Source organism: Narcine bancroftii, chromosome 4 (genome assembly GCF_036971445.1).
Source record: "Narcine bancroftii isolate sNarBan1 chromosome 4, sNarBan1.hap1, whole genome shotgun sequence".
In the NCBI taxonomy this organism is placed as follows: Eukaryota; Metazoa; Chordata; class Chondrichthyes; order Torpediniformes; family Narcinidae; genus Narcine; species Narcine bancroftii.
In genome coordinates, this window is record NC_091472.1 from 176,685,833 (window position 1) to 177,262,548 (window position 576,716).

Below are 576,716 nucleotides of genomic sequence, written 5' to 3' on the forward strand. Positions count from 1 at the left end.
CATGTAAATACAGTGATAATACAAAGATGTTCAAAGGGGAAATGCATCAGAGGAGAAAGGAAAAGGATGCGAACAGGATTAGATGAAGCGCAATCTCGAGCTCGCCATTCAATATAACTGGAGGCAATGACACCTCAAATTCAGCCAAGGCTGAAACAGCCCTCAATCCCTGCCGTTCAGTACTCCACTTCAACGAGTGTGTGTGTGTGAGAGAGAGAGAGGTGGGGTAGGGGGAGCTCTATTGGGTGGTGTTAATGGAAGAAATTATGATATTTCACTGGTATTGGACATGGGGAGAATTACCCCAAATTCGCTTCTCAAACACGAAGTCGTTGGAACCCAGGCCATTGAGAAATGTGGGATCCTTCAGTCATCGTGACGGAATTAATACGAGGAGAGACCAAGGCGTTTATAAATTCAGACATATATTCGTTGGGATTCAATAAAATATCGACCTCGCATTCATAATAGAGGCCATGTCTCCCTGTTATGAATGACACAGGGAAGGCGCAACATGACCTCAAAACAATACGCTAAAACTATATCTTGCTCGTGTTGAGGCAAAACAGAAAGACTCCGGAAACCCCACATGGCAGAATGTTGATGTTGTGCGAATTGTAGGTGGGAGACACGGGGAGCTGGTGAAGGCTTCATGTGGAAATCCTCAGGCCGATGAATTCAGATGCGAGCTGCTTGAAACGAGCTCAAACTCGGGTCATTCTTGACGGCTGAAGGCGGGGGAACAGAGCAGGACAGACGGCAAAATTGGGGAACTCATACTTAAAAAAAGTGGTGATCCTTTCCCATTGGTAACACGAGCCCGAGAATTGTCAGTCCCTCTGCCTTTTAATCCTGTAATAATTCTGCTTAAAGTCATCTCACGGTATATCTGCACTGCCCGAAAACATCAGGGTTAACAGTTCTCAGCAACCCCAAGACATGGACGTTGACTTTTTCAGTAGAAATATTAATCCCAATCCAAACTTTGTCCTCTCAGATGGATAAGGCACTATTCCAAGAAGTATAGTTTACATTTAAACACAGTCCTGTTCTTTAGGCCATAAATGATCACTCGCCCAAATTTAAAAAAAAAATATTGATTTGTTACTTGTGTAATTTGACTGGACATTCAAATTTTGTAATTTAACCTGATGAGTTTAAACTAGATTTGCAGTGGGAGAGGAACCAGAATATTAGAGCAGTTAAGTGAGGAGGAGGAGGATAAAGTTCATGAGAAGACTGCATGTATAATTCAGAAATCAAAGGTTTGTAAGCGATAGAGATTTTCTCAGGTGTGGTTATTTTAATGCAAGGAGTATTATTGGAAAGGCTGGATTGGCCCGTGGGATTATGACATTATAGCTGTTGCAGGAGGGGTAGGACTGACAGCTCAATGTTCCGGGGTTCCGCTGCTTCAGACGTGATAGAGAGGGTGGGATGAAAGGGGAAGGAGTGATATTGCTAGTCAAGGAAAAGATCTCAGCTGTGCGAAGTCATGACAGCCAGGAGGGTTTATCTACAGAGACCCTCTGGGTGGAGTTGAGGAACAGGAAAGGTGCGACCACACTGATAGGGTTGTATTATAGATCGCCCAATAGTCAGAGAGAATCGGAGGAGCAAATCTTTAGAGAGATAGCAGACTGATGTAAGAAGCAGAAAGTTGCGACAGTGGGAGATTTTAACTTTCCACATATTGACTGGGAATCCCATACTGTAGAAGAACTGGATGGCTTGGATTTTGTCAAATATGTTCAGGAAATTTTTCGAAATCACTATATGGAGATACCAATGAGAGAGGATGCAATACTTGGTCTCCTATTAGGGAACCAGACAGGTCAGTTGGCAGAAGTATGTGTAGGCGAACATTTTGGGTCCAGTGACCATAATGTCATTAGCTTCATGTTGATTATGGAAAAGGATAGGTCTGGTCCTCTTGTTGGAATTCTAAATTGGCGGAAGGCAAATTTTGTGGAAATGAGAAAGGATCTAGGAAGAGTGGATTGGGATTTGTATTTTTTCTGGTAAGGGAGTGTTAAGTAAGTGGATGGGCTTCAAAGACAAAAGTTTGAGAGTGCAGAGTTTGCATGTTCCAGTCAGGATTAAAGGCAAAGTCAACAGGCATAGGGAACCTTGGTTTTCAAAGGATGTTGGTGATCTGGTTAAGAAAAAGGAGGCGAATAGGCAACAAGGAGCTAATGAGGTACTTGCAATCTGGTTAAGAAAAAGAAGGAGGTGAATGGCAACAAGGAACTAATGAGGTACTTGAAGAGGACAGAAAATGGAAGGAAATACTCAAGAAGGAAATCAGGAAGGCAAAAAGAAGACATGAAGGTAAACCCAAAGGGTTTCTGTAAGTATATTCAGAGTAAAATGATAGTGAGGGACAAAATTGGTCCCCCTAGACCAGGGGTGTCAAACTCAAATTCACGGAGGGCCAAAATTAAAAACTTGGACTAAGTCGAGGGCCGAACTAAATATTTATTGAAAATTTTCAACAACATCTGCATGTTTTCTCTTCTTTCAACATATGTAATGTTAAACTTTTTCTTATTAAAATAAATGTTTAATAATAGTTTTGGATAAACTCTTTCATTGTTATTGTCATTGGGCCATTTCCTTTAGCGTCTGAAACCGTGCACATGACGAGTCAATGAGGGATGATTAAACCAGTGGTCTTCAAACTTTTTCTTTCCACCCACAGACCACCTTAAGCAATCCCTTACTAATCACAGAGCACCAATGGCACAGGGACGCGAGTGGAAAGAAAAAGGTTGAGAACTGTTGTATTGTGGTAACTCCACATCTGATTAGGTTAATTGTTAGGCAAGTGGTCAGAGAAGGACCCCCCACCCCAAGAAAGGCTTAAATCACAGGAACAAAATAAGCTTCCGTCTCACTGCTCCCAATCTTACACACAGTCCTGATGTGGAATGTGGGGTCGCAGCTCCACATTCACCCGAGTTCAGGTGCTGTCTGCGTGGAGTTTGTACGCTCTCCCCTTGTCTTGGACCAACAGGTCTGTCGCCTGACGAAGGCATCCGAACCCCCCGTTGAAACGCCGGCGTCCGGGGCGGTGGAGGAATTGGCTGAGAAGAGCGCGTTGCTCTCACCCCCCTCCCATGGTTGGAGAGGGATTAAACTGCGATCTCACGGCACCGGGCTCATCTCCAACAAAAGGAGCGGGAGGCAGGGTCCGCTGCGCACGGAGTGAAGGGGAAGGCATCGCCAACGAGACGTTTGGTCCGGCGTTGCCGCTGAAGCGCAGACCCAGCAAGGATGGTCCCCAACTCCAGCCGCGTCTGTGTGTCCGGGAGCCGGGCGGGCTGAGTGCGGTGCTCCGATCCCCAGGATTCGGGACTCTGAGATCCCTCCACACCTCCAGTGTCTTCATTTTCACAATCAGTGTGCATGCGCTATACTGGCGCGGCGGCCAGCGGGCCAACTCTAATATATATTTAATATGATCTTGTGGGCCAATTATAATAATTTGGCCCGCGGGCCAGAGTTTGACATGTGTGTCCTAGAGGATCAGAGTGGTCAACTAAGTGTGGAACCTCATGTAATGGGGGAGATCTTAAACATTTTTTTTGAATCAGTATTTACTCAGGAAACTGGCATAGTGTACAAGGAAGGAAGGGAAACAAGTATTAGTGCCATGGAACTTATGGAAATTAAGGAGGAGGAGGTGCTTGCTGCCTTACAGCGAATAAAGGTAGATAAATTCCCTGGGCTGGATATGATACTCCTTCAGACCTTGAGGGAGACTAGTGTCCAAATTGCAAAGCTCCTGGCTGATTTATTCAAAATGTCCTTAGCCAAGGGTGAGGTGCCAGAAGATTGGAGGGTAGCTCATGTTGTCCTGTTGTTTAAAAAAAGGCTCCAAAAATAAACCAGGTAATTATAGGCCAGTGTGCTGACGTTAGCAGTAGGTAAGTTATTGGAAGGAGTTCTGAAAGATAGGAAATATAGGTATTTGGACAGCCATGGATTGACTAAGGACAGTTAGCATGGCTTTGTGTATGGTAGGTTATGTTTAACGAATCTTGTAGCAGTTTTCGAAGAGGTTACCGAGAAGGAAGATGAAGGAAAGGCTGCGGATGTTGTCAACATGGACTTTATTAAAGCCTTGGACATGGGAGGTTAGTTCAGAAGATTCAGACACTAGATATCCATGGACAGGTTGTAAACTGGATATGAAATTGACTGTGTCGATATAAATTGTGCTTTGGGACAAATAATTAATAATTATTTTTCAGTCATGGGACATGTGTACAACAATATTATCAGTGTCATTTTTATGCAGGGATAAAGATTTTAATTCTGACTATAATTTTATAAACCTGTCTCAAGAGCCCTCAATGTCCAAAGCTCCAGGAAGTTGGACCATCCTTTCCTTGAGGCTCATACACTTCAATTCAGGGAGTATTTCTGTAAATCTTTTCTGTCCCCTCTCCAGGTCCTCCACATACTTCCTGTAAGGGGATGACTACAATTGCATACTCCAAATAAATATTGATTATGACAACTTTTCCTTCCCATCTCACAACTGGAATGGTTCATTGTAAACCTCTACAGCTAGGACAGCCAAATTCTTTTCTCAGCTTTCTGCAGCTTTGTTCTATGACAGGCTACATGTTGAATTCATGATTAATGATTTACTGTCATGACTTAAAACAGTTTAAAAAAATCTAATATTTAATTGCACTGATAGAATTATCTCCATTTCAGACCTTCAGCAGGTACACACGTGTAGGTTCAGGTGTCAGCTGGTGCATTATATTCATATCTGAATCCTAGAATTTAGGAGAGACCCTGGAAAGGACCAGAGCAGATTTACCAATAATGAACCAGAGAGTAGTGGTGGATGGTTGCTTCTCAGACTAGTGCCTCAGGGATCTGTATTGGGACCATTGTTGTTTGTTGTCTATATCAATGATCTAGATGATAATGTGTAAATTGGATCAGAAAGTTTGCTGATGAGACAAAGATTGGAGGCGTTATGGACAGCGAGGAAGATTTTCAAAACTTGCAGAGGGAGTTGGACCATCTGGGAGAATGGGCCAAAAAATGGCAGATGGAGTTAAATGTAGACAAGTGTGAGGTGTTGCATTTTGGAAGGGAAAACCAAGGTAGGACATACATAGTAAATGGTAGGGCACTGGAAGATTGCAGAAGAGCAAAGAGATCTGGGAATACAGATACATTGTTCCCTGAAGATGGTGTCGCAGGTGGACAGGGTTGTAAAAGCTTTTGGCATCTTAGCCTTGATAAATCAAAGTGTTCTAACATCATTCAAGAGGCTAAATTTGGAATTGTGTGTGGTTCTGGACACCTAACTATAGGAAGAATATCAATAAGATTGAAAGAGTGCAGAGAAGATTTACTTGGATGTTGCCAGGCCTTCAGAAGTTGAGTTATAGGGAAAGAAAAAGAATGAAGGGAGATTTGATAGAGGTTTTCAAAATTTTGAGAGATATATAAAGAGCGAATACAAGTGGGCTTTTTCTACTTAGATTCGGAGAGATAATATAAGAGGCCATAGTTTTAAGCTGAAAGGGGAGAGGTTTAGAGGGAACATTAGAGGAATGTTCTTCACTCAGTGAGTGGTAGGAGTGTAGAAGTGGTTGCCATCTGATGTGGTGAATGCAGGCTCTATCTTAGGTTTTAAATTGGATAGATACATGGATGGGGAGGTCTGGAGGGTTATGGAATGGGAGCAGCTCAATGGGACTAGCGGAATAATGTTTGACACAGACTAGAAGGATCGAATGGCCTGTTTTCTGTGCTAAGCTCTATCATTCTAAATCTACATTACAACAGTGACTACAGTTGAAAATACTTCCTTTGTGGCAAAGTGTGTTGCGAAGTCTTGATGTTCCAAAGAATTAATTGTGAATTCCTTTACGTTTACAAATGTGTCTTACTTAAAATGTTGCATTGATGTCTTTAATTGCTGTTTTGAATTGGAAGAATTGTTGCTAATTTATTAAAAGCAGTACCTTGTGATCAAAGGAAATTATGTACTTTTACCAGACTAGTTATTAACTCATTGAATAGCTTGAAGTCAAAAGGAATATGATTTGCCCAAAAACAAAACAGGAACATTACTGTGGCCACCTTCTTGAGTGCCTTCTTTGGGAGACCTGTAAAGACCAAATAACTCAACACAAGGTGTCATCGCACACCATCTTCCACTCTGGGTTTGATCACACTAACAAACAGAGAATGGATGTCTCAGTGCTCCAAGCCACAACAACACACCTGATCCTCATCCCAACAGCTAGAGAATTTCCTGAAGAAAAAACTGCATGGAAAAACTGGTAATATGACGATGCTGCATCTAAAATACCAGACTAATACCTTAAGGCCTGAACCATGTTCAAATCCCAGCCACCAAGCTCAAGGAAGTTAATTTTAAATTAATAATCTCAAACCAAAAGATGTGATGCTGGCAATGTGGATGCTAGAACTACTTGTGTTACTGGGAAGAAATTAGTCTGATTGATACGTGATTCAATGTTGAACAACATTTGGAAGAACCATTACACGGACACAGAATGCAATCTTGGTGTTGACTTTAGTGATCAGCTCTAAGAATGGCTTGGTGGCAGCAGATGGCTGTTCTCAAGGGCGCAGTGACCAGACTGAGTCCGTAGCTGGTAGTGAATGAAGCCACAAAAGAGATTAACCTATTTGACTGTGCCCTCATCGATCTACATTCACATCCACGAGAGCAGTGGTGGAAATGAACACCACACAGCCCCAGCAGAGACAAAGTTACTGTGTGGCAACTCAGTTGCACGAAGTGGGGTGGACTCAGAATCTACCTGGCAGACAAAAGTAAACATCCAAGATGCACTTTGGATTATCAACAGGATCTGAAATGTACAACTTCACAATCTGTAACCTCGCATCCTACTAATTCCCTTGCTCTGCTGTCACTATCAAGCCAGGAGTTCAACATGGTTTAATGGTGAGTGCAGAAGGACATGCAGCAGGCATTCCTAAAAATGGAGTGCTAGGTTGACATCACAATGGTCCCGGGGGCAGCAAAGTATCATGGGGGCTGTGCTTCTAAGCTCACACTGGTGTTCCAATAAAATCAGTTCAACCGACTCACACCGACTACTGTGTCTTTTTTCGCTACCACACATTGAAATGCATGATCCCAAGAATATTTACAGACTGCACTGATGATACATTTAAAGGAAACAGACCCTTTGCAACTTGCCCTCAAAAGTCTGTGATTTTTGATGACCATCTCCAAGAGTGGCTTTGCGCATTTATATATTACTGTTGCCTAATTTAATCTGTACAATTGTATATGAAGATACATCCAGAGCTATAACATTTTGCTATTAAAAACTCTGTAAAAGAACAGCGCAGTCCAACTTTTCACCATTGATATATTTCTGCTACTTTATGCATCCCTGTGTGGTGCGCTGTTAGCCAGAATCAGACACACACAAAGATAAAGACTGTACAACAGGCTTTAATCCACAAAGACTTCCACAGAGCCAGGCTGGCTGTGGCTGCAGCAACTCTGAATGAGGCCTCAGGAGGGCGGCGCAGGTTATATCCCGGAAGGTGATTGACACCTGACCGTGTGGGGCTTGATCCATTCAGGCCGACTGGTTGACAGCCGGCCAGGTGTTGTCCTGTCCCTTTGCACTCCTGCAGGTACAGAGGATGCCCCCTGCAGTAGGCCAGTGGTGTACCACCACAATCCCTATGGGGAAGTAAGGGTATATTGCTTGGTTTCATAATGAATGCAGCATGTACAACTGAGTCATAAAGATATGATATGGTTCTAGTTTCCTGACCTAATTATAAAGTTGATTGATTTTAATGGTTCAACAAAATTAATGCTCTCTACAAACATTTTAATTCTAAAGATTAAGCAAATTATGGGAATTGTGTAGATTGCAAAGTAAGTAGCTTTCAGGCCAGAAAATACAGCAATGTCCCTCTGACATTCAGTGACATTACCATCACTGAATCCCCCATTATCAATATCCTGGGATTAACTATTGAGCAGAAACTAAACTGGAGTAGCCAAATACACGACATGGCTACAGAAGTTAAGAAATCTTGTAGTGAATAGTTCAGTTCTTAAATACCATCCACCATCCACAAGGCCGAAGCCAGGAAGGTGAGGGAACATTGCCTGCTTGTGTGGATGAGTGCTGTTCCCACCAAGAAGTTCAGCACCATACAGGACATAATAACCCACTTGATAAGACAGCCCTTCCACAACCATTCTCTCACTTCACCATCAACCAACAGTAGCAGCAGTTTTTACCTTCTACAGGATGCACATCGACAACTCACCTAGACTCCTTGATCAGCACATTCCATACCCACAACTTTTACCAGTTCAAGAGACCAAAGAAGCAAAGATATGGGAACATCGGGCCACAGACCACCCTGACTCAGGAACATATCATTGCTTTTCATCAAAATCCTGTGTAGAAGAAAGGCATACTTTAAAGGATTGTTTTATGTTTATATTATTTTCTACTTAAAAACAAAGTTCGAAGTGATGATTGCAACTTAACTGCTAATAGTTAATTTTATTTAATTAAGAAGCAAATGTTAGAAGGGTGATTATGAGTTGAGCAAATGGCCTTGAGAGTCAGCTATTCCTTCTTAACTATCACAAATCCTTGTACGAGTCATGTTCTTATGTGGGTCCAGTCACAGACGCTCGTTCACTTTTGGGTGTAATGACAATTTAAAACAAGGAAGTCTGCAGACGATATGATTGTAGTAAATACCAAAATTGCTGGAGAAACTCAGCCAGTCCTGCAGCACCCATACAAGGCAAAGGAATATAACCAAAGTTTCGGGTCTGAGCCTTCATCAAGGTACAAGCAAAGACCTGAATAGAAAAGGTAGAGGGAGGAGGGAAGATGGGGCAGAGGGAGGAGCATAGGCCAACAGCCAAGAAGCCATGGAAGGGCAGGAAGAGAAAAGCTGAGAATCGATCAGGGGAGGGGTAGTACTGTGAATGCAGAAGTGGAAGGAGACAGAAGGATGCTCAACCCAAATGAGACCACCTGCATATTGGAGGAACAACACCTTGTATTTCATCTTGCCACCCTCCAACTGAATGGCACTGATACTAACATTTCCAGTTTCCATTAGGCCCTCTCCCGCATCCCCGTTTCTCTTGTTCTCCACTCCACCACTGTCTCCTTTCCTCCAGCTCTGCATTCACAGAGCTACCCCCAGCCCCCCACCAATTCTCAGCTTTTCACTCCTGCTGTCCCACCCATGTCCATCTATAGCCTCTTGGCTATTGACATGCACTCCTCCCTCTGCCCCTTCTCCCCCCCCCCCCCATCCTCCTGCCCTTTTATTCAGGCGCATCCTGACTTTTGTTCATACCTTGATGAAGGGCTCAGAGCAGGATGTTGGCCTCTTTACCTCCTATAAACACTGCTGGACCTGATGAGTTTCTCCAGCACTTTTGTGTATTTATTTTGATTATTGTTATTTTAAATTGAGAGTTCTGTACCCCATTGCAGACTCTCCATAATATATATTTTAATAACAAATCTTTGCTGCTCAAGATTGATCTATAGAGTAATTCTTCAGCATCCTGGAATACTCTTCCAAACAGTATTGTGGATTACCCACACTTCAGGGACTGTACCAGTTAAAGAAGGCAGTTCACCATCACCTTCACAAGGGCAAATAATGAATATTCTCCTCTTGGTTGAATTAGTTGAACAACTGTCCCATATAGCTTAACATATCCAAGACTAACCAGTTTGATAGGTGCCCCACTCACCATACTAATGATTCATTCCTTCCATTACTGGCACTCAGGGCCTACCATCAACAAAATGGATTGCTGTTCCTTGTCTACCTCACTCCAAAACTCATAGCATCGACCATCAAGTTGACAAAGGCGTCATGGGCATGGGGACAACACTGGTTCCAGATTCCCCTCTAGATCACATGCCATCCTGTCTTGGAAATGTGTTACCAATTCTTCACTGTGGTCAGATCTAAATTGTCTCTCTCCAACAGTATTACATGAGCACCTTCGCCAGAAGGACTGCAAGTTCAAGAATCCAGCTCACCACCTATTTCATTAGGGCAATTGAAAATAAACAGTATAACTGCTGTTGGTGAAAACAGAAATAAAGTAATCAAAATTTGTTCTCTCTTTGCAAATATTACCCTATCCTTTTCCATTTTTTACTTTGGCTATTTTATTTTGATGTACGACAGTATTTGATGGCACATAAGACCCACGGGCATATAAACCCCATCCATCCCACCTCTCCCCCCCCACCCCATTTCAGCAGGGAATATTAAGAATTTTTTTAGTGTATTTACGGATAAGAATTTAATATAGAAATATGTAGCTACTGTAAAAACTTGGACAAAACATGCAACTAGGACAACAGGAAAAATCTTTTTAATAATAATACTGCTGTAATTTGCAAGAGAAAACAAAAACAGCTTAGGTATGGCATAAAACATTTTATAAAAACAAACTGCCGCTGTCAGTCCCCACACTGATCTTGCTGCCTTCTCTCTCCCGGAGGTCCACTGTCAGTCCCTGTGCTGGTCCCACTGCCTTGCTCTCTCCTGGTGATGGTGGGGGGGGGGGGGGGTGGTGGGGAGCCATTGGTGGGAGAGGGGGGAGAGTGCGGCAATAAGACCAGGGTGGGGACTGAGAGAGGGTTACTGGGAGAGTCTCCTGACAGTACCCGCACTGATCCCACTGGCTTGCTCCCCACCCCCTGCCAGCTTGCCACCAGCCCCAAATCGTAGGTGGCAGTGATGGTAGTGAGCCACGCAGTGACATTGCAAGACCTAGGGGATATTTTTGAGCCATTTTATGGGGGGAAAAGTGGGTCTTGTGTGCCATCAAATATGGTAATCATTGTTTGTGCACTTCCTACCCAACCAACTACTATGACCTTCCTTTGGAATAAAACAGAACATTAGAGCACCGTACAGCCCCTTCGGCCCACAAAGAGTTCAGAGACACCGAATGAATCAGTCAGCCTCAAAGGTTAATGTTTCTCCCCGGAATGTTCTCTAACTGTAAAAATTAGGAAATCGACAGGTAATGAGCAAAAAAGGATGAAAGGGAAATAACACATTGAAAAAAGCCCACTGTAAATGTGAACAAAAATTCAGAGTAAAATGATAATAGCTGAAGAAATTGATGACCTGGGGAACTGAGAGAATGGGAGACTGAGAACAACATAGGGTCTGTTACTAGATAAACAGGATTAAAAATAAGGATCTAAATTTAACAAAGTCTATGTCGACACTAGAGTGTTGGTTAATATGCGAGAGAAATGAGAATTGTTGGTCTTATATGCATGGTTTAGGAGGCAGTGAAGCCTTATGTCAAGCAAGAACAGGAGGAGGATCTCAAATACTGAGGTGCCATTCACTCCAGTACATTCTTGCAGCCAGATTTTAGGTGCTTCAAAATGTGAGCAGTTAATCTCCATTTGTTTTCCATCCCATAGGGAAGACCCTCTAAGATGGCTCCTTTGCTCTGTCTTTCCCCGCGAGGGTGAGAACTTCCATGCTTTTTGAAGTAGTATGGTAGGCAGTGGACAATCAAGCAGGTGATAAACATCTGGGCGTGGTGATGGTTGTTGAGAAGGAGAGGAACATCTTTAGAAAGTGAATAGGGCAAGCAGAGGAAGATCAGTTTGTTGTGAGGTCAAGTTGCGATAGGAGGCAATGACAGAAGATGGGAAAGCTGGTGGGTACTCTAAGTGAGGACAATCATAGCGAGGACTCATTGGCTAAAGTAAAATCGAGGAGTTTTAACAAGATCAGTCATCAGAGTGGCATTAGGATGGATTTAATGGAATTGAAGAAATTGAAAAGTTAATAATTTTGTGCGCCTCCTCTCTCCAGAAATCCCTGCTTCCTGGTTTCAAAGGTTAAGTAGCATAACAGGAGCATACACTGTGTTTCCAAAGCGGAGTCAGAACTTACAGCAGTACACTCGGCAACACAGAAAAAAAGTGTTTCACCGTTAATGAGCGGATGGAGTGTATTACATTGAATTTCCAATCACCAAGGCAAAAAGGAATGCTTGATGTGATAATAACTTGAAGGCAGTCTCTACATTAGCGAGGCCTCTTGCAAATGGTTGGGGAGCCAACTTTGTAGATTGGCTATCAACAGGAGTGAAGAGAATGAGAATGAACATCTGCCCGTTTCTCCAGTGTGCAGTCACCCACCACATCAATTAACATCTGGACAGCAAGTGGAAAACGACTCCAAAAGTTAGTGGCATTGAGGAACTTTTATTGTTGTTAATAAGTGAAACAACTTAATCACTGTGTTGGGAGAAAGCTTTAACCGTGTTGAGCTAATGAAGTGTTCACTATATGACACAGTGGTGCAGTTGTGCAGCTCAAGAGGCCTGAGTTTGATCCTGACGTACTCACTCTATGGAGCTTGCATGTTCCATCTGTGATGGTGTGGATTTCCTTTAGGTCCTCTGGTTTGCTTCTGCAAGCCAAGGGTACACTAGTTGTTAGGTTAATTAGCCACTGTAATTTGATCCTGAGTGGACGGAAGGAATATTGGGAGGTGGTTGTAAGAGAGATGAGAGAGGGAAAAGGGATTAGGGAAGATGAGTGCTTGATGGTCCATGCAGATGTAATGGGTGCAGGGCCTGCTTCAATGCTGTAGGGCTCTACGATTCTGTTGTATAAACACTACATATAAGATAAGCTTCAGCATAAAGGCTTGATTAATATAATGTGATTCTAAATGATATCTGAACAATCATTATTCTGGAATTAATTATATTCTCCTAACATAGTTTTGACAATTGATAATGTGCTGCTGGTGTGATTGGATTGGCAAAGTTTCAACCTTCTATCATGAAAAAAATGTGCAACTGGCTGGAATTCTGGAAAGAAAAATAATATTAATTGTCAAACTGTTCAACCAACCAAGGAAAGTCTTTCTTTAGCTAGACACGCCTTCAGAATGAACAGGTCATCTCCAATCCTGTGGTAGTGTTGGGGGAATTGCAGCTACCAATCTAATTCCAGCTCTCACAATATGATAGAGCATTTATTAGGTTTATCTCTCTCTTTAGTTGCCTGTACTGCTGAGTAATCCCTCCAGTTCATTCTATCTAAATGCCCATGGAGCTTCCAACATACCTAAATACCAGTAAAATTTGTTAATGGAGGAAAGTACAACTGTCCTGCCAGATGCTAACAGGCACTGAAAATGGAAAGGGTGTCCTGGCATTTCTGAAATGTTATTTCTTTTGGAATAAATCATACGGCACAGTTGGCTCATAATACTGAGGGACACCTAATCCATGAAAGAATAAGAGACAGATGGTACGTTGGTTTAGTGGGATGAAATTATCCTTTTCACCAGCTGTATTCAATTTATATCAAACCTCCGCCAAAGGCTTAATCCAGTCTCTAATTGTTATAACATTGCAGCACAAAACCACTGGTAATTTGGCTCTGGTTACCGCAAAATAGGCAGAATTGCTGAGAAGACGCAGGTAGGGAAAGTGGGATGGATCTCAGAGAGGTGACACACTGGCCTCGAGTTAGTTTGTGGCAGGAGAGGCGAGTTAACCAATGCTATTTTGGTGAGGGATTGAAGGGGTGATGAAAGCTTCATCAGAGTAGAAAGGAATAAAGAACAAAACTCCTGATGAATCTCTCCGCCCATCCCACTCTAGATTATCCCGCCCAGATTATTCACCTAGAGAAGGAGTGGAGTTGGGGTTATTGAGTCCTTGGGAGGAGTGAAGTAATTTTCCATTTATGAAGGCATTTTGAGCCTGAGTGTTTGTTTAAGGGCGAGGCTGTTTTAATTAAAAAAATTTTTTAGACATACAGCACGGTAACAAGCCCTTCTGGCCCATATAACGTGTCACCCAAATATCCCAATTAACCTACAAACCCCATACATTTTGAAGAATGGGGGGAAACTAGAGCTCCAGGAGGAAACCCTCACAGACACAGGGAGAATGTACAAACTCCTTGCAGACAGTGCTGGATACTAATCAGGTCACTGGTACTGGAATAACATTGCGGTAATTGCTTTGCTAATGCCACTGCTGTTGGTAATACAGGTGCCTAACCTTTTATCCGCAATTCCAGACACCAGCAACCACCAAAAACGGGCACTTTTTACGGTAGATGACATTAGACATAAGTAATGTTAATTTCCCTAATACGTTCTGTTTTCAGAGGGAGATTCTCCACCCCAGTTCCTGCCACTGTATGCACCCTCTCTTAACCTTTGGTGGAAAGGTGATTCTCAGCCCCCAACACCCGATGGGAGAGAAGCAGGAGGTGACTGGCTCAATGCGGGTGCAATGGCTGTTTTCCTTACACTGGCAGAGCAGTTCCAGCTGTGTGGGGGATTATGGGTAACAGAAATGGCCATTGCTTCCGGATTGAGCCATCACTGGGATCCAGTGATGGGCCCAGGAGCACTGCACTTCTGCGGCTACATCAGAAGTTAGTGGGGGTGGGGGGCGGGAGATGGATGGCACTGCACTACTGGGGTATGCCTGAGGACTGACCCGACAAGCAGGTGGAGCACCTGAAAGCTACCGGCCCAAAGGCCCGCTCCTCCTGCAGCTCTGCATCTTGTGTCCGGCCTTCTGCCCCGCTTGGCCTCTGGCTCCGAGCAGCCGACACTGTTGGCCAGGGGCAGGGGGTGGGGGTGGTGGGCGGCTAGGAGCTGGCATTTGCTTAAAGGGACTGAAATCAAAATGATTCCAAACTCCGGAAGATTCCGAGCAACAGCAGGTGTCTGGTCCCAACGATTAGGCACCTATAACTAGTGTGAGGCTTGGATGCTTCGATTGAGGTCCTCCAAACCCATAAGAAACAATTTGGCACCCCACAGGACCTGCCAAGTAAACATGATCTTTTTGTATGTAAAACAATTGCATGGCACTTATCAAAATAATAGGGCAACCATCACAACCTCAACACAGCATTATGTTCATGTAATTCCTGACAAACCCAGTAGCATGGCAGCAGTTTAGACCCTAGGAGCTAACTGGTTCATGGCAAATAGAAAATTCATGTCAGAAGGGCAATGTCATGGAAGTCACGGGGGATTTTAACATGCAGGTCCATTGCTAAAACCAGGTTGGGACTGGATTGCAAGAAAGTGGATTTGTAAAATGCCTACAAGATGGCTTTTTAATGAGTCCACAAAGGGATTGGACTGTACTGGATTAGGTGTTGTGCAATGCATCAAAGGTGATTCGAGATCCTAGAGTAAAGGAAACATTAGGGGGCAGTGATCACAATATGATTAAGTTCAATTTGAGATTTAACAAGGGGAAACTAAAGTCAGATGGGTCGGTATTTCAGTGGAGTAATGTGGCACGAGAGAGGAAATGGCCAAAGTAGATCGGAAGGGGGTCTAGTATGAAGGGAGCAGAGCAGGAATGGATAGAGCTTCTGCAAGAAATGGGAGAGGTCTAGATAAATGCATAAAAAAGGAACAAATATTAAAATGGAAAAATGTTATTACTGTGGCTGTCAAGGGAGGTCAAAGCCAACGTAAAAGTAAAAGAGAGGGCATTCAAGGAAGCAAAAATACTGGGAAGTTTTTAAAAGCTTGCAGAAGGTAACCAAGAACTCATAAGGAGAGATAAGATGATGCATGAAAGTAGGCTGGCAAATAATATCAAAGAGGATGCACTAAAACTTTCTTCAAGTACATAATGAGTAAAAGAGAGGTGAGAGTAAATATAGGGCCATTAGAAAATTATGCTGGAGAAATAATAATGGAGACAAGAAGATGGCAGAGGAAGTAATTGTGTATTTTGCATCAGTCTTCATTGTGGTAGACATTAGCAGTAAGGTAGATGTTGAAGGATATGGCAGAAGGGAAGTGAGTGCAGTTAATGTTTCAAGAGAGAAGATACTCAGAAAGTTGAATGGACTAAGGGTGGATAAATCTCCTGGACAGATGGATTGCACCTTCAGGTACTGAAAGAAGTAATGGTGGAGATTTTGGGGGCATTGAAATGACCTTTTGGGAATCGTTAGTTTCTATATTGGTCCTGAAAGACTGGAAAATTGGCAATGTGACCCCACTATTCAAGAAGGGAGAAGGCAGAAGAAAGGAAATTATAGATTGTTAGCCTGACTTCAGTGGTTGGGAAGATGTTGGTGTCAGTTGTCAAGGATAAGGTTACGGAGTACTTGGAGCCACATAACAAGATAGGCCAAAACCAGCATGGCTTCCTCAAAGGAAAATCTTGGTTGACAAACCTTTCGGAATTCTTTGAAGAAATAATTGCAAACTATCTTGATAAAGGAAAGGCAGTGAATGTTGTGCATTTAGATTTTCAGGCCTTTGACAAGGTGCCACACAGGCTGCTTAACAAGGCCCATGGTATAACAGGAAACATACTATCATGGGTAGAGCATTGGTTGATTGTCAAGAAGCAGAGAGTCAGTATACAGGGCTTGTTGGCTGCCAGTTCCTAATGGTGTTCCACAGGGTTAGTGTTGGGGCCGCTTCTTTTTTTATGTTTTATATTAATGATTTGGATTAAGGAATGAATGGCTTTGTGGCAAAATTTGCAGATGATACAAGGGTAGATGGAGGAGCAAGTAGTGTTGAGGAAATATGGGGGCTATAGAAGGACTTAGAGAGATTTGGAGAATGGGCAGAGAAGTGGCAAATTAAATAAAATCCCGGGAAGTATAAAGACATGCATTTTGGTTGAAAAAAAAATAAGTGGGCAGATTATTTTTTAAATGGAAAGAAAATTGAAAATACCCAGATTTTAGATTTGGATAAGTAAGCCCCTTTTAGGTAGAAATAGAATTACAGTTTTCCAAAAATACTAATGTTGGCAATTTTAGAATTTTTTTCACTAATGTATATTCCTTTTCCAAAAAAATACACAATCCATTAATAAGAAATAGATTGAGAATTTGGGCTCAATTTAAGAAATTCTTCAGAATTAATGGTTTTTCACTGGCTAGTCTAATTCTAGATATCCATCTCTTTCAACTGTTTGTTGATCACAGGTTTTAAGGAATGGCATAGAATAGATATACAATGTTTTAATGATCTCTTTATTCAAGATAATTTTGCATCTTTCAGCTAAATTTAATCTTTCCAATAGACATTTTTTTAGATATTTACAAATTAGACATTTTGTTCAGTCTAAGCTTTCGGATTTTCTGCGATTTTCCAACACAAATATTCTTGATCTGTTTATTAATTTATGGTTGTATTTTCATGGTGTATTAACATCATGTATTTAGAATAATTTATTGGATTTAAATTCAGTTCCCACAGCAGGAATTAAGAACAATTGAGAACGAGATTTAAACTTAACATTCTCTACTCTCAGCTTGATTAATGATTCCTAATTCTGTGCAAGGCCCTGCTTATTACAATTTAAGGTGGCACACAGAACTTACATGTCCAAACTTGAATTATCTCATTTTTATGCAGATATTGATCCATTATGTGAGAAGTGTAAAATTTTTGAAGTTTCACTGATCCATATGTTTTTCAGGTGCCCAAATTTAGAGAGATACTGGAAAGACATTTTCCAAACTTTATCAATGATTCTTAAGATTAATTTGGAACCTTGCCTGTTAATTGCTTTTTTTGGTTTTTCTCATGATTCAGATAAATTTATATCAGCATCTCAGGAAAATGTTTTAGTTTTTACCACGTTGATAGCCACACGAGCAATGTTATTGAAATAGAAAGATGATTCATCCCCTACTCATATACAGTGGTTATATGATGTATGTCTTATTTAAGTTTAGAGAAAATTAGATATCAAAGACAGAAAGTTTCAATTTATGAAATTGTGGGGCCCATTCTTAGAATTTTTTTTATAATTGGAAGAATTAACAATTATTGAATGCCCCAATGGTTCATTACCTGTTCACCAGGGTCGCCAGTTGTTCCACATTATTGATCTTTCTTTTATTAATTCAAAAGGTCACTTTAATTAGAGGGACGGGGTAGATTAGAGTTCACTTTAGTTTTTATTCCCTTTATTTTGTACAACTTATTTCAATAAAATGGTTTAACATGATTGCATGGATTAATTCATTGTGTCTTTTTAAAAGGTATTAAATAAATAAATAAATAGATAGAAATACCCAACAGCAAAGGGACCTGGGAGCCTTCACACAGGATAACCCAAAGGTAATCCTGCATGTTGAGTAGGTGGTGAAGAAGGAACGGTTGCTGTAATTCATTTCAAGAGGAATAGAACATAAGAGTAGGGATGTGATGTTGAGGCTTTGTAAGGCACTGGAGAGACCTCACTTTGAGTATTGTGAGCAGTTTTGGGCTCATCATTTAAAAAATGATTTGCTGCTACTGGAGAGAGTTCAGAGGAAATTCAGAAGGATGATTCTGGGAATGAAAGGGTTGTCATATGAGGAGCGTTTGAGAGCTCTTCACTTGTATTCATTGGATTGAGGAGAATGACAGGTGTCTCATTTACATATTTCAAAATTTGAAAGGAAGGGACAAAGTAGCTATGGAAAGGTTGTTTACCATGGTGGGAAAATCTAGGACAATGGGGTACAAATTCAGGATTGAAGGGTGTCCACTTAGAACAGAGGTATGTAGAAATTTCTTCAGCCAGAGGGTAGTAAATATGTGGAATTTTTTTGCCACAGGTGGTTGTTGAGGCCAAATCATTGGGTATTTTTGAAGCAGAGATTGATCAGTTCTTGATTAGCCGGGGGATCAAAGATTATGGGAAGAAGACCGAGCAGAGGCGCTGAGTGGGGAAATGGATCAGCTCCTGATTAAATGGCGGGGCAGACTTTATGGGCTGAATAGCCTATTTATGCTCCTATGTCTTATGGTCTAATTCTGGTGAGGTTAGTCCTCTGATCTGAAGAGCTGGTTTTAAATTCATTGCATAATGCAGTTTTTAGATGAGAGGATTATCTTGCTTAATTCAGGAGTCAAAATTAACCCAGAGGAGGTCAAAGTGAAGATTTTTACCAGTATATTAGTAAAATTTCGATAAAGCAAGGCTCAAACCTATTAAAATGCTGGAAATTTTCAGGGCTTGTCTGGTTCTTCATTTTTATTATTGATTCATTTTGCAAAGAGAAAGTCATTCGAGGTTAGGCTAAAATATTTTTGTATTACCACTTTGTGCAAACAATTGATATATCTGCAAGTATCAGTGACGGGAGTCTGGGAATTCTAAAATTGGGAAATGAGATTCTCATTGTCAATATAAGGAAGTGTGAGGGAATTGTAAAAGCTGGCATCTATTGTATATGTTTGCTGGAGTGCGTTACTAGGTATAGTACAGCTGGGGGGTGCAGTAGAAGGGTTTGAAATGTTCGATTGATGGTGGTAAGATTTCATTAGGTGTGCTAGTCAGGGATCCTCAAGGATCTTGTCAATGGGCGACCTGGACATGTATCAAGGTGAGACCCTTGTAATGATCGCATTGGCAGTGGCCAGGAAATGGTTACCTGGAAATCCGACTCTCACCTGAGCATTGCACAGTGGAGCAGGGAGATACAAGCCTGCGTTCCCCTGGAGAAGATTGCCTACAACCTGAGGGGAAGGTGCAGCACCTTTCAAAAAATCTGGCAGCCGTACCTGAACCACATAGGAGCGTGGCTGTGAAAAGTACAATCTTGCCTTGGGGTCAGACTCATCCTAAATGAGGAGCCTGCCTTAGTCCAGCCAGGAAAAGTCAAGGAACAAAGGGAAATGGGCCTGGTTCCTCTCTGCTGCACCAAACCTGACCCATAATTCCCCAATATAGTTTATCCCTACTTTTTGGGTGTTTTGTTGTTTAAATGTCTTTTCTGGTTACCCACTTGTCCATGTGTTGAGTGTTTGAGGTTTAGGGAATGGGGTGGGGGGCAGAAAAGACAGGATAAGGGGCATTAGGTTTGAAAAGATTTGTAAATTTGTATAGATATGACATGGATAAGTGGTAATCAATGTCGATTTGTAACACTTATTGGTGCCAAGCTGTAAATTACCATGTCTAAATCTGAAAACTATAAACAAAATATTTTAAAAAAGGATCTTGTCAAAGGAACCTCAACTGGAGGGTAAGGAATTTGAAATTGGGGTGAATATGCATCAACAAGGCATTGCGGTGAAATGCTTTAAGTGTGGCTCAAATGAGTGGAGAAATGTTTTTAGTCCATTCGGCCAATCAAATTTTACTAGATCACTTTTAATTAGATCCACTCGTTATCCAGTAAAATGCAGTCTTACAAGTGCAAGACCAAACATGGATTAGTCCCTTGAGCCAGCGAATAAATCAATGGCCATCATTCTGAGCATTGCCTGAAGAGTTATTTTGCAATAAGGTACTCAGTGTGGATAGCCTGTTTATGAAAAACTAGGGTTTCTTGACGTGGATGAAGAAGGATGAATTTCCATTGCCATTTTGAAGAAGTACCCACTGCAGTTGTTTTTCTTTTGCAAATTTTATTTATTAATCAAAATAAGTCATACAATAAGAATACGGGTAAATACATCCCATTTTATCCCATATAAATCCCCCCCAATCCTAACCAACCCACCCCTCCCAACCCCCCTCTAAACTACCCAAAGAAAGAAAAGATAGCGTAAAAGAGGAGATCAACTTACTTAACAACCTTCAATTAATGCTATAGTTTAGTGCGACCCCAACGACTGTGGGGGAAAAAACTATGACAAATTCAAACCCATATATCTCGTATACGGGCTCCAAACTTTAACAAAGAAAGGATAATTATTACGTAACTTGTACCTTATTTTTTCCAAGACCTCATTTCCGAATGCCACCATTGAATACTCAAATCAGTCTCATTTTTCCAAGTAATTGCCAACATTTTCTAGCCACAGCTAGAGCCAGTCTCAAAAAGGTGATTTGAACCCCTTTGATGACACAATGTGATTTGAAGATGATAATTATCTCTCTGCACGAGACCTTTATTAAGAAGACTCAGACGTAAAATAATCTAAAGAATATGATCATGGAGTGTTGCTCAGCAGACATTGTCAGTTTTTATGGTTTTGTTATCAATGCTGAAAGATTGGTCACAAAGAAGGACTCTTCTATAGTTTCTTTAGGGAATTATTGGATAAAATTAGTGAAATAAAACCCAAACGACTAGAAAAGCTGTTAGCCCAGCACCATTGCATTCTAAAGGCCGCCATTTTAATGAAATGCTACTGTAACTGGTCAAACCATTTTCTGTCAGGAGGGTCTCACCAAGAGTTTGTGATTTACAATCACTTTTGTTGGTAATATCAACAAAACAAGGCGAACCTTGGTTGGAATTATTCTGCGAACAAGTGAAGGCATTGTTAAGGTTGTCTCGAGCTGAATGGGTGTAAGGGATTCAGTTTGGAGACTTGTCCACGAACCGTGAATTAAAACATTACTCCTTCAATGGAGCTTAAAACATTACTCCTTCAATGGAGCTTCCGAATATAAAGCTAGATTTTGAACTTAAAACTTGATATTTGTCACAAACCAACAGCCAAGGACCGAACGGTTAGCACAACACTATTACAGCATCAACGACACAGGTTGGAATCTGACACTATCTGTAAGGAGTTTGCTTGTTTTCCCCATGTCTGTGTGGGAATCGTCCGGGTGCTCCGGTCTTCTACTACATTCCAAAGATATTCAGGGATCATAGGTAAATTGGTTATGTTTGTATTTGGGCAGAGTGGGCTTGTGGACCAGAAGGGCCTGTTACTGCATTGTATCTCCAAATTAAAAATCAAATAAATTAATTTAAATTAAATTAAAAATAAAAATAGTATTACATGAAAAGTGAGACAGTGTCTTTGGTTCATTCATTATTAAGAACTCTGATGGCACCAGGGAAGAAGCTGTCCTTGTGCTCGACTTTAGGCTCTTGTACCTTTTCTCCGATGGTAGCAGAGTGAAGAGGGCCAGGCCTGGGTGATGGGGGTCTTTGAGGATAGAGGCTGTTTTTTTAAGACACCACCTCATGCAGATGTCCTCAATGGAGTGAAGTCTGGAGATGTCGCAGGCCGAGTTAACCCTCTGGAGCTTTTTCTTGTCCTGAGATTTGGTGCCTCCATACCAGGCAGTGATGCAACCAGCCAGAATGCTCTCCATGGTACATCCGTAGAAGTTTTTGAGAGTCTTCGTGTGGTGTTTCATCAGTCATCATAAATTCTGATACTTGTAAATATATAATTTCAAAAATTATTTGGATTCAGTTAACCCTTAATTTTGAGAAGACACAACAATTGCGGAAGGTTGCCACTGCATTGAAAACAAAATAATGCTTATTGAATTCAAGTGTCTTCCTGCGAATGAGGAGAATGGTTGGTGCCTGCCTTCTTCCACTTGAGCATTAGTTTGGACTATGCCGCAGGTCACAGAATGGACCCATCCCCTTCAAATTGAACAAGATGAACAAAATTGCTATGTTCAGAAGAGGAAAACCTTCCAAGCTCTCAAAAAAATGATAGCAAATTAGGTTTAAGGACTATAAAGATTTAAACACAAAAATCTGCAAATGCTTTGACTGTAGTTTACACAAAATTGTTGGAGGAACTCAGCAAGTCATGCAGTGCTCTTTATGTAGCAAAGATAAAGATACATAACCAATGTTTTGGGCCTTAGGCCTTCTTCAAGGTATGAGCAAAAAGCAGACAGGCATCTGATAAAATGGTGAGGGGAGAGAGAGCGCGGCAAGGGAGGAGCACAGTGCTACAGACAAGAAGTCATAAGTGGACGGTGGTGAAACCACTATTGTGTATATAAATGAGATGACCTTTTATGTTTGACCCTACTCTCACTGGCCGGCTTGTGACTCCCTCCCCCCCTTTCTCCCCTATAAAGGCTGTCATGCCACAAGTCTGCCCCCAGTTCGAGTCCTGGTCAGTGTGAGCCAGCAACACAAGGGATGCTGTCCATCTCTTGTTAATAAAAGCCTTCAGTTCCAATAACTTCAGTCTTTGTGTAATTGATCATGTATCATGGATATGGGTCGGAGGGCAGAAAAGAACAAAGCTGAGAAGTGTATATTCTGATAAATTTGCTCTCTTGTCAAAAAACTACATAAATTGTGTTTAACTGTTCAATATTAAATTGTAAAAACATTTTCTGGGGCAAGAAAGAACAGTGACAGAATGGACTTTCTCACTGTTTGACACCAATTACATAGGGCACATTTGTTTGTCATGCAGCATTTTGATAACTTTATACCCCAGTATGGTGGAACAGCCAGAGATCACCATCCGTTACAAAATACGGCTCATGTGAGAAAAAATTCTTTGTGGATAAAAATAGAACTAAATTGTACAAAAATTACATCAAATATTTTTTTCAATTTAGCTTTTGAACACATCTATTTAAAGAGTTGATCGTATCAAGCAATTTATTTTGATACTTTGTAGACAGTGTATTAATTCCAATCCACTTTATTATGTCCGACCTGGAGGAGTCCAGTCTTCGAAGGATTGGGGAAGAGAGGATGGTGCCATTTACTAGACTGAAAATTTAGCTGGATGAGTGGTTGGCAAAAAAAAAACTAATAAATCACTGATTGCACAATGTGACCACTGAGAATAATTCAGTACTAATAGTAATTAGCCCGTCATTTTCTCAGTGTTTTCTTGCAATTTGTTATATACAATTTTGCACTATTTCCAAAGAAATGATTAAAACTGTGGATTTCTTGTCTCTCAAATTTAATAATAATCAATTATTAAAGCTATGGATCATTGTGTACTTACCTCTTGTGTCAGAAGGCTGTCGTTTCAACTCCTGAGACTTCAGAAGGCAATATAGACTGAAACCCCTGTGCATTGGTAACTGAGTGCTACAATATCAGATGAGATATTAAAGTGAGTCCTTGTCAAGTGGGATTATTTGAACAAAGGGAAGGGAAGATTTGCCAAGTGTCTTCTGCTGTTCACATCAATGAAAACATTGATCATTATCACATATCTTAGTCTAAGATCTGCACATAGACCTGTAGCTAAACAGTGCATCACTGGCTGTAAAATGTCATAAAAATTCTGGATATTGCCAAAAATATATGTATATCTTTGTTTTTTTTTCATTTTTAATTCCAGAGACTGCATTTTGAAAATGTAAAGTTTCAAAAATATGTTTAATTTGAATTACTTTATGTCTTTGGTTGATTAAGCACAGTCCCTCCAGTATATCCACCTCAACATATCAATGCTCTCCTCCCATGATAGTGGTGAGATTCTCTACAATATTATTTGTGTTTCGTGTAAGATTTTGTCACAGCCATTATGAAAGAAAATTACTTTGCCAATATCTGCAACATTTGAAGGTAATTTAGTTAACTCCCAATGGAATATTTGAAACATGCATCAAAGTTAAATGCTGAGTTGTTTGTATTCTTTAAGATCACTTACTTCAAAGTCACAGCACAGGGAAAAAAAAGTCTTTTTGACTTCCATTTTGCTGAGTGAAGCCCATCATGCACGCTCTGTGGAGGTACACGATTCCTGAACTGATTGACAGGTCCTGTCCCAGCGTTGCAATCTGTCAATTACTTCACATTGTGAAACATTGCAACTTTATTAGCGTTAAACATAAAGTTAAAAACATCAGCTATAAAAATTTACAAAACTTAAGTAATTTAAAACATTAAAATTCTGGAAAACACTCAGTGAGTCAGACAGCATCTGTGGGGAGAGAAGTAGATAATATTTCATCCTTCATCTGAACTGAGGAGGAATGAGAACAAGTTCACATCTAGCTGCAGGGAGGGTGGGGAATGACAAATAGAATGAAGGTGGGATAGCCCTGCATTTCACAACTTTTATATTTTTTCCTGCATTCACTTAATAGCTTTAATGACCAAATAACTATTTCAAATTCTTCTTAATTTTCCCCATCAATTCACTAACTAAATGGTTTTATTTACAGCTTTACCCCAGACAACCCTGGCTTCCCCCTCCCAGAGATATTCCCTTGGTCTGATCCATTCCTCCCTCAGTAACAAGGCAACTTGATACAAATTATTTCCTCTTCTCAGTTCTGATGAAAGATTTTTGACCTGAAACATTAACTCTTTCTGCAGATGTTCTCTGACCTGAAGGTTTCCAGCTTTTTACTTGTTTTACACCCAGGCCATGCTGTCTTCACACCGTCATCATCGGGAAGGAGGTTCAGGACCTGAAGACGAACACCCAGCGGTACAAAACCACTTCTTCCCCTCTGCCATCAAATTTCTGAATGGACAATGAGCCACAACACTACCTCACTGTCTCTTATTTATTTATTTTTAAATATAATTTTATACCATATTTGCACCGTGATGTTGCTGCAAAACAACGAATTTTGTGATATGTCTGTGACAATAAATTCTGATTTTGTTTTTCATTCTAAGTATGTGATACACTGTTAGTCAGAATCAGACTGTGCAACAGGCTTTAATCCACAAAGACTTCCACAGAGCAAGGCTGGCTGTAGCTGCAGCAATTCTGAGTGAGGCCTCGGGAGGCCGGCGCAGGCTTATATACCCGAGGGTGATTGACACCCGACTGGGTGGGGCTTGATCCATTCAGGCCGACTGATTGACAGCCAGCCAGGTGTTGTCCTGTCCCTTTACACTCCTCTAGGTACAGAGGTTGCTCCCTGCAGTAGGCCGGTGGTATACCACCACAAAGTATGAACTTTGAAATGTTCCCTAACCTAATTATTTTTTGGAACTGAAAAATTTGCAGCTAATTGATTGGGGACATGCTGCTGGAGATGCAGATTCCTGGCAATAAATAAGATGTTAACACGAGAGTCTGCAGACACTGTAGTTGAAGTAAAAAGACAATGTTGGAGAAACTCAGCTGGACAAACAGCATACTTTATGTAGCAAAGATAACTTCCCAGCATAAATGTTGGTGAGTTGAAATAATCTCCTGTTGGTTCAGTGATGCAGTACAGATGGGAAATTGCCGCTAGAACTGGCCTACAAGTTTGCGTTTTATATATCCATGTTAATGCTCCAGGTGATTTATCTTTCGTTAGGACTTGAAGAGTGACACAAGTAGCGCAGCGCTTAATGCAACATTGTTTTAGTGCCAGAAATCTGGGTTCAAATTCAATGCTGTCTGTAAAGATTTTGTACTTTCTCCTCTGGGTGCTCTGGTTTACTCCCACCCTTCGAAGCGTACAGGAGGTAATTGGGTGTATATGGGTGGCATGGCTTCGTGGTCCAGAAGGGCCTGTTACCATGTTCTATTTCTTAATTTAAAATTTAAAGAAATGAGTATTTAAGCGGAACAAGGTGGAAGTATTTAACTGAAATTCAGCATCTGTCAAAAATGGCGCCCACTCACTAAGAAAATTAGAAAAAAATGTTGCTGCATTTTAAACTGGCTGATAGCAGATGACATCATAACAAGACTTGTGATTGCACATCAAAAATGCATCAATCCAACAAACTATTGGGTTCTGGTCTTTATTCCAAAACTTTAATCCTTGTAAATGTGATAAATTATATCATATATACCCAAAGGGAATTCTTTGTTTGCTTTGAGAACCCAAATTGCATAGCTGAGTAGAAAAGCTGAAAGGAGCAGTGTTAAGGCAGTGCAGAAGGTGAAGATAATGCTCAAGTAGTTTCTAAAGCCCAGAGCTTTGGGTGGATAATGCATTAATTTATCAAAAAAGTATATAATTGATTATCAAGATAATAATAACAGAACATAATACATCATAGGACAGTGTGATGCAATGCTTTTTAAAATTCTTTATTGGCATAAATAATCTGAACATCATAACTTCACCAAACTTTGCACAAAACACAAATTGATATTTGCAGATTAAAGAGCTGATATCCAATAGAACAGATGAAATTATAAATACCTCTTTGAAAGTGTAGAAAACTTTATAAATGTTACTGTACAAATGTACACAAGAGACTGACTGTATCTTTGCACCAGCAACAATTGTTCTTTCAGACGAATTGCAAAATAAAATCATTCCGGCCCATTTTGCATCAGGCATTGTAACTAACACTGAAATTACGTGGTATCCATTAATCTGCATCATAATATATAGGCTCAAGAGTTTATAAAGGAAAAAGAGAGAGAGGAAAAAAAAAACTAGCTTTGTTTACCGTGGTAGGCTTTTGCATTTCTCTTCCACAAAGCTGTTGAGGTCACTATTCACAAAGTAAACATGCTAAGTACTAACACTTGTGACTTTAAACAGTGACTTGCAAGCAAATTGGAGCTAATAGAACATTTTAGTAATTCCTAACAGACACAGGACATTTGGCCATGCAGACTCATGGTTATTGTACAATGTGTCTTATTTGTGGGAGACTCCGGAGAGAACCATCTCCCACTGACCAGAGGTAAGAAAGCTCCATGCATTCTGCCGCTGACTTCTAAGCAGACTTTATTCTTCTGCTTAAATGGTTGTATTTTAAAAAAAATCAATTGATATTCTTATCTAACATTAAGTGGCAGTGATTTTGAACCAAAGTGAAAAGATATATGGCACAGGTAGAAACCAGGAAATTCAATTTAAAACAATTCCACTTTTGAAGATTTGCAGGAAAAATGCTGTGTCGTTTTTACTTTTGATATAAGCAAATTATCCAGATGCCAGAGTCACCATTTCTCCATCTCAATCTCATGATCTAGTGGGGAACATACAGAAAAAAATCTCCCCTTGCATTGTTTGGATTTTTTTTAAATTGTGAAGGACATTCTCACTGCCTCTGGCCAATGTGATAAAGAATAAAAATAATTTCTTAAGATTTGACTATATAAATTGCTTTTAGAAAATTATCATGTAGCAGTAATTTACATCATTATTTCCATTTAACATGTTACTTGGATTTATTACAGAAGGAATAAGCAGACATCTTAAGTATACTTTTTTCCCCCCCAAACAGATTGGCACCAGTTCTGTAAATTATTGTACAATCCTTTCACTTCTGAACTCTTGGTTCACACTCAATCCAGATGAATAAACAACATTTCTCTGATTTGTAAAAGATCCTCTACGAAATATAGATAACCAAACTCAATTCAGTTTGGTATAAAGTCACCCAGAGTTCTACACTCTTATCACTTGTTCATTATTGTGGTCAGACTATGCAAAGGATAGATGGTAAGTCGTAGATTATTTTGCTCTGAGGGTTAGAGGGTAATTGTACAGGGATACATTTAAGGCACATTCTTCAGATAGGATATATTGATGTTTTATTCTGCATCCAAGGAGCAAAAGGATGATGTCGAAATTGCTGTAGAAATCAACCTGTCATTATTTGAAGACACGATTTTCAGACCAGAAAGCTGATTTCTCTCAGCTTAAAATGAACAAGATTCAGAAAAAAAAATCAAATGCAGAATTAATATCAGAGGAAGATTTGATGATGCACCTGCAATATACTTGCAGAAAGACTAAACAATTCAAACATTATTGACATGACACGCAAACCTTATAGTCATGGCCGAAACCCAAAGCTATACATCGTATCTCAGAAAGGAGTTTGAGTTTCAGAGCAAAACCAACTATGGTGGTGTGGTTGGGGTATAACAGGGTGTGCAGGGAGAAGGGCAGGTCTTGCTGGTAGTGGCAACATCTGTGCTTGGGAGTGGTGATTCCCCAAGTTACCTTTTATTTGACACATGTTTTCCATTTAAAGGAACCTTAACAATTTTCTAACAGTAAACTGCTCTATTGAAAATCGATCCATAAAAGCTAAAAATTGTTTTGCTATCAGTGAATCTTTCCATACATTTATTCTAATTGCCAATTAAAAAAAATTCAATTACACTGAATACAGGTTTTATAATCTCATTTGCAATAAAGCACAATGAAATATTTAAAATTGAATACTATCGAAGTCACAACATGGTAAGTTCTACACTACCCTTTCTATTCACCATTCAAATTAAAGATGAACAAGAGAGAACAGGATTTTGATTGATTTCTAATTATTGTTCAAGTTGGATAAGATTTTGTTAAAACATGTTTGGATAAATCTTAACATATGTGCCTGTTCAAAAGAGCCCTTGGCTCATTTTATATCACCCTTAATCTTTATTTCCATTCAAGCTGGGGGGGGGGGGGGTGGTATTCAGAATTAATGTTTTTAAAGTCAAACGACACAGAATAAAGTCACAATTGCAAGTTGTTCAGTATGTTATTTGAGAAAGAAAATCCAACAAATTTTTTGATATGTTTAAAATCTGTTGACTTTGTGTCATGTTAACTTCTGAAATAGTGACTGACTCTCAGAATGTCAATCTTTGAATTCCGATATGAAAACATAAGCAATCATTATGAGCTCAGTGTTTAACTAGCAAAATAATTTTCAGAAAAATGGCTTCGTGGAAATCATTTGGGTATTTAAATCCAAAAGTAAAAATAAATTTAGATATGTTTTGAAGTTTTTGGTATGTCTCGATAACCTCAGAGTTTTTTTTTTAAGCTAAGACTGCCAACAGGCATGCACAGTTGCCCTGAGGACACCTATGGTTAGATAGATATGCCTTTGGGAATGTTTGAAATCATGTTGTTCAAGTGAAATAAGGGCATCTTGGAGCAAAGGTGCTAGGAGTGAATCTCCACAGCAACAATGCTGCAAATTCCTCCTCGCAATTGCACACCTTCTCCATCATAACCCACTGGATGCACAATTCCCCATTCCAAATCTCCCGAGGCCAGAGGCAGCCCCTTGATTAAATTCCACAGCATACAGGGTAAGTCTGACTGCTGAATTTCCCATTTAAAAAAATACCTCTCAAGCCTGGCTTGGTAATATCCAGGTCACTGTCATTCGTCATCCCTAACTGTGCCAAATGGGCAGAGTCGAAAGGTCATGGCCACAAGTGAAATAATTACTACACTTCAGACACCAAGGACCAACAAAGACAGTAGCTCTTATCCCATCTGTCCACCCAACTGCATTGATATAAATTGTCCCCAACATCCCCAATGATCCATCCATCCAACCATTCATGGCCCATCCCTTCGCAAGCAAAGATGAACATGGTGCCTTGTAGCTTTTCAGCTTTAGGCACCTTGTGCCGGGGCAAGGACTCGGAGGTGAGTGCTTGCCCAGGACAAACGCCTCCCTCTGGGTCCCATGCCACTGAGCCTGGCGGAGTGCGAGGCATGACAGCCAGAGTGACGCGGGATTGCCCCACAGTGGTCTGTTCCAAGACCGTGCTTGCTGGCCGTTGTCCTTACGGGTTCGCTGCTGCAGACCGCTATGGAAACCGTTTCCTGCGCTCTGTCACAGCCGCCAGCCCCTGCTGCCAGACTGACATGTGCTATTTGCCCAATGATTTTTGTTATTAATTTATCTATTAAACATATAAAGGAAAAAAATTAATGGTGTTTCATAGTTTTACTCTTGTCTGCAGCAGTAAGTGATGCCACTACATATAAGAAAGGGATTTATTATATTTCAGTTGCTGAGGTTTGTTTTGTAATTATTCCTGGCAACACTATGTAGCTAAACACCTAATAGAGCAGCCAGCAGATTATTCTATTTTTGCTCATTATGATGCCATATTTTCAATCTTTCCTAATTACAGACAGAAGCTGGGGAGGGGGGGGGGGCCCATAAAAAAAATTGCAAAGGTAACAAAAGATCACTGAATTTGTCACCAGTGATCGGGCCACAATATGTCACAGATGGTCTGGGTAAATCAGCAAATGAATATTAAAATGAGTACAAAAAGCAAACCTGGCTCAATGAAATTAGCCCAAGCCATAACATTAGTAATGTTACACAAATGAAACTAATATCACTGAAACTTTCCTGCAATCTCTTCAATGAACCTAATGAACCTCTCCGGTCTAAACAGGAGAATGAGACTAAGAAACAAACATTTGCCTGTTGTTTCTTAAATGATTGGAATTTCTGGAAAATCTCCTTTAAATAAAAAGTGTCGAGAATGTGAAAAGTGCGACCACAGGGGAAAAAAAAGGACATAATCCACCAAGATTCATTTAAGAAGGGGTTTAAATAAACTCTATACTGAGGAGACTTTACATAGGTTGCGATCAACAGCATACATCTCTTCTGTAAATTCTATGCAACCTTGCCACAAAAGTGACAAACATTAAATATTCACCTGTTGAGCCAGTGAAATACAAAGTACATTTAAAAATTTCAGGTCAATCATTTTTTCATAAACAGCAGGACTTTCCCATCTGTTTTGCTGGGAGAATTATGTTTAATACCTACTCGGGCACATGGGTATGCAATGTGAGAAAACAAAACCAAGCAGTTAAGTAAATCAGGAAAAATGGTCAGGATGTCATGTCTAGAAAGCTATTTCGAGGCTCAGGTAACAAAAGATCCAAAGGATCAAATATTTTCTGGACATGCTTAGATCAACTGCTGATGCTTTGGATTACTGGTTTCCACAGTTCCCATTTTTATCAAGTTCCACTAATCTCCATGCTGAATTCAGTAATTTTCTTATCTTTTTAAAAAACCACGGCGACAAAAATTAAGGTGCTGATGAAAGTAACTGCTTGAAACCAAGACCTTGCTTCTCTCTTCACCGACTTACTGGAGTCTTGTGGATCAGGTATTTTTTGGATTTTGCATCATCTTATTAATCATTTATTTTTGACATTCATCCTCTTATCTGTAATAATTGACAAGGTTTGCTTCTATTCATAATACATTAACTTTAACTGTTAAATTAGTGGGCGTAAATACTTTATGTGAAGAACCATTCTAAAGCAATAGTTTTCAGTGCATGTTGGTCCTATATGTCTGGAATTTTCTTTTATATATTCACAAATTTTAGCTGCTTGTGGCATCCATAACCTTCCTAAAATTAGGAGTTTACTTCATTGCTGTGTTTCTAGAAAAAGACCAGAATGAGAAGTTTCTAGTTCTGAAGGACAATTATAAACCAAATAGGTTCTCAAGCAGTTGTTAGTCACACAGTCACCATTACTGATATGCTAGCCTTTTATTCTTGATTTACTCAATTAACTAAATTTAAATTTCTTGGGTTTTGAGGTGTTATCTGTACTCGTACCTCTCTATCATTAACCATGTCGTTTGGTGAGTAGCTCAGTTACATATTTACAATGCTACCATCTATCTGAAATAGCAGGAATCTCGAGTAAACAATGAGAAGCTTCCAGCTTCAGTTCTTGGATTTTTATAGCAGAAATCTCACCAGATAGTGGTCTTCTCTGTGATTTGTTGCTTATCTATTAACTGATCAGGTATTTTAAAATGAATAAACGAGAGCCAAAAATTACCATGCATATTTCACTGGTGAATTTTGGTTCATTTGACAAAATAAGTTACCTTCTAGATTGTGTCCAGAGGTGGAAACCTAATCCCAATGTTAAATGTCTCTGCCACTCTAAGAATGTTAGGCTCATCATCAATGAATGAAATCATCTCATTGAGGCTGAAGAGAACATCAAATGTGCATTAAAAACAATCCGCTGGCAAGATTCCTGCTCTTGGTAATTTTGTCAAGAAGCTGGCACATCAGCAAAACAGTGTTACCTACTTGATATTTACATTACTACTGTTGCCAAAATAACAACGTCAGAATTACATGTCCCATCACACCCACAAGCTGGTTAACACATGACCAGATTTGGGCCATTCAACTTTCATTCAACTTTCCTTCATACTGGGATGGGATAAAGACTGGCACAGTGATGACTTGCTCCCTCACACTGACAGAGATCCTGATTCATTCCTGATCTTGGTGCTGTTTGTGTGGAGTTTGCATATCCTTCCTGTGACCACGTGATGTTTCTCTGGGTTTTCTTGTCTCTTCCCATATCGTGCTGGCTGGTGGGTTACTTGAGCTGCTGTAAATTGTCTCTAGTACGTAGGTTAGTGGTAGAATCTGGGGTAAGTTGATGAGAATGAGGAGAATAAAAAATGAGTGTGACAATAAAGGGGTAGTCGATAGTTGGCACAGATTCAGTCGGTAGAAGGGCCTGTTACCCTGCTGTATTCCATGAGTTAGAAGTTCTATAGAAGGGACTGCTTGCTATTCTGTCCATCAAAGTTGACATGATGCCAGGGGAGGGAGATGGTCTGACATACGTCCTGGTGATTTATACATCTGAATAGAATGTTTATTCATTATTCAGCACACCAGACACCCTACCTACACTCTTGGTACATTTAAAATGTAGCAGCCAGGAACATGTACATAGCCACAGGAATGCGATTCACAGGCTACAGGAGTTCTGCTTTCTATATTGGAATTATCTCTCTTAGATTAGGTGCGCTAACATTGCTCAGCTTCCGAGCATCATGAATAAAAACACTTCAAAAGAGTAATGCCAAAATCATGTTCAATGGCAATTTTTAGACTTGAACAAGATCCATTAGTACAGGTAACCCAGTTATTGTGAGTTTCTCATGTTAATGGAGCATATTTTCATAGTTTATATTAAGCATTATTCTTTAATATGTACAAGAGCCCTAATATCAGGGTGCTTGAGGCAGACAGATAACCACTAGAATATCACAATGCCTTTGATGTGCATAGCAACAGCTTTTTGATGCAACTGATGATACTGAAACTTACCCCTTACCCTATAGTGTAATTAATGGCTGTTTAGGACCATGTCAATCACCTCCGTTTACTGGATAATTTGAACAAATTCTCAAGAGATTTGCAATTTATTTTTGAAAGCAGAACAGATCTGTAGTTTGGGCCCTAATATTATTCATTTTGTTTTGTTAACACAGGATAAAGAAGAGAGACCAGAAAAGCAGCCATCGTTTTTCCTTAAACAGAGAATGTCATGGGGGCATTTCAGGGGTTAAGAATTACAGAAAAGGGCTGATAATCTGCCATCCAACTAGTTAGAAATCCCAACATATCGTGGCGTAATTTAGGCAATGCATGAAAGGACACAATCCTAATGCAGGGAAATGGGAATTGTGTAGATGGGCATGAACAAGGTGGATCAAAGGTCTGTTTCTGTGCTGTACAGGTATATGATCCTTTATCCGGAACCCTTGCGGGACAGTATGTTCCGAATTTCAGATTTTTCCAGATTTAAGCCCACCCAAATTGAACTGCCGTATCCAGTCGATGTGCTGTGTCCCCCCCACCCCCCCTCAACCTCCCGACTCGCGTTGCCGGTCTCTCGCTCTCCCGACTCGCGCTGCCGGTCCCCCCCCTCACCTTCCCGACTCGTGCTGTCGCCTCTCTCCCCACTTGCCGGATTTTGGAGCTTTCCGGATTTTAGATGTCTGGATAAAGGATCGTGTACCTGCACAATTCTCTGGCCCAATGGTTTGACATTCCACCTCAACTGGTGCACTCTCCTATGCTTCCTCAGACACTATGGTATCCACATTCACTGTAACACACCAGGGAACCGGTTCCCACACTCTCACTGTTAAACTGAAGCCCCTGTTCCTGTGCTCTAGTTCACAGCGGGTTCACTGGAAATGATATTATTCTACAGTGCAACATCTATTTTGAGGTATTCATAGAAACAAGAACCAATTGTCAAGTAAATCTGCAAGTCCAGCACCACCTGTGCATGCCAAATTCTTGTATTTTATACTAGCAAATTAAGAGAAATTGTTTCTACCTGCAAATACAAGAGAGTTTGGATGGTGAGTTGGTTGGAGGATGTTTTATTTAATGCAAAGAGGTGTGTAGCTGTGGAATGTGTGAGGCTGGATGAAATAATAGGAGTAATGGCCATCATCAAATTCACTTGAGTTGGGGGACAGATAACCCCAACTGAAGGAAGCAGAAAGAGGATTTATATTGGGCATTGGTTTGATGGCAGGCTGCCTTGTGACACTATGTATTCACCAGTGCTTGTGACTATGGGCACTCAGGTATATAATATCATTTAGGAGATTCTATAGAGAGAGCCATTGGATCCCTATACAGGCAATTTTAGCTTAATCCAATTCTGAAGAATCTGATGAGACTAGGTAAATTTTTAGTTTTGCTCTCTGCCCAATTTCACTTCCTGTGAAGTTGTTTGATATACCATCCAATGCTATATGATCCTGGGTTGGGTCCACTTAGGGTCCGATAATATATTTCATGAAAATCATTCATCAGATGACTAATCTTCCATTTGTTCTTCTCCTCATTCTTCCTCCCAAACATTTTTGTTCACCGAAGCCTCATTAAGAGCTTTAAATCACCAGTCATCGATTATGAGGTTAACAACCTATTGATGAGGCAGCAAATCAACAGCTTTCCATTAACTCTCACAGCCAAATATACAGTCCATATGAACTAAGGCATTCCCATTGCTTCATAATTCAAAGTGTAATTTGGATAACACCATCTATTTTCACTGTTCAACCATTCTTTGCTACATTCTTTATTACAATGTTCTGTGAGAGTATTGCTTTTCATAAACACATTTAATTACAATATTTCTTTATGAGCATGTAATCCCCATGCTGCTACTTGATTGATTCTTATACAGCTTTTATCACTGAGCCCTTCTTTAAGCAACACAGCTTCTGCTGGACTTCCTGCGATGCTCTTTAGGTTCTGAAGACCGTTCTATCTACAAGCCTATCAAATAAAGACAACTTCTGAAAATCTGAAATGTGAATAGAAAATGCTTCAAGTGATGAGAGGTCCATATGCTGTAAAGAAAGATTAAAGGTGCTTTGTTTGATTTCAGGAAAAAGATACTGATGCCACAAGACTCGCACCACCAGATTCGGGAATTACCATCAGACTCCTCAACAAAACAAACTCCATCAGGGACTCAGATGAGGACTCTTACTTGTGCACTTGGTTGTTTATTTTTTTTCCTCTCTGTATTTGTTTACATGTGTACATTGTTTCCATTTTTTTTGGCACCACCAATAAGTGATAATTCTGCCTCGTCGGCAGGAAAAAGGATCTTATGTGATGTCATGTATGTACTCTGATTGACAATAAATCTGATTTGAACTGTAAGAAAGGAGATCAATCTCATCCTCTATATTAGTGAGAGAAGCAAATACGAGGATAAACAAAGAGGTTAGATTTTTGCTTGTCATTGTCTTTAATGGCGGTGGCAATAATTTCAGCTGATTTTTTCTTTCATTTGTTGTTCACTTACTACTCACTCCAGCTGACCAATAGCTCATCTACCTTTGATCTTTATAATGATGAATCTGATGTGCATCATCACCAGATGATATTTCTTTCAGTGCTAGATCAACACAATTAGAATCTTCTGTGCCTCCTGCGGCTGAGTTGGTAGCACTAACGTTTGAGGCAAAATATTTCATGTTCAAGTCCAACACAAAACTCTGGGGTGGCACATCTCACTGTGGTATTGATGGGCAGCCTCATTATCAAGGGTGATCATCATTTGTCTTCTTAGGTAGTGTCATGTTTAAATTTAGAGATTAGAAGCTCATTTTTGGATTTGAATTCAAATTTTCAAACACTGTGGGCACCCTTTTTGAATTACTTTTATAATCTTTGATGTGTTATGAAGGTAGAAATGTTGACTAAAGAGGTAATTTATCACTCTAATAAGAATTCTGTCTTTTTTTTTGTCCAAACAGCTTCTTTCTTGGAAGTGGGCTTAGATTTTCATTTTTATTTAAATAATAAAATATCAATACATTATAATCTGTTTGATTAAAATGTGATGTACTTTGGATGAAATGATATGATTTAAGTGCAATGATTCTTTTTGACTTGTCTCTATATTCTGGATGTGAAATTTCAATATTAGTAAAAATATAGGACAGTGGAATTATTCCTAATAACTGAACATTATATATCACTCATTCAACATTGTTAAAAATAATTATTTAGTCATCATTTTATTGCTGTTTGTGGGTTCTCAATGTCCAAGTTGCCTGTCTAGAGCCTTATGCTTCACTGACTTCAAAATATTGAGATGCCCTGAAAAGGATTGAAATGTGTCACTGCTCCCTCTACATTTAATTCCTTCTCTGCATATTGTGGACCGTTCCTAATTAAAAGCTTCATTGCAATGATTTCAAGCATTGGTAAATGCACAATGTGTAATTGTGTTTTTTATGTCTTCCAAACACTTCATTTAACAGATGGATTAATGAGCACGTGCATTGGGTTGGGATGGCCTGTTAGCTGCTTAAAATGTAAAGGAACATTAATACACAAGGCTTGTCATTATTTACTATTCCACTGAAATAAATTCCCAGAACACCCTGTTTGAAAGGCGAAAAGTTCTGAAATCTCACTACAGTTTTCACAGAAATGGAATGGGCTAATCAGGACATCGTGTATCACTGGAATTAGAATCAATATAATTAATTCAAGTGAAGTGAAATTCACTGATCATTCCAAATGCAAAGTTGAATGTGTAGAGACATTACTGATAGATTTAAACTGAAGAAATTGGATCAATATTGTGCATACCGACACGCCGCCTAGTGGTTGCAAAGCAGGATAAACACTTTATTATACTGTATATAGTAACAAAATGCATGGGAGAGGGAATCAAAGTGGTCAGTAGAGGTGGATTTCAACTTAAAAGAGGTCTCCTTTTGTATTTTAACATCAGATTGTTTCATATTAAAGGATCAACAAATTGCTTGCATTTTATAATTTTTTTTGATTTTTTTTCCATCTTACAAAATCTTCCCTGAGCATATTTTCCCACAGCACAGTGAACTGTCATACTCAAAAATAATCAACAGCAAAACTAAACGCCAACCTATTCACAGCACAATTCTAACGCTGTGCCCATTTTTCACTGCAAACCAAAAATATGAGAGAATTTAGAGAAATATGATAATCCTCTTGACCCTGAAAAATAATAGGATATCGACAGAAGAAAATCAGAATTTTTATGAATTGTTTGAAGAGCATTATTGGTCGATCAGAGAGATTTGATATTCTTAGCAATTTGTTATTTCACATTAAGTCAAAGTTTTATTTAAGAATGACTTGCTAAATTCATTGTGAAATAAAACTTTACCTATAATGTTAAATTACACCCAAGGAATAGAAATACTTAATTGAATGGTATTTAATACAGATTATCACGCAGACCTCCAATGGACATTGATTATAAATCACCCTCGTGCTGTATCTTATCTGTACATCGAGATTCAGCAAATTATGTGGTATGTTGAGTTCTTTTATGTAGCCTTCTTCTGGCAGAGATAACCAACAAGGATAAGAGAATGAAAAACATTTACTATATAGTACATCCATCTTTCAGTGCACTGGGAACACAATCTCCCTAAATAATAAAGTGCATGCATAGAATGCCAGTAATAAAGCTAAGCATTGAGATTCTGTTGATTTCTGCAATTATCTTATAATTTTCATTTTGAAAGTAAGTGGCATTTGTACCCCACAGGTGAAACAAGCTAGGATGAATCAATAGCAGTTAAACATGAAACACTAAATTAGGCGTGAGAGACAATATCAACCGGGTAATTAAATCTTCATGTTTCCATGGATACAGCACGTTAGTTTATTTTTCATGATGGATTAGTTACACACGAATTAGGTGAAGCACCCATGGACCATGAGTTGCCCTGAATCATGAAAAAATCCAGGAAAATGAATGCGGTGATCACGGTCAATGTCATTAGCCCCCATCTCAAACAGTTGTTTTTTCACCATTGGTTCCATCCTCTTCTTACAATTATATTATTAGTTCAGGTCTATGGTGATTCTAAGATGACCTTCTCACTGCACATCTTCTCTATTACAATCACCCTTCAGCTCACCTGTAATTAAAATTCTATTGTAAGCTTTACCAGCAGAAGATTTGACCACTTCAGTGTTGTTCTCGCCAGACATCTCTCTTTCAGTCTCCATACAAAGCTCGGCTGACGATATCTTAATCGATAATTACTAAACTAAATCTCTGATCTTAAAGGGTTTTGCCTCATCTTCAAGGTCCTCCACAAAACAATGCCTCCCTTTCTCTGAAACCCTTCAAACCCCTTCACCTGTCAACAGCTTTACTTCCAAATCCTCCTTGTGCTTCATCACCACCTGTCTGCAACAGCAATTCATTTAAACAGCAAGGTTTGCATGGCAATTTTTAAAGAGGAGTTCTCCCGTATAAAGGGCAAAATTTCCCCCCCAATTGCACTAGTTTTCTTAGGAACTTGCCATGTGCCACATTTGTTTGCATGACAATGGCAATTTTATTTTCAAAGTTAATGCACTAATTATAGAACCCACCCCGATGACCTGTCATGACAAAGTGCTAAATAAATGTAACTGCTCTGTCAACACAAGTTTATAAGATTAAACTCATTTACATTTGTAAGGATAAATAATTCATACAACCACAATGCTACATAATAATAGTAGCAGAATGTTACCAATTGGACTCTTTATACTACAGGTATGAATTACTTCCAGTCAAATTTCAGTTGTGAAAATTAAAAAAAATCCCTTAAAAAATACATCCAAATGCCAAGATCCATGGAAAAAATTAAACAAGTCGACCTATTTCCAAAATTAAGCTGGTACTGCACAGCAAAGGGATTTGAATAAATTATCATACAAAACTAAAGAACCAAAGTATCAATAACAGAGATTTATAGGTGCACGAACTCAGTCTTTATGAAAAAGTCATGGAGTATAATTTTTAAAAATCTGACGTTTAAAAATTGCTTTCACAACAGCAATTGGGCACAACCAGTGAGAGTGTGTAGGATTGAGAAGAGATGAGTGCAACAGATATCAGGGAAACAGCAGAAGATGGTTCATTGGACCAGAGGTCAATGAGGCATTGAAGAATGTGGAGGAAGTTATTACTGATTTTTAGCTTCACTTCCATAGATTGACAAAATAAAGGCCCAACATACAGATACCAGAATCTTAGTACAGGCAATACGTCAGAATGGACACAACAACTTCTGCTAAGAACATAAGCTCATGAAGAGGGAAAGACTGAGAAAAGTCCATAAAGCCCAAACAGCTTGTCTCAAGGTGTTCAGCAGCATTTTGCTTTCCCTCCATCGGTACTAAACCAATGTATGATAGAATTAAGTATGCATACAATTACTGACCATTAAAGAGCACACTTTTTTTGCAGCCTTTTTCAAGGACTTGGAAAGTACATCATCAAAACCTGATAAGGTTACACTTTTAATCATACATATCAAAGGTACGACCTAATCTAGTTACCATGATGCAGTAAAAGACAATAATCAGAACAATACTCATTTTTTTAAAAACTGTCAAAACTGCACAATGTCCCAGTTTATCTAGTTTCCACAGAAAATGAATGAGGAGGTCACTTTCTCAAATTATGTTCCATTTTGAGGGACTATTTGAACAATTGGAACTTTCCTCATGGAGGCAAAAGAAATCAAGGGATCAGGTAAGTCTAAGTTTTGCGCAAACATGCCACTCATTTTATTCACAAGGATCTTTGAACTTAGTGTCCTTTCCTCCAAGTGTGTATTCAGTACCTGCCTATACACAAACCTCAAAGTTAAACAATTCTGGGTAACCAAATCAAACATCCTTTCCATACTGTGCTTTCTTTCTCCTGACACCTGGAGCAGTGGCTACCAAAAGATGCATAAAATTATGTCTGCTACAGCTGTGCATTTTATTCAGTTAAGACTAAGGTTTACAATGCTCATTTTATGTTTCAGTTTACGATCATCAATGTTGTGCATCGTTGAATAATCACTCTGATTTGTCCATCAACTGCTTGAAACACAAAAGCAAATGGTTAACCAAATGTAATGCATGAGATGCAAGGCTGGATCCAAAATCCGATAATCTGCATCTGGACGTTCACACATTGGAGCTTAGGGAAACATACTCAGCTGACTTCCAGAAATGTCCAGGGTGAGAGAGCCGACGATTTCGCTTGGGCAGTTTCTCGAGAAGCTCCATAATCTTGGAGAAACTAGGGCGCTCCTCTTGCTCATAAGCCCAACAGAAAAGCAAAATATCCTGAAATAAATTGGAAACATTTAGTGTGGCTCAAAAGACATCACAATCAAATACTCACCAATAATAATTTCTAAAGAAGTAACACAGTGGAATTGGCTAGATATGAGAAACCCAAAAGATTTTTATTTAGGATTTTTTATAAGCTACAGATGGATCAGCACAAGGACGGTATTATGGAGATGAATATCACAAATCAATTGGATTTGAAGTAATATTTTGAAAACAAAGTTATATCATAAATTAATTCAAATGTTAGAAAATTAACAGGCTTTAGATTCATCACACAAGAAGCTTGAACTCCTTATGGGGCAAAGTAACTTGGCTACCACCCTATCTGTATTCCAAACATTCAGCGATCTATAACATCTGGGTAATGTGACTGCAGAGTGCATCGAATGCTAACCTTGCCAGCAAATGACATATCCCACATGAGAAGCCAAAAAAAAAGCAGAGACCAGTAGGTCTTAATTCACCTGGAACTTTTCCAATTAGAAATTTCATTCAGGAAGACATTTCACGTCTTAGTGTAATAAGTGATTTGGTCTTATGATAAGTAATGTTACTTAAATATGAGTAAACTATTATCAGGTTGCAAAAGTAATTAATATGTTTAGATGAGCAGCAGTGTGTGGGTGCTACATACCACAATCTCCTTTCCCACACCGATTTGACTGAGGTTCGGCTTCATTCCTCGACCAGCTTGCCATATTATCGCATCTGTGGGCTGGTTCTTGAAAGGCCATTCACGTGCATGCAACTCATACCATATGGTTCTGTTGTAAAATTGAACAATGCTCAACATTTTTTTTTTCAAAACTATATGTACAAAATCTTTTCACAGGAATGTTTGACTGTATTTTATTCACACCGCAGAAATTGAAACTATGTAATAAATTGCAGCAGTACGAATGGCCTAAATCAAAGCTCCAGTTTATTAAGTCAAATTATGGTGATGTAACATGCAAAACTTCCCTGACTATACAATGCACATTTAAATTCTTCAAAATGAAAGCAATAAAATAGATTAAAAGATATATTTTGGTGTTTTTATTTGTCAGAATTTAGATGAAAGTTAAAAAATTAACTGCAATTCAATCTTTTTTTCCTATTACACCTGAAGACTTCACACATTGTGTGCTGATAATTTTTACAGTGATACTTCAATTTACCATTTTGTTGGTTCATACAATCTAGCTGTGCACATCCTAGTCTTGCCAATATAGTAAAACATGAAAGTCTGCAGACACTGTGATTTGAAGTAAAAATACAATGCTGGAGAAACTCAGCAGGTCAGACAGTTGATATGGCAAATATAAAGATACATAACCAATGTTTCGAGCTTGAGTCCTGTTTGACCTGCTGAGTTTCTCCAGCGTTGTGTTTTTACTTTTTGGCCAATATTGTACTGGTTGATAAAAACAGGTTTAAGCCATAACTCAAAATATAACCTGTTAATAAAAGGAAATCATTGTATAAACACATGAATTAATGCACTCAAACTATGGAATCAGTAATCCATAAATAGCTGGCATATATGAATATGTCCTCTGTTGGAAATGATAAAGAATGAAAATAAGCGTTTGGCAATTTCTTCACTGAAGTCCTGATCTACAGGTTAGATTTATACTTGGGTAACATAAAAAATATCTATTCACAAATCCCTATGTAATGCTTTGTTCAATTTATTATTTTTTCAAATCACATCCTGGAAAGCTCATTTAATAAGATTGCACTGAACTTACCCAAATGCAAATACGTCAGATTGTTTGGAGAATGGAAGTTTGTCTTCATCTGTAGATGGAGAGAGCTGTTGAATAATTTCGGGAGCAAGATGACACAGCCAACCATTAGGGATCTTCATTTCACTTTCCCTCCTGAAGAATAAAACACGTGAAAAAAATGTATTATATTTTGAGGCAAAGACTTTTCATTCTATATCTTATATTTACAAACTAATCCACATAAAGCAACTGCATAGTGACAGAGAAGCATTGTGGTTTGACAGATATGACATCAGCAAATGGATTTCTGTTACGATCAGCACGATTACAGAAATATCTTATTTAACGCTCAATGTTGAAACTGCAATGAGAAATTACATTAACAGAAACCATAGACAGACATATCTGGGAATGAGTTTAAATCATTTGTAAGCCCAGGAAAATTTAGTTGACAGCTGATCAATATGAAAACCAAAATATGAAGTCCTGAAGTCAAGTCCATATCACAACAAAAACATATTTATCTTCCTTCATTGATATTTATCTTTTCCATTTGCACAAAAATATAATGGAATAGAAATGGAAAGTCCATGGAGATTTGATTTATATTTCTTTCTGTGACTCCATATTTAATATGGTTAATAGTGAAGAGCACCATTTTGATAGCAAAATCTCTTTTTCAATAAGACGACTTGTGATAATATGCTAACATTTGTAATGCAAAAGTAGAATGTAATGCTCTTCCTATAAAAGTTTAAACTACTGTCGGAACTGTCCCATTTACACACTTTTTAACAATCATTATTTCAAACACTGATTATTTTTTTGTTTTTGAATATTTTATTTAAGATCAACACATATATAATAAAAAAACATGTATCACATTGTTAGTTATTAATTAAATACATTGATTTATATAAAAAAGAAAGAAAAAACCCTAACTAACCCCCCCCCCACCCAACCCCAAATTCCTACTCTGCCCCACTAAAAGAACTAAAACAAACTACAAAAAAACCCCACTAACTTACTAACGAATATGACTATATATTAAATTGGATTGCCTTAGGAAATGCTCAAATATCCATAAAACCTTTCACAAGAAAACATTATTTATTTTTTAAGGGAAGACTTCTCTGATCCGGAGGATTCAAAGGAATTATTTATAAATTCAAACCTAATGTTTGAGCATAAGAGCCCCAAATCTGTAAAAATATAGAATATTTTCCTCTCAAATTATGTTTTTTTTTCCCTAATGGAATACAACTTTAAATCTGTTTACTATCTTCTTAGTGTTAAAGAAACATCTGATTTCCAAGTGACAGCGATACATTTCCTTGCTATCACCAGAGCTAATTTAACAAATTTCAACTAAAAATCTGATAAATGTAATTTAATAGTTATATTTTCAAAATTCCCCATCAAAAATAACTCAGGATTCAATGGAAAAACAACACCTGTAACCTGTTCCAAACATTTACTAATAGAGGTCCAAAAAGGTTTAACTTTTGGACAAGACCATGTGAAAGGAAGAAAACTTCCAATATCTTCCCCACATCTAAAACATTGATCCGACATGTCCGACTTCTATCTATTTGATTTCTGAGGTGTAACATATATAACTGATGTAATAAATTATAATGAAGTAATCTATATCTTACGTTAATTGTATTAGACATAATCTCTTTACATAAATTGTGCCAAGTTTGTCGATCTATCAATATATTTAAATCTGGTTTCCATCTTTCTCTTGACTGAAATAAACCTAATTTAGGTGCTTTCTCTTGTAATTTCATATATGCTATTGAGATAAATTTCTTAATAGTTCCATCAACAATCAACTGTTCTAAATCTGTGCAATCTTTTAATACTATATCTGGTCCTAATTTCTCTCTTAAATAGGCTCTCAATTGAACATAACAATAAGGAATATTACGTAGGATATCATATTTAATTCTTAACTGATCAAAGTTAATTCTTAACTTTATTTCAAATGAAATAAATCTATAATTCTCATAGCAATCTCCTATTTTAAAAATTCCTTTAGTATACCAGATATTTTAAAAAGGGTTATCTTTTGAAAAAAATTATGAGGATTAATTAATGGCATTTTTGGTGGCAAAAGACTTCCATCATTGTCTAACTTAATCTTATTCCAAATATTAATTAAATGTTTCAATAATGGAGTGTCTCCATCAGCAACCATTAACCTTGATTCTAATTTATAAATAAATTCTTCAAGTATATTTTCTCCAATTTTATTTAACTCAATTTCCACCCATGATGGTTTAATATTTCCAAATAAAGAAGCAAGAAATCTTAATATTGCTGCTTTATAATAATTCTTAAAATTAGGAAGTTGTAATCCATCCAATTCATATTTCCATGTTAATTTTTCTAACGATATTCTTGCCACCATACCTTTCCAAAGAAATTTATTTTATTCCTGGAAACATTTTTGAGGTAAAGTCTTAAACAAGTATTGAATTCTTGGAAAAATATTCATTTTAACCCTTCCAATCAAAGTTATTGGTAAATAAATCAATTTTTTTCAAATTTTTTAAAAGTAACAGAATATAATTTAATTTGTATAAATTTTTCAAATGATTATCTGTGGGTATTCCTAAATACTTAATCCCAACATCAGTTCACTTAAATTGAATATCTTTTTGACATTGTGAATAATCACCTTGCACTAATTCCATTACCTCACTTATCCCAATTTATTTGAAAACCAGAAACTCTTCCATAATCTATCAATTGCCTATAAAGTCTAGGTAATCATAATTGTGATTGAGTAAATATACCAACACATGATCTGCAAATAAACTAATCTTATGCTCAGTATGATTTACCATAAAACCTCTCATCTTGCTGATCTATACTGATCATTGTGCAAGAGGTTCCATAGCCAAAGCAAACAAAGCTGAAGATAAGGGACATCCTTGTCTACTTGATCTAGTCAAATTAAATTATTGTGATATCTGCCCATTAGTTATTATTTTAGTTTTAGGACTTTTATAGAGTGCTTTAATCCAATTTACAAAATTAAGTCCAAAGCCAAATTTATCTAAAACTTTAAATTTAAAAATCGCATTCTAATCTATTAAAAGCTTTTTCTGCATCCAATGAAACTACAACACTTAAATCCTTTTTTTGTGATAACTGAATTATACTTAATAATCTTACTATATTTTCAGAAGTTTGTCTATTTTCAACAAAACCCATTTGATCTATATTTAGTAATTTAGGAAGACAATTATTTATTCTATTTGCTAATATCTTTGCCACAATTTTATAGTCAACATTTAACAACAAGATGTGAAGCTGGTTTTACCGGATCTCTATCTTTTTTAGGAATAATTATAATTAGATTATTAGAAAATGTTTCTGGAAGGACATGTAACCTAAAACCTGCATAAATAAATAATTAATCAGATCTTTAAATTCTTTATAAGATTCCACAGGAAATCCATTCTCTCCAGGAGATTTATTATTCTCTAAACAATTAAGTGCTTCTTTAACTTCTTGTTCAGTGAACAGTCTATCCAAATTGTCTTTATCTATCTCAGTTAATCTGGGTAATGTTATTTGTGACAAATAATTATCTATAATAGTTTCATCCTGTAATGATTCTGAAGTGTATAAATTTTTCATAAAATTCTCTAAAAATTTCTTTTATTTCTTGTGGTTTAAATGTCACTTTCTTATTATCTCATATTGCATCAATTGTTCTTGAAGTTTGTTCTGCATTTAATTGCCAAGCAAAACTTTGAGATCTTTCCCCTTATTCATAATATTTCTGTTTAGATCTAAGAATAATTTTCTGTTCTATAAATCGACATTGTATTATATTGTAATTTTTAAAATTAATTAAATGCCTATATTTATCCTCTGACGGTGATGTTTGAATATCTTTTTTCAATACTGTGATTTCTTTTTCTAATTTATCTATATCTCTCATATAATCCTTTAATTTTTGAAGTAAAACTTATAACCCGTTCAATCAAATATGCTTTTAATGCATCCCAAATAATACATTTATCTTTAATTGATTGTAAATTAGTGTTTCAAAATAACTAATATGCATCTTATAAAAGCACAAAAATATTCCTTTTTTAACAACAAAGGATTTAATCTCCATCTACATACTGACTGCTGCTATTCAGTAAATTCCAATTCCATCAATAATGGAGATTGATCAGACATTATTCTTGATTTATAATCAATATTCAAAAGTCTTGATTGATTTTGAACTGAAATTAAAAATAAATAAATTCCAGAACATGAATCAAATCTATTAGAATAAAAAGAATAATTATCCTAAGGATGTTTCTTTCTCCATAGATCGACTAAATTTAAATCCTTCATTAAATATAACATAGTTTTAGCTGCTTTAGATTTGTGGCAGGATATGTGGTGTTTTATATTGTATATAGATATGATTTTAGGAGATAAAGTGTGGCATGTTTTTTTTAAAAGAGGTCTCATTTAAAATGCTGGAGCTCTGCTCAAGCTAAGCAGGCCAGCTCTGAATACGATTGCCAAGGTTTTGGGGAGTGTCCAAGGTACTTCACTAATGGATTGTTGTTTTGAAAAGCAACAGATGAAAGAACCCAGAGGATTAGGTTTGGAGCTGCAGTCTGTCTGAGTAGAGGTTGTTGTTCTAAGAGGGTAATGTGGTTTTGCAAGCAGAGAGAGGGACATGTAACCTAAAACCTGCATAAATAAATAATTAATCAGATCTTTAAATTCTTTATAAGATTCCACAGGAAATCCATTCTCTCCAGGAGATTTATTATTCTCTAAACAATTAAGCGCTTCTTTAACTTCTTGTTCAGTGAACAGTCTATCCAAATTGTCTTTATCTATCTCAGTTAATCTGGGTAATGTCAGTGAGTGAGAGGGAGAGGGAGGGAGGGAGAAAAAGAGAGAGAGAAAGCAAAACAGTCTTTTCTCTAAGAGAGTGGGAGAGAATTAAGTTCTGTAGCTTTTTCAGTTCAGCAGCAGCAGCTGGGACTGGAACAGGACAAGCTGGCAAGCTTGTGGAAAAAAACCCATTAGGAAGATGGGTTGTGAGTGCTTAGATCACCCTGGTCAAATCCCTTGTGGTCCATACAAGAGGAGAGGACTGGCTGCCTAATGTTTCACTTGAAATAAGAGAAACAAAAAGGAACTCTGTGGTGACCTGGAAGAAAGACGATATCATCTGGAAAACCCTGAGGGGGCAAGTTTCTTCAGCAAGACACTGACGTAGCTGATTAAAGGGATCAGTTTGTGTCCAAGAACGACAAATTTATCTCTGAAAACCGATAAAAACCTTCCTGAGTGGTAACCATTTACCTTTCAAACACCAAAGCTTGGTGAATTTCATAAATGTTAAATTCTGGGCACAGAATAAGAATTGCCTGCAACCAATGAATGTGGAGGAATGAGAAGTGAGATTGGACTGTGAATCAAAGAACTTTTCTGATTCACATTACATACATGTGCGCTTAGAATTAGAAGGGGGTTAAGTAAATGGTAATAAGTTAAAATTTGATCCTGTTTTCATGCTTAAAGATAATTAAAAGCAACCTTTATTTAAGTAACCATTTGTCTTGGTCAATATCCATTGCTGCTGGGCTTTGGGGTCCTCTGGGCTTGTAACAGATTTAACTATTGTTCTTGAAGATCCAAACAAAGATTGAAATCACCTCCTACTACAATATTTTCATAAGGCATCCACCAAAGTAAAAAAAAGTATCTTGCATAAATTTTTCATTGTCTAAATTTGGTGCATAGATATTTAATAAAGTCCACTCCTCAGAAAATATTTGACAATTTACCATTATATTATATATCTACTTGCAGGGTCCATAGTCACACTCTGAATCTTAATTGGTAAAAATTTCTTAAATAAAATTGCTGCTCTCCTGGTACTTAGGAATTTGCTCTACCTAATCTCTTTTCAATTTTAGGTGTTCTTTTTCAGTTAAATGAGTTTCCTGTAAAAAAATAATATCCACTCCCAGTTTCTTAATATAAGACAATATTTCTTCCTTTTTATTGTTCAATTAATCCCATTAATATTAAAACTTATAATCTTAATTGCTTTATTCATTTTTCCTTATTTTAAAAAAATCCCTTTCATCACTCCCATCCAGGAAGAATTCCCATTAAAAAAATTGGTCCTGTGTGTCACCATCTGCAATTCAAAAATGTTAAAATTAAATATAATACATTTAATTATTGAAAAAAAAGCTAAAATCCACAGCCAAGAAGTACTATAAAAAACAACACCATCTCCCTCCATTTTACGGGTCATGGCTAAGCCACGAAAACATGTAACCACCAGAAACCAACTTAACACATCCCTTGACCCCTACAGGAATAAAACTTGATTTAATCAATCAAAACATCGATTCCATCTAACATAAGAATAGACAATATCTTATCAATTCTTTATCTAACAAAAGGGGGAAAAAAATCAGTATATTAAATTTATTGCAACAAATCAATGCCTTCTGTTACTTGAGCTTTAGACAAACAGCATATTCTTCAGCTTTAACAAAATTTGTGAGAAAAAAAAAACATTCTGTTGACCTGGTACAAACATTTTCAAAGTAGCAGGATAATGCAATACAAATCTATAACCTTTATCATGCAAAACTTTCTTAACTGTATTAAATTCTTTTCTTCTCTTTAACAAAGTTTGACTCAAATCTGGATAAAAGAAAATTTTATCCCCTTCATAGTTCAAAGGTCCATATTCCTTAGCCCTTTTAATTGTGAAACCCAGAAGCCTCTCTCTATCCTGGTAATACAAAAATCTGACCAGAATAGATCGGGGCTCTCTGGTTTGGACCTGGCTTTGGTATTAAAGTTCTATGGGCTCTTTCAATTAAAATCTTTGCTTCAAAATGTTCCACTCCAAATATATTCGGTATCCACTCTTGAAAGAAGCAAATCACATTTTCTCCTTCTTTACCTTCAGATAATCCCACTATTTTAATGCTATTAATTCTGCTATAATTTTCCATGATATCAACTTTATCCAAAAATTTTTCATTCATCAAAATTAAGCTAGTCATTAGACTTATCTTCAATATGCTGAATATCTCCTGAAAATCTTGAACCTTATTTTCCAACTTATCCATTCTTTGTGGAACATTATTCATCAGTTTTAATGCATTATCTATTTTAAATGTCATGCTTGTTTTAATTTGCTTCAATTCCTCTGATAGCAATTTAAAATTATTTTCCAAAGTCAAATTAATTTTAATTTGAAGTTCATCAATTTTAGATTCATTCTTACTTATTTCTTCCTTAAAATTCTTTTCTTCCCTCTGGTCTGTTCCTCTTTGGAACTTGACGTATCTGCTTCACTTTCAGTTTCTTCTGAAGCTTCTTCCACTGGGCTTGTGTCTCCTTTAAGCTGTGAAGTTAACATGCCGGACTACTCCTTTAAGAGACTTGGAATTTCTTTCTCAGCCTTCTGTTCTATTGCACTGCACATGCCCGACTTCTCGTGCTTGTGCAACGCACTTTGACACTTTCCTCTGGCACCATATTTGCGGATCAACGTGAAGAGGGCTCTGGAGGAAGGTCCCGCTCCTAGGTCTTGGCCGGCAGATTCAGAAAGTACCCCAGCAGCTTGCTTCGATGCTAGGGTAGGCCCAGTTTCTTTTTCCTTTCTTCTCTTCCACTTTTTAGTAGGAGTTAGCTTAGAAGTATTTTCCTTCTTTGTTGACATTTTAAGAGTTTAGTTATATACTTTATACTAACTTTAAGATATTTTACTTTAAAAAAAATCTTTTCTAAATAAGTATTTTTTAAAAACTATTCCCATGAGAGTTGTGAGGTTGTGAATCACTCTCGTGGCATCACGTGATGCACCCCCCCCCCCCCCAACACTCATTTAAACAGTTCCAAATAGGTCCCTTATGATCACAGAAGTTGAAAGTATTAAGTCTCTAGATTAATGGTTGATTAGATATGGCAGAGTTGCATTCAACAACACGAGCCCATAAAAAAAATCTAAATTGTAAATGCTGAAAATACATAGCAGTTTGAAATCATATTTTTGCCCTTTTAATTAATATATATTGTAGAGCAATGAAAAAGAAAATTATATTAATGCATTGGGTAGGACTCTTCATCAGAACTTGTCTACATTTAATTGACATGCACTGCAGTTAAGCAATTGATGGTAATGATATTATTGCTAATTATCATCTGATGCTCATCAAAGCAATGATCAGTGAAGAAATCATATTCAGACAAATGGATAAAAGTGATTTTCATACTGTGCTGTCCTTTATTCCCCTTCATTGCTGGAGATAACAAGGAATCTGCAATTTATCCCATGAAAAAGTTGTCTCAAAATCAAAATGTGACAACTAAGCTCTTTGAATCTAAAGTTCAAAGAACCAGTCATTTGTGAAGCTTGATTATAATTCCAAGAATATACTGCACTTTACCCGGAATATAAAATTCTGCATTTCTCTGCCGTCATTAGTATTTCTCATTCTTTGAAACAAACCATTCAGCTGATGTTTATTGAACGGGACAGTGGTGAAATCCCCACAGCATTATCAAAATGAAGCTACCTTTTCTTTTTTGTTTTGTCATTCAATCGGAGTATGCTCTAAGTATCTATCAAACTGAGGCAACCATCCCAGAAATGTTGCTGTGTCTTGGCTAACCATAGTGTTTTTGTAGAGAAGCAAGTCAGAAATACAGCTGCATTTAACAAGAGCCCTCGACAACTTCACTTTACACTCAATACAACACTCACATATATGTTGCAGGTGTGATAGTACAGATTCTATCATCAATGTGTATATGTACAGATTGTAGTGTAGGATGACTGTGATTGGCTGAGAGTGTAGCCACACCTACTGGCAAGTCTTAAAGGATTGCTCCTAGCCAGACCAGGTCATTCTGGACTGGTTGACCTACTTGTGATATGCTCCAGTCTTTTAGTTAATAAAAGCCTTGGTTTGGATCAACAAGTCTTTGGTTCTTTCGATGCGCATTACAACGGGATACTCGGATGGCACTCAAAGTTTGTCAATGACAACATATATCACTGAATTACTACCAGTTCATTTAGATTTGTTCTCCATTAAAATTTAAATCCTGTTTTGTTGATCAGCTATTTGTTACTTATTCATGCAGTTTGATGTTGATTTTTAATTTGTTCATTTTTTTTTCTGCAAAGGACCATGGAAAGTATTTACTATAATGAATGTGCTCTATGTGCAGTCATGCCCTCATTTCCTGTCGACACAGAAGTAATAACGTTGTCAACAACTCAAGCTGACACTCAATACCAAAGTAATCCATGCATGTCCATTTTAAATTCTTGGCTTAAGGGAGTTCATAATGGAATGCCATCAATGCATATTATTAATTATACCTAGTATTATTGGGCAACACAGTTAGAGTAGTTATTACAATGCTATTACAGTGCAAGGAACATGGCTTCGAATCCAGTGTCTTCTATAAGGAATTTGTATGTTCTCCCTGTATCTGTATGGGCTTCTTCCGGATGCTCTGGGTTCCTTCCACTTTCCAAAAACTGCACAAGGCTTATAGGTTAATTGGGCGGCATGGGCTCATGGACCAGAAGGGCCTGTTATCGTTCTATAGTAAAAATCTAAGTGAAGATCATTATTTTATGCATTTGTTATTTACTACCTGCTTCCATAATTTTACAAAAGATTAATGGCAAGAAGGAGCAAAGGCAACGTCAATAAATAGTGGCAGTTGGGAGGCTGAGTGTTGCTAATAGAGAAAATTTATAGAGTCGGGCCTGGCGTACATGGTGTGAAGATAGTGTGCCAGCTCCATTCACAGAGGTCAATGTAGAAGAGACTTTATAATACAACTGTGGAGACAGTGGACATTTGTCAGCAGAGATGATGCTCCGTCAAGCTACTGAGGGCAAAGAGTAGCGCAGTCAACTCAGCTCCATTCTGTGGCTCATCACCCTCAGGACAACCAAGAGAGAGAAGAGTGCCAAGACCAGGAGGAGGCTAGACATTTCCAGATGAGGCACACTGCAGATTTAGGTAGGCCTTAATGATGATTTCAATGCTATCTACAAGTTTGGTGGTGACACTACAGTTGGCAGAATCATGAACGGTAATGAGGAAGGATACAAGAGGGCGATAGATCAGCTTATTAAATGGTGTAATGACAACAAGCTTGTGTTCAACATCAGAAAAACCAAGGAGATGATTGTAGACTTCAGGAGGAAGTCTGGGGAACGCGACCCAGACCTCATCGAGGGCTCAATAGTGGAGAAGGTCAAGAACTTTTAATTCCTGGGTGTCAACATCTCTAAGGATCTGTCTTGGAGTCTCCCTGTTGATGCAATCACAACGAAGGCTCGCCAGAGGCTAAACTTTGTGAGGTGTCTGAGGAGATTTGGTATGTCACCAAAGCCTCTCATAAACTTCTACAGGTGCACCACGGAGAGCATTCTGGCTGTTTGCATTACTGCCTTGTTCAGAGGCACCAACTCTCAGGACAAGAATAAACTCCAGAGGGGTTGTTAATTCAGCCTGTGACATTAAAGGCACTAGACTTCACTCCATCAAGGACATTCTTAAAAAAGTAGGTTCTATTCTCAAAGACCTCCTCCATTCAGGCCATGCCCTCTTCACTCCGCTACTATCAGGAAAAATGTACAGGAGCCTAAAGACGAGCACTCAGCATCACAAGGTCAGCTTCTTCCCCGCTGCCATCAAATTCCTGACTAATCAATGAACCAAAGACATGGCCTTAATTTTTGTGCACTGTTTTTTTTTAATAGTAATGTTGTAAGATGGTTAGAATATGAATGCCTGCACTACAATGCTGTTGCAAAACCCCTAATTTCATGACTTGTTCTGATTCTGATTCTGAACCCAATGCCAAGAACCAATTGCTCTTTGGCTTAAATGCTGATCAACCTGTCAGTAAGAACACATGGCATCACATTGCGATAAAAATTAAACCACCATTCTGCTAAACCAATGTAAAATATCCCTAGTAGTAATCTCTAATCTCATATATCTGATCATCATGAACCTACTTCAGTTTAGATTATCAAACTATTACTGCATAGACTAAGCTTTTATTATCTGCATGAGAGAACTAAAGTGGTTCTCAGAAAATTAAATAATTTGATAGGGTAGATTATTTTCTCTTCTAGGGAATCCAGAGTACAAGAGACGACTACAATTGTTTACAGATTATTTCACACAAATTTTAAAAATTTTCAAAGCTGAGATGCACTGATTTTTGTCAAGCAAATGTATCAAGGTTTATAGAACCAAAGTTTTTACTGTAAATTTTGGCGTATAAGTCGGGCCTTGAAACACTCAAAAAATGATGGTCGACTTGAGACGCCGGATATACTTTTGAGACCTTAAATTCAGCTAAAAAAAAAACACTGGACGCTGATCTGGCATGTAGGTTGACCCTTGAAAATCAATTTAGCATATAGGTCGGTCCTTGAAATATCAAAAAGAAACCCAACTACAACAAATTTTCATTGGACAACATTTTTATTGAACCAAAACACATTTAGAACCCTTCAAAATCACCATCATCCTCTGAAGCAAAGATGGCAGCGAGCACATCCATACTCTCACTGGTTACACAGCCATCATATGGGTTCCAGTCTGTATCTGATGAGGTGCCTTCAGCTTTGTCAAGTGTCTCACAATAAATCATCTTCCCTGCCATCAATAGCCCAAGAGATCATGCACTTTTTAAATGATTTTATGACAGTCTCTACTTTAACTTTATCCCATGTTTTGAGCACAAAGTTAGACAGAACATCAAATGATGCAACATGCATCGCTCTGCCTTTTGTAAACAACTTTTCTGCACGCGACAACCATGTATTCCATTCCTCGCGCACATGGTCTTTGAATGGCTTGTTCAAGCAGACATCGAAAAGGTGCCTTATAGATGTCAAACCACCCAGGATAACTGCCATGTAAGTATTATGTAGTGCTAATCGACTTTTAGTGATCTCAGTTAAGTGGCTACGAAACATATTGCATTCCTGCAAACTCTATTCCTTGCGTAAACCACCTGGCTGTCTGTTCCACAATTATCTATCCACAGTTTTACACCATTTTTATCCATCCACTCTTTTTCATGAAAATGTACAAAAATACCCGCAGGGAATTTAAATTTTGTGTTTGAAGATTACCATGGATCTTAACTTTGTCCCGTCGGTTGTGCACGATAACACCTTGGGAAACCTAGTCCTTTCATGGCCTGTACTTCTAGTCTGCAGTTTTCACACGTCACCTTTCCATTCCACTGTTCTATTGCCTATTGTGTCAAAATTCTGGGGGTTTCGTCCATGTTTGCCAATACAAACTGGTGTTTCTGCTGGTTACGTATAATAAACTGGTGAAAATTTACAACTTTATGACTAAGATCTTTGGTAGTTTCTGAGCATTTTTTTTTCACAATACCAGATTTTTTCTGTTCATGAAACGGTTGCACCAGCCTACTGTAGCCTCAAAATATATACTGAGGTCTGGGTGTGATTGTGGTGAATGTCTGCCAAGCTCCCTGTGAGCCTTGCTGCACTAACATTGGCTGTGCATTATCTCTTCTGTTAAAGACACTCCCCTTGGGTATAACTGTGTCTGCAACTATTGTCTTTCATTATTGTACCATGAGTTCCTGCTAATAAAAGCCATGATTATTGTTTGACCACATCATCTTTGTCTACTTCATCAACTGACACTTCAATGACTTGGCCCACTTCATGGCAACTGTTCTTATTTTATTTTGGAGCAATCTTGTCTCTGTTCATGTACCCATTCTGCAACATGATTTTCCAACTCTGGCCAACGAGTGATTCCTCTTCTCATCGAACATTGCCCTTTTAGTATTTTTCTTAAAGTCTCTTCTTTCATCCTCCAATCTCTTACTAACTTCTCATATACATCAAATTTTCTTGCAGCAGGCAGTGGTTGGTTTTCCTGGCCATTTCTATCATTTTTACTTTAAAACTCACTTCATGCTTTCGTTGTTTTGATGGCGTCTCCATAAAAATCACCTCCAGCCAACGCTCAGCAGATCAATCATCGCAATTTTTGGGGTCAACTTATACGGCAACAAATGACTAACATCTCAGCCATAGCAATTTTTGGGGGTAGACTTGTACACCTGATATATTTGGAAAACCCTTAAAATTAGGCTGAAAAAGGGGGGTCAACTTATCCACTGGTTGATTTATACACCAAAATATATGGTTATTGGTGTTAAGGTACAGATCAGCTATGATCCAACTGAATAATAGTATGGAATCAAAGAGCTGCTCTTGCTCTAATGTTCAGGGTGACTATGGATCATTAACTCTAGTGGTTAGTGTCAAAAGATCATGGTAAAAGAAAAAAAATCCTAATTTTTAATGTTTAGGCAAAGTCTTTTCATCCAAACATCCCAATTATCACGAAGATAGTTTAGTTAATTAGAAAAAAAATAAGATTTGTTATTATTATGCACACTGTCTTCGTTGTTTTATGCATTTTGCTTTAGGTCATGTATTGTAATTCAAAAACATAATTCCAATTGTGAAAATAATCTAGTGGCAAACAAAACTCATTTCTATGCTCAAGCCCTTAATAGTTATTTTATAATCAGTATAAGTTAGTATTTTATGGAAAATTAAATTAATAAACATGACAAACAATAAAATTGAAAAGTTCTGTGGATGATTAAGATTTAGATTTATTGTCAGAGTACATACATGACATCACATATAACCCTGAGATTCCTTTTTCCCGCAAGCGTGGTAGATTTACAACTAATTGGTAGTACAAAAAAATAAACTGTTCACAGCATAAACTTGTAAACAAATAAAAGAACTGCAAACAGATAATAAATGTAAACAAACTGACCGTGCAATACAGAGACAGCAAAGAAAATCTATATAGTGCAAATGTAAAAGTCCTGTTTGACTTTGACATTGAGGATTCTGATGGTGGAAGGGTAGCAGCTGTTTCTGAATCTGGTCGTGCGAGTTTTGTGGCACCTCTTTCCTGGTGGTAGCAGCAAGAACAGAGCATGTGCTGGGTTGTGTGGGTCTTTGATGATTGCTGCTGCTCTCCAATGGCAGTATTCCCTGCAGATGTATTTAATGGGGGGGGGGGAGGATTTTGCCTCTGATGTCCTGGGCTGTGCTCCACTACCTTTTGGAGGGCTCCCATACCAAACCGCGATGCAGCCAGTCAGCACACTTTCCAACACACCTCTGTAGAAATTTGCCAGGGTTTCTGGTATCATTCCAATCTTCCGCAAATTCCTGAGGCACTGACGTTCTTTCTTCACGATGCCATTGGTGTGTTGGGTCCAGGAAAGATCTCCGAGATAGTGTCTCCCAAGAACTTTAATTTACTCACCCTCTCCATCTCTGATTCCCCAATGATCACTGGATTGTGTACCTCTGGCTCTCCTTTCCTGAAGTCAACAATCAGTTCCTTAATTTTGGTGTTATTGAATGCAAGGTTGTTGTTGGTGCACCATTCAGCCAAGTTTTCAATCTCCATCCTGTATGCAGACTCATCCCCTTCCTTTATACAACCCACTACTATGGTATCGTCGGGAAATTTGTAGATGGTGTTAATGTTGTACTGAGCTACACAGTCGTAGGTGTAAGATGAGTAGAGCAGGGTGCTAAGAACACAGCCTTGTGGTGCTCCGGTACTGATGGAGATTGTGGAGGAGAAATTCTTACCAATCTTCACTGATTTGGAAATATATGGATTTTTGTGAAAGTAAAAGGTGATTTAAAATTAATTTCACAATAAGTATGTAAGCAATTAATACCACCCAATTCAGTTACAGTTTTACTCATTTTATGTATTATTACCAAATCTCAATCAATACTAACTACTACAGATAGCTAAACTTTGCTCTGTTCAATTGGCCAGCATGTGGCAATTAGGATCTTATCAGCTTCAAGTAAATTAAATGTCAGGTCACAAAAACTTATTTTCTGAAAAAAATATTGAGATCTGTAATTACATTTGTTTATACAATAAAAAAAGTTTTTCTCAAAATTAATGATTTAATGCATTTTAAGCAGAATGAACCATGTTTATATAATGACAGATTAAGGACACCTGCTTAGAGTCCAATGCACAAAAGTGCTGGGGAACCTCTGCAGGACACGCAGCCCTGATAGGAAGCAAATGGCAACCAATGTTTCAGGCCTGACCCCTTTGTCAAGATATGAGCAAAAAAAAAACAGACAGGCCCATAAATAGCTGTTACTAGCCAATATGGAGCATAAAGGAGTTCAGCATGGAAAATGTGCTTTTTTTCCCCCTTCATGAAATACTTCAGGCAAGCACAAAAGGCTTGGTAAAATACATGACATTCCATCCACCGACTTCCTGAGCTGGCAATTGAACACATGCTTGGAATCAAAGTACATCAGAGTCTAAAACTGATCACATTTGTGATGCTCAGCAGGGTATACGTCTTTGGTCAACCAGCTTGTTTCAAGGGCATTGGCACATTTGTAATGCACAGTTTTATTCAATATTATTTACTTGCTTAGAAAAAGAACAAACAAAACTTGCCAAAAAATGATGAAATACTACCAGGTAGTAAAAACCTTTGAATTTATATGGCATTTGTCACCATCTCTTGACATAACAATACAGATTAAAATCAATTATGTACTTTTGAAGGGTAATAAACATTATTTCAAAATATGAAATTAGGTCATTTTCTTTCCACTCATAAAGCTAAAAAGCACTATAGAAGTAAGGGTCTCTCTAGTTTATATTGATTCAAACATTAATTAATTAACCAAAATATTAATATATAACTGCAACTTGGTTAATGCTTATGCTGGGACGGTGGCAACTAAGAAAGGAAAGTGAGGGGGCCGAGATGCATGTTGCTTGGCAACCTCAGCCAAGGTAAACTTACGCCAGCCCTGATGAAGGACAGTGAGAGGCTCCGGAATGTAAGTTGCCTGATAAACAACAGCCTGGCTGATAAAAGTTTGAACAGTCCAGTTTCTCTCTGAAATCATGTGACTTACAAAAATTGGAGGAACAGAAACTGTAAAAATACCAGAGGGGAGGTTGTGGTGGTACACCACCAACCTACTGCAGGGGGAAACCTCTGTACCTGCAGGAGTGTAAGGGGACAGGACAACATCTGGCCGGCTGTCAATCAGTTGGCCTGAATGGATCAAGCCCCACCCAGTCGGGTGTCAATCACCCTCCAGGATATAAGCCTGCGCCAGCCTCCTGAGGCCTCACTCAGAGTTTCTGCAGCCACAGTCAGCCTGGCTCTGTGAAAGTCTTTGTGGATTAAAGCCTGTTGTACAGTCTTTATCTTTGTGTGTGTCTGATTCTGACTAACAGTGCACCACAGAGGTGAACGTATCTGTGTGAATGGTCCACAATATAGTGCATCATGTAGATGGACATTGCATTGTTAAATGCTGAGAGGATAATGCTTGCAGCCTAGGAGGTGATTGTTTTGAGATTGGTTAATGTCAGATAGGATTGAAGATTTTAAACTCACGCATTTGCATGTTTGGGTAGCTCTTTGATCGTCTACACAAGTGACATACTATCCACAGACCCCTGTATCAAACAAAGGGAATTCGCTAAAGAAAAGTCTGAGTCCTTCATTCCTCAGGAGAGTAAACTGCTGATCGAGATCTAACCCAGAATCTGGGTTGAGGATTAACACTGATACCACAGCACATACTATAACTTAATGAGAATTACTGCAACTACACAAAATTAATTTAGTGGAAAACATAATTATTTGCTTCACTCCACCCCCACCATTGTCTCCATATATGTGGCTGGGGTCTGCTGCACTGGTTCTGGGTGTGGAAGATAGATTTTCCAACCTTTGGGTTGGGAAATCTCCAGAGAATTGCACCGCTCTGCTGTACGCCTTGAAGAGCCCACTGCAACAGCACAAGCAGGGAGGAAGATGCCATTACCAATTTAGATCAGTCCAGAACTGGAAACCAGGACCTTCATTGTGAAGTGCAGTTAAACCCCAGCATTGCTGTGGTAAGTCTGCCCTGTTATATTGCACAATTTGATAATGGATCAGAAAAAAAACATTTTTGAACATAGAACATTACAGCACAGTACAGACCCTTCAGCCCATGATGTTGTGCCAACCTATATACCTATCAACAAAAAACTCAACCCTTCCTACCTCATAACCTTCTGTTTTTCTTTCTTCTATGTACTTGCCTAAGAGTCTCTTGAATGCCCCTATTGTTCCAGCCTTCAATATCACCCTTGACAATGTGTTCCATGCACCCACAAGCCATAACGTCTCCTCTAAACTTTTTTACTTTCATTTTGAACAGATGTTCCCTGGTGTTTGTCATTCTTTCCCTGGGAAAGAGGTGCTTGCTGTTTACCTTATGTATGCCTCTCATAATCTTGTAGACCTCTATTATGTCACCCCTCATCCTTCTTCGCTCCAAGGAGAAAAGCCTTAGATCTGTTAACCTTGCCTCACAAGACACATTTCCCAGTCCACGCAATATTCTGGTAAATCTTGTCTGTACCCTCTCCATAGCTTCCACATCATCCTGTAATATTATCCCTTGAATTTGTTTAAAATCATCCTAATGTTTCCACACTGAAACAGCCCATTGACACTTAAATGATTCCAGGGATTTCTGATTGGGAGTCCACATTATTTGTTAATCATTGTTGTGCATAGAGAAAGGGCCACTTGATTTATTTTGCAAATAAATGTAATTTTACATATTTAAAGTTTACAATTTATCTGCTGCACCATTTTATGTCACCTTTCAAAAATGAAATCCCCAAACTCTCCACTTTGTCACATAAATGGGGACTCATCTGATATATACTACTGAACTTTTTGTTTTGCCGTGACAGGACTCGCAATTTCACATTCTGTGAACGTTATGTTTTGTTCTCCATATGTTCCAGAATGGGGTACTTATTTTACTGCATCAAAATTCAGTCTAAGACCTCTGCTGTAAGAGACAAGGCGGTTTCCTTTACAACACAAGTACACGTGTGGCCTGATCCTCCAATCCCTTCACATCCATGCACTTATCAAACCTTCTCTTAATGTTGGAACATTGATCTTAGATGGCTGAAGGTAGCGAGCAGAAGTGCACAAGCGGGTAGATTTGTAAGAATGCAAATATTTAAATTTGAGGAGTTCTTTGACAGTGGGTTAGCAAGCACAAAATTGATTAACAGGTAGAATTTTGTGCAAACTAGGATATGGGCAGCATATATGGGTTACTCTAAAGTTTACGGCGGGTGAAAGATGGAAGACAGGCAGAAGACAATTGAAATTGAGGTTCAGAAATAATATGAATCATATGCCACATATTTCCATTAGCATCAACAGAAATTAAAGTTCAAAGCTCCCCATTATGACCATCATTAAACAGTCACAGGAGACTAGAGATATAATGAACTTGTTGCTTTTATTGTTTAAGAGACACAGCAGGCACCTAGACAACTCCCTGGGCAGTTTCACAAGTGACTGCTCAGGTCTCCTTCAACAATAGGTCATTTTCATCACCAGGAAAGATCTCCATTTGCTTAATATGTTTCTGAGTACGGATCAAGGGAAAAAATTTCCCCATGGTGACTTGCATGTTTCCAGGAAGAACACATCACTCCTTCACCTTGGATTCACACAACTGGATATTTTCATCAGACAATACTTTCTAGCAAAATGGTTCCTGGGTACAATAATGCATCCTTACTTCCCCTGACCCTTTACCTCAAATCAGTTTTCTACACAGGACTGATGCAATTGAAAGAGAAATTAAGCCATTGGAGCATTTTTTAAACTGGTGAAAAACTTAATGACGTTTGTGTTAGATCGCCTTACACATAAGTCATTGGAAGTTAATACATGGGTTCAGCAAATAACCAGGAAGGAAACTGGTAAGTTGGTGATTATTGCAAGAAGATTTGACAGCAAAAGCTGAGACATCTGGCTTCAATTATTTAAGACACTATACTGGGTTATTATGAACTGTTTTGATCTCCCTAACAAAGGAAGAATACACTAGTGACTGAGGAAGTTCAGTGAACCTTCACCAGATTTATTCCTGGATAAGAAATTTGCAATGAGGAGAGATGAAGTGTTCTCTTGAAAGGGTTGGAAGTTATCTAATTGAAATTGATACAATTCTAAAGACGCTTTACAGAGTGGATCAGGGTTGAGGTTTCCCTGGCTAGGAAATTTAGAATCAAAGGTGACAGTCTCAAAGTAAGGAGTCAATCATTTTGTATAGAGATGATAAGAAACTTCTTCATTAATAAGATAGTAAATTTTTGAAATTCATTAGCCAAGAGAGCTATGTTGGGTCACTCATGATGGAAGTAAGTGCCACCAGCAAGTAGTCATTGTGGCAGGTGTGACAGATTATAGATATGTTTTAAAGGAGATAAATTGAGGTAGGTTTTTTAGTGTAGGTCACATACAAACATTTCAAAACACATCTCATTTAAAATACTGGAGCTCAAGCTGGACAGGCCAACACCAAGAGCCTTTGCAAACGTTTTGGGGAGTGGTCAAGAGACTTCACTAATGGATTATTGAAAAGGAACAGATGAAAGAACTCGAAGGAGTAGGTTCGGAGCCGTATGTTTTAAGAGGGTCATGTGGTTTTGCAAGCAGAGAGGGAGTCAAACATGCTTTTCTCAGAGAGAGAGAGAGAGAGAGAGAGAGAGAGAGAGAGAGAGAGAGAGAGAGAGAGAGAATTCAGTTCTGTAGTTCTACAGTCAGCAGCAGCAGCTGGGACTGGAACAGGACAAGCTGGCAAGCTTGTGGAAAACCCCATTTGGAAGACAGGTTGTGAGTGCTTAGTTCAGCCTGGTCAAAGCCCTTGTAGTCCATACAAGAGGAGAGGACCTGAAAGAAAGAGGTTATTATCTGGAAAACCCTGATGGGGCAAGTTTCTTAGGCAAGACACTGATGTGGCTGATTAAAAGGGATCGGTTTGTGTCCAGGAACAACAAATCTCTCTCTGAAAACTGACAAGAACCTTCCTGAGTGGTAACCATTTACCTTTCAAACACCAAAGCCTTGTGAACGTCATAAATGTTAAATTCTGTGCTCAGTATAAGAATTGCCTGCAACCAGTGAACTTGGTGGAATGAGAAGTGAGATTGGACTGTGAATTAAAGAACTTTTCTAAACTTACATACACATGTGCTTAGGATTAAGTTAGGCTAGTTAAGTTCATAGTAATAAGTTAAAGTTTGATCTTGTTTTCATGTTTAAAGATAATTAAAAACAAGTTTGGTTTAAGTCACCATTTGTCTTGGTGAATATCTATTGCTGCTAAGTTTTGGGGTCTTTTGGACTCGTAACACAGGTCACTGCTCATCTATATTGGATGTCTTTTTTTTTAAAAAAAGTAGGTGAGGACCTCTGAGCATAGTGGGGAAACGTTGAATATGTCTGTAAAAACTTCAGTAGGTTGGTGACCAAATATCTTCAGGATATGACCAGGTACACCATCTGGCTGGATGTTATCCAAGGGTTCACCCCTTAAAGTTCTTTTTACATCAAATTAGTAACTGAGAGCACAGAATCAGTGGGGACAGTGGAATTCATGGAGTTTCAACATTGCTTTCACTTTCAAAGGGAGCATAGAAGGTTCTGAGCACATTCGGAAGCAATCCTTCGGAGTTACTAAAGTTATGAGGTTTTGCTTCTCAGGAAGTGATGGTGTGCAAGCCCTGTCACAGCTGCTGTGTCCATCTGTGCTCCAGCTTAATCCAGAATTGTCTTTTTGAATTGGTAATTGGCCTTATGGAGATTTATCTTGTCTTCCTGTATATCTTTGAATCACCTGATTTGAATGCCACAAATCTGGTCTGAAGTAGGATTCAGAATCTCAGTTCATCCATGGATTCTGGTTAGAGTACATCTGAATAATCTTAAACAGGACATGAAATTAATGCAGGAATGTTGATCCAAGGTAAAAGATCAACCAAGTTCAAAAAACCAAGGCAAACAGCCACGCCTGTGGATCAGGCTGAATGGGTGAGAGATGGTGTGGGAAATGTGATTTGTGTGTGTGTGCATGCGTGTGTCTGTGAGTCTATGTCTGTGTGGGCATGTCTATGTCTTTCTGTGTCTGTGTGTCAGCATGTGCATTTCCATATGTGCGTGCACGTGTCTGCATGTGCTCGCATGTGTAGGAAAACATCCATAACTGTGCAACTCATCTTGTGAGTTCAGGAAGTTCATTGCACCAATGCATCATTGTCCAAGGATATGCTTAGTGTATAAAAAGTGATCTAGCCACCAGGAACTTTAAATAACAAGTTTCCTCTACATCAGTACAGAAGACTTTTCTCCTTACATGTATTACATTAATTAAGATTTTTAAGTCTCTTTGCATATGCTCTCTCTTCTTCATGACATCCACAATGTGTGTTGCTGTTGTCTGACTGCCACGCAGATTATGCTTTCAAGGATCAATTCCATCCATGATACTGAGCAGCAAAGTATTTTCAGCTGTGTAGTCAATCCTCCAGGATCACTTCAACATTTATTTCTGGTACAACCTACCATCATACTGTTCAATCAAGTTCTTTTATTTTTGAATGGGGACCTACAAAATACAATGCTGTTTTAGCACATCGAGAAGCGGTAAAATGGAATTGTGAGGCAAAAGGCCATAAGGAAGTAATCATAAATCTATTTAAAATAGTGTGGTGATCTGGAATAACACATCAAATTGAGGGCAATACATTTGAGGAAGCATATCGTAGCTCTGAGGAAGAGAAGTTGGGATTGTTCATTCATGAATAAAGAAAGTTTCTGGAGAGATTTAGTGGTGATGCTTAAAGTTATGAAGGATTTGGATAAAGATATAAAAGAAAAAGTATTTCCAAGGATTTAAGTGATGGGACAGGTTGAAAGTGAGTGTCAAAAGAATTAGAGGCACATGGGAAAAATCTTATCTCATAATGATTAGTAAAGGCTTGGAACGCTGCCTGATAGTGTGGCAGATACAGACTGAAAGGGCAATTTGATACATTAAATGATTTAAATTAAAAAAAATCACAATATAGAAAAAAACCCAGGAGAGTGGGATTAACTTGAATGAAGCAAAGACCCAATGGATTATACAGACTCCTTCTCTGGTCAGTTATTCAATGATTTTTGTGGAAGAAACTGTGAGAACAGTAAATGATAATACAGGTGGTCATTGTGATGGAGGGGATGCTTGGTAAAAAGCTCAACTAAGGGCAAAATTTAAAAAAAAATTAGACATATAGCACTGTAACAGGCTAATTCGGCCCCAAGAGTTCATGCTGCCCAATTTACACCTTATTAACCTATATCACCATACATTTTTGAAGAATGGGAGGAAACCAGAGCCCCCAGGAAACCCCCACACAGATGTGGGGAGAATGTACAAACTCTTTAAATATGATTCGAAGGTTACTGGTTGATTCTGCAAAGTTTGCAGCATAGAATATAAATGGATTTGGTTTTTCCCAGTATCAGATTAATTAATAAAATAACACAATTTAATTTATCACGCAATGCTACTAAGTATAAAGTAGTATTGCACTTGGAAAAAACATTCTGTGAACATTATGCTTTGTTCTCCATATGTTCCAGAATGGGGTACTTATTTTACTGCATCAAAATTCAGTCTAAGACCTCTGCTGTAAGAGACAAGGCAGTTTCCTTTACAAGTACACGTGTGGCCTGATCCTCCCTTCCTTAGGCTGGAGGTCTTGGATCAGAGGTCTACTCAAGTTCAAGTTTATTATCATCTAACATCACAGCACATCACTGCAGTTTTCACGTATGTGGCATGGTGTGGGGGGGGGAAGGAAAAGAATTACTTTGTCTGTGGCTGAGGTGTGGGGTGGTGGCAGTACTAGAGCCAGCACTTAGCTTGGGTAGGCTTTTGGGATGAGGAAGGCCAGCTTGTTGGGGGAACCCAGAAAAAATCCATGCAGGTCATGGGGAGAACTTATCAACCTCGTGCAGACTATGCCAGATTCAAACCTGGGTCAATGGGGGTGCTATAGTGGTAACCTAGAAAGGATGTACTTGCTACTAAGGAATGCCACAGAGGTTCACCAGCCAGATTTCTGGAATGGTAGAACTGCTGTATGTGGAGAGACGGGCCCTCATTCATCCAAGTTTAGAAGAAAAACAGGGAATTTCAAAACACAATTTTGTCAGGACTGTACAGGCTAAATGCAAGAAGAATGTTTCCACTTGCTGTGGAATCAAGAACCAAATATGCAGTTCCAAATATGGGGCAAGATGTTCAGGATGTTGAGGAGAATGTCTTTCAGTTAGAGAGTAATGAATTCTCTCCCATAGAGTGCTGGAGGGACCATTTTGATGAATACACATATATTTAAGAGAAAGAGCGATCTCTGAACTAAAACATCATCAATAGGTATAAGGAATAGCATAATGAGATCGAGGATTGGCTATGATTCATGTCAAACAACATAGCAGCCTCAAAGGCCAATGACAGCTTGGAACCTATTACATTTTCATGTTTCTAGGAACTTCCCCAATGCAAACTAGAATAGCTTTCTCCCCTTGCATTGTAGGATACACAATCCAAACTATCAGAGTTAAATACATTGTTAACACTGAACAGATCAAATTCCGTTTCCTTATTTTTATCCATTGCTTCCTGAGTAAATTGAATCTTGAGAATGTAAGCAAATTATGTTTGGTCACATCACTACCCACTGAAGTTATTCTGAATTCTACTAAACCAGGCAAGCCTGACTAATGTGACATTCAATAGCATTAAAATTACAGCAGATCAATGATCCATGATGAGATCATTTATAAAACATATTTCAAAACAAAATGCAGAAAATATTATTCATGTTAAATGAACGAGAAAAAAAACTCTAAAAATTGCCATGATTGACACATTTCTTTAAACACACAGTCAGGAAATCAGCTTGGCCAGAATACAAGAGCTTCACAGCCCACTTCAAATAATGGAGAATGGTGCATCTGCATATTTCAAAAAAGTATCAATATTGGAGTTAGGTACCAGTTGAGTAGGAGATGCTAAATAATGATGAATTAACATTTGTTAACTTTATCAGTCTCATAGCCCCAAGCACCATCTAGAGAACCTGATTATGGACTTTCATTGAGAAATTAGTGTACACTTTTCACTTCCTGCTCTCTCTTACACTTTAAATTAGCTTTGCTATTTCTTGGTGTAGAATAAACATGATGGATTTGTATGAGGTGTGGGGGGGTGGGGGGGAGGCAGTTACAATATGACTTCTGGTCTTTTAATATTTTAAGCTATTAGTCCAGTATACAGTGAATTTGGTAAAAGGAGGACGAAGGACAAAATGTTTTAGTCAGCCTTTTCCCATTTTCTCTGGATTGTCCCCTTTTCCAGCCCTCCACTCCCTTTGCTTGCTTCCTAACCTTTTATTTCATCATATCCTGTCCAAATGGCCTTGATTGTGAACTGAAATATTTAAATTTGATCTAACTAAATAACAACCAAGTGCATATCAATAACATGTTCTGTCACCGCTCCTATAATTCACAATCAACAAATAAAAATGCGTACATTTCAATTATGAATATAGCTGATCAATGGTGCAGGAAGATGAAGTGAATGGAATGATTCAGTCTGGGGTTTGTGGATTGGTTGGTGATGATGAGAAACTACAGGAAGGAGCCTGGCTCAGTGATCACTAGTCTCCCTAGCATGCACAGAATAACAGTGGAGGCAATGGTGTGTGAGAAAGTTAAGTTTGTCAATAGGGTGGAGGGGAGAAAGAAGACTGTCACCTTAGCAGGCTGCTCACAAAGGTGACTAGTGGGGATTGGACATCCACAGTAAAAATGAGGTGGTCCAATTCAGGGAATTTGAAGTCACTGAAGAGATGGAGGACACATGAGGTATCGCAGATGTAGGTGGGGAGGGACTGGACCAGGGGAGAATAGACAGAGTCAAGGTAAGATAAAACTCATTCAGTGGGTCAAGAGCAAAAAAATGAGTTTATGTATTTTGGATAGTGGGGGGGAGGAAGATGATGAGGTTGGAGGCAGTGGGAGGGAGGTGATCAGAGATGATGAGGTTGGAGGTGGCTCATCCCAGCCCTTTTTACATATTTTTCACTGTTCCCTGGTTAACACAAACTACCATCACTTTGACATTTTCCTGATCGCTTTCAAATCACCCCTAATTCTCAACTCTTCCTAACTTCATCACCTCTTTGACCTTTATAACCTTCTCAGGTCTTTCCTGGTTAACACAAACTACCATCACTGACATTTTCCTGATCGCTTTCAAATCACCCCTAATTCTCAACTCTTCCTAACTTCATCACCTCTTTGACCTTTATAACCTTCTCAGGTTTTTGCAGTCTCTGATTCTGAGTATTCTTAATTGTTGATGCCCTGCTTTGGCCCTAAGCTCCAGAATTCCTTTCCATCGCCTCTCTGTCTCTTTCAAGGTGCTTCCTGAAACTATCCTTTAATCCAACCTTTTCATCAAATCTCTGGTGGCTCTGCCAATGTCAACATTGGTTTGGTAATGCCTCTGTGTAACACCTTGGCATGATTTACAAACGTTGTCACAGGAGTTTATGCATTTCACAATCTTGCCCAACAGATGGTTACTAGAACACTTTCAAAAACACTAATAATTATTTAATCACCATTTTGTCTACAGCTATACAGAGAAGAAATTCATCAATGTGTTAAAAGAATTTTCTGACTGCCAAGTAATCGTTTATTTTCACAAGTTAATGCTCAGAGGCATTAATTACACTTGGTTTCAGGTTGATTCACCCAATCAGGTGTTTATAAACTGAAAAAGTGCAAAATCCTAAAATTAGCAGAGGTGGTGGAGAAAAGTTAGAACAAAAAGCCAAAAGATGCTGGTTAACAAGGTCATGTAAAAGCAGACCAGAAAATACTGTAGTTTCGGTAGATTTTCTATTGGTTGCAGATGATAGTATATTTGTATGTGACCAAGAGAAGTCAAAGATACCATCTTTGTATTTGTGCCACTAATCTGTCAGTTCAGATTCTGCTACACTGAAGGGAAGCTCAGAGGACAAATGTACATATGGCAAATTCTCAGCCAGCAACAGGAAAGGGTAGCTTGTGTGCCAGCTCTCCTCAAGAATGAGGTGGTAAACTAGTTCTGCTGAGTACATTGATGCGACAGTTTCTATATGATGGTTCATTAAACTGTAAAAGCACATGTGGTGACCTGCTCAGGAGTTTCTGTGAGATAGCAAGCAGCAAAGAAGGTACAACGTTCAACCTTCAATAGATCTTTGAACTTAGAATGGATTTGACCAAGCAATGGACAGCTTCAAGCTAACAACTACATATTAGATTCTTTTCTTTCTTTGGCTTGGCTTCGCGGACAAAGATTTATGGAGGGGGTAAATGTCCACGTCAACTGCAGGCTCGTTTGTGGCTGACAAGTCCGATGCGGGACAGGCAGACGGTTGCAGCGGTTGCAGGGGAAAATTTGTTGGTTGGGGTTGGGTGTTGGGTTTTTCCTCCTTTGTCTTTTGTCAGTGAGGTGGGCTCTGCGGTCTTCTTCAAAGGAGGTTGCTGCCCGCCAAACTGTGAGGCGCCAAGATGCACGGTTTGAGGCGATATCAGCCCACTGGCAGTGGTCAATGTGGCAGACACCAAGAGATTTCTTTAAGCAGTCCTTGTACCTCTTCTTTGGTGCACCTCTGACACGATGGCCAGTGGAGAGCTCGCCATATAACACGATCTTGGGAAGGCGATGGTCCTCCATTCTGGAGACCTGACCTATCCAGCACAGTTGGATTTTCAACAGCGTGGATTCGATGCTGTCGGCCTCTGCCATCTCGAGTACTTCGATGTTAGGGATGAAGTCGCTCCAATGAATGTTGAGGATGGAGCGGAGACAATGCTGGTGGAAGCGTTCTAGGAGCCGTAGGTGATGCCGGTAGAGGACCCATGATTCATAGCCGAACAGGAGTGTGGGTATGACAACGGCTCTGTATACGCTTATCTTTGTGAGGTTTTTCAGTTGGTTGTTTTTCCAGACTCTTTTGTGTAGTCTTCCAAAGGTGCTATTTGCCTTGGCGAGTCTGTTGTCTATCTCGTTGTCGATCCTTGCATCTGATGAAATGGTGCAGCCGAGATAGGTAAACTGGTTGACCGTTTTGACTTTTGTGTGCCCAATGGAGATGTGGGGGGGGCTGGTAGTCATGGTGGGAAGCTGGCTGATGGAGGACCTCAGTTTTCTTCAGGCTGACTTCCAGGCCAAACAGTTTGGCAGTTTCCGCAAAACAGGACGTCAAGCGCTGAAGAGTTGGTTCTGAATGGGCAACTAAAGCAGCATCATCTGCAAAGAGTAGTTCACGGACAAGTTGCTCTTGTGTCTTGGTGTGAGCTTGCAGGTGCCTTAGATTGAAGAGACTGCCATCCGTGCGGTACCGGATGTAAACAGCGTCTTCATTGTTGAGGTCTTTCATGGCTTGGTTCAGCATCATGCTGAAGAAGATTGAAAAGAGGGTTGGTGCGAGAACGCAGCCTTGCTTCACGCCATTGTTAATGGAGAAGGGTTCAGAGAGCTCATTGCTGTATCTGACCCGACCTTGTTGGTTTTCGTGCAGTTGGATAACCATGTTGAGGACTCTACAGTTAAGAGATTGTGGAACAGGAGTGAATCATGCAGGGCTATTGTATCTGAAAGACCACAATAGCACATTTCTCCAAGCTTTCAGGTGTCCAATAAAATCACGAGCTAAATTATTGTCAAGAGCCAATGACAGAGAAGATACTTCTTGAAACACCCATCCATTTCCCCCAACAGCTGTCTTCTCAACCTATGATGGCAAATGAAGTACAGCAGGTGCTACAGATGCTCTCAATAGGAATACATTATGGGAATTTAGAATCATAGAACATAACAGCACAAAGTCCCCGTCGGCTCTTCTAGTTTGTGCCGAACCATTTTGTCTTTGCCCAGCCCCACTGAACTGTACCCAGTCCATCGTCCTCCATATCTCTCCCATCCATGCACCTGTCCAAATTAAGTGTGAAAAAGATCCCACTCATGATGCTCTTAAACTTTTCCCCTTTCACTCTTAACCTACCCTCAGTGGGAAAAGCCTTTCTTCATTTACTCTGTCTGTGCCCCTCATAATTTTGAATATCTCTATTGAATTTCCATTAATTCTTCTACTTTTCAGGGAATAAAGTCCTAACCTGTTTAACCTTTCACTGCAATTCAGTTCCTGAACTCCAGGCAACATCCTAGTAAATCTTCTCTGCACTCTTTGCATCTTATTGATGTCATTCCTGTAGTTAGGTGAACTACATAGTACTCCAAATTTTGCCTCACCAATGACTTATACAACTTTACCATAACATCCCAATTCCTAAACTCAATACTTTGATTTATGAAGGTCATTATGCCAAAAGCTCTCTTTACAACACTATCCACTTGAGATGCCACTTTCAGGGAATTATGTATCTGTGTTCCCAGATCTGTCTGTTCTATCACACTCTTCAGTGCTCCACCATTTACTGTGTATGTCATTTCTTGGTTTGTCCTTGCAACGCCTCACACTTGTTTGCATTAAATTCTAACTGCCATTTTTCAGCCCACTTTTCCAGCTGGTCCAGATTCCTCTTGCAAGCTTTGAAAACCTTCCTTGTTGTCCATAATACCTCCAATCTTAGGGTCATCTGCAAATTTGCTGATCCATTTTACCATGTTATCATCCAGATCATTGATATAGATGACAAACAACAATGGTCCCAGCAACCATCCCTGAGGCACACCACTAGTCAGAGGCTGAGAAGCAATCTTACATCACTACCCTCTAGCTGCTCCCATCCAGCCATTGTCAAATCTAGTTCACTACTTCACCATGAACACCCAGCATCCGAACCTTCCTGACTAACCTCCCATGTGGGACATTGTCAAAGGCCTTACTAAAGTCCAGGTAACCTCCTCAAAAAACTCTATAAGATTGGTTAAACACTACCTACCATCTACAAAGCCATATTGACTATCCCTAATCATTCCTTAGCTATCCAAATATTTATATACCCGATCTCTTAGAACACCTCCCAATAACTTACCTACCACTGATATTAGGATCACTGGCCTATAATTTCCAGGGTTACTTTTGGAGCCTTTTAAAAAAAAATTAGACAACCTGAGCTACTCTCCAATCCTCTGGCACCACACTCATGGCTAAAAACATTTTATATATTTCTGGCTGAGCTCCTGTAATTTCTACACTAGCGTCTCTCAAGGACAGAGGGAATAGCTTGTCAGGCCCTGGGGATTTATCCACCCTTATTTGCTTTACAATAAGCACCTCCTCCTCTTTAATCTGTGTAGTTTCAATGACCTCATTACTTTTTTCCCTACTTCCCAGGACTCTGTGCCCATTTCCTGAGGGAATTTCCTGGACACATAGCATTGGTTGTAATAATTTTCTCGCTGGAGTCAGAACCCATCTGTACATTGAAGGATAGTTCATGGAGAGTTCCATGTTAACACCTGGTGTTTGGATGCCTCAAGGGCTTAAACATTATGGAACCTCGAATTATCTCAAATTCAATGCTTTATGACAGCTGGTTCTTTCTTCTCAGGTCAAAGGAGATGGATTCCTCTCTCCTCCTCTAGAAATTCCATTTCTTGGGCAAGATGTGCATCTGTCATCTTCACCTGAAAGGAGCAAGAGCATCTGGGTTTGTCGGGATCAGCTAGGAAAATTGATTTGAGACAGGCTTTGCCTGATCTCATTGACTAGCATAATTAAAGGACTCGAGGGACCAAAATCTCCACCTTTCTCTTTTAGTATTCCAGAAGTTAAGAAATTCAGAGGGAAGAAATTCAGAACAATTCACGAATGAGATGTTAGCTGAAGCTCTGTCTGTGGAAGATATCTGATCTCTGCTAATACAGTCTCAGAATGACTTGCCTCAGGGGGACAACATGTGATGCCTTAAGATCAGCATGTGAGGACCTGACTCCCCTTGATAAATTAGTTTAAAAGGTGCCTATTAATAAATGTTTTAAATTAAATGACACTTTTAAAATACATCTAAATATTTCTATTTTTACAATAAAAATTATTACCTAATTTAATAAATATGGATCAGACAGGTTTTGTGAAAAAGAAGTTGGCCAAATCATGGCCAGATTACTTAGTATAATCCATTTAGTGCAAAAGAGAGATTTGAGTGTTGCAATGGCTCTAGATGGAGAAAAAGCATTTTACAACAGTTACATCTTACACCACAAAAATTGAATAGTTTGAAATCAGACTTATCAGATCAATGTTTTAGATGCGGTGAGGATATAGGAACTTTTTTTTACATTCCAGATTTATTTTTACTAGGAAATATCGAGGGAATAAGACCTAACTTAAAATTGTCAATACATTAAATAGAATTTGTTAAAGATGCATTAGCAGTGGCAAGGAAATGTATTGCAGTTATTTGGAAATCAGACACACATTTGAGAATGGCACGATGGAATACAGAAATTCAAAGTTGTATTCTTTGGAAAAAAATTACATATAATTTGAGAAATAAATATGCTTTTTTTTAAACAAATTTGGCACCTGTATATTCAGATATTAGGTTTAAATTTATAATGTTTTGCTTTCCATGCCTCTAGATCTGCGAGAATCTCCTCTGAATTGCATTAAAAGATTTCGTTTAGATAGATGTGTTAGATGACATTCTTCTGTGAAATCCTGAAAGTTTACTTTGTCTTTTCACTTTATATTAACTATTTGGAGGGTGGAGGGATTGGGGAAGAAGGACTTTTTTTTGGTGGGGGGGGGAAATTATATACCAGCATGTATGGAGTTTCAGCTTTTCTTTTGTAATCTGTACTATTATATTAAAATTGACTAATACATGTATGGAGAAAATCTTTAAATAAAATATTCAAAGAAAAAGCCTTGACCCAACTGTTCCTCAAATGCATTGTTTTTCAAAAAGATAGTGGCTTCAAGGGGTTGCAGACACTATGGGAACAACGGAACGATGCAAGGCACCAGAAATGGGGAGTTACATGCCCTGTTGAGAAGGAGAAGCACAGCGGACAACTTGACAGTATGGTAACCATGGCAGCAGACCAGCAAGAGGCTCAGCAGCTGAAGGACTCACACAGGCTGTGGTTGACTTGCAGTCAAAGGACCCACACAGGCTGCGGGAGGCTGGAGATTGGCTCATGGAACCAGGTATTGGATACCAGGAATTGAAAGGGTTCCAGAGGGCAAGAAGGGATTCTGAAGGGCCTCGGGCCCTGAAGGCTTCCTGTTCATATCAGAGAGTTAAATCTGGAGCTCAAGTTGCCAAATGGATTGAACATGGGTCTTCAGAGGCTGTGGGAAGCACTGAAGGTGAATCTAAGGATTGCTTTTAATTATCTTTAATCATGAAACTTTATCTTATCAATATTAACTTAACTAACCTAACTTAAACCCCTTCTAATTCTAAGCGCATGAGTATATAATGTGTGTGTAAGTTTAGAAAAGTTCTTTGATTCACAGTCCAATCTCACTTCTCATTCCGCCAAGTTCACTGGTTGCAAGCAATTCTTATACTGTGCACAGAATTTAACATTTATGAAGTTCACCAGGCTTTGGCGCTTGAAAGGTATATGGTTACCACTCAGGAAGGTTCTTGTCAGTTTTCAGAGAGAGATTTATTGTTCGAGGACACAACCTGATCCCTTTTAATCAGCCATGTCATTGTCTTGCCAAAGAAACTTGCCCCATCAGGGTTCTCCAGATGATAACCTCTTTCCTTAAGGTCACCACAGAGTTCCTTTTTGTTCCCTTATTTCAAGTGAAACATTAGGCAGCCAGTCCTCTCCTCTTGTATGGACTACAAGGCTTTTGACCAGGCTGACTAAGCACTCACAACCTGTCTTCCAAATGGGGTTTTCCACAAGCTTGCCAGCTTGTCCTGTTCCAGTCCCAGCTGCTGCTGCTGACTGTGGAACTACAGAACTGAATTCTCTCTCTCTCTCTCTCTCTTTCTCACACAGAGAAAAAGCTTGTTCAACTCACTTTGCTTGCAAAACCACATGACCCTCTTGGAAAAGCAAGCTGCACTCCAGACAGCCTGCGGCTCCAAACTACTCCCCCGATCTCTTTCATTTGTTGCTTTTCAAAACAATAATCCATTAGTGAAGTCTCTTGGGCATTCCCTAAAGTTTTTGTAAAGGCCCCCAGGAGCTGCCCTGTCTGGCTTGAGCGGAGCTCCAGTATTTTAAATGAGATCTGTTTGGAAGTGCTTGCATGTGACCTACACGACAAAAACCTGCCCCAACTTTTCTCCCCAAAACATATCTATGTAGAATACAAACACAACATAATCTGTCACACTACCCACATACCACCTTAAGCAATCCCTTACTAATCACAGAGCATCTATGGCACAGGGAATACTTAAAGTGGTAGGTGAGTGGAAAGAAAAAGGTTGAGAACCACTGCTCTACAGGGACCCTCTTCTCTTTCTCTAACAGTAAGGGGCGCTGGGCAATGTTATTGTTAACTCTTTGTCTGCCTTACAGCAGATGAAAGAAAATTGCATGCCATATTATATTTTCTGTTTCATTACATGATAATAAAATAAGCTTGAATCTTGGGGAAAAAAGCTTGGCTCTGGGAAGACACATGGGGGATAGGCTTGCCAAGCCTGAGATCTTATGATCTTCATCCTTTAATCTCCTTTGACGTTACCCTGACTTTTGTCTCTTTTCTCAAGTTGTGGCCTTGTTAGAGGCCTGGTAAAACTACAATTATAGTATCTATTATTACCAGCATTGATTGAAAAACTCGAGTTCCATGCTCATCCAGATTTACACATAACGACTAGCCTGCAGACAGAAGTGTTTTGAGGTCCAAATGCCACTCCAACAAACTTACACAAGATTAATGGTCCCTTTAAGCTTGCAGCTACAGGGGATGCCACTGATTTTTATCAACAGTAATTCAATTTCAGTGAATTATTGTCATTGAGGAACTAAAAGAAGAATGACACATAGGTTGAAGTGACATATATGTGCACACTATATCACAAGCGTGTCTTGCACATTAAAGCAGCTGATTGTAATTTATGTTAGGAGTTATAAACATTTCTAATTCCCTATCACTTGAGAGTAATTCAAATTCATCTGTGCAGTACTTAAAGCCAATCACAGGATGATTGAAGTTACAAGGCCAGTAACTCTACATGGCCACTTGTCTTACTACTTATCTTCAAATTACCTCAAAAATAGTCTTCCTTGGTCAAAGCAGAACAAATATTTGTCAATGTAAAAGTGAAACCATTTAATAGAATACTTTTAATTGAATTTACAATTGCAACCTTTTCAATAAAAGGTTGCAGTTCTGTCACTTAAAAATGTTTTCTATTTTGGAGCAAAAAACTATTAAAATCTATATTGCACTTGCTAATCTCCAGAATAATAATGATTTATTATTGCAATTGCAATACTGTACCTCCCCTCTTGCAAAGCTCCAGAGATGCTGAAGAGGCCAAAGTCAGTAATGATTATTTTTCCATTATCATAGAAGATATTCTTTGACTTCAAATCTTTATGAAGAATTCCTTTAGCATGTAGGTAACCCATGCCCTTGAAAATAATAGAATATATATTTTAATTTAAGTGCACAGGGATAATTGCTAAAACTAGGACAAAACAAATACATGTCTTTTTTTAAGAAATCTGTATAAAAATTGTTAATTCTCTTTCTATCCTTTAATAGGAGGTAGATTGGGATGAAGTGACAGCTTAAAAAATAATTGGTGCACATTATCAGTGTACACAGTGCAGACCTTCACTATCTCCTGAGCGATTTGTCTGGTCTTGTTCACATCCAGCACCATTTTAGCGTCTCTTACAACAGAGTACAGAGTTCTTCCTTTGCAAAGGCTGCAAAAAGGCAAAAAGACAAATGTTAAAAATCTCGGAAGGGATAATGCAAGTTGTTGCAAAATGATGACATTGAACACAGCTGAAAAAAATTAGCAAGTGTTATTAGCATCAATTAAAACACTTGTAAGAACTGGAATACATCCTGATTTTTAAACTTTTTGGATGTCAAAAGTTAGTTCAGTAATTATCTGCAAGAATAAATAATCCTGCTGGAGAGAGTTTAGGATTGTCTCAAGAGAATTTTGTACATGTGACTGGCCAAGTCCCTTTATTGAGTCCAAAACAAAATGTGTGATATTTGAAAAGATTCCCTTTTTTAAAAAAAGCATAAGACGTCTGTTTCCATGGGGGCCCTTCCCCTCTGCTAAGGAAAGGTTCTTCTTTCAAGTATCAAAGAAATTTTAAAAACTATTTAATTGTTTGCATCATTACAGGAAAAAATAAATAAAACATTAATCAAATATCCATAGGCAATGATACAAAAAAAGTTATTTTATATATTTTCTCCCCATTCCCCCCCACCCAAAAGTATGAAAAGAAAGAAACACCTACCATTTAATGTATAATAATATTAGCATAGTCAATCATTAATTGTTATTAAATATTACTAATTAAGAGGACAGGATAAGATAGACGAGGTGGAGGGAAAATTATCCATAAAATCCATATATAGTTTCCAAATACTATAAAAATGTTCAACTCGATTCCTTAAACCATAAGTAATTTTTTCCAAAGGTATACAATTTCACATCTCATTATACCAGAGGTGTCAAACTCAAATTCATGGAGGGCCAAAATTAAAAACTTGGACTAAGTCGAGGGCCGAACTAAATATTTATTGAAAATTTTCAACAACATCTGCATGTTTTCTCTTCTTTCAACATATGTAATGTTAAACTTTTTCTTATTAAAATAAATGTTTAATAATAGTTTTGGATAAACTCTTTCCAGAAGCATTAACAAATGAGAAATAAAATATTCAATAAATAATATTTCTCTATAGAGGATTTGTCAAATGTTGCTAGTGTGCTGTCGAATAGTAAAATCTGAGGGCTATTGAGAATGTGGGAGAATAACATGATTCCTGAAACAATGAAATGGGTGACTGATTGTGGGCATGAACTCTAGCAGGGTTATTTGCCATGCCCTTTTTCCATTGGTACAGATATCCTTTGATTTACACACTTTTCAAGTTTTATGCCTAATGAGCTTGTATCCAGGTGCAGGACCATTTTTAACTAGGAATATATTTATCACTGTGACATGAAAGTATTGGAAGATCATTTTATCCTGAGATTAAAGTTCATAATCCTTACTCAGGCCTGTGTGCGGGACGGCGGGGTTTGCGGGCGATCGGGTTGGACAACGACAGTGCGGGGGCATCAGCTCTCGCTGCAGGGCGGCATCTCAGCGGATCAGCGGCCCCATCACCGTGAGTCGCGGGTCGGCCTGTGGCAGGGAGGGGGAGTGGGCAACGGTCCTGGCGAGGTCAGGCCCGAGGCCTCCGGTTCCGGGCGCTGGGAAGCGGCCTTGGCTTCCCCTGACAGCGGCCAGGCCCCAAAACCAGAGTCCACGGTGAGACCCTGCAACGTAAACAGAGGAGGTGGGGGCGATTAGCGGGCTGACGCCAATGCATTCTGGGATTTATAGTATTAGCTGTGCATGTGCTATACTGGCGCGGCGGCCAGCGGGCCACCTCTAATACATTTTTGAAATGATCTTGCGGGCCAAATTTGGCCCACGGGCCAGAGTTTGACATGTGTGCATTATACCATCTATTTAATAACACTTCTTCATCATCGATCATTGGCAAGAAAATTTCTTGCCAAATTTGTTCTCTTTTATTAAGCAATCTTTGCATTGTTACTTATGAATTGGTGACCTCCATTTGTGTTCAGCATGGTTATTGGTGCCTTATGAATATAATATTTGCATGTATTAGATGCGTATAAGATGTAAAGGTGTAGGAAATGCAAGCCTGAGAGAGGGGGGGGTGGGGGGTGGGGAGAGAGAGTGAGAAAGAGAGAGATGGTAAAATTACAACTCTCCATAAAATGTTGTCCTTTTTGCACCATTGTGATCTTTCTACAGTGTAGGTGTTCAAGCAGTTGAATTTAGCAGAACAAAATGAGTCATCTGTCGCATCCATATCTGGAATGATTCATTAACTTACCTTAAACAACACAAGAATATTCAAACATAAGATTCTCAGTTTAGCAGATTAAACGTACAAATTGTTGCTTTTGTTTGTACTTTGGAGGAGCTTTTGCTTCTCATTTGGTGCCCATGCAGAGTGACACGGGGAAAATCAGGAACATTATTCAGATAATATTCTAGTTCCTGCATACCAGGTTCTTCTATTCTGAAATTTGATGTAAAAAATACATGACAGTCACCTCTGCAAACTAATGCTTTCTTATGTTACTTTTTGTTGTTGTCTTTCTTCAACTTGGGGAGCTAAAGAAATGCATGGTCCTTTGCTTTCAGAAAAGCATTGGTCTGTGAGGAAATTTACTCAGCCCCTCTAGTCGCTAACACCAGCCAAAACCCTTAATGTTTGTTCAGTTTTGTCAGGGGTTCAATTTAAGGTTATGAAAAAAATTGAGTGGAAGTTTCAATAGGATTTCTTAATCGTTTTGCAGAAGAAAAATAGAAAAAGCTGGTGCAAAAATAAAATTGACAGGGTGTTTGAACATTTCAACACTACTTTATACCATAGTAAATGGGAACAGGACTAGGCCACTGAGGCTCTCAGTCCATTTAAGAGGATTCTGGAGCATTCTGGCTGATTCTGGAGGATTCCTTGTGTTCCCTTTGCTGCCTTTTCATCTGAACCCTTGATACCCTGACTGATTATCCCTCCAATTTGTCTCAACAGGTGCATTTGGCAGGTAGCATTAAAGAATTATAACTATATTCTTTTATATTTCCACATTCCCCTTCCTGTCTTGGGTTCTTGGTCTCTCTCCCTCTCATTCTCTCTTGTCAGTCATGAGAGCCCAGCAGGAATTCTCAGATCATTTACAGCAAGTAAGTGTATAAGTATAAGTAAGAACTAAGAAGGGAAAGAAAGGGAAGAAAGGAAGTAAGGAGGGAATTAAGAGTGTGAGCTTTGTTATATATGAAGATTAAAATCTTTTCTGGGGGGGCTGGGTGGGGAAGAATAACAGTCACTGCGAAATCAGTTGACGCTTCCGAGCGGGTTCGCAAATCCAAAGGGAGAGGGGAGATGTGGTTGCCCGACGAGGGACAAAGGGCAACTCAACGAGGGGAGGGACTATTGGGGTTAAAGGAATTTTAGATATGAGAATAGTGGAAATATTTTATGTTTTAGAAATGTTGTCTTACAATGTGTTCAAAAAAAGAAAACAGAAATGGATAAGGAGGAAAGGTGGTGATGAGGAAACGGAAAGGAAAGATAAACAAAGTATGAAATGGCCATGTTGAACTATATGACTTTAAATATTAACAGAATACATAACCAAATCAAAAGGAAGAAGCTGTTAAATTTATTGAAGAAAGAAAAAATTGATATAGCATTCGTGCAAGAAACACATCTAACTGAAGTGGAACACAAGAAATTAAAGAGAGATTGGATAGGACATGTAACAGCAGCATCATATAATTCAAAAGCCAGAGGAGTAGCTATATTAATCAATAAAAATGTACCAATCAAAATAGAAGAGGAAATAATAGATCCAGCAGGGAGATATGTAATAATAAAATGTCAGATATATTCAGAATTTTGGAATTTACTCAATGTATACACACCTAAAGAAGAAGATCAAAAATTTATGCAAGATATCTTTTTAAAGATCTCAGATACACAAGGGAATATACTAATAGGAGGGGATTTTAACCTTAATTTGGACTCAAACATGGATAAAACTGGAAAAAAGACTAACTGAAAGAACAAAGTAACCAAATTTATAATTAAATCGATGCAGGAAATGCAACTTTTGGATATATGGAGGAAACAACACCCAAAGGAAAAGGAATATTCATATTATTCGGGTAGACATAAAACATACTCAAGGATAGACCTATTCCTGTTATCAGCCCACATTCAAGGAAGAGTTAAGAAAACGGAATATAAAGCTAGATTGTTATCGGATCACTCACCCCTGTTATTGGCAATAAGCTGGAGGACATCCCACCAAGAATGTATAAATGGAGATTAAACTCCATGCTACTTAAAAGACAGGATTTTAGAGAATTCATTGAGCGACAAATTAAAATGTACTTTGAAATAAATATGGAATCAGTGAAAGATAAATTTATACTATGGGACACAATGAAAGCGTTCATCAGAGGACAGATAATAAGTTATGTAACTAAGATGAAGAAGGACTACAATCGAGAAATAGAACAATTGGAAAGGGAAATAGTAAATATAGAAAAATAATTAGCAATAAAGGAAGATACAACTAAAAGAAGAGAATTGACAGACAAGAAAATAAAATATGAAACAATACAAATATATAAGGTGGAGAAGAACATAATGAAGACAAACAGAAGTATTATGAGCTAGGAGAAAAAACGCACAAAATACTAGCGTGGCAGCTTAAGACAGAACAAACTAAAAGAACGGTATTGGCATTAAGGAAAAAGGACAAACAAATTACATATAACCCAACGGAGATCAACGAAAACTTCAGGGAATTCTATGAACAACTATATCAAACTGAAAACGAAGGGAAAGAAGACAAAATAGATGAATTTCTAACTAACATTGAACGACAGAAATTGCAAACAGAGGAGCAAAATAAATTAATAAAACCATTTGAAATAGAAGAAATACAGGACATATTAAAATAATTACTGAATAATAAAACACCGGGAGAGGACGGACTCCCAATAGAATTCTTAAAACATTTAAAGACATATTAATTCCTCCTCTCCTGGAAGTAATGATCCAGATTGAAAAAACACAAAACATACCAGATTCATGCAAAACAGCAATAATTACAGTAATACCAAAGACAGTGAAAGATCCACTAACACCAGCATTGTATAGACCATTATCTCCTTAACAAGATTATAAGATAATAGCTAAACTATTAGCAAACAGATTGGCCGACTGTGTACCAAAAATAGTAAAACTAGACAAAACTGGATTTATTAAAAAAAGACGAACAACAGACAATATCTGTAAATTCATTAACTTAATCCATGCAGTACAAGGAAACAAAACTCCGACAGTAGCGGTTGCTTTAGACACAGAGAAAGCCTTTGATAGAGTAAAATGGAATTATTTATTCAATAAAAATTCAACCTACCAGAGCAATATATTAATTAGATTAAAGCATTATATAAGGGACCATTGGTGAAAGTGACAGTAAATGGATATATATCAAACCAATTTAAATTAAGCAGATCAACAAGGCAGGGATGTCCACTATCTCCCTCACTGTTTGCGTTAGCTATAGAACCTCTAGCAGAACTGATAAGAACAGAAAATAAAATAAGAGGGATAAAAATAAAAGAGAAGGAATATAAAATCAGTCTATTTGCAGATGACGTTATAATATACTTAACAGAACCAGAAATATCAATAAAAGAATTACATAGGAAATTGAAGGAATATGGAGAAGTATTGAGGTACAAGATCAACACAAATAAAAGTGAAGCAATGCCAATGAATAATGCGGATTTCACAAAGTTTAAGAAAAAATCACCATTTAGATGGCAAACACAAGCATTTCAATACCTAGGTATACAACTAAATAATAATCTTGGCCATCTATATAAACTAAATTATCAGCCATTAATGAAAAAAATTACAAGACGACTTAGAGCACTGGAAAGACTTACCACTAACACTGATAGGAAGGATAAACTGTATTAAAATGAACATCTTCCCAAGGATACAATACCTATTTCAATCATTACCAATTCACCTAACAGAGAAATTCTTCAAGGAGCTAAAGAAAATAATAAGGAAATTCTTATGGAAAGGGGGGGGAAACCGAGGATAGCACTAGATAAATTAACAGAATGGTACAAACAACTACCAAACTTTAAGAATTATTATAGAGCAGCACAATTAAGATACCTATCAGGTTTTTATCAAACAAGGGAAAAACCAGATTGGACCAGATTAGAGTTAGATAAAATAGGGGAGAAGGTACCTGAACATATACTATATAAGTGGGATGAAAAATTGGTGCAACATAGGAATTCACCAGTATTGCACCATCTGCTCAACATTTGGAAGAAGATTCACGTAGAAAGGAATAAAATAAATTATCAACTACCAAAATTAATAGACACAAAATCAACTAATCCCTTTCACAATAAATAACCTTTCCTTCAGAGAATGGGAGAGAAAAGGGATCAAAAGAATAGAAAATTGTTTTTCAGGAAATAAATTATTATCTTTTGAAGAAATGAAGGACAAATATAATATAACTCACGATACAATGTTTGCATACCACCAACTGAAAACCTACTTGAAGGACAAATTGGGAAACAGTCTGAGGTTACCAGAAGGAAGCAATTTTGAATGTGTGATTACATACACAATGATAATTTAAAAATTTATAACAAACATGTACATCAAACTGCAAGAAAAGGAGAACGACGAAACAAACGGTAAACCTAAACAAAAATGGGAACAAGATCTAAACATAAAGATAAAGAATGAAACATGGGAAAAGCTATGCTCTGGAACTATGAGAAATACAATAAACATAAAGTTACGGATGATACAATAATTGGTTACACAGGCTGTACATCGCACCCCAAAAGTTAAATTAATGGGACCCAACAGTATCAGACAGATGTTTTCGCTGTAAAAAGGATAGCCCTAGCTGTAGCAAAAAAATGTATTATGACAACCTGGAAATTAGAAGATAGCTTGAGAATACAACAATGGTACATAGAAATGAATAAATGTATTCCATTAGAAAAAATAACATATAATTTAAGAAATAACATCACAATATTTGAACAAATATGGGAACCATACATGAAACACAATAGAGAAATCCTACCACGGACCTCCACCGCCTAAAATGACAGAAGGAGAAGACAACAAAATGAACTGACTCAGTATATAAAAGTAAAAGACAAAAAATTTCTTATTTATTTTTTTTAAATGACGACATTGTTTAACGGGTTTAATGTATCTTAGATTAAACTTTGAATAAATGGGAAGGGGAGGTGAGGGAGGGAGGGAAGGGGGGTGGGGGAAAGGGGAGAAAATGACACTGTATATATTCAAGAGAAAAACGTCTGTATGTATTTTGGTCAGTATGGTTCATAGTGTGAAAAATTAAAAAAAAATAAAAAAAAGTAAGTGGTATCTTCATAAATATCTGCAGGGAAATTGTAAATCTGATAGATGTAGATAAGTGTCTCTTGTAAACACTTTGAATAGTGCATTGGGACAGTTCCTCACCTAAGTCATACTTCTTGATTTACTGAACTTCAGTAGCAGTTTCTCTGGTGCAAGCCTGATGTAAGAGATCTCAGTGTTAAAAGTAGACCTGCTTAAGGTAAGCCATCATTTAATAGATATATTGAACGTTGTTTTGTCAAATGTCTCTATCAGAATCCTCCTCAGCCTCCCCTGTTTCAACAAGGAGAACCCCAGCTTTTCTACTCTCTCCACCTAATGAATCCCTGAGTTTTCTTGGAAGTTTCTTTTGCATCTACCCCAGTGCCTTCTAAAGTGTAGTGTTTAGTACACAATTGCACTGAAGCCTTGAAAATGGAACTGATTTAATTCATAACATTGGTTGGCGTAGCGGCTAGTGCGAGGCCTTTACAGCGCCAGTGGTCAAGACTGGAGTTCGAATCCTGCGCTGTCTGAAAGGAATTTGTACATTCTCCCTGAGTTTGCATGGGTTTTCCCCGGGGGCTCGGAGTCAAACTTTTATCAACCAAATCAAGGTTAATGCCATATAGGAGAAACAAAAATCAATGCTGTGCAAGGGCTCCTGACCTGAAACAGTTTCTTTTTCCACAGATGCTGCCCGACCTGGTGAATGCACCATTTTCTACTTTTATTAATTGTCTGTCAAATAATCTTTGTTTACATTTTCAGGTCTCAGATTAGTGAGAATATGCAGCCAAATTTCTAAACTAGTTAAAATGTTATTGTGGAATGTGTACTCAATCATATGGTTAAATGACAACAATAAACAATTGAACAATTGTCACTAACAGCCAACAGTAACTAAAGGTCACTCTTCTTTGCCATCAAAGTTATTTCACACTGTTCCCAGTGATAATGGCTTAGGAAATCAATAATTTAGAATCAATCTCAATGTGTAATTGGGAATTAAAAAGCTCTCAAAATGCAAAATGGGAACTTCAACCAACAGATTTCATACACATAGGGCACAAAACCTACATGTAAACCCTTCTGAATCATGGAAATTTGGGATAATTTGAAACTATGAATTGAGTTTCAAATTGTGGGTGGAGCTTCAGTGATCGCTGAGCTCAAATTTGACCTTTTGTTTCTTACTTATAACAGAAGCATTGGCTCTCACGCTCACTAGAGAAATGACTGAGAAGTAAAAATATTCACAGTTTACAGTGCACTGCAATGCTCAAGGTGTCACTGATATTCTTCACTCAAGGAGAGGAGCTTTTGCAGCTTCCCAGAATACAGGCTACCTGAGGATTCAGATGGCGATAGACAGTATTCATGCTGTCGTTCAAAGTGTGCCCTGTAGATTTCTCCAGAGAGCATTTTATGCTTCATTATCACCTTCCTTCTGTGTGCTACATGATGTATCAGTCAAAATAAACAAGAGGAGGAGGATGGCAGCACATAGTGATAAACAGAGATGTGTTCCCCCGCTTCATAACTGCCATTCTTTTGTGAACGCCCCACCCCATTAGTTCTGCTCACAAGCACTGAAGGAGCCTACACTTGGAACTGACTGACATGGGGATTTTAAATTTTAAGTAGCAAACACAAGTGCTTGGCAATCCATCAAGTGAAGGACTTACCATCCACTCATACTATCCAATCATAATGACTTTGCCTAATAAATGGACAAGAAACATTGGAAGAATCAAAAACAATTAATTGGTGTAATGCCAGTGGATGCAACGTGTAAAACGTTCTATGTTTCACAAGGAGAAACCTTGATCTGAACTAGATAAAATGGCAAGAGTAGTTGTCGCTTCCATTGTTAACAGCCGTTAATAATCATCTCTGTGAAATTTAAAATCAAGCAATCGATGGGGCAGACATTCTTATCTATCCAATTACAAATCCTTGTGCCTGTCCTGAACAGACATTTGCCAGTCTAATTTCAAAAATGTATTAATCTCTCAGTGTAGTAGAGAATATGGTTGTTCACCTACAGATGGTCACAAATGGTGACTAACCTGCTCTGCACCAAAATGATTCACCTTTGGTCAGCATGAGCAATGGCAGTGTGGGCAATAACAATTGCAAGGTTCACTATCTGGGTGGTAATGGTGCAATCATTTGTGGTACCAGTCAGAAATGTTGGCAGATTCATTCTTTGTGGAACCAATGATATTCTCCAAGGTAAGTGACCAAACAATCTGCTGGAGAATAGGTTGCAGAAGTACCATCACAGCCTCCAAGGGTACAGTGGATTCTAGAGCCTGCAAGGAGAGTCTGGTCAGTTTAAGCTGTGCTTAGGTGGCAGCAAGTTCTGTATTTATCAGTAGCTTGTGCTTCTGCTTCAGGCACTGAGAGTTTTGATATGAAAATGATCACCACCTCTGGGCAGGAAGAAACTGGCTCCAGCCTCGGTCTAAAAATACCTACGCAAGGTTGGACAATTTTACCCCAGGTTTCTTGTCACTTTAGTTTGATTTTTGGAATGTCCAAGTAATATTTCAAACAAGATCACATCAGTCTTTGTCTAAAAGCAGTCTTATAAAAAGTCCTTCTATGAGTCCTCCAGGACAGAAATGATATGTAACCTTACCTTTTGGGAAGGTGGTGTACAAGTTACCCTAACAAACAGTAAGGTACTTGTGTCTGCTGATTGACCATAAGCTGATCTTACTAAGGAACTGCCTGCATGCAGAATCTCAGGACTCGAGCTGGAGAACGGGAGTGATGAGTAGAGATAGCATGTGTTCCTTTGCTCTCCCTTGAATCTCAACTCCATTGGTGAGCAACAGTGCTTGTCCATGTTAAAATAAGTATAAAGGTGCAGTGTGGTGAGTGGATGGGACAGAGACCGGGAGACCTTTGAACTATTTGTACATTATGATAGAGAAGAGATTTTGAAGTGGCGGGAGGTGTGATTGGTGAAAGTGGAAAGAAAATGAGCTTTCTGTCATGCTTAACAACTTTTGATATATACCATTTTCCTGTGGAATACCGCACAAAACTTCCACCAATGGCTCCATTTAATGATCTCCTATTTAGGAGGTATGAACTCAGAAGGAACAGAAAAACAGCTGTCGGATCTCAGCAGGTCAAGCAGCATCTGTGGAAGTAAAGAGATATTTAAGTGGTCTTGCTTCCAAGTGTTGATGCTCACGTTGCTGCCGAAACCACTGCTTGACTCATTGAGTTTCTCCATCGGTTTGTTTTTTGCACTGCAGTGGTCATTACTTAGTTTCTACTGATGAATGACAGTTATGAAGTTGCTCACACTTAACAAATACTAATGAGGGGAATAAAGTGATTAGTGCACATGGGCTTGTGGAGAATTCACTGCCCAGAGCTGACCAGAAGCAGTGATAATTTTTTTAAAAATTACGGATATTTGACTTCATAAATAGAGACATAAAGTTCAAGAGCAAATAAATCATGGTCGACTTTTGTAAGATGATGGTTTAGCTACAACTGGACTTATGATTGGTGCCAAAAAACATTGACTTTCATGACTTGTTCATGACAATAAATTCTGATTCTGATTCTGAGTATTATGTCCATTACTAAGCACTACACTTTAGAAGGCACTGGGGTAGATGCAAAAGAAACTTTAAGAAAATTCAGGGATGAGTGAATATTTCATTAGGTGAAGAGAGTAGAGAAAGCTAGAGTTCTCCTCCTAGGCTGAGGAGGATTCTGATAGAGACATTTGACAATAATGAAGGGTGAAGACAGAGGAAATTGTTCTCTGAGGCAGAAGAGGGTGAATAAAGGTGAATGACAAAGATGACATGAACAAAACACGTCCTCTTGCACCAAGTGGTAAGAGTCCGGAATGGTGGCAGGTTTGATTGTGGCACTCAAATTAAATATTGAAAAGGGAGAAAAAAACAAGACTTAAGGAAGCAAAGAGCAGAGAAGCGGGATTACCTAGATGGGACTCATAGAAAGTTGATGTGAGCTCAAAGGGCAATAAATCTTCTGCAACTCCATGCAGTTTCACTATTGCTCAATATTTCATGTCTGCAATTCCTCAAAGGTAATAATAGACAGGAAGAACCAACATAATTGGTCTGAGAAGGGTGCAGTTGGAAGATAACTGCTGTTCTTCCAAGGTTGAGATCAGCTATGTTACGGAACAAGATCTAACCTGGCATTGGTATATCCTGACAAATCAAGAAGGCTGTACATCCAGGATTGTATCTAATCAGCAGTTTCTTGATAAACAGCTTTGTGTATAATTGCTTCTGAACCAAAAAGCACTTAAATTTGTAATATCCTTCAATCTAATGAGCAATTTAGCAAAAACACAAATTATATTGAGATTAAGATTTCCCTGAGCAATTTAACAAAAATAACTATAATGAGAGTGAGATATCCTCAACTCCTGGCAGGAATCTATTGATGTTTATCATACAGTGTCTCAGAATATGAAGTGGTTACCATAGAAATTGATCCGAGTGACTGTACCATCAGGCAGCTCTGCCTACCTCTACCCACCACACACACCCTAAGCAGTACTATTTTCATCCATGTTTTTATTGACAATATAATTTAGGCGGCTCAGCGTCTAGCATAATTCCTGCCACTCAGCTCCAGCAGCCCATGTTCAATCCTGACATCCTGTACGTTCTCCCTGTGTCTGCATGGGTTTTCTCCATGGGCTCTAGTTTCATCCCACCATTTAAAACATACTGGGGGTGTAGGTTAATGGGGTATAAATGGGGCAGGACAGACTCGTTGGCCAAAATGCAAATCTAAATTTAAAAAATTTAAAATTAAAAAAATAATAAATCCATTTCCTTCTTCTTTCTACTGATATATAACAATGCCTCACATTAACTTTCATCTGCAATAAGCACACACATTCTAATGGCCTATCAACATCCTTCTGAAATCTATTGCTCTCCTCTTCTTCACAGTTTACTTCCATTAAGTCGTGTGTTATTTACAGATTTGGGAATTGTGCCAAGTTATCCAGGTCCAAGTTATTAACGCATTATAAAAGAAAGCAATATTACTTGCACTAACACGTGGGGAGCAGCATTTGACATGCTTTCTGTCCAATAAACAACATTTCCTGTCACAACCAATTTTCTATCCTTGCTCTTTTTGCTTTCAAGATTGACAATAAGCCTATTTTATCAAACCCCTTTTACATATCATACACCAATTGCAATTCCATCATCGATCTTTAACATCAACTTCATTTACATCAACAAGTCATCCTTTCACAAAAACTCAGTCAAGTCCCACCACTAACACAATACATTGCATTTAATTTTAAATATAAAATCTACACTAAATGTTTGAATTAAAGAATAAAGAAGGGTATTTCTTAATTCAATCACACTGATGTAAATGACTAGAATTGATTTGATCTAACTAATTTGTACTTTACATCTATCCTCCACTTATTGGCTGCCGTATTTGTATCAGTGGACACAGGAAATAAATATTTTAAAGAGTTTACCTGCAGATTAGTATTCAGGTAAAAACACACAATGCTGGAGAAACTCAGCAGATCAAACAGTGTCCTTTATAAAGCAAAGGTAAAAATACATAACTGACGTATTGGACTTGAGCTCTCCAAGGTATGGAAAAATGTCAACAGGTGTCCAAGCAAAAGTTTATGGTGGGGGAGGTATGGTTGCAAAGGCAAGAGGCGATAGGTGGAGAAGGGAGGAGGGGACAGAAGCGATCAAGGGGAGGAAGGACAGCTAGGAGAAGGGAGAGGGAAAGTTGGGAGGAGAACTGGAAAGGGGAAGAGGAGAGCAGGTTAGCAGAAACTGGAAAAGCCGATGTTAATGCTATTTGGTTGGAAAATGCCTAGATGGAAAAGTACTCAGGTACCCAGGAACTGCTTGATTAATAGCAATAATAGCTGCATTATATGGTCAACTACCTACAGTCTCTATTTTGTGTGAAGAAATTTGGTTCCTTGCCACATAATATTGCTAGAAGCATTGACTTTCCCATAAATTTGGTACAGGTTAATAAATATTTAATATCCCTTTTAAACAATGGGACAAATTTGATGAGACCTAATGTGGCAGGAAGGGAATCTCATACAGATAGTCTATAAGAGAAAGTCAGGACTTGCTGCTCTCCGTTTACTGGAATAAATAAATGCACATTCCCGGATGTGCTTTGGTTACATGTGAATTGCCCTTTAGTGATTCACAGCTCTATAAAATTGTCTGAAAATTCTCACCATTAAATCCTAACCTTCCCCTTCCCAATTTACACTCAGTCTGCTACCTTAAAGCTATTAAGTTCAAAATACAAACCCGCCTTATGATAGGTAGCCAGTGATACTAAGAAATGTTTTGAACAGTTAACCTGGCTGATATAAAAGTGAAAGGACATTATATCGGATCACTATAAGTATAAAATAAAGATCCCAGTTCTCATGAAGGTAAAAGACACGTAATGTTAGAGTGAACTATTAAATAAATATTATTGGAAAGAAATAAAACTAGAATCTTTATCTTTCTCTGATCTTTAGTAACTTCAAAATCAAATAAACTTCTCAGGTGAGCAATGTCAGCTGAAGCAATACATACGAAATGTTCCAGAAGCTCAGTTATGTAACACGTAAATTTAAGGATAATTTGGGCATTTCAAGAATCTTCTGCATGCTGATCAAGAGCAGGCTGGTCCTGTAAGCACTGGAAATTGAGTTGAGATTTACCCACCTCATTTCCTGTCTACTTGATTCAAAATTTATCAAGCAAGGTGGCGAGACAAGGTACCTGCAGCCACTTAAGCAGTTTATTAAGTTTTCTTTAAAAGGCAACTAGAAATAGATAAGAGCACAAGAGAAGCCTTCTCTAAGGGCATATGGAAGGAAGTATACTTGTCTTCTAATCTGATGGAATATTTGTCCACCCTTCAGATATAAAGAATCACACGAGGAACCATTCAAGCATGCAAAACATCCAGATGCATTAATACAAGTAGAAATTCAAGAACCTACACAAACCATATCTGCACCCTCAGTGAGAGGAACACAAAAGTTCAGTAGTATTCTGGGTAGTCTGATTGTGCTGTGTAAGAAAAAAAAAACAACACAAACTGAGATTGTCATAACTCTTTGACACTATAGCTTGTAACTTTACAAGTTTACACTTACATTTAAAAACATTCTGAATTTTTCACTTGGGATTCTTAAGAAGAAAATAACCTGTTGTATTCTATGATCTGTATATCATCACTTTGTTTTACATTATTAAATGATTCAAATCCATGTTTTCAGGTCACTGATAAAGTGAGCATCACACAATCTGTGGGAGAAATTCAATGGATTAAGCTGCAGGGAGAAAAAGAAATGTCAGCATTTTGGACGAGAACCCTAAAAAAATAATGTTTGGTGCTGTAACAGCAGTGCTGCCGCTGGTGCAGACCCACTGAGAGCAGGGGATTGGAGACACAGTGCAACCACCCAGTCTCACTGCTGTCAGCTCCCTGCAGGCTTTAAATGGCGGCATCAGGGCCCAAGATATTTGACAGCATCCTCGAGGGATTTCAATCTCTGGGAAAGCAGGGGATTGGCGCAGGGCACAAAAAAAAATGTGGAGTTCACCCTCCCGTTTGAGAAGGAGAGGCAGAGATGACCCATGGGACGGTGACCATGGTAGTGGACCAGTGAGGGGCTCAGCGGCTGAAGAACACAGGCAGCGGGCTGTTGGTGACTCAAGGCAAGGAACCCACACAGGCTGCGGACTGCTGGCAAATGCGCTTAAGGGACTTACCTGGTTGCGGACTGCTGGAGACTGCCTCAAGAATGGCTTAAAGGGTACCAAGTATCAGAACTGAGACATAAAAGGATGTCAAGGGCACTGGAGGCACCGTAATCGTATCAGAGGTTATGAGCTGGAGCTTGGTTTACTGATGGTTTGGACTGAATGCTAAACGTTGTGTGGCTGCAGAGGCTGCAGGAGTGCTGGAGGCAAATCCATGGACATTCAGTGACTCTGAATTGTAAGGGGTACTCAGGCAACTTCTGCTGATGGCAAATCTTTGTTACATGACAATAAAAAAAAAACATTCCACTATTTGGAGTCATATCTCACACAATGGAAACTGGGTATGGTCATTGGAGGGGACATCACTGTAGGGTTCTTCTCAAAACAGTGTACCTCATCTTTATATAACTTGCCCTTATCTTGTAGTTATGTCCCCTTTTTGAGACTCTCCCACTTGTTAAAACATCCCAACATCTAATATTATCAAAACTGCATAGGATCTTCTATGTTTGAAATAGGGCCCCCCTCATTCTTCTAAACTCCAAGGAAAACAACTACAATTTCTCTTGCTGGGGTACCCCTATGATCACCAGGAATTAGTCTGCTGAATCTCCTTCATAATGCCTTCATTGTCACTTCATTATTTTTTAGGTAAGAGAACCAAAGGAGCGCAGATATGGGCTCATCAACATCTTGTACAATTGTCCCATTTTTAAACTCCAACCCTTTTGCCTTAACTGGACCTGCTGCTAGATTTTTTTGTGATTCATGGACTGAAGCCCTTGGATCCCTTCGTACTTCACTCACTTTCAGATTCCCTCTGTTCAGAAAATAATCTACCTTTTGATTTATTTTACTGAAATGCATGACCTCACTCTACCTCATGTTAAATTCCATTTACCAGTCTTTCGCCCACTCACTCAATAAATCCATATCATGTCGCCGAATCCCAGTATCCTCATCACAACATCCCTTTCATCTATTTTTATATAATTAGAACTTTCAAACATTTTAGATATTGCTTCTTACTCCAGATCATTATTGAAGAAATGCGGGCCAAAAAACGATCCTTGGAGAAGGGATACATTTATTCTGACTTTCCATTTTCTTCAGGCAGCCAGTTTTCAATTCATTCTAACAGACATTTTCCAATACCATGGGCTTTTAATTTGTGCAGTAGCCTCTTATATGGCCACTTAGCAAAAATCATTTAGAAGTTACCTTAAAATTTGAAGGAAGCGGAAAAACAGGGCATCATGGGTGGTAATTGCGGGATTGCTGCCTGTACCACACACTAGTGAGGGTAGGAACAGGAAGGTGTGGCAGATGAATGCTTGGCTGAAGAGTTGGTGCAGGGCTTCAGATTTGCTGATCATTGAAATCTCTTCTGAGGAAGGTCTGATCTGTACAATAAGGATGGACTGCCCCTGAACTGGAGAGGGACCAATATCCTGGCGGGCAGGTTTGCTAGAGCTGTTGGGGAGGGTTTCAACTAATTTGCAAGGGGGATTAGAACTAAAATGTAAGGGAAGGGAATAGGGCAGAAGGTGGAAAACATGATGCAACGTGTTATGGGGTTGTGAGGAAGGACGAGTAGGAGTGGAGCAGAAGTATAGTCAGTTGGACAGTTTAAGAAGAGTTCATTTGGAATAAAGGAGATAAGCTTAGAGCATGGATCAGTACGTTGAATTATGATGTTCTAACCGTAGCTGAGTCTTGGCTGACGCAAGGACAGGATTGGATCATGGAGGCTTTAGGTGTTTTAAAAGAGATTAGATGGGAGGTAAAATCAAGGATAGAACCACAGTTGCAGAATGAGAGGACACTGTAACAGGAGTGTCTACTGAGTTGGTGTGGGTGGAATTCAAACTAGGAAAGGTGTAATCACTGAATTGGGAGTAATCTATCGGCTACCAAATAGCCATCAGGATAGTTAAGCAGGCAGATTTTGGAATGGTGCAGAAATTACAGGGTTGTGTTATGGGATACTTCAACTTCCCCAATATTGACTGGCACCTCGTTACTGCAAGAGGGGTAGATGGCATGTGTCCAAGAAGGATTCCCAACACAGTATGTGAACCAGCTGACTGGAGGAAAGGCCGCACTGGATCTAGTACTGGGTAATGAACCTGGTCGGGTGACAGACCTCTTAGTGAGGAAACATTTTGGTGCTGATGACCACAGCTCCCTGAGTTTAGCATAGCTAAGGACAAAGATAAAAACAGACAAAATGGTGGTGTTTAATTGGGGAAGGTCTGATTAGAATAGGATGAGGCAAGAACTAGGGAGATTAAAGTGGGAACAGGAGAAAGCACGGAGGTAATGTGGAGAAAGTTTAGGGACCACTTGTGTGGGGTTCTGGATAGGTTTGCTCCAGTGAGACAGGGAAAAGATGGTAGGAAATGGGAACCGTGGTTGGCAAAACAGGTGAGGAAGAAGGGAGCATTTATTAGATTTAGGAAGCAAAATACAGGAAGGGCTCATGAGAATTATATGGTAGCCAGGAAAAAACTTAAGAAATGACTTAGGAGAGTTAGAAGAGGGCATTAGAAGGCCTTGGAAAGTGAGTTTTCCTTAAAGGCATTTCTGAAGAACAGAAAGATAACAAGAGTGAAGGAAGGGGCACTTAAGGCTAAAGGAGGCAACATGTGCCTCAAGATGGAGGAGATTGGGGATGTTCCAAATAAATAATTTGCTTTACTATTTACCAGTGAAAAGGACATTGGTCAAGGAGAGGTCAGAGTAGAACAAGCTTATGTGCTGGACCATGTTGAGATTAAGAAAGAGGATCTTCTAAAAACATTAGGATTGATAAGACCCTGGAACCAGATGAGATATACCACAGGTTATTATGGAAAAGGAGGGAAAAGATTGCTGGGGCTCTGACAATGACTGTTGCATCCTCCTTGGCCACAGGGGAGGTGCTGAATGATTGGAGAATGGCAAATGGTTCCCCTTGTTTAAAAAAGATAATAGGAAGAATCCTGGGAATTATACACCAATGAGACTTACATCATTGGTGGGCAAAATACTGGAAAGAATTCTTAAGATAAGATTTATGAGGATTTACAGAAGTACTGTCTTCTCAGGTATAGTTGGCTTTGTGAGGGGAAGGTTATGCCTCATAAGCTTGAGAGAATTTTTTGAGGATGTAACAAAATAAATTGATGAAGGTAGGGGAGTAGATGTGGTCTATATGGATTTTAGTAAGGTACTTGACAAGATCCCCCATGAGAGACTTATTCAAAAAATCAAGAGGTATGGGATCCAGGGAACCTTGGGAGCGCAGATTCAGAATTAGCTTGCCTGCAGAAAGCAGAGAGTAGTAGTGGATGGAAAATATTCTATATGGAGGTCGGTGACGAGTGGAGTTCTGCAGGACTCTGTTCTTGGATGCCTGCTCTTTGTGATTTTTATAAATGACCTGGACAAAGATGTAGAGGGATGGGTCAGTAAGTTAGTGGGTGATACAAAGGTTGGAGGATTTATGGATAGTGTTGAAGGTTGTCATAGGTTACAACAGGATATAGACAGGATGCAGAGTTGGGTGGGAAAGTGGCAGATGAAGTTCAATCCAGATAAGTGTGAGGTGATGCATTTTGGAAGGTCAAACTTGAAGGCAGAATACATGGTTAATGTTTGGATACTTAATAGTGTGGAAGAACAGAAGGACTTTGGAGTTCAAATCCATAGATTTCTTAAGGTTGCCACGAAGGTTGATAGGATAGTTTAAAAAGCCTTCATTAGTCAGGGAAGTGAGTTCAGGAGTCGCGAGGTAATGTTGCAATTCTATAAATCTCTGGTGAGACCACACTTAAGAGTATTGTATTCAGTTCTGGTCACCTCACTACAGGAAGGATGTGGAGGCTATGGACATGATGCAGAGGACATTATCAGGGTATTGTCTGGATTGAGAAATATGTCTTATGAGGCAAGGTTAGCAGAACTGGGGCTTTTCTCTTTGGAGCGAAGAAGGATGAGAGGAGACTGAATAGAGATCTACAAGTTTATGAGAGGCATAAATAAGGTAGAGAACCAGCATCATTTTCACAGGGTGGGTGTAGCAAATACCAGAGACATCTGGACAAAATGAAGCGAGGAAGGTTTAAAGGTAAGTGTTTTTACACAGAGGGTTGTGAGTCCCTTAAATGCATTGTCAAAATTGATGGTGGAGGCTGGAACAATAGGGGCATTGAAGAGATAGGTATATGGATGAAAGAAAAATAGAGGGTTATGAGGTAGGGAGGGTTTTGTTTTATTAGGCATATATAGGTTGGACTATATTGTGGGCTGAAGGGCCTGTACTGTACTGTAATGTTCTATGTTCCTCTAGCAGCAGTGTAAATTACCTGGACTGGACTCTCCAGCTGCCTGTGCTTGGCCAGGCCATTAGCTGTTGTAATTGGATTAACCCTCATGGCACCAAGCCAATATCTCTGCTAATGACCTGGGCTGGACCCTCCAGCACTGTAAAGGTGCCATTTATTCTTTGTTCTCCCTCTTTGCCAGCTTGGGACTACCCTGCTTCACTATAGGCCTAGAAACCTGGAAGGGTGCTGAAGAAACTGATGGTAAGATGTGCACTGTTTAAAAGGGTTGGGAGTATTGAATTAGTGCCTGCACAGATTCATAGTGATCTTTCCTTGATCATTGTATGTACCAATTCCGGTCGGGGGTGTGTGTGTGTGTGTGTGTGTGTGTGTGTGTGTGTGTGTGTGTGTGTGTGTGTGTGTGTGTGTGTGTGTGTGTGTGTGTGTGTGTGTGTAAACCTGTTTACTCACTCACAACAACCATTTACAAAGTACACAGCACTTAATCACCAAGGATTTTCAGATATAACTTTCCACATTTGCAACTTGCTCACCAAGAAGACATGTGCATAAAATACCTTTACCTGCATATTCCTCTTCAAGTTGCTCACTTTACTGATCTGGAAATATATTTCTGTTCCTTCATTATCCTTGGGTTTAAATCCTGGAACTCCCTACCCAATTGATAATAAAGGAACAGAAATATATTTCCAGATCAGGTAATAAAATACAATCTGTTGTATTAACTTCACCTGAGCTCAGCAGGATTTCAAGAAGACATATTACAACCAACCCTTTTAGGGTAATCAGAAGTAGGCAATAAATGGTGCCTTCGTTGGCGATGCCGTTTGTGAATTACCATTGAAGCAAGGTTCCCTTTGCTCAATGAGTAATAGCTGGAATTAATTCTGAGCTATTTTATGAAAGATGTCATACATTCTCAGTTGCATTATTTTCATGGTGCCAGTGTTTCAAAGGAAAAATATAAAACCTAACAAAAGAATAAACAGTGTAATACCGCTTTGCTTGTGCCTGACTGAAAGCTTGTCAGTTCCTCATTTCAGATCACAAGTGGTTTTCAAATTGCCCCTCTCCCCCCCACCCCCGCAAACTCACATTCCACCTTAAGTAATTCTTATGCCATCGGTGCTCTGTAATTAGTAAGGGATTGCTTAAGGTGGAATGTGAGTGGGAAGGGAAGGTTGAGAATCACTGCTCTAGATCTAATTGTTACTGAAATATTTTGCTTGAGAAAAATTGTCATTGGCCCATTTTCTTTGGAGTTATGAAACGGTACACATAACGTGTCAATTAGGGACGATTAAAACATTGGTTTTCAAACCTTTTCTTTCCACTCACATACCACCTTAAGCAATCCCTTACTAATCACAGAGAACCTATGGCACAGGGATTACTTAAGGTGGAATGTGAGTTTATGGAGGAAGTTTCCAAACCATTGTTCTAGTCTTTTATGGTTTACTGTGTCCAAAACCTAATTGACATTTTTTATCCATAGTGTGATTAATCATTGTAATTGCAATGGGCACAGTTTCTCACATCAAACAGGCTTCCAAATTCTCAGGTACCTTTTTTTTTTACTATTGTCATATTTTTCCCCTTTTGCAAAATACCGTGGGCTGGATTTTCTGGTGAGAATGACAGTGAGGCTAAAAGAGCAACACGGTTAGTGTAGGGGTTGGCGTGATGCTGTTACAGCGCCAGCAACTGGGGTTTGAATCTGGCACTGTCTGTAAGGAGTTTGTACGTTCACCCCGTGTCTGCATGAGTTTCCTCCGGGTGCTCTAGTTTCTTCTCACCTTTCAAAAACGTACCAGGGGGTGTATCAATTGGATGTAATTGGGCAGCATGGGCTCGTGGGCTGGAAGGGCCTGTTATTGTGTTGCATGTCTAAATATTAAAAACAATTACATTTAAATGACTGTTAGTGGAAATCAGCTGTTAACTTCCATTGACTTTATGTGCACATTTAAATATGAATAAGAAAGTTTCTATCCAAGACTCCCTGCTCCTCGATGCTGCTGATGTAGACTGAACAGTACAAAGATCTCATATTATTTCATATATGCAAACTAAATCCATTCACGTGTGAGAACACATTTAACAAGATGAAACTTAACGACTGTAAAACAACCATTTCAACACTAAGAATCTCTCATCCCTTCATATTTTCAAATGATCCCACATGCAAACCATTTTAACTCCTCTCCCCATTCCCAACTGAAACTGTTTGTCCTCGCCCTCCTTCACTGCCAGGGTGACACCAAGTGAAAAACTAGAGACAGTGCCCTCTATTCTGCTTAATAGATAGCCCAATGGCATGGACATGGTGTTCTCCAATTTCAGGTATCCCATACCCCTCTGTATCTATCTCTCTCCATCTGATCCAGTCAGGTCATCCCCACACACTTTTCTTTCCAAACACCACCTCCTGCTATCCAGATTATTTCCCCTCCCCAACCTGCTTTCATCTGCCTATCACAAGTGGGTCCCTTCTCTTTTCCACTGACTGGTCCCATCTGCTCCCTGATCTGGCTCCACACATCACCTCCCTTTCTTACCTGATTCCATGATATGCAGCCCCTTATTGCCTCCATTTATCACCTCTCACTACCTCCATCCCTCCCTTTCCTACCTGGATCCAACTATCGGCTGCCAGCTCCTGGCTTCACCTCTCCTTCTCACCTCTTTGCACCAGCTCTCTCTCTCCTTTACATTCTCAGTCCAAATGCAGGTTCTCAACTCAAGATGTCAACTATCCCTTGGTATGAACAGATGCAGCTGAACCCACTGAGTTCCTCCAGCAGATCGTTTATTGCTCCATTTATTTAGCATCTGCAGTCTCTTGATATTCCATTTTTAAATTTTGAATGAAACTTTGAAATTTTAGTTAACTACTTTTTTCCCTTTTTCCCTTTTTCTTTTCAATAACTAATTAACAAAGGAATTGCTATTCTAAATGATGACAAAATTCAATGCACAAACTGGGCAGCAGTTTAGTAATGAGCACAATGCAATTGTAGCACTAGCGATCTGGGTTCAAATCAGCTGCTGTCTGCAAGGAGCTTGCACATTCTCCCCGTGGGCTTTCTCCTGGCGCTCCAGTTTCCTCCCACCCTTCAAAACGTATGGGGGGGTTTGTAAGTTCATTAGAGTATTTGGGCGTCATGGGCTCGAGGGCCGGAAGGGCTGTATGTCTAAATTGAAAAATTAAAAATTTAAATGTAATGTGCTGGAAAAACTCAGCAGGTCACACAGCACCCACAGGAAGCAGAAGGCAACCAATGTTTCAGGCCCAACATCTGCAGACTTTCTAGTTTAACATTGATAACATAGTTCTCTCATCACTTTTTCCAATATAATTGCATTTGGAGTCAGGCAGCAGATATAGTTGTTTGTACACATTTCAAATACTTTGTGATGGAAACTACGCTTTCTTCCTTGCCTGACTGACAGGAGTTACCATTGCAAAGTCTAGGAACAAGATTAAATGCAACTCGTGTTGAATGACTGCAAAATTGTATCCAATATTTTTACTTACTTGACTGATCAAAAATAATGAAATGGTTCCCTTATCTGGAGAATACTGTAAAATACACCAAAATATAATGCATGACAAACCTGTATGTGACGTTCTAATACAGCGGTTAACACCACTACCTCCCAGCTCCATAGACCCAGGTTTGACTTTGACCACTGACACTGTCCGTGTGGAGTTTGCACATTCTTTCTCTGATTGTATGGGTTTTGGTGACTGTATCGATTTTCCCCCAGGTTCTCCAATTTTCTCCCACATACCAAAAATATGCTGGTTAATTGGTCAATTGGAAATTGTAAGTTGTCTCCAATGTAGATAGAAGGCTGGAGAATCATTTGGGAGAGGTGAGTTGCTTCAGCTGCCAAGGCCTTAATCTCTGAGATATTTTCGCTAAACCTGTGTGTCTTCGTACGTGGGATATTCCCCATAATTTTGATTCTGATGTAGCTTTTGGTCACCTTTATTGCTAGATGTAGCTTGCTGCAAAATCTTTGTTTAATGCTCCAGTGAGGTCCAAAATTCTCCAAAAGTAAAAGAGAAAATTCTTCTGTTATTCTGCCAACATTTTTCTTTCAGACAAAACCAACAAAATACACTGATTACAACAATTCAACTCATACCTGTTTTGGGGACTTTGCTATTTATAAACCGATTGCCACATTCACATGAAAAGCAACAATGACAATCCTTCAAGCAAATTAACTGCCATTGAAATGCTTTTGTTTCCATTTTCTCCTACCTTTTCCTTTTTATATCCTCAGATGGATCTACATTCACAAATATACACCCAGCTGCACCTTTTCTGCCCTCCCACTACTGCCTTACACTTGTGAATCAGGCCCTTGCCATCCACGTGCTTAGTGTCAATCATTCTATTGATACTTTGACAGAGACATGGCTGGGAGATGGATAAAACTTTACAAAACTTCCTCTTTGGCTATGTTTTCCTGCTTGCCCAGCTCAAACTCCTAGGGTGAAGTTGTAGCTTTGGTCTATAAATGACTTATTGTTCTGTCAATGGAGGTAATTTAAAAAAAATATGCAGGAGATGTGGCTGATACTCATGCATGGGTTTAACATGGCTAAGCAAAGACCTCCCTGGATACTTTCACCGAGAGAATTATTGTGCTATCTTAATGCATTGAGTACAAGAACATGAGAAGCTGGAGCAGGAGTTAGGCTTTGGCCCTTTGAGCCTGCTCTCTTTTCATCAAGATCAAAGAGCCTCAATGCCATTTTACTCTAATATGAACCCCTTTACATCCTGAAATCTATTAATCCATGTGTTGACACTGCCCTCTTCACACCTCAGCCTTAGATGGCCTAACTCAGTGTTGTGATACAATGTGCATGTATATATATGACTGTTAATGGGTCACTGGCCTGTCCCCCATTGGTGACTCGCTCCCTGGTAACTCCTCCCCTTGTGACCCTGGAATAAAGGTCGACCTCCCTCTCCCTGTTCTCAGTCGAGCACTTGGAATCAGGCCAACTACAAGTCTAAAGTGTAATAAAGCCTACAGCCTTGGAGTTATTGATAGAGCCTATCAATTTATTACACTTTAAATCTTCCACACAGGATGGACAAACTGCTGTGACCCAAAAGGCTAGACCTCAACCCACAGACGCCAGGAGCCCCAGACCTATACGAGCAGTGGATCGAGTGCTCCACAGACTTCCTGGAAGCTTCTGAGGACCTTGTGGACTCTGATGAGAAGAAACTCAAGCTACTGTGAACAAGGGTCGGCCACCCTGTGCACGTGACGATCAGGGGCTGCGCGACTTACCCTGCTGCCATGACTGAGCTCCGCAATCTCGACAGACCAGGGTAAATGAAGTCTATTCATGGTACCTCCTGGCCTCGAGAAAACAGCAACCTGGTGAGTCCCTGGACAATTTCTTTCTGGTCCTGCATGATCTGGGGCGAGAATCCAGGGGCAATATTCCTGCCCCAGTATCGACAGACTAGTATGTAGAAGAGCAGATCAGGGATGCCTGCGTGGCTGGGGTGAGGTTGGATTACATCCACCAGCGACTGCTGGAGGAAGACAGGCTGTTGTTGCCGAAAGACAGGCTGTTGTTGCCGAGAGCCCTCCAGCTCGCTAAGACTCTAGACTCAGCCCACAACCATGCTGAATCCATTGTGGCTGGTAACAGGCCTTCCACATGCAGGCTGCAGGTGCAGCCATTTTGGGACACAACATCACAGGCCGCCTCCGTACAGGGAGGCCCTCAACCACTGCCGCCTCCACAGCTGAGCACCCGAAGCACTACTTCTGCGGCCAGCAGAAGCACCCCCGGCGACGCTGCTCGAAGAGAGAAGCCACCTGCTCGGGATGCGGGAAAAAAGGACACTACGAGAGAGTGTGTAAGTTGGAGCCTTCCCTAATGAGTAGTGCCTTGTGCATCTCCAGGGGTCGGCCACTGAACCCGACTCCACTTTCTCCCAGAGCGACAACATCACTTCTAGCCTTGAACGGCTTGACTGCGTGCATGCCCCGGGGTCACCATCTTTCCTGACTCCACTTTGCTGTCATGGACAACGTCACTTCTACTGTCTTCATCCAACACTCCTGGTGCAACCGCTTGGTCAACATGGGGGCTGCCATCTAACCGAAATGGCTCTCCCTCCGACAATGACAGTGACCCGGTACTGGCATCCATCATCTTGGATTAAGGCAGTCCTCACCCAATCACGCACTCGATGATGGAGAATGAGATAAACGGGAAATGAACTAACTGCCTGTTTGACAGTGGAACCCAGACACTGCTCACAAACTCTCTCTCCCTGTCAGACCAACGAGCGGCACGGTATCAATAGCCACAAAGGACCAATCTGCCAAGATATGCGGGTATTGTACTGCATCATTAACAGGGCATGGTAAACATTATGACAATTTCCATTTGCTCTTAATGCCTCAACTCTGTGCACCGATCCTTCTAGGACTGGACTTCCAGAACCAGTTCAGGAATGTCACGATGGGATTCGGGGGGCCCCAACCACCCTTCATTGTATACAACCCCCAGCTCATGGACTCCCCCATCCCCCACCAACCCCAGCAGCCACCCCCCAACCTGCGGTCTCTCCACTCTCCGCATGGCCTCACCATCGCTGTTTGAGAACCTGACCCCAGACTGTAGAATTAGAAACTACAGTGCTGAGGACAGGGCATTCATAATGTCTGAGGTGCAGTGACTCCTGCAGAGTGACTCCTGACCGCCTGCGTTCCCCCTATGGAACTCCCTATCTCTAAAGAGGTGCCTAGGGTTCTTCTCCAATTATGCCCAGTGGGTGCCCAACTATGCTGATAAACCCTACCCCCTGGTAAGATCCATCACCTTCCCCTTATTGGCAGAAGCCCAGACAGCCTTCACCCAGATCAAGGGAGATATCGCCAAAGCCACAATCCTGTTCCAGATGGAAAGTGATGCCTCTGACTTCACGCTGACTGCCACTCTCAACCAGGAAGGCACGCCAGTAGCATATTTTCCTGCACCCTTCACGATCCTGAGACATGGCACTCCTCCGTCGAGAAGGAGGTGAAGGCCATCATTGAGGTGGTACGCCACTGGTGTCATTACCTGGCCGAGAAGAGATTTACCCTGCTAATGGACCAATGAGCTGTTCCTTTCATGTTCAATACCAAATTGCAGGGTAAAATCAAAAATGACAAAATCCTGAGGTAGAGAATCGAGCTCTCCACCTAAATCTATGACATCTTATACTGGCCGGGCAATCTCAACAACCCCCCCCCCCACCTCCCCCGACGCCTTATCCCAGGGGATGTGCGTCAACTTGCGTCTTACCGCTTCCAATCCCTCCATGACAACCTTTGCCACCCCAGAGTCACGAGATTGTTCCACTTTGCGTTGGCACGGAACCTTCCCTACTCCATTGAGGATGTCAGGGTCCTCCCCTTATGACCCTGGAATAAAGGTCGACCTCTTTCTCCCTGTCCTCAGTCGAGCACTTGGAATCAGGCCAGTTACAAGCCTAAAGTGTAATAAAGCCTATCCTTCCTCCCTTTATGGCTTTGGAGACATTGATAGAGCCTATCCCCCATATTGTGAAATTGTGATCATTGGTTTTAGATTCTGCAGGCAGTCCAAAACCAGTATCTGGCCTGCATGAATTTTGCAGCTTTCAAAGAGATTACTCTCATTTTTCTAAACATCAGAAAATATGATCCTTGTATACTCAGTTATATGGCAAATGCACCACCCATGGAGCTAATCTAGTGAATTTTAATTGCACTTCTTCAATGGCATGCACAACATTTCGTATCGTCTCAGATCAAAGATGTATTCAATATTTCAGATACAGTTTCTCCAAAGCTCTCTAGAACTGCAGCAAAACACCTTTACTTATTACTAAAATCCACTCAAACTCAAGGCCAACATTACATTTATTTTCCCAATCGTTTCTTGAAACTGGATATACAAGACATCTAGATCCCTTTGAACATCACCTTACTCACACTTACCATTCAATAAAATAGTCACATTTTCTTTTTTGATCATTTTATCACATTCACTCTGCATAATTCTGTGCTCTTGAGGCCTCCATACATCTTGATCCTCACAGCCCCAATAATTTCTGTATAATCAGATCACTTGGAAATACACGACCAAGTTGTTGATACAGGTTATGATCTGTCCAACACCCTAGCAGTCACAGCTTGCCAACCTGAGAAGGATCAGTTCATGCCTTTACTTGGTTTTATGCCCGACAACCCATTCTTAAACCATGTCAACATTTTACCCCATCTCGGTGTGTTTCAGTCTCGTTGACCAACTTCAAGTATGGGACTTTGATGAAAATCTTCCACGAGTCCAAATTTGTCATATCCAGCAGTTTTCCCATGTATTCTACAAGTTACAGCCTCGCAGCAGATGCTGGAATCTGGAGCAAAATGTAAGTAGATGAAGACTCTTGATCCGAATCATTGTCTCTGTTTCCCTCCACAGATACTGCCTGACGCTCTGAATTCTACCATCAACTTGTGTTTTGCTCCTCGAAGAATTCTATTTGATTAATCAAATGATTTAAAAAAATAAATTTACAAGAAGTCTGCTCAATCCCATTAATCTTTTCAAACATACTAATAGTTTTTCCGCACTGTGTTTGCTACATCAGAGTTGAACAGCATGTACCTGAGTGGTACCAGCACAATTCAGCCCTCTCTTTCCACAATCCCAGGGTTCGAGCCTTCAATCGGAATCTGAATCCTCACTGGTTTTAATGAAATTTGGGATTCTTTTTCTTTAGAGTGAAGGAGAAGGTTCATAAATGTGAACATTTCTGAATTTTTATTTTAGATTTCCAACAATTAAGGAATAAATAAGATAGTTCATCCAATTTCCTTTGTTGCAGGTTGTGAGTATGCAACCTCGTTCTTACATAGCTTGCATTTGTATTTAATGTGAGTACAACCACTTTTGTCTGGAGGTGCACAAATGTACAAAGAACAAATATGTGAGAATAATAAACAGAAATACAAGTCCCCTGAGTGTAAAACTGAAAAACAGAAGTCTGATAAATAAGGACTGAAGGAACAGAAAATGAAAGTTAAATATTGTGCCTGGCTATGTAAGTGTCAAGAATATTTAGATGAAGCCTTTATTTAACAGATCGTTAATGTATAAATGTTGCACACAAACATGCAACCTCTGTGTAGGAAGCAGTTGTAGACATAGATTTAGACAACATAGAAAGTGGCCCTTCAGTCCTCTGCTATGCCTATATATTAATCCCATTTACCTTAATTAATTCTCCATTCCACATTCCCCTGTACTGCTAAAATATCTATCCAAATTTCTCTTCAATGTTATTTCTTTTCCTCCCTTCATTATCTCCTCTGGCAGCTCATTTTATATACAGGCTACTCTTTGTGCAAGAAACAAACCCCATATATCACCTTTAGATCTCCCCCTCTCATCTTACACCTATGCCCTGTAGTTTTAGAGACACCTACTATGGAAAACAGACACTAGCTATCTACACCTTTCATGATTTTATACAACTCCATCATTGTCTCCCCTCAGCCTCTTTTGTGCCCCAGACCATGGATTCAGCTTATCCAATCTTTCCTTCAAATCCACACCTTCCAATCCACATAACATCCTTATGAATCTTTTGCATATTCTCTCTTGCTTTTAGAGTGGTGGCACTCCAAGTTCAGCCTAATCAATGTTTTGTACAATTGGAACGTGACGTCCCAACTCTTACATTCAATGCCTTGACTGAAGAAGGCATGCATGCCATATGATTTTGTTACCATCCTATTTACCAGTGTTCCAATTTTATAGGGGACTATTTACTTGTAGCCCAAGGTTTTTTTTGAACCACACTCCCAAGGGCTCTGCCATTAACTGCATTTGTCCTGCTGTCATACAGGCTTAATTTCCCAAAATGCAGCACTTTGCATTTGTCCAAGTGAAATTCCACCTGCCACTGCCTTGCTCATTTTTCCAGTTTTATATCCTATTGTGATGGGTTTAATTGTGATTATACCAATGACAATATTTATAAAGTTAAGTTCTGCCAACATATTGGAAGAAATATAGTACATTCCAAGGCTCGATTCCTTTTCCTGTCGTAATAATACATAAAAATTCGATCGGCATCGAATTTTGTCTGCCGCAAGGAAAACAAAGCATCACCATGAGCATTGCCTAACAATAAAAGAAGGAGAAGCAAAAAAGAGTTCCTTTAGAGACGCTGAGTATCCATGGATTTACCTCCAGCGCTCCCGCAGCCCCTGCAGCCACACCAACTCCTGATGAAATCGTTGGCTGCCCAAGCTCCAAGTCCAAACCTCCCATATCTTTAGGAAACCTTCACCGACCAAGGCCCTTCATGAGCTTTCCTAGCATTTCCGTACATATGCACGGGTGACAGTGTAATGAGTTACTCACAAGCCTGTTTAATGCTCATCTGAGTCATGCAATAAAATTTGTACAAGTGATATTTTTCAGATGTAATTTCACACAGCATTTGAGGTTGTGTTCAGTGACTGCTACTTATATTTGGTAAAGTCCATGAAAACAATAAGCACAGGAAAAATTGCAAAAGTAACTTGGTGAAGGCAAAATGATCGAATAAGCTGCTGAAGCTGGCTGTGCCTAGAAACTCTTGCAACAAAGTCCTGGAAGTGATAGGGCTGACTCTAATCCTAGCAGACACTGTGGCAGACCTAAAATGCCTCGTATACAGTTTTAGCAAAATTGGTGGAAGATAATGGCTTGAGAGAACAGTGTTTACCTTCTTTCCATAATTCAACAGTGATAATCCATTCTCAGCCTTTCAGTTAAAAACAGAGTGTTGGAAATATTCTGCCAGACAGGCAGCAATTTAGAATGTTTTTTTTCCCTTCTTTGGCTTGGCTTCGCGGACGAAGATATATGGAGGGGGTAAAAAGTCCACGTCAGCTGCAGGCTCGTTTGTGGCTGACAAGTCCGATGCGGGACAGGCAGACACGATTGCAGCGGTTGCAAGGGAAAATTGGTTGGTTGGGGTTGGGTGTTGGGTTTTTCCTCCTTTGCCTTTTGTCAGTGAGGTGGGCTCTGCGGTCTTCTTCAAAGGAGGTTGCTGCCCGCCAAACTGTGAGGCGCCAAGATGCACGGTTTGAGGCGTTATCAGCCCACTGGCGGTGGTCAATGTGGCAGGCACCAAGAGATTTCTTTAGGCAGTCCTTGTACCTTTTCTTTGGTGCACCTCTGTCACGGTGGCCAGTGGAGAGCTCGCCATATAACACAATCTTGGGAAGGCAATGGTCCTCCATTCTGGAGACGTGACCCATCCAGCGCAGCTGGATCTTCAGCAGCGTGGACTCGATGCTGTCGACCTCTGCCATCTCGAGTACTTCGACGTTAGGGGTGTAAGCGCTCCAATGGATGTTGAGAATGGAGCGGAGACAACGCTGGTGGAAGCGTTCTAGGAGCCTTAGGTGGTGCCGGTAGAGGACCCATGATTCGGAGCCGAACAGGAGTGTGGGTATGACAACGGCTCTGTATACGCTTATCTTTGTGAGGTTTTTCAGTTGGTTGTTTTTCCAGACTCTTTTGTGTAGTCTTCCAAAGGCGCTATTTGCCTTGGCGAGTCTGTTGTCTATCTCATTTTGAATCAAAAGGTGTTTTTCTTCATTTAAAATGAGCAGACAAGCTAATTAGGAATTAAGTCGATCCTAAGACCTTGATTCATGAAGCATGAAGACTTACAGGGAGAATCAAAGTTAGCTCAGCTGAAAAAGTGAAGATTAATTTTATATTAATCATTACGGAAGATGATTAGTTTCAAAGGTAACTGACTGTTATTACAGATTAGGTAAGAAGCACAGGCTTTTCTGACCATATTAGTTAAAGTTATTAATGAACTCATGGGACTTCTCCTCAAGTTGAAATCACAGGATAGACCTGTTCCTGTTGTCAGCCCACATCCAATGGAGAGTTAGAAAAACGGAATATAAAGCTAGATTGTTATTGGATCACCCACCCGTTATTAGCAATAGAGTTGGAGGACATTCCACCGAGAACGTATAGATGGAGATTAAACTCCATGCTACTTAAAAGACAGGATTTTAGAGAACTCATTGAGTGACAAATTAAAATGTACTTTGAAATAAATACGGAATCAGTGAAAGATAAATTTATACTATGGGATGCAATGAAAGCATTCATCAAAGGGCAGATAATAAGTTATGTAACTAAGATGAAGAAGGACTACAATCGGGAAATAGAATAGCTGGAAAGGGAAATAGCAAGTACAGAAAAAGAATTAGCAACAAGGGAAGCTACAACAAAAAGAAGAGAATTAGTGGACAAAAAAATAAAATATGAAACACTACAAACATACAAGGTAGAGAAGAATATAATGAAGACAAAACAGAAATATTATGAGCTGTGAGAAAAATCGCACAAATCGCAGCTTAACACAGGACAAACTATAAGAACGGTATTGGCATCAAGGAAAAAGGACAAACAAATTACATATAACCCAACGGAGATCAATGAAAACTTCAAGAAATTCTACGAGCAATTATATCGAACTGAGAACGAAGGGAAAGAAGACAAAATAGATGAGTTTCTAGCTAAAATTGAACTACCTAAATTGCAAGAGGAGCAAAACAAATTAATAAAATCACTTGAAATAGAGGAAATACAGGATATATTAAAAAAAACTACCGAACAACAAAACACCGGGAGAGGATAGACTCCCAATAGAATTCTATAAAACATTTAAAGACTTATTAATTCCTTCTCTCCTGGAAGTAATGAACCAGATTGAAGAAACACAAAACATGCCAGATTCATGCAAAACAGCAATAATTACAGTAATACCAAAGACAGGGAAAGATCCACTAACACCAACATCGTATAGACCAATATCTCTACTCAACACAGATTATAAGATAATAGCTAAACTATTAGCAAACAGATTGGCCGACTGTGTACCAAAAATAGTAAAACTAGATCAAACTGGATTTATTAAGAAAAGATGAACAACGGACAATATCTGTAAGTTCATTAACTTAATCCATGCAGTACAAGGAAACAAGATGCCAACAATGGCAGTTGGCTTAGACGCAGAGAAAGCCTTTGACAGAGTAGAATGGAATTATTTATTCAAAGTACTACAAAAATTCAACATACCAGAGAAATATATTAATTGGATTAAAGCATTATATAAGGAACCATTGGCGAATGTGACAGTAAATGGATATATATCGAACCAATTTAAATTAAGCAGATCAACTAGGCAGGGATGTCCACTATCTCCCTCACTGTTCATGTTAGCTATAGAACCATTGGTAGAACTGATAAGAACAGAAAATAAAATAAGAGGGATAAAAATAAAAGAGAAGGAATATAAAATCAGTCTATTTGCAGGTGACGTCATAGTATATTTAACAGAACCAGAATTATCAATAAAAGAATTACATAAGAAATTGAAGGAATATGGAGAAATATCGGGGTTCAAAATCAATGCAAATAAAAGTGAAGGGATGCCAATGAATAATGCAGATTTCACAAAGTTTAAGAAAGAATCACCATTTAAATGGCAAACACAAGCAATCCAATACCTAGGTATTCAACTAGATAATAATCTAGGCCATCTATACAAATTAAATTATCAGCCATTAATGAAGAAATTACAAGACAATTTAGAACATTGGAAAGATTTACCACTAACACTGATAGGAAGGGTAAATTGCATTAAAATGAATATCTTCCCAAGGATACAATACCTATTCCAATCATTACCAATTCACCTAACAGAGAAATTCTTCAAGGAGCTAAACAAAATAATAAGGAAATTCTTATGGAAAGGGGGGAAACCGAGGATAGCTCTAGATAAATTAACAGAATGGTACAAACAAGGGGGCTTACAGCTACCAAACTTTATTATAGAGCCGCACAATTAAGATACCTATCAGATTTTTATCAAACAAGGGAAAAACCAAATTGGACAAGATTAGAGCTAGATAAAATAGGGGAGAAGGTACCTGAACATATACTATATAAGTGGAATGAAAAGCTGGTACAACATGGGAATTCACCAGTACTGCACCATCTGCTCAACATTTGGAAGAAGATTCACGTAGAAAGGAAAAAAAACAATTGATCAACTACCAAAATTAATATTGATGCAAAATCAACGAATCCCCTTCACAATAGATAACCTTTCCTTTAGAGAATGGGAGAGAAAAGGGATCAAAAGAATAGAAAATTGTTTTTCGGGAAATAAATTACTATCTTTTGAACAAATGAAGTGCAAATATGGTATAACTCACGTTACAATGTTTGCATACCACCAACTAAAAACCTACTTGAAGGACAAATTGGGAAGCAGGCTGAGGTTACCAGAAGGAAGAAATTTTGAATATGTGATTACAGACACAATGATAATTAAAAGATTTATAACAAACATGTACATCAAACTGCAAGAGAAGGAGAACGAGGAAACAAGCTGTAAACCCAAACAAAAATGGGAACAAGATCTAAACATAAAGATAAAGAATGAAACATGGGAAAAGCTATGCTCCGGAACTATGAGAAATACAATAAACACGAGATTACGCATGATACAATATAATTGGTTACACAGGCCATACACCATGCCCCAAAAGTTAAATAAATGGGACCCAACAGTAGCAGATAGATGTTTCCGCTGTAAGAAGGAAACGGGAACAACAGTATATGCAATTTGGGCATGTGAGAAAGTGGAAAAGTTTTGAGAAGATCTAAATCAGGTATTAAATAAAATCACAAAAAGCAACATCCCAAAAAATCCAGAGATCTTTCTTCTAAGTAATATAAGAAGTAAAGAACTTGGACTCAATTTGGATGGAGCACAAAAAAGATTTATTATGATAGCCTTAGCTGTAGCAAAAAAATGTATTATGTCAACCTGGAAATTAGAAGATAGCCTGAGAATACAGCAATGGTTCATAGAAATGAATAAATGTATTCCATTGGAAAAAAAATAACATATAATTTAAGAAATAACATCACAGTATTCGAACAAATTTGGGAACCGTACATGGAACACAACAGAGAAGTCCTACTGCAGACCTCCACCACCTAAAATGACAGAAGGAGAAGATGACGAAATGAACTGACCCAGTATGTAAAAGTAGAAGACACAAATTTCTTGTTTATTTTCATTGTGTGATGACATTGTTTAATGGGTTTAATGTATCGTATATATTGAACGTTGAATGGGTGGGGAGGGGGGGTGAAGGAGGGAGGGAAGGGAGGGGGGAAAAAGGGGAGAAAATGACACTGTGTATATTCAAGAGGGAAATGTTTGTGTGTATTTTGGTCGGTATGGATCATAGTGTGAAAAATAATTTTTTTTTAAGTTGAAATCACAGTTGATGCCGAAGACCCTCAAGATTCTACAGACCAGATGTCATGATGCTGGAGTCCCCATTAGGCAGAAGAGCACAAAACTCACTGCTTTACATACTCTATGTATTATTAGAGGACAATATTTAATTTTGTTTTTTGTCACATACATCCTTACTCCATGAGTGATTCTAATAGAAGTATTAATAATTAAAATATTATAAAACATGGTAACAGGCCTTTCCGGCCCACGAGCCCGCACTTCCCAAATACACGATGTGACTAATTAACCTACTAACTCTTTGGAATATGAGAGGAAAACAGAGCACCCGAAAGAAACCCACACAGACACGGAAGAATTCCCGAACTCTTTATGGACAACCATGGATTCGAACCCAGGTCATTGGTGCTGTAATAGCATTGTGCTAACTATTTCACTAACTGTGCCACACTAATCATTCTGCTCTAACAAGTTATTGCTTGTAATTTTGTTTTGTCTGTGTTCTTCCTACATTCATTTGAATCCTCGAAACCTGCTTGTACCATTACAAAAATCTAAGATGAAGTAACAATCCAGTGATCATTGGGGAGGCAGATTTCCTTTGAGTTCACTGCCTCCTAGTGGACCTCAAGGGACGGCACCTAGTGAATGCCAAGACCTTCCAGACCTTCTCGCTCAGCGAAATCAAATTACTGGCCCCACACCTGGACTCTGTGACTTTGTCAGGCAACGAATTTGCCAGAGTACTAGCAGAGTTCCTGACCATTATTACACTGCAGTTCTCCACAGATGCCCCTAAGTATGGTGTATACGCGATACATTCCCATTCAAGGACCACAGCTACACGCCTGGGCACTCAGGCTGCCACCCTACAAACTCCTCCTCACTACGGAGGAGTTCAGGAAGATAGAGGAGATGGGGATCATCTGGCACTCAGACAGCCCGTGGCCCTCTCCGCTGCACATGGTGCCCGTCGGCTGGAGGCCATAAGGCGAATACAGAAAGCTCAACGATGCCACCATGGCAGACTGCTACCCAGTGCCCCACATTCAGGTCTTTACACCAACTTACATAGGGTACACATCTCATCAAAGGCTGACCTGGTCCGCGGGTATCGCCAGATTCCCGAACACCCCAGCGATGACCCCAAGACAGCCCTTATCACCCCATTGGCCTATTTGAGTTCCTACAGATGCCTTTCAGACTCAAGAATGCGGCACAGACATTCCAGCGGCTCATGGATTCAGTGGGGTGTGACTTGGATTTTATCTTCATCTACTTAGATGATACCCTGATCACCAGCTGTTCACACCAAGAGTGTTGACACACCTGCGTCAACTCTGCCACTGCCTGAGTGAATACGGCCTGGCCGTCAACCCCACGAAGTGCCAGTTTAGGCTGTTGGCCATCGATTTCCTTGGGTACGCATTGACCAGCATGAAGCAGTTCCCTTGCCAGGAAAAGTCGAGGCCATTCCCCAGTTTTCAGGCCCAGTACAGTCAAGGGCCTGGAGGAGTTCGTGGGCATGATCAACTTTTACCACTGATTCCTACTGCACTGCAATCTTGGGCCTGCAACTTCAAGACATTCTCATCGGCCCAACAGGCAGCAAGCTCCTCTGTGACGTGTCCACCAGCCAACCCCGGCCCACTGTTCCAGCTGCTTGGAGGCATCGTGCTTTTGGCACACTACATGGTTTGGCCCACTGTCCATTCAAGCAACCATCCAACTGGTGGCAGATAGATTTGCCTATGCAAGCAGGTCGGGCACTGGAACTGATGTGATGGTGAGTGTTTAGGACATTGCAGATCCTAGGATCTCCCAGACCTAGATCAGAAAACAGCATTAAAAAGTTCTAAAATTGAAAATGAATCCTGCCCGATTAAAGAAAGAGGATGAAGAAGCTTCATTAACAAAAAAAGGGAAGGCACAATGAGGAAATGGGCAGCCTGACAAGGATCTAAGGCAAGTGGAGGTGCCTTGTGTTGGGAATAATGACGCTTTAAAATGACTGAAAAAGACGCACCCCCCCGACCCCGGCCACAACGGGAGTCCTGCAGTCAGGCTGCTGCCAGAACAGAGGAGTGGTCCTGTGTGGCCGAGAAGTTAGTATGGGCTCCAGGACAGGAGAAAAGGAGCGAGAGGGGACAGCTACTTCTCCCTCACAACTCACAAGTTTGCACGCTAATCGGCAGGCTCTCTGACAGCCGGGATCCGCTAGTGGGGTGTTGAGTCGAGAGTCAGCGGGCTCAAGTGGAGCCAGCGCGAGCTTGGGATTGGTGCGCTCAGACGAGAACGCAGAGTGGGCTGGGTCGGACAGCGACCGCGGTAATGATGAAGGCCATTGAGTTGGCGATGTGGGTCCATGGGATGGCAGTGGTCGAGAGAGCGAGGGACCCAGCCACGAGGTCAGGAGAGGTCGGAAGGCCTGGCTGCTACAGGAAATGGAGGAGGAGGAGCCTGGATCCCTCCTGAAGAGAAATTTTACAGACTCTGACCCAAATGGAAAAGCTAGTGGACAGAAGGGCCGGAGACATGTCAGAAAAATTAGACAGGATGGAGAGGGCCCTGGTGAATATAACAGGAAGGATGACAGAGGTAGAGGAAAGATTGGGGTCAGGGAGGATATAATTGCCACAATGGAGCAAGAAATTAAAGGTCTCTTTAAAGAAAAAGATGAGGTATGGGAGGAATTGGACTTTCTGAAGAACTTCACAAAACACTGCAACATTAAAATAGTGGGAATGAAAGAATTGGAGGGGGGGATTCTTACAGAGTTCTTAACTAAATGAATCCCCGAAGTATGAGGAAAGGAGGTGCTGGGAACCCCCATTAAAATAGAAAGAGCCTTTAACCCCCAATCCCTAAGCCAGGACTGGGACAAAGACCCTGGTCGATCCTTATAAAGTTAAAGTATTTTCAAGATCATGAAAAAATATTAGGGGTGGCGGCAAAAGAGACAATTCAGAGGGGAGCTCTCTTGGAGTACAGGGGGTTTAAAGTGTTCTTTTATCCAGATATTAGTGTAGTTCTGCTCAAGAAGCAGAAAGACTTTGAACCGGTTAAGCGATTGGCAAACCAAAAGGGCTGTGATTGTGTTCTACGTTATCCCACTACCTTGAAAATTATATTGACGGGGTGGGGGTACAGGGGAAGGAAATTCTTTTACAGATAAAGAGAAAGTGTATCAGTTTATAAATACCCTGCTGGCACGAAATAGTGGAAAAGAGTAAAAGGGGCAATAAGACTTAAAAATTATTAAAGCTGATAGACTAGGAGGACATGGATGTGTTTTATAAAGAATGGGCTTTTGGCTGTTTTCTGATTTTAAAAAAAAGATAAAAGATGTTATATGTAAGGGTCTGGGGGGTTCTGGGACTGGACGGGTGGAGAGAGGTGAGGGTGAAGATGGAGAGTCATGGTGACCGCATGGTAAGAAGCATTGGTGGTAAGAGGAGGAGGGAGACTACTAGAGCAGAGGGCTGTTGAGATTTATGTATGGTGTGTGTTGGGTATATGTTCCCTTTTATTATACAGAATGAGTGGGTATGTAAGTTATGGTGTTGTGGGCGAATAGGTTTGTGGTGTTCTTTTTTCTTCCTCAGGGCTTGTCACAGCTCAGATGGAATGGAGCAAACAAGTGGATGGTAAGAGGTTGGGAGTGCAGTGGGGACGGCAGTGGAGATGGGGGGGAAAACATTTAGGGAGGGAAGTCGGGTGTAATGGCTAAAAATGAATGGTTTAAACAGGTCACTGAAACGAAAAAGGGTCTTGGCACACATGAAGAAAATGGGGATAGATCTGGCCTTCCTCCAAGACATGCATTTAACAGAGCGGGAGCATCAGAAGCTAATCCTCCTCATTTGGCTCAAAGGCAAAGTGGTAGCAATTCTAGTGGGGAAGCGTGTTCCAGTGCAGGTACAGAGGGTGATTACAGACAAAATGGGAAGATTCATTATGGTCCACTGTCAGATATATTCAGAACCCTGGGCCCTGTGAATGTCTATGCCCCCAATTATGAAGATAAAAATGTATACAGGACATTTCCCTACGATTGGCAGAGGCAAATGAAACTATTCTTATGGTGGGGGTGGGGGGGGACTTTAATCTATGTCTGGATCTGGTGCTGGATAAATCCACAAAATGAATAACTACGACGAGAGTGACAAAAGCCACCAATGACTGCATGAGAGAGCTGAATTTGATAGATGTGTGGCGGAAAAAAAATCCAAGAGAGAGAGGGATTATTTGTTTTACTCAATGCAACATGACTTCTACTCTAGAATAGACATTTTTCTGGCTTCAGCCCATATAGACGGTAGGATCATGGAAGCTGAGTATGGGGCAAGGCTTCACTCGGACCATTCACCCTCTGGTTTTGACTATAGAAATGCCATATAAGCAGGACACAGCATATAGGTGGCATCTTAATACTCTGTTTTTGAAAAAGCTGGAGTTTTGTAGTTTCACAAGAGCTGAAATAGCCCTGTTTTGTGAGACCAACTGCCCCTCTACTCCAGATAAATTCCTTCTGTGGGACACTCTTAAGGCATACTTGAGGGGCCAGATAATGGGTAGACAAAGATGGTCAAGTAAAGTTATTTGAGGGAGATGGAGGAATTGGAAAAGGACATTACCCAATTAGAGAAGTATTTTCAGAAATCAGGCTTAGAGGATCACGATAGAGCCCTTACAAACAAGAAATTGCAATATAATATGCTTCAGACATATAGTATGGAAATGCCCTTACAAGGTCGAGGCAAAAGTGTTATGGGGGGCGTGGCAAGATGGCGTAAGGATCAGACGTGCCTTCCAGTCCTCTCCTGACTCTATCTTATTGTTTTGTCTAGAAATGCCCGTTAAAATTCTTTAAAAGTTTAGATAACTTCAGTGCTGTTAATTTAACTTATGATGGTACAATTGGTGGAAAAGAGCAAAAAAAAAACGACAACAGATCATCAAAAAACTACATTTTCCAAAAGTTCAAGTTTTGGAGCCTACCTACAGGAAAGACATCGGGGCTCAGCCTGAAATGGATCCCAGGAGAGAGGTACAGCTTTCGGATGTAGAGATCAATGTTACATCGGTAGAGCCCTCTAAAGAGGGCGCCAAACAGCCTTTAGAACAAAGAGTTACTCAGGTTCGCACATGTGCAGTAGCATCTGATGGCAATGTTATGAATGAACCACTTGTAGTAACATCAGTTGAAGTACCGGCTGGGGAAAGGCATTTGTCAACTGTAGCGGTGGCACTGCAAACTGCACCTCTTGAGATAAAAGAACCTATACAACTTGATGTACTGGGAGAAATTAATACATTATGGACTGGGGAAAATCCCGGCCAGCGTCCTCCAGTCACTGCTGGAAAGGCTGTGGCTGGGGTTTCCACACGCAGCTATACTACAAGGAAGGCAACCAGAATGAAGGAAGCAACAGAAGACCCTTTGGTTATGCAGAAGAAGAATGAATCTGTTGAGCCAGAATCTCTTCCAATTGAAAAGATTCTTGTGAATCTTGAATCTAAATTATGTTATACAATGCAGGGATTATCTAAGATTATGACTGAACTTGGTACTAGGTTTAATACTCTGATGGAAATAAATTCTCAACAGATGGCTGAGTTTGGAGCTTTTAAGCTTGAAGTGAGAGATAAATTTAATTCGTGTGAAGAAGATATAGATGAAATACGAGATCAAGTTTCAGATGTGACCAAAATGGTCGAAGACTTACAAACTCAAAATAAAAATTTGGTGAAAAAGATTGATTATTTGGAAAACCAATCCAGACGGAACAATATAAAGATTATTGGTTTGCTGGAAGGAGAGGAGAGGAGAGGCGAGGCGAGGAGAGGAGAGGAGAGGAGAGGAGAGGAGAGGAGAGGAGAGGAGAGGAGAGGAGAGGAGAGGAGAGGAGAGGAGAGGAGAGGAGAAGAGAAGAGAAGGACAGAAAAGAAAAGAGTCCGGGGCAGGTAAGAAAACTTTTTTAAAAGTCTCTTACCAGGGTCTGCGGGGAGGAGTTGGCGTCGGAGGCGGCCATTGGTCGAGCCAGCGTACAGGAGAGTGTGACGGGAAGGTAAGGTCTTTTTAAAGACTCTTACTGGGGACAGAGCTTAGCAGTAGGGAGAGGAGAGGAGAGGAGAGGAGAGGAGAGGAGAAGAGAAGGACAGAAAAGAAAAGAGTCCGGGGCAGGTAAGAAAACTTTTTTAAAAGTCTCTTACCAGGGTCTGCGGGGAGGAGTCGGCGTCGGAGGCGGCCATTGGTCGAGCCAGCGTACAGGAGAGTGTGACGGGAAGGTAAGGTCTTTTTAAAGACTCTTACTGGGGACAGAGCTTAGCAGTAGGGAGAGGAGAGGAGAGGAGAGGAGAGGAGAAGAGAAGGACAGAAAAGAAAAGAGTCCGGGGCAGGTAAGAAAACTTTTTAAAAAGTGTCTTACCAGGGTCTGCGGGGAGGAGTCGGCGTCGGAGGCGGCCATTGGTCGAGCCAGCGTACAGGAGAGTGTGAAGGGGTTAATTGGTAAAAGGCCAATAAATAAGAGGGACAGCGAGCGGGCCAGCGAGTGAGTGGCCCAGGGAAGGAGTGGGACTTCCAGGCTTTGGCTCATCAGGCTTCGGCGAAAGCAGGCGGAGAGAAAGCTAAGATAGTCTTCATTACTTCTTCATTGGGGTAAGGGATGAGTGTTAAGGCTGTGTGATGTTGGGAGTGCCGGATGTGGGAGGTCCTGGAGTCTTCCAGACTCCCGGATGTCCATATCTGCACTAGGTGTGTCGAGCTGCAGATTGTCAGGGACCGTACCGTGTTAGGGAACTAGAGCTGCAGCTCGATGACCTCAGGCTGGTTAGGGAAACAGAGGTAGTCATAGACAGGAGTTACAGCCAGGTGGTCACGCCAGGGCCACGGGAGGATGAAAGGTGGGTAACTGTTAGGAGAGGGACAAAAGAACGTAAGGTGCCAGAGACGAGCCCTGTGAATGTAACCCTCAGCAATAAGTACGCCTCTTTGAGCACTGTTGAGGGGGACATCAAGGTTGGGGGGAGTGACAGTGGCTGTGCCTCCGGCACGAGGTCGGCCCCTGTAGCTCAGAAAGGGAGGGAAAGGAAGAGGAGGGCAATTGTGGTAGGAGACTCCATAGTTAAGAGGACGGATAGGGGATTCTGCGGACGCAGCAAGGAGAACCGGATGGTGGTTTGCCTCCCTGGTGCCAGGGTCCGAGATGTTGCTGCTCGTGTCCCAGATATCCTAAAGTGGGAGGGACAGGAGCCAGAGGTCGTGGTACATGTAGGTACCAATGACATAGGGAGAATTAGAGAAGAGGTCCTAAAAAGTGAGTACAGGCAGTTAGGTAGGGAGTTAAAAAGAAGGACCGCAAAGGGGGTAATCTCTGGATTACTCCCTGTGCCACGTGACAGTGTGAATAGAAATAGAATGAGGTGGAGGATTAACACGTGGCTGAAGGGGTGGAGTAAGGGGCAGTGTTTTAAGTTTCTGGATAACTGGGACCTTTTTTGGGGGAGATGTGACCTGTACAGTAAGGACGGGTTACACTTAAATCCCAGGGGGACCAGAATCCTGGCAGAGGTATTTGCTAGGGCTACTCAGGATCCTTTAAACTAGAATGGTTGGGGGGAGGGAACAAATTAGTACAGAGCATTAAGGAGAAGGTTAGAATGCAAACAATGAAAGTTTGTAGTAAGTATTTGAATATGGATGGGCAGGTGATAGAGAAGGGAAATGCTCTGGAAGAAGATGAAGGGCAATTGGCAGGAAAAGTAAATAATGTTGTTCTTAAAGATGAGGGAAAACAGGGATTAAAAAATGGGAAATCGCTGAAATTCATATATTTTAATGCCAGGAGTATTGTAAAAAAGGTGGATGAGCTGAAGGTGTGGATTGATACTTGGAAGTATGATGTGGTAGCGATTAGTGAGACATGGTTGCAGGAGGGATGTGATTGGCAACTGAATATCCCTGGGTTTCGTTGTTTTAGGTGTGATAGAGTCGGAGGGGCAAGAGGAGGTGGGGTTGCATTGCTTGTCATGGAAAATATTACAGCGGTGCCTAGGAAGGATAGATTAGAGGGCACATCCACGGAGGCTATTTGGGTGGAACTGAGGAGTAAGAAAGGAGAGGTTACACTTGTAGGGGTGTATTATAGACCACCCGGAGGGGACCGAGACCTAGAGGAGCAAATCTGTAGGGAGATAGTAGATATTTGTGATAAGCACAGGGTTGTAATTATGGGAGATTTTAATTTTCCACATATAGATTGGGAAACACATTTTGTGAAAGGAATGGATGGGTTAGAGTTTGTGAAATGTGTGCAAGATAGTTTTTTACAACAATATGTAGAGGTGCCGACCAGAGAAGGAGCAGTGTTAGATCTACTGTTGGCAAATGGGATGGGTCAAGTGACGGAGGTAAGTGTTGGCGAGCACTTCGGGTCCAGTGATCATAATGCCATCAGCTTCAATATCATTATGGAAAGAGAGAAATCAGGGCCAAGGATTGAGGTTTTTGATTGGGGAAAAGCTAGATTTGAGGAGATGCGAAAGGACTTGCAGGGTGTGCATTGGGACAATTTGTTTTATGGGCAGGATGTAGTAGAGAGATGGAAGTCTTTTAAAGATCAGATTTTGAGAGTGCAAAAGCTTTATGTTCGTGTTAGGTTAAAAGGAGGGGCAAAAGGTTTGAGAGAGCCGTGGTTTTCAAGGAATATTGGAAACTTGGTTCGAAGAAAAAGGGAGGCGTACATTAGATATAAGAAGCATGGAGTTAAGGAGATGTTTGAAAGATACATTGAATGTAAGAGGAATCTTAAGAGAGGAATTAGGAAAGCTAAAAGAAGGTACGAGAAAACTATGGCAAGCAGGGTGAAAACTAATCCAAAAGAGTTCTACAAATATGTTAATGGTAAGAGGAAAGCTAGAGACAAAATCGGTCCCTTAGAAAATCAGAGTGGAAAACTGTGTGTGGAACCTAGAGAAATGGGGGAGATATTGAACAGTTTCTTTTCTTCGGTATTCACTAAGGAGAAGGATATTGGGAGATGTGGGATAAAAAAAGCAAATTGGGTAAATATGGGGAATATAGAGATTACAAAAGGTGTAGTTTTAAGGCTTTTGAAGAATATAAAGGTGGATAAGTCTCCGGGACCAGACGGGATCTTCCCCAGGACATTGAGAGAAGTGAAGGAGGAAATAGCAGAGGCTCTGGCGGTAATTTTTCAAATGTCATTAGATATGGGGATAGTGCCGGAGGATTGGCGCATTGCGCATGTGGTTCCGTTATTTAAAAAGGGTTCAAGGAGGAAGCCTGGCAACTATCGGCCTGTAAGTTTGACGTCTGTGGTAGGTAAATTAATGGAGAAAATTCTTAGAGATAGTACTTATAAACATCTGGATAGACAGGGTCTGATCAGGAGCACTCAACATGGATTTGTGGGAGGAAGGTCATGTTTGACCAATCTGATTGAATTTTTTGAAGAGGTGACTAGGAATGTGGATGAGGGTAGCGCAGTGGATGTTGTCTATATGGACTTCAGTAAGGCCTTCGATAAGGTACCACATGGAAGGTTAGTTAGGAAGGTGCAGTCTTTAGGTATAAATTTTGAGATAGTCAAATGGATTGAACATTGGCTGAAAGGGAGAGGCCAGAGAGTGGTAGTGGATAATTGTCTGTCAGGTTGGAGGCCGGTGACCAGTGGTGTGCCTCAAGGATCTGTATTGGGCCCATTGTTGTTCATTATATACATTAATGATCTAGATGATGGGGTGGTGAATTGGATTAGTAAATATGCAGACGATACTAAGATAGGTGGAATAGTGGATAATGAAGAAGGTTTTCAAGGATTGCAGAGGGATTTGGGCTGCTTAGAAAAGTGGGCTGAAAAATGGCAGATGGAATTTAATGCTGATAAGTGTGAGGTGCTTCATTTTGGTAAGAAGAATCAGAATAGGACATATGTGGTAAATGGGAGAGCATTGAGGAATACAGAAGAGCAGAAAGATTTAGGAGTAACGGTACATCGTTCCCTGAAGGTAGAAACTCACGTGAATAGGGTGGTGAAGAAGGCTTTTAGTATGCTGGCCTTTATCAATCATTGCATGGAATATAGGAGTTGGGAGGTGATGTTGAGATTGTATAAGGCGTTGGTGCGGCCTAATTTGGAGTTCTGTGTGCAGTTCTGGTCGCTTAATTATAGGAAGGATATAAACAGAGTGGAGAGAGTGCAGAGAAGGTTTACCAGAATGTTGCCTGGGTTTAAGCATCTGGAGTATGGGGAAAGATTGGACAGATTGGGTCTTTATTCTTTGGAGTGTAGAAGGTTGAGAGGGGATTTGATAGAAGTATTTAAGATTATGAAAGGGATAGACAGAATGGATGTGGATAGACTATTTCCGTTAAGAGGAGGAAAGTTTAAAACAAGAGGACATGAGTTAAGAATTAAGGGCCAGAGGTTTAGAGGTAACATGAGGGGGAACTTCTTTACTCAGAGAGTGGTAGCTGTGTGGAATGATCTTCCGGGAGAAATAGTGGCGGCAGAGTCAATTGTATTATTTAAGAAAAGGTTGGACAGGTATATGGATGAGAAGAAGATGGAGGGTTATGGGCATTGTGCAGGGAGGTGGGACTAGAAAGGGGTGTTTGGTTCGGTGCGGACTAGAAGGGCCTAATGGCCTGTTTCCGTGCTGTAATTGTTATGTTATGTTATGTTAATGGAGGGACCAGACCCAAGAAAATGTTTTACTGAATGGATTCCGCAGGTGCTGGGTCAAGAACATTTCCCGGAAGGTATAATACTGGAACGTGCTCACAGAGCCTTGCGTAGAAGATCTATTTCAGGTCAAAGTCGAAGACCTGTTTTGGTTCGTTGCTTGAATTATTACGACAGAGAAATAATTTTACGAGTGGCTATTAGAAATGCACAACAGAGAAAATCACCCTTGATGATTCAAAATAATCGAGTTTTCTTCTATGCGGATTTGAGTCAAGAAGTTATGTTCCAACGACGGGAATTCAACTCTGCTAAAGAGTTGTTGTGGAAGAAAGGTTATAAGGCAACCTTTAGATATCCAGCTGTTTTGAAGGTTTTTCAAGATGGTTACCAACCAAAGTTCTTTGATTCTCCAAAGGAAGCTATAGCATTTGTCAAGAGCCGCCAATTACTCAGTTTCAACAGAGACGTAGTCTGCCGCGATCTCTAAGGAGACAAGAGATGGAAGAAAAGAGCCGTGCTCCAAGAAGGAATGGTTGTAATGGTGACTCGGCAGTTGGAGCTGATTAAAAGAAGAGTTGTTTTTTTTTTCTAATGTTTTTGTTAAAAAAAAGGAATATTAAATAATGATGATGTTAGTTTAAGATGAAGTGAGAGTTGGGGGAGAGAACTGGATAGGCACTATTTCCTGAAAGTCATCTGCTTTGTGTGAGTTATCTCACACCCATTTTTTTTTGGGAGTTACCGCATTGCGCGGTTTAGACGGGAGGGGGTATTTTTAACCTCTTACCTGTTTTTTTTTTCTTTTTTTTTGTATTATTAGTTTTTTTTTATATTTTTTCTTTAACTTTAAGGTGAAAGGAGTGGTAATTCTGGTGTATATTATTTTGCTATTTTAGTTATAGAACGAAGGGAATAATGGTGAAAGTTATAAATTGAATTGTACAATCCTTAATGAGGCTTGAATTTTGTTTGTGGTTTATGCTCCATTTGTTGAAGATATAGATTTCGTTGTAGATGTGTTTTTATTATTTGGATATCTGAATTTTAATGTAATGATTGGGGATATTTAAATGTGGTATTGGAGCTTTTATTGGATAATTATTCAAGAGTAAAAGGGAAAAATGGTGGAAGAGTACTAAAATTGAATTGTACAATGCTTAATGAGGTTTGAATTTTGTTTTAAGATGGTGGTTTATGTGACTAATATGATGATAGATGTGAAGTTAGTTGATATTTGGTGAAGGGTTATCTCTATAGAGAAATTTTTTTTTCATCTTTTTTTTCTCATCCTACAATTTTTTTTAAAGAATTGATTATTGTTTAAGAATTTTTGATAGACAATGTTACTAACTTTACTAATTTTTATATTAAGTTTGAGTTAAATATATGTTTCATCTTAACTCTGTTTGTTAAATATATGCATTTAAGTTTGATTTAAATATGTTTTTTAAGTCTGATATCTTAGTATTAATTACTTCTCTTTTTGTTAGTATTTTAATCGGTTATGTTTTTGTTTTTTTTTTGTAAGTGGGTTTTTTTCTCACATATATTATTAAGTTTATTAATTCTTCACTCTTTATTTTGGGGGGAAAGGGGGGGTTGGACTAATTTGAGTTGGGTTATTCATGTGTAATAATTATTGGGGAGGGTATAGTTTATTTAGATTACTGATACTGTATTGTAATTTTATTATTTTATTCTTAATTTTTTTTAATGTAATCCTATATGTTATTCATGTTATAAAATCTTAAATAAAGTTTAAAAAAAAAAGCAAAAGTGTTATGGGTTGGGGGAAAGAGCTCACAAGGTCCCCACTTGGCAGTTAAGGGCAGAACAAGCCTCTAGAACAATCAATGCAATACAAACAGGGAATGGCCAGATCTCGTATTAACCAAAGGAAATTAATGAAGGATTTTATGAAGGACTGTATAAATCTGAATTGACTGGGGATCCTAATCAAATGGATGAGTTTCTGGCCAGATTGATTCTCCAAAATTTAAGCCTGGAGGGGCAGGTGAGACTAGACCTTACAGAGGAAGAGCTGGGTAAAGCATTGAGTGCACTACAAACTGGCAAGACTCTGGGGTAGGATGGATTCCCACCTGATTTTTATCGAGAATTTAGGGTCTTACTAATGCCTTTGTATCTGGAGGTGATACACCAGGTAATGGAGACATGGACCCTTCCAGAATCTTTCACAATGGCAATTGTTATGACGATCTTGAAGAATGGTAAAGATCCACTTTTGTCCTCCTCTTACAGACCAATTTCCCTGCTGAATACTGATTATATGATCCTTGCCAAGATCCTGGCAAACAGATTGCCTTTGTATCTGCCAAAATCAATAAACAAAGACCACGCAGACAACATTGGCAGACTGTAGAGTGCAATGCATCTGGCACAAATTAGAAATGAGAGGGATTTGGCTGTTTCCCTGGATGCAGAGAAGGCTTCTGAGAGACTGGAGTGGGAATTTTTATTTAAAGTGCTGGAGAAAGTGGGGCTAAGGCCAACTTTCGAAATTGGATTAGGGCGCTATATCATGTACCCAAGGAAAATGTTGCAACCAATGGATAAATTTCTTCAGCTTTCCCACTTTCCAGATCTAGTAGACAAGGGTGCCCACTATCACTGGCTCTCTTTATTCTAGCAATGGAATTATTGGCTGAGGCCATTCACCAGGATCCAGACATTAAAGGTTATAGAGTGGACCAGGAGGAGCACAAAATAAAACTTATTTGCTGATGACATGCTAATATATCTAACAGACCCTGCGACTTCTTTGCCTTGACTGAACATGGTACTGGAGGACTATGGGAAACTCTCTGAGTACAAGATCAATTGGGGAAAAAGTGAAGTGATGCTACTCACTGAGGGGAACTTAAAGAAAATAGCATTTTAAAGTGGCCACAGGAGGGGATCAAATACCTAGGAGTTAACATTGATGGCACGTTGAATAATTTGTACAAATTAAATTATGCCTCCTTGCTGGACAGAGTCGAGGAGGATTTAAATAGATGGATGTCCCTGCCTAAAACATTAGTGGGCAGGATAAACAGCATCGAAATGAATGTGTTGCCAAGATTCTAGTATCTTTTTCAAACATTGTCCGTGTTGTTGCCCCTGGGTTTCTCAAACAGCTGCTACACAAAGTCAGAATGATTATCTGGTATGGTAAGGTGACAAGGGTCTCTATGGAAAAATTAACATGGGACTAAAGTCTAGACAGATTGAGGATGTCAGACTTTAAAAAATACTATTGGGCAGCTCAGTCAAGATACCTTGCCTCTCGCTTCATGGCACAAATTGATCTGTACCTGGTGGACGAGAGGACTTTATTTATAAATGGGACACTAAATTGCTGTCAGGAAAGAAGAGCAGCCCCATATAAAAACAAGTGATTAATATCTGGAACAAATTTAACCAAAATTTGAACATCAAAGTGGGGCTGTCCCCAAAAACGACCCTGACTCCTAATAAGTTAATACCATTAACAGTAGGTAACAAGATCCTGGACACCTGGCACCATAATGGCATCAGGTGCATAAAGGACTGTTACAAGCAGGGGAAATTAATGTTGTTTGAGCTGCTAAAAAAACAAATATGACTTGCCAAATCAGACATTCCACTGCTATCTTCAAATAAGATCTTTTTTACGGGACATATTGGGTCCAAGTTTGGCCCTATCTCGGTGGAGTGCCATAGAGACCATGATTCGAAGGGGGGGTGAAAAGAAATTCATTTCTTCAATATATTTCCTGCTCTAGTCGATGGACCCAACCAGGCCTCCATAGATCGAGAAAAAGATGGGAGTCGGACTTAGGTATTGTAATTGATGAGGGATACTGGTCCGACTTATGCCGGGACAGCATGACCACGGTCATCAATGCAAGGTACAGGTTGGTGCAAAATAATTTCTTGCACCTGATGTATCTAACTCTGTAGGAAATAATCAGGTCAAAACCAGAACTCTCGGACCAATGTTTCAAATGCGGCATGGCAACTGAGTCGTCCGTGCATGCAATCTGGCCATGTGCCAAGGTGAGGCCCTTTTGGGAAGAACTAGGCCAAGTCCTAGAGAAAATCATAGATAAACAATTCCCACAGGTCCCAGAGTTGTTCCTGTTGGGAAACATAATGGACATAAGGCTTACAATGAAGCTGTCCAAATTTCAAAACCAATTTGTATTAATCATCTTAGCAGTGATCAGGAAGTGCTCTGCGACAACTTGGAAGCCCGACTCTAATCTTAGTATCGAACGATGGAATATAGAAATACAGAACTGTGTTCCCCTGAAAAAAAAACATAACTTAAGAAACAAATATGATACCTTTCGAAGGATCTGGCAGCCGTACATGCACCACATAGGCGTATGGCAGTGATTGATTTCCCCCATTCCCTGCTGTGGCGTCCTCACCCCCCCCCCCTCCACTCCCGCACTAATCCTGATCAAGGAAAGTCAGGAACTTATATTGGCCCAATGGCTGCGCATTGAACTGCAACAATCCCTATTCCCTAATTATTATTTATTTCCCTGGGGTAAAAAGTTTTTTGTTGTTGGTTGAAGTCAGGATGAGCTGTCTTGTATTAGATGTGGGGGTGGGGGTGGGGGGAGGGGGGCTGTATACAGTCAATAATGAGAATGGAGTTTATGTAAATTTGAATACGAGTTGCCAATGAAGGCACTAACAATGTATATGACTGTACAAACTTGCATGAAAATACAAATAATTTTTTTTATATAGTAGGTTGGGCACTGGGCCAGGACATGTGAAGGTCCCCCTTCAACCCTTCCAGCTGACGTACAGGAGGTTTGAGCATGTCCACGTGGACGTTGTCGATCCGCTGCCGTCTCCCTGGGGGAAGGTACCTGTTCACCATGGTCGACAGGTTCACCAGGTGGTCAAAAGCTGTACTGCTCCCTGACACATGCACAGAGTACTGCACCAGAGCCCTCATTGCAAGCTGGGTTGCATGTTTTGCCCTTCCTGCCAAATTCGCAGTTCACGTCCAGCCTAAGTCAGCACTGACATAGCTACTTGTGACACAGCTGCACCATACCACGGCCTACCATCTGAAGTCCAACCGCCTGGTAGAGTGTTTCAACTGGCACCTGAAGTCGGCCCTGATGGTGCGCCCCCGAGGCCAGGATTGGGTGGATGAACTCCCATGGCACCTTGGCATCCGCATGGCTCTTAAAGAAGATTTAGCCACTTCTTCGGTAGAGTTGTTATACGGCGCCCCACTGACGGTTCCAGGCGAGTTGTGCCAGCGGCACGTGGCACAGAGGAGACACCCTCAGCAGTGCTCACAAGACTCTGAGAGAAGGTAGGAACATTATCTTCTATTCCAACCTTGTGCCACAGCTGACATCTTCCTTTGTCCCCAAGGACCTCCAGGACTGCGATTACTTCTTCGTTCACAGGGGCATGTACCAGACTCCACTCCAGCGACCCTATGAGGGCCTGCATAAGGTGGTGCATCAGAATGGAACCACATGCATCCTCGACATGAGAGGCCATGAGGAAACTTTCACCATTGACTGCCTCAAGCCAGTACACCTTGACCTGGAAAACCCTGTGACTATGCCCCCCACAACCCCCCCCCCCACCACGCCAAAGAGATCGGCCACCCAATGGACTAAAGATGTGTTGGCTGTGGACTCCACACCTCCTAACACCAGTTCTGGCGGGTGCCCACGCACCAGACTAACCGGCTCATGAAGTCGCGGGCAAGTCCGCGGCAGATCTGACTGTGAGAGCTCTGGTTGCAGGATAAGCCCACAGCCTAGCGGCTGATGTCATTAAGGTCCCAGGAGTCGCAAGCATCATCGGGTTCGAGGGATTTAAGCATTTGGGAGAGTTCTATTAAAGTCAGATGGTTCAACTCACTTTTGACTCTGTGTGGTTCTTTAACTCACTGCACGCCTAGTGCAACTAGAGTATATACATTTCTGAGAGACTGGGAAGAGCAAAGCACATGGATCTATTTCCAGTCACATAGAGTCGTAGTTCTACATCAGGGAAACAGGCCTTTTGGCCCAATTTGTCCATACCAATCAATCTATTCCCATGGTCACTGTTTCAATATTGCCTTGTTTAACCTACCAAAATGCAACAGTTCACATTTGTCCAAGTTAAATTTAATCTCCCATTCCTTTGGCCAACTTTCCAGTTCATCTAGATCCTGTTATAAACTTAGGTTATCTTCTTCCTGTCCATAGACTGCACACAGTTAAGGTGATTGGTGTAAGATGGAGGGGGGGGGGGTAGAGGAGTTGAGTGAAGATGTAAATCATTCAGAGGGAGGTGAGTGGAGTCTGGAAGTTACTGCCTGACATTACAGTCACTGAGCATCTGAATAAACATCTGGACTGCCATAACTGGGATGGGAATTAGGACTAATCTGAATTGTCCTCTTTTAGGTGGAATAGATAAATGGGCCCCAAAGGTTTCCATCTCTGTTATATGATTCGAATAATGCTTGAAACATTGCATCAGTCAAGCGATGCAGATTAAAGGCTTCTTTTGTCGGATTAGGCAGCTTCAAAGCCATGTGTCTTGAAAATGCACAAGCTTTGCTTAATGGAAAGAGTAGACCTCTCTTTAACCACCCTCCCACCTACCCCAGTGGGAGACTGTGCTTTCTACAATGGCCTCATAACGACCTTAGAAGCCAGAGCACCAAAGTGGAAGCAAGTCATCCTTGATCCCATATGAGAATCTACAAAGGGAAAATATGCAGAGGACCTTCATCCCATATTCTACCCAAAGGCTGCCCACCGTCTCTGCTATGGTATGTACTGAGCTTGTCACTGTAACAATGCCACCAGTCTTTTCATATTCCTTGGAAACTCTAATAGCAAAAGAAAAACAGGAATGATTGCATGACAATTATTTAATTTGTGAAATTCTCCAATGTATACCACTTAGCTGAGGCATTTAATAAGATTACAGCAATGAAAGGATTATCATGAATATATTATTATATTTTGTTCAATGCACAAGTTTTTTCATGATATTGTTATGGATTATGACCTGTTATCATGTGAAAATATCCTAAATGAATGATTATTTATTTTTATGTTCGCTGCAAGTTTAGACAGTCATAATTATCACGGAGGAATTCCACTAGATTAATCATCAGATTTCTGGAGTCATTATATTCAATATGAAAACAAGTTGCAGTAATTTCAGGTCAGCTATAAATCCAGCAATGTGATTCCTTAAGGTATTGAAAAGCTCAAGTTTAAATTAAATGATGTGCCATAGTTTCCATTGTTAATCTAATTTGTCAACTGCTTAATAATTGAAAAAAATGAGAATGGATCGAGATTCAGCTTCACTTGATTATCTTTGTAATTCATGAGTATTTATTCGGGAATTTCCCCTCAGAAAATTAAATCTGCTTGAATGGGTACAATTTACAAAAATAATGGACTACCTTGCTGATATTTTGTGCACTTATTTTCACTTAAAATGTGCCTTCTGTTTCTTTTGTAATTGATGAAGCTCAATACTGCAAATATTTTAGGATCAGATTGTACCCCATCAGTGATAAGAAATGTAAAACAAACTGACATGGAAATGTAATTCCAACATGTGCCTGGATATTGGAGTTTACCCTACTTTGCATCTGCAGTGCCAATGTCCGCATCAATTTACCATATATAGTTTGAAAATTCAGGAAAAAAATGTTTAGATTCAATTATATGGGACCTGCACTGTGTTTCGATAAACACAGCTCATTTCATTATTGCACTGATTGCTGGTAAGTGAGTCAGCATTTAAAGAACAATACTGGATACACACAGAAAAGTGTCTGCCATGGAAGTGAGGGAAAAATGAGGAGGGAAGACTTTTCATTCTCTTGTATCCCTGAGACCTTCTAAAGGACAAAAGAGCTCAATCAGCTCTGAAGATATGACAGGACTTGTGCTTCTGTGAGGCGCTGGCTTATCATTGGGACGGAGGTTGCTGGAAGCAGCTTATAAAATAATTTAAAATGGTTGTAATCAGCGAAGGGAAATCCAGTGAATTATTTCACAGAATGCTGGCCATTGAAGAATGATATCGATGGCAACTTCAGGTTCAATGTGGCAGTGCAAATCTTTTTAAATTACCACCTTTTTCCCAAACCCAAATTTTATACTCCTAATATTTTTCTGGGTTAACGATATATGATGCAAGTTTTCCCAAAAGCTCCAATCCCATTAACAATGAAAGAAGCATGCAATGCATGATCCATGATATCGGGCAAATTCTAGTTGTGCTGAGATGAAACACAACTGTACACATCCAGTGTAATTTCCCAATAACATTGGTCAATGAAGATTTTGCTTCCTGAACACTTTTAGGTGTATTTTATGGATTTTGGGCTGCTTATCATGAAAGTCACCTTAACATTTTCCCATCACACACTTTTATTTTTAGATACAACCTACTTTTGTGATTCCTGATATATTTTATGTCTATCAATATATTGCCCACAAAGCAAACTGTTTTTGTCAGCCCAAGCATGACTGGCCATGAACACAGTAAATATTGTCTTAGGCCTGGGCATGCTTATTCAGGATAGATGCAGACAGGCTATAAAACAGCTCCCATATACAGATCCTGTGTATTACATTGACACAGACTGAATGCATGTTGATGTGCATGTTCTCCAGGCAATTACATAGTGAGTGCACTTAACAATAACTTCAGGAAGACTCAATACAGCAGAAATGTCTCGTCGATGTCGCCCCAACTTCAATACATTCTGTTACATTTGTGGTAAGTATACGTTTAAGGCTCAAAGACACAGCATGTCTGCACTTGTTAAGAAAGCCTATGAACTCTATTTTGGTTGTAAAATTGGTGACAAAGACCCGGGCTCCTCACATTTGTTGCGCAACATGTGTAGTCAACCTGAGAGCAATGTGTTGGCATTCTGTGATTAAAATGCTAAATTCAATAAAAGTTCAAGTTTCTCCAACTTCCTACCAGATAAAGCAAATATGAAATGAACTTTCTGTTCAGCTTGAAGTTGTCTATCATAATTCCCAATTCATTTTCAAGAAGCCAGGGTGTGAGGAATATTTTCCAATTTTGAATAAAAATATACTGTCCAGTGTATCATAATTTTGCCCTGGAAATAGTTGCTGGAGCAAACATATGTGCAACTTAGCTTTTATGTGTAATAATCACTTGAAAATATGAATTATTCCTTGGTAATTTTATTAAGAGCTCTTTGCGGTTGAATATCAACTTTTTCCAGAAATATGATCATAACCATTTCTGGGTCACTTCATGTTAGTCTGAAAATCAGACTGGTTCTTTCCTGCATGAATTTGCCTAAAACAGCTGCACCTCCAGTTGCAAATTAGCCAATTTTTTTTGGCTCTGCTTATGTTCAACTTTATTGCCATGTGTACCAAAGATGGAGTGATAGAGGTTGTTTTGTATGCAGACCATTTAGACATCTTAAACACAGGGTAGCAAATAAAGCAGTACAACAGAGTTGCAGCAAGAGATCATTGGTATGGAGAAAAAGGCAAAATAATTTTACTGTTGTTAGATTCATTCAGGAGTCTGATAATAGTAGGAAAGAAACTGTCCTTGAACCTTTTGGTACATGATCTCACACTGGTGAATCATCTTCCTGTTAGGAAGGGGAGTCCATTTTGCAGATATCTTCATGAAATGTGAGCACTTCTGAACACACTCTCAACTTGGGCTTCCAAGCCACAAAACCCATTTACAACTGCTTTGGTTGGTGTCCCTGACAGAGGCACCTGCACCACTATCCACATCTGATAACCACTACCCCCATCTGGGCACTCTCCATCCAGACAGCATTAACGATTATTTCTCCAATTTCTGTTAAACCCCTCTCTGAAATCCCTCTTTTTGCCTACCCCTGTCTCCTTATCTCTAGCTCCCCACTCCCTTCCCTTTTCTTTTAGAGCTACACTCCACCTTTTACTTCCCAGCTTTTTGATCTTCTTCCCACCTATGGCCTCTTCTTGCCTGTCAGCCAGTGCTCTTCCCCCTGTCCCTTGCCTCCCCCTCTCTTCTCCCCCTCAACACCACCCCCCCCTCCTCTTTTTATTCAGGTGCTTGGGTTTTTTTGTTGCTCATACCTTGATGAAGGACTCAGGCCTGAAATGTTGATTTCGCTTTACTTCCTATAAATGCTACATTACCAATTGAGTTTCTCCAGCACTTTTTTGTATTGCATTCAATCTTCCTGATTTCTGTTTAACTCCTCTCCAGTCTCACCTTGCATACATGCACCTATCTTGATAAACTTTTGTTCCAACAAAATTACTTCTGGAACCCATCCCCTCCCCATCCTAATCTTATTTGCCAGCCTCCTTATCCAGCTTGCCTTTCTAATTACAGCCCAATAGCCTGTAGTCACAGCCTTCTCCCCACCCTGATCCACACACCCCAAACCTCCAGATCTGTGTTGTTTCCCAATGGTACATTTATGACAAAGTAGATGTGCAACACCATTTCAGTGGAAACAGAGACATTAGGAGGTGACTGAGTTTTGCAATGGCTAGCTCATAACATTAGCAGTGGTTGGCAGACAGATGCTGGAAGCATTCCCCAAGAGATAGTTACAGCCATGAAACATCAAAACCATGACCAAAAAAAAGGAGACCATCATTCTAGATAGAGTATCCTTATTGGAGTTGACCAGAGTTTGATGGATGTTAAATATTTATGAGGATTCACCATATCCAATTTCTGGACAATAACTCACAGTAAGATTTGGTTATGGCCAAGCATGATACAGGATAAACATCAATCCAATAAGTCTCAAAGAAGTTGAAGTCAACTCGTATCTATCATATTAATCGCAACCCATGCCATTTTTATTATACAGTAAAACCCCTGGTATTTAGCACCTATGGGGATTGATAGGTGCCAGGTCAATGTATTAGCCAGTTGCTTGAATTCTGGACAAGAATTTTACTGTACCTTATATCACATGTAAAAACACTGAATTTGTTATATTTCTCAAAAATTATTTTGTGATTATTTTGAAGCTATTTTGTGATCTTGCAATGCCATCTCTATCCAAAAAGGATTTTTGTACCTTTTAATCTAACCCACAAACTAAATAATATTAAACCACCACTTACCTGGTGATAATCGCTAAGTGAGGGGGACTCATACAGGCTCCCATAAACAGTACCACATTCTCATGTCGAGTTTGTCTGTATGCCATCACTTCCCTTTTGAAAAGTTTTAGATGGTCCTCGTTGTCCCTTTCAATATCAATCAAACGGATTGCGACCTCCCCGTGCCAACGGCCATGATAGACTTTGCCAAAGCATCCTTTGCCTATGAGTTCTCCAATTTCTAGTTGCTCAAACGGGATATCCCATTCCTGGAGGAATATGCTGGTCTGACTTGCTTTCCGTGGAAAATTCCGTGCAGACAATAATGACAGATTCATTTCCTCAAAATCGTCTTCTGAACCATCTGACTTATAAGCATCTTCATTCTATGAAAACACAATTTTCAATCAACCAATTAACTTTCAATGCATGATATGTTCTCAAGAGAATTTAAAGTAATAGTGAACAATCTTCAATAGACACAATCAGTCTTCAAGATTAATGCCAAATTCTCCCCAAACCATTTTAGGTATTTCCAAGATGTTCTACACATTGACAGAAGTTTTACAATTCAATTTGAAATATGCTTTTTACCTTTTAACACGGTACATATCAATTTATCCCTCTTGATGGGCAAAAGAGATTCAATGAGTTAAATGGTCTGCTCCTGTTCCTTTTCTCCCACAACCAGATTCTCCTGATTCTGTGAACACACTTCGAATTGACTTCCAGGGAGAGATCACTTTTCTGACCTCACGAAACAAGAGCAGGGAAAGGCATGCCACAGAAAAATGTCCTCCTATGACCTGCCCATTTGTTAGGAGGACTGGTCAAGGTAAATGGAAAGATTTATCCTTGTTCCTTGGCATGTGTTCTGCACCGGACAAACATGGTCCAGAGGAAGATTAAAAAATAAGAACAAATCATTTAATTCCTTGAGCTTGTTCTGCCAATTAATGTAACTTTAGTCAATTCCACATTTAGTTACCAAAAAAAATCTTCAAACTATGATTTAAAATTAACAATTTATCGTCATTTATTGGAGAATTTCAAATTACTGATGTAATCAACATCACTCATGAAAACCTCTCAAAATAACCTCTAACGCTGCATCTTGGTACATGTGACTATAAACTTGAACTAATTTTTGGGTGACACTTTCCAATTCTTGGCTTCCTAACAACATACAGTTTGAGTGCATATTTGTTGGCAGTTTGCTAAAGCAATAATCCACCATGCAACAAATATCATGTGTTGTTTTAAACACGTATTTCACAGTGATTACGTTAGTTATCATTTAACTGGAAATCTGGAGATGGCTAGAGTTGTGTCTTAATTTAATGAAGGTAAGGATAAGCTAGGACGCTACAGACCAGCAAGCTTAACATCAGTTGCGGGTAAATTACAGAGTGACAGGATCTACTCTTCCATTTGGAAAGTCAAGCAGTGATTAGTCCTTTGGCTTTGTGCATGGGAAATCATGCTTCATTTTGAAGAGATGACCAAATATATTGATGAGGGTGGGGGCAGAAGATGTTGTCTACATGGGGTTTAGCAATGCCTTTGACAGAGTCCTGCACGGTAGGATGGTACGGAAGATCCAGGATGAGCAGGCCACTTGGATACAGAGATACAGAATGAGCTTGACAGATTGGATGCAGATGGGATGTTTCCAATGATGGGAAAATCCAGAACCCGGGGCCATGGTTTGAGGATAATAGGCAAACCATTTAGGACAAGGAGAATTTCTTTACCCAGAGGGTGGTGAATCTGTGGAATTCATTGCCACAGAGGGCAGTAGAGGTAGGTTCATTAAATATATTTAAGAGGGAATTAGATATATTTCTTCAGTATAAGGGTATTAAAGGTTACGGAGAGAAGGCGGGGACGGGGTACTGAACTTTAAGATCAGCCATGATCTCGTTGAATGGCGGAGCAGGCTCGAAGGGTCGAATGACCTACTCCTGCTCCTATCTTCTATGTTTCTATGTAGGAGGCAGAGGGTGGTGGAGGAGGGTTGTTACTCAGATTGGAGGCCTTTGACCAGTTTTATGATGTGTGGATTGGTGCTGGGTTCACTGGCGTTTGTTGTCTATATTAATGACTTGGAGGACAATGAGGTTTGGATGGTTAGTAAATTGAAGGATAACACCAAAATGGGAGTCATCGTAGATGGTAGTTACCTAAAATTACAACAGGATCTTTCTTTTTAAAATATTTTTTATAGAGTAATAAGAAAACATATACATACAATAATCTAATGAAATGCCGACATACATAACATATATAAATTTTAAAAAGAAAACATTGCCGTAATTCTTAACTTAATCTTATCCAAAACATGAAATTTAGAATTGGGTTGAATTAACAGTTGACACATTCTTCATAATATCAAAGATAATATTGAAAAGAGAAAGAAAAGAAAATAAAAAGATAATCCCCCAATAAGGGGGAGAGTAAAAAAAAACCCCAAAAAAACAAATTAAAATCTGAGACAAAAATATACTTTCTTTTAAAGGTAAGTTATAAATAAAATTCCCTAATAAAAAGAAAGAGAATTAATTCTTCTTAGATATTCACTTTTATCTTCCGTAATATAATCAAAGTTTACAATTTTCAATTTAACTCACATTTATCTAAATGTACTGGGAGAGTGAGCCCATGGAAGTGGTGAAGAAGGCATTTGGCACGCCCGGCTTCATTGGTCAGGGCATTAAGTGCAAAAGCAGGGACGTTATGTTACAATTATACAAGATGTTGGTGAGACTGCACTTGGAGTATTGGGTGGAGTTTTGGTCACCCACCCAGAGGAATGCTATCATCAAATTGTAAAGGGTGCAGAAAAGATGACGAGAATGTTACCAGGACTTTAATGATAAGCAGAGGCTGGAGAGGCTGTGGCTTTTCTTTCTGGAGCAGAAAAGGCTAAGGATGCCAGAGAGGTTTATAAAATCTTGAGGGGCATAAATATAATAAAATAATAGGCTTTATTTTGTTCCAGGATAGGGGAATTTAAAACTAAAGGGCATAGATTTAAGGTGAGAGGGGAAAGACTTGAAAGGAATCAGAGGAGCACCTTCTTCACATAGAGGGCAGTGGATATATGGAATGAGCTGCTGGAGAAAGAACCAATTGTAACATTTGAATGACATTTAGACAAGTACATGGATAGGAAAGGTTCAGATGGATATGTGCCGAACGTAGATAAATGAGACAAGCTTGGTTGGCATGGACATTGGGCTGCAGAGCTTATGTTCTATCACACTAATCTACTTGTGCAGTGCACATTACATTCTACATTACATTCTACATTACAATTTTTGCAGTATTTGCTTTTACCAATAATCCCGACAACTATATAGTACCATACAACAAGGAAATGCCAGAATCTACTTGGTGAAGGATGGGTGACTAGAGGCCCTTTGCAAGGTCAACAAATATGGCAACACTCAGAAGATATCACACACTCTGTGCTCTGCATTCTCCTTTCAATATCAATCAAATGATCACCACCTTTAAGGGGTTTCATGTGGCTCAGCTCTCATGCGGCGGGCTACTGGCGACTCAAGGCGAGGAACCCACAGAGGCTGTGGACTGCTGGAGACTGCTGTCCGGAGACTCGCACTGAGCTTATGACTGCTGGAGATAGGCTCAAAACTGGCTGAAGCAATACCAGTTATCGGAACCGGGGTGCCGAAGACACTGAAGGTTGCCTGGCCATGTCAGAGATTCAGATCTGGAGCACGGGTTGCCAATGGTTTGGACTGGACTCTGTGAAGTTGTGGTAGCTGCAGAGGTGATGGAGACGAATCTACGGACTCTGAGGGGACTCTCATTTGCTTCTTTTTCCTCGAGCTGAAAGAGGCGTTTAGGCAATTTCTGCCGATGGTCAATCTGTCTGACTTACACCATGCAAAAGCAGATTTCATGTAATATGACACTGTTTTATTACAGTGATAATAAATTGAATCTTGAAATAAGAAACCAAACTAAGACTAAATTGGAAAATAGTATAGGTAACATCACCAATACTCAGGAACATTATTGGAAGGAGAAATGATGATCGCTTTGAACTTAACTGACAATGCATTATTAACACATTGAAAACAATGATCTAACTGAAAGCCTCCTCAGAAATGCTGGCAGAGTCTGGAAGTAAACAAAACTGATGAAGGAATCACATGATGCCTTGAAATGCAAAGGTAAAATTTTGCCAGTCATTAATATCCTAACGTATGTACTGCATACTTCACTCATTATTTTAAAACATTCAGGCTACTCCGATGTAATTAATTAATCATCAGCTGTCAGCATGAGATGTTAAGTCTTCATGAATTTCAAGTAGCTGATGTGAAATCTCCTGGAATCATCTTTTTCTGCAATGACCTTCAACTGCAGTGAGAAGGTTTTGATGATTTCTATTCTTGATAGATTAACAGTGCAATTTAGAATTATGGGAATATTCCTCCTGGGTGTTGCTTTTGTGAAATGTTCCTATTTCATATCTCGTATGTTTATAAGACAGAGAGAGGTCTCTCAGCCAATCAGGCCCTCGTTTACTGTTAGGGGAAGAATTCATTTTACCCCATTCTCATCATTTTCTGATACTCCTGAAACTATTCTCTTTCACACATGCCTATCAATTGCTCTTTAATTTGTTTTACTGCTTATTGACACTAAGGGATAAACCCAAATGCAAATTCTAAATGGACAGTGCCTGTGGTCAGAATTGAACCCAGGTCCCTGGAGCTGTGATGGTGCTGGAATGCAAGAGGGTAGAAATTCTTTGGTACCTGGAGAGTTGTGTAAAATTAAGTCTCCCTATGTGCTAGAAGGGCTGCATTATTGCTGTATTTTCTCCATTGAAAATGTTAGAGATGATAGTGTCATACTTCAGTGCATCAGATATATGATTCAAAGACCTCCTGTGTAACAGCTAGAACCATATACCTGGCAGAACTTGTTCTCACCCTCAATAACTTCTCTTTTGATTCATCCCACTTTCTCCAAGTCGAAGGGGTAGCCATGGGTACCCACATGGGCCCAGCTATGCCTGTTTTTTTATTGGCTATGTGGAGCAATCCATTCTACAAGCTTACACTGGCAAGGCTGCTCAACTTTTCCTACACTACATTAATGACTTTGTTGTTGTCTCATATACCCATGGTGGGCTTGACTACTTTATCTACTTTGCTGCCTTGCACTGCAATCACATTATACACAGGCATCTTTCCTCTACACACATGATGTAAACCATACAGGGAAAAATGGGTAGATTATGAGTGTAGGTCAAGAGAATTGTGAACATGCAAAAGAAAGACTGAGATGGGAGCAACAGAGTTCACAGGATTGTCCATGTGATAGAATATTTGTAGATATATTTGGGATAAATTGGTAAAATTAGAGTAGGTTACATACATAAACACACTTTAAAATAGATCTTATTTAAAATTTTGAAGAATTCATATTCAGTGAATTTACAGAAACTATGGAGAATGCTGTGCATATTTCACAAGTAGGTGCTAATTGAAATGACATAATTAAAGCAACAAGCAGGAGACTTTGGCTGTTAAAAGTTCTTTGTAAGGGTTTTGACAGAGTGCACAGAAAGGTCACTCCTGGGTTTTTGTTTACCTAAAAACAGTAGCTTGACCAAGAAGACTAACTCCTATTCTTTGTTGGAGAAGGTCAGGGGTTTTGAAAGTGAGAGAGTCACATGGGTTTTCTGGCAGTTGGAGAGAGAGAGAGGGAGACTGAGCAGACAGCTGAACCAAGCAGGAGAAGCTTGTTGGAACTGAAACAGGAAAGCTCCAGAGTGGCGGATGGCTGGAAGTGCTATCTGTTTGATGTTTCTCTTGGAATAAGTGGAACAGAAAGGAACTCTGAGGTAGCCTGAAGAAAGTAATTATCATCTGGAGAACCCTGATGGGGCAAGTTTCATCAGCAAGACACTGAGATGACTAATGGTGGTACCTCAGTTGTAGAAATCCTGGAACAACAAATCTCTCTCTGCAAACCCTACGAGAACCTTCCTGAGCGGTAAATATTTACCTTTCGAGCACCAAAGCCTGGTGAACTTTATAATGTTAAATTCTGTGCACAGTATAAGAATTGCCTGCAACCAGAGAACTTGGAAGAAGGAGAAGTGAGATTAAACTGTGAACCAAAGAACTTTTCTTACATTTACTCACACATTACATACACATGCTCTTAGAATTAGAAGGGGGTTAAGTTGGGTTTAGTTAAGTTAATAGAGATAAGTTAAAGTTTGATTCTGTGTTTCATGTCTTGGTGAATGCCTATTGCTGCTGGGTTTTGGGGTCCTTTGGGCTCGTAACATTCAGGGCTGCAAATTTGTACAGGATCATGAAGATTTCATTGAGGCGGAGGTAGTGAAGGAGTTGGTATTATTGGTTGTTTGTGAGTTCTGGGGTTATACTCTGGCTAGAGGTTGCTAACGACTGTGTCTCAGATGTTTTGGGATACTGGGGAGGGAAGGGGGATTGCTGAGGATCCCAAAGGAGTGTAAAGGTTAAAACATCAACTCAAATTGAATTAACCAGAAGGACCTCAGAGTCTGTGACTTGTTTATTCTTTGGCCACCAAGCAGGACATATGTTTTGAAGGCCTGCTTATGTATGAGTGCATCATGTGTGCTATACAATGCAAAAGGGGTTGAAGGGGATATTGCACATGTATCCAGTGTAGCGTGAATAAAAGCTCTCATAGCTGGAGGGAGAACAAATGCTTTTATTAGCTTATAACTAAGGGTAGGGTCTCACAGTCGTCTTCAGAAGGGTTTTAGGTTTAGGCAGTAAACCAGGGTATTGAGTGAGCAGATGAGGGTGAAGCCAGGAGGTGGGGCCAGCCATCAGCACAACACACTACCAGTGAATCCCAGTTCACTGCATCCAGTTACCTTTCTCTGCTATGTACTGGATACATGAAGGGCCCTGAACCATAGTCACAGCCATTGTGATCCATATAGTAAACCTATTTATTTTCATAGAATAATATTTGAGACTTTTCGCTGAAATTCAACTGAGTTTGAATTGACATAATGAAATAAAACATATTCTGAACCCATCCTTCACTCAGAGACTGATAATATTTGTGATCCATTTCAGTTGATACTTCATACTGTGCCACAAATAAGCTTGATTCGGTCAAAACAGTTTATCTGGTGAACCGAGCAATACTTTTGCTCATTAATAACAAATGCAAATAAGTCATTAACTTATTGGAAAGGATATTGAGGAGCAAATCTGTGAGAAACTTCCAGAGAAAGTAATCGTGGAGGGGGCTTCAACCATCCAGGTACAGAATGAGATAGATTATAACGTAAATGCCATACGGAGCACAGGGTGGCAGCAATAAAAAGATGAAAGGTTGTTTTTAAGATTAAAGATTGGATATTGTACAGTGGAATTTCCTTGGTGCCAATACAGGACAAATCCTTTTCTTCATAACTAAATGTTTTGGATTTCTAATAGGGCTTCTTAAATGAGGTAGAAGAACAAAGATATCCAGGGGCATGCTTTTAGGGCAGGTTGATAAGTGGTTAAAAGTGCTTATATAATCACTGATATAGTGATAACTGTTGTATTGTGTTTATATCTAGGTACCACACTGCGGATGCTTGAGATTTAATGAGGGATGATGGAGATTAATTATGTGGAAACATCGGCGAAGTTGAGTGTGAACTCTCAGAACAGAGGAAGTTGCGAGGAAAGACAGAGGTAATTAGGACCTTGAGAGGGTCGGATAAATTTCGATTCTTAAATTTTACTTACAGCAGGGTAGACCCCAATTCTAGCCATTTAAGTCTGTGCTGCACAATTACACATAAATTAATCGACAGCCTGTTACATTTTGGAGGGTGGAAGGAAATCGGAACATCCAAGGAAAACCCACTGGGAGAATAGGCAAACACCTTATAGTCAGTACCAGATTCGAACCCAGGTTGCTGGCCCTGTCATAGCATCACGCTAACCACTACACTAGGCCATGCTGCCCAGTATAAAGTATAGAGAGGATAGATAAAGAAGTTGTTCCCTTTGATCTAGTGGTCAGGAATTAATGGATGCAAATCTAGGTGTTCAGCAAAAGAAATTAAGGATATTTTTTATACAGAGCAAGTGATCAGTGTTTGAAATGCACTCTTGAAATAGGTGTGGCAGCAAATTCAACTGTAAAGAGCTGGAAATAGTTGAAATGGAAAGCTTTTTCAGAGGACTTAGTGATAGATTGCTTTTACTACAAGCTAGTAGAGTCTCACAGAGCAAACAGAGCCCTTTTGTGTAAGAACCATTCTGTGATCTTGCATATGTAGCACTGTCCTTATTTTAAGGCCATGGAAACGGATTTACTTAATTAATGTTGTGTACTCATTTTCTTGTCATCATCTCAGTAAATGATATACTTGCAAAATAAAACTTAGTCCCATTTTATGGAACGTTGATTCTAAGCTGCCTGAAGGTGGGGAAGCAATGATTTTGACAAACTAATTTAAAGCACATTAAATCAGTATGAGTATTATAACTCAGAACAAATTTGCAACTACAAAAGAAGATTTTTTCAAAAAACAAACCTCAAATGAGTTACTGGTTGCAACTAACACCTGCAGATACTGAAAGTCTGACAAAAAGACAAAAAATCCTTTGCTGGTCAGGCAGCATCAGTGGGCAAGAAACAGATGCAACATTCCAGGTTAAGGAACTGGAAAAGTAATGGGACAAGCAGGTTTTAAGTTGCAGAGAGGGTAAGGTTGGAGTGGACCGCAGTGAAATTATGCAGGCTAAAGTTGACAAGGTAGCCAGTTGAGGAAAATAATGATTTGGAGACCAACTAAAACCAAGCTACAGCCACATCTGTTAAAATAAAAGGGTGTTCATCAGTAATTGTTAATCTAAATTGTAAGTACCAAAGTTTTTATTTTGTTAATACTAAAGATTTGCAATTCTTTGACCTGATGCTGGGGCATTATTGGAGCAGATCTAGAAGCCAAAGAGATGCTAGATTCTTGCTACCATGGAGAGTATTCCGACTGGCGGCATCAGTGTCTGGTATGGAGGTGCCAGTGCACAGGACAGGAAAACACTCCAGAGTTGTGATTTTGGCCAGTACCATTCGGACATTAGTTTTTACTCCATGAATTACATCTACAAGAGGTGGCATTTAAGAAAGCAGCCACTCTGCTTCCATTAGAAAGGAAGTACAGGAGCCTGAAGACGAACACCTATCAGTACAAAAACAGCTTCTTCCCATCAGATTTCTGAATGAACACTACCTTACTTTCTCTTCCTTTGCACTAATTTATTTACTTTTAAAATGTAATTTATTTGCCGCAAAGCAACAAATTTCGTGACTTGTTCAGGACAATACATTCTGATTCTGATTGGAGGTGGGACAGAAAATTAATGTGATAAGCTATTGTGGGCTAAGTGGGCTTTTTTCTGAAGCAGTCACTCAATGTGAGTTAGTTCTCTCCACTGTAGAGGAATTTGTATCATGAAGATTATTTTAACCAACCTATTGCCTGAGATGGAGATGTAGAGATGTCAAAAGAGCAAAAGAAAGCTTTAGACAATCCCATGGTGCTCATTGTTAGTCTTGTATCTGGAGCATGGTTGAGATGGTTAGCTGAAGGTTAACTGAGGCAAAAAGGTATTTATGGATTATTGAAGATAATAAAAATTAAAAACTAAACCCTCTTCTTGAGTTAGAATACAGGCTGTAAGTAGCAAAAAAAATCAGCAAAATCTATTTAAACTTTTGATGCCAGAGACAAGGAAATAATGAAGAAATGTGTTGCCAGTAGCTGAGAGGTTATAAAAGACAAAAAGTAGCCAGGAATCTATTTGTAAGCAATTCCAAGGGATGAAGGTAAAACATGTTTTTAATCGTGTTGAGCGGGTGTCGAATTAATTAACAGTTGTGGTAAAAACTGTGTCGATATTCAAGATTACTTGGGCAGATGGGTAAAGGAAGAGTCATTGAAAAATTTGGGTTTGAGTCAAAGCGCAGCAAGAAATTTGCCTGGAATAAATTCTTCCTGCAATTAACTGTGAAGTGAGACAGGAAATGATGCACTTCTTTCATGATAACAGTTCATTTCACTCTTCTTTCTGTATGCGTTGACGTATGCAGAAGTATGATGGCAGCTCTCCCGTATCTCATTCAGGTGTAATTTTCCACAAGTCTCCAACTGCAAGTACTATCCAGCTAGGGGATGGAAAGGGAGCATCATGTTTTTTTTTCCCCACTAGTATCCAGAATCTGTGTGGCTCACAGGAACATGCATAGTTCACAGGATTAATTGCATTTTTTTTCCCCTTTTCAGTGAACTGAGGAAAGAATATGTACTTCAGAATAGATTAGGTACATTGCTTTTTAATTCCTCAGAAGACTTTCAATTTGACTTTCTGTCTGAAAATTTGGAATGGCCTGCACTCTGCCAAAGCCTTTAGCCTACCATTGTACCATTTGGCCAAACTATGACTATTGCAGATGCAGTAGAGAGTATTGCACATGATAAAGTGGACTGAAATGGTGTGGTAATTCTTCTGAGTTGATAATGCAAAACAAGTGGTTTTGGAACATTCTGTATACTTATTCTAGATTTTAGCTTGAATCCTGTTTTGCCAACTTTAAAGGAATAGAATATATGGTGCTTTGGAAGAAAAGTATTTCCAGTCATAACATGCTTCCTGTTTTGTACATGCTGCCCATATTGTACTCAAACCCAAGACGATTATGAAGCTAAGTTCAGTCGCAGCCATCATTTGGAAGCATACTTTGGCTTGTCAACACATTAGAAGCATCATGTATCAACACCAAGATGAGTTAACTAGCTTATTTAACACAGACAAAAGATTAAATGATCTCCCTGGATATTTGCGGATTGATCCTGCTCTTTATTATTTATTCATAAAGCTACAAAGGAAATAGGGTCAGCACAACTTATAAGCATTCTATTGAACCAAGGCAGGACATTTTTATCAAACAGCAAAACTTAATGTTCTCATCATTATTGTAAAAACTGTTGAGCCTTGATTTCCCCATGTTTTTTACAGCCACTGTTAAAAGAAGCAAGTTACTGCAAGTTACAATAAAGCTGATGAGAAAATCAAGGCTTAGCTTGCTCAGTTTTTTCGGAGGAAGGACACTTATTCTCAAATTAAGTCTCTTGATAAATTTAGTATCTGCCTTCATTTCTATTACTGCTTAAATTTCATGAAGATATTTGCTGCAAGAATATTGTGAAATTTACTGAATTACTCTTTACTTACCTCTGAAGTGGGCTCATTCACTTCCACTCGGAGTGTTGGATTTCCTCCACTAGAGAAAAAAACAATCATAGTTTAGCATAGCCTAACCATTCAAACAGAGGGCACGCACATTTAAAAAAAAACCAAAAATTCCCCAGGAGTGCTTCAGGCATGTTAATTAATATCTCGTGTTTATCTCAGTTAATTCTGAGATTTTTTTATGCAACCTATTGACTGAACTGTGGTGCCACCCAATAAATTGCACGTCTGGGTTGGGTTTTGTTGGTTCCAACTCAGTTATTGCAAAGCAGGTGTTGCTGATTAATGATGAGCCCCAGAAGGTGAGAGGGTTGGCACTGCCCTCTGACCACTTCTCCCACAAAACACATCTGAACAACATCTACGATTCTGTCATCATACCACAGAAACTTCATGTGTTCAATGGACATGGAAATGAGCACAATAAATGTGAATAAAATGAACTGGCAATTCCTGAGAAATATTTGGAATACAGGAAATTTTAGAATATAGGATTACCATTGAAAGGAAAATAATAAGAAAAAATTTTAAAACGTATCCTTCTAACCACCCTGACAAAAGCATATTCTGGAATCTTTGTCAACAAAAATAAAACAATTCTCAAATAAATCATAATGGTTAAAATGGCTCAAAATTGCTGCAAATACTTCAGTTTTACCTCTTAGCTTGTCGTTTTGTCTATTACATACTTAACATTGCATCCTGTGGATGGTGCTAAATTACCAATACAAGTCCTGCAACATAATTCACTTTCTCACATCTAATGACAATAGTCGGCAGTTGTGTAGATCACTGGTTCCACAAGCAGGCAAACAGAACCTCATGGGGAATCAATATATTGACTACGTAGTCAAGACTCACTGTAGACTGCTCTGTTTGGCTCACATTTAATTGACCTTATGTGGGGAAAATGTAAAAGAGGGTGAAATTTCAAAGTGCAGATGAAAACACTTAATAGACCACACAAGTGGCTTGGACCCAAACCAGAGAGGATAACTGCAGTCTCTCTCTCTCCCCACCGCCCCCTGCTCCCCCCCCCCCCACATTGATTTAATCTACTGGGATTGTTGCTTGAAGAGGGCTTGCAAATTTGTTGAAGACTCCTACCACCCTGCATAGAGCATCTTTCAGCTGCTCTTATCGGGGAAGAGATATAGGAGTGTCAGAGCCACCACCACGGCCAGTGAGACTTCTGAACAACTGAATAAACTGCTCAAACCCTCCGAGAATTTATTAAACAATATTTATTTATTTTAGGCATCATTTTCTCTATGTGTATTATGTCTGGGGGTGCATTTGCATGTTTTTGCATTGAGGACCAGAGAATGCTGTTTCGACGGGTTATACTTGGACAATCGAATGATAATAAACTTGAACTTGAAAATCAACTTTATATACACTGAGCAGGCTTTGGGATATTGCAACTTGGTTCTCTGCTTTCAAGTATGAATCTGGATTATAAGCATAAAATTCACTGCCATGCAATGTTAAACAATAGGCAATTTTGAAATTATATAGCACAAGTAAGTGCTGCTGAGCACCATGAGTCTGAACGCAGGAGCAAGCTTTCAGTGGATGGTAATGCCCTACTTCTGCTGGTTAAAGGACCTGACCCCATCAGAATGGTTGTCAAGCAGACCATGAGATGATGTCTCTAATCATTCTTTCTTCATTTGAGCTTTCAAAGATGGCCATCCTTGTCTGAGGTGTCCACTTCTGAAAGCACAATGGACGACGCCTGTCTCCACTATTCACCAGTCATCACTCAAAGACAAATCTGCACCCAAGCAGCCCGAATACACAAGGTTTTCCATTGAGAGATGTGGAAGCACAAAAACTGCAGATGCTGGAATCCTGTGCAATCAATGAGAAGTTGGAAGAATTTAACAGGTCAACCTAAAAAAAGGACTAGGCTGAGAATATTCAGTGTCCATTACTCTCTGTGAATGCTTCCTGATCTGCTGAGTTCCTCCAGTTTCACACCTTAAGATGGGACATTAGGTGGCCCAGTTTATACCACTCTTGTGGCGTTGAACCTGCTTGAATGTTTGATTGTAGATTCTATAGGTGTGTGTGCTAAGTGTGTGACTGGCTGCATCAAGGTCTGGTATGATGACACGAATACTCCCGAGTGCAAAGCCATCCAAAAAGCCCAGGACATCACAGGCAAAACCCTCTCCACCATTGAGAATATCTACAGGGAACACTGCTCTCGGAGATCATCAAGGATTTACACCACCCAGCACATGCTCTGTTCTCACTGTTACCATCAGGAAAAAGGTAAAGGTGCCACAAGACTCACATCAGCTGGTTCAGGAACAGCTGCTACCCCTCCACCATCAGACTCCTCAACAACAAACTCAATCAGAGTAAGGTCTCTTACTTTTGTATTTTATTGATTTTTTAAAATTCTCTCTGTATTGCACTCAGCTTCTTTACATTTTCTTATCTGTTTACAGTTCTTTATTTGTACGTTATGTACAGTTTTTTGTACTACCAATCGTGGTAATTCTGCCTCGCCCACGGAAAAATGAATCTCAGGGTTATATGTGATGTCATGTATATTCTCTGACAATAAATCTGAAAGATCATTCATGGGCCAGGAGTTCACAACTCTAATGTAATGGATTCATTATTAAATTGTGCAATTCTACTCCTTTACAGTCTTAAACAAAAATAGCGTGGGACCAATGTAGTGCAGCTTTAAAACACATTTTCACATTCAACTTATTTCATAAATATGTTAATTAAAGGCTGTGGTTTTTATTTTTCTCACTCGCTCCAAGAAAAGTCTTTTATGTTATTGGATGCTCATCATCGATGACATTGCAGATGCTGGACACATCTTTTGAACTAACACCCACCATCATCTGATGGTAAAAGGGGAAGTCCACACACAAAGATCACATTCAAATGGCGCACAACCAATAAAATCTTGGCTTTTTACTATCATTACTGATTATGATAATCACTAAAAATGATCCTTGTAGCAACTGTGTTGCAGTGCGAAATGAAGAATGAGAAAATGATCAGACGTAGTCGAGTTGAAGTTCAATAAATGTCATTACTCAGTCACCTGCAGCTTTTTAAAGCCCCACGTGTTCTAAATTACTTCATCGCATTGTGACATCATGATGTCACTCTGAACCTCCCGAGCTGGTTCAATTAAATCTTTGGTGAGCCACAACATGCACCCCTCACCCCCCAGAACCGGGGATAGGAGGCTAAACCTCTGATGCTATTACTGTCCATTGCTCTTAGCTGGTCATACATGTCTTTGCATCAGGGGACATGCCCGAACTCCTGTAGGTCGCGACAGAGTAAACACAGATGCTGCAGGTGTCAAATATATCATCCAAATATATGAAAGTCCATGTCACACCCCACTGCGTCCATTAGTCACTGGAATGTTTGTGTAGTCTCAAAAATTTGAAGAGGCCGAACGGTGTTATGATAGCAGTCTTGGGCACATCCTCCTGGTTTACAGGTGATAACCACGCACCAAGCCAATTTTAGAAAATATCCTGGCCTCATGAAAATTAGCTGTAAAATCCTGTATATGGGGCACAGGGTAGCAGTCTGCAGTGGTAGGATCGTTGAGACACCTGTAATCCATGCAGGGTCTCCAGCCTCCTGTGGCCTTGGGCACCATATGTAGCAGGGAGGCCCACGGGCTAGTAGACCTGCGTATGATTCCAAGTTCCTCTATTTTGTGGAACTCTTGTTTTGCAAGCCCCAATTTGGCAGGCGTTGGGCTCAGGTACGTAGAGGAGGTCCTTGGGTGAGAATGTGGTGTGTGACATTATGCTTGGGTGTAGTAGTGGAGAACTAGGGAGAGACAATGTCCAGAAACTCCGCAAGAAGTTTGGTGAATTTGTTGTCGAGAACTCCACGGCGTCTAGTTTGCCGATGATACCAAAGTTGTTGGCAGAATCACAAACAGCACTGAGGAAGTGTACAGGAGGGAGATAGATCAGCTCGTTGAGTCATGTCATGACAACAACCTTGTGCTCAACGTCAGCAAAACCAAGGAGAGGATTGCGGACTTCAAAAGGAAGTCAGGGCAACATGACCCACTCCTCCTCATCAGGAGTAGAGAGGGTCAAGAACTTTACATTCCTGGGTGTAAACATCTCTGAGGCTCTATCCTGGAGCCTCCACGTTGATGCAATCACAAAGAAGGCTCACCAGCGCCTATACTTTGAGACGTCTGAGGAGATTATGTACATCACTGAAAAATCTCAAACTTCTACAGATGTACCGTGGAGAGCATTCTGGCTGGTTGCATCTCAGGACAAGAATAAACTCCAGAGGGTCGTTAACTCAGCCTGTGACAGGCACCAGACTTCACTTCGAGAACATCTACATGAGGTGGTGTTTAAAAAAAACAGCCTCTATCCTCAAAGACCCCCTCTTCACTCTGCTATCATTGGGAAAAGGGTATAGGAGCCTAAAGACAAGCACTCAACAGCTCAAGGTCTTCTTCCCCATTGTCATCAGATCCTAAATAAACAATGAACCTTACTTTTCATGCACTATTATTTTTTTAATTTATAGTGATGTCATAAAATGGATAGAATATGTTTGCATTATGATGGTGCCACAAAACACTGAATTTCATGCCTTATTCATGACAATACATTCTGATTCTGCTGTTCTTTGATAGTCGAGGACCAGTGGTCCTTTCATACCCCTTCCTGCGCATTTAACAATTATTCTTCTGGGTGATTAATGGTGGAATGTACGTAATGGGTGCTTGAGGAGGATGACGTATCTGACAATCCGAGATTGTGCACGAGCACAGCTGAGAACCTTCTATAAATTGTCCTGCAAACTAAAACGAGTTCAAATAAAATTGTGCCCTTGTACGGATGAGGAGCTGAGGACATTCAATTATATGAAATGCCAACGGAGTGAAATTCTGATGGGCTGGGAGGTCACACAAGCAGCTCATTGTGATGGCTACTAAATTTCCAGGTCAGCTGCTTTGTTTACAGCAGAACTCCGACTTCCGCAGAAAAATTGGTGAAAACAACAGCAACATGATACAGGATGAAAATCCCAATAAAAACGGAGGTTTAAAAGAAATTCCACAGATTCCCTATTGAAGGCCCCTTTGAAGCAGGCTGCACATCTATCTACAAGAACAAACATGAAGCAATTATGCAATTGTTTTCAAGTTCAAAGACAAAGTGCTTTAAAGAGCACTTGATTTCTAATGATCTTATAATTGATACAAGTTCTCCTTTGATGCAGTTGTTGCTTTTACTAAATTATTATTATTATACTACATATTTTCTAGAAGGGTAGAAAACAATTCCCTGTGAGTTGATGAGGTAAAATAAAACTTTCATGGTCTCTGAAAGAATCAGAGCCACAGTAGATCACTTGCCTCGACTAAAAATTCACAAGGAATTTAAATGTTAACAATTCATAATTCAGCTGGTATCTGAAGTGCCAGTTCATGAAGTCGACAAAGGCAGTGAAGTCAAACCATAATCATGGCTTTTATTAGCAGAAACTAATGGTACAATAATGAAAGACAATGGGTTCATACACAGTTATACCCAAGGGGAGTGTCTTTAATGGTAGAGATAATACACGGCCAATGTCAGTAAAGCAGGACTAGGCAAGTGGAAGACTGACAGCTCAGCATTGATTCACCACAGTATCTCAAGCCTCCGACAAAACTGAGTGTTGGTAAAGGGTCTTCAGTTTGAAATTGCTTCTTTTCCCACAGCTACTGCTGGTGTGTTTCATGCATCTTCTGCTTTTATTTGAGATTTCCAGATCTTCAGATTTTTTAACAAAAATCTTAAATGTCAAACACTACACAAAAATCAATAGATTCCAGAGATATTTTTCCATATCTTTTAGTCTTCAGTGGCTGGGTTGAATTTTTCTAACTATGCTGAGTCGGTTGGACAGCAAGAAAACTCAGGAAAATGTTCAATTACATTCAGAAATACCACAATAGGTTAATTGCAAATAACAAGGATGAAAAATAGTACATTATGCCATCCTAGAAGGTGTAAAAATAATTGCAAAAATAAAATGTAAAAATAATCATAAATAATTACATTTTTATTCTTTTTTGGGGATCTGAAAGCCATTGGCAAGGCCAACATTTATTGCCCCTCCTGAAATGCCCTTGAGGAACTGGTGGGAGACTGATCTTTGAAACCACTGGTTGAGGTACTCACTCAATGCTGTTGAGTCGGGAAGAGAAATTCATGATTTCGACTCGATGATAAAAAGTCAGCATTATATTTTTAAGTCGGACGAGTGTGCAACTTGGAAGCGAACCAGCATATTTGGTGATACCATCTGCCTGCTGCCCTTGTCCTTCATAGGGTTGGAAGGTGATGCCAGCGTAGCTTAGCTGAATATCTGCAATACACACACTGCCACTAGCCACTGGAGGGAATACATGACTGATTTACATCCGATAACTACCTTGGAACATAGAATAGAAATCTACAACAGTGTAGTGCCAACCTAATGACCTACTTTATCAACTGCCTAGAATTTCCCTACTGCATAACCCTCCATTTTTCTCAGATCCATATTCTTTTCTAATAGTCTATTAAAATATCCTATTGTCCCTGCCTCCACGTCCATTGCTAGTTGCACATTCTATCTATCCACCCATCACTCTGTGAGAATCTTGCCTCTTAAAATCCCATCTCCCACCCACTCCCCCTGCCCCTGTACATAGTCCCAAGCACCTTAAAACTATGCCTTCTGATGTTAGCCTTTTCAGCCCTGGGAAAAATTCTCTGGCCATCCACATGATCAATGTCTCTCATCATCTTGTACACTTCTATCAGGTCAACCCCTCCTCCTCCACTGCTCCAAGAAGAAAATATAATTCACTCAACCTATCTTCATAAGGCATGCTCTCCAGTCTGGGCAACATCCTTGTAAATATCCTCTGCACTCTCCCTATAGCATCCACATCCATCCTCTGAGGTGACCTGTATCTGAGCACAATATTCCAGGGGAGTCTAACCACGACCTTTTATTAACATTGATTTTTGCCTTAAATTTGACCTACCAAAATGAACCACTTCACACTTTTCTGGTTTATACTCCATCTGCCACTTCTCAGCCCAGGTCTACATCCTATCAATGTCCTTTTGCAACTGGTTATTCCTCCAGATTATCTTCAACACCACCCACTTTCATGTAATCCACAAATTTACTAACCCATTCCTCCAATTCCTCATCCAGGTCATTCATAAAAATCACAAAGAGGCGGGGTCCCAGGACAGGTCCCTGTGGAACCCCACTGATCACAGACCTCCACGGAGAATATAAACTCAGCCTTCTCTGGGCAAGCCAAATCTGTATCCCTAAAGTAAGGCCTCCTAGGATTCCTTCCTTTGTGATGCATGACTTCAAACTTTGGCATGTTAATTTCAGTATTTCTAGGACTCATTGGTGCCACACCTGGTCAAATGCTGCCTTGACTTCGGGGGAATTTATTCTCATTTCAGCAACTGAACTCAATACTATGGATCATGCTGTAACTAAGGGTGTGATGAGTTCCAGAGCTAAGCGGCTCTGGCAAAAAGCCAAAGATGACCATCAACGAGCAAGTTGTTTGGGGAAAGAGCCATTTGCATAGGCGTATCTAGGGTATGGCAACCAGGGCATGTGCCCTGGGCACCACTTGAAGGAGGGTGCTACTGTCCTCCTCTCACCAATCCTAGCCATGGCCATTCATCACACCCACCCCCCCACCCCCCCACCCCCTCCCCCCCCCCACAATCACCAAAGGCTTTAAATATATGGAAAATATACCTATGTGCTATTCATTATGTATGCATTAATTAACCCATTACTATGTAGCCCATAACTTTGTGACCTTATTTTATATTCTTAAACAATTACTTTTACATTTTACTCTGTATTGCTAGGGAAGCTTAAGTATCCTGTTAGGCAAGTTATTTTGTTTACTATGGATGACAAGTTACTTTTTATCTGGTCTGTATCTATGTAACCAAAAGGATGGTACCAGGACACGTAATATGGACCCCCAATAACCACTGATAAGAGAATGCAGTAAAAGATAAGCATGGCAAGACAGTAAAAACATGTAGTTTGAGACCGGATAAGAAACAACTAAGAGATAATAGTGGCAAGTTAAAGAACTGACATATAGCTTAAGATAAGGAGACTGACGGACTGTCCTGAATCAATACACGGACAAGATAGGAGAATGATGGATTGTACAAGCAAGGTTAGAACTTGAACATAAAAAGAGGGTGCTCCCTGTGTCCAGCAGAGAGTTAGGGATTTATTCTCTGATTGTCTCAGCCTTTACTTATAAAGGTTTTACTTCTTGAAGAATTCTCTGTGTTGCCTGGCTCGTTATCGGACATCAACAAACCACAGCAAATACACACGAATTGTTGTATGTGAAAGAAGATGAAACTGGTTCATATTTCAACAGATCAGTAAAAGATCAAACCTACTGGTAATTTATATTAGAACTTATATTTTTAAATATTACACAACATGTGAAATTTACAAGATATGTTGGGTGGCACGGTTGGGGTTCGAATTCTGCACTGTCTGTAAGGAGTAGTGGCAAGGATTTGAGTGTACTTCACCAAATAAAGCATGTTTATTCATATAATGATGTTCAGAGTCCAATAATCTGGGAAGGGGTGTTGACTGAGAAATGTGCTTCTAACAACCAAGAACCACTCCTTGCAGGAAATCACTAATGTTCTTACTTGGTACAGGACCAATGATAGGAAATACTTTATATATAAAAAAAATTGTGTTGAATAATGCCATCTGAGTGGGGGAAATAGAAGATGATACAGCCAAGAACTGCACCAGTACCATTTGTTTAATATAGCCACTAATATTTTCATTTGTAGCAAGTCTCTAATTTATAGATACATTAACAAAGTCAGTTGATGGATCATAATCATTTATACGGAAAACACAGGTCAGGAAAAGAGAAAAAACCGATGCAGAAAATAATTTCCGATGATAACTGGTACGACCCAGCCGCAGAGTTCATCAAAGTGACTGGATTGCTGTCATACCACATGGAGCTGACCACTGCCATACAGTGCATCCCTTCCTCCCTCCTGTGACGCAGGGTTGGCAGAACGAAAAGGCAAGGGACAGGTTGTGGAGAAGAGGTGGTGAGGACAGGTAGGGAAGGCGAAGAGGATGGAGCAGCGGCGGCGAGGGATGGTTGCGGGGTGAAATCATTAAGTTTTAACAGGGGGTGCAATTTCAGGGCTACTGCCCAGAGATTTGCCACTGGCCATTTGACAACACTGTTGAAGGCCCCTATTATCACTGAGCTGATAAGTTGTTTGAAGAGCTTGGATGGATTTTCTACTGCATTTTGTGAACATGGTCTTAGCTGGGAAAGTTATTTCTTCTAACTTGGGGTGGCATTAGTTGAGAGAAGACGATGTGTGGTCGTATGGAGGAAGTCTCTTGCCCGTGTTTAATACATTGTAAAAGACAACACTGATTACCTTCACGGTGATGTTCTTATTGTTTAGTCCTGCTGGTGGTACAGGTTAAACTCGGGGATTGTGATGAATTAGGAGAAAGGAGTTGAGCATGTTGCTGTCTTTGAAGTCTGAGACAACATGGTTAGCGCTACGCTACTGAGGTGCCAACGACCCTGGTTCGAATCTGGCGCTGTCTGTAAGGAGTTTGTACATTCTTTCTCTGCCTGCTTGGGTTTCCTCCCACCATTCAAAAAGGTGTGGGATTGTAAATTAATTTGGGTGTAATTGGGTGGCATTACTCTGCTCCATGACAGATCTCTCTGTTTGGACAGATATTTGTGAGGAGGTCTCTGAATGGTCATTTGTGCTGGGAGTGGCTTTGTCATGTCTAAAATTTCTGCCTTGGTCAGCATCAGGTTGTCCATATAGTTTTGTTCAAACAGGGCAACTAAATAGCTTGCTAAAGCATGTCGGAAGGCATTTATGATTCAACCCCACTGGTTGGTTTGTTCAAACAAAATGTTTGGCCTGTGGGTTCAACTTCCTGTTTATGTCCGTAATCACACTCCCTTTTTATTAAGGGGCACTCCCTATAGAGTAGATAGCCCTAGTATGAGGATAAGTGAAAATAGTCCAGGAAAAGTTTCATTTTAAACCCACTCACATTGGAAAGCATTCAGTTCATACTTGGAGCCTTTATTATAGTGGCCAGGAGAGAATGGACATTTATCATGTAAAAGATCACTTGAAGTAATGCACCTTCTCTTTCACTCTTTAGTCAAATTCAACATGCTATTCTGTATTTCATAGATTATCCAGTATTCTGCACAACTTATACCATAGGATACACTGCAAATGTCGACTAGTTCGCTAATAACAAAACTTCTTACATGGGGTCAGAGTTGACAGGATGAAGAATAACTTGAGGCGTTCGACTTTGTGTCTCGGGGGTGACATCTAGGAACAAGATATTAGGTCATAAAACAAAAAATTACCAGTAGCAATTAGAAGGTTATGACAAATTCTACATTAAGAATACCAACTCCCTGAAGGGTCTCAAAGAAAGCACATGACACATATCAAAGGGAACACCTCAAATACAAAGTATAAATTTATTCATGTGCCTTAGTCAAATATTTATCAAAGGATCTTAGCTGCAATATATTAGTCATAAACACATGGTTTCATTCATTAAAGAATTCCAAATGTCAATTATTAATAGCAAAAATTACCATTTTAAATGCAAAGACTATGACAGCTGTTACATCATACCCATTAAAAGTGCAAGCTTAACATTAGGGTTTGAAAAGGAAATGGTAATAAATTATAGATCACTTGCCTGGAAAAATGAACTGTTGCTTGTACTTGAAATAATGAGAAGCTTGCAACAGAGAAAAGGCAGAACTGTAAGCAAAGCGATCAAACCCAAATGAAACACAGACATAAAGCATTCCCATACCTTTATATTCTAGTCACTGATTGTATTATTGAGTAACCATATATTACAAGGAACACTGGATTATAAGCTAAACAACTGATAAAAATGCAAACTGCATTTTATGGGTGGCATCGTCGGGGCTGATAGGCAGCAGTTCACTTTGGATTCGATGGCCATCAGTCTTCACACCTCGAAGTTTCAAACATCTGCAAGTGCCTTACAGAGTCTGAGGCATGCTGGAGATCAAATGCCAGCACAAAAGGGCTTGCAAATGAACCAAAAAGGCAAAGCAGTAACTTCCTGGAGAAGGATAGGATGCAGCTTCATGTCTGGGAGGACTGGGATGAAGTGGCGACCTCATACATTCGGACTACGTAATTGTGAAGATAGGTTCAGGTAAATCTTTCACTTGTTATTATTTTGATATATTTCAATGTTTACAATTATGTTTTTTTAAAAACTTTTATTGTTTTGTTGAGAGCTTTTACATATCTCAAAACAATTACAAATATTTAAAAATCATCAAAACCTACTCAAAACAATAAGCTGTCAAAGGCCATCAGAGCTCTCCAGAGAGACACATTGAGGCCCAATTTCAGCTTGGAGCCCACTCCATCGTTGGGCCCTGTGGAGTGTCAAAGACCTGCCAAGTACATTGTACCATAAAAAGTATGAGTGAGAATAGATCGCAGAGTAAATCCTGGTTCAAGATTTTCCTGTCCTTGTACCTCTGCTATAACTTGTACAGAGCTTTATATTATGAGTTCTACAAAAATGAGAAATTACACCCTTTTCAGAATTTAGATTAACAACCTGCATCCATAATAATGGTGCTGAGCAATTAATAAAGGTTTATATAGTCTGTCAAACTTACTCTGCCATTCAACAAGATTACATCTGCCATTTGACCATCTCCATATACCCCACGTCATTTCAATTCTTTTGTTAACAATAATCAGATTTTTAACTCCCAGGTGTTGCACCTACTGACATTTGTCAATTCCAAATTTCCTCTGTACCATACATGTATAAATGTTTCCCGACTTCATTCCAGAAATAGTTGGATGCAAGCATTGGTCAAACCCTCTGGTCCAACACTCCCCAACCAGCACCACTAGCCTCCCTCTATCTATTGCATTAGTTGTCCATTTAGATCTTGAAAACTTTGACCATTACACTTATATTTCAGGGTTGTCAGTCAATCCTTGGAATCATGGTATCAATGTGGTAACCCTGCACAGTACTTTCTGCTATTCTGCCAGAGGTTTGATTTTCAGAAATGCTCAAGACACTCCTGATGTAGAAAATGAAAATGAATTTAATGTCAAAGTTAATGTAAGAAGAGTATTATATCATTAGTTTTGAGAAATGCCCAATTACAATTATTCAAATTACAAAATAAAATTATAAATGCTGAAAACATGAAGAAAAGGAAGAAAAGATTTGAAATAAAATGAATGTCAAATGGTAAGAAAAAGGCAAATAATTACAAAGCACAAGTTAAAGGCAAAATATGTAAATGATGGAAATAGGAAGGGAAATAAAAGGTATCTCCGGGTCTGGACAGTAATTTTGATTGCATGGTCATGTTTTAAATTCATTAGGGCTAACCTGGACTCCAGCTAGTTTGAAGATTGCCTGAAGGGTTTGGAAGGAAGTTTTCAGATTTATTTTCTCTCTTCAATGGCCAGTATTTAACCTTTTATACATACCTCCTCACAAACTACCTAATTTTTGGATAACTTGGTAGGTTCACAAGGAACTGTAGATGGATGGGAGAGCCTGGATAGATTGAGTCATTTTACGCATCTTTAATTAACCCTTTCTCTTCATATAAAATGACAAACTGTAATGGAGGATTTAGACCAGCTTATGCAAGAAGGGATGCAGTTGCATCAGAAAACAATCTAAATTCCACCATGGGGCCCAGGGATGCAGTTGTCTTTTGCTGGTCGCAGACTGTCAGGAGACCTTGAAGATAATTAAATCATTTATTCAAAGAGATAAGCTATGAATAAACAATTTTTTGGGTAATATAAACCATGGTCCACTGCTGAAGTGAAGCCTCTCTGAGGGGTGGAAACGTCTCTCAGCAAGAAGAAGAACTTCTAGAGTCCAGCTAATGTCCTGGTCGGGGGAGGTGGAAAAGCTGCTACCAGCACCCCGACAACCATCCTCACAATACTCCAAATGTGACCACACCAATGCTTATACAACTTTACTACAACTCCTATACTATGGTCATTGCCTCGCTTCAGCAGTTGGGACCAGTCCTGGCTTTGATAAGTATAATTGGGAAGGGCTTGCATATTGTAGTTTGAATAAACTGAAGGGCTCTCGGTGTGCATGTCTGTTTTCTTTCTGTTTTCTTTCTGTAGCTCAAACACTGACCAATCTAAAACAAACAAAATAAGAGGTACACAAACTGGCTGTGTATTCCTGATATTTTCTATCATCATTTTTGTATTTTTATTGATGGTTACACTATGATTATTTAAGTAATCAAATGTGTATGCTTCTGCATTGATTGGTGATCCTTTGTTCAATAACAAAATTATATCACAAACCAATTAAATTTGCTTTTCTTGTATTTAAGGGATTGCTGTGCTCTTCATTTTCCTTTACAAGCACATCAAGGAGGACAACAACTTCACTGAACTGAGCCTTTTTTCTGCCTAGTTCCATTGATTTCCACCCAGTCCGTAGCCCTCCATTCCTCTCCCATCTACGTAGCTGACTGAAATGTTACAATTGAACCCACATTCACCACTTTAGTTGGCAACCCGTTCTACACTCCACCACTTTGAGTAAACATTTACACTTTCATCCTCAATCCATGTCCTCTGGTTTGTACCTTACCTACCCTCAGCAGAAAATACCTACCTATATTTACTCTGCCTACCCCCTCAATTTTAAATACTTGTATCAAATCTCCCTTCTTTCTTCTACACTCTAGGACAGGGGTGTCAAACTCAAATTCACGGAGGGCCAAAATTAAAAACTTGGACTAAGTCGTGGGCCGAACTAAATATTTATTGAAAATTTTCAACAACATCTGCATGTTTTCTCTTCTTTCAACATGTGTAATATTAAACTTTTTCTTATTAAAATAAATGTTTAATAATAGTTTTGGTTAAACTCTTTCCAGAAGAAGCATTAACAAATGAGAAATAAAATATTCAATAAATAATATTTCTCTATAGCCTTTAAGCTCCTTTCAAATGTATTTTTTTTCACAAGACAACCAGTCAAAAAAATAACAACTTGCTTCAATGAAAATCCAATCTTTCAACTATGAACAGTCCAAAGTTAACCAAAGAAAATATGAATCCAAGCTTCACTTGCTACACTGTGATTTACTCTGATGCACCTGGGTCTAAACCAGATACTTGGCATCTCTTCTTAGATGCAAGTTCATCAAACTCTGGGGTCAGAGTTTGCCTCCCACCTGTCTTGAAAGGTCCTGTTTCATTTGGCCATTTTTCGTAAGGGGTTTATTACACGTGAGTTGGGCGACAGGTCGCAGATGCTAATGAAAGGAAAGAGAGGAGGTGGGGGCGATTAGCGGGCTGACGGGCCGGCGCCAACGCATTTGCAAAGCATTCTGGGCTTTGTAGTATTAGCTGTGCATGCGCTATACTGGCGCGGCGGCAGCGGGCCAGCTCTAATACATATTTGATATGATCTTGCAGGCCAAGTATAATTATATCACGGGCCAAATTTGGCCCGCGGGCCTGAGTTTGACATGTGTGCTCAAGGAAATAAAGTCCTAACCTGTTTCCCTTTAACTCGTTCCTGAAGTTCAGGCAACATCCTAGTAAATCCTCTCTGCACTCTTTCAATCTTATTGATATCTTTCCTGTAGTCAGATGACCAAAGCTACACACAATACTCCAAATGTGACCACACCAATGCTTATACAACTTTACAATAACTCCTATACTGAGGCCAATATGCCAAAAGCTCTTTACAATCCTACCTACCTGTGAATTATGTATCTGTATTCCCAGATTCCTTTGTTCTATCACACTCCTCAGAATCCCACCAATTACTGTGTATGTTGTTTTTGTATGCCACTCTTCAGACTTGCCTGCATTAAATCCCATCCGCCATTTTTCAAGTTAGTCTCGATCCTTCTGCAAGCTTTGAAAATTGTCCACAACACCTCCAATCTTAGTGTCATCCGCAAACTTGCTGATCCAATTTACCACATTATCATTACCACATTAGATGACAAACAACAATAGTCTCAGCACAAATCTGAGGCACACCACTAGTCACAGGCCTCCAGTCTGAGAAGCTATCATCCACCAGTATCCTCTGGTTCATTATTGGTAAATCTTCTCTGGTCCTTTCCAAGGTCTCTCCTAAACTCAAGGGTTCAGATATGAATATAATACACCAGCTGACATCTGAACCTACACGTGTGTACCTGCTGAAGGTCTGAAATGGAGCTAATTCTATCAGTGTAATTAAATATTAGATTTTAAAAAGCTGTTTTAAGTCATGACAGTAAATCATTTAATCATGAATTCAACATGTTGCCTGTTATAGAACAAAGCTGCAGAAAGCTGAGAAAATAATTTGGCTGCCCTAGATGTAGAGGTTTACAATGAACCATTTCAGTTGAGATGGGAAGGAAAAGTTGTCATAATCAATATTTATTTGGAGTATGCAATTGTAGTCACCCCCATATAGAAAGTATGTGGAGGGTCTGGAGAGGGGACAGAAAAGATTCACAGGAATGCTGCCTGAATTGAAGCGTACGAGTCTCAAGGAGAGAATGGTCCAACTCCCTGGAGCTTTGGACATTGAGGGGACTCGAGACAGGTTTATAAAATTATAGTCAGAATCAAAATCTTTATCCCTGAATAAAAATTACACTGGTAATATTGTTGTACACATGTCCCATGACTGAAAAATAATTATTAATTATTTGTCCCAAAGCACAATTTATATCAATGTTAGTTTGTGAAATGCCTTTGGAAGTCAGTCAGTAACCATGTTAATTCCATTACCTCATTGAATCTCTGTCACTTCAATAATGAGCTCAATTGTTAATCAAATAGATTTTGTGCTGAATATCAGTTATTAGGCCATTTTAAAAAAAAAAATGATTTAATTTATTTTCCAGATTATTGACTCTGCCTTCAAGGCTCTAATGCTCAGACAACTTGCCTATCATTTCAATGCCATTCTGTAACACTGCAGTGCTCAAGCTCTGCAGAAAAGCCTGCATGTTCGAGAACGAACTGACCAGAAGCTCTGCAGTTTCAATCTTTGCTTGCTTTGGCCACCTACAATCCATCCCATCTCAGATATACTTTTCTACTTTTAGTATTAGCAATGTTCAAAAATATAGCCGTTCTATTTATATATTTTTATCTAACCCAAAACAATTCTCTCCACCTCATTGATTGACATTTTTCAGTTCCCTCTTCCCCAGTGGAGATGAACAGAGTAAAATCCCTGGTATCTGACACCTATGGGGATTGGTATATGCCGGATAAGTGAATTTGCCAGTTGCTTGAAATGGTGTTTTGCTCAATTGGCAAACTAACCGCTAGGGGTGCCAATTTTAAGCTTTCATAGTTTCACCCATTTCATCAATTTTGTTGCTTGAGCCTACTTGGATAACATGGATTTTACTGGAACTCTCTTCTGCATCTCTTTCTGACTGTAAGAGGCGCGTCAGGCAATTTCTGCCAATAGTGAATCTGTCTGCCTTAGGCAGGCAAAAGCAAATCTGCGTAATACGACATTGCTTTATTACATGGCCATAAATTAATTCTTGAATCTTAGTGTCCCAGACAATATCTGCTTCTTCAGGATTACTTTATGATTTTATCTTCTTTTCATTTGCTGACCACCCATGTATGAAAAAAAACACATGTTCATCACAAAAAAAGCTCAAGTTCCCTTTAAACTTCAGTATCAACCAACTTTCACACTCCCTCTTTGGCCCCTTTAATTCGTGTTTATAGATGTTCTCTTGAATTTTAAATATTTGAATTAATTTGAAAAGGTTTATTCTTAGATTGTTTTCCTGTTTTTTTTTGGTGAGAAATACATAACGCAGGTTAAAAGTTATGCTGAAGTGGAGCTGAACAGGGTCTCTCTGCCAGCTTTGGAAAAGGCTAGGGTGATATGTTCCACACCATGGCAATGCCTTAGACATGGCCAAATGAGTAATCAGACTAAAGACTGTGATATTGGCTCACTATTTTTCTCTCTCTCCATCAGCAGATCAGAATTACACATCACACTTCTTTACCACCCTCTAAATTCTCCACTCAGCCAACCTTGCCTCAACCTACACTAACTTGGCATAGAATAACTGAAGACCCTGCTAGGGCTGAGGCCATTTTATGAATCCCCCTTTACCTCCTTTCCACTAATTTGATCTATCCCACATATCAAAGATATCATCATTCTAATTCATTGCTCACCCTCTCTTGCCTTTTTTTTTAATCTTTCCCCTTCTTTTACAAGTATTAGGTTCCTGGTTCTCCCTTTGTTTAAGCCTGTCCTCGATTTAGATACTTTGCATATGTTTCATGGGCCTTCATGTATCAGCAGCTGACTGATCTTAGTTACTGCATTTCATGCATTCACATAACCAGCATTTGAAATTCATCCATCACTGCTTTTATATCACCATATACAGCACAGAACAGGCCAGTTTGGCCCTACTAGTCCATGCCAGAACAAATCCCCACCCTCCTAGTCCCACTGACCAGCACCTGGTCCATACCCCTCCAATCCTCTCCCCTCCATGTAATTATCCAGTCTTTCCTTAAATGTAAATAATTTTGTTCTCCAAGTTTCTCTTATTTTTGAAGCATTCTCAAGGTTAGTATCATTTTGGCATATTAATTTCTGACGACTAGATAATTTTCCTATGGGCTTATTAATAAGTTTGTTAATCGTTTTAGTTGTTTGGTCTGTTGAAGTCCAACGTTAATCTTTAACGAGCCTCCTCCTACACCAGAATTGCTGGCGATACTTCAGAAATCTGAAGCGACTCCTCCTGTTATGTTTACATGACCATGTGCAAAGTGTGATTTCTATACTAATTAACCAAAAGATTCAAACTTCTTTAGATGCTTTTGTTGCGTGCTCCATAGTTGTGGAATCTTTTATTGCTGGACTTAGACTTTTGAATAGTGTTGATAGTTGTGAAGTGGGCCACAATTTCTCGCTATTGGTACATATTCAACTGTAAAATTCATACTTTCAGAGTAGCTAAAAAGAAATACACATTCACTGCTTTTCATGAAGCAGGGCAATGAGATTTATCAATAGGTTTGTTAATAGTTAACTTCAATTTCATTGACAAAAAGCACTTTGTTATCAGCTACTTTGTTCAATATATTCAAGAAATAGAAACCTGCACTTTAGTTTTATGAAATAGATGTAAATTTAATTCAAAATCATGCCAGTTCTGAAATTTTTTTATTTTGGCCAATTTTCATTCAGCGAAAGGTGTTCGTTGATGAACCAGAGCAACCCCTTAACTTTTCATGGTTTATTTTGCTTTAATTTTTATATATTGTTGAGGTAATTTGCAGCAGCTTATTAATACAGCTTAAAAAGAATTTATTGAAGTGTTTGGCCAACAAGCTGGAAATGACCTCATTTTAGTTAAAATGTCTTCAGAATAATGCCATTTATTAGGTACATATGTTTACAGATGCTGCTTTATTAATTTAGATTAAGATCTATTTTAAAACAAATATATATTGATCATTGTCCATACACTTAAAAAGGAAACGAGATGTAATAAATTTCTTGAAATCCCACAAATAAGTTGAATAAGTGAAAATCTGTGGTGTTTAATCCAGTCACAGATGTGGCATTTTTTTGTGGGCAGCACCACCTACTAGCATAATGTTTTAAAACATGGCGGAAATTATTATTCTTCACGATGTACGTTGGTTCGCCAACGTGAGATCCCATCTGTGCATGCGCAGCCATTTTACATCTGTTGACTTGCGAGGAGCAGCACGTGTTTTTTGGTGTGGGATCAAAACGTGCTGAATCAGTTGGGAATCATAGGAGAGCGACCCTAAAAAAAAAAGCCCTAAATTAGTGGGCCTGCAGGAGCAGAAGCCTGATGGAGATTACAGGAGTGCGATCCACAAAAATGGAATCAAACCCCTGAACGAGCCCTCCAAGGAAGGAGGGGAGCGGTAAAATTTCCAGGACTGCTGGTGGGAGGTTCCCGGGTCCCGATGAAGGGAAGTCCCAATGTCGCCCTCCGGAGGTCGAGGTGTACCAGAAAAGGCTCAGGACAACCAGTGGGAGGTTCCCGAGTCCTGAAGAGGGGCAGGGGCAGAGGCAAGGAGGCAAGAGTCCAAGGAGTAAGGCCTCCAAGAGGAGCCCCCGTAATGCTTTGTTAGCACCAAAAATCCAGCGGGCCTGCCAGGGTGCAGTGTCCAGCTGAGGAGGAGCAAGACTGATCTAGCAGGCAGCAGTAGCCAGTTGAAGGTGGGACCCAATGCTGGCTGCACTGACCTAGCTTCGTGGAAGTTGGGGTCCAAGTCTGGCTGCACCAACCTGGTTTCATGGAAATCAGGGCCTCAAAAAGTAAGCAGTGATACGTTATGCCACGACATGAGCTGAGCTGCATGAGACGATTGGACCTCAGTTTTTCGCGTGGCAGTGAAGGGGAGTACCCCGTATGAGAGCAGGTAGGACCCGAGTCAAACCTAACACATTGTATAGCAAAGCCGCCCACTCGACAGGTGAAAACGACAACCAGTAAAAGCCTTAAGAAGAGTGTGGTCTCTGCACGACGGGCAAGAGAGCAGAGGCCTCGACCAGCAACGAAATTGTTAGTTGTCTGGATAAATTGGAGGAACTGGTGACTGCCATGGTGAGTAAGTTTCGTATGCCATCAGAGCAGGGGGAGGACATTTATGATTATGCATGGGAAGGTGGTGAAGGGCTGGTGATGGAGGCTGAGTCACCCAAATCCCCATACACTGCTCAGGCCAGCCAGGAGAAGAATATACCAACTATTGCCGTGAAGTTTGCAGTATCGAGGGGTACCGGCCAGCCACTAGAGGATGTTATTGTGGGGTCTATAACATACATGGTATTGAATGCTTTTCAGGAGATGGTACAAGATGAATCCATCAAGAAGAACCCCTGCCCTGTTAACTGCTCTCTGTTGGGGGTGCCCAAGGTAAACCCCGCGATATAGGACAATTTGAAGGTTCCCACAAGAGCAAAGGACATGAAATTGCAAAAATTACAGGGGTCACTGGTTAAAGGTATCACTGCATTCACACAAACGTTCACACGATTTATCGGAGACCCAACAATGTACTGGGGCTGTTATCCCATGCAGACTATGAACTGAATCGCTTCAGGAAGGAGCTGATCAAGTCTGACCTAAATGTAAGATATTGTAGCGGTAGCTACAAAAAATGAGACTCACAACCACCATGTTGGATGTTTCAACGATCATTTCATTCAAAACTTGCGTGCGCTCCTTTAAGGGGAGCATGAGCTCTGCCTCCCCCCCAGCAGGCAGTAACATCATCACAGCTGTCTGAGGCGCGTGCTATATTCAAATCACGAGGCAAGAAGGTCCCCCGACGGCGCCATCTTCTCATGACTGCCCTGCTGGTGCAGCTATACAAGTGGGGCCAGTTTGCCACGAGTATGTGCGCCACCACAATATGCTTGTTTGTGCAGACCATCTAACCCTGTAACAAAATTTCTATTTGGCGACAATCTCAGCAAACAGATGAAAGATTTGAATGAGCAGCAGACGGCAGTGACCGACATGGTCAGAGGTCCAAGAGCACAAGCAAGATTACCTGTTATGTTTCAGCCCTATCACAGATATGCAGGGGAATTTAAGCAGGTTATCCAAGGCAGTTTCCCACTCCAAGAGGCTACAGCCAGCAGGTCTTTTTTAGGGCAATGCCCTCAATGGAGACAGTGGTAGCAGAATTTTCCTGCTCAAAGTACTTCATGGAGGTGGGCCCAGAATGCACCAGCCCGCAGGCAAGGCGGGTCGAGGAATTGAACGCTACGCAATTATAGTCGAGTACTCTTGATAATTACAAGGCTTTAAAGATTGGTGGTCAATTAGTGCTATTCTTTGATAGATGGTGTAATATTACCATTGATGCTTCTATTTGGCAGACAGTGAAGGGGTGTAAAATCAAATTTGATCCACAGAAAACCCCTTCAATAAGGAGGTAGGGTCTATATACATATATACGCAGACCGCAACTGACAGAGGCTATACATGCTGATATCATGGCGTTAAAAAAGAAAAACGTTATTGAATGTTGTAGCCATGAAAAACACGAGTTTGTATCAAACATCTTCACATGACCCAAAAGAAGTGGCGGCATTAGAGAGATACTGAATCTATCAGATCTCAATGAATATGTCTTTTGCAGGCATTTTAAAACTCGATAAAACATCGAGTCCACGCTGCTGAAGATCCAGCTGCGCTGGATGGGTCACGTCTCCAGAATGGAGGACCATCGCCTTCCCAAGATCGTGTTATATGGCGAGCTCTCCACTGGCCACCGTGACAGAGGTGCACGAAAGAAAAGGTACAAGGACTGCCTAAAGAAATCTCTTGGTGCCTGCCACATTGACCACCGCCAGTGGGCTGATAACGCCTCAAACCGTGCATCTTGGCGCCTCACAGTTTGGCGGGCAGCAACCTCCTTTGAAGAAGACCGCAGAGCCCACCTCACTGACAAAAGGCAAAGGAGGAAAAACCCAACACTCAACCCCAACCAACCAATTTTCCCCTGCAACCGCTGCAACCGTGTCTGCCTGTCCCGCATCGGACTTGTCAGCCACAAACGAGCCTGCAGCTGACGTGGACTTTTTACCCCCTCCATAAATCTTCGTCCGCGAAGCCAAGCCAAAGAAGAAGAAAACTGATAACATATATTGTGTTGCCTATGTTACGCAAGGACTATTACATGACCTCAATAGATTTGCAAGACGCATTCTATTCGGTCGTGTTCTGCCCACAGTACAGGAAGTTCTTGAAATTTATCTGGAATGGAGAGCTATGGCAGTATAAGGTTTTGCCAAATGGTCTGAGCTCAGCACCCTGGGCACTTACCCAAGTTACTGAAGCTAATGTTTTCTAGGCTCAGGAAATGGCAGATTTATCAATGGCAGATCGTTCGAGGAAACAAAAAGGGCAGTAGCAGCCATCTTAAGCCACGTGGTGTTTCTTATACATCCCAAGAAATCAGTGTTGGTGCCTACTAAGAGGTTAAAATTCCTCAGCTTTATTATTTGTATGGAAGACATGAAAGTTACCCAGAGGATAAAGTGGCAGAAATTAGGACAGCCTGCAGAGAGCTCATAACAATGTCGTCCCTCCATAAGAAAGGTGGCCAGGTTCATTGGGAAACTGGTGGTGGCTTTCCCGGCGGTAAAACATGGTCTGCTAAATTATAGGTTCCTGGAAAGGGACAAAAGCCAGGGGACACTGACAGGCCCATGAGGCTAACTAGTGAGGCCAAATCCAACCTGGTATGGTGGATCAACCATATTCTGCGGGCTTAAGTGAGGATTGAGCTCAGAAAGGTGAATCTGGAGATCAGGTCAGACACTAGTGGCAAAGGGTGGGGAGCCACAAATCCAAAGGACTCTACTGGAGGTAGATGGACGAACATAGAGCTCAGGGAGGCCTCTAAATCAGGCATCAATTATTTGGAAATGCTAGCGGGGTTTCTCGCACTAAAATCTTTCTGTGTGAGGGAAGCTGATATTCATGTACTGCTAAGGTTAGATAACACTTCAGCAGTAACCTACCTCAATAATATGGGAGGTCTCAAATCTCCTTCCTGTAACAAGTTGGCCACTGAGACTTGGCACTGGTGCATCCAAAGAAACATTTGGGTTACTGCCACCTACCTGCCAGGTCAGATTAACACACAGGACCTGATGTCCAGAAAATTCAATGATAGCACTGAGTGGACTCTGGGTAAGAAATATTTTAAACTGCTATCAGACACCTTTGGCATGCTGGAGATAGATTTGTTTGCATCCAGGCTTAATGGCCTGAAGGTTCGTGTCCTGGCTGCTGGATCCCCAAGCAGAGGCCATTGATGCCTTTAGCCTTTTCCTTGGTGGCGAAGTGTCTGGATAAGATACAGGAAGACAGTGCCTCAGGTTTGCTGGTAGTACCAAATTGGGCTTCCCGATGTTAGTTTCCCATACTCCTTAGGCTTATTGGTGGGAAGTCCATTGTTATTCATGAAAAGCAGAGGTCTGCTAATCCATTGTCTCACTTATGTCTGTTAAGTTGCAGGTTTGGAGAGCGAGGATCGACAAATGCTCTGCAGCCTAGAACTCTGACAATCCTGTAGGCATCTTGGAGAAAGTCTACTCAGAAACAGTACACCTCGTATGTTGGGAAATGGAAAAAGTACTGTGCACAAATCGGACTGAATGAACAGTCAGAGGCATACTGAGCTTTCTAACCAATTATGTTCTACGTGGAGGGGGCCAGCGACATAGCGGTGAATACAGCAAAGAGTTCACTGGCTGTTTTCTTGACATTCCAAGACTGAGCATGAGATGATGAACCATCCCCTAATCAAAAGATTTATGAAAGAAATGTTTCATTTGATTCCTCCAGTACCCCAATATAAGGATATTTGGGATGCAAATATTGTTTTGGACTATCTAAGGCGACTGTCACCAACTTCCATTTTGGATTTACGTAGCTTGTCCCATAAGCTGATAATGCTAGTGGCCTTGACATTGGCCCATAGGGCACAAACTTTGTCTCACATTTAAATGGACTATATTCGTTGGGAGGAGGACTGTGTAAGCATTCAAGTCACAGATATTTTGAAACATAACAGGCAAGTGTGAATTGGGACAAAATTTTCATTGAATGCATATGGAGAAGATGAAAGATTGTGTGTTGGATTGTTTAAAAACATTAGACTAAATGAGAAATACCTCTTTATAAGAAACTACATCAGCGGGCTATCCCCCAGACACTGGGCAGATGTCTGCGGGAGGTCATGAGTGGCTGGAGTGGATATTTCTCAGTTTGGGTCCCATTCAACTAGAGTGGCAGCGACTTCAACAGCCAGTAGGGCCGAGGTCCCTATATGGGATATCCTTCGCCAGGTGGGATGGAGTAATGAGAGAACCTTTATAGGTTCTACAATAAACCTTTAAACTCAAACAGATAGAGTTTCATGGCTTCCATCCTACACGCAGCAGATTGAATAAGGCTACAGAAGGGGGACCCACTGACTGATTATGGTCTGTCGGACCACCTGAAGGGGATAAACTACTGAGCTACAAACTCATGTTGGCGAACCAACATACATTGTGAAGAATAATGAGGAGTTTAACGAGCACTTACCTGTGCAAAGTTTGATGATCATTATTCGAGTAATGGGAGTTGGTGAGTCAACGTGCCCACCTTTCCCTCCCCTCTTTTTGCTTGTTTATGGATAAAGATGTTTTGGTTGCAATAAATATGTTCAGTCACAGGTTCATGTTATGGTCGAAGTTCATTCAGCTTACCTCATTTAGGTTCAGTGGATTCTCCTCTCTGGACTGTTAAGGAATGGCTGCACATGCGCGGATGAGATTTCACGTTGACGCACCAACTCCCCATTGCTCAAATAATAATCATCAAACTTTGCACAGGTAAGTGCTCGTTTAATGTTCCATTTTACACTGAATAGGACTACAGTAAAAAAATCAGCAATCTTTTGTGCTTATTATGGTAAAATTAACGATAGTTGCAGTCTGTGAAAATATTAGATTTAAAGGAGGGGGATTCATCCCATTTTCAAAAAACCACCTTGCATGGAAAACAAATGCAATGGTGCAGACTCACAGCCATACTTATCGTGAACATATCCTGGTATGAGATAGATTGCCATATCATGTTTATGAAGTCATTTTCCCAGTTCTGAACATCACCTGCCAAGTAGTTATTGAGAATTCGATTGCAGACATGAGCCAGTCCTAGAAAGTTTTTCATTTTTTCAACTTCCATTTCAACGCCCCCAGTCATCAGCACGGCATTGTACAATCTGCCCTACTCTGTACTTAGCCAGAAGAGCCCAGAAAGGAACATCCACATTTAAAATCTCACTGAACATTTTCATCCTCTTTCTTTGATATTTTTCTGATCAAAAGATTTTTCACTTTCAATAGATGGGATTGATTTATTTTGGATTGTGGTGGAATATTATTAAATAAGGTCCACTCAAATGCACACTTTTCTGATATATTCCTTCTCCTTATTCTCATGATGCAAGGGCAAAAAAAATGAATTAATTACATTTTCAGATTTATTTCATTGAAATTTCCAACTATGATTAGTATTAATTTCAGACTTGATAAACATGTTTTTAAATTTATTTACAGGATATAAGCAGTCTGGGAAATGCCACGATTTATTGCCTTTTCACCATCATTTACCACTCTTGATAAGATGGCGTTGAACCACTTCAATACATGTCATCATAAGGTTATGAACACTTGACTTACACATACCCCTAAATGTGAACAAGCTCCTATGGCATTTTTCAAATTTCTCAAGTCTGAAATATGTTCAATCCAACAGGGCAGCAGAACTAGTTTTCTCTCACTCTCTCTCCATTTTTAATAATTCTTCTTTCTTATAAATCTTATGCACATTTGATGCCATTCAGTGCAATACTATGTGAGTGATTTTTGTGAATTTTCCAACTTGAAAGAAAAAAATAAGTTTTGGACATCTGTATAAAAACAGAACCTGTTCAATGCCTAGGGCAGCCTATAGTTCCTCAATGTCTTTTATAACAAAAGTAGCCAGTTTGGCCACTTAGGAGGTGATCAAAACTTCCTTTACGAAAGAAAATTTGTAAACCAGATAGCGGTTAGTGCAATGTCTTTACAGTGCCAGCGATCAAGACTGGAGCGGGGTTCAAACCCCACGCTGTCTGTGAGGACTTTATACATTCTCCCCGTGTCTGCACGGGTTTTCTCCAGTGGCTCCAGTTTCCTCCCACTGTTAAAAAAACGTACCAGGAGTGTAGGTTAATGGGATGTTAACTGGGCGGTATAGACTCATGGGCTGAAATCACTATGACTGATAATAGAATTTTATTTTCTGGTTTCAACTATCCATTGCATGGTAGGATTTAAACTTGTCCCTCTGGATTATTAGTCTAGAAATTGTCAACACACTACCACAAATAAACAAAGCCTTAAATTTTCAACGTCTGGATTAAACCATGTCTCCTATCATTACGGCATTATCAAGAACCTCAGCGTTAGAACAGAAAATTGAGCAGCAAAATAGTTCCATCGAAAATGCAGATAGAGCGATTTGCTGTTGTTGAAAATGGAGTTACCTTGCGGTGGACTTGTGTGGCTCTGGCCCTCAAGTAAGTCACTGCTGGTAATTGTCCTCAACCGAATGTTAGTGAGTATACCTGTTTTAGGAGAAAAGCAATTTAAGATTATTGTCGGCCTAGAAATTGCGTATCCCATCCCAAATGCTGAAACTGAAAATAGCTGTCATCTCATGAACTTGTTTTGCTGTTAATTTACCATCACTTTTGCAAAACTATGGTATTGCTCATATCCTCTTCGCTGTTACCATAGAAACTAGCTTTGTCCTATTCATGACAGGCTTTAGTCTTCTAACGATCTAATATTAGCTTTTTGTAAGTTACTGGAAAACTAAAATGGAAACCAACTGCCAAATGGATAAACAATTCTGACTAGTGCAGCATTTAGTCTTATCGTCGAGGGATGCCTCCCCTGAAGAAGTTCTCCCATTTCACTTCACTCCTTAGTCATATCTTCTTTTAAATTTATAAAAAAGAAAGCTGAATTGGTGGACATTGTTGACTGAGCAGATCAACAGAAATAGTGACATCAATTTCAAGAAAGCTCTGTGAGGGAAACGATCAGCAAGGTTTCAATTTAAAAAAAATCAAAATTAATTCATTGGAAAGAACATAATTTACTTCTCCAAATTGATCATCATTTCTTCAGCTCATCCAATACAAATTCAATTGTGGGATAACAGTTACATACCAAAGACATAAGCTGCTTTTAGAAGCCTAATGACATAACTTTGAAGCATACGTCAATGAAGATCAAAGATTTTCAATCCACGGAATGAAACAGTGTAAAGAGATCAGAGCAGCAGCAGATGGCTTAAAGTAACAAGTGAGAAAACAAGGAAAGCAATGCTTTGATCTGAGGAGCTTCTGCTATTTTGTAAAGTGCATAAAAGTATGTTTTTCATCAGAAAGTACTGCAGTCATAATAAAACCTTTGCAGCAATTACCATTCAATTTTTTTGTAAAATTATTCATTTTTCAGGATCTGGTCATCTCTGCTGGGGCTATATTTCTTGCCCATATCTACCTGTTCTTGAACTGAGTGGCTTCCTGGAGGGCTTTAATAAACCTGCGACAGGGCAAGGTTGGCAGATTGGCAGCTTACTCTTCTATAAGATGATGATGATCTAGTAGTTTTTGTGGGACCATTACCAAGAATACTACCTTTAAAAATTTCACCTTATTATCTGAAGTTATTCTTTGCAACTACCCCAGTAGGATTCACAGAGGTCTTAAGGCAAGGATTTGTCCTCTTTTTCATTTTAATAAGTTCGCTGTTGTTCAGTTGCCTGAGTCAGGAGCTCAGTGTTAGACTGCAATGCAAGGGCAAACAAAGGAAACTGGGAGTTTCAACTTTTGAATCAAAAGTTAAACTCAGACGCTGTCAACTTTCTCAAGATCTAATAGCACTAAAATTTGGTCCTGCCTGCTACTTCCTCTGCTTGATGGTGTGCTTTAATGTTGCCACAAAACACACATGATATCCATCTATTCGTTCAACTTACCTGTGGTGCAAATTTCCATCCTTGATTGAGACTAACGGCCCACTGACCAAATTTCAACTCCCCTAGGATTATACACAATCTATGCTTGCCCATGAAGGTGAAGGGATTTTTACAGGGTCAGTACTGGGGCTCTAAATGTCATCTGTAGCCTGCCCATAGTGCATCCAAAAACACAAAAATTAGGAGCAGAAGTAATCCATGTGGTTACACGAGCCTACTCGGTCTCTCATCAAGGCATTGGTGGAGCTTCCACTTCAATGCTACATTTCCCCATTATCTCCCAATTCCCTTAACATCCAGAAATCTATGATTTGAATGAACTCAACGACTGAGCTTCCAGAGATATCCAGATAATTCCTAACATTCCCTTGGTTCTAGACTCTTCTAAGCCAATGTTATCAAGCTTCAGAAGAATTTCTAAACTCCAAAAACTAATGTTTATTCTACACAGTAGAATTATGAGGCAGATCTATCTGTAGAAACCAATCTGGTGGACCTCAATGCATCCTCGCTTTGGCGAGTGTGACATTTTTAGTTTTAAGTTCAAAACTCTAAGCAATAATACAGGCAGGGTCTCACCAAAACACTGCATAAATACAGCAAGACATTTAGGTAATTTTAGCATGAAGGCCAACATTTTATTTGCCTTTCTAACTGCTTGTAGCACTTATGTAAATTTTAGTGATTTATGTGTACTTAGTCCATTGAGCATTAACATTTTCAAATCTGTCACCATTTAAAAACCACTTTAGTTTTTTGTTTTTTTTTAATGTTAAATGGATGACCACACACATATTCCACCTGGCAACTTCTCGCAACTTGAATATAGGCATATTTGGCTTTAAGAAATTTCTGGGTTGTCCAAAGCCTGAAAGCAGGGCACGCTGCCTCAAACACTTGTATCAGAAAACAAATCACAGGGCTTTATCCCAAATTGAGAACTCTGTTCCTCCATGTGTTAAGCCAGACCACATTTATTTTCTCAGAATTACTGTGCAAAAATCTGTGCCTCCCACTATGGCAATAACCAGATTCAAACTTCTTCCTGAAAATGTACTGCTCATGAATCTACAAGAGACAAATTGAATTGATCCTACAATTTCCACAGAACAGAGACTGAAGTGAAAAATAATGCAGCATCAAACAGGCATTGGAAACAAATTTGTCACAATCACAGAATGTAAGTGTATATATTAAAATTACTGATGCAGTAGAAAGGACAGAGACAGAAGGACTACGTTCTGAGATCTTGGATTCCAAATGATTGACAGAATGCAGGCTTCAGACTATTTCTTGGCTTGGCTTCGCGGACGAAGATTTATAGAGGGGGTAAAAGTCCACGTCAGCTGCAGGCTCGTTTGTGGCTGACAAGTCTGATGCGGGACAGGCAGACACGGTTGCAGTGGAAAATTGGTTGGTTGGGGTTGGGTGTTGGGTTTTTCCTCCTTTGTCTTTTGTCAGTGAGGTGGGCTCTGCTGTCTTCTTCAAAGGAAGTTGCTGCCCACCGAACTGTGAGGCGCCAAGATGCATGGTTTGAGGCGATATCAGCCCACTGGCAGTGGTCAATGTGGCAGGCACCAAGAGATTTCTTTAGGCAGTCCTTGTACCTCTTCTTTGGTGCACCTCTGTCACGGTGGCCAGTGGAGAGCTCGCCATATAACACGATCTTGGGAAGGCGATGGTCCTCCATTCTGGAGACGTGACCCACCCAACGCAGCTGGATCTTCAGCAGCGTGGACTCAATGCTGTCGGCCTCTGCCATCTCAAGTACTTCAATGTTAGGGATGAAGTCGCTCCAATGAATGTTGAGGATGGAGCGGAGACAACAGTGGTAGAAGCGTACTAGGAGCCGTAGGTGATGCCAGTAGAGGACTAACACCCTTGAGAAAGCACCACACATGCATAAAATCCTATCAACAGTCATTTGCTCCCTGGCTTAAATGCATTAATAGACTTCAGCAGTGCTTCCCAATCTCTATCAGGGGAGCTAGTCAAGTTTATTGCCATCTTGTTATACAACTACAACCCAATGAAACAACATTCTCTGGTCCTCAGTACAAAAACATGCAGACACACACCAGACATAACACACACACACAAATAATACATATGCAGGACAAGTATTATATTTATTAAAAATAAATATTGTTTTGTACAAATGAGAGTCCTGGATGGTTAGTGTGAACAGTTCCTTTGGTTGTTCAGCATTCTCACTATGCATGGGAAGAAACTGTTCCCCAACCTGGTGGGGCTGGCTCTGATACTCCTGCATCTCTTCCCTCACACAAAGAGCTGAGGTTTATAGGTCTTTAAGGGTTGCCTCCTTTCTGCTGCATCTTTTGCTTTCAGCTCCTTCCCCTACTTTCCATGAAACTTATTGCAAGGACCAACCATTACACACACACAGTAGACTGCCATGAGTCTGAATACATGCTCTGAAGAAACCAGGCAATGGAAACATAAAATTGGCATGCCATTAGCCTGCTTCATCACATTTAGTGGAAGCACATGGATGTCATAAAGGTGAAAGTTCCATTATGGTCACATTGTTACTATAGTTAGAATGTTCCTGAGCACCTTAACAACCATGTGGAATAAAAGATAGAAGGCAAATTAAAACATACATAGCTATTTTAATCAACCACTTGTAGCAGGCACACAGCACAGTATTGCAAACCACCACAATCAGTTCACAGACTTACCTGACATATAACAAGTTAGCAGTGCTAGACACCAAAGTACAGCAAGTGGATCAGATGACCCTAAAAGCAGAGGGCACTAATGGCTCATAGCTTTAACCTGCTGGTCATGTGGACCAGCAGCTGTTCACTAATGAGCTCATTAACAGACAGGGAATAAAAGGTCTGTGTATGTCTGCAATAAACCAGTCTTGAGTTGACACACCTTTGTGTGTGTTTGCCTTTATTTAGTAGTATCTACCATAGTAGCTGCTACAAATTAGTGACCCAGAAATGAAGATTCAATGAATTTGAATTATTATGGAAAAGGAGGATGCTTCAACAGCAACAACAACAACTGCCACTGCCATGACAGTTAATGTAGTTGGGCTTCATTTGCCTCTTTTCTGGACACATCAACCTCAAATTTAGTTTTGTCTTTGGGGTATAACAGTGGAAGACACAAAATTTTGGCATGTTGTGAGTATATTGGATGTGGCCACTGCATCACGAGTAAGTGAATTTATTGCTCATCCTCCTGCAGAAGTCCAGTACACCAGGTTCCACCAGTTTCTTCTTGACACATTGCAACTTACTAGGCATGAACATGGCATGCATCTTTTGAACATGGAAGCCCTAGATGACAAGAATCCATTGGAATGAGATGCTGGCATTGTCAGATAGTCATTCCCATTGTCTGCTTTTCAAAACTTTATTTCTGTCAAAACTTCTAGCTCATGTGCCATACCCATTGGTAACATGGATTTCTACCATCCCCATGACGAAGCTCGAGAGGCTGACAGACTCTATTGTATCCAACACAAGAGTCTGCCCGAATACATCCAGTTTTTGAAGCAGAAGCATCTCCCGCATCCTACCAGCCTCCTGTATCTGCAGTCCAATGCAAGAAAGAGGAATGTGCTGATGTACATTGAGAGTGGTGTTTTTACCATTGCCACTGAGGAAAAAATGCCCATAAGTGCGTCCAGCCATGTACCTACTACAAAAAGAAATCAGGAAATGAGAGAGCCGGCTGCCAGTAGTGGCCTCGGCAGTTGGCATACATACTGGCCTATTGTATCTTCAGGATGATGTGGTTAAGCGTAAATTTCTTGTAGACACCGGTGCTGAACTTAGTTTGCTCCTGCTGACCTATTTTGAAAGGACGCATAAAAAAAAATTACTTGACCCTGCGAGTGGCAAATGGAACTGCCATTCCAAGTTTCGGCACTAGACGAGTCGCAATCTGAATATGGGGAACCACATTCCATTGGAATTGTGTCCTTGCTTCTGTCGCTCAATCCATTTTGTGTGCAGATTTTTTACGTTTCCACAACGTAATGGTCCAACCAGATCCACATGCTCATGGATTCTTGGTAGATGTAAAACGCAGAAATTTAGTTCACGCCACCACCTTTCAGACATAGCCACTGGCATGCATCAAGGGGAGAGTTTCACAGCTCGGAGTACATGCGTTACACAAGGATGCATATACTGCTCTACTCAACTAATTTCCCCATATTCTCACCCTAACTTCAATGCCTCAAGAACAGCCCATAGTGTGTCTCATTACATAGATACATCAGGTCCACCGGTCCGTGCCAGGGCTCATTGTCTGGTGCCTGATAAATTGCTGCAAGCAAAGGCAGAATTTAAAGCAATGGAAGAATTGGGTATCATTTGACACTCAAACAGCCCTTGGGCCTCACCTTTGCATATGGTACCTAAGAAGACAGGTGGATGGAGACCCTGTGGTGACTACCGTAGGCTTAATGATGTTACTACACCTGACAGATACCCAATTCCACACATACAGGATTTCACTGCCCATCTACATCATTGCTGCACATTTTCAAAGATTAATTTGGTTAAGGGATATCATCAGATACCGATTTATGAGAATGATATTCCCACGACAGCAATTATTACACCATTTGGTTTTTTTGAATTCCCCAGAATGACATTTAGCTTAAAGAATGCCACGCAAACTTTTCAGCGGCTTATGGATGCTCTAGGTAGAGATTTAGACTTTGCGTATATTTACTTGGATATCATCCTTGTAGCAACGCTGGTGGAAGCGTTCTAGGAGCCGTAGGTGGTGCCGGTAGAGGACCCATGATTCGGAGCCGAACAGGAGTGTGGGTATGACAACGGCTCTGTATACGCTTATCTTTGTGAGGTTTTTCAGTTGGTTGTTTTTCCAGACTCTTTTGTGTAGTCTTCCAAAGGCGCTATTTGCCTTGGCGAGTCTGTTGTCTATCTCATTGTCGATCCTTGCATCTGATGAAATGGTGCAGCCGAGATAGGTAAACTGGTTGACCGTTTTGAGTTTTGTGTGCCCGATGGAGATGTGGGGGGGCTGGTAGTCATGGTGGGGAGCTGGCTGATGGAGGACCTCAGTTTTCTTCAGGCTGACTTCCAGGCCAAACATTTTGGCAGTTTCCGCAAAGCAGGACGTCAAGCGCTGAAGAGCTGGCTCTGAATGGGCAACTAAAGCGTTGTCTCCGCTCCATCCTCAACATCCATTGGAGCGCTCACACCCCTAACGTCGAGGTACTCGAGATGGCAGAGGTCGACAGCATCGAGTCCACGCTGCTGAAGATCCAGCTGCGCTGGATGGGTCACGTCTCCAGAATGGAGGACCATCGCCTTCCCAAGATCGTATTATATGGCGAGCTCTCCACTGGCCACCGTGACAGAGGTGCACCAAAGAAAAGGTACAAGGACTGCCTAAAGAAATCTCTTGGTGCCTGCCACATTGACCACCGCCAGTGGGCTGATAACGCCTCAAACCGTGCATCTTGGCGCCTCACAGTTTGGCGGGCAGCAGCCTCCTTTGAAGAAGACCGCAGAGCCCACCTCACTGACAAAAGGCAAAGGAGGAAAAACCCAACACCCAACCCCAACCAACCAATTTTCCCTTGCAACCGCTGCAATCGTGTCTGCCTGTCCCGCATCGGACTGGTCAGCCACAAACGAGCCTGCAGCTGACGTGGACTTTTTTACCCCCTCCATAAATCTTCGTCCGCGAAGCCAAGCCAAAGAAAAAAAGAAAAAATCCTTGTAGCAAGTCAAAATGAACAAGATCACCGCCTGCATTTGTGCCGCCTTTTCCAACGGCTTCAAGACTTTGGTCTGACAATTAACCTTGACAAGGGTCAATTTGGAAAGTCAACCATAAAATTACAGCAGACGGCATATCTCCATTATCAGGCAAGGTAGATGACATCCATACATTCTCCAAACCTGTCACCGTCAAAGGGTTACAGAGGTTTTTGGGAATGATAAATTTTTATCACAGATTTATTCCTGGGGTTGCTGACATCCTGCGACCCCTGTTTGACATCATCTTTGCTCCAAACAAAAACATTACCTGGACCGCAGAGGCCGCATTTATGTCCGCCAAAGAGGCATTAGCCAAAGCAGCAATGCTTGCATATCCAAATACTGAAGCTGCTTTGATGCTTAGCACAGATGCCTCATGAACAGCTGTGGGTGCAGTTCTGATAATGGCCATTATCAGCCCCTTGCCTTTAGTCGTCATCTAAGACCAGCAGAAATGAAGTACAGTGCCTTTGATCGAGAACTATTAGCCCTTTATCTGGCTATAAGGCACTTTCATGATATCTTGGAAGGTCGACATTTCATCATATTCACAGACCATAAACTGCTAATTTTTGCCTTTAGCAAAATCACAGATCCTTGGTCAGCAAGACAACAACAACATTTGTCCTACATTTCAGAGTTTATTACAGACATGCATCATATTTCGGGAAAGGACAATCTGGTCACAGATGTGCTCTCTAGATCAAGTGTGTGTCACATTAAAAGTGGAGTCAACATTGCTGAACTGGCTGCGGCACAATCCGCGGATCTGGATATACAAGCTATTACTGGACTCAACATTCAACAGGTGGCACCACAAGGTAGTCCAGAACTCCTTTGTGATGTATCATTGGGCTATCCTCGACCATTGGACCCATTATCTTGGTGACAGTGTCTTTTTGATGACATTCATAATCTATCATACCCGTCCATCAGGACTTCAGTCAAAATAATGTCAAACAAGTACATGTGGCATGGGCTGAAAAAAGATGTCACGCAATGGGCACGAACATGTATATCCTGCCAATCTGCGAAAATTCAACACCACACCAAGGCACCCTTGCAGCCTTTCCCGACAATATGCAGAAGATTTGAGCATGTGCATGTGGATCTGGTTGGACCAAAGGACATGAGGTATATTCTCACAGTAGTAGACCGCTTCACGTGCTGGCCAGAGGCAATTCCATTACCAGTCAGTGATACTGAGGCATGTGCTAGAGCTTTCATCTTAAATTGGATTGCTAGATTTGGAATGCCTACACACAACTTCGGACTGTGGACCACAGTTCACTTTGGCGTTAATTTTCTTTGGCTTGTTTTTGTGATACACAGTTGCATCAAACTACTGTGTACCATCCGCAGTCCAATGGCTTGGTGGAATGTTTCCATCAACAACTTCAATCTTCACTGGCCCCAAATGGGTCGATGAACTACCTTGGGTTCTACTAGGAGTATGAATAGCTCCAAAAGAAGATCTGTCTGCATTGTCTGCAGAATTGATGTATGGTACGGTCCTTATAGTTCCAGGAGATATTCACTTCGCAAGCAATTCAGACATGGATGTCCTGCAACAACTCCACAAGGGTATTGCTAACAGCAAACCATCCTCTACCAATTGGCATGGCAAACCAAGCAACAAGTGCCCCAATCATATTAAACACTGAATTTGTATCCGTACGAAGACAGGTTACAGGGGCACCATTACTAAAACCATATGAAGGAGCATTTTGCGTGATTGAGAGATGGAGTGGTATATACATTAGACATCGGAGGGCATCCGCAGCTATTCAGCATGGACAGACTTAAACCCACCCATACAGACCCTACTTCACCAGTTCAGTGCCCTCAACCCAGGCGATGTGGACGTCTGCCTAAGTCAAGCGTATCTGGCATCTTAAGTTGCGGTGACAATTCGGGGTGGGGGGTGATGTAACAGGTACACAGCGCAGTATTGCGAACTGCCGCCGTCAGTTCAGACTTGCCTGACACATAGTGGGTTAGCAGTGCTGGGCACCAAAGTACAGCGAGTGGATCAGATGAAGCCCCTGCCTAAAGGCACGGGGTGCTAATGGCTCATAGCTTTAGCCTGCTGGTCATGTGGACCAGCAGCTGTTCACTAACGAGCTCATTAACAGGCAAGAAATAAAAGGTCTGTGTATGTCTGCAATAAACTAGTCTTGAGTTGACTCCTGTTGTGTGTTTGCCTTTATTTAGTAGCATCTACTGTAGTAGCCACTATACACTTATTTATTCCCTTGATAGAGATTGTCCATCAGAACCAGACCTGGATTGGCTAAATCCTGTTACTCTGGTGGTGGAGGCACGGCAGGTGGTAAGCCACAAGTGTTTCATGGCACAGCATGTGACTTTGAGCAGATCCTTTTTACTAGCATTTCCCTCCACCATCTTGTCATGAATAGCAGCCATCTGGCTGGTTTACAGGCAACTGCTAGGTTTGAGCACCTCCAAGCAGCCTCAAACTCCAAAGCTCATCCTAAAATCATTGTATCCATGGCCAAGTTAGCAGGTGCATTACATGGTTGACATCTGAGAGTGCTCAATAAAATATGAGCTTCTGCTGTATGGCCTAAACATTGCCTAGAATTAAAATGTTCTTCTGTGGAAGCAGAGATGAACTGTCTGATTCTGTGTGGTGATTGAGCCCACATGCACACTGAATGGCCATTATCTCCACGCAGGAGAGAATGACTTCAAATTTGACATTGCCTCCAGCCTTTCTGCCAGACTTAACAGGGAATCAAGCATTCACTTTGCGCATGCATTGACCTTGAGGTCTGCTCCTGCGGCAAAAAAAGATGTCAGGATACTTTTGTTTCACCCCCATTTCTGACGACAGCCTTAAGAAATACTGGTGAGCACTTGCACCTCCACAGGGGTCAGGTCTCATGCCTTGTCTTGTCTTGCAAGAATGAGGGTACTATGAATGGCATGCATTGTGTTTGGATGCTATGTCTGTCACATGTAAATAGTTGACTGCGTATTTAAGCTAACAATGTAAGCCATGCATCATTGCGAAGCTTATGAGTTGAATCCAAAATGTTAAAAATGGCCAGTGGGTGAGCAATGAGGGTTAGGCATGCAATCTGGTTCCGGATGATAGTAGTGGTTGCAGTGGCTTCTCCAGACCTGATGCTACCGCGACAGTTAAGTAAGGTGCTGTGCAACCATTCTTAATTGATGAATATTGGACGGTAGAGCACTGTGGAGCTGTGGAAATGTGAGAACTGCAAAGTAAGGTACAGACCTTCAGAAGAAGGCTGAGAGGCTACATGGCCTGGTCTGCTGTGGTGATCGGGCCTCTGTTGTGGGGACGAGGCTTCCAGACTTTGACGTTGTTTGCTGCTGGTGGCCGAGGAGGAAACACTGTGGCAGGTTTTGCGGGGGTGTGCTGGAGCGGGCTGCATCAAGTGGAGGTCTGTGTTCTGCGGTGGAAGTGTCAAGGAACCCGGAGCAGTCGTATCGTGTGCCTGGCCCAGAAGTTCTGGAGGTCTTGGAGAGAGGGGCCCTGCGGCAGATGGCAAGGTGGGCGAGGAGGTCGTTAGGACTCTATATCACTATTGTGCCGAAGCTTGCAGGCCCATATGGACATGTGATCTGTGTGGCGGTTCTTCACTTCAATCTACTTGACTAAGTCTACGAAAATGTAACTTGTTTCCGCTGTGACTACTGTCTAGTTTTTCATCTTTTACTGTATTGCACTGTTTTGTTTTATTCACTACGTAGATCTGTTTCAGTCTTGTGTAGTTTTTGTTTTGTTTTGTCTGGTGTAGGAATGGCGTAGTTTTATGTTGTCTACGATGCTTTTGTGTAATCCTGTGATATGTAGGTAGCATTATGGTTTGGAGGAATGTTAGCTTGTTTATTACAGTGTACTGTTTTTCATTCTGCTCTTAAATGACAATAAAGGAACCGTGTCGTGTTCTGACATACATGAAATTGATGTTATACTCAGTCCAAAGTTAGATCTAATTCCACTGAAAAATTGCTCTGTGTGAATGTAACAATTGTAATTTAAATGTAAAGAAGGATGCATTGTATATGTAATCCCATGTAGTAATTATTAACTGAAATAGTCCCTCCATTCAAATAAAGATTGATGGCATTCACAGGGATGCTAATATTAATTGAGTCATCATCAAATTATCTGTGGAATCGAGCTAAATTAACTGCTGATATTTTAGGAACAGATTTAGATTGTTAGTTATGCAATTATTCCCTACTCTTTTCATATTCCCTTCATTTGTCATTATAGTATTTATCCTCATAAGATGCAAATAATGAAAAATAATTAAAACCCATCAATTCACAACAAAAATCCTTACCTGCAAGAACAAAAATTACAGTTACTTAAAATAGTTTCAATCTAAAATATAATTTCAATTTTACAGATAAAACCAGTGATATAAAGAGAGGAGTTTAAAGTGAACTCACTCAACAGTTTTGATTGCTTTGATGCATGTCTGCATATGTGCACATTTATGGAAAGACAGATTATTGTAAGAGAAAAAGCATACGAAATTCATTGCTTTCCTTTTGAATTTTAGCAATTACAATTAAATAATTTCTATAAAAATTATTCAAGTGTCAAATACAAGAACTTCCAGTACTGACAAACCTAATGTACCTGAAACCAGGCTAGCAAAGAATAGTGTGACAGATTATTTTGTGTTTATATTGTATATAGATATGTTTTTGGGAGATAAATTGGGGCAGGTTTTTCAGTGCAGGTCCCATACAAGCACTTCAAAACAGATCTCATTTAAAATACTGGCACTCTGCTCAAGACAGGATGGCTCCTGGGGGCCTTTGCAAGAACTTTGGGGAGTGCCCAGGAGACTTAACTAATCGATTGTTGTTTTGAAAAGCAACTGATGAAAGAGATCAGAGTAGTTCAGTGCCGCAGGTTGTCTGGATTGCAGCTTGCTGTTCTAAGAGGGTCATGTCGTTTTTGCAAGCAGAGTGAGTTGAACAGGCTTTTTCTATGTGTGTGAGAGAGAGAGAGATCAGTTTTGCAGTTTTACAGACAGCAGCGCAGCTGGGACTTGTAAGATAAAACATCATGAGATGGGAATGTGTAGGGAGTTACCCTGTACAGGGCAGTAACAAGAAGGGGAGGTGTCCTTGTACTCCTGTTAGGTAAAACATCATGAGATGGGAATGTACAGGGCTGTAACAAGATGTGAATGCATCCTTGTACTTACAAGATAAGAGAGACATTGATGGATTGAGAGGCAGGAAGCTAGCAGGGAAAGGATAGCAACAGTTTTAGTCATTGGACAAGTAATGATATGATGATGTTCTAAGCACATATCCAAGGGTATAAAAAATCACCATTTTGCTGATAACGGCAGAATCCATTCTCCGACTAACTTTGTTAGTCGCAAGTGTTACAATCCGGTAATAAAGAACAAAGAACCCTGATTTCGACTCAGTCTGGTGTTTGTCTCACTCATTCATGAACAAAGCAGACCTAACAGACTGGAACAGGGCAAGCTGGCAAGCTTGTGGAAAAACTCCATTTGGAAGACAGGTTGTGAGTGCTTAGTTCAGCCTGGTCAAATCCCTTGTGGTCCATACAAGAGGAGAGGACTGGCTGCCTAATGTTTCACTTGAAATAAAGGAAACAAAAAGGAACTCTGTGGTGACCTGAAAGAAAGAGGTTATCATCTGAAAACCCTGATGGGGCAAATTTCTTCAGCAAGACTCTGAAGTGGCTGATCAGAAGGGATCAGGTGTGGGTGTCAACAAATCTCTCTGAAAACCCACAAGAGCCTTCCTGAAGGTAACCATTTTCCTTTCAAGCACTAAAGCCTGGTGAACTTCATAAATGTTAAATTTTGTGCACAGTATAAAAATTTCCTGCAACCAGTGAACTTGGAAGAATGAGAAGTGAGATTGGATTGTGAATCAAAGAACTTTTCTGAACTTGCATATAAATTACATACACGTGCACTTAGAATTAGAAGGGGGCTAAGTTAGGTTAGTCAAGTTAAAGTTTGATCCTGTTTTCATGTTTAAAGATAATTAAAAGCAACTTTTGTTTAAGTAACCATTTGTCTTGGTGAATATCTATTGCTGCTGGGTTTTGGGGTCCTCTGGGCTTTTAACATGCATGAGGAAAATGTGCTGATTGGAAAGGAGGTCTGCTCATGAAGTGCTGTTGATTTTACTGGAGTCATTTTATTCCTGGATTTGCACAATATCAGAATATAATTTCCTATTTGAGACCACACGGAGCTGATGTCGGCTATGGGATTTGCGGCATTTGTTTGTACTCTCTCCAACCAACTCGCCTCTGGGTATGAGAGAGCCTTTCCATTCTGGTGCTGTAATTACTATTCTGAGTTATTATCTATTATAAGGGAGACAGAATTGTGATTCTTTTAGTATCTATATATCATATTGATGGCATGGTTGAATATAGTAAGAATTGTGCGAGTGTAGTAACATGTATGTTTGCAGATTATTTGTGTTACTATTTCCACTGACTTCAACTCGCATTGTGACATCTAGCAATGAGGAAACCGACAGGAGGGAGATAGATCAGCTTGTTGAATGGTGTAACGACAACAACCTTGCGCTCAACATCAGCAAAACCAAGATGATTGTGGACTTCAGGAGGAAGACAGGGAATCACAACTCATTGAGGGCTCAGTGACGGAGAGGGTCAAGAACTTCAAATTTCTGGATGTAAATATCTCCAAAGATCTGTCCTGGAGCCTCTATTTTGATGCAATCACAAAGAAGGCACACCAGTGGCTATACTTTGTGAGGTGTCTGAGGAGATTTGGTATGTCACTGAAGACTCTTGTAAACTTCTAAAGGTGGACCGTGGAAAGCATTTTAGCTGGTTGAATCACTACCTGGTATGGAGGCACCAACTCTCAGGACAAGAATAAACTCCAGAGGATTGTTCACTCGGCCTGCGACATCACAGATACCAGACTTCACTCCATCGAGGACATCTACATGAAGGCAATGTCTTAAAAAAGCAGCCTCTATCCTCAAAGACCCCCACCATCCAGGACATGCCCTCTTCACTCTGCTGCCATCAGGAAAAAAGTACAGAAGCCTAAAGATGGGCACTCAGCGGCACAAGGACAGCTTCTTCCCCGCTGCCATCAGATTCCTGAATAATCAATGAACCAAAGACACTGCCTTACTTTTCGTGTACTATTATTATTTTTTAAAGTAATGTCGTAAGATGGTTATAATATGAATATTTGCACTGTGACCCTGTTGCTAAACACTGAATTTCATGACTTGTTCATGACAATATATTCTGATTCTGGCATCATTATCACTCATTGATCTTTCTGGTCACCTCCTCCCACTGGCTTAAATGTGCATCCTCACATCCAGCACCTTTCTACAGTTGTATCCCTCCGCCAGCTAGCTGTCTGGATTTTGAGCAGTGGAACCGTGTCCTTCCTCAAGGTGGGTTGATTTTCTTTTGCGCAGTGGTGCCAAAGGTGCATAATAACATTGAGTACTCACCACCACTTCAAGGAGTGCAGACTCTGATTAGTTATTAGTCAGCAGATATTTGAAATGCATGAAATTAGTCACTGGTAAAGTGTCCAAATGAAAAAGAAGATAATGAATGGCACCTTCAAATTACATAGGTTTGAAGTACATGCAAACACAAAAATTATAGTAATATTTAAACCAATATGGGTCTCCTTTGCATCCACATTTTAGTGCATGCTTTAATTGGGAATATATATTCTAATACATTGATGTTTTTGTGCTCTTGCTATTAATCACTCCAGTGAGATAACTGGGAAAAGTCCAGAATGTGTTTTAAATACAGAGAATGGCGGCACTGTTAGCGCAACACCAGTGATCGGGGGCAGGGTTCGAATCCCGCGCTGTCTGTAAGGAGTTTGTACGTTCTCCCCGTGTCTGCGTGGGTTCTCCCTGGGGGCTCGGATTTCCTCCTAGTTTCAAATGTAGTGGGGGGGTGTAGGTTAGTTGGGTGTAATTGGGCAGCATGGACTCGAGGGCTGAAAGGGCCTGTTACCCATCTCCTCTGGTTTGTATCTCACCTACTCTCAGTGGAAAAAGTTTATCCACATTTACTCTATCTATCCCCCTCATAATTTTAAATTCATCTATCAAATCTCCTCTTATTCTTCAGTGCTCCAAGGAATAAAGTCCTAATCTGTTTACCCTTTCCTGACTGTCACCCTCCTACCCTCCTTCTGCCTCCTATGTGTGAGTGTGTCCCTGAAACTCCTGTCTATCACCCCCTCAGCCTCCCTAGTTATCTGGAGTTCATCCAACTTAACCTGATAAATATTCCGTTTTCATTTAAATTTAATTCCTTTAACATCTCCTAATTGAAATAACATTGGATCCAATGGGAATTTAATCCCGGTTATTTGTTCTACCTATTTTCATCCAAAAAGGTCTAACTTTAGGACATTGTCAAGTTGAATGCAGAAAAGTACCAACTTCTTGTTCACATCTTGTAGTGCGACTGAGAGCACTCAAGACCAGAAAGAGTACAACATGCTTTTATTCAGTAAGAATAACACACGATAGTCTTTGGACTGAATTGGGATTTTGGTGGGGATCCAGGGTTTATATCGGGATATGCGGGGGTGGAGTCGGGGGAGGAGCCAGTCCTTAGGTCATCACATCAGTAGTCAATTCCCAGTTCACTACATTCATCCTTTAGAATGAATCATCCAGGTGAAACAGAGAACACAGTATAGTCATAGAATTTTTTTTATAATATTTACAAATTCAACCTGTCAGGAGGTCTGGAGACACGGGAAGGGCACCATAGTGCAGTTGGGTTCTGGACTTCCTGATCCTCTTGTGGTTCTTTGGGGCATGGGTGATCCCGCTCTGGTCTTCCTGAGTCATCTCACCTGAGCCCCTCAGAACCCTGGGTAGGTCCTGGCTCCCTTGAGGTGATGGACCCTCAGTTCCAGTGGGTGCCAGGTCCCTTATCGAGACAGTGTCCTCCCTACCATCTGGGTATGCCATGTAGGCCTAAGTGGGGTTGGCATGTAGTAGGTGCATTCCTTCGACCAGGGGGTCAGATTTGCTTCTCCTCGCTTGCTTTTGAAATAGCACTGTTCTTGATGCTGTCAGCCAAGTTGGGAGGGTGGTCCCTGATGTTGACTTTCTCTTGAAAGAAAACAGCAGCTCAGGAGGAGTTACATTGGTCTCAATGCAGAGTAGTGACCTAATGGAGTGGAGCACCATGGGTAGGACATCCTGCCAGCATGAATCTGGAAGTCCTTTGGACCGGAGAGCCAATTTTACAGACTTCCAAACCGTTGTGTTCTCTTTCTGAACCTATCCATTTCCCCGGGGGTTGTAGTTTATCATCCTGCTGGAGGCAATGTCCCTTAACAGCAGGAAATGACGCAGCTCCTCGCTCATAAATGTTGAGCCCCAGTCGCTATGAATATAGCTGGGATACCCGAACAGGAAGAAAATAGAGTCTAGGGCCCTAGTGATAGACAGCGTGGATGTGTCCGGGCAGGGAATGGTGAACGGGAAATGAGAGTACTCATTGATGTCTGTGAGGAAATACATGTTCCCTTTTGTGGAGGGGAGGGGTACATTGAAATCGACACCGAGTCATTCGAAGGGCAGGGATGCCTTTATCAAATGTGCTTTGCTGGGGCGATACAAGTGCAACTTTTCTCTGACATCCTCAATTGAGTAGGGTAGATTGCATCCCTTGACAAAATGAGCCATTTGTGTGATGCATGGGTGGCAGAGCTCATGGTGCAGTGACCACAACTGGCTGGTGTGTGCAGAGGCACAGCTTCCTCTGGACAGGGCATTTGGAGGCTCATTGAGGGAAACAGGTCAGTAGACTACATCATAGTTGTAGGTGGAGAGTTCGACTCACCAACAAATGATTTTACCATTTTTAATTTTTCCCCATTTTGTATTGTTGAACATGAATGCTACCTATCGCTCGTTTGTGAGGAGTGTGAATTTTCAGCCCACCAGGTAGTGCCTGATGGCCTCCACAATGGCTTGAGCCTCTCTCCACTGATGGGTTTTGAAGCTTGTGACCTTGTAGTGTTCGTGAAAAAAATGCAACCGGCCTACCCACCTGACTAAGAGTCACAGCCTGGGCCACGTCTGAAGCATCATTTTCCACCTGGAAAGGTACATTCTCATCCACCGCAGGCCTTCACAATGTGGCTTCTGACATAGTTGAAGGCATTTTGAGCTTCAGCTGTCAATGGGAAGGAGGTGGTTTTTAAAAGGGGACAAACCTTGTCTACATATTGAGGTACCCACTGAGCATAATAATGAGAAGAAACCCAGGAACCTCCTCAGAGCTTTCGTGGTCCTCGAGATTGGGAGTTCATCCTGTCAGGGTCGTGGGCCAATGATGCGATTCTCCACAACTTAGCCCAAGATGTCCAGGCGTTTAGCTCTGAACATTTACATAATGGTGTTATAAGTGAGATCCCAGGCCTTAGCTGCTTGAAGGAAATTCTGGAGATTGGTGTCATGGATCTCCAGAGAGTGGCCACAAATTGTAAAGTTGTTGAGGTATGGGAAGGTGGCCTTCAACTTAAATTTGCCCACCATTCTGTTCATTTGTGTCTGGAGGATTGAGACCCCACTTGTGGTACCAAATGGAACTCTCTGGAACTGATAGAGTCTCCTGTTAGCCTCAAAAGTGAAGCAGGGATGGTCCTCAGAATGGATTGGCCACTGGTGGTAAGAAGCTTTAAGATCGATGGTCAAATAAACCTTATACTGTGCAATTTCATTCACCATGTCTGAAATACGAGGGAGTGGGTATGCGTCCAGAAATGTAAAATTATTAATGGTTTGGCTATAGTCAATTATTAGCCTGGACTTTACTTCCCACTTTACCACAACCAGCTGTGTTCTCCATGGGCTGGTACTGTGCTCGATAATGTGCTTATCAAGCAGTTGCTGTGTCTCAGCCTTGAGGAATGCCCAGTCTTCTGCTCTGAAGTGCCTGCTTTTCGCAGCAATTGGTCTACAATCGGCACTCAGATTCAGGAACAGTGGAAGTGGATCTATATTCAGTGTGAAGAGGCATCAGAGTTTTGGGACCTTCTGTTTCGAACCGTAATGGGAGGAAGAGGGCCAGAATACTCCAGGGTCATGTTTTTAAAGTGACACAAGAAGTCAAGACCCAACAAGGCTGGTGCACATAAATTCTCAAATACATACATTCTGAACTTACAGAATTGAATATTTACAGACTACATATGGGACACTAAAAAATACGATAATTAGAAGGATACACTTCAAGATTAAGTTTTTGGACTGCCTCTGCATCTATGAAGCTCTTAGTTGAGCCAGAGTCAATTAAACATTTCAGTTTATGTCCATTAACCCCACCTTGATTGTGGAATTGTTCAGTTGGTGTGGTATCTCCTGGTCCAATGCCATCGCTGCCAAAACTCTGGAAATGCAGACGTTCCCCTCACTGGGGTCGCTCCCCCCTTGCAGTTTGTCAGGCAGGCAAGATGGCAGGGACTACAAGGCACAGCAAGATGCCGCCCTCTTTCTTCTTCTTCTGTTGGTGCCAATTTTGAAAACTGGCAAGATGGCAGAGACCACATGGTGCAAAAATATGGCTGCTTCCCATCCTCATCTGATGAGGATGGCGTCAGTTTTAAAATGCAGCAAGATGGCCGCTGGGGTTTCCCACATCGCTGCACTCACCGTATGGCCCCACAGGAACGCCATGGCACACAACACTGGTATTTGGGGGTCGAGGGATTGGGCTTCGGACTCGCCTCAGTCAGCCCAGCAAGGGTCTTGCATGGGTTGGATTTCTCAGCACTCCCCCTTGCTCTGCAGACCTTCACCCACTGCCCCTTCTTACCAGAACCAGCGCAGATGGAGTCTTTAGCAAGACATCGAGTTCTTGGGTGTTGCTGCCGACTGCAGAACAAGTATCCCTTGGTGCCAGAGGCTGCTACCATCAGGGCTAATGTCGCGTGTGAAGTCGCTCCAGGAACCAGATCATCCTGGAGGGTACCTTCTAGGTTATCAACTTCCAGTTGGGCCATCTCCAGTGCCTTGGCCAGTTGCACATTGTCAGACGGTATCGTGCTGCCTTGCTCCAGCAAACGTTGCCTGATGTACTTGGACCTCACACTACCAACAAAAGTGTCCCGGATCTGCTTGTCTTCCAGTTCTCGGGCCATGCCGTCCTGGTATCTGCAGTTCCTCGCGAGTGCTCGCAGGATGAGGTTAAAATCTTCAATGGACTCCCCTGGCCGCTGCTTCCAGTGTGAGAGTTAGTGCCTCACTAGGACAACATTTTGGTGCCTCATGTAGTGAGCCTTCAGCCTTTCATAGGCCGACTCGTAAGTAGTGCGGTCCCCGATGATCGGGAAATCCTTTAGGTCCAACGCTTGAGAGGAGCGCTGACCTCTGGAATTCATGCGTGGAGTAGACCATTTGTGTGGCTGCCAGCTACCTTTGGAAGCACTCTAGCCAGTATGTGAATTCCTCTGGGGCCTCTGCAGACAGAGGATCAATTAGGAGCATCGCTGGTTTCAACAGAGCTTCCATCCTCTTCTTTACTGAATAAAATTGTAGTGTGACTGAGTGTGATAGTACAGATCTATCACCAATGTATATAGTGTATATAGTTACAGTATCTAGACTGTGCTTACAGCGATTGGCTGAGAGCTAACCCACGCCTACTGTCTAGGCCTTAAAGGGTTGTGTCCCCAGCCAGGTCGGATCATTCCGGACTGGTCGGCCACCTGTGAAGAGCTCCTGTCTTTTGTTAATAAAATTGTAGAGCTCGTCGAAAGAATCAAAGACTTGTTGATCCAAACCAAGGCTTTTATTAGCAAAAGACAGGAGCTCTTCACAGGTGGCCAACCAGTCCGGAATGATCCGACCTGGCTAGGGACACAACCCTTTAAGGCCCAGACAGTAGGCGTGGCTTAGCTCTCAGCCAATCGCTGTAAGCACAGTCTAGATACTGTAACTATATACACTACATACATTGGTGATAGATCTGTACTGTCACACTGAGAGCACTCACGACCACAGAGAGTACAACACACTTTTATTCAGTAAGAATAACATACAATAGTCTTTGGACTGAACTGGGGTTTTGGCAGGGATCCAGGGTTTATATCGGGATATGCAGGGGTGGAGTCGGGGGAGGAGCCTGTCCTTAACATAAATCTGAGTAAATCTTATTCAATTTATTTATCTTTTGAGTTGTCACATATAAATGGTGAATAAGATTGTATTGAACCAATCTGTATCCCACATTAATTGTACTTCTCATAACTTTTTATACATACATCAGTCCATTTTCTCTCATCTATTTGTACATTCAAATCTACTTCCCATCTTTGCCTTGATTTATGAATTCTTAATTTCTTAGCTTTCTTTTGTAATAATTTGTACATTACTGAAATAAATTTCTTTACACTCCCGTTACATAACAACAATGCTTCTACCTCTGCTCTGGTGACAATTTCAAATCTTGATCAAGTGTTTCTCATAAAAAATTCTGAAGTTGATAATAATATAATCTAGTATTTTCAGATACATTACATTTTTCCTTCATTCTATTAAAGGTAATAAATTTACCTCCCTCAAAATAATCCTCAATCTTATTAATACTATGCTGTTGCCAAATCTTTAGATATCCATTCCCCATAGAAAAAGGAATAAATCTATTTTGAAATAGTGGTGTTTTCTGGGCATCTGACCAAATCCTCCTATTTCCTTATCAATTTTAAAATAAAAGTTCCCTTATTTGCTCTGTATTTATCCGAGCTGGTATTTTTTTCTGAGTTATACCAATGTACTTTCATGTTAAAATCCCCCGTGATTATCGTAACGCTGTCCTTCTGACGTGCCTTATCTATTTCCAGTTGTATTTTGTAATCCACGACCCGGCTGCTGCTTGGGGGCCTGATGTAACTGCCATTAGTGTCCTTTTACCTTTACCATTCTGCAACTCAACCCATAAGACTCTACCTCTTGTGATCCTATGTCCCTTCTTTCCAATGGTGTAATATTATGCAAATCTCACAAATTTGCATAACTCCATGAAATTTAATTTTTACTAACAACTTTTAACAAATGTCTTCTGCAAGTGCTGGTAACTGGCGCCCATGGACATTTCCCTGCTTAACATTTTAATCCAAATAATTCCATCTGCTTCCTCAGATTCGAACAGCTTCTTTCACATCCACACAGGCTCTCTCTGAGCAGCTCAATGTTTTCACGTTGTTCAGTCACTCTACCCCATCTATAAACTCTTGTTCCCCTAATTCAACTTTCCTCACAAGAAAAGTCTTTCCAACTGAAAGCCCCTAAATCAAGCACATTTTAAATTAGGGCTTCAGCTATGTTCTTTATGGCTTTAAAAGCCTGTGATAAAAAGCCTGATATTTTGACACTCTGTTAATTCCATTATTTTCTCTAATTTTATTTTATGGTTTTGCAAATATAAATATCAGCGCGCCACTCTTGCCAATTCAACATTTGTTTTCCAGGATGTATGATTTGCTATCCTCTTTCTCCATTGTAAATGTTATTTGCAATTACTTAATATTGCCATCATTTCCTCATACTCATCTATAATATTAACCCACATCAGGTTACTTCCTTCTGTAACATATGTGGAACATATTTAATAACTATAAAATCTCAACTAATTTTTTTTCCATTTTCAATGATGTAGCTCTTAAGTTTTGAGTATTGAAAAAGGGTCCCAACCCAAAACATTCGACTCACCCTTTCTCTCTGTGGATGCTGAATTTCTCAAGCTTTTCATTGCTTGCTCAAGATTTCAGCAAAATGCAGCTCTTGTGTTTCTCCAGCTCTTACTACTTGCTCTGCCATTGTATGTTAATCCTCACTTTTTTAAAAAACCCCCGTTGTCAAATTCTATGCATGTGTTTACCTTTTTAAGGCCATTTGCTTTTATGGCGCGATGACGACTGCAGTCAGTAGGGATGTTCTTACTCATTGCGTCTCTGTATTTTGATAGCATGATGTGGAAAACTACATTTTGAAGAGTGAGAGAATTAAATTTAAAATTTCCTTTTGTTTTCCATGAGGCCTTGCCTAATGGTGTGAGAAATTTTGAAATAAAACCTTGAAATAGAGCAAAAACTATTGTTGAATGCAGCAATTAACATACAAAGGTTGCATGAATGTTAACAAACCTCTGGCAGAGAACGCTTATTTGAAACAAGTGAAGGATTCTACCCACAATTTTAGTTTGCTTTGCATATCCATAATTTTCCACTCCCAACTTAAATAGAAAACATGAGGGCTGATTATCCATGTTCATACGATCAAGTGAGGATCCTCTCTTAGTCAAGCTATAATAGGAGAGGACACAGTTCTCCATCTATCTCCAGCAGCTGAGAAAATTAATGAAAATGACCATGCAACTTTTGACTTGTTTTGGAAGAACACATGCAATACTGAAGAGTTGTACCTGGGAGGTTGAACTGTTTCTGCTGCCGGGTGCACTGTGGTGAAGGATGAAGGGGTGAAGGTGGGGTCGCACTGGGAGGTAGAGGTGGTGCTGGAGAGGACGGTGTTGAAGATGTTGTTGATGAAGGATTACTGCTTGAATCCGGCTGGTAAGGTACTGGTATGTGATCCTGCAGGTAAAGGAAGGGAAAGAGTTTTAATGAACATTAGGCGGTGAATGGTGACATCAGATACACTAACCAACATTCAAACAACTGGATAATTGCCAGTCTCTGAATTAATTCTGGAGACTTTACTGTCCTTAATTATAGGAATGCTTTTACATTCGTAAATTGTACTTGATAATTATTCTTCACTTGTAGCACAAATTTGGAGAAATAACCCTACTTTTCTTTGGAGATTGTAACATTGGTGATGTTTTCAGATAACTTCAAATTAAAACCTCAAGTTTCTTTCCATCCACCTCTCAGGATCACACAAAGGCAGAGATATTCACTACATTATATGTAGCACCTTTCCCAACTTCTGGATAATGCCGACTATGAGAGGAGAGTGGATATTTATCATCGATAATGATTAGAGAGCACCAGCAAAATGCTCAGAGAAGTTAAAGGGGATGGGGGAGAGGGGTTGATGCTGGTTAAGCATGGGCTGAGGTCAAATTGGAAGAGGGTGATGGTAGTGTTCTTTACAGCACGCTTTGTGGTTCTGAAACGGAGACATTGTTCATCCAGTACCAACAAATAATTTATTCTTTCATCTGTGGATGAACAATTATAATAATTTAATATGTTAACTGAATATTATATTGGGTATTTTATGTATCATGTTTCATAATAAATTCAGGAATCAGACTGAATGAAGCTAGGTTTTAAATGAATATATTTATTTTCTTTGGCTTGGCTTCACGGACGAAGATTTATGGAGGGGTAATGTCCACGTCAGCTGCAGGCTCGTTTGTGGCTGACAAGTCCGATGCAGGACAGGCAGACACGGTTGCAGCGGTTGCAAGGGAAAATTGGTTGGTTGGGGTTGGGTGTTGGCTTGTTCCTCGTTTGTCTTTTGTCAGTGAGGTGGGCTCTGCGGTCTTCTTCAAAGGAGGCTGCTGCCCGCCGAACTGTGAGGCGCCAAGATGCACAGTTTGAGGTGATATCAGCCCAATGGCGGTGGTCAATGTGGCAGGTACAAGAGATTTCTTAGGCAGTCCTTGTACCTCTTCTTTGGTGCACCTCTGTCTCGGTGGCCAGTGGAGAGCTCGCCATATAACACGATCTTGGGAAGGCGATGGTCCTCCATTCTGGAGACGTGGGCAATATCAGCCCAATGGCGGTGGTCAATGTGGCAGGCACCAAGAGATTTCTTTAGGCAGTCCTTGTACCTCTTCTTTGGTGCACCTCTGTCTCGGTAGCCAGTGGAGAGCTCGCCATATAACACGATCTTGGGAAGGCGATAGTCCTCCATTCTACCCAGCGCAGTTGGATCTTCAGCAGCGTGGATTCGATGCTGTCGGCCTCTGCCATCTTGAGTACTTCAATGTTGGAGATGAAGTCGCTCCAATGAATGTTGAGGATGGAGCGGAGACAACGCTGGTGGAAGCGTTCTAGGAGCTGCAGGTGATGCCGGTAGAGGACCCATGATTCGGAGCCGAACAGGAGTGTGGGTATGACAACGGCTCTGTATACGCTAATCTTTGTGAGGTTTTTCAGGTGATTGTTTTTCCAGACTCTTTTGTGTCATCTTCCAAAGACGCTATTTGCCTTGGCGAGTCTGTTGTCTACCTCGTTGTCGATCCTTGCATCCGATGAAATGGTGCAGCCGAGATAGGTAAACTGGTGACCGTTTTGACTTTTGTGTGCCCGATGGAGATGTGGGGGGGCTGGTAGTCATGGTGGGGAGCTGGCTGATGGAGGACCTCAGTTTTCTTCAGACCAAACATTTTGGCAGTTTCCGCAAAACAGGACGTCAAGTGCTGAAGAGCTGGCTCTGAATGGGCAACTAAAGCGGCATCGTCTGCAAAGAGTAGTTCACGGACAAGTTGCTCTTGTGTCTTGGTGTGAGCTTGCAGGTGCCTCAGATTGAAGAGACTGATGCCATCTTATCATTTTCCACTTGTTACAATGATGTGGCAATGACTGTGTAATTCAAACATATTCACTTTTTTCTCCACCCAATTAATGCCTATAAATGTAAACTAATTTAGGGATACTAGTTATAGCAAATTAATTAGTTTTAAAAAGTGTGTTTTGAGTTCATTGGAGCTTTATCTTACTGTTGAACAAAATACAAGACAAACTTTGTGGTTTAAGTGCTTATTGTTTGTTTAAACCCTTTCAATTATTTATTTTATTTTTAAAATTGTTTTTGAATGTCTAAATGTTTCTGGGTGCTGGAGAAATATTTGTAGTCAGAGGCTTGAAAGTCCATCAAAGGTATTAATGCTCTTTAGAAATAGTTTTATGTATGGAAGATATTCTCTTGGGAACTGCTGGAGCAGATTGTGCAACTGACAGTGGAGAATAGCTGAGTTAAATGCAATGAGGATTGTCAGTTGGGAGGGAGATAGTATTCAGGAATGAGGAAGGTCAATATTCAGTGGGAATGCTTGGTTGTTTTGATAGACCATTGTCTGGAGAGGTATATTCATTGGTTGGGGACAAAGATTAGGGGGTGTTGTGATCTTTGACTGGGATCGGGGTTAGTGATTGTGAGGTGCAACTGATGGTTAGGTGCTAGATCAGGTCAGAAGTTTGGTGGGTAGATTGAGAGCACGAGGGGAGTGGGCACACCAGATATGTAAGGAGGTGGTTTGGGGCTGGAGAGTACTTCCCTTAAAGATGGTCTAATTTGAGTTGATTTTCCTGAACTGTTCAGTCAAGTCCCCTCTGAGTTATGCAGAAACAAGCTTATACGAAAACATGCTTCTGATTGAGTAGCTTGAGGACAACTTGAGGTGCTCTAGTGTAATAAAGATTATAAAGAGGGGTTTGGGCATTCATAACATGTTATTAATACACCTGGAAGCCAGGTGTATTAAAGAGAAGCCAGAATGAACATCGAGGACTAAGTAACTTGCATGATCCCTGATTTTAATTAACTTTTCACCTCGCATCAAAACTAATTTACATAATGCATAAAATGGCATTACACATTCCAAATTCAAAGGCCACTAGTGTTTTGCAATTGCAGGCATCACAATTTAGTAAATCACTGAACTCCTGAAGGATCCGGTTTCGGCAATTTGGTCTGCTTCTGTGTTCATCATTCAGTGATTTTCCTATCCTTTACAGTATCTATCTTAAGATTCATATCAATTGTAAGGTCCTGCTAGTAAAAAGCAACAGGTCATGAGAAATCACTACCTCATTGGTCTTGATAGCATTTAAATTATATTGATAACAGTGCCAGCGGTCCACTGCTACCAGATTTATGGGGTTCGATTGTTGTTTCAGCAGGAAACCATCATTTGCTCAATAACCTATACTTAACAACCAATTCAATTCCAGAGAGCAGCAGCCAACCTGATAAAAGCCTTTCTATAATGTTTCCCTCATTCTAATACTAATTGCATCACAGTGTACCAGGACATAGTTAAAGCAGCAGGCGCATTGTGATAATGTATTGCCAGTTTAATGGGCAGAAACAAGCACTGAATCCATCTTTATTGTGCATGTTAAGTGTCATTTATCTATTAGCAAAAGATGCCGGAAGAGAACAGAGTTCAGTCTGAACTCAGATCTGAACGATGTAAAGCTTCAAGTTGGCCAATTCCTCTTCCAATTCTTTGGACTGGAAGACTTAAACCATGAAATGTGTTGGCCCCATCAGTGGTAATGAAGTGGCGAACAGACAAACATTAAGAATAGGTCATTTGGCTCCATCACACCGTGGCTGATCAGATTAACTCCTCATTTCTGCCTATGGCTGGTAATCTTTCATCCCCTTGCTCATCAAATTTGCTTTAACTTTTCCTTAAAAACATTCAAACACTCTACTTCCATTGTGCATTTAAGAACAGAGTTCCAAAGAGTTATGACACCCCAAAATAAAAAAAAAGGTTCATCTGTGTTTTCAGTGGGGCTCTTGCTTTTTAAATATTCTCCCTCGTTCTAAAATCTCCCTTGAGAGGAAGCATCCTCTCCACCTTCACCCTGTCAAGATCTGTCATGGCTTTCAAAATTTCAATCATCTCTCTTCTCACTCTTCCAAACTCCGACAAGCCTAGCCTCTGATGTTCTTTCACATGACAGACCTGCCATTCTAGGCCTCTTAAAGCTTTTTTTCTGAACTGCTTCCAGTGGATTATCATTCTTTTTTCAACAGAGAGAAGATTCCTATTCACAAAACTACCAGATATGGTCTCACCAATGCCCTATGTACCTGAAGCTTAACCTCCAAACCTCTGGATACAGTACTCCTGACAATAAGCAATGGCATTCTGACAACTTTCCTAATTCCTTGTTGCACCCAGACTATTACCCTTTTGCAAGTCATAATATGCCTCTTTCTTTCATTTTTTTGTTCTATGGTTTTATCTTTTGTCTGGGTACATCACCAATCATCATTAATTCATACTGAATTTATCAATTTCAGAAACTCTATTTTTCTACCCTCTCCACTGCCTGTTTCTATTAGACTAATTTCTCTTTACTTTCACCAACAGTTCCAATGAAAAGTCTTTGACTTAGAATATTGAGATTGTATCTCCTCGATTGATGCTGCTTGGCCAGCTGAATACTTCCAACATTTCCTGTTTTTGACAAAGACCTTGAAATTTGATTTTGTTGCAAAATGCTAATCAAATTCCCATGAGAAAATGATTGTTGAAGAAAATTATTGTTTGAGAATTATCATCTGAGATCTTTCTTCCCCATCCTCCATAACACACGGCAACACCTTAATATGTAGCCTAAGACATGTAGTGCAATTGTGTGAGGCCATGTTGGTAAATGTGTACACAAATGTGGCTTAAAACAGGCTCAGGCAATCTATGCAGAAGGTGGCTTGCACAGCCGATGGAGGCCCTTCTTCTGTGTAATGTGCTCATGGAGTCCGGTGATAGGACTTGCTTCTTGCCTGCTCTCAACAGCTCTCCCTTGGGATCCCCAATCTCTTTTGGCTAGCCCATTCTCTAAAATTGGCTACCTGAGTGTAACAGCATGAATCACATATTGACTTCCTTAAAGATTATGGTTAATTTGTAGCTTCCATGGTAATCTTATTTGGCTGGTATCTATGAACAGTTATAAATTACAGTAGCTTACCATAACCATATAACCATTTACGGAGCGGAAACAGGCCATGTTGGCCTTTCGAGTCCGCACTGGGTCACTGATTTTGTGTGCCCTCTTCAGGCATTTGGTCAAATTAATTTCCATTGACGTCAAACAGATGCAAATTTCAGAGGTAGAGTGCAATTTTCTGGCAAATTTCTACAGAGGTGTGGGGGAAAGTGTGCTGACCGGCTGCATCACGGTCTGGTATGAGAACACCAACACCCCTGACTGTAAAGCCCTCCAAAAGGTAGTGGGCACAGCCCAGGACGTCACAGGCAAAACCCTCCCCACTACTGAGAACATCTACAGGGAATGCTGCCATCAGAGAGCAGCAGCAATCATCAAGGATCCACACCTCCCACCACATGCTCTGTTCTCACTGCTGCCATGAGGTAAGAGGCCTAGGTGCCACAAGACTTGTACCACCAGGTTCAGGATCAGCTGCTCCCCCTCCACCATCAGATTCCTCAATGACAAACTCAAATCAGGGACTCATTTAAGAACTCTGACGTGTACTTTTTTCTTTGATTTCCTTTGTTCTTTCTGAATTGCACTGTCAGCTTGTTTATATTTGTCATCTGTTTACATGCTTACGCTGTGTACATTTTAGTTTTGCACTACCAATTAGTGTTAATTCTGCTGCATCCACAGGAAAAAGGAATCTCAGGGTTGTATGTGATGCCATGTATGTACTCTGGCAATAAATCTGGAATCAATGAACACTTACAACTCTGTCCATTAAATTAACTCAAGTAACTCAAGTAACGTACCTTATTGATTCTGTTGGTTTTTGGCAGTGTTTGGCTGGAATGTAGATCAGAGTACCTGGCTGGCTTCTTAAGAGGATTGTTAATGTCACATGGCACAGATTCTGTTCGGACAAGTCTTGCTGAAAATCAGAGATGGCTACAAGTGAGGAAAAAGCTTTGCATATTACTATTATTATACATGACCGTGATTTATTTCATAATTAATCATTTAGCCGATTATTAATGACAGCTCTCCATACCAAAATCAACTCCCTCAAATCAAAAACAAGCCAGTGTCGATAAGAAAAAATATATTTCATTATACATTTATTTCTTAGCTTTATATTCCAACTGAATTAATGGAGGGGGATTATAAACCATCTTCTGTACATTCAGGGCATGTGACTAAGGGAGGAATTTTCAGCATCAATCCTACAAATTTAAAGGAATGTTTTGTCCTTTCAATAGAACTTTCTCTGTAAAGCTATAAGTATGCCTGCTTTCATCCTGTTGGAGAGACGCATGAAAAATGAATAGACTATCATTTAATTACATTCATAAGTGTTCATTGATCAAGTGAGATGAGTGCACGGCTCAGCATTTTCAAACAGAGCAATCTTTTCTTTTGTTTGAAGGACCTTAGAAATGATTTGTTTCTTAAATAAACAACGGATCACCATTTTGGTGATCATATGATCATATGATAGAAAAGTCAGGCTGTTTAAGCCCAAGGGAGCAGTTCCATTATCGGAAGAGAATGGGTCAGCAAAATTGATTTTTTAAGTCAAAAATAATTATGATCTCAGCACAGACAGGTAAGATTCTGGATACTCTGTGGGCATGTGGCCTTGAAAGAGAAAAATCTGCATGCAAGGGAGTGGGACTACAATACTGATCTTAACAGAGCATGCAGATGTGGTGGGTGAATGGTTTCCTGTGGTGCAATGTTGTAATTCTGAGTTTTAAACGGCTGTAATTTTGATCAAGGTTATGAGAAAAATCCAACAATTAATCTTTCCTTCAATTACATATTTTACTTCATCAGTAAAGGCCTTAAATACATTGAGTGAGATTTTTAGTTCTCCCACAAAATTACATGAATTTTGAAAAAGGTATTTGAGGTGGGAATGATACATCTGTGCAATTTCTTAGAACAGATTGAAAGTTTTATAAGAACAGATGTCAAAATCTTATGCCTTCATGCATATATACAGCATATACATAAAAGGTCACCAGCATTTTTTGTTAAACTGCTTTTCTCAAGTTACTCAGAATTATAGACCTTGTTCAGATTTGTTTAGCAAAGGGTCAATTCTTCTCTGAACAATGCCTTCAAGACAAGAAAACTCAGCCAAAACAACCAAGTTCTTAACAGAAATGGTTGCATAAACATGCCACTGAAAAATAAGGCAATTTAACTAAGTGGTGTCACGGACCTCCGTGCTGATGGATCAATAACATGTTCGAAATGGCTATTAAATATTTAACCACAATTCAAATAGCTACTGATTTGTGCACACATTGTCTAATCAAATATTACAGACTTTAGAGTAGTAAAAATGCACTTACAGATTTTATTGCCATTTTTAACATATTAACACTGAGTTCCTGATCCACAAATGGGGAAAGTGCACTATTTTTCAGTGGCATTTTATGCACATTATTATAAATCTTATTACAAATGAAATAGAAGTAATACTGATAAAAGTAGAAATATTGTCACACAAATCTATTAATGTAGATTCAATTTACATTTCAGTATTACAATAATAAAACAGTACATAAGCTATTGAACGTGTATTTTTAATGTGTTCAATCATGCCACCATATTTTATCACAATTTTGAATCAAAACACAAGTTAAAAGCTACAAAGTTAAAATAATAAACTTCACCTCCACGATGAATTATAAGTAAATGACATGGTGGGGCTTCTTTGGTGCATTTGTTATGGCACTTCAACCTACCGAAGAAAAGAAAAATGAAACCTGATTGTAGGAAAATACAGCAATATTTCTGTCATGTCTGATATTTTTTGATAGGATTCTCTCTTGCCCCTTTTCTAAATGTAGCTAGTAAAGCTATTGCTTCACCTCCAGCACCCAGATTCAATGCTTACCTCCAGTGCTGTCTGTGGAGGGCTTAAAATTCTCCCTGTGAACATATAGGTTACCTCTAGGTGCTCCAAATTCCTTCCACATCCCAAATGTAAGTTAGTAAGTTAAATAATTGGCTGATGTAAATTGTTCCTCAGTATATCGGTGAACAGTTGAATCTGAGGAAATTGATGGGGATTTGGGGACAAATAAAATAATATAGCATTCGATTGGCATAGATTTGGTGGACCAGAAGACCCTTTCCCCGTGATCAAATAAAGTTAATTAAAGATATGTTTTGATTACAGGTTTTTCCAATAGGTACAAATCTTTTTTAAAAATTATTATTAGATGGATGGTCTGGCTTTTTAAATTGATGTTAATGATCATCTTGGTCCATTAAATAACGAGCCATGCAGGGCTCTGAAGGAAGGTATCTTTTCCAGATACTTTGCCAATTGTCTTCTCCATTGAATTCACACAGAACAAGGAAAGAGAAATTGTTTAGCCAAAAATCTGTCAATTTTTAAATAAAACAAAATATTTCATTTGAGTATCGGTAAGACACAAACAGCAGTTATGACATTTCAATCTCTGATCTTCCTGAGAAATGAGAAGGTAATCAGTTATGTTTTGATAGTTTGAAATATTCAATTACCGATTTTAGGTTTGTACTATTGAGATAAAATCAGTGCAATGCATCTCCAAATTATATCAGACTAATCTGTTGATAACAATGAGTAGAACCAACAGCGAAAAATTCAGATTTAGACAAGGGAGGGGGGGGGGGGGGTCATCCAGTATGGTATTCAGGTACAGCCAAATAAGCAACAAATAAAAATAGATTCTAACTCTAGAAATGGACTCAGCTCAGATGAGAAAATAAAAGGAAATAGTTAAATCATTGGTGTGTTTCATGTTCACACAGTTTAGTTTTGCTATAAATGGCACTCAGAAGGATTCTTGTTTGTAGTGAGTCCATTTTCCACAGTTCTTGATGTGAGCTACATTAATTGACACAGTACCAACCAAAGGCTCCACCAATTTCTGATGAACTCCAGAAGTTCCCAACTGTGCAGACACCTCCATTTCCTACAGACCTTGTGTTAGGAGGGCAATTTATTTTTTTAAATTTTATACGTGCACTAAGATAACATTATTCTGCCACAATATTTTTCTTTGAACTCATCCTTAATGTAAAAGATTTATATTACTGTAATTGTTTTTTGACCAATGGAATCAAGGAGGGTAAACATTAACACAGCAATTAGCCTTAATTTACAGATAGGATGCTATCAGGTTTGGGAACATGATTCTGTAATTTTATTCTAAGAGCATTACAAGTCATTACAACTTGTCTCATGAACAACCATGAAATAACTTGGTTATGGCCAGAATTAACTCGTATCTGAGCAAAGACTTGGACCTACTGTAATTTGCAATTGCCTATTGCAACAATCATTCCACGCCAGATGCAATTTCAGTGGCTCTTCATTCAGCCCTGGATCAACTGGACAACACCAATATCTAAATCAGGTTGATTTTCATTGATTATAGCTCAGTTTCAACACCATCATCCCCTCAGTACCGGTCAGCAAGCTTCAAAACCTGAGCCTCTGTATCTCCCTCTGCAACTGGATCCTTTGACTTCCTCAGCAAAAGTGCATGGTCAGTGCCGATCAGTATCAACATCTCCTCCTCCCTGCCAATCAACACAAGCACACCTCAAGGATGCGTGCTTAGCCCACTGCCCTACTCTCTCCACTTCCAGGACTGTGTGGCTGGGCACAATTCAAATGCCATCTATGACAGTTGTCGACAGAATCACAATTGGCAATTGGTAAGATAGATCAGCTCGTTGAGTGGTGTCACCAACAATAACCTTGTACTCAATGTCAGTAAAACTAAGGAACTGATTATGGATGAGGAAGGGGAAGTCAGGAGAACAGAAACCAGTCCTCATCGAGGAGTCAGCAGTGGAGAGGGTAATAAATTTCAAATTCCTAGGTATCAACATCTCTGAAGAACTATTCCGGGGCCATCATAGAGTTTCATCATGAAGAGCTTGAGATTAGTAATGTCACCAAAGACTTGCAAATTTCTGCACGTGTACCGTGGTGAGCATTCTGACTGATTGCATCACTCTTTGGTATGGAGGGAGCAAAACACAGGACAGGATCAGGCTAGAGAGGGTTTCAAACTCGGCCAACACCATCATGAGCATTAGTCTTCATTCCATTAAGGACATATTTAGGAGGTGATGCCTCAAGAAAGCGGCTTCTATCATCCAGAATCATCACTACCCAGGCCATGCCCTATTTATTTACAGCTACCATCAGGAAGGAGGTGCAGCAGCCTGGAGACACACACTCAATCCTACAAAAACAGCTTCTTCCCCTCCGCCATCAGATTTCTGAATACACAATCAAATTATGGACATTTATCTCGCTTTTTCTTCTTTTTTTGCATTAGTTTTTTTTAAATCTTTTATTTACGGAATTGTTATTTTGAGTAATTTTTCACCTTGTTCTGCACAATACTGCTGGCACAAAACAAAAATAATCCCATGAGACACGTTCATAACAATAAACCTGATTCTCATCCTGGCAACATATCACAAGAATTAGAGAGATATACACTAATGTCTCCAAGACTATTTTATGAAGAACAGAGGCTATGTTTGGTTTCTGTAAATCACATCCATAACTATATAAAATAGCTCTCAACCTTGCTCTCAGTAACACCTTTGGGAAGCACACTATGTTCTGAGGCAGAACTTTGTGGGTTTTTCAAATTAAGAAATTTGAGCAAAGTAAGTCTATGTTTACATTCCTGCACCAACCAAGGCTCCATGTGACATCTCAAGTGAGCCCAAGAAAATCCCATAGTATAGTTTTGAAGGAGGTAATACTGACGTCCTAGTTATCCCTCATTCACAATTCACCAGATTCTTTGGTTATTGTTGCTGGAATTAAGGAAGGAACACATAGTTCTGAACTGATTTGATCACATACTTGCAGTTTTTACATTTCAAGCCAAAAAGCATCCCTTTTCCACACACTGTGCAGGTCTGAGACATCCAATACTTCGTGGAAAATCTACAGGAAAGATAAAATACAATCATAACTTGAAGATCAATCATTTGCAATGTTACTTTTAGTTAGACTGAGAGAATATTAGCAGGCTAAGGGGACAGTAACTGTGGTGCGCTGTTAAGACAGAATCAGACACTCACAAGGTAAAGAATGTACAACAGGCTTTAATCCACAAAGAATTCCACAGAGCCAGGCTGGCTGTAGCTGCAGTAACTCTGAGAGACTTCGGAGGCCAGCGCAGGCTTATATCCCGGAGGGTGATTAACACCTGACTGGGTGGGGCTTGATCCATTCAGGCCAATTGATTGACAGCCGGCCAGGTGTAGTCCTGTCTTCTTTACTCTCCTGCAGGTACAGAGGTTGCCCCCTGCAGTAGGCCGGCAGTACACTCCTGCAGGTATAGAGGTTCCCCCCTGCAGTAGGCCGGTGGTGTACCATCCACAGTAACATACACATGTAAACTGTATTAGCTCAGTACTAAAAAATGAGGCATTGGTTTTGATCTAATCTAAGCAAGAGCATATGTTAGAAATAGTGTTTGCGAAACAATGCTGACTCGGCATTTTGAATGATGCTTTTCCTAATTGCCTCATTTCATTCATGATGAATTCCAGCATTTTCCCAATAGTTTAACTGGTTTGTCATTTACTGCTTTCTGACTCCCTCTTTTTCAAAATAGTGGCATTTAAATTCCTGTTTTTCAGTTCACCAGCCCTTTTCAGAATCTTGGGAACTTTACCGGAAAACAATGCATCCACCACCTGCCAGGCTCTCCCATTTGTTTCTCTGGTACTGGTACATTGTGTCCAGAGATTGTGTTTATTTTAATCTCCTTCCTGTTTCTCCTGGGATATTCTCTTACCAGGATGTATCTCATGCCTTCTACTATCCACAGAGGTAACAAAAAAAAAACTCCACTATTTTTATTCCCTATTATTAACTTTCCAATCACAAGGTAAATGTTCATCCCTTGGTTATTCGGTTCCTTTATATTTTATGTGCAGAAGATCTTTCTGTCCGTTTTGTATGTTTCTTGTTCAATTAATTTCATAATCTCTTGGGATTTAAAGGCTCATCAAAGGAAAAGAAGGGAACTTGCACTTTTGTGTGTCTTTACATTAAAGATAACCTGGTGACTTCAAACGTCCTCTCTGATTTCTTGGTCCGTATTCAGGACTAATCAGTCTTTTTCACTATTTGAGAACCAGCATGTTGGCAACATGAGTGGGATTTCTCTGCTGATTTGAGTAACAAATATTCAACAATATCTTGAAGTTCAAAGACAATGTTCATTTTGTTTGGGGAACTGCTGAGCAAATTAAATCTGCATTGCTTTGTTCTTTCAATGGTTATTGCCAAGGATGTGACTACAACTTACTGTGGACATACCATCTAATTGGAATGACATTTCAATATTCCCCTTCAATAATCCTCCTCAATATCAACAATAATACCTGTGTTTTATTGAATTCCCAAGGTCTCTGCGGGGAATCTGTGGGGACCATCGAGGCACTGATAATGTATCTGAAGCAAACAAAAAGAAAAAAGATACAAGAGATTATTAGTCAGTTCGACATACACAACACATTCATTTATATATTATTCCACAATTATGAAAATGTACATTTATGTCTTATATCTATAATTAGAATTCCATTTTAAAATTACATTCTTAACAAATGTGACATTAAACACACAATTGTACAGTTTAAGATCAGTGGTTATGCCTAAAATATATTTTTCAGAAGGTTAAAAATACTTTTGAAAATCCAGAAGGAGCTCAAGAGTCTCACCTGTGATGATCATCAAGGTTCATCCATAACATACTCTAAAGTGGGTGAAGGGGTTTGATAGATTTGCATTAAGCTGAACATGATGATGCTTCCATCTGCTTTATGAGAGGCAATTATGGTTCATAATTGGAGCTACTCCCAACAAGATAGTAGAAATTTTCTCAAATGCTTAAATATTACCAATATATGTCACTTGTATGAGAAGATGAAGAGCACTGAGTCTCACTAGAATATGTTTGAACATTTTTGTGAAGTGTTTTGCTGTCTGCAGCACATATACTTGACTTTATTATTCCATGGGAAACGCGTACTTCAGTTTTGTTTTCGACAAAAATGCTAACAAGCCCAAGGCACCAAAGCTCAAAAGTTTTTGGAACAAAATTGGTTTCAAGGACCAACTGATGGAGGAGCAATCAGCAAGAATCCTTACAAGGGCAGTCACACAAAACAAAATTCAGGTTAGAATGTAGCAAAGATGGCCACAACACATGGAAATTCAATACTTCTGCTTTCCCCACCACAGAACTCAGTGTTATTTTCTTCGCATGTCTGCTTCATCACTTCAGTTTAATGCTTCGAACAGTGCCATTAAAATCATAACCTGCACATTCCTGTGTACCTACAACACCTTGGTCACTGAGACTTCCATCGCAACATTTTCAAGATGGGAACATGTCAGTCAGCATTTTATTGTCATTTCTAAAACTGTAAAACAGCCTAAAAATGTAATTATGTTTCTCCAGGACAAGGCATTACTTAATAACATAATACAGTGACAGAGTACATAGAGGTTTTTGGGAGATAAATTGGGAAAGGTTTGTTGGAGCAGGTCACACACAGACACTTTAAAACACAGATTTTTTGCAGGAGCTTTTGCAAGAGTCTCAGACTCATGATGGACAGTTATTTGCAAAAGGCAACAAATGTAATAACAGGCAGTAGCAGCTTTGTCTGGAAAACAGAACTTACTGTCTGGAAGGACATGTGATCTTTGCAGGCAGAGAGCAGAAAAAAAGAGATTTCGCTCTCAGAGAGGAGGGAGTGAGAGAGAGAGAGAGAGAGAGGGGAGAGACACAGACATTGGTTCCAGAGGGACAAGCTGGCAAGCTTTGGTAGACGGCCTGGCCAAAAGAGAGGACTGGCTGCCTGGTGTTTCCCTTGGAATAGGAAAAACAGAAAGGAACTCTGTGGTGACCTGAAAGAAAGAGGTTATCATCTGGAGAACCCTGAAGGGGGCAAGTTACATCAGCAAGACACTGGAGTGGCTGATTAAAAAGGAATCAGTTGTGGATGTCCTGAAACAAGAAAAACTCTCTCTCTGAGAACCAACAAGAACCCTCCTGAGTGGTATCCATTTACCTGTTAAGAACCAAAGCCTGATGAACTTTATTAATGTTAACTTCTGTGCACAGTACAAGAATTGCCTGCAACCAGTGAGATTGGAGTGTGAACCAAAGAACTTTGCTGAACTTACACACACATTACACACACGTGCGCTTAGCATTAGAAGGGAGTTAAGTAGGATAAGTGAGTCAATAGAGATAAGTTAAAGTTTGATTCTCTTTTCATGTTCCAAGGTAATTAAAGGCAACTTTTGTTTAAGTAACCCTTTGTTCTGGATTTTGGGGTCCTCTGGACTCGTAACAATATAATATATAAGACCAAGCAAAGAAGCGGGCAAAATGCCACCGTAGCAAAGGGGTCATGGCAAGCAACTGCCGTGCAGCCATCTCGAACCACGGCCGCCATCTTATCCCAGGCTCTCAGTTACAATTTTATCCCTAACAAATTAACAATATAACATAAGATTTAACTTTAAAACAAACTACTCAACAGGATATTACAAAATAACAGTGAATGGAGCATATTTATAGACCGAGACTAGTCCGTGGCTCAGTAAGACTGGATAGCCATGTACATATCAGCATTAAGTGGCACCTGGCTCAGCAGTTGCCATTCCTCCCCCCATCCCAGAGGTTGTTGCCGCCTTCCGCTGCACTGTCATCTGAAGTTTCCTACCAGTACCAGGCCACAGATGATAGCGAGAGTGTGGATTCTGTTCAGGAGAGAACTCAAGATCCCAGTGGAGGGTGGGAGAATGAGGTGTATCGTTGGGGTGTGGGAACTGTAAAATTATTAATGTTGGGAGGAAATTGGGGTGCAGGGATAAAGTTGGGAGGAAAGATAAATAGGACATTTCTGATGGATGGGATATGAGGTTTGAAATATTTGAAGTGAACAAATTGAATTAAATGGTTTTATTGTCACATGTTCTGAGATGCGATTTTTGTGTGGTATCTAGGCAAGACAATACATACAGCAGTTAAACAAGAAAGTCTGCAGATGCTGTGATTGTAATTTAGTTCACGAAGGTGCTGGAGAAACTCAGCAGATCACGCAGTGCTCTTTATGCAGATACAAAATCTTTGATGAAGCCCTGAGCCCTTCGTCAAGGTATGAGGAAAAAGCAGGAAGGTGCCTGAATAAAATGGTATGGGGAGGGGCATGGGGGAGGAGCACAGGCTGACAAGCAGTGGTTATAGATGGATATGGGTGAGAGGGCAGAAGAGAAAAAAGCTGGGACATGATGGGGGAGGGGTACAGTATAGCTCTCTGAATGGAGAAGGAAGGGGATGTGGAGCTGGATGAAAGGAGACAGGGGGATAGGGAAAGAGAGGGAGGAAGGGGAGGGACAAAATGGAATTTGGAGAAGTTGATCTTAATGCCATCTGGTTGGACAATGCACAGATGGAATATTAGGTGTTGTTTCTCAAAGTTCCTCTCCCCATTCTCAATCTCTGACATTTAAAACAAATCAACCAACTCCTACAATTACCTCGCCGACACCTCTTCACCCCATCCCCTGTAAGGATTCTATTCCTTTCTCTCAATTCTTCCATCTCTGTCATATCTGATCCCAGTCCAGATCATCCTTCTTCAAAAAAATGTGGCTTCCCCTCTACCATCAACTCAGCCCTTACCCGCATCTCCTCCAATTCCCACACCTTCTGCCTCTAGATGCAACAAAGACAGGATTTCCCCTTGTCCTCATGTACAACCCAACCAGCCTCCACATTCAACATATTATCCTCTGTAATTTCCACCACCTACAATGTGGCCCCCACCATCTGACACATTCCCCCTCCTTTCTTCTCCACCTTCTACAGGGCCCAGTCGCTCTGTGAATCTCTCATCCAACCATTCCTTCCCACTAATCACCCCCTTGGTACCCACCCCTGTGACTACAGGATATGCTTAATCTGCAACCACACCTCCTCCCTCACCACCATTTGGGGCCTCAAATAGTCCTTCCAAGTGATTCACTTGTGAATCTTCAGGGGTCATCCGGTGCTCCTGTTGTGGTCTTCTCTACAGCAGAGAGACTAGACGTAGATTATGAGATTATTTAGTTCACCACCTTTGCTCTGTCTGCAGTAATGGTGAGGGCTTCCCAGTGGCCAGCCATTTCAATTGCACACCCCACTCCCATGCTGGCATGTCTGTCCATGGCCTCATGCACTGCTAAACTGTAATTTGGAGGAACCACATCTAATATTCTCTCTGGAAACCCTTCAACCAGATGGCATTAACATCAACTTCTCTGGTTTTCAGTAGATCTCTCCTCTCTCTGTCTTTCTCTATCCCTGTCTCCTTTACTCCAGCACCCCACCCCCTTCCCTCTCCATTCAGAGTTATCTCCCCCTCCCCTTCACTCCCAAGCTTTTTTCTCTTCTGCCCTCCCACCCATATCCACTCATGAAATCTTACTGTGACCCTGTGCTCTTCTCCCACCATTGAGGAGCCTGTCTGCTTTTTGCACATACCTTAATGAAGGGCTCAGGCCCAAAACAAATATTTATCTTTATACTTGCTACATAGAGAAAGCTGTGTGACCTGATGAGTTTCTCCAGCATTCATACAACAGGGAGTGAAATAATAACATAACAAACAAATAAATAACCAAAATAATAAGACAACAGTTTCGGGAGAACTTTACAATAAGTTAAATAGTGCAGGACATTTAAAACATTATGAAAACATAGTGCAGGGTATAGAGAAGAGTACAGTTACAAAACTTTGGAATGGCATCATCTTTTGCCAGTATGAGATCCATTTAAGAGTTTGTTAAGAGCAGGAAAGGAACTGCTCTTGAATCTGGAATTTTGTGTTTGATGAGACATAGTTGAGAGATGTATGGGGGGGGGGGGGGTAGGAGATCGGGTTGTATGTGGTTCATGTAGTGGACAGGTGGGAATTTGAAGGATATTTCACAGACCTCCGAGGTTAAAATTCCAGGATTACTACAGCACTCTTCTGGGAATGCTCTGCCAAAGCTACCACCCAAGAACAAAATGGTCCAAATTCCCTACAGTGTACTAAAAGGTGCACTGCTTGGGGCATAACATGGCCCTGTGCTAACCTGATGTAAGATCTTGTTTAGTGCACAAGGTTGACACACAGCAGGGTGCATCTGTTCCATTTTTATGATTTGGCTATTTCCAGCATTTCAATTGGTTAGGTCTTTTCATACCTCACTGATATCATGCATGCAGGTGCACTGCTTGCAGAAGAAACAGAAATCTTTTCATGTTTCAATCCTTTCCCAAAGGAAGGTTAGCTGCCTCTAAATATGGGGTTGAGAAGACCAGTAGGTGTGCAGAGAAGATGACTGCCTTGGCTTCCCTTCACCTATTGTTTATTCTCTTCAAGGAACTCAACCAGTAGTTCCTCTTGAAAACCCAATGATTTCATAACAAAACAAAATGGCATCAGTTATACGTCTCAGCAGTCTAGCATTCGGGTGCAACTGTTCAAGTTCAAGTTTATTTTTCATCCAATTGCACAAGTACAACCCGAAAAAAAAAGTGTTCTCCGGTCCTTGGTGCAAAACAAGCAAACACACAACTAGACATAACACACATACAAGCAAGCAATACATATGCAGGACAAATATACATACATATAAATAAATAAATAATGTGTAATAAATAGTAGCGTCTCGGATGGTTAGTGCAATGCAAATCATTGGGTCGTTCTGCATTTTCACTGCCTGTGGGAAGAAGCTGTTTCTCAGCCTCGCGGCGCTGGCTCTGATACTCATGTATCTCTTCCTTAATGGGACCAGCTGAAAGATGCTGTGACAACATTCAAGAAGTCAGAGGCACTGTTGCCCTTTTTTGGACATTACATCTCATGGATGGACCAGGATACATCACTGGAGATGTTTACCCCGAGGAACTTAAAAGCTATCCTTCATCTTCACCTCAGCACAATTGATGTGGACCGGGTAGTGAGCTCTACCCCTCTTCCAGCTCCTTAGTTTTGCTGACACTGAATGAGATTGTTGCCCTGGCTGGCATCAAGCCATCTCTCTCCTCTATTCCATCTCGTTGGTAGAGATCCTTTCTTTGAGGATGGGGCAGGGATGGTTTCAATATTAGAACTCCCACCTTTTTTAGGCAGCCAGTTCTAAAACCAGTATTCTGTCTCACAAATATAGATGCAATATCAATATCAATGCAATGCAGAAGAAAAAAAAGCTTGAAAGTGAAGGGGAGGGGGAGATAACTCTGAATGGGGTGCTGGAGTAAAGGAGACAGGAATAGAGAAAGACAGAGAGAGGAGAGGTCTAATGAAAACCAGAGAAGTTGATGCCATCTGGTTGAAGGGTTTCCAGACAGAATATTAGGTGTGGTTCCTCCAAATTACAGATCAAAGATCCACAGCATTTTCTCTCTCAAATGTACAATTTACCTTGCTTGATTTATGCTGCAAATCTAATCAAAACTGTAGTGACTGAACTTCTTGTAAAAATACTATCAAACTTTTTATAAACTTGGGTTTAATATTCCATCTATTTATGTAAACAAAGTCCTTCAGTAACATCATTCAAATCTAAAATTATAATGTGTATCACTACAGATAGTGCAAGAAAAAAGAATTAATCAGCTACTAAGAAAGGGAAGTCCTCAAAGTTAATATGGTAAACATTTGGGTCATGATGTTTGTTGATTTAATTGTAATAATGTTTATATTAATTACAAAGAGTACCTCTTTTTAACTGCTTGCTTAAATCATCGATTTTAATGAATTCTTTAAAAAATTCCCATATGGTGTCACTCTGAATGCAAATAATTATAACGTAGCAGAATAACTTGACTCTCTTACGCAGAAAATAAATGTCAGTAACCTCCCCTTATTATCACATCTATGTGCTTGACTGTACCAATGCAGTTTTAAAGAATAAATAATTCAATAACAATTTGCTTTGTGTTTTCCCCTGCATTAATGCAAGATCCTGGACATAATCATGTGAATTTCTTTCATCTCTGTTAAAATGGAACAATGCAAGTCTTCACCATCACCATTCTCATCCTAACCTAATCAGATTGACTATAATCTTGAAAGTCTTTAAAAATGTACTCCTGTTATCGTAATTGAAGTCAGAGCAAACCAAAGCAGCAGCTTCTTCCACAGTGGGACATCCATGTCAGGGAAAGCCCCAGAAAGCTGAGCTAGGTTCCTAATCTTCATCAGGATAGGATTACCCTCTGGATCTCTTACTGGTGACCTGCCGGGAACTTGACTATGCCCTTCAGAAACGAACACTCAATTTTAATGTTGAACAGCATCTGATATTTCACCAAGCCTTTTGCATGGGAAGATACAAGAGGCTCACATGTTATTTATTAGCCAACCTTGCCATTCCCAAGCACGTAATCATAGTAGCTCTAATGCATTCTGCCTCAGAATTAAAATGAAACACAAATTTCTCAATAACTGTGACACAAGTTATGTCACAAAAATTAATGTGATGTTGGATATTCGATTTGCCACCTGAGCAAAAGAAATGAAAAAAAAATCAAGGAAATATTCTAGCTCTCAGCTGAAAATCCAGCTTCTGGGTCCATAGCTGGATCTTGCAGCGCAGGCTACCAACAAGATCCTCCAAAATAGAGTTCTGCTGGTGCAAGATTCCCTTCAACCAACAAATGGAATAGTGGTTCACCTTTCCTTGGGATGCAGGGATGCAATTTACAAATACATCAGAAAGCCACACCTGCTCAATGTGCTATTTATCACCAATTATTAACCTAGAACAAACTCACTGCTGGTCTAAAATTTTATTACATTCTTTGACAAAGCTCACACTTGGTTTTTTTTTAAATCATCTTTTCCATTCTCTTGAAATATTTTCCATCTGAAATGCTTTGTTTTTCTCTCTCTACAGATGTTCCCTGGTCCACTGCATCTCTCAAACTTGCTAGTTTTTTGTTGAATATTTAAACCACATGGTGAAATTGTTTTGTGGTGGAACACGGTAGTGCGGATGTGACCTCACTAGGCTGAACAGGCTGGCCTGCTTCCGACCCTGTAACTCCTCCCCGTAGATTCCCAATAAAGCCCGATAACCTTCGTCTCCTCCCTCCATACCAGCCTTGGATCTGGTCCAGCAGCATGTAGAGACATGGCCAATGTTTCTGGATATTAAAGCCTTTATTCACTCGCTTTGTGTCTGCTTGATCGTGCCACAAGTTTGCACCATACCATTTGCAACATTTTGTAAGATTCCAATCTGCGAGTTAAAAAGAGTCTTTCCTCTTGACATATAAATATTAAATCTGATAAAAATTTAAATTTCACAATGGTATTTCTTTTATTGACAGAATTACTGAAAATCTCTCAGACCTGCTCCAATACCTGGAGTCTCTAAACAATATTGTTTTGATAAAAAAAAAAGCTGCTTCTAAGCAATAAAAGGAGCAGGTTGTGCAAAGAGTTGAAATGTTAGGATGGTATCCAAACCCACATGATGGGCACAGGCAACATCGAAAAACCTTTGCCTTGACTCTCCTCTACATCTTTCTCGCAACAGTTTGTGGATTGTTTTATTCAAACATACCACCAGTTCATGACTAAAGATACAAATGTCTGTGAAGAAAATAAGGCTGGTTCAAGATCAGAAGATTCAATACAAGGTGAATTTATTCCAAAATATTAACATAACTTGAATAATGACCACAATCCACAGGACAAATGACCACTCTCAATTAAAAAAAAACCCTTCTGAACTCACAGTTGGAGGATGAAAATAGGATACCCTAGAGACTGGAGCATGAAACACCCATCTTTTTTTTAATTGAAAGAATCATGCTTTGAGCATGTACAGATACAACCATCCATCGTAAATTGTGCCATACTTTCAATTTAACACTACTGATATTCACCTTGTATCAACTGTGCATGTACTGCTTTATTAACCCATGAAATATTCATCATCATCTAACCTAGAGTATTGCAGAAAAAATATGCAACCTATGAGTTTTGATTTTAACTCACACTAAAACTAGACAATAAATCCCATGCCCAGTTAGCAAAGAGAAATGAAGAGGCTCGACTGCAAAATCAACAAGTAGATGCGCAAGAAAGAGAAATCTCCTCATGTTTTTCCTGACAACTACCGTGGGGTTTTTAGAGCGGTGTGTATTGTACGCATCATTGGTGAGCCTTTCAGTGCTTATTCAGCTATACACAGCAGAGACAGATGTTGTCAACTCTTGCAGCCTAGAGACGTCATGCCTTGAAGTCATTTTGGCCCATTTGAACCATGAGTCTCAATCTATGCTGCCCATTGTGGGACTGAGGGAGAGTTGGTAGCATGGACATCCCATTTCCCCATGATTTTTCTCATTTCAGTGACAGAATTATATGCTGGCCAACTGCATCTGTTATAGAGAAAGGACTTTAATACTGTTTACCACAAATCCCAGCAGTGAAGATGTGGCAGCTGTAATCTCTGCAGATAGCTGCCGTTGGTAACTGCATGGGTTGCATTTGAGCACAGTTATTGGAGAAATCCATGCTTACAATATTTATGAAGAATATTTGCAATTTGGTAACTTTTTTCAAGGGCTGCCTGACTGGTCATTAATTTCAGGTGGACCCCTTTGCAGACATGTTCAAAGTTCTGAACAAATGTCAATGCTGTTAACTTTAAAATATTTCCACAAAGGACATCAGAATGTTTTATGGCATATACATTTATATATGAAAGACAGGATTAAGCACTTGTAGATGATACCAAGGCAGGATGCTCCTGTGACAAGAAGTCAACAACAAACCAGTAAAGGGAAGTATCAAGTAATTCATCCTAAAGCATAGCCACACTAGGAAAATGATATAAATAGCAGAATAGGAGAAGAACAGAGAAATCTTGGTATCCATGAAGCTCAGAGTATGGGTTTAATAAGATGGTTGAAACAATATATGGACTATTTGAGTTAAACAGGAAAGTGCAAATGCTGTGATTATAATGCAATGCCCACAAAAGTGCTGGAGAAACTCAGCAGGTCACAAAGAGCTCAAACCCAAATCAGTGGCTATCTTTCCTTCCGATAGATGATGTCTGACCTGCCAAGTTTCACCAGCACTTTGGTATATTACATATTGATTATTTGCTTTGTTTTGGCCATTGCCAGGACAAGATCATACCAGAATTACATTAATTAGATCCATTAACTGTAGGAAAAATGTGAAAGAGCTAAAAGCAGGTGGAAAGTGTAAGATCCAAATTACATTGTGGCACTGGAACTTTTTAGTTTTGAGGTAACTGTCCAGATTGATGGTGTTTTCTTTGCAATATGGAAGGCTACAAGAAGATATAATGAAAGCGTAAAATCATGAGAGGCCTATCTGAGCGGTCGCCTGCACGGATGGCGCACACCTATACAAAATCACACTAACGTGCCCTGACCCCACAACACACCTGCACAGAGATTGCCCACATCCTTCACTTCCCTATCCTCCCTCTCCCACCCCCCCCCCCCCTCTGCCTTGGCCTCCTTGCTTTCCTAAATGCTTCCTTCTATCTCCCTTTCCAATGGTCTGATTCATCTCAGCTCCTTTCCTTTCACTCACCCCCTTTACACTTCGCCCTTCTTTCCCTCTCGATTCTCCCTCTCCTGCTATCCAATTGTTAAGTCACAGACCAGCAGCAATAGAAATTCACCAAGAGACTGCTATTGTTTTTCTTTTAAAACAATACATTTATTAATAACTACTGTAGTAATAATCTAACAACTTAGCAAACTTAACTCCAACTGTGAACGTGTGTGTGTTTGTGTGTAATATCCAAACCATTACAAGTTAGACACAATTCTGGAAAGTAATTCTAAAGTTCTGCCTTAGAAATCCTATGTTGTAACTCAGACTTTTAAACTGATGCAGAAGTAATCACAAAGGAGGTGAGAGAGACTAAGTGACTGGATTGCTGAAAACTCACAAATCCTTATCAAGTTGCTTCCTTTTATAAGAATGGTGGTCACGTCCCCTTTTCCTTACGTAGGGGAAATGAAACGTGTGACTTCCATGACTCTTCCAAAATCCAAGCACAGGTCAGCTGAAATGACTATCGCAATGGTCACAATCCAATGAAGCAATTCTCCTGCTTCTTTTACCCAGATATGGGTCAATCAAAATGACCATTACAATGGTCACGATGGTTCAATAATTCCCCTGACAAGGAGAATCAGCAGAATTGTCCATTTCAACTCCCAGTCTCATGACTCATGATCACACAAATCTCTCTCCCTATCTGCTTTTCCTGAATAAATGACCTTTGCTCTTTTTCTCCTTCCGGAGTATCAACTTTTGTTTCTAGTGCTGCCCTGTCTAACCACAAGTTGTGACTGGTTGCAGCTTACACTAATTCCTAAAATGACAGACACCCTAAATGAAATGTGAGCTTGTAATACAATCCTGTGTCCACTCTCCACCTTCCCACACTTTATGCTCACTCTCTTGAAGAATGAACTGCCTGCCAATTACAGTTGCTCTTCCTTGCTGACATCCTTGTTCTCTTTCATGAAAATGCAATTAAACTGACCAATTCCCAATATTGACCACTTGTTTTCCTGGCCCCAGCAGTCCCACTACTCGAAGCCTGAAGCCCAACTCAAATGGCCAGACCCTTCCCAGAAATCGTACTAGCCCAGGACTGTGCAATACCGGCAGATTCTCTTATTCCTGCTTTCCTGGTGCTCTGTGGGTGGTTGGTAGATTATGGCACTTGATTTCCGGGATACTGGAAGTAGATTCAATCTGCTGGAGCCCAACCATTTTATTCAGCCACTCTCACCAGAACAGTCAACGACTTTACATTCATGAGAAGTTTTAGGATGCTCTTAAACTGAAGAAACAAAGTAATCAAGACATAAAGACAGAAGAAAATGCAAGGAAAAACTATGAGCATCAGATTTATTTGATAATTTTGATATGTGGCAAAGGTTGTGTAATCTACTACAACTCCTGTTTCTTATGTTATCCAACAAAAGACACTCCAACCACCTACTTTCACATTCAATAGCATTGCTACTGCTGATTCACTTACAGTCAACATCCATAAATTCAACTAGAGGAGCTACATGAAGACTGTGGGTGCAAGAGCAAGTCTGGCATACACAGTAAATGGTAGGGCACTGAGACGTGCGGAGGAGCAAAGAGATTTGGGAATCCAGATACACTGTTCCCTGAAGGTGGTGTCGCAGGTGGACAGGATTGTAAAGAAGGCTTTTGGCATTTCAGCCTTTATAAATCAAAGTAGGAGTTGGGGTGTTATGTTGTTTATGACATTGGTGAGGCCAAATTTGAGATATTATGCACCATTCTAGTCGCCTAACTACAGGAAAGATGTCAATAAGGTTGAGAGGGTGCAGAGAAGATTTACTAGGAGTAAAGGAGTTGAGTTACAGGGAAAGATTAAACAGGTTAGGACTTTATTCCTTGGAGTGAAGAAGAATGAGGGGAAAGTTGGTAGAGGTTTACAAGATTATTGGAAGTATAGACAGAGTGATTGCAAGTGGGCTTTTTCCACTTAGATTGGGGGAGATAAATACAAGGGGTCATAGTTTTAAGATTAAAAGGTAAAGGTTTAGGGGGAACATTAAGGGGAAGTTCTTCACTCAGAGAGTGGTGGGAGTGTAGAATGAGCTGCCAGTTGATGTGGTGAATGTGGGCTCGCCATTGAATTTTAAAAATAGATTGGATAGATACATGGATGGGAGAGGTCTGGAGAGTGGTGGAATGGGAGCAGGTCAGTGGGACTAGCAGAATGATATTTCAGCACAGATTAGGAGGGCCAAATGGCCTGTTTCTGTGCTGTAGCGAAAGATTTTTTTAAATTTTAAAAAGATAAAGTTGGATATCCTATTGTGAATGCCTCATGCCTGACTCTCTGAAATCTTTGTGCCATCTACAAGGCGCACATTAGGAGCATGATACAGGTGGCACGGTTAGGATAGTGGTTAGGCAATGCTATTACAGTGCCAGCGAGCCAGGGTTCAATCTGGCACGGTCTATATGGAGTTCTCCCTAAGTCTGCCTATGTTCCAGTTTTGTTCCACCCTTCAAATACATATGGGGTTTGTTGGTTAATTGGTGTATTTTGGCAGCACGGGCTCGTGGACCAGAAGTGCCTGCTTTTGTGCTGTATTAAATGTCCAAATTTTTAATAAGTTATCAATTGGCCTAATTGAACACAGCTTAACTCCACTTTGAACAGAGCAGCCCATTGATTGGTAGGCCCTTCCCCAACCAAACCACTAATTTCCTTCACCACATGGCTTTATTGGGCCCCATCCAAAAGTTGCACTACAGTCTGATTCATCTTGGCCACCTGAACAATCCTGAAAGCAGGGCAGGGGGTGCAATGAGAAGCTGCAGATTCCACTTGAAAGTCATACGTCATCTTCACTTGTAAATATATTGTTGTTCTTCCAATTTGATCTAAATCCTGGAACTCCCCACCACAATAGAATTGAGAAAGATAGTGGAAGTTCAAGAATGTGACTTACCAACACCTTGTCAATAAATGTTGCCACCAATGCCCATATCCCCCCTAAAAATGAATTACATGAGTTTTGTGTTGCCATTGTGTGAAGCAGCCAACACTACAATTCATAATAAAGACAGAAAATGCTGAAAAGAAATAGCAAGTCTCCACGTCAAGCAGGTTTGCATTGATCTTTTTTATTCAAAAATGTAATTCTGCCTATTTGCACATTCACAATCTATAGAATTTTTCAATATATCTTAGACATAAGGCACCGATAGCTCAGTAATTAGAGCACTGGTCTTGTAAACCAAGAGTCATGAGTTTGTTCCTCACTGGGGTCTCATTTCTGTGAGCCTCTCACAGCGCTCCGCTGGACAAAGTAAAAGAATTTCATGTATGTTACATTCTAAATGTAGTATTACATGACAATAATGGAACATCTACTTTTAAACTACAAGCAAAGATCTGAATCTAGTGACAGGATCTTTCAGCTATCTATTATTTATTATGTTTTCAATGAAACAACATGGCAAATGCTGCCTTTCAGAACTGGGTTATGGTTGACAAGCAGTTCTACAAAGTGGAGAGTCCGAGCAAGTACCAGCGTTTGAAATAAAATCAGAACCTCTTTGGCACAATCTATGCAAGCTGCAGAACACAGAACAAATTCTTACTGGGAGTCATTAAGCTTCAATAAGCGTTATGTTGATTTCTTTTTTACATTTTGGCAAATTTCTTCAGAAATTGATTCCCTTATGCTTGTTATTTTTCTTTTAATTTGAAGTGACAACTAGTACCAAACTATTTCCCATGCATTCACTTCACCAAATAAATAACCAATATGTTCTCTGATCTGTAAATATTATGGCACTAAAAAGTTTAAAATTCAATACTTTTGCATTTTCATTGTTTTATTGTTGAACCATTCTTACCCCTTTCCAAGTGTTTCAGATTATTTTTATGTTACTCTTAGGTTTCTCAAGTACTTATATTAAAATTCTGTAATTGTTTTCGGGATAAGCAATTTCAATTCCCCTCGGTGTTTTGTGCAGATCATCAAATCTAAGATGGCAGCAAACCTGGCAAAATTTGGCAGCTGTGATAGTACAGATTCTATCACCAATGTGTATATGTACAGATGGTAGTGTAGGATGACTATGATTGGCTGAGAGTGTAGCCACACCTACTGGCAGGTCTTAAAGGATTGCTCCTAGCCTGACCAGGTCATTCTGGACTGGTCGACCTACATGTGATACACTCCAGTCTTCTAATTAATAAAAGCCTTAGTTTGGATCAACAAGCCTTTGGTTCTTTTGACACGCTCTACAGCAACAAAGTGATGTTGAACGTGACATACCCGCATATGCAAAGATATATTAATTCTCGTAAGCATGTAAGATGGGCAGTTGGATGTAAATTAGTTGAATGTAAGAACTTGCAACACAGATAAGAACTTTAAAGAATAAATATCTGTGATTGTGCAGAGACTACTTATATAAATAATTCAGATTTCTCATATTTGAATGAATCAACGTAACTGCAAGAAGAGGATTTGAAGTTACAAAATGTAGCAGTGAGATATAATGGGGGAAAAGGTCTAGTCTGACATGGCTTTGACAATTTGAAGACTCCTGAAAAGCCATTAACACTAAATTTAAACAGGAAACACTAAAAGCTTGGGCAAACAAAGACTATGGATGCCGGAAAACTGGAGCAATGCACAAGGTGCAGGAGGAAGGTCAGCCCACATCTGGGGAGAGAGTTAACTTTTCAGATTGGTTAACTGGAAAACTTAGAAAACAGGCATGGTTAAACTTTCAGAGAACAAGCGAAAGAATTACAGACAATTGAAGCTCAGGGACATATTGATGAACTGAATTGTACAAAGCAGTCAAATAGTCTGCACTGCAGAAGAGACTTCAGTGTGTGACTACCAAGTGCAGTACACTATATTGGATGAAGTCTAAATGAACTGCAGCTTCACCTGATAGGATTGCTTGGGTTCCTGCATGGGGGGAAGGGAAGGGAGCAGGTAAAAAGACAAGTTTACAACTTGTAATGGTATGGATTGTATATGCTAATTGGCTCGGGCTGGCCCTACCCCTGATGACACTCTTACCTGGGACCCCTGCCATAAAGGTCGGGCTATCTTTCCCTTCCCTGCACTTCCCTAGTTTGGATCCGGGCCAGCTCAAGTCTTTTGTGCAATAAAGCCTATCATTCCCTTCAAGACTTTGTCATTGCAATTACTGGGGCAACTGAAGTGCCCAACACAACTTCTAGAGCTCCAAGAAAGAGGGTGTGGGTGTCTGTGAAGATTGGAATGAAGCAAGAAGTCAAGGAAGGAATTGTCTTTTTAGAATGCTGAAGGGTGAAGGTCAAGGCGACCTTGTTGTTGTGTGTGTAATTACACTGAATTTGTTTACTTGTGTTTGCCTGTATCAATATCAGGAGATAAGGACATAAACTGCTAGAAAAAAAAGCCAATTGATTTTTGAAATCAATATAGAAGTAGCAATCACAAATATAGAACAAAGACAATGAAGGTGATGTCTAAAACAGACAGGTTGTTTCATCCTTTTTAATTGGTGAGTATTGTATCTGCCTCATACGCAGCAGGGAATTTGATATCCAATAAAGGAAGTAACAAAATCATGTATTAAACACTAGGCCAACAGTTATTTAATGTTGACTTCATTGACTCATTTAACAAATATTCTCAGTGTTAACGGAATTAGCATGTTCCTGGCATAACGGCATGCAACAGTTGGAATAGCAGGAATTCTGGCATCCAGATACCCGGCATAACAGCACACAAGACCAAATATCCTTTTTAAAGTACAAGGAGGTGTATTTCTAGACTAGAGGGCCAAGTGTGCAAGAATGTGTGGCGTAGTATTAAGAGGGCTACTAGGGTTTCAATAATCAAGAAACAAAGAGAAGTGTGAATATTCCAAGTTATAGTCAGCATTGGTGTAAACTAATTTGCGTTCTCAACAGATATGTACTTTGTACAGGTAAATAGTAAATCTGCCATAACCTTATTGAATGGCAGAGCAGGCATGAGTGGAAAGTTTGTGCTTGGATTCAAGGCTCACTGGACTCCAGACAGAAGTAATGTTTTGCTGCTTAACTTGTGCGCCATAAATCATGTTGCAGAAAACTTTGAGCTATACTAATCAGTTAGCGTAATGGTTGGAGCAACGCTATTAGGGTGCCAGCAATGCAGGTTCGAGTCTGGCACTGTCTGTAATTCACTGTCATTCATCCTGCCTCTGTGTTTGGTTTCCCCGGGTGCTCGTTTCCGACCACCCTCCAAAACATACAGGGTCATAGGTTAATTGGGTGAAATTGTGCGGCACAGGTTTCAATAACTGGAACAAGCTTCTACCGTGTTGTAAAATAAAATTTTAAATTAAAAAAATGTAAAATAACAATGGTTCTTAAAATTCCTAGAGCTTAAATGTCTCTGATATTCACCTGTTCCTTTTGCTCTGTTCAAAACCTGAAATGCTCTGTTTGTAAATATTTAAGCATAAAACAGAAATACTTAATTGATGCCTTTTATGCCAAATTTTAACATTATGCTTGTATTTAAGGGTAAGTCTTACATGAAATATAAAATTAGGATCTTTAAGTAGCAGAATCCATCTGGCATTTTCACCTCCAGTAACCTCTAACGACATCTGTGAACACTAGATACGATATAAAAAACATCTGGAGTCTCAAGGCGAAGCACCTCCCAAATGTCTGATATTTTCTGTTGGCATTGTAACTAACACTAGTTGCAGAACAGTGTAGTGGATTTGAAGCTCGGTCTTTCCATTGGGTAGCATCAGAGTGCCATTCCATACAAACAAATATTTTTTAAAAAGTTTAGACATACAGCACAGGAACAGGCCCTTCTAGCCTACAAGCCCTTCTGCTCAAATATGCCAATTAACCTACAAACCCTGTTTGTTTTAGAGGAAAGCAGAGCACCAAGGGGAAATCTACTTAGACATGGGGAGAACACAAACTCCTTTCTGCAGATAGCGGAGGATTCAAACTCAAGTCGCTGGCACTGTAATAGCATTGTGCTATTACCCTAACTGTGTCACCCCCACCATTTGTGATAGTTCTGGTTGTAAGCTTGATAATCTGCAGCAATGAACCTGGTTACATGTGTCAATTTGCAATTGAAGTTTGAGTTACAAGCTTCTGAATAACTGTTCAAGACCATACAATGATCAGAGAAAAACTAAACAGAGCAAAATATTGAAAATGATTATGTACCGCAGGGTGTATCCTTGTTAAATAAGAGTTTCTGACACAACCACCTTATCAGGAATTAAGTTCCAGATCTCTATCACCTTGAATAAATAGTTTTATTTCCTTCTATTCCTCTCTAATTCTTTTATCTATTACCTTAAAATTATGCCCCAAGCAAATCATGTTTTCTATTAAGGAAACAGAATCTATTCCCATAGTTTCTTCACTCAAGCATCTATCTCATAATTCTATACACCTTTAGTAAATTTCTTCTTAGTCTCTTTGACCCATCAGTCACTCCCTCCACACTCAACCCCAGCTTACTCAATCCTTCCTCATAGCCAAATTTCTTCATTCCTGGCAACATCCTCATAAAAATCTCCCCGATCCCCCTTTCATGCTTCAGTGTGGTGACCAGAACTGTGTACTGGTTGTAGCCAAAACACTGTTTCATACAGATCAAGGATAGTCTTTGTCACTTTTGTACCTACCCTGCAATCTTCAGAGATCTGCTATTGTCCTCTTTCTTAATACAAGAAAGTGGTACCTATGGTAGGAATGACTATCCATCTCTGCAAAGATTATTAATTAATCCTAAATTGGGCATTGGATGTTGAACAGTACCTTTTGCCTGCATTCCGAGATCCAAAGATCGAATTGGCAGAGACGAAATTATATCACTCTTTCTGCACCAGCTTAATGAGGACAAAGATAAGTAATGTTATTTGGCAATGCATACCCACAAGGCATTGTACTCTTTTATCAGGCAATGCTTAAGGTAAAATCAGCACCAAGAATATTTCTGTTAACCAAGGACAAGCTGTAATCAGGATGTCAGCAAAACTGCCACAGACTCCAGGAAGTGTTCAGAAGACTTCATAGACATAGTCTCCTGCTTAAAAAAAAATCCACCTTCATGGAAGAGGAACTGATTTATCGCATACTGCAAGAAAGTAAAAATGAAATGCAGTCAATTAAGGAGCAAGTTGTGACCTTTTGAAGCAGAAAATGTGAAACTATCGATTAGCTATGGTTGTTTCTAGATATGATTCAGTACTACACCGGATTTCTGTCTAACTTTACTGCTCAACGGTGTTGACTTCACTTCATCATCTATTAAAGAAGAAAGAAGGATCAGAAAAGTGCATGAAAATCAGAAAACAATCCTTTTTGAAAGACTACATGATAAAACTTATTCACAATGCTTCCAACCATGGAGTTTGGGCACTGATTGCTATGTCATGGACAATGGTCTTAAAAATCTTATTTTTTGTACATCATACACTCTGAAAAAGACTGAAAAATCCATGGACGAATAGCAAAAGAGATGTTGGTGATTTTATTTGGAGTTAGAGTTTCACCAGTATTTGCTGGGAAGATCATTCATACTACTTATACACCATTAGTAATACAGAAAGAAGATTGGAAGTGGCATCAAGAATATGGAGATGGGACATCCTCCAGTCTCAATATGACTATGACATGAAATTCAGAGCTTCCTGGAAAGAGTTCAATCTCAAAGGACTGAGATGACTACCTGTCTGGTAGAAACAGAAGGAAATTGTAGTAATTGAAGAATATGCAGTACAGTAACACTTCAAATATATGTGAAGAGATGAGAGAATTTGTTGACAAAGTGGATTAAACGCTGAGAAAAACATGATAAAAGAATGTGACTCAACGATTCAAAGAAACTTGCTCACACCTTTGAGTGGAAACATTTACCTTTCCTGACCAATAGCCCACCCATTTGCAACGAACTGTCTGCATGTTATGCCTTGAGTTTCATTGCAGTGCCATTAGCTATCCACATTTCGAAGTGTCAGACAAAGAAACAAAATATAGGCTCACCTATTGGTAACAGGGATGAATATCTAAAACACACTGAAGCCCTAAATCTTTCAAATTACATTTTTCCATTTTAAATTTCTCTATGGTAAAAAAATTACAGGATGCTGCTGTGTCCACATGAATGGACAATAAAAGTGCTCCTCCTTCCCTGAAGCTTTGGATAATTGTTCAGTGAGCTGGAAGGGAATGAGCAAACTTCTAAACATGAAATAGCACGTCACTGGAGTGAGAGCAAGAAACAACCCTGATCTGCGACAACGTCATGAAGTGAAGTGAGATAAAAATTAACCTCAGGCATTTATACTCTATGCTGTCAATTACTTGATCACCTTTCTGTCTCGGGTGCCTGCTGTCACCTACTGTAACATTTTCACGTCAGAAAACTGATTATATTTTGGCTACACACCAAATTCTTATGACTTTCAGTAAATGTTAATGAACTATCAAGGTACATGGGTATTTCAAAATCACTAAGCGACAGATTTAATGATCACCCTGACTCATTCCTTGTCCAGATTTGCTTGAGGCAAGGGAATGCTTTCCTGCGCTAATTGAAAATACACTGAACATTTTTTTATTTGTTCATACTGGGAACAATGTGTATCTTTACAGGGAGAGGAAAAATGCTGGCTGTATTATAACAGCACCCTCAAGATTAATCCATTTATCTTTGCAAAGCATTCTCTTAAACAACATTCATGGAGTCATTCAATTGTACAGCATGGAAATAAAACTCTTTCGCCCTTCTTGTCCATGCTGACTATGCTGTCTAACAGAGCTAGTCTCACTTGCCTGCGTTTGTCCCAAATATCCATGTAAGATTATCCACATAACCAATACATTTACAAAAGATAAAATAAAGTATTTTCTATGTATCCTGAAGTCATCGGACATTGGCTCCCCATGTTAAAACATTCTATTATCCAACCACATGTCAATCTGATGATCATTAATCCAAGATCCATTATTTCACTTACAGAGACCCTCCTATATAATGATTCACAGGCAAGTTACTTAGTATTCAACAAACAGAGGAGGATATTCAGCCCATCATGCTCAAGCTGGCTCACGTAAAGATGTCGCATCCTCCTTCTTATTTTATTGTCAAGAGAATTCATTCTCTCAAATACCATTAAACTCCACTTTGATTCTCCTGCCACATACCTATATTAAGATCAATTCAAAGCACATTTCTTGGGGGCGCGGGTGGAAACAAGTGCATCAGAGGCAACTGGGGAATTGACAAAGAGAAAGTATAAACTCCATACTAACAAAGCCCAAAGTCAGGACCAAAGAAGGTCATTTGAGCTATGAAACAGCAATGCCATGATGCCAGTGACGTTCACAAGCATAATTGCTGTTGAGTTTTCTCATTTTGATGCTTGTCTCCAAATCAGTCATTCTGTTTTCTGCTCTTGGCATTTTGCATTGCAATAAAAAACTTAATTGAAGCTTTTTTAGCTCTAATAGAATAGTTAATTATATTTTAACTTTAGAAGGAACTCGGCGAGTCAGGGAACATCACTGCTTGATGCATTGAGTTCCTCCTGCAGATTGTGCTTGACTTCAAATTCTGCAGTCTCCTGTGTCTCTCATATTTTAACTTTACTTGAGTTAAAATCAACAGACCAGTCAGTCAGTCAATGAAATGTTACATCCTTCTTTAGACTTCAGCCTTCTATCATTCCACAGCTGTGTGCTGCCCATATCTGTCACCATTCTGTTCCATACAACAGTCAAATTTAAATAAAAAAGACCTTTTCTAACTTTTAAGAACAAACAGTGAATCAATGTACAAAATAAGAAAGACCGACTTCAATTATACCTTGTAATGCCTCAAACATCTATAAAAATCACAAGTGCAAAAATACGTTAGAATCTGGCAAAGCAAGTTAGTTTATATTCTTGAGGATGATATTGAGTGTGTAATATTGGCAGTTTCAGAAGAGCCCTGATTCATCTTTAACTGTATAAAAGAAGCTTTTTTTTTGCTGACTGTGAAATTAGGAACTTGCTTAAGGTCTCACTTAAAAGACAGGACCTTCAAGAGTGCCCAAGTGATTCTAAGATAGAAGGAAAACCAGTCAGCACACCATGGAAAAGTAAAAGTGCAATGTTTAAATTAAGACCACAAGACCATACGGCATAGGAGCAGAAATAGGCTATTTTAGCCGATTGAGTTTGCCATTCAATCATGAGCTGATCCATTTTCCCATTGCTCTGCCTACTCCCCTTAAACTTTGATGCTCTAGTTAATCAAGAACCTATCAATCTCTGTCTTAAATACATTCAACGACCTGGCCTCCACAACCGCTGATGGTAACAAATTAAACAGACTTACCACCTTCTGGTGGATGAAATTCCTGGACAACTCTGTTCTAAGCTAACTCCCTTCAATCCTTAAGTTGTGCCCTCTTGTCATAGACTCTCGCACCTTTCTATATCTACTCTGTTTCATGCCATTCAACATTCAAAATGTTTTAATGAGATTCCCTCTTATTTGCCTAAATTCCAACTATTACAGGCCAAGAACTATCAAACCCTTGTCTTCTGACAGCCCTTTCATTCCTGGAATCATCCTTGTGAACCTCCTCTGAACCCTCTCCAATGTCAGCACATCCTTTGTTAAAAGAAGAGCTCAAAACTGCTCATAATAATTCAAGTGAGGTCTCACCAGTGCCTGAGAAAGCCTCAATATCAGATCCCTGCTCGTATTCCATTCCTCTTGAAATGAATTCCAGCATCGCATTTGCCTTCTTCACCACCAACTCAACATAAAAGTCTACCTTTAGGCTATCCTGCACGAGGATTCCCAAGTCCCTTTGCATCTGGTATTTTCAATATTCTCCCCATTTAAAAAATAGTCTGCCTGCTTATTCCTTCTAACAAGGTGCATGACCGTACATTTTCTGACATTATATTTCATTTGCCACTTCTCTGACCATCTCCTAATCTATCTAAGGCCTTCCACCTCCTCCCTGTTTCCGCAATACTCCCTACTCCTCCACCTATTTTCATATAATCTGCAAATTTGGCCACAAGCCATTCATTCCATAATACAAATCATTGATACACAGCATAAAAAGAAGCGGCCCCAAGTTAACACCACTAGCAACTGGCAGCCAAACAGAATATGATCCTTGGATTCCAACTCTCTGCTTCCTGCCAATCAGCCAGTTTTCTACCCACGCTAGTTGTTTCCTGTTATATCATGGGATCTTATCTTGTTAAGCAGCCTCATGTGCAGCACCTGGTCAAAAGACGTGAAAATCCAAATACCCAACCTCCACTGCATCTCCTTTATCCAGCCTGCTTGTCACTTCTTCAAAGAGTTCCAATAGGCTTGTGAAGCAGGATTTTCCCTAAAAGAAACTATGCTTGCTTTGGTCTATCCTGCCATTTGCCTATAAGTTCTCCATAACCTCATCCTTAACAATTGACTTCAATATCTTTCCAACCACTGATGTCAGGATAACAATCCTTTCTGCTGCCCCCTTCTTAAATAGTGAGATGACATTTGTGATTATCCAGTCCTCTGGCTCCATACCAGAATCTATTGATTCCTGAAAGATTATTACCCATGCCTCCATAATCTCTACCACTATTTCTTTCAGGACCCAAGAGTGCAATCCAACTGGAGCAGGAGACTTATTCACCCTTAGACCATTCAACTTTCTGAGCACCTTCTCCATTGAAATAGTAATGGCACTCACTTCACTTCACAACACTAGTGTCTTCCGCAGTGAAGGGTGATGTAAAATAATCATTTATTGGTCCTATATCTACTCTCACCTCTTTTACTCGTTATGTACTTGAAAACGGTTTTTTGTATCCTCTTTGATATTATTTGCTAGTCTACTTTCATACTTCATCTTTTCCCTCCTTATGGATTTTTTTAGTTACCTTCTGCAAGTTTTTAAAATTTCCCAATCCTCTATCTTCCCACTATTTTTTTTGCTTTTACATTGGTTTTGACTTCCTTTGTCAGCCAGTTTGACATTTTTCGACTTGAATATTTTCTTTTTTGTTATGTATTTATCCTGCACATTCCTCATTTCTTTCAGAAACTCCATCCATTGCTGCTCTGCTGTTTACTTTACTAGTGTCCCCTTCCAATCTACTTTTTCCAATTCTTTTCTCATGCCACTGTAATTCCATTGAAATACCAACTCACCTGACTTTAGTTTCTCCTTGTTAAACTCAAATTGAACAATCATATTGTGATCACTGCCCTCTAATGGTTCCTTTACTCTAAGATCTGTAATCATCTCTGGTGTGTTACAATCCAGTACAGCCAATCAATGCCCTGGTAGGCTCATCACAAGCTGCTCGTAGGCTTTCTACAAATACTCTCTCTTAAGATCCAGTCTCAACCTGGTTTTTCCAATCTACTTGCATATTAAAATACCCCACGACTACTCTTCTGACACGCCTTTTCTATTTTCTGTTGTAATTTATTGTCCACATCCTGGCCACTGTTTTGAGGTCTTTATGTAACTGCCAACAGTGTCTTTTTACCCTTGCTATTTTTTATCTCAACCCATTGTGATTCTGTATCTTTGAATCATATGTCACTTCTTTCTAATGATTTAATGTTTTTCCTTACCAACAGAGCCATGCCACCACCTCTGCTGACCAGCTAATCCTTTCTATATACCGTGTACCCTTAGACATTAAGCTCCCAATGTCATCCATCCTTGAGCCGTGACTCCGTGATGGCCACATCATAACTGCCAATCTGTAACTGTACGACTTTATTTCTTAAACTCTGTGCATTTAAATACAAAACCCTTATAAAACCAATTACTCTGGTTTTCGAAATAACTTTATTTGAAAATGTAATTTAGAGTAGTGCTTGCTTGTTGAAAGATATTAGATAAAACATGATGACCTTCCACTAAGCCCTTGAATGATTGAGATCTATTTGGACTGCTTGCCCACAAGCAAACCCAATAATCACCTGAGAGCAAGGTCTGATTCTTCAGTTTTAAACAATTTGTTATGACAGGAAGGAAGCACTCCATTAAACATTTAATGCCAAAGGATTTTTCAAAATACCTTTCCCCTGAGGCTACTTTTTTTTGCCTCCGACTGATAAAAAAAATATTTAAGTGAACACAGTGCAGCCTCTCCCTGACTTACAACTTATGCGACTTATGACCATCTGTACATACAAAAATAAATAATGGCTGCATGTGTACGATAGTGACCATGCGGTAAGCTCGCCAAAGAAGATGGCGAGCAACAGGGAAAGGCCATCCCCTGCTGATTCATCTGGCAAGAATCCAAGGAAGACTTTAGATTTGGAATTGAAAATGACTTGATTTACATGCTAACATACTTTCGACTTACGTCCATTTCGAGATACGATCGGTCTGTCAGAACGGGACTTGGGCGTATGTCAGGGAATAGCTGTATTGTACATTTGCTACTCAAGAAAATCAAAATATTTTTACTGACAAAATGCTTTTCCTTAAGAAAGAGAGAGAAATTAATGATTGCAACTTTGAGAATTCTATTCATTAGGTAATAGGACTTCAGTGTCTTGGACTGAAAAGAGAATGGGAATGGTATCCTCCTTACTTTGAGTTCCAAATCCGAAAAATAATGGAGGAGCAATGTTGCCGATTAGGAAGAGTGAGAAAGATCAGGCAGTGACAGAGACATGTGTAAGCATGTCTTTGTGGCTGATTCTAGGCAACACTGATGGATGCCTGTATATGACTCACTTAACAGTAGTATCTCATTGGCAGAGATGTCGCTGCGACCAAAACATGGCTTGCGTTCTCACCAAGGTGATGCCAGGGTGACATCTCCATCAGTCAAGGCGACTAATGTTGTCTGCGACTGGGGAGAAGCCTCCGTGACCTCTCTGTGCCGTTGCCGCGACCTCTCATCAGTCTCCTTGAGTCCAGCAGGTCACGGCAACGTCGCGGAAAGGTTGCGGAGACGTCGCAGAGAGGTCCCGGCGACGCCGCGGAGAGATCATTGAGACGTCTTCCCAGTCTCGGATATCACTAGTCGCCACGACTGATGGAGACGTCGCGGAGACCTGCTGGAGACTGGAAAAAGTCTCCAGAAAAATCGAACATGTTAGATTTTCCAGCAACTCCCCGGAGACCCGGCTAGTCTCCACAACCAGTGGAGACACGAGTCGCCATCAAGTCTCCACCTAGTCTCCAGGCCAGTGAGATAGGCCCTTTACCTTCACTTGTTGCTCTGGTTAAGCAGGAAGAAGTAGCGGAAAATGCGCATATATCTGCTGAGAGTAAGAAGCTGGCCATCAATACCAAAGTGCATTTTTCTGAGAAGTGCCAGCAATCTGCACATCAAATCTTTTGTCTTCAGTTTGTCCCAAGAAATGGCAATGTTTTTTCAATAATTACTGTGTGACTACAAGCCTAATTCAATTACAATTTTAAAAAAAACTATGTTATGACATATCTAATTTCAATAAAAACCTTTTGAGTGGAATACCATATTTGCTCAGAGACAGTAATGTAATTTCATTGCTTTATATTGGATACTATTCTCAACAACAGACTGGACACCCATTAGTGAAAGATGGTCACCGTCAATATTTGCTGATACTCACGGCTTACCTTCACTTTGGGAACAATTCAAAGGGCAAAACTTGCTGCTTCAAGAGGCATTGACTGCTCTTAAAGCCAGGCACCTTTTGAGCCTTCCTGGAAGTTCCCACTCAAAAATAAGATTCTGAGATCTACTTACAGGAGTTTGTACAGTTAAAGGGGATCTACTTCCTAAATATAAATGGTGCAACAGGTGACAAACCATTCACTGCGATCTTATTTTCCGTCTGAACCTGAAGCCAAATGACAAAGAAATATTTTGTCCAATACAAGATATCAGAGATATCTCAAAATGTAGCAACAATAAATTGCTGACCAATCAAAATTAATTTAAATCTGAAACACACTAAACGGAGAATGTAGGGACGTCTTTTAATTGCTATTAATGCATTTAATCTTTTTTTTGTTTAGTTGCTTCTTGTATTATATTAAACTGGCAAAGTTAATGTGTCAAGAAAGAAATATCTTGCCAGCATGGAGTTCCTTGCATCCATAAGTAAACTTGTAACCTATAGGTATTGTTCTGGAAATTAATTAGAACTTATCTTCCCTTGTCCACTTTCCTAAGAATGATTACTTTGGTTCCCTTACAAGGGATATTTCCACACAAAATACATAGTGCTTACAAACAGAATGCGCTGGTGCAAGGTAGGGAGTGTGGTGGGTGGGGGTGTGGTCACCAAAGGCACACACAACTTGAATCTTCTGAGCAGTGAGATATCAGCCTTATTATTATGGGTTCAGAACTGGGTTCAGTGAGATACACTGGAATATGGAGGCACCTTCCAAGTTCAAAAATAGCTTAATTCCTTATTCATTCATTCACTTCTCTGTTCATTCATCCATTCGCCCTCTTGCACATAGAAAGACACTGGAAAATCTTTTCAATATCCACAAATCTCTTGATATTTTATGCAGTATTGCAGTTCCATTAGATTCTGCATTCACAAGTAACAGATACTGGTCCTGCACATGAACAAGCAATGCAAGGGTGTGCCAGAATGAGAGTCACCTCCCTTTCATTTATCCTCTGATAAATGAAAGAATGGGAAGCCACTGAGAGATGCCTCCAGAGACATTGCTCATTCACTCAATTACAGTTACAGTAAAGCATAAGGCCACAATAAAGCTTTATATTGGTTCAGAATGATTCGAACCTTCAAACTCTGCCTCGCCAGAACAACACAGTGCAGGAAATCAGTTACCAAGAGATGTAAAACTAACTGGAATTTTCCCTTTACCGAGAAGGATATTGCTCTGAGAATGGGTTAAAAAGCTTTAAAAAATTGCCTTCCCATTGGTCTGCTGGAGGTGGAAAGGCTGCTGGGAGAGGGTAGGTTGGCAGAAAAGAGGAGGGAGAGAAGGGAGGAGTGAAATAAAAGGAAAAGGAAGAGAGGGGAGGAGGAATGTAGAGTAACAGTGGTAACTACATTTAGAAAAATCAATAGCCTGGTCCTTACTTTTGGAATACCTTGCTGGTAGCCCTGCTCTCTGCATACCATTGCTTACATTTCACTTTGGTACCTAAGAGGGATTCAATGTCCACATCTGATCTTTCCACTAAAACTATTTACTATGCAAGTTCTGCTAAAATCAGTCAGAGAGGAGAAATTAATATGAATGCTTTAAAATTAAAATCTATTGGCTAGTTCAAAGATTTGATGACCACAGCAATGAAACTTTATGACACTGGAGAAGAAATAGGCTATTTAGCCCATTGAGTCTGCCCCGCTATTCAATCATGAGCTGATCCATTTTCCCACTGCACGGCCTTCTCTCCATACTCTCTGAGGCCCTGGCTAATCAAGAACCCATCAATCTCTGCCTTAAATACACCCATTGACATTGCCTCCACAAGCGCCTTGGCAACAAATTCCACAGATTCACCACCCTCTGGCTAAAGCAATTCCATTAATTACCATTAACCGATTACCATTCATCCTATATCCTCTCGTTGCTCAGGAAATGAAAAATAACAAGAAGATATTCTAATCAATGATGAAGTCTGCAACTTTCCTTGTAGCCCTAGATATAGGGAGAGAAAAAAACTAATGAGTGAAAAAAAATCAAACAGATCATATATAGCATACCAATCCACATAAATCAGACATTCTGTAGTTATTGATATAAAATGACATCTCCTTTGTATTCAGGAGCCAAAATATAAGACTGAGGAAACAAGCTGAAATAATGCGTGAGTGCATGAGAGATAGCTTGGTGGCAATTCAACCTCCTTTCGAAAATTAAGGGATCCTTGCTTCCTATTTATTTTTCTTTCCAAACATTCCTAAATATCTTTACACATTTCCCATCCACACTTTACAGTTTCTATCAAACTTGCAAAACAGCAAACAAGACATCAGATTTTTTAAAGATAGTGAAAATACAGAGTATTCAAGTGAACACATTTTCTACATTCAGAGAGTACTATCAGAAAGAATGGGTAGCCTGGTAATATTTGAGGAGGCTGATCCTCCACTTTTAAAATATAGAATTGATCGGAATACTGGGAAATGTTTAAATCTGCCAATTGATTCTGCAACATGTATGTACTTATACTTTTTTTTTTAAATTTTTTATTTTTCACACCATAAATCACATTAGCCATGATACACACTTTTTTCTTTTTCACACATATACAGTGACTTTTTCTCCCCCCCCCTCCTCCCAGGCCACCCCCCCACCCCCCCCCTCATCCATTTTATACTTGGGGAATAAGGAAGTCTGCATGTTTTTCAGAAAAATGAAAGGCAATTATTCTTTTAGATCACAGTTCCGAGCAAAATCTTCGTTTCTGTCACTATTTGATATACATGATTTCACTTCAGAAATGGACAATAAGAATAGAATATAAAATTTAGGACACTATATTGCAAATTTTCAAAACACTCATTAGAGCACACTTGATGTACTGTGTGTAACTTTGGTTGCTGCACTATTGGAGGGATGTATTTGCATTGGAGAGAGTGCACAGGAGATTCAATAGGATGTTGCCTGGACTGGATGACTTTTGTTATGGGGCAAGACTGGATAGGCTAAATCCATTCATGTTGGAATGAATGAGGCTGATGGGTGATCTGGTTGAAGTATATTAAAGTATAAAGGGCATAAATAAGGTATCAGAATCATCTGTTCATGCGCTAAATAAGAGGCCATGAATTTATGGTGAGAGGAAGGAATTTTAAAGGGGATTTGATAAGAAAGTGGTTTTTCATGCTGATAATTTTTAATATCTGGAACTTGCTGCTAGAGGAGGTGGTGAAGTCAGATACAATCACGACACTAAAGATTCATTTAGACAGGCACTTAAATAGGCAAGGCATAGAAGGATACAGTCTTAATGCTGGCAAATGGAATCAGTGCAGATGGACAAAGAGATTGATGTGAATGTGGTGTGCTGAGGGCCAGTTTCTGCACTGTAAAACTCTAAGACTAGAATATACAAAAGCTGATATATGGGCAGATACATTCAATTATAAAAGTGCTCTAATAATTACAAAAAAACAATGAAATAGCATAGGCACTTTAAACTAACTGTTAACATTATTGGACTGGAATTAAACAGGCTCACTTCTGTGATTTATAATAATTTACAATAACTCATAATTGATCTTCCATCATTTGTTTATTTTAAACATTGATTATGGTTGAAAACAACAAACACTCTTTTACAATGTTGTCAGTAATTTGCACTATAATTTTCCACCTCAGGCGGAGGTCCTGTCGGGAGGTGTGCGCTTGACGTCCTGTTTTGCGGAAACTGCCAAAATGTTTGGCCTGGAAGTCAGCCTGAAGAAAACTGAGGTCCTCCATCAGCCAGCTCCCCACCATGACTACCAGCCCCCCCACATCTCCATCGGGCACACAAAAGTCAAAACGGTCAACCAGTTTACCTCTCTCGGCTGCACCATTTCATCGGATGCAAGGATCGACAACGAGATAGACAACAGACTCGCCAAAGCAAATAGCGCCTTTGGAAGACTACACAAAAGAGTCTGGAAAAACAACCAACTGAAAAACCTCACAAAGATTAGCGTATACAGAGCCGTTGTCATACCCACACTCCTGTTCGGCTCTGAATCATGGGTCCTTTACCGGCATCACCTACGGCTCCTAGAACGCTTCCACCAGCGTTGTCTCCGCTCCATCCTCAACATTCATTGGAGCGACTTCATCTCCAACATCGAAGTACTCGAGATGGCAGAGGCCGACAGCATCGAATCCATGCTGCTGAAGATCAAACTGCGCTGGGTAGGTCACATCTCCAGAATGGAGGACCATCGCCTTCCCAAGATCGTGTTATATGGCGAGCTCTCCACTGGCCACCGAGACAGAGGTGCATCAAAGAAGAGGTACAAGGACTGCCTAAAGAAAGCTCTTGGTGCCTGCCACATTGACCACCGCCAGTGGGCTGATCTCGCCTCAAACCGTGCATCTTGGCGCCTCACGGTGGGCAGCAACCTCCTTTGAAGAAGACCGCAGAGCCCACCTCACTGTCAAAAGACAAAGGAGGAAAAACCCAAAACCCAACCCCAATCAACCAATTTTCCCTTGCAACCGCTGCAACCGTGTCTGCTTGTCCTGCATCGGACTTGTCAGCCACAAACGAGCCTGCAGCTGACGTGGACATTACCCCTCCATAAATCTTCGTCTGCGAAGCCAAGCCAAAGAAAGAAGAAGAATTTTCCACCTTTAACACAAGATATAATCTATATATCCTGTTTAAAAATATATAAAGGGCCGGCACGGTTAGCATTACACAGTTACACATTAGTGATCAGGGTTCAAATCTGGCACTGTCTGTAAGAAGCTTGTACGTTCTTTCCTTATCTGTGTGGGTTTCCTCCAGGCACCCGGGTTTTCTCCCATTCTTCAATATGTTGTAGGTTAATTGGGTAACATGGATACATGGGACAAAAGGCCCTGTAAGCATGTTGTTGATCTAAATTAAAAATTAAAAATAAACTTTTCAGTGAATTTAGCTTCTTTGGTTTTAATTCTTTCCAAATGAATGCACATAATCTATGAAGCACTGTTCAGTTGCACTGTTGAGGAAAACCTCTGTGAAATTTCAACAGAAGAAAGCAGTCCTCATTTTGTACTGCTCTTTACAATGACAGCACTTAGGATGAATATTCAGAGCATGGTATATCCTGCTGGCATTGCCTGTTTGATGGGCACATATGAGAAATCTATCTAGTTGCTTGCTGAGATTTCCCATGCAAAATGAAAACGGAAAATGCATGGAAAAACACAGTAGGTCAGCTTTCAAAATACTGCTTCTTGTTCTAATAAGAAATTCCACTGGGCCTGAACTAATGCAACATGCATCAATAAACACATCTGGTTAATAATGGCTCAATTGGATCAAGACTACTGAGAGAGTCAAGCAGTTAGGTAATGTTGCCAAGGTCTGTTAGATGGAGGAAATCATTATTGTTCTGCAGGCCACAGCAGTTGTTTGAATTTGTCTTCATTAGCATTGTATAAACAAGATAGATAAACAACAAAGGAAGCATCCACTCGATCAGTTAATTTGAGCTGATTTTACTGGGAAGTTAAGATAGATGTCAAGAACTCTATTTGGTTTGCTTGCATCAGTATCAGCATGGACCTGTATTTTAAACTACCAGTGCATTGTTAACAAAGTCAAAAACTGCATAAAAATCAAAAACAGTAGATGCTGGAAATTTGAAATAAAATACAGAAGTTGCTGGAACCACCCAGCCGGTGAGTCAGCATCTGTGGAAAGAGAAGCAGTTAATATTTCAAGTCCAGGGAAATTCATCAGATGAATGTGTTGTGTATATTATGGCATATTATTCCTGCTATTAATATGAACCTCTTACCAGGTACCTGGGCTCAAAGATTTTTTGGAACCTTCAGATTTAAATTAGAAGATCTTTCTTTGGAGATGTGCATGTGAATATTTTTTTTCTCAGATCCATAACCTTGAAAATAATCATCTTCAGGTAAATTCCCATGGAATCTGATTCCACCATCTTTTAGATGGTTTGTATTGAATCTCAACATCTGTGTTAAGAAATTTCTCAAAATCCTGGGCTTCCATTTAACCTTCCCTGCTTAAAGGAGAACTATCCCAATTTCTCAATCTCAACCCAATACAGAGTCTTGACATGCCTCCTGTAGTGTTGGGCCCAAGATCTGACGAAGTATTCCAGATGAGGTCCAGTCAAAGTTTATGAAGGTTGACATGACTTCTTTATTTATATTGCAAATTCTTCAATTTAAATCTCTCGTATCCCATTTGTTTCCTTAATCATTCTGCTTATCTGTATCTGAACGTGCTCTGCTATTTCTAAGTGCTTGTAAAATATACTGTACTCCAATCGCTTCACTCTCAAAGTCATATTTAGATGATTTTACACATCTCAAGACTCCAGATTCATCATTGAATTCCATGGTTTTGACACAAAGTTATTAGAAAGCAAGTGTTTGATTTTCTAATCGTGCTTCCTGGACCACTTCTATGTTTCTTTGCTTGTCTTATCACCATCCTTTTTAGTTTTCATCATGATCCCTCTTTCACAAACCTTCTGTGGTTCTAAGCTTCCTTCCCCAGGCTCTTGCTCATTGAATGTTTCCCTGGAAGCATGCTGGCTTGTGGCACCTATGGGGATTGGCAGATGCCAGATAAGTGAATTTTCCAGTTACTTGAGATTGTACGTTGCAGGGATTGGCAAACTGATGGTGAAGCGCCAATTTTAAACATCTTTATTTTTTGGATTTTTTATTGCTTGAGGCTGCCAGTTGCTTGAATTCAGGATAACTGGGGTTTCACTGTACATGCACACAATTTTTAAAATTGAACATATGAAACGTTTTGACTCTTTGATTGTGCAAGTGATTATTTACAATATAATGTAACTTACGCTTGATTCACGTCAGATGACAATTGTTCAGCACAGTTTATGACATCATATCATGTACCTTATGGTACTTTGACTGTTAGCAGGTACAGAAGACTCCATGGAAACTTAAAGCTTTTGTTCATTCATTAGCTGTTTCTTTCATAGGGTTTAAGGAGGAAATAGCAATTAAAAGATCTGCACTGTCACGTGTGGCATCTCCCACCCTCACTTTGCAATTATGTATTGATGGCCTCTCTTTTCAAAAGATAGCTACTCCGATGAAATTACCTTTATTGATCATATCCCTTTTAAAAATTATATTTGAGGTTGCATTCAGCCCACAAACCACAGCTATACGCAACTTGTATTTAGCATCGGGTGGATTTTAAACATGAAGCTTGTTTAGCTTTCCAAAGATTCTGTCTGACCCACTGCGTATTTCTCCCACTTTCTGTTTTATTTCAGATTTCCAGCATCTGCTTTTGTACCGTTTTGATGATACCTGCCTCGACATGTCATTACTTACAGCATTCATATCTATTAAATTCCACGCTCTTTTCAACTATTCTGCTATTTTGATCATTACTTCTACAAAATCAAAAAAACCAAAATTATACAAGCTACACCCATTTCCAAGACATTCAGAAGTCTATTCCCAACATCAACACCCAGTGGGTCCCATTCTTTCGGTTTATAAGAAATGCATCCATTCTCCACTACCCTGTCTCTGGTCTCTTAGCCATCTTAGAGACTCTTTTAGTACCACATTTTCCTTTGCCCTGAGTGAGTCTTTTAAGTTCAATTATACGATATCAATGTTACTGCCTTTGTCAAAGTACTTGTTGGAATGTATTAATTAGATAGTTTTCATAACTGATTCCAATGGGAATAATGTAGATTTATGTGAGGAAAGTATTGCATTCAAGTTGTGTTTCATTTAACTTTTTGTTACAATGACGGAGTTTGCTTCGTGAAAGACATGGTCCTTCATAATTATGCAACCATCTCCTCTCCAGAATGCAATTAATATTTTGCCACTCTAAATTAGCAGTTATGAACAAAATATTTTTGTTCTGTAACATCCTTGGCCTCAGAAAACAATGTAGTGAAAAACGTCAATGGAGATTATTTTGCATTGGTGATGTGTGCGTGCGTGCGTGCGTGCGTGCGAAAGTGTTGGAGACTGGTGAGATGTCTTAATAAGGGTATTAACTGAGAAAATGAAAAGCATGTTCAAAGCAAAATTATTTTTCTTGTTTTCTGACAGAGGGGGCAATCACAACAGGTCCACCCAGACAGTTCTGTTTGTGGAACTTGGAAAAAAGAAAGAAATGGGTGACGTACGACCATGATTTGAAGCTATGGATGATAAATCTCCCAAGGAAGTGACATCTGTGACAATGTGGGAAAAATACCCTAATATTGCATGGTAAGGTCAAGGTATGGAGAGCAGAATGAGAACATTTCCATGAGCTGATGTTTGGCTTCTGCAAGATAGATTCATCCTTGTCAATATATTTGACTAAATATGGGCTCTTAATGGACCATAGAGGTATTAGTGGCATCATGGACCAGTCATTTTATATTTATAATTAACAGATGGCATGAAACTGCCAAGAAGTCTACATTGTTCAGAAGGTTATTCTCATATTACCATTCTTAAGCATTTTCATAGTGTGCATATTTTTGTGGCCATAGTTCAGTCTGTGCACAAGGAGCTGGAAGCAGCATTCATCTGGTGAAAGACTAGTTGCTCAGCCTGAATATGATGCAGCAGGGACTGATGCCACCGGATGAATTACACTGCTAGGATAAGTAGCAATTGGTCTGGTTTTGAGTCTATGATGTGTCATGTTGCATCTGGATCAATTAATGTTTAATTTGCACTAAATTTTGCCATTTGCAGTCCCTTCATACAATAATTTCAGTCTCCTATGGACAGAGTAAGTGATTTCAACCCTGCCGTTGAAACAAAGCTTCAGCATGATACCTTGGCACTGTAATATCTCCACAACTTCCTCCTTGTCGTTAGAAATAACTGGGAACGTAAATGTTGATCACACCTCATTTTCTATCATCACAACAATCTGATGTATAAAGAATGCCTATTTAAATTTAGCATAAGCATTTTATGTTACAAACTTCTGAAATACTGGGAAGTGTTTAAATCTGTTGATTGTTTCAGGAGCCATGTATCTTTTTACAATTGGGATTGAGAAATATTTGCTTTACACAAATATGAAAGGGTATTCATTCTTTTAGATCACAATTCCAAGCAAAACATTAGCTTCTGTCAATACTTGTTACGCACAATTTCACTTCAATAAATATAGAATATAAAAGTTGGGACACCGTGTAGCAAATTTATAAAATACTGGTTGGAGCACACTTGGTGTATTGTGTGCAGTTCTGGTTGCTCCACTATTGGAGGGATGTATTTGCTTTGGAGACAGTGCAGAGGAGATTCAACAGGATGTTGTCTTGACTGGATGACTTTAGTTATGGGGCATGACTGTAGAGGCTAAGGCCGTTCATGCTGTAGTGAAGGAGGTTGATGGGTGATCTGGTTGAAGTAGAGGCGAAGACAGGGTATCAGAAAGGTGACAAAAATATGAGGCCATAACTTTATGGGGAGAGGAAGGAGTTTTAAAGGGAATTTGAAAATGTTACAAAGTTCTGTGTTGTGTATTGGCCGAAGTGTTGTGTGGTTTTGTGTTAAAAAGTGACAGTTTGCCTTAAAGAGCCAAGGTGAAGGTGGACTGCTGAGAGAGCGGGAGACGGACTGGGCATGTGCAGAAAATGATCTAAAAATTTCTGGACTTGGATGACAAACCACCACTGGGTGGTCCTGTGGAGTGGAAGAAGGCCCAGAGCATGAGTAATTGTCTGTAAGACAGTTTTGAATGTTGGGCATTTTAAAAGGGATGAACATTCTGAAGGCAGCCAGAAGGATCCAGACCAAGCCATTGTTCCTCTCTCTGCAAGCAACACAAGAAGACAACTTTGAATTTTATGCTTGCTCTCTCTCTAAGATCTTTTGGCTTCAGTTTACCAAACAAACTGAATTTTGTTTATGATCTTTGCTTCGGTTGAGATCAAAGTTTTGTGAGTCTTGTGTGCTTTGTGTTTGTTTTGTGTCTAAGTTTTTCTGTGGGCTGGTTGGAAATATAATTTAGACTTTAATTTCATATGTTATATTTAGGTTGGGGAATTTATTAGTTTTACACTGTTATAGAAATTTGCATACTAACCAGTGGGCATTGTTATAAAAGGGGGAATTTTGAATTAAAGTTTGAAGGTGAATTTTGGTTAATAAAGTAATTGTTCATCTTTACCCCTGTGTGATATGCCTTCTCTGTGGTTGCTGGTTTGATCTTGTAACAATAAGAAAATGTTATTTTCACACTGAGAATGGTTGATATATAGAACTTGCTGCCAGAGGAGGTGGTGAATTCAGATTTAATCACTACACTGTGGCAGCACACCACTAGGCAGGCGAACCGGCCTCGCTTGTAATCCATGCGGTGGGACAGCTGGCTAAAATGGCGCCGTCAGGGATTTCCCCTTCTTCTCACCACAGGGCTCAGAAGGCCGCACTGGGGGACCACGTGACGCCCGGGTGACATCAGCGCCCTCCAGCGCGGTTCTCAGCCAGGTCCGGGCTGGGAGTACAAGTCCAGCACAGCAGCCTGCAACAAATCAGTTCTGCTCACTGAGCTTAACCTGTCTGGTTGTGTGTTCTTTCAGTAGCAGTATAGCTGTCGCTACAACACATAAGATTCATTTAGACAGACCTTTAAATAGGCAAACCTAAGAAGGATACAGTCTTAATGCTGGCAAATGGAATTAGTGCAGATGGTCAAAGAGATTGATGTGAATGTGGTGTGCTGAGGGCCAGTTTCTGTGCTATAAAACTCTATGACTCCATAAATATGGTTGATATTGGCTGATTTATAAGCAGATACATGAATTTATAAAAATTATATGTTACTCTCTTTAGTAATCAATGAAATAGCATAGACATTTTGTTAACACTATTGCACATGGAATTAATTTGGCTGCCCATCTAATCTCATCCCAAATTCACAGCACATTATATTCCCCAATTTAATTATGTGAATATTTCCCTCAAAACAGGCTTGTTTATAGACCTGTGATTTATAATCATTTAAAAATAACCAAAATATTTTTGAAGTATATCAAAATTTGAATGGAGATTTGAATGTAGAAAGGGGATATTTATAGGTAATTTTTTTAAAAAACATTTTTGTCTGGAATGAATGGCATTTTAATAGAATTTCAAGGTTCATACAAGAGGTGGCAATTTGGACCTGAAGATGTGTTTATGGCTGGAGGCAATGTTAATGTTGCTAAGTGGCTTTGTCTGGGGAAGGCTGTTACTGCCAGGGTTCCACAGATTACAGAGGTGAACTGTAGGTCACTTGGGAATGATTACTTCAGTGGCTTATAACTAAATGTGGGGAAGGGGGAGGTATGATAAAGAAGTTTGTGGATGATAGAAAATTGGACATGTGGTTATCATGGAAAAGTTTAGACTGCAGGAAAATGGTCTGGAGAGTTGAGTGGAGAGTGAAATAATTTTAATACTCAGAAGTAACTTGGGAGGTTCAATGTCAAGAACATATACCATATATAGGAAGGTACTGAGTGGCATAGAGTAACAAAGTGAACAGATCCTTAAATATAGCAGGAGAGGTGAATAAAGTGGTCAAAAAGCAGATAAAATCTTATCCATTCTTGGTTAAATCATGGAACATGAGAGCTCATCCGCGCAGTGGATGAGTCACATCACAGAAAAGAGGTGGAAAATCTCGTGTTATGGGACCATTGTTGTTTGTCATCCATATGAATGATCTGGATGATAATGTGGTAAATTGGATCAGCAAGCTTGCAGATGACACAAAGATTTGGAGGCATTGTGGACAGCAAGAAAGGCTTTTAAAGCTTGCAGAGGGACTTGGACCAGCTAGAAAAATGGGCTGAAAAATGGTAGATGGAATTTAATGAGACGAGTGTGAGGCATTGCATTTTAGAAGGACAAACTAAAAAGGACATACATGGTAAATGGCAGGGTACTGAAAAGTGTGGAAGAAAGAGGGTTCTGGAAATACAGGTACATAATTCCCTGAAAGTTGTGTCACAAGTAGATGGGGTTGGAAAGAAAGCCTTTGGGATATTGGCCTTCATAAATCAAAGTAATGAATATAGGAGTTGGGATGTTATGGCAATGTTGTATGAGTCATTGGTGAGACTAAATTTGGAGTACTGTGTGAAATTCTGATCACCCAACTACAGGAAAGAAGTCAATAAGGTAGAAAGAGTGCAAAAGAGATTTACTAGGATGTTGCCTGGACTTCAGGACAGGGAAAGGTTAAACAGGTTAGGACTTTTTTCCCTGGGGAACAAAAGAATGGGGGGGGGGGGAGATTTAATAGAGGTATTTAAAATTATGAGGGATATAAACAGATTAAATTGAAGTAGGCTTTTTCTACTGAGATCAGGTGAGCCACAAACCTGAGGGCATTGGGTAAGAGTGAAAGGAGACAAATTTAGGTGGCACATGAGGGGCAACTTCACACAGAGAGTGATGGGAGTGTGGAACGAGCTGCCAGCTGATGTGGTGAATGCAGGCTCAATTTTAACATTTAAGAAAAATTTGAACAGGTACATGGATGGGGAGTGCTATGGAGGGCTTTGGACTGGGTGCAGGTCAGTGGGACTAGGAAATAATAATTCAGTACAGACTAGAAGGCTGGAGGAGGCCTGTTTTCTGTGCTGTAATCTTCTATGGTTCTATGGTGTGAGAATAACAACCTGAGTCTCAAAATGGACAAGACAAAGGAGATGAATGTAGACTTCAGGAGGAACAGGACAACAACCCTCTATTACACATTAATAGATCAGTAGTGGAGAGAGTAGAGGGCACTAAGTTCTTCGGTGTCCACATAAGTAGTGACTTATCCTGGATACACAACCTCTCCTCACTTATCACAAAGGCACGACTGCGACTGCACTTCCTGAGAAGACTGAGGCAGACAAGGCTATTGGCCATCATCCTGTCAACTTTCTACAGGAGCCCTATCGAGAAAATCCTGGCTGGCTGCATCACAGTGTGGTATGGATGCTGTAGAGCATTAGATTGGTGGTCAATCCACAGCACCATTAAAGTGACAGAGAAGATCATATGGGTTTCCACCCCCCCCCACCCCACCCCCCATTCACATGAACTACCGGGATCGTTGACTGAATAGTTAGGGACCCCTACCACAGACACGGAAGTATCAGAACCAGAACCACCAGGCTAAGAAACAGTTTCTTCCCACAGGCAGTGAAACTGCTGAAAGACTTGTGGTCATACAATCCCTCCAAGAATCTACTATTTATTCAACGATATTTATTTATTTTTATATATGTAATGCATTAAAAAAATCACTTGTAAATATGTGTTTTATGCTTACATGTTTTTACACGGACAACTGAAGAACACTGTTTCATCCAGTTGTACATATATAATTGGATGTTAATAATAAAATGGAACAGAGAACTGTATGCAATTTTGGTCACTACATTACAGGAAGGATGTGTTTTTGCAGAGAAGATTTACAAAGATGTTACAAAGACTGAAAAGACAGAGCTAAGAGGAAAGCGGTGCAGACTCGAAAGGCCAACATGGCCTGTTTCCGCTCCGTAAATGGTAATATGGTTATATGGAAAGACAGTTTACGATAACATAGATTTCTTCGGTGCGAATAGAGATGGTTAATATTATGAGCAGACTTATTATAATAGAAAGTACAGGCTAATGTTTCTCAAACAACCAAGAATGAGTAATTAGTAAAACTTTTAGAGGGGAGATCATGAGAAATATTTTCACTCAGAGAGTAGTATGGACCTGGAATTCACTGCAGGAATGAATGGCCAACACTGTAAGCTCTTTCAAACTCCACTTTGACTTGTATTTAAAAGGGCTTAACCTGAAGGACCAAGCACTATAGAGGAAGATGGGATTAGACTGGGGTATGTTAACTAAATAGCCTCTTCTGTGCTGTGAATATACTTTGATTTTATCTGAAAAGAGTCTGTGAAGATTTCAAGTAAACATCCTATAATCAAGAATATCTTCAGATTTTCAATTGTGTCGGGAATTGTACCTCTGAGATTTGGGTCTAGAAATTTGAAAGTGTCCTAACAAACACTCCATTTGTCCTCAACAGCAACAGGGCCAAAGAAACCCCTCTGTACCCACTTGTTATCATCATTAGGGAGAATTGTTTTATGTATTATACAGTATTTAATATGCTGTCATTTAAGAAAGACACAATATCAATGTTTAACATTGGCCCAAAAGACAATGTGCAGACTGAACTCGAGTCCAACAAGACTTAATTGCTAAGTGAAATGTCCCTTTAACTTTAAATGAATATCTTTGCATATATTCAGATTAAACTTTCTATCCTTACAAATAAGTATGGTCAAAATATATTTTAACAAATGATTTACTCATAGTTCTACAAATCCGACTCCATGGTTTCTGCATTTGTTCGAAGGCCTTCTGAGCAAAGGATAGAATTTTATTGTAATTAGGACCCTTACTGATAATATCACTTTGAAATCAAGCTTTGTAAAGATCAAATAAAAACCTCAAGATCTTTAAAACCAAGCTCTCTTTTCTAAGATACACGATGTACCATTAGGTTACTGAATGAATTCCCTATTAGATCTTGAATGTTACTCCACTGTGACTCTTCAGCACAAGCCGGAGCTTTAAATAAGCAATATAGTACCATCAAGAATAGCTTTTCCAAATGAACCATGACTTCAGTCAACAGTGCTCTTTCACTAATGATGTGATTTTTCAAAGAACTGAAGCAAATGACCAATTCAATATAACATTAAAGCACTGATAAGATTTAAAAAAAAATAAATGGATATAAGAGTATAAAAACTGACTTAGGTCCTTTCAAAAGGAAATTATGTATCTCATGTTGATCCACCAACCACTTCAAAATGACTATGTTACTTACTTGATGAGAAATTGGCTTCATTGTAAACCGGAGGTGTAGAAGGAAGAAAAGATGGGTGTCCAACAAAAAAAGAGCGCAAAGAACGTTCTGAAAGAAGAGGAGATCGCTGAGCAGGGATGTTCTCACAGCTGCCAACACTATTGTGTATCTTCAGATTTAGAGGTTTGTTCTTTTTCTTTGCTCTGGCAGAATCATACAAAGGCAACAAATCAGTAAAGACCAATTCACAGGTACAAAATTGATCTCCAAAAAATGATTATAAATTCTAACTACATGAAATCTAGAGCAAGTACTGTATTAAAATCTTTTGACCTCTGCCCAGCTTTGGTTCATTTTTGAATAATGCAATGTAGAAATTACAACAGATTACAATATATTTCCTCTTTTTTTCCCACAAATGCCACTATTGGATCTGTTAGAAATATCAAGGAATAGAGAGGAAAATTTCAATTGCCTGTAACAAAACAATTCTAGTTTGCGTGAAACAATAACAAAGGGTATTGGCTCCAAATCCACTTCTGGACAATACCTTCAGCCACAGATGTTTTCTGATTAGAGTGTAGTTCTGTCCCACCAAATTAAAAACAGCATTGTGCAAAATGCAAGTTATTGCAAAAAGCCTGTACTTCAGGCTCCTATTCTCAAGAAGTTTATTTTAAATTGTTAATAGTGCATGACAATTTTCTCTCAGTATTTCAAACCAGATTTTGTCTTGAAGGGTGCACAGCTGCTAGAAAATATTTCTTAAAGTAAAATACTTTTCTCTCTCTGTAAGCCCCTTTTCCACTGGAATCCTGTCCCAGGAATTAACTGGGAGTTTACTGGGACAGGGTCCAGTGGAAAAGAAACACTGCCTGAATGCCATAGTCAAATGACATAATTTCACGCCAAGGATTACCCGCCACTTATGACCCCAGCATTTGCTGATGCCAGCGTGCTGATAAAACCAGTGGAAAAGGGACAGCAGAAAGTCACCCATTTCTAGTTGAAGGTAGAACACTCCGATCCCCGGGGATGTGTTGTGTTCAGTAGAAAAGCAATTAGTGTCCCAGTTAGGGTGGCCCAGTGGAAATGGCACAAAGGGTTTCCTATCCCAGGACACCACACACCCAATTAACTAGGATGCCAGTGGAAAAGGGGCTGTAATTACCAGAAATATGATGGGACCCTAGAATTTTATAAATAATGGCATAAACATTTGCTTTTAGACAGGAGAAAGAGAATGGGCTTTTGCAAATGGAGGCCCAAAGCATAAACTCCAACTCAACTTAATTCTGGGACCTATTTTCAAAACAATTCCTGCACAATAACCTGTTTTGTTGACTGATTCTTGATTGCAGTAGCAGCTAGGAACTAGACATTGGGAAGAGAAGCTGGCAGGTGGACCACAGCACTGAGGCATGGGGGCACTTGGTATCCAGACAGCAAAAAGAACAGTTATTGTGCTGAGATTGAGCATATTAATATTTTATTTACAATTTTAAATCATTAATTACATATTGATACAAATATTATATAATTGAATAAACCTCCCCCCTCAACCTCCCTCATCCACCCCACTAACACTCTCCCTCCTCCCCCTTCCACCTACAATGAAAGAAGAAAGGAGATTATCACTTAAAGACAACAATAATCAACTTTTTAGCTGCGGAAACTGAGACACCCACCGGAGCAGACCAAGAAATTAAATCTTCAAACCAAGAATTTTTAAATATGGGCTCATACTTTTACAAAAAAATGATATTTATCCCTCAAATTATACGTTATCTTTTCTAAAGGATTTCATTTCAGTATGCCATCTTGCATTCCTAAAACTAAATCAGATTTTCACATAATAGCCAAACACTTTTTAGAAACGGCCAAAGCTAAACATAAAAATTCAATTTGATACATAGTGAATCTCAGTCGTAAAGCAATCAACAATATCCACTAATAAAAACAACATTGGATCAAATGGTAAACTCACTTTTAATAATTGCTCCAAAAACAATTTAACTTGTATCCAAAAATTCGTAACTTTAGAACAGGTCCAAGTCAAATGAAAAAAAAAGTACCTATCTCGTGTCCACATCTAAAACACAAATCTGAAGAAATTAATTTCTTTAATTTCTAGAGGTTAAATACAATTGATGTAAAAATTACATTGTACTAAATTATATCTTACATTTATAACGTTAGTCATATTGTTCTTAAATAAATGTCTCAAAACGTTTTTGTCTTCCTATTTAAATCAAGTTCCCATTTCATTCTTGATTTATGAAAATTCAACTTAGGCATTTTATTTTGTAATAAATTATGCATTTCAGAAATAAACTTATTTGTTTCTTCCTTAGTAAGCAATAATTCTAAAGCAAATGGTCTAGATAATTTTAAACTATGACTTAATTTTCCCAATAAAAAAATAACAAAAAGAGTATTACTAGGAACTTGAAATTTCTCCTTCATTCGATTAAAAGATAAAAACTTCCCTGCTTCAAAACAATCTTCAACTTTTTAAATCCCCAATTGATTCCATATCTTTAAAAGCTGGTTATTTACAGTAAAAAGATAAAAGTTTATTTTGATATAAGGGCATTTTTGTTGAAATCTTTCCTTTTCCACCTATCTCATAACCTACCAATTAACAATTTTGAATTCCATTTATAAATAAATTCTGATATAGATTTCTCATCAATTTTATCTAACTATATATTCACCAAAATAGAAGGTTTATTTAAATCATACATTGCATTAATAAATTTTAATTGTGCAGCTTTATAATAATTCTGAAAATGTGAAGTTGTAAACCACCTAATTCAATTTTACAAGTTAATTCCTCCAAAGATACCCTATTCATTTTCCCCTTCCATAAAAAATTCCTTACAATTAAGTTAAAATCTTTTAAAAATTTTAGGGATACTAAAAATGGAATAGATTGAAAAAGATATTGGATCCTTGGAAAAACATTCATTTTAATGCATTCATTCTGCCTATTAAGGTAATAGGTAAGTCATTTCATCTGTTTAAATCATCTTTAATTTTATTAACTAATGGAACATAATTTAATTTATACAGATTATCAAAATTTCTATCATTCCTAATTCCTAACTATTTAACCAGATTATTTGTCCACTTAAATTGAACTACACGTTTACAATGATCATAATCTCCATCTATTAATGGCATAGCTTCAATTTTATCCCAATTAATTTTATAACCAGATATTTCCTCATAATCTTGTAACTTTTTATATAAAGAAATTTTTAAAAATTCAGGATCTGTTAGATAAATCAATACTTCATCTGCAAACAAATTAATTTTATATTCCTCCTTATTCCTTTAATACTAACATCTTGCCTTATTGATTATGCCAATGGTTCAATTGCTAAAACAAAAAAATGCAGGAGATAAGGGACAACCTTGTCTAGCCAATCTCGTTAATGAAAAAGAAGTTGTCCATTAGTAACTACTCTAGCCAATGGATTTCAATATAAAGCTTTAATCCAATTCATAAATATTTGCCCAAATTGAAATGTTTCCAAAACCTTAAATAAATAATTCCATTCTAATCTGTCAAAAGCCTTTTCAGCATCTAATGATAAAACTAATGCTAAATCTCACTTCCTCTGAGGACTATGAATTAAACTAATTAATTTAGCTATATTATCAGCAGAGTATCTTTTCTTGATAAATCCACATTGATCTAAATGAACCAATTCAGGTAAATATTCATTCCCTCTATTAGTCAAAACTTCAGCAACAATTTTATAATCAACATTTAATAACAATATAGGCCTATAAGACTCGGCTTTTACTAAATCTTCATCTTTCTTAGGTTTTACTGTTATTACAGCATTTGAAAAAGATTCTGGTAATGAACAAGTTACAGTCGCTTGTTTTAATACTTCCAATAATAAAGGCATCAATAAGTCTTTAAATTCTTTATAAAATTTAGACGTAAACCCATCTTCACCAGGAGAATTACCACTTTGCACAGAAATTAAAGCTTTAATAACTTATGTCAATGTAAATGGAGAATCTAAAGCCCTCCAAGCTTGGCAATTCAAAGATGGAAGTTGAAGCTTCTGTAAAAAAATCATTAATTTCTTCTTTATTGTTCAATGATTGAGATGAATACAACTTAATATAATACTCTCTAAAAGAATCATTTATATCCTATTTATAAGTAATTTTTAAATTATTTTTGACAGCATTAATAATCCTTGATGCTTGCTCCATTTTCAATTGGCAAGCTAAAACCTTGCTCTCCAAATTCATAATATTTTTGTTTACTTCTATCAATTAATTTCTCAATCCTATATGTCTGAATTGAATTATAATGCATTTTTTTATTTATCAATTCTAAACTTTTTTTTCAGATGGGTTTTTTTTGTAATTTATTTTCCAGAAATTACAATTTCCTTCTCTAATTTATCTATTTCCTTAAGATAATTTTTCTTAATTTTAGATGAATACATTATTTGACCTCTTAAATAAGCTTTTAATGCATCCCATAAAACAAATTTATTATGAACCTAATTAACATTTGTATCTAGTTACATCTGTATTTGACTTCTCATAAAATCACAAAATTCTACGTTTTTTAATAATGATGAATCAAATCTCCATCTATAAATTGATTCAATTCTGTCAGAATTTAAACATGACATCAATTATGGTGAATGGTCTAATATAATTCTAGGTTTATATTGTACATACTCAATCCTTTCTTATAAATGAGCTGAAATTAAGAAAATAAGAATCAAACCAGTATGAATAATCTCTCTCTTTAGGATTCAATTTCCTCCAAATATCCACCAAATTTAACTGTTCCATTAATGTCAATATTCTTTTAGCCATTTTTGTTTTCATTAAAGATTTTGTAGATTGATCTAAAATTGGGTCCAAACAGCAATTAAAATCTCCACCTATTATTATATTTCCATTTACTTGTGCCAAATTAAGAAAAACATCTTGAATAAATTTTTCATCATCTATATTAGGAGCATATACATTCATAAAAATTAAAGATACTGAATAAATTTGACTATTTACCAACACAAATCTACCAACAGGATCAATAACTGTTGATTGTAATTTAAATGGCAAGTTTTTATTAATTAAAATAGCTACTCCTCGTGCTTTAGAATTAAAAGATGAAGCTATAACTTGACCGACCCATTCCCTCTTTAACTTTTGATTTTCTTTCTCAGTTAGATGAGTTTCCTGTAAAAAAGCAATATCTACTTTCAACTTCTTGATGTGAACTAAAACACACTTCCTTTTAATTGGGTTATGAGCCCATTCACATTAAACGTTACATAATTCAAACCTTGTGTTACCATAATTTAATTTAAAAAATACTCAACTCTCCTCTCCACCCCAGGTCATCCCAGCTCCACAACCAACTTTCAAAACATATCATCTCCAAAGATAAAAAGTAAGAACCCCCAAAAATAATACAGTAATAAGAAAACCAAAAAGCACTGATTAGGTCAGTGCTAACTCCCTCAATAACAAGAAATGGCCCTCACCACTAGTGGCATGAGGCCTCAGAAGAGGAAAGTAGAAAAAAAGAGAATCCACCTCCCCCAGACAGAAAGAATATCAAAATTTAATTTCAATCAGTCAAATATGATAAGCTTCTTCAAGGTCTCTATTAACTTTCAATTTCAACTTGAACCTCAGTCGGCTGTCTTCCTGGTGAAATCCCTCCTTTCAATATTTCTTGATTCCCCTTCCATTTGTTGAGATACAGAAGTTTGCCTTCCATTCTGCTTAATATTAGGCAATGAACTGACAAATTCCAAAGCTTCAGACTCAATATCAAAAAAATTATGCTTGAAATTGCCCATAAAAAAAACTTTAAGAACTGTTGGATATCGAAAAGCAAATTGATATCCCTTCTTCCACAAAACTAACTTTACTGGATTAAATTGACAATTTCATTACTCAAATCTGCATAAAAAATACTCTATTATTCTGGAGTATTAAAGGGCTTTGTTGTTCCCTTGATTTTGAACTGCCACTTTCAAAGTCATTTCTCCATCTTGGTAACATAAACATTTATTCAAAATAGAGCGTTGCAGTTGTCCTGGATATGGTTTTTCCCTTAGAGCTCTATGTACTCTATCAAGTTCCATTCGGAACCATTTGGAAAATTCTCTGGTCCCACGATTTCAGGCAGGCAATTTTGAAAAAATTGTCCTGGTTTATTGCCCTCAAAGTCGTCAGGCAGACCAACAATTTTTACATTATTTCTTCTACTCTGATTTTCCAACATGTCAACTTTTTACAATAAATCTTTCTTCTGAATTTCCCACACTGTAAAAGAATCTTCTATCTTATTAACTGTATCTTCACATTCTTCTACTTCCATATGACATTCCTGAAAATCTTCTTCAAATTTTTGAACTTTAATTTTAATTTTGTCAAATTTTATTACACTTTTCCATATCTATCTTCATTACAGTTATTTCTTCTCTAACAGCTCCAAAAATGAGTAGTAAAATCTGCTTTCATTTCAGCAAAATTTGCATCCATTTTTTCAAAAATCATATAAAAAATCTGTGGATCAAGAGGTTTTGAGGTAACATAATATGCACCCATTTTTCCTTGAATATATTGGTCTCCTCCTTCTTCTACTGATTCCTCTCCCTGTGACTGTGGCACAAGGCTTTCTTTTTCCATTCCTACCTCTTCTTCTTCCTCAGTGGAAGTCGCTAATGGTTGAAATTGCAGGCGGGCTTTCTGCCTAGCCCTTGTTTGACCTGCAACCACAGTTCTGCAGACTCCGACTTGATCACTTCTGCAGTGCACAAGTGCAAAGTTCCGCGCATACACGTTGTTTCCACAATCAGCTCTGTAGTTTTCTTCTATGCTCCAGTGCCATCTTCTCCAGCTCCCCGAGAAGGTGGCACTGGAGTTTGGATTCTTTCCCGAGAAGCCTTTGAAGAACAAAGCTGGTGAGGAACCAGGATGGAGGCTTGAGTCTTTAAGGTAGGCCCAGTTTCATCCATCAGAGTAACTTCAGTTACAGCTGGTTTTTTTTTTGCAGTTTGTGTTCTGGATTTTTTGCAGCCATCTTTTAAGACCTCTAGAAAAATGTTAAAGTTATTTAATACTTTTTTTAAAAATGTAAAAGTTGGCCATTAATTAATTCTGGCAGGAAAGGCGTTTTCAATGTCTTCTCCCTTTGCCATCATGCCATGACCCCAAGAAATTAATATTTAAATGAGTCAGAAATCACTGTGTATATGAATCGCAGGACAAAAGTAAATAGCAATATTTTGTAACATCAGACTGTAGATTACATAAAGGCTTAGCTTGGTGTAGCTGAGAGAAACACACTTGCTCCTTGAAACTTAGACACTATTATAAATACCTTTAAACATTATTGCCTTCTTTTACTGATTAGGCCTCAACAAGACTAGAAATCAACCTATAGGCTAAAAAATAAGCAATCAGGCAAACTGAAAGCAAGCAGCATTTAGATCCTGCAGCCTCCCAAGAGCAGTTGAATTGCACATTGTCTTTTCTTGCTGGCTAAAGTCAGTTTATCCATCTGGCATCTGAGAGCTGTTTTCCCACCCACCTCTGGACAATGTGTTGATTACCTATAATTAAGAATTGCGAATCAGTTTTGAGAAGTCTTGTAATTTCCATGTCCTACTTAAAGTAGCCCCATATCAACCCATACATTCTGGCAGGGTACAATCACACCCTCCACTGCCTTATGACCCACAAGTGGTAATCAACTAACTCCATAATATTCAAACTGAAAAATAAATTGATGTTGAAAACTGATATGTAGATATTACCAGAATGCTTTTACAATTCATTCTTGACTTCAATATGTGTTGATGTTATTAAAGACTGCCTTTAAAAAAGGATCTACTTTGGTACACACTTAATGTTGGGTTAGTGCGATTCGTGCTCAGTCAGTGCTACTGACTCACCAAGATTTTAAACCAGGAACAAAGCAGGTGTTTGATACAATCCTTAGTATTCAATTTAGTTCATGCCAATGTTTATGGATTTGGTTTCTGTGCACAAGATTAATGTTCTAACCTCCTGATATGTGCAATATATAATCTTACTAATCAATCTTAGTCCATGCCCAAATAGAAGCAAGTAAGACTCCAAAAGACATCTCTGATGAATCATTTCAAATCTTAGCTTTATTGGCTGCACATTTATTTTTTAATTTATAGTTTTAGTTTTTTTTAGCTCTGGGATTAGCTTCAAAGGTGATTGGTGATGTGGTGTTGGTATCTCAACTGTACATCTGATGCCATTTTGTCCTATTCTTATCGTTCCATTGTAGTCAGCCATCTTGGTGGTTATTGTCTATATTTTGAAATTAGGTACCTTGATGAAGGGCTCAAGCCCGAAATGTCAGTTATGTATTTTTACCTTTGCTACATAAAGGGCACTGTTTGACCTGCAGAGCTTCTCCAGTATTTTGTGTTTTTAGTTTGACGGGTTATGTGAAACAGATAGCCTCAGCAATATTGAAGGGTTGAATGACACAGAATATTTCTTTTTTTTTTATAAATCTTAAATATATATATATCTTCACACCATTTAAATTTTGCAGATAATATTGTTCTCCTTTTATATTGAGAATATGAGGTTATGTTTCCTGAATTATTACCATACAATGGGATTTCTTTCAACAGCAATTCCATTTTGTCCTTGTAAAATTAGTTCATATTGAATCATAATTAATTTGTAAAGCCATCATCCCTTTCTGACAGATCCATTATTTCTAATCAGAGAGCCAATGAATGGCTTTTGAAGTTGAAGTATGCATTTAGCAAAATAATGGAGGAAATGTAAAAGTAGCAAGACATCTGTTGGATTATAAATATGATGAATGCAATGATACAACTACTGGATGACAGAATTATGTTCCTTCAGCATCAGGGTGGCCAGCTGAATTCAGGAGTGGCATGTTACACCCAAAAATATTAAATATACCTGCAAAACGGGATAACAGAAATGATAACATTAACAGCTTGTTCAACAATGCTATTTTGTCGTAAGTAAAAACATAATGCTAGAGAAAATAAACAGGTTGAACAGTATATTTTATACAGCAAAGATAAAGATACATAACTACCGTTTAGGGCTCGAGCCCTTCATGAAGGGAAGGACAATATGTTGATAGGTGTCCTAACAAAATGGAGGGCTCAAGCCCAAAGCGTTGGTTATGCATCTTTTATCTTTGCTAATATAAAGTACACAATTTGACCTGCTGAGTTTCTCCAGCATTGTGTTTTTATTTCTTTCAGTTTGACTCCTATTTTGTAGTAAAATAGTTTAGCCTTAGTTTACAACAGGACTTTAATATTCTCCATTTCAGAATACGATCAGGAAATCTAACTGCTTTCTGTTTGAATTATTCACAATGGGATTTGATATTAATAATTCATACTTTAATTCATCACTATATTTGCAGCCCTTCACCTATTGTACAGATTTTGATGTAATATTTTGTTTCTATATTCTATAAACATTATGAAATCCTCATTCAAAGAGAGAAAGATGACAAAATTCACTCACTGACGTTTTGGAGCAATTTATTTTTGGAATTATTTAAAATGCTTGACATCTAGTCTACAAGTCAAGAAATATTGTGATGTGTGAATGAACAGCCAGAAATCTGGATTCATGGTTGTCTTTGAATAACTGTACAAATCAGAAAGTGCTAAACTTGATCCTGAAACATAGGGAAACTAAGGCATCTAAGAGAGATGGTAATGTGTTCACAGGGAAGCAGTTCAAAACTACAATAAATGAAATAAATGATTACCAGAAGGATTACAGCTGGAAGGAGAATGTGACTTGGCCAACTTTGCTTTCTTGTCTTTTTTTTGCCCCCAAAATTTGTTCACCTCATGTCATTCTGCTTAGTTGTGTCTCCATCTGCATTACTCAACTGCTAACACTCCCTCTGGCATAATTTGACTCCATTTCCAATCCTTTCTTGGGGCAGTGGTAAATGTAAGGCTCAATGGTGATGACTGAAAATGGGTGGGGATTGCAAGACATAATTCACCTGCTCATATTTTATGGCGGCGTGCTGCCAACTCTAATTCCTAACTCAGTCGGGAGCTGAATACCAGCAAAAGCTAGCCTGGATTTCATGAAGCTAAAATTGTAGCTTTTACACAGGAAGTGGATTGTGGTTACAGGAGATGAGTGAAAAAAATTCTTCAAATGCAAATCCCTCCAACTGTACCTGCACCCTCGTGAAAGGTGGGCAACACAATCGCTCAGCTGCTGCCTCAGAGTTTCAGCAATCCAAGTTCAATACTTATCTCCAGTGCAGTCCTTGAGAAGTTTGCATGATCTTCCCTGCATGGATGCTCTCATTTCCTCTGATATCCACGAAGAAATATGTGAGTTGGAAGATTAAAAGTCCACCGTAAATTGCCCTTAATGTGCAGATTAGTGGTGGAGTCTGAGAGGAGTGGATGGAAGTGTGGAGAGAATAAAGTAAGTTAGGGAAGAATTGGTGTAAATGGGTGATTGATAAAGTCATGGAATTGACTTGATTGCAGTGAGAACTCACTGAGCTCTTTTGAATCATAGAGAGTGACATTTTCTTTCCATGCTGTACCTCTCTATTGTTCCTCTGCACTTCAATGAATTAAAAAAAAAAGGTTGGAAGCACTCAATCAGTGTCTGTGAGAAGAGAAATGTTTATGTTTCAGATTAAAGATCCTTCATAAGAACTTTGAAAGAGGGAAATCAGGTTAGATTTAAGGCTCACATTAAACAACTTCTTTAATTCTACTCAATTTCTTCAAATCAAGGGTGAAGCTATGGAAACTTGTATGGGTTCAAGCCATACCTGTATTTTTGTGGAACAATCCTACTGATGTCTCTTCCCTCAACTCTTTCCTGGCACATTGACTATATTGATGCAGCTCCTGCAGTTTGAAAATGTCATTACTTCAGCCAGTTTCCACCATCACAACATCCATCTCTGACAGATCTGTCTCTCTCTCAAGGGATAGATTAGCAGCAAACATTCCTTTCAAGAATGCAGATTTCCAGAGCCTTCTTGACTATACTCCCTTCCACCCTACATCCTGTAATGACTCCATTCCATTCTCCATTTTCCCCTCTGATGATGAAATTTTCCATGATAGTGCTCTGAGAGGGCTTCCTTTGCCCTGAACCACGGTTTCCCCTCTTCTAGACAGATTCCTTCTATCTCCTGCACCTCCGCTCTTAACCCTTCTCCCAGAGACAGCAGCAATAGAGTTGCCAAGATTCCTACTTCCTTCCCCATAAACTTCTGCATGCAATGGATAAGCTGTTATAATTTCTGAGATTTGCTACAAGATTGGACATACCTTCCACTCTCTTTTTCACCATTCCAAAGGAACCATTCTTTCACCATTCCAAATCCACTTAGCTATGTCCACCAACTATTCTTCTTCTCAGGGCTCTTTTCATGCAACCACAGGTGATGCAACATGATGCACTCTCAATAACTCCAAAGGCTAGAAGTTACCTGACTGATGGGCTTTAATTACCATAAACAGAAGGCACGTCTCATGCTGCTGACCCGAGACCCGAGCTTGTTCTGGGGAGGGGTTATGGCGTTGCCACCTTTATTAGGAGATCAAAGGGAGAAGTCACAGGTACAATCAGCAAGGGGCGAGACAGTCATACATGTACAAACAGTTCCACCACACAATACATGTACTTTTACCTCTTTCCAACAACAGAAACCCAATCAATCCAAAACCCTAAACTGCCCTAAACGGCAGTTAATTTGCACTTCTTTCAATGCATCAGTGCTCATGATATAATCCCTCTACATTAGAACAACCAAAAACAGAGTGGTTGACAACTTTGCAGAGAATTTGAAATTGATTCATAAATCTGGTCCAGTCCCTCCCACCTAAATCTGGGATACATCACATGCCCTCCATCACTTCAACAACTTCCAGTTGAACACAACTGCCTCATCTTTTCCATGGTCATCCCTATACACCTCCATTCCCTATACCAAAGGACTCATATCCATTCATTTCTTTCAATAGTACCCCTTCCATCACCATCATCCTCCTCCGGTTGGCATAACTTGTCCTCACCCTCAATAACCTCCTTTGACTCATCCCACTTCCATCAAATGGGTAGTCATGGGGACCAACATAGGCCCCAGCTATGCCTGCTTTTTTGTTGGCTACATAGAGTACTCCATGCTACAAGCCAATACAGGCAAGGGCCCTCAACTCTTCCTCCACTATATTGACAACTACGTTGGTGCTGCCTCGTGTACCCATGATGAGCTCATTGAATTTATCCACCTTGCTGCCAACTTCCACCCTGACCTCAAATTCAAAATTGGTTCACCTCTAGCAACACTACCCCTTTCTCAATATCTCTATCTTCATCTCAGGAGACAAAGAAAACATCTTCTACAAACCCATCAACTCCCACAGCTACCACAACTACACCTCTTCATACCCTGTTCTCTGTAGGGATTCCATTCCTTTCTCCTAATTCCTCTTTTTCATTGTATCTGCTACCAGGACAAGGTCTTCCATGCCAGATCATCAGAGATGTCCTCTTTCTTCAAACAATATGGTATCCCCTACAACACCTTCAACTCAGCTCTCACATGCATAACCTCCATTAACCACACATCTGCCCTGGCCCACTTCGCCCTCATGCACAAAAACAAGATTCCCCTTGTCTTCACCTACCACCCCACCAGACTCTGCATACCACATATCATACAACTTCCCTGCTCCTCCCTTCTGCATCCTCTGCAGGGAGCGCTGCTGCTGTGACTCCTTTGTCCATTCTTCCTTTCCCATCAATTGCTCCCTAGGCACCTACCCTCGTCACCAAAGGAGTTGCTACACCTGCGCTCAAACCTTCTCCCTCACCAACATTCGGGGCTCCAAACAGTCCTTCCAAGTGAAGCTTGTGAATATGCAGGGGTCATCTACTCCATCCAGTTCTCCTGCTGTGACCTCCTCTCCATTGGAGAGACTGGATACAGACTGGGAGATGGCTTTGTTGAGCACTACGGCCCTGTCTGCTGCAAAAGCATGGATCTCCCAGTGGCCACCCATTTCAATTTCCTGTCTGATTCCCTTGCCGACATGTCTGTTCATGGGCTCATGTGCCGCCACTCTGAGACCACCCACAAATTGGAGGAACCACACCTCATATTCCATCTGGGCACCCTCCAACTGGATGGTATTAGCTCAACACCCCCCCCCCCCACCCCACATGCCCGCCCCTGCATCTTTCCCTATGTATCCTTTCCTCTCACTCTGTCTCTCTCTTCTCTTTTCCCTCTGTCTCCTTTAACCCAGCTCTGCATTTACAGAGCCAAATCCCCCCTCCCCCAATCAGTCCTTACCTTTCCTTTCTCCTGCCTTGTCTCCATATCCAATTAAACACTTTTGTCTGTTGGTCTGTACTCCTCCCCCTGCCATTTCTTTTAATTCAGGTGCTTGCCTACCTTTTACTAATACCTTGAAGAAGGGCTTGAGCCAAAACGTCGGTATTATATCTTTACCTCCTATGGACACTGCAAGACAAGCTGAGTTCCTTCAGCATTTGTGGGTTTTAATTCTCTAACTCACTTCTTCTCTGTAGCCTCTTGTACTGTTCTAATGTCACTTGATGAAAGCCTTTGCATTTTATCTTCTACCTGGATTCAATTTTGATTTCAAGATGTTCAGGGGGCCTATTTTCTCCATTTTTGAACTGACTATTTATTTATCTGCATTTCAAACATTTTAATGTTCCTTCTCTCTTGCCAAGGAAGCAGTAGATACTGCCTCATTGAGTATATTTAAAACACAAATAATTATATTTTTTGTATAGTACAGGAATTACAAATGATGAGGGAGAGGTAGGTAATTGACCTGATCCATAGCCAGTGATCAGTGGGGAAAATCAGAGGTCAAGAGGGTGAGCAAATTTAAATTCCTGGGTGTCTCTCTCTCAGATAACCTATTCTGGACCCATCATACTAATATCATCCTGAAGAAGGCATGAATACTTGATTAGGAGTTTGCAGTGGTTCGGTATGACATCGGAAACCTTCGGCCATTTCTACAGTTTAGTGGAGAGTTCAACAGTGTAGTGGAAAGTGTGCTGACCGGCTCTATCATGGCATTAACACTGAGCGGAAAGCCCTGCAAAAGGTAGTGGACACAGCCCAGTACATCACAGGCCAAACTCTCCCCACCATCAAGATATCTACATGGAACGCTGCAATCATTAAGGATGCACACCACCCAGGACATTCTCTGTTCTTACTGCTGCCATCAGGAAAGAGGTGCTACAAGACTGATACCGCCAGGTTCATGCACAGTTCTTATCCATCCACCATCGGATTCCTAAATAACAAATGCAATCAGAGATTCATTTAAGGCAGTGGTTCTCAAACTTTTTCTTTCCACTCACAAACTTCCTTAAGTAATCTCTATGCCATTGGTGCTCCATGATTAGTAAGGGATTGCTTAAGGTGCTATGTGAGTAGAAAGAAAAAGTTTGAAAACCACTGACTTTACAGATTAGTTAATACTGAATATTTATTATTTTCTATATTTGCGCAGACAGTTTGTTTACATTTCCCTTTTGTGTACAGAATGTATCTTTTTCTTCAGCACAGTTTTTTGAACTGTACCCTTGCACTTGCACACGATAAGGCGAAATTCTGCCAGGCCTGTCAGCTAGCCTACTCCAGTTCATATTTCTTATGGTTTAATGTTTTCTCTGCTATTTTCCTGTATAAACAACCAGATTGCTTTATCAATCACATACCATCCATACGCCAAAGGTAACAGTAATCCCATAAGTTTTCTGTGCTCCCTTTAGTGACCATATTTCAAAAGTAGTGCTTTGGGAAAGCCTGGAGAAGTGTGAGGTGTAAGAATGTAATTTGTTGTATTTGCCAATAAGGGTACAAAGATGTTGAACATTAGTCACCAAAATGTAGGAACAGTTAATCAAATTGACTTTCCCATTCTGTTGAGATCATTATTTGAGATGTTCTAATAACTGATTTTCAAAAAGAGAAGGATGCTTATTTTCTTCCATAAACTCTGATGCCCTTAACTCAGTTACCCTTTGACCAGGAACATAGGCAAGGTTTCTGATAAATGCTGTTTTTAAAACTGACAAGAACTAGAATAAAGCCTTCATTCTACCAGACAATTATAAAATGAAGATCCTACAGGAACGTTAAAAAATCAGGAGAGGGCAAAAAACATGTAATAATTCTGCTATTGAGCAATCATCTTTTTTTATTATTACTTATTTGAGCTCTCAGAGACCTTTCTAATGCATTCAAACTTCAAGTATCCAAGTTAATAATACTTTTTTTAAAAAAATCATTCATTTTAATTCACGTGAAATCTGAATATTCAATTACATTTTCTTTTTCATTCTAATTGAATCTTACAAAAATATAATCCAGTTTCTAGACCTCAACAAGAATCAGCATTTTTTGTCAAATTCATCTCATCTATATTTTTTAATGCATAAACTAACTTCAGGCTATTTAGCACAGGAATGATAAAGCTATTCAGAACTCCTAAATAGGTTAAAAGCAATGGGATCTTTCAACTGGGTACAGTAAGACACACAGCATCTGTTTATCTGTTCAACTAATGGAAGACAAGTCAAAATATTTGCAAATATGTTAAAATATTCTTTATCTTTTTAAGCATTGTTTGCCTCAAATTATCGTTTAAAGCACGTGCAATAAAGTCTGTATAATAAAAATCATCAAATTTCACTCAACCCATAAAAAAATAAAGCAGGGGAATTCAAATCACAGCAGCCAGTTTTCACACAGCAAGATCCCATAAACAGTATAATTTTATTAATCATTAACATTTGTGATGACTTATGTTGAATACTTTATTTTTAAAAATTGAAACACAAAATAATGAAGACAATTCAAATAATTATTCAACATTTGTGATGGTTCAAATATAAAAACATTTTCTTCAATCTAATGCCAAAAGGTCTTTTATGTCCACACGAGAGAGAGCACACTCCCTTAGCAATACAACTGGAAATGCCAAAGAAGAATGCTTTTGCTCATCTCACTGGGGTGGGTCTTGAACACAGATTCTTCTGAAAAATGTGTCCTGATTGAAAAATGTGTCCTGAATGAAAAATGTAAAACCAATATCTGACCCATTCTGTCTTTGCTTTTTGAAATCATATTATATCAAACCAAGTGTGGTCTCTGCTATTCAGCCCCCCAAAGTTCCTCAACATGGTTATCCAACTGCACGAAAACCAACAAGGTCGGGTCAGATACAGCAATGAGCTCTCTGAACCCTTCTCCATTAACAATGGCATGAAGCAAGGCTGCATTCTCGCACCAACCCTCTTTTCAATCTTCTTCAGCATGTTGCTGAAACAAGCCATGAAAGACCTCAACAATGAAGACGCTGTTTACATCTGGTACCGCACGGATGGCAGTCTCTTCAATCTGAGGCGCCTGCAAGCTCACACCAAGACACAAGAGCAACTCGTCCGTGAACTACTCTTTGCAGACGATGCCGCTTTAGTTGCCCATTCAGAGCCAGCTCTTCAGGGCTTGATGTCCTGTTTTGCGGAAACTGCCAAAATGTTTGGCCTGGAAGTCAGCCTGAAGAAAACGGAGGTCCTCCATCAACCAGCTCCCCACCATGACTACCAGCCCCCCCACATCTCCATCGGGCACACAAAACTCAAAACGGTCAACCAGTTTACCTATCTCGGCTGCACCATTTCATTGGATGCAAGGATCGACAATGAGATAGACAACAGACTCGCCAAAGCAAATAGCGTCTTTGGAAGACTACACAAAAGAGTCTGGAAAAACAACCAACTGAAAAACCTCACAAAGATTAGTGTATACAGAGCCGTTGTCATATCCACATTCCTGTTCGGCTCCGAATCATGGGTCCTCTACCGGCATCACCTACGGCTCCTAGAACGCTTCCACCAGCATTGTCTCCGCTCCATCCTCAACAATCAATGGAGCGACTTCATCACCAACATCGAAGTACTCGAGATGACAGAGACCGACAGCATCGAATCCACGCTACTGAAGATCCAACTGCGCTGGGTAGGTCATGTCTCCAGAATGGAGGACCATCGCCTTCCCAAGATCGTGTTCTATGGCGAGCTCTCCACTGGCCACCGAGACAGAGGTGCACCAAAGAAGAGGTACAAGGACTGCCTAAAGAAATCTCTTGGTGCCTGCCCCATTGACCACCCCCAGTGGGCTGATCTCGCCTCAAACCGTGCATCTTGGCGCCTCACAGTTCGGCGGGCAGCAACCTCCTTTGAAGAAGACCGCAGAGCCCACCTCACTGACAAAAGACAAACGAGGAAAAACCCAACACCCAACCCCAACCCACCAATTTTCCCTTGCAACCGCTGCAACCGTGCCTGCCTGTCCCACATCGGACTTGTCAGCCATAAACGAGCCGGCAGTTGACATGGACATTACCCCTCCATTAATCTTCGTCCGCGAAGCCAAGCCAAAGAAAGAAAGAATCATTATACAGATCATACATCAAGGAAAAAGAAATGTCATGCAACTTTTAGTAAATAATTTTTTGCTTTTCCTGGAATCAGTTTAGTTGTTAGTCAATGTTGTCTTCCAAATTTTTCTGTTTTTTTTTGCTGGGGACTGAACCATTTTATGTTGAAATGCAGATACACCATGACTAGCAGTGAGCTAAACAACTTCTTCACAGATAGCTCCCAAACAGAATCTCAGTCAGTAGAATTTGCTTTCCTTAGCAAACTTAATCAATGTATTTGATGGGCTCTTCAGGACCTCTGGATTCAAGCATCACTTTACCACTTCAAGTCCAACAACTTGATGTGTCACTGGGGGCCTGGGGGCATTTTCAGAAATGCCCTCTTTCAGAAAAAAAATGTTATAAGGATCCCAATCTATTTGTTCACGATGTGAAAGACCTGACAAATTTTCAAAGAACTGTCAGCTGTAATATTTGTTCTCCTGCCCATATTTATATCTGAACCAATATCATTAAAAGAAGAACTGGGACAAAAACAAAATGGTGTTTTGTGGTTTTGCAGTTTGCCACATAATCTACATGCATGAACTTAAACTCAGAAATTAGTCATTACTCTAACATTTCCTGTGCCCCCCTATTCCCATCCCCTTTTCCATTTCTTTTCTCGCTTTATTTGAAACAGAGTAGGAAATTTATCTCACAATACAAAAAATGAACCTAATATTCAACACTTTTACACCTTAATGTCATTTCATGTGAAGGCAACCTAGCAGCAGAAATTTGATAATACATCTTTTACCTATAAAACTGCAGGTGCACAAGCTGGAACAACAGGCCAAGGGTCAGCTGAATTTAGTAATCAAATCTCATTTCAATCCTTTGAGCAAGAAGCTGCTGCTTTTATGTCAACAAGATCTATTTTGGGCCTTTTGCCTCACCCATTGTGAGTTTCAGGAAAGCCCTGGGGTGGGAGAGAGAAAGTAGGTAATGGGGGTGACTGACAGCCAGTGCAGCCCCTGGGTGCTATTCACGAAGTCCCAATAAACTGTACTAATGCAGCTAATACGTTCAGATTCTTCAATGGTTTTGTTCGTCATTGCAGGAGTGGTAGTCAGCAGATGGAAGAAATAACTAAGGACATTTGCTGGATTGAGCCATTTACACAATGTAGATTTAATGATCTCCATGGGCGGGCAAGAACAGAATTTGTTGTTATGGAAGAAAAAAGGTGATTAACAAGTCTTCAAAAACAGGTCTAAATTAGAACTGAAGAGGGAGTAAAACTGGCCCATCGCGCTTTTCAATGGTGAATCTACTGAACGGTAATAGCTGCAAATCATTCAAATTCCATTCTGATCACACCAGTCCAATCACTGCTATTCAGCATGTTCATATATATATTTTAAAGCAATTATCTTTGGAAATGAAGTTTTCATTCTACCAGCAGTTATTTATTCAGGGATTTAAAGTACCAGGCAGTTTACATTTGCTGATATTTAAACATTTGCAAACAATTCAAAATGTCAAAGATTTTTCTAGTATTGGATCATTTAACCTCATCTCCAACTTAGAATATACTTCGCATCTAACTTCTAAATTTAATGTTGACAGAGATACTCGGAGAACAAGGAAAGGCATCCTCCTCAGATCTACGCAGTAAAAACCTATTGTCATTACATCAGCCACCTTTGCTTGCCACAGCCCTTAACTTCAGATGCCATTGAAAGGTGGAATCAAGAAGTATGAAAGTAGTCCTCGCCTACATCTCCAATCTTGCAGCCACTAATTCACCAAAGAAGACAAACATGAGCTCTTGGGAACACCACCACCTGCAAGTTCTACTCCAAGTTACTCACCATTACTAACGTGAAAATATAATGTCCTGACAAACCTGACAGCATAACTGAAGTACCCTCACAGAAAAGAAGCACATAGTGGCTGCATACCTCAACCCCTCAAAGTCTTATACAATGGACAATAAAAATTGGCTTTCCTAATAATACCTACATCCCATTCATATTCTTTTAAAATATATTAAAGAGATAGCTTGAGAGCAAGATATGCATATTAAAAAGAGAAGAAAGGATTTTGCAATTAGAATTAGATAAGTAAAGAAAGACAAGTCCTGTTGTGTAACTGTATCCGCGCTGCAGGTGTGCACAATGTTGAAACCTATCTATTTGTTACTTAATAACTTTATCGAAAAAGTTCATTTAACAACTAATCACGATAAATGAACATGACCCTTCCTTTTCTGCACTTATGCAATTATCTCCCTTTTCCCTCCTTTTTGCTCAAATTATATTCGGACTGAGCCATTGCCATTAGTTACAGTTAGCACGCATAAATCAATCAGTGAATTTCAACCAGGCTGAACAAAAACTGTAAATGGCTGGAAATACATAAAAAATATATACTTGGTTGTATTAACATTTCAAATGTAGAACTTTCATATAAAGTTCAGAAGATGGGCTTGAAAAGTTAACTTGCCCATTCTGTTGAAGGATGCCGAGAAACCGGAACAACCACTTCAGTGGGAGTGAGAAGGTTGAGGTGGGGATTGTTTTTTTGAAACAACGCAATTCATGAGATGGAAGTGATCTCATGCTTACAGAGATTTTACCTAATTGAAGAAGAAATAACAAATTGTATCTAGCCATGACAATGACTTGGAGGGAAGTAGAAGTAATGGCATTGTTGCCCATCCACTTCAAGATGGTGTAGGTTGCAGGTAGAGAAGATGCTCTTAATGAAACCCTTGTCTGCTGTCGATACCATAGAATGCCATGGCGTTTCGGTGAGGGATGGCTGTCGGGTGGTCTGCCAATCAAATGTACTTTTTCATGAGATCAGAACCAAATGGAACATCAGTAAAACCACTGGGCCAAATCTAAAAACTTGAGAAATAAGAAAATTTGATCCTAAAACTGCTGCTGTTATTTTCATCTGGCTTCAAGTCAGAATTATTTGTGGGGAAGGTACACAATGTTGAGCTGATTAAATGCAGTGCTCCCACAATTGGTTTTGCAAGGCAAAAATTAGTTGTGAAATTAATAACACGATTGGGAGTTTGTGTCCTCAATAAGTTCCAATAATCAAAAAAATATCAGAAGCATAATTCCGCAGTCACACGAACATCAGAGTGCTCACTTGAATCTGACTGAGTACATGCTTAATGCTGAGAGCATTTTTACCTCAAGCATTCAGGCTTAATAAATCAAATATGCAAGAGGAACAAGAGAATTCGAGCAATCAACACTGGACACACATAAATACTCATATAAATTCATACTCATGGCTTTAATTTCTTGTCTTTTGAAAATGTAGTGCATTTCATTAAATGAAATAGATGATGCTGAGAATTAGTTCATCCATGTCATACTTCAGTGCTCCTCTCTCTCCCTTCTGACCCTGCTGAAGTCGGAATATTATGTTGATAATGAGCTTTGATGTGATTTATTACCAGCTACTTATCCTAATTTTTGTGCATTAATACAGGCTCGAGTTCAAGTCTATTTTCGGGTACAGTGAGGAAATTCTTTTTGTGTGCCATCCAGGTAGTTAGGACGGCAATTAAAAACCTGTACGGAGTGCGGAGTTAGAAAGAGAGATCAGTCCGAACAGAGCAAAGGCAACTAGTGTGAGGTTCATTTAGGAGACTGTTGTGTCTTCTCTTCACCATGGCACTTAGGCCAGCAATGTCCTGTGGCAAGGCTTAGAAGGCATTGTTTATTCTCACTGCTAAGGTGACAAAATGCATCTAACTTATTAAAAAATTAATTCACCCTGTAAAGAAACACTGTTCAATAATAGCTTCCAATAACCCACTTAGTATTTAATATCAAACAACAAAGGATCAAAACATCATACAACACATGTATAACCTATATTAAACTTGTAAATATATTACATTCAACATAATAACCACACATAATTTACCAGTTAGTCTTCAAACAATAGAGAAATTAAGATTCCATGAAACCAGTTAGAAACATAGAAACATAGAAGATAGGAGCAGGAATAGGTCATTTGGCCCCGAGCCTGCTCTGCCATTCAATGAGATCATGGCTGATCTTAAAGTTCAGTACCCCGTCCCCGCCTTCTCTCTGTAACCCCCAATTCCCTTATACTGAAGAAATACATCTAATTCCCTCTTAAATATATTCAATGAACCTGCCTCTACTGCTCTCTGTGGCAACAAATTCCACAGATTCACCACCCTCTGGGTAAAGAAATTCCTCCTCATCTCAGTCCTAAATGGTTTGCCTATTATCCTCGAACCTTGGCCCCGGATTCTAGACTCCCCCACCATTGGAAACATCCCTTCCGCATCCATTCTGTTCAGTCCTGCCAGAATTTTATATGTCTCTGTGAGATCCCCTCTCAATCTACTAAACTCCAGCGAGTACAATCCCAAATTACGCAATCTTTCCTCATAAGTCATTCCTGCCATTCCAGGTATCAGCCTGGTGAATCGCCGCTGCACTCCCTCCATTGCAAGAACATCCTTCCTTAGATAAGGTGACCAAAACTGCACACAATACTCCAGGTGTGGTCTCACCAAGGCTCTGTACAGCTGCAGTAAGGTATCCTTATTCCTATACTCAAACCCTCTTGATATGAAGGCCAACATACCATTTGCCTTTTTAACCGCCTGCTATATCTGCATGCTCGCCTTCAGTGACTGGTGCACAAGAACCCCTAGGTCTCTCTGCACTTCACCATCTCCCAATCTATTGCCATCCAAATAGTCATTTTCCCTCCGGTTTGTATTACCAAAATGGATAACCTCACATTTATCCACATTGTAGTGCATTTGCCATGTATCTGCCCAGTCCCCCAATTTATCCAAATCACACTGGAGCTTCCTGACCCCCTCTTCAGTGCACACAACCCCTCCTAGCTTAGTGTCCTCTGCAAATTTGGAGATATTACATCCAATCCCCTCATTTAGATCATTAATGTAAATTGTGAACAGCTGGGGTCCCAGTACAGATCCCTGTGGCACCCCACTGGTCACCGCCTGCCACTCAGAAAACGAGCCGTTTATCGCAACTCTCTGTCTTCTACCTGCCAGCCAGTTCTCAATCCACATCAATACCTTGCCCCCAATCCCATGAGCCTTGATTTAGCATGCCAGTCATTTATGTGGGACTTACTGAAGGCCATTTGGAAATCCAGGTACACGACATCCACTGGCTCTCCCCCATCTATTTTACCTGTCACCATCTCAAAGAATTCCAATAGATTTGTCAAGCACGATTTACCTTTTGTAAATCCATGTTGACTCTGTCCGATCCCTTTTCTGCTAGTCATATGCTCCGCTATTACATCCTTAATAATGGATTCCAACATTTTGCCCACTACTGATGTAAGGTTCACCGGCCTATAATTCCCCGCTTTTTCTCTACCCCCCTTTTTAAATAGTGGGGTAACATTAGCTACCCTCCAATCCATGGGTACCGATCCTGAGTCTATCGAGTTCTGGAAAATAATTCTTAAAGCATCTGCTATCTGAATGTCCACTTCCTTAAGTACCCTAAGATGTAGATTATCAAGCCCTTGGAATTTATCGGCCTTCAATCCCTTCAAAATCCCCAAGACCATGTCCTGAGAGATACTGATTTCTTTCAGCTCCTCCCTTGCATTTGTCTCTATGACTGTTCCTCTCTGAGTATCCTATTCTTGTTTTGTGACAACCCAACACATGTGTTTTGTTAATAAACATATACTCTCAAACTGGAAACAGATTGTTCCAATAGGTGTTAAACCATCAAAGTTGTATTGTTCTCTGTGCCCTGCCAAAGAACATTGCCTTTCTATTAATTCTCTCCACAATCACATTGAGATAACAATATACCATGGTTCATAAAATATGCTCTGTGAATACAAATTTTTTGAAAATAAAATTTAAAACACTAAAAAAATTGAATGAACAGATCTTATCAACCCCGACATTTCTTTGTCCACGTTCTCACTCCATAACTGCTCTCATTCACTCATTAACCAGATAACCTTTCTTTCAGAATAATCCCATGTTCTATCTGAGCACGTTCCTCCCTGCTATCTCTGAAGGATGGCGTTTCTTTTGTGTCCTTCCCAGTTCTGGCGAAAGGCCTTCAATCTTAACTTTGTTCTTTTTCTCGCAGATGGAACCTGACCATCCACACCCCCCCCCCCCCCACCACCCCCCACCCCGCCACTTCCCTGAGTACTTCCAGCATTTTCTGGGTTTATTTGAGATTTGCAGCATCTTCCCATTTTTGATGTTCAGAATCATTCTTTTTTCACCCTGATTCTGGTGAAGGAGGAGGTGTAAGGACCCAGTGCTGTGCCTACTACGGTTGCAGAGGGAAGTATCAGAGGAGGGTGGGAGGAATGAGCTGACAGGGAGTCGTGGAGAGAGTGTTACTGCAGAAAGCAGAAAAAGAGGGTGAGGGGAAGATGTAGCTGGTGGTGGGACACTGCAGAATCTCACAAAGTGAGCAGGAAAACCTTTAAATGTCATAATCTCAGAGGTCATTTCAAGAGATTTTAATTGACTATTGCTACTTTTCTCAATTTAATATTTACAACATAAGAGGCACATATGAGTTGTAAAATGTGACAACAACTATCTTTTACTATATTGAGACATAAAGGTGAAAGAATGCATGATCAAAATAAAGATTTTATTTTAATTTTCACTTGATTTTTTTTTTAAATCTATTCATTATAATGTGTTTATAAATTTTGTAAAACTTTATTGCATGACACACCTTAAGAAATCTACTGCTGAAACTAAAGTTAAGTGGTATTGTCATATACTCACTGATTTTTGCATAACTGGCAAGGTTATAGAATGGAGTGGAGTTTGTAAAGGAAGAGGAGGGAGGGGTCCCTCATTCACTGCTATCGAACAAATTAATTAGCTTATATTAATAAATCATGTGATTGAATCATAAAATAATCATCTTCAGTGACTAATAGAAATATTGAATTCACAAGTGGCATCTAGTCCGATGGGAAGTTCAACCTCTTTTTCATTTTTCTAATTAAATTGAGAGATATATTTGTCCTTCATTATCGACCAGAGCCAGAAGTCACTTAGCTGCAATATTTTTGTGATTATAAAATTAAAAGCATTATCCATGACTTCCTACAGCTAAAAGAGCAATAACTATAGTTGTGTCCAGATCATGACATAAAAACTCGATTTGTCTCGGAACTGTAAGGATTTATATATTGTCATCTAGCAATCATATGTAAGTGATACAAGAACTGAATATTCCTAATCTTGAGGTTTAAAACCCTCACAGTCATGGGGAGAATGGGCAAGCTCCTGACATACAGTGCGGGATTCAAACCCCAGCCCGGATCACTGGTGCTGTAAAGCCTTTGCGCTAACCACTACGCCAACTGTTCCACCCGGTTTGGAAGGGGACAACATGATAAATTTAAGGAATTAGCTTAAAACCTTTAAATTTAAATGTTCGCGTAAAAGATCCAAAATGATCCTGCTTGTCATTAGAATCTAGTACATATCATTCTTGACAAAAAAAAACAATCCTTTCCAAGACACCCACATCAGTCCAGAATTACACAAATGGCCAGTCAAAGCCCTTGACTGAAATTATTGAATGGAAGAGCATACTACAAATACAATTATCTGTATATTTACTAACCTCAGTTACTTGGGTGGAAACACAATGATGGAATTGTGTGAAAGGAACGAGAAGTCCATCATTCTCCACCTGCTCCGGAGTCTTTATGGCACGTGATGTGTTGTGTTTTATGTTGCTCATTGATCCCTTCCTGGAAGTCAGCTTGATTGATACTAATGGCTTTCAGTTGGGGAGAGAGCAGGCAGCATGGTTTGGGTGGTGGTGAGGGAGGGAGGTGTGAGGGGGGAAGGTAAAGGGACGTAGCATGGAAATTAGTGCTCCAATTTTTGTGAAGGACCAGTGTCTGATTTTGAAGATGGATTCAACATTTCGCTCCTCAGACCTTGCATCATCTCTCACTATTGCCTTGATTTCATCCTGAACTAAGAGAGCTACCCCACCTCCTTTATCTTCCTGCCTGTCATTCTGTATTACCTGATATCCTTGGATATTTAATTCCCAAACCTTGCCACCCTGCAACCATGTTTCAGTAATGATCACTAAATTATACCTCTTTTGTGGTGCGCTGTTGGTCAGAAGCAAACACACAAAACTAAAAGACTGTACAACAGACTTTATTCAACATAAACTTCCAGCTGTGAGGAGAGCTGCTGTAAACTCTGAGAGTGTCTTCAAAGGGCTGGCTCCGGCCTATATCCCTGAGGGTGATTGACACCCGACCGGGTGGGGCTTGGTCTATTCAGGTCAGCTGATTGACAGCCGGCCAGGTGCTGTCTTGTCCCCATGCTCTTCCGCAAGTACAGAGGTTTCCCCCTACAGTAGGCCAGAGGGGTACCACCACACCTTTGTACTGATTTGTGCTACAAATTCACTGAACTTCTTTCAAATACTATGGGCATTCAGATTAAGTTCCCGAATACTCATTGTGCTTTTAAGATCTGTTAATCTTTTCCTCTTTTGAGTTTGACATTCATACACTCTACTCTCAATTTTCTCTTTTTTTAACTTTTGCTTTTACTTTTTCTACACTCTCTCTTTTACTTTATCCATCTCTCTCCAATCTGTTGAACCCACCCCTTTCCTATTTTGTTTAAACTCCTGTCCATAGTCCTAGGATCCAGGTCCCTTCAGGTTCAGATGGAGCCCGTCACCTTTGAACAGTTCCTTCTTTCACCAATACTGGTGCCAATTTCCCATGAACTGGAACCCATTTCTCCCATACCAATCCTTGAGCCACACATTTAACTCTCTAATCCTCTGAACCCTGTGACAATTTTCACGTGGCTCAGAAATTACCATCTTTTTGGTTCCGCTTTTTAATTTAGTCCCTCGCTCCTCAAACTCCATTAGCAGAACATCTATCCTTGTTCTACCTATGTCATTGGTACCCACATGGACCTTGACAGCTGGATCTTTCACCTCTCACTGCAAATTCCCCTCATGTCAGATAAGATGTCCCAGGCAGGCATCACAGCTTTTGCAAAGCTCTATTCCTGCGACAAGGAACTTTGTCTATTCCCCCAACGATACTATCCATGATTACCACTACACTTCTCCTCTCATCTTGCTCTTGAACCATGGTGCCACAGTTAGTTTTCTCATCCTTCCTACTCTTACTCACACAAGGAGTAAGAATCTCAGACTTGTGAGAGAAGACCCAGCACTGTCTCTTGGATTCCACTACCTGTCTCACTTGCAGTCATAGCCTCTTGTCCCTGACCACAGTCCAAATTTGAGGCAACTATGTGGCTGCCTCCTTAATCAAAGTGTCCAGGTTCCTCTCACCCTCCCTGATATGTCGTTTGAAGCTCAGATTCCAGGTCATCAATTTTGAACCTGAATTCTTCGAGTAGCCAATACCTGCTGCACATATAGTCATCAGGAACTCCTCCCATGTCATGCAGCTACACACATCACGTGATCCTATCTATGGCTGTTTCTCTCAACAATAAGTATTCCATTTTGGATATGGTTGCCGGGTCAATCTACCAAGGGCAAGTCATAGTGGTCAGGTCTCTGGCACAGAGTCTGACCCTTTGGCTAAGAAGGGAGGACAGAAAAGAGGACAGGAATAGTCTTTAGGGATTTAGTAGTTATTCAAATAGATAGGAAGTTCTGTGAACAAGATCGAGACTCACGGATGTTATGTTGCCTCCCAGGTGCCAGGGGCAGCAATGTCTCTTATGGAGTTCACAGCATTCTGAAGTGGAAGGGTGAGCAGCCAAAGGTCATGGTCCACATTAGTACCAATGACATAGATAGGAGTAGGAATGACATCCTGGAGGGCATATAGAGAGTTAGGAAGGAAAGTGAAAAGCAGGACCTCAAGGGTGGTCATCTCAGGATTGTTGTGTATACCATGTGCCATTGAGGGTAGGAATAGGAAGCTGTGACTGACAAATGTGTGGCTGAAGAGATGGTGCAGGGGGGAAAGGGTTCATATGTTTGGATCATTGGGATCTCTTCTGGGGAAGGACTTACCTCCACAAAAAAAATGGGCTGCACCTGAACTGGAGGGACCAATATCCTGATGGGCAGGTTTGCAAGAGCTGTTGGGGATGGTTTAAACTAGTTTGGCAGAGAGATGGGAACCAAAATGTGAGTGTAGGGAACAGAGTAGAATGTGAAAAGGATGATGCAATGTGCTGTGGAAGAAAGCATAAACAGTCAGTTGGAGGGTTTAAAATGTGTCTATAAGGAATAAAGGAGATAAATGGAGCATGGATCAGGACAAGGAATTGCGATGCTGTGGCTGTTACAGAGACTTGGCTGAAGCAAGGAAAGTCATGGATAATGCAGGTACTGGGGTTTACGTGTTTTAAAAAGGATAGGATGGGAGATAAAAGAGGGGGTGTGTGGAGGAGCATTACTAGACAGGGATAGTATCATGCTGTAGAAAGGGAGGACGCTGCAGTTGGAGTGGGTGGAAGTCAGAAACAGGAAGGGAGCAATCACTGTACTTGGAGTAGACTATCGGCCACTAAATAGCTCTCAGGATACTGAAGATCAGATAAGTAGGCAGATTTTGGAATGGTGCAAAAATTATAGGGTTGTTGTTGTTACAGAAGATTTCAACTTCTCAAATATTGACTGCAAGAGGGAGAGAATTTGTCAGGCATGTCCAAGAACGATTCCTGATGTAGTATGTAGACCAGCCGACTAGAGGAGAGGACATAATGGATCTTGTACTGGGTAATGAACTTGGTCAGGTGAGTGAGGATTTTGGTGAAATTGACCACAACTCCATGAACTTTAGAATAGCTATGGAGAGGGATAAAAGTAAATAAAATAGGAAAGGAAAGAGTTTAATTGGGGAAGTGGGATGAGGCAGGAACTAAGGAGAGAAATAAACTGAGAATGAATGTTCTCTGGGAAAAGCACAGAAGTAATGTGGAGGATCTTTGGGGACCACTTATGTGGGGTCCTGGATAGGTTTGTCTCACTGAGACAGGGAAAAGATAGAAGGAAAATGGAGCCATGGTTGACAAAACAGGGAGGCAGCCAGTTAAGAAGAAGGAAGCATACATTAGATTTAGGAAGGAAACAAAAACAGAAAGGGCTCATGAGAAGTACATGTTGGTCAGGAAGAACCATAAGAAAGGACTTAGGAGAGCGCAAAGAGGGCATGAGAAGGTTTTGGCAAGTAAGATTAAGGAGAACCCCAAGGCATTCTATGCATGTATGAAGAACAGACAGATGACAAGAGTGAAGGTTTGGTCACATGATAAAGGAAGCAACTTGTCCTAAATGGATACTTCAGTATTCACCAGAGAAAATGTCCTTGATCAAGGTGAGGTCAGAAAAGAAAAAAGCTTGTGTGCTGGACTATGTTGAGATTAGGAAAGAAGAATAGCTGGATCTTCTTAAAAATATTTATTGGGGGAGGGAGTCGTGTGATTCAGAGGACATTAGACATGGGATCCCAACCCTCCCAGTAGAATAGAAAATAAAAGAATATTTAAATGAAGTAAAGACAGAAGGATTTCCCAAAAGGAGGCCTCCATCACAGAAGGAGCCTGGACCTGGAATTGTGATGAGGTGCCAATAATGGAAGGCTGAGATGGAGGGGACACTTGTAGGTGGGTCCCCCCTGAAGACTGGAAAAAATGGCGTTGGACAAGAAGGAAGTGAGTCACAGTGCATGCCCCAAATTGACGTGCATGTGCAGTTCATTTGAGGAGATACTAGCTTTGATAAAAGATTTAACAAAACAGAGCTTCTTGCAAGGAACAGAAGAGATGAAGCCAGAAGGTGATAACAATGAAGATATAGAACCAGAAGAAGAAAAAGAGAAACAATAAGAAGATATACCAGAATCTCACAAGCAAGAACAAGTTAAGCATGGGGTTATACAAAAGTCTACATGGAAGAGTAAATTTAAAGAGACCCCACATGAGGGGGTTGTAAGAGAAATGCTGCAACATTTGTTGGAAATGAATGAAGAAATAATATATCTGATGTCAAAAGAAAAACATATGAATACAAAGTTTATCAAGCAGACAGCTGATATGGAAAAGATGCAAGATGTGGATAAAATAAATCATAGGTTTAAAAAGTGGAAGGAAAGGTTGAAAATGTACAGGAGAGAGTGGGGAAGTTGGAGAATGAAGTTATAGTGGCATCTGTTGAAAGGGAGAAATGTTTGGAAAAAAATTGACAATGTGGAAAATTTTAGAAGAAGAAATAATATTAAAATTGTTGGATTGAAAGAGGGAGAAGAAAAACAAGATATGATTCAATTCCTACAAAGATGGATACCTAAAATTCTGGGGGTGAATAAATTTGAAAGTCCTATTGAAATTGAAAGGGCACATAGAGCCCTTAGGCCACAACGACAACCAGATGAAAAGCCTCAGACTATAGTGGTTAAATGTGAAAAATATCTTAGCCTTGGCGTCTGAAAGAGCAAGAACAAGGAAGAACCCACTTGAATTCCATGGATCAAAGGTTTTCTTCTATCCAGATATTAGTATACAATTGCTGATCAAAGGAAGGGAGTTCAATCCGGTTAATAAAACCCTTTGGGGAAAAAGGATACAAGTTTATACTTCGCTACCCAGCTACAATGATGATCTCATTAACTGATGGCAACAAGAATTTTTTTTTACAGATTGTAAGAATTTGTGGGACATTACCTATTAATGAACCAAGGGAATGAGATGTGCTTATTTCATTGGTTGTTGTAATTATTAAGGTTGATGCATTGTTAAAAGTATGTATACCTGGGAGGTTAGGGATGCCAGGAGCCTCTGATCATGTGCTCTTTTGTGGCAGTCACTGCATCCCGAATAATGGAGGGGGGTGGTGCTGTGTATATTCAAACAGCACCAGTAGGGGGGAATTTCTTACTGATTATCAATTATGTATTAATTAATGGTATGGTTAAATTCACTATTATTTTTTCCTTTTATATCTGGATTTCAAGAGAAGTTGGGAGCAACTCACAAGTAAAGATATGAATTATTGAAGGATAGTTTGGGTAGATATAAAGAAATAGTATATTGATATACATTAATAAAGGTAGTTTATTTATATTAAATTCAATTCATTGGTAAGGAATACTAGAAGATGAAGAGATTAGTATGAACTACTTTGTAAAATGGATGTCTATTTATTAAGACAAATGTTAATTTAGAGACTAATTTTTTTTAATATATGATCCTCCTTAAGAAATAAATAAGCATGTATGATATCGTGCTGTGAAGAGTACTTCCGGGGTAATCCTCGCTTTCTTCCTTTCTTTTTTGCAATATCTATTCTAATCTTTCTATTTTCTACTTTCTTTTTCAGGAACTTTGGGGGGGGGTGTGAGTGGGGGTGTGTGGGTGGGGGGGGGCAAATCACACACAATGTAGTGTATCTCTGATTAATGTTCAATGTATGTATTTACAACCTTGTAATAGATGGCATTGTGGGTGAAAATTTAAAATAAGATATTCAAAAAAAGCATTAAGATTGATAAGTCCACGGAGCCCAGTGAGATATACTCCAAATTGCTATGGGAAGGGAGTAAAGTGATAGCTGGGGCATTGGCAATGATCTCTACGTCTTCCTTGGTTGGAGAGGTGGTGCCAGAGGACTGGAGAACAGCATTGTGGATGCCCGGCATACCATGCCAGGGGTAGTGGTGGAGGTTGGAACATTCAGGTCATTTAAGAGACTTCTATACAGGCATATGAATGAAAGAAAAATAAAGGGTTATGAAGTAGGGAGGATTTTGTTTTTTGTGGTAGGAATATACAGGAATATACAACAATGAGAGCCGAAGTGTTCTATGTTCTATAAAACAACCCAAGTTTATCCATCCTCTCTCCATACCTCATATCCTCTAATCCAGGCAGCATTCTGATAAATCTCTTCAATTCCCTTTCCAAAAGTTCCATGTTCTTCCTGTAATGGGTTGACCAGAACTGTAAGCATTACTCCCAAGGGCAGCCTAACCGAACTTTTATATTGGTGCGACATGTCTTCCTAACTCTTATATTCAATACCCCACCCAATTACGGCAATGTACCTTCAGGAGAACTCCACACATCACACTGATTGTAAATGACAAAGTTTTAAACAGCATTTCATTTATATTACCAAATAACATCAACCTCTCCAGCACAATTAAACCACAGCTTTAACCTGGGATAGCAGACATCCAAGCAGCAACCGAGGCAATTTGCCGACCAATGGTGGCATGAAAATTTATCAAGAGAGGCAGAAAGCAACATCTAATAGGAATGGGATATTGGGCAACATAAGCCGGCAACTAGAACTTTACTAAGCGCTTGCCTAATTTTCCTTGCACTATCTGACAAATCTTCACACTCCTTGTTGACCAAAAAGGAATACATTTAAAGGAAATGATAAAACACTTCATGTCATTGTTCCAGCTGCCATTCTTAGTTGGATTGGTCAGAAGTCTTTCCCTATACAGGTCTCTGGTTAATATTTTAAAAGGTGTCATCACAACATAATCTGCACACTTAAGTGAGGAGCCCATTGATGATGACTCTCCAAATCAAAATTCAAGCCTGTCAAGGGACAATGTGACAATGTTAAGTCTTTAAGCAATCATAACTACCTCCTTCACCCATTTCGTTGAATTGCGCATTGTAAAAATTCAGCCATTTGGAAATACACTCTCAAAATACATTTTAACATTTTCTCATTTGTCACTGTGATGTAATAGCAATTTAATAATTGTCAGCAGTAAAGGATGTGCAGCCATGAGCCTTCCATGTCTTTTTTTTACCATATTAAAATGTTCATCTCAATGACACTGAAGTTATACAACACCAAAAATACACTCTTGTAGCTGTGCACTACTCTAAAGAAGTCACACACACGTAGTGTAGTCAGGTTAAGCTCTGAGTTTTATTAGGGCTCAGGCCTGACTTTTATACTTGCACTGTTCCTGTCGTGGCCCCCCTTGGCTGACGTCACAACATGCATAACAAAAGCGAGTTTCCCGCACGCGGGTACTTTCCTGCATAACAATGCCCTTCTTCCCTGCGTGCTGTCCCTGTCTGTTGGCTGTGCAGCAAGGCCAGGGCCATTTTGGGGTCGATGGCCTTTAAGATGCCCTTGCCATTCATCCACCAGTTCGCTTGTTGGGGCTGGTGCCACTGCGCGGGCTGCTGGCCATTGGTTGTGCTCGCTGCCCAGAGCCCTGGCTCAATCGCCGCCATGGCAGCTGCCACACTCTCACACTCATACAGCATTTTTCACAGCTTTGGGACAATCCAACTCCTTTTTGCTGCCAATCAAATATTTAGTGTAATCATGATTATAAAGTTGAAAGCATAGCATCCAATCTCCACACAGTGGGTTCCCTCAAACTACAATGTGAAAATGAACAGTTTTATAAATTATTTTGATTAACAGAGATGCAACTAGATTGGCATTAGTATTATTTCAGAAAATCTTTGTCCAGACAGATACTTAATTGTATTGTGTTGAAAGAACTTCAGCAAAATTATTACAATTTTTTTTTGTATCAACCAACTCCTATTTAAGAGAAGATATTATATATTTTCTGTCTGGCTACCAAAGTTGAGTGTGTTTGTAAAATGCTTACAATATAAACATTAAACTCACAATTGATAATGATTTTGAAAGTTTTTGTATCACCTCTATCTTTTATTATTTTTCTGATTCAGATGATGTGGTCCATTTCATATTTCAACGAACTATAAAATTAAATTCTAAAGAAACAACGCCATTCCTCTTGGGAACTTTCCTATAACACTTTATGAGGCTGCAAAGACCTTCTGAGTGAAGTTCTTCCTGTGGCTTCGCTATGCAATGTACAGATGGGTGAACAGTCAAGGCCATGGAGGGATTTGCAAAGCCTCCAGCTGTAACTTAATAAGCTGACCAATGAAATTACATCACAATGTATTCTTCATTCTCCATTAAGCAGGGGACACATGCCATGCACGCATCCAAATGCTTGTCAGTCATTTTATTGAATCATTGGAGATCCTGTGAATCAATCCTAATGGCACACAATTGCACGAAGGTCAGGAGGTGGGACCTCCTTTACTCATGCCCAATAATATAGAAGGAAGGCTTGAAATATTCATTCCTGCTGTCAAAATTATCCTCCAGAAAATATAACAAAGGAAGGCAATGTGGATTTTGTCAATTGCAATCATTCCCATTATCCGTCATCACCTCCCTGGTAAAAACAATTTTTTTTCTGTCTATGTCTGAGTTTAATATTCTAATAGCAGGTGAGGGGGAGAGAGAGAGAGAGAGAGAGAGAGAGAGAGAGACCAACTAGATGGTTACATTTTCATCAATCACCAATTGAATTCTTAATCAGTAATGCCGGATTAGGTCATTGATAGTCAAACACCTGACTTAGCCATGATTGCACGCTGATATGAAAATAAATCATATACTTATCAAGTCTGGGTTAAATTTTAAAATTCCATTTTTTTTTAAACCAGCAAAAAAAATCAAATGATTCATTCAACTTACACTATCAAAGAATGGCATCACACATCCTTCAAAGTGTTCTGGATGGTCAAAGTTACTTTTGCGGTATTAAAAGCAGAAAGGAATCTGCTGGAAGACTCTATGGGACAAGCAGCATGAGTGGGGAGGAGAAAGAACTGTTAATATTTCAGTTGACACCATGTATCAGGACTCCTGCTCAAGGGTCTCAGACTGAAATGTCAACAATTCATGTTCACGATGAAGTTTATTGGCATCTGATTGTACATATACAACCCAACAAAACAAAATCTCCAGGCCATGGTGCACACACAAAAAAAAACACACAATACACAGTACATAAAGATCACATAAATAATCAAAATAGATCTATATAAATATTTGGGTTGATTGTCATGGTTACAGGATACTGTTCATCACTCTTAGCTATTCCCCAGCCTGGCATCCCTGAATTTGATGCTCCTGTACCTTCTTCTTGTTGTGGGGTGAAGATACTGTGTGATGGATGGAAGAGTTCTTCCACACTTCCTTGAGCCCTATTTAGAAAGTGCTCCTGGTAAATGTCATCAGAGGAAAGGAACACTCCAGTGATCCTCTCAGCTGTTATAATGATCCTCTGTTTAGATTTCCTGTCTGATGCTTTGCAGCTACCATATAGCACAACTATGCAGACAGACAGGACACTCTCAAATGTGTTGCTGTAAAGGTTGTCAAGCTGGGCGCCAGTAGCCTTGCCCTCCTCCTGCTGTGCCTTCCTGACTAATGAGGAGGTGTTGTGAGTCAGGATATCCTTTATTTTGCACATCAAGAAACTTTCTGCTGTCCATTCTGTCCATGATGGAACCACTGATGTGCAGTGGAGAATGGTTGACATTCATCCTCCTGATGTCCACCATCATATCCTTTGTCTTGCCCATGTTGAGATTCGGGTTGCTCTTCTCACACCATTTTACGAGCCTTTCAACCTCCTATCTGCAAGGGACTCATCATTGATGCTAATGAAGCCAATTACTGTTGTATCTTCCACATACTTTATTGTGGCGTCATTGCATTCCTTATAAATTAATGTTTTGACTTTTGGTATTTGTGCATCTTATAGTCAATGCCAGTTCATTGAAATATGTGTTGGCTTGAGTTCAATTCTAGCAGCTCCATGTATGAAGCAAATGAGGCAAATACTGCCACTAGAGCAATTTGGAGTAGAATCACGCTAGCTAGTGAATCGTGAGCAGTTGATACAAAAATCAAAACTATCTGGAATTTTACAGTAAAATACAAAACGTCCTTTCCGAAAAGATGGGTGAGGAATGTGTGGGGTGGGAGGAGGGGAAGTAATGAGGGGGATGGAATAATGTCAGCCACGCAAACATTGTCAAGACATTAGATGGAAAATAGTTGCGATTTGCTAAAAATCCAGAAATACATATTCCAAGCTACGAGAATCAGGTTTTTAGAAAATTCATTTGAATTCATTCTCAGGAATGAGGGTGAAACTGGAATTTAACGCGAATTCCTAAATGCCCAAATAGTTCTCATCATTTGCCAAATGATTCTGGGTTCACTTTTTTTTTTATATTCGGGCAAGTCACTTAATTGCTGCTTTGTTAGTGCATGAAAATGCTCATCTCTCGCCGTCCTAAAGATGATGGATAAAACAAGTTGTGTGATGCAAAAGAGGGAGCCCTCGCCGCATTTTGACCAGCGTCACATGATTTTGGCTGATCAAATGGATGGCTCTGTTGAAAGAATTGAATTGAGTTGGATTGTTTTATTGTCATACAGTAAAAAGCTTTTTTTTTTTTGTTTTGCGTGCTATCCTAGCAAGTCAACTCATCCAGCAGGTAAAACAACAATAACAAATACATAAAACAATAGAGTTGGGAGTACTAGTATAGTAAGTGCAGGGAACAGAGTAATGTACAGATCAACAAATGAATAGCGCTAATTCAGATAAATTTCACTTTATCAAGTGCAAATTTAAAAGAAAAAAATAGCTTAAAGGAAAATGGGCACTGATATTAATTTTATTTGCAATTTATACATGTTTATAGGAATCAGGATAGACTGATATCTTTCCTGCCTGTTTGAGGCAATCTTGTATGACATAAAATTCCTTTTTTTTGTCTGGCTGAAGGAGTGCATCTTATGATGCTTGTTTAAATAATTATAGCATTTTACTTCCTGATCCCATTGCAGTCAGCCACCAGTCATACTAAATCATTGCTGATAATTGATAAATAACTGCACACAATTGCAACAATTCAGAGAATTAGTGGGTGAGAAGAGAGAAGAGCCTCTGCTATTGATCAAATGGTGGAGAGGTTTATGATGCAGCAGCCGGTCAAATAATGGCCAAAAAACAATCATAAATCAAACAGCAGAACTTGATCAATGGCTTGGCTTTGAAAGGTCAGCAGGCGGAATGGAAAAGCAGTAAGAAACAAATTATGGATTGTGAAGAAATGAACAAGGCAACTGAGAAACTAAGTGGGGCCGGTGGGAAGGAACAAACAGCTCCGCAAACAACATTTGCAGCTTGAAAAGTTAATAAGGAAATACAATTGAAAAGTGAATACAATATGCAAAGCCTATACTGAAACTTTATTAGTTTATAATTGTGAGTGGTTCCAGTCAATGAATTACAAAAAAAATGGTTTCGACAAATTTTATAGAATCAGAGATATTTACAATACAGGAGAGATTTTGTTTACTGAGTGCATGCCAGTCTAACAAGTGTCATCCAGCCTAATTCTATTTCTTGACCTGTGGCTAAAGTATTGTATTTTACAGCACATCAAGGGCTCATTCCCAAACTTCATGTATACAATATGCCTCCTACAGAACTGCCTGGTGGAAAAATATTCTCCTTCAATTGAATGTAAATACGTGATACACATAGATGATGTTTATGCACGTGGGAAGTATAGTTAGTAAGTTGAATAAAGAAGGCGACTCTGCTCCACCAACTCTCCATGATTCTTAGTAAAATTTTATTTACAGCATGGGAGAATCTGTTTCCGGCCACTGAATCCCGAGTTGCACAATTATGCCCAATTAACCTACCAACCCCATACGCTTTGGAAGATGGGAGGAAATTGGATTACCCAGGAAGAACATTCATGTCATGGGGAGAACGTGCAGACTCCTTAGAGACAATGCTGGATTCGAACCTGGGTCACTGTGGCCATTATAGCATTGTGCAAATTGCTACGCTAACCATGCTGCCTCAGTAGATCTTATCATACCTTCTTCAATCAGTAAAATTCACATATGTACGAATATCACATTCTCTTGCCTCACATGACACAAAAGTAACAAAATGAACTTTATATCAAACAAGATGTACCTAGGCTGACCATGGTTGCAGTTTGCAATACCTGCAATGTTGCTACGCGTAGCAGCTGCTAACTTAGAGTGAGTGTGGGAATCCAAGTCAATCCTGTCCACAGGAAGAGGAGCAGGACAGATTCAGTTATTTTGAACAATGACTGGCACAAACCTCACAAAGATGAGATGTGCAGGGAATGTGTGGTGTAATACTATGACTTTACCATCACAGTCAATCTCTGAGAATGATTTTTTAAAAATCTGAAGAGGTCTCAGTGGAGAAGAATGCAATTTAATCCATAAAGTCTGTTCTGGTACTTTAAAAGATCTGATTTGAGTAGTTCTCCCTCCCATGTTTGTGATTTAATTTTTTATTCAGTTTTGTAACTAATTTCTCTTTTACTAGATTTTTCCTTTGATGTATTCATCAAAAATGATTTGCTTTTACTGTCCTTAAGCTGGGTATCCTGTTGTTTTTCATTCCTAACAATATTCCTATCTACTGAAGGTTAATGATGATGCAAATCAGAATGTACAGTGAGGTAAAAGAAAATAGAAAGAAATCCTGCTGTGACAGGATTATATAGCAAGTTACTCAGCACTGTTACACAATGCACAGGATAAGAAAAAAACTATAGAAAGTTGTGAACTCAGCCAGTGCATCACAGGCATCAGTCTCCACCAATGAGGACATCTACAAGAGGCAGTGTCTTATGAAAGCAGCCTCTATCCTCAAGGAACCCCATAGCCCAGGCCATGTCCTCTTCATTCTGCTAACCTTGGGAAGGAGGTACAGGAGCCTGAAGGTGAACACCCTGTGGCACAAGTACAGTTTCTTCCCCTCCGCCATCAAATTTCTGAATGGACAATGAACCACAGACACTCCTTCAATTTCTCTTATTTTTTTGGCACTAATTTATTTAGTTTTAAATGTAGCAATACTTGCTTTGTGACGCTGCCGCAAAACAATGAAATTTATGACGTGTTCATGACAATAAATTCTGATTCAATTCAAAATAAATCATATTACAATAAAAATTCTGATCTGCAAAATATGGAACCAAAATGCCCACACTTTCAGCTCACCAGACATATTCAGAGTCCTCTAACTAGCATGCACCCTCCTCAGTTCTCCCACCCCTCCACCCTTGTCATGACTTCAAATGGTGAATGTTCCCTGCCCAACCCAACTACAGCATGTCCAATCTCTCTTTGTCCTCTCCAAGCTCAATTACTATAATCATCAAAACATCACTGTGACAATGGCTGCCAATTTCTCTGCACATAAACCTCTCTGCTGTCGGATCACCACCCCACACTGATTATCTGCACCTGATTGCAGGTTGGTGCCAAAACGACTGCCAGATACTAATTAAAATAGGCAGTGGCTGAAAATAGAGACAATTAATTTTATTCAAGTCCTTGCCAAATTTAATAGAGATCAAGAAACATCTGTTCTTCTGGATCTTTCAAACATTAAGAACATCTTTGAGGAGAAAAACAGAAGCCGCAGATGTTGGCATCTTGAGCAAACCAAGAAATTTTGGAGAAACACAGCAGGTCAGACAAAATCCATGGGTGGAAATAGTCATCCACATTTGCTTTTAATGAAAAGTGCATTTTTTTTTTAAAAATGCATTCTGCCGGTGAAATTCAGTGGGTCAAGCAGCGTCAGTGGAGAAAAAGAATGGTTGACTTTTTCGAGCAGAACTTGATGAAGGGTCCCAACTGAAACAGACATTTCTTTTCCACCACTTAATGCTGCTTGCCCAGTTGCATTAACTCCAGTTACGAATGAAGACTCAACATATGCACAATATGTCGGTGGATGCAATTTTCTTACAATTAAAAACTTAGCATTTATCATGCAGAAAAAGTAGCAATTATAAGTGATATCTTACTTTCAGAATTGTTACCGGATTCCCTTTAAACAGAGAAATTTGCATGACAAAACTATATTATGCTCCACAAAAGTAGCTAAGTGTTTTGATTTTTATCATAATGCTAAGTGAATATGAAGACACAAATAACCAACCACATTCTTGCAATTATTATAAACAATTGGTTTAAATTCAAGTTTCACTTCCTTTTTAGTAGAACGTTGGCTTTCTATAGGTTTCAGCATGAATACATTTCATATACGATACATGAGATGTTGATACCATCTGGTTGGAAACAGAATATTAGACGTTTGTACATTCTCCCCATGTCTGTGTGAGTTTCTTCTGGGTGTTTTGGTTTCATAGAACACTACAGCATAGTACAGGCCCTTCAGCCCTCGATGTTGTACTGACCAACATAATCATTTTTTTTTTAAAGTACTAAAACCTCCCTACCTGTAACCCTCTATTCTTCTTCCATCCATGTGTCTGTACAAGAGTCTCTTAAATGACCCCAAAGTTTCACCCTCCACCACCATCCCTGGCAAGGCATTCCAGGCACTCACAACTCTCAATGTAAAAAAAAAATTACCCCTGATATCTCCCATAAACTTCTCTCCCTTCACTTCATACATATGTCCTCCAGTGTTTGCTGTTTCCATATTCCTGCCCTAGGAAAAAGGCACTGGCTGTCCACCCTATTTATACCTCTCATAATCTTGTAGACCTCTATTAAGTCTTTCTACGCTCCAAGAGAAAAGTCCCAGCTCTGCTAACCTTGCCTCGTAAAACTTATTTTCCAATCCAGGCAATATTCTGGTAAATCTCCTCAGAATCCTCTCCATAGCTTCCACACCCTTCCTATAATTAGGTGACCAGAACTGAACACAATATCCTTAGTGTAGTCTCTCCAGAGATTTATAAAGTTGCAACATGACCTCTTGACTCTTGAAGCAATCCTCCTATTAATGAAGCTCAATGACCCATAGGCCTCTTAACTAGCCTATCAACATGCACGGTGACCTTGAGGGATGTATGGATTTGGACCCCAAGATCCATCTGTTCATCCACACTCTAAAATAACCAACCATTAATCCTGTACTCAGCCTTCTAGTTTGTCCTTCCAAAGCGCAACACCACACACTTATCCAGAATGAACTCCATCTGCCACTTCTTCACCCAACTCTGTATCCTGTCTATATCCTTTTGTAACCTACAAAAACCTTCAGTTCCATCAGCAACTCCTCCAACCTTTGTATCATCTGCACATCGACTGACCCATCCTTCCACTTCTTCATCTAGGTCATTTATTTAAAAAAATCACAAAGAGCAGGTCCTTGTGTCACTCCATTAGTCACTGATCTCCAGGCAGAATATTTTCCTTCCACTACTACTCTCCGTTTTCTACCTGCAAGCCAATTTTTTTTAATCCACACAGCCAAAGTTCCATGGATCCTATGTCCCATGACTTTCTGAACAGGTCTCTCATGGGGAATCTTGTCAAATGGCTTACTAAAATTCATGTAGACCACATCTACCACCCTGCCCTCATCAATTTCTTTTGTTACCTCCTCAAAAAACTCAATTAGGCTTGTGAGGCACTGTCTTCCCTTCACAAAGCCATGCTAACTATCCTTGAGTAAATTGTACTTCAACAAATGCTCATAGATCCCATCCTTAAGAATCCTCTCCCATAGTTTGCACACCTCTGACATAAGACTCGCTAGCCTATAATTCCCAGGATCTCTCTATTACCTTTTTTTTTGAAAAGGGGACTACATTTCTTATTCTTTAATCCTCTGGCACCTCCCCTATGACCATAAAGGACTCAAAAGATCATAGCCACTGCCCCAGCTATCTCTTCCCTTGCTTCCCTCAGCAATTTGGAGTATATCACATGCAGCCCCAGGCTGGATTTTAATGTCTTTAAGAAGATCCAACACTTCCTTTTCCTTAATTTCAACATTGTCCAGCATACAAGGCTGTTTTATAAACATAGAAAAATAGGTGCAGGAGTAGGCCAAATGGCCCTTCAAGCCTACTCCACCATTCAATATGATCATGCCTTCTCCCCATACCCCTTGATCCCACAAGGGCCAAATCTAACCTACTCTTAAATATTGACAAGGAACCGGCCTCAACTACTTCCTGTGGCAAAGAATTCCACAGATCCACCACCCTCTGACAGAAGAAATTTTTCCTCATCTCAGTCCTAAAAAACTTCCCCCTTATCCTTAAACTGTGACCCCTGGTTCTGGTTCTTCCCAGCATTGGAAACAACCTACCTGCATCTAGTCTGTCTAATCCTTTAAGAATTTTGTATGTTTCTATAAGATCCCCCCCAAATCTTCTAAATTCCAGAGAATACAAGCCTAATCTATCCAACCTTTCTTTATATGCAAGTCTTTCCATCCCAGGTATCAGTCTAGTGAATCTTCTCTGCAGCCCTCCATGGTGAGGATGTCCTTCCTCAGATAGAAGACCAAAACTGCATGCAGCACTCCACACTAATCAAGGTCCTTTTCTGAATACTGAAGCAAAGTATTAATTCAGGACCTCCCCAACCTCCTCTGCCTCCAGACACATTTTGCCTCCTTTATCCTTTAGTGGCCCCACCTTCATTCTCGTCTTCTTTCTGTTCTTCACATATGTATAGAAAGCCTTGGAGTTCTTCTTAATCCTATAGTCCAAGGCCTTCTCATGTCCCCTACAAACTTTCCAAAGTCTTATCTTTAGCTCATTCCTGGCTACCATATCATGAGCCCTTCCTGTTACCTATATCTAATGTATGCTATCCACCCACCTTTCAAAATTAATAGGAGTTGCAGGTTAATTGAGTGTAATTGGGCTGCATAGGCTCCTGGGCCAGGGCTTGTAACCATGCTCTATGTCTACATTTTTTTATATTATCCTTCAAAAATGTTGCCCTGTGGAAGAATCTCAAGCACCAGCAGAGAGTATCCAGCAAATAACAATGAGAGAAATTGAAATTCTTTTCTTATTTTCCTATTACTTCCTCCTTCTTGTTCCATCCTCTTTTGCCCACATTTCACTGACAGGATTAGCCTACTCACCCCTGCCTTTGGTTCCATCTATTTGTATCTGTCCTTTGGCTCTCCCACAATAGCTTCCATTACAAGCCATCAACTTATTTACCAGAGTCCAGCACTAACAATCTTTGCCTCCACCTTTCACCCCGATAGTTGTCTTCAACTTCATCCTGCATGCTTCATTTTCTTCCTGCTGCCACCTTTTTTCTCTCTTACCTCTCTCACTCATCATCATCTCCCTCTGTTTCCCGATTTGTCTTGTCCTCCTCGTCTCCTCACTGCTTCACCAATTCCCCACAGGCCTGTGTCCACCCCTTTCACTCTAGCCTTATTATACTTACTATCATCCCTCTGTACTCTCTGTCTTCAAGAATTATTCTAACCTGAAACATTGACTATTCTTTCCCTCCCACTAATATTGCTTGACCCATTGAGTTCCTGCAGCAGACCTTCACTCTGTCTGCACCAGTGGCAGAGACCTCCCAGAAGCCAACCATTTCAGGTCTGTGTCACACTCCCATACTCATATGTCTCTCCATGGCCTTATGTACTATCCCACCAAGACCACCTGTAAATTGGAACCTGATTTTCCATCTGGGCATTCTCTAACCAGATGGCATTAACATCAACACTCTGGTTTCTGCTAACCTGCTCTCCTCTCCACCCACCCCCTTCCCTTCCCCTTCCCCTTCTCTCTCTATTCATCTAGCTATCCCTCCTCCCCTTGCTCGCTGCTGCCCCCTCCCTCCCTTCTCCACCTATTACTTTCTGCCTTTGCGACCTTGATTCCCCCTCCCCCTACCGACTCTTTTGCTCAGACACCTGCCAACATTTTTCCAAACCTTGATAAAGGGCTTAAGCCCAAAATATTGGTTATGTATTTTTACCTTTTCTATATAAAGGGCACCATTTGATCGCCAGAGTTTCTCCAGCAATGTGTTTTTACTTCAACCATGGTGTCTGCGGACTCTCGAGTTTTATTTATTTTCCTACAGCAGATGGTTTATCTGAAAATTCCTTCATCTGCAGCTTCTTGTTTCAACTCTACTGCATGAGTAAGAGCTTTGAAATCATGTACTGGTTTAAGACTTTTGCTGATATGTTATTAAAACAAAAAACACAATGTAGCTGCTAAATTGAAGAAAGCAGGGTAAACAAAACTAAGATGATCTCAGTTTAAAGAACGAGGCATAAATAATGAGATCAAAATCTAAAACGTTCTTACGATAAATAAACGTTAACTTTCAGGGCTTGCAGGAGAATTTTAAAATACTAACAGGCGTCACAATCAGAAAAATGAACCGTAGCTTTAGTCCAGCTATAACAGTTGCATTTCTGCAAATAGAGGTTCAGTGTTGTCCAGCTTTGTAACATAAAATAAATGCTAAATAAGCTTGGCAAATAAAAAGGAGAGGGTTTTCCTCACTGATGCAACAAAGAGGATCACACAAATGGTCAGGCCAGGAAAATTCTAGGCACTTCACTACTCACAGATGTAAAGCTCCTTCAGTACAATGTACCTGCTGGGGACCAAGCAAGAGATTAATGAGGAATGTTAAACATTAAAGTTAATCCAAGCTTATTTTCTTTTCCATTCAAATTATTAAACAAGCTTCCTGTTTCCTTGTGCAATTTTTTTTAATGAATTAATGTGTGGTAAATTTACATAGAGCTGACAAAATGGATAAAATAGATATTTTACAATTTCTTATCTATTTAAGATATTCTCTAAATGAATTTTTAAGGTGGAATGGTCACATTGTACATAAATTTATGAACTAATGATCTGAAAGCCTCATTCTGGTAAATGGAAAATCTAAATTCAATCAACTGAATGAACCAGAATGAAAATGGTGACAATGAAAATATTACACGATTACAAACCCCATCTGGTTCACTAATGTTCTGTGAAGAAGCAGAGATACCATTTGTGTTTCTAAACCTGCAATAATATTACATGCAATGACACTTAAATTGCTGCAGCAATAGTCTGGTTTAATCACAGCATAATTTAAATAAAATGAAACCAGATTCATACACAAATGGTACCAGATTTCAACACAATAGAAGTGCATCCTGTCCTAATGGCTACTCAAGACCCTCTCCAGAAGCATCTGAGCCCTTGGATGCATATTGGGAGAGCTGCCCCTTACACTTATCAAGGAGGACTTAATTTCAAGATGTTCTTCCCCACTAGCAGAAATATTTAAAGGGATGCTGTTGTATATTAAAAAGGTCAGCTGGGAGAATCAAAATGCATTCTATATTTATTCTGGGCCACATATTAAAAGAGATGTTGAAGGAACTCAGTGGGTCAGGCAGCATCTGTGGAAGGAAATTAACAACTGGACCAATCAAAATATGGGACCAGCTCAAACATTGGCAAAAATAAACCTGTAGCTAATTAATAACTTCCAGCTTCCCTCATCTGATAAACATTCATTCATCTGAGTTGACAATTCTGAAGGGAGCAAGGACAGAGACTGCAGTTTATATAAGCAAATTAAATGAGTATCAACAAGGAATGGTCTGATAACCTCCCTACCAGACAAGTTGAATGATTCCTTAAGACCATTGTCAGGTCATCTATGTATTACATATTGAGAAAACCAGCGTTTGTGACATAAAATTCTCATTCTCACCAGTGTACCACATCAGAAGTGAGAATGTTTGTGGATGATTACACCATTTTTACTTCCATTTGTTATTCCTCAGCAAATATAGCAGCTCATGCCTGGGCTACAAAGTAATCAGCAATATTTGCACTCATTGAGTTTCATGCAAAGCCCATCTCCAGTTAAAAAAAAATATAATTATCTTTGATATTAAATATTATTTACCGTCACTATCAGCACCCTAGGGATTACAATTGGCTAGATATACTGCAAAGCCTAACTCATCTGCACCCTAAACCATTCCAATTATCTCACAAAGCACTAATCAGGGGCGTACTAGAATACTCTGCACTTGCCTTGATGAAGTCCAGCTCCAATAACATTTACCACTCTTGATGTCATTGCAGACAAAGTGCATGATGATGTTGCATTTAGTAGACTGAATACTCATTCCTTCCACAATCTGCATACTCTGACAACAGGATGGGCATGTTACAAAATACACTGCAGTTACTTGGTTTGGCTACCTTGAGAGAACCTCCAATTCCTGTGACCACTACCACAAAGTTGCGAAAAGGCAGCAGATGCAATGAAAGTACCATCTTCAGCAAGTTTCCCTCCAACTCTCTCTAAAACTTGAAATATAGAGGTTCAGAGTTGTAAAGTCCAAATCCAGAACTCAATATCCAAAAACAGAGAAACTTCACCTGAAGGATTGCAGACTTAAAGATTGCTCAGCACCAACTCAAGGGTAATTTGGAATTAGTAAACAATGGTGGCCTACATGTTTGAAGAAAGAATAAGTATTTAAGAGCAGATGTAACCTTTGTGGTACGATCATATTCAATACTGAGTACTAATGGACAATTATGTAACTAACAGGAGGTGGAGACACAATGACATTAGTCTTCACAACAGGTACAAATAGTCTGTAATTTAAATGATTTGAAGAACATAAAAGAGGGTTGCACATTTGACTCCTTCACTTCAGTGACCAAAATATCCATTTTAACATAAAATGCTGGGAACATTCAGAAAACACCTTGAGCATCTGTGGAGCGAGAATCAGAGTCTATGCTTCATGTCCTTTGATCTTTTATCAAAACGAATCAATGATCATTGATTTGAATCATTAACTCTCTTTTTCGCTCCGTAGGTACAAACAAATATTTAAATTTTAAATTTAGACGTACAGCACAGTTACAGACCATTCGGCCCACAAGTCCATGCCTCCCAATTAACACCCCATTTACCTACACCCCCTGATAGAGTATCTATCATTTTCTGTTTTTATTTCAAACTTCCAACAGATCAGTCTTTTTCTTTACAAACCCTGATACCTTGCCTACTAAACACCAAAAACAGTTTCACTTAAAATATAACACATTCTACAAATGTAGCTTCATCTCCAACAGCAGAATGATTCTAAGAATTTATTCAAAAAATTAAATTTCAAACCTTCAAGGCAAAAGCTACTATTCAGTTTGCTGAGTGACAATATAATTTGGCAAATAATTAGTAATGCCAGGATTAATTGCACTCTTTTAGTCATAACTGCCTGAAAATTATGCTGAGGGATATTTTCATTAACAGCCATCTAACCATTGTGCAAAATTCTTTTGTTTCATACTTTAAAGATTAAACTTCTTCAAAGTAATGTTCCATTAAATAATTTTGTTTTAAATTGTTCCCTTTGTTTCTGCTTTTCCAAAAAGAGAACATCAATATCACAGAACAAGAAGTAATCATTCTGTGCATTGGGTCTTTTACTTTCTAAAATCCATTCATCTACCTCTACATTCAGATAATGTACATAATATGTCAAACTAGGAACATTCTCTTCTTGTCAATACTCTTTGAAGCTGCACGTCTTCTTTTTCATCACCATCCACTGCCCCTACACCCAATTATTTTCTTCACTTCAGTTTTACACTTGTTGAATTTTGTTCTTCTTCGTGTGAAGGCATGTAAGACCCAGGATGGTGAGACAACAGAAGTCTTTAGAAGGTTGTTGGTTAAATATAGTAAAATTCAGAGATTTAGTGAAGAAAGTGGATTTTGTGGCTGACTGTTCTGTACCAACCTATGATTAAACGACTTTTTATCTCTGACTGATATCTCCACTTGGAGAGTAAATCAGCCAGGGATCATATTAGATGCAAAAAAATGGCAGAACTGCCAAAGCTACTGTAATAGCAGTGGTGTTGCTGGTGCAGACCTGGAGAGGGTCTTATTGCTTGATGCTGACAGCTCCGTATGGCATTTTAACCGGCTGTCTATGTTTTTTTTTTAAATCCTGCAACCACAGATAGCTCCATACAGCCAGTCTTTCAACGGTCTGTTTAAGTAACCTACAGTGGGTTTTTTTAATCCAGCAACCACAGAGGTTTGTTCCCAGGATAGCAGCGCTTGCACTGGGCACCATATCACCAGGGGTTACAAACTCCAGAGGAGCAGTGAGGATTGGAACAAGGCAGCATAAATGCGGAGAACACATTATACAACCCCACTCCCCCCCCCCTCCCCCCGAGAAGGAGAAACATGGGAGACAACCCTACAATGGTCAAGTGTGCTATGAGAATAAACCACTTCAGATTTAGATCTCACTCTATCAAGTCATGGTTGCCTTGTCTCAGTTCTTTTGACTGTGTACATTAGCTACTGGAACTTCAAACTATACATAGTTTCTTCAGTACACAAAAGGAACCAGGTATCAGAACCGGAATTCCAGAGGGGGCTTCTGAAAGGCCTTGGGCACTGGAGGCTTCCTGATTGTATCAGAGGTTTGGACCTGAAGCTGGGCTCCCGATGGTTTGAACGGGAGTCTGTACGGCTGCAGAGGCTCTGGGGATGCTAGAGGCAAATCCATGGGCACTCGGTGTCTCAGAAGGGACTCTCTTTTGATTCTCTTCCTCTTTTTGTTAGGGATGCAGAGCAATGTTAATGGCAACTCTTTGTTTGCCTTATGGCAGACAAAAGTTGAAGTAGATCAAGTCTATTACATTGTTATGTATTATTATGTGACAATAAAAGGAATCTTGAACCTTGAATTAAGCTCAGGTTTGGACACGACCAGTTAATAAAGCAAAACTTCAAAAATTATATAAATGGAAATCATAGTTAAACTAAATGGTTTAATAACATGCATTGGTTGTTTTGTTTTTGGAATTGATTGGCATGTGGAGGTATTTTCATGTGATTAGTGTGCAATGATCACCATTCCACAAGCGTAAATATGTATTCTGAAAAACTGGACAACTAGGCATCTTAAACCTCACACAGAACCAAAGAAAATCTAACACATGGGAGGCCACTTAGCTCATCACATCAGTGCCAATAAAATTTTTAGTTTAGACTTCACATTTTAAGTTCTCTTTTTAGCATTCACTCTGTACTATTGACTGTTCAGTTTTTTGCGGTAGTTTGTGTGGTGGTACACCACCGGCCTACTGCAGGGGGCAACCTCTGCACCTGCAGTAGTGTACCACTGGCCTACTGCAGGGATCAACCTCTGTACCTGCAGGAGTGTACCACCGGCCTACTGCAGGGGGAAACCTCTGCACCTGCAGTAGTGTACCATTGGCCTACTGCAGGGATCAACCTCTGTACCTGCAGGAGTGTACCACCGGCCTACTGCAGGGGGGCAACCTCTGTACCTGCAGGAGTGTACCACCGGCCTACTGCAGGGGGCAACCTCTGTACCTGCAGGAGTGTACCACCGGCCTACTGCAGGGGGCAACCTCTGTACCTTCAGGAGTGTACCACCGGCCTACTGCAGGAGGGATCCTCTGTACCTGCAGGAGTGTAAGGGGACAGGACAATACCTGGCCGGCTGCCAATCAGTCGGCCTGAAGGGATCAAGCCCCACCCGGTCGGGTGTCAATCATCCTCCGAGATATAAGCCTGCATCGGCCTCCCGAGGCCTCACACTGAGTTGCTGCAGCCGCAGCCAGCCTGGCTCTTTGGAGGTTTTTGTGTCTTAAAGCCTGTTGTTCAGTCTTTACCTTATGTGTGTCTTGATTCTGTCTAACAGCGCACCACAGTTTTCAACATTTTTCAGTCTAAGGCCCATCCAGCCCAACATATGCCATGGCCCATGAGCAGCAATGACTGAGCAATATTTTCAAGTTAAAGGCAGTTCTGTAAGAAACACATCTTTATCTAATTTAAAGTATTTTATTTAACATTTTCAAAGACCCATACAGAGACACATGGTGGCCATCACCCACTGGTTGAGACCTCCAGAGCGGGTTGAGTATTAGTGAGTCATTTACAAATGTAAATTGGCATTACCTCATCACGGCAATTGAACAGCTTAAAATAAGTAAGTTATTATCTGTACTAAAATTGTGCTGGTTAGAATTAAATAATGGCACCACTTTTATTGTAAAAATAATAATGACTGTAATTCCAATTTATTAAGTTGTTATCTATGCTCATGCATAAAAGGTAAATGCACATTTAAACTTAAATGTAGAGGATTAAATTTAACTTACCCTTTCCTTGTCTTTCTTTCCTTTCCATAATAAATTTTTCTTGCCCTCCCTTTTCACCTTTTATGCTTTTGACACAAAGTTCATTCACTTTATTTAATATTCCCTTCTCAATTATGTTTGATTGCTTGTCTTTTTCCATCAGATCCCAGATGTATTACACTCAGTATCCATTTTCAGCAAATTTTAAAAAAAACATGTCCAATGAACAGCACGTACTATTAGATTCACTTCAACATCAAAAATGAGTTCAATATTTTACAAAACAATTGCAAGAAATTATACATTCAGAGCTTGCCATTGTTTGAAAAGGAGTTGTTAATCTGAATTTTATTTAACTGAAATATTGTATGTTTCGATTGATTTTCACTGGACTATTTAGCTACGAGAAGACACAGATGCAGCCCATGGCACCCCCCCCCCACCCCCCACCACCCCACCCTGCTGCTGGTCAAAACAATTTCACAAAGACTTTAATTAATTAAGAAAGTTTAACTTACTTTGGGGTATGCGTTTCTTCCACCCTGTTTCCCAGCTGGAATTCATGTGATTTACTTCGGTGTAGTGCAGTGAAGCCAGGGATGAGGTGAATCAATTTGCGAGAAGTTGGTGGAGGAGTTCCTGGAGGTTTCAGTTTGTTCCTTCTCCTCACAGGTGGTGTTCCCGGAGGTGTCATTGTTTTCACTATAGGAGGGGTTCGAGGGGGAGTATGAATAGGATGACGCTGGCGTGGAGATGGTGGCAGGGAACTTGGCCCACTCTCAAATGTAGGGTAAAGCCCAATAGGATCTCCAATGGTCAGTCTATCTGTGTAAGTACAATTGGTTCCTAGCACAGGCACTGAGTGGAAGTCTTGCTGCATGAACTTTGATGGCATCTTGGGGCTTAGTGTGATATTGCATCCAGGCCACATGACTGGTTCTTCTTGGCTGACAGGAGTATTCTCTTTCCCAGTTTCCGTTGTAGGCCACTGGATAACCGAGTCTTGGCTGGAATGGCTACTCCCTGCATTTCAAAAACACAAGGCATCATTAAATCATTGAAAAATGAAAACCACGAAAAAATATGCTATATTGATATTAACCCTTAAAAGACAGCTAACTATGTTATAATTAGCCTCAACCAAAATAACATTTTTTCAAGTAAAAATAAGTCATTCATTTAACTAGAAATAAATCAGAAGTAGATTGAGCTCGCATTTAGGCAAATGCACATTTCCCTTCTTACAGCAGAAGGTTCTATTTTCTTCCCTTATCCCAAAGATGAGCTGGTTGCTAGGTTTATTAGCCACTGTAAATTACCCCGAGGAAAGTAGGGTGGCAGAAGAATTAACGGGGGAGCTGATGGTCAAATGAAAGACAATAGATAACAAGGAAATAAACGGTGGAATGAGAGAGATGAATGTACTCTGACAGCTGTCGTAGACAAAATGGCCTCCTTCTCTGCTTCATATACAGTCCAGAAGCCTCCTGTGAGGGGAGAAAGTAAAGCAATCAATGCGAGAGTTCCCCAGATGGAAAAAGTAAAAATTGATCAGGAAGCAGGAAAAGGAATGTACGATAGTTATCGTCAATAGTATGAGAATGAAGCAGAAAGATAAGTGGAGATATAAAAACAGAGCTGAGAGAAAAGTCAAGTTACCATAAATGGGAAAGAGAGAGTGTACAGGGATGTACATGTAATAAATAAAACAGAATTAGGATGGGTTGTCTGGGAACCAAATAAATATCTACACATAGAACCATAGAAGATTACAGCACAGAAACAGGCCCTTTGGGCCTTCTAGTCTGTGCTAAAATATTTTTATGCCTGGTCCAACTGACCTGCACCCAAACAATAGCCCACTATACAGGCAAAAGCTGTTGCCACAGAAACCCAAACCTCAGCATTGCACATTCGATTGCATCTATTGTTTTTTTAAATAAATTTTTTAAAGTTTTCATTCATGTAATTATAATTAAACAGAGTCTATACTTAATAAAGTTTGAAAGTTACATTGGTTATATGGTATTAACCCCACCCCCCAACTACCCTCCCCTCCTTCTTATCCCCAAACACTATAAAGATAATAATGACACTAGATACAATATATAGTTATATAAGAGTTATATAAAAAGAGTTTAAAAAAAAAGTAGTATCAATCTGGATTGCACAAAGGGTTGGCTCACACAGTGGAATCTTACAGTATTTATGTTAAATGACTTAGGGAAGAGGATTATAACAGATCTTAAGAGGCTGAAAGTACATTCTGATATATTTAGCCTTAAATTATGCAAATAAGAGCTCCATATTTGTACAAAGGTTGAATATTTATTTCTCAAATTATATGTAAATTTCTCCAAAGGTAAATAATGTTGAATTTATAAGTGCCATCTTTTCATGCCCAAATACCCATCTGATTTCCAAGTCACTTCAATACACTTACCTGCCAATTCTAATGCTATTTTAATAAATTTAACTTGATAAGATTAAAGTGTTAATTCATGTCTTGTCCTTTCTGTATACCACAACAAAAATAAATCTGGATTTCGTGGAATAACAATCCCAGTAATCTGTTCCAAAAACTTTCCTAAATCCATCCAAAAAGTTCTAGCTTTAGAACATAACCAGGAAATGCACCTAGATTCTTCATCACATCTAAAAAGTCCATTTTGAGTAATTCCTATTTATTTCTTAATTGTTGAAATGACATCAATTGACCTGTTCATAAAAATCTTCTGCATTTTTATGAAACCAAATATTTAAAAAAGGGTTATCTTTAGTAAAAGGTATAAGATTGTTCTGAATGAAGGTGTTTTAGGTGATATACTTCCTTTTGCTCCTAGTTCATTATTTATATTATTCCAAATAGTAATCAAATATTTAAGCACAGATACCTCCTTCACACCAGTTATTAACTTTGAATCCCATTTGTAAATAGATTCCTCTCCTATTTTACCCATCTCTATTTTGACCTATGCTGGTTTTCCTGATCCATCAAATAAAGAAATAAGAAGTCTCAATTGAGTCATTTGATAATAATTTTAAAGAAGTTGCAAACCTCCCAATTCATATTTCCATGGTAGTTTTTCTAGAGACATTCTTGACATTGTAGCTTTCCAAAGAAATGTTCTTATATGTTTATTTATTTATTTAAAGACTTTTGTGATAACCATATAGGTAAAGTTTGAAAATGATATTGCATCTGCGGAAAGTTATTCATCTTAATACAGTTTATCTTACCAACTAATGTTATTGGCAAAGTCGTCCATTTTTTCAAATCTTCTTCAACTCATTAAGCAATGGTAAATAATTCAATTTATATAAATTATTTAAATTATTATCTATCTGAATCCATAAATATTTAGTCACTTCCTTTGGCCATTTAAATTGAGTATTTGTTCAACAAAGAGTATAATCTTCTTGTATAAGGGGCATAACTTCATTTTTATCCCAATTACTTTATAATCTGAAATCTTACTGTATTCTTCCAAATTTACATGTAATTTACATAAAGAAGTCTATGGTTCAGTCAAATATATCAAAACATCATCTGTAAATAAAATAATTTAATACTCTTTATGACCAACCTTGAATCCCTCAATTTCTACATCACTCCTAATTATTTCAGCCAGTGGCTCTATAGCTAAAATAAACAAAGCTGGAGATAAAGGACAACCTTGTCTACTAGATCTAGCCAGATAGAATGGATCAGAGATTTGTCCATTAGATACTACTTTCACTTTGATTGTTATATAATGCCTTGATCCAATTTACAAAAATTTGTCCAAACCCAAATTTACCTCGTACTTTAAACAAAATGTCCCATTCCAATCTATTGAAAGCTTTTTGATCATCCAATCCCACTACTACACTTAAATGTTTCCTCTTTTATGCTGAATGTATTGTGACAGAGTATATAGATGTGTTTGGGAGATAAAGTGGGAAAGGTTTGTTAAAGCAGGTCACACACAAACACTTTAAAACACAGAATTTTTGCAGGAGCTTTTGCAAGAGTGCTCAGACTCATGATGGGCTGTTATTTGCAAAAGGCAACAAATGTAATAACAGCCAGTGGCAGCTTTGTCTGGAAAATAGAACTTACTGTCTGGAAGGTCATGTGATCTTTTCAGGCAGAGAGAAGGAAAAAAAAGGCTTTGCTCTCAGAGTTGGAGGCAGCGAGAGAGAGAGAGAGAGAGAGAGAGAGAGAGAGAGAGAGAGAGAGAGACACAGACATCGGTTCCAGAGGGACAAGCTGCCAAGCTTTGGAAGACAGCCTGGTCAAAGGAAAGGACTGGCTGTTCAGTGTTTCCCTTGGAATAGGAGAAACAGAAAGGAACTCTGTGGTGACCTGAAAGAAAGAAGTTATCATCTGGAGAACCCTGAAGGGGGCAAAATTAATCAACATGACATCCTTACCAGGTTTGGCACATCTGCTCTCCTTAAATTCCACTGTTTGAATACATGCTTCTGGTAAAAACTCCTTTTCTCTTTTCTTTTTCAATACTAGACAATTTGCAATCACATGACAGGTTTCTCACAAAAATAACATACAAATGCAGCAGTTCTATCCTTTCCACCTTACCTTCATCTTTTCTCTTAACATTTTCTCCAGACTTTATTCCAGGCCTACTATCCTGCTCCACATTAACCTTATGAACAGGTTTATTAATCTGTTCCACATTAGCTCTCTGAAAATGCCTACTGTTCTGAAATGTACCTTTGTGAATCAGAGCAAATTCGTTCGCTAATCTAGGTGCGCTGTTAGACAGAATCAGACACACCCAAGGTAAAGACTGTACAACAAGCTTTAATCCACAGACTTCCACAGAGCCAGGCTGGCTGTGGCTGCAGCAACTCTGTGTGAGGCCTCGGGAGGCTGGCGCAGGCTTATATCCTGGAGGGTGACTGACACCCTACCGGGTGGGGCTTGATCCATTCAGGCCAACTGATTGGCAGCCGGCCAGGTGTTGTCCTGTTCCCTTGCACTCCTGCAGGTACAGAGGTTGCCCCCTGCAGTAGGCCAGTGTTGCCATGTCCCCATGTCTCTCTCACCCAAGTATAATTTAATCTCCTTTGGGACATACCTTTTAATTTCCTCTATTAATATTAATTCTCTCAATCTGTCAAAATCATTATTTATTCCTTTTGAGGCGCACCAATGGTCAAAACATACAGATTTCTTCAGAGCAAAATCCATATAAGATTGATTTCATGTTTTCACCAAACTCCTAAATTTTTGTCTATATGCTTCTGGAACCAACTCATAAGCTTTCAATGCTGCTTGTTTAACAGTATCATAATTTGCCACTTGCTCTGCAGTGTGCAACTTGTGCCTTTTCTTTGGAGCATTAGAGACCACTTTTTTTGGCCATCTTGAGCTCTCAACAACCTTTTCAAAAAGTTGAAAATATATATCTGTATCTCCCTCATCAAAAGAAGGAACTAGATTTACCTCTCTACTAGCCAAAAAACCTCTCCCCAGGAGTTACAGCCTCAATCTCCTTCTCTCCATCTCCATTTTGAACTTCTCTATTTGAAACTATCTGTCTTTTTCAATTTCCTCGTTCCATCTTTCAGCTACCTCTAACTCATGTTTCCTCCGTCTTCTTCTGTCGGTGTTGCTGAAGGCCTCCGTTGTTCGCGTGTGCGTGCCGCGTCACTTCCAGTTTCCTCTTCTTCAACACCATCTTTCTGTCGCTGCGGGAGAGCAATAACAAGAGAGCGCTAGCTCCCTGCTTCTCTCCAGTGGTAGGCCCCTTTTCTCTCCTTGTTTTCTGATTGTGACAGGTTCTAGGTATAAGACAGCAGCAGTTTTTTTCTTTTTTTTGGAAAGTGTTTAGTAGTGTAGTGTGGATGTTTAAATGTAAGTTAAACAACTTCTAATCACTTAAAACATAACTTAGTTGTGGTGATACAACCACCAGACTGTCTGTGACTGTCTGTATTCCTATCTGCCTACTGCAGGGGGAAACCCACTGTACCTGCAGGGAGGTAACTTGGGAGGCTGGCTCCACCTACTCCCTGCCAATCACTGGCTCCTTATAAAGGCTCACGCTGGCCCTTGTGTAGGCAGTAGGGATATTGAACCTTGTGTGCAAATTTTAAGCCTTCGTAGTATGAGCTTGTTTGATCACACTGCAGCGCATCACAATTTAATTAGCTTCAATTTAAAAGAAAGATGGAGAGGTTTCTCAGCATAGAAAAGTTGGATATCGATCCACAGCGCATGAAAGCTTGAGATCTGGAAGCATGCGATCGGGGGTGGGGGGGGGGGCGGGCGGCAATCATCCGCACTCTGGCTGAGGTCGTCAATTCAGACTCATGGTGCTGCGCACAAAACTGTCCCATTCGCATTCCAGGTGATCCATTACTATACCAAGTACAAACTAGCGATGGTCATCCTGGAAAACATCGCTGTCAACAGGAAGGTAATAAAATGCCTATATGATAGCAGTAGTACTGGGAGCTTTGTACACCTGCACGTGGTCTGTATGCTGGTGCTCAAAGTACAACTGTGAACTTTTCCATTGCTTTTCCGTCGCAGGACCACTCCATCACAGCACTGGGGTCCTATAAATTTAACTGTGGGAGGGGAAATGTACAAAGAGTTCAGGCTCTTGGTCATGACAAAGCTCTGTGCCCCGTTTATCCTGGGACTAGATTTCCAGTGCATCTCCACAGTGTCACTCTAGCTTTCGGTGGCCCACTCCCACCACTCACCGTCCACAACGCCAAACCTAGCGACTGCCCCGCCCCACCTGCGGACAGTCCACCCTCCCTCTTCAACCACCTGACACCAGACTGCAAGCCCATGGCATCCAAGAGCAGGTGTTACTGTGGGGCCGACAGGACCTTCGTCAAGGCCGAGGTGCAACGGCTTCTGGCGGAAAACGTAATAGAGACGAGCACTAGCCCATGGCGAGACCAGGTCCTGGTGGTCAAAGGGGGCAGTAAATCGAGGATAGTCATTGACTATAGTCAGACCATCAACCAGTACACCCAGCTGGTTGCCTACCCACTACCTCGTATTGCCAACATGGTCAACGAGATAGCCCAGTACAGGGTTTTCTCCACCACTGACCTAAAGTAGGCAGGCCTTACAGCAGCTCCTCATCCATGCCCGGGATAAGCCCTTTGAGGCTGATGGGCACCTTTACCAGTTCCGCTGGATCCTTTTTGGGGTCACAAATGGAGTCTCTGTGTTCCAGAGGGATTGTATGGTAGACTGACATTATCTGCGGCCACGACCAACAGGACCACGATGCTAACCTGGAGAAGTTCCTCTGGATGGCAGAGGTATTAAACTTCACCTACAACAGGGAGAAGTGTGTGTTCAGCACCACACGCCTCACCATCCTTGGGTGCATCGTGGAACATAGTGCCATCGGTCCCAACCCCAAACGGATGCGCCCTCTAATGCAACTTCCCGTTCCCTCCTGTGCAGGTGCCTAGGACTGTTTTCTTACTATTCCCAGTGGATCACCCCGGTTCTCAGATAAGGTTCGCCCACTGGTGCAAGCCACCACCTTTCCCCTCCCCGCCGAGGTGCAAGCGGCATTCGCCTGCATCAGAAAGGATATCACCGTTTGGCCGATATTCCTGTCTAACGATGCTTTTGGAATTTCCTCAGCTCCGGATGTGTTCCACGGGACATTGGAGCACATCATCGAAGGCATAAATGGGGTACGTGTGTACGCAGATGGCATTATCCTCTGGGATCCACACAAGAACAACACAATGAGAGGCCCATCAAGGTGCTACATCATCTCCAGAAGTATGGATTAAAGTTAAACAGAGCAAAATGTCAGTTTGGTGTGAAGGACAGCACCTTTCGGGGAGATAAACCGTCGGAGGCAGGTGTGGAGCCAGACAAGAGCAAGGTGAAAGCAATTTTAGAGATGTCCAGACCCACTTACAAAAAAAGGCATTTGGAGAGTGATGGGAATGATCAATTTCATTGGTAAGTTCATACAAACCTGTCTTCCAAAGCAATGTACCTGAGGAACTTTTTACAGGACAAATGTGAGTTGAAGTGGACAGACAACCACGAGGAAGAGTGGGGATGACTGAAGACCGTCCTAACTACTGAACCAGCACTTTTGATATTCTTTGATGCTGTGTATTGAATGCAGAGTGTTCTGTGCTATCCTCATGCAGTTTTATTTGCCAGAACCCCTGAGATGCATCCAATTTAGTGAAAAACTTTGCACCGGCCATCTCACTTGTAACTTCATCCCTGGTTGGAATCTGATAATGTTCCCTCTTTATATTGGCATTCACGTCTTTTGGATTCATGCACACGCGTAGGTCACCGTTCTTTTTGACACACACCATTGAATTTGCCCATTCTGTGGGCTCCTCCACTTTGTTTATGATCCCTAGTGCCGTCAATTGGTCGAGTTCCTGCTTGAACTTGTCTTTTAGTGGGGCTGGAACCCACCTCAGCCCATACACTGCTGGCTGTGCGTTCTCCTTTAATTGCATTTTATAGGTGAATGGTAGAATCCAAACCCCTCGAAGATGTTGGGAAATTGCTCCAGTATTTCATCTATACTTTTTTTTTGAAAATTTTATTTATTAATCATGGTAAGTCATACAATAAAAAAACAAGTAAAAGAAAAAAAAGAAAGGATATCACCAATGCTACAATGCATGCTGTGGAGGAAAACACCCCATTCCTGGTGGAGTGCGATGCCTTTGACTTTGCCCTTGCTGCCACCCTCAACTATGAAGCAGACCCGTGGCATTTTTCACCCAAACCCTCCATGGCTCAGAGCTTGGGCACTCTTCCATCGAAAAGGAGGACCAGGCAATAGTGGAAGTGGTCCACCACTGGCTCCACTACCTGGCAGGCAGGAAGTTCACCCTTCTCAAAGACTAGTGTGCGGTGGCTTTCATGTTCAGCACCACCCACAGAGGCAAGATCAAAAACGACAAGATATTGCGCTGGAGAGTCGAGCTGGCCACGTTCAGCTATGACATTCAGTATAGGCCGGGGAAGCTCAATGACTCCCCTCATGCCCTGTCCCAGACCTGTGCCAGTGCACAGTCTGAACAACTTTAGGCACTGCACGACACTCTTTGGCACCCGGGAGTCATGCGGCTGTACCATTTTGTGAAATCCCGAAATCTCCCCTTCACTGTCCAGGCTGCGGGCTGCTGGACACTGGCTCATGGGAAACAGGCATTATAACTGGGATTCCAGAGGATGCTGAGGGCAAGAAGGGCTCCTGAAGGACCTCGGCTCTGAAGGCTTCCTGATCGTGGGTTCGGACCTGGAGCTCAGACAGCCAATGGTTTGAACGGGAGTCTGTGCATCTGCAGAAGCTGCAGGAACACTGAAGGTGAATCCACGGTCACTCAGTGTCTTTGAAGGGACACTCTTGCCTCTCTTTCTTTTATTGTTAGGTTCGCCAGACAATGCTCATCTTTGTTTGCCTCACAACAGACAGAAGTTGAAGTGTTTCATGTATAATACATTTTTATGTATTATTATATGACAATAAAAGGAACTTTGAAACTTTTCAACTGGGGGCTGAACCCACAACATGTAGAGCTTGTCATGTACGATACTTTTTATAACAATTTTATTACAACTCCAAATAACAAGTACCATTGTGGATAGCTATCGGAAATACAAGTTGAAATTGAAAAATCTTTTAGTTTGAACCAGGTTATGTATCACATAACCCCTCTCCCACCTGCCCTCATCACACATGCAAGCTCTGCAGTTGTGCTTTCTGTGGCTGGTGGACTCCCAATGACCTTGAGATCTTGGTTCCAAAACGAATCCATAACTGGAAACCAGGCCTCGTTCAAAGATACAGAGTTAGTCGGCTTCGAGACTTGATGGGATAAGGAATGTCCCTAAACTCCATGGTGAGATCAGTCAAATATTGCACATCTGACCTCCAGCACGTTCTGCACTCCTGCCACGTGCAGAATTCTGAAATGCACTGACAGACAGACTGGAATTAGCCAATGATTCTCCATGGAATAGCCATCAAGCTGACAGCACTGTTCAGATCATTAAATGTTCCCCCTCCAAGACTCATTCAGGGCATGTGATGGTGACTTCAGCTCTTGTAAATAAAATGATACAAAAACTTTAAATGAATTAAAAAAAAACACACAAATAATGATAAATATGATTTATTGTAATCATTTGATTTTTAATGAAGGGACTGATGTTATCATCCTCCTTCCCTGGTTAAGGCCTTAGTCACATACACAGAAAGATTCCACATTGATCTTATTTAAGGTGCTAGAAGTGAAACAGTTCTATCAGGAGATCTCAAGGGTGGAACCAAATTGCATCAGAGAACAGCATTCTCCACTTAAGACCCACTGCAAATTTCTAGCAACCAAAATTTCATTGTAAAAGAATCACTTCATTAAATCTATTCTCACATCTTAATTGTTGAAATCACAAAAAAAATGTACAAGTGTTTGACTTACAAATGAAAAGCCCTTTATTGTTTTATCATTGAGGTTTCCTGCATATGAAATGCAAAAGTGGCACAGCTGCCTTGCAAAAGTTAGCAAGTGACATTTAAGTAAGCTCAATAACCAGGTGCTCTCAAGCTTGGCATTCAACCAACTTGTTTATACTCAATCAGACAGAGATTTATTTCATGTGACCTTGCGTGCAATTCCCAACTGTCACTTATTTATCTGTCCACCCACTTCTGTTACATGATACAATTCAAGTTTCCTGCAATTCCAGCTCTGGCCTAATCCCCAGTAAACGTTAAATGTAAAACTTGTGCCCACACCTCCCTCCTCACTTCCATTCAGTGCCCCAAACAGTCCTTCTAAGTGAAGTAATTCCTGACTTGTGAATCTGTGGGGGTCATCTACTGACCTAGTGCTCCCATTGCGGCCTTCTCATCCTTGGAGAGACTGGATGCAGACTGGGAGATTATTTCACTGGCATTCTCAGTGGAGATGGGGATCTCCCAGTGATGAACCATTTCATTCCGCACCCCACTCCCGCACCAGCATGTCTGTCCATGGCCTCATACACTGCCAAACCAGGGCCACATGCAAATTGGAGGAGCAAAGATTACTATTTGAATGGCAATAGATTAAGAGATGGGGAAGTGCAGAGAGACCTAGGGGTACTTGTACACCAGTCTCTGAAGGCGAGCATGCAGGTACAGCAGGCGATTAAAAAGGCAAATGGTATGTTGGCCTTCATATCAAGAGGGTTTGAGTATAGGAACAAGGATACCTTACTGCAGCTGCACAGGGCCTTGGTAAGACCACACCTGGAGTATTGTGTGCAATTTTGGTCACCTTATCTAAGGAAGGATGTTCTTGCAATGGAGGGAGTGCAGAGGCGATTCACCAGGCTGATACCTGGAATGGCAGGAATGACTTATGAGGAAAGATTGCGCAAATTGGGATTGTACTCGCTGGAGTTTAGAAGATTGAGAGGGGATCTCATAGAGACATAAAATTCTGGCAGGACTGGACAGAATGGATGCAGATGGGATGTTTCCAATGATGGGAAAATCCAGAACCCGGGGCCATGGTTTGAGGATAATAGGCAAACCATTTAGGACCGAGATGAGGAGGAATTTCTTTACCCAGAGGGTGGTGAATCTGTGGAATTCATTGCCACAGAGGGCAGTAGAGGCAGGTTCATGAAATCTAATTAAGAGGGAATTAGATCTCCAACCAGATGGCATTAACATCGACTTCTCCAGTTTCCATTAGGCCACTCCTGTCTCCCTCTCTTCCCCATGCCTCTGTTTCGTCCAGCTCTCCACCTCTTTCCCTCTCCATTTAGAGCTATCCCCTCCCCCTATCGGTTTTTTATTTAGTACCCTCCCATGTATCTATGTCTATGACCTCTTGCCTGTGGGCCGTGCTTCCTTAATGCCCCTCACCCCCACCATACTATTCAGGTGCCTGTCTGCCTTTTGCTCATCCCTTGATAAAGGTCTCAGGCCCATAGTTATGTACATTTATCTTTGCTGCATAAAGAGCGTGATGTGACTTGCTGAGTTTCTCCAGAATTTTTGTGCTATCACATGAATCACATGAAAAACGGACACAGGCAGTCAACCATTGAAGCCCAAATCATATCCATTGCAGTTTTACAATAGAAAGTAGGAATTTTTTGATCAGATTTCTATTACAAAGTTTGAAATAGGTTTTGCAGGATCTGTTTAAGCAGACAATATCTGAAGGGGCAATCAAATCTCCTTCCTGATTTCAACCATTCACATAAAGAGACCAAGAGAATTCATGTTTCTGATGATTGAATTATTATGTTTCACAGAAAATTAGCTTTGGTCATGTTATCCATTTTCTGCGAAGGATTTTCTGTCAATATTTGTGTAAGACCTATAATGAAGACAATGAAAGATATGCCTTCCACTGGGGCTGAAAACAACTCTCTCCCAATGGCACAATCAGAAAGAACGGCAGATGGTTATGGACTTTCCCATCAAAACAGCTGTGGACGAGTGTGTCCCCACCAAGGGTTTTTCCTAACCAGAAGCCCTGAATGAACAATTTAATCCTGCATCTGCTGAGAGCCCAGATCACAGGCATTTAAGTATTGAACACTACACCAGGAGCAGGTTCAACCTACAGAATGCGATTCCAGATGAGAATGGAAAAAAAACAAAGGATACCCGACTACTGTGGCAGGGCCTAAATGACACAAACTGCTACAAAATCAAATCCGGTGCAATAGGAGACACCCAGATGAGCTTCCACACCTAATTTGACCACTAGAAAAAGGAAGTATAAGAAGATGACCTGCAGGCTACCTTCAGGAGAGCGAACCCAACCAAGCATCTGGTCCAGATGGATTACTCCATACTGAAAACCTGTGCTGACCAACTGGCCAATGTTTTCACTCTGACAGGGCGTGGTACCCATCAGTTTCAGAGGCCTCAAATGTACCAGTGCCCAAGAAAAATGTGATAATCTGCCTAACTGACCACTCTCATCTCAGTGAGGAAATGTTTGGAATGGCTGGTATTAAAGCATATCAACTCCTGTCTGAGCGCCCACATGGATTCATTCCAATTTGCCTATCGCAGCAACAGGATTATGGCAGATGCCATCTCACTGGCTCTACTCAAAACTCTGGAACACCTGGACAGCAAAGATGCACACATCAAGATGGTCTCTACTGACTACGGTTCAGCATTCAACGCCATCATCCCCTCAAAAGTGATCAGCAAACTTGAAGATCTGGGCCTCAATGCCCCACTGTGTAAATGGATCCTGAATTTCCTCATCTCTAGACCCCAATCAGTGTGGATTGCCAGGAACATCTCCTCCACAATCTCCATCAACACTGCAGCATCACAAGACTGTGTACTTAGCCCTTTGCTCTTCTCACTTCAGCCCTTGACTGTGTGGCTTGATACGACAACAACACCGTCTACAAATTTGCTGTCACTACCACAGTAGTGGGTTGTATCAAAAGGGGCAATAGGTTAGCACACAGAAGGGAGATTGAAAACGTGGCTGAATGGTGCACTAACAATAACCTCTCACTCCATGTCACTAAAACCAAGGAGCTGATTGTAGACTTTAAGAAGGGAAAACTAGATAGTGATCATAGGGACCATTGGGGATCAGTGGTGGAGAGGGTGAGCGAATTTAAATTTCTGAGAATCACTATCTCAGAGGACCTTTCCTGGACCCAACATACTGATGTCATTGTGAAGAAAGCACATCAGTGCCTCTACTTCCTCAGGAGTGTGCGGAGGTTCAGTAGGTCATTGGAAACCTTGGCAAACTTCTACAGATGTGTTGTGGAAAGTGTGCTGATCGACTGCATCACAGCCTGTTATGAGGACACCAATAACTCTGAGTGGAAACCCCTGCAAAAGGTGGTGGACGCAGCCCAGTGCATCACAGGCAAAACCCTCGCCACCATAGAGAATATCTATTTTGAACACTGCTATCGCAGAGCAGCTGCAATCATCAAGGATCCACAACACCCAGAACATCCTGTTCTTCTGCTGCCATCAGGAAAGACATTTCAGTGCCACAAGACCCATATCACCAGGTTCCATCATCAAACACAATCAGAGACTCATTTAAGAACTCTTATTTTGCAGATTATTTATTACTGAATATTTTTTCTGTATTTACACAGTCAGTTTGTTTATATTTCTTTCTTTGTTACATTTCTCTCGTTTGAAAATGTTTCTTTTTCCTTGAGTACAGTTTACACTACTGATAAGTAGAAATTCCGCCTGGCCCTCAGGAAAAAAAAGAATCTCAGAGAATCTCAGGATCAAGGGCTCAGTAGTGGAAAAAGTCAAGAACTTCAAATTCTTGGGATCTGTCCTGGAGACTCCATGTTGATGCAATCACAAAGAAGGTTTGCCAGCAGCTATACTTTGTGAAGTGTCTGAGGAGATTCGGTATGTCACCAAAGACTCTTGTAAACTTTTACAGGCGTACTGTGGAGAGCTTTCTGGCTTGTTGCATCACTGCTTGGTATGGAAGTGCCAATTCTCAGGACAAGAATAAATTCCAGAGTGTTGTTAACTCGGCCTGCGACATCACAGGGCACCAGACCTCACTCCATCGAGGACATCTACATGAAGCAGTGTCTTGAAAATGCAGCCTCTATCGTCAAAGACCCCCACCACCCAAGCCATGCCCTCTTCACTCTGCTACCATCGGGAAAAAGGTACAGGAGCCTAAAGACGAGCACTCAACGGCACAAGAACAACTTCTTCCCCGCTGCCATCAGATTCCTGAATAATCAATTAAGCAAAGTCACTGCCTTATTTTTCATGCACTGTTATATTTATTTTTATATAAGATGGTTAGAATATGAATGCTTGCTCTGTGATGCTGCTGTGCACACCGAATGTCATGACTTGTTCATGACAATAAAATTCAGGTTTTGATTCTGTATGTGATGTCCTGTGTTTACTCTGACAATAAATTTGAACTTGGTTTTATCTTCTCATTGCTGTCAGTATTTATTCCTCAAATTTACTATCCATGAAAACAGGTTCATTTTTCATTTCTCGGGGAATTGAATACAAAATGAATAGGCTATGCTTTAGTGAAGCATGGCTTTATCTAGAGAACTTCTACAGATGTGTTAGTCTCTTCATTTAAGAAAGGATGCTAATGTGTCAGAAGCACTTCAAACAAGATTTGCTGGATCTATTTGGAATGGGTACGAGGAAAGATGGGACAGACTATACATATATCTGCTGGAGTTTAGAAGAGTGGCAGGTAATTAAATAGAAACATAAAATTCGAAAGGGTCGTGACAAGGTGGATGTGGAAAGGATGTTTCCATTTGTGGCAGATGTTAAAACTATGATTCACTATTTAAAAGCTGAAATATGCTCTCTCCGAGGGTTGAGAATCAATGCGACTTTGTTCCTGGAAAGCTGCTTTGATAGCAAAGAAAAAAGACAAGTCACTTTGCAAAGATCCCAGCGCAGAGTACAAGTCAAAAATTCCTTTAGCGTCTGCCTACATGTTGTAAAGTCCTTCGAAATTACTTTTGGAAACAGCGTGAGTTTTTGAAATATTACTTGGATAATCTGTGTTTCACTTAAAGAGCCTATTAAGTTAACTGAAGAAAGTCGAAGCATCACATTGGTTCAGGACGGCTTGGTTTACAGAGATTGGATAAAGCTGCACAAGTTGATGCCCAAGATCTGAATTAAACATGCACATCTGGAGAGGCAATAAGAACTTTCAACATTTGCATGATAATTAGCAGTTAAGTAAGTTAAAAGCAATAAGTTTCTTGATGCTACATCACTAATATCACATAATAGCGTATTTATTTAGTGTCACTGACTACATTTCACAAGTTGGTTGGACCATGAAGTCATTGATATTAAAGTGAATGATGAAAGAACTGTGCAACTCTGAGCCAGTTCCATTACAAAGTGCAGCCACATAACTTAAAATGTGCATTAGCAATAGCTTCAGGTACTTGTATGGCATCTGTCAGGCATTACTGGAATATATGCTAATTTTATATTGGAAGATAGAACAATTGGAGTAGGACAGTGCAATACTCCTGGCTTTTCCTAAATCTGTCATGGAGTCTGGATGCCACTGGAAGGCCAAAACTTATCATCCAATTGTAAGTGTCTCTTGAACTGGATGGCTTGCTCATTTATTTACAAATGAAGTCAAGAATCAACCACATTGTTGTGCAGTCTGAGACATGTAAACCCGTCCAGGTAAGATTGGCAGATATCCTAATCTCAAAGATATTACTAATCAAGTGTGTGCTTATGTTAATCCATTAATGTCATTGCAACTGTTAATGAAACTAGCTTTTTTTGTCTTTAAATCCTGATTTATTTAATTATTTGAATTTATATTCCCAAGTTTATATGGAGGGATATATACTTCCATCTCCAAATCAATGGTCTACATTTCTAGATTCAAGTCACTAATGCCACAGGGCTATTCCATTGGGAGCAGAGGTTCACACTAACAGGATGAAATGTTCTCTTTTTATGTGTGACAAGAGTATATAGATGTTTTTGGGAGTAAAATTGGAAAAGATTTGTTAGAGTAGGTCACATACAAACACTTTAAAACAGATCTTATTTAAAATACTGGAGCTCTGCCCCATGCGAGACGAGCCTTTGCAAGAGCTTTGGAGAGTGCCAAAGAGACTTCACTAATGGATTGTTGTTTACAAAAAGGCAACAGATGAAAGATCTTGATGGAGCCGCAGATTGTTCTTGTCTGGAGCTGTTCTAAGAGGGTCATGTGGTTTTGCAAGCAGAGAGATCAAACACCCTTTCTCTCTCAGAGAGAGAGAGAGAGAGAGAGAGAGAGAGAGACACACACACACACACACACACACACACACACAGATTACTTCTACAGTGTTACAGCCATCAACAGCAGCTGAGAATGGAACAGGATAAGCTGGCAAGCTTGTGGAAAACCCCATGTGGAAGATGGGTTGTAAGTGCTTGATTCGGCCTGGTCAAAGCCTTTGTGGTTCATGAAAGAGGAGAGGACTGGCTGTCTAATATTTCACTTGGAATAAGGGAAACAAAAAGGCACTCTGTGGTGACCTGAAAGAAAGAGGTCATCATCTGGAGAACCCTGAAGGGGGCAAGTTTCATCAGCAGGACACTGAAGTGGCTGGGTGTCCATCGTGCAACAAATCTCTCTCTGAAAACCAACAAGAACCTTCCTGAGCTGTAACCATTTACCTTTCAAGCACCAAAGCCTGGTGAACTTCATAAATGTTAAATTCTGTTCACAGTATAAGAATTGCCTGCAACCAGTGAACTTGGAGGAATGAGAAGTGAGATTGGACTGTGAACCAAATAACTTTTCTGAACTTAAACACCCACATTACATACATGTGCACTTAGAATTAGAAGGGGGTTAAGTTAGGTTAAGTCAGTCAATAGTGATAAGTTAAATTTGATTCTATTTTCATGTTTAAAGATAATTAAAAGCAACTTTTGTTTAAGTAACCATTTGTCTTGGTGAATATCTATTGCTGTTGGGTTTTGGAGTCCTCTGGGCTCGTAACATATGGAAGGAATAAAGTTCCAATTTCATCAACCAAAAGGCTATTATGAATTACAAATTTAACACTGCACTTAAATATTATTTCCAAAATACAAGGCTGTCTGTTGATGTAGTAAACCACTGTTATGTTATGATTGGCTGTTGCGGCTGGACCAATCCTACCCATAGCCCTTTGCATGCTCCCCATTTCACTCCACCTTGATCAGCCAATGAGGTTGACAGCGGTTCCAGTCTATAGTTAATAAAAGCCTATTATTTTCACAACTCCCATCTTTTGTGATTATTGATGGTGCATCAATAGGTTTGAAAATTGTACTATTTATTCATTGCGGTGCATGTTACATTAACTCAAGGCATATTTTTTGAGATTCTAAAGAGTGCTTTACTTTAATACATCTTAACACCCCACCCCCCACCCCCTCCAATTCAAGAAATAGACTGCATTCACATAGAATGAAAACAAATAATGATGAAAACACCCAGCAAAGTCTGATATTTTCTGTGGAAAAGAAATTAGTTTAACCCTTGAACTCAGACCTGAGGAGTTTCCCATTACTGTTTTCCAGAACCATTTTCCAGTTTCCATTAAACCCCCTCCCCTGAGTCTCTCTCTTGGCCTCTCCCTCTGTCTCCTTTCTTTCTTTCAGCTCCCCACCCCTTTTATTCTCCATTCAGGGAGCTACCCCTTTCCCCCATCACCTCAGCTTTTTTTATCTTCTACCCACCAGCCCTCCCCCCCTCCCACTTTTTATTGGTGTCTTCCTGCTCAAACCTTGACGAAGGGCTCAAGCCCAAAACAATGGTGATCCTTTCCTTCCTACAGATGCTGAAAAACCGACTGAATTTCTCCAACATTTTTGTGTGTTATGCTGGAATCACAGCATCTGCAGGCTTTCCTGCTTAACACCTGAGACATTATGCCATTTTTCTTTCTACACATGCTAAGGACAAACAAAACTTGTGACCTCATCAATGGACCTATGAAACCTTGATTGAGGGCAACAGCTAAATTTGGAGCAACATCAAGTCCACCAGCTCTCTGCTAACCAACAAAGTATGTCAAGTGAGTAATGTGTTTTTTCCACAAGTGCAAAGAAATGTCATTGCTGAGGAAGGATGGATGTCATTACTGAGGTGGCTGGTTGATGCCATCTACTGGAGCTGCCTTCAGTTGCCATCATGCAATATTTGCCTTCACGATAAAACCATATTTTATCAGCTGGAAGCATTTTTCCCTACAGCTTACGGGGGTGTCAAAACTATTTTTAAAATATTCAAAATGCTCAAACAATATTCAACACCTCCTCATATCTACTGTTACACCATGGCCCAAACAAACACAAAGTCACTGTTTCCCACATTGTTATAGATGTCTTAGCATCAGGAGATCTCTGGTCCATAGCCTTCAATCTCAGAGTGCCCCAACCCCACACTTTCTGCTTCAATCTCCTCCCTAGAATCCAACAGGATTCCACCAGTGAGACCATTGCTTCCACCAGCTCTTTCCCGACAGAACTTCTACCTTCGTACCTTGACTCTGTCCTTTCTCACCTTGTTCATTTCCTTCTGACCTATGTCTGGGACCTCTTCTGACAATTTATGATTCTTGGCCCCCACTGTTTAATCTGTACCATTTATATCCTTATATCCTTTCCTCCTATGGATAGTGAGAGACCTGCTACGTTCTTCCAGCATTTCTGTGTTTTCACCATGGATGTTCAGTCTCTGTACACCTCCATCGTCCATCTGGAAGATCTAAAAGCCCTCAGCTTCTTCCTGGAACATCATCTGCCTGCCAGACCTCATAACACCTATCATTTCACTTCCCCCCCTCACCACCATCCAGAAACTATCCAGATGAGCCAGAGCTTACCTGCATCCCATCTAACCTGGTCTACTGTATCAATACCTGCAGCATGGCCTCCTCTAAACTGGTGAAGTGTAGGCCACATGAATGTTTAGCAGAACACCTGCACTCTATCTGCATTAGCCACCCCAGCTTTGATCTGCATGGCATTTTAACTCCGCTTCCCTTTCCCACACTGACCTCTCCATCAAGCTCGGTTGCTCTGCCACAAAAGGAGCTCTGCTCAGATTGCACAGACAACTAACACAATGTTAAAGGTAGCAGAGAGCCTTTTGCTTCAGATCAGTCAGCGGCTCAGCTTTGTGGTTCCAGTGTTGAAACAAAGGTTGAGTAGGCTGGAGGCAAGCAGTTTGGCACACCATCTACCCACTTTGTTCAGCAGTTACCATGCTAGGCAGGTAAGAAACAGTGATGTCCCCATTCATGAGGATCCTGGGTCATCTGCCTGTCTCTCAGTTGGCATCGTCACGCACATCCCAGAGCCAATCATCCCTGACCGATCTTTCAATCAGCCCTGGGCACCAGTATGTGTCAACTCATCTCAGCCAAGACCTTCTTGTGAGTCATCAAGGACATCTGGCAGCAAGCTTTTGGCAACCAGATTGCAGCCACAGAGGGCAAGGGTTCCTGCCATACCAGGCCACAATATCGGAAGATTGTGAAATGGGAAAGTCAACAGGCCATTAAAGTTCAATCCAAATCTAATTATTTTGTATATTTTGTATTATTTGATTATTTTTATAACTAATTCTGTGCATGCTAATGCTGTTCAAATGTGTCTTTGTTTTGGTCAAATGATATTCCTCTTTGCAGAGATAAATAATGCTATATTGCAGGTGTTGTCATTGCGATGGGTACCAGCTACTACTCAGCTGGAAAGATTTATCATAAAATACCTCTGTGCTATTACCATTTATGAATTCAGCAAAAATACTGGAAAAGCACATCCACCTGCTGTTGTCTTTGCAAGTGGTCTGAGCAATCTGCCTGTTCAGGTTTTCTGAGGTCAGTATTATCTATTGAAATATGTTCCCCGATGTACTTTCTTTTTTCTTATTCAATATTTTTTATTGAAATTCCACATGTACTGAAGTGGATTATAACTTTGAACTCTAATTTATGTCTGTTAGGATAGAAATGGCATTATGCAAATGGGGGCAGCATTAGGCTTGCTTCTTATGTTGGAAAAAAATCAAATGCACTAATGTGAATAGTGTATAATGGTGTACAAAAATGCCTACACTGATAATACAATGGGGAGATTTCACAAGGATATAATTCCCACAGTGATCTTCAATGATATTTGCACGCAAACAGCATTCTTACATGAGCGGTAATTAAACAGTGGATGAGACTTCATGTATGGAATTAGCAAATAGAGTATGGTTCAAGATTGTCAATGGATCAAGGTTTAGATACCCTGAAAGCAATTGAAGTTAAAGGATGTTTAAAGCAGAGATTAGACAAGCATGTAGCAAAAACATAATAGTTTTACCGGAGGATTTTAACTTTCATATCGATTGAGACAAGCAAATTAGTTAGAAGTTTGGTCAATTTTTTTGTGTGTTTGGAGGGATATTTAATTCAATAGGCTGAAATGCTGGAGGAACTCAGCTGGTATTTTCAGCATCCATAGGAGACAAAGATATATTGCTGATATTTCCGGCCTTGAGCCCTTCTGCAAGGAAAAAAAAAATTAGAAATGGTAGAAGCCGGATACATCAGAAAGTCTCAGAATTCAAACAATGGGGAAAGAATCCAGACCAACAAAAGGGGTTAATTGGATGTGATAAGGGTCTAGGTGAGAATTTATCATGTCTGGGTGGAAGGAGACAGGGAAAGGAGTGTGTTTACTACAATCATAGCATGTACAGCCTCCCAGGTTTCACTTCTAAGTCAATGGATCCTGCCATCACAAGGAGAAACTGAAAACAGCTACTATGTAGCATCCGACAATAATTGTTGAAAACCTTGCTCCCATAATTTCTTAGTTTTGTCCAGGGAATTACCACTAGACAACCATAATGACTCAAAGAACTGATATCAACTTTTTATGATTTTATTCTAGATCTTGAGGGAGTCTGAATACCAAGATCCTAATCTGCAAATACCTTAAAAAAATTATGTTTAGATAGCTTAAACTAAGAAGATAATTGTTCAAAAGAAGCCAAATTTTGGTCAATAAAAAGATCAAAATCTTGTACCTCAGGTTAAAAAAAAAGAATTAGCTAAAAGGGGACTGGCGAGTAGAAATCTATGGTGTCCAAAATGTTTTCTAAAATGAAACCAAATTCTCAACATATGATTAACAACAAAATTATCAGTTAATTTACATGGTAATGATGCTCCAACTTTCGAAATAAGACAAACTTCTTAGTAGATTCAATTTCTAGATTAATCCAACTTGCAGTATCTTGTGACAATGAATTGAAAAAGTAATGTATTTAATATTAGCTGCGCAATAATAAAATCTCAGATGAGGCAATGCCAAACCCCATCTCTTTTTTGGCTTTTGAAGAAAAATTTTATAAAGTTTGGAATGTTTATTTTTCCAAACCAAAGAAAATTGAATCAAGCAAATCTAAAAAAGAAAGTTTTGGGAACAAATACAGGTACAGCTTAAAAAACAGATACGAACTTAGGTAGGATATTCATCTTAATGGCATTAATGCATCCAATTAAGGACATTAAGTGAGGTGATCATTGAGCTAAGGACTTCTTGACATGGTTCATTAAGGTGAGAGAGTTCTCCTTAAACAAATTATTGAAGTTCTTGGTAACAGTAACACCTAAATAATTAAACTGATTGTTAGCAATTTTGAAAGGATCAGCAAGGTCCAGAGAGCTGGAAAGTTCAAAATATCTCACTTTTCTTGAGATTTAATTTATATCCTGAGAAATTAGTGAATTAGTGATAAAATAGTGGAATTGAACAATCAGGGTCAGATATATACAATAGAAGGTCATCTGCATAAAGTGAGTCGTTATGAGCATTCTCACCTCTTATAATTCCAGAAATATCATCAGATTGCTGAAAGGCCACAGCTAATGGTTCTAATGCCATATTAAATAATAATGGGCTTAAAGTGCAACCTTGTCTACTTCCACGGTGAAGCTTGAATGGTTTGATTTTATTGAATTGGTAAAAATTGAATCAATATGAGATAAATATATTAATTTAATCCAATTAATAAATTTAGGACTAAAGTTAAATTTCAGACACTAGAATCTGTAGCACAAAACAATCTGCTGGAGAAACTCAACAGGTTCAGCGGCATCCGTAAGTGTGGAAGAGTGGGTGACATTTCAGGTCTGAACCCTTCAGCAAAATCCATTTCATTGTACCTGTCAATGAGTCTAAGCTATGCTTCCTCCCCATCTTTGTTACTCCAAATCCTAAAAGAGTCTGACCAGGCCTTCAGATTTAAGGAAGTCCTAGAAGGTAGCTTTTCCTACACCTAACAGTTCATTTAATTCATTGGAGACTAGAGAACAATAGTAATGAAGAGTATAGAATTAAGCAGGTCCATGGAAAGCTGGAGGGACCAGGAACCTCTTGTGGAGAGAAATGGTCAGACAATGTTTCGGGTCAGGACCTTTGATCTCTCCATGGATACTACCCTGTCCCTCTGATTCCTTCCAATTTCTCATTGTCTGCTCATAGATTCTAGTATCTGCAGTTCTTGTGTTTCCCTACGTCTCTGGGCAATTGGTTTCCACCAAATTAAGTTTTCTTTGATTGAGAATAAAAATATATTTCCAAATATAGATTTTTTAAAAACAAAGCATTACAAATGAATGAGACATGTCAATTGAATCATGTCAGTCAAAGAGAATGATAAAACAAGTAGGAGAATAGTTGCAGACAAAAGTTGAGAGTTGTGAAGAAGGAAAGTTTCCCATGATGGCATTTCTAATTTTGGGCAAAGACATTTTGGCCCAGTGGAGATATTCAATCATAGAGAAAGATACAGATTTGGAAGGCAGCAGCAAATTCAAGGACTGCGTAAAGGACCAGAGGATTGGATGCACAACAATAATTTGTGTTATCAAGATCAGTAGTTCCCAAAATGATTGGGTTTTAAATGTAATTTAATAGTTTGAATTATATTCAACAATGTGTGGTCATGTGAATCAAGGTTAAACAGTTTTCCTAGAGACTCGATGGCTTTTCTGCCCAAATTCAGTGGATGAACAGGTGCATTCCCATCAAAAACAACTTACTCTCAAAATACAAAACCAGAAGAGTAATGTTGAACTAAGGCAATGTTTTAGACTGCAGGTGAGGTATTGCATCCAGAAGCTCTTATGATTAGATAAAAAAATGGAAAGAAACCCTTCAATTAAATTATACCTGTACAATTAAACTTCAACAGACTAGTTAATATGTACAGTATCTATTTAAATCTCATCAGTAACTCTGACTGCTTTCCAAAAGAAAGAGAGAACAATTATTCACAGATTAGAACAATTGCACCTCCAAAAATTATTTATTAATAGGAACAAAAAACCTTAAATGGTGGAAATTCCAAACAAAGATAGAAACTGGCAGCACCCTTCATCAGAAGAGTTATTGACTTGAAACACTGACTCTGTCTTTCTCCCTTCATTTTTGTTGCTTCTAGCACTTTCTGTTTCTGTTAAGGGATTGCAATGGAGATCCAACAACTGGCCTCAGTAGATTGTAGAAGTTAGCCAAGGTCCTTACCTGACTGCTATCCAAATATTACTTTGATTGGAAAGTTTCCAAATGTAAAAAAAAATTAGGTTCTTATGTTCAAGGGTTTGCATACACATTGCCATTCTAAGGTAAGCTTGGAGAGACCAGAAACCTTCCAAGGAGCAGGCAAAAGCTTTTACAATTTTTTCAGTATGTATACAGACCATGGTCCCTCTTGACCTTGAGGTCAGAAAGTTACCACAGTGATCATTGCATTGTGGCATCTAGGCATTCATAGCAATATCACTTTTTGATTTTTTAATGTCAGCTTTCCTCTATCACTGTGATACAGATTTCATCAAATGTTGAACAGTTCACTTTTTTTTTAATGACAGCTATGGTTCCACAACTGTTCGTGCTGCTGCCTCAGAGAGACACAAATTGCATGAAGACCTTGGGTGCTGTTCAGGTAAAGTCTGCATGTGGTTTTTTTCCAGGTGCTCTGGTTTCTTCCGCATTGCAAATACATGCTGGTATGCTATTTGACTAGTGAAAAATCCTTTGAGTTGGTAAGTGGCAAAAGAATCAAAAGGGAAAGTTGGTAGACAAGTCAAAGGGAATATGTTGTACAGTTACAGGGGAATTGAAATGATGGAGATTGTTCTTGTTCTGACTGGAACCCGCGTATATTTGATGGGTCAAATAACCTCTGTCCATGTTCAAATATGTTTGTGATATCTCTTCTTTATCATAAATTGAGCAATTTATCTGGCTTCAAGTCAGTCATTATTTTTGATCTGGTCCGAATTCAGCAATTTGATGCTTTTTCACTTTACTGTAAAACTCGTTGGAACAAATCCAAAGTCTGGTTTGGATTATTTAAAGTTGAGCCTGCTTGACTTGGCCCATGGAATCATATTCAGATTAGTCCCCTTTAATTATTCCTTTGATCTCCCTCAGTACCCCATAACTGTACCACATCCAATTATGGTCCCAAGCCTTTGTATAGTTCCCCCCCCCCCCTTTATTTAAGAAAGAAAGAAAAAAAATCAAGTTAGTTGTAAATTTCCTACACATGTACTGTGTGGAACTCTGCCCAAAAAATACCTAAATAGCTGAGCTGAAGTGAATTAATACCACCTTGTATCGCAAGTTCCCTGAATCACTTGATCTGAACTTTTCAAATCCAACTGTCTGAGTCACCTGACTCCAATCACCAGGAGCAGCCTTCAGATAAAATGCATGTTGAAGTCTGCTACATCCTAAACACAATCATAGCTCAATCTGAAACCAATCCTGACCCCACATCTGATTGTAACACAATATCCTGACTCAATACTCAATTTTCCTGACCCCACTCATATTTAATAGAAGGCGTCAATGAGCCCTCCCCTAATTCTTTCATTGGATTACTTTCTTCCTCTGTTTTAATTCATAAAAATGTTTCTGGGTCCCTCTGTTCATTGCTTAGCGTACTAAGACTCAAGAAATAACTCAAAACAGCAGAGAAGGCAATGGGAAATTCTACATTTTCAAACTTATTTTATGCTTCTCAATATGTCACTTGTCACATTTGCTCAAGACAGCTTACTTGTCTCAAATCAGTTATGGCTTCTAGGAAATCCAGTCAATGAAATGTCATCTGTGACATCAATACAATGTAAAGTGTCATTGTTCTCTGGAAGCTTTACACAAACAGAAAATAGAAAAAAGGCATTCTTGCCTGAGTGCCCTGAGAGTCATGACATCTATCACACTATATGAAGCAAGGAGATCAAAGTGAAACTGATACTCAATCTTTCTTATGACATATTATTTAGCAGTAAAGCCAAAGCAAGTGCCTTTGCAATACAAAATTCGCATCCTGGTATGAAAGTTGGCATTTCCCAGGAATAATGATTTGGGTATTTCAGCTTGTTTTCTGCAGATTTGTTTAAGGTTATAGCAAAAACATGTGTGACTATTGCACGGTAATTTCTTATTAATATTTATCAATTGTTTTAAATTACATTTAATTACAGTTAAAATACTGAATGGAATTAGAATGTGAAAGATGACAATTAGTTATTAATACTGACAACATATTTAATCAAGTAGTAATTACAGCATCATAAATAATATTAGCAAGGTCATTTCTTACTATTCTGTGCTCAGGTGATATCCCTGCATCAATGCCACCAAACAGCACCAAGGTGGGCTCGTTTTGAACATAAACGCAGTAGAACATTTGAATAAAAGAGATGCATTTCTGTAATGCTTTTTGTGACTTCAGAATGACTTTTATGGCAGTCAACAAGGTTCTTTTGAAGTGTTATCATACTTCAAGAACTTACAATAAATGATTTGTGCATAGTAAAGTAACACAAATAAAAGTAGGAAGGAGACCATATAATCTGCTTCACTGATATTGAGTAGTGTTGGGGAAGGGGGTAGAATTAGCCTGAAAATCAGAGAGAACTCACCTTTAAGGTCATATCATAACATCATGAGAGGACAGGGAAACATTTGATTTATCTCCTTGCCAAAAACGTAGGATCCCCGAGAATGCAGCATTTTCTCAATAGTGCAGTATAATTGGCCATCAGATAACTTTCAGGAACATTAAATTCCAGAGTGAACTTTCTCTTCCAAGTCCAGGAACATCAATGCTAATCAGAGTGATCCAACTGCTAGATTTTTTTTGCTAATATCTAACTTTCTAGTTAAGAAAAAAATCACTTGGTTCAGTAATGCAAGAAAGAGTTCTTTTACTCACTATACTAGAAAGTTGAATCAATGTAATATTTAATCCTCTGTGCAACACAAGGGTTTTCAGAACTTGAATCTCTTGCAAAATCTAGGTATTTTCAACATGTTTAATCATACCCCTCCATAAATCTTTGTCCGCGAAGCCAAGCCAAAGAAAGAATCTGGATATATTGTAGCCAAAAGACAACATGGTTTGCTCACCTGATTTGTAAACACTTCGTAGACAGGACAATGAAGCATTTAATCTGGCACATTCCTCACTGTTTGTCCCATATTTCTTTACCGTTTCACACACTTCTTCATCAGTCATCTCCAAAAGGGCTTCAAGAGTCAGCTGATCAGGAGCTATGTCCTAAGGATTTTAACAGAAAGATTAAATCATAAAATTCAATTTGATTCACAATGGCACAAATAATTAAACATCGATTACAAAATGAAGACCATTTATTCAGCCTTATTTTATCCACCAGCTGAGCAGTAGTCATAATACAATGCTCCAATTATTTTTTCCCCTCACTCACCCATTTTCTAAAAGAATAAACAATCAATAACATTTGAAGGTGCAAGCGATTAGGAATACAGCTCTAATTAATTACATTTTTTGAATGTTATTCTGAAATCTGAGCCACAGTTGCATGATGTGATTGATCGTAACGTTGCATCGCCTACTTAAGCTATGGCAGATACTTGGTACAATGGTTAAAGGAAAGCAGAGAATACGTTTTTCTTGATCATTGCATGTGCTTTATTTCCTTGGTTACTGATTAACACAAGCAAAAGCAATGGATTTCATCATGATGGGAACACATTGGTGAGGAACACTAAATTGGTCCACTTCTTGACATCTAAAGGAAACAAATCAAAATCTTCTGCATTGTAATATAACATCAAAGTAACATCTAATCATATTATGGATGGAGAACAGAGTTAGATCTGGAAGTAGTGAAGGGGGTGGAATTTGGATGAAGAACATGTAATGGTCTCACTTGAGACCAAAGATCAGAACTGGATGGAGAGCAGAAGAAGGGGTCCGATGGAAAGTGGGTGTTGAACTGGATGAAGTGCAAAAGGAGGCATTGGATAATGGGCAGGAAGAGATGGGATTGGATGCGCATGGGTGAGACTGGATGGAGTTCACAGCGTGCAAGGATAGTGACTGCATGGAAAGCTGGAGATGGGATTGGATGGGCAGCTGGTGCATAGACAGAAAAAAGCACTTGAGTGCGATAGGATGGTTAGCTGGGGCAGGTGTGGTGGATCTAAAAGAAGAATTGTATGGAGATGAGACAGAGGTGTTGATGGTGAAAAGGGATGGGACAGCACTGGGTGCAGAGCTAGATTGAATGGATACCTTTCAAAGTGTGAGCCAGCTATCTCAGCAATCATTGTTCAAGTGACATTCCACCAACAAATGCTAGACATAAACCTGGGAGCTTTATAATGCCCTCCACTAATTAGCCGACTGTAAAACAAAGATCCATAAATGTCCACTATATTTAAGCTATTTTCCAATCCAAAGTATTGCCCACAGTCACTATCTGCTTTTGAAATCCTCAACCACACCTCAATCACCTCCAAAGTCATCTTTTCAGAGGTTTATTTCTCAAATTCCAAGCACTGTAAATTACACATTAAGATCTCTCCTACCTATATCTTCTATGTTACATTCTTCCTTGAAGACCTGCTTTGATCCAAACTGAGTGTACGTAGATTGTTGTTAATTCCCCTCTTTTTACATCAATTTTGGTGGCTCTATCTTTAGTTGGATCTCACTTTAAAATTCTCTTGCTCGGCTTATTTAACACACTTCTTAAATAGTAAATGCAAGTTATTTATTTTTTTATTAAGCCCCTGAAAAAGTCAAAATTTACTTCCTGGCAAAATGTCATTATCATGGGTTAATCTTTTAGTCTTGAAGGTAAAGGGAATATTTTGATTGATGTATTTGAAATGTTTTTAGGATTTGATAAAGTGACATCATTTTCTTTGATATGGCATTCGAAAATATGGGAATTTAATTTTAATATAATTTGGGAGAGAGGTCAGGAAGTATTTTACAGCGTAAACAGTTGTGAAAATGTGTGATTCTCTCCCCACCAGGGCGTGCACACTAGAATTAGCACAGCTTTAATTATTGGGTTGTCAGGACTTCTGTTAGCTAATGGTATCATTAGACACATGTAGCTCAGGAGGGAAGCAGAACTGAAGTTCAGATTAGTATTAACCAAACTGAAGAGCAGAAAATGCTCAAGGGTCTAAATAGTCTATTCCTGTTCATTTATCCAAACTTACTGAAATCTTTTTCTTGTTCAATATTTTTATTAACATTGAAATTTCACATCCAAAAATACTGAGTGCATGTTAAATTTCAAAAAGATACATTACATTTAAATCATATCATTTCATCCAAGGTACTCCATATTGTAATCCAACAGATTATATTGTATTGACATTATATTATTTTATTATAAAGAAAGGGAAATTGAAACCCACTACCAAAACAGAAGCTGTTTGTCCAAAAAAGAGACAGAATTCTCAAGAGTGATAAATTACCTCATTAGTCAACATATCTACCTTCATAACAAATCAAAGGTCATAAAATTAATTCAAAAAGAGTCCCCAGTGTTTGAAAATGTACATTCAAATTGGAAATTGAGTATCTAATCTTCTCTAAGTTTAAACATGACATTACACAGCATGATTAGGTGGGGTAACGTCCCTCCATTTGAGCAAAACCACCTGCCTAATCACAAGACAAATATCTGACATGTTGATCAGATATCATTAACATTATGTCACTCTCCAACATAACCAAATAAGGCTGTTAATGGATTTGGTTTAAAATTAACTATAGACTATTTTAAATTGCAGGAGAGAGTGGCGGGCACATAAAGAAGAGATATTAACCAATTTGAAAATTACAAAGTTTCTTCAAGAATTAAAAGCTGTAAGTCCTGTGCCCAGGCTTTTTTTAAAATTTTATCTGAGAGAGCCTCCTTTGTTCCCTAATATAGTTTTACAAATAAAATAGTTTAAAAAAATAATCAGAATGGCTAGAAATTGAGGTAAACAGGAAATTCTGCAGATGCTGTGATTGTTGTGCTATACTGTACACACAACTTCTGGAGATAATCAACGGGTTACACAGTGTCAGGCATACCTTGATTAAGGCCCGAAATATTGGTTATATCCCTTCACTTTTTATAAATGCTGCATGATCAGCTGAGTTTTTCCATCACTTTTGTGTATTGTACTAAAATGGAGGACCATGAAACTAGCTTTGAATTGTGCAGTGTGCCAGTGGTGTAATTTTATCGATTCTCCACCAACAATGTTCCTTCAAACATAAATGAAATTCCCAAGAAAATTTTTTCACTGAATTTATGGAAGCAAAGTATAGAAGCAACAGATCTGCTAAATTCTGTGAAACCTTCAGAACCTATGGGACGTTCCAAGTGCAATATATGTATGTAGCTTTTGGTTTAATATTGCCCTCTGCTGGATAATGTATTATATACACATTTCAGATAAAGAAGCTCTGGCTGAATTACAAAATATGTAAATATGATGACTTTATCTCTGCTAATCTGTCTATGATGAGGGGTTCATAGTTTTTCACTTCTGGTTTGGTATGGATAGGTAAAATATAGAGATGATGTCACTAAAGTATGAAGGCCTGAGAAGAAGTTACATAAATTTCTCTGCCAATATCTTTCATTGTGTTCAGTATCCTTCATAGTGATGGAGGTGAGGAAATAAATTTTTTGAAGGAGCTTCCTGAAGCAATATTATATACCCAAGGTGCTCAAGGTATTGACTGCAATAGATCTTCCATACAAAATGTACATTTGAAGTGTTTCCACTGAAGCAGACTGCTGATTGGAACCAAAGTGGAGAATGCAGTCTGTGGGTGAAAGGGTGGAAAGGTTCCAATATTGCTTCATTTTAGGAGTGAGGGGAAAAGAGAACATTAGGGACAACTAGTATCAGGTCATGGGGTTGGGGTGAAGGCATTACAATAGACCTTGTTGAGGCAAGGGAGAGAAATTGATTGGTCCTGAATCCAGAGGTGGGGCCCATTCGACATCCAAAGTCCAAATAAGGGGTTGGAACCAAAGGACAATAAAGTATCTTAATGTGGAGCTACCTACAGGAGTTCTCATGTGGAAGACTGCATTGATTCCTGTGTCTGGATAATCTTCAAAATGTCTTGAGGAAGCAAACTAAGCACGTCCTGTAAAGGCCTGTTTCTCTTTGAGAGGTACATGCCATTAATAGTCCACACAAGCACAAATAAACTTCACGTGGTCAAGCACATGTTGTATGCCATTTGATGTCACAGACATCTCCGTGTAAAAGCATGTCACAAATAAATCAGACCCAGAGCAATTTTCCTGAGCTTGTCAGCAATGAGTTTATCATTTGTTTCGATGAAGCACAAAAGTATTAAGCCAACAAACTAAAAATGAAATTGAAGGGTCAATAGCTTCTTCCCTGTTAATGATGAAGGTTATTCACAATTTCCAGCAGGGAAATGGGACATTTGGTCTAACCAAAACCTGCCAAAATTTATGCTTCTTTCATTTGCTTTCATTCCTCCATATCTAAAGCTATTACTGTGATCCTCCATTCCCTTCATCCTTACATCAACGCTGAACATCACATGGGCTGGCAACATGAAAAGAAAAGTCTCTACCTTACAGAAGAAAGGAATGAAGGCAAACTTGCAATTATTTAGTGCTCTTTTACAACCCAGAACATCCAAAAGTTTTTGACGTGTTGTAGCGGTACGCTGGGGGGTGGGGGTGGGGGGGGGTGGGGTGTAGGAAGTCGGCAGAATCAGCACTAATAGCTCCAAACTCATGATAGTTAGACACAACAGGCTCCTATCTACTGGCAACTAGCCCCTACGTCCACGAGGCAGAGTGACTCAGCAGCACCCGTAGGTCTATGGAAAAGCACTGGCCTACTGAACATGAATGTCATGAAGTAGTATGTACATTAGATGTCATGACGGCAGGTCACCTGTTGTTTGTCTATATCAAGCCTGACTGCACGTCAATAAATGCATTTGCTCTTCTCTGGCTGAAACCTGAGGTGTGGTCTCGTTTTTCAACCTATTTCAACGTGGATGGCATATGTCCATAACTTACATCTGCCATAATGTATTCATTGTGATGTAGAAGACAAGAAGACATTGTGGCTAATTTAGGCACAACTATTTTAGGCACACCAATTGACAATTTTTTTTAAAAACAGGATGGATAAATCCTATTTAAAAATGTGATTCAATACAGAACTTCTGGCAAGATGATTCACCCTCCTCTCTCTCTCATTCCTTTATCCAACTCTCCCCAATCTGCTCACTATCTTCTCTCCTTCCTCCTTTTCTCCCATATATCCCTTCCTCTCCCCACTCCCTCCCCCCCACCTCCCTCTATCTCATACTCCTTTCTTCTTCTTTTACCCTACCCCTTTTCCCCTCTTCCAATCCAAATTCTATTTCTGCCATTACAGCTGTAAAATTTAAATTCAGTGAAATAATCAGGGATATATATTTTTAATCTGGTCTTCCAGGTGGTGAGCACAATGCTACAAGTTTGTTAATAAAAGCTATTTGTTTCACTTTCTTAAATACTCCAGAAATATGCTCTTAACTGTCGGCTGAAATGGATTATCGAGCCATTCAAATGTATCACAATTATGATGTTGTTATAAGCCCAGAGGACTCCAAAACACAGCAACAATAGATATTCACCAATTCAAAGGGTTACTTAAACAAAAGTTGCTTTTAATTATCTTTAAACATGAAACAGGATCAAACTCTAACTTATTACTATTAACGTAACTAATCTAACTTAATCCCCTTCTAGTTCTAAGTGCACGTGTTTGTAATGCGTGTGTCAATTTTAAAAAGTTCTTAATTCACAGTCCAATCTCACTTCTCATTCCTCCAAGTTCACTGGTTGCAGGCAATACTTATACTGTGCACAGAATTTAACATTTATGAAGTTCACCAGGCTTTGGTGCTTGAAAGTTAAATGGTTACCACTCAGGAAGGTTTTTGTCAGTTTTCAGAGAGAGATTTGTTGTTCCTGGACACAAACTGATCCTTTTTAATCAGCCACATTAGTGTCTTGCCAAAGAAACTTGCCCCATCAGGGTTTTCCATATGATAGTCTCTTTCTTTCAGGTCAACACAGAGTTCCTTTTTGTTTCCTTTATTTCAAGTGAAACATTAGGCAGCCAGTCCTCTCCACTTGTATGGACCACCAGGGCTTTGATCAGGCTGAACTAAGAACTCACAACCCATCTTCAAAATGGGGAATTTTCCACAGCTCTCCAGCTTGTCATGTTCTAGTCCCAGCTGTTGCTGTTGACTGTAAAACTGCAAAACTGAATTCTCTCTCTCACAGAGAAAAAGCCTGTTCAACTCTATCTGCTTGCCGCATGACCCTCTTAGAACAGCAAGCTGCACTCCAGACAGCCCACGGCTCCGAACCTACTCCTCTGATCTCTTTCATCTGTTGCTTTTCAAAACAACTTGAGCACTCCACAAAGTTTTTGCAAAGGCCCCCAGGAGCCATCCTGATTAGCTTTAGCAGAGCTCCAGTATTTTAAATGAGATCTGTTTTGAAGTGTTTGTATGTGACCTGCACTAAAAAAAACCTGCCCAAATTATCTCCAAAAAACATATCTATATACAATACAAACACAAGATAATCTGTCACAGATGTTAAGCAAAGAAAAAGTAGATACTAAGTTATTGAATCTGGATTTGTCAAAACAACTCCCAGCACAAAGCAATTTTCTCAAATGTCTAGTGACTAGTACCTAGTTTTGGAGGGTGTTCCCCAGACTGGTCAAGCAGCAGTGTGATAGCGATGTTCACACAATCACATCTTACAGACGTGTCAGAATTCCCCGTTACAATCCCTTGATTCATCCCATGCAACAATGGTGATCCAGTGGAAGAACTAGTAAAAAAAAAGAGCAGGGGCAACAAATATTCTTTGGGTTTAAGAGGGTTTTCAATAGCCTTTACCAAACATGGCTTATTAGGATCACACTGGGTCTATGGCAGGTGGTAAGCAACCCAACAGAGATCTGGCATCTCTAAGCTGAGTGTTCACAAGCCCATCACCAATAACAATTCCACTTCATTTACAACCTCAGTCAGCCATTACAATCAAACCATGGGATCAACCTTGATTCAATGAGGAAAGGAGATGCCAGAAGAAGCAGCAGGGATAGCTAGTGATGAGATCCAATCCAGCCAAGCTGCAGCAGAGGACTAACCAAGATAACAGCACGCAATAGGCTAAGCAAAATAACCTACATTCAATGGATCAGTTAATACTCAAAAGCAATGGAGAAACTAAGCAGGTCAGCAGGTCTCACAGTGTCCATGGGATGCAAAGAAACATAACCAACAATTCGGGACAGCTGAGTTTCTCCACTGCTTTTGAGTATTAACTACAATCACTGTGTTTGCAGACTTTCTTGTTTCCTTCCAATGGATCAGATTAAATTTCTTCAATCACTCACCCCTGTTATTAGCAATAGAGCTTGAGGACATCCCACTGAGAACATATAGATGGAGATTCAACTCCGTACTACTTAAAAGATAGGATTTTAGAGAATTCATTGAGCGACAAATGAAAATGTACTTTGAAATAAATACGGAATCAGTGAAAGATAAATTTATACTATGGGATGCAATGAAAGCATTTATCAGAGGGCAAATAATAAGTTATGTAACTAAGATGAAGAAGAACTACAATCGGGAAATGGAACAGCTGGAAAGGGAAATAGCAAGTGCAGAAAAAGAATTAGCAACCAACTGAAGACCTACTTGAAGGACAAATTGGGAAGTAGACTGAGGTTACCAGAAGGAAGCAATTTTGAATATGTGATTACAGACACAATGATAATTAAAAGATTTATAACAAACATGTACATCAAACTGCAAGAGAAAGAGAATGAGGAAACAAGCTGTAAACCCAAACAAAAATGGGAACAAGATCTCAACATAAAGATAAAGAATGAAACATGGAAAAGTTATGCTCTGGAACTATGAGAAATACAATAAACATGAGGTTACACATGATACAATATAATTGGTTACACAGGCAATACACCACGCCCCAAAAGTTAAATAAATGGGACCCAACGGTATCAGACAGATGTTTTCGTTGTAAGAAGGAAACGGGAACAACAGTGTATGCAATTTGGGCATGTGAGAAAGTTGAAAAATTTTGGGAAGATCTAAACCAGGTATGAAATAAAATCACAAAAAGCAACATACCAAAAAATCCAGAGATCTTTCTTCTAAGTAATATAATAAGTAAAGAACTTGGACTCAATTTGGATGGAGAACAAAAAAGATTTATTATGATAGCCTTAGCTGTGGCAAAAAAATATATTATGTCAACCTGGAAATTAGAAGATAGCCTGAGAATACAGCAATGGTATATAGAAATGAATAAATGTATTCCATTGGAAAAAATAACATATAATTAAAAAAAATAACATCACAGTATTCAAACAAATTTGGGAACCGTACATGGAACACAACAGAGAAATCTTACTGCCTAAAATGACAGAAGGAGAAGATGAAATGAACTGACCCAGTATATAAAAGTAGAAGACACAAATTTCTTGTTTATTTTCATTGTGTGATGACATTGTTTAATGGGTTCAATGTAACGGATATGTTGAATGTTTAGTGGGTGGGGAGGGGGGTGAAGGAGGGAGCGAAGGGAGGAGGGAAAAGGGGAGAAAATGACACTGTGTATATTCAAGAGGGAAATGTTTGTGTGTATTTTAGTCAGTATGGTTCATAGTGTGAAAAATAAAAAAAATTAAAAAAACATTGCCACATCTAATAGTAAATGATGATGGATAATTAAATACCAAACAAGAGAAGGAGAGTTCAAGAACATTGTCACCCTGAAAGACTGTAATACCCAGCATAGGTATGATGAACACTCCTCTACATTGTATTATTACTCCATTGGTCCAATCTCAGTCATTAGCTAAGAGATGGAAGAATGTTGTAATGTGCTCACTGGTATTCATTTTCAACAGTACTACTAGGCTCCTGGTTTCATCATAGCCTTGATCCAAACATGGAGCAAAGTGCTGAATTCTGGAGCTGAGTTGAAAATAAGATCTACAGGCTAAGTAGCTGCAATCCGCTGAGACTGCTTAATGTTTATAAAGGTAAGCTTTAGTCGATAAGATTTTCGGAGATCCAAGTTAATGACCATGAGTCAGAAAGCAGGATGGAGATCAAGAATCTGGTTGTGTGGTGCCAGGACAACAATCTTGCTTTCAATTTCAATAAGATTCCACCTACATTGAATTTGCCCATCATTATTGAATGAAGATTTACCAGGACCAATGCCTGAAGAGGGCGCACAAAATCAGTGAACTGGTGCAGACTCGAAAGGCCAACATGGCCTGTTTCTGCTCCGTAAATGGTTATATGGTTATAAGAGACAATCTATTCTGGATTTACAACACCTCTTCAATAGTCAGGAAGGCAATAGCAACACCTACACTTCCTCATCTTGAGCGCCTTTTACAAGGGCACAATTGATAGTGTCCTGTCTGGTATGGTAACTACAAAGCCTCAGATCAGAAGTCTATACAGAGGATCATTAAAACAGCTGAGAGGATCATTGGAGCCTCCCTTTCCTCTATAGACAACATTTACTGCAAACGCTGTCTGAAAAGGGCTCAAGGAATTATCGAAGACCCCTTCTATCCAGCACACTGTTCCCATCAAAAAGGAAGTGCTGGACATAAAAATCAGGACAGCCAGGCTGGGGATCAAACCTACAGTCTGTGAGATTGATAAACAGTATCCGGTAACTGGGACAACCACCCCAAATATTTATGTATATTTAGCTTAATTATTTATGTGATCTTTATGTACTGTGTATTGTGTGTTTTTGTGCATGCACCATCATCTGGAGAGATGCCATTTCATCAAGTTGTATATGTACAATCAAATGAGAGTAACAAACTTGAAACTAACCTCCAGGCAGAATTTTCACCAAGCATGGCAGGAAGGAGACCAAATAAAATGAAATCAATGGGCTTCTTGGAGAAAACAAGAATACCAAAATATATATCTGAACATACACCTTACAACAATCCCATGTTCCAATGGTCAGAATCAAAAGAAAATTAATGTGATTATTAGAGATTAATCATTATATTCATTTCAGAATATTGCTGGAGGTGTTTCTCAGTGCCCCAGGATCAGGCACCTTCAGCTACCTCAATTTCTCTTTCATCTACTAAATGGTTAGAAGTGCAGATTTGTTTCAGAGACGTGGCATACAAGAACAGGGTAACTACAGTAAAACCATTGGTATCTTGAATTCAAGCTACCAGCAGGAGGAGGAGATAAATAAATAGATTGGAATGGAATCATAGGTTAAAAAAAACACAAGTTTAAAATTGTAAAAGTAAATGATCTCTGAAGTAACACAAACCTTTGATGAAGATGGGGGAGTAAATATTCTGCTAGTGGATTGCTTTGGTCGTGCTTTGCTCGTAGCAGCTGTTTGAATTAAATTCTGTGAAACAGATGGAGAGCTGGTACATGCCACTCGCCGTTGGGGTGACTCTATTAAAGCGTCTCCTTATCCCTGTTTAATAAGAGTCGCCCCAGTCAGAGGCTTTATCTGTAAACTTGGAGGATGGGATGGGGGGGGTGGTGTTAATGATCTATAATGTTATTGTTCATCTTTTGGGCAGCTCATGGAGGGGGAGGAACCTGCAGATGCAGTGACAGTTAAATATTTTCAAAGAATGTGACTGAAAATAAAGTAAAATTCTTTAGCACTTATATACAAGTTCGTTCAGCACAAGTACAGTGCAGTATTTTTGTCTTTTAAACTATTTGTTCTTAATGCAGGTGTATTAGTTAGGCACCTTCATACTGTCCACACTAGTGATAGGGACCTCCCAGTGGCCAACCATTTCAGTTCTATGTCATACTCCCATATTGACATGTCTGTTCATGGCCTCCCACCAAGACCACCCATAAATTGGAGGTATAACACCTGATTTTCCATCTGGGCACTCTCCATTCAGATGCCATTAACGTAGACTTTTCCAGTTTCTGCTAACCTACTCCCCTTTCCCTTCCCCGTCAGCTCTCCACTCCCTTCTCTCTCTATTCATCTAGCCATCATTCCTCCCCTTGTTTCATACTGTGCCCTCCCTCCATTCTCCACTTATTACTTTCTGCCTTTGTGTCCACGCTTCCCTCCTTACCCTTTTATTTGGACGCCTGCCAACATTTTTCCATATCTTGACGAAGGACTCAAGCTCAAAACATCAGTTATGTATTTTTATCTTTGCTCTATAATGGATAGTTTCATCTACTGAGTTTCTCAAGCTTTGTGTTTTTACTTCAACCATGGTGTCTGCATGTTCATGTTTTACTTTTGTATTATTACAGTACCTAACTAATAAGCCCCAAGCAACTAGAAAATATACTTACTTGACATCTACCAATCCCTATCGGTGCAGGATACCAGGGACTTTAATGTACAATGAACAGATAAAGAAAATGAATCCCCAATCATAATGCAATGTCCCTTTTGAGAGATTAGTTTATTCAAGAAACAGCCAGACCAGACAATAGCACTTGACTGCCACCATGGTGAGAGAATAGAATATTGCAACAGGCCTGGACAAACAAAATTGATGCCTCTCTACCAAAATATACATCTGAACATACACATTACAACAATCCCTGACACTAAACCAGTTCAGTTCAACAAGGACAACTCATATAGTGCCACTCCATGAGTATGGCCCCTCAAGTTTACTAAAATATCTCAAAATACATCGTCATTTGGCAGAAGATTGGAATTTGGAAATTGGTCTCTGTTAAAAATTGAGAGATCAGCAAAGTAAACTTGGTAAGTTTCATACAGTTGACAGATAAACAGCAGTGGAATTTAAAGAAAAAAACTTATAAAACACATTATACAATAAAAAAATATACAATTATACATAGTGATTTTAATACCTTGAGAAGTCGCAAAAAATAACATTTTCAAGCAAACTTTGTCACTTTGTCTCATTCGCACAGAAGAAAGAGATAAAGGAATGAACGCAGGGAATCCTAGAGATTTTGAGGCCCATATAGCTGGAGGCATGCAAACAAGGTGTGGAACAATTAAAGCCATGTGTGTACAAATGGTTGAGATTGGAAGAGCAAGGCTGAGGCAGTTAGAAAGATGGAATGAGACAAGGTCATGAAACCAAACAGCAGCGTATTCCAACTGGTTTATTTTATATTTTATTTATTTACACCATGGTAGAAACCAATTCCAGCCACTTAAACCTATACTACCCAATACCCTTGTAATAGTCAAATTACGAGGACCTATTTTTAGAGTAGAATTTAGGGGCTCAACTATTACACATATTATTCTTTGACTCCAGTAATTACCTGAGTGAATTGAGGTGTTGGGAGTTCCAATGGGTGGGCAGCTGGCCGGGGGCAGGTGGTAAATCTACGTTCAGGGCGTCAAGACCACAGATGGTTGGATGGGTGGCAAGTCCGCGTTCAGGGCAGTGGTACCCAGGTGAGTGGGCGGCCAAGGCAAGGATCTGGAGTCGGGGTGTCGGGAGTACAGATGGCCAGGTGGCTGGGGCTTAGGCAAGAGTCCGCGGTCAAGGTGTCGGGAGCTTGGATGGAGGGCAGCCTGGGCCTAGGGGAGAGTCTGTAGATTGGGAGCTTGGGTGGCCTAGGCCTAAGTAAGAGTCCGCAGTTGGGCATCGGGAGTTTTGGTGGGCAGTAAGCCAGGGCCAAAAATAGGGGGAGTCGACTTTTACATGGTATCGACTATTACACACAAATGAGCCTTCAACCCCTGTACTTTTTTTGAAGGAGGGAGGAAACCGGGTCACCTGGAGGAAACCCACACAGACACGGGGAGAACGTACCAACTCCATAGAGAGAGTGCCAGATTCTAACCTGGGTCGCTTGCACTGTAACAACATTGCGCTCATCACAATGTTAACCGTGCCACCCAGTTGTGTAACTGGCAAATATGAAGTTTTGCTCATAGTCAGAGAAATGGTTGTTGCGAGGTACGGCTTGGTGGTGAGAAACTCAAGGGAGGCGGGGGAGGGGGGAGACGTAGGGACAAGTTTTACACTTCCTGCAATTGTGGAAAGGTGGGTGAGGAGGAAAGAATGGACCAGGAAGTCTTAGAAGGTCTTATCTCTGCAAAAAGAAGATTGGAGTGGGAAGGGAAAGATGCAGTTCGTGATATGATCGCACTGAAGTTTGCGGAAGTATTGAAGGATAACTTGCCTGATCAAAGACTGATGGGATAGAAAGGGACTTTGTCTGGAGGGATACAAGGTAAGACCGAAAGAAATTGAGGAGATGCAAGTCGGGGCTTAATCAATTACAGTAAAGGGATATTCACATCTGAAAACAGACCTTCCATTTGAGGCAATGTTTTACATGCACATTATTCAATCTTCAGATCAAATTTCTGATTTATTGCCTGCTGTGTTTCTCCAGTTTCTAGCGGAAAATGCCATCCTGCATCTACCTATGAAGCCCTGAATGAGTCCTCCCACTCTTCAAAACTCTAGGTGGGGAGAGTCAGCCTAATTTCTCTCCATTGGACAGTTAGTTACCATCATCAAAAGAATCAATCCAGTGTATTGTTGTTGAGATATCTCTATTGCAACTATTTCCTGGCATCACATACAACCCTGAAGTTCTTTTTTCTGCTGGGCGAGGCAGAATTACTACTTATTGGTAGTGCAAAAAGTCTGTACACGGTATTTACAGTGCACTTGATGTGGGCTCCTCTGCATTGCTGAGACAAAACACAGATTGGGTGATTGCCTCACTGAGCACCTGTACTTGTCTGTGTGTCCAAGCTAAAACTCACAGTTCCTAACCATTCTAATTCACCTAACCATTCCCGCACAGTGTCAAGTCCTTTAATCTTCTTGAACAAAGGAGCAACATGGGCTACTGTCCAGTCCTCCGGGATCTCATATCTTTTGCTAGTACAAACACAAAATTCTTGGTCACAGCCTGAGAAATCTCCTCCCTTTTCTCTTTCAATAACCTGAATAATCCCATCAGGCCCCAAGGACTTGCCACCTTATTGCTCCTCAAAAGGCCCATGGCTACCTTTTACTTGATCTCAATGTCCTCACACAATAGCATTCTCCACAATGCTCTCCACGTCCTTCTCTTATCAATGCAGAGTCCACATTTTGTTCCTCATCTACTTCCGCTGACTCCAAGCATAAATTTATTATGTTCCTAAAAAGTTTAATTTTGTTTCTATTATAAGCCCCTTTCACACTTGCGTCCCACTAAATTGGCTGTTCAGCATCCCGGGATAAGAATGGGCGTTTGGCTTTTCACACTTGACCACTCCTAACTGGGACACTGCACACTTGCAAGGAGCCATTTCCGGGGTTAGGACTGTTCTACCTTCTACTGGTGATGTCATGATGCATCGAGCGATGGTAGACCTCCCCAAAAACCTGATCAATGTATTATGGTCTTATATTTGAACAAAATTATTCATGCCTAATTATAACATAATTAAGCTTTATGTACAGCCCAGTATGAGCCCTTCAGCCTGTTGTTCTTGTTCCGACCTATATAAACCTTTATAAGGGTCCGTGGGAAAGTGCTAGCAATAAGTAGCAGTAGCGGACAATTTTTAAACAGTGTGGGAAAGTTGGTAGGTCTATAGTGTTCAATTTATGTAGGTGGGAAAGTTGGTAGCACTATCATGTACAATTTATAAATACCAAGGGAAAAAGCGATGACACCCCTGCTCTCCCAAAATTCCATGCGGTAGAGAAAGGACTGTATGCCCGGCTGCATGCACGGAGCACTCTTGGAGGGATTTCTCTGCCACACGGCATTCTTGGAAGTCCGATCTGTCATTGCTTTTTCCCCACTGTCTTTATAAATTGTGCACTAAAGCGCTACCGATTTTCCCACACTGTTTAAAAATTGTCCGCTATTGCTATTTATTTCCTCCATCCTCCCCCCACCCCCCCCCCCCCATTGTAACATTAGCAGCCAGCAGCCTTGCGGCTGAGGTAAAACAGTTTTGCAGAGTTACTCTAGAAATCCAGGGCACAAAATACGAAGGGTTCAAATTACTAGTACTCCCTCACCTCTGTGCCCCGGTACTATTGGGGTTAGTTTTTCAGTGCCAGTTAGAAAGCATTACAATAGTGCACAACGGGCCTCACCCCTCCACTACGCCTTACGAAGAAACAAGAAGCAAGCCGAGCTCTCTAAAGAAGCAATTAAACATACCTAAATACTTGTGAAGCTAAATGTCCCAAACAATATGGTGCCCTGAAATGAGGGAACTATATATAAATAGTGCTGTAATTTCTACATGGTCAAACCAAAATGTATGCAAATAACCTTCAATAAAATCTGGAATGTAAACTTTTATCATATATGAATGCTTGATTACAAATTTAAAACTGTGAACCCTCACAGCACTGCAGCCTGTCTGTCCTGAAAATAGAACCCCCTCCACTGTTCACACACCTGACCCCAGAATGCACACCAATAGCCACAAAGAGCAGGAGGTACAGTCCGAGGGATAGAGCCTTCTTTAGGACAGAGGTCCGCAGGCTACTACAGAAGGGCATCATAGAGCAGAGCACCAGCCCCTGGAGAGCCCAAGTGGTTGTAGTAAAGTCAGGAGAAAAACTGCGCATGGTAGTGGATTACAGCCAAACAATCAACAAATTTACACAACTAGATCCCTACCCCTGCCACGCATAGCAGACATGGTCAACAACATTGCGCAGTGTAAGGTGTTCTCCACCATAGACCTGAAGGCAGCATACCATCAACTGCCCATTAGAAACAGCGATCACATTTACACGGCATTTGAGGCAGACGACAGGCTGTATCAACTTCTGCGACTCCCCTTTGGTATCACCAATGGAGTGTCCCTGTTTGAAAAAGAAATGGACCGAATAGTAGATGAGATCCAACTAAAAGCAGTGTTCCCCTACTTAGACAACATGACAACCTGTGGCCACACTCAGGAGGATCATGACACGAATTTAAAGCGCTTCTTCCAGGCAGCCGAGGAAAGGAACCTAACATATAACAAAGATAAATGCGTCTTTAGCACCAGGAAGTTGCCAATCCTGGGCTACGTAGTGCAGAACAGGGAAATCAGCCCAGACCCAGCCGTATGCACCCTCTCCTAGACCTCCCAGTGCCACACACGCTGAAAGTACTAAAAAGGTGTTTGGGAATATTCGCTTACTACACCCAATGGGTCCCCAACCATGCCGACAGGGCCCACCCACTTATAAAAGCCTCAGTTTTCCCACTGTGCCCAGCAGCCACCAGAGCATTCAGGGATATTAGGGACCATATCACTAAAGCTACCATGCGGTCCATAGATGAGTCGATCCCATTTCAAGTAGAAACGGATGCATCCGATGTGACTCTGGCAGCCACCCTAAACCAAGACTGGTGGCCTTTTTCTCACGAACCCTACAGGGGTCAGAGGTAAGACACTCAGCAGTAAAGAAGGAGGCCCTAGCCATTGTGGAAGCAGTAAGGCACTGGCAACATTATCTGGTGTGCAAACACTTCACCCTCGTCACAGACCAACGGTCTGTGGGTTTTATTTTCGATAACCAGAACAGGGGGAGAATTAAGAACAACAAAATCCTGCGCTGGTGGATAGAATTGTCTACATTTAACTACGACATTCTATACCGCCCCGGGAGACTCAACAAGCCCCCGGATGCTCTGTCCAGAGGCACTTGTGCCATCCTTAACCACACGTCCCAGTTGCAGAGCTTGCACAATGAGCTGGACCACCCGGGGGGGAGGGTCGCTAAACTGTTTCATTTCATTAAAACCCAAAACCTTCCATTTTCGGTAGAGGAAGTGAGATCAGTGAACAAGAGCTGCCCCATCTGTGCAGAATGCAAACTGCAATTTTTCCAGCCAGACAATGCCACCCTGATAAAACCTACCAAATCTTCTGAGCACCTCAGCCTCGATTTTAAAGGCCCACTCCCGTCCAATAATAGAAATATCTATTTCCTAAATGTAATAGATGAATATTCCCATTTCCCCTTCTCAATCCCGTGTTCTGATGTATCAGCAACCACGGTTATAAAATGCCTCCAATGCATCTTCAGCATATTTGGGTACCCGAACTACATACACACAGACAGGGGAGCTGCATTCATGAGCGCAGAAGTACAGCAGTACCTGCACGAGAGAGGGATTGCTACCAACCCCGGGAGGAATGGACAAGTCGAAAGGAAAAATGCCACTATCTGGAAAATGGTCCTCTTGACTTTAAAAGCAAAAGACCTGCCTATTACTAGATGGCAAGAAGTGTTGCCAGAAGCCCTACACTCTATATGTTCTTTGTTGTGTACTGCCACTAACATGACCCCACATGACCATATCTTTTCTTTCACAAGAAAAGCCACAACGGGTACAATGCGGCCTAAATGGATGATGACACCAGGACCTGTTCTCCTCCGGAAGCACTGCAGACCCCACAAAGTGGACCCGCTGGTGGATCAAGTGGAGTTGAGGCACGCAAACCCTCAGCACGCCTTCGTCACATTCCCAGATGGAAGAGAAGACTCAGTAGCCACCAGGGATCTTGCGCCGGCCGGATGTGTAAACAACGCGGAGGAAACACAGATGTCTACGGATCAACAAGGAGAGCAGCAGCAGTCACTAGAACAGTCGTCCATCGAGTCACCCCAGAGGACTATACCACCCACCCCGGAAATCAGGAGCCTGGGTACGCCCACCCCATAAAATATCACCAGCCTAGACTTGATGGCAGGACCTAATCCCATACAAGAGGATCCCCAGCCCACACGGCCACATGGCCATCTAGTATTTCCCACTCCCACACCACCACCAAAAAAGGGTGAAAGGCAGACCGCACTCCCCACCCCTATACCACTACCGAGGAGGTCCAGAAGGCAACGGAAGCCACGAAAAATTTTGGACTTATGAACTTACAAACAAGGAATGGAGGATGGGGGGGGGGGGGGGCGGGGGGAATAACAATTTTTTAAGGGGGGGTGAATGTGGTGATATGTAGCTAAACCACTAGGTCACCAGAGGTCATCCCAGTGACCTTGTATATAAAACAGTCCAGAGCTACAGTCTAGCCTTCCAGGTTCATCTTGCAGAGAGACAAGACCTCATAGTGTACATATTAGTTTATTAAAGCTATCTTATACTTGTACTGCTGGTGTGGTTATTGTCAGTAAACAACTTAAAAGTGAAGTCAGTGAAGAACAAGGAACAAGGCTGTGATCTTCAAGTTTTCTACCTTATGTAAGGTGTTCAAAGGAGCTCCACAAATACTCTTAATTTGAATTGACTGCATTTTTTTTTACACGAATTAGCAATTTACTTCAGATCTATCTGTGCTAAACAACCCCTCACTTTTTGAGTTATGTGGAAAAAAATATGAACACTGAAATGTAGATCTCTCCAGCAACAAAGAAATTTAGATTACTAAAACAAATCAATCGATTGCTGCCTCAATGCACCTTTCCAACTCTATTATCAGTTCATCAGAAATGATGGCTTAAACTACTTTGTGCCAAAGTTACCTCTATCACTTCCTTCCGAATATTTACAATCCGAAACCAATGAACAAGGTGGGGAAATCCCTCGAGCTCAGCATTCCGTTCCTGCAGAGAAACTTTACGTTTACAGGAAAGCTGACGGCTGAAGTACTTCACGAGTTTACCCTAAAAGAGAGAAGAAAAGCTGTCAGAAAATAACAATGAAGTGGTCTTATAAAAGATCACTTTACATATATTTACATCAAACCCAAAGACAATAAATTGCCGATTAAGACTCATTTTGAAACATCAATAGAGATTGCAATAAATGCACTACTTCGTCACAAATGTGTTATATTTTCTCATTTCCCAGCAATGTCCAACAACCCTCACCATCTCTAAACCAATCCTTCATGCAAATGATATGATTGTATTACAAAAAAAAATGGTATTGTGATTGAGCTTTGTTTGAAACAGGACTTGTTGGCTCTTCATGGAAAGATTCCTCTCAGTGCACATGAAAATCCCTGCTGGATGGATCACCCCATCCATTCAGTTATAATGTATCATTGTCTGAAGAGGACACACAAAATCATTGAGGACCCCTTCTACACTGCGCACAACATTTTCACCTGATCCCTTAGGGGAAGAGATACAGGAGTATCCAAGTCAGCACCACCAGGCTGAGAAACAGCTTCTTCCCACGGGGAGTGGGAATCCTGAACGACCAAAGGATCTGCTTACCCGATCCATCTAAAGTCCCTTTCACACTTGAAAGTGATCCCAGGAATTAACTGCCAATCGGCCTTTAAAGTGCCAGGTGTGAAAGCAAAATCAGCTCAACGCTGGCATCAGATGATGTCATCTCACGCCGAGGATTGACAGCCTCGATCCCTACTACAATCCTAGCATCTGCAGATGCCAGTGTTACAATCAGGCAGGTGTGAAATGTATAATTACACTATGGAATTGAAATGACCCAAGTTTTTGCGTGAGTGTAGGAAGAAAAGATTAAAATGAAGGTATAAACTTTGCCATAGGAAAATTGCGGTGGGGGGTGGAAATAAATAGCAAAAACAGCAATAGCAGACAATTTTTAAACAGCATGGGAAAATTGGTAGCACTATAGCACACAATTTATAAAGACAGTGGGAAAAAAAGCAATGGCGGATCTGACATCCCAGAATGCTGTGCGGCAGAGAAACCCCTCTATGAAAGCTCCATGCATGCAGCTGGCCATACAGTCCTTTCTCTGCCACATGGAATTCTGGGCAGGCAGGTCTGCCATCGCTTTTTCCCACGGTATTTATAAATTGTACACGATAGTGCTGTCAACTGTCCTACACTATAAGTTGTGCACTATAGCAAGATGTATAAATTGAATGCTCTAGCACTACCAACTTTCCCACCCTGTTTAAAAATTGTCCACTAATGTTGTTTATTGTTTGCACTTTCCCACAGTCCCTTATAAAGGTTTATATAGGTCGGCACAACAACAACAGGGGCTGAAGGGCTCATACTGTGCTGTACATAAAGCTTTATTACGTTATAATTATGCATGTTAATTTTTTTCAAATATAAGATCATAATACATTAATCAGGATTTAGGGTAGGTCCACCATTGGTCGATGCGTCATAATGTCACCAGTAGTAGGTCGAACAGTCCTAATCCCGGGGATGGATCCTTGCAAGTGTGAAAGCATTCAGTGTCCCAGTTAGGGGTGATCAAGTGTGAAAAACCAAACCCCCATTCCTATTCCGGGACATTGAATGGCCAATTTAGTGGGTTGCAAGGGGCTTAAGTCTCTCATATTCATGAAGCAATATTTATTTGTTTATTTGAAATACTTGTCCTGCATATGTATTGTTTGTCTGTATGTGAGTTATGTCTGGTTGTATGTCTGCGTGTGTTTTGCACCAAGGACCAGAGGTTGTATTTGTACAATCAGATGTCAATAAACTTGATTTACTTCCAGGGTGCATGGCAAGCCAACAATACTGGTTGGTATCTTCAAAATCTTAATCACTGTGCTTGTCAAGAGTATGAACCTATTACCTTTGGACCAGCATTTCTTTGTCCAGTTCAAGACACACCTTCAACTAAATCCTCATAGGTTTGTGTGTCTGGATCACAAAAGTGAGCACCATGCAGCTATAAAGTGCAAAGTTGATGACTTCTTATTTAAATAAAGGCCATTTTATGTCGGGCCTCCGCCTTGAGACCCAAGGAGCGGACGGAAAAATGGGAACTTTCCTTTCAGACAGCAGCCCTAAAAGGCTGCTCTGGCGTCCAATTCATATCCAGAGTCATCTCGTAGTGCCCTCTCGATCTGACAGAGGTGGGGCAACTGGTGCCGTAGCACCACCCATCATAAAAACACGGCAGAGCAATGACCGTCTTCCCTACCCATAATTCCCCCATGCAACTGAAATGGCTCTATGTTTCCCAGAACAGTTCCAGCTGCGTGGGGGATTATGGATAGGGAAGACTGCCATTTCTCCGCCACGTTTTGAGCCGCAGAGAGCGGCCCTGAAGGCCGAAGTGGCCTGGTGAGCCTGTCACAGCCCACATCAGCCGCCCCCTGACGGCTCCCGCTGCCCTGCCGGCCCCCGCTGTCCTGACTGCCCTGATGGTCCCTGCCAACCCCCACTGACAGCTCCCGCTGCCCCGACAGTCCCTGCTGATGCCTACCACTGCCCCGCCAGCATCCACTGCCCCGAGGGATGCCCACTGCCCCTGACGCTTAGCATGGCTGTACATTCAGATTGATCGGTGGAGGGCTGCACTGCGGAGATTATCCCTCTCAGAGAGGGATTGGAATATGCGGCTCGGAGACCGCCTCTGCACATTCAGAAAGATAGGTGATCATGCATTTTGGCGGGGTTTCACCGCTTTTACATCTCAACTTCTGGGCTATCTGAAATGGCCTTAAGAGGCAGAATTTGTGCAATACAGGATGTAAGCAACTATATCCCTCACTTGTCATCTACATTTCATCAAAGCTACCCCTGGCCGACACCAGATGCGATTGATTACTTTTGACAAAAAATCAAGACAATAGGTGTTAACTATTTAATTAATGTAAAGAAAGGACCTCAAATAAGCAAATATTATTCTGATATTGATTTATCTTTATTTTGCAGCCTTTGCTTGTTAAATAGGGATGGTTTAAGTCATATTCAAGTATCGCTGACTTGTTGAATCAAAGATGTCAACAATTACAAGACCTGCATCAGGATGAAGTCATAAGAGATTTAATTGAAGACCATTTGAGAACAACGTGGAAAAAAATAACAGTTTTGTAAATGAAAACATCTGAGATTACATCATCCTTTTTAATTGGTTTCTATGGCAAAAGAAAAACAGATTTGAAATATGGGCATAGTTAATTCAAAAAGAAAGAATTAATTTTAACCTATTTTTTTTTCCACCATGTACACATTTAAACCATGCAAGCCTGCACATAAACATTTCATTCGTAGCTTCATCCAGTCTAGGCTTTGTGTAAAAGTCCATGTGGAGCTGACATAAAATTGTTTTCTTCTTATGAAAATAAGATCAACGGTAAATTTTATTTCAAGGGACATGCAACACAAATGTGAAAAGACATTTGTTATGCACACGGACAGTACAATTATAGGCTGAAAAGCAGCAACATCCTCTTTGAGGTTCTGGCATGCCATGTGTAGAGCTCGTCGAAAGAACCAAAGACTTGTTGATCCAAACCAAGGCTTTTATTAGCAAAAGACAGGAGCTCTTCACAGGTGGCCGACCAGTCCGGAATGATCCGACCTGGCTAGGGACACAACCCTTTAAGGCCCAGACAATAGGTGTGGCTTAGCTCTCAGCCAATCGCTGTAAGCACAGTCTAGATACAGTAACTATATACTCTATGTACATTGGTGATAGATCTGTACTATCACACCATGTGATTTATTTTTGCTACATTTACATTTGATTTGATTTATTTCTATATTTTATTTCATTTATTTTTTGCTGTATTTTGCATTAAATACTACTTAGCCTTAAATATATCTGTATTTTTTTTTGTTTGTCTGTCTTTTTTTAATTCAACTGGTTCCTCAGTTGTTTTTCTTTGCAAGTACGTGTTGAGCTGCCACAAGTAAGAATTTCAGTGCACATATACATTGCACATTATATATGACAATAAACTCATTATGAATATTAAAATATTGAATTCTAATGTAAAACAATTATTTCAAAAGTTACATTGTCCAGTAATTTTTAAGGGTTTATGCAAAGATTACTGTTGTGTAATATGCAGTAGGGATTTTATTGAACAATTTCATGCAGCTGACCTATTCAGGAAACTGGCCCCCCACCTCATTCCCTATGGATGCCAGTTGCCTTAGAGTATATGCATAAAGTCTTCACTATGATGAAGGCTATTACAAATGGCATGATATTATAGAAAATATTTCAAGTGCTTTAGTATTAAAAAGCAGCAAGAATTGTAGACTAGCAACTAGATACAAAAAGAGTGATTCGAAAAATAGTATGGAGTCATCAATTATTTAGAGTTGTGTTTTAAATTTATAAAAGATATGGAATCAGGAATTATTTGCATTGTTGTATCAAGATTTATCTCAGAGAGGTAGTCAAATTTAAAAAAATGTTTCTATGCAAGTTGGATTCTAAAAATCACTAAGATACAGATCAAGACATATTCAAATCTCCAACAAAAAGTTAGGTAGGATTATAAAAATATTGCCACATTTATAGATACAATTGTATTCATTCATAATTCTGTTTATTTGTTCTCCTTATTTATTATAAGTAATTTTATTACTGGAATCTAATCAGACCACAATTTCAAAATGCAAAAATCTAACTTACGCCAGAGAATATTGAAAGCAATAGTTAATGTGTTCTGCAATCTCATTTGGGACATAAAATGGGAGAAAAAGGGTTAGCATTTAAAAATAGAATCTTCTTTCAGAACTTGTATTTACCAATTTTTTGAAATACAGCTAACAAGCCTCAGAGAACGACCTACAGAGCAAGGCTAAATCAATGCAAACTACTTGAAGAGTTTGTCTTAATTGTGACAGAAAAGCATGAAAGAAAATGTGTGACTAAAATATTATATGATAGAAAGGTGTGACAGGATGTATTGTGACAGGAAGAATCTCTATTAGTAAGATGTAAATAGAGAAGTGATATTTATGCTCTCACAAGATTATACACAGCTAAGCAGCTGAGAAATGATAAAGAGATTATGGAGCATTGGGAATATCAGATTTGATGTATAAAGGATGGCTTGATCTCAGTTGTGAGAAAGTACAGCCTTGAGGGAGAGAGAGTCTTGGAGAAAAGAATCCAAAATTCAATTGGTCCCTTTTGAATAATCAGTTTTCGTTTAAAAAGTTTCAGCAAAAGTGTAATTTAGCATTCAAAAACTATTTTAAAATGCAACAGCCAAGGAGAAGGTCAGTTATATACTTTTCTGGACAGGGGAGCAAGGCCTCGACTTATTTAATAGCTGGGAGCTTACAGAGGTGGAGAAAAATGATCCAGAGCAGATATTTTCAAAGTTTGCTTCTCATCTTGAACCCAGGTCTAATCATAGATTTAATAGATTTAAACACTATGCATTTCAAGGCTTAATACAAGAGACTGATGAGACTGTTGATAACTTCCCCACTAGACTAAAAATGGTTGCTGCAAAATGAAGATTTAAGGATATAGAGGAAAGAATAGTTAATCAACTAATATGAGGGAGTGCCCATCACAAAATGCAAAAGAGTCTCTTACAGAGAAAGCTGGCTGCAGAGTATGGGTTTGTTATCACTACATCATCCCTATACTACCCCAAAGGTCATGGGTTCATTGAAAGACAAGTGCAAACTGTGAAACGCACACTAGTTAAGTGTCACAAAACCAAAGACCCAGACCTAGCTCTTCTATCATTACAAGCAACACCTTTAAGGGCTGACATGAAGTCCCCTGCAGAACTTCTGAATGGCAAGAGAGACAAAACCACTCTGCCATGCAAAATACACCCTCCAAAAGACCAGGAGGAAACCAGAAAGAAGATTGGCTGACACACAAAAAGGAGGACGCCAGCATTACAACAAACATGGACAAACGTTGCCAGAACTGCTCAGAGGGCAGCTTGTGCATATTCACGAGCCGATGTTGAAAACATGGACCCCAGCAAAGGGCATCAGAGAAGCTGAGACACCAAGATCATACATTGTCGAGACAGACCTTGGCAATCAGCTGAGGAGGAACAGAATTCACATCTGGCCAACACAAGATGTGATGAAGGAGAAAGGTTTAATAACAGCAAAGCCTGCAACACCAATATCAAGTGAGGTATCAAGTGAAGAGTCCACATCCACTAATACTGAAACACCAACACAGCATTTGTCAGGTGAAGCACAACAAGCTACATCACCTGCACCTGTACCGGCAACAGAGCCCAACGGTCACAGCCAAATCCACAAGATGGTGAAGCAACATACTGCTGCCAGTGTGATATCGATAAGAACTATTTAAAAATAGTTGCGTAAATAAACTAGCGTACAAGCTCAGTTAAGTTGCACTGGAAATAAAGTGATAAAGAACATCAAATTTTTCTTTATCTTGAGAAGGAGGGATGTTATATAGTCAGGATAATTGAACTATTTTGTAACCATGTAAGAATACAGCCTTCTCACTGTAGTAACTGTAGTGCACCACTGTGGGGTGTATATATATGTGGGCGTGTGAACAGCTTCCTGAGATGGTAGAAGACATCAGTAAGTAAAATATCTTCTATTATTTGAATCTTGCATCTCTTAGTTATTTAAGAAGCCTCCCAAGCAACTCCAGACACATAACAACTACCCACTGCTCAGTCCTTTTATCGACCTCAGATTCCCATTCCCTATTCACAGCCAGTTCCTGTGCCTAGGTTCTATAAAATATTTATATTTAAATTTCTTTAAATTTAACTATATTTAACCTTCTTTAAAAAAACAATGGGACAGAATGTAACCAATGGAGTGTGTGTACATTTTACAAATACAAATTCCCAGGATGCAAAACATGGGCTGAGGTAGGACATTTAGTGAACTATCAGAAAGTTTGCCAACTTAAAGTTTTTCCAAAGAAGCAAAATGATTTTCACATGTTCATTGTTTATATAATTTTCAATTCCTTGCAAAAATCCCTTACATCCCTAAAACAAAGAGAATTTTCAAGAGCAAAAAAAAACTCAAAGAATCCATTCTTGAAAATTACCTCTATTAAATATTGACCTGGACCCACTTCAGATCGACTACAACCACAACAGATCAACAACAGATGCCATCTCGCTGGCCTTCTACTCTGCGTGAAATCACTTGGACAACAAGAACACCAACATCAGGCTGCTGTTCATTAATAACAGTCCAATGTTGAACACATTTCTAGAAGGCAACAAACATTTGTTGCGACTGTGCACAACAGCAGGCAATAGGGCAATGAACCAGACAGTGTTTAAATTTAAAAAAACTAATTTTATTTCTAACTCTTAAACTATAGTCTTAACTTTTAAACTATCCTCAACACTAAATCTATTCCCAGGTGTCTTGTGTTTCTGTTTGTGTGAGAGAGAGAGAAAAACCCAAACCATTACAGTCCAGGCCTAGATCTAGAAAGTTACTTCAAAGTTCAGTCTTTCAAATTCAGTGTTGAAGCATAGGCCTTTGAAATTTTATGCCCAGAATTAATGAACTGAAGGGACCACTGAAGTTATGACTGCTACAAGCCCCTTTCACGCTTGCATCCCCCTAAATTGGCCATTCAGTGTACCAGGATAGGTACACTTGACCACCCCTAACTTGGACACTGAATGCTTTCACACTTGCAAGGAGCCATCCCTGGTGTTAGGACTGTTCTGCCTTCTACTGGTGACATCATGACATGTCGAGCGATAGCAGACCTACCCTAAGTTTTGATCAATGTATTATGATCTTATATTTGAACAAAATTAATCATGCACAATTATAACATAATTAAGCCTTATGTACAACACAGTATGAGCCATTCAGCCCCTGTTGTTGTTGTGCCGACCTATATAAAACATTATAAAGGACCGTGGGAAAGCGTAAGCAATAAATAGCATTAGCAGACAATTTTTAAACAGCATGGAAAAGTTGGTAGCACTATTGTGTACAATGTATTAATACTGTGGGGGAGAAAGCAATGGCGGACCTGCCCTCCCAGATTTTCATGCAGTAGAGAAAGAGCTACATGCCCAGCTGCATGCATGTAGCATTCATAGAGGGGTTTCTCTGCTGCACAGCATTCTGGGAAGTCAGGTCCGCCATTGCTATTTTTTCCCCTGTGTCTTTATAAATTTTGTGCACTAAAGCACTTCCCACACTGTTTAAAAATTGTCTGCTAATGCTATTAATTCCTCTCTCTATCTCTCCCCTACTGCAACATTCTCATGGGAAAGTTTATACCTTCATTTTAATCTTTTCTTCCTGCACTCTTGCAAAAATGGATCATTTCAATCCCACAATGCAATTATCTGTTTCAAACTTGCCTGATTGCAATGATGATCTCCAGAAGTTAGATGGTGAGGGACACAGCAATGGTAATGATATTGAACGTTAAGGACAAATAGTTTGCCCATTCTCCTCATTGGAGGTAGTTATTGACTGACAGTTTTATGGGTTGAATATTGCTTGCCGTTTACCAGTCTTGCAAAATATGATCTTGTTTCCCGTGGGTGTGGAAAACTTCATATTGCTGGAATTTTTCCAGATTGTCATCTAAATGCCAGTGTTGTAGCTGCGGTGAAGCACTGACTGAGTACAACTAGTTCTGGAGTGCAAGACTTCAGTTCTACAGACAAGATGAGCTATCAGCCACTTTTTAATATCACTGGCAGTGAATCAAATTAGGTAAGGACTAGTTTCCGGGTGCTGAAATAGATAACATTGGACAACAATTTATTTTTCCCCGTAACTTTTTCTTTCTGAAAAATAATTGGGAATTATAATGGAAAACTTCAAGATGAACATAAAGATAATTTCATGTTTGCGTATCATGTAGGAAGTTGGAGAAACATCAAATTAACTTTTATGGAATTTAGCCAGTTTAATCGCATAATGATGCTGACACATTGCTTTAGTTCAACTGACCTAAAATTGTTTTCTGCCGATTTTCATTTACACTCAGCATCTGATGCCCCTCACGTCAGTGTCCAACAATTGTCGGCCAGCAATTGATGGATTCCAGTTGCACCGATACCTCCTTTTACATGGTCACAATGTCTTGGTGAAACCTTTTCACCGCATTTGTCACCGATTTCAATGGGGAAGAAGTCCAAGTGCAGATGCAGAAAATGAACTTTCAATGACATGTTGCACTTTATAGATTTGTGTCTGCTTAAAATGTACTAAAAATGACAGAGAAAAATCATAAAAGTGGGTTATATCTAAAAATAAGTATGTGATAGAAAATTTTATGGTGATTTTTGTGATCAGTCACCCAAAATCCATAAAATACATCTAAAGGTTTTCAGGAAGCAATATCTTCATTGCCCAGTGAATATACTGCTTCAATCTTGTCTTTAGTTGAGCACCAACATTGAGGATGAACATATTCTACAGCTAAGCTAACCAAGTGGATAAGAATTTGACAGATGGAATTTAGTGTGAAGAAAGTGAGGTCATTCTTTTCTATATATGAAACAGAAAAGCGGAGTATTTTTTAAATAGTGATGGATTTATTCAAAGGGTCCTTGATGTCCTTGAACGTGCCAATGAAAGCAGGGCTGCAAGGTTGGCAGAGGGGTTTAGCACAACGCCTTTACAGCACCAACATTCTGGACCAGGCTTCAAATCCCAGCTGTCTGAAATGAGTTGGCACCTTCTTCCCGTGTGTCCGTGGGTTTTCCCGGGGGATCCGGTTTCCTCCCACCTTCACTGGGTGGCATGGACTCATGGGCCAAAATGCCATGTTACCCACATTGCATGTCTAAATTTAAATCTCAACAGGATGGATATAGGAGGAATTTTTTTTTCCTTGCTGAGGAGTTCCATTTCAGAATAAGGAGTTTCATGACAGAAACAATTTCTAACCTGTATATTACTGAATTTATATGGAGAAATACAAAGAAACTCAGTGCATTTCTGAAATATGCACTGCTGTTTTATTCAATGAACTAACTGAACTAGTCTAACTTACAAGTTATTTATTTATATTCACTTCAATAACCTAGAATGATAATTTGTCATCATTCTATCCAAACATTCAACAGACTGTGCATTGAAAGAGCTTGTGGGACAAGTGAAGAAACACAAGGGAAATTGTCCATGGTCCTGATTACCTTTTAACATTCAGAGTGATAACTACATCAGATACTATGTGCTACTTTGTAAACTGCATAGATCCGAAGCATGCAAGTTGGTGAATCATTGAGCCAAAATTTCCAAGGAGCTTCTGAATTTCATCTGGAGTGCACAACAGAATTTCAAACAGCTATGTGAAACAAACTGGCTATGAAATTATGCTAAAATATGCTCCGTGCTTAATTTGTGTGGCGGGTATAAAAGCAGCAAATACAAAAGCACAGATGTTACAAGAAGATCCTGCTTGTGCTAACAGGAGAAAATCTGCAAATGCTGGGGGTCTCGTGCAATATACAAAACTGCTGGACAAACTCAGCACCTCACACAGCATCTATAGAAAGTAAAAAGCAGTCAACATTTCGGACCTGAGCCTTCTTTCACTTGAAGTAGATGGCTCCAAGAAACTAAATGGCCAAACTGAATTTAAAAATGTTAAACAAATAACATACACATACATTCCACTGGGTGGCACCAAATAACTTCTACACTCCTACAAAACGGCATAAAATTCTGTTCAGTATGGAGACATGACTTAGAATGACAGAATACTACGGATAGAAGATTATTTGGACCATTGAGTCTTCAAAAGGGTTTCAGATAGCACCTTCCAAACCCACAACCCCTACCAGCTCGGACAAAGGCGGCAATAGCATGGAAATACCACCATTTGGAAGTTGCCCTCTGAGCCACATGCCATATTGACTTAAAATATTATGATAAATAAGTTTATTATCATAGACATTGAACTACGTACAATTCTTATTTGCTGTAGACAAACGGGTACTTGTTAAAAAACTACAGCAGAATGCATTAAATTAAAAAGAGACAACAAATACAAAACATTTGTCACAGCGCAAGGAAAAAGTGGTATTACAAGAATGCAGACAATCCTCTTGTGGTGTCAAAGCAGCCCACGATGAGTGGTGCAAGGGGAGGTTCGACAGCCTGACAGTTGTTGGAATAACTGTTCTTGATCCTAGAGGATTTTAACCTTCACTGTTGCTGGGTTAAAATCCTGAAACTCCCTCTCTAATAGCATGGGGTGGTGGGGGTGGTGGGGGGTGGGGGAGTTAATAATCACACCTCAAGGGATGCAGCAGTTCAAGAAGACATCTCACCACCAGCTTCTCAAGGGGAATTAGGGATGGGCAATTAAATGCTAACTTAGCCTGCAAAGTGCACATCCCTTGAATGAACAAAAAAATCCATTAGTTTTAACTCATTGCTAGTAACTCTCTGAATGTTTCCATTTCAAGTATGCATGCAATTTATCACTGATTATGGTTCCACTATACTTTCCGGCAGAACGTTCAGGATGATAAATGTTAGCTGCACAATTTATTTTTTTTTGATGGGGAAGGGTGGATTATGCATGGATTATTCAAGAGATATAGTAGTCTGTGGATATTGGAGACATGAATAGAAGAACCAGTTTTCAAAAAATACTGTTCTCGTGTATATTACAAGCTATCATCCGTATTGAAACATGAACAAACAGCTTTATGGACAAGCAGTGCTATTTATAGAGTACACTGTGTTCAAAAAGTGTGGTTTGTCAACTGTGAGGCATTTTCATCAGTATCTGTCAAACACAAGGCAATTGGGCTGAACTAATTGGCTTACACTAAACTAGTTTTCAGACAACTCCAGCTAAATTATTTTGCATCATTGTAAATGACATTCATCTAATTCTTGCCCAGTTCAAAGAGAATTCCTGTTAAGAGGATACAGCTTGATTTTCTTCAATAATAAACCAGCAACAAAATGGTCTGTCATTTCTACAAAAAAGCAATTCTATTAAGAGAATAACATTTTGCAAAAAGGAATTAATACATCTGGAAACGTATTTGTAAAATCATAGCAACATGTTGTTTTAAAAATGCATCCTAAAACCCATTTGTTAGTTATAATAAATAAAACAATTTTTACAACATATCTGCAATTCAAAGTTTTAAAAAAGTAACCACTGGTTACTAAAAGTCAGACAAAACATTTCTGAAGAGTTTTGGCAGTTTTTGATCTTCTCCACCCTGGGCTCAGGGCTCTTGGACAATAATTTACATGCAATTCTGGTGGAATGCAACACATCTGCTCGAGGTTTGTCAGTGGGAATTGGGGCAAATTGAACAGTTTGTTGATCTACTTGCCATGCTCTTGAGCACTAACATTTGTATTCCTGGATTAAATACATCTATATAACCATATAACCACTTACAGCACAGAACAAGCCAGTTCGGCCCTACTAGTCCATGCCGTAGCAAATCCCCACCCTCCTAGTCCCACTGACCAGCACCCGGTCCATACCCCTCCAGTCCTCTCCTATCCATGTAACGATCCAGTCTTTCCTTAAATATAACCAATGATCCCGCCTCGACCACATCTGCCGGAAGCTCATTCCACATCCCCACCACCCTCTGCGTAAAGAAATTTCCCCTCATGTTCCCCTTATAATTTTCCCCCTTCAATCTTAAACCATGCCCTCTAGTTTGAATCTCCCCCTTTCTTAATTGAAAAAGCCTATCCGCATTTACTCTGTCTGTCCCTTTTAAAATCTTAAACACCAAATGTCAAAAGAAGTTGTGTCATATACACATAGGTCATTAATATCTCATCCCTGGTCAATTAATTCCATATGCAAAAAGATTGGCAAGGTTTAGTGTTGAAAAGTCAAGAAAAATAATGAAATGCAACTATCAATCCAAGGAAAATGACAGACACAATCAAGCTTGTGTTTATTATCATTTGACTGTACATATACTACCCAATGAAACTGCGTTTTTCCTGACCACAGTGCACACACAATACAGTACATAATAATCACATATGTACATGGATATCATTTTAAATAAAGATATGTTAATATTTTGAAATGATTTACTTTGTTCCAATCTCGCAGCCTGAGCGAAGAAGTGATTTACCAGCCTGGCAGTCCTGTACCTCCTTCTTGATGGTAGTGCGCTGGATGGAAAGGGCATTCTGTAAGTAAAGTCTCTTGTTCTTTGAATCTTGCATCTCCAACTTATTTAAGAAGCCTACCGAGTAACCAAGAGACACAACTTGGTGGCAGCAGTAGAAGAAAACAAGAATAAAGCCAGACAACTGATTGTAAGTCACTGAAACACGAAGAGGGGAAGAAGAGAAAAAGACATTACTGAAAAAAATGGCTGGAGCAACAGCAGTTCACCCAGTGATGGACGGGGAGGGTGAAGACATTGTTGAATTGTTTAAAAAGTTTCAGCTGAAGTGCAATTTAGCATTCAAAAGCTATTTTAAATATGCCATAGCAGAGAAGGTCAGTTATATACTTCTCTGGACAGGGGAGCGAGGCCTTGATTTATTTAATATCTGGGAGCTTACAGAGGTGGAGAAAAATGATCCAGAGCAGATATTTGCAAAGTTTGCTCCTCACCTTGAGCTCAGATCTAATCATAGAATTAAACACAATGAATTTCAAGGCTTAATGCAAGAGACTGATGAGACAGTTAATAACGTCCTCACTAGACTAAAAATTGTTGCTAATAAAAAAAAGCAGACTTAAGGATATAGAGGATAGGTTATAGGGGAGTGGCCATCCTAACGTATAAAAGTCTCTTATAGGAAAGGATAGCTTGAAGCTGGCCGAAGCTATAGGCACAGCCAAAGCCTTCGAAGCCACGAGGACACAAATGTAATCCCTATCTATGTAGACCCACCCACAGCAAAGAGAAGGAAGGGTTGATGCTATAGAGAGCACAGGTCCTGCAGGAAGTGTGACAGACAACACCCCTTCGATGACCATAAGGTACTGAATGTAGAGCCTGTGGTAAAGCAAACCACTGGGTGAAGATGTGCAAGTCGGGTATGAAAAAAAAACAGTAACACAGTGAAGAAAAAAGACAAGATCCACCACATGAAAGGAAAGAATGAGGACTCTGACACCCAGATATGGGACATAGAATCCATACATCTTTATGAGATGTCGGGTGAGATGAAAGAAAGAAGCGAGTTGCACACAAGAATCCAAATACAGAGGACCATCTAGAACAAGCCTACGATATTTAACCTAAAGGTGAAGCTGGATACTGGATCAAAAAGCAACATCCTTCCACTCAGACTCTACTGCCAGATGTTCCCAGAGAACTTAATAAAAGATGGTGCATGGAAACAGCAAATGTCACATTAACGGCCTATGGTGGACCCATGATCAAGCAACTAGGGAGAGCCAAGATCAATGGCTGTTCTTTCTATGTGGTAGATGCAGATGGACCAGCAATTCTTGGTCTGGATAGCTGCTGGGAGTTGCAATTGATCTTTGTAAATTATGAGATCCAGATGAAGATATCCAAAAGCATCAACAGAAACACACAGCGAAAAGAGGAAATGATTTCCGCAGAAGTACCTGCCAGGCCATGGAACACAGTGGAAGCAGACTTGTTCACCAAGAATCAAGGGTGGTATTTAATAGTAGCCTGTTATTACTAAGTTTCCATTTGTCAAAAGGGTGAAAGACCTAAGAGCGTTAATCATCACCTCAGAAATGAGAGCACTCCTTGGTGTACAAGGAATACCTGAGCAAGTAATATGTGACAATGGAGGACAGTTCACATCACAAGAATTCAGAAAGCTGGCTAACGAGTATGCATTTGTTATCACTACATCATCCCCATACTACCCCAAAGGTCATGGGTTCATTGAAAGACAAGTGCAAACTATGAAATGCACTAAGAGTTGAGAAACAAAAGACCCATCCCTAGCTCTTCTATCATTACGAGCAACACCTTTAAGGGCCAACATGAAGTCCCCGGCAGAACTTCTGAATGGCAAGAGATACAAAACCACTCTGCCAAGCAAAATACGCCCTCTAGAAGACCAGGAGGAAACCAGAAAAAGACTGGCTGACACGCAAGAAGGAGGCCAGCATTATAACTGACATGCACAAACATTGCCAGAACTCATCAGAGGGCAGCATGTGCATATTCAAGAGCTGATGATGGACCCCAGCAAAGTTCATCAGAGAAGCTGAGGCACCAAGAGCATACATTGTCAAGACAGACTCTGGCAATCAGCTGAGGAGGAATAGAACAACTCACACCCGACCGACACAAGATGTGATGAAGCAGAAAGCTTTAATAACAGCAAAGCCTGCAACACCAATATCAAGTGAGGTATCAAGTGAAGCGACCACAACCACTAATACTAAAACACAAACACAGCAGTTGTCAGGTGAAGGACAACAAGCTACATCACCTACCAGCAACACAGAGCCCAACAGTTGTAGCCAAATCCACAAGATGGTGAAGCAACGTACTGCCGCCAGTGCAATATAGATAAGAACTATTTAAAAATAGTTGTGTAAATAAGTTAGTGTACAAGTTCAGTTACTCAAGTTGATAGTTACTTAAGAGATAGTGTAAGGTGAGTCTCTTTAGTTATTTTAATCTCCCCATTATTTAAGAAGCCTACCAAGTAACCAAGAGCCATAAAATTAAGCAAGACCTTCAGAAAATGTCATCCATAGAGGAAATGGAGACCCCATTGATCTACTCAGCCATTTTGATGATCCTCTGTATTGAGTTCCAGGCCAATGCTCTGCAGCTACCACACCACACAATGATGCAGCCTGACAGAATATTATCAATTGTGCTCCTATAATAGGCTTTCAAGATGAGGACCAGTAGCCTTGTCCTCCTCAGCCTCCATAGGAAGTGTAAATGTTGCTACAATTTTCTGACTAATGAGGAGCTGATATGGGTCCAGGATAGGTTGTCCTTTATATGCACAGCACAGCATATAAAGGAACACTGTGCTCTCCACAACAGAACCATTAATGTGAAATGGAGAATGGTCAACCTTCATCCTCCTGAAGTCCACAATCATCTCCTTTGTCTTGTCAACACTGAGACTCAGGTTGATGTTCTCATACTATTTTACGAGCCTCCTAACTTCCTCTCTGTCAGCCAGCTCATAGTTGTTGCTGATGAGGTCAACCACTGTTGTATCATTCACAAACTTGATGACTCCAAACTGAATCCAGCAGTGCAGTCAGGAATCAGGAGCATGAACAGTAGTGGGCTGAGCACACAGCTCTGAGGTCCACCAGTGCTCAGTGTGACGGGACTTGAGGATTTGCTACCAACCAGACAGAGAAGGGTGTTGAGTTCCTGCAAGGACAGTTTATCCACCAGCCTCTGATATTTAATCTTGTGATATGCCGAGCTGACGTCAATGAAGCATATGAGGCATTGTTCTCTAGATGGATAAGGATGGAGTAGAGTGTCAAGGACATGCATCATCTGTGGACCAGTTTGGATGGTAGACAAACTGGAATCGGTCCAATGTTGCCGTTAAGTGCAATTTGAGGTGTTCCATTATATCACTGATTTTTATATTAATTTTGATCCAAACATAATGTGATGCACTGTACTGAAAGAGAGGCTCATTCACAATGGCCAACAAATCTGCTTTGCTCAAATATTAATAACTAGTAATTCATTTAATTTTTCTAATGAGCTTAAAATAACATTGCTTCAGATTGTATTTTAGATATTTTTTATCTTTACTATTAAAAGAGCAAGTAAACATGTGTTATTTAATAAATATTTAAGCTGTGATTGAAGAGACTGAAGATAAAATATACTGTAAATGAACAAAAGAAAACCTGCTCAACAGAATTTCAAAACCTACTTTGCAATTTGAATAGAACTTGGGAAATATAAGTGCTGACATATTGATAAATATATCTTTGGTTGTCTAAGAATAAAGGCAATCTAAAATCAAAATATAAATTAAATATTTAGACATGTCACACTCTGAATGGACCTCAATCTAAGTAAAATGTCTTTGGCTTGGCTTCACGGACGAAGATTTATGGAGGGGGTAAAATGTCCACGTCAGCTGCAGGCTCGTTGGTGGCTGACAAGTCCGATGCGGGACAGGCAGACACGGTTGCAGGGGAAAATTGGTGGGTTGGGGTTGGGTGTTGGGTTTTTCCTCCTTTGCCTTTTGTCAGTGAGTAAAATGTACAAACTGCAATAAAAACCAATAAAACAAAATTAAGTCTCACATTTCCATTTATAAATGAAATGAATCAGACACAAAATACTACAAAAGCCAGAATCTCCCCTATACACTGGTCATGATGAAAGGTCTTGACTCAAAATGTTGATGTTTCCTCTGCTACCACAGATGCTGCATAACCCTCAGAATTCCTCCAACAGTTTGCTATTTGCTCTCGAGCAGCCAACTTCAATGGGGGGGGGTGGGGGGGCAACAGTAGCATCCACCCCTCCAACCCAGGCCACAGCACAATTAAGTAAAAGGCTTGCTTTCTTTTCACCTCACCTTACACAAATCATTTTTTAATGTAGTCAGCAGGAGAGAAATATGGAAGAAACCAACTGAACTTGAATGCTCCACAGGGAAAGGGGGTCCATAAACACTGGTGCACCTCAGAGCTGTGTGCTCAGCCCACTACTGTTCATGCTCCTGATTCACTGCACATGTTTTGCAACCAGCGCACAAAGGAAGTTAATGTGCTGTTCTCCTCCCCAGCAGCAATTAGGAGGCACACAAATGAATGAGTTAAGTTTAACACAAAATTTATTAACCCAACTAGCAATAATAAAATTAACTCAATAAACTTAACACTGGAACACCAGTCTTAATGGCAACTCTATGTCAACAGACTATGTGGAAAAAACACCCCAGACTATTACAGTTCAGACTGAAATGCCCCAAATATCACCAAAATTTCCAAAAGTAAACCACAAAACAAAAACCCCTATGTCAGTCAAGTCTGTCAGGTGAACACAAGACTGCTTTGGGGTTCAAATGGGCTGCTACCACCGCCCTCCACTTCCTTTATTCAGGAATTTCCACAATGACCTCCTGGTCACTATATGAGGTTGACTTCTCCAGAGTCTACTTTAGGGTTCACAAGTGCCCTTCTGGCACATAAATCCTTCTTCCTTGGACACTTAACTTGAGTGATCTGGTGACCCTCCAAAGTCCTCCTTAGGGTTCAGTAGTATCCTTCTGGCAGATGTCCTCTTCCTTGAAAGAGGACAGAAGAGGCACTGGTTGGTACCACACACTCCACCAACAAACCTCTCCAGAGCTAGCGCACTGGGCTTTTTAAGCTGCCCAGCACTCCCTCCAGCTCTCCCCATTGGTGAAGAGGTTAGCAGCTGCAGGCTCACTCTCCTGTGAGCCCATGGACTTCTAGCGCATGGTTCCCATGCTTTGACAGCTGTCAACATTTCCTAGTGGCAGCTTAGCACTACTACAGCTCCAAGCAGCTGTCAAATCCCCCCCCCCCCCCACAGCAAGTTCAGTCCTTTGACAGCTATCAAAGTCCCCCAGTGGTAGCTTAGCACTACTACAGCTGTCAAACCCCTGCAGTAAGTTCAGTCCTGCCAAAATACAAAATAGTCAAGGTCCATAACAGTGCACGCAAAATGTTAATTACCTAAAATAATTATTTCTTATATTAACTAAATATGTTACTTCATAGAATGCAATCATACTTGTATTATATTAAACCATGCCAATACAGTTTTATTAGTCATGAGAGATCGGCTGTGCTAAAATTACCTTGAAACATTTTCAAGTTTACATTTGCACAAGCATTCAGTGCGTACATACTTTTGACACAGGAAATAAAATTACACAACATAAAATTTTTGCGCCCACTGACTACTAAAAATTAGAGGGAACATTGTCCATCAACTTTGAGCAAAGTCCTAAGGGGCGCCATAGCCAAAATAGAGGTCGAGGATGGCTCCTCTAGTGCAAGGTTCATTTGCATCTTCCAAATGCAGAAGATGCAAGCTTAAAATTGAATTTGACCACTTATTTTTGGGATACAACAAATCAAAAATCTGTGTCATTAGAATGAAGATGTCAAAATATCTTCATTCAGCAGAAGAGAACTGGGTTCGACAAAAGAGGGCTAACTGACTAAGTTTAAAATTATCTTTTACATTTGCATTAACTATAACAGTAATAAATCAACATTATACAGAAAAGCTGCAAATGAAGATAATCTGGCCACTTGAATAAAAGTTGTACATTACTTGTCAGCTGATCCTACTGTGCAACAGCTTGATGTGTTTGCTCTCTTTTAATTAAGGATCCATCTCACAGCAGTTGCTTTGGCATTCAGCAACAAATTGTTTCTAAGTGAAACTGGGAACCCACTGAGACTTTTATAATGATTCTCAATTGACTAAAACCCTCTGTTGAGACTAACAAAAACATAGTCAAGTTTAGAACCTGCTGAGTTCCTGCAGCAGTTTGTTGCTTTGCTATTGTCATGTCTAGCTTTGACATGTCTAGCAGTGAGTCAAATAAACACGAAACTAATGACAGCATATACTGAGCTGATCTTAACACTGATATTGAAATAACACTTCACATCTTCACCTTCTTTATTACATATATTGTACCCAACATTCTTCACACCAAATACAGAATTTCATTTTCACACCGTAAGTGTACTGAACTCGATACAGCCAAATCTGGTCAGAAGAGGGAAATTCCAGGTCACTCAAATCTCCTTTGAGATGGATGAAAATGTTCAAATGTAATTAAGCAGGAGGTTTTCACCTCTCTTGGATGATGAAACACAGTCGTTGACACAACAGCTTCTAACGTTGGGGGAGCGAGCACATAAAAAAGGCACCATGACACATCAGATGATGGTGGGCCACAATGATATTTTGGCAGCATCAGACCAGTTGGGGGGGGGGGGGGTGGCGTCAGACCTGAGTAAGGAAGGATGGCGGTAGCATGACGTCCACGATGCACACCAAATAATTTTAAATTCATTATACATTTTTATTTTGCATTTAATATCAAAACACAAGGAACTTAAGGAAGATACAGTTTTAACATAACTGTTATTTGTACTTAAAATCAAAACATAATAAAAGCACATGTGTTATTTAATTATTTTACATTTTAAATAGGAAAAATGTATGAACCAATTACAAAAGCCGCTTTCATCTACAATTCAAACAAAGTTATCCATTACTTTATTATAATCAACCTCAGTAGCCAATTGTTTTGCAATGGAGACCAAAGTCAACCCAGACAATCTATCCTCGCCCATTGTAGAACAAAGATAGGCTAGTTATTGGTAAGGTCAGAAAAGTTTGGAACAGTGTGGAGAGGTTAGGATAAATGGAACATGTCATTGACAATCATGAATCTTGTTGATCGTCAGTTTCTCAACACTTGAATTTTCCTAATGCTAATACTGATTATCTCTTTGTACATGTCTTTGACTGAAAGAAACTCTTGTACAATTTCAGTTTGACGTCTGAGTATGTGTCCGCTAAAATTTCTAATTTGTTCACATTATCTGCATTGTCAGAATGCTTTGGATCTAAACCACTAAATTTGGAAGCCACATTTTTAAAATCCTCAAATATGTTACTTGTGCTATTTATAACAGAATCTAAGGGCACTAAGTAGGATTCAACTATGAATTTCTTTCAGGCATCTTCATCCTCTTCAATTTCTTCATAGAATCTTTTTATTTTACATTCTCTGAGCTGCTTGTATTTCATATTAATATCACATTTTCTTGTCAACTTGGATGCTTCATTCTCAATCTGTATGAATTGAGAGTCATACTCATTTTGCATGTTTTTCAAAAAGATGAATCAAATGAGAAGCTGTTACCAGATCTAGACTACTTTTCAGTAAACATATGGATAAACTGAAAGTCTTGTCCAGCACTTTACTCCAGAATATAAGAACAACTAAGAATTTGTAATACTATATGTTTCCAGTATGCACTTTGCCTCAGTGAGCTGTTTAGGAGGATTTTTTTTTTTATTTCACCATCCAGAATTCTTTGCAGAGCAACTACTAGTGCTGGTAAATTCTGCAAGATTGTCTCTACTGCTGACTTTCTGAATCCTCATCCAGTATCACAAAGTTTCTTTAGAGTGAGTAGGAAAGATTTGATATGATGGCTAAGACTCCAAACAAAGATTAGGGAAGTTGGTCCAAATGCACTCTTTATGCACTGCTGTGCAAATCATTTAAATTTGATTCTAATTGATGCAGTAAGCTCCAATATTCAAACCAAGTTGTGTTTTTAGAACACTAGAAAGTGTTGTGGTTCTTTTCTTTATGTGCTCATTCTTCCTAATGTTAGAACCTGTCTACGGCCCTGTTATGTTCATGACTATGTTTCATCATCCAAGAGAGTTGAAAGCCTCCTGCTTAATTACATTTGAATCATATCAAATGTTGCTCCAGTAAAATGTATCATTTTTGGCAAACACCTTAATAAGTTCCAATGGAGTCCAAAGTCAACCCAGAAAATTGCCTTCATTTGTACTGGGGGAACCTAAACCTTGATAATCACGATGTCCATGGAACAGCAATACCTGTTTTCCCAAAGATAGAACCATATCTATAACACGAGTTTGAATCATCCTACTTTTTTCAATCTCTTTCTTTCCTTTCTGCCGTAACAAGCCAAGGAAAGACACTTCTGTTGTTGAACAAACGAAATTTGACAAGGAAAAGTTTTTTCTCTGCTTTTTGGTGTCTTTCACTCTTTTCATATTTTTAAATTTTGTGTGTACCTTCAAACAAAAAATCTTGCAATCAGTTTTTTGGATCACTCCAACCATCTGGCTGATTTCCAAAAAGCCAACAAGCAAAACAAAGCATGGTGCTTTCTCTTGGTGAGGAAGCCAGCCAGTGCCTATCCATTTCACAACCGCTTTTAACTTGTTCCTTCTACCAAGTTGCACTGTAATGACATCCAGCTTCATCTTTTGGAAAACTGTCAAAATTGTCTTTAAAACCTGGCTGACACAGGCCTAATTCAAGAAGAGCACGTACTAAATCAGGTATTTCCCAAAACAGGTGTGGATTTGTTGGGTTTCCATATGTGTGTCAATGCTCGCACATAGTCTTATTGTGTCATCTTTATCCTCTGGACAATAGTTTGCTGAAGTGGTCACATCTTTTAGGGTCTCCACTTCCATCACCTGTACAGCCACAGCAGCCAGGGTGCTGTCACCAGCCCCTAGGTTGCAAGTCTTTAGAGGGTTTCACCTCAGGTGCAGCAGACGTCATGTGCTAACCGAATGAAAAGTCGGCATCCAATTTCTGATATTCTGACGATTCTTTTTCTCAATTTGGACCTTCTTTCATCTTCTTTCTGTCCCACCCAGATAGTTTCTTCTTCTTAGTGTCTTTCTCCATGGCATTCATTATCAGAAAAAAAATCTATGATAGTATCAGAAGAATGATGATTGCACCCATGGTAGGAGAGCAAGGAAAGTGCATTGGCTAGGCTACAGGTTCTGAAGTGCTTTGGTTGTAAAAAAAAACAAAATTTGCAGGTAGCCTATAATTTGATGTTCTTTCCACTCTTCCAACATTATATTATTTCTACCACACTTACACTTTTTATCACTAACATTATAATTTTGAAAGCCAAGGAGAAATAAATATTTTTGGAGCTATTCCTCCCCAGATGCCAGTGGCCAAACCTCTCCACCTGAGCATATTCTTCAAAAGTGCACCTTTTTGAACTATGTGCTCACTGCTCAGTCTTCTGTGATGCACTGATGGGCTTTCACATTGCCCTCTATTTTTCTAATCTCCACGTACTTATCCAAAAGTCTCTTAAAGGACACAAACATATCCGCCTCCACTACCATTGCTGGCAGCCCATTCCACAAACCCACCTCTCTCTGTGTAAAAAAAAAATTACCCCTGACATCTCCTCTATGCGGACTCCCCAGCACCTTAACCCCATGTCCTCTTGTGGCAACCATTTCAGCCCTGAAAAAAAAGCCTCTGTTTATCTACACGATCAATGCCTCTCATCATCTTAAAAACCTCTTATCAAGTTCATCTCTCATCCTCTGACGCCCCAAGAAGCAAAAGCCGAGTTCACTCACCCTGTTTTCATAAGGCATGCTCTTGAAACCAGGCAACATCCTTGTAAATCTCTTCTGTGGCTTCCACATCCTTCAAGTAGTGAGGTGACCAGAAATGTGCACAGTACTCCAAGTGGTGTCTGACCAGGGTCCTCTATAGCTGCAACATTACCTCTCAGCTTCTAATTCCAATTCCACAATTAATGAAAGCCAATACACCGAATGCCTTCTTAACCACAGAATCAACCTGCTCAGCTGCTTTGAGCATCCAATGGACTGGAACCCCAAGATACCTCTGCTCCTCCACACTACCAATAATCTTACCATTAATACTATATTCTGCCATCATATTTGACCTACCAAAATGAACCACTTCACACTTATCTGGGTTGAACTCCATCTGTCATTTCTCAGCCAGGTTTTGCATCCTATCAATGTCCTGCGTAACCTCTGACAGCCCTCCACACTATCCACCACATCCCCAACCTTTGTGTCATCAGCAAACTTACTAACTCATCCCTTCACTTCCTCATCCAGGTCATTTATAAAAATCACATAGAGTAAGGATCCCAGAACAGATCCCTGAAGAACACCACTGGTCACTGATCTCCATGCAGAAAATGACCCATCTACAACCACACTTTGCCTTCTGTGGATAAGTCATTTTTGAATCTACAAAGCAATGTCCCCTTGGATCCCATACCTCCTTCCTTTCTCAATAAGCCTTGCATGGGGTACCTTATCAAATGCCTTCATGAAATCTATATAGACTACATCTACTGCTCTTCTTTCATCAATATGTTTAGTCACATCCTCAAAAAATTCAATCAGGTTCGTAAAGCAAGACCTGCCCTTGACAAAGCCATGTTGACTATTCCTAATCATATTATATCTCTCCAAATATTCATAAATTCTGCCTCTCAGGATCTTCTCCATCAACTTACCTGTGGTGAACTGCTGTATACTCATTTATCTGGCTCCACCCTGCACTGTAACTGTGCCCATCGCTCCTCCCTCTTGACCGAGTATAAAGGCTCCAACACCATAACCACTCCCCAGAAAGCCTGGGTCACAGCTCAGGATGACCTTCAAGTTTATTGTAAATAAAAGTTTATTGTTCTGTAACTCCAGTCTTTTGAGTTATTGATAGCACATCAATTTTATTTACAATTTTTTTTCCAACAATGGAACAACTCTTGAAGCCTGATGAGCTGGACCTCGACCCACAATAGCCAGAAGCCTCAGATAGTTTTAAACTCTGGCTATGCTACTTTAAGGTCTTTCTGCAAAATTCCTCCGGAACTGTCGCCACAGAGGCAAACAAGCTGCATCTACTCTTCTCCCGATTCAGACATCGAGAGTTCCTGATTAATATTGACACCTCAACATATGGGGAGGCAATGAACATACTCAAGGTCTGGTACAGGAAGAAAGTGAATCGAGCGACGAGTTCCTCCGGGGCCCTGTGGGGACTCACACAAGTGAGCTACTTCCAGTTGGTGTCGACCACCAAAACATGGAGCCCATGATCCGGGATGCCTATGTCGCAAGCGTCAGGTCGGACCATGTGCACCACTTGGGCAGAGTAAGTTGGACTTAAAAGGGGGGAAACTGACCTCATGAAATCACTGAAGATCACCCTCCGTAATGTGGAAGCTTACTCGACGAATGGTGCTGGGTTCACACGGGGGCTGCCACCTTGGGACCTGGGTTTACAGGCCAGCAGTCCGCTACAGCATCCGATGATTGAGCCCACCACAGCCACATCTCCCAGGAGCACCCCAAGTGCTAATTTTGTGGCCTACCAAAGCACCCTTGAAAACGCTGCCCGGTGAAAAACGCGACATGCTCAAAGTGCAGAAAGATGGGACACTATGCAAAGGTATGTTGGTCACAGCCGCCTTCCAGTCCCAGTACCACCGCGTGCGCAGCATGGGGGGCCACCATTTTGGCCACCTTCAACTTCCGAGACGACCACACCGCCACATGGGGGCTGCCGCATTTTCATTTCCCAATACCAAATCAAGTACAGACTCTCCTCTTGTAGGCTTATCTACATATTGTGTCAATAAACCTTCATGAATACATCTAACAAACTCCACCCATCTAAACCCCTTGTTCCGTGGAGATGCCAATTGATATTTGGGGACTTAAATCTTGCATCACGATAACTCTGTTATTACAGCATATTTACAGAATCTGTTTCCATATCTGCTCCTTGATATCCCTGTTCATTCTGGGCAGGCTATACATATATTAAAAAAACCCACCCTGTAAAGTTATTGATCCCTTCCTATTCCTAACCTTCACCCACAATCCCTCCAGGACATCCACCTTTTCTGCAGCCATGACACTATCTCTGATCAACAGTGCCACAACCCCACCTCTTTTGCCTTCCTCCCTGTCCTTTCTAAAACATCTAATACCTGGCTCTTTAAGTAACCATTCTTATCCCTGAGCCATCCAAGTCTTCGCAATGGCCATCATCACGTCATAACTCCAGGTATTAATCCACACTTTAAACTCATCCGGTTGGTTCATACTACTCCTTGTGTTAAAATAGACACATCTCAATCCGTCCATCTGAGTGCTTCCCTTCTCTATCACCTGACACACTGTCTCCAAGCTTTCTCTACTTGTTAGCCAACCTCCTCTTCCCCAATTTCTTCAGTTTGGTTCCAACCATACAACAATTCTAATTTAAACTCTCCCCCAGACCATTAATATGGAGGAGCCGTGCAGCTCTTTCAAGCCGTGATAGACTATAAATCTGGAGAAGGAGGGCTTTTAGGGCTTCTTGCATGCAGAGAGCTGCTGGGTCCCAAAGGAAATCCATAACTCGACCGGCCATGTCAAGGGCGCTTACAATGTGATAGTACTTAGTGGTGTCCACTTCCATCTTGCAAACGTGGAACTGCGCCTCAGCCTGCCTGAACCAAACCTCAGGCTGAGTGGTCCCAAAGATGGGCCGTTTGAGTGAAACTGCTGCATTGTCCATGTTGGGTCCAAAATCCATTTGGGCCCGTCGGGGTCACCACTGTAGCAACTGAGTCGCAGTGCGAAATGAAGAACGAGAAAATGATCAGATGTAGTCGAGTCAAAGTTTAATAAAAGTCTCACCTGCAGCTTTTTTAAAACACCGCGTGTTCCAAATGATGTAATCGCATTGTGATGTCATGACGTCACTCAGAACCTCCAGAGCTGGTTCGATTAAGCCTCCAGTGAGCCACTACAGAGGACAAATTAAGGGGCAGAATGCACAAAAAGGGCAAGGGGCACACATTTACCTGTCAATTTGCCATGTCCTGGGGGTCTGAAGGCCATGCACGGCTATATTTCTTATTGCGTGCATGAGCCAGCAATAGATTTGAGTACCAGGGCCAGCCAGCACATGTGCAGTGGGCCTGCACACAGATGGGGGTAGTAGGTCGGAAACATTTAGCGTAGGGCACAGGTACATACCTCTGGCACAAATGATCTTCGGCTGTGCATCGATTCAGTTGACGTCGAGTGGATTGTGGAGCAGTGGCATGTGGCAGGCTTTGATTTTTGAAGGAGGTTGAGTAACTCAGTTTAGAGTCAATCTTTTTTTAAATTTCTAAAGTGTTTCTCTTTAAGCATCTTTTGAAATGCTTAAAGAGAAACAATTATTAGAAAAACAAGACTTTATCGGTATTTGGTGATGTGACATTAATAGGAGATTAAAAAATGTAACCAAGGCAAGTACATGTTTGATAGAACTGTTTAGAAGTATGTAATTCAGATAATGGTAATAAAATCATTTCAAGTGTATATAAAAGGTCTATCAAATCTTAAAACACACTTGACAAAACAAAATGGGAAAAGAAGGAGAGATAATTATATCTGAGGAAGAATGGAGAATAATATGGAGGTATCAATGGGAGTGACCAGTTCACAGAAATGGAGGGAGTTTGGGTGGAAACCCCTGATATTTTACTACATCCTCTCAGAAATCCCATTATGATTGTAACCTCCCTGTTTGCTGGAGAAATTGTGGAAATCAAAATGCAAACCAGTAAGAGCTGCTCATATGATTAATACACAATATTTCATTGATTTTTTTTTAAAGACGGTTCATGTTCGTGACAATCAGCCTGATTCTGAGTTTGTACAAGTTGAAATGCATCGTGACAATAAAAAGAAGCAGATTTTCAACATTCTTCCATAGAATTCCCTAAATGTTGCAGATTCATAAAGCTACAGCTGAATGAAGCAATGTTTAAAATGTTCACAGTATTTGAACATTAATATTTTAATATTAAGAGTCCAGTCATAGCCATTATTCACAATAAATGCAACTTGAAGTTGTACATCAGCCAACTGGGGTCAAACAAAAAGGTGGAGGTCGCATAATTACTCGAGTTCATTGCCTTTAAACAAATATAGGTTTCACATAAGCACTCTCAAAAATTTTGTTGGGAATTTTTAAAAATTGATCACCTGAGTGAGTGTATTTGGACAGTGCGGACTCATGGGCTTGGAAGGGCATGTTATTACGCTGTGTCTATAATTTTTTTTTAATTTTAATTTTAAAACTCCATGTCAGCAATCAAGGTCAACTACATAGAATTTATACATGCATTGATTTTGTTTTAATAATGGCAGAAGCGACTTTTAAGACTACTAACTTATCCCATTTGTTTATTGGGCACACCAGTGACCCTATAGACAGCAGTAAAGGATATTATCCTTTATAGAATGCTGTTTCATTCTCAAAGATTTTAGTTGTATTTTACTTTACCCTCTACGCTGAAGTTTTTTAATAACCAGAAATACATGAATATATCTCAAAAAACACTATCGAATGAAGACAAAATAAAAACTGAAAAATTCAAACCCTGCTCACTTATCACAATTTTGGTATTGCTGTAGATTTTCTCTTCTGTCAATAACTAGCTGAAAGCAAGCTGAGGATAAGCAGCATTATTATTTTTCTCTCAGCTGTTGTGGTTTGGTGATATTGAATATCATGTCTGAAAAATTCCAGTTCAGCTTCTCTGATTATATCTTCCATTGATTGACCCACTATCAAGGGACCAATGAGCAAGCCAAGGACAGATGTCAATATGTAGTTTCACACACAGAAGATAAGCGGCTGGAATGGATGTCAATGAAAGACCACAACACTGGATTCAATTTAAAAACATTACTTGCTCAAAGCTGAGCGCATGCTTCCTTCATTTAAATATATTTTGTATTCAGAATACAGACCAATTTTGTTTTAAAAATCTGGAATACATTTTCCATTGGTTGATGAAATATTGCTGACTTGCAGTGAAGGAAGCTGCAGTCAGCCTTGGAGGTCAGCCTTGAACAACTTTGGAATGCCTGACTTAGAATGACATGATGGGTTGACAGTTAATTGATTTGCAACTTCAAGGACATCGGCCGAGTGCAAAGGTGAGAGTATGAATACATGTTGATCTTTCAGCACATGGAAATGCTGGTCCAGTAATGCTGCCAACTGGCACATTCCAGGCAGCAGGAGTATGTGCTCAGCAATGCACAGAGGCTTGGTGCAGCCAAAATGAGGATGTTATGGGGAAGGACCACAGTCCAGAGGGGTAGGAATGGTGTATTTAGGGAACAAATTGATGGGAATGTATGGATATGATTGACACTAAGAGTGTGAAAAGTCTTCGAATTTGTTTTCTTTTCTGTATAAAAAAAAGAATGCTGTCATTCTGAGATCTCACCATGTCTGTGTCCACAATTCCTGCCAATCTGAAGGAGGACAAACTGTCAGGCTGCCATGACACCCATTGAATGCTGGTACACTGCAAAGTCTGAGCTTGCAAACGGGGTTTGCATTCAGATGTTGTATGGCTTCAGCTTGGAAAGCCATGTAAGTCAAAAAATAAAACAGGTCAGTAGACTTGGCAAGTGTTGAAAATGAAGCTCACTATGCTGGAAAATATGAGCCCTAGGTTCCAGTAAGCCTGTATGAGCAAAGAACTGGACACACTACCTCCACTGATATTTCATGCATGCTTTCAGAAGAATTGCCGATAGCCCATCAGCTATTGAAAATACCTATCAGCCAGTTTTAAACATTGGGTTTTGCGACTGGAATCGTGGAATTGTTCAGCACATAAATGAGCCTTCTCAGCCCATGCCATCCTTGCTGACCATAAATCCTACTGTCATCATTAGGCCCCTATCCCTCTATGTCTTTCTTGTGTAAGTACCTGTCCAAATGCTGGACTGTGGTGATCTGTGTGGTGTTGCTGTCCAAGGAAGACCTGATTAGCACTCCAATAATCTCCAAGTAACATGGGAGAAGTCCTCTGGAGTACAGGGGGAAGGGGTGAAAGTATCCAAGGGAATAGAGAGAATCCTATGTTCCACATGTTGTTGCTGGGGGGGCGGGGGGGTGAATATCTGCCACATTCTCTTGAAAAGGAGAAGCAATCTTATTTATTATAATTTTTTAAAAATGTAAACAGGTCATTTCAGCCCACGTGTCTGTGCCGCCTAATTAACCTACACCCCACCCCCAGTACGTTTCGAACATTTCATATTCTCGTGATGTTTTCTCAGCTAATCATGTCTCAGAGCAATCCCATCGACTCACTTCCTTCCGTGTAACATACTCTTTCTCATATGTCTATAAATTCTCCTCCCATCCACCTTTACCAACCTTAAGTTAAAGTATTTAACTTCCAACCAGCACACCTTGGCAAGACAGAATATGTGCCCCACAGAGATTGCCAAGGAGGACAGGAATGAACCCAGGTTTGCTGGAGCTGCAACTGCATCACTGGGTGGTTCTAAATATTTCAATGGTGTGACGGCTATGGTCGGACAGCAGGGTGACCAAACTGAGAGATGTGGATGTGACAGAAGTAGAAAACATGCAAATCATTTGAATGATAGCTTCCAGCTCTGAATAATAAAGAGAATTGGTAGATGAGCAATTGCAGGTAGCAATTTGAGGCCAATGGTGGGAAATAGATTCTGGTGATTTTTCACTAACTTTCTTCTTCTCTTTGGCTTGGCTTCGCGGACGAAGATTTATGGAGTGGGTAAATGTCCACGTCAGCTGCAGGCTCGTTTGTGGCTGACAAGTCCGATGCGGGACAGGCAGACACGGTTGCAGCGGTTGCAGGGGAAAATTGGTTGGTTGGGGTTGGGTGTTGGGTTTTTCCTCCTTTGCCTTTTGTCACTAACTTTAACTATCTGAATAAAATCAAGAGTCTTGTGGTATTGAGGTTGTGTCTTTGAGCTTGAGTCAAGTCAAGTTTATTGCCATCTACAAGTACAATCTGACAAAACAGGGTTCTTTGGTCCTCAGTGCAAAAACATACAAACTTACAACTAGACATTACACACGTACAGAAAAACAATACATATCCAGGACAAGTATTTTATCTATACAAATAACTAAATATTGTTTCATGAATATGAGAGCATCAGGTGGTTAGCAGTTTCTTTGATCATTCAGCATTCTCACTGCCTGTGGGAAGAAGCTGTTCATCAGCATGGTGGAGCTGGCTCTGATACTCCTGTATCTCTTTCCCAGTGGGAGCAGCTGAAAGATACTGCATTCATAGTGGAAGGGATCCTCAATGATTTTGCCCATTCTCTTCAGACAACGATCCCATTTGATCATGGGGGTGGGGGAGGGGGAGATTCCAGTGATCTTCTTGGTAACTTTTATGGACTTGTGGATTGATCTCTGATCCACTTCTCTGCAGCAACTGTACCACACTGTGATGTAGCTGGCCAGGGCACGCTTGATGGTGGCTGGTAGCCTTGTGCAACTCAGTCTTCTTGTAGGGTGAATAAAAGCTCTCATGACTGGAGGTAGAACAAACACTTTTATTAGCTTATAATTAAGGGTCGTCTTCAGAAGGGTTCTGGGTTTAGGCAGGAAACCAGGGTTATATGTGAGCAGATGGGGGCGGAGCTGGAAGGTGGGGCCAGTCATCAGTACAACACTACCAGTGAATCCTAGTTCACTGCATTCACCCCTTACTGTAGAATTTAGGGTCTGTGAATGAATACAGAGAACATGGGTTCAGAACAAGTGGTAAAAAAAATACAGTTATTTACAAATTTACAGATTTAAGCAGTCTCGGAGTCTGGAGATCCTGGTGCAGTGCCTTGGACTCCTTGGGTCGCCTGGTCCCCTTGTGAGGTAAGAGAGGTGGCTGGGTCTCCGGCTTAAAGGTGGAGAGGGATGCACTTTCCTCCTGAACCAGATCCCGCGATGCCCTGACTGGTGGTGGCAAGAATGAGCTCCGTGGCTCGCAAGGCACTTGAGGCAACGGACCCTCTGTTCCAGCTGGTGCCAGGTCCCTGATGGAGATGATGTCCTCCCTGCCATCCGAGTACTCCACATAGGCGTACATGGAATTGGCGTGGAGCCGTTTCACCCTTTCCACCAGGGGGTCAGTCTTGCTTCTCCTTACGTGCTTCCTGAGGACTGGACCAGGAGTGGAGAGCCAGATTGGGAGTGTAGTTCCCAATTCTGACCTTCTCTCAAAAGTGAATAGGAGCTCATGAGGGGTAGCGTTGGCCATAGTACATAGCAACGACCGGATGGAATGGAGTGCATAGGGAGGACTTCCTGCCAGAGTAAGTCTGGAAGGCCTTTTGACCATGGCATTCTCCTTTTCAACCTGCCTGTTCCCCCGGGGGTTGTAGCTAGTAGTCCTGCTGGACACAATGCCCCTCATCAGCAGGAAGTGATGTAGCTTGTCACTCAGAAAGGATGAGCTCCGGTTGCTATGAATATAGCTGGGATACCCAAACAGGGCGCAAATGAAATCTAGGGCCTTTATGACTGACCAAATGGATGTGACAAGACATGAAATGCCAAATGGGAAGCGGGATTACTCATCAATGATTGAGAGGAAGAAAGTGTTCCCATTCGTGGAGGGGAGAGGTCCTTTAAAATCGACACAGAGCTGTTCGAAGGGCCTGGATGACTTGATCAGGTACACCTTCGCTAGGCAGTAGAAGTGCAGCTTGCACTCCGTGCAGACCTGGCAAGACCTGGTCATGTCCTCCAGGGAGTAGGGCAGATTGTGCGACTTGACAAAATGAGCCATGCGGGTGACCCCCTGGATGGCAGAGCTCATTATTCAGAGACCTTAGTTGGCCAGTGTGTGCAGAGGCACAGCTTCCTCTGGAAAAGGCATCTGGAGGGTCATTAAGGGCTTGTGGCTGATAGACAATGTCATAATTGTAGGTGAAGAGCTCGATCCTCCACCTAGCAATCTTGTCAATCTTGCTCTTCTTGAAATTATTGAACATGAATGCGACCAAGCGCTGGTCAGTGAGGAATGTAAATCTTCAACCAGCCAAGGAGTGTCTCCAGTGCCTTACGGCTTCTACAATGGCCTGAGCCTCCTTTTCCATTGATAGGTTCCAGAGCTCGTAGCCTTGTAATGTCCGCAAAAAAAAATGCAACCGGCCTGCCTGCCTGGTTGAGGGTAGCAGCCAGGGTTACATCCGAAGCGTTATTTTCCATTTGGAAAGGTACATTCCTGTCCACCACATGCATGGCAGCTTTCGTAATGTGGTTTCGGAGGTAGTTAAAAGCCGCTTGGGTTTCAGCTGAGAGGGGGAAATTAGTGGCTTTTAAGAGAGGGCAAACCTTATCAATGTATTGAGGGATCCATTGGCTGTAATATGAGAAAACCCCAGGCATCTCCTAAAAGCCTTTGTGGTCCTGGGGATGGGGAGCTCTAACAGGGGGAGCATCCTATCGGGATCAGGGCCAATGATGTCATTCTCCATCACGTAGCCGACGATAGCCAGACGTGTAGTCCTGAACACGCACATATCAGAGTTATAAGTGAGGTTCAGGGCTTTTGCCAAGTGGAGAAAGCTCTGGAGGTTGGCATCATGATCTTCTAAGGTATGGCCACAGATAGTGATGTTATCAAGGTAGGGGAAGGTAGCCTTCGACCCATACTCATCCACCATTCTGTTCATCTGCCTCTGGAAGATAGAAATCCCATTAGTAATACTGAAAGGGACCCTCCAGAATTGATAGAGATGACCGTTAGCCTCAAATGCCATAAATGGATGGTCCTCGGAACAGCTTGGCAGCTGGTGATAGGTAGCTTTCGGGTCGATGGCTGAATAGACCGGATACTGCACAATATAATTCACCATGTCTGAAATTCGAGGGAGTGGGCATGCGCCCAGGAATGTGTACTGGTTAATAGTTTGGCAATAGTCAATTTCTACCCTGGACTTGTTTTCCCCTTTTACCACTACCACTTGTGGACTCCACGGGCTGGTGCTAGGTTCGATGATACCTTCGTCAGGCAGACATTGTGTCTCAGACTTTATAAAATCTTGGTCTGCTGTACTGTATCACCTGCTCTTGATAGCAATTGGTTTGCAGTCTGATGACAGATTAGGGAAGAGAGTGAGGGGGCCCAATATTCAGTGTGGAGAGGCTGCATGTGGGTTCTGATTTTAGGGGCACTCCGTTCCAAACCATTACGGAGGGGAGGGGATCAGAATACTCCAAGGTCACACTTTTAAGGTGACACAGGAAGTCCAGACCCAACAACACTGGAGCACATAATTGATCAAGTATATACAGATGAAATTTACAGATTTCCACCCCCTTCAAATGACAGGTGTACTATATAGTGTTGTTGAACACACAAAGAATGCGGATGAGATGCAAGAAATGTGCGGTAATTAGAAGGGTACATCTTCAGGTTGTATTTTTACACAGTCCATGAGTCTATGAAGCTTTCAGTAGAGCCTGTGTCAATTAGGCATCTAGTGGAATGTCCGTTTACCTTCACAGCCACTATAGAGTTGCTGAGCTGGTGAGGTCTGTCCTGATCTAGGACTATCAAGGCTAGGTCCCCAGAGACTCCATGCTCCTCACGCGAGTGGCTCCCACTGTCCTAGGTTTCCCTGTGTGGGTAAGATGGTGTCGACCTCGTGGAGCAGCAAAATGGCCACCCTCCTTCTTCCTCAGACGATGAGGAATTTGGGTCACGGCAAGATGGCCACAGAGCCTTTTCGCACCATTTCCTCACTGCCACCCTCGGTCGGCGTGTCGTGCAGCAAGTGGGTTTGGGTGAATTCGGGGCAGACGGCTTGGGGCTGGAATTGGTTCTGGGAGCAGTGCAGGCCGTGGATTTCTCTGGGCTTCCCCTTGAACGACAAACACTTCCATAGCTGGAACACAGTCTTTAGCCAGGCAACAAGATCGGGGATGCTGGCTCTTACTGCAGAAAAAGCACTCCCTGGCACGGGAAGTGGCAGCCATTAGGGCAGGGGTAGCAGGAGCAGCTGATCCTTGGAAGGGGTCACCTGGGTGAGTGAGCTCACTGCTTCGAGGTTGTCATTCTCGAGTTTGGCCTATTCCAGTGATTTGGCCAGCTCTATATGGCTAGCCAGGTCCTTCTTTCTCAACTCAAGCAGTCACTGCCTCATGTACTTCAAGCGGACCCCCGTGACTAGAGTTTCCCAGATCTGTTTTTCCTCACGAATGAGGCCCGTAGCTGCTTCATACCTGCCCTTCTTGGCAAGCTTCCACAGATCCAGCAGGTAGTCATCGTTGGTCTCTCCTGGCTGCTGGTGACCTAGAGCGAGTTGATGCTTCACTAGGACCTCGTTTTGCGACTTCAAGTACCTAGCCTTCAATGCCTCGATAGTAGCATCATACATAGAGCAGTCCCTGATGACTGCATACCCTTTTGTTCCTACCCTCAAAATGAGTGCGGACATCCTGAGTTCATCAGTGTGGAAGATGTCTCTGGTCACGTTTAGGTAGGCTTGGAAGCAGTCTAGCCAGTATGTGAACTCCTCAGCCGCATCAAGGAACATGGGGTCTATCAGTAGCATACCTGGCTTGACTACTGCTTCCATCGTTAGTGAACAAGCTAATAAAATAGTAGCGCTAATAAAAGCTCTCACAACTGGAGGAGAACAAATGCATTTATTAGCTTATAACTAAAGGTAGTGTTTCACAGTAGTCTTCAGAAGGGTTCTGGGTTTAGGCAGGAAACCAGAGTTATAAGTGAGCAGAGCAGAGCTGGGAGGCGAGGCCAGCCATCAGCAGAACACTCTACCAGCAAATTCCAGTTCAGTGCACTTTTCAGGAAGTGCAGTCACTGTTGTGCCTTCCTAACAACTGAGGAGATGCTCAGTCTTGCTCAGATTGTATTTTCCCAGGTATGAAATTGCCACGTCTTTGAGAATGCTGTGGTGATACACCACTAGTCTACTGCAGGGGGGGGGGGGAGGGGCCACCTGCATACCTGCAGGAAGATCACCGGAGGACAGACCACACTTGGCCGGTGGTCAATCAGCCGACCTGAATGGATCAATCATCCACCGGGATATAAGCCACATCCGGCCCCTCAAGGTCAGTCGCGCGGAGTTGCAGCTAACTACAGCAGAAGACTAAGTAGAATAAAGCCTGTTGTTCAGTCTTTCAAATCTTGTGTCTGCTTACTGTCACCACAGTACATCACAAATGCTTTGTAGCAGCAGTTGCAGGCAATGAGCACTTTCTCATTGGGAAGGACTAGCAAAAGTTTAATCAGCACCTTAATGCATATGCTTTAGGAGCAGAATCAGAGATGACGGCAAATACATGGATATGAAGCATCATTTGTTTTTAATTTAATTTTTTATTTATCGCACTATGAACCATACTGACCAAAATTCATGGCTAAACTGCATGCTTTATAAAGCTAGAGAAATATGTGGTAAAGAGAATATAATTCGTATCACAGAGAAGAAGCTTATGTCAGTATCCAAACCTCCTTAGATACTGGATTAGTTCCCAAGGATTGGAGGGTGGCCAATGTAACCCCATTCTTTAATAGGGAGGGAGAGAGAAACCGGGAAACTGCAGACCAGTTAGCCTGACATCAGTAGTAGGGGAGGTGCTAGAATCAGTTATTAAAGATGCAATCGCAGTACATTTGGAAAGTAGTGGTATCATTGGATGGAGTCAGCATGGTTTTGTGAAGGGGAAAATCATGTCTGACGAATCTAATAGAGTTTTTTGAGGATGTAATCAGTAGAGTGGATAGGGGAGATGTGGTATATCTGGACTTTAGTAAGGCATTTGATAAGGTTCCGCACAGAAGAGTAGTGTATAAATTTAGTGTATGGTATTAAGGTGGATAGAGAATTGGTTGAGGGACAGGAAGCAAAGAGTAGGAATAAATGGGTTATTTTCAGAATAGCAGCCAGTGACTAGTGGGGTACCGCAGGGCTCAGTGCTGGGGCCACAGTTCTTTATGATATATATGAACAACCTAGACGTGGGAATAGATAGCAGTATCTTGAAATTTGCAGACAATATGAAGTTGTGTGGCAGGGTTAGCTGTGTGGAGGATGCTAGGAGAGTGCAGGGTGATTTGGACAAGTTAGGTGACTGGGCCAGGACATGGCAGATGCAGTTTAATGTGGATAAATGCGAGGTTATCCACTTTGGAGGTAAGAACAGGAAAGAGGATTATTATTTAAATAGTATCTGTTTAAGAAAAGGGGAGATGCAGCGAGACTTGGGTGTTGCTATCCATCAGTCATTGAAAGTGGGCGTGCAGGTACAGCAAGCAGTGAGGAGGGCGAATGGTATGTTGGCGTTCATTCCGAGAGGATTTGAGTACAGGTGTAGGGAGAACCTGCTGCCTCTGTACAGGGCCTTGGTGAGACCACACCTGGAGTACTGCATACAGTTTTGGTCGCCTTATCTGAGGAAAGATATGCTTGCCTTGGAGGGGGTACAGAGAAGGCTCACTAGGCTGATACCGGGGATGGAGGGACTCGCATATGAAGAAAGGTTGGATAGACTCGGCTTGTATTCTCTGGAATTTAGAAGATTGAGGGGGGGATCTTATAGAAACATAAAATTCTTTAGACAGACTAGATGCAGGAAGGTTGTTTCCAATCCTGGGAAAAACCAGAACCAGGGGCCATAGTTTAAGGATAAGGGGGAATTTCTTTAGGACTGTGATGAGGAAAAATTTCTTCTCTCAGAGAGTGGTAAATGTATGGAATTCTTTGCCACAGGATGTAGTTGAGGCCGGTTCCCTGTCAATATTTAAGTGTAGGTTAGATTTGGCCCTTGTGGCCAAGGGGATAAGGGGGTATGGGGAGAAGGCAGGAACCGGGTACTGATCAGCCATGATCATAATGAATGGTGGTGTAGGCTTGAAGGGCCAAATGGCCTACTGCTACACCTATTTTCTATGTTTTTTTTGTTAGAACAATGCCTTTTGAGACTTGTCAATGAGTCATAAAGACTCTGTGGCACAAACATTTTTATTAAAATGTCACTAGTTGCTATTAGTTTACAGTGTCTCTACCTTGAATGTCACTTACAACTCCTGTCATTCAATGTTCACAATGATCATCTATTTATGTAAATTATATCTCTTACATTCTATATGTGAATCCATGCAAATGTTTTAATAAATGCTTAGAACTTAAACTAGAGAGTCTCACAGTGATAAGATGTAGTTTTGTCAACCCTCATGATGCATCTTGTAATACACCAATAACACTGAACAACAAATTTGGTTTGGTTCCTGAAAAGAAATTGGGGACTATGATAGACAACATCAAGCTCAACACAGAGATATGTTTAGATTGCTGTACCACGTAGGAAGTTGGATATACATTAACTTTTATTTAATTTAGTGTGCTTAATCCTAACCCTAACCCTTAATTGAAGACAATAAATTGTTACGTACACTCACTCTGCTATTGCCTGAACAACATGTGCATCAACATGTGTTCAATCTAAAATGAATGTAATGCCCAGCAATTGAATAGGTGAGCTGCTTTTATATCCTGTCTAAGCATCCCCAGACCTTAGACCTTCAGAGCACCTGAACTGAGTGTCCACCCAGGCATGTTTGGATTGACCAAAACAGCTTGCTTTGTAGCCAATATACCAGTAGACCTACAATATGACAGGAAATCATAAAAATAGATTATATCTTTTTTTTAAAGTATATGATAGGAAAATCTTACGGTGATTTCTGTGATCAGCAGCTCAAAATCCATAAAATAAACCCAGAAGTGTTCAGGAAGCAAAATCTTCATTGTCCAGTGTAATTTAACATACTAGCAATCACTTAGTTTATAATTGAGAAAATTTAATAATTTACACCTTGAAAGTAACTTCAAAGTATAAACAAATAATTTCCGTAATCATCTGATGTATCGCCTGATGATGAAAAATGGAAAAGGCTTCTCCAAATATTTTCTGCAGTCTTTCCAAGTGTTAAATTTCAACATGAAGTAATTCCATCAAATTACAAATTATCACCAGAGAACATGAAAATAATACTCGTCAAGCCAAAACCAAATTTTTTAAAATGCCATGAAGATTTCTCTTTCATAAATTAAGTACCTAAATGCATAAAAAATCAATTGTAACAAAATGCTTTGAAATTTTAAAATGACATATGAGAACATTTTTCAACTTCACAATTCAGAGAAAACTCTCCCTTTGGCTACTGTTTTGAAGGGATATAAACTTAGTCAATGGAATGAACAAGTTTGATCATCCATTATGCAGCCTGTCCAACTTCTCTCAGACAAGAGTCCTTAATGTTTTAAGCAGCCTCCACAAAGTGCATTTCATTGCAATATTATGCTCATGGATTTCAAAGTGACTAATGGGAATTCTTGACAGCACCCTAGGGTATCACCGTGAACGAAAGCTCTGCCAACCACACATTATTGATTCCTGATATTTAATTTTACTGGAAATTTATTGGAGTCTTTCAATATTTTCCTGCTCTTTAAGCTTCTAACATTTGACATGGAACACATATTGAGCACAACTTCCTTACTGAAGACAAAAAGATCTTTTTAAGTGGATGGTGAATGTCTTACTTTGTGAAGAGGAGCGTTAATGGTGAGGAAAAGAAGAGTAACTGTCCTGCTTTGAAGCCCCACTCATGTTCATATTACAAATCTGGGTCTGCTGTGTCGGTTCCCTCAGGTTCAGCAGCATTAATTGCTCCTTTAATTTATAATTTAACTATATTGATTTGAGGATCTGAAGAAAAATAATATAAATTCTGAAAGTCTGAAATAAAAATAACCAATCTGTAAACATTAAGCAGGTTTGGGCAGCGTTAATGATTTGGAATAATAATATTTCACAAGTTCTGAAATTTTGAACTTTAACTTTCAAAAATAGGTAGAGTGGGGTCAGATGAAGTCTAAACATTTTTTTAAAATCTTGATCATAAGATAGGATAGCTTCGTTTAAACAGCCACATGAACAGACAGGGAATGGAGGAAAATGGACCATTGGCAGACAGATGGTATTAGTTTAATTTGGCATCATAGTCAGCGCAGATAATGTCAGCTGAAGGGCCTGTTCCAAGTAGTAGACAGCGATGAAGAAAAACTTTGGCCTGCTTGCCTTTGCAAGTCAGGGTACTGAATACAGGAGTTGGGACATTTCTGTGACAGCTGCACAAAACATCGGCTAGGCCACATCTGTTATATTGTGAGCAGTTCTGGTCACCCTATGCAGGATGTCATCAAAGTGGAAAGGGTACAAAAAAAAATCATAAGGATGTAACCGGGATAGGAGGATTTGCATTCTAAGGACAGGGTGGATAGGCAATGAGCAGAGAACTCATTCTACTGCTACTGGATCCTCAGCTTCTTGACCTGCAGACCAGAGTCAGTGAGACTAGCAACAACACTCTTCCACAATGGGTATCATGCAAGTTAAAAAAAACATTGCCAAACTCTTGCCTGCAGTTACTACTTGCTTCATAGAGTTCCCTATCTCCATGGACATCAAGGCAAGACAATCAATCAATCTGGTTAACTTCCATGAAAAATAAAGCTGCTTGCAACATTCTGCAAGGTGGAAAATCTGGACATCTGGGTATCCATTTGAGACTTGGATACACCCAGCTCGATCAACATCAAGGCCAATATCCCACCTCTCCAAGCATATCCTGTCCCCTTTGGCTAAATTGATACACCAGAACTGGGAGCAAGCACAGTTGTATGGAGTCAGAAGAAAACAAGCCTTGAAAGTCATAAGCATGGTCTCCAGACACCACAAAGGCTCGTATCTGATTAATCACTCAACAGCCTTCCCTCATTTGATAAATCAGTACACAACACTGTAGCAATGGCACTGAATGTACTCTTAAGTAGAGGATTTTGATGATGACCCCCCCCCCCCCATGAGACATTCAGTATTACCATCAGTGGTCAAGCTGATCGAGTCCTTCAGGCATCGTTACCAATCAGGGTTTGCGACGTCGTGAGAGAACCAACAAGAGAGTAAAACTAACTTATCCTCATCTTCACAAATTAACCCACCTCAAATGTGTCTATCCAAGAATGTATTTATCAAAGCGACAACTGTACACAGTAATCGTGGATACCATCGATCATGATTTCTACCATGCTAAATGGAATAGATTGAGAATAAGATAAATACAGGGAATACTGAAATAACTCACAGGACATCCAGTAGTTGCATTCGATTACTTTAAATACGAGGGACTTGGATCATTACACAATTGGCAAGGGTAGTCTTGAGGACAAGTATTAAAAGGTTTCTCCGATTTACCATAGTTGGTAGATCACTAATTCTCAAATTAAATTCACAGAAATTGACTTATGTGTGGCCAGGAAGTGCATAGCAGTAACATGGAAGTCTGACTCCCATCTACTCATGGACAGGTGGTCTTTGGAGATCAATAGTTGTATCTCACTTGAAAAGGTCACATACAATCTCAAGAAGGGATATAACACCTTCCTAAAAATCTGGCAACCTTATTTAGAGCATATAGGTAACTCACTGGCACCAATATAGGGATATGATCGCTACTGGTTAGCCAGTAGACCCCTGTAAAAATTTAAACACTGGTATTATTGTGTCTCTTTTTCTTCATTCCCTCTCTGTTTAATAGGACTTGTATAGCGGGAAAGGGATGGAGGGAGGGGTTCTCTTAATGTTTTCTATTTGTAGGAATGTTGATTGTTAAATAAATTTAAAATGAATGAATAAAATATTACAAAAATAAGTTTCTCAGAACATTATGTTATAGACAACAGGCCATTTTAGATCAGGTCTTGTGCAAGGAGATGAATTAGTGAAGATAATAAAGGTCTCTTAAGGTCAAGTGAATTTTATATGACAGCATTTTACTTTCAAGTTGACACTGACAAACTTTGGTCTGATTATGGTGTCTTAAATTTAAATTACAAACAACTACATATTGACAAAGGGGGTCTTTGCTAAAGTGGATGGAAAATTATCTTGTTATCTTATTTTTCTTTACAAAAGTGTATCTGAAATTGATTGAATGGGGGACAGATAAAATACATAGTAAGAATCATTTTCCTGTTGTAGGAATACCTAAGACAAGAAGACATACAGTGAAAGGTAAGAGGTCAATAGAGGATCTAAGGGGGAGGTTTTTCCCACAGAAAGTGGTGAGAATTTGGAATGTAACTGTCTGAGGAGGTAATGGAGAAACAATCTCTCACAATATTGCATACAACCAGATCAGCACTTGAAAAGGCAAGGATTGAAGGCTATGGACCTAATGTGGGTAAATGGCATCAGTATTGATGGGTGCAATGGCTAGCATGGAAATGATGGGCCACAGGGTCTTTTTCTGTGCTGTTTGATTCTCTGTACTTACAAAAATGTAAGTTTATTATATTATAAAGATTAGTTGAGATGAAACTCAGAGATTAGCAAAGCAGGACTGAAAAATTGATAAACAAGATATAAATAGAGTATGAGGTATGAAGCAGCAAATATAAAAGCAGAATTCAGTTATGTAATAAGTGAAAGGAAAGGGCGGGACCTGAGAAGCTGAGACTAGGTAATTTGGACGTAGCATCTGACAAGAGCAAAAAACAATAAAACATACAAAAATAGGACAAAATTATAGGGCAAAAGAGGGCCAGAAATATAAAGCCCTCTTGGCCAAACCTCCTTCTCTTATCTTTCTTTCTCCTTCCCCACTCTCCCTACCTGTCTGTCAACTACACCAGCCATTCTCAACCTTTTTCCAGCTGTGGACCCCTTCGGACTCGGCTCAAAGTTTCTGGGCCCCTTCCCTGTGAAGCGTTCGTACTTCATACTTCTCTCCTACCAACTTCATCAAGAACAAAAAAAAATGTGTTACATGAAGTGAAAAGAAATCAAGGCTTTTTACTTAAATGTGCTGTGGCACCCGGGGGAAAGGCTGACCTATACCTTCCTTCCTTCAGTTCCCCACCCCCTACCCTTCCCTTCCTCCTTCCCAGATCATCTCAGCTCATTTCTTTCCCTCCCACCGGCATTCGCCTGCCAGCCTGTCCTTGTCCTCCACCCTCAACACCACCTTTTTATTCATGCATCTGTCATGCCATTCCTGATGACATATTTTCAGCCTGAAACGTTGACTGACTATTACTCTCCATGGATGATCCACCGAGTTCCTTCAGCACTTTTCTGTGTTGTTCCAGAAATGTGCAACAATCAAGATCACTAAAGAAAAAATACTGGGACAAAAAAAATCAATGAATCTCCTGGACCTGGTGCTTTACACCCTGAGATTCAAAAAGAAGTTGCTTCACTGTTGGTTAAACTATTAGTCAACATCTTCCAAAATTTTCCAGTTTCTGGACATCTAAAAACGTAACACTAAAAATCAAAATAGAAGGGAGTGAAATGAAGAATCAATTGGTCATTTAACCTAAAATATGCTGTTAATATAAAGTGAAGTCCATTACTAAGACACAGAAAATCTTAATATGGTTTTATGAAAAGGGAAGTGCATTTGACAAATTTATTGGAGGATTCAGAAGTTCTTTAAAGGGTCACAGATTTTCAATGAATGACCTCAAGTGGCAAATAGAATATAATTGTGAGGTCATCCTACATCTAGGAAGGAAATATAAATATAAATGAATATAAAACTAATGAATGCTGGTGTTGAGAGGATTGTGGGTATCTTAATGCAAGAAACAGAGAAAGAGACAAAATTAGCATATGGATGCTGCATATTTAACATTGACCTTTAATCACATAAAAACATAAGAAATTGGAGCAGGAGTCGGCCATCTGGCCCATTGAGCCAACTTGGCCCTATAGTCAGATTATGGCTGATCTAGCCATGGATTCAGCTTCACTTACCTGCCTTTTCCCCATAACCCTATTTCTACAACTGTGCAAAATCTATTTGTGGATTAAGTATATTTGATGATGCAACCTTCACTGCTTCACAGAGAATTCTGCTGGTTCACTACTCTCTGGGAAAAGAAGTTCTTCCTCATCTGTGTCCTAAATCTACTGTCCCAAATCTGAAGCCAATGTCCCCTAGTTCTAGACTCTAATGGAAATAACTTATCTGTCTCTATTTTATCTATCTCTTTCATAATTCTGTATAATCCCTTCTCATTCTACTGATTTCAAGAGTGTATAGTCCCAGGTGATCAATCTCTCCTCATATTCTAACACCTCTCATCTCTCGAAATAAATTTATAAACCTTCTCTGCACCACCTCCAAAGTTCATATATCTTCCTCAGGTAAAGAGACTAGGACTGCACCTAGTACTCCAGGAGTGGCATCACCATTATCCTGTGCAATTGCAACAGTCACTGCGTGACCTGCTGAGTCTCTCCAGCACCTTTTTGTCTTGAACTGTTACAGAAGAGTCTCCTTTCTCCTTTGTTCTTTACACTTCCTAAGGAGGTTGAAAAGGTCAAGGCTACTGGCCTCCATTTTGACAATGTTTTACTGAAGCACATCTGAGATCATCCTGTTTGGATACATCATTGTGTAGAATGGTAGCAGCAAAGCATCAATGGCCGAGACGATCACTGAAGTCTCCATTTCCACCACTGATGACATCCAGCAAAAGCATTGTCTAAAAAGAGCTCAAAGAATTATAGAAGACCCTTTCTGTCCTCCACACATTATCTATGAGTAAAACACAAAAGTCTGCAGGTACTGTGATTAAAATAAAAACACAATGAATGGACAAACAGCAGGTCAAATGGTGTATTTTATATAGCAAAGTTAAAGATACATAACCAACATTTTGGGCTTGAGTCCTTCATCAAGGTATGAGCAAAATGTAGACAGGCACCCAAACTATATGGTGGGTGGCAAGGAGAGAGAGGAGCAAGGGGAGGAGCACAGACCCACAGGCAAGAGGTAATAGCTGGATAAAGGAGGGTGGGCACATTACCAAATGGGGGATGGAGAGTGGCTCTGTGAATGGAGAGGGAAGGGGGTGGAGACCTGGAAGAAATAAAACCAATGGACGGGGAAGAGAGGGAGAACAGGGAGCAGGCTAGCAGAAACCAGAGAAGTCACTGGAAAACATTATCTTTGACCCACTACTTTCAAGAAGGTACAAGAGCATCAAAATCAGGACTGTCAGGGTGTAAGATGGTTGATATCATTCTAAAATATTTATATAGATTTATTTTAAATTATATCTTTATGTATACAGTATATATGATTATTATGTACTGTGTATTGAGAGTGTATGAGTGTGTATCATGACCCGAAGAATCACTTTTTCATCGGTTTGTACATGCACAATTCTTCTTTGGCTTGGCTTCGCGGACGAAGATTTATGGAGGGGGTAAAAGTCCACGTCAGCTGCAGGCTCGTTTGTGGCTGACAAGTTCGATGCGGGACAGGCAGACACGGTTGCAGCGGCTGCAGGGGAAAATTGGTTGGTTGGGGTTGGGTGTTGGGTTTTTCCTCCTTTGTCTTTTGTCAGTGAGGTGGGCTCTGCGGTCTTCTTCAAAGGAGGTTGCTGCCCACCAAACTGTGAGGCGCCAAGATGCACGGTTTGAGGCGATATCAGCCCACTGGCGGTGGTCAATGTGGCAGGCACCAAGAGATTTCTTTAGGCAGTCCTTGTACCTTTTCTTTGGTGCACCTCTGTCACGGTGGCCAGTGGAGAGCTCGCCATATAACACGATCTTGGGAAGGCGATGGTCCTCCATTCTGGAGACGTGACCCACCCAGCGCAGCTGGATCTTCAGCAGCGTGGACTCGATGCTGTCGATCTCTGCCATCTCGAGTACTTCGACGTTAGGGATGAAAGCGCTCACAAAAGAGTCTGGAAAAACAACCAACTGAAAAACCTCACAAAGATAAGCGTATACTGAGCCGTTGTCATACCCACACTCCTGTTCGGCTCCGAATCATGGGTCCTCTACCGGCATCACCTATGGCTCCTAGAACGCTTCCACCAGCGTTGTCTCCGCTCCATCCTCAACACATGCACAATTAGATGATAATAAACTGGGGAATCCTTCAAGCAATGTGGGCCAACATTCTATTTGTTTTCTTGATTACTTGTTTTGCCTACAAACCAACCTTTTGCGATTCATACACAAGTACCCCCAAGTCCCTCTGCACAACTGCCTGCTGCAATCTTTTATCATTTAAATAATTCACCATTCCTTCCAAAGTATTTACCAACATTGGACTCCATCTGCCAAATGCTTGTCCACTCACTTAACCTCTGTTTTTCTCTGCACCCCCTGCACAATTTACCTTTCCACTTAGTTTAACAATATCAACAAATCTCTCCCCATCATCAAGAAAATCTATAAAGAACGCTGCCATCAGAGAGCAGCTGCAATCATCAAGGATCCATACTACCCAGCACATGCTCTGTTCTCTCCGCTACCATCAAGGAAGAGGTTTAGATGCCACAAGACTCATGTCACCTGGTTCGGGAACAGTTGCTACCCCTCCACCCTTAGACTCCCAAACAATAAACTCAATCAAAGATGCATTTAAGGACTTTGCTCATTGTTTTCTCTATTGGGCAGCCAGTGTTTTTTACATTTTTCTTTGTTTACATTTCTCTCCTTTGTACACATATCTTCAGTACAGTTTTTTTTTGCACTATCAATAATTAGAAATTCTGCCTGGCCCACAGGAAAAAGAATCTCAGGGATTGTATGTGACAATATTGCACTCTGACAATAAATCTGAACTTTGAAATTTGAAACTTAGATGCACTATCCTCTTCCAAAACTTTAATGTACATCTTGAACAGTTGCAGTCCAAGCACCAACTCTGTGACTCTGCTTCCCTTTGATTGCCATCCAGAGAAACATTAATTTATCCAATCTCTCTGCCTTCTATTAGTTAACCAATCCTCCATCTAAGCTCATAGGTTACCCCCCAATTTCATGCATCTTTAACTACACTTTATTGAATGCCTTCTAGAAATCCAAGTTTTCCCATTCCCCTTTCTCCATTACATTCATGATATCCTCAAACAGCTCCAATAAATTTGTCAAACGTGACCTGCCCTCCTTGAATCCATGCTGCGTGTGCCTGATGGAACAATTTCTATCCAGCTGTCAGGTTATTACGTACGTTATAATAGCTTGGAGCATTTTTCCAACTACAGGTGTTAAATGAACTGTCAAAGAGCAACTTGCCTTTTGCTTACGATGTTTTTTTTTAAAACTGCAGAATTACATTTGCTGTTTTCCAATCTGATGCAACCTTCCCAGAGTCAAGAATATTTTGGCATTCTCTCACAAATGCTTCCATTGTAACTTTCACCATTTCTTTCAGTACCCTGGGATCAAGACAAATGGAGTATAAATGCAGGGAAGTCTTGCAACAACTCTGCTAGAGCACCACACATCTGTCTCCTTAATTTAGAAACAATATATTTGCCCTTGAGAAAATGCTCACTTGATTAATTCCAGAAACCAAGGGCTCATATTATGAGGAAATATTGTGGATACCTAGCTCATATTCTCTGGAGCTTCTAAGAAATAGAGGTGTCACTTTTGGAAAATACAAAATTTGGAAGAGGCTTTACAGAATTGATGGTGCTATCCTTTGTAGCAGAATCTAAAATCATGGAACATATCCTTGGGATAACAACACTCCCATTTAAGATGGCAAAGAGAAGGAATTTATTTCAAAACACTGTAAGACTTTGGAATTCCCAACTGCACAGACCATTGGATACTGTTATTAAGTATTCACCCCTCTAAAATAGCTAGATTCTTGGACTACAGGGAGATCTGGCAGGAACACAGATTGAGGTGAAAAAGATCAGGGCAAATATGATTTTATTTTGTGGCAAAGCAGACTCAGGGGGCAATTTGACCCAACTTTCGCCCCCTAACCATTTAATCTCCTTTCAAATGAAACATGAGAAGGCCTAAGAAAGATCATGTGGGAACCACAAGAAATAATGGTGCAATAGTGGAAGGAGAAACAATTGTGTTTTTCTCTCTCCACAATTAGATTATTAAGGATAGACTATGAAGGCAGTCCCTATCCAGTCCCACTGGAAGAAAAAGATGATGGAGTTTGGTGCTGTGGTCAGTTGTAACAAATGTAGTGGAGGTACAACAAGCAATACTGAAGGGAAATAGCATCTTTTCTTCTGTTGCAACAAGAATCTTTCAACAACTGTAATACTCCCCTTACAGTATTCAACTGAAAAGACACATTTACTCCACTGATGCTTGCAATGTGAGGGCTGTGCCAAAGTGCAAGATTTATTGGAAAGGGCTTCTATTTTCAAGCATTTGGAAGCATAATAAATGATCTTATTGAAGTGTAAAAGGATATGAAGAAGATTGACAGAGTGTTTTTGAAGGATTGATTCCCTTAGCTCAATATTCCAGTATTAAGTTGCATATTCTCAAAATTAGTTGTATTTTCTCCCTGAAAATCTGCTAATATTTGGACAGCATTGTTTGTGGGATGATGAACTGAAGGACTGCTTGGGTTCAGACATTCAGTAATAGTCACTGAAGGCAAACGTCTGGTAGAAAAGAATGCATTCAATTTAAATGATTGTGGAGTTCTTACAAACAGTGGGGTGGGGGGATGGTTTCCTTCATCAAGCAGTGCTAACGTTTCTTTTTTTAAATGTTTATTTAAAATTTTTGACCATACATGCAGTCAATTACATAATTTTAAAACTACAAAAGTAAATCCACTCCATGATGGTTGTACCCCAGCTCACCAACCCCCACCCACCTAAGATAAAGCCCAAAGAAAAAGATATAGAAAGAAAAGCAAGAAAAAGATAAAGAAAAGGTGAGAAAGAAAGAAGGCAAAATGGATCGCTGAAAGGCGCCACACACTCCACAGATCATAAATTCAATTAATTTTCATTGGAGAAGATCAATGATCAAAGATCTTTCAAGGATTAGGATAAACATAATTAAAGATTTACACCAGAGATTTGTAATATGGATACCAAACATGTAAAAATGTCATACTTATTTCTTAAGTTATAGGTAATTTTTTTGAAGGGAATACAGCTGTGTATTTCTGCATTCCAATGTATCATATTTAGATGGGAATCAGACTTCAATACAACTGCTATATATTTTCCAGCAACTGCCAATGCAATTTTAATAGAATCAGTTTGATGTTTGGATAGTTTCAGTTGAAATCTTATCCTCATAATATTACCCAGCTAAAATAATTCTGGGTTTTGTGGAAATTTGATTCCTGTGATCTGCTCTAGGAAATTTCCTAGATCAATCCAAAAGGCCTTACTTTGGAATATAACCAAGTTGAATGCAAAAATTTCCTATCTCCTCATTGGTCTGATAGGACTGAATTTAATTTGTTTAATTTCTGTGGTGTGAAAAATAATTGATGCAAAAATATTATATTGTACTAATCTATATCATACATTTATTGTATTAGTCATACTATTCCAACATAGTTCAGACCAGCTGAATTTAGTGGACGCTTGGAGAAGAATTCATCCAAAAGAAAGAGTTTCTTTCTTTTATTCAAATAGACATGATTCCTTTTCCAGAATAGATTTTTCTTTCTAATGTCAGCTCAATTGCAAGGTAGAATTATGGAAGCCGAATATAAAGCAAGACTTTTATCAGATCAATCTCCTTTGATACTGAGGCTTATGATGCCAGATAAATAAAAATTGGTCTAAAGAGGGCGTCTCAACTCATCATTGTTGAAAAGATCAGACTTTTGTGACTTTATTGGAAGACAAATTCAGATATTTTGCAAGACCAACTGTAATTCAACTACCAATAAATTTATTATATGGGATGCCTTGAAAGCATATTTATGAGGGCAAATTATAAGTTATACTTCTAAGATTAAAAAGGAATATACAAGAGAGATGGACAAATTGGAAAAAGAAATAACTAACTTAGATAAAGATCTCCAAATGAGGGGGTCTGAAGAAAAACAGACAACTTATTAATAAAAAACTTGAATACAATACATTCCAAACATATAGAATTGAAAAAATGATAGCAAGAACTAAAGAGAAGTATTATGAAATTGAGTGAGATAGTCCATAGACTGCTTTCTCGGCATTTGAAAGCAAAACGGGTCTAAAGAACAATAAATGTTATAATAAAAAGATATGAATGTGATCTAGTTATAAACCTTAAGAAATGAATGTGGCTTTTAGACAATTTTATTCTAAATTATACCAATCAGAATCCCAAAGAGATGTTGTTACAAGATCAAACCAGCAACCACAAAGAAGGCATATCACACAGGGGTAAAGATGAACAATTACTTTATTAACAAAACATTCACCTTCAAACTTTAATTCAAAAATCCCCCGCCCCCCCCCCCTTTTATAACAATGCCCACTGGTTACTATGCAAATTTCTATAACAGTGTAAAACTAATAAATACCCCAGCCTAAATATAACATATGTAATTAAAGTCTACGTTATATTTCCAACCAGCCCACAGAAAAACGTAGACACAAAATAAACATCAAACACACAAGACTCACAAAACCAATCTCAACGGAAGCAAAGATCATAAACAAAATTCAGTTCGTTTGGTAAATTGAAGCCAAAAGATCTTAGAGAGAGAGAGAGAGAGAGAGAGAGAGAGAGAGAGAGAGAGAGAGAGAGAGAGAGAGAGAGAGAGAGAGAGAGGGAGGGAGGGAGGGGGGGGAGAGGGAGAGAGAGTACAAAATTTGAAGTTGCCTTCTTGTGTTGCTTACAGAGAGTGGAACAATGGCTTGGTCTGGATCCTTCTGGCTGCCTTCGGAATGTTCATCCCTTTTTGAAATCCCAACATTCTAAACTGTCTTCCAGACAATGACTCATGCTCTGGACCTTCTTCCACTCCACAGCACCCCCAGTGGTGGTTTATCTTCCAAGTCCAGAAATTTTTAGATCATTTTCTGCATATGCTCAGTCCGTCTCCCACTCTCTCAGCAGTCCACTTTCACCTTGGCTCTCTAAGGCAAACTGTCACTTTTCAACACAAAACCACACAAAACATAGGCCAATACACAACACAGAACTCTGTAACACCTCCCCTGCTAAAAACAAAACTGGTCCACAAGAACAAATTTTTACCAATTAATTGAAGTATTACATAAATAAATTAAACACTCAATTTTTTACAGTAAGTATGTGATTAGATTCATATCTACCCAGATTAACATCTTGACAATCTGCTATTAGTATAGATACATGGATACCAGTCATCTGTCCCCTTTATGTGTGTAATAATAAAATCATACTCTTGTAACATTAAGCTCCAGTTCAATAACCGTCTGTTCTTATTTTTCATTTTAGACAGAAAAAATAATGGATTATGATCAGTATATATTATTACCTGTTTTTGAGCAGTACAAATATACACATCAAAATGTTGCAATGCTAAAACAAGTGCTAATAACTCCTTCTCAATGATCGAGTAATTTCGTTGATGGTCGTCAAACTTTTTCGAGAAGTACGAAATAGGATGTTCTACCCCATCACCATCCTTATTCTGTAACAGTACAGCACCAACCGCTTCATCACTGGCATCCATGGCTAAAGAGAATGGCTTTTCAAAGTTAGGGGACACAAGTACAAGCTGATGGCATAAAATGGCCTTTAACTTCAGAAACGCTTCCTGGCATGCATCTGACCAGATAAATTTTTCTTTTTTTCCAAGTAGTTTTGTTAATGGGAGTGCAATTTCTGCAAAGTTTTTACAAAATCTATGATAGTAGCCAATCATATCTAGAAATCTCTGTAGAGCTTTCTTATTACCGGGGATAAGGAACACAGTGATAGCCAATACTTTCGCTCCAACTGGTGCCACCAGTCCCTGTCCTACCACATAACACAGATAAATTACAGTGGCATGTTCAAACTCACTCTTGTACAAATTCACTGTGAGGTGTGCTTCCACCAATCTCTGAAATAACTGCTCTAATTCAAGCATGTGCTCTTCCCATGTATCTATACTAATTACTAAGTCATCTAAACCCTGAACCCTGAATTACTGCACTAATCATTCTCTGAAATGTCCCAGGTGCATTTTTCATCCCAAAAGGCATAACATTATACTCATACCATGACGAAGATGTAACAAATGCAGAAATCCCCCTGCCTTTCTCTGTCAAAGGAACATACCAGTATCCTTTTAAGAGATCAATCTTTGTAAGAAACGTAGCCTTCCCCACCTTATCTATACAATCATCTATTCTGGGAATAGGGAACGCATCAGTCTTTCAATAATCTGTACAAAACCTAATTGAACCATCTGGCTTCAGCACCAGAACACAGGGTGAACTCCAATTTGAACTTGATTTTCAGATGATGTCATTTTTGAGCATATAATCCACCTCTTGATCCAAAAATCTGCTCATTTCCTGATTAACTCAGGAAGGATGCTGCTTAATAGGCTTAGCATCACCAACCTCCACATCATGACAAGCCACAGTAGTTCTTCTTGGAACATCTGGGAATATATCCTTAAACTTCATAAATAATGTCTTCATTTCTTCCCTTTCTGATTTAGTCAAATGCATTAATTTGGTGTCTAAGCTTTGAAAAATTATAGAATTTTCAAGCCTGGCACTTATCACTTTCTGTATTCCATAACCTTCCATAAAACTTATCTCCTCCTTATTTTCCTCCATAACTAGCACCTTGGATGGAATCCTAGTCTCCTCCTAAGTCATTTTCTCAAAGTAAGATTTAAGCATGTTCACATGACAGACCTGTGTCTCTCTTTGACAATCAGGCATCTCAATGACATAGGTGACCTGGTTAATTTTTGATTTCACTTTATATGGTCCTGAAAATTGAGCTCTCAAAGGGATTGACTGCATTGGAAATAAAATCAATACTCTGTCTCCAGGTTTAATGTTCCTAATTTTTGCTTTTTGATCATACCGAATTTTCATTTTTTCCTGAGGTTTTAAATTTTTCCTTGCCATCTCGCAAGCCTGATGTAATCTGTTTTTAAATTTGAAAACATAATCCAACAGATTTGATTGTATATCTTTATGTATATGAAATAAAATTACTTCAACCATAGTAATGGACCCCTGACTTTATGACCATACATCAACTCAAATGGACTAAAGCCAAGAGACTCCTGAGTTGCCTCTCTAACAGCAAACAATAACAAATGGATTCCTTCATCCCAATCCTTACTATTTTCCATGCAATAAGCCCTCATCATATTCTTCATAGTTAAATGGAACCTTTCCATGGTCCCTTGATTTTCAGGATGATAGGCAGACAACACAATTTGATGGGCTCCCAATTCATACACCACCTGTTGAAATATTCCAGACATAAAATTACTCCCTTGGTCTGATTGAATTTCCCTTGGTAGGCCAAACAGTGTGAAAAATTTTAGCATAGCCTTCACAATCATCTTTGCTTTAATGTTTCTCAGAGGAATAGCCTCTGGAAACCTTGAGGCTGTGCACATGAGTGTTAACAAATATTCATTTCCCGCTTTGGTTTTTGGCAATGGGCCAACACAATCCACTATCATTTTTGAGAAGGGCTCCCTGAAAGCAGGGATGGGTTGTAAAGGTGTAACTGGGGGTCTTTGATTAGGCTTGCCCACCAGTTGACAAATGTGACAGGTTCTACAAAAGTTCACAACATCCTTTCTTAATTTCGGCCAATAAAACTGTTTCCTTATCTTTTCTACCATCTTCTTCACTCCAAGATGACATCCTAAAGATATACTATGAGCCAACTTTAATATTTCATTCCTGTAAGTTTTGGGAATTACAATTTGCCTTATTACCGCACAGTTTTCACTGGCAGGTATCACTTGTGGTCTCCACTTTCTCATCAATATTTCATCCTGAACAAAGTAACCTACTGGCACAATTTCAATTTCCTGGTTAGACAGAATCTTATCTCTTATCCCAGCAACATCAGGATCATGCTTTTGTCTAGCTATTAATTCTTCTCTTGACAACAGCAAAGCTGGATCCTTAGGCTTGTCCTCAATGCTTGCCTCCACTACAGGATCATCACAGACTTTCTCTATCTCTACCTTTTTTCTAGACATGGCTGTAGTAATGGCACATGCAGGGTAGATTTCCAAATCCTTTTTGGACTCATAAACCAATGGCTTACTTGTGAGTTTCACTGCAGGTATGCCTTGACCCTTTGCAAAATCATTCCCGAACAAAAGAGAAACTCCATCCACCAGCAGACTTGAATCTTATCTCTATCGTAACCAAGCCATTAACTAAGTCTGATTTCATCACTATTCTATGTAAAGGTATAGGTTCTGCTTCACCACCAATGCCTTTTATTAAATTCACATCTCCAGTATTGGTCTCCTCACCAAAATTCAAAATGTTGCTTCATACAAGCGATTGGGCTGTTCCAGTATCCCGCAGGATTTTAACTGGCACTTGATTGGATACTTCTTTAACCGAAATGAAACCTTCAGTCATGAATGGTTTAAAAATATCCCTAACTTTCTCACTCTGATCACAGGCAGTTGCCATCACCCCTTTCTCTTTCTTCCTTTTCACTACAGGACAATTTGCTATTATGTGCCCTGGCTTCTTACAATAGTGGCAAATAACACTCGAAAATTTTTCCTTCACGCATTTCTCTTCCTTTTTTCCTTTAACCTTATTTCTAGATTTTCTTTCCACTCTACTTGGATTATCAGCAGTATTCCTTTGAAAGGTTTTCCCTGGTGTCCACTTCGGCTTGTGGTTTAAAGCATTATTCCTCTGTGAATTTACCCAAATCTTGCCAAGTTTTTATATTTTTCTCTGCCAAGTACACTTGAATATTGTCAGGAACACAATTTTTTAATCTCCTCAATCAGAATGATTTCCCTCAATAAATCAAAGTTATTTTCTACTTTCATTGCGGCACACCACCGTTCAAAGCACACAACCTTCCTATAAGCAAAGCCCAGGTAAGATTGGGTTGCTGCTTTTTTTAAACTCCTGAACTTTTATCTATAAGCCTCTGGGACTAGTTCATAAGATCGGAGTATAGCCTGCTTTACAAATTCGTAATCAGCTGCTTGTTGTTCAGTGAAACACGAATATACCTGTTGTGCTTTCCCTTTAAGAACACTTTGTAGCAGGAGTGACCACTGGTCTGGTGGCCATTTTAAATTTACAGCTATTTTCTCAAAATGCTGAAAATACTGGTCTATTTCAGCTTCCTCAAATGGAGGAACTAACCTCACTTTTCTACTGACCAGAAACCTCTCCTCCTGACCAGCACATGAATTTTGGGCTTCTCCCTCTCTTTGTCAGCTTTAATTTAGCTAGTTCTAGTTCATGCTTCCATTCTTTCTCTCTCTCCTCCATTTCTGCCTGCCTTCTTTTTTCCTCTAACTCTAGTTTTCTCAAAGCCAACTTTACTTACTCTGAAGTTTTCTCCTTTGGAAACTGTTCTAATGCAGCTTCTTCAAATATCTCCTTTCCTAAATAGTGCTTAACAATCTTTTGGGCAATTTCCTTTTTTTTCAATTCCAGTTCTTACTGTAAGAAGTTTTAACTTGCCAACTATAACCATCAGTTGACTTTTTAGCCATTTTTAAATAAACCACTGAAGGGTTAGTTATGAACTGGTCAATATTCATAGTTGCTGGTTTTTCTGCTGGTGATTTATACACTCACCATTTATTTTTAATTTCAAGCTGGAGGTTGAGTCAAACTCAGACGACTAATAACTAAGCACAAGTCAATCGCCCCTAAAGCTTCCAAATTGGTTTGATCCCGGATAATACCCCAAATTATGTTACATCAGAACAGCAACCACAAAGAAGGCATATCACACAGGGGTAAAGATGAACAATTACTTTATTAACAAAAATTCACCTTCAAACTTTAATTCAAAAATTTCCCCCTTTTATAACAATGCCCACTGGTTACTATGCAAATTTCTATAACAGTGTAAAACTAATAAATTCCCCAGCCTAAATATAACATATTAAATTAAAGTCTGTTAAATTTCCAAACAGCCCACAGAAAACTTAGACACAAAACAAACACAAAGCATACAAGACTCACAAAACTTCGATCTCAACCGAAGCAAAGATCATAAACAAAATTCAGTTTGATTGGTAAACTGAAGCCAAAAGATCTTAGAGAGAGAGAGAGCAAGCGCAAAATTTGAAGTTGTCTTCTTGTGTTGTTTGCAGAGAGAGGAACAATGGCTTGGTCTGGATCCTTCTGGCTCCCTTTGGAATATTCATCCCTTTTTGAAATCCCAACATTCTAAACTGTCTTCCAGACAATGGCTCATGTTTTTGGGCCTTCTTCCACTCCACAGCACCACCAGTGGTGGTTTATCATCCAAGTCCAGGAATTTTTAGATCATTTTCTGCACATGCTCAGTCCGTCTCCCACTCTCTCAGCAGTCCACCTTCACCTTGGCTCTCTAAGGCAAACTGTAATTTTTCAACACAAAATCACACAACACATAGGCCAATACACAACACAGAACTCTGTAACAAAGTTAATGAAATTGAAGAATTTTTTTTATCACAAATAAGACTTCCAAGGTTAGATTTGGAAGATCAGGTTGAAGTAAATACTTCTTTTACTCAGGGAGATCAAGGAAGCACTGAATTCATTGCAAAGCAATAAATCTCTGGGATAAGGTGGTTTCCCTCCAGAATTTTATAAAGAATTTAAAGATGTGTTGATTCCTCTATTGATGGAGGTGTTAGATCAGGCATCTGAAACACATACTCTCCCAGATTCATTTTCAATGGCAATAAATTACTGTGATTCCAAACAAAGGTAGAGATCTGTTGATACCGTCATCTTATAGATCTATTTCACTATTAAATTCAGATTATAAGATTATTGCCAAAGCTTTGGCAAATAGATTGGCAAATCTTTGCTAAAATTGATTAATATGGACCAAACAGGCTTTGTGAAAAAAGACAGTTGGTTGATAATGTAAGTATGTTGATAAGTATAATTCATTTGGCACAAAGGAGAGGTGATCTGAGTGTTGCTGTGGCATTAAATGCAGAAAAGGCATTTGATAGACTGGAATGGGATTTTCTATTTAAAGTACAGGAAAGACTTGGATTAGATTCAATTTTTATAAATTGAATTAAGGCATTATGTAATAAACCAAGAGCTAAAGTGGTGACTAATGGACAAATTTCCACATTATTCCAGATGTCAAGATCTAGTAGACAAGGATATCTACTAGCTCCAGCTTTATTTATTTTAGCTATAGAAGCTCATGCAGAAGCAATCTGTCAAGATCCAGACATTAAGGGATTTAGGGTTAACCAGGATGAATACAAAATTAATTTATTTGCTGATGCTATAGTGATATATTTGACAGAGCCAGTAACTTCATTACAGAAATTGTACTTGAAATTGGAAGAATATGGAAAGGTTTTGGGTTATAAAATAAATTGGGATAAAAATGATATTATGCCTTTTATAGGAGGAGATTACATTCAGTGTCAAAGAGATTCCTTATTTAAATGGCCACAAAAACAATAAAATATTTAGGAATAAATACAGATAAGAATTTTTAAAATTTGTACAAATTGAACCATTTACCATTACTTAAAAATAATGAAAAAGATCTAACCAGATGGGCAGCCTTACAATTACACAAGTGGGAAGAGTTAATTGTATTAAAATGAATATAGTTCCAAGAATACAATATTTCTTTCAATCACTGCCCATACCATTATCTCAGAAATTTTTTTCAGGAGTTATATAAACATGTCAGAAAATTTCTTTGGAAAGGTAGGATGTCAACAGTCTCCATAGAAAAGCTAACCTGAAAATATGAACTGGGAGTTTTATAACTCCCTAATTTTAAAAATTATTATTGAGAGGCTCAGATGAGATTTCTTACCTTCCATTTTGAGGAAGGAGATAAACCTGCATGAGTAAAAATAGAATTGGATAAAATAGGAGAGAAAATTGCAAAAGATGGAAATGAGATGCAAAATTAATAACTGGTGAAAGAGAAACCCCTTTGTTAAATAATTTAATTAATATTTGGTATAAAATAAATAGTGATACTGGAACAAGGGGAGGCTAATCTCCCAAAATCCCTCTGACTCATAACAGACTTCTACAATGAGTAACCAAATTTTTGATTGTTATGAGCAGGGATATTTGATGTCATTTGAATAACTAAAAAATAAGTATGGAATTCCTAACTATATAATCTTGTATTTTCAAATAAGTCCATATTTAAGGGTTAAATTTGGACCAACAGTGCTAACATTTCTAACAAGTTCTAAAGTGGGCGGCACGTTTACTGTAGCAGTTAGCACAACACTATTACAGCACCAGGAACCCGAGTTTGAATCTGCTGCTGTCTGTGGGGAGTTGTATGTTCTCCCCGTGCTCTGGTTTCTTGCCACATTCCAAAGACGTATTGGGTTAGTAGGTAAATTGGTCACATAAGAGTATTTGGACTGCAGGGTCTCGTGGGCTGGAAGGGCCTGTTACTGTATTGTATCTGTAAATGAAATTAACCTTACTTCAATCAAGATTAGGGCAGCACAGTTGGCATAGCAGTTAGTGCAACACTTTTATAGCGCCTGGAATCAGGACCGGAGTTCAAATACCATGCCATCTACAAGGAGTTTCTACGTTCTCCTTGTGTCTGTGTGGGTTTCCTCCAGGTTCTCCAGTTTCCTCCCACCATTCAAAATGAACCGGGGGTTAATTGGGTGGAAAGGGCTCATGGGCCAAAATAGACTGTAACAATGCTGAATGTGTAAAGAAAAATTTAAATTTACATGACAGAGCTGCTGCAGTTAATGGCAGCACATCATCTGGTGCCGACCCAGGAAGATTAGGGAGCAGAGACATGCTCTTTAGGCACTCCTCCACAAGGTACTACAGACCAGCTGTCCTACCCAATGGTACTCTATACATTTAAACTACCAATAGTTCAAATGGGGCTGGTGGCTGTTTTCCCATCAAATGTCCTCAGAGGTACAGCACCCAAGATGACAGCAGGCTTCAAGGGTTGCAGAGTCCAAGGAGGCAGCAGATCAGCACAGGACATCAGAGCAGGAGAGCAATTCCCTGCCAATGGAAAATGAAGCTGAGAAAAGACCCTGCAGGGTAGGAAACCACAGCAATGGACCAGTGCAGGACTTGAGAGACAAAGACCTCACACCAGACCACATGCTGCTGACATCTGGCCTGTGGCAACCAGGTATTAGTACAGAAATTAGTGATGGTGCTGAAGGCAATCAGGGTTTCTGAAGGTCCTCCGATGCTGACAACTTCCTAATTGCTTCGGGGTTTGGAATCGAGGCAAAGGAAGCTTGGATGCCTCGAGCTCAGGTTTACTGCTGCACAAATCAGGAGGCAGTGCGGCCTTGGATGGAGGCAAAAAAATCCACAGACACTATGTCTCTGAAGGGACTCACTCCTGCTTTTCTTTCCTGCCTTAGAAGTGCTATATTGGTGGCATCTCTTTGTATGCCTTTACATAATGGTAGCTTGGCAAAAAAAGAACGGGTGTCTAAGATGATCCTGGTATTAAAATTGGTTTTGGCTATGGAGACTGGAAAGCAACCAGACTGGATGGCATTGATAAGGACTTCAAGTCTCAGTGCAATGAGCGAGGCTAACAAAAAGACGGATTCATACGCAAGTTGAACAGAGGTGACAAAGGCTTATTTAAAAAGATGATTACACTTGTCAAAGGACCCAAAAGGTCAGCAAGGCATCATCAGTGTTTGGTATCATGAATCTACCAGGTATTTCAGTATGAATCCAACCATAACCATCATGAAGCAATGGACTTTGCTCTGGAAAATTCTACAATATATTCAAAAAAGGAGCAAATATATGTTTAAATGCCAATATGCAAGTCTCAATGATCCGCTATTTACTTTATTTTTTACATTATTTATTTTATTTACAGCTGATTCCGGCCATTTGAACACATGCCGGTCAATTACTCCCAAATTAACCTACTACTCTATAGGTTTTGCCATCGTAAAAGTTTTACAAAGTTTCTACTTCATCAATGAAATGAATTGTTGGAAAGTCACTCCAGACCAATCTTGCAATTTTCAAAATAAGTAACCTTTTAACAATGGGCCCATTGGACAATTGCAGCAAATCAACCTCTACTCTCCACTGCTGAAAATTAAACATTATGTTTCATTCCTCCTGACATGAATTGCAGCAATATTTAACAGATCTTTTCCTTTCTAAAATCAAATCTTTGATCTCCTTGAATATTGTCAGCAGTTCTGGTTTCCAAATTATAGGAAGGTAGAGAGGGTGCAGAGAAGATTTACTAAATTGTTGCTTGGATTGCAGTATCTAGAATATGGAGAAACATTGAGTAGATTGGGTCTTTATTCATTAGAGCATAGAAGGTTGAGGGGGGATTTGATAGAGGTATATAAAATTATAAAGGGAATACCCTTGAGGGTAGGAGAGATTGGAATGAGGGGTCATAAGTTAAAAGTTAGGGGGCAAAACTTTAGAAGTAACATGAGAGGAAGCTTCTCCACTCGGAGAGTGGTGGCTGAGTGGAATGACCTTCCGGAAGAGAGGGTTGGAAGAATATGGGCAGGGAGCAGGTAGGTGGAACTAGTGGAGTTCACATAAATTGGTGTGGACTAGAAGGGTCAATTACGGGCTGTTTCCATACTGTAATTGTTATATAGTTAATTGTGATTTAATTTTCCTTCTGCGCTTAATTTGACATTGAATCAGGCTTCCCACATTATAGATGGATGATATTATGGAAATCTAACTTCATGCAAATTTACACATTGAAATGCATTTTCAAGACAATGGTAGTAATAATAATAAAATGTTTGTGGTATTCATTAATAACTAGAAACAGGATATCTTCCAATAGTTTAACTCTGGATAATGTTATGTGAATAAAGTCATCGTTTATTCTCATCTGATTGTACAAGTACAACCCAGCAAAACAGCATTTTCCAGTCCTTGGTGCAATGTGTGTGTGTGTGTGTGTGTGTGTGTGTGTGTGTGTGTGTGTGTGTGTGTGTGTGTGTGTGTGTGTGTGTGTGTGTGTGATGGTACACCACTGGCCTACTGCAGGGGGAAACCTCTGTACCTGCAGAGGAGCATGGGGACAAGACAACAACTAGCTGCCTGTCAATCAGCTGACCTGAATGGACCAAGCCCCACCCAGTCGGTTGTCAATCACCTTCTGGGATAAAAGCCTGAGCCGGCCCTTTCGAAGTCACTCTCAAAGCTGACAGCAGCACAATCTCACAGCTGGCTCTGTAGTTTTACGTCGAATAAAGCCTGTTGTACAGTCTTTGGTTTTGTGTGTTTGATTATGACCGACAGCGCACCACAATTTATTTGACGTAAACTTACAAGCTGCTATTGAAAAGCTCCGGAGCGCCAGGAGCCTCGAAATTGACCCATGCCACCTGGAGGCACAAACACGCTTCAGGATCTGGAGTCACACGGTTGAAGCGATCATCGAGGCACACGCCGACGACATCCTGGACTCCGATCAAAAGAGACTCGTCCTTCTCCGATCCAAGCTGGGCCCCCGAGCCTTCCAGGCTCTCAAAGAGTGCACTGGGTACTCAGAAGCAATGAACACCCTCGAGGCCATGTATAAACCTCCCATGAATGTGGTCTTTGCAAGGTACCTCCTGAGTATCCAAGCCCAACAACCTGGGGAGGCAGCCCAAGTCTTACCTGGGAGCCCTGCGTGAGTTGGCCCGACATTGTCTGGCTGAACGAAAGGGAGGTCGAGAGGCTGATCAGAGACGCCTACGTCCGATGGCTATGCGCAAGGGCCACCAGGCAGAAGCAGCTGGAAGAAAATATCTACTCACTCGCCAAAGCAGTGGAGGTAGTCCAAACCCTGGGGGCAGCAGCCCTGGACACCGAAGCCTTCGATTCCAGGCTTCCTCTGGCCTCCACATGGTAGCAGATTCGGCTGCTGTGGTCCTGGATCAAGCTGGGGAAGAAAACTTTGCTGCTGGGGGGCGCCCAGCACCCCTGTAAATACTGTGGGTCCCGGTGTGGGTCTGATCGTTGATCGTGCCAAAACTGCCCAGCCAAAACCCATTATTGCTCGAGATGCGGCAAGAAAGGCCACTTCACGAAGGTATGCCTCTCAAAACCAGCTGGCAGCTCCATGGCCCTCTACGATCTTACCCCCCCCCCTCCCTAACAGCCCTCACCACGGACAATTGCCAGGTGGCGCCATTGTCCCCACAGCCACTTCCAGGAACCCCAGCCCTGGTGCCTCGCCGGCACGATTGCAGCGTATGCGCCATGCGCCTGGCCAAGCCCTCGCTCTCACCAGTGCCGCCCGCCGAAGACTACAATTACGTCACTTCCGGACTATGGAATAACGTCACTTCTGCCGGTCGTAATGATGTCACCCTCCCCGACAGCCAGCGGCGTGATGTCACTTCCCCCTACACACCGAGCGCAGCTGGGGAAGAAGGCCGGCCATGCCTCACACTCCCACACGGCACCGCCATCTTGGGCCAGACAGGTGCGGACACCGCCATCACCGAGGCCCTCCCAGGCCCCCAGCAATGATGACGTGGTCAACACAGGTGCTGACCAGGCCGCCCTACCGATGCACTCCATGCTTCTGGACGCTGCTAACTGCCGCACACCGCACCCCACTACTACGGAGAGCACAACCAGTCAACGCTCACCTCTCACGATGTCTGCAGTGGACACTGATGACCACAACACGCCTCCACCATTGGGGAATGATGATTTGAACCCCAAGATGGTCCTAGCAGCCACCAGACTGACCAAGGACATTTCCCACGGGCGCTCCATGATGGACGTTAAAATCAATGGAGAAGTAACAAAGTGCCTAATTGACAGTGGCACCCCCGAGAGTTTCATTCACCCGAGCGTGGGCCACTCCCTAAAGCTAAAAATCCACCCCATCACCTTCTCTATCGCCTTCGCCGCCAGGGACTGGACTATCAATACCCTCAGGCGTTGCTCAGCCAATCTGACTGTGGAGGGGAAGACATACACTGGGTTCAGGCTCCTGATCATGCTCAAACTCTGTGCCCCAGTCCTCCTGGGCTTAGACTTCCAATGCCACCTGTAGAGCATCACCCTCGCCTTCGGGTGGCCCCTACCTCCACTAATGCTCCACAGCGCACCATCCAACCAGCCCCAGCCAACTTGCGGCCTCTCCATGCTGCGGATCACCCCTCCTGCCCTCTTCTCACACCACGCCAGACTGAAAGCTGATCACCGCCAAAAGTAGGCATTATTGCGGCGCAAACAGAGAGTTCATCAGGGCAGAGGTGTGGTGGCTTCTGGCGGAAGGCGTCATAGAGCCCAGTAACAGCCCTTGGAGAAGCCATCCTAGTGGTCAAAGCGTAAAGCAAGCCGAGGATGGTCATGGACTACAGCCAGACCATCAACTGGTACACCCAGCTGGATGCCTACCCCCTACCAAGGATAACCAACATGGTCAATGAGATAGCCTATTACCGGGTCTTCTCCACAATTGACCTGAAGTCGGCCTATCACCAACTCCCCATCCACCCATGGGAGAAGTCCTATACTGCCTTCGAGGTGACAGGCGCCTGTACCAGTACTGCCGAGTTCCGTTTTGGGTCACGAATGGGGTCTCCATCTTCCAGCGGGAGATGGACAAAACGGTAGACCGGCACAAGCTGAAGGCGATTTTCCCGTACCTGGATAATGTCACCATCTGCGGCCATGACCAGCAGGACCACAATGCCAACCTGGAGAAATTTCTCCGGACGGCCAAGGAGCTGAACCTAATGTACAATAAAGAGAAGTGCATGTTCAGCACCACCCGCCTTGCAATCCTGGGGTATATCGTGGCACATGGTGTCATCGGCCCAGATCCAGAATGGATGCGCACATTAATGGAGCTGCCCTTCCCCCCCCCGCCCCCCCCACACTCAAAGCCCTCTGCAGGTGCCTTGACTTATTCTCTTATTAATCGCAGTGGGTTCCCTGCTTCTCGGACAAGGTCCGCCCACTGGCCCAGGTCACAACATTTCCCCTCCCACTCAAGGCGCAGGCAGCCTTCATGCGCATCAGGCAGGACATCGCAGAAGCCACGATGCATGCAGTGGATGAGGACTTCCCCCTTCCAGATGGAGAGCGATGCCTCCGATGTAGCCCTCGCCACTACCCTCAACCAAGGAGGGCGCCCGGTCACCTTCTTTTCCAGGTCCCTCCACAGCTCCAAGCTAGGACACTCCGCCATTGAAAAGGAGGCCCAGGCGATTGTGGAAGCGGTCCGTCACTGGCACCACTACCTGCCCGGAAGGAGGTTCACCCTCCTCACTGACCAGTGGCAGTTGCGTTCACGTTCAACACCACACACAGGGGCAAGATCAAGAAAGACAAGATCTTGCACTGGAGAGTCAAGCTGGCAACATACAGCTACGGCATCCAGTATTGTCCCGGGAAGTTTAATGACTACCCTGACGCCCTCTCCCGGACCTGCACGTCACTCCACGATGACCAGCTGCAGGCACTGCACGAGTCCCTCTGCCACCCAGGCGTCACTCATTTATACCATTTTATCAAGTCCTGGAACCTCCCATACACTGTCAGGGACGTCAGGACCATGACCGAGGCGTGCTGGGTCTGCGCAGAGTGCAAACCTCTTTTTTTCCGCCCACCCCAGGCTCATGTCGTGAAGGCCACTTGGCCCTTCGAGCGCCTTGGCATGGATTTCAAGGGACCCCTCCTTTCCACAAATCACAACGTCTATTTCCTCACGGTCATAGACGAGTACTCTGCTTCCCTTTTGCCATCCCTTACCCAGACACCTCCATGGCCACCTTCATCAGGGCACTGACACAGATCTTCACCATGTTTGGCTACCCCGCATTTATCCACAGCGACCGCGGGTCTAGTTTCATTAGTGAGGAACTGCGCCATTACCTGACATCAAGGGTCATCATGACTAGTCGCACGACTAGTTACAACCCAAAAGGTAACGGGCAAGTGGAATGCGAGAATGGGGTGATCTGGAAGGCAGTTCTTCTTGCCCTTAAGTCAAAAGGGTGGTCTATAGAATACTGGCAGGTCATTCTTCCTGAGGCGCTCCATGCCATTCGGTCACTTCTGTGCACGGCTACCAACATGACCCCTCATGAACGCCTATTTTCATTCCCCAGGAGATCGGCAATGGGAACGTCCCTCCCGGCATGGCTCATGTCCCCGAGACTGGTACTCCTGCGTAGACATGTGCAGGCGCATGAGGCCAAACCCCTGGTCGAGCAGGTATTCTTCCTACAAGTGAACCACAATTATGCCTATGTTAGGTTCGGCAGCGGGGGCCCTGGCACTGGCAGGAGCACCCACTACAACACAGCATCTTCCAGCCCAGGACTCTGCCGGCCTGTCACACACCCCCGACCCTGAACAGCTACGGGGCACTCAAGACCTCAAGACCTCCTTGGGCACCAAGGACTTGCTACGACTGTGGGGGACGAACCTGCCCCCCTGCCCATCCGATGCAAGACACACAACTTAACCCTGGCCACCTCTCCATGCTGAAACATGCCAGCCACTCTGGCCCCAGCCCCCAACCCCCCACACCCTCACCGACCAGTGACCAGGAGCCAGTCCTGCGATGGTCGCGGAGACTCTGACTGCTGCGGACCGTCTTAATCTGTAAATATTGTATATATGTTTGGGACTTTACTGCAACACGACCCCCCCCCCCCATGGGTCAATTTTAAAGAAGAGGGTGAATGTAGTGTTACACTACTGGTCTATTGCAGGGGGCAACCTCTGTACCTGCAGAAGAGCATGGGGACAAGACAACACCTGGCCGCCTGTCAATCAGCCAACCTGAATGGACCTAGCCCCACCTTACTGGGTGTAAATCACCCTCCGGGAAATAAGCCTGAGCCGGCCCTTTCGAAGTCACTCTCAGGGCTTACAGCAGTACAATTTCACAGCTGGCTCTGTGGAGTTTTACGTCGAATAAAGCCTGTTGTACAGTCTTTTGGTTTTGTGTGTTTGCTTCTGACTGACAGCGCACCATAATATATATATTGTGAATATGACAGTCTGGGATGGTTTGGTCGTTCACCATTCTCACTCCCTATGGGAAATAGCCGTTCCTCAGCCTGGTGGTTCTGTCTCTGATGCTCCTACATGTCTTTTCTGGCGGGAGCAGCTGAAAGATGCTGAGTGTAGGGTAGAATGGGTCCTCAATAATTTTGCTTGCTCTCTTCAGAAAACAAAGCCAATAGATCACATTAATAGAGGAAGAGAAACTCCAGTGATCCTCTCAGCCACTTTTATCATCCTGTGTATGGACATCTGATACATTTCTTTGCAGCAACCAGACCATAGAGTGATTCAGCCATCCAGGACACCCTCCATAGAGGTCTTATACATAATGGTAGCCAGTAGATGCCCACTTCAGTCTTCTCAAGAAGTGCAGTGACTGTTGCGCCTTCTTGACAAGTGAGGAGATGTTGTGTGTCCACGATAGGTCAGTAGTTAAGTGAACTCCAAGAAACATTTTGCTCTCCATTCTCTCTACTACAGAGTTGTTGATGTCTAGTGGATCGTGATCATTCCTGGTCCTCCTGAAGTCCAAGATCATCTCCTTTGTCTTGTCCATGTTGAGACTCAGGTTGTTACTCTCGAACCATATTACAATTTTCCACCTCTTCTGCGTAGTGCTGATGAGGCTGTCGTGTCATCTGCAAACTTGTTGGCGCTGTTGGGGCTGGATCTGGCAATGCGGTCAAGGGTCAATTACATGAACAGGAGTCAGTCCTCAGCTTGATGGTGTTTGATGTTCTGCTATGAACCCGGACAGACTGTGTTCTTTCTGTTAGGAAGCCCAGAATTGAGTTACAGAGAATATTCAATGAAAAGAAATAATTATTTAGAGCAAATGTATATAGAGCAGTACCATGGGGGTTACTGCAGAAAATAAACTTCTCTAACTGAAGGAGAAATCTGTTTATGGATTGTTCTCTGGAATGGAACCCTTATGTATTCTGGGGACAGCTTATACACCCTTGTCAGTCATTTTGGAGCTAATTTTCACAACACATCACCTAGATCAGTTTGTGATGCCTTTATCTCTGGTGCCTTTGTGTTCAGTTGGCACTTTGTTATGAAAGAAGATTTAAAACATTAACATTCTAGGGCAAGTCTTGAGAGAGTAGATTTTATAATATAATAAAAATGTAAGTTTTAAAATGATGACTGAAAAGAAAAGGAGGTTGCATTCCTTTCTTGTTATCAACTTGGGAACTGATAAGAAGCTTCTTATTTGGAAGAGTGGTGTGAGACTAACTAACGAATCCCAAGAGAATTTTATGTACTTATATGGAGAAGTCTATTGGAATGTTCCAGAAACTATGAATTTGATGATTTTGTTAGCCACAAGTTAGCCTCCTTTATAGTATGTTAGCAGCTTATGGCTGTCCTTCCTGCTGTAATGGAGTTCTCGAGCTTTGCAAACTGATTAAAAGTTTGTTTTTGCAGCTATATTTGTGTTTGCTTTGGAGCAACATTTGGCAGAGTTGGCAGGATCCCATGATAGCAATCACAGATTAAGTTCGGACTGAATATGTGGGCAGGCCAGCATCAGGGAAACAGAGGGAGATTGGACTCCCAAGGTAAATTTACTTGATCTCCCTCCACCAATCCCTTGGTGGCACAGTTCTTCACCAAAGATTGACCAGATTGCCTTGACAGGATCTACAAAAGGACCTGCTGGAAGGAATACAGATTGCACGAGTTTAGTCTATCTTAATTGGGCAGCAAGTTCAGTCAATTGAATGGAACCCAGTCTATTTGTGAATTGGGCAGTAGGCTGTGTGACTCAGTCTATTATCAGTGGAATGACTGGGCAACGAATCTGGTTGAACTCCGTTTATAGGGGAAATTAGGAATTAGCCAGCAAGTCAGAGGACTCAGTCTATTGAGGGGGAGGGGGTGGAATTGGACAGCAAGTTCTGGACTCAGTCTATTTGTGGAATTGGTCAGCCAGTCTGAGGACAGTCTATTAAGTGTGGGTATCATTGGACAGCAAGTTCAAAATGTTCTTTGTAATTTAGTTATTAAATTAAAGAGGAGAAGGTACAGATCCAGATACAGAGAAATATGGTGAACCATCCAGGAGAATATAGAGAGAGAAAAAAATGTGGGATGAGAAAACAGAGAAAAAGATAAAAAGATTAAGTGCAGTACTGACTTAATGTTTAGGCTAGGAAGTATGGCCTGTGGGCAGAGGCAAACAAGCCATGTGAGCAACTCAGAAAAAAAGATAGTGGTATCCAGTGGCGGAAAAAAAACTGGCAAGAAAAAGCACAAGATGAAAAAAGGACTTGTCCATATTAGCAACCTGGAGGAATAATGCACATGAAAAAGGAGTAGCAATATGTACAGTGGATGGAATGCCAAAGAACTGGGAGAATGTGAGTGTGTTGATGGGTGGGAAAAGAGAGAGTGAGAGTTGAAAGAGAAACAAAAGGTAAAAAAAAGCCATAGGGGCAAAGGTAAAGAACTGAAACAAGCTGAGAAAAAATTGTTGTGGAATCCCAACCACATGTCTGCTTGAGGAAAGTGATTGTGAACAGACTGATGATTGGATTGTGCGATCTCCACTATATCCTTGTGTTGCTCCTGCTGTACCTCTTACTTACCCTTCTCCCTCCATTGATATCTTCCATATCTCTTGGTTCCCATTTGGTTCCTCTATCCTTCCACAGAGAGAGAATGAGAGAGTGCACCTTCCTCCAACTGCTTCGCTCTGTGTGATCGACTAAACCCTTTATGTGGATGGTAGCTCAATTATTAATGATAAGGTCAGTGATGCTCTGTCTGTTGTTTCTGATTCTAAATCTATTGAAAGTGCCTCTTTCTCTTCACCCTTATCTGCTCAGAAAGCTGAATTCACCTGTTCTTCTGCTAACATCTGAACTGATTGTTGTTATGCCTTTGGTGAAGCACATGACTACAATGCACTATGGGAACACCGAGGAATCCTTACATCTACTGATAACTCCTAGTAATAATGTCCCTTTCATTGTAAATCTGTTCAAAAGTCTTTAGCTCCCCGCCAAACTGGCTGAGATTTAGTGTGCTGTAAGTGTAGCTATGACCTTGTATGGGTAACAAATGGGCTAATTACACAGCAAGGGAAGCAGCTTCCCATCCTAACCTTACAGTTCCCATTGAAGATTTACAAGGTACCCTTTGCCTCACCAGCAAAATGGGTGTGCCAGACAGAGAAGCAGTACATCCTTTTCAGAGAGATGGCTCTGAATGGGAGTCCCAACAATTGACTGAAATGGATTGCCACTGTTAATCGATTATGTATATACTTGTATCTACCTCGGCAAGGATGAATGGTTAATAATCTTTTACAGGCTGCCAAAAGTATGTCTTAATTGCCAGGAGCATAATGTTGGAAAAGGTACTCCATGTTCCATTGAGAAAACCCCTTTGCCAAATGGGCCATTTTCATACTTGAGTTACCATGTGTACATTGCTACAAATACGGTTTGGTAATTGCAGATCTGTTTCATCAGTGAATTCAAGCTTTACCTACCGCCAGTAATAAAGCATTGACTGTTGTCAAAATATTGCTATGAGAAATTATTCCATGCAAATGTTAAGTTCAGACAATAGTCCACATTTCATTGCAAAATTAAATGAAGAAATATGCAAAGAATTTGTGATTTGATCAAAAGTTCCACTGCTCCCACCACCCACAGCACCAGGGATAGTGGAATGTGCAAATGGAATTTTAAAATCAAAATTAGCTAAATTAACAGAGGAAACTGGGTTGAAATGGCTAAAGGCGCTACCCGTGGCATTATTTCAGATGCGAGTTACTCCGCAAACTACGACCGGATTATCAGATGCAGAGATAATCTACATATGACAATTAAGGACCTTTTGGGGAGCGGAGACCAGTGTACCAGTAAAAACTGATTTTCACATAGAGCATTACAGCACATGAAACAGGCTCTTCAGCCCTTCTAATCTATGACAAACTATTATTCTCCCTCCATGTGGGGAAATTCCCACTGGGCTTTTTCCCTTTCACCCTTGTCCTCTGGTTTGTGTATCACCTACCAAACATCGGTGGAAGAATTATCTCATAATTTTGGAAATCTCTGTCAAATATCCCCTCATTCTTCTAAACTCCATGGAATAAGTCCTAATCTGTTTAACCTTTCCCTGTAACTCAGTTACTGAAGTCCTGGCAATAACCTAGTAAATTTTCTCTGCACTCTTTCAATTTTATTGATAGCTTTATACCAAAACTGCACATAATACTCCAAATTTGGCCTCACTAATGTCTTATACAACATATTTACAACTAACCAAATCCTTACAAAGTTTGCATTCATAGGTATGCCAAGTGCATTGCCCATTTCAACTTTATCTCTCTAGAATGCATCTCAGGACAAACTTTTAACTTCTTCAATGAAAGAGGCTCTGTGTTCCGTTCAAAACCTGTTGGTGTTTCACAAAAGAAATGGTCCTCATCCAAGTGCTGCCAACTAGAATGCTCCAGGGTTCAGGAATACAAGCTGCATGAACACATCAAATGAGGTACAACCTATTCAAATGAATAATGGATGAAGTCCACTGGCTAAATTTCTCTGCACACAATTTGCAAGAGGATATATCCTGTTCAGTGAATAAAAAAAATCTATGTATAACAGTGATGAATGAATATGATTATAAATATATAAAGTATTAACTCTATTTGTATACATTGCTTGCACCAGTTTTTCCACAGGTTCTATTAAGGAGAGCATTTAATTTTCTAAAAACATATAATAATTGAAATTATGCACTACTTCATGGAAAACAGTGAAGACTCAGTTTTACCTTGAACTGTACAATTGGTCTGACCAGGAAAATTGCATTGTTGAAAGGCCAGGGCAGGATGCAGGAAGCAACAGCACTGGTGAATCAATAAGGTCTAAGAGTTTTTGTTGCATTTTGCAGACTTGTGATCCAATTAAACCGTTATGTACAAATGAGTTGAATTCTCATGGACAAAAATGAATCTCATTAACAGGGCCCAAGGCAAAAAAAAGTGGTAAATGTGATAGAATATAGACATTTAGAAATAAATATCACATCAACTGCACCATCTCCCAGCATCCTCCCCTTGCTCCCTTATAAGCAGTCAAACAGTTAGTAGCTGATGGTGAAGGTGGTAATGGTGAAGTCTGGGCAATTCTCTTCTGACCACAGCTGTGCATCAAGACCGGTGATGTCATTCAATTGTTTCCTCGAAGTTGTTGCCTCCCAATGTCCCTGCCTTACTCAACAACTGGTGGAAGTTAGATTCCAGAGAATTTTCACTCATAAAATATTCACCTGCTCCTGCCACTATTATCAGATCAGCACTGTTTCTGCAGAGAGATGAAAATGCCAGACCATAAAATATATACATATATTTTTACACCCTATTCAATATTAAAAGATTTGGTTATTTCAAAAGGCAGGTCTAGAAATTATTAAACAAATGGCTTCAAATTCTACTTGTGCTGCAGGGTCCAATGATTAGAACAGGATTAAAAGCTTGCTCAGCAGAAAATGGTGAGTGCACCCCTGGAATTGAACTGACTAAAATAAAAAATGAGGAGGAGGATTACTGACTCAATGTAAGTGACTCTTTACACAAATGGAATTATTATTTTTCCACAGCTAAAAACATATGGCAATTTAGCTTTGCATTTCTGACATTATTTCAGTCCTTTGAGAAATATGACATTTGAAAAGCCCTATGCACCAGTTGGAACTGAGGTGAAATGGAGTAATAAGCCATGATTATCGGGAAATAAGGCAGAAATTTGCATTTTTTGAAAAGATGACAAAGATACGATGCTTATAAAGATATGATTTTGGAAAACCGTGAAGTTATAAATAGATAAATGCCCCTAATCCTGCTTTTATTCGTTTAATATCTATCAAATGAGAAGCACTTACATTCTCAACAAGATCGCAAATTTTTGTGCCATCCACAGACTTACTAATTTTGTCTTCTGCATTTACATGCAAGTCTCTAATGTACATAATGTCCAGTAAAAATACCAGAACCAATGCAGGGTTGTACCACTGGACAAAGGCTTCCAACCACAAAACCAATTCTTCACCATCTCCCTCCACCTCCTATTACCAAGCAAAGTTTAGATCTAATATTTTTTATAGTGTCTTTCAAAAACAAAGTCTGCTGACCCAGCATATTACTGAACCATTACAGGAGAGCCCCCCAACAAATATATATATTACAAATATTTTTATTTTTGTGATTTCTCATATTTATGTCATTAAAAAGGCTTTATGGATTTCAATTCTATATTTACTATTTCTATCTTCCAGAAATTCTATATTTTCTATTTCTATCTTCCAGAAATCTATTATTCCAGAACAATGCACCATCCCTTGAATTTGTTAAAGCCTACTTATAACTGTGCAGGAGTATCTCCTGAATTGGTAACTGGAATTACTTCATTAGCGTATTCACCAAGTAATACACAATCACAGATGTGACTGAACCATAGAAATCACATCACAATACTTCGCAGGAGATCATATTGTAACTAAAATAGCGATATATTTGTGATTAGATAAATTGTTGAAAATACTGAAAGATATATTTTAATATGCTGATTTGGATTTACTTTGTGCTTAAAAGGCAATCAAATAAATTATAACATGGTATAATAGATTAGAGCAAAGAAAATAAATTCAGTAATGCATTATATTTAGTGATAAACCTAGTGTGATCTGTGCTTTGTTGTGAAATCTAATTGTGAATCTCTGACATCTGATGTGTTAAATTTTTTTAGTAACTTACAGAAAGTCCAGCCTTCTTGGGTTATTAACTTGGTAATGAAGAGAATAAATTTATAATTGGTCATTCTTGAACAAATTCTTAGTCTCAAGAAGTCATTGGTAGCCATCTGAGTATATAATTAGTCAATGTACAACACACACACAGACATAGACATCATGAATATTTTAGATAAACATAGTAAAGCAGAAGATAGAGCTTTCAGTTCTGGAATTGTTTGATTACAAATTTAAAACTGTGGAGCACAGTGGCAAATAAAGGGAAAAGTGTCTTTGTCCCAAACATTATGGAGGGGACTGTAGCTTGACTACAGCTCGAAATACATTTGCTGCTGTATTGCAGTTAATGCAGCAATCAAATTCCAAACAGCAAACTAAAGCAAGCAACAATAAATAAGGACCAGGTCAATTATTTTAGTGACCAGCTGAAAATTTGGTGAGGAACTTCGTCAGGATATTTTAAAATAATGTCATGCAACTGAAAGGGAAGAGAGCACTCAGTTTAAAATGCCTGAAAGAAAGCACTTCTGTTGGTGAATGCACTGAAGAGTGAGTGAAAGCAAGTAAAAGGTAGGGCATTGTTATTAATGTGACATGTTAAGCCTATTAGTAATGCTTCAGAACAGTGGTGAGTGACGCAAGCAGAAACATTTCACTTTGAGTAATTGTCCTGATCTTAATCATCTATTTAACTGAACACTGGAAATAATGTTATCAGAAAATTACAATCATTTTCTTTCATCTTAGTTATACCACAACTTTCAATCTAATTGTTAACAAGCATGTTGAACTGATGCTTCTGAATTTTGATGCGTAAATATTTGTTTACATTTAGGAAATGTTTATCTTGCAAATTAAAAGATCATATGAATTCAAAAGCTTTAAAGCAAACAATTCAGGTTATAGAGTGTAGGCAAGAGACAATAAGTTGTAATAGAAGAACAAAATAAAGGACATGCTAATAAGAATAAACCATACTGCCTCTCAAGCCAACTGAGCTGTTCAATAACATTTAATTTGATCTTATTTTTCCTGCCTAATGGTCATAACATGTCACTCCTGTGTCAACAAAAACCCTATCTCAATCTTGAGTGCATTCAGTGACAGCCTCCATAGCTCTCTAGGGTAAAGAAAGCCAAAGATTCATAAGCCTCAAAAAAGAAATATCTCCTTGTCTCTTTTTAAATGAGTAACAGCTTAGTCTGAAACCATGAACCCAGAGTTCAAGATTCCTCCACAAGTAGAAACTCCCATGACTGTATAGCCAGGCACAATTCAAATGCCACCTACAAATTTGCCAAAGATGCCACGGGTCATTGCCAGAATTACAGACAGACAGCCATGAGGTAGCGTACAGGAGGGAGATGGATCAGCTAGTTAAATTGTACTACAACAACAACCTTGCACTCAATTAAGGAGATGATTGTGGACTTCAAGAAAAGGAAATCAGGAGAACACAAACCAGTCCTCATCAAGGGGTTAGCAAAGAAAAAGGTTAATAGCTTCAAATTCCTGGATGTTAACATCTCTAAAGATCTGTCCTGGAGAATCCATGTTGGTGCAATCATGAAGGAGGCTTGCCAGTGGCTACACTTCATGTGGAGTGTTAGGAGATTTGGTATGTCAATAAAGTCTTGTAAATTTCTACATGTGTACCATGGAGAGCATTCTGACTAATTGCATCATTGCCTTGTATGAATGTGCCAATGCACAGGACAAGAGAAAATTATAGAGAATTATGATCTCGGCCGGTGCAATCACAGACATCAACCTCCACTCCATCAAGGACATCTACAAGAATCAGTGTCTTACAAAAGCAGCCTCTATTTTCAAAGACACTCACCACCCTCTTCATACAGCTATCATCAGGAAGGTGGAACAGAAGCCTGAAAACCCAGTGACAAAGAACAGCTTCTTCCTGTCTGCCATCAGATTTCTGAATTGATAATGAATCACAGACACTACCTCACTTCCTCTCATTTTTGCACCCATTTATTTATTTTTAAATGTAATTTTATAGCAATATTTACTCCGTGAAGCTGCCGCAAAACAATGAATTTTGTGACATGTTCATGACAATAAATTCTGATTCTATCTATATTAGACGTTTTCAAGCTGCTTTATAAAATGGGGTTAACTGGGCAAAATGCACAGTTAGTGCCCCACTCACAAAGTATCTTGAAAGGATCTGACCCGGTCAGCAGGCTCCTAAATCAACTGGGTCCCTCCCCTACCTCTGAGGTAGTCAGGGAACCCAGTTAAATTTACCTAGGTCTCGCCCATCAGCGGCCTGAAAATGGCTGACCCGATTATTCTGGTGACTTCAGCGCTTGCATGCTTGCGTCATTGGACTGCCAAGTTCAAATGTAGAGGAGGAACTCAGCAGTGCAGGTCAAGAAAGGGGATTACAACGTGCTTTCCAGGAAGAGTAAGATTGAAATCTTTTACTTCATTTCATCCGTGTTGAAAGTTTCAGCTGTGGACAGACACTGTGTTAGATGCTCATTTAGAGAGAGGGACTTTAAACCTGGAGTCTATACACCAGAGTGCAGATAATCTTGCTTTCCTTGTGTGGATTGTGCAGGACAAAGTTAATTATAGCAGATTACCAGCAGTTTCTTTCCTGATATCCAATCTTAACACCTCAATCAGAAAACCTGCTAATTTGAGTAATGGCTAGTGTATGGTGGAAGCTGAGGTCAGAGAGCTGCTCTCCATAAGGGGAGATCCCGACGTAAGTAAACTTTTATCTTGTATCGTTAAAAACTACCTAATTGTGCTGAGACTCCGGGAGGCAGGTTACAAGAAGTCCAAAACACAGGAAATAAACAAACTGAAAACCCTGCGCAAGAGATTTTTGCAGGTCACCGACCACAACAGTTATAGTGGGAAATGGCACTTGGACTGGCCCTACAGTCAACTGGCATTTAATATCTGGGGCATCAGCCCGTCTGTAACCCCTATTTCCCTGATAGCAAACCTGGTTAGCCCGCCGACTGCTGATAGCCCAAAAGCCAGCAAGGCAAGCACCCAGATGGAAGGTCCCACCATGGCCCCCTATGAGCCAAGTCCTCAGGCTGGTGGGGGTGAGTTGGAGGACACCATGGAAGAGGACCACAGCGGCCAGGCACACGGCAGTGAGATGAGCTCTCGGTAAAGGACTGAGATGCACTGGTGTTAGATGTAATGTTTTTATTAGACTTCAAACATTATTGACCACATGTAAAGAATGTACGGCATTAAATCAGCATATGTTTACACTTAATGATTGTACATTTGCACTGGTAGTTTTCAAAATTTGCACTACATGCCTTTACCACTCCTTATTGAGCAAGGTTGAATCTTGCTATATAACTTTGCCAGACCACCTTGCTATTTAATAAAGATGAACTTCTAAATCATCTCGCAGTCTGTAATGTTTAATGTTAACATAGTTGACACAATGGCATTGTGAATGCCATGGGCAACATGCACCGAATAATCATGCAAAGAATTTCCATGTGGCTAAGGGAACTCCTGCTCCAGAGTGATTTTCCACTCAGGCAGGTAGTTATCCTTGTTAATTTCACAAAAATGATGCAGGACACAGCAGGCAATGACAACATCCGACAAGAAGAACGTGCTGACATTCAACTGCTTGCTCAGACGCCTCCATCGCCCCTTGAGCTGACCAAAGGCATTCTTGACCACTATGCGTCCCGAACCCAGACGGTTTGTACTGCAGAGTTGCTTGCTCACCATCCAAAGATCCCTCCTGCTCGACATTTGGACCTCAATTCCTCACTTCTGATGAGTGCGTGACGCGTCACTCACAGCGTTATTGCGGGGGCAAGATCCTCCTTAAATTGCCAGGTTGGAAAATTAATGGGTCAATCCCCCTTCAGGTTGAAAGGTGCTGGGAACGCCTTCAACCCATTAAACGCAACTGGGTCTCAGGTGCGGCAGCTTAAAACATCCTCAGTATTTTATTTTAAAACACCTTACTTTTGACACAAGGCAACTCCTTTGTCTATGGAATAAACTTTGTAAACCTTCATTAAACTGCTTCCAATGCAATACTGTGGGCTGAACAATGTTCGAGGTGATTGCAGCAAAGCTGCTCTATTTTTGTACTCCACTCCCACTGAAATATGGACAATTTGTCTTCCTGGTTACTTGCTTTTGCTGCTACTAACATTCTGTTTCATGTAAAAGGACATTGAGATCCCTTTATGCCTCTGAATTCTAAGATCTCCTTCCATTTAAATAATATTCTGCTTTTATATTCTTCATAACAAAATTGATCATTTCATATTTTTCCATGAAATGTTCCATCTCCCAAATTTATGCCCACTCACTTAACCTAAAGACTCTTAAGAGTCCTTCTCACAATTTGCTTTCTACTTATCTTTGTACTATCAGTTAATAGGTCTGCAATATACTTGGTCCCTTCATCCACACCATTACTATAAACTGTAAATAGTGGAGGGCCCAGTATTGATCATTGTTGCAACCCAATAGTAACAGATTGTCCGTCTGAAAATGAACCATTTCTCCCCACTCTGTTTGCTATTAATTTGCTAATCCACAATCCACAATAACATATTACCTACAAAGCCATGATCTCAGTCAGTGTCTTTTGGAAATACACTGTAAACCAAATGGTAGCGTTTACTTTTGTGCAGAGAGAAGTTAAGAATAACTTCATCCAAAAATGCACATGTATCAGTAACAAGTATAGATTTTAAAAAGAAAATTATCAATAAGTATTAGTCTGATTTTGAGGTTCTTAGTAGTTCCCGGATCTTGAAGGATTCCGTTAATGTGATAGTCAGTTATTTGATTTGTTATGTCGCAGACCAGCAGCAATAGAAATTCACCAAGAGTCCAGACTTTTAAACTGATGTACAGAAGTAATCACGAAAAAGGTGTGAGACTGAGCCAAAATTCATTAAACATTGTCAAGTTGCTTCCAGAGAAATATCCTTTCATATGAATAGTTTTCACAACTCCCTGTTTTCTTACTTAGGGGAAACAAAACATGTTCAGAGAGCGGGAGGTTTGAACTAGTGGAATTGTTCAATTGAACCGGTGAGGACTCGAAAGACCGACATGGCCTGTTTCTGTTCCGTGAATGGTTATATGAATGGTTATATGAACAAATTCAATTAATTAATAGTTTAACAGAAGCGTGGATCTTGAGTTAAGGTGACAGCTTTAAGCATTGTTCATTGTTCAATTCAAAGTCATACAACACAGATCACCAAGTCTGCAATAACTATGAAGCACCCAAAGGTTTCTCTTTTTGTCCAACTTAAAATTTCTACTTCTGTTTAATCTCAACCTTTTTCTTTCCACTCACATACCACGTTAAGCAATCCCTATGTCATCGGTGCTCTGTGATTAGTAAGGGATTGCTTAACATGGTATGTGAGTGGGAAGGGAAAGGAAGGTTGAGAACCACTGCTCCAGACCCAATTGTTACTGAAATGTGAAATATTACTGAAGTAATTGTCATTGGCCCATTTCCTTTGGAGTTATGAATCCGTGCACATAATGAGTCAATTAGGTACGATTAAAATAGGGGTTTTCACCACTCCTTATTGAGTTATGTTGAATCTTGCTGCACGATAACTTTGCCCGACCACCTCGCTATTTAATAAAGCTGAACTTCTAAGTCATCTCGCAGTCTGTAATGTTTAATGCTAACGTAGTTGACACAATGGCATTATGACTGCCATGGGCGACATGCACCGAATAATCAAATCTCCTTCTTTCCACTCACATAAGCAAACCCTTGTTAATCACAGAACACCTACAACATAAGGAAAACTTAAAGTGGTATGTGGGTGGAAAGAAAAAGGTTGAGAACCACTGATCTACAATGACAAAGCCAAGTTTTACCCTTTAATTTCTTCCAGAACTATTGGTCCTGATAATAGGTTACACATCATTTTATGCTATGTATATCTGTAACTTTTAAGTCTATTCTGACAGTCAAATATGAAGATATTTATTTTCTTTTATTTTCATTTTCTTTCCTTTAATATACATTATCTTTTTTTCTCTTCTTGCATCTTAATTATACTTAAATTATTGTTAGTGTGCTTTATATAACTGGGAAGCTATCTATGGCAGGTGAGACTTTCAATGCATTCATGCATATGCATATGACAATAAGCACTCATTTACATGTGAGAAAGGTACTGCTGTAATGTATGTGCCCATGTGAGTTTCTCATTTACAGTGAAGTCCAGGTTACGATAGGGTTGCGTTCTGGCAAGCCCATCGTAAGTCGAAAAAAATCACAAGTCAAAAAAAGAATACCACATCTACCATTTTATTTTAATTAAATTTTGAATACCTTTATTCTACATTGAAAAAAAAACAATTAACGCATATGCTGTGCCATACTCTCGCACAATTCTGACCCCACCCAGCATCACAAGAGAACAGCATTCTGCACACCACAAGCGCAGGAACAGATCCGAATTCAAAAGTGGAAGTATGGTTTTGAACCATTGTAACTTTGAAAAATCGAAAGTCAGACCATTGTAAGTAGGGGAGCACCTGTAATTTGTTGACTAATACACTCAAAACACAGAGAACACAAAATAGCAGGTCTGGATTATTTGAAGTTCTCAGACTGCAAACATGTAAATTACAATAAGCATTACTTCAAATGCATTACATAATGTTTATTTATATATGGCATTAAGTGCCTTTGAGTGAATTGATTCCTTTGACAGACTTATCTCAAATATTTAATATTGTCAATATCTGTAATCAAATGCCTATACGGTATTGCAAATGCACTCTCCATCTTAAACAAATATAGGGTTTGTAAGATCAGATTCAAGTTCTATGTCTGACTCCTTGCTTCTTCCTGGACTGAATTTGCAATTAGCTCAGCTCCAGAGAAAAACCATTGATGAGCCAAGCCAAAGCTTTAGTATAAGTAGTAATTCCAGGGTATCTACTCTCTGCTGGGTTTGAAAACATTTCAGTCAAAATCCTCGCATTCGCTCCCAGAGCATACTTTCACTTGCAAGATCTGTTCTTATTTTGGAAAAATAGTGATTGTGAACAAATGTCATGGCCTTCTAACTTCATCCAGCTGCTGAGTCTTTTAAATTGGTGTAAATACAAACTTTTGAATTTGTATTTCCACGAAGAAATCTCTTGATGCCTGCCACATTGCCAGTGGGCTGATCTCGCCTCCAACCGTGCATCTTGGCGCCTCACAGTTCTCACAGGAGACAGCAACCTCCTTTGAAAGAAGACCGCAGAGCCCACCTCACTGACAAAAGACAAAGGAGGAAAAACCCAACACCCAACCCCAACCCACCAATTTTCCCTTGCAACCACTGCAACCGTGCCTGCCTGTCCCGCATCGGACTTGTCAGTCACCAATGAGCCTGCAGCAGACGTGGACATACCCCTCCATAAATCTTCGTCCGCGAACCCAAGCCAAAGAAATACAAACTTTTGAGGCACAAAGTCCATTTATACAGTAACATTAATCTTAACAATGAGCCTCAAAAGAAGCTCCAAGGATATATGAGCTCAGTCTAAAATAATTCAAAATCTTAGAGGAGGAGAAATGGAGACAGCCAGGTTAAGGAAGATAATTCCAGAGGACCAAGCCAACTCATAGAAAATCAGGATGATCAAGAGGGAAAATAAGTAGCATTTCTTTTCTAATGTGCCTCTGCAGGGCATCTATTGAATAGTAACATAGCACCAGTATTTTATCTTTCTGACCTCTTGAAAATTATTGATATTGCTATCTTTTTATGTCATTTTGCTTTCTACTACTTGTCAGCATCAATAATTTTAATACATTTAATAATACTGGACAGTATAGATAAGCGTAGAGGTTTGTGTAATGCTATTAGCTATGACAGCACCAGCGACTGGGACTGTCTAAAAAGAGTTTTTTTTAAAATCTTCTCCCTATGATTTGCGTGGATTTTGTCTGGGTGCTCCAATTTCTTCCCTCCCTCCAAAACATATGGGATTGGTGGGTCAATTGGATGTAATTGGGCTGCAAGAATTTCATGGGACAGAAGGACCTTGTACTGTACATTATAAAAAAATTAAATTTTTATTCCATTTTAACCAGTCAGCCTGGGAAATTTTTGATGGTCACATCAGACATATTGTAGAGATCCTTTATATCGATACTTTTGCAGCTTTATCAGTGTATCAGAATTAGTTCCTGGTTTCAACAACAGGTGTTTTGTAGACTGCAAGTGGACAACATTCAGTACTTTAAATACAACCTAGTCAATTTTCTTCCAGTCCAAATATTCCGGTTTGTCATGAAGTTGTCTAATATCAATCGGTCTGTGTTAAACATCCTTCCCTGGCTCTTAGAGCAGCCACCAAATGATTAAATATTTGCTGTCCATCAATTTCCCAACTCTTCTGAGCTATGTCCATTTTGCATCTCTTCCTTTCATTTTTTATAGCAACATGGATACACCGATTTTGGAAATTACAGACAAATAGTTGAAATATTGCACCCCAGCACCCATTTATTTGTAATTTATCCATGCCTTTTAGATTTGCCCCCCTGTCCAAATTTTACAACTTCTCCGCATTGACCTCCAACGTTTTTTTAAAAAAAGGTAATATCCTGGAATTCATTCTGAACTAATCTTATTTAAATCTATCAGTTGCTAATAATTATTTCAAAGAACTGCATAACTTTTATTATAAATTCAAAGAGTGCTTGGTCACAACTCTACTAATTTAACATAATGTCTAAATTTTTCTGGGAATTTTCCCTCCAAATTTTATCTAAAAAAAATTCATTGTCCCATAGACAAAGGAGAAACTTGATAGGTGGTAGGTCCATAGACTGAAATTAATAACATGGCAAAAGATTCTGGGTTAAATTCAGGAATTCGGGGTGCCATGGTTACTGTTGCGGTTTGCACAACACTATGAGAGCGCCAGCAACTCAGTTTTGAATCTAATGTTGTCTGTAAGGAGTTTGGACATTCTGCCCGTGACCTCCGCATGTTTCCTCCAGGTGCTCTGGTTTCCACCCACCCTTCAAAAATGTACATGGTGTGTAGGTTAATTGTAGGTGTATTTGGAGGGCTAAATATAAAAGTTGTAAATTTAAAATTCAGCTATCATTGATTCCAAACCAATTTTAGGGCTTTGAAGATTCCTGCTAATAATATTGATTGCCTAGATACTCACCTGCTGTTATTGAGATACAAAGAGTGTTGCACATATGTGAACAAATCTCTTTGAAATTTAAAAACAGCTTTGGAATGTATCTAAACATTCTTTAAGTAGGCTTGCATAATGTAATACAGGGACACAATCCTTTAGCCGGAACCCTTGTGGGACAGTGTGTTCCGAATTTCTGGATTTTAGAAAGCCAGATTTAAACCCACCCGAATTCTGCTGCCGTATCCACCCCCACCCCCTTCCAGTCGCACTGCCATCTTCCCCCCCCCACCAACCCCCGCCCGCCCGACTCACGCTACTGGACTCCCCTCTCCTCCGCCCAACTCGCGCTGCCGGTCTCCCCACCCACCCCCACCACTCTATTGGGAGCCTTATATATGATTGCAGCAGTGGCACATTTGTTTGAGAACCTGCCATTTCAACTAAGGCTTTGCCCAATGGGTGAAATGCAAATACAGCAAAACCCCTGTTATCCAGAATTCAAGCAACCAGTAGCCTCAAGCAACTGGCAAAAATATCTCAGAAAATAAATAGGTAGAAAAAAAAATGAAGTTTAAAATTAGGGCGCCGCACCATTAATTCGTCAATCTCACAACATGCAGAAAATTCACTTTTACGGCATCTGCCAATCCTCATAGGTGCCAGATACAAGGAGTTTTACTGTAATGCACCAGCTGGGACTGATGCTAAACCTAAGATCAGAAACCTTTTGCTTAGTTGAGGCCATGGGTTGGATCAGTTAGTTAGGGGTACCAAAACTGACTGCAAATATGATCTCCCCATTACTTCCATACCCACTGTCTTTCACTTACCCATTTGATTCACCAGCCACCCACCTACATAAAGTAAAATTCACAGTGGTGTGGCGGCTCACCACTATGCAGGCGAACCGGCCCCACTTGTAAGCCACGTGGCGGGGCAACCGGCCAAAATGGCGCCGTCGGGGGTTTCCCCTTCCTCCCAGCACGGAGCTCAGAAGCCCACGCTGGGGGACCACGTGATTCCCAGGTGACGTCAGCGCCCTCCAGCGTGGTTCTCAGCCAGGTTCGGGCTGGCAGCCCAGCAGCCTGCAATAAACTAGTCTGCTCACTGAGCTCAACCCCTCTGGTTGTGTGTGTTATTGCAGGAGCAGTGTAGCCGCCACTGCAGTGGTTTTAATAGCTTTAATTTACCGTTGATAAAAGGGAATAAACATTTTCATAGCTTCACACTTCATATCGATGTGTAAAACAAAGCATATTGTAAATGATAACAATACTCAACTTCAAATAAATATAAGCAAATGAAAATGATAATAAAAGATTTAATAATGAATAATAATGATAAATTCAAAGAAAAGTTTCTCAATAACTCACATCTCTTCCATGGTCATTCCAAGAATGAAAAGAGAACTCCTGGTCCACTCAGATATTACGACATATGATATCATAGTAAAACTATAGAAACTACAAAAACAATTAATCCTTAAAGGAAAAGTACAAAAAAACCCCATAAATCATAAACACAAGGTTTTAACCTCTACATTCCACCCACTAATTATTATAATAATAATTATTATTATAATAGACATTAATGACTAATACATAATTACCTTACCAACTTGTTCAACTTGGGACAGATATGGGATATGGGAAGAAATCCAGAGCACCCAGGGAACACCCATGTTGTCACAGGGAGTCTAAAATTTTAACTCAAATAGCATCAGGGGTTGCACCAAAACATATGCAACTATCACAACATGAACTTATATCAGGGTATAAGCAAGACAACTTAGTGTTAGACATGTGTACTCTGTGTACCACTTTGAATTGCATTAAATAATGACAAGCACATAGTGAAGAGTTATTCTCTTTGGCTTGGCTTCGCGGGCGAAGATTTATGGAGGGGGTAAAAAGTCCACGTCAGCTGCAGGCTCGTTTGTGGCTGACCAGTCCGATGCGGGACAGGCAGACACGATTGCAGCGGTTGCAAGGGAAAATTGGTTGGTTGGGGTTGGGTGTTGGGTTTTTCCTCCTTTGCCTTTTGTCAGTGAGGTGGGCTCTGCGGTCTTCTTCAAAGGAGGCTGCTGCCCGCCAAACTGTGAGGCGCCAAGATGCACGGTTTGAGGCAATATCAGCCCACTGGCGGTGGTCAATGTGGCAGGCACCAAGAGATTTCTTTAGGCAGTCCTTGTACCTTTTCTTTGGTGCACCTCTGTCACGGTGGCCAGTGGAGAGCTCGCCATATAATACGATCTTGGGAAGGCGATGGTCCTCCATTCTGGAGACGTGACCCATCCAGCGCAGCTGGATCTTCAGCAGCGTGGACTCGATGCTGTCGACCTCTGCCATCTCGAGTACCTCGACGTTAGGGGTGTGAGCGCTCCAATGGATGTTGAGGATGGAGCGGAGACAACGCTGGTGGAAGCGTTCTAGGAGCCGTAGGTGGTGCCGGTAGAGGACCCATGATTCGGAGCCGAACAGGAGTGTGGGTATGACAACGGCTCTGTATACGCTTATCTTTGTGAGGTTTTTCAGTTGGTTGTTTTTCCAGACTCTTTTGTGTAGTCTTCCAAAGGCGCTATTTGCCTTGGCGAGTCTGTTGTCTATCTCATTGTCGATCCTTGCATCTGATGAAATGGTGCAGCCGAGATAGGTAAACTGGTTGACCGTTTTGAGTTTTGTGTGCCCGATGGAGATGTGGGGGGGCTGGTAGTCATGGTGGGGAGCTGGCTGATGGAGGACCTCAGTTTTCTTCAGGCTGACTTCCAGGCCAAACATTTTGGCAGTTTCCGCAAAGCAGGACGTCAAGCGCTGAAGAGCTGGCTCTGAATGGGCAACTAAAGCGGCATCATCTGCAAAGAGTAGTTCACGGACAAGTTTCTCTTGTGTCTTGGTGTGAGCTTGCAGGCGCCTCAGATTGAGTTATTAACCAACTTAAAAATAACATCCCAATCATCACCTGATATCGTCAAATTTAGGTCCTGTTCCCAGGCATTTTTCATTTTACGTAATAAGGCCTGTTTTAAATGTAATAGCTTCTCATAAGTGATAGATATTCAACCGTACTCCTTCCTTTGCTTCTCCTTGGGCGAGATGTGCGATTTTGCTTAAATGGAAGGATACTGCCCCACCCACTCATGGTCAGTGGCTGGGAGACATCACGTCTTGTCTGAATGCGGAAAAGATTCGATATTCAGTTAATAGTTCAAATATAAGATTTCAGATGTTATGGGGATCATTCATAACTAATTTTTCAAAGTAATTTGACTATTTGACCTATATCTTTTCTTTAATTCCATTTATTTCAATGCTGACTTCATATAACATCATACAACCATGGTAAGGGAAAGGGTTGTGGTTTTTTCTTTTTTTCTTTTCCCTTTATTTTCTTTTGTTTGAATATAATGTAATACCTGGACTATGATCTATGGATGTGTTTTTTCAATTTGTATATTGTCTTGATGTGCCTTCAGATTGTTTAATATCCATGTATAACACTTCATAATGGCTTTTCATTTTATTTCTTAATTTGTATTGTTTAAAATGTAAAAAAACAAATTTAAAAAGTAAAAAAAATTATAGGAGTCAGGAACTCAATGGTTGAATGGGTCATGAAGGCTGAAAGCCTCACCACATTTAAAAAATACTAGGTTAATAAATTAGAGCTACAAATTAGAGCTACAAATTCCAAGAAAATGAGAATAACCTAAATTCCATTTTCAGTCAGCATGGACATGATGAGCCAAATTATCTCATTCTGTAGTGTAAATTTCCAAGATTCATTGCTAAATTTGGTATGAAATGGTAGAAATCCCAGGAAATACTGCACAGAGAGATCAGTGGGTTAGCCTTTGAGGAGCGACACCAAGGACTATACTCACTGGAATTCAAAAGAATGAAAGCTATCTAACAGAAACATATGAAAGGAAGAGATAAGAAAGAGACAGGAAAATTGTGAGAGTAGAACTGGGGAACACATCCTAAAGATTCGACAGAGTGTAAGTAGGGCACAGATGAGGAGGAACTGCTTTTCCCAGAGAGTAGTGAATCTGTGGAATTCTCTGCCAAAGGATGTAGAGGCTACCTCATTAAATATATTTAAGGCCGAGTTAGTGATATTTTTGCATTGCAGGAGAATTAAGGATTATAGAGAAAAGGCAGGAGTTGACTCAATGGTGAGATCCTATTGAATAATGGAGCAGGCTTGAAGGGACAGATGGCCGACTCCTACTCCAATTTCTTAAGTCCTTCTAGCATACAGGCTGTATCAGGCAAGATTAAGAAAAGTAGATTTTCAAAGATCTCTTTGAACTAGATGGTTTTAGATACTGCTTAACAACAACTGGATTCACAGTTATCATTAATGAGACTAGTTTTTTAAATAAATTCAAGATGTATTTAATTGATTTGGAATTCTGATTCAATCTCATGTTTCTATATCAATAGTTTAGAACTCAGATAACTACTCTAATAATTTAACCATCTAACTTAACCAAAATGGAACAATGACAATCCCCAACAAGAGAGATCGCCATCTCTCCTCTAAATTCAATTGCTTAATAAATTGCTAACTACCCTTCCTTCAACATCCTCAATCAGTGGTTAATGAAATGGATCCAAGATCACATAATTGATGGTAAGTTGCCCACACCAGGTATCTCCAAAGCTTTATTCTTCACCTTCAAGTCAGAAATCAGAAGTGCGATGAAATAAATTTCACCTGCTCCAGGCTTTTATTTGCAATAATGCTCAGAAAAACTATCTGCTGCATCAGCACATTTTCCACTTGTTTAAACATCTAATTTGCCTCAATGTGTTTTTTAGATAGAGATATAATTAGGTTGTTGCAGCAATTCACCTCTATTCCTATATTAATTGAATCATTAGCCCCTTTTCCACTGGTACCCTGTCCCAGGAATTAACTGGGAATTTATTAGGACAGGGTCATCGCCGGCATCAAATGACATCATTTCACGCTGGGGATTAACCACCTCGACTCCTACTCATATCCCAGGTGTTTGCTGGCGTCGGCATACTGATAAAACCAGTGGAGAAGCGACAGCAGAAAGTCACATATTTCCAGTTGAAGGTAGAACACTCCGATCCCCAGGGATGAATGTGTTCAGTGGAAAACCAATTAGTGTCCCATTTCAGGGTGGCAAATTGGAAACAGCACAAAGTGCTTCCTATCCCGGTACACTACACAGCCAATTAACTGGGATGCCAGTGGAAAAAGGGCTAACGGTGACTGCTTCAAGTTTGGTTGCACTATTAGTTTCCAATGTGTGTGATAAATTTAAATAAAATTAAGACATACAGTGCGGTAACATGCCCTTCCGGCCTGTGAGCCCATGCCACCCAAATACCCTAATTAACCAACAAACTTGATAAGTTTTCAAAGATGGGAGGAAACCACAGTAACCAGAGAAAATCCACGCAGACATGTGGAGAACGAGCAAACTTCTTTCTACAGCACTGGATTGGAACCGGGGTCGCTGGTACTGCAAAAGCCTTGTACTAACCATGAAGCCCAACATAACTATAGAAGTCATGATCTGGGGACCTCAACAGTGTAGAAAACATCAACAAGGATTGAAATTATACTACCTCTGTTTATTTAATGAGGTCTCTCTTTCATTTTGTCTAATTATTTTTTCTTTCAATCTCTCCTTAAAGTATTGTGTTTAAAAAACAGTTGCTCCTCATGTGGCATGGTAGCAGAGCAGTTAGCGACCTGAGTTCAAATCTGACCTCGAATCCTGTCTGTGTGGAGTGCACATATTCTTCTTATGACTGTTTGTCCAACATCCTCTGGTTTTCTCCCACATCCCAAATGTGCATTTGTATGTTAACTGGTTACTGTAAATTGCCCGTTCTGCAGGCAGATGACTGAAGAATCAAGGAGGAGTTAGTAGCCAAGTAAGAAAGAAATTGGAGCAAGGAGACACATGAGGGAATTTGACTCATGGGTGTTTCTTTGAGAGCTGGTTTAGACAATGGCTGAATGGATTCCTGCTACGTCACAAGGTACAATCTGAATATGACACCCTTACATTGCAGATTACTCCAATTGATAGCAGTAAGATGAAGCTCTTGTTTCCCAGACAATGTTTTCATGCCGTGGTTTGCTGTAATATTAATTAGATTTTTGATTTTGATGCAAGGTTTCTCAGTTCTGGTTTCAAGATTCTTAGCTTCATTGTCATACTTAACAACAGATGAACAAGGGTTCACCGCAATCTGATTTTGATAGCAAAGGGAATGGCCTTACTTTTTCTATTACAGTAGGTTTGGTCATTGTTAACTTGCCCATGACGGCAATTCCCAGAGCCTATCTAAAGTATTCACTTCAGCTGCTGAGGATGGTGGTGGCCAGTTATTTATAGGAATTCAGTTTCTGATCACTTGTGTTTTTTTTTGCATTCCTGATGAGTAAAGACACTTCCGTCTAGAGCTAATCTCTCATCAAAATGTATCTGTTTTTGTTTAAACAAGCTGTGTTGTTAGATTCTTCATTCTTCTTTGTTATCAGCTATTCATCAAAACACAAATTGGTGATAATTATTCCAATCAAAAGTGACTACCAATGACACTATCCACAATCATTGCTCTGGTTAAGATCCAACTGGAATAATTATTTTCACAGATTTCCTATTGCATTGCAGGTCTTCACAATTTACTCCAACCCATACTATTTCTAATGTCTAATGAAGTCCTCTGGTACTATACCTGTTTTTATAATAACTCTGATATTAATTTTCTGGTTGATTGTATATCTTTTCATCCCAAATCCTTGTCTATTGCTCAGAACCTCCTCAACTCTCATAAGTTAGCTCTACTTGATTTATAGTAACACTTTACTCAGGGAATAGAAGCGACTGATCATCATTAGTTTTCCAAATGACAAAATTATCCCTCTTGGGATTATTATTACTGTATAAATCCAATCATTTGGCTAAATTGTGAGGCCCATATTTCTCTCATATTTTATCAGTGACAATTTTCCTCCCTTTCTTCTGAATTTTGTAGATATATCAACTCTAGGTGATTTTTTTTCCCCCAGACATTAACCTTTATAGATTCCTTCAGCTTCCAGATTGTGCTTTGTAGATTTGTGTCAATTCCTGAACAACTTGGTTTGTTCTTCAAGATGCAAGTGATTTTGGAATATTTTTTCAGGCGTATGTTTTCCTGCAGTATTCTAGTCATTATGCCAGAATTGTTTGCCAAAACCTCTTATTTCTTTCTTATTATTATAGATATTTATTGAAATATATCTCCCAATGCAGAAAATGCAATGGACAAACATGGCTTTTCCAATAGTTATGCTGTTTCAGCCTCTTGGATTATAATACAATGCACAGGGAGAACAGAGTACAAAAATCAAGTACACTGTGGTTCTGTGGACATTTTCAATCCAAATTGTAATGAATTAACAATGCCAAGAAGTTTACTAACCAACAATGGTGGAGCCAAAAGAAGGTGCCATTTTAAATGAGTTTGCAACTACAATAGAAATATGGTGAATTAGCAGAGATATTAAAATCTGCACAGGTGAAGAGATATTTCTCTTTATCCTAACCTCAATACCACATGCAGAGCTGGAAAGCAAACTACAAATAACTTGTTTACAGAGCCATTAAAAATTTATGCTTCAAACATGAAACTGCTTGGGATTTCACTTCTATTTTCAACATGTAGTGATCCAAATCCATCTTTGTAACCCAATTTTCACAAATCAGAAACCAGTTTGCTCCCATGATAAAACCGAAATGTAAATGACACCTTCTGTGAAATTAGCACCTCATGTTGATCGGCTAGATATGTGCCATAGATTCAAAGGGCAGAATTTCCTGAGTTGACTAAAACATAGTGCCACATATGCTGCAAATTTAGGCTTGTTAATTTAATTGTTAATTGCAGGAGATGCAAACGATGATCAGTTAGTAATGCTGGTGCCTCAAATTCAGAGGGTTGTGGATGCTAAGTCTCATTCCAAAGACTTCATAAATATCTACTCTAACACCCTAGTTAGCAAGCACTGCAGTCCCAGAGGTGCCATCTTTTGCATAACATTTCACCTGAACCACCATCTGCTCTCTGAAGTGAATTTATAGATGCGAGCGCTGCTGTGCGAGGAATTCAGACACAAAGTTCGTTGACTGTACAAACAGGCTTTAATCTGCTTAAACTCGTACACACAAAATCTCTACCTTCTTGCTCGACTGACTACCAAAAGGGCCAGCACGTGTCTTTATATGGGCCGATGATTGACAGCAGGTAGGTGGGGCCAGCTTCCCAGGTTGCCTACCTGAAGGTACAGGCCGGTAGGAGTGCAGCCAGCGTAGTGGTTGTATCACCACATTAGATCTCATGGCATTATTTCACACGAGAATAGGGAATTACCATTAGCATCTCAAGCTAATATTTATCTCTTGATCAACATAATTGAAAGCACAGTTTCTGGTCTTTTTGTTGTGTTTTTTTTTGTATGTTACAAGGCTAGCTACACTATAAAGTAATGCAATGACTCAAAAATGATTGATGCATCCAGATGTGGGGAAAGTAGTTATAGAAATAGAAGTCATCCATTTTTAAGAATCTCAAGCCTCTGCCTGTTTCCTCCAAAAGTACATTTTTTTAAGGAAAATGGATAAGTTCTCAAAGAAGGATAAATTGCAAGGCTGTGGCGAGAGAACTAATTAGATAACACTTTCAACGAACCAGCACAATGCCAACAATGTTTCCTTCTGTGCAAGAAAATTGATCATGTTTTACACTGTCCAAGGATCGAAGCACAAATACCAATGCCTCCCTATTAACACCCAATCATCTCAGGTCATTTCAGGAGCTTAAGGCACCAGCTGAAATTCAAATAGGTGGAACGGCATGTTGTAATGAGGACATTGTGATTTCGCAACAGGATATAGATAGAATAAGCGAAGAGGCAAAAACCTGTCAAATGGGTTTAATGTGGGGAAGTGTGAGATCATGCATTTGAGTAGGTGGAATTTTATTTCAATGTAGTAAGATAGGAAATTAGTGAAGTTCAGAGGTTCCCTCGAACATGAATCGCAAAATAATTACAGGCAGGACCAACAGGTAGTTATGGTGTTTATTGAAAAAGGCTTCGAATTTAAGATGATAAAGGTTTTGTCACAGTTGTACAGAGTGAGTGTGAGGCCTCATCTGGAAAACTATCCACAGTTTTAGTCCCTGTACCTAAAGAAAAGAAACAGTAGATTACATTGGAAACAGTTCAAAGGAGATTTACGAGGCTAATTCCTTGGATGAGAGAGTTTTCCTTTCAAAAAGAGGCTAGACATTTTGGATCTGTATTTCTTGGACTTGAGAAGAATGAGGGTGACTTTATTCAAACACATAATATCCAAAGGAGGATTGAGACATGGTTATTGATAAGATGTTTTCACTAGTAGGAGAGACACAAAGAAGGAAACAGAGCAACTAAATAAGAGACAGGTCATTTGCAACTGTTACATGAAAATTTATTCTCTTGGGGTAGTGGATCTCTGTAATTCTTTGAGGGAGTGGAGGCCAGGTCATTTGATATAGTGAAGGTGGAAATAAATATTTTAAAGATTGAGATATTAAGGATTTGGTGTACTAGCACCATGTAGCTAGGCCACAATCTCATCGAATGGCAAGACAGACTCCTGCTCCTTTTTATGGCTTTCTTGTATTAATGATTATCCTTTCCACACATTTTGTTAAGTAAGAATACTATCATCATATTTGTATTATCAATAAGAAAAAAATATGTATCTAATAATCTTCAAGTCATACCCAGACTAATCCCACTCCCCTCACTGAATCATTTGCCATCCCACCTGGATTAATTTAATTGCAGACTGTCTTCGATCTCTGCAAACAAACATTATAGCCACAAGTTCCAGGACATCAATTCTGCGGCTACACACCCACAGGACCTGTTTCCATGGCTTAAATAGTGGAACAAAATCTCTCCTTCAGGGACACCATAAAGCAATATGCTACTTCGAGTACCCCATTTCCATGCAACTTGTTTATGGAATCTTGTCCATGGCGCTGCTCATTCCCCCTCACTGGTAAAGGAAGCAGTGACTTTCCAGGATTGATGTTAAAAACTTTTAAGGTAGAGAATTCAGTGAAAGCATGATTCCAGTACCACACCTCTTGGTTAGAGAGAGGAAAATGAGAGGGTGTCATGTACATCTATTGATTTAGGAAGGCAAAGACCAAGACAGCCAAATATGGGTACAAGAATACAGACATTAGAAATAACAATTGGAATACCACACATAAGCTTTCTCCGACAGGATCACTCACTCCCATTCCTCATACTTTATACACTTTATTCAAGAATAACAAATATATCAGGCACAATTTCTCTCACATAGGAGAAGCAAATCAACACCTGCAGCAGCAGACCAGGATTATAAATTGAGTCACTTTGAAAAGAGGATGATTTCATCAACCATATGAAAGCCAGTGGCCAGCAAGATATCATGGAAGATTGCAACATGATCATAGTTGGTCCTGCTCCAAAATAATGCTTCCAACAAAATGCAAGTATTGATCCTTTGAAGGGTACAATAATTGGGCTTGTTCCTACCTGGTTTCAATGACCTGGTCCATAGTGTAATGGCACATGCCAAAATCAATATAATGGGAATGAATGGAGGTTGAGAGGAAGCAGTAACTGAGCGTTGTGCACCAACTGAGGTGTTCCACATCGTGCAGCTATACTCAAGATTAACTATACTAAGGTAAGATGCACTCTATTATCAGTATTGGATTACACTTCAAACCCAGAGTGTTTACAAAACATGCAGAACTTGACTGAATTTATAGTATCTGTAATTCTATAAATTAAAATTTCAATATTTATGTTGGAAGTGCAATTGAAAGTGACTTTCTTAAGTTGTGTTCACAGCAAAAAGTGATAAAATATAAATTGAAAGCAAAATAAAAATCTCTTTAATTACTATTGAGGAGGTTGAGGTTTGCAGAAATTTGAAGCTATAGCTTCAGCGTTATTGATTAAAAAGTAATTAGTACTGTCATATAAATCAATATCAGGAATATTTTGCACATAATAAGATCCCAGAAAACCCATGTTTTAAAATAAATATCGATCTTTGAAGAAGCTGAGAGTCAACTGTTGAGTACATTTGGAAAATTCTTTGCTCTCTGGATACAAAAATGGAATCCGTGAAGAATCTAACAATTTGTTTTAATATTTCATTTAAAAATTGGTAGATCAGCGCAGCACAAAAGCATCAGTTTAATTTGTCCAAAAGATAAGTTTCTTTTGGAAAAGTCCTAACAAAAGCTGCTTATGACATAAAAAGAAATCAACCAAAACTTATAACCATATAACCACTTACAGCACAGAACAGGCCAGTTCGGCCCTACTAGTCCATGCCATAACAATTCCCCACCCTCCTAGTCCCACTGACCAGCACCCGGTCCATACCCCTCCAGTCCTCTCCTCTCCATGTAACTATCCAGTCTTTCCTTAAATGTAACCTCCTCGACCACGTCTGTCGGAAGCTCATTCCACATCCCTACCACCCTTTGCATACAGAAATTTCCCCTCATGTTCCCCTTATAATTTTCCCCCTTCAATCTTAAACCATGCCCTCTAGTTTGAATCTCCCCTACTCTTCATTGAAAAAGCCTATCCACATTTACTGTCTGTCCCTTTTAAAATCTTAAACACTTCTATCAAGTCCCCCCTCAATCTTCTACGCTCCAGAGAAAAAAGCCCTAGTCTGCACAACCTTTCCCTGTAACTCAAACCTTGAAATCCTGTCAACATTCTCGTGAACCTTCTCTGCACTCTCTCTATTTTGTTTATATCTTTCCTATAATTTGGTGACCAAAACGGTATACAGTACTCCAAATTTGGCCTCACCAATGCCTTGTACAATTTCATCATAACCTCCCTACTCTTGAATACTCCGATTTATGAAGGCCAACATTCCCAATGCCTCCTTCACCACAGAATGAAATTACTATCTTGAAAATTTCAAAATTCTGTATCAAATTCTAGCACCATATAAATTCCTTCCTGAAAGATTACTGATCCTCTTTCTTTTTGGCCTTACTCCCTCTTCTAAAGGGATGGATAAACATTACCAATGATAGCTATATACAATATATTTTAGATGCTACATAAAACAAACCTTTGAAGAAGCTGAGAGTCAACTGTTCAATATTGATTACATTTAGATCAGTAATACATTCTAAACCAAGGCAAGTCTAAATCTAGACTTTTAAAGACAACAGAGATAATGCCTATTTTGAACTGTCTTGTTCGACTCCACTCCATATTCTCAAAATATGCCTGCATTGAAGATATTTTCTTCCTCTCTCTAAAGAGTTTTGTGAAGTTCTCTCACACCACTCATCTACTGCCTACCTTTTTATCTTAGACTTGACAAACATTTTTGACTTGAAATGGTGACTGACCATTTCTACTGTCAAACCTGCTGAGTTCCTCCAGCAACAAATCCAGGTGAATTTTTTTTAAATCTCTGGTGGAGGCATCAGAAACACATCATATGAAAACTCACAGGAGGAACTCTTTTCTGTCATCTGACTGGGTATTGCAAGTGGACCACGCACAATATGAAACAATATTAATTGTTATATTGATCCTTAAGAAAAATGGGCATGTTCATTTTAATTCACCTAATTTGAATTAATGTCAAAATAGTTAACCGTCTTCTATTCTTCCATGACAATTTCTATTACATGACAGTAACTGGAATGTATACATTTTTTTTAAATAAAAGGGTGCAGTAATATGCCTAACACATTTATATAGGTTTTTGACAGTAGTTTGAGGTGCTCCCTTGAAATAAATGTGAGTTGAGTTACTTTAAGACAGTGGTTTTCAAACTTTTTCTTTCCACTCTCTTGGTGCCTGCCACATTGACCACCGCCAGTGGGCTGATAACGCCTCAAACCGTGCATCTTGGCGCCTCACAGTTTGGCGGGCAGCAACCTCCTTTGAAGAAGACCGCAGAGCCCACCTCACTGACAAAAGGCAAAGGAGGAAAAACCCAACACCCAACCCCAACCAACCAATTTTCCCTTGCAACCGCTGCAATCGTGTCTGCCTGTCCCGCATCGGACTTGTCAGCCACAAACGAGCCTGCAGCTGACGTGGACTTTTTACCCCCTCCATAAATCTTCGTCCGCGAAGCCAAGCCAAAGAAAGAACATACCACTTTAAGTACTCCCTATGTCATAGGTTCTCTGAGATTATTAGAGTGGGGACTATTTAAAGTGGTAGGTGAATGGGGAAAAAAGGTTGAGAACCTTTTGCTTGAGAAAAATTGTCATTGGCTCATTTCCTTTGGAGTTATGAAACCCTGCAAATAACGAGTTAATTAGTTACGATTAAAACAGTGGTTTTCAACCGTTTTCTTTCCACTCACATCCCTTACTAATCACAGAGCAGAGGGATTACTTAAAGTGATATGTCAGTGGAAAAAAAAGGTTGCGATCTACCGTTTTAAGTGCTCAATATTACTGAGCCAGGACGTTGTATAAAGTTTGCATATCAGCAGAAGAATGGAACAACTTGGCCCCTCTGCATCATTCACTGTGCATGCTTATCTGGTCGAGTTCTGCGACTCGCAAGACTACGAATTTAAGCGTGGACATCGGAGCCTAGTTTTAACCAAGCTTTATCGCACACCATGAAGGAAGGGCTCGTTCATTCGCGGTTTGAAAAGAGGAGCTGCAAACTGATTTGCATGCGGAAATTTGTACCCTCCCCACGCATGCACCCATACACAAATTTTAGGTCAACTGTCATCAGTTCCTGAACTTCTCACCCCTTCTTCATTTAACCGCAAATGCTCTTTGCGAAAGGCAACAAAATCGGGACTACAAGCTGCCAAACTTTTGAAATACTTCAAAAAAGGATATTTTATCAGCTACAACTCGCTCTGCTGAAGACAATCATCGACTGAGGACAAATTTAAATGTCATCTGCATCATATATTTGTCAAGGTTCACGTTAGGGATCTCATTGGGCTCTCAGAGCTTAATTAGGACAGTAGTTTGGAGCAATTCAGAGGAAGGCAATATTGTCTTGTGGAATATAATATAAAAACTCATCTTCGTTTGTTTTTAAAAATCAGAACTTCCTCAAAATTGTACATTTCCCAAATCTATTTTTGAACACTTGCTTTCTTCCTTTCGGTAAACAAGAACCATCATGAATGTTTTCGTTCTCATGCCTATTACCACTTTGAGCTCAGCTCAGAGTTCAAGTATTCGGACAGACTACGGTGCTGCAAGAGAAGCAGGTTCAAATCATGACGCATGGTCCAATATTTCACGCGTGGAGTTATAAAAACTACAGATGGCGTAATCTTGAGCAAACAACATTCGTCGGGTCACGCAGCATCTGTGGTCTGAAATGATCAGTCAATGTTTCGAGTCTGGACAATGAGTCTCCATAAAGGGTCTCGACACGAAACGTTGACTTTGATTATTGCCGCCCGTGGATGTTGTCCGACCCCCGAGTTCCTCCAGCGGCTCATTGCTTATTTCACGCGAACTCTGCAACATTGCAAACTCTCCAAGGGTTTGACGGTGAACAGCAGATGAGCGAGGAATCCGACGTCTCGCGAACCTCTGGCAAATCTGAATAGCACACTGACTGTTCCTCGTTTGCAGTTGGCTCATGATCGCTGGCTGCTGTGAAATTAGCCTCAAAGTGACCATGGTGCTCGAATATGCGATCGACAGGGTAATCCAGCGCCCAGAAACAATTGCAAAGCGATCGCATCCAGCTTTAGTGCAATCTTCAGTTTAATCAACAACATGAGATAGAGTCGCTCCCGACATAGTCAAATGAACATCCTATGAAAATACATGTGGATTTGCGAAGGGTATGGCTTGGAAGTCTACACTGAAAATGTGCATTAACACGGATCATCATCCGATTTTGTCCCATTTCAGATCAGAGTTGGAAAGAATTCAAAAGCTGCTGCTGCCCCGATGATACGCAACTACTGAATTAAGTCACACTTCAACAGCGGAGTCATTTGAATCCATGTGAAGTTAGGACCCCAAAATTCCCCACCTCCAATGTTACTGGTTCCAGTCACCAAGTGTTGTCCAGTAAAAGAAAACCCAGAGGCAATTAACGAGAGTGTCGTTAAAAAAGGAATCGACGCGCAGATTTCCATCGATTATTATTGAGCTGAACACACCGATGGGTGACGATTTTAGTCACCCATTTTTATTCGAAGTGGGCACGGATCGTGAGTTTCTTAAATCGACCCCTGATGTATTGGAAATGAGTCGGACTAATGTATATATTTTTTAATCACACGGAGCCCACCACCTTTCCAGCCCCTGCAGAATGCGCAGACTCACTCCATTCTGCTGCAGCTCCTTCATTTATTGCACTGCACACAACCCCCACTGGACCGTAGAGAAACAAAATACAGCACTTCGCCTGCAGTCAGCGTCTCTTCCGTCAATGCTACTAAACGGAATGCAACCATAAATTAATATTTTGGGAGGACACCAATCATCTCGATTGATCTTCGTTATTTTCCTTACCTCCAGCGTTCTGATTTCTTTTTGCGTGAGGTCATTTGATGTGGCACATTTAGTCCTTAACCCTTCCAGGCTGGAGATGCTGATGTCTATCATATTCTGGACCAACTCACATTGCTGCAATGCTTTTTGGACAGTGAGATGCTGCTCTTCGCTCGTTGTCTTATTGTCTTCATCCATGACTGGAAATGATTATCTGGTAAATAATACGCGGGTGAGAAATCTGAGGGGGATGATCTATAAATTTCAAATGCGCCCAGAGTCAAAATTGGACTGGAGAAAGTGGCCAGTGTGAGTGCAGCACTTTGGGGTCCTGATGCTACGGCGAGCCGTGCGCTTCTGCGGCAGGTGCTTGTTGTCGCCGTTCCCGACAGCTGGCACCGGGGAGCTTTTTCGCCACCGACATCTTGGTTGTCAATCAAAGGGGAGGGGGGCGGGAGCAGTGCGCCAGGTCTCGCGAGATTTCAAAAGAAAAAAAAGAGCGAGGAGCTGCGATTCGAAACTTGCTGCGAGCCTTCGGTCCTGAATTGGTCTTCGTTCAATCAGGCCTCGCTGTTATTTTGTTTCTAACCAAAGTATTGGTTAATGCCTTTTGGAATAAGTTATGCCCTTTCCTCACGGTGTCCGTCATCTGCTTTGCAATTAAAACAAAAGCAAACAAAAAGGAACGATCGGCTGACATCCATCTTTTCTGGGGGTTTTTTCCCCACACGCATGATCTTCCAATACGAAGGAACCAAACGTGTTCGATTGCCGAACATCCTAAGCATGACACTATCAATGGTACTGTGTCGGTCGATATAGATTCAAGATTCAATTTATTATCATAGTAATAAAACAGCGTGATATGACATGAAATTTCTTTTTGCCTGCTGCAAGGAAGACAGATTCGCAACCGCAGGAATGGCCGAAACGCCACTTACAGTCAGAGAGAGAGAGAGAAGCATATTTCCCCCCCCCCCCCCCCCCCCCCCACAGAGTCACACAGTGTCCGGAGATTCGCCTCCAGTGCTTCCACCGCCTCCAGTCCAAACCATTGGCAACCGGAGTTCCAGATTCGAACTTGCGACACGGTCAGGGACCCCCTCCTCGCCTCCCAGTTCGGATACCTGGTCACCCCCCCCAGCAGCCCAACGCGTGCACTGGTCCCTCAGCCACAGACCACCCCCCCCCCTCCTCCGCCTCCTCCTTTGCCCCTCCTCCACCTCCTCCTTTGCCCCTCCTCCACCTCCTCCTTGCCCCCTCCTCCACCTCCTCCTCGCCCCCCTCCACCTCCTCCCCCCCTCCTCCTCCTCCCCTCCTCCTCCTCCCTCAATGGTTCGCCACCAGGGTCACCATCTCCGTGCATCATCTTCTCCCTCTCAGACAGTGCGTGATCCTTTTGTCCACTGGTGCCCTGCTCCAGTCCTCCGCTTCCACGGAGCCTGCAGCCCCTCCGTGTCTGCTGCCGATGAATGGGTGCCCCGCCATCTTGGGTGCAGACCCGCGGTCGCGGGATTTCAACTCATTGTGCATTGTCGGGCTCCCTCGGTCGGCTGTTGAAAGTTGACTGGGCGGCTGAACCCCACGGGATCACTGCATCTCCCACTCCCTCACTCTCCGTGGGTCTGCACCAGTGACAGCACAGCCGTGACAGTGGCTCTGGCAGCGCCACTATCTGCACGCACCTCTGGTATCTTTGAAACATCATACACTATTTCTGGTAAACGTGTCCAACCGATCATTTAATATATTGCCAATATAAAGATTGGGCAAAGTACCTTTTTTTGTCATTCAATTAATTTATTGTGTTCGCAAGAATTCTAAGATCACAAAAAAGTTTGTTTTTGTATGAGTACTGATGACATGTTTCATTGAGTTGGCTGTAAATGGAGAATGTCCTTGTTAAGTTTCTTTAATATGAATTATATTTGTGTATTATGTTCTATTAAATGTGTATCTTTTGTACTGACGATAACCACACCAGTAGTGGGAGTATAAGACAGCTTTACTAAACTAATATGTACACTAAGGGGTCCTGTCTCTCTGCAAGGTGAACCTGGAAGGCTAGACTGTCGCTCTGGACTGCTTTATATACAAGGTCATCGGGATGATCCCTGGTGACCTAGTGGTGTAGTAACATATCACCACATTCACCCCCCCCCCCCCCACCCCGTCCTCCTTCCTTTGTTTGTAAATTCATAAGTCCAAAACTTTTCGTGGCTTCCGTTGCCTTCTGGACCTCCTCGGTAGTGGTATAGGGGTGGGGAGCGTGGTCTGCCTTTCGGCCTTTCTTGGTGGAGGTGTGGGAGTGGGAAGTACTAGATTGCCATGTGACTGTGTGGGCTGGGGATCCTCTTGTATGGGATTAGGACCTGCCATCAAGCCTAGGGTGGTGATATTTTGTGGGGCGGGCGTACTCAGGGTCCTGATTTCCAGGGTGGGTGGTATAGTCCTCTGGGGTGACTCGATGGACGACTGTTTTAGAGACTGCTGCTGCGCTCCTTGTTGATCCATAGACATGTGTTTCCTCTGCGTTGTTCGCCCATACGGCCGGCGCGAGATCCAAGTCTTCTCTTCCATCTGGGAATGTGATGAAGGCGTACTGAGGGTTCACGTGCCTCAACTCTTCTTGATCCACCAGCGGGTCTGCTTTGTGGGGTCTGCAGTGTTTCCGGAGGAGAACAGGTCCCAGTGTTATCATCCATTTAGGCAGCACTGTGCCCGTCGTGGCTTTTCTTGTGAAAGAAAAGATACGGTCATGTGGGGTCATGTTAGTGGCAGTACACAACAAAGAACGTATAGAGTGTAGGGCTTCTGGCAACACTTCTTGCCATCTAGTAACAGGCAGGTCTTTGCTTTTAAAGTCAAGAGGACTGTTTTCCAGATAGTGGCATTTTTCCTTTCGACTTGTCCATTCCCCCTGGGATTAACTTGTAGTGTGGTTGGTAGCAAACCCTCTCTACTGCAGGTACTGCTGTACTTCTGCGCTCATGAATGCACTCCCCTGTCTGTGTGTATGTAGTTCAGGTACCCAAATATGCTGAAGATGGGTTGGAGGCATTTTATAACAGTGGCTGCTGATACATTAGAACACGGGATTGCGAAGGGGAAATGGGAATATTCATCTATTACGTTTAGGAAATAGATATTTCTATTATTGGACGTGAACGGGCCTTTAAAATCGAGGCTGAGGCGCTCAAAAGGTTTGGTAGCTTTTATCAGGGTGGCTTTGTCTGGCCAGTAAAATTGCAGTCTGCATTCTGCACAGATGGGGCAGCTCTTGTTCACTGACCTCACTTCCTCGACCGAAAATGGGAGGTTTTGGGTTTTAATGAAGTGAAACAGTCTAGCGACTCGTTGAGTCTCCCGGGTCAGTATAGAATGTCGTAGTTAAATGTAGACAATTCTATCTGCCAGTGCAAGATTTTGTTGTTCTTAATTCTCCCCCTGTTCTGGTTATCGAACATAAAAGCCACAGACTGTTGTTCCGTGACAAGGGTGAAGTGTTTGCACATCAGATAATTTCACCAGTGGCTTACTGCTTCCACAATGGCTAGGGCCTCCTTCTCTACTGCTGAGCCCTAGCCCCAGGGTCCTCTGACCCCTGTAGGTTTCACGAGACAAAGGCCACCGGTCATCCATCTTGGTACCAACCTGGCTTACCTTCGCCGGACCAGTCCTGTTTCAATCTAAGACTGATCCACTAGTTGAGAGGGTCCACCTTCTCCATGCTAGCTCCCAATATGCCTAGGTTTTTTTTCTTGATGGAAGCAAGGATATGGTCTCGATCTGGGATCTGGCACCATCATGTGCCCATCTGATCACCACTGTCCACTAACAGACGCTCTCCCCCACTACTATCTTAGGGGCCCGAGCCTGCGGCTGACCATTCTCCACCGCTGGTTACTGTTGTCACCCATGATGCAGCAGCATCACACAGATCCCTTTATCTGTTTCCCCCTCCCCCGCCTGATGGACTGTAACTGCTGATAACAGGCTAACCCCACAAGCTGCTCAGGGCACTATGGCAGCCCCCCAACCGTTACCACATCGTTCACGGGAGCAAAGGAGACGCCCCCCCCCCCCCCGCCGACAGACTTAATCTGTAAAATATAGATATGTACATTGGTTTCATTTTCTGCTTTTCTCACCCCACAGAATTCTTCCTAAAAAGGAGGGGTGAATGCGGTAAACCTCTGTTATGCTATGATTAACTGCTGCCGGCTGGACACACCTCCCAAGACCAATCCTACCTATAGCCCTTTGCACGCTCCCCATTTCACTCTGCCTTGATCAGTCAATGAGGTTGACGGCTGTTCCAGTCTATAGTTAATAAAAGACTATCAGTTTCACAACTTGAGGCTTTTGTGCATCACTCAGGATTACCCTTACACATAGATGCCTATTTTAATCTTCAAGGGTGATACAAGCATCAAATGCAGTTTCTAAATTGAAAGGAGAAATTAATTGCTGGATATATTTGGTGCAAGAAGGGGTAATAGAATAGATGTTGTGGCACCTGCATTGCATAAGATGGTGCTCTGAGAAGTGGGTGAGCATTAGTGAAAATGAAAATGCATATCAAAGAGTCACAAAGAAAATAGTTTGAAATATTGAAGATTTTTCATTAACCTTTTTTTTTCCCAACCCTTTATTTTTAAAACAGACGGTAATCCACATTTACAAATGAGCAAATTAGACCATCTGGTGCTTTTCAAAATAAAAACTGAAGCAGATAATCACAATTGTTATTACTGAAGAAACCTCCCTGACATTGTTGGTAAATTAATTGGCTTACCTAACTAGTTGCAGTCAATAGAATAACAATCAAATTTCATGTATTACACCACAAAAGTTCTAAAAAGAAACATTAAATGTACAAAGATTGGAAATTTCACGTTAGATGAAGTTTTGATTAACATTATTTAATGGCTATTTTAGCTGCTTAGTTGTCTTTTCCTAAATGTTAAAGTGGTGTATCATCAGGAATAATATCATCCACAGTATTATAAAGAAACTTACCTTCTTAATTATGAACTACATAAATCAGCACTTATTTATTTAGAGACAGCAATAAATTTTGTGCACCAAATCTAGGTTGAGCATCCTATCTGGACATCCACCCTCCTAACTCTTCCAACCAACCTAGTATAACCATCCCGAAACAATACTCTTCAACCAGGGTGGCTCGGTTGGCATAGCGGACAGCGCAATATCTTTATAGGGCTAGTAATTGGGTCTGGACCGGGGTTCAAATCCTGCGCTGTCTGTGAGCAGTTTGTATGTTCTCCTGGTGTCTGTGTGGGTTTTCTCCAGGGGATCCGGTTTCTTCCCACCGTTCAAAACATACCAGGGGTGTAGATTAATGGGGTGTAAATTGGGCGGCATGGACTCGAGGGCTGCAATGGCCTGTTACCATGCTGTATATATGTATGTATGGGTGCCATTTCAATTCCCAATTAAATTAATCCCTTTTGCAGCTTTTTTTCTGCAAGATATCTGGAATTATTTTTCTACAATTTAAGATTTTATAAAATGTAAGCACTAGCTGTTGCTTGAAGATGGTTAAATACATTTGACCCTGTGGTGATATGTAATTACACCACTAGGTCACCAGGGGTCATCCCGGTGATCTTATACATAAAGCAGTTCAGAGCTAGTCTAGCCTTCCAGGTTGTCTTGCAGAGAGACAAGACCTCTTTCTTAGTGTACATATTAGTTTATTAAAGCTGTCTTATACTCGCACTGCTGGTGTGGTTATTGTCAGTACAGACTCTGAACTGAAGCTTTTTCCCATGTGGTTAACTTCAAGTCAGGCTGCTCAGTATGTCTTTACAACACATTAAAGTACAGTTATAGAGTTCGACAGCACAAAAACAGGCCCTTCAGCCATTTTGTTCAGTCCCATTTGTCTGTGCTCAACCTATATCCATCCAACCTTGACTATCCATATACCTGTAAGGATTAGCCAAGGAGCTGTAAGGTCAGAACTCCTAGTTTCTTCTCTAGCTTTCTATAGGATGCACTGGTAGAAACACCATAATGTAGAAAAGCTGTATTATGGGAAAATATCATAGTTTTGAATCCAAATAAAAATGAAAACCTATTTTATCTAGTATTATATTTCAGTTGTTTTTCACAGCCATTGTTGTACTTATTGGATAGTTTCCTTTATTGGACTTCCTACATTCTAAATTTAGGAAAAATTACCATGACTTTCACCTAAAACAAATCAAGCAATAAAAAACAGCTTCCCACACACAATCATATTCTTGCATAAAAAAATCAATTCAGAAAAATTGCAGGAGTGATTCTGTAGTCACGCACTTCAACTAAATAACAAAGAATGTTGGGTGGGAAGTCAATTACCATGAGTGCTTGATTTTCCATTTAGTAATTTAAATTACTGGATAATTAGGAACTCTACAACTTCATATTACATATTATTGTTGAAGGCACTGCGTTGTCGGTACTTGTTGAAGGCACTGGGGCATTGACACTTGTTGATGGTTTAACAGGCGTAGTCTTCAGGAAGAAATCAATTTTTGACTGGACAGTTTGTTTCTTTTTATTGTGAATTTCTCTGTAGCAAGCAAGAGCATTCTGTATCTGCCTGTCAGCTCTTGCAAATCTCTCTAAATTGACTTCCATTTCTTTTAACATCTATACGCCACTATTAATAGTAGCAAGTGCCTTAGCCAGTTTCTTTGCTGTGAATTTTATTGGTGCATCAGGTATAACTTTTGGTTCCTCTTCTTCACTTTCTTTTTGCTTTCTCCAGTTTGATCACCTCCTCAATGGAAAGTTCTTCAGCCTCAATGCCAACAAGCTGATGAGCATCCTCTTCAACCATTTCCAATTCTAGCTGTTTCCCAAGCTCTAATATCTTGTTATTTATTTCATCAACTGTATAAATTTGACTTCTTGCCTTAGCCTGTATTGTCAGTAAGTTACAACTTCACATTTTTGTATTTGATCTTCCATATCTTTCTATATCAACAATTGGCCCAACTCTTAGTGATAATAATGGAATTCACCAATGCTGACAACTTCACTGCATCACTGATTCGATTCTTATTTTTCAAGATGGTCAAGATCGTCAATTACGAAAGTCCAAACTCGTGCTATAGTCATTACTGGCTTGCTGTCTTCATGCTGAACAAGAATCTTGAGTTTCATCTCCAGAATAATTGCTTTCCTCTTTTTTTTTGACCAAAAGCAAAAGACACACATAGGCTTTTAGTAGACATGATGGGATGCGAAATCACAAAATACAAATACGCCTTCAACACAGTATCAGTTGTTTACACTTACGGCTGTTTACTCGTCTGCCCGATCGCTATAGAGACTGCGCACGTGGTTGAAATGATGCTGTGGCTCACTGCTAATGCCCAGCATCGCGGGGGAGTATCAAACCGCATATTGCATGCACACGAACAGATCGAAATTCAAAATTCGAAGTACGGATTCTACTGAATGCTTTTGTACCATTGTAACTTTTTTAAAAAAGCATTAAGTCAAACCATCGCAAGTCGAGGAGCATCTGTATAGCACTCCCTACAGACAATACTTCCTGCTGACCTTGGAATTAACTAGCAATTTCAAATTATTAACCTAATTCTCCCAACCCCAATGGGTTTATAGATTCCTCCCAAGCAATGTTACAAGGAAGTGGCTGGTGGGAGGTAAATGTCTGAATTGGAGTCTTTTCATTCTTTATCTCACAAAATACTCTGAGCAGTAATGATGATAATGGATTAAATTAAAGACAAAAAGTCCAGCATAACTCCAAAACAACAATGCTGTGCAGATGAAAAATTAATGTAAAAGAATGAGGTTAATATTGTGACAATTTAAAGGCCATCAGGAAATTTGACGGGTGACTTCAAATTTGAATGACGTGGCTTTTCACTTGTTTCACTATGAATGTCAATACAGTAAAACTCCAATAATCTGGCAACCTGATTGTTCATAAACCCTGATTGTTTAGCATTAGGCTTATCGTTTTGTCTGGATATGAGATAGGGGTCCAAAGTGTGGCCGCAGTTGGAGTCGGTCTGAAACTCCAGGGATCAGAAGGTTAGCAGCAGAATAAAAATTCTGCAAACTTATTTATCTCTTCCTTTAAACTCACCAGGTTCAGTGGGAAATATGGGGATATTATACTTTTTGTGGAGATTTTGAAGTTATCCTTGAACTGATTTTTTCTGGTAACACTGCCTCTTGTAGTGAAAGGGCTTGGAGAAGTTTTGAGATTGTTATGTTGTGCATGGAAGTCTGCTGAACATTAGAGCTATCAGCTGATAGTTTCTAATTCAGACCTCACTTCTAGCAATGTTTGCTATGGATAGGATGCTGATATTGATTTGCTTATCCTACCAGTGGATTTGAGGATTTTGGTACAGATGTCATTAACAGGGTAGACTGTGCAAAAAATACTCTCCAAAAGCTATGAAGGAATAGTGGGCTATGTTCATGATAGGGTGCTACTGTGGGTCACATGATGGAGTAGTGGCTGGTTAGGAAAAACCAGCCCTCCACAGAGAAAGCTAAAAAAAGATAGAAAAACAAAGCTGAGAAGTAAAACATTAAAAAGTTTCAAAATAAACTGACTATTAGAAGAGCAAAAGAAAACAAGGAACCCCTGGAGTACAATGGAAAAAAAATCTTTTACGCAGATATAAGCTTTGAACTTTTAAAGAAGTGTAAGGAGTTTAATTTAACAAAATCTTTACTGCGGAGGAAAGGTTACAACTTTGTGTAACAGCATCCAGCAGTTTTGAAGATATTCGTCCCTGGTGGGCAAAATAGACTGTTTTCGGATCCAGAAGAAGCCCATCGTTTTGTGGTCCAATTGCCAAATAAACAACAAGGAGTAAGGAAAATAACAAATGGACTGTTAATGTATATAAATAAGTTTGAATGTTAATAGCTGGATTTTAGATGTTTTTAAAAAAAGGAAAGGAAAAAATGCTTTGTTATATTTTTAAGAATAATATATAGCAATTTCTTTGGGAGTGGGCTAGGGAGGGGGGAGGATCTGTCCACTGCGAAATCTGTTGACATTTGCAGTATATACCGCAACCCACAAAGAAAAGGGAGTTATTGTTGTCTTGCGAGGAGCAAGGGCAACTCATTAAAGGGGGATTTAATGTTGTTTTCTTTACTATTAATCTTTAATCTTTTTATAGTTATTGTTATTTTCTTACTAATTGTGTCATTGTGTATAGTAAAGAATAAGAACAATCTAATGCGTGATTTTCGAAGAAGAGAGATGGGGTTGAAGAGGTGGAATAGAGGTGAAAATGGATTGATAGGATGAATACATTGAAATATATGATAATTAATATTAATGGAATTCACAATCAAATCAAGAGGGAAAAAATTAATTACACTACTTAAAAAGGAAAAAATAGACGAAACATTCATTCAAGAAACACACTTAACAGAGTCAGAACATCTCAAACTGAAGAGAGACTGAGTAAGTCACGTAGTAGCATCATCGTACAATTCAAAAGCCTGTGAGTAGCTATATTAGTGAATAAGAATTTACCAATTAAGATAAAGAAAGTAATACCAGACCCAGTGGGTAGATACGTAATGATGATATGCCAGATTTATTCAGAATCTTGGAACTTGTTGAACATCTATGCACCTAATGAAGATAATCAGGAATTTATGCAGGACATTATTTAAAAGATAGCAGACACCAGGGGCACATTTTACTAGGGGGAGACTTTATTTTAACCTTGACCCATCAATAGATAAAACGGAGAAGTACTACAAAAAAAAAGCAGCCAAATTTACATTAAACTCAATGCATAATATGAAAATAATTGATATATGGAGAAAACAACATCCAAAAGAACAAGTTTATTCATATTATTCAAAAAGGCATAAAACCTATTCTAGGATTGATATGTTCTTTTTGTCAACATAGATTCAAGAGAGAATCTGAAAGACTTTGATCAGACCATTCACCCTTGTTATTGACAATTGCTTTAGAGGATATTCCACTGAAAACATATAGATGGAGGCTAAACCCAATATTGTTAAAAAAGCAAGACTTTTAAGAATACATAGAACAACAAATTAAAATATATTTCAAGACAAATGCAAACTCTGTAACAGACAAATTTATATTATAGGACACAATGAAAGCCTTTATTAGGGGACAAATAATTAATTATATGACCAAGATTAAAAAAGGAGTATGATTGGGAAATAGAGCAGTTGGAAAAAGACATAGTAATTATAGAGAAAGACTTAATGAGAAAAGAAGATATGGAGAAAAAGAGAGAATTGATAGAAAAATATTTAAAATATGATACATTGCAAACCTACCAAGTGGAGAAAAATATTATGAAAACAAATCAAAAATATTATGAATTGGGAGAAAAAATCCTCAGCTGAATCCCCCTCCTGCCGGCGTTAACCTTTTCTTTTACTTGTGCACTCCGCATGCGCAACTCTTCACGCATGCACAGTTGCACACCTCTTCTTGGCTCTGAGAGCCATTTTTGAAGTCTGCCGGTTGGGAGGACACCGCTCCTCTGGGGACTCACCAACATCAGAGATCGATCGCTCCTCTCCACGGTGGCTCTCTGCTCCGACGTGCAGGTGATTTTCCTTCTTCCCTTTTCTCTGTTATTCTTACTTTTTCTCTGTTAGGTGCCATCTTCTGTCTCTTCTCTGTAACTTTATCTTTCTCTTCCTGTATTTTATCTTTATTGAGCTTTGTTTTTTCAAACTTATTTTTTCTTTTCTCTGGAAAGGGCTGGTTCCACTCGACCAGCCACTACTCCATCACGTGACTTCCCCTCTTTTTTTGAGATATTGAAGAAAACCTGATGAGAAAAGCTGTAAATTATGCTTAACTTTTAAAATTTTTGTATTAATTGACAATGATAAATAAAGTATTTAATTATTTACAAAGGACTGGGAAAAATAATACAAATTGCAAAGGCAGGGAGTGTTTTAAATATATAGAGTGAAGTTGGATATATTTGTAGTTATAAACTCAAGTAATATATAATATATCCACATATATTTAGTGTTGTTATTGGTACATTTCTGTTTTTAAAAAAAATATTCGTAGTTTTATTAGTTCAGCTAAAGATGGAGAGAAATATAAAGATATAATCAATGATACAAATGGCGCAAATATGAAAATATCCAACCACAGTTAATATGCTTGAGATCATCAAAACCAATTAACAGATCAGGATTAATCCATCCAAAAAGATCCAAATATCATTTTCTCCTCTTCTAATACAACATGTTTCTTTAGCCCCTCCACTTATCTGGAGTCCTTGGTGAGGGCCATTGGGACTTGTTCATCTCTCACCTGCAGATTTGTCCATGCCCATTTGATTCTGGACCCTAACCACTTGTTCTTCTCTTTGAACAGTTGGCATTGCTGGATACAGCATATCCTCATAACAATATCAATAAATGCTGATTCAGGTGAGATGTTTTGATGCCACTTGCTTATTTCTGGCCTTGTTTGTTTGTTTCCACATAAAGTAATGGTGCCCCAAAGGTGAGTACTTGTGAAAATTTGTTGTTTTGACATGTGGCAACATAACGACATACTTTTGCTTCCTTAAAAGGATCAGTTAATGGACCAGTGAGGGGCTTTGTGGCTGAGGAACTCTCAGGCGGCTGGCTGTCAACATCTCGAGGTGAGGAACCCATGCAGGCTCCAGGCTGCTGGAGAACTGTTGAAGTGGTACCAGGTATTGGAACTGAAGTGTGAGAGGGTGCTGAAGGCACTGAAGGGTTCCTAATCAGGTCGGAGGTTTGGATCTGGAGCTCAAGTTACCAATAGTTTAGAGTGGTCTGTATGGCTTCAGAGGCTGTGGGAGTGCTGGATATGATTGCATGGACACTTGGTGACCCTGGGGGGAACTCTCTTTTGCTTCTCTGCCTCTGACTGGAAGAGGTGCTTCAGGCAATTCCTGCTGATGGTGAATCTGTCTGCCATACTGCAGATTAAAGACAATTTTGTGCAATATTGCACTGTCTTGATAACATGACAATAAAGGAATCTTGAATTCAAATTAAGCTCTTTATTAAAAAAAATGAATGTGGGGCATGCTGCCACAGAGTCGCTTTAATGAATTGGGGTGGTGCATTTAAATAAAGGAAGACTGAACAAGAATGAGAGCGATGCCAATAAAATTTGACAAGAAAGACAGGTGCAGCTGGAGTGACACATGAACACAGCCAAGGACCAAATGCAGTGGTAGATTAACCATTAGGCTGAGCAGAGGGGCCCAGAGGGTAAGGGGGCCTGATCCCTTAGGCGTCAGCACCTATTCAATAAAGGGTAGGTGCCTGGTCTCTACTTAATCCACCTGCGTAGGTGAACCTGACAGTTACTGTGGGCCAGAGTCAGGGTTGCTAGTGTTGCGCCGCTACCAGGTTGACCCATGTGGCGGTTTCTCGGAGCCGGAGGTGGCAGGTTGGTGGCATGAAGATTTGTGGCGTATGGGCGATCCTCCACCTTCCCACCAAACTATTACATTTTCAACATCCAATTCAGTCGGAGAGACATTAAAAATCTAATAGTTTGGTGGGAAGGTGGCAGATCCAGTGTGTATGCTGGATATAACAAGGAAGAGTTTAGGAGACCCTGCCATGAATCCCGATAAGCACGACTCGCCCGGAACCAGGCACCAAACTACCACTTGGGGAATAGATAGTTCAATGCCTACTGCTGGGTGGTGTCATGCTCGTTGGGACTCATGGAGCCTCCTAAACTCTTCCTTGTTATTCCAGCAGACTGGGTCCCAACAAGTCAGTCGCTTTCCATACAAAGGGAACACCATCAATGGCTGCCCTAGATCAGAGATATACAAAAGTGAAATCACCATTGGAAAGCATTGCCGACAATCCAGATGAAAAGTCAAACATGCGACAAGAAGCCAGAGGTCCTGTGAGCAAAATGGAATCTCTGGAGGATGGAATACTTCTCAACGTTTGGGCAACAATTTTGGAGTGATTCCACAAAACCAGTGTGAGATTTTCAGTCTTTGCAGGCCTATACTTCAGACCTCACTCAATAGAGAACTTTGAGCAAGAAGGCATTGCAAAGGCTGGGACATCAGTTTACAAAGAAGAAACGCAAAGGAAGTGAAAAGTTAGTACCAGGATAACAAGATATAATGGAGAAGCACAGGCAACAGATTTTTCACCTCGCCAGAGATGCTTCAAGATTAATGTGTACTTGCCGATCTTAGACAAATTATCAGCAGAGCTTAAAAAATGCACAATTTGGATTTCTTTCTAGTATTTGCCATATTGACGTTGACGCACTTAAAAAGGCAGCAAATGATCTCATACAAGCTTATCTGGATGACACTGACTTAGCCTTTGTGGAAGAGCTCATCCACTTTCAGAAGTACATTGAATAATCTTATGATGTCACTGTCAATGGGATGTATCGCGCTCTGGCAAGAGATCGACTACATGAGTTTATCTGTCCTTAATGATCACTAATTGTTCAAGTGAGCGTTCGTTTTTGGCACTGAAGAGGATTAAAACCTATTTGCACTCAAAAATGAGCAATGAGAAACTTAGTAATCTGCCACTCATGCACATTGAATTAGATTTGCTTTGATCTATTGATTTAAATTATGTTATTGACACTTTTCTAATCCAAAAAACACAATTTTATTTATTACAAATGTAAAGAAAATGAAAAATAAATGATTAATAAATGGGTGATATAATGTTTTTGGCATAGAATAGAAGGGCCAAATGGCCTGTTTTCTGTGCTGTAGTGTTCTATGGTTTAATGATTCTATCATATGGAACAAAAGGTCTGTAATTGATTCATATATCTTGTATTTATGATATTTTATTATGCATGTAGTACTAGTACAACATTATACATAATAGTGTAGTGTAGTCATGCTTCTCTAGTCGCTAAATCAAGGCTCACGCCTTGTGGTTGTGTAAACCGCATTCACTCAATTAGCAGCGGGGTCTCGGGCTCCGCCGGTCCCAATCCTACCTGTCAATCAATGCTCATTTGTAAAAAGTGCATACGAGTCTGAGCCTGAGGTCTGCCTCTTGCTGCAGAGCTTGGCTTATGCATGCTGTTGTGAATCACTGTGTCACATATAATTGTCTGGCCAAGCACACTTGTTGGTCGATTGTACCTGTGGCCCCTCCCCATAGGTGTCTGTATAAAGGTGACTGTACCACAGCCCCTTCCTCAGTGCAGGACAGTCGAACTGTATGGATGTGCCTTTGTTCTCAAGTGAATAAAAGCCTATTGGTTTCTCAACAACAGTCTTTCGAATAATTGATGGTGCATCAATTTTATTCACTTAAAATTTTTTACAATAGAGCAGTCCTTGAAGCCAGAAAAGCTGGAGATCGACCCTCAATCGCCTGAGGCATCCACCAACTTTGAACTCCAGCTGCGTTGTTTAGAAGCATTCCTTCAGGCTTCTTCCACTAGCATGTGATCAGAGAACGATAAACTGCAAGTGCTGCACTCCTGGTTGGGCACCCTGGTGTACTCCATGATCAGAGATGCCACCTCATACCAGGAAGTCATGGACATACTTAAAGGACAGTACCTGTGTAAGATCCACATTGTCTACACCAGACATCTGCAAAGGATTCAACATACTCCAGCTGTGGGAAGAAGTGTCTCTACACCAAGGTAAGTCAAAACCTCTTCCCAGCAGCACTGCATGTGGATCGTGGGGGCCGCCCTCTTAGACACCACCATCACCCAGGGCCAGCAGTGCCATGTGCAATCCGTAGAGCTGGCATCTTGGGCACCATCTTCGAGACACTGCAGCATCATGTGCAGGCTGTGGGGGCCACTATCTTCTGGGTCCAACAATATCACATGTGGGCCCTGGGGGCTGCCATCTTGGCCACCGCCATTTTCTACAAAAGTCATGTGCAGCCACCTGACACTGGCCTCCATCCTCGACCAGGACAGCCCACATCAACTCGCCAGATCGATGGTAGGTATCTAGGATGGACCACATGACGAATTGCTTATTTGATAGCAGGAGCATGGAGAGTTTTATACACCCGACACAATGCAGTGCCTCTCCCTCACAATACTGCTGGTAAACTTGGTATCCAAGTCACATACAGCAGACATCCGGGATTTCTGGGTAGTGACTCTAACGGTGCAGGGTACTGAATATAGAGACTTTAGACTGATGGTAATGTTTCAGCTCTGCGCTGCTGTGCTTTTGGAACTTGATTTTCAGTATCACCTAAAAAGGGTTATGATGGAGTTCAATGGGCCCCATCCAGCCCTCACTGTGTATAACCGGGAATTTTCAAACCGTGCCACCTGCCCTCCTCAACCCCCCCATCATACATGGTCAGCAACCAAAAGCACTCACCATGCACAACCTGCAGGCTCTCCTTACATAAAATTACCACCCCGTCATTATTCGTGAACCTCACCACTGACTGTAAGTCAGTCACCACCAAAGGTTGACAGTACAGTGCTGGGGAAAGGGCCTTCTTCCAGACAGAGGTACAGCGCTTACTCAAGGTGGGGATTATTGAGCCCAAGACCAGCGCAAGTGGAGGTAGTGCAGGATGAGGAAAAGAATAGGATGGTCATCAACGATAGTCAGACCATCAACAGATACACACAATTGGATGCAACCCCCCCCCCCCCCCCCCCCAACACATCGCTGACTTGGTCAACCAAATTTCTCAGTATTGGGTCTTTTCGACCACTGAGCTGGTCTGCATACTACCAGCTCCCTATCTGCCCAGAGGACCACCAGTATACAGCGTTTGAGGAGGATGGACTACTACTTCCTGCGGGTCCTGTTTGATGTCAGGAATGGCGTTTCGGTCTTTCAGCAGGAGATGGACCTCATGGTGGATCAGTACGAGTTGCGGGGCACTTTCCTGTACCTCGATAACCTCACCATCTGTGGCCACACCCTGCAGGACCACGATGCCAATCTCCAGAAATTTCTCAAAACAACCAGGTTCCTTAACCTGACATATAATAATGCCAAGTTCATGTTCCGTACAACCTGTCCGGTCATCCTTGGCTGTGTCATGGAGAATGGCGACCACACCTGGAGCTTCCCCTTCCATTCAGCCTTAAGGCCCTGAAGACGTGCCTTGGGTTCTTTTCTTATTTCCCAATTTTGCAGACACGGGCCGCCCCCTCATCAAGTCCACATCCTTCCCCCTGGCAGCGGAGGCTCGTGCTGCCTTCAATCGCACTTAGGCAGACATCACCAAGATTACATTCCAGGTGGAAAGTGATGCATCAGACTTTGCTTTAATAGCCACCCTTAACCAGACAGGCAGGCCAGTCACATTTTTTTCATGTACTGGGCAGGGCCCCGAGATTCGACACTCCTCAGTCAAGAAAGAGGCCCAAGCCATTGTCAAGGCAGTGTGGTACTGGCCGGTAAGATTCATCCTGCTGCTTTATGAACATGCTGTCGAGTTCATGTTTAATAATCAGCAGTGGGCAAAATAAAAAATGACAAAATACTAAGGTGGAGAATTGAACTGTCCACCTATAATTCTGTACTGGCCAGGGAAACTTAATGAGCCCTGTCCTCTGGGACCTGGGCCAGCGCACAGATTGACCGGCTGCAAAACCTCCACAATGACCTTTGTCACCTTGGAGTTTTCAGGTTTTTTTTCACTTTGTCAAAGCATGCAACCGGCTGTACTCCATCAACAAGATCAGGACCATGACAAAGATCTGCCAGGTCTACGCCAAGTGCAAGAAGCATTTCTACCAGCCAGTCAGGGCACAATTAATTAAAGCCACCCGCCCCTTTGAGTGACTCAGTGTCAATTTTAAAGGACTCCTGCCCTCCACTGACCCCACTGTATATTTTCTTAACATCATTGATGAATACACTCGTCTCCCATTTGCCATCCCCTACTTGGTCATGACTGTGGCCACAGTCATCAAGGCCCTGTGCACCATCTTCACTCTGTTTGGCTTGCCCAGTTATATCCACAGTGACAGGAGGCCTTCCTTTATGAGTGATGAGCTGCGCCAGTACCTGTTGGCCAGGGGCATTACCACGAGCAGGACCACTAGTTACGACCCTCAGAGTAACGGACAAGTGGAGATGGAGAATGCTATGGTTTGGTAGGCAGTCCTCCTAACCTTGCGGTTTAAGGGGCTCCCAATCTCCCGCTGGCAGGAGGTCCTCCCAGAGACACTCCACTCTATCAGGTCCCTACTATGAAGGGCCAGAAATGCCACATCACATGAACATATGTTTTCCTTTCCCAGTGTTACGAACCACGTGTAACGAGCAGACAGTGTTTAATTTTAAAACACTAATTTTACTTCTTTCTCTTAAATTATAATCTTAAACTATCCTTAATACTAAATCTAGCGCAGGTGTACTAGTGCTTGTGTGTGTGCCCAGAATTAATGATTAACAGATGGGAAGACTGTAGTTATGGCCGCTACAGACTCACAAAAAATTCTCTTTGTGTTGCCTTTGAAGAAATGTCTATAACACTCTTGGTTCTTGGTTGTAGGCAAGACTTGAACTGGGCGTCCTCCACAAAGCTTCCAAGACCCTGGCACCGGTCTCTCCAAGTGATCTTCACTGTTAGTCACCATCAAAATGAAGCATTTTGCTTCCCAAAAGACCCTCCTGGCATTGATCATTCACAGAGCATTCACAGAGCATGTTTTGTTCTGAATTCCACAAAAATAGCCAGCTGCAAGAGCTGCTTGAAAAAAATTGTTTTCTCTTCAGTAGTCAGTATGGTTCTTGCAAAATCACAATGTTTTTGCAAATGTATCACATCTGGAACAGACTGTAACAAGCTTTCCCTCAGTTCTTCCAATGTATCAAATTGTCACTGGGCTGTGACTTGTGTGAGATGTTAAATGTTAACTGTGACCATTCAGTTCCTCCTATCTATACTATCCCTTTCAGAGATAATCCCATTTTACTAAAACAGGAGTTCATAATACTGGGAAATCGGCAACAGGGACCACACTACTGGCATGGCTGATGTCCCCAGGGCCCATCCTACTCTGGAAACATGTGAGGAAACATAAGTCTCACTCACTGGTTGAATGAGTCCACCTCCTCCAATATGCCTATTCTAGCATACCCCGATGGACACGAAGGCACTGTTTCTGTCAAGAACTTGGCTCCCTCAGGGGCCCTGGAGACCGCTGCCCACCCCACACCTCTTCACTGTTAAACACATATGATGCACCAGGCCCCTGGTACCCTGCTTCTACCTTCAGGGAGGATACACGGGGCTCATCAATGCCTACACACCAGCACAACATTGATGAGTAATACAGGTGCCCAAGACCATCCAGGAGCCAGTAGCTGCACCACAACCAGTATTACAACGGTCTCAACGGACGACCAGACCGCCTGAAAGAGTGAATTTGTGACTTTTGAATTTGCAACTTTGTAAGTTCCACTTCACCCTGCTGGACCCTTTTTAAAAACAAAGGGTGATGTGGTAAACCACCAAGTTGCATATAATTGTCTGGCTAGGCAGCTATTGGCCAATTGTACCTGTGGCCCCTCCCCACAGGCTCCTGTATAAAGATGATTGTTCCTCAGCCCCATCTTCAGTGCAGGACAGTCGAACAGTATGGATGTGCCTTTGTTCTTATGTGAATAAAAGCTTATTGGTTTCTCAACAACAGTCTTTCAGGTAATTGATGGTGCATCACACGCAGCGCCAGTGTCGCTCACTACAAAGTTGGGGACAACTGATTCAATCGGATGCTCTGCAACAGGAGCGGAGTAAGTGATTACTTTAATTATTTTATTCATGTTTTTTAACTATGAACAACAGAACAGTTTCTGAAATTGTATTGTACCCAGAGTTTAAAAATTGCAATGGTCACTGAATGGTTGAAAGGCAGGGGTATTTCAAGTCAAATTGTGTGTGGTTTGTTGTATAATGTCCAGTGCTGGTGTCCCCATACTTTTGCTGCCCCTGTCCTTCCATTTTCATATAAAGTCGTCATAGATTAAAAGATCCTCCCAAGGAATATTTCTGAGTGGTGGCTGCAGCCTGAAGATGAATCAAATTTACAAACTACTATTGCCCTGTGTCAGTGATGCAGTTGGTGAATGGTTGTGGATTCACTGCCTACCAACAAGGCTGATGTGTCGTGTATGAAGTCGATCTTCTTGCATCATTCATAGCTTCTGACTCTTGTGCAGAAGACCAAGAAACCTCAGTTTCTAATCAATGTTAATCCCCCATGAGCTGTGATGTAGACACTGGGGAGTCAGTGACCAATATGCAATTTACATGGTGTGGGGTGAGAGCTTTATTTCTCGGATTGATGGCCTGGCTGTGGCTGGTATGAGCCAGGGCGAAGGGGGGGGGGGTGATACCCAGCAGAGAGCTGAACAGGGACAAACTGCCCCAAACGCAGCTCTATGTCAGAGCCCAGTGATGAGGTCCCCTCCAGCAGCTGGCACCAAGACACATAGGAAGTAGAAACAGGAGTAGGCCAAAAATGGCCCATCGAGCCTGCTCCGCCATTCAATACGATCATGGCTGATCTAATTTATGAACTAACTCCACCTACCTGCCTTCTCCCCATATCCCCTAATTCCTCACTACCATCCCAATCACTCCCCTCCTCATGCACACCTCTCTGCTGGGCTTTTGCCACCTGGCCCATCAATTCTATCCTTCCTGGTAGAATATGTGAGGGGAGGGCATCAATTGGGGAGGGGGGGTGCAAGGTCAGGAGGGCCTGACTGAAGATCAGCCTAAGGGCATTGGTGTTCGTTCATCAGCCATGACCAAATGGTAAAATGTGTGAACTCATTTACAAGTGTTATGCCTCTCTTTGGCTTGTTCTGTGTTCATTGACGGGTCCTCTTCCAACTGAAGCTGCTTAACCTGTTGAGTACTACCAGCATCAGGGCAGAATTGAACTTGGTGAGGCCCCAAACTAGAAATAAAGCTTGGAGGCCGCTTGTTTAAAAAAAAAAAAAAAAATTGCATACAAAGTATTTTCAAATGATTGCATTTACTGATTGCATATCTATCATTTGGTTGGCTTGATCATATATTATATCATATAATATATTACAAATAATCATATTACAATATAGCATAGCTTCGAAACAATGCTTCAATGTAATTAAAAAAATAATTTTAACATACATTCATATATTTTGAGGCCTCTGCGGATTCTGAGGCTCCTGACCAACATTTTCTGCCTCCGCAGCATCAAGGTGTCGTCTTCTCCTTCACGTGGGGACAAGTCGGTGTCAGCGCCGTTGCCTCCAACTCTCGCGAGAGCTCCGGCTCCACGGGTTTTGGAGGGGCAGCGGCGCCAAACTGTGTTCTGAACTTGTCTCCATGGCGGCTGGGAAAGATTGGAAGAGTCGCAACCTCCCTTGGTAAGAGCGGGGCGGGGGGGCTGGCTGCAGGGGCTCTCGGACGGTCCGCCGCAATGGCTGGCACTGAGCAGGAGGAGCCGCCGGGAGCTGAGCGAGGGCAGGGCGGAAGGGCGCCCTGGAGCCGGCAGGGCTTGGCATGGTGGGCGGGGGGGCCTTCCCGGGAATAAGGCGGAATCACCCGGGCCCGAGGCGTGATGTACTTGCAATGCGGGAGGGAGGGGGTCGTCAGGAGCTCCAGCAGGTTGGTGCCAGCCCTTTCCTCTGCAAAACACGCAAAGCTCGTGTTTTTGTTGAATATTTTATTTATGATTTTCCAGTCTTGAACTCCAACAGTTTCTCCAATGTTCTCAATGTCAATATAGTCAGCATTGACAACAATTTACAGTGATCCATAATGTACAGTTTCTGTACATCCTATCTCCCTTCCACCCCATCCCCCCATTAACATTGAACGTAATAAGCACGCATACACAGGACACTAAAAACATACACAGCAAAGGGTTTGTCACAGCACGGCAGCCGGAGCACAGGCTGCTTCAGTTTCTTGACTTTGCCTGGTCGGGACAAGTTGGACCCACACCCCCCCCCCCCTCCCAAACGGTGGAGGGGTGGGCAGGCGAGGCAGGACAGTGGGGCACAATGTAGTTGTGCTCCCACGAAATTCAAATATGGCTGCCAAACTTTTTTGAAGGTGTCCTATTTTTCCCTTAAATTACAAGTGATTTTTTTTCCAGGGGAACACAGCTTTGCATTTCCATGCTCCAGTGCGTGATGCTCAGGATGCTCGGATTTCCAAGTAACCCCTATTCCCTTCCTTAGCCATTGCTAGTGTGATCATCACAAATTGAATTTGGACAGCATCATCAGACTTGAGATGCCAACAACTTGGAGCGGAGTCTCGAATCTTAGTTCTGGAAACATTGCCTTTGCAACCTGACGGTTTGGAAAAATTCATGGTCTGGCACCATTTGTCTCACCCCTTAGTGCACACATGTTAAACTCAGGCCCGCGGGCCAAATTTGGCCCATGATATAATTATATTTGGCCCGCAAGATCATATCAAATATGCATTAGAGCTGGCCCGCTGGCCGCTGCGCCAGTATGGCGCATGCACAGCTAATACCACAAATCCCAGAATGCTTTGCAAATGCGTTGGCGCCGGCCCGTCAGCCCGCTAATCGCCCCCACCTCCTCTCTTTACTTTCATTAGCATCTGCGACCTGTCGCCTAACTCGCGTAATAAACCCCTTACGAAAAATGGCCAAACGAAAGACAGAAAACAGGACCTTTCAAGACAGGTGGGAGGCAGACTATATGTTCATCATTTTAAAAGACAAACCTCTTTGTCATTGAAGCAAGTTGTTATTTTTTTGACTTGTTGGCTTGTGGGAAAAAAAACATTTCAAAGGAGCTTAAAGGCTATAGAGAAATATTATTTATTGAATATTTTATTTTTCATTTGTTAATGCTTCTTCTGGAAAGAGTTTAATCAAATCTATTATTAAACATTTATTTTAATAAGAAAAAGTTTAACATTACATATGTTGAAAGAAGATAAAACATGCAGATGTTGTTGAAAATTTTCAATAAATATTTACTTTGGCCCACGACTTAGTCCAAGTTTTTAATTTTGGCCCTCTGTGAATTTGAGTTTGACACCCCTGCCGTAGTGGAACAGTTTTAGCTCCAATACTGGGTTGGCCTATGTGTACTTCATGCAGGTGAACAAGGAGCCATGTCCCATTTCATGCAGATGCACAATGAAAATTCACAGCTGATGAGAGGTCTTGTGATAGAGTAGTGGCTGTTAGGGAAAAAAAGATAGAAAAACACCTAATGAAGATAACCAGGAATTTATGCAGAACATGTTTTAAAGATAGCAGACACACAGGGACATATTTTACTAGGGGGAGATTTTAATTTTAACCTTGATCCATCAATAGATAAAACTGGGAAGAGTACTATAAAAAAAATAAGGCAGCTAAATTTACATTAAACTCTGAATGATATAAAGATAATTGATATATGGAGATTATTCATATTATTCAAACAGACATAAAACCTATTTTAGGATTGATATGTTCTTGTTGTCGGCACAGATTCAAGGGAGAGTCCGAAAGGCTGAATATAAGGCAAGACTTATCAGACCTCTCACCCTTGTTATTGACGATTGCTTTAGAGGATATTCTTCCGAAAGCATTTAGATGGAGGCTAACCCCCATATTATTAAAAGGCAAGAATTTCAAGAATACGTAGAACAACAAATTAAAATATATTTCGAGACAAATTCAAATTCTGTAACAGACAAATTTATGGGATGCAATGAAGGCCTTTATTAGGGGACAAATAATTAGTTATATGACCAAGATTAAAAAAGAATATGATTGGGAAATAGAACAGTTGGAAAAAGAGATAGTAATGACAGAGACAGATTGAATGGAAAGAGAATTGACAGAGAAAAAAATTAAAATATGATACATTGGAAACATACAAAGTGGAGAAAAACATTATGAAAACAAAGCAATTATGAATTAGGAGAGAAAACCCACAAAATGTTGGCTTGGCAACTAAACACAGAACAAGCAACAAGGAAGGAGGATAAACAGATCTCATATAAACCCATTAGAGATTAATGGAAATTTTAAAAAAAATTATAAGCAATCGTATCAAACTGGAAATCCAGGGAAGAATGACAAAATAGATGAGTTTTTGTCAAACTTCGAATTACCTCATTACAATGGGAAGATCTAAATAAATTACTAAAGCCCATGACAATTACAGAAATTTTCTTTGGCTTGGCTTCGCGGACGAAGATTAATGGAGGGGTAATGTCCACGTCTGCTGCAGGCTCGTTGTTGACCAACAAGTCCGATGCGGGACAGGCAGGCACGGTTGCAGCGGTTGCAAGGGAAAATTGGTGGGTTGGGGTTGGGTGTTGGGTTTTTCCTCCTTTGTCTTTTGTCAATGAGGTTGGCTCTGCTGTCTTCTTCAAAGGAGGTTGCTGCCCGCCGAACTGAGGCGCCAAGATGCACGGTTGGAGGCGAGATCAGCCCACTGGCAGTGGTCAATGTGGCAGGCACCAAGAGATTTCTTTAAGCAGTCCTTGTCCCTCTTCTTTGGTGCACCTCTGTCTTGGTGGCCAGTGGAGAGCTCGCCATAGAACACGATCTTGGGAAGGCGATGGTCCTCCATTCTGGAGACGTGACCTACCCATTAATGGCATTACCAAATAATAAAGCACCAGGTATTCAATAATCTATCAATTCCACCCCTCTTAGAGGTAATGAAACCGGTGGAAGAGACCCAGAATTTGCCTGACTCATGTAAAATGACAATAATCACAGTAATTCCAAAAACAGGAAAAGACCTGTGGTCAGCGGCTTCATATAGACCAATATCTTTACTAAATACAGATTATAAATTAATTGCCAAATTGCTAGCGAATAGGTTAACAGGTTGTGGACTGAAATTAGTGACGCTAGATCAGACAGGATTTGTTAAAAATAGAAGAGCGGCAAATAATGTCTAAATTTATTAATTTAATCCATACAGCACAAATAAGTAAAGCACCAATTGTGGCAGTGGCTCTTGAAACAGAAAGCTTTTGATAGGGTAGAATGGAATTACCTGTTTAAAGTACTACAGATATTCAAATTAACAGAAAAATTTATTAATCAGATTAGAGTACCGTGTAATGGTCCTGTGGCAAAAGTGGAAACAAATGGATATGTTTCAGACCACTTTAAATTGAGTAGGTCAACAAGACAGGGATGCCCATTATTACCTTCCCTGTTTGCTTTTGGCAGAGCTGATAAGAAAAGAACCTATGATAAAGGAAATAAAAGTAAAAGAGGAAGAATTTAAAATTAGCTTATTTGTGGATGATATTATAGTATATTTAACAGGCCCAGATAAATCAATAAAAAGGTTATATACAAAATTGATAGAATATGGGGCGATATCAAGATACAAGGTTAATCTCCTCTACTTCCTCAGGAGTTTGCGGAGGAGCTTGTTTCCGTGCTGTAAACGGTTATATGGTTATTGATAAAAGTGAAGTGATGCCAATGAACAAAGTTACCTAAGAATCAGGATAGATAATAATTTAAATCATTTGTATAAATTAAATTACCAACCGTTAATAAAGAAAATACAGCAAGACTTAAAGAAACAGAAAGATTTACCACTAACTCTAATAGAGAGAATAAACTGCATCAAGATGAATTATTTCTACGGCTATAATATCTGTTCCAAATGCTTCTGATTCCCTTAACGGGAATTTTAAAAAATAAATTAAATAAATTAAGAATAAAGTTTCTATGGAAGGGTAAAAAATCAAGAGTGGTCTTGGAAAAATTAATATGGCTGTATAAACAAGGAGGATTGCAGCTACCAAATTTCAAAAACCAATTCAGGGCAGCACAGTTAAGATATTTGTCAGATTTTTATCATGTGGGAGAAAAACCGGCTTAGCACAAGATAGAATTATATAAATTAGGAGAAAAGGCCCCTGAATATTTTCTCTATAAATGGAATGAGAAACCGGTGCAATATAACAATCTACCAATACTACATCATATACTAAAAATAGAGAAGAAAATATATCTGGAACGAAAAATGATAAATTATCAAATACCAAAAATGTTACTAACGCAAAACCAATTAATTCCTTTTACAATAGACAATCCATTTTTTAAGGAATGGGCAAGAAAAGGAATTAAAGATAAATATGGAATATCACGTGGTATAATATTTTCATATTATCAGTTGAAAACTTATTTAAAAGAAGTTGGGAACTAGCCTAAGATTACCTGAGAGTAGCTGCTATGGAGACTTAATTACAGACACTGTGATAATAAAAAAATTTGTCACAAACATGTAGAGCAAATTGCAATACAAGGAAAATGATGAAGCAATATATAAACCCAAACAAGGTTGGGAAAAAGATTTAAATATACGAATAAAGAAAAACATGGGAAGAACTATGTGCAGGTACCATGATTAATACAATAAATACTCTGTTTTGTATGATACAATTGGCTACATAGACTATATGTTATACCTCAAAAGTTAAAAGAATGGAATTTAATAATATTGGACAAATGCTTCCATTGTAAACAAGAAATTGGAACAACAATGCACGCAATTTGGACATGTACAAAACTGAAAACTTTTTGGGAGGATTTAAAACTAATATTAAATAGAATTACAAAAAAATAGGATACCAAAAAACACAAAAATCTTCCTGTTAAACAACATGAACGATAAAGAATTGGGTCTAAAATTTGAGTTCAAAAAAAGATTTATTACAATTGCGTTCGCAACAGCAAAAAAGTGCATAATGATAACTTGGAAAACGGAAGTAAAATACACAATGGTACATAGAAATGAACAAGTGTATTCCATTAGAAAAAAATTACCTACAATCTAAAAGACAAATAAATGTGCTCTATTTGAACAAATTTGGGAATTACACATAAAGTATATTAGAAACCGTCAATTTCAGACCTCCATCTCTTGAAGTGATAAGATATAAGTACGAAAATAATTAAACATGAAATATTGAATGACAGCAGAGGCACTTATCCTACGTCTCTGAATTCACCACCTTCATCCACCATCTCTCCGGAAATCAAAACATCGTCACTGACGCACTCTCCAGGCCAGTGGTCAATGCCTTTACCGCGGGCATCTTGATCAGCTCGTGCCCGGCAAGATGACCCTGAAACACACAGCTTCAGGACTGCGGTCACAGGATTGCAGTTCCAGGACCTCCCTCTTGACGCTAATGACATGACTCTCCTCTGTGACGCCTCCATGAGCCAACCCCGGCTGCTGGTCCCCGCCCAATGGAGGAGAACAGTTTTTGACATGATCCACGGTTTGTCTCACCCCTCCATCTGAATTACAGTGCGGTTGGTATCGTCCCGATTTGTCGGAACGCAAGCAAATCACAGAGTGGGCGAAAACCTTCATGGACTGCCAGACTGCAAAGGTCCAGCAACACACCAGGCACCGTCCAGCAGGTTGACGCTCCAACCTGCAGGTTCCAGCATGTCCACCTCGGCATAGCCCCTTTCCAGTCTCCCAAGGGTTGCTCTACCTGCTCACAGTAGTGGACAGGTTCACTTGATGGCCAGAGGCCATCCCCCTCCCACACACCAAGGCTTTCCTCTCCGCCTTCGTCTTCAGTTTTGGCGTCCCAGTGCATAATAATGACTGACCGAGGAGCTCAGTTCATCTCTGCCCTGTGGAACGAGCTCTCCAAACTCCTGGGCACCCAACTGCATCGCACCATGGCCTACCACACTCAGGCCAACGGGCTGGTCAAGCACTTCCATCGTCACCTGAAATCAGCACTTAAGGCATGGCTCGAGAAGCCCAACTGGGTAGACGAACTGCCCTGGGTTCTCCTAGGGATGAGCACAGTGCCTAAGGACGACCTCAAAGCCTCCTCAGCTGAACTAGTCTATGGTGAGACCCTTGGAGTTCCGGACCAGTTCCTTCCTTCAGCACCCAATCAAACTACCGACATCGCAGTTGTCCTTGAGAGGCTGTGAGACAAATTGGGCTCACTTGCACCACAACCACCACCATCACGACAAGGTCAGCCACCTTACAACTACCCTCCAAGACATCCTCCTGCAAGTATGTATTCGTGTGAAGGGACGCGCACAGGACTCCCCTTCAGCGCCCCTATGAGGGACCCTTCAAAGTGCTGCAAAGAAACACATCCACCTTTGCACTTGACATTGGGGGCAAGGAGGAACTGTTCACATTGGACTGTTTGAAACCAGCCCACCTGGATTTGTCACAACCAGTCCAGGTTCCCCCACCGGTACATTGGGGTTGGCCGTCGAGAAGGCAGACTTCTCCTTTGACACAGTGTGAGATCATCAGTGCCGGTTCTTGCGGGGGGCTGGGGAGAGTTGTGTAGCAACGCACATAGTTATAGCGATGAACCGACCCCGTTGTCACGCGCGATCAGTGGGGCAACTGTGACAAAGATGGTGTCTCTTCTGGTCCAGCTTAGTGCAAGTTCCGGAATGCGAGGGGTGGACCAGACACAGGATTAAAGGGTGCAGCGCAGAATTCGAAGTAAAGTAGTTGTGTGACTCAAGCTTTCAGACTGTTGTCTCAGTCTTTTCACTGCACTTGCACACAACTCACAGGAATGAATAAAACAGGCAGGCACCAAATAAAGAGATGGGTGAAGAGAGAAGGGACAGAGGGAGGAGCACAGGCTAACAGGTAAGAGGTTATAGGTGGATGCAGGTGCAATCGTGGAGAAAAAGCAAAGAAGTGATTGGGGCAGGGGGTAGCTCTGAAAGGGAAGGGAAGAGGGTGAGGAGCTGGAGGAAAGAAGACAGATGGATAGGGAAAGAGGGACAGGAGGTAAGAGGATTATCAGAAATTGGAGAAGTCTACATCAATGCCATCTGGTTTGGAGAGTACCCAGATGAAATATAAGGGGTTCCTCCAATTTGTGGTGGCCTTGATTGGACAGTGCATGTGGCCATGGAAAGACATGTTGGTGTGAAATATTCAGGTGCATACCTGTTTTTTGCTCATACCTTGTGGAAGGGCTCATCTGAAACATTGGTTACCCTTTGCTTCCTATGGATGCTGTGTGACTTGCTGAGTTTCTTCAGCATCTGTGTATTACACTTGACTCCTGCATCTGCAGACTTTATTGATGAACTCCATTTTCTCTACACATTGTTATACACTGGTAACCTTTCCTGTTTTCTCTTGGTGCTGATACAGTGTCTCAAACCAACCTGTTGACTTGAACTTTTTACCTCCACTGATGCTGTTTAACCTGCTCCCATTCTTTGAGCATTGTTTTTTTTTCTAGATTGCAGAATCTGTAGTCTCTTTTGTCCCAATGCAATAAATAACAGATATTGAATAAATTAGAGCCCTGGAAAATCTTTTAAGGCCCTATCAAGGATGACACTGGTTGCGGGTGGGAATTTTTTTTAACCAACTCGATGGTAGACATTTTGGACACCTTTTTGGATTCACTATTGAAAGTCTTCATGTGTATTTTACTAATATCTTCAAAACAGTTTTCAGTGCTCTGGTGTGGACTTGGCTCAGGCCACCTCCCAATTTAGCATATCCTTGGAGATGGAGCTATCTTTCATTTATGCACAAGTCCAGGTCAGCAAAGCCATCTTTACCTAGTTTGGATTTCCCCATCCTTCCAAGAGATGCAAAGAATATACCAGGTGAATGCTGTTGAGTCTTTTTTAGTACTTATTTGATGCTCACCAATAAAATGTGAACCAGAATTAGCTAAGAATGCAGACCTGGTCGATCAGCAACTTAGTACTAAGGGTATATCAGGCAAAATTAGTGACTGCTTTTTTTTAGTACATGCTTATAAAGCCCTTTGAGAGAAATGTCATCTGTCACAATGGATCTTGGATAACAAAATGCATTTTCTAATTTCAGCGGAATGTCTGGACAATAACTAGTTTCTCAACACCAACAGAATAAGAGGATATAATGAACACATGGGGATGATGATCCATAAATCAATGGAGCTGAATTTCTTTCCAAGCAACCAGTGTGGCATCATCCACATTCAGAAAATCTTTAATTAGGACATGCTGCACCCTGATCTGAGCTCAGCCTGGTTGTATTGAAAATATAAACTACTTGTACTGTTATCTGAAATTCGAGCAATCTCAAGCAGCTGGCAAAAAGAAAATGAGGAAATAAGTAAATAGACAGGCAGATAAAATATAAAAATAGATGGCTGGACAGGCACATAAATAATTAAATAAATGGATAGAATGAATAAATAAAAGTTTAAAATTATGAAAGTAAATGTTGGTGTAGGTGGGAGAAAATATTCAGCCAGTGGGAGTGCTTTTGTTGTTTTTGCTTGTACTGTAGCGGTTGTTTGAATGAAGTTGTGTACGAATCAAATGGCGTCGTCCAGGTTGAAGAGGTGGTTGACGCCACTGGCTGTTGAGGTGACTTCTTAAAAGTGTCTCCTTATCCCTGCTTAGTAAAAGTCTTTATCTATATTAGTATATTATTAAATATATTAGTAAGACTTTATCTGTAAAATTAGGGGAGAGTTTTTAATTGCCTATAATATTGTTTGTCCTTTTGGGCAGCTCCATGGAGCGGGAGGATGCCGTGACGGTTAAATATTTTCAAAGAATGCCGAAAGAAAATAGAATAAAATTCTTTAAGGTTTACATATTCATGCGAGTGAAGTTTGTTCAGTATAAGTACAGTATTGTCTTTTAAACTGTTTATTCTTAATGCAGGTGTATTAGTTAGGGATTGTAGGAGAATCCTTAGTCCATGAAGGTAAAGGATACCAGGGGTTTTCCTGTATTATATCTGCAGGGAAAGCATGACAGGATCATGGAAAGAAACAATAGTAAATATTGTATCAGTCATTCTTAATTACTAGTGGGATTTATGTTTATGAATAAGAGATCAGGCATTTTAGTGCACTTTTGAGATTACCCATATGCATACATTCATGGTGCTATTTGGAGCAACACATTTGATTTTTCTTAAGGATAACATTGAAATAACTTTAAGTGATCTTAAACACTGGCTATCTCATGGAACCTTGCGTTACTATTTTACAATTTGTTTCAGATGTACATTTTTTTAAATGATGACTTTACAAAATTCACATGACAATTTTGCAATAACTAAACTACGAGTAATCAAAACATTTTGATTATTATAGAAGCATGAGGGCACTAAATTTCATTTTTTTAAAAAATAATATAAATTTACTGTAACTCCAACCTCTGTTGCAGGGTGGAAAAGTACCGGCCCCAGACCCTAGATGATCTTATTTCCCATCAAGATATCCTTAATACAAGTGAGTTGTTGATGTGGTGCAGTATTTCAGCTGCTACTCCTCAACTTTGTTCAAGATAAATTATACATTAATTGAAATTTAAAGATATAGTTTTTGTATAAGGCAGTAAAACAATTTCTTGTGAAGTGTATATGTTAATAAGATGTTGCATTATTGTTTGTTCTTGCAAGATTTGAAAGTTCTGGAAACTCTCTCCATGTCACATCCTCACATTGTTCCAAAGAAGTTGGAAGCATCTGTAGAGGGTAAAACAGTTGACGTTTCATGTTAAGGGTCTTTCATCAGATTGAGGATACATTAGAATTTGCATGTTTTAAGATGCAGAGAAGGTAAGGGGTAGAGGGAACAATGAGAATGTTTGATAGAATGAAGATGGAGAAAGTTACTGACCTTGGGTACTTGTACTGTGTGAGGGAGAAAGATTAAAAGCTTCTTAATCACAGCTGATCCGTATGGGTGTTAAATAAAAGAAGATAGATGAGAAAAGGTGCTAGAACTGAATTTTACAGAACGTACTCTGCTGGAGTTCTGAAGTAAAACAACGAAGGGTATACTCAGCAGGTCAGGAAGCATCTGTAGAGAGAATAAACTGTTACTTATCAATGGGTTCTTGCCATTGGGTTCATGCCAGCTCACTGCAGTGGACTTCTGTCAGTTACATTTCCCATCTCTTGATCATACCTCTGTGATTTTATTTTATTTGACATGCCCATCATCTCCCATTTGTTATTTCATCAGAATTGGCTAGTTGTGATATAAACTGGAAAGGCTAAATATCTGGGATATTTATGTCCTGGGGGCTGAATTTTACGTGGTTAGAAGAAAAAAAATTCCCTGAGTTCATGTTCAGCTTCTTTGGAACAATGTGAGGATGTGACATGGAGAATTATAGGGACAGACACCCACAGAGCATCAAGAATGAAAGTAGGTTTGATACGAGGGGTATAGATAGGGTAAATCTACAAGAGCTCTATTGAGAGCATCCTGGCCAGCTGCATCACAGTATGGTATAGTTGATGTAGAGTGTCAGATTGGAGGTCAGTCCACAGGACCATAAGAGCGGCAGAGAGGATTACTGAGGTTTTCCAACCTCACCCTTCCCCCTCCCTATCCTGATCCATGGGATTTACAAGGATTGTTGACTAAAGGGGGCTCACAAAATCAATGAGGGCTGCTACATCCCTGCATACAGCATTCTTCAACTACTCATGTCAGAAAAGGGTTACAGTAGCCACCAGGCTGAGAAACAGCTTCTTCCCCACGGACAGTGAGACTGCTGAATGACTAATAAACTGCTCATACAAACCCGCCGTGACACAACTATTTATTTAACAATAATATTTACTGATTTTAATATTATGTACAAGTACAGTGAATATGTATTGTTTGTATGTGTGTTTGCAGTGCAATGTGTTGCACTGAGGACTGGAGAGCATTGTTTCATTGGGTTGTACTTGTACAATGGATGATAAATTAAGTTGGACGAAATGCAAGCAGGAGTTTTCCACTGAGGTGTGAAACAAAAACAAAAGAACATGGATTAAGAATGAAAAGTGAACTGTTCAAGGGGAACATAAGAGAGCTAACTTGTGAGGACCATTTGGTTCTGGGCCTGTTCATGCTGGGGTTTAGAACAATGAGGGGGATTTTATTGAAACAATCAGAACATTGAAAGGGCTAATGCTTTTAAAAGTGGGGGAGTCTAGAACCAAAAGGTACAGCATCAAGATTGAGCAGAAATGTCTTTATCAGAGTGGTGTGGAATACATTGCCATGTACGACTCGTATTAAAAATGGTGGCCCTGCTGGAGCTGCTGTACAACGGGGTTGCCACTGGTCGGGACACAGGGAAGTGGAGTCGTGCTGCTCTGCCGGATGCAACCACCTGGTCTTATTATCAATGGCTCTGTACTAGCTTTAATTGGCCTGTCAAATAAACATTTTTTAAATCCTGCAACTTTGGAGGTCTGTGCCCAAGGTGGTGGTGTCTTTGTTGGGCAGTGTACCACCATAAGACATCAGAGCAGAAATCAGCTCATTGAGTCCGCCATGCCATTTAACCATGAACTGATCCATTTTGCACTCAGCCCCATTGCCCAGCCTTCTCCCCATAACTTTTGATGCCCTGGATAATCAAGTGCTTATTAATCTCTTCCTTAAATATACCCAATGACATGGATTCCAATTTCCACAGATTTACCATTCTCTGGCTAAATAAATTCTTCTGTATCTCTATTCTAAGTGGACACCCTTCAATCTTGTCCTGGACTTTCCCACCATGAGAAACAACCTTTCTACATTTACTCTGTCCATGCCTTTCAACATTTGAAATGATTCCATGAGATCTCCCCGCCCCCAACCATTCTCCTAAATGGAGTGCAGGCCAAGAGCTGTCAAACCCCTCTCATGTGATGACTCTTTCATTCCCAGCATCATCCTTGTGAACCTCTTCTGAATCCTCTCCAACATCAGCTCATTGTTTCTTAAATGAAGAGCCCAAAACATCTCATAATATTCTCGTGATATCTCACCAGTGCCTTAGAAAGCCTCAATATCACATCCCTGCTCTTGTATTCTATTCCTCTTGAAATAAATGCCAGCACTGTATTTGCCTTCTTCACCACTGACTTGCCTTCAGTTTACCTTCAGGCTATCCTGAACGAGGACTCCCACATCCCTTTGCATCTGTGTATTTTCAATTTTCTCCCCATCTAGAAAATAGACTGCCCGTTCATTTTTTTGACCATGATACATGACATGACCGTACACTTTCTGACATTATATTTCATTTGCCTCTTCCTTGCCTAATCTCCTAATCTGTCTAAGTCCTTCTGCAGCCTCCTTGTTTTCTCAACACTATTTGCTCCTCCACCAACCTTCAAATCATCTGTGAACTTGGACACAAAGTAATTTGTTCAATAATCTAAATCATGAATATACAACATTTAAAAAAAAGTAGCCCCAACACCGACCGATCTCTGTGGAACACCACTAGCAAGTGGTAGCCAACCAAAATATGATTCCTATATACTGACACTCTGCTTCTTCCCAATCAGCTAATGCTCTATCCATGCTAGTATGTTACCTGTTATACCAATGGTTTTCAACCTTTTTCTTTCCACTCACGTACCACTTTAAGTAATCCCTATGTCATAGGTGCTCTGTGATTAGTAAGGGATTGCTTAAAGGTGGTATGTGGGTAGAAAGAAAATATTTGAAAACCTCTATTTTAATCGTACCTAATTGACTTGTTATGTACACAGTTTCATAACTCCAAAGGAAATAGGCCAATGAATTTTTCTCAAGCAAAATATTTCAGTAGCATTTGGGTCTAGAAGGTTCTCAACCTTCCCTTCCCACTCACATACCAACTTAAGCAGTCCCTTACTAATGTTATGAGCCCAAAGGATCCCAAAATCCAGCGGCAATAGAAATTCACCATGACAAATGGTTACTTAAACAAAAGTTGCTTTTAATTATCTTGAAAACAGGTTCAAACTTTAACTTATTCTATTCACTTAACCTAACTTAACGCCCTTCTAATTCTAAGCGCATGTGAATGTAATGTATGTGTAGGTTCAAAACAGTGATTCACAGTCCAATCTCACTTCTTACTCTTCCAAGTTCACTGGTTGCAGGCAATTCTTATACTGTGCATAGAATTTAACATTTTTGAATGTCACCAGGCCTTGGTGCTTGAAAGGTAATTGGTTACCACTCAGGAAGGTTCTTGTCGGTTTTCAGAAAGAAATTTGTTGCTCATTGGAGACCCACAACTGATTCCTCTGATCAGCACTAAGATCTCACAACCCGACTTCAAAATGGGGTTTTTCCTCAAGCTTACCAGCTTGTCCTGTTCCCGTCCCAACTGCTGCTGCTGAACTGTAGAACTGAATTCTCTCTCTCACACACTCGGAGAAAACCACATGACCCTCTTAAAACAGCCAACTGCACTCAGACAGACTGGGGCTCCGGACCTAATCTGAGTTTGTTCATCTGTTGCTTTCCAAAACAATAATCTATTACTCCACAGCATGTCCAATTAACACCTACTTGTGAACTCCTTACAGGCATTCTTCAAAGTTTTTGCAAAGGCACCTGAAGCTGGACTGCCCAGTTTGAGGAGAGTTCTGGCATTTTAAATGAGATCTGTTTTGGTGTGTGCATCTCTATGTGACCTACACTAAAAAACCTCCCTGCCACAATTTATCTCCTTTTTAAACATATCTATACATAATATAAAATATAACATAATCTGTCACACTAATCATAGAGCACCGATGGCACAGGGATTACTTAAAGTGGTAGGTGAGTGGAAAGAGAAAGGTTGAGAACCACTGTGTTATACCATGGGCTGTTATCTTGTTAAGCACCCTCATGTGTCTCTTGTCAAAGGCCTGAAAATCCAAATACACAACATCCACAGCAGCTCCCTTATCTAGTGTGTTTGTCACTTCTCCAAAAAATTCCAGTAGGTTTGTCAAGCAAAATTTTCCCTTAAGGAAACCATCCTCACTTTGGCCTATCTTGTTATGTGCCTCAAGAACTCTGTAACATCATTTAAATTCTTCCTAACCACTGACCACAAGCTAACAAGTCTATAATTTGCTTTCTGCTGCCTCCCTTCTTGAATAGTGGGGTGACATTTGCAATTTTCCATACCTCTGAGACCATGTCAGAATATATAGATTCCTGAAAGATCATTACCAATGTTTTCTTTCAGAACCCAAGGGTGGAATCCATCTGGTCCAGGAAACTTTTCCACCTTTTACCATTCAGCTTTTTATTTCAATATTTTTATTGGTTTTACCAATAAAATACAGTATTAACAAATGGCATAATAATAAAAATGGCGAATAGACCTATCTTACATTGAAAATGGGGGATAAAAAGTACTACACTAATTGTCAACCCCCTCCTTTTGGAGGCTACTGGCTAAACATAAACAGAACACTACCTAATTTTTTTTAAAAAGGGAAGGTAATCAATGGGGTAAAAAATAAATCAAAAGTAAACTAACCTTATAAATTTTGAAAATAATTAAGACATGAACCCTAGAAGGAAAGAAAATTAAAATATATTCCAGTATACTTTTTTTCCAAAGTCAGATATGCCATCATATCAAATGACCTCTGAGAAGCCAGCCTCTTTCCACCTCATTAATATGACCCTTCTAGCGATAAAGGAGGTGAAGGCAACTACATGGCATTGTGAAGGAGTCAATATCAGACCCGTTGGCCCACCTATTTCAAAAAGAGCAAGAAAAGGATTTTGAGTCAAAGTAATGTTAAGAACTAAAGACAAGGTAGAAAATACACCTACCAAAAATCAGAAAGAGAGGGACATCACGAGAGCATATGCATTTATACATTTAGAACAGTGATTCTCAACCTTTTTCTTTCCATTCACACCACTATGCCATAGGTGCTTGTGATTAGTAAGGGATTGCTTAAATGTGGTTTGTGGGTGGAAAGAAAAAGTTTGAAAACTACTGTTTTAATCGTACCTAATTACTCATTTTGTGCACTGTTTCATAACTCCAAAGGAAATTGGCCAGTGACAATTTTTCTCAAGCAAAATATTTCAGTAACGATTGGGTCTACAGCAGTGATTCTCAACCTTCCCTTCCCACTCACATATAAGCAATCTCTTAGTAATCACAGAGCGCCGATGGCACAGGGATTACTTAAAGTGGCATGTGAGTGGAAAGAAGATGGTTGAGAACCACTAATTTAGAAGAAAAATTAGAAAAGAATTTAGCTAATTGGACTTTGAAATAGCAGGCCTGGTGAACTACCTTAAATTGTACCTTTTATCCTTATTCCAAATGCTGGGAACTTCCAAAAACCAAATCTTTTTTTGGTAATGAAAATGCCCGAACGCCTCGCTCCTAGTCCCTGCCATCCGTTGGTCGCCACCCCCGGCCATCCTTCGGTCACCCCTGGCTGTCCTTCGATCACCCGCCCCCACCTGTAGTGGAACCCCATTATAATGTGATTGGATTGCAAAAAAAGCGGGGTCATGCTAAATTGGGGCCACATCCTGGGTCTCCAGCCAATGTAGGCTAACCTCGAGGTACTCAGTAGCTTCAGACACTTTCAGGGGTGGGGGTGGAGGCTCCTTATTGTCATCCACCTGTGGTTCAGGAATGTAGCAATGTTACGGACAATCTCGGAGTCTGTCAAATGCTCATGTGTCGGGTATTTGTCATCAACAGAGTACCACTGGTGAAAATCTTTTTTGCTAATTTGAAATAGCCTCTGTGCCTCACCCATCTCTTCATCTGTGAAGCTGTAGAATTCTTGCACACCATCATCTTCATCTTCCTTGGTGGATTTTTGTGATGAAAAGGCTGGACCCAGAACCTTCTCCCAACATTTTTCCACACACGAGGAGCTGACTGCTGCCTAGCCCTTTCCACCTAAGTGGCAAACTTCTTTAATGTTTATGCTTTTCAGATAGTCTTCCAGTGTTATTGATTTGTCTGAAATTCTACGAATCTGTAATTCTGAAAATGGAATGATCCCTTGATCCAGGGGCTGGATCTTAGATGTAGTGTTCTTTGAGGTAAGAAACTTAAATCTTTCTGTCATGGCTTAATAGATTGGCAGTTGTCAAGCAAAAGAAGAATTTTGTGTTCTAGCTTTTGCTTACACAAATGAGCGTGGACAGCAGAGACAAAAGTGATGAAAACCAGTCCTCAGAGATGACCCTGGTCATCCAAGCATTGCTGCTATGTGTGTCCTCGAACAGTAATGACTTCATGTTGACATGGAAGAAACAGCAGGATGAGCGAAATTTGCCAATCATGAGTGGTTTTAACTTGTGTGTTCTAGTCTTGTTTACAATGTCACGTAAACTTTGCATTGTTTGAACCCCTTACGTCAATGGAAGTCGTCTTTGCTAGACAGTGTGTGGTCTGGGATCATCTTGTAGCAGAGGTTTCTCTGTTGATCAGCTTGTCAAATTTCTCAGTTTGAGCTTTGAAAATAGGCCTGGAAATTGGAAGGTCTTCTGAGCATGCTTGAATGAACCACTCGAACAGTGAGTCATTGATACTGACATCTTTGGCTGCCTTCATGTGTTTGGCAGAACTAGCCTCTTCTTCAACTTTCCAAAGCGACGCACATAACTTCGTGAGATTTCCAGGCACCAAGTGTTGATTCAGGTGTGCTGAGGTCGTGTGCAACTTGGGTTTGACTTTTATTCTTGATTGTGTCAAGTGCGTGAAGCTTATCTTCCACTGAAAAAGATCTTCACCTTCTAACCGTGTGCTCCATTTTGAACTATTAACAATTTCAATTCTGGAAAGAAGGAAAAAAGGAGATCCACTGGCTGATCGCATTACATCTGGGTTCATGATAAATTTGGGTTCCACTGTAACTCCTAAATCCCCCTATCTAACTCCTGATGCCCTCCCCCCCCCCCGCCAAATCTAACAGCCAACGCAGCAGCAGGGGTGCAGTGTAACCAAGCCTGAGTTCACTGGCAATGGCGTCTTCGTTACCCTTAATCCCTCACACAGCTGGAACCACGCTTCCAGCATCAGAGCGGTTCCAGCTGCGTGGGGATTATGGGTATGGAAGACAGCCATTGCTCCCGCATTGAACCATCTGCCACCTGCTTCTCTTCCACTAGGTGCTTGCCACTGAGAGTCATCTTTCCACTGAAGGTAAGGGACAGCTGGGATATGCTAGTGATATTATGGTCTTTATTTATCTAAATTCATTTAACACCCCGCACTCCCTGTTTTGTGTGATTTTTGAAACAAAGCATTTGGTCAAAGGGGCCGCCATTTTAAAATGCTGGAAGATTCCAAATAATGGCAGGTATCCCAAATAAAAGGTTAGGCACCTGTATTAATGAGTGTCCAGTACAAAGAGAGGATAAATGCACTCACTTCAAAATAGTGTCCCATGTAGTTTCAGAAATTAACTGTTAAAGATCTTGATCCCATAGTTTTTTTAAATTCTGTCCAGGGAACTATCCTTAGATCTTAAAAGTAGTTTGTGATTAGGTTTAAAATTATAAATTTTCCCTATCGTATTAGGTTCCAGATCTTGAGGGAGCCTCAAAATTTAAGAATTCAGGAAGCTAAAGTGATGTTTAGGCAGGGGTGCAGTGGACAATTTTTAGGTGCCGGAGCTTATCAAAACAGCGACCGGGGGGGGGGGAGAAGAGGAATGCTCCTTCTGCAGGAGGAAGCGCCCCACAGTGGTCCCGAAGGGGCCCAGTGAGGGGCCTGAGCGGACGAATGAGGTGCCAGAGTGGTGCTCCAGTAGTACTGCACCCCTTCCTAAACATTATAAATTTGGTGATAATTGTTCAAAAGAAGCGAGATTTTGGTCAATAAAAAAAAATCTATAAAAGATTGGAAACCCCCTAAATTTGACCATTGATGGTAATCTATCTTGAACCAAAGGTAAAAAGGAATTACCTAAAATAGGACTAATTAATAAAAATCTATGGTATCCAAAATGTTTCCTGAATTGAAACCAAATTCTCAATGTATGTCTGACAACAAAGTTATCTGTTAATTTGGAAGCCGAAAAAGGTAAAGGTGCTTCAAGCATTGAAAGAAGTGAATACTTTTTAGTAGATTTAATTTCTAAATTAATCCATTCAGGTTCATGAGCACCTTCTCCCTTGAAATAGTAACTGTGCTTGTGTGACAAATCATGTTATACTTTATATTGTATACATATATTTTTTAAAGGAGATAAATTGTGAGGGTTTTTTTATTGTAGGTCACAAACAAACACTTCACAACACAGATCTACTTTAAAATGCCAGAGCTCTGCTCAAGCCAGACAAGACAGTCCAGGCTCCAAGTGCCTTTGCAAAAACTGAAGAATGCCTATAGAGGCTTCACAAGTAGGTATTATTTGAGCATGCTGTGGAGTAATGGATTATTGTTTTGGAAAGCAACAGATGAATTGACTCAGAAGATTGGGTCCGGTGCCACAATCTGTCTTAATGTCGTTTGCTGTTCTAAGAGGGTATTGTGGTTTTCTCAAAGAGAGAGAGAGAGAGAATTCAGTTCTACAATTTAACAGTTCAGCAGCAGTAGCTGGGACTGGAACAGGACAAGCTGGCAAGCTTGTGGAAAACCCCCATTTTGAAGATGGGTTGTGAATTCTTAGTTCAGCCTGTTCAAAGCCCTTGTGGTCCATACAAAAGGAGATGGCTGGCTGTATAATGTTTCACCTGAGATAATGGAAGTAGAAAAGGAACTCTCATGACCTGAAAGAGAGGTTATCATTTGGAAAACCCTGATGGGGCAAGTTTCTTTGGCAAGACACTGAAGTGGCTGATCGGAAGGAATCAGTTTGTGTCCAATGAGCAACAAATCTCTCTCTGAAAACTGACAAGAACCTTTCTGAGCAGAAACCATTTACTTTTCAAGCACCAAAGCCTGGTGAAGATTCATAAATGTTAAATTCTGTGCACAGTATAAGATTGCCTGATACCGGTGAACTTGGAGGAGTGAGAAGTGCGATTGGACTGTGAATCAAAGAACCTTTCTGAACTTGCACACACACATTACATACACATGTGCTTAGAATTAGACGGGGCGGGGGGGGGGGGGGGTTAAGTTAGGTTAAGTTAATAGTAATAATTTAGAGTGTGATCCTATTTTCATGCTTCAAGAAAATTAAAAGTAACTTTTGTTTAAGTAACCTTTTGTCTTGGTGAATTTCTATTGCTGGTGGGTTTTGGGGTCCTCTGGGCCCATAGCACTTTATTCCCTTCCTGATACCCTTCAACATCTGCAACACTGCTAATGTCTTCTGCATTGCAATGGGTTGCAGTGTCTGGGAGATCAGCTGACCAGTGCAGGGCACCAGAAACTGAGAGAACACCCCTTGTTGAGAAGGAGAAGCATGAGAGGTGATCATTCAAGGAAGGTGGCCATGGACATGGACTAGCGAGGTGCTCACAGCCCACACAGGCTGTGGGATGTTGACCATGCAGCTGAAGGACTTGCACAGACTGCTGGTGACTTGTGGATGAAGGACCTACATAGGGTGCTGGAGACTGGATCATGGGAGGCAAGTATTGGAATCAGTATTTAATAGGGTGCCAAAGGGAAGTGGGACACCAAAGGCCCTCTGGCATTGAAGCCTTTCAGTTCGAAGATTTGAACATGGAGCTCAGGCTGCCAATGGTTTGAATTGGAGTCTGTGTGGCTGTTGAGGCTGCAAGTGCACTGGAGGTAAATCCATGGAAGCAGTGTTTCTGAAGGGACTCTCCTTTGCTTCTCTTTCTCTTAGTGTTAGGGATGCTGGGCAATGCTCATGGCAACCCCTTGTTTGCCATATGGCAGATAAGAGTTGTAGTATATTATGTATATTACATTTTATGTATTGTTATGTGACAATAAAACAAACCTTGAACCTTGACTCTGGAAGCCAAGTCATTGGGTACATTTAAAGCAAAGGTTAATGAGTTCTTGATTAGTAAGGGCCTCAAAGATTATGAGGATAAGGCAGGATTATGGGGTTGAAGGAAAAATGCACTAGCTATGATTTGAATATTGGAGCAGACGAATTGCGAAATGGCCTAATTCTGCTCCTGTCTTATTGTCAATCATTAGGGGGATCTTCTTCGCTCCGAGTCACGAGAATGTAGAACGATCGGTAAGCTCAAGTGGCAGATGTGGTTTTGATTTCAACATTTGAGATATTTGGATGGGTACATGAATGGGAGGGGGAAGGAGACTATAGTATGGGTGCAGATTGATGGTACTAGGCAGAAAGGTTTTGGCATGAACATAGACCAAAGACCTGTTTCTGTGCTATAGTGTTCTCTAGTTAATTTGACTGAGAAGTCAGTGTTTCCTGATGATAAATTAGGTGTGATTGTGAGTGGCAAATGTGATGTAAAGGGGCTTCAAGGGGATATGAGTGTGGGCATGAGTATGTCAGTTGTTATAGTTCACAAATTTCAGGCCTTATGCTTGAGGTGCAATTTGAAGATCAAGGTAACAAGCATCCAGCAGAGAAAAATTTTCTACCTTTTTACTTTATTGGTAATTCCAAGTGAACGTGAATTCTGAGTCCTGCAACTGATAGTCATGTACAATTTTATTTTTATGTATAGTCCGTGAATTTTTTTCTACAGTATTGTTAATGGACAGAATGATTGTACAACAAAAAGTGAAAGTACAAATTAGAAGTTACTTGCATAATTAAAAAAAAACTTTATTTAAAATTTTACAAGAACAAAAAAAACAATATAAAGTAAAACTACCCCCTAATATTCCTCCCACCCACCCCACCCCCTACAAACCTCCCAACTTTGGAGCTTATTAAAAAATTACAATAAAATCAACTTATAACAGGATGTCGTTTGGTGTGCCATTTTTACATCTTCCATCACATACAAAGCCATTACTTAGCTTCTAAACCCATACATTTCAAATATAAACACATTTCAACAAAAAAAAAGTTATTGTGCAAATTGTAAGTTATCATCTCCAAATATATACATGATTGAATTTCATTATGCCATCTCTGTATACTCAATTCAACATAATTTTTCCAGGGATCAACGTATAGATCTATTTTGAATAAATCGCGCAAAAATTTAATAACTTTTTCCCAAAAAGGCTTAATTTTTATACAATCCCACACCAAATATAAAAAAAGTACCTATCTGATCACCACACCGAAAACACAATTCTGACTGTCTGAACCCATATTTTTTTCAATTTTTCAGGAGTTAAATATAACTGATGCAAAAAATTATAATTTACTAAACTGTATTGCACATTAATTAATTTCGTAACACTATTCAAACACATTTCCAACCACTCTTCCTCAGAAATAGAAATAAATAAGTCCTTCTCCCATTTATTTTATTTTAAATATATCTACCTTTTTCATCTTTTCCTGTAATAACCATTACATTTCTGAAACAAAACCCTCACAAACCTTATCAGTAATTAATCTCTCAAATTTTGTTTGACTTGGTAATATTAATTCTCTACCAAAAATCTCCTTTAAAAAATCTTGTAATTGATAAAAAAACAATAAAGTATTTTGTAATACACCAAATTTCTCTCTAAATCTATTAAATGAAATAAATAAACCTACTTCAAAACAATCCTCCAATAATACAACTCCATTTGACTCCCAATCCTTCAAATAAGGATTATTAATTGAAAATGGAATTATCTGATTTTGATATAATGATGTCTTAACTGGAATTTTACCGTTCAATCCTATTAATTGATTCCATTTAGACCACACCCCCTTCAAATATTTCAAAACTGGCAGTTTATACTGCTATAAAAGCAATGAATTCCACTTATATATAAAATGATGTATAGTTCTTTCCTGTATTTGATCCATCTCCACCTTCGCCCACACTTTAGGTTGATCAAGATCAAACAATCTATTAATAAATTTTAGTTGTGGAGCTTCATAATAATTCTGAAAATGTGGTAATTGAAGAACTCCTGAATCATACCTCCATGTCAACTTTTGCATAGAAACTCGAGTTAATTTGCCTTTCCATAAAAACAAACGAACTACTTTATTTAATTCTTTTTAAAAAATTTCCTGGTATAGGACTCGGAATAGACTGAAATAAATATTAAATACGAGGATATATATTCATTTTAATACAATTTACATGTCCAATCAATGTTTACAGTAACACCATCCATCTATTTAAATCAGATTTAATCTTATTTAATAAAGACACATAAATTAAACTATATAGATTTTGGTATTCTTTATCCACTATTACACCTAAATATTTAATTTTATTTGACCACTTAAATTTAGTAAGTTGTTTACAATCTGAGTAATCTCCATCTGATATTGGTAAAATCTTGTTTTTATTCCAATTTACTTTATAACCCGAAATTACCCCATATCATTTCAACAAATTTTGTAGTGATTCTAAAGAGTTCTTAGGCTGGGACAAATATATCAAAACATCATCTGCAAACAGATGGATTTTATATTCATATCCACCAATTGTGATTCCTTTAATATTCACTTCTTGCCTAATAGCTTGAGGTAAAGGTTCTATAACTAATGCAAATAAGGCTGGTGACAACGGACAGCCCTGTCTCGTTAATCTGAACAAATTAAATACTGGCGAAATCTATCCATTTGTCACCACCTGAGCAGAAAGGTTAGTATATAATGCCTTAACCCAACCTGTAAAGAGTGGTCCAAATTTAAATCTTTCTAACACCTTAAATAAAAAATTCCACTCCATACTGTCAAAAGTCTTTTCTGCATCAAGCGCTAGTATCATTGGTTGGTTGAATTGCTGTCAAGAAGCGTTAATTATACTAATTAATTTAGTGATATTGTCAGCTGAATACCTATTCTTAATAAATCCTGCTTGATCCACATGTACTAATTTCAGTTAAAAAAAATTAGCCAATCTATTTGCTAAAACCTTTGCTACAATTTTATAATCAATATTCAATAAAGATATTAGTCTATATGAAGCTACTTTAAATGGATCTCTATCCCTTTTTGGTATAACATAACAAATCATAAAATTCTTTATAAAATTCCATTGTAAACCCATCTTCTCCAGGCGATTTCCCACTTGGCATAGATTGTAATGCTTCAAGTTCCATATCTGTAAATGGACCATCCAGCACCTTAATATCCTCTTCCACTAGCAAAGGCAAATTCAAATTTTCCAAAAAGGAATCAATCTGTTCCAAATCAGAAGTCCCTTCAGATGTATATAAATCCTGATAGAATATAAGAAATTCATCATTAATATCCTGTGGTTTATGCTATCCATGAACTTGTTCATGCTATCCATGAACTTGTTCAGTTTTCAATTGCCAAGCTAAAACTTTAAGTGCTCTCTCACCCAGCTCATAATACTGCTGTTTCGATAGTTGAATCATTTTTTCATAATTATAAGTTTGCATTGTGTGGTACCGAAATTTCAATTTAGACAACTGTATTTTATTGTCCTCAGTTGCATTTTTCTGAAATGTTTTTTCTAAAGTTGCAATTTCTTTTTTCTAAATCCTGAATCTCTGCCTTATATTGATTCTTCACTCTTGAAGTATAACTAATAATTTGGCCTCGTAAATATACTTTTAAAGTATCCAATAACGTAAACTTACTTTGAACTGACCCCTCGTTCATTTCTTTAAAAAAATCTAATCTGATCTCTAACAAATGTAACAAATTCAGGTTTTTTTAACAATATTTCATTAAATCTCCAACGATAACTAACCTGCCATCTCCGCAATACTACATGATATTAACAATAATGAATGATCTGACAAAATCCTACTCTTATACTCAGCTTGTCCAATTCGACCCTGCAAATGTGATGATACCAAAAAAAAATCTATTCTTGAAAACGAATCATGACATGCAAAATAAAACGAAAAATCTTTTTCGGTTGGATTCATCTGTCTCGATATTTCCACTAAATTTAAATCTCCCATCAACTCAATTATCCTTTTTGCCATTTTAGTTTTCTTCACAACTTTTGGAGATTTATCCAACAATGGATCCAAACAACAATTAAAATCCCCTCCAACCATAAAGTTCTCATTTGAATGATTCAAACACAAAAACGCATCAGTAACAAACTATATATCATCATTTGGTGCATACAAATTCATCAAAGTCCACGCTTATAATTTACAATTAACCTTCACAACCCTACCTGCAATAGCAAAAAAAAATCCTAAAATAAAAGGTACCTTCTTATGTATTAAAATTGCTACTCCTCAAGCCCTAGAATTAAAAGAAGACGCGATCACATGTCCAACCCAGTCCCGTATTAGTTTCAAATGTTCTTTCTCTGTCAAATGTGTCTCTTGTAAAAAATGTGACGTCCACCTTCATCTTTTTGATCAAATCCAACACGTTTCCTTTTCATCGGATGGTTAATCCCTTTAACATTGAACAATTTACTCATTGTTCGCCCCCCCCCCCCTAAATGGCAACCAACACAACAAATCCTTACACAAAATGTAAGCTCCTAAAAAAATGCATTAAATTACCAAAATAAAACTAAAATAAAAACCCCCCACCCTATATATAAAAAAACCCCTCAAACAACAGCAAAAAAAACCCACCTAAGTGGTACTCCCTCTTCTATTATCTGAGTGTGGTCTAAACCACTAGTGGCAGACAACTTCAAAGGATGCAGTCATCCACCCCCCACCCCCCCAGCTGATAGTCTAATATATAAAAAAACTTTTCCATAATCAAAGAGTCAGTCCACAACTCCCATGACACCGGCAGCTTGATCGTCATCTCCAATCTCGATCAATTTCTGCTCCTCCACTTTCTTCCTTCCATTTCCATTCCCATCTCTTTGGAGAACCCTGCGATTTTGATGATTTCTGCAACTCAGAACTATTTGGCAAAGAGTTAGCAAAAGTCAAAGCTTCGCTCTCATTCTCAAAAAACTGAGCTTGAAAATTACTATAAAACCTTTCAACACAGCTGGATATCTAAAAGCAAATCTGTAACCCTTCTTCCATAACACTGCCTTATCCGGGTTAAATTCTTTACGTCTCCTTATAACATCCTGACTTGAATCAGCATAAAAGAAAATTCTGTTACCCTGGGCCACCAAAGGTTCCTGGTTCTGATGAGCTTTCTGCACTGCCAGACGTAATATCATCTCACCATCTTGATACCTTAAACATCGAATAAGAACTGCAAGTGGTGGTTGATCTAGAAAAGGTTTTCGCCGTATTGCCCTGTGCACTCTATCCAATCCTAACCCTTCCAGAAACGCGTCTTTTCCCAACGTCTCAGAAAAAAATTCACTGGATCCATTCCTTCTATATCCTCGGGCAATCCAACTATCTTAACATTGTTACATCGGCTTTGATACTCCAATGAATCATTTTTCTTCAAAATTCTCATTTTTGCACATTCCATCCTATAATACAATGTTCCACATAATCCATCCCATCTGTATATCTTTCCACTTTATCGTTACAGTCACGGAAAGCCCGCTTAATTTCTTTAAATTTGCCCTGCACCACACCCACTGCTTGCAAACATTTAGACATGCCTTTTTTAATTGCAGACACTTCTTCTCTTAATTCTGTCAGTTGAATCTTGTTATCCTTAAATCCCTGCATAACCTGTATCACCATATTGTCCATCTTATGCATAAATTCTTCAGCTTTAAACTTCTGCAGATTTCAATCTCTGAGTCCTACCTTCTATAATTCTTGCAGCTTGTAATATTGCAGTTTCTTCTTCCTCAGGGATTATTTGCAGCTCTTCTTCTTCTTCTGTATCCAGGGCCACTATCTCATCCAGTGCCACCTGACTGCAGGTCTGGACTCCCTCCCAAACCGGGCCGACATTGTCAGCCTGTCGGGAGGGAGCCATTCCTGCAGCCTGGGCCCGATCAGGGGTAATGCGCATGTATGATTCCCCACGCATGCCCAGTTCGGCTAAGGCCCGGAGGCACAGATCTTCTGACTGTGCCCTCGGTCACCGCGCTGCTGGCCACACCGACGTGTTCGCATTCAGAGCTCTCGTCCCCGCAAACTCCCATGTCCTCGGGCGCGCAACCTGGGTCACACTCACGCCCCCCCTTCCCTGAGACTTGGCTCACCGTACTGGCGCCATCTTGTATTGTTAGAAACAGGGAGGACACCGGTGTAACAGAAATCCTCGCCTGAATGGTCCTCTGCATCTTCGGAACTTCCAAAGTCGACGCCCGTGGATCCTTCTGGAAAGTGGACCTCAACTCTTCCGTACTTTCAGTTCTTTTAACTTGTGTGCTCTTTCCAGTCTGAGCCTTCAATCCCTTTATTATTGTTACAGTTAACTCTCTTAAACTTATTCAGAAAAAGTTTTAAATATTTTAACTATCTTTAATTTTCGAGCATTAATTATTCAGCTGGGGAGAGGTGGTTTTACATTGTCCTCTTCCTACTCCATCTTGCCATACCCCCTCGCGTTACTTGCATAATGAAAAAAAAATCAAAAACAGATAAAGTACATTTTTTCAATAAAATCAGAAGAAATTTTCCAAGAAAGTTATTTAAGCCTCAAATGTGATTCATTGAAAATATTTTCTGTGCATTTGCATTTTATTGATAAAGTAATATGATTTTAAAAGCTAAACCTTTTAATACATAACACACTTGATAAATGCATACTGCCACAATAAAATATGTACTCGTAGTTTTGCTACTTTTATGTATTAAGATTGTGATATACAGTTGCTCTTCACTGCCCATACAAAATCACTTTTTCTAATTTTAAAATTAGTTCTAATTTATAATGGACATTTAGAAATGATAGATTTTCAAATAAGTTTAATTTTTTTTCCCACTGCTCTTGCTTGTCTCTCATTTCTCTATTGCTGTTACCCACTCCCACACAAAGAAAATGCCAGATTGAAATTTGAGTTGTTTTTTTGCTTCCACATGAGGGCCCAAATTATCAACCTTTTAGACCCTGCATCTATGTAAGATGATTCTGAAAGGTCATTAGTAATCTAAAACTGGACTTTACCAAAATTAAACGCGAAGTTAGAATAATGGTCATATTAACCCACGTTTCTTCTAACATTACCTATCCCAATCAAATTTTACAAGAAATAGAAAACCGTAATTAATAATAGGTCATTGGAGATTTGGTTACGTGCATGTGTTATGAATCATTATTTCTTGAGATACCTGATTTCTCTAAAGCACAAGATGAAAAGATAACCTTTTAAGAATAATCTTCAGGAGTTTGTGCTGTTAATTTTATTATTTTAAATCACAAATTATGAAACTAAAAAAATCTTAATCCTCAGTATTTGTGTTCCTGTCGCACTGCTAAAGGCCGAGTTGCTGAAATAAATGTTGTCCTCATCAAGCAAGTAAACCAGTAATTGCCATTTATTCAAACCACACGCGTTCTTTTTTTAGGGGAGGTGACAGGCTCACGGGTGTGATGTCATAATTCTGCTGTGAGGCCTGGCCATTTCACTGGCCACACGTTCCTCTAGCCTGGAATTTCTGCGCAGAGAGCTCCTGTACCCTGCCACGCTTGCTGTTCGCTACGGTGATTTTGCCTGTCTTGTGTGGGGTTGACCTGGCCCGCTACACCACCACACACACACACCCCCCCCCTACAGAATCGCAGTCTCTTTGGGTGAGGTTTTGGAGATGTCTTTGAGCGGGCGCCCTCGGCGCCATAGTATAGGGGGGCAGGGAGAGGCTCTGAACAGACCAAGTGAGCTTTCTTGATGCGGTATTCAATTAAGTAAACATGTCGTGCCTGCCTCTAATGTCTAGAGTATATACAAGGGCATTGTGGGGGGGGGGGGGGGGGGGGGGGGGTGGTAACCTGTTTGTCCTGTCTTACAAAGACAAAGTCCACGCCTTTGAGTTCTTATGGGATGTGGCTGGTTGGCATCCCATGGGTGGTGGTAGGCTGTGGACATGGGTAGGTGGTGTGGTTTCTCAGCTACTGTAGGTTATCCAGGACGTTCGGTGGCGGTTCTGTGGATCCGAAATGGACGTCAACAAGGATGGAGAGTGGTGCGCCGTAGACCATATTCGCCGATGAGGCGGGGAGGCCCTCTTTAGGTGCTGTGGCCAGCAGGGCCCATGGGAGTTCATCCATCCAGTTTGGCCCATACAGCTGTGATTTGAGGGCTACTTTTAAATGGCGGTGAAAGCACTCTACCAGCCCATTGGATTGGGGATGGTAGGTGGTTGTGTGGTATAGCTGGCTACTGCAGAATTTGGCCATGGTCGCCCAGAGGGAAGCGGTAAACTGGGCTCCCTGGTCCGAAGTTATGTTGGAAGGGACACCAAAATGGGCGACCCACTGTGAGGCAAAGGTCTTCGTGTTGCATGCCGGCATGGACACTGCCTCTGGCCAGTGTGTAAAGCGGTCGACCACGATGAAACTGTACGTCATCCCCTGGCTGATGGGAAGGGGCCCTACAATGCCTATGTGCACATGATCTAACCTGTCTGCTGCGGGTGGGAAATGTTGCACTGGGCCTTTAGAGTGCCGATGGACTTTGGCTCATTAGCATGGTACACAGGTTTTCGCCCAAAGTAAAACTTGGTGCCGAAGCCTGTGCCATACAAACCTGTCCGAAATGAGGCGTACTGTTGACCAGATAAAAGGATGAGAGAGTCCACACACTTGATTGAATACCCACCGTTTCCAGGTTGTGGGCAGGATTGGCCTGGGGTGGCCTGAAGACATATCGCACAGGAGTTTTGGGCCTCCAGGGTTCAGCACGAATTACTCAATTTGTAGGCTGATGATGGCAGTGCGGTATGCCTGTGTGTCTGCATCTTTGGCCTGGTCCACGGTGAGCTGAGCTTTGTCGATGCCACCAGTCACCTTGGAGATCGTTGATCTGGACAGTGTGTCAGCTACCACGTTGGATGACCGTTGTATATTCGGAGATGTAGGCTTTTGTGCGTTTTGGGCCTGGGAAAGTTCCGAATGGCCGACCTTGTCAGGCAAAGATGTTGCTTCTTGGTGGAGACGCGGTGCCCAAGGAAGTCGATGGTGGACAAACCAAACTGGCACTTGGACTGGTTGATGGTTAGCTCATAAGTCTGCAGCTGGGCAAACAGGCGTTTTAAATGTTCTTTGTGGGTCCTGACACCTGAACTGGCAATGAGGATGTTGTGCAGGTACACGAAAATCCTCTCCAGGTCTCTTGCCACTATGGCATGAGGCGCTGGAACGTTTGGGCCATGTTTTTCAGCCTGAATGGTATTCTCAGGAACTGGTTGGTTATGGTTGTCTTCTGGATGTCGTCCTGGTGCAATGGGATCTGGTGGTAGCCCTTCAACAGATCGACTTTGGAAAAAATCTGGGCACCTTGGGGTTGTGCGGCAAAGTCCTGTATGTGTGGGATGGGGTATCTGTCCAGTACTGTTGCATCATTGAGCCTGAGGTAGTCTCCACAGTGGTGCCAGCCTCCAGAGTTCTTTGGGACCATATGTAGTGGTGCAGCCCACAGGCTGTTGGAACGGCAGATGATCCCCAATTCCTCTATCATGTCAAACTTGGCCTTGGCTTGAAGGAGCTTACGTTGGGGCAGTTGCTGTGCCCACGTGTACACAGGTGGTTGGGTGGTCTTCCTGTGGTTTTGCCTGCCATATGCTGGTTCTGAATCATGTAAGTTGGGGGTCAGTAGAGCGGGGAAGTTTGTGAGCAGTGCAGTATACTTGCTTTATTCGAGAGTGTGGACTCCCAAAGTCCGGAAAGTGCGTTGGCGCAGTGTGAGGGTAAAACCTGGAAGGTGGTGGCATGAACCAGCCGGCATCTGTTGAGGTCGGCCAGGAATTCGTTCACCCGGAGGAAATCTGCTCCTAGGAGAGCCTGGCCTGCTGAGGTGATGGTACAGTCCCACCTGAAAACGGCATCACATAATGTGTCCCATAAGTGGGGATGGTTGAACCATTGGTAGCCTGTAGGGATAAGCATCTGTCATTGTTCTTCCACTCAAAGAACTTGAGCGGAATTAGGCTGATTTCTGTACTGGTGTCTATCAAGAATTCCCGCTGGGCCTTCCAGTCACAAGGTAAAGCAGGCCTTTTCTGGTGCTAACCGCCGAGACCACTAACAGTGGCCGGCTTGCTCGTTTTCCTGCGCTGCCTGAAAAGGTGCAGGGTGGTATGTACCGCCGGGCATTTTGGCCTCACCGACGGTAGTAGTAGCAGTACCCTGCTGTTTTGTCACTGTGTTCACCACGTTGTGGCTAGACTGTTGCAATGGCTGCCATGGGGTCACATGAGGTGGCCGAGGTTTGTGATGTTGCTCCCACCGCGCAAATGTGCTGCACACGGGTGGAGTCGAGTTGTGGAGTGCGGAAGAGCCAGTCTGCTTCTCTTGCCGCGAGTTGCAGTTCGGCAAAGTCCATGTTGGAGATGGCGGCGGCAACGTGGACTGGCAACTTGGAAAGGAACAGGGTCTCAAACAGGAAGCACTTTGTGTGTCCGTCTGCAAGGGCCACTAGTTCCTGCATCAGTTCTGAAGGGTTGCGATCATCTAGGCCCGGTGTATTAAGCTAAGTTTAAATGACTTGAGGAAAAACTGTTTAAGCAACATGTACTTGCCATCCATGGGTGGGTTGTTGACAAACAGGGCAACTTTCGCTGCTGTGGCGGGGTCAAGGGCACTGACCTCATGCCAGAACTTCATGTCCTTGGTGGTTATTTCCTCACCAGGCGAACTATGATTCTGCAAGTTGCAGCCAACTGCATGGCTGGTTTGCCCAGAATGGTGGCAAGTGGACGCTTATGGAGGTCCATTGGTGGCAGCCGCTTGGGCTGTGGATGAGTCTGCAGGATTCATCTTGCTGCATGTTGTGGGTTCTAAAAATGTTAGAACCTGTTTGGGGTCACCACTGTTGCACTGCTTGCTAAAGGCAAAGTTGCTGAAATAAATGCTGTCCATAGCAAGCAAGAAAACCAGTACTTGCCGTTTATTTAAACCACGCGTGTTCCTTTTTAGAGGAGGCAACAGGCTCACGGGAGTGATGTCATAATGCTGCTATGAGGCCTGGCCATTCCCCTGGCTACGTGGTCCTGCAGCCTGGAACTTCTGCGCGGTGGGGGGAAACCCCTTGTGCCCTGTCACGCTGGCTGTTCGCTACAGCGATTCAGTCTGTAGTGTGTGGGGTTGACCCAGCCCGCTACACCCCCTAGATTTGTATTTTTGAGCTACGTTGCGCAAAGTGTTGTTTTAGGTAATTCTGGAGAGTTGATTTTTTAAAAAACCCAAGTAGAATCCTAAGTCATTTGATTCACTAAAGCACTGTTCAGTTTACTGAGAATTTTGCTCCTGAGATCAAAGATTGGAGTGGAGAGAAAATAGATTGAGAATAAACTATTAAAAAGTAGAAAAAGAAGTAGGAAGAGCTTCTACAAATGTAGAATTTATGTTATTCTGAACTCTTTTTGTTTTTTTTAAATTTACATTGTACTAAAATAAAATAAATTTTCCAATGAGTTCAGTGAGTTTAAATTAAGGGTGGGAAACAGAACCATATAACAATTACAGCATGGAAACAGGCCATTTTGGCCCTTCTGGTCCGCACCAAACTAAGTACTCTCCTCTAGTCCCACCTACCTGCACCATGCCCATAACCCATCCATATACCTATCCAATTTTTCCTTAAATGACAACATTGACCCTGCCACCACTATTTCTCCTGGAAGCTCATTCCACTCAGCCACCACTTTCTGAGGAAAGAAGTTCCCCCTCATGTTACTTCTAAACTTTTCCCCCATAACTCTTAAGTCATGACCTCTTGTTTCAATCTCTCCGACTCTCAATGGAAAAAGCCTATCCACATCAACTCTATTTATCCCTCTCATAATCTTAAATACCTCTATTAAACCCCTTCTCAACCTTCTACGCTCCAAAGAATAAAGACCTAATTTACTCATTCTTTCTTTGTAATCTGGATGCTGAAACCCATGTAACATTTTCGTAAATCTCTGCATTCTTTCTACCTTGTTGATAATCCTTCCTATAATTTAGTGATCAGAACTGCACACAGTACTCTAAATTTGGCCTGACTAAACTTCCTAACTCCTGTATTCTATGCATTGATTGATCAAGGGCAGCATACAAAAAGCCTTCTTTACCACCCTATCCACATGAGATTCTACCTTCAGGGAACGATGCACTATTATTCCTAGATCTTTGTGCTCCACTGCATTTCTCAATGCCCTCCCATTTACTATGTATGTCCTGTTTTGATTCTTCCTACCAAAATGAAGCACTTTGCACTTCTCATCATTAAACTCCATCTGCCATCTTTCAGCCCACTCTTCTAAGCAGTCCAAATCCCTTTGCAATCTCTGAAAACCTTCTTCATTATCCACAATTCCACCTATTTTAGTATCATCTGCATATTTATTAATCCAGTTTACCACCCCATCATCCAGATCATTAATGTATATGAAAAACAACGATAGACCCACTACAGATCCCTGAGGATCACTGGCCTCCAACCTTACAAACAGTTATCCACTACGACTCTGGCATCTCCCAGCCATTGTTGAATCCATTTGACTATCTCAAAATTAATACCTAACAACTAAATCTTCCTTACTAACCTTCCATGCAGAACCTTATCAAAGGCCTTACTGAAGTCCAAATAGACAACGTCAACTGCTCTACCCTCATCAACATTTCCTAGTTACCTCTTCAAAAAATTCAACAAGATTGGTCAAGCATGACCTTCCACGCACAAATCTGTGTTGAGTGTTCCTGATCAGATCCTGTCTCTCCAGATACTTATATATACCATCTCTAAGAATGCTCTCCATTATTTTACCTACCACAGACGTCAAACTTACAGGCCGATAATTGCTAGGCTTGCTCCTCGAACCATTTTTAAACAACGGAACTACATGTGCTATTCGCCAATCCTCCGGCACTATACCGATCTGTAATGACATTTGAAAAATCACTGTCTGAGCCACTGCTATTTCCTCACTACCTTCTATCAAGGTCCTGGGGAACATCCTGTTGAGACCTGGAGACTTATCCACCTTCATAAGCTTCAATACTTCCTCTTTCTTAATCACTACAGTCTCCATAATTACCCTCTTTGCTTCCTTTACCCTGAACAATTCAATATCCTTCTCCTTAGTGAATACCGAAGAAAATAAATTGTTCAAGATCTTCCCTATCTCTTTTGGCTCCAATTTATCAAAGAAGCTGAAATTTGCAAACACCAGACTCTGGCCCACACTCTGGACCCTGACTCCAGCCATAAACCCACTCATATCCTTAATCCCCCCCCCCCCCCCAGTGTTTGTAACTCTGACCTCAGTGCCAGCCTACCCTCCCAGTAAAACACAGTTGACCTTAATAGTGCACTGATCCATGTAAGATAATTATATAATGTAATGTACATAGGTGCAAAGATACATGGGTAAGTGAGGGCTCTGTAATAATGACCGAACCAGATGCCAAAGCATAAGGATTTGTAAGCAATCTGATCCCAGTTTTTGTTTTACAGTATTTGAATTCAAGAATGCATTCTATTATATGCCACAAGGTAAAGGCCAGTGATATTGTGGGTTCTATATTAGTATGGGTAGAAAATTGGTTAAGTAACAGAAGACAAGAATTTGGACTTGGGTGAAAAGATCATTTTCAGGTTGACAAACTTCAGGTTACCATAGAGATCTGGGGTTTATATCCTTTAACCTCAGTATTTGTAACCCTGACTTCAGCCCTAGCCCACCCTCCCAGTAGTTTATGCAAGTGACTTGGATAAGGCCCAGAATATTTTAACCAAATGGGTGGAAAAGAAAGATGGTAGATGCAAAGCGATATCACTAAGTGGGCATGAATTTGGCCGATATAATTAAAGGATAATATAGGAAATGTGGTGTTATTGAGTTGTGTAGAAAGAATTTGGTTCAAAAGGAGAGAGACAACAAAATGTTGCACTGAGGGAGATGGATGAACCAGTACATATTATAACTTGGAGCACAGTCATTCAAAACAAGAAGATGCATCTTCATGTACATTTTAATTAGAACATGGTGTTGAAACAATGCAAGGAGTTTGTGATCACTGGGAATAGCAGAGTTCAAGAGTGCTTTGTATGAAGGCTTCATCGCAAGTGAAAATATAAGTATAATCATGCAGGATTTTTAATTTATTTTACATCAGTTGTTCCAAGTTTATTTCAGAAGTTAAAGGAATGGGGCCCATGTCTGATGGCTATGTGGTCAAGTGCAATCGTATCCATTCTGTTAAGGGATTATGCTATGTAGATGTATGTATCAAAATTGGCAAATTATTAAAGATGTCAAGGTAATAGATTATTTGTCAAAAAGTGCAAAACAAGATTGTTACAAATTCTAATGGTCTTGACCTTGTGCTTTGCTTCTAGTTTTTTTAGTTTTGTTAATGCTATCCAGTTGAAGGATGCCCAGAAGGAAAATGAGTTGTTCCTCCAGTTTGCTGGTGGTCTCAGTCTGACAGTTCATGAGACCATGTACAGATGCATTAATCCTAAAGCAAAATGAAATATGACTTGCAATAGTACAGACTGCCCTTTTGTGTTGCTGGGGCAATCCATGATTATTGTAACATATGAAGGTTCATGAATCTAATTACTGTCAGAAATAAACTATTTTTGAACCTAGAGGTGCTGGTTTTCAGGCTTCTGTATCTTCTGCCCAAAGATAGCACTGAGAAGAGGTTATGACCAGGGTGATGGGGGTCCTTCATGATGTTGGCCGCTTTCTTGTGGCAGCGCTTCACGTAAATGTCTGCATAGGATGCGAGGTCAGAGCTTATAATGGACCTGGGTATGTTTGCTGCCTTTTGCATTCCTGGGGACTTGTGTTACCAAACCTGGCTGTGATGTAGCCAGCCAGTATACTTTCCACAGGAAGTCACTTAAATTGGTCAAACTTGACTTCTGTGATGGCAGAAGCTGAAGCAGGAGAACAAGTTAGATCATTCACTCAGCAATTCTGGCTGAAGGTAGTTGCAAATACTTTTGTCTCTGGTGCAATTGAAGATGAGAATGTTCCTTTCATTGCTTAATAGATCTCTACCTGTCAGAACTACAGAGTTTTGATTGCAGGTTGTTTAGTTTACTCTCGCATTTTATTTCTGGTGTTTAATGCACCTCTAACCTGCATGTATTTTAGACAAGCTCATTGGTGCTCTGACAGTGTACAAGAGTGACCAAGTTTCCAAAAGCCCGTGACTTTCAATACTTCATCTTGCTCCTACGATGCTCAGTCTTCAGCTCCCTATACCATTTTAAGAGTCCAACAAAACTTTGGGGAACAAAATTTCATCCTCTGACTAGCCTCCCAGACCTCAGCATTGAGCTCAATAACTTCAGATAATCAGCAAATATAAGCCAATGCATTTCTTATTTCTCACATTCATTTTATTCTAGTGATTTCAGACAGTTTTTGTATCTCCATTTTACACCTCCTCCACACCACCTTTTCACGTGTATCAACGCAAACCTCTCTTTCCTGTTCTTGTTATTTAATTTCTCTGGCTTTCCTTCCCTTCAAAAGCTTCCTTGCTTGTGTCACTGCCCCTCCCTGTATATTTTTTCCATCTCAACTTTTCAGATGTAAGGTCATCAATTTGAAACGTTGGTTCACTTGCTCTCTTCTCAGATTTGATCTGATCAGTAGTTCTATTAAAAAAATAACTACAAACAGAAGAAGGGATTATTACACAGCTTAGTCTGTGGCTGATCTGATCTCTGCCTCAACTATGCTGTTCTGTCTTTCACCTTAATCCAACCTCCAGCATCCATAGCACTTTTATTTTAGATTTTACAAGACATTTCCAAACCTTATAGACTTGTGCTACTTACAAGATTTCTTCAATACTGTCTTTATAAATTAAAAGCTATAATTCAATATTAATGAATATTGACACGTAGTTTTCCCCATATGAGATTCAAGTCCAATCATCCACCTTCCAAGAAAATCTACAAATTATTTATTTTAAAGGATCAATTATTTGCATATAGTGGCTAGTTTATTTTCCAAAAGTTCCTGATACATTTTATAGGTACCTATGTTTTACATGTGAATCTGTATTTAACAATGAAAATTCAGAGGACACAATCAAAACTAAATTCTTTGGACATGTTTCATTATAGTTCAACGATTTATCAACGAAGATCGGCTTCCTCACCTCTTATTCTATGGACCGCCAGGAACTGGGAAAACATCCACTATTTTGGCCTGTGCCAAACGGCTTTATAAGGACAAAGAGTTAAATTCAATGGTTTTAGAGGTAACAATTAAACTTTTTGGAATCCTAAAATACTCTAATGAGGTCTTGTACTTTAATTGCATGCAGTTGTACGTTCCCTTTTAGAAGCATATATTGCAAGGACACATTTAACTTAAAGACCGAGAGTGATGTGGAACTTCTGTTTTTCAAGACAGCAGATGGAAACATTCAAGAATATGTAGATTCTCTGTAGGTCAGTGCTAGAACCACTCTTTATCGCATTAGTAAGAACATGGGTGACATGGGTTCAGAGGAAGATAGACAACAGAGAATCATGGTGGACAACTGCCTGTCAGGTTGGAAGGTTGTGACAAGTGGGGTGCCTCAGGGATCGGTGCTGGGTCCCTTGTTGTTTATCATTTATATTAATGATTTAGAGGAGGGTGTGGTTAACTGGGTAAGCAAATAAGCAGATGATACGAAAATAGGGGGAGTGGTGGATAGTGAGGTAGATTTTCTTGGATTACAGAAGAATTTGGTTTGTTTGGAAGAGTGGGCTGAAAGATGGCAGATGGAATTCAATGTAGACAAGTGTGAGGTGCTGCATTTTGTTAAAAATAACCAGAATAGGGCATATGCAGTTAAGGAGAGGGCATTGAGGCACACAGAGGAGCAGAGGGACCTGGGGGTTATGGTACAGAGTTCACTGAAGGTGGATTCTCATGTAGACAGGGTGGTGAAAGGTAAAACATCATGAGATGGGAATGTGTAAGGAGTTACCCTGTACAGGGCTGTAACAAGATGTGAATGCATCCTTGTACTTACAAGATAAGAGAGACATTGATGGATTGAGAGGCAGGAAGCTAGCAGGGAAAGGATAGCAACAGTTTTAGTCATTGGACAAGTAATGATATGATGATGTTCTAAGCATGTATCCAAGGGTATAAAAAATCACCATTTTGCTGATAACGGCAGAATGCATTCTCCGACTAACATTGTTAGTCGCAAGTGTTACAATCCGGTAATAAAGAACAAAGAACCCTGATTTCGACTCAGTCTGGTGTTTGTCTCACTCATTCATGAACAAAGCAGACCTAACAGTGGTTAAGAAGGCATATGGTATGCTGGCCTTCATAAATCATACTATAGACCACACATGTCAAACTCAGGCCCGCGGGCCAAATTTGGCCCGTGATATAATTATATTTGGCCCGCAAGATCATATCAAATATGTATTGCAGCTGGCCGCCGCGCCAGTATAGCATGCACAGCTAATACTACAAATCCCAGAATGCTTTGCAAATGCGTTGGCGCCGGCCCGTCAGCCCGCTAATCGCCCCCACCTCCTCTCTTTACTTTCATTAGCATCTGTGACCTGTCGCCCAACTTACATGTAATAAACCCTTTACGAAAAATGGCCAAACGAAAGACAGAAAACAGGACCTTTCAAGACAGGTGGGAGGCAGACTCTATGTTCATCATTTTAAAAGACAAACCAATTTGTCATTGAAGCAAGTTGTTATTTTTTTGACTTGTTGGCTTGTGAAAAAAAATACATTTAAAAGGAGCTTCAAGGCCCTAGAGAAATATTATTTATTGAATATTTTATTTCTCATTTGTTATTTCTCTTCTGGAAAGAGTTTAACCAAAACTATTATTAAACATTTATTTTAATAATAAAAAGTTTAACATTGCATATGTTGAAAGAAGAGAAAACATGCAGATGTTGTTGAAAATTTTCAATAAATATTTACTTTGGCCCAGGACTTAGTCGAAGTTTTTAATTTTGGCCCTCTGTGAATTTGAGTTTGACACCCCTGCTATAGAGTATAGGAGCTGGGAAGTCATGCTGCGGCTGTTTAAGGCATTGGTGAGGCCTGGTTTGGAGTACTGTGCTCAGTTCTGGTCTCCAAATTATAGAAGGGATATAGATAAGGTGGAGAGGGTGCAGAGAAGGTTTACAAGGATGTTGCCTGGTTTACAGTATCTGGATAATAGGGAGAGATTAAGGAGACTGGGACTTTATTCATTGGAACACAGACGACTGAGAGGGGACTTGATAGAGGTATTTAAAATTATGAAAAGAATAGATAGACTAGACTTAAACAGACTCTTTCCCCTGAGGGCAGTGGAGGTTGGAAAAAGAGGGTATGAGTTAAGGGTAAGTGGGCAAAACTTTAGGAGAAATATTAGCTTTCACTCAGAGAGTGGTGGCAGAATGGAATGATCTTCCAAATGAGATAGTTGTGGCAGGGTCCCTTATGTCATTTAAGAGAGGAACTACTGACATGGTCTTTGCCCTCAGACAGCTCCAAGAAAAGTGCAGAGAACAAAACAAAGGACTCTACATCACCTTTGTTGACCTCACCAAAGCCTTCGACACCGTGAGCAGGAAAGGGCTTTGGCAAATACTAGAGCGCATCGGATGCCCCCCAAAGTTCTTCAACATGGTTATACAACTGCACGAAAACCAACAAGGTCGGGTCAGATACAGCAATGAGCTCTCTGCACCCTTCTCCATTAACAATGGCGTGAAGCAAGGCTGCGTTCTCGCACCAACCCTCTTTTCAATCTTCTTCAGCATGATGCTGAACCAAGCCATGAAAGACCTCAACAATGAAGACGCTGTTTACATCCGGTACCGCACGGATGGCAGTCTCTTCAATCTGAGGCGCCTGCAAGCTCACACCAAGACACAAGAGAAACTTGTCCGTGAACTACTCTTTGCAGACGATGCCGCTTTGGTTGCCCATTCAGAGCCAGCTCTTCAGCGCTTGACGTCCTGTTTTGCGCAAACTGCCAAAATGTTTGGCCTGGAAGTCAGCCTGAAGAAAACTGAGGTCCTCTATCATGACTACCAGTCCCCCCACATCTCCATCGGGCACACAAAACTCAAAACGGTCAACCAGTTTACCTATCTCGGCTGCACCATTTCATCAGATGCAAGGATCGACAACGAGATAGACAACAGACTCGCCAAGGCAAATAGCGCCTTTGGAAGACTACACAAAAGAGTCTGGAAAAACAACCAACTGAAAAACCTCAAAGATAAGCGCATACAGAGCCGTTGTCATACCCACACTCCTGTTCGGCTCCAAATCATGGGTCCTCTACCGGCATCACCTACGGCTCCTAGAACGCTTCCACCAGCGTTGTCTACGCTCCATCCTCAACATTCATTGGAGCGACTTCATCCCTAACATCGAAGTACTCGAGATGGCAGAGGCCGACAGCATCAAGTCCACGCTGCTGAAGATCCAGCTGCGCTGGGTGGGTCACGTCTCCAGAATGGAGGACCATCGCCTTCCAAAGATCGTGTTATATGGCGAGCTCTCCACTGGCCACCGTGACAGAGGTGCACCAAAGAAGAGGTACAAGGACTGCCTAAAGAAATCTCTTGGTGCCTGCCACATTGACCACCGCCAGTGGGCTGATATCGCCTCAAACCGTACATCTTGGCGCCTCACAGTTCGGCGGGCAGCAACCTCCTTTGAAGAAGACCGCAGAGCCCACCTCACTGACAAAAGACAAAGGAGGAAAAACCCAACACCCAACCCCAACCAACCAATTTTCCCCTGCAACCGTGTCTGCCTGTCCCGCATCGGACTTGTCAGCCACAAACGAGCCTGCAGCTGACGTGGACATTTACCCCCTCCATAAACCTTCGTCCGCGAAGACAAGCCAAAAGAAAAGAAAAAGATGAGTACATGGAGGTGGAGGTGAAGGGGTTGGAGAGTTATGGGCGGAGAGCGGGAGGGTTGAGCTAGTGGAGTTGTTCTAGTGAACCGGTGCAGACTCGAAGGACCGACGTGCCCTGTTTCTGCGCCTTAAATGGTTATATGGTTATAAATGAGAGCAGCCATTGGCCTTCTTGTATCCTCTCACCATTCACCACGGTTGCAGCTTATCCTCAACCCCATAGTAATTTTCCTGCCATATCTCTTGATGTACTGATGTGAGTTTTGATCCCAATTAGTTACTGAGCCTCAACTGCACTCAGAATTCTTATTATTCAGTGCAGAAATCTTTCCGTGTGAGAGACTGATCCCAATTTGAATTCTCAGCTAAGGGAAATATTCTCACTGTGTTCATCACATTACGCTCTCGTGAAATTTTGTGTTTCAATAAGGACTCTACTCAACCACCTACATTCAATATTAAAAAAATATAGAGACTGATCCTATTTAATGTTTTCTCTTACAAAGACACATTCTATACCAGGAACAAGTGAAACCAATTTTCACTGCCACCTGTTAAAGTACATACTGTACCTTTTTGGTAAGGACACTAACATTTTTCACAATACTCCAGTATTTTCCAGGAACTAAGACATTTTTACTTGTATACTCAAAGGGTAGTTGAAATAATGGGGAAAAATGGGCATAATGCTCAACTCAGAACCACTCTAGAATTAATAGACTGAATAGCCAATGGCTTTGGTATAATATTTCTATTCTGTTGACATTCCATTTTGGAGAGAGGGTGTGAGGCTTGGGAATAGCTTGTTTAATTTCCATTTTAATCAAGTAGCTATAAACTCTCTAGCAGTAAGAAACATTAACAGTTCTTGATTAAAATGAAAATCGTAAACACTCCCATGTATTTTTAACCAATTTTTGTGGCAAGCCAAATCTCTTGCGCTGTTTTCTGCTGAACTTGACAATCTTGGCAATGTCAAGAATTTGGAGGAGTTCTTAATGATCCGAAAGCTTTCATGTATGTACCAAAACTTGCAAATGAAAAAAAGCATATTGGAAGGGATGGTTATGTTTTTCTTAAATATAATCAATATCTTTAAGTGGGTTGAATATATAGAAAACTGTAAAGGTACTTCTCATGCAGAATGTTTTTCCAAAGAGTTGAAATCTAGGTATGAAAATAAACATTTTAATAATAAAGCAAGCCCTGGGGTAAATTAATCCATGGTAAACAATTAATCTCATACTTACCCTAGTGCGTGAAATGTTATTGTTCTGTTAACAGGTGGTTATTTTAAGCAAATCGAGGTGTAAAAAAAAATCAAAACTTATTTTCCATGTAAAATAGCCATTCTTGTCTTTCATTCAAATGTGTTTTTTTTTGTGATGAACAAAATACATATCAAATGAGCTATGTCACATGATATTCTGGCAAACTTGGCAATGAGAATAATCAAGAAACACATTAATGCAAGCAACTTCAACTGTTTAAGCCTTGAATGTGAATGGAAATGTATAATATTTACTTCAGATCAGTAGAAATTCATACCATTACTTATTAATAAATACACCAAATTATATGTTCATTTGTGAAAAATCATAGTTGAAATAGTACATTTATTTCAGAAAAAAAACAAGATACTGCAAGTCTGAAATAAAACTGAAAATATAAAGATAATGAACAGGTCAAGCAACATATAAAGAAAGAGTTAATGTTTCAGATTGATGACCTTCTCTGCTACCATCTCAATAACTTGAAACGTTAAGTCTTTTTCTCTCCACAAATGCTGCCTAACCTGCTCAATATCTTTACTTTTTTCTCTTCATTATATTCTCACATAATGCCTTCAATATATCCCCATGTCACTAAACTTGTTCCGCGTGGAAGTCGCAAGTAATTTGGTGTATGTTCTGAGAAAATGGAGGCATGTAATGTTACAATCAGTGGACCTTGCTTGTGGTTTAAGAATTTCAATTTCCATCTTTAAACTTTTCTTCCCCGTTGGAAATAATGGTGAATTAGTTGAAACACCTGTAATATATGAATGGGAATTTCGAGAATATCTGTGAATAATGGAATACAGGTATACCCTGCTTTACAAAAATTCATTTTTACAAATAAACCTGTGTTCACTATCTGAAATAAATTTGAATGGGTTTTGGCCTTTACGAAATTAGCCTTCAATAGTACAGTACATTTCTTTTCCGAAATGCTTGGGACCAGACGTTTTTTGGTTAACCCAATTTTTCGGATAACTGAGAAATGGCTTTAAGCAGCCCAGTAGCATCAACGGAATACTTGTATCAGCCATTGCCGATCCCCAACACCTCCCCATTGCCATCGCCAATCCCTGACACATCCCCACTGTCGTTGCCAATCCATGACACCTCCTGACTGCTGTCCACACTCCTGCCACTGTCGCCGATCCCCAACACCTCCCCATTGCCATCGCCAATCCCTGACACATCCCCACTGTCGTTGCCAATCCATGACACCTCCTGACTGCTGTCCACAGTCCTGCCACCGTCGCCGATCCCCAACACCTCCCCATTGCCATCGCCAATCCCTGACACATCCCCACTGTCGTTGCCAATCCATGACACCTCCTGACTGCTGTCCACACTCCTGCCACCGTCGCCGATCCCCAACACCTCCCCATTGCCATCGCCAATCCCTGACACATCCCCACTGTCGTTGCCAATCCACGACACCTCCTGACTGCTGTCCACACTCCTGCCACCGTCGCCGATCCCCAACACCTCCCCATTGCCATCGCCAATCCCTGACACATCCCCACTGTCGTTGCCAATCCATGACACCTCCTGACTGCTGTCCACACTCCTGCCACCGTCGCCGATCCCCAACACCTCCCCATTGCCATCGCCAATCCCTGACACATCCCCACTGTCGTTGCCAATCCATGACACCTCCTGACTGCTGTCCACACTCCTGCCACCGTCGCCGATCCCCAACACCTCCCCATTGCCATCGCCAATCCCTGACACATCCCCACTGTCGTTGCCAATCCATGACACCTCCTGACTGCTGTCCACACTCCTGCCACCGTCGCCGATCCCCAACACCTCCCCATTGCCATCGCCAATCCCTGACACATCCCCACTGTCGTTGCCAATCCATGACACCTCCTGACTGCTGTCCACACTCCTGCCACCGTCGCCGATCCCCAACACCTCCCCATTGCCATCGCCGATCCCTGACACATCCCCACTGTCGTTGCCAATCCATGACACCTCCTGACTGCTGTCCACACTCCTGCCACCGTCGCCGATCCCCAACACCTCCCCATTGCCACCGCCGATCCCTGACACATCCCCACTGTCGTTGCCAATCCATGACACCTCCTGACTGCTGTCCACACTCCTGCCACCGTCGCCGATCCCCAACACCTCCCCATTGCCATCGCCAATCCCTGACACATCCCCACTGTCGTTGCCAATCCATGACACCTCCTGACTGCTGTCCACACTCCTGCCACCGTCGCCGATCCCCAACACCTCCCCATTGCCATCGCCAATCCCTGACACATCCCCACTGTCGTTGCCAATCCATGACACCTCCTGACTGCTGTCCACACTCCTGCCACCGTCGCCGATCCCCAACACCTCCCCATTGCCATCGCCAATCCCTGACACATCCCCACTGTCGTTGCCAATCCATGACACCTCCTGACTGCTGTCCACACTCCTGCCACCGTCGCCGATCCCCAACACCTCCCCATTGCCATCGCCAATCCCTGACACATCCCCACTGTCGTTGCCAATCCATGACACCTCCTGACTGCTGTCCACACTCCTGCCACCGTCGCCGATCCCCAACACCTCCCCATTGCCATCGCCAATCCCTGACACATCCCCACTGTCGTTGCCAATCCATGACACCTCCTGACTGCTGTCCACACTCCTGCCACCGTCGCCGATCCCCAACACCTCCCCATTGCCATCGCCAATCCCTGACACATCCCCACTGTCGTTGCCAATCCATGACACCTCCTGACTGCTGTCCACACTCCTGCCACCGTCGCCGATCCCCAACACCTCCCCATTGCCATCGCCAATCCCTGACACATCCCCACTGTCGTTGCCAATCCATGACACCTCCTGACTGCTGTCCACACTCCTGCCACCGTCGCCGATCCCCAACACCTCCCCATTGCCATCGCCAATCCCTGACACATCCCCACTGTCGTTGCCAATCCATGACACCTCCTGACTGCTGTCCACACTCCTGCCACCGTCGCCGATCCCCAACACCTCCCCATTGCCATCGCCAATCCCTGACACATCCCCACTGTCGTTGCCAATCCATGACATCTCCTGACTGCTGTCCACACTCCTGCCACCGTCGCCAATCCCCAACACCTCCCCATTGCCATCGCCAATCCCTGACACATCCCCACTGTCGTTGCCAATCCATGACACCTCCTGACTGCTGTCCACACTCCTGCCACCGTCGCCGATCCCCAACACCTCCCCATTGCCATCGCCAATCCCTGACACATCCCCACTGTCGTTGCCAATCCATGACACCTCCTGACTGCTGTCCACACTCCTGCCACTGTCGCCGATCCCCAACACCTCCCCATTGCCATTGCTGATCCTTGACACCACTCCACCGCTGTTGCCAATCCTTCCCGGGAGCCTGAGGTCGCCTCCTGCTGCCATCGCCAAACCCACTATTGTCGCCGATCTCTGACACCTCCCCATTGCCGTCCACACTCCTGCCACTGTCACTGATGGCTCGAGATTACAGCTTGAGTCGGCATTCAGCAACTGTCTTCCTGGCTGGTTCTGAGCTCTGTTGTTACCAATCCAGCACTAACAGCGTGTTAGAACCCCACATAAGCATGTCGAGCGAATTATTTTTCAACTTGTGATGTCATGTTGCTGCCAAAAAATTTTTAGGATAACTGATATTTTTGGTTAAGTGGCTTTCCAATAATCAGAAAACTACTGTGGTGAATGGGTCTTTGCTTTACGCCATTTCAGCTTATGAAAGGTTTCAAAGGAACACCCTACTTTAATAAAGTGGTGTATACCTGCATTCAAAAGATCCATTTTACCAAGTGCATTAATTCATTAAAAAGATCTTTTGCATTGTGCCATTATCAGGAAGGTTAAGTAGTGAGTGTTTTACTGAGCACCTGCATGTCAATTAAAACAGAACTTATTTCAGACTCTTGCATTGTTTTGCTTTTGCAGCTTAATGCCTCAGATGATCGAGGTATTGACTCAGTGCGTGGACCAATATTGAACTTTGCCAGTACTCGAACCATTTTCAAGTAAGAACTTTTTTGATATCAGTTCATTTCAAGCAGTGATATATCTAAGGTGAAATAAAAGTTCTAATACTCTATTTTGTTTACCTAAAAAAAAAGTAAATTTGACTGAACTTTGTTGTACAGCAATGCTTCTGAAAGCTGGATTTTTCTGATATAATATCAGATGCCCAGTGATGTAAGCTTGATCGGTTAATTTTATAGCTGTGGCTTGCTCACAATTTTGAACCTGTGCAGTTGTACATTTTTCAAGTAAACAAATCGTTGACCTATGTAAGAATGATAACCTTGTCCATAATTATTTATTTCAAAAGAAATCTTCTTTGATGTGACCCTTCGCCAGTCAGTGACTCGCTTATTCTTCTATATTTGGTATTGTTTATTGCCCTGAAAAGATGTTGGTGAGTCACTGCCTTCAATTAATTCATCCTTGTGGTGAATGTATTCCCGCAGTGCTCTTCAATGGCATTGAAAGGATGATATATTTCCAGGACAGAATGCTGTGTGATTTGAAGATCTTGTAAGTGGTGAGGTCTTCAGGTACTTGATGTCCTGATGCTAAGTTGTGGAGGTTGCAAGTCTGAGAAGTATTTTTGCAGAAATTTCTGAGATGCATAGCACTATGTGGATCATGCATATTGAAGCCGTTATGCACTAGTGCTAATGAGAATGAAAGACATGGTATATGGTGTGCCAATCAAGCAGGCAATTTTATTCTAAGTAAAGCAAACTTGATTGTTGAACCTAGAATATTCCAGGCATGTTGAATATTCTCTAGCCCCTTTCACACTTGCAAGTGATCCCAGGAATTAATGGCCAATCAGTCTAAAAAGAGTCTAGTGTGAAAGGAAAACCTTCTCAACACTGGCGTCAGATGATGCCATCTCACGCTGGGGATAGACTGCCTCGGCCCTAGTACAATTCTCAGCGTCTGCAGATGCCAGCGTTCCAATCAGTCAAGTGCAGAATGGGCAATTGCATTCTGGGATAGAAATGACCCAAGTTTTTGTGTGAGTGCAGGAAAATGAAGGAAGAAAAGATTAAAATGAAGGTATAAACTTTGGCCTGGGAAAGTTGCAAAGAGAGAGAGGAAATAAATAGCTATAGTGGACAAATTTTAAACAGTGTGGGAAAGTTGGTAGCCCTATAGTGCACAATGTATAAAGATTGTGGGGAGGAAAAGTGATGTGGACCTTCCCAGAATGTAATGTGGCAATGAAACCTCTCCATTAGGTGCTCTCTGCATGCAGTTATGCATACAGGCCTTTCTCTGTCACACGGCATACAGGGAGGGCAGGCCTGCCATCGCTTTTCCCCACTGTATTTATATATTGTGTGTGATGGTGCTACCAACTTTCCCATGCTGTTTAAAAATTGTCCGCTATTGCTATTTATTGCTAGCATTTTCCCACGGTTCCTTATAAAGATTTATATATGTCGGCACATCAACAACAGACTGAAGGGCTCATACTGTGCTGTGCATAAAGCTTAATTATTGTTATAATTAGTTTTGTTCAAATATAAGATCATAATACATTGTTAGGATTTAGGGCAGGTCCACCATCGCTTGATGCATCATGACTTCACTGGTAGAAGATAGAACATCCCAACCCTGGGGATGAGTGTGAGTGTGTGCAATGTCTCAGGTAAGAGTGGTCAAGTGTGAACAGCAAAAACACCATTCTTATCCTGGGATACTGAACTGCAGATTTCGTGGGTTGCAAGTGTAAAGAGGGCTTCTGATACACACTAACTTGTACCTGATACTTGATTTGAAGTACTGGCAGTCTGCAACATGCTGCTTTTGGTGTTTATTGCTCAGATTGATTCTGATTTGTAGCTTCAGGTTGGCCATCATAACTAATTGTATATGCTACTGCCTGGCACACTTTTCTACCTTCATCTACATAGAATCCGATGGAAGAGACAGTTCTTTTGCTCCTGATGGTCTCGTTTATGTCATAGGTCCATGGTTTTAAGCTGCAAGATTTGTTCTTGTTTATTCCATTCAGCAAGGGTATGCCACACGATGGGAATTTTGTTTCCACAGGGTGGTGTGTCAACCTTGGGCCTTGTTGTGGTTCATGCATCACTTCTTGGCCCAGTCTGGCAACTTTGTCATCAGGATGACCATTTTGGTTAATGATGGCACTATTTAGCACCCTGCTTGGTGATGGACATGTTGTTTGTCCTTTGCTCCTACTGCTCTTTCCATGGGTGTTCAATGTGGAAGGATCCTGAATCATCCATCAACTCAGCAGTGAAGCAGCATGAATTTTCCTGCCAATCACATATAGCCTAATTTTTGTGATTTCATGAATTAATGTTGAAAACTCCCTTGATCACTTTCTCTTGATTGCACACTGCTACACCATTGTGATTGACAGTTCAGGTTTGAAGAACAGAATAGTCACACCATCTTGGTTTGCAAGGAACAGGGATTTTTTTCACTGATTATGATGAATTTGTCTTCAATTTACCATCAAGTATTTGATCTTTGTTATTTTGTTTCCATGTGCTTTTAATACTGCAAATAAATTCTCTCATGTTTTCAAATTTAAAACAATTTAATGCTCTTGTATTAATTTACCATTGAGTATTAGCATTTTCAAACCGTTCAGAAGAAAAATGTTTTTTTAAATTAAATTATTTAATTCAGGAAAGGCTTTAAGATTGTTATCCTCGATGAGGCAGATGCTATGACTCAAGATGCTCAGAATGCCCTAAGAAGAGGTAAGAACTAGAAAAATTAAGGCTTATTGAAAACATTAACTTACCTCTCAGTTACGTTTTGTTCTTTTAACTTGTTTGCCAAATTCCACCTAAATTCCCCAATTAACCTACAACCCCAGTATGTTTTGAAGGATGGGAGGCAACCAGAGAACCTGGAGAAAACCCATGCGGACAAGGGGAGAATGTACAAACCTCTTACAATTCCTTGGTCTTTTGATGAGTACAAAAAACCTTAATGTCTGTATATTTTAGTTTTCGTATCCTGTGGCTTTGCTCCTATTTTAACAATTGGGAGCTTTTTAAAAAGTGATGTTTCCATTTAGGTGCATTTCCATTCCACCATGGGAAATTTGATTCTTAAGAAGAACTTTTGAGTGCAGTAGCAATTACTTTTGAAATTGTCATTTGCTTTTGGAAGATGCTGTTAACACAGGCATTCTCCAGGTTGCATTAGGGTTCCATTTCTGAGAATTGACCCAAGCTGATTTCTTATCAGATTGTTCATTTTCTACAGTAACCCATGTCATTTGGCTCCTCATATACTTGCTGAAATTGTTTAATTTATTTTCATAATTGCTTTTGTGCTCCCCATAATTAAATTACTGGAGAGAGAGAGAGAGAGAGAGAGAGAGAGAGTGTGTGTGTGTGTGTGTGTGTGTGTGTGTGTGTGTGTGTGTGTGTGTGTGTGTGTGTGTGTGTGTGTGTGTGTGTGTGAGAGAATATATATAGATATATATATATATATATCTATATATATATAGTGTAAAGTCAGATTTACAGAAGTTAGGTCATTCATAACCCAAGGAGGCCCTGTATTCTTTCACTATGAAGAACATTTTCTTTCAAGCATTTAAGTGCGACAAAAATGTTAATCACATTCTTATTGATTGTAATGCAGTGATTGAGAAATTTACAGAAAACACGAGGTTTTGCCTCATCTGTAACTACCTGTCAAAGATCATCCCAGCTTTACAGTCTCGATGTACTAGGTTCCGCTTTGGACCACTGACAACAGAACAGATGATTCCAAGATTGGAATTTGTCATCCAGGAAGAAAAGTAAGTCTCTTAGTAAAACTTGGTTTAAAAAAAAGTAAGGGAAATCTTGTAAGTCTAATGAGGTCCAGATACAACTTGCAGCCTTTTTTTTCCCAGTCATTTAATCAAATTTTTTAACTGGTAGAAACTTGCAAAATACATTTTAGCAATGACGATTTGAAAATCTATCTTTTTTTGCTCTCCCAGTGAATTGTGCATAAACCTCGGCAGATTTTAATTCTGTGCACAAATTAGCATTTTGTAAGAATCCTTTTTTTTCCACTTCTCACCCACTCTTGTGCTTTTAATAAAATCATAGCGAGCATTCCACATGCTGTAAATATGAAGTGAAAACAACAAAATGTTGGAACGACCCAACAGGTCAGGCCACATTTGTGGAAAGAGAAATGGTGTTAACTTTTCGGATCCTTCTTTAAATGTGTCTGACCTAAAGACTTGCGCCTAAAACAATGACTCTGTTTACCTTTCCACTTATACTGCTCTATTTGCTGAGTGTTACCATCATTTTCTGGTTTTATTTCTGTTTTCCATTAATCCCTGTCTCTTGCCTTCAGCAAATTTTGCACCAAACTGTAACTTTTCTTTAATGCCACGTGCATCTATCTCATAAGTAAACATACTGGGATGTAATTCATCAAATGCCTCTTCATATGTTCATTTGAACATTACTGCATTATTTTTGTCTCACATAAAACATTGTTGGTCAGATGGGTAGATGTTTATTTTTTACTGGCTGTTCATTATTAACCATTGTTTCCTGATGTGATCATTTGACAATGATCTCTTGTACTTTCATCTCCAGACCATCGAGTTTAGATTTACTGATCTCTGTGGATTCATCTTTCAGTGAACTTAAGGCTTAACTTCAACGCCAACATTTCCCACATCTCTGCATATTTTTAGCTATCAAAATTATATTCCATCTGGAATTTACAACATGGTGTATTTTCCATTTTTCTATTAAACTCTGTGCTCAAAAGTTTCTCAGTTTTGTACCTGATAGATCTAGTCTTTGACTCTTCAACCAGTAGAAAGTTTATTCCTATCTATCTTGTAAAGTTTTAAAAATATTACGAGGAAACTGACATCAGTATATTATTTGAACTTCTAAAACTCAATTTTATGTTCACTGTTCTTGTAATTTAACATTTGGGCTACACATTCTGGAAAAAAAATGCTGCAATTCCTCTTAGCCCAATCAATCTCTCTGAAAAGTGTGCCAAACCACAGTTGCTCATAGTATCCCTGGTGTGATTTGTAGGGCTTGGTATTTGTGAGGCTTAGATACACAAAAATAGAACAGACCAGGCTTCCATTCGCTTTTTGAATTGATCTCTCAGAATACCCTGTATTCTGTAAAGAAGATGGTGACCAGTGTTGTTCCAAAGTGATCTGTTCAGGGGACCCCCCCCCCTCCCCCACCACTTCGTGATTTTTATAAATGACTTGGATAAGGAAGAGGAAGGGTAAGTTTAAGATGACACGAAGGTTGGTGATGGTGTGGATACTACAGAGGGTTGCCAGAGATTGCAAAGGTACATTGATAGGATACAGAGCTGGGCTAAGAAATGGTAGATGGAGTTTAACCCAAAAAAGTGGTGGTTCATTTTGGTAGGTCAAATTTGAAGGCAGAATGCAACATTAATCGGAGGATTCCGAGCAGTGTGAGTGAACTGAAAGATTGTGAGGTCTGTGTCGATAGAACACTCAAAGTTGCTGTACAGATGATAGTTTTGATAAGGAGTATGGTGTGTTGACCTTCATTAACTGTGGGATCAAGTTCAAAAGCTGTGAGGTTATGTAACAGCGAAATGGCTTGGTTAGATCCAACTTTGAATATTGTGTTTAGTTCTGGTCACCTATTTTGAGGAAATATGTGGTTGTTAAAGAGAGTGCAGAGGAAATTTACAAAGATATTGCCTGGATTGGAGAGCATGCCTTATTAGGATAGGTTAAGTGAACTTGGTCTTTCTCCTTGGAGTGGCAGAGGGTAAGGGGTGCCCTGATAGAGATTTACAAGATGATGACAGATATTGATTGTGTAGATGGTCAGAGGCTTTTTCCAAAGGCTGAAATGGCTAATATGAGGGGACAAAGATTTAAGGTGTTTGGGAGTAAGAACAGGGGGGATGTTAGAAGTAAGTTATTTACACAGAGAATAGTGGATGCATGGAATGTGCTGCCAGAAATTATCGTGGAGGCAAGGACAATAGGATCTTTTAAGAGACTATTAGGTACATGGAACTGAGAAAAATGCATGGTAATGCAGTAGGGAAAATATGGGCAGTTGGTAAACTAAGTTATTAGGTTGGTACAATACTGTGAGCTTAAAGGCCTGTACCTTTATAAATCCAGGGTGAATAATATCATATTAATCTTCCCTGAGATCCAGTTGCAATTCTTTTGTCAACACTGATACCTTTTTAATATAAAACTTTCATCTGCTCTGCCAATAATAATGTCTGTTTGTGTTTTCAGTAAGCATTGATATTCAGCTTTCCATCCTATCATTTATATTGCCCCAGTCCTGATCCTTGGAGGATTTCACTAGTCACTGCTTTCCAGTTTAGGTACTGCCCATAATTCCTTGCAGTTTGTGCAAAATACTATAATCAATTTGTCTAAATTTAGAAACTTATTAACTGTCTTTTTTTTCTGCCTTTCAAATAATACAACAAATTCCATTAGATAAAAGTTTACATACCTAGACACGGTTAGCTGAATATTGTTCTTTGCTAATTCTAATATGGCCTACCACTTAATACATAGTTTTACAGAAAACAACCTTGTATTTCAGATTTGAGTTAATCAAGGCTAATTAACAATGGCTACAGTTACAGTATCTCATTCTGTGCATGATATGCTCATACATAGGTAATACAAGAATATATATCCAATAGAGTAAGCATATATTAACAAACAGCCTATGAAAGAAACAAAAAAACCAAAATGTATATAAAGTAAAAACTATTCTAATAATCTAACTCTTCCCTTTTGAAGTCATGATTAAACATGTATTGTCCATTAATGCACGAAAGAAAGGATAATTTCTGAAAATAATTTAAGGAAAGGACCCTATTAATTTAGAAAATTAAGGTTCATTACATTAGTAGAGCATCTAATTTTTTCCAGAGTCAAGCATACCATCATATCAGATAACCATTGAGTATGGGTAGGAGGGACAGAATTCTTCCATCTTATAAGTATAGCTCTTCTGACAATAAGATTGTAGTGCAGATAAATTTAAATCAGCTGATTTATTTATTTCAAATAGGGAAAGAAAAGTATTAGAGGCCAAATTAATATTAAGAACTAAAGACAAGGTATGGAAGATTCTTTCCAAATAATTGGAATTTTAGAATAAAATTTAGCAAAATGAACTCTGGAAAAATAAGCTCGATGTACTACTTTAAATTGCAATGATGAATGTCAGGCGCACAGAAAAGATGAATTAACCAATTCCAAGCTCAATCCTATCAGCATCGGAAAATTCTTGTGGAAAATCTTGCTCCCATTGTTTCTTAGGCTTGTCCAGGGAACTACCACTAGACAACAATAATAACTCATAGAGAACTGATAATAACTTTTTGGTATTCGGTTTAAGATTATAAATCAATCTCCATCATCTTTAATTCCAAATCTTAAGGGAGTTTTAATATCAAAGAATTTAAAAAGCTCCTAATCTGTAAATATCTAAAAAAAAAATGTTCAGTTAACTTTAGAAGATAATTGTTCAAAAGAGGCCAAATTTTGGTCAATAAAGAGATGGTGGAAAGATTGGATACCAAATTCTGGCCATTGACAAAAACCAATATCTTTGACCGAAGATTATTTTTTAAAAAAAAGGAATTAGCGAAAAGAGGACTGATTAATAAAAAATCTATGGCATCCAAATTATTTTCTAAATTGAAACAAACTTATCAGTTAATTTAGAAGCAGAAAAGTGTAATGGAGCTACAACTATTGAAATGAGGGATTACTTCTTGGTAGAATCCATTTTCAAATTTATCCAACTAGCAACATACTGCCTGTCCTTATGATGAATTCAAAAATTAATATACCTCATGTTAACTGCCCAATAATATAATCTTTTCTTTTGAAGGTTTTGAAGGAAAGTTTTATTAAGACGAGAGCATTTATTTCTCCAAAGGAAGAGATAATAGAATTGAGCGAATCAAAAAAGGTTTTGGGAACAAAACCAGGTACAGCTTGAAAAATATATAGGAACTTAGGATATTCATCTTAATAATATTAATATGTCGAATTGGGGACATTGAAAGAGGAGGCCACTGGACTCAGGTTTTCTTAACATGATTCATTAAAGTAAGAAAGTTCTCCTTGAACAAATTGTTGAAATTCTTAGTGACATCTAAATAATTAAATTGATTCTTAACAATTTTAAAAGGAACAGCAAAATCTAGAAAGGTAGAGGATTTTAAAACAATCAACTCACTTTGTTGGAGATTTAATTTATATCCAGAAAATTGACCAAATTGATAAAGGAGTGATAAAATAGCTGGAATCGAATAATCAGGCTCAGATATACACACAAAAAAGGTCATCTGCATAAAGTGAAACCTTATGAAATGTTACCAGATTGCCGAAAGGCCACTGCTAATGGTTCATCCATTAAAATCTTTAACTCTTTTTTTATCCACTGACATAAAGTGTTTCCAACATTTTGTTTTGGATGTCAAGCTTCTGATATTTGTAGTTTTTGGTTTAGCAAAATTTAAATATCAACTTCACTTCACTCAGGATGTCACGTGGATCCAAAAGGGTAAAAGTTAACTCTCTGTTTGAGGGGAATTTATTCTTGCTGATCTTTCAGTGATAATCTAGTACTGTGTACACTTTACCCAGAAGGAACAGATCCCAGAAATGTTTAAAATGAAATACCCTGTAATTGATAAGTTAAGAAAAATAAGATGTAAGCATATCATTGCAGAGTCAACATATCTCCAGATGGACTTAAGGCTGTTTTGACTCTTTCCAATGGTGACATGCGACGATCTTTGAATATTTTACAGGTGAGTTTTTTTATTTATGTTTTACAGAAATGACAGCCAATTGTTTCTTGATCATACTAAAATTCATTAAATTTCATTTTCAATTCTCAGAGCACGAACATGGCATATGACAAAGTGACTGAGGATACAGTGTACACCTGTACAGGCCATCCACTAAAATCAGATATCGCCAACATCCTTGATTGGATGCTCAACAAAGACTTCACTACTGCATATAGGAGTATCCTTTTAATTGAAACAAGAAGAGATTGCACACTGCAACAGTGCTTTTCTATTTAATTTGAACAACAATCAGAATTGCATAGAAATTAAAACATGGAAACAATTTCCTTCAGTGAAACACAAAAGTCTGCAGACGTTTTCTTGAGTTGAACTTATCCATGATGATAATAGAAAAAAAATGGAGATGCTGAACAGATCCAGCTAGATGGACCTAGAGAAAGTAGAAATGGGAGTTACAGATCCATCATCAGATTGGACTGTATAAAGCACGGGAGTACTGATTATCATCTTAAATTTTTGATTTCTGTGAAAAGATTTGGGAAGTACCCAACCAAAGCACAGTGTAGAAGACCAAACTGAACATAGTGGAAGTGAGGCAAAGAATTAAAATGGCATGCAACCAAAAGCTTAAGGTCATTCTTGGAAACTGAATTTGCAAATTCTGCATGGCAATTAAAGTACAGTACCTACATTTGGAATACCAAAGACGGAGAAACCACATCGTAATCAGTGAGTACAGGAGGCTAAATTCAAGCTAGTTCAAGAAAAATTGGAGGGAGTGTTTAGGATCATGGTGGAAAGGAATTTGGTAAAACCTGGATGTTGCAACTCTTGTCATGCCGTGGTTGGAGTTTATAGTTGGTTACTAAAATGGGGACAAGGAGTCTGCAGAGGAATTAATCTTTGGAATATGGAAAAGGGAGATGTTTATTGTGTTTTGTTGAAAGTGGTGGAAAGAGAGCGGAGAATCCTTTTGATTATGAAAGTTAATGGAATAGAAATGAAGACAAAGAGAACCTGGTTGTGGTTATATTAGGAAGGAAAATAGATGGCCCCAGTCATGTGAAAAATGGGCCAAACATGGTCAAAGTTGATGTCGACTATTTCCTACCCAGAATTGGTGATTGTTGACCTCTGGATCAGGATATACAGACCATCGATATGCCTTGTACCTATCAAATTTTTAAACAACACTATCAAATTACCTCTGAATTTCCTCTCCTGGTAGAACCAGCCTTAATTTGCGTTGAGCTATAGAATTTGTATATTTTCGAACCGGACATTTATTATACTTTTGGTTCTTTGTCCTCCAAAATATCCTGCATGGAATTTAAACTGGAGGTGGGGGAGGGTGTGGTCAAGGAGGAGATGTTTGAAGAAGAACTGTCTTAAAACTAATTGGGTCTGGTTGTGTGAGCATGGTAGGGTGAAGATTATTCCATGCTTTAATTGTGCGGGGCAAGAATGAATTGCTGGACACATCTGTCTTGGAAGATGGCACTACAAATTAGGTCACATGACCTTGTCAGCTCCCAGCAGGCTTGGGTTTGGTATAGGATTGGTAGTCTATACCAAGATGGCAGTTTAGCATTTTGTGCTTCATGTCTATCTTGGAGAGAGCTCCATTTTAATGAATCCAAGAGCTTTGTAACACTTTTTATTTGCTTTAGTTAGTGTTGTTTGACACTTCACTATGTCAGCTGTGGTCTTTCTGTAGTTTTGCATGAACATCTATCTCATTATGCCATCTTTTTAAATTGTCAACTCTTTTGATGACTGAGTTCTTGAATGGTATTTAAAATAAATCACAGACAGATAGAACTTTAGCCCAGTTAACATACTTGGAAACTGTTCAGAACCAATGAATTGCAAAGAAAGAAAAATAAAAATTCAAAGTTACAATCAGTTATTTAAAAATTTAAAATGATTTGTGCTCCCAACATATACAGTCACAATTTCAAAATCAAGGCACTGATGTGTTCCAGAGTGCATTCTGCAACAGCTGTTTTCAATGGAGAGCCACATGACATGTAGGGGAGGGCTGCCGATTGAAATAGGTTTTTATGTAGTCTATAAAAGAGAAGTACAGAATAAACCAACTGAACATGACTGCTTCACAGGAAAAACTTTGGTCAGAGTCCTAAGGCTACCATAGCCAAAAAAAAGGTGAGAATGGCAGCTCTAGACTAGCCATTTTGCAACTTTTTTTCAGCTATAGCCTCCCTAGTACTCTGCTCCAACCTTATGAGCTCCCTTCCCTGTGAACCAGTCATGTTTTGGTTTCAACTATTCTTCTCTCCTACCAACTACACAAAAATATACAGTACAACTTTGATTATCCAAAATAGTTGGGACCAGGCCTATGTTTGGATAAACATTTTTTCAGAAAACTGGTCATTTAAAAAAAAACTTTTTAAAGTAGCAACAGAAAATCACTTGTAATAGTGTTTAAACAACTACAAACAACAGGGAAAGCAATTTAAGCATTAAAATGTTTAATTCTCATCAACAAAATGCTGGCCGCCGCCGATCTCCGACATCTCCCCACTGAGGCCGCACTCCTGCTCACGAGCCCAACGTTCCCGGTCATTTCGGCTCTGAAATATTTTTGGATAAATGAGGATTTCTGATTTGTTTTGGGTATCCTACTTTATTAAAAATTTTCAGATAAATGAGGATTTTGGAGAATCCGATTTCAAATAATCAGAATTGTCCTATAAAAAATATTTATATTACATGAGGTGAAAAAAAAAGGCTTTTACTTAAATGTTCTGCCACCACTAGGGGGGCTGTTGGGCCTTCATCCTTCATTGAGAATTGCTGCTCTCAACTGTTTCTGTACAGTGCCTTTCACGTGCTTTGCAAAAGGAAAAGTGTAGTTAGCAAACTTTATAATGTTGACAAGTGTAGCTATTTGCCGGGCTGTTAGGTTCTTTTTTATTAATGGGTGAGTGGGTGGAATGTTTCAAATTTTATTTAATGCCATAACTTTTATCTTCAGACATTATCGAGTTAAAGACATTGAAAGGTTTAGCTTTGCATGACATTCTGACTGAAGTTCATACATTTGTACACAGAGGTAAGATGTTTGAATCAAATGTAACAATTATTAGCTTTGTTGCATATGGCAATTTAAAAAAAATACAGTAAATATCCATTTACATGTTCAAAACTCCTTTTGGAAATTTTCAAGGGTTAGCACCTTGGACTCGCTTGAAATGCTTCTGACCAGTTACTGTTAAAATGGAGATTACATTACTATTTCCTATGCTAATTAACCAAAGGTCAAATACACTGTGCTGATAAGGAAAATATTATATTTTTTTAGCTGTCTTTTCCATTCTATTTGATAGCAGAGATTAACTTTCATCAGTTTGTATAAAACTTTTTTCTAGGAAGTGACAAGTGAAATCAATGAAATTTTAGTTGCATTTAAGTTTTTAGGAAAACCTAATTACCTTCAAATGGTTTTTCACAGTCACCTAGTTGTATGCTGTCGTGTCACTTGGTAGTGTTCTTATCCCCAAGTTAGTGTGGTGCATTCAAGCCAGGTTGCTGGTATTGTCCTTTTGATTCAATACTGTTGAAGGGCATCTTCTCTCTTGTGCAATATAAAAATGAAGTACCATTCACCCTTTCAGGTAGGTGCTAATTAAGATTGTCAATACTATTCAAAGGGATCTGTCTTTGTCCATTTTGTATTATGTTCAGTGAATTATGCTGGCATAATTTAGACATACAGCATGGTAACGGGTCCTTTTGGCCCACAAGCCCTTGCCACCCTATTTCACCCATTTGACCTAAAACCCCCATTACGTTTTGAACAATCAGCCATGATCGTATTGAATGGCAGAGCAGGCTCCATGGGCCATTTTTGGCCTACTCCTGTTCCTATGTTCCTATGAACAGTGGGAGGAAACCAGGGCAAAAACAATTATGCCAGGATTTCCACAAAGGCACAGGGAAATCCAACAGACTCTTTACTGACAGTGCGGGATTTGAACCCTGGTCCTAATCACTGGCCCTCTAATAGTGTTCCACTTATCACCTTGCTAACCGTACCACCCTAATTGTCTCCCTCCAACTTAATTCAGTGGTAATTGAAGTAGCATTAAAGGCCTTGTTAAGAATGGCAGATTACCTTCCCTCAGGGAAAGAAGATAGTTCTGAGAATTGAATGACTTCATTATCACTTATCAACTTCTAAATTCTTCATGAAACAGGATTCAAATTCTCAATATTTTTATCATGTAGTTTCAACTTGAGTTCTTCGCTTATTAGTACTGTATCTCAGAGCCAGCTCTTCAGCGCTTGACGTCCTGCTTTGCGGAAACTGCCAAAATGTTTGGCCTGGAAGTCAGCCTGAAGAAAACTGAGGTCCTCCATCAGCCAGCTCCCCACCATGACTACCAGCCCCCCCACATCTCCATCGGGCACACAAAACTCAAAACGGTCAACCAGTTTACCTATCTCGGCTGCACCATTTCATCAGATGCAAGGATCGACAATGAGATAGACAACAGACTCGCCAAGGCAAATAGCGCCTTTGGAAGACTACACAAAAGAGTCTGGAAAAACAACCAACTGAAAAACCTCACAAAGATAAGCGTATACAGAGCCGTTGTCATACCCACACTCCTGTTCGGCTCCGAATCATGGGTCCTCTACCGGCACCACCTACGGCTCCTAGAACGCTTCCACCAGCGTTGTCTCCGCTCCATCCTCAACATCCATTGGAGCGCTCACACCCCTAACGTCGAGGTACTCGAGATGGCAGAGGTCGACAGCATCGAGTCCACGCTGCTGAAGATCCAGCTGCGCTGGATGGGTCACGTCTCCAGAATGGAGGACCATCGCCTTCCCAAGATCGTATTATATGGCGAGCTCTCCACTGGCCACCGTGACAGAGGTGCACCAAAGAAAAGGTACAAGGACTGCCTAAAGAAATCTCTTGGTGCCTGCCACATTGACCACCGCCAGTGGGCTGATAACGCCTCAAACCGTGCATCTTGGCGCCTCACAGTTTGGCGGGCAGCAGCCTCCTTTGAAGAAGACCGCAGAGCCCACCTCACTGACAAAAGGCAAAGGAGGAAAAACCCAACACCCAACCCCAACCAACCAATTTTCCCTTGCAACCGCTGCAATCGTGTCTGCCTGTCCCGCATCGGACTGGTCAGCCACAAACGAGCCTGCAGCTGACGTGGACTTTTTACCCCCTCCATAAATCTTCGTCCGCGAAGCCAAGCCAAAGAAAAAAAAGTACTGTATACCAGTATAAACACTAAACTACTCATTCTAGTCTTGACCAATATGAGATTAATTTTAATTTTTCTCATAGTTAAATCTATTCATAATGTGATAATTTTTATTCTCTAATTTAAATTGCTCTGATAGTTTAACTTGGCACCATGTTCTGTGCAGTCACATTAGCTGGGAGTAGATGGTGTACATTATATACACACAGATGATGACATGCCCCAGTCTGTTGAACACTAGGAAAGGTTCAGTTATAGCTATCAACCAGCCTAGTCCTGTATCACATATCAGAGCTGGCCAGGGCTCACTTGCCACCTTTGCTGGGATACGTAGCCTCTCCACCAACAGCTGTCTCATCTCCCACCCAGCCTCTGTCACTCAACTGCATCCTCCATCCCCCATATTGCTATATGGCTCTAAGTTTTTGTAACCCTTTTCTAGCTGACAAATAGACAATGCTTATATCCATTAGTATTATCAGCATATCAGAGTTGACCTCGCTGAACTGTTCTTTCAGAAACTGTTGGGCTTGGATGTCAAAATTGCTGGCATACATCAACTTCAATCATACTGTGAAGCTGCTCCAATTGCAGTGGGCTCAGAGTTCAAAAGCTAGTGAGCATCTCAAAACCAAACTTTGGCTGGGCTCAAATTTACTCAAGAACAATATCAGAATTATTAGATGAATCGACCCTCTCATTAATCCTTGTAGCTTCCCACCCATGTACTTGATTATTTCTCCTGCCAAATATTAATGATGTAACTTCAAATTCCAGTCATAGCTCTTAAGTGCCCATGTAAAAATGACCATTTCAAAAGTTAAAACACTATTTGAGATATTGGGGTGGATTATCAAAACAGTGGTCAAAGAAGTGGGTTTTAAGCAGCATGGAAATACTTCCATAACTGAGAAGTTGACTGCAAACAGTGTGTGGTTGGGCCAATGGTGGACATAACAATTTTCAGGCAGTGTTGCCCATATGGATTCAAACAGTGGCTACAGCAAGTAACATCTGCTTTTGTGAAAAGTCACCACCTTAATCACTGCTCTTTAACAAATTTAATGAATGAATGGATCACCCATCGTGAGTATGACCTATAGCTTTCCTCCCGTTGCTCTTCCCTTTCAATATTTCACTGTGAAAGCCCTGCTAGACCCAAGGCCACAGTAAAACCATTTCAAAGGTGAGAGAAAAAAGTGTAACATCGGTAGTCACCTTACACAGAACTATGACAGGATCTGAACAAATTAGGATGGGTGGACTTTAGAAGGAAATCAAGAGAACATGAACCAGTCCACATTGAGGGGTCAACAGTGGAGAGGTTCAAGGTCTTCAAATTCCTGGGTGTCAACATCTCCAAGGATCTGTCTTGGAGCCTCCATCACGAAGAAGATTTGCCAATGGCTATACTTTGTGAGGAGTTTGAGGAGATTCGGTATGTCACCAAAGACTCTCAAAAACCTTTACAGATGTACCATGGAGAACATTTTGGCTGATTGCATCACTGTCTTGTACGAAGGTGTTAACAGTCAGGACAAGAAAAAACTCCAATGGGCTGTTAATGTGGCCTGCAACATCACGGGCATCAGTCTTCCCTCCATTGAGGACATCTACAAGAGGCAGTGTCTTAAGAAAGCATCCTTTATCCTCAAGGACCCCACCACTCTTCATTCTGTTAACATTGGGGGGGGGGGGGGGTGATGTAGAGAAACCTGAAGATGGGCACTCAGCGGTACAAGGACAGCTTCTTCCCCTCTGCCATCAGATTCCTGAATGAACAACAGACACTGCCTTACTTTGGGTTTTTCTTTTTCTTGCACTATTTTTATTTATTTTGAAAGGAGGTTTATGTAAAGGTTTGCACTGTGACGCTGCCGCAAAACGATGAATTTCGTGACAATAAATTCTGATTCTCACCCCCTAGTTCTGCACTGTGGGTCTATAAAGAATTGACATTTTTAAATGAGATTTTCATTTATGTTCCTTTTGAGGGTAGCTGACCTTGGTTTGAACTGCTTTCCTGAACCCTAGCATTTTTTTTTAAATCTACTAATCTCAATTGCTAAATTGTGATTTTTAATAAGACATTGTAAGTGTTCCACAGTTTCTTGAAGGAACTGACATTTTCTGACTAGATTACACTAGTAACATGATTAACCCTCAGTTAAATTGTGTTTAACAATATATAACATGCTTAAGTTACAGTCAATTATACTGTGAATGGAGCTAGAATAATTTCATTCCTGAGCCTTGTGATTTAACTGGGTATTTTGTGTTGCTATATATTAGAAAGTGCATTTGGGGAAAATCTCAAGGGTGCATTTAATAAACAGTATACTTGATAGCTTTGTTACAGTTGTGTGCAGTCAAACACTTAGCAGAGGCCAAGTCCTATAACCAACACCATCTGCTGGGTGATGTGGGGTGTTTTCAAGGTTTTGTCTCCCTGGAGACCATTACTATTTCCATAACAACTAAATGTTCTCTTGTAGGAGGAGCCACGAGGTGGCTTTTAGAGTAGGATTAACAAATTATTCAATGCACCTCTAATATTTTGATATTACTTCAGTAGATTTTGATTTTCATCAAGCTAGAGCTTATACCATGTCAGTTTACTGAAGTAGCAGCTTGTTCCTGGAATTAACTACATTTTGCCTCACACTATTGTGTTCGATGATGATGGTTGATTAAAAAGTTTCTAAATCTGAATTCTTTGAAACATTTAATTGTAATGTAATAATTTCTTTCCCTTATGCATTTCTATTTTACCAAATTTAAAATACTTATTTTCTAATAGAAAAATTAATAATGGCATGTTTCGGTCATGAGTGTGACTTCTCTCTTGCCTCTGTTTTGTCACCATTGCTTTATGCCTTCTTCCAAAATCAGTGACTTTGTTGTCAGATTCTTTGCTCTCAGTAGGTGTTTTTACACCACAGGTGAGTGGTGACCCTACTTTATACCAGAGGAATTCCCAGGAATTCAGGAACTCCTGGGCCTTTCACACCATGGTCCAAATTCCTGGGAATTTACCCTCCCTCAGCAATTTAGGGGGAGTCCCACCCCCAAATAACGACTCGTTACGCACTCACAGGAGTAAGAGTAAGTTCTCTTCCGCCCTCCACCATCATCCATCGATTGCCCGTCCATCCATCAGTCTCTCTCGCCCTTTTGGTCGCTCACTCACCAATCTGCTCATCCCATTGGCTGGCCATCCATTGCACGTCCACCCGCTCCCTCCCTACTCCCCCAGGAGTCCATCAGTCATTCATTCGCTCTCTCTCTCCCCCCTACCACCGTCGGTCAGTCGTCCCTTCACACACAACCCCACCCCCCCCGACTTCGGAGCCACGAGTTGAATGGCCGACGTTTCCCCTAACCTCTGGGAAATACAGAGCAGCTGCATGAGGAATAATGGTTAACAAGGACAGCCATTCATTGTGCTGCTGTCGTGACATGCTGAAGTGGCCCACTATTTCAGGAGGTAGGAATCTTAATTTTAATCACAAACCTGATGCAGTACACAAGCACTGACGTCACAGGCTTCCCCTGCGCAGCCATTTGGCTCTTCACACTGCATGGAGAGGGTGGTCCTGGGAAATTTCCTGGAGCCATGGCCCTACCTAGCCAAGGACCCGTTTAAAAAATTCCCAGGCCGACCATTTCATACCACAGTTCACGGGAAGGTTCCCGGGAAAATTTCCTAAGAATCTTCATTTTGCACTACATTGTGAAAAGGCCTAGTCTTGTGTCCTTCCAGGGATAATAGTCAGACCTTCCATTTACCCTGACATTTCTTTTTGGAAACTTGGTACTTTTAGCAAGCATTTGATAGCTTTCCTAATTTTTTTTAAATTTAAATTTTTCACATTTTGTTTAGAGCCGATCTCAGCCATTTAAACCCGTACTGCCCAATTACACCCAAATTGATCTACAACCCCGTACGTTTTGGATGTTTGGCAATTGGAAAATTAATAAATGTGGCAGCCTGCTCTATTTTCATATATATAAATTATGTATTTCTCTCTGTAATAAAGGTTATAAACTTAGGGATACATCTTGTAATGACTTTAGGCTACACAAAATTATCAACCATTTTGAAAACAAAAGCTGCAGATGGTGGAAACCGTCGGGGTTATCACCACCTTCAAAGTGAAACATGAAGCAGTTATTTTTTTTCTATCTCCCTTGTTTTAAGTAGAAACTTAATTCATGGGATGGGGAAGTCAATCATTTCTTGCCTGTGGAGATCATTTCAGAGAGCAGTTGTGGATCTTGTTGCTTAAATCAGGCAAGGAAAGCAGATTTGCTTATTAGAAGTTTTCAGTTTGACTTACGTAACTTTTTCTACATGGGTCCAATGGTGTCACAGTCACAATTTACAAGTCTAATTTTTAATTGCAAACTCCATTTAAGATTTCCTGCTGCTGTGATGGGATTTGTTCATTTTTGTATCATTTTGATAATTGACACTTTTGGTATTGATCAATCTCATACATCTTCCAATGGGACTTGCTCCTTCAGCTATTCTTCATGTTAATCATTCAGCTCTTTTTTTAGAATCACTTAATTGTATGATTACAAGATTACGATACTCTTATTTTTCAGTTGATTTACCACCTTCAATTCGCATTCATTTATTGATCAAGATGGCAGATATTGAGTAAGTGGCTTTTAATTTTCTGAAACAAATAATGTTGAGGAATGGCATGCAAACTTTTTGAATGTATTGATGTAAGATGAGAGGGGAAGGAAGAAGGCCATTCAGCCCAAAGCAACTTATCACCCCCAGCTCAGAAGTGCTTGTTTTTTTATTTCTCACTTTTGAATGCAACAATTGAATCTTCTAACCACAGTAATATGTTCCAGATTCTAAGCATTTACTGCTTTTTAAAGAAGAATTTATTTGTGATCATTGAGCTTCACAATCTGAAATGGGGGAGTCAAAGCCAACAGTTGAGTATTTTGAATGAAAATTTCAGAACTTACATTCAGAATGTTATTCAGTAGTGTCCATAAAATTAGTTTCCTATTTTGAAAGTTTATGATTAGATTGTAAAATCTTAATCTATTTTCTTTCATCTTCACACAACGGAAACTTTTTTTAATTTTAATTTTATTTTTATTTTTCACTCTATGAACCATATTGACCAAAATACACATAAACATTTCCCTCTTGAATATACATTTACTTCCCTCCCTCCTCCCCACCCACTCAACATTCAACATATACGATACATTAAACCCATTAAACAATGATCACAGAGAAACTTCAGAGAACTGTGTTGTTAGCTACTTTTGCAGGAGTAACAACATATGAAACAAACCACTCTGCTAATCTAATTATTTAAATCTCTCTGCTGGAAAATCTATTTGAATTTAAATGGACATCATAAAAATAAATAGTGGAGTAGACTAAAGACAGAGGATGTTTGCTGTTTTAAAGACGGTACTTCTGAATTTTAAAATTAACAATCAAATTTTAAATGAATTAACCCAGTGGAATGGGTTAGTTTAAAGATTCTGAAAGGATTTAACAGAAGAGATTGTCCCCCCTTGATAATCTCTTATCTGAGGAAACAGCCTCAAAGGAAATTGCCTACTTAGGACTGAGATAAGAGAAGCATGTTAGAGGGTTAACTCATTGAGCAGACACTATTTCAATCTTTGATAAATTATAGAAATTACAGGATCAGTTTCAATGTTTTTTTAAAACTTTATTTTGTTTTCATATTTGTAGTATTTAATCATTGCACACATCCATCATATTGTACAGATTGATCCTAAGTACAAAAAATTATACCCCCTCCCTTAATAAACCCTCCCATATTGTACAAATTGATCCTAAGTACAAAAAATTATACCCCCTCCCTTACCCCTAAAGCAAAATCAACAAACAGTGATACATATTTATATAGTAACATATTAAAGAAAGGAAAGAGGAAACTAAAAAGAACTACTGGATTGTACTAGGTTAGGCTAGGGGGCACCAAGGAGTTTATCAAACAATTAACAACTCATCTTTCAGAAGAGAAAATTAAACAATAGCTATCTTTTGCATATATGAGCTCCATATTTGTTCTTCAAATTCTAAGTATTTTTTTCTAATGGAATACACCTGAACACGAATCAGATTTCCAAGTAACTGCCATACACTTCCTTGCCCAGTCAGCTCCAATGTTATTTAATAATGGAGTAGGCTAGATGCTCTACTCCTGATTTCTGTTTCTTCTCATCAGATACATCTGGAAGTAGACAAAGCAAGCAGAGCTTTCCAATTAGACCTCTAAACTGGATTGAAGCTGATTAAAAAGAGCTCAATTTTTCTCCATTTGTACTTCATCCACCATCAACAGTACACAATCCCACATAGAATACGGCTGGTCCAATGGAAGAGTTTGTCAGATGACAGATACAAGGAAGAAATTGGGGAGATCACTGAGAACACAATAGCCCCTTTCACTCTTGCATCCCAGTAAATTGGCCGTTTAGCATCCCAAGACAGGAATGGGAGTTTGGGCTTTTACACTATACAATTCCTAACTGGGACACTGAACGCTTTCACATTTGCAAGAGTTTATCCCTGCTGTTTGGTCTGTTCTACCTTTAATAGGAAGTGCCTGCAATGCAATTGCCCACTTCACACTTGCCTGATCTCAACGCCAGTGTCTCCAGATGCCTGGGATTGGACTAGGGGTTGAGGCCGGCAATTCCCGGTGTGAGATTACGTCATTTGGCGCTGGTGTTGAGCAGATCTTGCCTTCACACTTGCCACTTTAAAGGCGATAGGCATTTGATTCCTGGGATCACTGGCAACTGTGAAAGGGGCTAAAGTGTCACAACTCATTTATTTTCAAATTTCAGGCTTTTGTGAAGTGTACATACTGGTTCATATTGGGAGGGGGGGGGAGTACATTCCTGCCCCCCCAACAATGATCCTGCAAGTTCATTTGTGGAATATATTGATAATTGCAAATAAATCCAAATGAAGCAAAGACATATGACAGAGCATGAAATGATCAAATCTGACTCTCACGTGGGAACATAATACATAGATGGATTTCTACATCTAATGCTAATAAAAAAGGCTTTCTTTTGTAAACTTCAGATTGTAGCATCAACCACTTCATACTATGAGAAGGTGAGTAACACGCCAAAGCAGTTGATGTGTATAGAATGTAATTCTGACAGTATTTGAAATTTTAAAATAACTACACTGTAGAAGAAATAAAACTCTTAAAAAGCTGTGATTCTGAACAACATTGACCTTTTCCTTTTCTTGCACAGGTACAGGCTGGCATCAGGAACCAGTGAGAAAATACAATTAAGCTCTCTTATTGCTGCATTTCAAGTTGCCCGTGACATGGTTGTAGCTGAAGCCTAGTGCTTTATATTTCAGTTGTGACAACTTTAAAAGGTGTTTAAAATGTTTTGATTTAGAAACTAGCTTTAATTGTTATTTTGTCCAGTGATTGATTCACTGAGATTCGATTCAGTTCTATATTTTGCACATACTTTCCTTCACTTACTCTGGATAACGGCTGGAAAGTGGGTATTGGTCCTGGTGAAATTCAAAACCCATACACAATTCAACATTATTCTTCTCTTGGACTTGGTTTTATTTAGATTTGGCTTTTTATGATCTGGTTTATAGCAGATATACTCTATCTTTTTAGCCTATATAATGCAAGATAATAACGTACAAAGTTATCAATCAAATTTTAAACTTTATACAAATCTTGCAGCTGAAGTGTGTTTGTAGTATTCTAGTTTCTTGAAGGCTTGCAGTGAGATCAAAATTTTTAGTAGCAATTTCTCTTGTGTGGTACTTCTAAATATTTTCTCCAGCTGGTGCCAATAAATGTGCTTTTCCTTAAGTTTCACCAGTAACAAGGTAGAATTTTTTTTTTTTTTTTTTTTTTTAATTTTTTTATTTTTCACACCATAAATCACATTAGCCATGATATACACTATTTCTTTTCACACATATACAGTGACTTTTTCTCCCCCCCCCCCCTTTCCTCCCAAACCACCCCCCCACCCCCCCCCCTCTCATCCATTTTAGGTATACAATCTAGGTTGCATTAAGCCAGTCAGACAATGTTGTCATTCAACAAAATTACACCAGAAATTCTACTGAGTCCATTCTTTTCTTTCCTTCTCCTTCCATCAACTTAGGTAATGTTTGTCCCCGGTAGGTTTTCGCTATTGTATTTAATGTAAGGCTCCTATACTTGTTCGAATATTTCAATGTTATTTCTTAACCAATATGTTATTTTTTCTAATGGAATACATTTATTCATTTAAATTTGGTAGTTTCTTCCTTTTAATTTGGTTATGTATTCCATTAATATTTAAAGACATATAGTTCAGCGTAGCCCTTTTATATTTTGTTTATCTTCTCTTTCCGTTTTTCCATCATTACCTTTCCTCCTTTTCCATTTCTGTTTTCTTATTTTCAACTCTTTATAAGACAACATTCCTACAACATCTAACATTTTCCTTATTCTCCTATTTCTATCTTATTTATCCCCAATCTCCCCTTCACCTCCTGAGTTGTCCTTTATCCCTTGTCGGACAACCACATCTCCCCTCTCCATTTGGATTTGCGAATCCACTCGCAAGCGTCAACTGATTTTGCAGTGACCGCTATTTCCCCCCACCCCGCCTCCCCCAGAAAAGATTTCACTTTTCATATGTCACAAAGGTCCCTCTTTTAATTCCCTCCTTATTCTCTCTATTCCATTACCTTCCCTTATTAATTCTTGTCTATACTATCCATATTTTCCTCTAAGTACAGATACATTCATGTATGCTCATTGTCTCTATTCACTCTTATACCTCTTTACCTGCATACATATCAATCGTGATCATTTTTACTCTCATTACCCGTCTTCATCCCTCAGTCTATTTTTGTCTTTACCCACATACATATCAGTCGTGATCATTTTAACTCTCATTACCCGTCTTCCTCCCTCAGTCTATTTTTGTAATTGTTCTGCAAATTTTCGTGCTTCTTCTGGATCCGCGAATAGTCTGTTTTGTTGTCCTGGAATAAATATTTTCAATACCGCTGGATGCTTTAGTATAAATTTATACCCTTTCTTCCATAAAATCGCCTTTGCTGTATTGAACTCTTTTCTCTTCTTTAGGAGTTCAAAACTTATATCTGGATAAATGAAGATTTTTTGCCCTTTATACTCCAGTGGTTTGTTGCCCTCTCTTACTTTTTCCATTGTCTTCTCCAGTACCTTTTCTCTTGTAGTATATCTTAGGAATTTTACTACAATAGATCTTGGTTTTTGTTGTGGTTGTGGTTTAGAGGCCAATACTCTATGTGCCCTTTCTATTTCCATTTCATGCTGTAGTTCTGGACATCCTAGGGTCTTAGGGATCCACTCTTTTATAAACTCCCTCATATTCTTGCCTTCTTCATCTTCCTTAAGGCCCACTATCTTTATGTTATTTCTTCTGTTATGGTTTTCCATTGTATCTATTTTTTGAGCTAGTAGTTCTTGTGTCTCTTTAGTTTTTTTATTAGATTTCTCCAATTTCTTTTTTAAGTCTTCTACCTCCATTTCTGCTGCTACTGCCCGCTCTTCCATCTTGTCCATTTTTTTTCCCATTTCTGTTAAGGTCATCTCCATTTTAATTATTTTCTCCTCTGTGTTGTTTATTCTTTTTCTTAAATCCTTAAATTCCTGTGTTTGCCATTCTTTAAATGATTCCATGTATCCTCTAATAAGAGCAAGTATATCCTTTACCTTGCCTCTCTTTTCTTCTTCTATTTCACCATACTCTTCCTCTTCTTCTTCCTCTGGGTTGACCATCTGTTGTTTCTTTGGTGCCCTTTCCTCCTCTTCTATCTTGTTTCTATTGTCTTCTGTGGTCTCTTCTTGCTGCAGGTGTTCTGCAGCTGTCGTTGCCGGCTGTGGAGATCGACTCCCCAGCTGGTCCCCCCTCCCGTCGGTGTGTTTTTTTTCATTCGCATCGCGCATGCGCGAAACTTCGCGCATGCGCGGTTGCGCACTTTTGTTCGGCTCTGCGAGCCATTTTTGTAGTCCATTATTTACCGACCTGAGGGAGCGGGTTTCTCTCTCCGCAGCGGGCCTCTTCGGACAGGTAAGGCCTTCACCTTTTCCCTCCTTTGTCTTCTCTTCCTCTCTTCTTACCGTTGCTTTCGACTTTTCTTTTTTTGTCGCCATCTTCTTTCCACCTTTATACTCACTTTTCTGTAACTTTTATTTCTGTGCCTTTGTGTTTTCTCTTGTTTTTCCCGACTTTTCTGGAGAGGGCTGGAGTTCACCGTCCGGCCACTACTCCATCGCGTGACTCCTCCTCCAGTAACAAGGTAGAATTGAAGTAAACTTAATACAGTACATTTCCAATGATCCTAATACCAGTTAAACCAAAATTCTCAGCTATCTGAAAAATATTTTCAGCAGGCAACACGATGTTGCAAGTTGAATTTTTTGTTTTCACTCAACTTGCTCGTGTGGGGCATCGTTAGCATCAGTTTGGTAACATCAGTGAGCAACTGGAGGAAGTCGGCAGGTCAGGCAGCCCATAGGGAGATTGTCCTCATTTTAGGCAATTTCTTCCTCCTCCACTGTACTTCATTCTCTGCTATCTCCAAAGTCAGCATCAAATCCAATTTGATGGGGTGGGGGGTGGGGTCACTGATTTTTTTTTCAGCAACTTCTGACTGGAGGATGGGTGGCAGCAGGAGTGGGGACCTCTGGTTCCTGGGCAGGATCGGCAATAGTGCTGGGGAGGTGTCGGGGATTGGAGCAGGGACCTCAGGCTCCCGGGCAGGTTCAGCGACATTGGTGGGGAGGTGTTGGGATCAGACCTTGAGCTCCTGGGCAGGTTCAGCGACAGCCGATACAAGTATTCTGCTGATGCTACAGGACTGCTTAAAGCCATTTCTCAGTTATCCAAAAGAATGCAGTTAACCGATACACGTGCAGTCTCGGGTGTTTTGAATAATTGGAAACTTAAAAATATTTACATTCTAAGATAACATGTTACAGTGCAGAACTAGATTGTTTGCATTCATGCTCTGCTCAAGACTCCTCCCATCTTTCCTTTAAGTTTGTCAGTATAATCCTGTACTCGTCACATTTAGAGGATGAATGGGAAAATCTTTGTACAGTCTGCCTCCATCATTCTATATGGCATCAAGAATTTGGATTGCTGTAAATTAAATTCTGGCACTGATAGTTAAAATTCGATACAAAGCGAACCTGCTAAATCACATACTGAATTAATTTGAGTGTCTACAATTCTTGTATTAAAAATAAAATCTTGATTCTTAATAAACCAAAGTGCAAGGTTTTATTTCTTTGACTTTCTACAGCAATCCTACTTGAGTTGTACAGTTAACAGGTACAAGTAGTTGTTTAAATGTCATATTATATCATGAACATCCCTCAAACTTCTAAATCTGACCCTGCTTCCATGCACACTTTATTTCACTAATTAAAATAACTTGCCAGGAACAGTGGAATTGGACAGAGAGAAAAAAACCTTTTCCAATAAATAAAACTAATGTGCGGTATATAGTCCTTAGCTTTTTTTCCATTGTTATGAAGAAATAAAGAGACCAAAAGTGGGAAAATTGGTGATGAAATTATTTTATGGTTACAGATGCAAGCCCTAATATTTTGTGAAGATGATTCTCGGCAGAGAGTGGAGTTTGAGATCACGTCAAAGAGGAGGAAACCGATTTTGCTCAAACAACTGCTTAGCCAGGAATGGCAAAAAGGGTCTTTAAAGTGCTGATGTGCTTTCAAAGCTGCATATTTTGTTTAAAAAAAAACTTTGTTTTAAATGGATTTGAACATCTCTTCAGTAAAGACCATTTGTATGTTGAATTCAGTGCAAAAAGGCTATAGCTGTGAGTGACTGTATCCCACAATGTGACAATTTAATTCTGTGTAACATTAAAAGTGCTGCACCTATAAAAGTACAAATTAAAAATGGGGCACAAACTCACCCACTTTAGTACAGTTGATTGCAAAACTCTGAAGACTTTTTCTTTTGCATTTGGTTTACATTTGTTACTTTCAGTTATACAGGATACCCAGGGATTAAAATCAGCAATGGAAGTGCAGAACTGGAAAACATTAGCACTGGGTGCATCATGTTGAAACGTCTTTGCTATAATAATTCAACAGTGGGAACTTTAATAGTCAATTAAACATCAAGTTCTAAACACAAATCCATCCTTCTCTACAGGGTTGCACATCCCACATTGTAAATGGAATTGTGTGCTGATTAAAGGTATCTTTTAACTTTGAAACTACTCCACCTGATTCCAAGGCAATGTACTGATCTTGAGAAATAGTAAAATTCATAGAAAATTAAAACAATTACCAGAAAAGAATTCAAATTAAATTGTTATGGTCAGCTGTTGTCAAGATTGTCATTACTACAAAACAAGTTGAAGATAAATTTAGGATTGTTTTTCATTATATCAATTCATTTAATGAATATCCATAAAAGTAATGAATAAAATGATTTATGTATTGTGGTATCTTTTCTAGCCAAATCAGATAACCTTATAATTTTGTGAAGGATCTTCAGACAGCCTGACCTGCCAGGGTGTTTCCATTGAGCCTAATTTGAAATCACGACTTCATCGGAAGGTCTCCATCAACATGGAGGCAAACGATTAGACCATTTCTGGAATTTGTTTATCTGTGCAAGTTTTCTAATTGAATAACAAATCACGTGTTCAGCTACAACACAAGTCTACAAATAGTAAGCATGTTTGATGGGTTGTGACTGGTTAAAATGGGTAGTTCTGAAAGTAGACAAAAATATCAAGGCACACTGTAATCTAGGGCAAAACAAAAATCAAGCTGCTGGAAGGATCGAGTTCAGCAACACCTCTGGAGGGAAAGGGTCTCTTCAACAGAGCTATATATATATTAAAAAAAAGTATTTTGATTACTTTTAATGGAGGATTTTAATAACATGTACATCCAAATTTTGCATTTAAATATATATAACGGATTGTCTGATAATAACAATTATAGTTTCCTTGCAAGTTGTTTTCATCGCACAGGTGTAAACTAGAATGACCTATAAACTAAAAACTCTTTCATCTTCTTTGGCACTTGCAAGAGCATAACCTGCTGGGTTGATGTCACATGGCGCAGAGCATTACGACAAACGTGTTGTAGAGTTGGCAGAACCCTAGATACAGTCCAGAATTTTACATGACCATCTCGTGTCCTGGAATTGTTGAAAGAAAGTGTGAGGGTCAAACTAGCTAAATATACTAAACAGCAATATTACTTAATATTTTCAGGTACAGGTCCTCCCCAACTTCCACCTATAACAATTTACAGTACAGAAACAGGCCATAACAACCCTTCTCGTCCACACCGATTTACCTGAAACACTAGTTCCACCTACCAACTCCGTTACCCATAACCTTCCACCCCCTCACATCCATGTACTCGTCTCGCCTCCTCTTAAATTACAGAACTGACCCTGCCGCAACTTCTACTTCTGGTAGGTCATTCCACGCAGCCACCACTCTCTGACTGAAGAAGCATCCCCTTATATTACTCCTAAAGTTTTGCCCCCTAACCCTTAACGTATGACTCCTTGTACCAATCTCCCCTACCTTCAGGGGAAAGAGCAGATTCACATCTACGACTGAATTATTTAAAAAAATATAAAATTTACACAGTTGATGTTGTATTTGACAAACTATAACAGGGATAGAGGGCATGTAAGAGCCAAAATGTGCATACTTGTTAGTCGGCTTCCCAGGGTCTATAGGGTGGGCATGGCCATCTTGATTCAAGTGTGCATGCATGAGAGTTAAGGGCTTGAATTCAATATCTTCAGGCCGCTTAACTCGGGAACATGCCAACAGAACTCCAACGCACGAACCCACCGTGCATGTGCCAACCAAAGACATGCACACCGGAATCAAGATAGCCACACCCAGCCTATGGACCCTGTGATGTCAACTAACAAGTACGCACACCCGGTAGTCCTGTTAATGGTTTGTCAAATACAAGATTTGATTAAAATGATTGCTTTAAGACTTGGGTACTCCACGTGCACAGGCAAAATTCTGACTTATGACCGACCCTTTGGTCGTAACTCTGGGACATTGATTTTCGACACAAATTCTATGACCATCAAATATATTACTATCTATTTGCTGGATGGTATGAAGTTACCCCAAATCAATGCTTCACAAATGAATAGATAAGATTTGGCTGCATCGTCAATCATGTATATTAAAACTATCCTTACCCTGTAGCCAATACACCACCATGTGGAGAGAATGTGCAGCACAACCCATTGGCCAGAGCGGCAACTGTTATTGGTCGTCGTGAGGCCAAGGACCAAATTCTCAACAACCTAAACAAAAATGGTTTTGTTACTAAATTATAACCTACAGATTATGACCAAGATTAGTCTGTTAACCAACCACACCAAAACCAAATGAGTGAATCTAAAAGAATAACTTAATACATTCCTCCAGTCTAAGGACAGATTACAAATTCACTTACATAATCTGAAGAGAATCAGTTAAATTTCCTGGGGAGGAAGGAGCATGTGACTTCCTGCACATTCAGCCAGAGGGTGGAACATGTGCAAAGGGGGTCTGCATGCTCCAATATGACAACTGCTATTTAAAATGCTCACATAAAAAGGGCATCTCACCCATCATCAGCCACTGAGATAAGACTTAGGCCCTCCTGGGAAAAGGAGACTGCTCTTACAAAACCAGTAGCAAATCTGTCATTGACATCCAGAGTAGCCGGAGCAGGGGAATAGTGTCTGTAAAATATAGCAATTTCACATGAACAGTTTAATCTGCCTCAGATTTCTTTTCAAAGAGCATGTTAACGGATGCATTGGTCTTTCAAAATTGTTTTTATGGAAAAATCTCAAAAACCATCTTTCTCCTTTTTTTTTGCAATGCCAAAAATGTGCTCGAATGTAACTACACAATCACATCCAAAATGCAACAGATGGAGAGCAACTATGAAATGGATACTCTGTCTCAAAGGATCTCACGATTGTGAATTCTGACGAGTTAGATGTTTTCTTGTGGCGGTTAAATTTTGTAATGCGCACGACATCTCGTTTTGTCAATTGTACAATCAAGTGGCATTTACTTAAAGGATGTCAAAAAGTTCCGTTTGACAACTAAACCATGAATTTCAGAGGTCATTTTGGAGTAACTGCTTTTAGCATTGCTGAACGTTTTGATAAATTTACTAGGCCAATTTTAGGTATCAGTATAGAAACCAAGGTGCAGTCATGGAGAATGGAAGAGGAGTGATTTTAGGAGACAAATCCTTTGTGCCTTTAAGGATTTGCCCCAGCTATTGTTTTTCTGCCTGCTGCCTTCAGCTGATTCATCAATGAACTCATCTGCAAAGGATTAGATGCAGGGTTGTTCATTAGTGATTGTACAATATTCAGTTCCATTCACAGCTCATCAGTTGAAGTTGACCAAAACACCTCAGTCATGTTCATGTATAGGCAGACTAACAAGTAATATTGGCATCATACAAGTGCCAGGCAATGATCACAAGTAGCAACAGCATGGCCATTGCCAAATAGATCACCATGAACACGCTGACCAGAAGTAAATGAGACCAGAGAAATACCTTGCAACAGCTGGATTATTCTGAACAACCTGCTTTTCTTCCCAAAGCCTAAAAAAGTCAGGAGTGTGCGAGGATACCCTCCATTTGGGATGAAATCAGTTCCAGCAACACATCCAGAACAAACTGCTAAGCTCAATTAGCAAACTACCCTCCAGCCTCAATGTTCAGTCAACCTGTCTGCCACTGTACCATCTAAAAGGTGCACTCTTCAGTGAAACCTATCACAATTTCGCCCACAGACAGTTGGTGCATGGAAATACCATTACTGCCTTCCAAGTGTCTCTTCCAAATCTAACTCCTTTTCAAAATAAATCACTTTTCATCATTAGGTTTTTTTAATCCTGGAACTTCAAACATGAAGAATTCCACAGCAAAGACTCATTGGTCCTTCACTAAGGATAGTTAGGTACAGGAAATAAATCAATCTTGCTAGTGGCACAAAGGGCATGTTTAAATGTATTTTAAATCTCCCATTTTTATGAGCATTTTATGACTACACATCCTTCTGTTGTTTCCATATTTATCTCAACAGCACCTTTTGTCTTGCACCAACCTATTTAATAAATCCTCTCAACCGGATCATCGCATTCTCTTTATCTCAATACATGGAGTGACACTGCTATTCTTGGCAAGAGTGGAAATGATCAGGTAATTCCCCAATTGTTGCAAATGTCTGGGGATGATTTTATAATTAATTTTGCTGTAGAAATCATCCTGCTTCTATTAGGAATTTCTACCACAAGTTCCATTTTTAAGTCGACAAGTTAGTTTTGACACAAGGATGCTTTTTTTTAAAAAAAAGATGCAGCCTTACTAATGCCAGTATTTTGCCCCCATTTGCTTTTTTGTTGGGTAAATGCACTTGGCTTTACTATAAGTCTTGCTGGAAATCTTGCAATGCCTACAAACCTGTGACACAATAGTATCAGCTAATCTCTCAGCCTTTCCAGTGGCTTCATTTCTGTTTTTTTCTCATTATCTCCCAGTTCCATTTAAAATTCATGGAATCAAAGATTGTGAAAGGAATGGGTGCTCTCCCTAGAGATTCTGCTTGCCAGCCTGAGTACTTCAAATTCATGCGCCTGTTGATAAAACAGGATGTTTAGATTTTATTTTATTCATTTTTCAGGATCTGGTCATTGCTGGAAAGGTGAGCATTAAATGCTCACTCCTTATTGTCCTCAAAAAGGTGCTGAGCCACTGCAGTGCTTCTGTGAAGGTACGCTACGGTACTATTTGATGGGAACTTCCTAGATTTAGACAGTGATCAACTATGCATTTCCAAATTGGGATGGGGTGCAATCTGGGGAATCTGCAATTTCATTTCTGTCCTTGATAAGAGGGTACGGGTTTGGGAGGTGAAAGTGGGGTGGCCTGGATATGCAGATGAGATACACCATGGCTAATGTATACTGGTGATGAAGGGAAAAATATTCAAGGGAGATCATCAAGTGAGTCACTTTGACTGGATTGCTGTTGATCTGCGTGAGAATTGTTGGACACACCTGCAGAGATGTCGCAGGGCTGGACCAACAACCACAACAATCTTCCGTGAAAAAGTACGAGGAGGCCAGAATTATTTCACACAGATTCTCCTTTACCTCAGCTTCATCAGGCTCTCTCCAGTGTATGGATCCCACACAATTACATGTGTGTCAGATGATGCAGTAGCTAATAATGCTCCATCAGGGGAAAATTCACATGAAACTACATCGCCAGCATGTCCTTCGAGTTTCTGAAGGATTGTGTATGAAATAGTGCTCCACAGCAGCACCTACAATTGCAAAATATCTGAAATTATCTGCAATACTCCATTTAAAATAACTTGTAAACCTAATACAGCAGTAGGCAGAGATTTTTTCCACCAAAAATAGACTTTATTCACAATAACGTATAAAAGTGTTCAATATCTCTTCCCATCCTTAGTTTAATATCCATACATTTCTATCACTGTACATTGTTACATTCATTTCTATTTACACCATTACCACCACTGGCAACTTGTCATTACTCCACCCCTCTTTTGTATGAGGAGCTGCCCCTTGGTTGCTGCCCCTCAAAGCCCAGTAATGGAAGGACTCTAGACTGGTCCTTCTCCACAGTGCCCTCATGCCAAGCCTCAGCACATCTCTCAGCATGTACTCCTCCAATCTGAATATGCCAGTCAGCAGAATTCCCACAGTGGCATCTGTGTGCTGAAAGACTAAACGGATTTTGGACAAACCAAAATGTGTCTTTCAACGAGATAGTGGTCTTCCAGCAGTTTTGGCTGTCTGATCTCTCTGCGTCGCTGGAACAGCCCATAAATCAGAGAGTCCTCTGACACGCTGCTGCTGAGGATGAACCGTGACAAGGACCCTTGCATCCTTCGCCACACATTTTTAGCAAAGCTGCATTCTGCACAGAGCTGAAGGACTGTCTCCATTCTACTGCAGTTATATTGGAGACAATGTGTGTTCTGGTAATGTTCCCATTGCACAGGACGGATCTCTCTGGGAGGGCTCCTCTCACCAGCAACCAGGCTAAGTCCTGGTCCTTGTTTTGAGAACTGGCGATGCAGATTTCCACCAGATGAGCTAGACAGTCTGCTTCAGGACTATACCATGTCAATCAAGTCCTCGTCTCTCAATGTCTGCAGGATATTCTATGCTGACCACAGCCTGATGGGCTTGTGGTGAAAGGTATTTGGAAAAACTTTTCACGAAGGGTAGATAGGTGGTGTGGCAAAGTCCAGCAAACTGGGACGTTGCGCAACAGGGCTAGGCCTATCCTCCACAAGTCCTGGGACAGGGAGAACCTCAGCACACAGGGGCACTTGGCTTCCTCATACTTTGGTTCCACGCTCAGCCTGATGCAGCCACACACAAAGGTGGTCATCAGGATGGGAGGGCCAGGTTGGGTGCGGCCTTATCCCCCATTGTCTGGTGACTTGTACATGGCGACCCTTTTCATCTAGGATCCCCATATGAACCGGGAGACTGTTCTGGTGACCACCTGGGTGTAGATGCAGTGGATGGGCCACATCTGTGCCATGTTATTGATAGGCAGTATAAAGTTTCTATTAATAATCTAATTCTGATCTTCCACAACTGCACATTTGATCGAGCAGCTAGTAGTCTTTGTCAGAGCTGAGAAAATTTAGCTTGTTAGTATGGCACCTTTTCCCATTTAATGAACTCAATATCAACAAAGATTTGCCTCCTTTCTCCTACATGTAGATGGAATAAATGTGCTAATGTTGCACTGTAAGCACAAACAGTTAAGGGCAATGGCTCTCAACCTTTTTCTTTCCACTCACATACCACTGTATTCCCTATGCCATAGGTGCTCTGTAAGGGATTGCTTAAGGTGGTACATGGGTGGAAAGGAAAAGTTTGAAAATCACGGTTTTACATTGAACCTAATTGACTTGTTATGTGCACGGTTTCCTAACTCCAATGGAAATGGGCCAATGACAATTTTTCTCAAGCAAAATATTTCAGTAACAATTGGGTCTAGGGCAGTGATCCTCAACCTTCCCTTCCCACTCACATCCCCCCTTAAGCAATCCCTTACTAATCACAGAGCACTGATGGCATAGGGATTACTAAAAAGTGGTACGTGAGTGGAAAGAAAAATACTGAGAACCACTGAGTTCGGGCTTTTGTGCTAACAAGATGGGACAATTTTGGAGCAAGTGCAATGCAAAGTTTCCAAATTGCTTTCTGATTGGTGCAGTATCGATAGTCTGCTCAGAACATGCAGATTCTGATACAGTAGCAGGAAATGAAGGGAATGTCATGCTGCCTCAATGGAATAATCAATGTCATCTGAAATAAAAACTTGGTCAGCCAGTTGCTTGAAGAGAGTCTGAACAGGATGGTCAGAATAGCAGAATGTGGCAGCCGTTATCTAGATATCAAGGCATTTTGCATACAGTACAAATAAAATCAGAACAGGATCTTTAATTGAACACAAATACTGGGTCCAATGTCAAATCTGCAATCTAGGAGTTAGCATCAATTCCTGGGAGGCTGCCAGCTTTTCTAGTCAGGGAACACAGGCAGTCGAGACATTCACCATTTCTCAATTCTGACTGATTGTCTGGAAGCAGCTTGGCCGTGACGCAGGGCAGAGATGAGAAAATGGAAAGAAAGACAAAGAGCAAAAGACAACAAACAGAAATTAAAGAAAGAATGCCAAAAAGATGCACCCCTAAACTCCCAATGGGTTCATCTTTGTAAACTTCATGCTAGGATACACTGATTATCAAAGAAAGCAGGATAATCCATTGGTCACCAGATGAAGTGGTCACATGGTTCTTGGTTGAACAGAAATTGCAGGCAGGCTAATTTGATCAGACCCATGAGATGTGGAGAAGTCTGAATTCCAATTATGCCCTAATCGATGAGTGAACATTAAATAATCAGGATAAAGCTATTTTCAATGCAAATAACATACAATTTTTAGCATCAAGCTGAATCAAATGCTTGAAAAAAATACATTCTCAATAACTCCAACTGACTGGCCTTTACTTTAAAAATTGGAAACTTACACTGTTTCCTCCTCCCACAGAACATAGCTTATTAAAGTCAGGAGAGATAGCGCAACAATAGACCCACTGTCTGTGATCGTCTAGCACATGTAGTAGTTTACCTGTGGTAGAATAGAAAGAGAAAATAGAGTTGGTCAAGCTAAAGCAATTTGCACTCTGAGTAGGCCATCACATTTTTTAACGAGTTAAACATTTTTCATTTGTGGCTGAAGTCCAAGGGGAACACCCAAACATTTTCTGCCACAGCGAATTCCACAAGTTCCAACTGACAGATAACATCTACAGAATGAATAGATCTCTTAAGTTCTTAATCATCGCGTTTGTACCCTAGATGACTCTTGCATTTTTGGGATATTACAAAATCCTCTACCAACAGAATATTAATTCTTTTGAAAATGAAAGCAGTTTCTGTGTAAATCATAACTATAAAAGGTCCTCAAACATTAATTCAAATGGCCAGCATAACAGAATGGTACAATACCATGAAGTGATGGAAAATTTTTTTGCCACACTATTTTACTGTGAAATCAATATTGATTATAAAAAGGGTATTTAATTGACAATATTCTTCATCCGTGTCGCTCTAGGACCTTTCATGAAGTGAAAAAGCCTGAATGTAAAGGTGGAGATTTTCCGCCCTTATGTCGGGAGACTTATCTCTATGAGTGCACGGTGGCTGGCTCCAAGACGCCAACTGCAATCCCTCTCAGGGAAAGATAATCGGCGGAGTGCTGCGCTCTGCCACCTCACACGAACGTACAGCCACTGCAAGAGGCTGGTTAAGGGCGGGCTGATGCCATCACAATGACACCTTCAGCTTCCCTCTCTCCCACCCACTCATCCCTCCCCCTCCATGATCCCACCAGGGCAGGAGCGGCTGGCAGGGGCCGTCAGGGCAGGGGCTGTGACAGCCCCACCACCTGCCCCGGCACTTCACTGGGCCGTTCATCAGCGGCTCAAAACGCAGCAGAGCAATGGCCGTCTTCCCTCCCCATAATCCCCCACACAGCTGGAACTGTTCTGGGAAACACAAAGTGGTTCCAGCTGCGTGGGGGATTATGAGGAGGGAAGACAGCCATTGCTCTGTCGTCCCAGCTGTGGAGGGTAAGTTTATGTCTTCCTTCCATTCTTGTAGCCGGTCTCCAGGTGGAGGCCTGGCATGAAAAGGCATTCTCCTCCACTATATTTTCTGCTGATAATACTTAGGTTGACCCAAAATATATCCTTCATTTCCCCTCCTACTCCATTGGGATATTTTGTTTCTAGCCAATACACCCAAACATGATTTTTAAAACTATTTATTTGCTTCCAGATATTAGCACATCAGCATATATTTGATACACAGAATGTGACAGCAGGAATCATGCAGCTCTAATGACCTAGGTTTAATCCCAATCTCGGGTACTGTCCGCGGAGCATAGACATTCTCCCTGTAATAGCAGGAGATTCATTCAGGTGCTCAGCATTCCTCCCACACCCCAAAAATGTCCTGTTATTTTAAATGGTGACTGCGAACTGCCCTTTAATGCAGGAGACTCTGAGCAACTTGATGACTGCATGTCAGAGAATTGGTTATGAGAAAGTAAATAGGGGAATGGGACTGATGGGGATGCTTTGAGATTCAGCTCGGCTTGATGGGGTGAACAGCATCCCATGCTGGAAGGAAATAGGAAAAATGAACAACACAAAAAAGAGCCGTGAGAATAGACCTAGGAAGTCATAAGTTATTTTGAATTCAAGGATTTTCTAAAGGCACATGACTAGATACCACCTATTAACCCTGTGGAATTGTACAATAAGAAGAAGCATGAATGTACACTTCGTTAAAGAGCAGAGACGTGCAGTGAACTGTTTTTGAGACTGGAGTGCAGCAATGGTGTTATCCTTTAGTATAAGATCTCTTGGATATCGATCAACATTTGGACTTCAAAACATAAGGGCACAACTCTCCAAGTGTGCAGGTGATAATAATAATGTCAAAGGAGGAATTACAGACTCCAGGAAGGAAAAGGTAGGCCAGTAAAATGGGCAGTTAATTGAATGTGGAACATTTTGATATGAAGAATGAGGGAAATCAATGTAAATAACAAAATAAATAGTACAACTTTATAGGAAAAGCTGGAGGTGGGTGTGTCTTTGAGTGTCTATGCTTTGTTTCCTTGAAGGCCCATGATAAACGATCAGTCTATACTTCAAACTGATAATAAAGTGTTAAATAGAAAGTCAGAGATTTAATTACCATTCTGTTTTAAGTCCCATACACGCAACGTTTTGTCTCGTGATGCAGAGACCAGCATAAAGTTTTCGTTGGAGATAAAAGCAAAACATCTCACCACAGCCTGATGTCCTTTTAAATTGAATAGCAGACGTGCTACAACAGAAATGGATAATAGCATGAAATGAAAATATAATTTTTTTTCTGTCATATGATAGTACACAGAGTGTTTAAAAGATATGGCAATATGTTTAAAAGATGATGTTTTGATGCACAAGGGCCAAATACAGGCAAATTAAACTAGCTCGGGTAGGCATCTTTGTTAGCACAGACAAGTTGGGCTGAAGGGCCTGCTTCCATGCTATAAAGCCTAACAAACCTAACACATGTCTCAGGAGTAAGTTTACAGGAAGGTTAGTTATCCAAAATCTTATTTAGGGAGCTGAACTTTTTAATAATGCTTAATGCTTGGGCTTGCAAAATACTTAACCATCGTGAACAAGCTTAATCCAATGTTGCTTGAGCAGCAATACATAGCAGAGACAATGATTCCAGGATAATTTTATTCCCTTTATTTATAGTATAACATTTATGAATACAAGAGAATAAAAACAAGCAGGAGCAGACCATAAGATAGAATGAAATGTGATTGTCAAAATCTCTGCCATTCGCTAAGATCGTGATCCTCAGTTATTTTCCTGCATATTTTTCTGTTCTCCAAATTGGCTTATAAACAATATGTCTGTCCATCACAGCCTTAGCTAAAGAATGCAATTACACCCAAGTTCCAACTTCAACGCCACTTTACAACAGCCATTATTGAAAGGGAACAGATCTTATTTCGGCAATTTGTCAAAGCAGAAATCTTTCTATACAAGAGGCAATATTCTTTAGTCATTTAACAAAAGGATAACTTTAACCAGGAAATACAATGGGAGACACGATTCCATGCTGTAAACTGAAGAGCATTACACTTTGTTCCTCTCCACTACTCAAAATTCATTTGATACAACGGTTTTCCAAAAATTGCAAATGTTAGTCAATTCATCCTCCACTACATAAACTAGATGAAATAACAAGCAGGGTGCAGAACAGTATGAAAGAAATCATCCTCTGCTGTTTCCACCACCTACTACATGATCCAACCACCAGACACATCTTTGCTGCTCTTCCTTTCACAGGGACCGCTCCATCTAGGACTCCCTTGTCCACTCCTCCTTTCTCACTAATTGGCCTCTTGGGACCTACCCCTTTGGCCGCAGGAAATGCTACACGCACCAATACCTCCTCCCCCACCACCACTTCACGTAAATCTGCAGGGGTTTTTACTGCATCCAATGCTCCTATTATGGTCTTCTCTGCATCAGAGAGACTGGATGCACACTGGGACATCATTTTATTGTGGACCTTCATTCTGTCTGTAGCAATAGCATGGATCTCCCAGTGGCCAATCCACTTCAATTCTGTGCTGATATGTCTTTCCACGGTCTCATGCACTCCCAGGCTGAGACCATATGCAAATTGAAGGAAAAACACCACAGTTTCTGACAGGGCACCCTCCAACCAGATGGCATTAACATCGACTTCTCTGGTTTCCATTATCTCCACCCTTCCATATCTCTCTTTGTTACCCCAATTCTCTTTCCCATCCCTATGTCTCCTTATTTCTAGCTCTCTCTCCTCTAACTCTGCATTCACAGAGCCATCCCCTTCCTTGCTCACCTCTCCTTTCCTCTCTTCTGACCTCCTATCTAAGTCCAATTATCACCTTTTGCCTGTTGGTCTGTGTTCCTCCTTCCCTAGTCATTATTCAGGCACCTGCCTGCTTTCTACTTATACAAAGGGCTCAGGCCTGAATATACATCTTCACTTCCTTTGGACACTGCAAGACCTGCTGAGTTCCTTCTGCATGTTTGTGTTTTTACTGAAAGAACAGCAAATTGTTTTTTTTTTAAAAAAGGTTTGGAATTATATCTAAGTGGGGAAAGAAGCAAGGTCAGCATGGTTGGTGTGGCGGTTACCGCAACGCTTTTACAGCGCCAGCAATTGGGACCAGGGTTCAAATCCTGTGCTGTAAGGAGTTTGCATGTTCTCCCTATGTCTGCATGGATTTCCCCCCCACCCCACCGCCTTTGGTTTCCTCCCACTGTTCAAAAACGTCCCAGGCATTTTGGTGTTGGCCTGCATGGAAAAGATGGGCCAAATTGATTTTTTCCATGCTGTAGAACTCTACAATGATGTTACATAATAAAGCCAATCTATCAATAATTAGGTCCTGAGGAACACTCCTTGCTCATGCAAGGTCATCCAAGAAGTGACGAGAGCAGGAAACATGAAATGCCAGCTAAGTACAGCTAATACCCCTTCCATAATTGGCTTCTAAATTCTTTGACCCTTTATTGTTCTTTTATATACATGGGAGCAATGTGGAAGGCTTTTTAGTGATTCACCATAAATATACTGACTCTCAAGATTCCATGCCTAACACCTCAAAAGTTAAAAGAATGGAATCCAACATGATACATGATACAATATAATTGGTTACACAGGCTATATATCACACCCCAAAAGTTAAATAAATGGGACCCAACAGTATCAGATAGATGTTTTCACTGTAAAAAGGAAACGGGAACAACAGTACATGCAATTTGGGCATGTGAGAAAGTGAAAAAGTTTTGGGAAGATCTAAATCAGGAATGAAATAAAATCACAAAAAATAACATACCAAAAAATCCAGAGATCTTTCTTCTAAGTAACATAAGAAGTAAAGAATTAGGCCTCAAACTGGATGAAGCGCAAAAAAGATTTATTATGATAGCCTTAGCTGTAGCAAAAAAATTTATAATGTCAACTTGGAAAATGGAAGAGAGCAATGAATAAATGTATTCCATTGGAAAAAAAATAACATATAATTTAAAAAATAAAGTCACATTATTTGAACAAATTTGGGAACCATACATGGAACATAACAGAGAGGGCTTGCCTCGGACCTCCACCCCCTAAAATGATAAGAAGACAAAATGACTTGATCCAGTGTGTATAAGTAGATGACACATTTTTCTTGTTTATTTTCCTTTGGGTGAAGACATTGTTTTATGGTTTTATTGTATTGTATATGTTAAATATTTATTGGTTTTGGAGGGGGGTGGGAAGGGGGGAGGGAGGGTAGGGGAAAAAAAAGGGGGAAAATGCCACTGTGTCTATTTAATGAGAAACGTTTGTATACATTTTGGTTGATATGGTTCACAGTGTGAAAAATAAAATATTATTTAAAAAAAGATTCCATGCCATGCCTCAGCCACTTATTAGGTTTAAATTAAGTAACACTTTGGTGGGAAAGGTTTCCAATGAATCCATAACCACAGGAAGAGGTTAATATTTTGAGGAGAGAAGAATGATCTGGTGATGTGCATAGAAATTGCTTAAAGATTGTGGTTCCTCTGGGCAACAAGTACATTCTATCACCATAACAACATTACAGGATATCTCAAGATAGTTTACCAGTAGGCACTTCCCACAGTTTGATTTCTCCATTGGTGAGTCCTGTGGCGAGGACTGACCCTGTGGCACATTGGTTTGGATTCACTGGCGGCTGACTTCCATTCTCAGATCGGGGTGCTCCGATTGCCAATCCCCACACGTTTTGGCCACAGTCGATGACCTTTTCCCTACTCTGACACTCTGCTATTCCATGCAATTTTAAACGATTGGTATTTTTACGGTTTCTGTAAAGGAGAAGAAAAAAAATGGACAAAAGATTTGCCAATCAAAATTCTGTCAATGCATGCCAACTGTTTTAGGATTAAATTTTTTCCATCTGTGCGAACGCAAAGCTACTTGGACTTGATCCTCAACAGCTCATCCACACTTTAAAATTAAGTGCAAAGCAAGCCACTCCAAGCACCTTTTATTGGAGATAGCAACATGTGGTTGTTTTAAATCTTTGCTTCATGATCACTGAAGTATTGAATCATTTAAATGGTAGTTATTTTCCTGATATATCTGTGTACATTTAACCTTATTTACTGACAATGTGGCTCAGTTTACTTTTTTTTAAAAACCAAAAATAAATGTTATTCGCAAGAGGAAAACCGTTCAGTCTCTTCCCATCCTTAGTGTCGTATTCATACATTTCCATCACTGTACATTTCCCTCATCACCATTACCCTCACTGTGCTGTGTTGTCATTACACCAACTCTGTTGTTTGAGGGGCTGTTGTATGGAGAAGAGTACCAGGTTTAGTGGGTTCGCAGAGAGACAAGTCTGGGCACTTGCTACAATCACACACAACTTTAATTATTAACACACAGAAAATCGTACTCGATCACTATTTTACTTAAGCAATGATATATTCACCTTGGACTTCAGTTGGACTCCAACAATGGTAAACCTATACTTGACTTGCTCACACACTACAAACAGGGACGCGCGCGCACGCGCACGCACGCACGCACACAGTTCTCTGACCAATGGGGTTGCAGGTCTTGCAAGTACCAACCTATCACAGTACTAATGGCTCATATTCAATGTTGTGCATTCCCTACCTGTGACACTCCAGGCATTGCCCACAGTAGCAACCAGGTGTGGAGCAATGTCTGGGGCTTGGACCACGAGGCAGAAAATGTGCTCTGTGTTGGTGTTATACAGTGCTAATTCTTGCTTCTAGCCAATGGTGGCCCTAGGTGATTTAAATTAGCCAACAGCAGGTGTGCGCTAATGGATGGCCGGAATCCAACCCTCATTGACAGGTGATGTGACTTCCGACTAAGTTTCAGACAGGGAGGATATGTGACCACCTGCAATTCACAACGTTCCAGACAGGCAGGGAGGTCACCCTTCCTTCGCACACAACAGGGGCTTCCCCTCAGACTTGGCCCCTCAAGGCCCGGTAAGGGAAGGACTTGAGACTGTGGTCCTTCTCCACAGTGCGCACATGTTGTCTGTGCCAATCCTCAGTTCATCCTTCAAGTTGATTGTCACGTATCAAGATGCAGTGATAAAGATTGTTCTTCAAGCAGTCCTGTAGACTTCTCATACACAGTACAAGTAAAATACAGTACAAATGTGCAGTTACAGAGAGAGGTCAGTTGGTACAGATCAAAAGCATCATAATGCTACTAACTTCAATGTTATCTGCGCATAACAGGCCTAATTAGATTTGCTGTTAAATCTTTGTTACCTCCCTTTTATAACTCAACATTTTTCAAGAGACTTCATTTCCTCTATCTCTTACACCGCACCCCCCATCCCCAAACACCCCGAATTCATCTATTCCTTCCAAAAGCGTGCACAGACCTGATGCAGTCCACAACCCCCTAGTGATGCCAGTGCCAGGCGACACCATCAGAGGGGATGACACCAAAGTGACTGTCTATAAAATTTTTGTGCCATCTTTCAGCAGAAATTGATGACTTTGCAGCGAGTGGTGCAGTGAACAAAGCAAACAGGAGTCGTCTGTGAGGTGAACCAACGGAATTGTTTAATGGAACCTTCATAGGAGTTCAAATAATTACAGTTGGTGTGCTCTCACCTGACCCCAGAAGTTGCGCCTCCCAGAATCATTTGCACCCCCCAGCCACCAGGAACTTCCGATCCTGTGGGGGCCTGCAACTACAGATAGCGGTTCAATAATGGAGTGGCGTGGCTCGCCACATGATACCCCCCCCCCGACCGAATCGGAGTTCAGAGGTGACATCGCAGTCTTTCTTATTCAGCTAGAACGGGCCAGTGGATGCCCTCTGCGCCTGGTCCAGGTCCAAATGCGCTGGCTTAAGGCAATCCACAGAAACAGTCTTGTTTGCCGCCTATGTGGTGTCGTTCCGCAGCACCATAAAAAAGGGCCCTCGTATGGCCATTGCAATGGTGTCCTGTGGGCATACCTGCGGAGGAACACATGCTGGTAGTCTTTAAGCTCGGCTGGAACATAGGGTCGGAAGTTCATGCCAGGTGGTTGGGACCAGTGCAGTGCATTCACCTTCTCTCTCAGGCATGTCAGTAAAGAAGTGGGAGACTCCTGCTGCCCATGTGCTACTGGGATGAAATGACCTGGGACTGTTGGGGGAGGCTCCAATTTGGTCAAGGAAGTAGCCACATCTTCTTTTGGTGCAGTATAACTAAAGTACGCAGGGTAATTCGTCCATCCAGTCTAGACCCTTGAGGTGTGTCAATAAGAGCTGTGTTCATGTGTTGATGAAAATGCTCCACTATAACGTTAGACTGGAGATGATAGGTTGTAGTATGGGGCAACTGCATGCCCAGTAACTGTGCGATTGCAGTCCATAGCCCAAACATGAACTGCGCCCCTCTGTCAGAGGAGACCATGGATCCGACTCCTTGGTGAAAGCGAATGTGAGCAGCTTGTGGTCTGCAAAATCCATGAACTCTCTGCCCTACAGAAAGTAACGAAAATGTCGTATGGCAAGTTAGAGAGTGAGGAATTCTCTGTTAAAAGCACTGTTTCCAGGAGGCCAATGACCAGCTGTTCCAGTATCCCACCTACAGCCGTGCATAATGCATCAACCGTGGGTGCACCAGCATAGTTGCTTTCGCCAGTGCTACTTTGGCTTTTCCAAACACAGCCGTGGCCTCTTTGTACCATTTCAGCTCTTTAGGTTGTCCGGTCAAAAGCTTGAAAAGCGGCTTCATTATTCTGGCAGCTGCCGGCACGAAACGGTGGTAGAAAGTTATGCTGACAAACTACCACAGCCCTTTAATGGTAGACAGTTTGGGGAATTTACGGATGGCCTCGACCTTAGATGGTAGTGGGACCACTCCACATTGATCAATGTGACGACCGAGGAAGTCAATGGACTTAGGCTGAACTGGCATTTGGCAAGATTAATTGCTAAGCCATGCTTGTTGAGCCACTGACAGAGCTGATGAAGATGTGCTTGGTGTTCCTGACGGGAACGGCTGGTGACGAGGATGTCGTCCAAATATATAAAGATGAAGTCCAGGCCCCGACCTACCGTGTCCATGAGTCATTCAAACTGAATGGCAAACAGAGGAACTCGAAAAGCCCGAATGGGGTAATGAAGGCTGTTTTTGGAATGTCGTCTGGATGAACTAGAATTTGATAATAACTGCGTACAAGATTGATCTTGGAAAAGATCTTAGTGCTGTGTAGGTTTGCTGTAAAGTCCTGTTTGTGGGGAATGAGATATCGATCTGCCATTGTAATCTCATTAAGGCGATGATAGTTACAAGGCCTCTAGCCACCAGATGCTTTGGGAACCATATGAAGTGGAGGTGCCTATGGGCTATCGGAGCGCCAAACTATGCCCATCTCCTCCATTCTCCTGAATTCCTCCTTGACCAACTGCAGTTTGCCTGGAGGCTGCCGGCGCACTTGTGAATGAAGCGTCCACCCATTCATCTGGATATGGTGCTGTACTCCACGCTGGGGCTGGGCTGCCATGAACTGCGGAGTAACGATGCTCGCAAAGTCGGCCAGGATTTTGGCGTACTCATTCTCCGAGAAAGTCACAGAGTTGAGGTGTGGCAGGGTAATGTGGCAGGTCGTAAAGCAAGTGTCTCAAATGTCTTGGAATCCACTAGAAAGTCGGCGCCCGGCTCAGACACTACAGCGATGGTAAAGGATCATCTGAATTGGGAAGAGCCAAAATTGAGTGGTATTCTCCTTACCCTGAATGTTCTGCTGCTGTTGTGATAGCTGTCAGAGAAGGCCCCTTCTTTCCAGAACATGTATCTGGGCCAGAGGGGGGAAATACACTGACCTTGCTCCTGTGTCAACGAGAAAATGCCGACTCAAATGCTGATCCCACAGGTAGAGGAGGCTATCCTTGTGGCCGGCTGTCATTGGTACTACTGAGGCTGGCCTTCTTGTTTTCTGGGTGTGTGCGGGGGAAAGAAATCTGCAGCGGTGAGAATAGCACCACTGCTCTTTCCTGGTGCCTCTCGCCACCAAGTCTGACTCCACACCTCCGTCATGGGTAGGCATAGCTTACACCCTTTGGTGTGGCACCTCCACATGACCAACAGTTGCTTCCCTGTGCTGTTTGGCTGGCCATAGTTCATCCGCATGGGCAGCCATCTGGCATCTGTTCCCAGAAAATCTGCTCAAAAAGAAAACGGCTTGAGCTCGTCCATGAGCTCCAGCATCTCATTCATCAGTGCAGAAGGTGTGCAGTCACCTAAGCCTCCATATCAAGGAGCCTGTTGCTTCTGTAAAGTTTGAAAGTACGAATAAGAGCTTTGATAGCTTCGTACTTATTGTTGACTGGAGACTGGCGTAAGGAGTCAACAATGCGAACCGCAGTGTCCTGATCTAGCGATGTGACAACGCAGCAATATTTAGTAGCAAATGATGAAGGTGAAACTGGGCCTAGGCCTGCTCAAACCAAACCTGTGGTGGCAAGGTCCAAATAAAAAAAGTAGCTTGGAGCGCAACAGCTTTCTGTGTATCCATAGTTAGGTCCAAAATAAAAATCAGGGTCACCACTGTGTAGCAAGTGGTGCAGTGATCAAAGCACAACAGGAGTCGTCTGTGAGCTGAACCAAAAGAATTGTTTAATGGAACCTTCGCAGGAGTTTAAAAATACAGTTGGCGCACTATCACCCTCACCTGACCCTGGAAGTCATGCACCTCCCAGAGTCCTTTGCCACCCCCCCAGCCATCAGGAACTCCCAATTCTACGGGGGCCCATAGCTACGGATGCCAGTTCGCCACAACTTTTTATAAAAATATCCCTGTGGTTAGTTATAACAACAAAAACATTTTTTGTAAGCCCAGCTTACATGTATCAATATACTTACCAACAAGGCTAAAACTCTATGCTAATTTAAATGCGCTCCGCTCAGAGCTGTCATTATTAACCAATTACAATAATGTTTCAAATCACATGGTTTCGTCTGCCCCCACCACAAGCACACGCTGTTGTTTTTGTTGCTGCTGGTGTTTTTATAGTTGCTGCTTTTGTCAAATTTTCTGGTGTTTTAGCTAAGATATTGTAGCAATTAGTATTTGTGAACCTACATCTGTATCTTTTTTTAAGAATGAAGTAGTAATTAAAGGAAAAGAAGGAGAAAAATTTTTAATAAGGCTTCTGGTCAGTTACATACATTGTGTAACAAATAATGTAATTCAATCTAGAAAGATTTTACAAAACATTTTTGTTAATATTCATATAATCTAATTATCAATCTTTATATAAATTAAATTATGCTCCATTAATGAAAAAAATTAAAACTTATTTAATTAAATGGAAAGATTTACCTATTAATTTAATGGGAAGGATAAATACAATTAAGATGAATATCTTTCCGTGAATACAATATTTGTTTCAATCTATTCCGTATTTACTTGATAATTTTTTTTTCGAGATTTGAATAAAATGGTTAGGGAGTTTTTATGGAGGGGTAAATTTTCGAGAGTAGCTTTGAATAAATTAACTTGGAAATATGAGTTAGGGGGGACTACGTTTACCACATTTTCAAAATTATTATGAAGCAGCCCAACTTAAATTTATTAGTTCATTGATGGATTTGGTACGGCCTCCTAGTTGGGCTAAAATTGAGATGGCAAGTATTTCTGAATTTGAAATACATCAATTTTTGTTTAGGTGGAATATGAATTTGTTACAACAATATAATGTGCCTAAACTAAAACATTTAATGAAGTTATGGATGAAGAAAAATAAAATGATAGGCTCTAGGGGTAAATTATTGGCTTTGACTCCGTTGTATAATAATCAACTTTTTTTTTCAATACGTAATCAAAGTTTATTGCATTGGAGATTTAAAGGTGTGAAAAATTTGGGAGATTGTTTTAAAGAGGGTAAGTTTTTATCTTTTAATCAGATGAGGGAAGATTTTGGTATTGATAAGAATTCTTTATTTCTTTATTATCAAATTCGATCTTTGGTAAAATGTATGTTTGGTAGAGATATGATTTTACCTAAAATGACTAAATTTGAGACTTTTCTTATGAAGGTACCAGAGAAGGGTTATATTTCATCTATGTATCAAATATTACAGGATGGAAAAAAAAAAAAAAAAAAAAATTACAGGATGGTATGGATAAAAAGGGTTGGGATAGATCTAAAATTAAATAGGAAGTGGATATTGGTTTTATTTTTTTCTGAAGATGATTGGTTAGATATCTGTTATAATAGTGTAACTAGATTAATAAATGCACATTATGCAATGATTAATTACAATTTTTTACATCAATTATATTTGACACCTGAAAAATTTAAAAAAATATGGTTTTAATAAATCAGATTTGTGCTTTAGATGTGGTGATACGGTTGGAACTTTTTTTCATGCTGTTTGGTCATGTATACATATACAATCTTTTTGGAAGAAAATTCAATCATTTTTAGAATATCTATATAAGATTAAAATAGTTTTAGATCTAACAGCATTTTTATTGGGTAGTTTGCAACCTCTGAAAGGCTTGGGATTAGATAAGTTCCAGCTTGCTTTTGTATATTTAGCTTTACCCGTAGCGAAAAAATGTATTGCTAGTACGTGGAAAGATACAAATACGATTGATATTAATAGATGGCATAATGAGATGAAATATTGTTTAATAATGGAAAAAATTATGTATGTTTTGCATCATTATTATATTTTTTTATTAATAAGTGGGTGTTATACTCGGAATATTTACATTTCAATTTATATTGACTAGATTTCAATATGTATATTTAATTTTTTCTTTAATATTCTTTCTTTTTTCTTTTTTTATGGCTCTCCTCAGGAGAGTTGGCTGAAAGGGTGGGGGGGAGGGCCTTCTTTTCTTTTTTTTCTATTTCATGTTTAATTGCTGCATATGTCATATATTATTTGTTTTTTGAACGAATAAATAGTTTTTAAAAAATTCATATAATCTATAAAATATCACATTTAAGCAATTTACAACTATATCACATTATTCTATATTTTAACAACTTTAACCACATGAAACTATATAAATACATTTAGGCAGTGCATATGATATTGTAATTTAGAAGTGTTATTTTAATTTTGCTAGTTGTTTATCTCACTATTATTGCCATTATGTTCAGTGATATTCAGGAATTATGATCTGGTATGGGAGAAGGTCCATGGTGGAGTGGAGTGGCGGGGGTGGGGGGGAATTACTGCATTGGTGACACTAACCCTAGTGACACCACTGTTAAAATGCACCAATATTCATCATATCTTTCTCAAACATTGGTAAATGGGTTATTTTCAATCTCCAGTGGACACTGGAATTAAGGTCACATCCTCAGTGGTGCAGTGGTGTTCTCAGGTAGATTTTTGGGCATGGAGTTAAGAAGCACATGACATGCATTTTAATGACTTACTGTATATCAATTCACCACTTTTTTGGCCACTTTTTAGTGGAGTAAAAATGGGCTGCTAAATACAATGCTAGCACATCTTAAAACTCAGTCCCATGAATACGTCTCCAACAATCAAGTGATTATTTCTGAAACACAAACTAGTTGCATTAAATCATGAAGACTTTACTGAGTTCCTCCAAATGCATTTCTTATACAGTTAAGATATACAGTTGTTTTGTCAAGTTAACTGAATTTCTTATGTAGTCATGCTATGTTTTGACAATCATTTCATGAAAAGTAATTTTATGTTTTTTTGCACTAAATACAATTTTGTCCTGGTCAAGTGCAGCACAAATATTAGCCAAAAATAGTATCAATTAACTTGTTCATTTATTATTTTTCTATCTGTATGAGCATTTAAAAAAAAATTGTGTAGTACCTTCCTTTACTCCCAGGTGGACTGACACATGCAAGCCCAATTGTTTTTGCCACGAATATCTGTGAACGAAGGGGAAGCTGGTAGTTCTATCTTGGAGAACAACTGAGATGACAATTTTGCAAACTTTAACAAAGCAGGACAGCAACATTTTTGGAGTGCAAAGAAATAATTATCTGTAACCAAAGCTTTGGTCGATTACTTAAAAATTGAATTTGAAAACTTACATTTTGCAGCCTTCAAGTGGCCAAGGAATCAATTTAACAATATTATGTCCTTGTGACCATGCAAAGTATGAGCCATCGGGGGAAAATGCCACACCCCAAGTTTCACAGCCAGGCTTGTATTCCAATTCACGAGATCGGTTGGGTACAAGGTTTGCAAACAGAAGTGGTTCACCTGCCGGAAAGAAGGAACATTCTGCAAATAACATTTTCCTTCATAAAGTGATCCATTACGAGCAGCAACATTGCACTGACTTTTCATGCTTCATTCTTACATTTAAGAGGATATTCATAGTCTTTCCCCATTTTTTTTTTACTTTAAACCTCAAAAAGATTCGTTATCTACAAAAAAAGGTGAAACAATGCAATCATGCAAAGTGTGTCAATTTCTAATAGAAACATAGAAACATAGATTATTTAATTTAAATAATCTCTCATAGTAGGTGGATACAATAAGATTTTTTTAAAAATGCACAGGATCCACAGGTAATTAAATGATAGGTTGGGTTCAAAATTAGCTGCCAAAACGACTGTCGACCAGTGGCACTCACATCAACAGTGATGAAGTGTTTTGAAAGGCTGGTGTTGAAGCATATCAGCTCCTGTCTGAGCGGCGACATGGATCCATTCCAATTTGCCTACCATAGCAACAGGTCTACAGCGGATGCCAACTCACTGGCTCGTCACTAAGCCCCAGAATACCTGGACAGCAAAGATGCATACATCAGGATGCCCTTTATCAATTACTGTTTGGCATTCAACACCATCATCCCCTCAAATTGATCAGCAAACTCCAAGACCTGGGGCTCAATACCCCACTGTGTAATTGGATCCCAGATTTCCTCTCTTCTAACCCACAATCAGTGAACATTTGTGAGAACATCCTCCACAATCTCCATCCGTATCGGAGCACTACAGGGCTGTATTCCTAGCCCCCTGCTCTACTCACTTTACACTTATGACTGTGTGTGTTGGTATGACAACTCCATCTATAAATTCACTGATGATACCACCATAGTGGGTTGTATGCAGGAAGGAGATTGAAAACTTGGTTGAATGGTGCAGCAAGAACAACCTCACACTCAATGTCACCCACACCAAGGAGATGACTGTTGACTTCAGGAAGGTAAAACCAGAGGTGTATGATACAGTGATCATTGGGGATCAGAGGTGGAGAGGGTGAGCAAATTTAAGTTCTTAGGAGTCACTACCTTGGAGGATCTTTCCTGGACCCAGTGGACTAATGGCATCATAAAGAAAGCACGTCTACTTCCTCAAGAGTTTGCATAGGTTTGGTAATGACACCAGAATCCCTGGCAAATTTCTACAGTTGTGTGGTGGAAAGTGTGCCGACTGGCTGCATCACGGTCTGGTTTGGGGATACCAATACCCCTGAGTGGAAAGCCCTGCAAAAAGTAGTGGACACAGCACAGGACATCACAGGCAAAACCCTCCCTACCATCGAAGACATTGACGGGGAATGCTGCTGTCAAAGAGCAGCAGTAATCATCAAGGATCCACCTCATCCAGCTCACACTTGGTTCTCACTGCTGCTACCATCAGGAAAGAGGTCGAGGTGCCACAAGACTCGCACCACCAGGTTCAGGAACAGCTGCTACCCCTCCACCATCAGACTCCTCAGCAACATTTAAGACCTCTCTTTGTATTGCACAGTTTGTTCACATTTCTTTATTTGTTTACATGTGTACGTTGAGTCAGTTTGGGGTTTTTTTTGCACTATCATTAAGTGATAATACTCCCTTGCCTTCAGGAAAAAGAATTTCAGGGTTGTATGTGATTTCATGTATTTAATCTAAAAATAAATCTGAAATCTGAAAAAAAAAGGTAGTGGTGGAAGGTTGTTTTTCTGGCTGAAGATGCATGACCAGGCATCAGTGTTGTTTGTGATAGATTATGTGTATAAATGAAAATTATGCGTATAAATGAAAATGTAGATGGGTGTGTTAGTAAGCTTACCGATAAAAACAAATTGGTGAAGTTGTGGTAAGTGTCGAGGGCTATCAAAGGATATAGATTGGCTGCAGAGGTGGGGAGAGCAATGGCAGAGAATGGTGTTACACTTTGGGAGGTCAAATGCAAAGAGAAAGTAGACAGTTGATGGCAAGACTCTTAGCAGCAGAGTTCAAAGCCATAATTCCCTGAAAGTGATGGGGGGGGGGTGGGGGGGAGTAAATCGTGAATCATGCACGCCCTGTTTGCCTTCAATTATCATGTCATTGAGTTCAAGATTAAGAGATACTGCAGCTAAATAACATTCTATTAGGCTGCACCTAGAATATTGGGTGCAAATCTGGCTGCCCCATTACAGGATGCGGAAGCTTTGGAAAAGATTTACCAGCATGCTTCCTGGATGAGAGGGCACGAGTTAGTGAAAGAAGTTGGATGACCTAGGTTCTGTTCTCTGGAGTACTAGAGACTGTTGGAGGACCTGATAGAAGGAGGGATATGAATCGCATGTAGGCAAATAATATATTTTATTAAATTTAGACAATTCAGCGTGGTAACAGGCCATTTCAGCCCAGAAGCCCTTGCCCCCCATTTACACCCAATTAACCTACACGCCCAGTACATTTTGAATGATGGGAGGAAACCCACACAGACACAGGGAGAATGTACAAACCCCTTACAGACTGTGTGGGATTCGAACCCACCCTGATCATTGGCACTTTAAAGGCGATGCACTAACTGCTATGCAGTGATCATGGGTCAGAGGTCCATTTCTGTGTTGTGCTGTTCTATATTCTAACAAATGTTTAACAGAAAAGGCATGATTTCCCCATGGATATTAAATCATTACAAGGCTCTATTCTTGTAGAAATGAGTTTAAAATCAAATTTTTGAATCATATTTGCTTTGTGAGCATTATTTCCAATATAAAAGACAATACAACATCAAATTGCTTGTACAAAGTGACATAGAGATCTTTCATGAGTAAAACATGTTTTTCCTCTGTCAAGGTGGGGCTGAGGCTTCTTTGAATGGGAATTTTTATTTCACAATATCTTTATAATACTTCGTCTTAAAAAAAAATCAAAGGGTGTAATCTTAGCACTGGAAAGGAAAACTATTTCCACATCAAATCAGGATTCCAAGGGGAAGAGTCACTGGTCCAGTTGGGACAGAGACAGGCCAGCCATACACACAGAGATAATAACCAACAGTAATACAGTGGTATCACCATAGTATCCCCATTCTCATTTCTTTCTTATAGACAGCACCACATTAATTTTTCCCCCCTGACCCGTCCAAACAAAAGCAGTCAAATAAACTTCACAAAAAACACACTAAATTGCTGTGCCTAATGTCGTATTTTGACTTCTGGGTATTAAAAATTATGCTCATATATCAATCGAGAAACATTTTATTTTACTTTTTCTTATCACAGTGGGTTGTAATACTCCAGAGTTTGTGGAGGATGGATCTTGGGGGTACAAGATCTAAGGAGCAGAATGTTGAGCCCATCTGGGTAAAGATTAAGAATAGTAAAGGAAAAAAAAAATCACTGATGGGAGTTGTCCAACGCCCACCAAATAACAATAGCACAGTGGCAGAGGCAATTAACCGAGAGATAGCTGAGGCATGTAGAGTGGAACGGCAGTTGTCATGGGGGACTTTAACTTCCATGTAGATTGGGAAAATTAAGTTGGTCAAGGTAGTCTGGAGGATGACTTCATAGAATGCATCCGTGATAGCTTTCTTGAGCAGCATGTTAAAGAACCAACAAGGGAGAATGCTATTTTAGATCTAGTCTTTTGCAATGAGAAAGGTAAAATTAACGATCTAGTAGTTAGGGACCCTCTTGGAAAAAGAGATCATAGTATGATTGAATTTCTCATACAGATGGAGGGGGCAATAGTTAGATCTAAAACTAGTGTCGTATGCTTGAATAGGGGAGACTACAACAGGATGAAGGAGGAATTGGTCAGCATGGACTGGGAGCACAGGCTAGATGACAGAACAGTTGAGGAACGATGAAATCTATACAGCTTAAACTATATGCCTCTATTAAATAAGATTAAATTTAATTTAAATAGATGTAAGGAGTTATCATTAACTTTGATTGGATGAGTTAATTGTATTAAAATAAATATATATCCTCGTATTCCGTATTTATTTCAATCTATTCCAAGTGCTGTACCAGGAAAATCTTTAAGGAATTAAATAAAGCAGTTCATTTGTTTTTATGGAAAGGTAAGTTGTCCAGAGTCTCTGTGCAAAAGTTGACATGGAGGTATGATTTAGGTGGTCTTCAATTACCACATTTTCAGAATTATTACGAAGCTCCACAATTAAAGTTTATTAATAGGTTGTTTGATCTTGATCAACCTCTGGTATTGGCGAAGGTGGAGTTGGACCAGATTCAGGAAAAAAATATACATCATTTTATATATAAATGGAATCCACTGCTTTTACAGCCAGTATTGAAACATTTGATGGGTGTTTGGTATAAATGGAATCAAATTATAGGATCTAAAGGTAAAAGTCCAGCTAAGACACCATTATATCAAAACCAGATAATCCCATTTTCTTTGAATAATCCTTATTTGAAAGACTGGGAATCAAAAGGTGTGATATCAGTGGAGGATTGTTTTGAAGTAGGTCTATTTCTTTTCTTTAATAGACTTAGAGAGAAGTTTGGTATATTATTATCAAGTACGAGGTTTACTGTTAGAAAGTTTTGGTAAAGAATTAGTATTACCTGGTCAAACGAAATTTGAGAAATTAATTGTTGAAAAGGGGAAAAAGGGATTTGTTTTGGAAATGTATATGTTACTACAGGAAAAGATGACGAAGGTTGATATATTTAAAACGAAAGATAAACGGGAGAAGGATCTATCTTTTCTATATCTTTGGAGGAGTGGTCTAATATGTGTCTTGACAGTGTTATGAAGTTAATTAATGTATGATATAGTTTGGTTAATTATAATTTTTTGCATCAGTTATACTTAAGCCCTGAAAAATTGAAAAAATATGGATTTAATGTATCAGATTTGTGTTTATAGTGTGGTGAACAGACAGGTGCTTTTTTTACATTCAGTAAGGGAATGTACAAAAGTCAGGCCCTTTTGGGAAAAAGTTATTAACTTTTTGTGAGATTTATTCAAGATAGATTTATATATTAATCCATGGGTATATATGAATACATTAACGACAGGTTTATGACTGGAGAAACCTCAAATTGCATTTATACGTTTAGGGCTGTCACTTGGAAAAATGATGTTGAATTGAGTGTACAAAGGTGGCATAACGAAATTCAATCATATATCTACTTGGAAAAGATAATGTATAATTTGCGGAATAATTATTCTTTTTTTGTTAAAATGTGGAGTTTGTATTTGGAATGTATGGGAAGTAAAAGTTTTATTTATAACAAAAGATGTAAAAAGATGGCACACCATACAGCAAAACCTGTTTTAACCCGGTATTATTGTGGGGTTTTTTTAAAAGCTAGGGGGTGAGTAGTAGGGAGTTGTTTTAGATAAATATATTGTTTATGTTTTTCTTTGTAAAATTCTTGAAATAAAATTTTCAAAAAAAAAAGCAAGAGTAGAGGGAAACTGAAGGATTGGGAAAACTTTAAAAGGCAACAAGGGACAAGTAAATGAGAAATAAGGAAAGGGAAGAAGGATTGTACGAGTTCAGTGAACCCCATATACCAGCAGCAATAGAAATACACAAAAGCAATGGTTCTGTAAACAAAATTAGTTTAATTCTCTGAGTATAGAACAACAAGATCAACGCTAAGTTATTGAAACAATCCCTCCCCCTAACCTAATCTATGAGCAAGCGTGTGTAATGTGTTTTTGGGGAAGTCATTTTTACTAGCCAATCTTCCACTATCCATGTTTCCAAGTCTACAGTTTCCAGTAAAAACAAATATAAAAACAGATAGCAAAAAATGTTATAAATACATAAAACAAAAGAGGGTGGCTAGAGTCAACATAGGTTCTTTGGAAGATGAGAAGGGGAGATTAATATTGAGTAATTAGGAAATGGCCGAGGCATTGAACAGATATTTTGTGTCAGTTGTGATGGTGGAAGACATGTTGAGCATGCCAAAGAGTGGTGCTAGGGATGTGAAGGGAAGTGAGGGCCTTGATAAAATAATTGTTACAAAAGAGATAGTGATGAGCAAACTAATGGGACTGAAAGCAGACAAATCCCCTGGTCCTGATGGGATCCATCCCAGGGTACTGAAGGAAATGGCGGGAGTTATAGTCCATTCATTGTTAGTCATTTACCAAAATTCTCTGAACTCTGGGCAAGTCCCAGCAGATTGAAAGACAAAAAAAAATGTCACGCCACTTTTTAAGAAAGGATATAGGCAGAAGATGGGTAACTATTGACCAGTTAGCTTAATGTCTGTAGTCAGGAAAATACTTGAAGGATGAAATAGTGAGGCATTTAGAATGAGGCGGCTCCATCAGGCAGAAGCAGCATGGTTTCAGAAAGGATTGGTCTTGTTTGACAAACTTGCTGGAGATCTTTCAGGATATAATGGGTGCAGTTGATAGAGGGGAACAGGTTTATATTGTATATTTGGATTTCCAGAAGGTGTTCAAAAAGGTGCCACACAAGAGACTTATCAATAAGATACAGATGAACGGAGTCTGGGGAAAGTTTATTGGCATGAATTGAGGATTGGTTAACTGACTGAAGAGCAGAGAGTCAGGATAAATGGGTGTTTTTTCTGATTGGCAGACAGTTTTAAGTGGGGTGCCGCAGGGGGTCGGTGCTGGGCCCGCAGCTGTTCACCATCTACATTGATGATTTGGAAGAGGGGACAGAGTGTAGCGTAGCCAAGTTTCTGGATGATACTAAATGGTGTGGAAAAGCAAATTGTGCAGAGGCTGCAGAACGATATAGTTAAGTTAGGTGAGTAGGCAAAGGCCTGGCAGGTGGAGTACAGCGTTAGTAAATGCGAGGCCATCCAGTTTGGTAGGAAAAATAGAAGAGCAGATTATGATTTGAATGGTAAAAAACTGCTGCATGTTGACATGCAGAAGGACTTGGGAGGGCGAGGGCATGAGTAGCAAAAAGTTGGGTTGCAGGTACAACCAGATATTAAGAAGACAAATGGAACGTTGGTCTTCATTGCTAGAGGAATTGAATTCAAGAGCAGGGAGGTCATCCTGCAACTGTACAAGGACGACTGTATACAGTTCTGGTCTCCATACTTGAGGAAGGATTTACTGGCCTTGGAGGCAGCCCAGAGATGAGGAGGTTGACCTACAAGGAGAGACTAAGTCACCTTATACTCACTGAAATTCAGAAGAATGAGGAACATAAAATTATGAAAGGGATAGATAGGAGAGAGGTAGGAAAATTGTTTTCACTGCAGGTGAGACCAGAACTAGGGGACACAGCTTCAAGATTCAGGGGAGTAAATTTAAGACGGAGATGAGGAAAAACTGTTTTTCCCAGAGAGTAGCGAATCTGTGGAATTCTCTGCCCAGAGAAGCAGTTGAGGCTACTTCATTAAACATATTTAAGGTTCAGTTAGACAGATTTTTTTTTTTACATAAAAAAGGAATTAAGGGATATGGGGAAAGGCAGGTCGGTGGAGTTGAGTCAATGATCAGATCGGCCATGATCTTATTGAATGGCGGAGCAGGCTTGATGGGTCAAATGGCCGACTCCAGCTCCTATTTCTTATGTTATATTCTTATTTGGAACATAGAACATAAAAGATATAACATTACAGTACAGGTCCTTCAGCCCAAGCTGTTGTGCTGACCCATATAACCATATAACCACTTACAGCACAGAACAGGCCAGTTTGGCCATGCCGTAGCAAATCCCCACCCTCCTAGTCCCACTGACCAGCACCCGGTCCATACCCCTCTAGTTCCCTCCTATCCATGTAACGATCCATTCTTTCCTTAAATGTAACCAATGATCCCGCCTCGACCACGTCTGTCGGAAGCTCATTCCACATCCCTACCACCCTCTGCGTAAAGAAATTTCCCCTCATGTTCCCCTTATAATTTTCCCCCTTCAATCTTAAACCATGCCCTCTACTTTGAATCTCCCCCTTTCTTAATTGAAAAAGCCTATCCACATTTACTCTGTCTGTCCCTTTTAAAATCTTAAACACCTCGATCAAGTCCCCTCTCAATCTTCTACGCTCCAGAGAAAAAAGCCCCAGTCTGCACAACCTTTCCCTGTAACTCAGACCCTGAAATCCTGTCAACATTCTCGTGAACCTTCTCTGCACTCTCTCTATTTTGTTTATATCTTTCCTATAATTTGGTGACCAAAACTGTACACAGTACTCCAAATTTGGCCTCACCAATGCCTTGTACAATTTCATCATAACCTCCCTACTCTTGAATTCAATACTCCGATTTATGAAGGCCAACATTCCAAATGCCTTCTTCACCACACCATCTACCTGAGTATCAGCCTTGAGGGCACTATTTACCATAACTCCTAAATCCCTTTGTTGCTCTGCACTCCTCAATTGTCTACCATTCAATGTATAAGACCTATTTAAATTTGCCTTTCCAAAATGCAGCACCTCACATTTATCAGTATTAAATTCCATCAGCCATTTCTCAGCCCACACCTCCAGCCTTCCTAAATCACCTTTTAATCTACGGTAATCTACTTCACTGTCCACAACACTACCAATCCTTGTGTCATCCGCAAACTTGCTTATCCAATTCTCTAACCTACATCCAGATCGTTAATATATATAACAAATAATAGTGGACCGAGGACCGAACCCTGAGGAACTCCACTAGTCACCATATATAAGAAAAAAAAATGAAACTCTTATAACCCTTTATTTTCCTTCATCCATGTGCCTGCTTAAGAGTCTCTTAAATGCCCCAATTGTTCCAGCTTCCACCACCACCCAAGCAATGCATTCCAGGCACCCACAACTCTGTGTAAAAAAAAATTACACCTGATGTCTTTCACTTTGTCCGCTGGTGTTTGCTACTACTGCACTGGGGGGGGGGGGGGGGGGGGGAAAGTGCACCTTATCTTTGCCTCTCAGAATCTTGTCACCTCAGTCTCAGCCTTCCTCACTCCAAAAACTTCTTCCCTCATAAGATGTATTTTCCAATCCCGGCAACATCCTGGTAAATCTCCTCTACGCCCTCTCCATTGCTTCCACATCCTTCCAGCAAGGAGTTTTTTTTTAAAAAAAGCAAGTTAAATGCATTTTTGATAGACCAGGAAATCAAGGACAACGGGGAACTGACGAGTAGAAGTGGAAAGAGGCCCGGAACAGAACAGCAGGTTTGAGGGAGTGAATAGCCAGTTCTCAGGTCAGCAGGTTTGAGGGAGTGAATAGCCAGTTCCCAGGTCAGCAGGTTTGAGGGAGTGAATAGCCAGTTCCCAGGTCAGCAGGTTTGAGGGAGTGAATAGCCAGTTCCCAGGTCAGCAGGTTTGAGGGAGTGAATAGCCAGTTCCCAGGTCAGCAGCTTTGAGGGAGTGAATAGCCAGTTCCCAGGTCAGCAGGTTTGAGGGAGTGAATAGCCAGTTCCCAGGTCAGCAGCTTTGAGGGAGTGAATAGCCAGTTCTCAGGTCAGCAGGTTTGAGGGAGTGAATAGCCAGTTCTCAGGTCAGCAGGTTTGAGGGAGTGAATAGCCAGTTCCCAGGTCAGCAGGTTTGAGGGAGTGAATAGTCAGTTCCCAGGACAGCAGCTTTGAGGGAGTGAATAGCCAGTTCCCAGGTCAGCAGCTTTGAGGGAGTGAATAGCCAGTTCTCAGGTCAGCAGGTTTGAGGGAGTGAATAGCCAGTTCTTAGGTCAGCAGGTTTGAGGGAGTGAATAGCCAGTTCTCAGGTCAGCAGCTTTGAGGGAGTGAATAGCCAGTTCTCAGGTCAGCAGGTTTGAGGGAGTGAATAACCAGTTCTTAGGTCAGCAGGTTTGAGGGAGTGAATAGCCAGTTCCCAGGTCAGCAGGTTTGAGGGAGTGAATAGCCAGTTCTCAGGTCAGCAGGTTTGAGGGAGTGAATAGCCAGTTCCCAGGTCAGCAGGTTTGAGGGAGTGAATAGCCAGTTCTCAGGTCAGCAGGTTTGAGGGAGTGAATAGCCAGTTCTCAGGTCAGCAGGTTTGAGGGAGTGAATAGCCAGTTCCCAGGTCAGCAGGTTTGAGGGAGTGAATAGCCAGTTCTCAGGTCAGCAGCTTTGAGGGAGTAAATAGCCAGTTCTCAGGTCAGCAGCTTTGAGGGAGTAAATAGCCAGTTCTCAGGTCAGCAGGTTTGAGGGAGTGAATAGCCAGTTCCCAGGTCAGCAGGTTTGAGGGAGTGAATAGTCAGTTCCCAGGACAGCAGCTTTGAGGGAGTGAATAGCAAGTTCCCAGGTCAGCAGCTTTGAGGGAGTGAATAGCCAGTTCTCAGGTCAGCAGGTTTGAGGGAGTGAATAGCCAGTTCTTAGGTCAGCAGGTTTGAGGGAGTGAATAGCCAGTTCTCAGGTCAGCAGCTTTGAGGGAGTGAATAGCCAGTTCTCAGGTCAGCAGGTTTGAGGGAGTGAATAACCAGTTCTTAGGTCAGCAGGTTTGAGGGAGTGAATAGCCAGTTCCCAGGTCAGCAGGTTTGAGGGAGTGAATAGCCAGTTCTCAGGTCAGCAGGTTTGAGGGAGTGAATAGCCAGTTCCCAGGTCAGCAGGTTTGAGGGAGTGAATAGCCAGTTCTCAGGTCAGCAGGTTTGAGGGAGTGAATAGCCAGTTCTCAGGTCAGCAGGTTTGAGGGAGTGAATAGCCAGTTCCCAGGACAGCAGGTTTGAGGGAGTGAATAGCCAGTTCTCAGGTCAGCAGCTTTGAGGGAGTAAATAGCCAGTTCTCAGGTCAGCAGGTTTGAGGGAGTGAATAGCCAGTTCCTAGGTCAGCAGGTTTGAGGGAGTGAATAGCCAGTTCCCAGGTCAGCAGGTTTGAGGGAGTGAATAGCCAGTTCTCAGGTCAGCAGGTTTGAGGGAGTGAATAGCCAGTTCTCAGGTCAGCAGCTTTGAGGGAGTGAATAGCCAGTTCTCAGGTCAGCAGGTTTGAGGGAGTGAATAACCAGTTCTTAGGTCAGCAGGTTTGAGGGAGTGAATAGCCAGTTCCCAGGTCAGCAGGTTTGAGGGAGTGAATAGCCAGTTCCCAGGTCAGCAGGTTTGAGGGAGTGAATAGCCAGTTCCCAGGTCAGCAGGTTTGAGGGAGTGAATAGCCAGTTCCCAGGTCAGCAGGTTTGAGGGAGTGAATAGCCAGTTCCCAGGTCAGCAGGTTTGAGGGAGTGAATAGCCAGTTCCCAGGTCAGCAGCTTTGAGGGAGTGAATAGCCAGTTCTCAGGTCAGCAGGTTTGAGGGAGTGAATAGCCAGTTCTCAGGTCAGCAGGTTTGAGGGAGTGAATAGCCAGTTCCCAGGTCAGCAGGTTTGAGGGAGTGAATAGTCAGTTCCCAGGACAGCAGCTTTGAGGGAGTGAATAGCCAGTTCCCAGGTCAGCAGCTTTGAGGGAGTGAATAGCCAGTTCTCAGGTCAGCAGGTTTGAGGGAGTGAATAGCCAGTTCTTAGGTCAGCAGGTTTGAGGGAGTGAATAGCCAGTTCTCAGGTCAGCAGCTTTGAGGGAGTGAATAGCCTGTTCTCAGGTCAGCAGGTTTGAGGGAGTGAATAACCAGTTCTTAGGTCAGCAGGTTTGAGGGAGTGAATAGCCAGTTCCCAGGTCAGCAGGTTTGAGGGAGTGAATAGCCAGTTCTCAGGTCAGCAGGTTTGAGGGAGTGAATAGCCAGTTCTCAGGTCAGCAGCTTTGATGGAGTGAATAGCCAGTTCTCAGGTCAGCAGGTTTGAGGGAGTGAATAGCCAGTTCCCAGGTCAGCAGGTTTGAGGGAGTGAATAGTCAGTTCCCAGGACAGCAGCTTTGAGGGAGTGAATAGCCAGTTCCCAGGTCAGCAGCTTTGAGGGAGTGAATAGCCAGTTCTCAGGTCAGCAGGTTTGAGGGAGTGAATAGCCAGTTCTTTGGTCAGCAGGTTTGAGGGAGTGAATAGCCAGTTCTCAGGTCAGCAGCTTTGAGGGAGTGAATAGCCAGTTCTCAGGTCAGCAGGTTTGAGGGAGTGAATAACCAGTTCTTAGGTCAGCAGGTTTGAGGGAGTGAATAGCCAGTTCCCAGGTCAGCAGGTTTGAGGGAGTGAATAGCCAGTTCTCAGGTCAGCAGGTTTGAGGGAGTGAATAGCCAGTTCTCAGGTCAGCAGCTTTGATGGAGTGAATAGCCAGTTCTCAGGTCAGCAGGTTTGAGGGAGTGAATAGCCAGTTCTCAGGTCAGCAGGTTTGAGGGAGTGAATAGCCAGTTCCCAGGTCAGCAGGTTTGAGGGAGTGAATAGCCAGTTCTCAGGTCAGCAGCTTTGAGGGAGTGAATAGCCAGTTCTCAGGTCAGCAGGTTTGAGGGAGTGAATAGCCAGTTCCCAGGTCAGCAGGTTTGAGGGAGTGAATAGCCAGTTCCCAGGTCAGCAGGTTTGAGGGAGTGAATAGCCAGTTCCCAGGTCAGCAGGTTTGAGGGAGTGAATAGCCAGTTCTCAGGTCAGCAGGTTTGAGGGAGTGAATAGCCAGTTCTTAGGTCAGCAGGTTTGAGGGAGTGAATAGCCAGTTCTCAGGTCAGCAGCTTTGAGGGAGTGAATAGCCAGTTCTCAGGTCAGCAGGTTTGAGGGAGTGAATAACCAGTTCTCAGGTCAGCAGGTTTGAGGGAGTGAATAGCCAGTTCTCAGGCCAGCAGCTTTGAGGGAGTGAATAGCCAGTTCTCAGGTCAGCAGGTTTGAGGGAGTGAATAGCCAGTTCTCAGGTCAGCAGGTTTGAGGGAGTGAATAGCCAGTTCTCAGGTCAGCAGGTTTGAGGGAGTGAATAGCCAGTTCCCAGGTCAGCAGGTTTGAGGGAGTGAATAGCCAGTTCTCAGGTCAGCAGCTTTGAGGGAGTGAATAGCCAGTTCTCAGGTCAGCAGCTTTGAGGGAGTGAATAGCCAGTTCTCAGGTCAGCGGCTTTGAGGGAGTGAATAGCCAGTTCTCGTTCTTTCCATTTTTAAGATAAATAAAATGTAAACGTCTGGCAGAATCATCGAGTTCATTCCTTCTGATTTTCTATATAAACTCTTAAAAATGTATCGTAATTGATCACAGAACTCCAACACGTTCAATGGTGTCATCGAGGGAGACAGCCTATTTTTTTTGTTGCATGATGAACATTTTAACAGAGGTCAAATGATCTGAAAGCTATAATCATTGCTAAATAACTCCAGCATTGGCAGTTTACCAGCCGGGATAGTTTCCTTTTCCTGGTTTAAATGCCCGACGAATCGAACAAGGAGGACTGGACTGAATCAAGTTCAAGCTTGAAACGGCACGAGGTGTAAACAGCGATGGGTTGGATCATCGATCAACGCCGCGGCGCTGTCTCGTTTCCCAATTGTTTGGCAGCCCTGCCCCTTCTCAGGTGAAACGCCCGCACTCCTATTCACGTTCCCCACGGCGCAACTGGCACTTGTCACCGACAAACTGCAACTCAAGATTGACACCGAAGGAAGTTTCAACTCTGGAAGGCACCCGAGTTACGCGCAATGCTTTCCCGAGACTTCTCCCTCCCCATGTTCACTGACCTGCGTTGGATGGAATAGATTCGTCCATCAAAGAATAAATGAGCTGTTCTGGAAAGAGTGAATCTACTTCATGCTTCGGTCGTCAAATCTTCCACCCACTTCCCCGCGAGAAGGATTGGATACTTTTTTGTTACAATCACCACTCAGCTGCGACGACATCGAGGAACAATCCGGCGAGGCGACGTCACGTGACCGCGGACCCGCCTTGCCGCCAGCTGAGCGGAGCCACGTGATCGACCCCAGCTGATTGATTGACAGCCGGCTGCCGGGTGAAAAGAAGTCGGGAGGGCCATTTTCTCGCACAATCCACTGACTGAACTGCAATCCTTTGCAACGACCTGGAGCGCGGAGGAAATAGAAAGGCACCACCAGGGAGGGAGTGGTGCACTGCTGAAGGCTTGATGCCTGGTCTCTGCTGCTGACCGAGCTTGTTGAGGAGGGAACAAAGAAATGAAGGCAGAATGATACCGATGTTCTCTTTGGACTTGAGTGCAACATTTTGACGAGGTCCGATGTTGGAGGCTGGTCCAGAGGTGGAGTTGTGTGGGATCCAGGCCGTCTGGGTTCATTAAATCTAAATTTGGATTGATGATAAGGAGGCAACCTATGAAGGTGGAAGGATGCTTTCCTGATTTTTTTTTCTGCAGGAACATTATTCACCAATTATTTGGGTGTCAATGTACAAGTTCAAAGTCCACATTTATTGACAGTACATACAGGACATTACATACAACCCCAGATTCTTTTTCCTGCTGGCCAGACAGAATTTCTCATGATTGGTAACTGTAAACTGTACTCAAGAAGAAATTATACCCAGGAAAGAAATGTAAACAAACCGACTGCAACTGCAGTAAAATAAATATGCAGTAAAAAATGGAGCAAAGTAAGAGTTCTTAAATGAATCTCTGAATGAGTCTATTGTTCAGGAGTCTGAGAAGTTGAGAGGGAGCAACTCTTTCTGAACCTGGAGTGGGGCACCTTGTCTGATGTCTGCAAGGAAGTGGGGTGACTGACGACACGGAAATTGGTGTGGTGGATAGCAAGGAAGAATTTCTGAAGTTACAGCAGGATTAGATGAAAAACTGGGCGGTATGTCACCAGATGGAATTGTTATAAAGTCGCGCTTCTGTCAGGGTACAAAAAGGTACAGTAACAAACCACACAGTCCAAAACACAGTCTTTAGTGAGTCACGCCAGGGGTGGTGGGTCGACAGTCACCTCACTCGTACTGTTTGAACCTCATTCAAAGAACGCAGTTACACAGGGTACAATATTTAAGACATTTTCCTGCAAACAAATTAGATAACATTTCTTTGAAGGTCTTGTTGCAGCTTATGTTTTACATTTTGCATATCCTCTTCCTAAAGGCAGGGGAATGATTTGTTGTTGGTCATTTAATCTCATGTACCAGTTATAATTAACAACATCCTTCTGGCATACACAAATTCAACAGAAATCTGGAAGGGTCGCTCACAGTGAAAAAAAAAGGGCAAAGTAAGAGTTCTTAAACGAATCTCTGAATGAGTCTATTGTTCAGGAATCTGACAAGTTGAGAGGTACCAACTATTTCTGAACCTGGAAGTACGAGTATCTATTAAAGCCATCAGTATCTATTCTTTGGCTGCCTAATTTCTGGTTTCCAATTTACACATGTAAATTACTAAGTTTCATAGTAATCTTAGATTCTTGAAGTTGACAATGGTGACCAAAAGGTCAGCACTGACACACAATGCCATTCAGGGACTGAGTGGTGCTAGACACTTATTGTAGCATCTAATAGGTAGTAGTCAGTTAGCACTATTGTGTTAAAGAGATCAGGTACACATTAGGATATGACTCAGTAGAAGAGGTGAGAATTGATTCCTGTCTGGAATGTCCTTGGTTACTCTCTCTCTCCCTTCCCCAGCTTACTAGTAAAATCTGTGATGGTTTATTCATCATAATTCCCATAACTAGAAATTCTATAGCTAATATTCTACAGCATTTAATTCTAACAAGGGGAAGATGATGCATTTTGGGAAGTTAAATAGGGGTGAGTCATATAGATGAACATGAAATAGTAGGGTACAAAAGAATGTGAATGTTGGGATCGCTAGGCTGGTGTAAAAGGCACATGGCTTCATAATCAGGTTGCAACTTTACAAATCGCTGGTCAGGCTGCATATGGAGTATTGTCTATATTTCTGGTCACTGTACTTTAGTAAGGATATGATTGACTAGGATGTCAACTGAATTGGAGGATTTCAGTTATGGTGAAACATTGAAAAGGTTAAATTTGTTTTCTCAGGAGTGAAGGAGACTGAGGGGTGAACATTTAAAATTATGAGAGGCATCAATAAGACAGGGTAGGTGCATCAAAAATAAGATGCCATAGCTTTAAGGTGAGAGTAAATAATTCTGAAGGGGATCGGAGAAGAATTTTTTTTGTTACAGAATGTGGTAGATATCTGGAAAGTCCTGCCATGGGAAGTGGTGGAGTCAAATGTATTCGCATTCAAGAGCCATTGAAACAGCACTTGAATGGAGAAGGCAATAGAAAGATATGGAGTTAATGCAGGCAAATGGATCAGTGTAAATGGGCAAAAAGGTTGGTGCAGTGGACCCCTAGGCCCCATTACTGTGCTGTCAAACTCTGACTCCTAAAACAAAGGAGTAATAATACCAGAGACCTTCATGGATGCCCAATATTGAACTGATAAGATGCATTCTGTATCTATTTTGTGTCGCAAAATGTAATACAAATGAAAACAGTGACTGTCATCTGTGCGAAGAAAGGTCTGGTACTGAGACTGTGCTATTTATGTTAAGTAACAGCATTGCACAAATTGACAAAGAAATGATCATGAACTGCTTACCTGGTCAGTCACCAGTGATGCAATTGTATATGGGTTATGTAATATTGGATGTGTGACTCTCTCAGAAATGTGACTAGTTACCCTCGTGACAAACCCAGCTACATTAAGTAATGAACTGGCTCCAACTGGTTGATGATCCAGATCAAATGGTTCTCCACTGTTTTCCTCTTATCCTTAGTATGCTTTTGCACACTGCAGAACATATATAATAAATTAGTGGACCAGCGAGGAGTAGGGGGGAGGGGGGTGTTGGATTAGCGAGTTCAAGCCCCTTCGCAGACCAGAAACAAGACATTTGTTAGGAAATTCTTTCAAGTTTTTTTTTGGCATCAAATTTATAACCTTGTATTATGATAGTTTCATTTGTTTTTGCCAATATCACCTATGACTAACCCAGCGGTTCTCAACCTTTTTCCACCCACTCACCACTTTTAAGTAATCCCTATGCCATTGGTGCTCTGTGATTAGTAAGGGATTGTTTAAGGTGGGATGTGAGTGGGAAGGGACGGTGGAGAATCACTGCTCAAGACCCAAATGTTATTGAACTATTTTGCTTGAGAAAAATTGTCATTGACCCATTTCCTTTGGAGTTATGAAACCGGGAACATAACGAGTCATTTAGATACGATTAAAACAGTGGTTTTCAATCTTATTCTTTCCACCCACATACCACCTTAAGCAATCCCTTACTAATCACAGTTCACCTATGGCATAGGGATGCTTAAAGTGGTATGTGAGTGGAAAGAAAAAGGTTGGGAACCCATGGACTAACTCAAGGATCACAGGTTGAGAAATACTGGTCCAGAGAAAACACACAAAACAAGAGATGTTCTGTTTCTCTTGTTTAATGAAGCACTTAATTAGTTTAACTTAGCTGTTCAAAGTTCAAATTTATTGTCGGAGTACATACTATCAAGGTATCCTGGAGATGCAGATCTATGTTAACAGAAGTATTGATTAATGAAACTTTGACTCTGTACCTGAAAATTAAGATAAAACATGCAAGTCAGTGGATCATGTGATTGAAGGAACGATGGTAGAAAATAAACACTCAAACTGCCAGATTATCTAAAAATAGGTGAGTAAAAATTATTTTTTTTAACCCAATATATATCAAACTAGCTATGCAAGTTAAACCAGAACAAAAGCAAGATGTAAATTGTATCACATTTACAACATAAAGCCCTCAGTTAAAACTAAGTGGCCATTTGTTTCAATATACAGCAAGACAACATCAAAACCTGCTGGAAGATGGCCTCCAAAGGTCAAGAAGTCAAAGCAGCATGAGAGCCAAAATGCACTTTTCATTGCAGTTGATTGGAAAGATGCCACATCCAAAACTGGCAGTGGATTCCAGGAAATGAAGCTGATATCCATCCATGCTGACAGGTTCACAATAGTTTCCAGGAAGGCATTACCTCATTCATACAATTCACATGTGCAAATGCAGATTTCTTTCATGAAACACAGAAACCAGAAGACAAATACAGTAGCCACTTGGTCTTGAATGAGAGGAACGGGTTGCAGCGTACCTAATACAGTACACACTCCAGTTGCTCTCAAGCAGAAACTTAAAGTTGAGTTGGAAAGGCCAACCAACAGAGGGAAGTTACCTTTTTAGATATATTGGATTTTCAATTTTGTGTCTTGAGAAATTTAACAGCAATGTGAAAACTTCTGGGCCCAAGAGATCAGTGGAAATCAGTAACATCTTCTCATAACAATTTACGCAGGCACACCACAAGGATGCGTTCTTAGTCCACTGCTCTGCTTGCTGTACACCCATGACTGTATGGCAAGGCACAATTCAAATGCTCTACAAATTTGCCAATGACACCTCGGTTATCGGCAGAATCAACGCGGAGGCAGGAGTAACATAGATCAGCTAACTGAGTGGTGTCTCAACAACAACCTTGCACTCAACATCAGCAAATCTAAGGAACTGATTGTGGATTTCAGGAATAACACAAACCAACCTTCATCGAGGTGTTAGCGGTGGAAAGGGTAAAGAACTTCAAATTCCTAGGTGCCAACATCTCTGAAGCTCTATCCTGGGGCCTCCATGTCAATGCAATCACAAAGAAGGCTCGCCAGCTATACTTCGTTTGGAGTTTGGGGAGATTCAGGATGTCACCAAAGACTCTTGGTAATTTCTATAGGTGTACTGTGGAGAGCATTCTAACCAGTTGCAACACTGTCTGGTAGGGAGTTCCCAATGCACAGGACAGAAAAGGCAAGAGAGTTGTGAACTCAGCCAACACCATCATGAGCATTAGTCTTCACTCCACTGAGGACGTCTAGAAGAGTAGATATCTCAAGAAAGCAGCCTCGAGCATCAAGGGCTCTCATCATCCAGGCCTTGCCTTCTTCTCACTGCTACCATCAGGAAGGAGGTACAGGCTTTCATCCGCAGATTTACGAATCAACATCAAACCCAGACACTACTTCATTTTTCCCCCCTCTTCTTTTGCACTTATTTAAACAAAGTATAATTCACTGCAGTTTTGCACCTGCAATGCTGCCACAAAACAACAAATTTTGTGACATGTCCATGGCAATAAATTCTTATTCTAACCCCTGAATAGGAGCCACAGTCCAATAAATTCTAAATTTTCACTATGCCAGAAGGGGCACATTGCTTCCAGTATGTAAAGCTTATTGAGTATAGCTCCTGGATTTAACCTATTTTAACACTATTCAGCAGATATTGTTGAAGAATAATACTATTTTCTAATATCTGCAAAACACCAGAGGAATCTCAGTGAAGGCTGGACCCTCCACTTGAAGGTCAGTGAAATAAACCCTGCAACACATTGAGAAGGGGAAAACAGAAGAAAGAGAATTAGATTGTGATTGAAAGCCAAGAGCTCCGACGGAAGATGCCAATCGATTTGAATGGGCAGATGATGAAGTTCAAAGTGAAGGCAATTTCCTTGAAGGATCAATTGATTACCAGAGAAGGGCTGACATCAGATCAATCAAAAGGTAATGAATGAGATATTGAGCTCAATGGATGTTACAGTGGTACAATGCTTTCTGTTTTATCAACTTTGTGAGCAGATTCCTCCTCCATTCATTCTAGTGACAATAAAGACAGCCTATACAATCTCTCTTCATAACTACATCCCTAAATTCCAGACACCATTCTGGTGAATCTCCTCTGCATTCTCTATTGCTACTAAGTCGTTCTTGCGGTGTGGTGATCAGAAACGCACACAATATTCAAAGTGCAGTCTAACCAATGGTTTATAAGTGAAATTTTGATTCCATCCAAGCAAAGACATGCATATAATCAACACAAAGCCAAACATTTCTCAAGGACACAAAGAATGCTCTGTAGAGAGTTTGAGAAAATCGACATTTCTAGATGTATTCCAATCTCTCAACCATTGAGATTGAACACCGCACCAAAAAGTTAAGGTATGATGCATGTCTGGGTAATGGGAATGATTTAGACAGGATGGAAAGAGGAAGGTGCAAGGTTGGACTTCTTTTTAGACCACATTTCCATGTGAGAGATAAACTGAGTACGCAGTTAGTGATTAGTGACCTAATTGCACCTAAGCATTGTCAAATGCATGGACTTCACAGAGCAATGAAAAAGTATCCACTGGCCAAGAATGAGTGTCAAGACGACAAAATATGCAAAGATATTTAAGACTTGCAGAAGTCCAGAAAATAACCAGCTGAATAAAATGACCCCTTCTGGATGATCATCCATTTGTGTTTTCATTAGATCCCCAAAACCTTCAGCAATATTTCTGTTACGCAGCTTTAAAACTACAAGAGATTATATTTTCTCTTTGCACTAAGTGCTACAGGAATGCACATTGTTAAAGAAGTCTTTATTCTCCAGAAAATTTAAGGGCACATTACAGGTTTTGTTTATATTAAAAAAAAACACTATTTAAGCTACATAAATAGAAAAACATTTATAACAAAAATGTTTTGTCATTGTATTTATCTAAAATGTTTTCTGTTTGCATAAACAAAAAGTTTTACATTCTCATTTTAACATTGAATTCCACTATGTAATTTTACAAAAAAAAGGTTCTAATTTAAACATGTTTGAAATAATTTGCAACGTTTGCAAACAAAACTCAGAAGGAGCACAAGGCATAATTTTATAAAAAGAAACTGAGGTACATATGAACTAAATTAGTTACAAGTCAACAGGTTAGGTACAATACAGAGACAACAAACACACTAAACCTACCTTTCATACTTAAATCCTGATCATAAACTGCAATAATTCTGCCAGTCTATATTCTGGTGTTTTAAAACAGTTCCAAATGTTTATTTTTGTGATTTCTTTCACTGTATCTACAAAAATATTATACTTAATAAGAACATAAGTATAATCATTTCCAAATATCACATTGGCTCAACCAGAGGTCACTGGAATCCCCCACACAGCAATGTTCACAACAAGAATTAGGTAGGAAGTATTGCACAGGAGCAATGAGATTTCCTCTGGTCCTAAATTAAAAGCAAAGGTTAATTATTTGGCTTGTGATAAGAACTCTGGACATTAGAAGACAAATTTGGCTGAGATCACAAGGATGATCGATCATATAAATCAATCTAGTGTACAATGTACCCTCCATGTTAAACATCCATCATCTGAAGCTGAGAATGAATTTCCATTCTTCTTGGTATAGCTCCAGATAACAGTCTCCTTTCCCAACTCTTTTCATTGGCTTGTTGCACCTTTGGCACTGCTTTCCAATTGGACAGCCCAACACTTGGAGATTTTTTGAAATGGAATTAATTATTCAACAGAAAGATTATGGTTTCATAATCTAATTTTATTGGAATTGTGTCTATTGTGCAGCCACTCACAAAATGGTGGACCAGCGTCAGAACATTTTAATGCAAATATTAAAATGCAAATAGTTTTCTTAGTTATTATTATTAAAGCCACAAAGTTAACAGAATAGCCAACCTTTCAGCACTTACAATATCCCAAAACAATTAATTCTATCCCTGCACATGCAGAAAGAATCCTGCACCAAACAACATATGTGGCAGTAGTAGTGGCACAGAAATAGAATAGCTAGATGTAGTGTAATTTATGTACAACAGATACCATTCAAACTTCAAATTAACATACTAACCCTGAGGAAAAATAGGGCAGCCAAGCATTTAACCAATGCAAGTTCAGGATTTTCCTAAATGGAGTTAATCCAGTCATTGGTGAAGGAGGCAGCCTTTGGACAAGAAAATTTAACTGATTCATCTTGGATCCATTTTGATGCTTCCTTGCTGTTTCGGCTCAGTGATTTATGATTTAGGTGGCTATATTATTAATTATGTCATAAAATTATTCAATTTCAAGGCAGAAAACAATGGGTTAAAGAAAAAAAGATAATTCAACAATGTTATCCTTAGCTTCTATTCTTATTGTTAGCAATGCTTAGTTAGTAAAAAAAATCCATTTACTATTTTATTTGATAATGAGATGTTACAAATTGTTTTTGTTCACTCAGCATTGTAAGCTGCAGTATATCACTCGACACAGATAACAAGGGACAAGTTATGACTAACAAGTTGCGTTCAGTTGGTGATTCCTCCAAGAATAGGTGACATATCAAATGAAGAGTTTTTTTTTGCGACTGGCTCCAACTGAATGACTTGATTAACAGTTAAGTCAAGGGAGCAAATGAAAAAAATGCTATTGCAGTTATACAGGGAGATAATGGCTGAAATTTTAGGAAAAACAACAATGGTTCTGTGCCTAGTTCATTTCATTGATCACCACCACTAGTCCAGCAATAGCATTCACCTTAGTCCGACAGTGAAGCATGAAATTCATGCAGTGTCTGAAAGTATAACTGTTACAACTTAATTTCAATGAATGGATTAAAAACTTTGAAGGACAGAAACTTATAAAAAATGTCACTTTAACTGTGCCAGTTAACTTTTACTTTAAAGAACTTTAGTTATTTAAAACAAAACAATTTTAATAGATCTGAATGCTTCGAATTGTTGTTCAGGCTGCTTTACAAAAGCGATGGTTGGCTTAGCTCAGAAATGTGGCTTAACTACCTCTCTAAATATTTACAATCAGAAGTCTGGAGGGAGGAGGGGGACTCCCGAAGCTCCCGGATAATTATAAAATAAAAGGAAGATAAAATAATTCACAATAATTGAATCTGGAAGAAAAGGAAGATTATATCTTTATTGTGAAGATGCCAAATAAAAAAATCAACATTTATCAGTGACTTTGAGCTCCCAATGAAAAAGGACCGACCTACAGGAAGAAGCCAGGGGTTGTGGTTTGTTCTGCCTCCTGTGCAGACAACCCGATGCGCGGGAGGAATGATGGAGTGTTTTTGGCGTTGGAATCAAAAGATGTTATGGGAGAAGGGGAGACCGGGCATGTGCACAGTGAAGGAGAATTGGAAACAAGAAGAAGGAGCTCTCTTTCAAAATGGCGATTTGGAGATTGATCAGAGTACAGAAGAAGAGGATGAACTTGGCAAATGTTAAACCAGTGAGTCAAGTTAAAAAAGTTAAAGTACCAACTAAAGGGAAATATACTAATGAAGACTTTTATCGAAAAAACAGAATACTATTAAAAAACTGGATCATATTTTAGAAGTAGTGACCAGACTAGAAACAGAAAATTGAGTTTTAAATGAAAGAGTAACAGAAGTGGAAGAAAAAAATGGATGAAACTAAGGATTAGGGTTGGGGCCCACTATTTTAACATTATTACGTAAAATTTTCTAAAAAATCCATCTTTTCCAATAATTTTGCCTTTTCTGTCACCCATTCGTTTAATTCTTTTTCCACTTTAACCAATGTTAAAATAGTGGGCCCCAAAGAGTGTGTGGAGGGGGTAAATCCTATCCGCTTCTTTGAAGAATAGTTACCAAATGTCCTGGGAGTACAAAATGTTGGAGCAAAGATAGAAATTGACAAAGTATATAGATCT

The 576,716-nt window shown here is 40.3% G+C and overlaps 3 protein-coding genes and 2 long non-coding RNA genes across 15 annotated transcripts in view; 2 read left to right on the top strand and 3 right to left on the bottom strand.

Annotated features, from left to right (window-relative positions):
* Positions 1–36,682: 36,682 nt before the first annotated feature.
* On the bottom strand, positions 36,683–439,360 carry ksr2 (kinase suppressor of ras 2). The gene is made up of 20 exons (XM_069933137.1): positions 438,959–439,360; positions 341,926–342,066; positions 323,452–323,602; positions 296,965–297,469; positions 247,022–247,203; positions 206,239–206,308; positions 204,704–204,787; positions 201,489–201,556; positions 199,617–199,735; positions 193,575–193,743; positions 170,806–170,886; positions 155,333–155,374; positions 154,884–154,950; positions 144,485–144,533; positions 133,215–133,579; positions 76,476–76,572; positions 76,139–76,272; positions 42,633–42,764; positions 41,534–41,663; positions 36,683–40,890 (listed from the first exon to the last, which is right to left on the bottom strand). Exons 1-20 carry the CDS (start codon positions 439,133–439,135, stop codon positions 40,729–40,731), a joined length of 2,925 nt encoding a protein of 974 aa, XP_069789238.1. The 5' UTR covers positions 439,136–439,360; the 3' UTR covers positions 36,683–40,728.
* Positions 302,118–326,207, top strand: LOC138761274 (uncharacterized). Of its 2 annotated transcripts, none has more exons than XR_011356232.1 (5): positions 302,118–302,194; positions 314,922–315,038; positions 316,679–316,847; positions 320,898–320,971; positions 326,122–326,207. It is a non-coding gene; the product is annotated as an uncharacterized lncRNA (long non-coding RNA). The 2 variants fall into 2 exon arrangements; XR_011356231.1 differs by lacking the exon at positions 326,122–326,207 and adding an exon at positions 322,657–322,868.
* An 18,218-nt stretch (positions 439,361–457,578) lies between the features above and the next one.
* On the top strand, positions 457,579–530,997 carry rfc5 (replication factor C (activator 1) 5). 7 transcript variants are annotated; one of them, XM_069933138.1, is made up of 13 exons: positions 457,579–457,710; positions 459,162–459,336; positions 469,137–469,201; positions 495,830–495,966; positions 504,825–504,904; positions 507,561–507,634; positions 508,533–508,692; positions 513,641–513,722; positions 513,813–513,942; positions 516,727–516,804; positions 523,592–523,646; positions 526,271–526,400; positions 530,633–530,997. In XM_069933138.1, exons 1-12 carry the CDS (start codon positions 457,626–457,628, stop codon positions 526,365–526,367), a joined length of 1,218 nt encoding a protein of 405 aa, XP_069789239.1. In that variant the 5' UTR covers positions 457,579–457,625; the 3' UTR covers positions 526,368–526,400; positions 530,633–530,997. The 7 variants fall into 7 exon arrangements, with proteins under 7 accessions (XP_069789239.1, XP_069789240.1, XP_069789241.1 ...); XM_069933140.1 differs by lacking the exon at positions 457,579–457,710 and adding an exon at positions 477,949–478,075 and having other exon boundaries at positions 459,246–459,336; XM_069933143.1 differs by lacking the exon at positions 457,579–457,710 and adding an exon at positions 479,799–479,841 and having other exon boundaries at positions 459,246–459,336.
* wsb2 (WD repeat and SOCS box containing 2) lies at positions 513,753–567,138 on the bottom strand. Of its 4 annotated transcripts, none has more exons than XM_069933149.1 (9): positions 566,922–567,136; positions 553,341–553,512; positions 544,887–545,110; positions 541,410–541,541; positions 539,171–539,271; positions 536,238–536,410; positions 533,681–533,797; positions 533,267–533,374; positions 513,753–514,155 (listed from the first exon to the last, which is right to left on the bottom strand). In XM_069933149.1, exons 1-9 carry the CDS (start codon positions 566,947–566,949, stop codon positions 514,146–514,148), a joined length of 1,065 nt encoding a protein of 354 aa, XP_069789250.1. In that variant the 5' UTR covers positions 566,950–567,136; the 3' UTR covers positions 513,753–514,145. The 4 variants fall into 4 exon arrangements, with proteins under 4 accessions (XP_069789250.1, XP_069789247.1, XP_069789249.1 ...); XM_069933146.1 differs by lacking the exon at positions 513,753–514,155 and adding an exon at positions 530,295–532,225; XM_069933148.1 differs by lacking the exons at positions 513,753–514,155; positions 541,410–541,541 and adding an exon at positions 530,295–532,225 and having other exon boundaries at positions 566,922–567,138.
* A 6,905-nt stretch (positions 567,139–574,043) lies between these two features.
* LOC138759988 (uncharacterized) overlaps positions 574,044–576,716 on the bottom strand; it is a 5,472-nt gene continuing 2,799 nt past the window's right edge. The window contains exon 3 of the long non-coding RNA XR_011355303.1: positions 574,044–574,255. This is a non-coding gene — a long non-coding RNA (uncharacterized lncRNA). The remainder of the gene's footprint in view (positions 574,256–576,716) is intronic.

Coding starts and splice junctions, on each gene's coding strand:
- ksr2 (XM_069933137.1), bottom strand. CDS start 439,135: ATGGATGAAGACAATAAGACAACGAGCGAAGAGCAGCATCTCACTGTC. Junction 342,067..438,958: donor AAGAAATCAGAACGCTGGAG/GTAAGGAAAATA, acceptor TCTCTCTTTTAG/GGTAAACTCGTGAAGTACTT. Junction 76,273..76,475: donor TCGCTCAGGAGATAGTGAAG/GTCTGCACTGTG, acceptor ATTATTTTCAAG/GGCATGGGTTACCTACATGC.
- rfc5 (XM_069933138.1), top strand. CDS start 457,626: ATGGTGCATCACACGCAGCGCCAGTGTCGCTCACTACAAAGTTGGGGA. Junction 459,337..469,136: donor AAGAGTCGCAACCTCCCTTG/GTAAGAGCGGGG, acceptor CCTCTGTTGCAG/GGTGGAAAAGTACCGGCCCC. Junction 469,202..495,829: donor TCAAGATATCCTTAATACAA/GTGAGTTGTTGA, acceptor GTTTCATTATAG/TTCAACGATTTATCAACGAA.
- wsb2 (XM_069933146.1), bottom strand. CDS start 566,949: ATGGACGAATCTATTCCATCCAACGCAG. Junction 541,542..544,886: donor ACTGTGGGAAGTGCCTACTG/GTAAACTATCTT, acceptor TTTCTGTTGTAG/CACGTCTGCTATTCAATTTA. Junction 539,272..541,409: donor ATGGGACTTAAAACAGAATG/GTAATTAAATCT, acceptor ATTCTACCACAG/GTAAACTACTACATGTGCTA.